This window comes from Paecilomyces variotii (assembly GCF_004022145.1).
Source record: "Paecilomyces variotii strain CBS 101075 chromosome Unknown C8Q69scaffold_11, whole genome shotgun sequence".
NCBI lineage: Eukaryota > Fungi > Ascomycota > Eurotiomycetes > Eurotiales > Thermoascaceae > Paecilomyces > Paecilomyces variotii.
Genome location: NW_021167150.1, coordinates 282,253 through 794,475, shown reverse-complemented (window position 1 = coordinate 794,475; position 512,223 = coordinate 282,253). Strand labels below are relative to the sequence as shown.

At 47.3% G+C, this 512,223-nt stretch overlaps 165 protein-coding genes and 4 non-coding genes across 169 annotated transcripts in view; 84 read left to right on the top strand and 85 right to left on the bottom strand.

The window, feature by feature from the left end:
• The window catches only part of C8Q69DRAFT_477334 (hypothetical protein), a 4,034-nt gene extending 2,756 nt beyond the window's left edge, over positions 1 to 1,278 (top strand). The window contains exons 2-3 of the mRNA XM_028631312.1: positions 49 to 550; positions 604 to 1,278. Coding sequence (XP_028482697.1) covers positions 49 to 550; positions 604 to 1,088 — 987 coding nt within the window. The 3' untranslated portion in view covers positions 1,089 to 1,278. The remainder of the gene's footprint in view (positions 1 to 48; positions 551 to 603) is intronic.
• Positions 1,279 to 8,095: 6,817 nt separating this feature from the next.
• On the bottom strand, positions 8,096 to 9,536 carry C8Q69DRAFT_477319 (hypothetical protein). Its single transcript, XM_028631311.1, has 3 exons — positions 9,099 to 9,536; positions 8,916 to 9,030; positions 8,096 to 8,823 (listed from the first exon to the last, which is right to left on the bottom strand). Exons 1-3 carry the CDS (start codon positions 9,317 to 9,319, stop codon positions 8,494 to 8,496), a joined length of 666 nt encoding a protein of 221 aa, XP_028482696.1. The 5' UTR covers positions 9,320 to 9,536; the 3' UTR covers positions 8,096 to 8,493.
• Positions 9,537 to 11,129: 1,593 nt separating this feature from the next.
• C8Q69DRAFT_447175 (putative GTP-binding protein EsdC) lies at positions 11,130 to 11,979 on the bottom strand (the record flags this gene model as incomplete). Its single annotated transcript, XM_028629188.1, has 2 exons — positions 11,130 to 11,720; positions 11,788 to 11,979. 2 exons carry the CDS (start codon positions 11,977 to 11,979, stop codon positions 11,130 to 11,132), a joined length of 783 nt encoding a protein of 260 aa, XP_028482695.1.
• Positions 11,980 to 14,686: 2,707 nt separating this feature from the next.
• C8Q69DRAFT_477310 (cytochrome P450 monooxygenase) lies at positions 14,687 to 16,499 on the top strand. The gene is made up of 3 exons (XM_028631310.1): positions 14,687 to 14,906; positions 14,993 to 15,436; positions 15,499 to 16,499. Exons 1-3 carry the CDS (start codon positions 14,722 to 14,724, stop codon positions 16,415 to 16,417), a joined length of 1,548 nt encoding a protein of 515 aa, XP_028482694.1. The 5' UTR covers positions 14,687 to 14,721; the 3' UTR covers positions 16,418 to 16,499.
• Positions 16,500 to 17,252: 753 nt separating this feature from the next.
• Positions 17,253 to 21,125, bottom strand: C8Q69DRAFT_447172 (hypothetical protein; the record flags this gene model as incomplete). The annotated part of the gene is made up of 2 exons (XM_028629187.1): positions 17,253 to 17,415; positions 17,518 to 21,125. The coding sequence occupies 2 exons, from the start codon at positions 21,123 to 21,125 to the stop codon at positions 17,253 to 17,255; spliced, it is 3,771 nt and encodes a 1,256-aa protein (XP_028482693.1).
• A 364-nt stretch (positions 21,126 to 21,489) lies between these two features.
• C8Q69DRAFT_477306 (DUF1716 domain protein) lies at positions 21,490 to 24,093 on the bottom strand. Its single transcript, XM_028631309.1, has 10 exons — positions 23,896 to 24,093; positions 23,771 to 23,825; positions 23,445 to 23,689; positions 23,259 to 23,365; positions 22,965 to 23,199; positions 22,821 to 22,914; positions 22,255 to 22,769; positions 21,921 to 22,205; positions 21,754 to 21,871; positions 21,490 to 21,694 (listed from the first exon to the last, which is right to left on the bottom strand). The coding sequence occupies exons 1-10, from the start codon at positions 23,920 to 23,922 to the stop codon at positions 21,597 to 21,599; spliced, it is 1,779 nt and encodes a 592-aa protein (XP_028482692.1). The 5' UTR covers positions 23,923 to 24,093; the 3' UTR covers positions 21,490 to 21,596.
• Positions 24,094 to 24,585: 492 nt separating this feature from the next.
• C8Q69DRAFT_477304 (kinase-like domain-containing protein) lies at positions 24,586 to 25,538 on the top strand. The gene is made up of 2 exons (XM_028631308.1): positions 24,586 to 24,726; positions 24,776 to 25,538. The coding sequence occupies exons 1-2, from the start codon at positions 24,714 to 24,716 to the stop codon at positions 25,504 to 25,506; spliced, it is 744 nt and encodes a 247-aa protein (XP_028482691.1). The 5' UTR covers positions 24,586 to 24,713; the 3' UTR covers positions 25,507 to 25,538.
• Positions 25,539 to 25,583: 45 nt separating this feature from the next.
• On the bottom strand, positions 25,584 to 26,403 carry C8Q69DRAFT_80024 (hypothetical protein). The gene has a single exon (XM_028634049.1). The coding sequence runs from the start codon at positions 26,096 to 26,098 to the stop codon at positions 25,661 to 25,663; it is 438 nt and encodes a 145-aa protein (XP_028482690.1). The 5' UTR covers positions 26,099 to 26,403; the 3' UTR covers positions 25,584 to 25,660.
• Positions 26,404 to 27,024: 621 nt separating this feature from the next.
• Positions 27,025 to 27,298, top strand: C8Q69DRAFT_509621 (putative TOM core complex subunit Tom6; the record flags this gene model as incomplete). The annotated part of the gene is made up of 2 exons (XM_028633112.1): positions 27,025 to 27,156; positions 27,245 to 27,298. 2 exons carry the CDS (start codon positions 27,025 to 27,027, stop codon positions 27,296 to 27,298), a joined length of 186 nt encoding a protein of 61 aa, XP_028482689.1.
• Positions 27,299 to 27,899: 601 nt separating this feature from the next.
• C8Q69DRAFT_80021 (hypothetical protein) lies at positions 27,900 to 30,839 on the bottom strand. The gene is made up of 5 exons (XM_028634048.1): positions 30,564 to 30,839; positions 30,193 to 30,498; positions 29,706 to 30,132; positions 29,484 to 29,651; positions 27,900 to 29,429 (listed from the first exon to the last, which is right to left on the bottom strand). Exons 1-5 carry the CDS (start codon positions 30,690 to 30,692, stop codon positions 28,033 to 28,035), a joined length of 2,427 nt encoding a protein of 808 aa, XP_028482688.1. The 5' UTR covers positions 30,693 to 30,839; the 3' UTR covers positions 27,900 to 28,032.
• A 2,136-nt stretch (positions 30,840 to 32,975) lies between these two features.
• On the bottom strand, positions 32,976 to 36,516 carry C8Q69DRAFT_79990 (putative mitochondrial exoribonuclease Cyt-4). Its single transcript, XM_028634047.1, has 3 exons — positions 36,273 to 36,516; positions 35,877 to 36,214; positions 32,976 to 35,824 (listed from the first exon to the last, which is right to left on the bottom strand). The coding sequence occupies exons 1-3, from the start codon at positions 36,429 to 36,431 to the stop codon at positions 33,214 to 33,216; spliced, it is 3,108 nt and encodes a 1,035-aa protein (XP_028482687.1). The 5' UTR covers positions 36,432 to 36,516; the 3' UTR covers positions 32,976 to 33,213.
• Positions 36,517 to 37,180: 664 nt separating this feature from the next.
• On the bottom strand, positions 37,181 to 39,041 carry C8Q69DRAFT_79921 (hypothetical protein). Its single transcript, XM_028634046.1, has one exon. The coding sequence runs from the start codon at positions 38,627 to 38,629 to the stop codon at positions 37,322 to 37,324; it is 1,308 nt and encodes a 435-aa protein (XP_028482686.1). The 5' UTR covers positions 38,630 to 39,041; the 3' UTR covers positions 37,181 to 37,321.
• Positions 39,042 to 40,282: 1,241 nt separating this feature from the next.
• C8Q69DRAFT_447165 (hypothetical protein) lies at positions 40,283 to 40,959 on the top strand (the record flags this gene model as incomplete). The annotated part of the gene is made up of 3 exons (XM_028629186.1): positions 40,283 to 40,438; positions 40,498 to 40,826; positions 40,881 to 40,959. 3 exons carry the CDS (start codon positions 40,283 to 40,285, stop codon positions 40,957 to 40,959), a joined length of 564 nt encoding a protein of 187 aa, XP_028482685.1.
• Positions 40,960 to 43,591: 2,632 nt separating this feature from the next.
• On the top strand, positions 43,592 to 45,616 carry C8Q69DRAFT_79867 (S-adenosyl-L-methionine-dependent methyltransferase). The gene is made up of 10 exons (XM_028634045.1): positions 43,592 to 43,938; positions 43,999 to 44,048; positions 44,119 to 44,186; positions 44,240 to 44,297; positions 44,360 to 44,464; positions 44,517 to 44,554; positions 44,617 to 44,797; positions 44,852 to 45,188; positions 45,255 to 45,337; positions 45,399 to 45,616. Exons 1-10 carry the CDS (start codon positions 43,882 to 43,884, stop codon positions 45,481 to 45,483), a joined length of 1,062 nt encoding a protein of 353 aa, XP_028482684.1. The 5' UTR covers positions 43,592 to 43,881; the 3' UTR covers positions 45,484 to 45,616.
• Positions 45,617 to 45,748: 132 nt separating this feature from the next.
• On the bottom strand, positions 45,749 to 46,733 carry C8Q69DRAFT_488191 (Ccc1 family; the record flags this gene model as incomplete). The annotated part of the gene is made up of 3 exons (XM_028632038.1): positions 45,749 to 45,987; positions 46,077 to 46,167; positions 46,299 to 46,733. The coding sequence occupies 3 exons, from the start codon at positions 46,731 to 46,733 to the stop codon at positions 45,749 to 45,751; spliced, it is 765 nt and encodes a 254-aa protein (XP_028482683.1).
• Positions 46,734 to 47,430: 697 nt separating this feature from the next.
• On the bottom strand, positions 47,431 to 49,514 carry C8Q69DRAFT_493212 (hypothetical protein; the record flags this gene model as incomplete). Its single annotated transcript, XM_028632183.1, has 5 exons — positions 48,998 to 49,514; positions 48,695 to 48,940; positions 48,361 to 48,633; positions 47,696 to 48,291; positions 47,431 to 47,454 (listed from the first exon to the last, which is right to left on the bottom strand). Exons 1-5 carry the CDS (start codon positions 49,026 to 49,028, stop codon positions 47,431 to 47,433), a joined length of 1,170 nt encoding a protein of 389 aa, XP_028482682.1. The 5' UTR covers positions 49,029 to 49,514.
• Positions 49,515 to 50,487: 973 nt separating this feature from the next.
• On the bottom strand, positions 50,488 to 50,802 carry C8Q69DRAFT_509613 (molybdopterin synthase small subunit CnxG; the record flags this gene model as incomplete). Its single annotated transcript, XM_028633110.1, has 1 exon — positions 50,488 to 50,802. One exon carries the CDS (start codon positions 50,800 to 50,802, stop codon positions 50,488 to 50,490), a length of 315 nt encoding a protein of 104 aa, XP_028482681.1.
• Positions 50,803 to 51,539: 737 nt separating this feature from the next.
• Positions 51,540 to 56,696, bottom strand: C8Q69DRAFT_447160 (Cys/Met metabolism PLP-dependent enzyme-domain-containing protein; the record flags this gene model as incomplete). Its single annotated transcript, XM_028629185.1, has 6 exons — positions 51,540 to 52,583; positions 52,634 to 52,809; positions 53,181 to 53,524; positions 53,574 to 53,625; positions 53,688 to 53,885; positions 53,939 to 56,696. The coding sequence occupies 6 exons, from the start codon at positions 56,694 to 56,696 to the stop codon at positions 51,540 to 51,542; spliced, it is 4,572 nt and encodes a 1,523-aa protein (XP_028482680.1).
• A 4,498-nt stretch (positions 56,697 to 61,194) lies between these two features.
• C8Q69DRAFT_500863 (kinase-like domain-containing protein) lies at positions 61,195 to 62,168 on the top strand (the record flags this gene model as incomplete). The annotated part of the gene is made up of 2 exons (XM_028632352.1): positions 61,195 to 61,590; positions 61,659 to 62,168. 2 exons carry the CDS (start codon positions 61,195 to 61,197, stop codon positions 62,166 to 62,168), a joined length of 906 nt encoding a protein of 301 aa, XP_028482679.1.
• A 1,852-nt stretch (positions 62,169 to 64,020) lies between these two features.
• C8Q69DRAFT_79516 (hypothetical protein) lies at positions 64,021 to 68,208 on the top strand. The gene is made up of 3 exons (XM_028634043.1): positions 64,021 to 65,082; positions 65,130 to 66,510; positions 66,575 to 68,208. Exons 1-3 carry the CDS (start codon positions 64,463 to 64,465, stop codon positions 68,108 to 68,110), a joined length of 3,537 nt encoding a protein of 1,178 aa, XP_028482678.1. The 5' UTR covers positions 64,021 to 64,462; the 3' UTR covers positions 68,111 to 68,208.
• Positions 68,209 to 69,889: 1,681 nt separating this feature from the next.
• Positions 69,890 to 72,023, top strand: C8Q69DRAFT_79531 (putative E3 ubiquitin-protein ligase PIB1). The gene is made up of 3 exons (XM_028634044.1): positions 69,890 to 70,984; positions 71,044 to 71,175; positions 71,230 to 72,023. The coding sequence occupies exons 1-3, from the start codon at positions 70,025 to 70,027 to the stop codon at positions 71,725 to 71,727; spliced, it is 1,590 nt and encodes a 529-aa protein (XP_028482677.1). The 5' UTR covers positions 69,890 to 70,024; the 3' UTR covers positions 71,728 to 72,023.
• Positions 72,024 to 73,015: 992 nt separating this feature from the next.
• On the top strand, positions 73,016 to 75,857 carry C8Q69DRAFT_406826 (putative C6 transcription factor; the record flags this gene model as incomplete). Its single annotated transcript, XM_028628135.1, has 4 exons — positions 73,016 to 74,412; positions 74,468 to 74,751; positions 74,800 to 75,350; positions 75,396 to 75,857. The coding sequence occupies 4 exons, from the start codon at positions 73,016 to 73,018 to the stop codon at positions 75,855 to 75,857; spliced, it is 2,694 nt and encodes an 897-aa protein (XP_028482676.1).
• Positions 75,858 to 76,883: 1,026 nt separating this feature from the next.
• On the bottom strand, positions 76,884 to 84,307 carry C8Q69DRAFT_406560 (glycogen synthase; the record flags this gene model as incomplete). Its single annotated transcript, XM_028628125.1, has 4 exons — positions 76,884 to 76,932; positions 77,033 to 83,650; positions 83,718 to 83,893; positions 83,945 to 84,307. 4 exons carry the CDS (start codon positions 84,305 to 84,307, stop codon positions 76,884 to 76,886), a joined length of 7,206 nt encoding a protein of 2,401 aa, XP_028482675.1.
• A 6,346-nt stretch (positions 84,308 to 90,653) lies between these two features.
• Positions 90,654 to 92,491, top strand: C8Q69DRAFT_79155 (transferase family-domain-containing protein). Its single transcript, XM_028634042.1, has one exon. The coding sequence runs from the start codon at positions 90,883 to 90,885 to the stop codon at positions 92,284 to 92,286; it is 1,404 nt and encodes a 467-aa protein (XP_028482674.1). The 5' UTR covers positions 90,654 to 90,882; the 3' UTR covers positions 92,287 to 92,491.
• Positions 92,492 to 94,487: 1,996 nt separating this feature from the next.
• C8Q69DRAFT_488182 (putative MFS transporter Fmp42) lies at positions 94,488 to 96,646 on the top strand (the record flags this gene model as incomplete). The annotated part of the gene is made up of 3 exons (XM_028632037.1): positions 94,488 to 94,893; positions 94,997 to 95,159; positions 95,209 to 96,646. 3 exons carry the CDS (start codon positions 94,488 to 94,490, stop codon positions 96,644 to 96,646), a joined length of 2,007 nt encoding a protein of 668 aa, XP_028482673.1.
• Positions 96,647 to 96,872: 226 nt separating this feature from the next.
• Positions 96,873 to 99,000, bottom strand: C8Q69DRAFT_78728 (thiamine pyrophosphate enzyme). The gene has a single exon (XM_028634041.1). It carries the CDS (start codon positions 98,822 to 98,824, stop codon positions 97,100 to 97,102), a length of 1,725 nt encoding a protein of 574 aa, XP_028482672.1. The 5' UTR covers positions 98,825 to 99,000; the 3' UTR covers positions 96,873 to 97,099.
• Positions 99,001 to 99,904: 904 nt separating this feature from the next.
• On the top strand, positions 99,905 to 100,981 carry C8Q69DRAFT_78713 (Alpha/beta hydrolase fold-1). Its single transcript, XM_028634040.1, has 2 exons — positions 99,905 to 100,570; positions 100,625 to 100,981. The coding sequence occupies exons 1-2, from the start codon at positions 100,160 to 100,162 to the stop codon at positions 100,967 to 100,969; spliced, it is 756 nt and encodes a 251-aa protein (XP_028482671.1). The 5' UTR covers positions 99,905 to 100,159; the 3' UTR covers positions 100,970 to 100,981.
• Positions 100,982 to 100,993: 12 nt separating this feature from the next.
• C8Q69DRAFT_509602 (hypothetical protein) lies at positions 100,994 to 101,758 on the bottom strand (the record flags this gene model as incomplete). Its single annotated transcript, XM_028633109.1, has 2 exons — positions 100,994 to 101,586; positions 101,653 to 101,758. 2 exons carry the CDS (start codon positions 101,756 to 101,758, stop codon positions 100,994 to 100,996), a joined length of 699 nt encoding a protein of 232 aa, XP_028482670.1.
• A 598-nt stretch (positions 101,759 to 102,356) lies between these two features.
• Positions 102,357 to 104,616, top strand: C8Q69DRAFT_509601 (hypothetical protein; the record flags this gene model as incomplete). Its single annotated transcript, XM_028633108.1, has 3 exons — positions 102,357 to 102,652; positions 102,758 to 104,325; positions 104,393 to 104,616. 3 exons carry the CDS (start codon positions 102,357 to 102,359, stop codon positions 104,614 to 104,616), a joined length of 2,088 nt encoding a protein of 695 aa, XP_028482669.1.
• Positions 104,617 to 106,994: 2,378 nt separating this feature from the next.
• C8Q69DRAFT_406692 (fungal-specific transcription factor) lies at positions 106,995 to 109,707 on the top strand (the record flags this gene model as incomplete). The annotated part of the gene is made up of 3 exons (XM_028628129.1): positions 106,995 to 107,300; positions 107,419 to 108,122; positions 108,228 to 109,707. The coding sequence occupies 3 exons, from the start codon at positions 106,995 to 106,997 to the stop codon at positions 109,705 to 109,707; spliced, it is 2,490 nt and encodes an 829-aa protein (XP_028482668.1).
• Positions 109,708 to 110,736: 1,029 nt separating this feature from the next.
• Positions 110,737 to 112,097, top strand: C8Q69DRAFT_477168 (SGNH hydrolase-type esterase domain-containing protein). The gene has a single exon (XM_028631307.1). It carries the CDS (start codon positions 110,954 to 110,956, stop codon positions 111,740 to 111,742), a length of 789 nt encoding a protein of 262 aa, XP_028482667.1. The 5' UTR covers positions 110,737 to 110,953; the 3' UTR covers positions 111,743 to 112,097.
• A 141-nt stretch (positions 112,098 to 112,238) lies between these two features.
• C8Q69DRAFT_78679 (putative PHD finger domain protein) lies at positions 112,239 to 113,905 on the top strand. The gene has a single exon (XM_028634039.1). It carries the CDS (start codon positions 112,410 to 112,412, stop codon positions 113,694 to 113,696), a length of 1,287 nt encoding a protein of 428 aa, XP_028482666.1. The 5' UTR covers positions 112,239 to 112,409; the 3' UTR covers positions 113,697 to 113,905.
• A 270-nt stretch (positions 113,906 to 114,175) lies between these two features.
• Positions 114,176 to 115,314, bottom strand: C8Q69DRAFT_406824 (putative DNA-directed RNA polymerase III subunit Rpc34; the record flags this gene model as incomplete). Its single annotated transcript, XM_028628134.1, has 2 exons — positions 114,176 to 114,968; positions 115,052 to 115,314. 2 exons carry the CDS (start codon positions 115,312 to 115,314, stop codon positions 114,176 to 114,178), a joined length of 1,056 nt encoding a protein of 351 aa, XP_028482665.1.
• Positions 115,315 to 115,654: 340 nt separating this feature from the next.
• Positions 115,655 to 118,004, top strand: C8Q69DRAFT_78615 (heat shock protein STI1). The gene is made up of 5 exons (XM_028634037.1): positions 115,655 to 115,863; positions 115,925 to 116,118; positions 116,172 to 116,889; positions 116,945 to 117,539; positions 117,601 to 118,004. Exons 1-5 carry the CDS (start codon positions 115,799 to 115,801, stop codon positions 117,751 to 117,753), a joined length of 1,725 nt encoding a protein of 574 aa, XP_028482664.1. The 5' UTR covers positions 115,655 to 115,798; the 3' UTR covers positions 117,754 to 118,004.
• Positions 118,005 to 118,049: 45 nt separating this feature from the next.
• Positions 118,050 to 119,441, top strand: C8Q69DRAFT_78633 (oxidoreductase). Its single transcript, XM_028634038.1, has 3 exons — positions 118,050 to 118,405; positions 118,555 to 119,001; positions 119,072 to 119,441. Exons 1-3 carry the CDS (start codon positions 118,345 to 118,347, stop codon positions 119,365 to 119,367), a joined length of 804 nt encoding a protein of 267 aa, XP_028482663.1. The 5' UTR covers positions 118,050 to 118,344; the 3' UTR covers positions 119,368 to 119,441.
• Positions 119,442 to 122,775: 3,334 nt separating this feature from the next.
• C8Q69DRAFT_78515 (hypothetical protein) lies at positions 122,776 to 123,489 on the top strand. The gene is made up of 2 exons (XM_028634036.1): positions 122,776 to 123,156; positions 123,205 to 123,489. The coding sequence occupies exons 1-2, from the start codon at positions 122,902 to 122,904 to the stop codon at positions 123,397 to 123,399; spliced, it is 450 nt and encodes a 149-aa protein (XP_028482662.1). The 5' UTR covers positions 122,776 to 122,901; the 3' UTR covers positions 123,400 to 123,489.
• Positions 123,490 to 124,915: 1,426 nt separating this feature from the next.
• On the bottom strand, positions 124,916 to 127,316 carry C8Q69DRAFT_509593 (putative glycosyl transferase; the record flags this gene model as incomplete). The annotated part of the gene is made up of 3 exons (XM_028633107.1): positions 124,916 to 126,169; positions 126,233 to 126,970; positions 127,041 to 127,316. 3 exons carry the CDS (start codon positions 127,314 to 127,316, stop codon positions 124,916 to 124,918), a joined length of 2,268 nt encoding a protein of 755 aa, XP_028482661.1.
• A 1,288-nt stretch (positions 127,317 to 128,604) lies between these two features.
• Positions 128,605 to 130,128, top strand: C8Q69DRAFT_78388 (concanavalin A-like lectin/glucanase domain-containing protein). The gene is made up of 4 exons (XM_028634035.1): positions 128,605 to 129,146; positions 129,224 to 129,279; positions 129,350 to 129,774; positions 129,836 to 130,128. Exons 1-4 carry the CDS (start codon positions 128,834 to 128,836, stop codon positions 130,086 to 130,088), a joined length of 1,047 nt encoding a protein of 348 aa, XP_028482660.1. The 5' UTR covers positions 128,605 to 128,833; the 3' UTR covers positions 130,089 to 130,128.
• A 1,467-nt stretch (positions 130,129 to 131,595) lies between these two features.
• C8Q69DRAFT_477134 (hypothetical protein) lies at positions 131,596 to 131,911 on the top strand. Its single transcript, XM_028631306.1, has one exon. It carries the CDS (start codon positions 131,605 to 131,607, stop codon positions 131,839 to 131,841), a length of 237 nt encoding a protein of 78 aa, XP_028482659.1. The 5' UTR covers positions 131,596 to 131,604; the 3' UTR covers positions 131,842 to 131,911.
• A 1,498-nt stretch (positions 131,912 to 133,409) lies between these two features.
• On the top strand, positions 133,410 to 139,132 carry C8Q69DRAFT_78350 (putative membrane bound C2 domain protein). Its single transcript, XM_028634034.1, has 6 exons — positions 133,410 to 134,034; positions 134,104 to 134,163; positions 134,218 to 134,473; positions 134,533 to 136,968; positions 137,022 to 137,162; positions 137,219 to 139,132. The coding sequence occupies exons 1-6, from the start codon at positions 133,825 to 133,827 to the stop codon at positions 138,796 to 138,798; spliced, it is 4,683 nt and encodes a 1,560-aa protein (XP_028482658.1). The 5' UTR covers positions 133,410 to 133,824; the 3' UTR covers positions 138,799 to 139,132.
• A 334-nt stretch (positions 139,133 to 139,466) lies between these two features.
• Positions 139,467 to 141,539, bottom strand: C8Q69DRAFT_447139 (hypothetical protein; the record flags this gene model as incomplete). The annotated part of the gene is made up of 3 exons (XM_028629184.1): positions 139,467 to 139,916; positions 139,972 to 140,399; positions 140,477 to 141,539. The coding sequence occupies 3 exons, from the start codon at positions 141,537 to 141,539 to the stop codon at positions 139,467 to 139,469; spliced, it is 1,941 nt and encodes a 646-aa protein (XP_028482657.1).
• A 4,300-nt stretch (positions 141,540 to 145,839) lies between these two features.
• Positions 145,840 to 148,160, top strand: C8Q69DRAFT_78153 (putative UTP-glucose-1-phosphate uridylyltransferase Ugp1). Its single transcript, XM_028634033.1, has 3 exons — positions 145,840 to 145,864; positions 146,094 to 146,278; positions 146,647 to 148,160. The coding sequence occupies exons 2-3, from the start codon at positions 146,171 to 146,173 to the stop codon at positions 148,108 to 148,110; spliced, it is 1,572 nt and encodes a 523-aa protein (XP_028482656.1). The 5' UTR covers positions 145,840 to 145,864; positions 146,094 to 146,170; the 3' UTR covers positions 148,111 to 148,160.
• Positions 148,161 to 148,769: 609 nt separating this feature from the next.
• C8Q69DRAFT_477096 (putative C6 transcription factor) lies at positions 148,770 to 151,986 on the top strand. The gene is made up of 6 exons (XM_028631305.1): positions 148,770 to 149,238; positions 149,326 to 149,931; positions 150,010 to 150,161; positions 150,229 to 150,408; positions 150,460 to 150,807; positions 150,885 to 151,986. Exons 1-6 carry the CDS (start codon positions 149,092 to 149,094, stop codon positions 151,567 to 151,569), a joined length of 2,118 nt encoding a protein of 705 aa, XP_028482655.1. The 5' UTR covers positions 148,770 to 149,091; the 3' UTR covers positions 151,570 to 151,986.
• Positions 151,862 to 152,187, top strand: C8Q69DRAFT_477089 (hypothetical protein). The gene has a single exon (XM_028631304.1). It carries the CDS (start codon positions 151,873 to 151,875, stop codon positions 152,077 to 152,079), a length of 207 nt encoding a protein of 68 aa, XP_028482654.1. The 5' UTR covers positions 151,862 to 151,872; the 3' UTR covers positions 152,080 to 152,187.
• Positions 152,188 to 152,248: 61 nt separating this feature from the next.
• On the bottom strand, positions 152,249 to 154,541 carry C8Q69DRAFT_78111 (major facilitator superfamily domain-containing protein). Its single transcript, XM_028634032.1, has one exon. It carries the CDS (start codon positions 154,211 to 154,213, stop codon positions 152,426 to 152,428), a length of 1,788 nt encoding a protein of 595 aa, XP_028482653.1. The 5' UTR covers positions 154,214 to 154,541; the 3' UTR covers positions 152,249 to 152,425.
• A 604-nt stretch (positions 154,542 to 155,145) lies between these two features.
• Positions 155,146 to 155,227, bottom strand: C8Q69DRAFT_t113. The gene has a single exon. It is a non-coding gene; the product is annotated as a tRNA-Ser (tRNA).
• A 617-nt stretch (positions 155,228 to 155,844) lies between these two features.
• On the top strand, positions 155,845 to 159,473 carry C8Q69DRAFT_77910 (putative nonribosomal peptide synthetase). The gene is made up of 4 exons (XM_028634030.1): positions 155,845 to 156,272; positions 156,335 to 156,596; positions 156,667 to 158,852; positions 158,919 to 159,473. The coding sequence occupies exons 1-4, from the start codon at positions 155,982 to 155,984 to the stop codon at positions 159,306 to 159,308; spliced, it is 3,129 nt and encodes a 1,042-aa protein (XP_028482652.1). The 5' UTR covers positions 155,845 to 155,981; the 3' UTR covers positions 159,309 to 159,473.
• On the top strand, positions 159,378 to 161,617 carry C8Q69DRAFT_78062 (MFS transporter). Its single transcript, XM_028634031.1, has 3 exons — positions 159,378 to 159,895; positions 159,951 to 160,330; positions 160,393 to 161,617. The coding sequence occupies exons 1-3, from the start codon at positions 159,638 to 159,640 to the stop codon at positions 161,471 to 161,473; spliced, it is 1,719 nt and encodes a 572-aa protein (XP_028482651.1). The 5' UTR covers positions 159,378 to 159,637; the 3' UTR covers positions 161,474 to 161,617.
• A 1,900-nt stretch (positions 161,618 to 163,517) lies between these two features.
• On the bottom strand, positions 163,518 to 165,298 carry C8Q69DRAFT_447131 (hypothetical protein; the record flags this gene model as incomplete). The annotated part of the gene is made up of 8 exons (XM_028629183.1): positions 163,518 to 163,540; positions 163,589 to 163,733; positions 164,094 to 164,202; positions 164,367 to 164,637; positions 164,685 to 164,792; positions 164,836 to 164,996; positions 165,051 to 165,123; positions 165,229 to 165,298. 8 exons carry the CDS (start codon positions 165,296 to 165,298, stop codon positions 163,518 to 163,520), a joined length of 960 nt encoding a protein of 319 aa, XP_028482650.1.
• Positions 165,299 to 167,152: 1,854 nt separating this feature from the next.
• On the bottom strand, positions 167,153 to 168,778 carry C8Q69DRAFT_447130 (hypothetical protein; the record flags this gene model as incomplete). The annotated part of the gene is made up of 4 exons (XM_028629182.1): positions 167,153 to 167,407; positions 168,066 to 168,382; positions 168,603 to 168,624; positions 168,734 to 168,778. 4 exons carry the CDS (start codon positions 168,776 to 168,778, stop codon positions 167,153 to 167,155), a joined length of 639 nt encoding a protein of 212 aa, XP_028482649.1.
• Positions 167,842 to 167,915, top strand: C8Q69DRAFT_t114. The gene has a single exon. It is a non-coding gene; the product is annotated as a tRNA-Val (tRNA).
• Positions 168,779 to 170,346: 1,568 nt separating the features above from the next.
• On the bottom strand, positions 170,347 to 172,138 carry C8Q69DRAFT_77896 (hypothetical protein). Its single transcript, XM_028634029.1, has one exon. It carries the CDS (start codon positions 171,857 to 171,859, stop codon positions 170,630 to 170,632), a length of 1,230 nt encoding a protein of 409 aa, XP_028482648.1. The 5' UTR covers positions 171,860 to 172,138; the 3' UTR covers positions 170,347 to 170,629.
• A 279-nt stretch (positions 172,139 to 172,417) lies between these two features.
• C8Q69DRAFT_509582 (hypothetical protein) lies at positions 172,418 to 174,114 on the bottom strand (the record flags this gene model as incomplete). The annotated part of the gene is made up of 2 exons (XM_028633106.1): positions 172,418 to 173,929; positions 174,004 to 174,114. 2 exons carry the CDS (start codon positions 174,112 to 174,114, stop codon positions 172,418 to 172,420), a joined length of 1,623 nt encoding a protein of 540 aa, XP_028482647.1.
• Positions 174,115 to 175,141: 1,027 nt separating this feature from the next.
• On the bottom strand, positions 175,142 to 176,884 carry C8Q69DRAFT_407009 (feruloyl esteras-like protein B precursor; the record flags this gene model as incomplete). Its single annotated transcript, XM_028628140.1, has 1 exon — positions 175,142 to 176,884. The coding sequence occupies one exon, from the start codon at positions 176,882 to 176,884 to the stop codon at positions 175,142 to 175,144; it is 1,743 nt and encodes a 580-aa protein (XP_028482646.1).
• Positions 176,885 to 179,525: 2,641 nt separating this feature from the next.
• On the top strand, positions 179,526 to 181,591 carry C8Q69DRAFT_77864 (hypothetical protein). Its single transcript, XM_028634027.1, has 4 exons — positions 179,526 to 179,685; positions 179,736 to 180,442; positions 180,490 to 180,870; positions 180,919 to 181,591. The coding sequence occupies exons 1-4, from the start codon at positions 179,601 to 179,603 to the stop codon at positions 181,537 to 181,539; spliced, it is 1,794 nt and encodes a 597-aa protein (XP_028482645.1). The 5' UTR covers positions 179,526 to 179,600; the 3' UTR covers positions 181,540 to 181,591.
• Positions 181,326 to 182,508, bottom strand: C8Q69DRAFT_77868 (hypothetical protein). Its single transcript, XM_028634028.1, has one exon. The coding sequence runs from the start codon at positions 182,175 to 182,177 to the stop codon at positions 181,644 to 181,646; it is 534 nt and encodes a 177-aa protein (XP_028482644.1). The 5' UTR covers positions 182,178 to 182,508; the 3' UTR covers positions 181,326 to 181,643.
• Positions 182,509 to 183,983: 1,475 nt separating this feature from the next.
• C8Q69DRAFT_477054 (chaperonin 10-like protein) lies at positions 183,984 to 185,638 on the bottom strand. The gene has a single exon (XM_028631303.1). The coding sequence runs from the start codon at positions 185,175 to 185,177 to the stop codon at positions 184,062 to 184,064; it is 1,116 nt and encodes a 371-aa protein (XP_028482643.1). The 5' UTR covers positions 185,178 to 185,638; the 3' UTR covers positions 183,984 to 184,061.
• C8Q69DRAFT_477053 (Afadin and alpha-actinin-binding-domain-containing protein) lies at positions 185,622 to 187,962 on the bottom strand. Its single transcript, XM_028631302.1, has 4 exons — positions 187,598 to 187,962; positions 187,464 to 187,544; positions 186,188 to 187,402; positions 185,622 to 186,129 (listed from the first exon to the last, which is right to left on the bottom strand). Exons 1-4 carry the CDS (start codon positions 187,775 to 187,777, stop codon positions 185,923 to 185,925), a joined length of 1,683 nt encoding a protein of 560 aa, XP_028482642.1. The 5' UTR covers positions 187,778 to 187,962; the 3' UTR covers positions 185,622 to 185,922.
• On the top strand, positions 187,866 to 190,366 carry C8Q69DRAFT_77823 (hypothetical protein). The gene is made up of 7 exons (XM_028634026.1): positions 187,866 to 188,062; positions 188,116 to 188,210; positions 188,267 to 188,401; positions 188,450 to 188,560; positions 188,622 to 188,746; positions 188,817 to 189,345; positions 189,404 to 190,366. Exons 1-7 carry the CDS (start codon positions 188,029 to 188,031, stop codon positions 190,109 to 190,111), a joined length of 1,737 nt encoding a protein of 578 aa, XP_028482641.1. The 5' UTR covers positions 187,866 to 188,028; the 3' UTR covers positions 190,112 to 190,366.
• A 108-nt stretch (positions 190,367 to 190,474) lies between these two features.
• On the bottom strand, positions 190,475 to 192,282 carry C8Q69DRAFT_447122 (hypothetical protein; the record flags this gene model as incomplete). The annotated part of the gene is made up of 5 exons (XM_028629181.1): positions 190,475 to 190,708; positions 190,825 to 191,127; positions 191,197 to 191,357; positions 191,417 to 191,730; positions 191,798 to 192,282. The coding sequence occupies 5 exons, from the start codon at positions 192,280 to 192,282 to the stop codon at positions 190,475 to 190,477; spliced, it is 1,497 nt and encodes a 498-aa protein (XP_028482640.1).
• Positions 192,283 to 193,973: 1,691 nt separating this feature from the next.
• Positions 193,974 to 196,299, bottom strand: C8Q69DRAFT_447121 (kinase-like domain-containing protein; the record flags this gene model as incomplete). The annotated part of the gene is made up of 5 exons (XM_028629180.1): positions 193,974 to 194,591; positions 194,643 to 194,755; positions 194,802 to 195,621; positions 195,924 to 195,949; positions 196,011 to 196,299. The coding sequence occupies 5 exons, from the start codon at positions 196,297 to 196,299 to the stop codon at positions 193,974 to 193,976; spliced, it is 1,866 nt and encodes a 621-aa protein (XP_028482639.1).
• Positions 196,300 to 198,729: 2,430 nt separating this feature from the next.
• On the bottom strand, positions 198,730 to 199,080 carry C8Q69DRAFT_509573 (putative cytochrome c oxidase assembly protein; the record flags this gene model as incomplete). The annotated part of the gene is made up of 2 exons (XM_028633105.1): positions 198,730 to 198,903; positions 198,985 to 199,080. The coding sequence occupies 2 exons, from the start codon at positions 199,078 to 199,080 to the stop codon at positions 198,730 to 198,732; spliced, it is 270 nt and encodes an 89-aa protein (XP_028482638.1).
• Positions 199,081 to 207,496: 8,416 nt separating this feature from the next.
• Positions 207,497 to 208,712, top strand: C8Q69DRAFT_477030 (vacuolar ATPase). The gene is made up of 6 exons (XM_028631301.1): positions 207,497 to 207,677; positions 207,735 to 207,773; positions 207,837 to 207,870; positions 207,931 to 207,939; positions 208,010 to 208,110; positions 208,210 to 208,712. Exons 1-6 carry the CDS (start codon positions 207,675 to 207,677, stop codon positions 208,381 to 208,383), a joined length of 360 nt encoding a protein of 119 aa, XP_028482637.1. The 5' UTR covers positions 207,497 to 207,674; the 3' UTR covers positions 208,384 to 208,712.
• C8Q69DRAFT_477020 (triacylglycerol lipase) lies at positions 208,704 to 210,525 on the top strand (the record flags this gene model as incomplete). The annotated part of the gene is made up of 9 exons (XM_028631300.1): positions 208,704 to 209,051; positions 209,129 to 209,369; positions 209,434 to 209,447; positions 209,558 to 209,644; positions 209,697 to 209,735; positions 209,789 to 209,918; positions 209,975 to 210,202; positions 210,281 to 210,315; positions 210,372 to 210,525. Coding segments are annotated over 9 exons (1,148 nt in total), but the record flags the coding sequence as incomplete, so codon positions are not given.
• Positions 210,526 to 211,146: 621 nt separating this feature from the next.
• C8Q69DRAFT_406533 (hypothetical protein) lies at positions 211,147 to 213,310 on the top strand (the record flags this gene model as incomplete). The annotated part of the gene is made up of 5 exons (XM_028628123.1): positions 211,147 to 211,359; positions 211,458 to 211,568; positions 211,641 to 211,853; positions 211,963 to 212,532; positions 212,612 to 213,310. The coding sequence occupies 5 exons, from the start codon at positions 211,147 to 211,149 to the stop codon at positions 213,308 to 213,310; spliced, it is 1,806 nt and encodes a 601-aa protein (XP_028482635.1).
• Positions 213,311 to 213,877: 567 nt separating this feature from the next.
• C8Q69DRAFT_477003 (hypothetical protein) lies at positions 213,878 to 218,454 on the top strand. The gene is made up of 3 exons (XM_028631299.1): positions 213,878 to 214,599; positions 214,680 to 216,941; positions 217,008 to 218,454. Exons 1-3 carry the CDS (start codon positions 214,223 to 214,225, stop codon positions 218,221 to 218,223), a joined length of 3,855 nt encoding a protein of 1,284 aa, XP_028482634.1. The 5' UTR covers positions 213,878 to 214,222; the 3' UTR covers positions 218,224 to 218,454.
• Positions 218,455 to 218,688: 234 nt separating this feature from the next.
• C8Q69DRAFT_530170 (hypothetical protein) lies at positions 218,689 to 219,589 on the bottom strand (the record flags this gene model as incomplete). Its single annotated transcript, XM_028633724.1, has 2 exons — positions 218,936 to 219,589; positions 218,689 to 218,846 (listed from the first exon to the last, which is right to left on the bottom strand). Exons 1-2 carry the CDS (start codon positions 219,279 to 219,281, stop codon positions 218,689 to 218,691), a joined length of 504 nt encoding a protein of 167 aa, XP_028482633.1. The 5' UTR covers positions 219,282 to 219,589.
• A 268-nt stretch (positions 219,590 to 219,857) lies between these two features.
• Positions 219,858 to 222,283, top strand: C8Q69DRAFT_476997 (Sodium/hydrogen exchanger family-domain-containing protein). The gene is made up of 4 exons (XM_028631298.1): positions 219,858 to 219,953; positions 220,019 to 220,497; positions 220,562 to 221,388; positions 221,458 to 222,283. The coding sequence occupies exons 2-4, from the start codon at positions 220,242 to 220,244 to the stop codon at positions 222,166 to 222,168; spliced, it is 1,794 nt and encodes a 597-aa protein (XP_028482632.1). The 5' UTR covers positions 219,858 to 219,953; positions 220,019 to 220,241; the 3' UTR covers positions 222,169 to 222,283.
• Positions 222,284 to 222,710: 427 nt separating this feature from the next.
• C8Q69DRAFT_509566 (putative AIF-like mitochondrial oxidoreductase) lies at positions 222,711 to 224,509 on the bottom strand (the record flags this gene model as incomplete). Its single annotated transcript, XM_028633103.1, has 3 exons — positions 222,711 to 223,962; positions 224,033 to 224,222; positions 224,287 to 224,509. The coding sequence occupies 3 exons, from the start codon at positions 224,507 to 224,509 to the stop codon at positions 222,711 to 222,713; spliced, it is 1,665 nt and encodes a 554-aa protein (XP_028482631.1).
• A 1,504-nt stretch (positions 224,510 to 226,013) lies between these two features.
• C8Q69DRAFT_406589 (hypothetical protein) lies at positions 226,014 to 228,844 on the bottom strand (the record flags this gene model as incomplete). The annotated part of the gene is made up of 2 exons (XM_028628126.1): positions 226,014 to 228,170; positions 228,659 to 228,844. 2 exons carry the CDS (start codon positions 228,842 to 228,844, stop codon positions 226,014 to 226,016), a joined length of 2,343 nt encoding a protein of 780 aa, XP_028482630.1.
• Positions 228,845 to 230,770: 1,926 nt separating this feature from the next.
• C8Q69DRAFT_77264 (phosphatase 2C-like domain-containing protein) lies at positions 230,771 to 232,782 on the bottom strand. Its single transcript, XM_028634022.1, has one exon. It carries the CDS (start codon positions 232,364 to 232,366, stop codon positions 230,885 to 230,887), a length of 1,482 nt encoding a protein of 493 aa, XP_028482629.1. The 5' UTR covers positions 232,367 to 232,782; the 3' UTR covers positions 230,771 to 230,884.
• A 1-nt stretch (position 232,783) lies between these two features.
• Positions 232,784 to 235,670, bottom strand: C8Q69DRAFT_77272 (putative Ran-binding protein). Its single transcript, XM_028634023.1, has 5 exons — positions 234,665 to 235,670; positions 234,240 to 234,597; positions 233,942 to 234,188; positions 233,392 to 233,892; positions 232,784 to 233,327 (listed from the first exon to the last, which is right to left on the bottom strand). The coding sequence occupies exons 1-5, from the start codon at positions 235,516 to 235,518 to the stop codon at positions 233,197 to 233,199; spliced, it is 2,091 nt and encodes a 696-aa protein (XP_028482628.1). The 5' UTR covers positions 235,519 to 235,670; the 3' UTR covers positions 232,784 to 233,196.
• A 1,516-nt stretch (positions 235,671 to 237,186) lies between these two features.
• Positions 237,187 to 238,271, bottom strand: C8Q69DRAFT_77260 (INO80 complex, subunit Ies4). Its single transcript, XM_028634021.1, has 2 exons — positions 237,749 to 238,271; positions 237,187 to 237,672 (listed from the first exon to the last, which is right to left on the bottom strand). Exons 1-2 carry the CDS (start codon positions 238,132 to 238,134, stop codon positions 237,291 to 237,293), a joined length of 768 nt encoding a protein of 255 aa, XP_028482627.1. The 5' UTR covers positions 238,135 to 238,271; the 3' UTR covers positions 237,187 to 237,290.
• A 1,836-nt stretch (positions 238,272 to 240,107) lies between these two features.
• Positions 240,108 to 241,338, bottom strand: C8Q69DRAFT_447109 (putative membrane associated DnaJ chaperone; the record flags this gene model as incomplete). The annotated part of the gene is made up of 3 exons (XM_028629179.1): positions 240,108 to 240,611; positions 240,675 to 241,211; positions 241,294 to 241,338. 3 exons carry the CDS (start codon positions 241,336 to 241,338, stop codon positions 240,108 to 240,110), a joined length of 1,086 nt encoding a protein of 361 aa, XP_028482626.1.
• C8Q69DRAFT_77256 (putative RNA polymerase I subunit Rpa43) lies at positions 241,268 to 243,295 on the top strand. Its single transcript, XM_028634020.1, has one exon. The coding sequence runs from the start codon at positions 241,634 to 241,636 to the stop codon at positions 242,849 to 242,851; it is 1,218 nt and encodes a 405-aa protein (XP_028482625.1). The 5' UTR covers positions 241,268 to 241,633; the 3' UTR covers positions 242,852 to 243,295.
• A 258-nt stretch (positions 243,296 to 243,553) lies between these two features.
• C8Q69DRAFT_509559 (putative methyltransferase-domain-containing protein) lies at positions 243,554 to 244,939 on the bottom strand (the record flags this gene model as incomplete). The annotated part of the gene is made up of 4 exons (XM_028633102.1): positions 243,554 to 243,687; positions 243,786 to 243,921; positions 243,989 to 244,513; positions 244,685 to 244,939. 4 exons carry the CDS (start codon positions 244,937 to 244,939, stop codon positions 243,554 to 243,556), a joined length of 1,050 nt encoding a protein of 349 aa, XP_028482624.1.
• Positions 244,940 to 245,274: 335 nt separating this feature from the next.
• On the top strand, positions 245,275 to 245,950 carry C8Q69DRAFT_488154 (40S ribosomal protein S24; the record flags this gene model as incomplete). The annotated part of the gene is made up of 3 exons (XM_028632036.1): positions 245,275 to 245,351; positions 245,519 to 245,766; positions 245,874 to 245,950. 3 exons carry the CDS (start codon positions 245,275 to 245,277, stop codon positions 245,948 to 245,950), a joined length of 402 nt encoding a protein of 133 aa, XP_028482623.1.
• Positions 245,951 to 246,823: 873 nt separating this feature from the next.
• C8Q69DRAFT_77033 (hypothetical protein) lies at positions 246,824 to 247,501 on the bottom strand. The gene has a single exon (XM_028634019.1). The coding sequence runs from the start codon at positions 247,437 to 247,439 to the stop codon at positions 247,026 to 247,028; it is 414 nt and encodes a 137-aa protein (XP_028482622.1). The 5' UTR covers positions 247,440 to 247,501; the 3' UTR covers positions 246,824 to 247,025.
• Positions 247,502 to 247,657: 156 nt separating this feature from the next.
• On the bottom strand, positions 247,658 to 249,291 carry C8Q69DRAFT_513997 (hypothetical protein; the record flags this gene model as incomplete). The annotated part of the gene is made up of 3 exons (XM_028633331.1): positions 247,658 to 248,860; positions 248,925 to 249,032; positions 249,088 to 249,291. 3 exons carry the CDS (start codon positions 249,289 to 249,291, stop codon positions 247,658 to 247,660), a joined length of 1,515 nt encoding a protein of 504 aa, XP_028482621.1.
• A 1,805-nt stretch (positions 249,292 to 251,096) lies between these two features.
• Positions 251,097 to 251,497, bottom strand: C8Q69DRAFT_76417 (hypothetical protein). The gene has a single exon (XM_028634014.1). The coding sequence runs from the start codon at positions 251,392 to 251,394 to the stop codon at positions 251,149 to 251,151; it is 246 nt and encodes an 81-aa protein (XP_028482620.1). The 5' UTR covers positions 251,395 to 251,497; the 3' UTR covers positions 251,097 to 251,148.
• Positions 251,498 to 251,741: 244 nt separating this feature from the next.
• On the top strand, positions 251,742 to 253,801 carry C8Q69DRAFT_476954 (cyclophilin-like domain-containing protein). Its single transcript, XM_028631297.1, has 4 exons — positions 251,742 to 252,152; positions 252,235 to 252,935; positions 252,990 to 253,186; positions 253,243 to 253,801. Exons 1-4 carry the CDS (start codon positions 252,073 to 252,075, stop codon positions 253,597 to 253,599), a joined length of 1,335 nt encoding a protein of 444 aa, XP_028482619.1. The 5' UTR covers positions 251,742 to 252,072; the 3' UTR covers positions 253,600 to 253,801.
• On the top strand, positions 253,802 to 256,342 carry C8Q69DRAFT_476952 (UDP-N-acetylglucosamine pyrophosphorylase). The gene is made up of 3 exons (XM_028631296.1): positions 253,802 to 254,982; positions 255,038 to 255,772; positions 255,830 to 256,342. Exons 1-3 carry the CDS (start codon positions 254,251 to 254,253, stop codon positions 255,905 to 255,907), a joined length of 1,545 nt encoding a protein of 514 aa, XP_028482618.1. The 5' UTR covers positions 253,802 to 254,250; the 3' UTR covers positions 255,908 to 256,342.
• Positions 256,343 to 258,927: 2,585 nt separating this feature from the next.
• C8Q69DRAFT_447101 (meiotic recombination protein DMC1) lies at positions 258,928 to 261,749 on the top strand (the record flags this gene model as incomplete). Its single annotated transcript, XM_028629178.1, has 8 exons — positions 258,928 to 258,966; positions 259,291 to 259,386; positions 259,445 to 259,548; positions 259,613 to 260,040; positions 260,163 to 260,333; positions 260,382 to 260,443; positions 260,714 to 261,646; positions 261,738 to 261,749. 8 exons carry the CDS (start codon positions 258,928 to 258,930, stop codon positions 261,747 to 261,749), a joined length of 1,845 nt encoding a protein of 614 aa, XP_028482617.1.
• A 754-nt stretch (positions 261,750 to 262,503) lies between these two features.
• Positions 262,504 to 264,086, top strand: C8Q69DRAFT_476912 (hypothetical protein). Its single transcript, XM_028631295.1, has 2 exons — positions 262,504 to 263,178; positions 263,263 to 264,086. The coding sequence occupies exons 1-2, from the start codon at positions 262,839 to 262,841 to the stop codon at positions 263,736 to 263,738; spliced, it is 816 nt and encodes a 271-aa protein (XP_028482616.1). The 5' UTR covers positions 262,504 to 262,838; the 3' UTR covers positions 263,739 to 264,086.
• A 137-nt stretch (positions 264,087 to 264,223) lies between these two features.
• C8Q69DRAFT_76444 (PLC-like phosphodiesterase) lies at positions 264,224 to 266,359 on the top strand. The gene is made up of 5 exons (XM_028634016.1): positions 264,224 to 264,996; positions 265,064 to 265,081; positions 265,144 to 265,215; positions 265,270 to 265,393; positions 265,450 to 266,359. The coding sequence occupies exons 1-5, from the start codon at positions 264,709 to 264,711 to the stop codon at positions 266,112 to 266,114; spliced, it is 1,167 nt and encodes a 388-aa protein (XP_028482615.1). The 5' UTR covers positions 264,224 to 264,708; the 3' UTR covers positions 266,115 to 266,359.
• A 784-nt stretch (positions 266,360 to 267,143) lies between these two features.
• C8Q69DRAFT_76406 (hypothetical protein) lies at positions 267,144 to 268,413 on the top strand. Its single transcript, XM_028634013.1, has one exon. It carries the CDS (start codon positions 267,491 to 267,493, stop codon positions 268,181 to 268,183), a length of 693 nt encoding a protein of 230 aa, XP_028482614.1. The 5' UTR covers positions 267,144 to 267,490; the 3' UTR covers positions 268,184 to 268,413.
• C8Q69DRAFT_76405 (kinase-like domain-containing protein) lies at positions 268,414 to 269,761 on the bottom strand. Its single transcript, XM_028634012.1, has 2 exons — positions 269,529 to 269,761; positions 268,414 to 269,477 (listed from the first exon to the last, which is right to left on the bottom strand). Exons 1-2 carry the CDS (start codon positions 269,676 to 269,678, stop codon positions 268,644 to 268,646), a joined length of 984 nt encoding a protein of 327 aa, XP_028482613.1. The 5' UTR covers positions 269,679 to 269,761; the 3' UTR covers positions 268,414 to 268,643.
• Positions 269,762 to 270,085: 324 nt separating this feature from the next.
• On the bottom strand, positions 270,086 to 271,598 carry C8Q69DRAFT_476904 (hypothetical protein). The gene has a single exon (XM_028631294.1). The coding sequence runs from the start codon at positions 271,162 to 271,164 to the stop codon at positions 270,355 to 270,357; it is 810 nt and encodes a 269-aa protein (XP_028482612.1). The 5' UTR covers positions 271,165 to 271,598; the 3' UTR covers positions 270,086 to 270,354.
• C8Q69DRAFT_476903 (putative AhpC/TSA family thioredoxin peroxidase) lies at positions 271,599 to 273,066 on the bottom strand. The gene is made up of 3 exons (XM_028631293.1): positions 272,795 to 273,066; positions 272,546 to 272,727; positions 271,599 to 272,484 (listed from the first exon to the last, which is right to left on the bottom strand). The coding sequence occupies exons 1-3, from the start codon at positions 273,051 to 273,053 to the stop codon at positions 272,047 to 272,049; spliced, it is 879 nt and encodes a 292-aa protein (XP_028482611.1). The 5' UTR covers positions 273,054 to 273,066; the 3' UTR covers positions 271,599 to 272,046.
• Positions 273,067 to 273,860: 794 nt separating this feature from the next.
• Positions 273,861 to 276,110, bottom strand: C8Q69DRAFT_509546 (hypothetical protein; the record flags this gene model as incomplete). The annotated part of the gene is made up of 1 exon (XM_028633101.1): positions 273,861 to 276,110. The coding sequence occupies one exon, from the start codon at positions 276,108 to 276,110 to the stop codon at positions 273,861 to 273,863; it is 2,250 nt and encodes a 749-aa protein (XP_028482610.1).
• Positions 276,111 to 277,149: 1,039 nt separating this feature from the next.
• On the bottom strand, positions 277,150 to 279,507 carry C8Q69DRAFT_76302 (general substrate transporter). The gene has a single exon (XM_028634011.1). It carries the CDS (start codon positions 279,255 to 279,257, stop codon positions 277,590 to 277,592), a length of 1,668 nt encoding a protein of 555 aa, XP_028482609.1. The 5' UTR covers positions 279,258 to 279,507; the 3' UTR covers positions 277,150 to 277,589.
• A 2,921-nt stretch (positions 279,508 to 282,428) lies between these two features.
• On the top strand, positions 282,429 to 284,428 carry C8Q69DRAFT_76294 (cytochrome P450). The gene is made up of 3 exons (XM_028634010.1): positions 282,429 to 283,022; positions 283,076 to 283,952; positions 284,009 to 284,428. The coding sequence occupies exons 1-3, from the start codon at positions 282,654 to 282,656 to the stop codon at positions 284,329 to 284,331; spliced, it is 1,569 nt and encodes a 522-aa protein (XP_028482608.1). The 5' UTR covers positions 282,429 to 282,653; the 3' UTR covers positions 284,332 to 284,428.
• Positions 284,429 to 285,318: 890 nt separating this feature from the next.
• Positions 285,319 to 286,596, bottom strand: C8Q69DRAFT_493169 (ribosomal L28e protein family-domain-containing protein). Its single transcript, XM_028632182.1, has 2 exons — positions 286,472 to 286,596; positions 285,319 to 286,406 (listed from the first exon to the last, which is right to left on the bottom strand). Exons 1-2 carry the CDS (start codon positions 286,531 to 286,533, stop codon positions 285,503 to 285,505), a joined length of 966 nt encoding a protein of 321 aa, XP_028482607.1. The 5' UTR covers positions 286,534 to 286,596; the 3' UTR covers positions 285,319 to 285,502.
• An 805-nt stretch (positions 286,597 to 287,401) lies between these two features.
• C8Q69DRAFT_513981 (hypothetical protein) lies at positions 287,402 to 288,589 on the top strand (the record flags this gene model as incomplete). Its single annotated transcript, XM_028633330.1, has 2 exons — positions 287,402 to 287,716; positions 287,826 to 288,589. 2 exons carry the CDS (start codon positions 287,402 to 287,404, stop codon positions 288,285 to 288,287), a joined length of 777 nt encoding a protein of 258 aa, XP_028482606.1. The 3' UTR covers positions 288,288 to 288,589.
• Positions 288,590 to 289,212: 623 nt separating this feature from the next.
• C8Q69DRAFT_407002 (transmembrane hyphal anastomosis protein Ham2/Far11) lies at positions 289,213 to 292,597 on the bottom strand (the record flags this gene model as incomplete). Its single annotated transcript, XM_028628139.1, has 5 exons — positions 289,213 to 290,047; positions 290,097 to 290,226; positions 290,275 to 290,432; positions 290,482 to 290,582; positions 290,633 to 292,597. 5 exons carry the CDS (start codon positions 292,595 to 292,597, stop codon positions 289,213 to 289,215), a joined length of 3,189 nt encoding a protein of 1,062 aa, XP_028482605.1.
• Positions 292,598 to 293,014: 417 nt separating this feature from the next.
• C8Q69DRAFT_476884 (PAP2 domain protein) lies at positions 293,015 to 294,368 on the bottom strand. The gene is made up of 3 exons (XM_028631292.1): positions 293,936 to 294,368; positions 293,679 to 293,868; positions 293,015 to 293,624 (listed from the first exon to the last, which is right to left on the bottom strand). The coding sequence occupies exons 1-3, from the start codon at positions 293,981 to 293,983 to the stop codon at positions 293,161 to 293,163; spliced, it is 702 nt and encodes a 233-aa protein (XP_028482604.1). The 5' UTR covers positions 293,984 to 294,368; the 3' UTR covers positions 293,015 to 293,160.
• Positions 294,369 to 295,106: 738 nt separating this feature from the next.
• Positions 295,107 to 297,023, top strand: C8Q69DRAFT_447086 (RING finger protein; the record flags this gene model as incomplete). The annotated part of the gene is made up of 1 exon (XM_028629177.1): positions 295,107 to 297,023. The coding sequence occupies one exon, from the start codon at positions 295,107 to 295,109 to the stop codon at positions 297,021 to 297,023; it is 1,917 nt and encodes a 638-aa protein (XP_028482603.1).
• A 285-nt stretch (positions 297,024 to 297,308) lies between these two features.
• Positions 297,309 to 300,507, bottom strand: C8Q69DRAFT_76225 (hypothetical protein). The gene is made up of 4 exons (XM_028634009.1): positions 300,350 to 300,507; positions 300,180 to 300,228; positions 299,295 to 300,112; positions 297,309 to 299,236 (listed from the first exon to the last, which is right to left on the bottom strand). The coding sequence occupies exons 1-4, from the start codon at positions 300,370 to 300,372 to the stop codon at positions 297,595 to 297,597; spliced, it is 2,532 nt and encodes an 843-aa protein (XP_028482602.1). The 5' UTR covers positions 300,373 to 300,507; the 3' UTR covers positions 297,309 to 297,594.
• A 645-nt stretch (positions 300,508 to 301,152) lies between these two features.
• On the top strand, positions 301,153 to 302,041 carry C8Q69DRAFT_509537 (kinase phosphorylation protein-domain-containing protein; the record flags this gene model as incomplete). Its single annotated transcript, XM_028633100.1, has 3 exons — positions 301,153 to 301,190; positions 301,254 to 301,795; positions 301,854 to 302,041. 3 exons carry the CDS (start codon positions 301,153 to 301,155, stop codon positions 302,039 to 302,041), a joined length of 768 nt encoding a protein of 255 aa, XP_028482601.1.
• Positions 302,042 to 302,090: 49 nt separating this feature from the next.
• On the bottom strand, positions 302,091 to 305,098 carry C8Q69DRAFT_76175 (mannosyl-oligosaccharide glucosidase). The gene is made up of 7 exons (XM_028634008.1): positions 304,706 to 305,098; positions 304,155 to 304,631; positions 303,947 to 304,104; positions 303,855 to 303,900; positions 303,423 to 303,801; positions 302,466 to 303,375; positions 302,091 to 302,411 (listed from the first exon to the last, which is right to left on the bottom strand). The coding sequence occupies exons 1-7, from the start codon at positions 304,956 to 304,958 to the stop codon at positions 302,163 to 302,165; spliced, it is 2,472 nt and encodes an 823-aa protein (XP_028482600.1). The 5' UTR covers positions 304,959 to 305,098; the 3' UTR covers positions 302,091 to 302,162.
• A 158-nt stretch (positions 305,099 to 305,256) lies between these two features.
• On the bottom strand, positions 305,257 to 307,847 carry C8Q69DRAFT_406495 (FAD dependent oxidoreductase-domain-containing protein; the record flags this gene model as incomplete). The annotated part of the gene is made up of 3 exons (XM_028628119.1): positions 305,257 to 306,535; positions 307,056 to 307,464; positions 307,520 to 307,847. 3 exons carry the CDS (start codon positions 307,845 to 307,847, stop codon positions 305,257 to 305,259), a joined length of 2,016 nt encoding a protein of 671 aa, XP_028482599.1.
• Positions 307,848 to 310,853: 3,006 nt separating this feature from the next.
• Positions 310,854 to 312,193, top strand: C8Q69DRAFT_406515 (Elongator complex protein 5; the record flags this gene model as incomplete). Its single annotated transcript, XM_028628121.1, has 3 exons — positions 310,854 to 311,012; positions 311,254 to 311,410; positions 311,460 to 312,193. 3 exons carry the CDS (start codon positions 310,854 to 310,856, stop codon positions 312,191 to 312,193), a joined length of 1,050 nt encoding a protein of 349 aa, XP_028482598.1.
• A 100-nt stretch (positions 312,194 to 312,293) lies between these two features.
• Positions 312,294 to 313,455, bottom strand: C8Q69DRAFT_513969 (protein transport protein sec22; the record flags this gene model as incomplete). The annotated part of the gene is made up of 5 exons (XM_028633329.1): positions 312,294 to 312,618; positions 312,677 to 313,082; positions 313,144 to 313,253; positions 313,329 to 313,363; positions 313,422 to 313,455. 5 exons carry the CDS (start codon positions 313,453 to 313,455, stop codon positions 312,556 to 312,558), a joined length of 648 nt encoding a protein of 215 aa, XP_028482597.1. The 3' UTR covers positions 312,294 to 312,555.
• A 590-nt stretch (positions 313,456 to 314,045) lies between these two features.
• On the top strand, positions 314,046 to 315,187 carry C8Q69DRAFT_406620 (Asx homology domain-containing protein; the record flags this gene model as incomplete). Its single annotated transcript, XM_028628127.1, has 2 exons — positions 314,046 to 314,522; positions 314,576 to 315,187. Coding segments are annotated over 2 exons (1,089 nt in total), but the record flags the coding sequence as incomplete, so codon positions are not given.
• A 55-nt stretch (positions 315,188 to 315,242) lies between these two features.
• On the bottom strand, positions 315,243 to 317,036 carry C8Q69DRAFT_76061 (putative short-chain dehydrogenase). The gene is made up of 5 exons (XM_028634006.1): positions 316,573 to 317,036; positions 316,418 to 316,503; positions 316,198 to 316,362; positions 316,079 to 316,149; positions 315,243 to 316,022 (listed from the first exon to the last, which is right to left on the bottom strand). Exons 1-5 carry the CDS (start codon positions 316,851 to 316,853, stop codon positions 315,474 to 315,476), a joined length of 1,152 nt encoding a protein of 383 aa, XP_028482595.1. The 5' UTR covers positions 316,854 to 317,036; the 3' UTR covers positions 315,243 to 315,473.
• On the top strand, positions 316,998 to 319,213 carry C8Q69DRAFT_76073 (CLPTM1 domain protein). The gene is made up of 4 exons (XM_028634007.1): positions 316,998 to 317,182; positions 317,235 to 318,284; positions 318,343 to 318,828; positions 318,886 to 319,213. The coding sequence occupies exons 1-4, from the start codon at positions 317,141 to 317,143 to the stop codon at positions 319,201 to 319,203; spliced, it is 1,896 nt and encodes a 631-aa protein (XP_028482594.1). The 5' UTR covers positions 316,998 to 317,140; the 3' UTR covers positions 319,204 to 319,213.
• A 413-nt stretch (positions 319,214 to 319,626) lies between these two features.
• Positions 319,627 to 322,418, top strand: C8Q69DRAFT_476862 (Mis6 domain protein). Its single transcript, XM_028631291.1, has 4 exons — positions 319,627 to 319,879; positions 319,933 to 319,986; positions 320,045 to 321,072; positions 321,118 to 322,418. The coding sequence occupies exons 1-4, from the start codon at positions 319,858 to 319,860 to the stop codon at positions 322,213 to 322,215; spliced, it is 2,202 nt and encodes a 733-aa protein (XP_028482593.1). The 5' UTR covers positions 319,627 to 319,857; the 3' UTR covers positions 322,216 to 322,418.
• Positions 322,419 to 323,478, bottom strand: C8Q69DRAFT_493158 (DUF28 domain protein). Its single transcript, XM_028632181.1, has 2 exons — positions 323,223 to 323,478; positions 322,419 to 323,171 (listed from the first exon to the last, which is right to left on the bottom strand). The coding sequence occupies exons 1-2, from the start codon at positions 323,431 to 323,433 to the stop codon at positions 322,546 to 322,548; spliced, it is 837 nt and encodes a 278-aa protein (XP_028482592.1). The 5' UTR covers positions 323,434 to 323,478; the 3' UTR covers positions 322,419 to 322,545.
• Positions 323,479 to 323,597: 119 nt separating this feature from the next.
• On the top strand, positions 323,598 to 330,391 carry C8Q69DRAFT_76005 (HEAT repeat protein). Its single transcript, XM_028634005.1, has 6 exons — positions 323,598 to 326,132; positions 326,198 to 326,554; positions 326,607 to 327,884; positions 327,935 to 328,166; positions 328,220 to 328,518; positions 328,577 to 330,391. Exons 1-6 carry the CDS (start codon positions 323,679 to 323,681, stop codon positions 330,149 to 330,151), a joined length of 6,195 nt encoding a protein of 2,064 aa, XP_028482591.1. The 5' UTR covers positions 323,598 to 323,678; the 3' UTR covers positions 330,152 to 330,391.
• A 483-nt stretch (positions 330,392 to 330,874) lies between these two features.
• C8Q69DRAFT_406546 (hypothetical protein) lies at positions 330,875 to 332,245 on the bottom strand (the record flags this gene model as incomplete). The annotated part of the gene is made up of 2 exons (XM_028628124.1): positions 330,875 to 331,044; positions 331,105 to 332,245. 2 exons carry the CDS (start codon positions 332,243 to 332,245, stop codon positions 330,875 to 330,877), a joined length of 1,311 nt encoding a protein of 436 aa, XP_028482590.1.
• A 1,170-nt stretch (positions 332,246 to 333,415) lies between these two features.
• Positions 333,416 to 334,433, top strand: C8Q69DRAFT_75603 (hypothetical protein). The gene has a single exon (XM_028634003.1). It carries the CDS (start codon positions 333,825 to 333,827, stop codon positions 334,356 to 334,358), a length of 534 nt encoding a protein of 177 aa, XP_028482589.1. The 5' UTR covers positions 333,416 to 333,824; the 3' UTR covers positions 334,359 to 334,433.
• Positions 334,434 to 335,582: 1,149 nt separating this feature from the next.
• Positions 335,583 to 338,070, bottom strand: C8Q69DRAFT_406702 (hypothetical protein; the record flags this gene model as incomplete). Its single annotated transcript, XM_028628131.1, has 3 exons — positions 335,583 to 337,636; positions 337,689 to 337,858; positions 337,925 to 338,070. The coding sequence occupies 3 exons, from the start codon at positions 338,068 to 338,070 to the stop codon at positions 335,583 to 335,585; spliced, it is 2,370 nt and encodes a 789-aa protein (XP_028482588.1).
• A 447-nt stretch (positions 338,071 to 338,517) lies between these two features.
• Positions 338,518 to 339,890, top strand: C8Q69DRAFT_509522 (D123-domain-containing protein; the record flags this gene model as incomplete). Its single annotated transcript, XM_028633099.1, has 2 exons — positions 338,518 to 338,633; positions 338,690 to 339,890. The coding sequence occupies 2 exons, from the start codon at positions 338,518 to 338,520 to the stop codon at positions 339,888 to 339,890; spliced, it is 1,317 nt and encodes a 438-aa protein (XP_028482587.1).
• Positions 339,891 to 340,080: 190 nt separating this feature from the next.
• Positions 340,081 to 341,604, bottom strand: C8Q69DRAFT_75598 (ClpP/crotonase-like domain-containing protein). Its single transcript, XM_028634002.1, has 3 exons — positions 341,408 to 341,604; positions 340,977 to 341,186; positions 340,081 to 340,908 (listed from the first exon to the last, which is right to left on the bottom strand). The coding sequence occupies exons 2-3, from the start codon at positions 341,168 to 341,170 to the stop codon at positions 340,272 to 340,274; spliced, it is 831 nt and encodes a 276-aa protein (XP_028482586.1). The 5' UTR covers positions 341,171 to 341,186; positions 341,408 to 341,604; the 3' UTR covers positions 340,081 to 340,271.
• Positions 341,605 to 342,050: 446 nt separating this feature from the next.
• C8Q69DRAFT_509520 (mitochondrial cytochrome c oxidase assembly factor) lies at positions 342,051 to 342,439 on the top strand (the record flags this gene model as incomplete). Its single annotated transcript, XM_028633098.1, has 2 exons — positions 342,051 to 342,101; positions 342,191 to 342,439. The coding sequence occupies 2 exons, from the start codon at positions 342,051 to 342,053 to the stop codon at positions 342,437 to 342,439; spliced, it is 300 nt and encodes a 99-aa protein (XP_028482585.1).
• A 466-nt stretch (positions 342,440 to 342,905) lies between these two features.
• On the bottom strand, positions 342,906 to 343,795 carry C8Q69DRAFT_75669 (hypothetical protein). Its single transcript, XM_028634004.1, has 2 exons — positions 343,548 to 343,795; positions 342,906 to 343,402 (listed from the first exon to the last, which is right to left on the bottom strand). The coding sequence occupies exons 1-2, from the start codon at positions 343,663 to 343,665 to the stop codon at positions 343,155 to 343,157; spliced, it is 366 nt and encodes a 121-aa protein (XP_028482584.1). The 5' UTR covers positions 343,666 to 343,795; the 3' UTR covers positions 342,906 to 343,154.
• A 1,359-nt stretch (positions 343,796 to 345,154) lies between these two features.
• C8Q69DRAFT_476844 (Metallo-peptidase family M12-domain-containing protein) lies at positions 345,155 to 347,318 on the bottom strand. Its single transcript, XM_028631290.1, has 3 exons — positions 346,029 to 347,318; positions 345,239 to 345,969; positions 345,155 to 345,177 (listed from the first exon to the last, which is right to left on the bottom strand). The coding sequence occupies exons 1-2, from the start codon at positions 347,243 to 347,245 to the stop codon at positions 345,315 to 345,317; spliced, it is 1,872 nt and encodes a 623-aa protein (XP_028482583.1). The 5' UTR covers positions 347,246 to 347,318; the 3' UTR covers positions 345,155 to 345,177; positions 345,239 to 345,314.
• An 855-nt stretch (positions 347,319 to 348,173) lies between these two features.
• Positions 348,174 to 349,106, top strand: C8Q69DRAFT_476843 (hypothetical protein). Its single transcript, XM_028631289.1, has 2 exons — positions 348,174 to 348,942; positions 349,010 to 349,106. The coding sequence occupies exons 1-2, from the start codon at positions 348,336 to 348,338 to the stop codon at positions 349,063 to 349,065; spliced, it is 663 nt and encodes a 220-aa protein (XP_028482582.1). The 5' UTR covers positions 348,174 to 348,335; the 3' UTR covers positions 349,066 to 349,106.
• A 508-nt stretch (positions 349,107 to 349,614) lies between these two features.
• On the bottom strand, positions 349,615 to 350,794 carry C8Q69DRAFT_530125 (hypothetical protein). Its single transcript, XM_028633723.1, has 2 exons — positions 350,748 to 350,794; positions 349,615 to 350,643 (listed from the first exon to the last, which is right to left on the bottom strand). The coding sequence occupies exon 2, from the start codon at positions 350,607 to 350,609 to the stop codon at positions 349,770 to 349,772; it is 840 nt and encodes a 279-aa protein (XP_028482581.1). The 5' UTR covers positions 350,610 to 350,643; positions 350,748 to 350,794; the 3' UTR covers positions 349,615 to 349,769.
• Positions 350,795 to 351,801: 1,007 nt separating this feature from the next.
• Positions 351,802 to 353,081, top strand: C8Q69DRAFT_75583 (putative alpha/beta superfamily hydrolase). Its single transcript, XM_028634001.1, has one exon. It carries the CDS (start codon positions 351,918 to 351,920, stop codon positions 352,971 to 352,973), a length of 1,056 nt encoding a protein of 351 aa, XP_028482580.1. The 5' UTR covers positions 351,802 to 351,917; the 3' UTR covers positions 352,974 to 353,081.
• Positions 353,082 to 354,262: 1,181 nt separating this feature from the next.
• C8Q69DRAFT_509515 (putative adam) lies at positions 354,263 to 355,441 on the top strand (the record flags this gene model as incomplete). The annotated part of the gene is made up of 5 exons (XM_028633097.1): positions 354,263 to 354,353; positions 354,407 to 354,455; positions 354,518 to 354,583; positions 354,665 to 355,105; positions 355,165 to 355,441. 5 exons carry the CDS (start codon positions 354,263 to 354,265, stop codon positions 355,439 to 355,441), a joined length of 924 nt encoding a protein of 307 aa, XP_028482579.1.
• A 191-nt stretch (positions 355,442 to 355,632) lies between these two features.
• On the bottom strand, positions 355,633 to 356,926 carry C8Q69DRAFT_75545 (hypothetical protein). The gene is made up of 2 exons (XM_028634000.1): positions 356,596 to 356,926; positions 355,633 to 356,500 (listed from the first exon to the last, which is right to left on the bottom strand). The coding sequence occupies exons 1-2, from the start codon at positions 356,765 to 356,767 to the stop codon at positions 355,752 to 355,754; spliced, it is 921 nt and encodes a 306-aa protein (XP_028482578.1). The 5' UTR covers positions 356,768 to 356,926; the 3' UTR covers positions 355,633 to 355,751.
• Positions 356,927 to 357,625: 699 nt separating this feature from the next.
• C8Q69DRAFT_476828 (hypothetical protein) lies at positions 357,626 to 359,755 on the bottom strand. Its single transcript, XM_028631288.1, has one exon. The coding sequence runs from the start codon at positions 359,525 to 359,527 to the stop codon at positions 357,761 to 357,763; it is 1,767 nt and encodes a 588-aa protein (XP_028482577.1). The 5' UTR covers positions 359,528 to 359,755; the 3' UTR covers positions 357,626 to 357,760.
• A 716-nt stretch (positions 359,756 to 360,471) lies between these two features.
• Positions 360,472 to 361,676, top strand: C8Q69DRAFT_509513 (hypothetical protein; the record flags this gene model as incomplete). Its single annotated transcript, XM_028633096.1, has 3 exons — positions 360,472 to 360,493; positions 360,556 to 360,607; positions 360,743 to 361,676. 3 exons carry the CDS (start codon positions 360,472 to 360,474, stop codon positions 361,674 to 361,676), a joined length of 1,008 nt encoding a protein of 335 aa, XP_028482576.1.
• A 322-nt stretch (positions 361,677 to 361,998) lies between these two features.
• Positions 361,999 to 362,862, bottom strand: C8Q69DRAFT_436658 (Extradiol ring-cleavage dioxygenase, class III enzyme, subunit B; the record flags this gene model as incomplete). The annotated part of the gene is made up of 1 exon (XM_028628568.1): positions 361,999 to 362,862. The coding sequence occupies one exon, from the start codon at positions 362,860 to 362,862 to the stop codon at positions 361,999 to 362,001; it is 864 nt and encodes a 287-aa protein (XP_028482575.1).
• A 2,053-nt stretch (positions 362,863 to 364,915) lies between these two features.
• Positions 364,916 to 366,538, top strand: C8Q69DRAFT_530119 (fungal-specific transcription factor domain-containing protein; the record flags this gene model as incomplete). Its single annotated transcript, XM_028633722.1, has 5 exons — positions 364,916 to 365,527; positions 365,586 to 365,742; positions 365,815 to 365,931; positions 366,001 to 366,160; positions 366,221 to 366,538. The coding sequence occupies 5 exons, from the start codon at positions 364,919 to 364,921 to the stop codon at positions 366,498 to 366,500; spliced, it is 1,323 nt and encodes a 440-aa protein (XP_028482574.1). The 3' UTR covers positions 366,501 to 366,538.
• A 1,199-nt stretch (positions 366,539 to 367,737) lies between these two features.
• C8Q69DRAFT_476820 (FAD binding domain-containing protein) lies at positions 367,738 to 369,534 on the top strand. The gene is made up of 3 exons (XM_028631287.1): positions 367,738 to 367,808; positions 367,876 to 368,767; positions 368,818 to 369,534. The coding sequence occupies exons 1-3, from the start codon at positions 367,753 to 367,755 to the stop codon at positions 369,454 to 369,456; spliced, it is 1,587 nt and encodes a 528-aa protein (XP_028482573.1). The 5' UTR covers positions 367,738 to 367,752; the 3' UTR covers positions 369,457 to 369,534.
• Positions 369,535 to 370,296: 762 nt separating this feature from the next.
• On the top strand, positions 370,297 to 371,153 carry C8Q69DRAFT_530117 (dehydrogenase with different specificitie; the record flags this gene model as incomplete). The annotated part of the gene is made up of 1 exon (XM_028633721.1): positions 370,297 to 371,153. The coding sequence occupies exon 1, from the start codon at positions 370,349 to 370,351 to the stop codon at positions 371,150 to 371,152; it is 804 nt and encodes a 267-aa protein (XP_028482572.1). The 5' UTR covers positions 370,297 to 370,348.
• Positions 371,154 to 371,953: 800 nt separating this feature from the next.
• C8Q69DRAFT_436651 (Alpha/Beta hydrolase protein) lies at positions 371,954 to 374,498 on the top strand (the record flags this gene model as incomplete). The annotated part of the gene is made up of 3 exons (XM_028628567.1): positions 371,954 to 372,253; positions 372,322 to 373,033; positions 373,089 to 374,498. 3 exons carry the CDS (start codon positions 371,954 to 371,956, stop codon positions 374,228 to 374,230), a joined length of 2,154 nt encoding a protein of 717 aa, XP_028482571.1. The 3' UTR covers positions 374,231 to 374,498.
• Positions 374,499 to 374,694: 196 nt separating this feature from the next.
• Positions 374,695 to 376,447, bottom strand: C8Q69DRAFT_476816 (NmrA-like family protein). The gene is made up of 2 exons (XM_028631286.1): positions 375,654 to 376,447; positions 374,695 to 375,600 (listed from the first exon to the last, which is right to left on the bottom strand). Exons 1-2 carry the CDS (start codon positions 375,945 to 375,947, stop codon positions 374,995 to 374,997), a joined length of 900 nt encoding a protein of 299 aa, XP_028482570.1. The 5' UTR covers positions 375,948 to 376,447; the 3' UTR covers positions 374,695 to 374,994.
• Positions 376,448 to 377,999: 1,552 nt separating this feature from the next.
• Positions 378,000 to 378,862, top strand: C8Q69DRAFT_500769 (putative oxidoreductase; the record flags this gene model as incomplete). Its single annotated transcript, XM_028632351.1, has 2 exons — positions 378,000 to 378,362; positions 378,481 to 378,862. 2 exons carry the CDS (start codon positions 378,000 to 378,002, stop codon positions 378,853 to 378,855), a joined length of 738 nt encoding a protein of 245 aa, XP_028482569.1. The 3' UTR covers positions 378,856 to 378,862.
• Positions 378,863 to 379,311: 449 nt separating this feature from the next.
• C8Q69DRAFT_476811 (RF-1 domain-containing protein) lies at positions 379,312 to 380,664 on the top strand. Its single transcript, XM_028631285.1, has 2 exons — positions 379,312 to 379,904; positions 380,179 to 380,664. The coding sequence occupies exons 1-2, from the start codon at positions 379,722 to 379,724 to the stop codon at positions 380,497 to 380,499; spliced, it is 504 nt and encodes a 167-aa protein (XP_028482568.1). The 5' UTR covers positions 379,312 to 379,721; the 3' UTR covers positions 380,500 to 380,664.
• On the bottom strand, positions 380,665 to 384,332 carry C8Q69DRAFT_476810 (CAS/CSE protein). The gene is made up of 7 exons (XM_028631284.1): positions 384,064 to 384,332; positions 383,693 to 384,003; positions 383,469 to 383,639; positions 382,006 to 383,413; positions 381,652 to 381,955; positions 381,417 to 381,596; positions 380,665 to 381,358 (listed from the first exon to the last, which is right to left on the bottom strand). The coding sequence occupies exons 1-7, from the start codon at positions 384,131 to 384,133 to the stop codon at positions 380,911 to 380,913; spliced, it is 2,892 nt and encodes a 963-aa protein (XP_028482567.1). The 5' UTR covers positions 384,134 to 384,332; the 3' UTR covers positions 380,665 to 380,910.
• Positions 384,333 to 384,512: 180 nt separating this feature from the next.
• On the top strand, positions 384,513 to 390,124 carry C8Q69DRAFT_476807 (GTPase activating protein). The gene is made up of 2 exons (XM_028631283.1): positions 384,513 to 384,745; positions 384,903 to 390,124. Exon 2 carries the CDS (start codon positions 384,962 to 384,964, stop codon positions 389,657 to 389,659), a length of 4,698 nt encoding a protein of 1,565 aa, XP_028482566.1. The 5' UTR covers positions 384,513 to 384,745; positions 384,903 to 384,961; the 3' UTR covers positions 389,660 to 390,124.
• Positions 390,125 to 390,675: 551 nt separating this feature from the next.
• C8Q69DRAFT_75373 (glycosylphosphatidylinositol anchor synthesis protein) lies at positions 390,676 to 394,481 on the bottom strand. The gene is made up of 2 exons (XM_028633999.1): positions 394,008 to 394,481; positions 390,676 to 393,889 (listed from the first exon to the last, which is right to left on the bottom strand). Exons 1-2 carry the CDS (start codon positions 394,304 to 394,306, stop codon positions 390,901 to 390,903), a joined length of 3,288 nt encoding a protein of 1,095 aa, XP_028482565.1. The 5' UTR covers positions 394,307 to 394,481; the 3' UTR covers positions 390,676 to 390,900.
• Positions 394,482 to 395,634: 1,153 nt separating this feature from the next.
• C8Q69DRAFT_75354 (hypothetical protein) lies at positions 395,635 to 396,515 on the bottom strand. The gene is made up of 2 exons (XM_028633998.1): positions 396,459 to 396,515; positions 395,635 to 396,393 (listed from the first exon to the last, which is right to left on the bottom strand). Exon 2 carries the CDS (start codon positions 396,272 to 396,274, stop codon positions 395,735 to 395,737), a length of 540 nt encoding a protein of 179 aa, XP_028482564.1. The 5' UTR covers positions 396,275 to 396,393; positions 396,459 to 396,515; the 3' UTR covers positions 395,635 to 395,734.
• Positions 396,516 to 405,599: 9,084 nt separating this feature from the next.
• On the top strand, positions 405,600 to 408,896 carry C8Q69DRAFT_75275 (putative mRNA binding protein Pumilio 2). The gene is made up of 4 exons (XM_028633997.1): positions 405,600 to 405,762; positions 405,826 to 406,015; positions 406,070 to 408,271; positions 408,331 to 408,896. Exons 1-4 carry the CDS (start codon positions 405,721 to 405,723, stop codon positions 408,741 to 408,743), a joined length of 2,847 nt encoding a protein of 948 aa, XP_028482563.1. The 5' UTR covers positions 405,600 to 405,720; the 3' UTR covers positions 408,744 to 408,896.
• A 1,144-nt stretch (positions 408,897 to 410,040) lies between these two features.
• Positions 410,041 to 410,131, top strand: C8Q69DRAFT_t115. The gene has a single exon. It is a non-coding gene; the product is annotated as a tRNA-Tyr (tRNA).
• Positions 410,132 to 410,153: 22 nt separating this feature from the next.
• C8Q69DRAFT_476788 (pre-mRNA-splicing factor cwc21) lies at positions 410,154 to 411,514 on the top strand. Its single transcript, XM_028631282.1, has one exon. The coding sequence runs from the start codon at positions 410,635 to 410,637 to the stop codon at positions 411,328 to 411,330; it is 696 nt and encodes a 231-aa protein (XP_028482562.1). The 5' UTR covers positions 410,154 to 410,634; the 3' UTR covers positions 411,331 to 411,514.
• A 1-nt stretch (position 411,515) lies between these two features.
• On the bottom strand, positions 411,516 to 415,364 carry C8Q69DRAFT_421849 (putative DEAH-box RNA helicase). Its single transcript, XM_028628397.1, has 2 exons — positions 415,087 to 415,364; positions 411,516 to 415,031 (listed from the first exon to the last, which is right to left on the bottom strand). Exons 1-2 carry the CDS (start codon positions 415,291 to 415,293, stop codon positions 411,624 to 411,626), a joined length of 3,615 nt encoding a protein of 1,204 aa, XP_028482561.1. The 5' UTR covers positions 415,294 to 415,364; the 3' UTR covers positions 411,516 to 411,623.
• A 56-nt stretch (positions 415,365 to 415,420) lies between these two features.
• Positions 415,421 to 416,189, top strand: C8Q69DRAFT_75215 (hypothetical protein). Its single transcript, XM_028633996.1, has 2 exons — positions 415,421 to 415,778; positions 415,831 to 416,189. Exons 1-2 carry the CDS (start codon positions 415,605 to 415,607, stop codon positions 416,125 to 416,127), a joined length of 471 nt encoding a protein of 156 aa, XP_028482560.1. The 5' UTR covers positions 415,421 to 415,604; the 3' UTR covers positions 416,128 to 416,189.
• Positions 416,190 to 416,830: 641 nt separating this feature from the next.
• On the bottom strand, positions 416,831 to 422,055 carry C8Q69DRAFT_476783 (targeting complex subunit). Its single transcript, XM_028631281.1, has 3 exons — positions 421,685 to 422,055; positions 420,599 to 421,605; positions 416,831 to 420,536 (listed from the first exon to the last, which is right to left on the bottom strand). Exons 1-3 carry the CDS (start codon positions 421,848 to 421,850, stop codon positions 417,198 to 417,200), a joined length of 4,512 nt encoding a protein of 1,503 aa, XP_028482559.1. The 5' UTR covers positions 421,851 to 422,055; the 3' UTR covers positions 416,831 to 417,197.
• Positions 422,056 to 422,236: 181 nt separating this feature from the next.
• On the top strand, positions 422,237 to 428,199 carry C8Q69DRAFT_476779 (hypothetical protein). The gene is made up of 3 exons (XM_028631280.1): positions 422,237 to 422,654; positions 422,723 to 427,744; positions 427,799 to 428,199. The coding sequence occupies exons 1-3, from the start codon at positions 422,527 to 422,529 to the stop codon at positions 427,869 to 427,871; spliced, it is 5,223 nt and encodes a 1,740-aa protein (XP_028482558.1). The 5' UTR covers positions 422,237 to 422,526; the 3' UTR covers positions 427,872 to 428,199.
• Positions 428,200 to 428,604: 405 nt separating this feature from the next.
• Positions 428,605 to 431,587, top strand: C8Q69DRAFT_75186 (para aminobenzoic acid synthetase). The gene has a single exon (XM_028633994.1). It carries the CDS (start codon positions 428,699 to 428,701, stop codon positions 431,174 to 431,176), a length of 2,478 nt encoding a protein of 825 aa, XP_028482557.1. The 5' UTR covers positions 428,605 to 428,698; the 3' UTR covers positions 431,177 to 431,587.
• On the top strand, positions 431,588 to 436,055 carry C8Q69DRAFT_75187 (putative RNA-dependent RNA polymerase). The gene is made up of 5 exons (XM_028633995.1): positions 431,588 to 433,843; positions 433,905 to 434,905; positions 434,965 to 435,314; positions 435,378 to 435,532; positions 435,590 to 436,055. Exons 1-5 carry the CDS (start codon positions 431,998 to 432,000, stop codon positions 435,811 to 435,813), a joined length of 3,576 nt encoding a protein of 1,191 aa, XP_028482556.1. The 5' UTR covers positions 431,588 to 431,997; the 3' UTR covers positions 435,814 to 436,055.
• A 285-nt stretch (positions 436,056 to 436,340) lies between these two features.
• On the bottom strand, positions 436,341 to 437,378 carry C8Q69DRAFT_476776 (ankyrin repeat-containing domain protein). Its single transcript, XM_028631279.1, has 2 exons — positions 437,055 to 437,378; positions 436,341 to 436,997 (listed from the first exon to the last, which is right to left on the bottom strand). The coding sequence occupies exons 1-2, from the start codon at positions 437,261 to 437,263 to the stop codon at positions 436,442 to 436,444; spliced, it is 765 nt and encodes a 254-aa protein (XP_028482555.1). The 5' UTR covers positions 437,264 to 437,378; the 3' UTR covers positions 436,341 to 436,441.
• Positions 437,379 to 438,357: 979 nt separating this feature from the next.
• On the top strand, positions 438,358 to 439,477 carry C8Q69DRAFT_447040 (RNA polymerase II transcription mediator complex subunit Med6; the record flags this gene model as incomplete). Its single annotated transcript, XM_028629176.1, has 3 exons — positions 438,358 to 438,451; positions 438,524 to 438,885; positions 438,941 to 439,477. 3 exons carry the CDS (start codon positions 438,358 to 438,360, stop codon positions 439,475 to 439,477), a joined length of 993 nt encoding a protein of 330 aa, XP_028482554.1.
• Positions 439,478 to 440,294: 817 nt separating this feature from the next.
• C8Q69DRAFT_476771 (putative Rossmann fold nucleotide-binding protein) lies at positions 440,295 to 441,695 on the top strand. The gene is made up of 3 exons (XM_028631278.1): positions 440,295 to 440,460; positions 440,511 to 440,685; positions 440,788 to 441,695. The coding sequence occupies exons 2-3, from the start codon at positions 440,642 to 440,644 to the stop codon at positions 441,488 to 441,490; spliced, it is 747 nt and encodes a 248-aa protein (XP_028482553.1). The 5' UTR covers positions 440,295 to 440,460; positions 440,511 to 440,641; the 3' UTR covers positions 441,491 to 441,695.
• Positions 441,696 to 442,880, bottom strand: C8Q69DRAFT_476768 (putative proteasome component Pre5). The gene is made up of 3 exons (XM_028631277.1): positions 442,683 to 442,880; positions 442,506 to 442,617; positions 441,696 to 442,431 (listed from the first exon to the last, which is right to left on the bottom strand). The coding sequence occupies exons 1-3, from the start codon at positions 442,718 to 442,720 to the stop codon at positions 441,790 to 441,792; spliced, it is 792 nt and encodes a 263-aa protein (XP_028482552.1). The 5' UTR covers positions 442,721 to 442,880; the 3' UTR covers positions 441,696 to 441,789.
• Positions 442,881 to 442,997: 117 nt separating this feature from the next.
• On the top strand, positions 442,998 to 443,733 carry C8Q69DRAFT_500751 (vacuolar protein sorting 55 superfamily; the record flags this gene model as incomplete). Its single annotated transcript, XM_028632350.1, has 3 exons — positions 442,998 to 443,203; positions 443,263 to 443,476; positions 443,600 to 443,733. Exons 1-3 carry the CDS (start codon positions 443,165 to 443,167, stop codon positions 443,731 to 443,733), a joined length of 387 nt encoding a protein of 128 aa, XP_028482551.1. The 5' UTR covers positions 442,998 to 443,164.
• C8Q69DRAFT_75106 (hypothetical protein) lies at positions 443,372 to 444,550 on the top strand. Its single transcript, XM_028633993.1, has 3 exons — positions 443,372 to 443,476; positions 443,600 to 444,198; positions 444,279 to 444,550. The coding sequence occupies exons 2-3, from the start codon at positions 443,742 to 443,744 to the stop codon at positions 444,425 to 444,427; spliced, it is 606 nt and encodes a 201-aa protein (XP_028482550.1). The 5' UTR covers positions 443,372 to 443,476; positions 443,600 to 443,741; the 3' UTR covers positions 444,428 to 444,550.
• C8Q69DRAFT_75102 (mitochondrial protein Pet127-domain-containing protein) lies at positions 444,458 to 447,382 on the bottom strand. Its single transcript, XM_028633992.1, has 4 exons — positions 447,062 to 447,382; positions 446,484 to 446,964; positions 446,357 to 446,420; positions 444,458 to 446,300 (listed from the first exon to the last, which is right to left on the bottom strand). Exons 1-4 carry the CDS (start codon positions 447,269 to 447,271, stop codon positions 444,674 to 444,676), a joined length of 2,382 nt encoding a protein of 793 aa, XP_028482549.1. The 5' UTR covers positions 447,272 to 447,382; the 3' UTR covers positions 444,458 to 444,673.
• An 838-nt stretch (positions 447,383 to 448,220) lies between these two features.
• C8Q69DRAFT_75088 (putative bifunctional purine Ade1) lies at positions 448,221 to 451,111 on the top strand. The gene is made up of 3 exons (XM_028633991.1): positions 448,221 to 448,712; positions 448,776 to 449,303; positions 449,363 to 451,111. Exons 1-3 carry the CDS (start codon positions 448,433 to 448,435, stop codon positions 450,997 to 450,999), a joined length of 2,445 nt encoding a protein of 814 aa, XP_028482548.1. The 5' UTR covers positions 448,221 to 448,432; the 3' UTR covers positions 451,000 to 451,111.
• A 694-nt stretch (positions 451,112 to 451,805) lies between these two features.
• Positions 451,806 to 454,324, bottom strand: C8Q69DRAFT_476758 (Actin, gamma). The gene is made up of 6 exons (XM_028631276.1): positions 453,974 to 454,324; positions 453,828 to 453,858; positions 453,582 to 453,637; positions 453,430 to 453,460; positions 452,542 to 453,313; positions 451,806 to 452,469 (listed from the first exon to the last, which is right to left on the bottom strand). Exons 1-6 carry the CDS (start codon positions 453,978 to 453,980, stop codon positions 452,239 to 452,241), a joined length of 1,128 nt encoding a protein of 375 aa, XP_028482547.1. The 5' UTR covers positions 453,981 to 454,324; the 3' UTR covers positions 451,806 to 452,238.
• Positions 454,325 to 456,579: 2,255 nt separating this feature from the next.
• On the top strand, positions 456,580 to 457,329 carry C8Q69DRAFT_447033 (armadillo/beta-catenin-like repeat-containing protein; the record flags this gene model as incomplete). Its single annotated transcript, XM_028629175.1, has 2 exons — positions 456,580 to 456,981; positions 457,078 to 457,329. 2 exons carry the CDS (start codon positions 456,580 to 456,582, stop codon positions 457,327 to 457,329), a joined length of 654 nt encoding a protein of 217 aa, XP_028482546.1.
• Positions 457,330 to 457,978: 649 nt separating this feature from the next.
• Positions 457,979 to 459,197, bottom strand: C8Q69DRAFT_406740 (putative calcium binding protein Caleosin; the record flags this gene model as incomplete). The annotated part of the gene is made up of 5 exons (XM_028628132.1): positions 457,979 to 458,086; positions 458,179 to 458,271; positions 458,402 to 458,563; positions 458,676 to 458,900; positions 458,988 to 459,197. 5 exons carry the CDS (start codon positions 459,195 to 459,197, stop codon positions 457,979 to 457,981), a joined length of 798 nt encoding a protein of 265 aa, XP_028482545.1.
• Positions 459,198 to 480,927: 21,730 nt separating this feature from the next.
• Positions 480,928 to 483,224, bottom strand: C8Q69DRAFT_513904 (putative transporter; the record flags this gene model as incomplete). Its single annotated transcript, XM_028633328.1, has 9 exons — positions 480,928 to 481,305; positions 481,403 to 481,563; positions 481,650 to 482,153; positions 482,248 to 482,319; positions 482,385 to 482,408; positions 482,476 to 482,650; positions 482,721 to 482,772; positions 482,844 to 482,920; positions 482,988 to 483,224. 9 exons carry the CDS (start codon positions 483,222 to 483,224, stop codon positions 480,928 to 480,930), a joined length of 1,680 nt encoding a protein of 559 aa, XP_028482544.1.
• A 242-nt stretch (positions 483,225 to 483,466) lies between these two features.
• On the bottom strand, positions 483,467 to 485,293 carry C8Q69DRAFT_74864 (hypothetical protein). Its single transcript, XM_028633990.1, has 4 exons — positions 484,790 to 485,293; positions 484,492 to 484,731; positions 484,159 to 484,442; positions 483,467 to 484,103 (listed from the first exon to the last, which is right to left on the bottom strand). The coding sequence occupies exons 1-4, from the start codon at positions 485,140 to 485,142 to the stop codon at positions 483,550 to 483,552; spliced, it is 1,431 nt and encodes a 476-aa protein (XP_028482543.1). The 5' UTR covers positions 485,143 to 485,293; the 3' UTR covers positions 483,467 to 483,549.
• An 829-nt stretch (positions 485,294 to 486,122) lies between these two features.
• Positions 486,123 to 487,260, bottom strand: C8Q69DRAFT_74828 (putative membrane protein). The gene is made up of 4 exons (XM_028633989.1): positions 486,959 to 487,260; positions 486,634 to 486,894; positions 486,456 to 486,553; positions 486,123 to 486,390 (listed from the first exon to the last, which is right to left on the bottom strand). Exons 1-4 carry the CDS (start codon positions 487,055 to 487,057, stop codon positions 486,327 to 486,329), a joined length of 522 nt encoding a protein of 173 aa, XP_028482542.1. The 5' UTR covers positions 487,058 to 487,260; the 3' UTR covers positions 486,123 to 486,326.
• A 50-nt stretch (positions 487,261 to 487,310) lies between these two features.
• C8Q69DRAFT_476732 (hypothetical protein) lies at positions 487,311 to 488,254 on the top strand. Its single transcript, XM_028631275.1, has one exon. The coding sequence runs from the start codon at positions 487,464 to 487,466 to the stop codon at positions 487,764 to 487,766; it is 303 nt and encodes a 100-aa protein (XP_028482541.1). The 5' UTR covers positions 487,311 to 487,463; the 3' UTR covers positions 487,767 to 488,254.
• C8Q69DRAFT_t116 lies at positions 488,045 to 488,129 on the top strand. Its single transcript has one exon. It is a non-coding gene; the product is annotated as a tRNA-Arg (tRNA).
• A 196-nt stretch (positions 488,255 to 488,450) lies between the features above and the next one.
• On the bottom strand, positions 488,451 to 490,406 carry C8Q69DRAFT_74727 (hypothetical protein). Its single transcript, XM_028633988.1, has 3 exons — positions 490,400 to 490,406; positions 489,987 to 490,328; positions 488,451 to 489,927 (listed from the first exon to the last, which is right to left on the bottom strand). The coding sequence occupies exons 2-3, from the start codon at positions 490,036 to 490,038 to the stop codon at positions 488,537 to 488,539; spliced, it is 1,443 nt and encodes a 480-aa protein (XP_028482540.1). The 5' UTR covers positions 490,039 to 490,328; positions 490,400 to 490,406; the 3' UTR covers positions 488,451 to 488,536.
• On the bottom strand, positions 490,260 to 492,006 carry C8Q69DRAFT_74542 (Alpha/Beta hydrolase protein). Its single transcript, XM_028633987.1, has 5 exons — positions 491,734 to 492,006; positions 491,299 to 491,670; positions 490,762 to 491,240; positions 490,400 to 490,704; positions 490,260 to 490,328 (listed from the first exon to the last, which is right to left on the bottom strand). Exons 1-4 carry the CDS (start codon positions 491,828 to 491,830, stop codon positions 490,552 to 490,554), a joined length of 1,101 nt encoding a protein of 366 aa, XP_028482539.1. The 5' UTR covers positions 491,831 to 492,006; the 3' UTR covers positions 490,260 to 490,328; positions 490,400 to 490,551.
• Positions 492,007 to 492,494: 488 nt separating this feature from the next.
• Positions 492,495 to 494,957, top strand: C8Q69DRAFT_74462 (15-O-acetyltransferase Tri3-domain-containing protein). The gene is made up of 6 exons (XM_028633982.1): positions 492,495 to 492,692; positions 492,780 to 493,623; positions 493,686 to 494,173; positions 494,257 to 494,284; positions 494,346 to 494,470; positions 494,528 to 494,957. The coding sequence occupies exons 2-6, from the start codon at positions 492,868 to 492,870 to the stop codon at positions 494,658 to 494,660; spliced, it is 1,530 nt and encodes a 509-aa protein (XP_028482538.1). The 5' UTR covers positions 492,495 to 492,692; positions 492,780 to 492,867; the 3' UTR covers positions 494,661 to 494,957.
• A 1,141-nt stretch (positions 494,958 to 496,098) lies between these two features.
• On the bottom strand, positions 496,099 to 500,702 carry C8Q69DRAFT_74464 (hypothetical protein). The gene has a single exon (XM_028633983.1). The coding sequence runs from the start codon at positions 500,207 to 500,209 to the stop codon at positions 496,235 to 496,237; it is 3,975 nt and encodes a 1,324-aa protein (XP_028482537.1). The 5' UTR covers positions 500,210 to 500,702; the 3' UTR covers positions 496,099 to 496,234.
• A 1,879-nt stretch (positions 500,703 to 502,581) lies between these two features.
• Positions 502,582 to 503,726, bottom strand: C8Q69DRAFT_74500 (hypothetical protein). Its single transcript, XM_028633986.1, has 2 exons — positions 503,479 to 503,726; positions 502,582 to 503,288 (listed from the first exon to the last, which is right to left on the bottom strand). The coding sequence occupies exons 1-2, from the start codon at positions 503,569 to 503,571 to the stop codon at positions 502,908 to 502,910; spliced, it is 474 nt and encodes a 157-aa protein (XP_028482536.1). The 5' UTR covers positions 503,572 to 503,726; the 3' UTR covers positions 502,582 to 502,907.
• On the top strand, positions 503,701 to 504,981 carry C8Q69DRAFT_74467 (imidazoleglycerol-phosphate dehydratase). Its single transcript, XM_028633984.1, has 2 exons — positions 503,701 to 504,458; positions 504,536 to 504,981. The coding sequence occupies exons 1-2, from the start codon at positions 504,140 to 504,142 to the stop codon at positions 504,949 to 504,951; spliced, it is 735 nt and encodes a 244-aa protein (XP_028482535.1). The 5' UTR covers positions 503,701 to 504,139; the 3' UTR covers positions 504,952 to 504,981.
• A 601-nt stretch (positions 504,982 to 505,582) lies between these two features.
• Positions 505,583 to 506,337, bottom strand: C8Q69DRAFT_509475 (hypothetical protein; the record flags this gene model as incomplete). The annotated part of the gene is made up of 2 exons (XM_028633095.1): positions 505,583 to 505,896; positions 505,995 to 506,337. The coding sequence occupies 2 exons, from the start codon at positions 506,335 to 506,337 to the stop codon at positions 505,583 to 505,585; spliced, it is 657 nt and encodes a 218-aa protein (XP_028482534.1).
• Positions 506,338 to 508,069: 1,732 nt separating this feature from the next.
• On the bottom strand, positions 508,070 to 509,859 carry C8Q69DRAFT_74494 (nucleotide-diphospho-sugar transferase). The gene is made up of 4 exons (XM_028633985.1): positions 509,213 to 509,859; positions 508,985 to 509,140; positions 508,561 to 508,920; positions 508,070 to 508,499 (listed from the first exon to the last, which is right to left on the bottom strand). Exons 1-4 carry the CDS (start codon positions 509,489 to 509,491, stop codon positions 508,233 to 508,235), a joined length of 1,062 nt encoding a protein of 353 aa, XP_028482533.1. The 5' UTR covers positions 509,492 to 509,859; the 3' UTR covers positions 508,070 to 508,232.
• Between the last annotated feature and the right edge of the window lie 2,364 nt (positions 509,860 to 512,223).

The window sequence follows — 512,223 nt, the reverse complement described above, 5'->3', positions numbered from 1 at the left end:
GGTTCTTTTTTTTTTTTTTTTTCGACTTCGGTGCTAACGATATTACAGAGATACGGAGACCGTGTCGCCTCCGAATCCGAAGAATACGGCCTAGCACTTGTCTGCTACGCTCGTGCTCATTCCTCTCGTAAAGTCAAATCCGTCCTTGACCTTTTGACATCATATTCCCTCGTGCAGTCCCGTGCCTACCCGGCCGCAGCAGATTTGGACGAGCAGTTGAGATCTCTGATCAGTGAGCCCAAGACCTGTTTGTCAGCTATTGCAGCTGTCGACAATGAAGCCGCCCGCATCCTGCAGTTCTACTTCAGTGGTTACGCCACATTACGTCGGTTCTACGATATCCGTGATGAAGAGATTGACCTGAAAGAGGGCGAGAAGCCTAAGCACAAGCCGCTGGCAAGGAAACGAGCTGCAGCGGATGCTTTGGTTGCAGTCATCCGCAGTGCAGCCGACAGTATCTACGGCGGACTGTATGATCCGGACCGAGATTCAGCCGTGCAAGTGGACGGCCTGCTCGCGCTGCTAGGAGAGGCATTGATTTTTGTGGACCGTAAGTATATCCAGATCGGGTCAGTAGGGAAAACAAATGCTAACATGATATAGAACCAACCGCCCTTCTTACACTTTCTCAGCAATCCACCATTCTCTCTGCCGTCGAAGATCTTGAAACCGTCACTCCGCGGGTCTACGCCCAGTGTGAAGAATGCTTCCGCTCGACCCTCGTGCACTATCACTCCTACGAACGGTCCTCTACATCAGGAAGTGACTCCTCTGCCTCCTTCGTCCTGCCACCCTCCCCACGAACACTGTTCAAGAAATCCGTCTCCAACGCGACAGCCTCGAGCGGGTTCTCCCTCATCGGCAACGAAATGCTTGGATCTCACTCCCGCTCGCGCTCCGGCTCCGGCTCCGGCTCCGGCATTCTCGTCCCTCGACCAGGCCAGAAATCCGAGACCGTCCAGAGAGGATGGGACTGGCGCGCCGGATTACCCGAAGATGCAAAGGGCTCTGATATTCTCCGTATTCTCCGTCTTGGCTTAGCCCGCGGTTTGAGTTTCGGCGCGTTGGGATCGGTCGTCTCATCATGACTTACTTGTATGATCATTGAGCATTGTTCAAGCTGTGATATCTGCAATGTTTTATGTGTGCCTCTCATATGATCGTGTTCTTTTTTTTTATATTTTATTTCTGCACTGTAACTGGACTAGTCTGGAGCGATCTGATATCACATTACATTGCAAGAGAAAAGAGAGGGAGAAGAGAAGAGAAGAGAAGAGAAGAGAAGAGAAGAGAAGAGAAGACAAAACTTAACCGGTGTCATGGAGTGAAAACTACTATAAGCATCATGGTATCTGGGGACAAGTTGCATTCGCATTCAATGAATTTCACCATAAGGATAATATAATTCATCAACCTTCATGAAAATATTTCTCCATCGTTGCACAGAATTCATTAAGCATCTTCCATAACCAGAAGACAATGTGGTAACTACACCGAGTGATAATTCTCGTCAACTATAACTTGTCAGCTTTAGAACTGGGGACGAAATCTATATGAATTGACATCAGCGCATACCTAAACTTACCCAGAACACACCACTTACAATTTTATTTCAGGCCAAGTTTCCGCTAACGAATAAGGAGGCCAAAGGTTTTCTTGTGTTTTCTTGTGTTTTTGGCTCATGTACGATGTTGCAGTTCTGATTTTGAGGCTCGTTCAATTACATAATAATATAGATAGCGGGGAAGGTATGACTGAGGCTGAATCGATGATAAAGCATCAGCATCAGCACGAGCACCAACACTGATAGCATCTCATCGCTTTGTCTCATGATGCGACACCGATGTCTTCAAAAGTATGGGTATGATTATGGGCGTGAAAGTGGGACTAAAGGTTTATAGAAGATGAATCATTGCAGTTGATCGTACGGTTCATGTCATGCCTGAGTATGAGTCTGACATATAAGCAATTGATCGGAGAGGATCGAGGCTTGGAGGTTTACAGGCCTAGTTATTTGATGGATGAAAATAGGACAACAGACAGGGATGTATATAATGTTATCAATCTGGTCGAAAGGCCCTTGTTTGAGACCCGCTATCGAGGCAGTATCAGGATGGCAGGGTGTAGTAAGCAACAGTAGGAGAGCGTGTCAGTCTGCCCGTTGCGCTGGGTCTGGAATCGGTCTGCTTGCTGATTGATAGTCTGTGAAACGTGAAGCAGCGAGCCTTACGATGCCTGTCTGCCTAAGGGGACCCTGATCGCAGCAGTAAGTGAAGAGGCTCAGCTGCCAACGGACAAGATGACTGATAGCATCATGTGTCCGACTTCATAAAGATGGGGTGAGTCGTGTCTAGGTCATTAATAAAGCTCGTGGGGAGAATACTACCGGGATGACTGCAGATATTCCACATATATCTTAGAATATGTTTGGGCAGTCTACAGGATAGCCCGATGAGAAGAGTCATGATTTCTGATTATTGGATCTGGCCTGCCTAGACGCTTCCAGAATCCATAACCACATGGAGACAGCTATTTCCTGAGTCATATGGACACGAGGACCATGTAAGGGATCAGCGCAGGGAATATCAAGCTTGTTTCTGGGAGGCAACGTTGATCCCTGGAAAATAACCAGGGTGTTGCTGATTGATATGATGCGAGCAAAGAGGCAATTGTAGCAGATCAATATCTGCGGAACAGATCGTCACGTGCATTGTGTGGGTGCTTCAGCTGTTTTAGAAAGTGTCTGATTTGTTGACTAAATGTTTGAACGGAGATGACCGGATAGGAGGTTCTGGAAATATATCAGTACAGTACTATTGGCGACTAACTGTGTACCATAGTAATTAGGTAGGTACTTACTCGCCATGTGGACAGTGGGATATGTATACTGGGTCTATGATCAGCTAGTATCCACATACTGCAGTAGTAAATTTCATGTAATTCATAGAAACAAATAAATAAAACAGAGGTCTTTTGCATTCGAGACGTGACATGCTAATCTCATGACCGTCATCAGTAGTTGCCTGGTTGTTTTCTGCAGGGAGGTTTCCGTCATCAGAGCCAATAACTACAACTGAGCAAGCAGTCAGAATAATAATGAGGATTACGTCTGCGATGTACATACATACATAGACACGATAGTCATCAAAGAGCGGTCCGCGACAAGTCACGAGAGCCTCAGGCCGCCGGCTCGTGGACGGTTCACCGCCACACTCATGGCTTGGATGGTGATTGGTGGAAAAGGCGGCAGAATGAGCCGCACAGGGGTGTGGCTAGGGGACACTAAGCTGTTTCCAGTAAAGTGCGGCTTGTCCGTAGGGCTGAGCAGGCAGCCCATGCGATTTTCTCGCGGATTTTTTCTGCTCTCACCGACGGAATTCTCCCCTGCTGGCTATTCTTGTCCTAGTTGCCATAGATATGGCTAGCTCCTTACCTACTACATAGTTAGTCGATCAATCGATTCTGTCCGGCTCCATCCACTAACTCATCGTGAGTTAGTTAGTTATTGGTGAGGCTGGTGCTGAAGATTCCTCGCACTTTGACCCATGGGTCCTTTGACACCCCGTCTTCTGTGGCTGGTGGCTCCTCTGATCCCAAATGACTCAAGCCTCTTCTTACTTGCAGTAGTGACGGGCCTCACTTTCTTTGATCAGACACTTACGATTTACAGTGTACTAGTCCAAAGCACAGCTGTCAGTGGCGAAAATCAGTATGCGAGGAAGGAGATGGAAATTCTCGACAGACGAGTCTTCTTCCGGGTTATCCGTGGGGGCATCTAGGTACCTACCAGGAGAATGATGGGCAACATTCAGCTTCCGTGTTGAATTGTTGCCGTGTACTATGTACTAGCTAAGTGCCTTGCCCGATATTTGCCCCCGCAAGAACTGTTCTGACAATGTACCATGGTTCCGATCATGTCGAGCAGAACCATGCCATGCGGCTCTCCAGACCCAAAAAGGGGAAATGCATATGGAGCATATTCGCACTGCTAGTATCGAATTGATTGCTCAATGCTAATACTTCCATGCTTCGATTTACTCTAGAGTAAACTTACTATACACTCGCCCAAATCACCGATGACGACCATTCTTCACTAACTCTAGCCGGTCTCCACGCGGCCCCACTGATCAGGTCTGGGACGAACAGAAGGCAGCTGAAATGTGCAGAATAATAATAATGAGTGCCCGAGGCAGAAAAGTGGCCTTCGCATCACGTTTTGACGTGTAATAATAATAGCAGCACCATCTTGAGACTTGGGGTCATGGCAGAAACAACTTCTTGGAGAAGATTGCCGTAGCCCTGTGCACAGACATCCCAGAAATGGAATGTACCCTGGAGTCTGAGAGGACAGATCGACCGCCGGCAACTATTTTCGGCTGCGGCCGATCAATCAACACGCCTCGTCGCCCTCGACTGCTCAGGCATCGAGATCTCGCTCATCTGGAACTGACTATTGTTGCCGATAGCCACGAAGTTGAACACAGGATGACGCTCTGAGCAAACCAATCTAGTGAGATTGCATCATTGCTTGTCTATACTAGTAAGCTAGGACTCTTAGATGTTCGGGGAAAGCGATCCCGGACGAAATCCTGACCCTGCTGCGCCTCACCCGGTCCACCGTGGCTCAGGCTCATGGCCGAAGTCGATCAGCGATGCCGTCGACGCCGATGCTTCACAGTGAGATCCTGAGTGAGACAAGTTATAGAGACCTGGATCGGATAGACAAGTTACGACCGGGGTCCCTGAGCAGGCCTAGCACATGATCGGGGTTTTTGCTTTTGTTTTTTTTTTTTTGTTTGGCCTCAAAGAGACGCCTGTTCCAGGTTCCGAAACAAAGTACCGTAGATGTCTCTAAGTTCTAACGGTCTTGCGCTTAGGGTCCAGTGGGCAGCGGTATACTGTCCACCCTGGTCTCCATCGGGATGCGTCAAGCTGAACCGCTGCACGCTATCGCTGGTGCGCGCGCGACTAATGTAGGCACGTCAAGCGCTTGTCTCTACTTTAGAAGTTTGAAGCCCGAGGGACAAGAGACATTGGTCAGATCCCGGAAAACCGGAGTCTGCATTGAGTCCGTCTGTTGCAGGAAACAATGACTTCTCGAAATTAGGGGAGCGAAAACACACCCACTACCAGATGGACTTGAATGTTGAAGCGACTCACGAGGCCCCATCCTCTGTACTACGAATTCAGCAGATGGATCACTCTTCAAAGCTTCGAGGCTGACAGTCAATGATGCGCAAGCGATCGGACCCAACTATGCATCGCACAAGACCGACAAGATGATTTCTCCCCTGACGTGGGGCCCGACCTAGTGGATAAGGCAACGCTGTCGATCTCGCATCGAGCTGAGTGCGAACCCTACGCCAAGTCCGGTTGGACTGTGGCTGCTCTAGCAGCCGATTCCCGCGCCTGTCCAGCTGCTGGCCGTCGTCAAAGTGCCCGTCATGGTGGATAAAATTCCGCACAGGCTGTCACTTGAGCTGCTAGGGCAAGCAGTCATCAGGTGGGCAGCCTGGCAGGAATTCCAGTGATCTCGCACGGTTGATTGGTGATAGTCTTTCGGTCTTGTCCGCGGAAGCCCCGTCTCTGGCGGTGCAGGCGGAGACTCTATTATGAGTCTATATTCGCACTCGGGCCCTGTTTTGGCATTGCGGTTAACTGATTCGGTACCGTGGTGATCTATCTCGCGGGAACCATACTGCTGGTCTTTCTGGAGACAGACAGACAGACTACTATGCTGGATCCAGTGGACGCCTTGCAGAACTGTCCGCCGTACCTGTCTGGGTCCATGGCGCGCCCGGGTGCAGGGTCATCACCGGCCACTTTGTGGCTGGCTTTTCTAAAACTAAACTTCTCTACTTCCATCCCATCTGCCTACTCTCTCTTGGATATAAATCGTCTGGCCTGGCCACCAGAGATGCTGTCAACAAGTTTGCTACAGTGCGCCATTCGTTGAAGCAGTTGTGTATTTGATTTATTGATCCTTTGCTATACCCTGTTGTGCCTCTGTCAAGCCTGCCTCTTTGGTCAAACAGTCAGGTTGCCGTATCCTGATTGCTGGAATCGTCCTTTTTCTTTTGGAGATTGATCTCTATATACCCCTTCACAGCGGCGACGCTTTCCAACTTCCGTTTGACATCCATTGCGCCTTGCTGTTTAAGTCGCCCTCAATCTCATTGCGAGCAGTCATTCCTTGACTATAAATCACGAAAGAACAACCATATCCAAGAAAGCAGATCACTCTTTTTCAAGATGTGCTACCAAGTTGTTGAACGCTATTCCGTATGCCGATGCCTCTACTACAAGCACGCAGTTGATCCATGCGAAGCATTCGGCCAACGTGGCCATACAGTGCAGGAGAAGACTGTCTTGGTGGGATATGCGTGTCCGACTCACTCTACCGGACGAGGTGGTCCAAATGGACCCCCAGGCACGAGCTACAAATGAATAATGATGTCTGAACGAGAAGGGACAACTTGGATAGGGGTTAAAGCCAACGGCACCCTTGTACGATGTCAGCTATGGATTTCAGGGAACGAGGCCTTTTGAGGGTGGAGGAGAGTCAAGAGAGCATAGGAGGGAGAGCTTGGTTCGTTTGCTCAGAAGCTGTCGGTGTGCTGGGCATGCCTCCATAGCGGAACGAGTGGACCTTCCGGTCTTTCCCCGTGTTAACCTTGGCTCTCTGTCTACCATAAACCACGGAAATGCAGGCCCATTTCCCCAAAAAAACCAAACCAAAACAAAACAAAGCAAAAAAAAAACGATAATCTCATCTATCAGTCGTTACTGGAGTTTTCGGGACCGGTTCCTGCGGCGATACGGCACGAGCCATCTTTTCTTATGTCCCTTCGATTTGAAATCTGCAGTGTTTCTTTTGACGTCCGGGATTGTCGACATAGGCTGCTGGTAATGGGACACGTTTCCTCTGTTTGCTGGATAGACCTGCATCATACTGCTCCCGAAGAGTGCAGCTGGCTATCGAGATGTGAGGAGTACTGCTGTGGATCAGTTTGTGCGACATAATCTATCGACCAACCGTCTCCAACTTTCTCTGCTCTACTGGCTGGCCATTACGACGATTGTGGGTTATTCGATGCGACTGCGGCCAATTCTCGACAACTTACGTGAACAAACCGTTTCCTTTCTTCACTACTCGACAAAACATGATTGATGGAATAAGAGAGACGGTGCGATTTGTGATGTGGATCATTGGAAAAGTAACAGCAAGTCTGTTTGAAGACACGATCATCCTAACGTGATGAGATGCAATTGGCGTTAATATCTTGATTTGCATTGCACTCCTGCATCCTTGGGGTTTCTAGCTCGGATATCGCTTAGACGGTCCTTTAGCATTGCGTTGGGAGTACTCTTCTCTTAATGGGCTCATTTCTTCTTCTTTTTTTTCTTTTTGCATCATACTCATTTCAACTCAGTCGTTCTTTGTTTTTGTAATTTTGGCATAGACCAAGGTCGAACCTACCCATGGAAGGAAGGCTGGTGACTTCCTGAACAGAAAAATAGCAACTGTTTACAGCATATCTCATTCATTCCTACTATGTATTATTTCAAATCTATCCCATCTTTGTCTAGCATGTTTCACTTCCATAGCGAGTATGAATATTTAGTTCTATTTTCTTCCTTATTCTCCATGGCAGTCGTCCCTGCGGCTTTAAACACAATGGAGGTAAAGGAGGTAAATTGTTATCAAGATCGAGACCTCGGGTCTCAGGCAACAAGGCTATCTTCTTATAGGATTGACCAACCAACCACTTTCTTCCCCCTACATATATAACTCCTCATTACTGGATGAAATATTGCCGTGCAATATCCAACTTCCAATAAAAGAACTGGATTGCCCGTTCTCCATTAACCTGCAGGATATAAATATCTATAGAGTAAGACTATTTAACTATTCAATCGATTAACTTTAGACATGTGATGAAGAGATAGGGTTATTAGTTCTTTAGTTATTTCTTTATGCCCTAGAACATGGGGCAAATGGTATAGATTGAACCTTAGTTAATGAACTAATTGTTTGCCTAACTTTAGATGTAGAGGGGGGTTAGATTCTAATTATACGATGAGTCTAGATGCTAGAAGTCTCCCCCCCCATCGTATAGAATATACTAGCTGTGCATTGTACATATATACATGTATATATGATATCTTGTCATATTTCCATTACATCATTAAACTACGAGATACAATGATCGTCCCGTAGCATTTTTCGAACTCGCAGCAAGAGCTTCAAGTGCTCAAATAATTATGCCGCCTGTCCGGTTATTTCTAAGAGAGCTCCTGGTCCACATAATCGAAAAACGCCAGACATACATGTGAAACAGTAAGAGAAACAGACATCAAGGTGAAAAAAAAAAGAATAGAAAAGAAAACACGACTTAGCGCAAGACAAATTTAACACGCACCTTCTGTCAAGTAATGAGAATCCTGTCCTGTCAAGGCGGTGTCCTGCCAAGGCGGAGGAATTTGAAGAAATCACGTCAGAAAATGCGCCGCGTCCAGGTCATTGACAAAGGCAAAGTTGGGATCGAGATAAGTCATCGAAGCGGTAGAAGATACCCTGTGGCCAGGCTCAGTACCGATTGTACTCGCTTCGAGTCCCAGACCGAGATCGTTCACAGGTCCATGTGATCCGTCATTTACCTGACTGAAGCTTGGAAATGGATTGCCAATGTAACCGATCGGCTGCGCCAATGGCTGCTGGGGTGCATCGTCTATCACGTATGAAGACAGTGGATCGCAGGTCGATGCACCCACGTCGGGCGGAACAGTGGGTGGATTCAAAACCATCTTATCGGGAGAAAACTAAGTGCAGCGGTCCGCAAAATTATTAGATTCTGACAGACCCAGGTAGGAAGTACATTGGGAGGTGGTGGATGCACCGAGGGATTTCGCACCTTTTCAAGAACCGTCTGCGCTGCCAGCCGACTCAAAGGATCGGTACTGGCGAGACTGATGTGCGATAAGACGGCCTCATACTCGGCCTCTTTTCTCGAGAGCAGCTCGAATCGTCTGCGTGAATAATGAGCGATCTTGCCTCCCTTTTGACACGGAGGAATTGCTAGTAATACTATACATACCTGTTGCGCTCTTCGCGTTTTCCACCCGTGTAGACACACTGAACATGCGAGTCCTTGCATTGACCACAGGCTGGCCAGCCTTCGTCGCATTTCGCCTTTCGCGCACGACAGGACTGGCACGCGCGAGAAGCGCGCCGCCGCTGGGGCGGTGTATGGTCACTGAGAGACTCAGATCGAGTGTGCAACCGCGGGATAGGTATCTTTGACCGAGAATATGCCATGGTTGAAAATCGGCGCTGGCAACGTGGATTTGAAATTTGGGAAGAATGAGATGTAGAGAAGAAGGACAGAATGTTAGAGAGAGACGATGTATCCTCTTCTTTTCTACAACGGGTGACATCACTCTCATCATGTGATCGTTTAGTGAACGATCGCTACCAGGTTTGATAACTGAACGCATTCTAGCGTGGTTCCCCCTGGTAGTTATGGATTAATTATTATTATTATACAGCGGGGTTGAAATACCTCATGTTAATCAAGGGGGCTAGCTTCTACTAAGCAGTGTTCAGTAGCTCACCCTGAAACGCACATCTCATAGGCGCGATAATCCTACCAGTGGTAGATAGTAAACCTTAGAAACCGCGTTTACTGGTATGAGAGAGAGGACATAGGATCTACCGGTTTTGGCAATTGGTTGATATTAAATTACGTACCCCGCAAGGTGATGGTAAGTAGTAGTAGTAGTAGTTACCTAGTTAGTACTGTAGTGTGTTCCGCATTCGTTAGCATAAGCGATAGGCAAATGACTTGGAAGATCTCGTAACTCGCTACGCCACTCGTTCAAAAGGGCGAATCCCTGATTCGATCTCCCCGGAACCGTCCCATAAATTTCAGGTTTTGTTGGGATAAGCTAGATTAGTTCCGGGAATGGAGATTGGCTACTACGATTATCGAACGGTTATTCAGATTTTTGCTCTGAAATCAAGCACATACATATGTATGTACATCCACGCACTAGAGAGTTATAGCTGGCAATTAGAGAATCCAATGACGATAATGAAGAATGGTTAAAGTGGGACAGAGTGTAGATAGATAGGTACGCTTGAGGTAACTCTGCAGGAGGATTCAATGCCTGTCGATATGAGATATGCCAAGGAAAATACGGAGTGTGGCATTAGATGATGGCTTTCTGCCACTCGACCAAAAAGGAGAACTCCTAGTTGGCGAGACTCTACCTGGACCTCTAACATTAGACTACCAATCACCCTCTCGAGAACTCAGGGCGAGACAGGTTCAAGTTACTTGTCCAGTTCCATAGATTGGCATCTGTATACCAGAAGACATATAAGGATAGACATTGATTCAGCATAGACGTTTGTCATTTAGAGGGTGTTATTAGGTACTTTTGAAGGTCTTGATTCATCTTGAATTCGATTATCTAGGCACTATCTATTGATTTAACTTGGCTGCCTACCTAGACAACATCACTAGACCACGATTGTCGTATGCTATCGTCCACTTGTCATAAAATCTGACAGTTCCTGTCTTGTGAATTGAATGCCACTGTCTGGCGGCACGCAGAAGATAGACAGCAAGTAAGACGACGATACACGACCTTGTCATTCTTTCCCACCTGGACGTATCCTCAAATGTATCCATATTGAGGAGATACGTAGCGGGTATTCATGTGTTGGCCTTGTCAAGCGACTCGGCGTTCTTCCCGTGCTTTTTTTAATCAAGGGATAAGCATGATATGAAGATGAGAAGCAACGCGTAACGAAGACCAGCTTTGCCACGGGCCGTGTGCTTTCCGTCATCGCCATCATCATCCCATGTAGGGAAGAAGACGTTCCACCGAGATATTGGCCGTGCTGGTTTTTCTTTTTCTTGATATTTTTGTTCTTGGAAGAAAAAAAGAATAAATTAATGCACATGCGAACGACGTGTGCGCGCGGGTCGACTTCTCGAAGTGAATGGCTCTGATGTGATGCCGTAACTCGAGAACTGTTCGAGAAGTGTAGGTTTTCAACGATCTCTCTCATATTGAAAAGGTCGGACATTCCATCAAGATCGATGGTCCCTTTGCTTGGCTTATCTCCGGACGACGATGCCCTGTCGACGAGCAGCGCTCTTTGCGACTCTATAGTCGTGATCGGACTCCGCGTCGGACGAACAGTCTGATCCCTCAGATGACTCGGTGAAGTATCCGCATCGGCTACCGCCACAGTCTAACTTGACACGGTCTCCCTTGCGGGTAATACCGTATCTCTCGCAACGGCAGATGGGCGTGGGCGGGTCACTCATAGAAGACAGCGAAGAGGGGGACGAGCTATCTGATCGAGAGGAGAGCGACGAGCCGACGGAACTAGGCGGGCTGTTCGAGTAGTACCCGTCCGAGAGGCGGGATGATGCGAGTTGGTCCGCGAGTTCTTCGACGATGAAGTCATCTTCGCGGATTTGGCGCGACTCGTAGGGTTTCGAGGGTCTTGGGTGTTGGATCTTGGATGGCGATAGAGCGCGGCCTTTAGGAATATCGGTCGATTGGCGTCGGGAGTGGTGGCTGGAAGACGTGGGACTACGCGGGTCAGGCACGTCCAAGACGTTGAGCTTTCGTCCGGTGGTTTTCTCAACGGTGTATTCTTGCGCGGGGTCGTGGGAAACGTGGTAGCCGTCCATGATATACTTTATGATTTAGTTAATCCTGGGGATTGGAAGTGAAATAACTGACGAGGGAGATGGGTAGACTTACGTAGTACCAATACCGCCCACCCAGCTTGAGCATCGATGTCTGAAAGCGGAACTTGCCTGTCCATGATCCCGACTTCGAAGTATCCTTGGAAAGAGGGAGTTGGCGAGAATACTTATCCCATGATCCGACGAGGTGGACCGTCTTGACGTTGGCAGAGGTCCGAAGAGAGAAGTTGAGCTGCACAGTCGCCATTATGGATGCAGTAACGAATTGTATAAAAAAGGTGAAATAGAAATAAATATTAGATTATGATTCCCGTAGAAGGAGGGCCGTAAGGTCGTTAAACAATGGACGAAAGACGATAAAATTAAAGAGATATATGTTGTCGACGATTCGGTGTCGGAGACAGAGCTTCCTCAGCGGAAACCAGGAGGTTTGCGAAAGATGTATCTAGCGATGGGTCTTCACGAGATGCAAGCCAGCGTGTTGGCTTGACTGGCTAACAGAGTCGAAGATATGGTCGAGAGATTTGGTAGATACCGTCTGCGATTGAGATCGAGCCACAATGGCAACCGGACGGGTTCGAGAGAAGATGAAATTGACAAGAGACTACCGGAGACTCTCGAAATGATTAACTTCGACGAGAAGTAAAAGAAGACCGAATGACTAGGTAGATCGCGACAAGACACGAATTTGAAGTGACAACTTTTTTGGCGTGGATCCTTCGTCCAACACTGCAGTCGAGAAACAGTATTAACCCTCCACACGAAAATCAACCTGACCGAAACTTCAGGCCCGAGCAAGGCAGAGCTGTAAAAAACAACAAGATGGACGTCGAACCAGCGACGTTGTAATTAAAGCAGTTTGTTGGTTTTTGGTTTGTATAGTTCGAAAGTCAAGGAGACAACCCGATTAATACCGGCCACAGATAGACAAGAGCACTGCTCGTTTGTCTATTACTTTTGTTTGTTGGATTGGCGGTGGACGTATGTATGTATGTATGTGGTTCAGAAAGATGCAACAAAGCAAAGCAATTGAACAATTAGATTATAGAGATCAGAACCACGAACAGACAAACAAAAACGGTTGCAACCAGTGCTAACCGGGGGACTTCCGAACTATGGGCAGCTCTGGAAAAGGCAAAAGCTTGCTGGAGAAGAAAAGGAAGAAAAAGAGACTTGGAGCTGGGGCGATCAAGCAGATTATATGGACGACGAGATGCTGCTATCCGGTGGTTCACATTCATCCCGGCGATCAGCCATCATCAATCCATCCATCGGCCATCTTCTGCAGGCGATTGTGATGGTCGTCCACCACTGCCAATGACGGGATCAGCTCAAAGAGGGGGAAACAAGCCAAGCATCTAGAATACCGACCCTATTGGTGACTGCGCTGCAGAGGGCGTCGACTGACGATTTTGTGATCGTCCCAAAATAGAGTCTCCGTCGGCTTCTCGTCCACTATTTTTGGTGTTCGTCGCGATCACATCGCATCGGGGCTTTCGTGCGCCAACCAGAGTACGATATTTAGCGCCCGGCACCCCTCCAGGCATAGAACGCCCATCCAGTCACCTTTCGCAATCGACCAGCAGCCAGGATGGCACACACGAGAAGCACAAGACTAGATGGACATCCTGGGAGACCAAGGGAGCTAAGGCCCTAGGCCTGTTATCATCCTGTCCACTCTCAGCCATGCGATCATGTTGGTTTCCGCTATACGGACCGCAACCTTGAGTTATGGAGTTCATATGGACGCATGCATACGGTTTGTTAATAACTATCCTCGACAACTGTCATATATCTAGCCAGATTCTGGAATAGCGGTTCCACTGCAGCTGAGGGGAACACAATGTTCTCGGGAAGATGCATACCGCTAAAGATGCTAGCACTGAATGATGTATAGTACATCTGCATCATCTATACAACTCCAATCTCCTACTCTCGACGTGCTAAGGATATCCTTTAATGATGGTCAGAAAATGCCCACTATGATTAGCAATAACGGACCAAGATGGACTGCATCTTTGGAGTCTGCATTGATACAGATGTATGTATCTGGATACATCATCTTAAGTTTATGTAGTATAACCTTCCTACAGACACTCTGTCAGGTTATTTCACGAGCAATCGGTGATCATGTCCCAGGATCACCTCTTCTAATTACGAATTCCGCATGGAGACGTCCGGGTTTGACCTAGAAACTTGCATGATGGCTCCCACCTTGCCTGAACACATACTACTCCAACAGGCATCCCTATGGGACCAAGGCGGGCTCCAGAGTTGGCATTGGCTTTTCCGAGTTCCTCGTGAGCATTACCCCTCTCTCTGTCAAAGGTCAGCGGGACAGATCGGAGACTTGTCGAGAATATGTTGCTAAGGAAAGCGTTCATTGGATTGATGATGCGTGCGACGTGCGAGTAGACGAACTCGGAAAGATTCAAGCATCTGTAAGACGGAGCTACTCAGTCAGTCGCCTACAGCTAGACGCCCAGGATTTGTTAGATAGTGCAAGGTCACTTGTACCATTTGCCAGGGTCCCTAATAGTTAACATTACCTTCGCTTTATGATGAACCCCGACAATATCTTGGCCGAAACAGATGGCCAGCAGACTAGACACTCCCTATTAAGTCTATTATGTAAGGGACAATCTTACTGTTCAAGCTGATTGTATATTTATACTTGACAGTATCCATGGATCTGGTCAAACTCATGCCTACATCTCCCGTGTGGGTTTGGTATTGCTAAGTGTCTCCGCGCCGGCGCCATTTGAGAGTATCGCGGGAAGTTAAAAATGTAGCAGTTTGCAATTATTCAGTGACAGATCATACTCCTTTTAGTTAACTAGTTAACTAGTTCAGTTTAATCTTCGAACATGTAAGCGAATTCCAGAAACGGCTAGTACATAACATTTGAATTTGGACAAATAAACCGCATTTTATTGGCACCTGTTTTCGTTCATTGACAGAAGAGACCCCTGGTAGACCAAACCAAACCATGTCAGGAACTATATCTGTAGGAGTCATCCTATTAATTATTCTACTAGGGAGTGCATTGTATCTCTACCAGAAATACGACACGCCAGATCCTCTTGAGCCTCCTCTTATTCATAGCAAAGTCCCCGTGATTGGCCATGTTGTCGCGTTCATACATTATGGAATCGAATATTTTTCGATGCAGAGGTACTTATTTGCTCTATATTACAGCACATTGAATGTCGTTCATACACATACTTATCTTTCATACGAATACTAACCAATGACACCAGTTCAAAATGCTCTTTGCCAATCTTCACGTTAAAAATGCTCAATAACAAAGTTAGCGTGATCACATCCCCCGACTTGGTATCTGCCGTCAAGCGCAATCACCGAACGTTATCTTTCGATCCAATTTTCACCAGTGCTGCAGAGCGCCTTGCGGGAGTTCAAGGCTCCGCTCTTGAACTTCTGCGGGAGACAGCGTCTGGCGGCAAAGGACTCGGGAATGAGGTTGTTCAGGCGATGCATCCCTCTCTTCTGGGTGATGGATTAGACCATATGAATCGACGGATGATCGACGTTCTTAATGGAAGCATTGATGAGCTCGCATTATATCCGAATCGTCGGATCGATCTGGTTGAATGGTGTCGTAATGCTATGACTATTGCCAGTACGGATGCTGTCTATGGTCCACTGAATCCGTACAAATCACGTACTATTCAGGATGCATTTTGGTACTTCTCACAGTCACTCACTATCATATATAGGTCGCCAGCTTACTTGATGAGTATTATAGGGACGTTGAATCCAACCTTAGCTTATTAATGATAAATATAGCTGGTTGGATCACTGCACGGAAGGCCCGGAAAGGGAGAGAGTTGCTCGTTAAATCCTTCATTCGGTACTATCAAGAACACGGACATGACGATGCTTCTCCACTAGCATATGCCCGATTCAAGACACAACATGACCGTGGAGCGACTTTGGAAAATATTGCTCGGCTCGAGTCCGTAATGGGGCTCGGGATACTCTCAAACACAGTCCCGACTGGATTTTGGACAATCTTTGATATCTATTCTCGTCCAGCACTGCTGGAGGCTATCAGAGACGAGATTCGTCAGGGAGCCCTCTCGGTTGATTCTACTGGACAACACGTACTAGACCTAGCCGATATTCGGAATAACTGCCCTCTACTACTTTCATCCTTCCAGGAGACCCTTCGACTCAGGTCCAATTCCGGACAAGTCCGCGTAGTATATGAAGATACAACTCTGGACGATCGCTTGTTACTGAAAAAGGGTTCAATCATTGCGGTCCCAGCCGCGACAATCAACCGGAACAAACCAGCATGGGGCTCTAACGTCGAGGAATTCGATCCCTGGAGATTTACGAAACTGGGCGAGTCGGCGGATAAGAGACAGAAAGCATCTGCGTTCCTTTCATTTGGAATATCTCCCAGTATTTGCCCGGGTCGGCACTTCGCCACGGGAGAAATCTTGGCTCTAGTAGCAATGCTTATCTTGCGGTTTGATATCAGCCCCGTGACAGGTCCATGGAAGGAACCGAAGACGAATACGAAAGCAGTGGCGGCATCGTTGAGTCCCCCGGTTGAATCTGTGGATGTGACTTTTTCAGAAAGAGAAGAATTCAAAGGACAGAAATGGATATTTAGAGTGACGCCTGGAAAAGGACGGTTTGGGTTGATAATCGGTTAAATGCATGATAGACCGTATATATTGATAGCAGATGTTTAATTATATACGTCACGATAGACTCGGATATATCATATCCATAACACTAAATCCCATCCAATGCTTCTTCAAACATCGTTACATGAACTCTCGCAGCACATCAATTCCTCTTCCCACCCCTCCGTTCCGGTACTCCAACTTTAACCACGTCCCTCCAACGTTGTTGTAGGTGCCATATGCCCCAATTCCCTTTCACTGTTGAGTATCTATAAAGATAAAAATTAAAATCAGAAATAAAAGATTTTATAGAGATGAACCTATTTCTCCAGAAAGCTAGTTTATAATGAATTTAGCGGTCTAGCTGAAGGAACCAGGAGAGCTTGCAGTCTGATCTATGCGGAATGCTAATTGTCAGATCGAGATGGCTTTATTTAATTTATTTTGCAACATATGTAAAATACAGGTTTTGAGGGCTAAAGACACGGTTACTACCCTCCACGCCTATCAAGCAAGAGAACGAGCAATCGTCCAAATCCAATTTCAACAGCCGACGAAATATCTACGGCTGTCCCACTCTATTCCCGCATCCCGTAGAGAACAAAAATAGGAAAAGCTGATAACAAATTCGCTGTGCGCCAGATGATGCCAAGGTGCCATTCTCGGAAAGACATCGCGGAAAGACCAGAGAAGGGAATACGAGTAATATATGATTTTTGAGTCCTGGGTGAAGCCTGTGAAGAATTATGAATAATTACAACGCAGTATCCACCAAGACCCCCAGCTACCTGCCAGTAGGTAGCGAACAGATGATGGGAGACCGACGGGCTAGTCGATGATCTGAGACTGATAATCAATCTGATCATCGCACAGATACTCCAGAGCGGTTGGTAAACATGCGTGCCGCGATGTTCATGGAGGCCAGCTCCTGGAAGAGCAACTTGGCGGCATACGGGATGTGTACTTGCGAGATCCGGTGCTTGTTATTGCACAGTCGGCACTCAAACAAGCCCTTCTTGAGTTTCCTGCAGGGAACCGGGAGTTAGTAAAATGAGGCACGAAGAAAGAAACAAAACCGTAGAAACTGCAGCAATAGGGACTACGGGACAAGGAACCAGAATACTTACGCAATGGGAGTCATCAGGCCGCAGTCGTCGCAGATGTGGACACGGAAAGGATCCGACACATCGAACAAACGCTCCTTCAGGAAAGCACTGGCACCGTGAGCAATCATACAATCGCGTTCCATTTCTCCGAAACGGAGACCACCATCACGTGCACGACCTTCTACCGGCTGCCGGGTCAGGATCTGAGTTGGTCCACGAGCACGAGCATGGATCTTGTCATCCACCATGTGTCGTAGACGTTGGTAGTATGTTGGTCCCAGGAAGACCTGTGCCACCAGTTTCCGTCCAGTATGGCCATTGTACATGACTTCAAATCCACGCGAATGGTAGCCATGTTCACGCAGCAGGCGAGACACGGAATCGACAGTGACATCCGTGAACGGCGTGGCATCACCTTCGAATCCACGCAGCGATGACACCTTGCTCAGTTGACATTCGATCAAGTGTGCAATAGTCATACGCGATGGAATAGCGTGAGGGTTGATGATCAAATCAGGAACGACACCCTCCCGCGTAAATGGCATATCTTCCTGGCGGTATGTAATACCAATAGTACCCTTCTGTCCGTGACGGGAAGCGAACTTGTCACCAATCTGGGGGATCTTGGTGGTCCTCATCCGCACCTTGACGAATTTCAAGTCATCGTTGCTCGTGGATACCAAAACCTGGTCGACAATACCGCTTTCGGTACTTCGCAGCGGTGTCGAGACATCCAGCTTGGTGTGCGCCTTCGTTCTCTGACCGAGTTCCTCTGCTTCCGGGGCAAGAGGGGCCGTCTTACCGATGATGATATCTTCACCGGACACACGGACACCAGGAGCAATGATACCGTCCTCGTCGATCTTGTCGTACGTACCCTTCCGCATACCGATGGTGTCGGAGCGCATAGGCTTCTCAAAACGCTCGACCACTGTCAGCCCCACCATCTTCTCGGAGTCCGTGTAAGTACGATAGAACAGACTGCGGAACAGTCCACGGTCAATACTGCTCTGGTTCATAATGACGGAATCTTCCTGGTTATATCCAGAGTAGCAAGCAATGGCGACAATGGCGTTTTGCCCGGCTGGAAGTTCTCGGAACTTGAGGAACTCCATGGACCGTGTAGTGGCCAGCGGCTTCTGTGGATAATAAAGGATGTTGGCCATCGTCTCCATTCGCTGGTCAAAGTTCGTCAAGAATACACCCATAGCTTGTTTACCCATTGCAGACTGGTAGGTGTTACGAGGAGACTGGTTGTGGTCCGGGAAAGGGATAATACTGGCGCAAATACCGAGGATCATACTGGGGTGGATCTCACAGTGTGTCCAGGTGTGCGCTTTCTGACTGAGGACGGACCGGACGCGCTTGTTGGGATCGTTGCCCTCATCTTCAGGGAGAGCATATCCGGCCTGAAGCTGCTTAGAGATCTCTAGATCTTCAGGCGTCATAACGATCATGATGGTCTCTTCTTCCTCTGCATCGACGTACTCCACAACTCCAGACCTAACCAGTCCATCCCATCCGAAGTACCGTTCTCTGCGCTCCTCCGGTGAAAGGTCTGGCGGAAGCTCTTTGTCCTGCTCAAGTTTACGGATGTGTTCTTTGTTGAGGACCAGAGAACCGCAGTTCTCGCTCTTCGGGTCATTATCGATGACGAAGAGCGGTCGGCATACACGACCAGCATCGGTAAAGATCTTGAATTCTCGGTCACGGATATCGCGAACCAAGCTGACTTCGTGGGAGATCATGTTACGGCGACGCAGAGACATGACGGTGTTGACGAGATGGGTTGGATCACGGTGGATACCAACCCACACTCCGTTGACAAACACCTTTGTCGCGTTGGGCGTCACCTGCGGCTCGAACTCTTCCAGAACCTCCATGTTTCGCTGAATCATGAAATCAATGATGGGCTCGCTAGGCGTTCCGACAGTGATGTAACACATAAGCGCCAGGTTCTTGACAAGACCACAAGCTTGACCTTCAGGAGTCTCAGCCGGACACACCAATCCCCAGTGGGTGTTGTGAAGCTGTCGAGGCTTGGCGATCTTTCCATCACGACCAATTGGCGTATTGGTGCGGCGAAGATGGGAAAGCGTAGACGCATAGGTGTAACGACTCAACACTTGAGAAACACCGGCCTTAGAGCTGGCAGCCTTCTTCTGCTCTCCCCAGTTACCTGTGGCCAAAGCATACTTCAGACCTCCAGTCAAGGTGCTTGCCTTAACACCAATATTGAGATAGATTTCACGGTTGGTCTCAACGCAGCGCTGAACATATCGCTGAAGGTCACGAGTAACTCTGGTGAAGAGGGTTCGGAAAAGCGTAGCGAGCAGAGGACCAGCAAGGTCCAGACGCTTCTTTCCAAAGTGATCACGATCATCAACATCGCGACGGCCGAGAGCACATTGAAGCAGTCGATGAACGATGTAGCCCAGGAAGAAGGCCTTTCGAGTCTCACTTCCCTCGCTCTGGGAGATATGTGGAAGGAATTCCTTCTGCATGATCTCTCTTGCGTATCTCACACGTCTCTCATGGTTCATACTGGTCTGCGAAGATCCTCTCTTACTGATGAAATCCAGGGCAACTTCGCGGTCCTGGATGACGAAACCTTCCTCAATACACGGTTTCAACATCTCCAGCATCGGGGTATCATTACGGTCGTAGCAAATGTGGTTGAGAATATCTTCGTCAGACACGACACCGAGCGCACGGAATACGACAACGATCGGAATATCGGTCTTGATGTAGGGAAGAGTCGATCGGATGGTCGGACCAAATCCTCCTTTCGCACTGTCTCCCTTGGAAAAGAGCTTAAGCGACAGTTGCGACAGGATACGCGAACCTTTCTCGACAGCACTTCGGATCTCGGCGACATATGGCGTCGGACTCGGAGGTGCCTTCTTGAACACCTGAACGATGTTTCCGGCACTGCGTTCCTGGGCGATAAGGACCTTCTCGCTTCCGTTGATGATGAAGTAACCGCCAGAGTCGTATGGGCACTCGTTCCAGTTGTAGAGGGACTGCTCACTGAGATCCTTCAAGATACAGTATTTTGACTTGAGCATAATCGGCATCTTTCCGATGAAGACAGTCTCCTCCTTTGCCTGATCTTCCGGCAGTTCCTTCTGTTCCCAGTGCAAGTATGTGCCTCGAGCTTTCCGCTCCTCCTCCGTCGCCAGCCCATCCTCATCATCGCGGTCCGCCACAAGCCGCTCGCGACCCTCCATGATCCGCTTCGTGATACCCAGATACAGGGGACTCGCGTACGTAAGATTTCGTAGACGAGCTTCCTGTGGCAACATGATTGTCGTCGCGCCATCACCTTCAGTCATTGCCGGTCTCGCCAGCATGACCGTTCCAAACTTCAGCTCATACCGGCGTAGCACGACGGGGTCAACTTCGTCTTCATTTGGCGGAAGGGTCTGGTCGAGTGTCACTTGTCCCTGCTCCTCGACCAACTCCTGCATAGTCGAGGAGATGAACTCATCGAACGAGTCCAGCTGCTGCGACACCAGACCCTTGGACTCGAAGAAGGACGAAATCACCGTCCAGCAGTCCTCCGACGTAATCCCCTCGTCGACATCATCATAGTACTCATCTTCATAGGTATCGTCGTATTCCGCCATCTTGGGCAACTGGACCGAGACGGTGTCGAAGAAGCCCTGGTGAGCGCAAAAGGGCGCGTCGCGCTCAAGCGAAAAGGTCGGCTGCCAGCTGGGCTCCCCAGTGCTGGTAAGGGCGCGGTCTCACTAGGAAGGCGTCACAGCGATCACTTTGAAGACACAAGTGCTGTGATACAGGAATCCTGATGATGAATAGATGGCACGGCGACAATCCCAAGCCAGCCGTGATGAGTGAAGGAGAGCAAGCCTGGACGCTTTGTTCGCCGTTGCTCTGGCTGGATCTTGAGCAGAGCCGCCACTAGCGCCGAGTCCCCGGTTAGCGCCGAGTTTTGCGCTAACTGTTATGGGACTGTCACGTGATTGAATACAACACTCTAATTCACCATATTATTCCAGGCAATATAAAGGCTTTATCAATGATTATGAAATCATTATTATTGCACTAGTATATATTACATGGGAACGAGGTGGCCATCACTTCCCGCTAGGCTGCGTGAACTGCAGTAGAGTTTCCAGCATCCCTTTCAAATCCCGTTCACCAGCATCTTCCTCACCAAGACCCTCAATTTGCTCTGTTATATTTGTCAGCACGATGGATTCGAAGAATAAGGGCCAATATGGTTGCGCTCACCTTCGAGAGTGCCCCGGACAAGCGATAGATCCTCGTCACGGTCCGCAAGGAGCGCCTCGATTTTCTTCTTCGCGCCATCATCCTCGGCAACTAGCCAAGCCAGAATAACGTCGATCATCTACGAAAATATTAGCATTGCACAGCACGTACGCAGAGATTTTTCATACCTGTAGTGAGAAAAGACCCGCATCGAGTCGACGAGATAGCCATTCGGCAGCCATGGCTTCCTGATCTTCCTTACTTAGCGACTTCCGCTCTTTTTCGATGACCTCCTCGACCGGTCTTATCCTCGACGCGTAGTCGCGTCGAAGTTTGACTAGTTTCTCAATCTTCTCGTAGTCTTTCTCCATAAACTTCGCCAGTGTTCGGATCCGCGCAGCGGAACCACCAGGTAGAAGGCGCAGCATGGAGTTGAAGATCCCGAGCAGATGTTCAATGGTCTGATGCTCTTGCTACACAGAGTCAGATTCCTACTAATTCAGCGCAAGGCGAGGGACTCACCTTTTTCATGAACGTGCCAAACACCGTCTTCAGACCAGCTGCCTCCACCAGCCGTTCGCAAGCAGGTGCACCTCCCTGCGGCGCAAGAGCATGATCCAAGACTCGCAAGGCTCGTTGCTTGCTGAATTTCCCCTCTCGGAGCATGATAAGCGCCAGTTCAATTCCTTCACCCTCAAGGAATTTTTCTTTCCCAGCGTCTTCATCCACTAGACAGACCAAGCAGTCGAACAGATTTTCCACGTATTCCTCCTCATCGGAATCTTTCTCAGGGTCCCGTTTCCGGTAAGGGCTGAGAAGTTGAAGTAGGGCATCGACACCATCTAGACCGATGAACTTTTCTCGGTTCTTGGCAGAAGATTGTAACAGGATGGCCAAAATCTCAGCGGCGTACTGCTTATTTTGACTGACGGGGCTCTCCTTTCTCTGTATCCGTGATAGTAGCCACTTGAAGACATCATGACCTTCCCCAATCTTCTCTGCGATGGATGTCTGCGAAGCTAGGTTCTCGAGGACGCCTATCCCACCGTTAGAAATATGACACGCCAGTGGACAGATTAGTTACTTACTCAAGATATAGTAAACTCCTGCTCTGTCAGTTTCATTCTCTTCGTCCAATCGAGAGAGGTTCGACGTCATCAGATCAATAACATCGGCATCCAGCTAAAAGACGTAAGCCCAGTGCTAGGAGACTGCAGGAAATTAACACCAACCAGCGCATTGACAAGACTGTCCCATTGTTCCTGCTTCGCTTCAACGTCTTCGTCCGTCAGTTCGCTGATAATCTGAATAGCATCGATTGCTATGTCAGTGTTATCGTGGGTCAAGAGGGAGACAAGTGAGGCCGCGGATCCCAATTTCGCGAATTCGTCGTACAACTCCGGATGTTCAGAGAGGATAGACAATGATTTGATATCGGAATCCAAATCAGCCTCAGATGCCATAAACCTAGGCCCTCATCAGTATTGCTTGAACAGTCCTGATCTCAATGTTTATACTAGACGTACTTTTGCGGATCATTCTCGTATTTTGCTCGCAGCTCCGCATTCTTCGATATCCGCTTCTCGAAATTCAGTGCGAGGCGACGCACCCAGGCGCTATCGATCTTTTCAGGCTGTACATCATAACCGCGACGAGTCAGCCAAGGACCATAATGATGACCCACGAAGTAGTAATGCCCTGATACTACATACCGCAACTGGCCCCTCCTCATCCACCTGATCAATATACTCCATTGCCTTCGCCGTCTCGCGCGCCATACCACCACCGAAGAAACGGCCTTCCTCGTCATCTGGTACATCTTCTTCGAAATCTGGAGGGAGCTCTGGGCCCGCGATACCGTCGTCCTCTTCTGCACCTTCGTCCTCGACCATAGGCGCTTTACCCTTGTTTTTCACATCTCCATTGGCACCTAGCTTAGCTGCCTTATATAGTTCATCTTCTGCACGTTAGTATACATTGGACGCTGTGAGAGTCGTGAATGTTGATAGAAGATCGCTCGCGCAGGTGAAGGACGTACTTGGATCCTGATTCGGTTCGAATTTGCGCTTATTGCCTCCTGTAATTACAGGGTTCTGTATATCAATGAGTACCCACATCGCATGCTCACAGGAAACAAACACCCAATGGCCCTATTCAACGTACCTTGAAAAGCTCGTCGATACTCGCCATTACTGCGGAGCGCGTAGCGCGCGGGGACCGAAAGGTTTGAGCTGCACAAAACACGCGAGCCTGATCGACGAATCTCTCCCACGTTCTGGAATAGAGAAAATGTCCAAGGTCGTCTTGAGAAGAACTATAACCCGACAGTTGCTTGCAATATGCGCACCGTCATTGAAGCTATGCGTCCTGAGAGCCTTCGGAACGCCGCCGCGGACATGGTCGAATGTCATTGTGCTTAGTCATCAGTCGGCCTGCAGCGTAAGTTGACTACCCACCAGAGTATCTACATATCAAGTTTAGCTGTCAATCTTATAGAATAGGTATCAGTAAATTGAATTATAATGAAATCATAACGGCAGATATACAATCCCCCATGATCTTTCTCTCTCTTGTAACTATAACTAGCTGTAATCGTCTGTCTGTAATCCATGAATACGATGCTAAAAGAGCACAGACAGAGCAGGATAAGATAGTTAATTTATGATCTTAGATAAACAGTCAACTAAGAGTATAACTAATGGTTTAGCTCTCTGTCTTTTGACTAACATCTCAGAAAAAGACATCTTGTTAGCGATGTAGCGCCCATTTGTGAGGGCGTTAACTGCACACTAGGGAACTTGACTTCCAGAAGTCCCTAAGTAGTTATTGGGTTTCAACGGTTAGCGCCCAAGACTTCCGTACTTACATGAGTAACCGTCACTGATAAATGACCGCCCCCTTCGCAGCAATGATCGTTAGCCCTCAGTCTCAGCTTACCCATTCAGGACTATAAATGTACGGCTTGTAAGCCACAATACAACATGACGGTGAACGGTATAGAACCTACTTGCCTCTTTGAACATAAGATACTAAAATGTGGTAGAGGAAGGAGAGATCATTCATGAGCTGTACGCTCGCAAGGTTGTGCGAGTTAGCGAGGACCGTGTCGTCAAGTCTGGGCCACTCTTTGCACATGAAGCAGACAATCTCAAGTTTGTCGCTGCCAATACGAACATACCGGTGCCGAAAGTACACGATGTCCAGTGGGAAGATGGAAAAGTGAAGGCAATCACCATGGACTATATGCCAGGCAAAAGACTCGATCAAGCTTGGGATGGCATGAATTCCGACCAAAAGCTCTCTGTCGCCCAAGAGCTCCGTGATTATGTCTCACAAATTCGAGCCTTCAAGGGCGACTACATTGGAGGAGCCAATCATGGGAAAGCCATCATCGGTAACAGGGCCTTTGTCGATGGTGGTCCTTTTGAGTCCGAAAAGCTCTTCAACGACTTCATTCTGGCAGATGTCATCCCACAGATACCACAACTCTTAAAAGATTATGCGAAGGATGCCGTCAAAGATGGCCACAACATCGTCTTTACCCATGGGGACCTGGCTCCTAGGAATATCCTGGTCGATGATGAAGGGCATGTAACTGCTATCCTGGACTGGGAACTTGGTGGTTGGTATCCAGAGCATTGGGAATACATCAAAGGCCATGCTCATTTGCGTCCAATGCGAGACTGGCCCGATTATCTAGCTCTAATACTCCCGCCTAAATACAAGACAGAATACATAGGCATGTCCTTCTTGGCTCGCATCTCTAGGTCGTGATGAAGAGTTTGCTACCATTCCTAGATGTCCTAAACATTCATCTGTGCCTTTATGTAATCTTTGTATTTATCCTTTATACACTGATGTGCCCGCGAGGCTAGACCATACTATATCGTTAAAAGATAGACATACTAACAACATTACCCACAGTCCCTTAAAATGCTGGCCTATTCTCCTCGTCCTCCGCTTCGAAACACGCCGTGACCATTTCATCAATTCCCCTCTCACGTTCAGCCTCCGTAAGATAACCATACGTCATCAGGCGAGAAAGAGCATCCGCAACCCAGTTTTGACAGTTCCAAGGCATATCTTCAGGTTTATTTTTGACAGGCGTCATCAAAATAATCAATTTGATCAAGGCTGGACCGATCGCTTCCGGAATATCTGCCACGGGAGTCGATTTCACGTAAAGAGGGCTGGTTGATGGGTCATAGTTTTCCCTCTCCTGGAAATTGAACATCCCATGGGTACCGACCACATGCATGACAGATTGAGTTGCATCGGGGAAAATTAAATGGAGAGCTGTGTGGCGGTATTCCATGTAATCAAGGGGGTCTCCTTTCTCGACAGTGATAAATATCTTGGTTGACATGTTTTGAGAATGTGTCTCCTGGAACAAATAATGCCTGTCTGGTAGATTTGAGGGCCGCCTGGGTCCTTACTGGTCTCGATAGATATATAGACCTCTCTCGTTGGCGATTATAATTCTGAATTGACTATCAGCGGCTCGGTTTGCTTTTTCCCTTCCGTTGATAAGAACTAAGAGTATCGCACCTTCTGGGCAGCTAGGTACTTAGCTTGTGGTTACACGGAGCAGGGTTTTACTGATGCATCTGCGCTAAATTGCAAACATCCGATCAAATGGGTATCGTGGACGGTATTAAGCACTAGTAGAGAGATATCGGACATCCGTTGATGCCAGATGGACTTTCACTCGGCTGCGCAATATAAATATTTATTTCGCATTGACTGGACTTGTGCCCTCGTAGCTCTCTGTTCGCGTGCCAACTGATAATGAGCCAGTGCAGGAACGAACAAGCCATGTATTATCTAGCCGAAATTCGAAAGTTAAATAGAACTCAGAGAACTCTTGCAAGGTAGTTACAAGTCTCTCGAGGTATGATGATAAAGCTGATAGCGCTCTGGCGGAATGATTGCCGAGGTACTTGAGTACACTAAGGTGTCTCGCACTAAGTTCTTCAATGCATAGCCTACGAATCCCAGTGCGCGATGAGGAAGGATTGAATAGATTGTTAGTAGAGTCAAATCAAGCGAGAAATATCAGTAGAAAACCTCCTATTTGCATTTATCCAAGTTTATCGGCCCAAGAGATTGAAGTGATGAAGATACGGTCACCCAGAGAACCCACAAGCGCAAGAGGTGATGACGCCAAGCTCAGACCAACCCTTTCCCCGAGCCGCTGAAAGATTTCTCGACGGCAGCTCGACTCATCTCAACAACGAACAACAGCTTCATCAACATTTAATTCGAGAAGTTGAATAATCCTATCCATTCACAATGGCCCCCAAGCAGCGCGTTGTCGTCCATGCCTCTTCTTCCCGTCAGCAGCGCGGCTTCCTCAGCTCCGCCTGGAACGAGATCACTTCGCCCGACAACACGACTGTCGTGAGAAGCGTGTTGGTCTTTGGTGTAAGTTCTGCATACTCATCTCTCCTTTGAGATAAATCATGCGTGGAACTGTCGATGTGAATATGCTGGTGCTAATATGAGTTTCCAGGCCGCCGTTGCTTTCCTCCACAGCAGCCTGAGCGAGTTCCTCCTCCCTCCGTAAGTCGCCGCGCCAGAACGTTCCTCCTTTCTTTAGACAGTGACTATTAGCTGCTTTTTACTAGTGGCTACTAGACCACTCTTAGTTTTTAAATCCGAGGGGCACTAGCTGACTTCTCCAAAGTCTCTAAATCAGTTATCTCCACGACAGGCAGAACGCACTGCTGCCCAACACCGTCAATACAAGTGGCAGCTAGCTTCTACAAGCGAAACAGTGCCGTTTTCGATTTTATGAGTGTTAATGCTTCATCCGAGCGAGGTTTTGGCGGATAGGACATCTGTACGATATTGTGAAAGAGATAGTGGGGAGTGTAGAAACCAACTGGTCTCTGCAATGAACAAGATGACTCAGTATAAATCGAGTATATCGCACTGGATATGGAGCCTTATTACCGTTCGTGCGAGTTCCTGTGCTCTGATAACATCTGGGTGCATCTCGAAGGATTTTGGAACCGCTCGGCGTCTTGGGTGAAATGTCTTTTGATGACTCTTGATATGTTCTAATCAATGTATAGAAATTAAAATTTATAGGTCGCTATCTCCACAATACATGATGATATATAATTCCAATGACTCCAAGGACTTCCAAGGTATATGAATCCCTGAGCGGTTGCCTCCTAACACGGCAGACCCAAAAAGACACCATAAGAAAACAATGTACGGTATACATTCGTCCTGTTTGCCAAACATATATAGAGAAAGGGTCTTCCATGCCCATATAATACATATCGTCGATATTCATGAAATACTCACGTACGCATAGTAAGATGACATATCTGTGCCCATGCCTGGATATGCGAGATCCCAGTCGGTGTATCCCTGATGGTATACGCTAGGCGAAGCATAGAAGTGATGCTGCTGCTCCTGCACCGGGGCCGAGGAGACAAACAATTGCTGGTTGAGTAGCTGCGTCGGAAACGGAGGGCACGTTAGGTGTGCTTGCATTGGGGCTGCATGTGTTGCAGTCCATCTGTCTTCTGGACCCCAATAAGTTGGTGTCTCTGGTGTTAATGCGCAGTCGGGAGAGTTCGTGCTGCTTGCATTTTCGGAATTGAGGTCGGGGCTATGCGCTACAGGCGTGCTATTGCCAGGCGAGCTGTGTTCACTTGGCGCAGGGGAATTGAACATTCTTGCATGTTCCATTGCACCGATGTGACTGGTATGCTCTGGCTGTCTTTTTTGATAGACAGGCTCCTCTGTGTTTGACTGGATCGAGGCCTCTGACCAGGCAAAAGGAGCATATGCATTGCCAACCATACCTCTGATTTCCGGATCCTCGACAAGTAGCATGCCATGTGAGCCCATAAGTCTCTGGTCCAGAATGGGTTGCTTATGGGTTACTAGCAATTCTCTCAGACGCAAAGTTGCCAACTTCGCTGGCCGGGAGACTCCAGTTTCATGCAATTCGTGAAAGATGCTGTATGTCGACGCAACTGCCTTGTGGTCTCCGGAGCCAGCATGACATCCGTGCTCGAGCACGTTAAAGCCAAGTAGCATTGCAGCGTTGAAGGCATGTTGACAGATCGGCCAATGCGCAAGCTTGTCAGGCAGGTACTTGTGCAAGTAGAAGAAAGCTTGTAGTACCTCATGGCAACTGGACACCACAGTGGCATATCCTGGCTCAGGCCGGTATACATCTGTCTTCTTCTGTTTCTTCTCCACCGTGCCAATCTGCCTTTGACGGTTTAGAAGGATCAGATAATTGTGCGTATTGCTGTGAAACATGGCGGCATGGAAGTTCAGTGGCCACTCCGGGACATTATCACACCCTTCCTTCAGCCACGACGAGTTGAAGCGAACCAACGATGGAAGGGTGTCAAGAAGCTGAAGTAGCCTGTCACTAAATGCGTCTATCCTTCCATTTGTCAAGTTGTCGCACGATAGGATTTGTCGGCTGAGGACGGTATATTGATTGATGTATGTTTCCAGACGCCCGGCCTTCTGGCTGTCCGCCAGCTCAGAGAATGTCAAATGAGAAGCAGGCAAACAGTCACCAGTTCCAGACACACCCAGAGGACGTCCAAGCGTACTGGAATAGTATTGGTCCACGAAGAGCATTAACCACCATGTGTTCCGGCGAAGGTTACACTCTCCCTCGTCTGCGCACGAATCCAGATATTGTGGATCCTGATGCACTACATTGCAAAGTTAGGCCATTTTCCGAATGGAAACGTGTGGAAAATACATACGACCCATTCCCTGTGCAACGCGTATTGTCTGCCCATACAGAGTATATGCATCTAAGAACTTTCCGCCATTGACAAGGTATGCCCCAATAAGCAAGAGAGTGTGGACAGCAAGCAGTGTCGGACGGTTCATGAAACTGCTTAATCGCAACGCATGCATTGAGGCCGCAACTAGTTCTGATCAGCAAAGCAAAACGTCCGAGGCTTATATCGGAGTGGACATACCATAAATATTTGCTTGTACGAGTTCTTTCTCAGTCTCTTCCACGGCTGATTGCGGCATATTCTTTCGGAACGCTTTGAACTGTAAAGCATGAGCCATAGCAGCCAGGATGAGAGCTAACATTTGGGGGTTTCTCTCAGCGCAGACATGCAAATTCTCCAAGAAGGCATTAATCTCCGGTGTGGCCAGCTTATTGGGGAGGTACTGGAAGCATCGTGCCTGGCTGTCGAATATCGTTAAGAGTTCGAGGATCTGTTCTCGAGAGGGGAGTATTTGAAGCAAAGGCTTTGTGCCTGAAGACGGTTCCCAGAGGCAGGGAAACGGGTCTGCCGGTGCGTCTTGGTAGGAAAGGATGTTCACATTTTTCAGGCGTGGGTGAGCCAACGACGTTGGCCTACAGTCGCTGGGTTGGTTCTGAAGACTGTGCAGCTGCGGACAAATCAGTGTCAGTTCGACAGAAGGTGTTTCTAAACCGTAAATTCAGCTTACCTTTTCTCCTATTTCAGACCCTGAAGGGCTCCCGTAGACCAGGGTATGAGACGGCTCTTCAGCCTTCAGTTGGCGCCAGATAGAGGCATGGAGCCTCTTGACGTTTTTGGCACTTTCAATCAGCTGAAGGTGCGTGTCTCGAGGCGACTTCTTTTCCAACAGCTCTCTCAACTCGGCATTTTCCTTTCTCAGGAGTCTGAGTTGTCGAGCCTGATCAATCGCTCTGTTGTTTGCATCTACGGGGAAGCAGCAATCTGTGGGCTTTCCCCGAGAACAACAAGCAGAACAAGGCTTTATCCTGTCACACTGAGCACACGGAAGATATAATTAGCTATAGATATTTCCGGGGAAAACAGATATGTGAGTATTACTTTGATCTTCCGGAAGCGACATTGGTTGCAACTGGTCCTCGGACGCATGGTCCTCTTGACTTGTATACCGCATTTGGGCGGCATACTACTGTCGAGGTATAGACCATCTTGCAACGTGACGTCCATCATCTAGATGGAGATGTTTGTGAATGGAGTCTCAGGCTTATGGGGAAGCGAGAAACGTATTCACTAGGGGTGGAGAATGTGAGACTTGCTGTATGTGAGTCAGCCTTACAACAGGATGGAGATGGAGGATACAGTGGGAATATATGACAGACATAAATGCTGGGTAAGTTATGCTTCTATCAATATACTACTCTCAGCTATGACAATTTCTCTATATCAAACCCCTCCTAAGCCCTTTTCAGCGTCACTAGTACAGATCGACTATTCCAGATGGATCCACGCTTCTCCTGATCTAATTACGGAGCAGCTCGACTACAACCAAATCCGTTAACATTTGGCGAAATGCCTGATCAGATCGTGGGACTAAGAACCTGAGATCTCCCCCACAATGTGATAGCATAGGTCCCTGAAAGTCTCGACCGAACCCGGGAGACGATCCCCGTCTCCCCAGCCCAAAAGACAGGTATTTGTAACGTTCCTCTCCGGCCGAACGGGTCCCTGTCTGCAGCTAAGCTATTGACAGCGTATCTGAAGTTTGGACGGGGCCACCCGTTTGCGTGGTCCTGGAAAAAGCAATCAATCCCAAGCCGGTCGTGGCGACTTGGACGGCATACCTATACCGAACAAGACCACCAATTAGCATCAGCTCTAGGATCTATACGATTTACATGACAGCTGACGAAACGTTGCCCAGTTTCAGTCCACTGCATAACGCACCCGTGAGATTTCGACTGTGAAGAGTACACGAACCCAGATCCCCAACAACAATTGTTCTCCTGAAGATCTGAAATAGTCCTCGAAGTCTAAAACCGCCTTGCCACCCGGCTGGATTATACACGAGATAGATTGTCTGCAGTTTGCATGCTTTCACTAGCTTTCATATCGTGCATTGAGATCGGGACTTTTTACAGTCCGTGGTTGCAGTAGTTCAACCGCGGAAGACGGATGAATTCCCGGTTGGGTGGCCACGCGACGAGGTTACTCGTATCTAGTTTAATTGACAGCCTTCCCCTAGGACTTACTGCCGATCAAAAAGCACTTTGAGGCTGTCAGGGTCGGCCCTTCCGTGTGGGCGGTGGCTGAAGATCCCATCCTGTCAAGGACGGCGGGCTTGTCTGAGCGTCAGCCTCGGAGCCTCCAAGACTCTAGTGTCGGGGCGGAGATATCAAGATCTCGGTGACGCTGGCCCTGACTGGTGGCGGATGTCGCGGGAGAGCTGAATATGTCAGGAATGCCGATTTTAGTGTCTGTGCTTGAACGGGGACATACTCACAGACAGCAACTAGTATATTTCTATTGCCGAGGTACATATGTCGGGACCGGGACGGAGAGACAGGCAAAGAAAGAAGTTCTTCGTACTGAAAGACGGAGTTCTCGAAGAATTAATTAGTTAATAGCCTTGTTGGAAAAATAAGGTGTACTATACTGTGCGGTGTTTATAGTCGTAAATCAATAATACCAGAGCGTACTTAGATAGTTACTGAGGTCACGAATCGCCCAGTATGGTAACTAGGGCAGAAATTCGATTGAAGAGGGTACCTAATTATGCACAAAAATTATACGTTCCGGAATCACCTATTATTATTCCACGATCACCGAGATCACCTACCAAGGAGTCTAAAACCTACAAGTTACCAAGTTCACAGGAAGCTCGCGAAAGTGGAGAGTTTCTCGCTTGTCCTCCTGATCCCAAGATACGGTACGCTTGTGGCTTGACAGTAACCTAATAAACCCATGGGGGTTGCGACCCCGAGGGGACTCATCCTGTCATTGTCGATGCCGTGCTCCTGGAACGTAGTAGTCTAAGGGGCTCGTAGAATTAATAATGCTTTCCTAGTGTAACTTGACTACGGATAAGAAATCCGAGGCTGTCTCACGGTAGAGAGGGCTTGATTAGATCTATCATACATAGTAAGGTCGCTTGTGCTAGTCTTGCATATCTAACTATACACCGGACGAATATACAAGGCGCACACCGTCTCGTGGCAGTACGCACAGATCCCTTCGCGGAAGCCGGCTTCGTCAGCCCCAAGGTCGCTCCTAGTTAGCGCAGGTACCAGTAATAATAATTGTCATGGCTGACCTGCAGATGACATCCAAGTTCCCAGAGAGTCGGGTCATCAAATAATAGTAGGAAACGCGATTGCCGCATCCCTGGGGGCGCCAATGGCGGTCTCAGGTCGCGAAAATGTGTTTCAGCTGGAGACTTTCTGCGACTATCGTACCATCGTGACGGGTGTGCAACGCCGTGTAGTGTCCTGATTCGTGGATATTCAGAAAAAAAGAAAAAAGAATCTTCGTGGAGCAGGAACGTATGGGGAATTTTGGAAACCGGAGGATATTCCACATATCCACGTCTATCGACATGAACATGATCGGGAACGCGTGATCGCCACCTGAAGCTGCATGAGCACCTGTGGGAAAAGGAAAGAGGAAAACGTCGCTGAGGTCCCCCAGAAGTATTATCGTCAGGATGTCAAGGTCTAGCCGAGATAGCCCGGGCGTTTATAGCTTGTCGGTCCACTTAGGCCCATTCTCCCACCCTCTCATAGTGTTTAACAAGTCTAACAGCTTCCAGGAGAACCATGGTACGCGACATGTCAACAGACACTATTTTAGCCTCCACCATGCTCATTATGTCGACATCTGTCATAGAAGGTGGCAGTACAATTTGACATCTGACCCCAAACGGTAAAAGCAAACCGGCATACCCCTCGCCCACCGCGGATCCCGCCAGCGCAGTATTGCTGTAAGAGTTGTGCAGCAGACAAGTATGGGTCTCTGGTAATGCACATTCGTTGAAATAGAATGCGCGGAAGAGGAACAGACAGGCCCAAAACTGGTCAGATGACATGGCACACTGCTTCAGTCTGATACGCTGCCAACTGGCACGCTCGATATATCTGTCAACTTCCAACTTCTGGAAGGGCACGACAGATGCGTTTTCTCTGGCATCGAGCAGTGTGCCGTGGGCACTCTCATACCGCAACGCTGCCTCGATCTGATAGTGTGCTAACAGATCGACATAACGTCTGAGGGGACTGGTCGTCTTGACGTAAGCATCTAGGCCGAGGGGGACATGGGGTATCACACTGGAGGACGAGATTCCCTTGGGTGCTGCGAGATCCAACCAGTTGGTCCCACCGTATTCAGAAATATTCTCTCTGGTTAGTTTAGCATATTCAGGGTGATACCATGTCCCGTCAAAGACAGCAGGGATGTTGCGGTCGGCCAACCAGCGCCCCCCAATCCAGCAAGCTAGATTCATGATTGTAGATATCAAGTTTCTTTTGGTGAGATCTGCCACCTCGTAGGGGTCGAAATTTCGATATTGCAGCTGGATCACAGGGTCACCCAAGAAATGTCTCCCTTCCTCTACATTCAACTTATGAGAGGGCATCGATCTATTTCCAAGGAAAACAGAGACCGGCGTTTCAACCGGAGCTGGCCAGTCAATAGCACCCCTTTTCTGTCGCTGCTCTCTGAATGCGAGCATCAGCTGCCTCAATGTGTGGAATGTGGTCTTGTCCTCCTCAGACATTATTCGTTTCAATCCTTGTCGGGAACGCTTCGGAAATTCTCCTCCGACGGTGAAGGTCTCCCAGGAACTCTGAATGTCATCATTGAAGAGCTGCCGGAGATCAGCATGGGTTATGTTGATAACGTTCCTAATATATCCATTTGTGACGTTTGTATCCAGGATCTCTCCCTTAGTATTCATCTTTGCGCTGAATGTCAGAGTCGGACGACCAGAGGCTAAGCTGAAATAACCTTGAGTGACCGATTTTGGGAGCATCGGATATGTACGTTCAGGGACGTACAACGTTTGATAGCGGGAGGAAGCATATTTCGTGATGATATGGTCAGGGGGAATAAAAGCTGACGGATTCGCCACATGCACACGGATCCAGAAAGTATCGTCTGATCCAGGGATACGTTCTAGAGAGACACCATCGTCAATTTCCTCGGCATCGGCATCATCGACACAATAAACAGGAAGGTCGCCGAAGTCAGTCCTCAGGTCTTGCATAGCATCCCTAAGGCCATTTGCCTTGATTTCTTCACAGGCCTGCTTGACATTGTCCACTAGCTTGTCTGAGCGGCGCGACAGTCCGTGGCCCGGCAAAGACAAAGATTGGTCCAGAACATGTAGGTTCTCCCACGGAGAAAATACTCCGAGTTCCTGAAGAAAAAGTGGCATGGATGCTGCACTTAGTCCCAGCGTGCTGTACATTCCTGTAGCTCGCATTATGTATGAACCCGCAGATCTAATGATCCCAGAAGTCATCCGTCGGGGTGGTATAGAGTAGAGTTGGAGATACTCAATAATGATGCGGTCTGATTCGCTGAAGCTCTCGGTCGAAATTTCCCGATAGATCATACCGTTGTCAGTCTCATCCGGGGAATATCGCTGCGCTGTTGGGCCAACGCTGGACATCGTAGTAGGCGACCTAATCTTTCGACTAAGCCGAATCAGACGCTGAGCCTTTTGCAAGAACTTGTGTAAAGGATGATCTTTGATGTTTCCGGATTCTTTTTGCTTAGCAATTCCCAATTGATGCTCTTGATGTTCTCTAACCCACTGGCCAACAGTTTCGATGTTCTTGGCCATTCTTTTGGGTCGAACCAAATAATAGTCACTGAATGGAGAGCTTCTGTCATAATCGATGATAAAAGGATGCTGCTTGATCGCCTTATGTACGGCAAACATAGTGGCCTCATTGACAGCTGTTTCATCGATCCCAAGAGCTTTGGCTGCTAGTTCCCGAAGGGTAAACTCAAGAGGTTCATCGTCATCAGCCATATAATCATGAATATTGTCCAATCGATGCGAGTTGTCCCGGTAGATAGCGCGGACATCTTCGTCGAAATCCGCCAACAGTTTCACAAGAGGCGCTCCAACTGGTCTGGGCACACCACCTTCTATTGTCGACTGCATCTCCGAGCTCAATGTTGCCAGGGTGTCGGGGAAGTATGGGAGCAAGGGAGAAACTAATTCGCGTGGAGCGAATCCCTTTATCACGTAGTCCAGATCTTTTGCGAATGCCACTCTCCATTTGCCTCTTGCAGTGTAAAACTGCTGTTGCTTCTGGATAGAACGAACGTATATTGCGGTAAGTATGCTTCCAGATGGCCTATAGTATGGTCAGACAGCCGACTACCAGGACACGAGATCTGGCGACTTACGCAGATAACCCCACGAGATCACCGGGCTCGAGATGTACCTGCATGTCTCCGCCTTCTTCAGAATCTCTCGAGTACTCAGAAGTAGCCTCGTCCGTAATTGAGAGCATATCGCTGTCATTATCGTGGGCCTCTCGACTATCACTCAGCATATTGCCGACCCACGGCATGGGGCGGCCCGAGAGGTTTGGCTCGCGAACAGGATCAAGTGAGATCGGCTGTTTCTCTCTCCATTTTCGTAGGTATTCACGAATATTTCCTTTCTCTTCGAATTCGGTCTTCAAGAGGATCTCATCTACAGACAGCTGAGAGACGGGCGAGTCCTCGTGTACTGCAGCAGTCTGAAAGGGAAACGTTAGCCGTGCTCCATACGATGGCGCAAATCCATTAGTATTTTACCTTCTTCGCGGTATGAAATGAACGTCTAAGGCCGCCCGCAGCTGATAAGAAACGTCCATTTTGGCGAAACGCTGTTTGTGAGCTCAAAGAAAGAGTGGCAAGAGATGCCGTAGAGCGTTTCTGCTTCAGCGCGCAGCGCGCACAGATGTAGCGCTGCATCCCTGGAGCTGCCCAAAGCCTAAGCCTCCAGTATCCTCTCAGAAATGGAGACGTAAAAACCAAGCAAGGAGTCTCTCCTGCTTGTTGTGGCGGAAGATTTGCGATTGATGGTTGCTGCAACCTCGGAGAATTCTATTATTCTGCCGAAGAATCCACGTTCACCGCCTAGGCGGTCAACGATCAATCAATGTTAGAGATACAGGCAGACCAACTAGGTACTTAGGAGTTCTCCTTTTTGATCGACTGGCAGAAAGCCACCTCAATCAGAAAAGTTTTACTGAATCCGCCTTCAGCAAGCTTTTCAAAGTGAACACATCTTCTGCGATCCTGCTAACGGATGCATCTGCAAAACGCTTGAATTCGGATACATTGAAGACATGTCTCCTTCTGGAACGTCTTAGGGGATCGTTATATTTTGGTCACGAATCAGTGTAACGATGATTACTTCATGAGGAGAAAACCTGACAGACATCCATCGCGCAGATATTACTCATATAGCCCGAGAGTCTGCTAGAGCCTTGTGCTGTCTGAGATCGCAGATGATAAGCTAGAGCATCGAAGGATCCGATAACTATACCTGGCGAGCAAACTTTATGGAATCAAGAAAAACTATCGAGTTCCAAGAAAGCTCTAGATGGATTTCATGACCATGCAGATGGAACAAACATATTCGTCTATGATCACTATTGGGGGCGTGGCGATGACGGTTGCTTGGTTATCCGTTCTACTAACTCTAGTCATAGCGAATATAATACCAGGTTCTGGTCCATTATAAATTATGAGGGTTATGGTATCGAGGAGAGGTAGAAATAAACGACAGAGAGTGCTATAGTACAACACCACTCCGTTATTTTGGAGAGCCAATTCCATGTCAAGGACTGTTTAGTAACTCAACCCTTGATCGGTCTGACTAGGGCGAGAAACAATTTATACGCCCATAATTTAATGCCAGCAGCATGAAGCATGGATATACTCCAATGAGACCTGTTGATCGCCTTTGAAGAGCGTGGAATGCTCATCTCATCGTACGCCTTCAATGCCGGACCAAGGTCCAGTGACAAGCTCGATGATGTCGGTACAGACTTGGATAGTTGTAACGCAAGTTCCCAGGCGTCCGTCAGTGCCATATTGGCACCATTTCCGGCAAATGGGCTCATGGCATGATTGCTGTCCCCGATAAAGACGATTTTCGAGTTGGCCTCGTGCCGGAAGGGCTGCTTGTCCATTGCATTGTAGACTGCCAAAGTAGCTGGATCGGTAGCCTTGATGAGTGTCTCTGTTGGCTCTTTGAAGGGTTTAGCCCTGTCAAGAGCCTCACGGAGGAGGTTCTCGGCCTGGTCCTCGCTGAGAGGAGCAGACAACCTCTCTCGCGGCTGGTCGGATCTGTAACTCAGGCTCCAAAGTGCGCTGCGTGTATCTACTGGAGACACAAAAAGACCGACCGGCCCGGCTCCCAGAACGCCCCCCCAGTTCTTGTCCATAGGTTTCGGGACCTCTCCTTCTGTAAAACGAGAGACACCGGCAAGACAAACAATCCCTCTGAAGGTCAGGGTATCCTCCGGGCGTAGCTGAGCGCGGACCTTACTCCCGGCACCATCTGCCACAATAAGGATGTCGCACTCATCTTCACGATCTGAGGAGGCCTCCGCGTTATTATTTCTCACAGTCACCTTCACTTTGGAAGGCATAGGTTCAGCTTTTGTGCATTTGGTTTCCCATTGGATAGACCCATTAGGCAACAGAGTTTCAAGAGCGTCGATCATGACCTGCCGTAGAGCATCTCTTCGGATGCGCATAGACGTTGCCGGCAACTCTTTGTCACTGGGAGGACCCGAAATACTGAGCAGAGGCTTCCAGTCGAGGTCCCAGAGGGTAAATGCGCCTTTGGGTTCGCTTCCTGATCTTCCTGTGATGCTAACCAGCAACATCTGCTCCAAAAGACCCATCTTGTGTAGGGTCTGGATTCCAGAACCCACATCATCGCCACGGATAGAGATCGAGTAGCCTTCTCGCCCGGGGCGGATTTCGCGACAATCTCGTTCATAAACTGTGATGGCAGGGAACTCATCAATGTATTCTTCAGGCCATTGTTTTCGCAAGGCCAAAGGAAAAGCCAAACCAGCAATGCCGCATCCGACAACGATTATCTTTCTGCCCGCAACTAGCGGTTTTTGGGGAGATGGCTCTGGATTCGACATAATGTTTGGGGTGTTTCCGCTCAAGACCTGTGTCTTTGCTGCCTATGATGGTGGCTGTGGGTAGGAGACAAGCTTTATTAGAGAACAAGCTTTCGTCAAGAAGATTCCATGATACTAGACGAGTAAAGACACTAACCGAATTCTACTTTTGTTTCTCCGTAGGGATGATGCCTCTTAAAAAATACGAGCATCTTGACTTGAGTTTGTTCGGTGTTTCGGCTGTTGAGATGCCCGCTAGATCTCCTAAGTACAATAAGTATGCCTATCGGGAATAGCGTCATTGTTCCCGAAAAGGGCTCTGGAATTAATTGGCAAATGCCCTCGGAACTGCGTTATGTATGAAAGACCGACAAGAAAGATCCGTGATACAATTCCGTGGAGCTGCATCGTTTATTATCCTGGGACAAGAGTCAATGAAGTAGTATCGTGATGACCACCGAGTAGATATAGCTTACCAGAGGATGGTTAATACCATAGCACCTCCTAAGTTTCTCGATATGATCCGTGATCTTTCCATAGTTCCATTTCACCGCTGGCGACCTCCTAGACACCATATTGCCCGTATAAAAATACCAAACGTACACAAAGACCTCATCCTATTCTGCCACAAACCAAGCGCAGGAGAGCAAAGTGTTAACCTCTGCATTCGGGACCTCAGTAACGGTCATAGCGAACAGAGCTACCTATCATCGATCATTTATTTCCGGATCATAATATCCATTGGCGTTGTTCCGGCTAGCCTGTTTGCTTCAACATGTAAGTACCTCCAAGAGACGGTATGCAGTGCGGTACCTGAATCTAGCATCAAAGTAATCATTGGCTGAACAACTCCTTTTAGAGAGTCTCCAAGACAGGCGCTGTGATCTACGCAGTACGGCGCCTGCTCATACCGTCGTTTGCCAGAGTAATCCAAGCCCAGAGGACCGAGGCTCGTGTCCGACTTGATGAGCTGGAAGCTGGCCGAAACCGGGGAATATGAAACGGGATATCTACCAATACCTGGCGTTGTAGAGCTCATAGCTCGTCAGGACAGACGTATCAGCCATCTTCATGCATCTTGATCGGTTGGTCAAGAAGATCTGGGGAGAATCTAGCGTCGAAGCGCCGTGGTGGGGAAATTGGGCGGTTCTTATTTTTGGAGCTCTGGCAATGTTGCTCTCCCGCTGGTGTTTGGTGCTTCCCGCGCTGTGACTGGGGGAGTCCCGGCGCAAAGTAGAGTTAACGCCAAAGAGCTCTACAAGCTCACAGCTTCAGGTCAGTTTGCGGATGCAGATGTCGATGCTGAGTCTAGGCCCAGGAAAGGGTCTAGAATCATAGCTTTTATTTTTGGATTCATCTCTACAATGGGCGGTCTTGTATATTTAAAGAACCTGTCCTGGTCGGCTGCTTTGTCTCCAAGCAATCATTACTCATATCAACCAGATCTCGATCGCGATATTTTCTTTTATTGTCTGTTTGTTTGTTATCGTTTGAGTAGCTGAAAGACACTCATTTATTATTTGCTCTTCTGGCAAGACGTTCCTTTTATACTTGACCGCACAGCCAATTGTCAGCTACATTCTACAATCTCTATCCACGGCAGACACTTACATCTCTCTGAAGAGTCCATCTTTCTTGAGATTTCTTCTTTCTTTTCCATACAGAAATATAAAAATGAATCACGGTGCTGTTGGCTTGAGTTACCTTTATGCGCGGGCTTTCCAGGGGATGAGCCTGATCGCCATCATTGGAATGACTGCCAACTTCGTTGCGGAAATGGTCAATAGCCATGTGAAGCCCCCAAATGTTCTGATTGGGACTCTTAGCGTGGTGAGTAATGAATCTAATCTATAGATATCGAGAGTTAGACTTAACAATGCTACAACTAGACCTGCATTGCAGTCCTGTACTGCTTCTTGACGGTTATCCTCTTCATGGACAAAATACTCCCATTTCTCATCTTCGCAGGAGTAGACTTGCTCGTCCTCATCGCAGTGATAGTCGTCGCCGTCACTGTGGGAAAGCCGTTGTCATACCTTGATTGCAAGGTTATCGGCAAACTGACCGGTTCCAACTCGTCCGCCTATGCTTTTACCACGACGTTGGGCAGCCTGCTAGACAAGGAGGGAGGCACCGTGAAGTACACGGACTGGATTGGTGCCTCCAAGTCGATCTGCCTTGAGATGAAGAGTATCTGGGGACTCAGCATTGCTCTTTGGTATGACGGACAATCCCGGTGTTGCGGCGATGAAATAAACTGACAAGCCAATAGCATCCTCTTTGCTTACACCGTTATCTGCAGTATTATCATGTGGCGCCAGAACAAGGCCCCTGCAGAAGAGAAGCCTTAGATGCCAGCTTCTTCCGCTGACTATTTGTCGGGTTGTTAATGCCCCCGTAAGTCGGATGGCCCGGAAAGCCAAGGGCGTATGATCCCTGGACCTGTTGTGTTGTTACTTCAAACTAGGAGGGATTAGGAGGGATTAATGCGGCATCAGATTGGTTTTGAAACGATTTCGTCGAATCTTCCATGATAATACGATTTTCCTTGTTTCAGTTTGCTGTCACCGTGATTTATGGGTCGGGAGTTAGAATGGCGCTGCGGTCCTGTCTTTTAGTATTCGTCTGTTATCAGACCCGTGGAGACCAAACTAGAAAGTTCTCCTTTTTGGACGAGCGGTCTAGTAAGTTATGATATTTGTCGATTAATGAAGAAATAACTGCCTTTCTTGTCAACACTAGAACATGATCCTGAAAAGACACAAGGGTCCTTGATATATCATACTACTTACCTTTGCTGGTATAGTTAATAGTAGCCCTCCTCTTCATAACTGGATGGAGGACTATTTGAGTTAGTCACAGGATGCTTTAACTAACCTGCTAGCACAAGGTTATCCCGCATCACGCAGGGACTGAATGCTGGCCTGTTATTGAATGCAAAGCAGAGTCTTGGTCCCGGGTCCGGTCCCAAGACATCGGTCTCCGGAAGCCCGGGGGATTCTCCCCATAAACTAGTGATGCACCCTGTTAAAACAACCTTTGCTATTTAATATTCTATCTAACCATAAAGGCCCTGGATCCCGAGGATGTATCGTTGTTCTCGGCACTAACCGATAGCCCGGTCCGTAACTTGGACGTGCCGCCTGTGAAGGATACCCGTTTTGGTTAATAGTGCGCGCAACTCCCTTCCAGATCTGTCTGGGAGTCAATGTGTTCCTTTTCAAAACAGGACATCGCATCTTAAGGAGTCAAATATGGCAGTTAAACGAGTCAGTTAGAGGTGATAATCCGCATCGCTCGACGTCAGGGTGTGGAAATACACTTCCGGCAGCGCTGATCCTTGGGGATTCACTCTTGTGGCCTGCGAGTTTGACACCGTGCGTTTCCTCCGCACCAGATGATGCTTTAGATATCTCTGCAAAGCCACTATGCGCAGTATGGTTGGGCGTCCTATGGGACCCAGCAGACTGCTATCTCAAGTCTACACCTATTATTCCTTACGGACGATATCTTCATCCCCGTTCTCCACCCCATGTTCAGGGACTCATCCAGAAACGAGGGACGGAGAGATGCCTCAGTTTGGAATCGTCGACCGAGAACTTTGAATAGTCTTGCGGCTTGTCCTATATCTGGTTATCACTCCTGTCTATTGTGGTCGGCTGCAGTGGTTCCGGGGACCTGGATACTGTTAATGGCCGCTGCTATAGACACCTCGCTTCTGATGAAATTCGCCGCGACTGCTCCACGCGGTTTACCAACATGCAGGCAATAACTATGGCGCATGAAACCGTCGGCTCACTAACTAATAATACCCGTGAAGCAATTCGGCGATAAACCTCCGTCTTGGTTCCAGAGCTCCGTCCATATCCATACTACCATCGCAGGAAGAGCTTTCAGACAATTATTGCCTGAACAGTTGTTACTTTTTTTACAGGACTCTTGTTAACTATGGATGTGAACAAGAAAGGGCGCACGGATGCGCCATAGCGACCTTGAATAACTACCACCAATGTCTTAGGAGTTAGGACTCTGCCTCGGCTATATTTCCGAATCGAAGTTCGCATTACTGTCTCTCTCCGCCCCCTAGTTCAAACTATATTGGCTAGAGCAGATTGTCCAGAAGAGTAACGAGGATTCGCAATGATCAGCTCTCGGTTGACCAGCCCTCGTGAGCGAGGAAACAAGGTGACATGCTTCACGTGCCATACTATCGCCTCTAGTTCTGCGGGCAAGAGTGACATCTAACAGTCATGCAGCCATATCAGCAGTTGCGACTTGAAGAGAATTTACTCCGTACGGGGTATGTCAAACAAAACTGCACCCAAGTGTTTGGTTTCCACTTAAACCCAGATTGTGCGACCCTGAAACAATACCTGTGGAAGGTTGGTATGCGTCAGCATGGAGACCAGAGATTCTGGAAGGTCTCAGTCCCGAGTTAAATTTCCTAACGTCCGCCATGACAAGGGGCTGGAGAAATCTGAAACAGGTAGCCGGCAACTGTCATGTTGCGATCCACTGTCAAAGCTTCCTATGATCTCCGCCTCTCTGGAATGCGAATACCAGGATAGGCAAAGGGAGACCGGGCATCACTCCACCATCGCCCAGGGAAACGCACCCGAGAAAGCTGCTGGCACGGACCGAAAGCCACCCGCAGTCTACCATGCTCTATCCGGTGCATAACGGTCGCGCTACATTCATATGTATAGCTTCTGACCAAACAATGTCATGACACGACCTCGGGGAGCTCCAGATGGCGCTGGTAGATCGCATCTTCTCCATTGCTCCAAGGGTGCTCTAGAATCCTTGGTGCATTTCTCTTGGATTCAACGGCTGGATCGACTGATCGACAATTCCCTGCACGCGGAGCTCCTACTCCGAAGCGTGGAGGTCAGAAGTTTATTATCGTAGCTGTTTGTGGGTCTATTAATCAGCCATACGGCGTACTGGGAGATCAAAATGCAGGGTATATATGCTTACAGCCACCCTAAGCCTACCGGGATGAGTTCCTCAGCTTGATCCGGTATATTCCCCTGCCGTAGTCTGCTTGTCATATGGTTAGGCAGCTTCTTCGGTCGTTTCCACTGGTACACAACAGGCAGCACGCGATAACTATCAGTTACTTTTCCATATCAGGTTGCGCTCCGGTATAAGCAAACACTAGACCGTTGCCGAAAGAGATCCACCTTCATCAATCATTTTGAGCCTATTTCAACTTGAACGAAAGCGAAGCTCTGTGACAGTCATCTATTGACGCCCGCTTATGGGTGCGATGTATGTTCCAGAGAAAAGCAGGAGACCAATTACGAACTACAGCGCACCTTGCAGAGTTTGTAATAACGTCAGATGATTTATTCTTGATCTGGGCATACATAAGACTGACTGACTCCCAGGATGAAATGACAACACATGATTTCGAGCAGCGATTGGACAGCGATGCGTCGTGAGTGATGTTTTGATAGCGTTCGCATATTGGTGACATTTCTTTCGGATTCTGATATTCCCTTATACAGCACTAGGACGCTTGCTTCTTCTCCTCAATCATACCGCTATGAGAATGGCAGGCGGTATCATGCTTATCGTATGTTCTTCTTTCATTAACTGCAATGTGGATTCGAGCTGACAGGCCATTAGGAGACGGATCGTACTGGGGTCCGAATGACGAAAAAGATGTATACCACCAAACGGTAACGTATGCAATCCCTGAGGCAAGAACAAATGGTGGAAATCCGAGCCTATACTGATATTTCCCAGACACCATTTGTTCTATCGTACATTAGATGATAGGATGTTGTTGGCACCTGTTACAGATCCTCGGAATGTACTTGATATAGGTACTGGTGTCGGATTATGGGCAGTGTAAGTATGCCAATCTCACATATCACCCGGGAAGATACTAACTCTTGACCAGAAACTTCGCTGATGCACACCCAGAAGCCAGGGTGACAGGTAGGGTGTTTGGAAATATTCTTCCTCAGGTTGCACAGTTCGCTGACACACGATCCCCACAGGTACGGACCTCTCGCCTCTCTGGGAGAACCCTGTGCAACCCAACCTCCGATTCCAAGTCGACGACTGCTGCTCAGAGTGGACATATCTCGAAGAGCTCCGAGAAAGATTCGACGTCATACATATGCGATGTCTCTACGGTAGCGTAGCTGATTGGAATCAACTCTACCGAAGATGCTTCGAGTAAGTCATACCAGCATCTTACCAGCGACTTCTCACGAACTAATATTGTGGAAGACACCTCATTCCAGGCGGATACATAGAGCAAGCCGAAATGTCCATCATCCCACATAGCTGCAATGGCCCTCTTCCACACGCGTCTATATTTCGGCAATGGGAGTGTTTCTGGAGAAAGTGCGGCGTTTTGACAGGGAAGTCATGGTTGATAAGTGAGACGATGAAAGAGTCGATAGAGGAGGCTGGGTTCGTCGACGTCTGCGAGAGACGATTCAAGTGGCCAATTGGCATGTGGAGTTCGGATCCGAAGCTACAAGAAATTGGTCGCTGGTATCGGGAATTCTGGGAGAGCGGGATGGAAGGCTGGGTAATGGCTCTCGGCACGAGGTGTCTTGGGGTGAGTCTTCTGCGATCTATGAAAACAAGAAGGATTCTGTAACCTTTTGATTGCTGACCTGATCAGTGGACTGCGAGTCAAGCTCGCGCTTTTGTGGAAGAGACCAGGAAAGCACTATCCGATGAAACGAACCGGGTATATTTTGAACTGTAAGTGAATGTCCTGTATATCAATTCCTCTAGAACGCCTCTGATTCTTGATCGCCAATAGGGTTGTCGTGTACGGACGAAGGCCTGACCACTTCCGGCCTCACACCTCGTGTTACGAGCATAGACGGACTCAATCGCAGCCATGAATTCCATCATTTTGTTTATTATTTCAGCAAATGCATACTGCAAGGTTACCTTATTCGAAACCAGTTATTACCTCAGGACACGAGGCGGGATGGATGGTGTTTGCTTACAGATCGTTTGCATTTAAGAACTGGGTTAGACGCGTTTTCTTCCTTTCTTTCTTTCTTTCTCGATCATACAACACGCTAGGATCATAGCATGTAGTTGCTCATATAGTAGCAAATGTACCAGAATTACAGTAACACCCACTAATGTCCCTCCCCTCCCCTACCGCAAATTACTATGATCAATCCCATAAACGATCCCATAACTCGTCCCCGCTGCCAACGCACCCACCAAAAGCGTCTGCACCGCACCGTAAAACCCAGAGCGTTTCGTCTGGACGGTTACGTAGTTCTTGACGAAGCCGAAAACGAGGAGTATCACAAATGTGATTCCGATGGAGGCAAAAAGAGCGTCGACGACGTGGTGCATAGCGAAATAGGGGATCATGGGGAGAAGGCCTCCTGGAGTTTTCGTTAGGGGTTAGCAACCGTTGCCAAATATATAGGTAGTCGTCGGTAATGAGGGATAGCCATGTGCATAATGAACATACCAATAAAGTATGAAAGGCCCATTGTCGCAGCAGATATCCATGCGCGGGAAACATTGGGTTTTTCGAGTTTGAGTTCGAAATCCATCATGAACTTGACAAGAAAGATTCGATTAGCTTCATCAACAACATGGATAGAAAACAATATATATATATATATAAACATATATCCATAATTCCCCAACAGGAAACAGAAATAGTCCGCGAAAATATTATACTACTCACCTGCAACCACGCCTCCTCATCCTGAACCAAATAATCCACCACCCCCTGACACGCATCTCTCGTAACCCCATACTTTGCAAAAATATCATATATCTCCTCCTTCTCATCCTCCGGCTTAACACGCACTTCTTCTTCCTCTCGCTTGAATTCAGCCAGATACCGATCCCGATCCGTCACCGCAGCCAAGTAAGCCCCCAATCCCATGGAGATGGAACCGCTAAAAAGCTCAGCGAGACCGCCCACGATAACGAGTTTCGAGGACCCAAGACTTGATAACCCGGCTGTTAATGCGAAGGGGACAGTTAAGCCATCGGCAAAGCCGATGATTATGTCGCGGACGACATCTCCTGCGTTAGAGTGTGTTTCTGTCGCGCTGTGATAGAGTCGAGGGGGCTGGGAGGCGGTTTCGAGGGTGTTTTCTGTGTATACTGCCATGTTATGTTTCTGGCAGCTGGATAAGAAGGAATCTGGATCCTCTTTGCAGTACTCGATAGTGATAATATATTTTGATGTTCCTGCCATTCAACCAAATCCTCGTCCTTCCGGACGGAACAGCACACCCATAGTGACCATCCCCATTATATACACTTTCCCATTCACTATCCTTTCTGTACGATTTGTAAATTCTCTATAGAAACAATGAAGTATCTTCGCAGTGCGTCTTTACAGGAGACCAATCAGGAGAAAGCAATTTCAAAGCAATCAGGGCACGTAGCTGGTGCGGTTGACTGCTGGGTAGCCAATGATAGATGGGCGATTACCCAACATTCACCCCTTGTCCTGTTCGAGGCTGGGCTGTATACGCCACTTGGGACAAAGGGAAGGTCCTAATGGGTATAGGGGATGCAATTGTGGAGATTCGTGGGGTTATGGGGACGTTGTAGTGCAGATTTTGATTGATGTCGTGGGACGGAGAGGTTCTGGATATTATGCTCCTGAGGCTTACGGTGTTACTTACTTGGTTTCCCCAGAAATTGGTGCTGCTGACACTGCTCGATATTGGATATTAGAGAAACAAAGAAAGCGAAACTGTGCTTTTATTGTGACAAAGTACCGGATTTAGCCGCATGTATCTTTGTAAGGCTACAGGGATAGGATTGGGACGAGGGTTTCCTTTCAGTCATGAAAGGATTTATGCGGCCATTTGGTTGTATTTCTAAGTAAAAGAATGTTCAATCTATGTAACGCGACCAATGTAATATGCAAAAAGACAAAATTCAAGAACCAGATCCCTTAACCCCAAGCACAAGTACCACTCACCACAAGTGCCCATTCGGGTCAGTGGCCACGCGGGAAATGGAAGAATAGGAATTGTCAGGATTTTTAAACCTCGTCTCTGTCTCCTGCTGATGAAGCTCGAGTTCCTCTGTGAATCTCAGCCTGGTCTGTCTCTTGACGACTGCTGCCTTCCAGAGAAGAGCAGCAATTGTCAGAATACCGAGAACAGCCACGATGATGGAATAAGCCACGACCGTCTTCGTCAGGGCAGAGGACCAAGATAGTCCTATTCCGCCGTTCACTATCGCAAGTAGGATGACGGCTCGGCCGAAGTATCGATGTCCCACGCCGTAGTATGTAGAGCGCTGGAAAAGCTTGTAGAGACGATGGTGCCAGAAGCCTATGAACCACTGCACGAGCACGGAGACGAGAATGATGATTCCTATGATCTGATGTGCCGAATTGAATGATTCTGACTTCGTGTACATTGTGCTTAGGTAGAAGCCGAATAGTATGCCCACGATGGCTAGGATGGAGGCCAACGTCTGGTTGACCCAGTGCCAGCGGACGCTGGAAGGGAAGATCCGTAGGAAGATGACGCCGAGGGGCATGAAAACAACGAACGCGACGCAGGCAGCCAGACCGTGGATGATGGCCGGCCAGTTACTGTCGTGGGAAATGTGGCCGTCTTGTTGGGAGCCGGTTGCAGTCGTCAGGGACGATGGTATTCCACCTGTGCCGCCGGTAGCCTGCTTCATGTTCATGGAGAACCGCCCTGGTTGGAAGAACGTGTTAGTATAAAAGTATAAGAATTTCGCCATACTGGAATCTCTGCGACACTTACCATATTCAGAGTGCCGCTGGATGCTAGCTGATTTGGAATCGCTCTTGAGTAGGATGCTGTCTGCAGCCTTTGGGCCCAAAGCAAAGATCCAAGGCTGCGAGGTAGACTGCAAGTCCAGAGAGCCAGTCTTCCAGTGTGAACAGTTTGTGCAGCGAGCATTCACCGTCATTGTATTGTCCGCAATTCCGCTTCCTGGCAAGATGACCACATCGAGGGAGGAAGAGAAAACCGGTTCCTGCTCACCGGAGCAGAGACGAGGGCTAACAGTGACATCTAAAAGGGGTCAGCAGTCATGATAGATGAAAGTACCCAGCTCAGTACAATTTCTACATACTATCACCGTGTTCATTCGAGTAGAGAATGATCATCAACGAATCCTTCATCTGATTGCCGGTCCCCACGGCAATCCAAGAGTACTCTGTTGGGCCCGAAAGATGAAAATAGACATCCTCCGAGTTCTCAGGGATGTTAACAGCAAACGTGTAGTTGCTTGATGGTCCCTGTAACGGCAGGATGAAAACGCTGCCTGGCGTAGATTGCGTCTGTCCGACAACAGGGGCCACAAGATAGGACAGGAAGCCTGTTCAATCAGACAGTCAGAGGCATTTTCAGAAATCAGCTGTAGGTCAATACCTACCCAGTAAAGTAAACAACGTTAATGACACCATTTTGAATCAACGAAAAGACAATATCCTCCTCTGAAGGAAAGAAGATGGAATGCTAGACAGGACCGCATCCATTTTGACCACCTCCCGACTCCTTTTCCACGAGACATGTGGCTGCCTGCTGTACTCGTCATTTACCACGGCTGAGATACTGCTTTGACCCCAAGCTATTCAGTGAACTCGGAGACATCCATACATGCTGACAATCACACGTCCTACCATTGGCCACGTAGAGTCTTCCTGTGGAAGCTCGCCGATGGACGTGTCCGCTATTGGATCCTTGCACCCAGCCTGATCGACGAGTATGTCGCTGGAACGCCGTCATTGGCTGCGAGAAGTATAGTTCCGCGGAGCGTTGGAGCTTAGGGGCAACAACAACAATGGAGAAACGTGTGCCATATGGTACGGTAGTAGGTACGAATCTAGAAATTCTCCAGTCTATTGGTAGCTGATGGCGATGCTATTCTGGGATCGTTCGGACGATTGACATGCTCAAGTGGGTCGGGAAAAGCTTGACTGTGATTCCTATGTTTAGTTAGATCCGTGAAACTCTAAGCATTATTTGCTATTCAGATACATTTCCCGCGACAGGGAGATCATCGGGCCAAATTATGGTGAAACTGCATAGATGTACTGTAGTCGATTGGGCGTAATGAAGTATGTACTGTATGTATGTATGTGAAGACATGCCTTTTATGAAATAGTAAACTGCTTTTTAAAATATCCCATGGGTTCGTCCTTCTTCTCCTTCTTCTCCTTTTCCTTTTCTTCTTCTTCTTCTTCTTCTTTTCTAGAAAGCATCAGATCCTAAACCCCCGATACTTAACGGAAAAATAAGCAAATACCAAACATCCCAAATTCAGATACCAACATTCTGAAACAACAACATGCCGACAAATTGCAACCAGAAGACAACACGCATACCAAATAAACCCTGAAACAGAACTTCCCCTAGAAAGTGACTAATGACTAAATCTGACACGTATGCCCTCCGGTTCGAGCTTCTGTGCAATGATCCCGATATAGACATATAAACTAACTAGTTAGAGTGGTATCTTCCCTTGGTCGGTTTCGCAGACTTAATTACGTTAAACAATTGCGTTTTCTATTCAGAGGGACTATATTTAGCTCTGTTCTTATAAGTGAATATGATATAATGTTGTCATATTTCAAACACCATGCTCAAGTTTAGATATTCGAGAGAGGCTGAACCTCAAAATCACTTGCTTGTTATTAAGTACATAAACCAGACTCAAAAAAAAAAAAAAAAAGTCAAAGATAGGAAATATCCTTCAATCCATCCCCCAACTACCCGTCTACGCAAAGTACACCACGCCTGCTTAAACAGCACATAGCATAGCATGCGAAGAGCGCTGATAGATCAGATACCTACTTAACCACCCTTTCTCCGCGATCGTAACCAGTCCCATCAACATTCTTCCCATGGCGAAAAGCGAAAAGACTACCCCGAACTAACAGGCGGAATAATCCCAACCTCATCCCCCGGATTTATCATCGTCGCATCACCATCATCATCATCATCATCCTCATTAACATCCACATACTCCATCCCCAAACTAACCCCACAACTAACAAGCACCTTCTCCTTGATACCGGGATATCGCTGTTCGAGAACGCCAAAGAGCTTTGAGAGAGGTAATGGTGCAGGGAGCGATTCTGTTTGTTTCCGCGTGTAGCTGGCTGCGGTGGCGAAGTAGTGGATTTGGAATGTTCCGGTGGGTTGTGGAGGTGTGGATGTTTCCGATTTGGATGGCATTTTTTCGGGTGGTGTAAGATGTATGTATGTAGATGAATGAATGAAGAGGGGACTCGAGTCGATTCGATTTGTTTCGATTCGAGTTAATTGTGGTTTGTTGTTGATTTCGGAGAGATCAATCAATTAGATAGGTAGGTAGGTAGGTAATAATATGCATGCGATGGTTCGTCAGGTCGTTGAGATAACAGAGATAAGTAAGTCAAGCCGTGCGTAACATCACACTAGGTAGGTAGGTAGGTACTTCTGTCCGCGGGGATCTTCCTGCGTATATCCCCCTAGAGCAGTATTCAGCAATTACCTAAACTGTATCCCTGAACTGCATATCGATTCCCAGAGTATCGATGATCGATGATTGTGATTGAAAATCGGATGAAAACCGGCAGAATCGAATCTCCCCCCCAAAGTTTGGCGGGGTTACTTAGTGCGGGGTATTTATCTAGGTAGGTTAGGTACTTGGTGGAAAGTTACTTCCCGAATACTGCAATAGCAAGGAGTATACTAGTGTTTCGAAATTCGGATAGTAATATTATGATTAGACAGAATTAGATTTCTCTAGGGCGATGATTGGAAGGATGATTGAAAGTGTGACGATCATGACGGAATGGTGCATGCGGGGTTTTAATACTACTGCTGCTGCTACTACCTAGTTAGACAAGGGTTGGGTCGAGATGGTAATATCTCAGCAATGTATTGAATCTATTGTATCTAATCTATACTTATGATCGAGGGCCATTTATTTACGCTTCTTCCCCCAGCACAGCCCGGAACGCCGCAACCAAATCGTTCTTCAGATCCTCCCAGTTCTCCAGACCGACGCTGATCCGCAGCAGTCTGCGATCGATCTTGGCGTCCGTCATGGTCCGCCATTCAATAAGCGACTCGACGCCGCCCAGGCTGGTCGCGTGGTGGAAGAAAGAAAGCTTGGTCGGGACCTTCCGAGCATATTCCTCTTTCTTGAGAATGATAGAGAACACCGGACCGTACCCGTTCGGCATCTGCTTGCGAAGCCAGGACATGTCCTCTTTCTGAAGACTGGCATGGTACACCTTGTGCAGAGTGGCCTTCGCAACGGCCTCGTCACTGCCTGCCTGGGGATCCGACGTCTGCATAGCATTGTCCAGCCAGGCGACCAGTCGCTCCGCATTCTGGCTCTGACGCTGCACTCGGACTTCAAGAGTACGCAAGCTGCGCACCCCGAGCCAGCTTTCCATGTTTCCCATGACACTCCCCAGGTACAAGCGATCACCAAGCAGTTTATCATACCACGCCTTCTTTTGCGTGACCAGCACACCGCAGAGTACATCGCTGTGACCGCCAAAATATTTCGAGCCAGAGTGCATGACAAGGTCTGCGCCCCACAGGAACGGATCCTGCAGGCCAGGCGGAGCAAAAGTGCTATCCACGATCAGGAACGCTCCGCGAGAGTGCGCCTTCTTAGCATACTCCTCGATGTTCGAGGCTACACCGTGGGGATTGATTGGGGTCTCCAGGAGGACAACATCGCCAGCTTCCAGCTGCTCAGCCGGACAGTCAATGTCGAGCTGCTGCAGCCCTGTCAACCGCGACATCAAACCAATCACACCAAAACACCCATGGTAGTTCTCTCCGATTGAGATATGGCGAGGATTGAAGAGGACCAGAGCGGCATGCAACGCGGACAGACCCGAAGAATACGTCAGAGCGTGACCATTGGTGAGAGCAGAGAGGATCGTTTCGAACCGGGTTCCGTTCGGGGAGGTGAAGCGGGAGTAGATATGAGTCTTAGGGTCAGTGTGGTGTTCCTGGTCTGGTGAGCATTTTGAAAGCAAGACCAAAGGCCTCCAGAGCATACGGTAGCATCTGCCCACGGGACAAGATCCGCAGGGTTGTCAGAATATCTGTACGTCGTAGACAGGTGTAGCGGAGGGGCGACATCGGTGACATTGTTCAGAACATCGTCGGCATGCAGTGCCAAGGTAGCAGGGCGGGCTTTCTCAGGGTTCGCCATTCTTACTTGGTTACAAACTTCTTCGTTACAGGTTCAATTGCCCGAATACAATAGACTCAAAAAGGTGATCCTCGTTGAGAAGTGAAGGTACGGAGTAACTTAGTTAATCGGAGGGGGATTTGTCACAGGCGGGGTCGAGATAGCGCAATGTATGGGGAAGTCACGTGAAAGAATCCGCGAAAGGCAGAACATTGTTTAGGGGTATCATTATGGTACACATAAGAGGCATGGTATTCAAAGATCAGCATTGCAAGGGGTTGTCGTCCGCTTATCGACGGAGAGACTTCATTCGGGACGGCTCTTTCATCGTAGCAGGGATCACGGACCGGAAGTTGGTACGCTCTATAGGATGATTAGCCAGACCCATGTACAGATCCGGGTGAAATCTTACCTGACTCAGTGTCAAAAGCGATATCGATGTCGTCGTGCTCGCTGGGATACTCTGGCATATCCAGGCAGACGTACGGTGCCGACTCGTCGCCGGTCCTTGGCAGGGCAAACTTGGCGTCCACGATCCGAATGCCAAACTTCCCAGTCCGACCAAAGCTCTCCAAGGTGTCTGTGCTCTTCAGGACAAAGTTCATGCTTTTTCCATGACTGAAGTCGGCGAAGAAAGCCAGTAGCTGGATCGTACGATCCTGCTGAATCACCTGGATTCGAGCCATGTTCGCCTCCCATTTTTTGTAGATGGGAACCACCATCCTACGTCGCGAGATCGCGAATGTAGAGGCCATCCTACAGACATTAGCTGCGCGCTCATAATATTGACACTTCACAAACATACCCATCATAAAGTACCTTGAAGCCCGTCAAGGCCGCCTGGAAAGTATGCAGATCTAGTAGCACAATCAGCGTCTGTCCAAGGTTTTCGGGGGAGGGGGTATCCCTCAAGACTCACCCTGCAACGAAGCAAACTCGTATTTGCGGACCAGAGGTGTAGACTTCATGAGCTGGAGCAGTTTTGTTACAGTCTCTGGATAGTCCTTTGCGACCAAATTCTCCGCAACAGAAATGGTCATATCTTCCTGAGGAGGCCGGTACACATTCAAGACCGTCTTCTTGCCCACATCCAGTCCGATCTTCAACTCGCCAGGGCCTAAACAGAGTCAGCAACGTTCCAAGCTAGCTCAGGTCAAACCACCATCATACCTATATTGACGCGGTCCGTGACAGAACCCCACTCCGTGCTCACAAAGGTTCTCAGATGTTCCGACAAGATGGTCGGTCCATATCCATGCTCGACAAATCCGGGTTCCTGGTCGATAACGGAGGCCGCACCAGCCGGGAACTGGAGATGTGTGATTGCCGGCTGGCCCGAGAACACGTCGGCCGGCTGCTCGATGGCGAAAGAGCGTATCGGAATGTCAGAGATCTTGAACTCCTTGTCACTGGGGACCATACCCAGGAGAAGCGAATGCAGAGTTGTACGCTCCGCAACTTCATGGAATGTCATCAGCATCGAACGAGTTCTTCCGTCTTCCGTGACATTAAGCAGAAAGGCCGGAGATCCGTCTTCGCCGCGAAGATAGCCATACACAATGGGGGCGCCCTCTCCCAGCGCATGCTGCACGTTACTGAGCGTCTTGACTTTCGGGCTGGTCACGACAGAAAGGCGAAAACCGCGATGAGCTTCTCTCTTCCCGGTGCCAGTGGTGAGTGTGACAAACTTCTCGAACAAGCGGATGCGGCATCGTTGGATGGGCTCCGCAGGAAACGCCTTTGGTGTGCCCGGGTCCATGTACTGGAACACTTTCAGGGTGTTTTCGAACAGGACTCGCTCTCCCGGCTCTGGTTGCAAGCTCTCCTCGATCCGGCGGGTGTATTTTACGATGTTCCAGATAATCTTGAAATCGCTTTCGTCAAAGACGACGTCCAGCCGGAAGCCACGAGGAAGACGGACCTCGATAGAAAATGACTTGACCTGCCATTGCACATCGTCCCAAGTTGGGCCCTTCTTCCTATCTGACTGGATGACAATGTTGACCAGGTCATTTTGGCTGGAAATGGCCGCGAGAACGTACCAATCTCCGCGGTCGCGGATGATCGATAACACGCATGGGATGGCATACTGATCGGAATCATCGTCACCCGAGCTCACGTACGCACTGACGAACATGCTGCCGTAGGTGAAAAAGCGGGGAGTGTCACTCAAAGGCATCATTTCGGCCGTATTCGCCTTGGCAGCTCGGTCAACTACCATAGATTTCGTGGCCCCGGAAAGGATTGTCACTACATCAGGCGTGAACTGAGGATATTTGATCCACACCGATGTGTCCAGGCGCTGGTCGAGTACATCCTGTTCGGGTGCGGCCGCAATGATATTGTTTCGCTTCATCGACATCGTAAGCGCGCGGAGATGGCTCATCATCCCCTGGTGAAGTCCCAGCGTATCCGCCAAATACTGATCGCCAGTGCTGCTTGCGATAGCGAGAAGAGCATCCACGCCACCCTGGCCGTATCGAGCGATTTCTGCGAGCTGAGGGACAATCTCCTGGTTGATCCACAAAGACTTTGCAAGGTCAACGACCGCCTGCCGGGCAGCCTCCGCGAGATTGTGTTTCCGCGAACGCACAGCTGCCTCCAGGCGCGATCGTCCGCGCAGGAACCACCAGACCGCGGTTCTGATCCATTCTGCAAGCGGAGTTTCCAGCACAGGCTTGGAGTTAGCCGCAGCCAGTCGAAACAGAGGGTAGGATCGTTCCGCATAGGCCGCAAACTCCGCAAACGCACTGTCTCCGACTGCACTGGCGGCTGATCGCAAGGTCATCTTGGGTCCCGGGCTGGGCGCCTTGCCTCGACTGTCACGGCTCGTCGGCCGCGATCCATAATCTGAAGAATGGTCTCCGCCTCGAAGAACGGACCGGGGTGGCGGCGAAAGCACCTGGACCGGTGCAGCTGTTGGGAGGACGGACGGCAGAGTTGGTTCGGGCGTGTCAGATGGCCGCTCGTGAACTGCTGGAACTGGAGAAGCTCGTAGAGACACATTCAATGAGACGTCATCCGTGTCAGCGCTCAAGGACGTAAGCTGGGAATTGATAGACGGTCGTAGAGGCAGATTTTCCTGCTGTGCTCGAATGTCGTTCTCTGCATTATCCGGGGACATGGGTTCCTCCCGACGATGCTGAAGCGCGCGACCTTCCTCTGCACGCATCTTCGCCTGCACCCGTCTTGCGAAGGAGTTGGGGTCTGGAGAATTTCGTAGCGATAGCCGGGCGTCTCGATGGCCCGAACTCAAAGCCATCAAGAAGTCCGCATCCTGCGTATTCAGCAATAGAGGGTTCCGGGGAGCGCCCCGGGGCGAATCGTCCTCTGGTGTCGGAGGCTCATTGCTGATGGTGATCCCATCTGGTCTTCTTCCTGGCATTGAGGTGTCTAGGTGCAGTTCGGGGGCTCTCGACTGACCAGGGTAGGGCGCGTAACCCTGCTGCGAACCCGCCTGGACTGAGCTCTGGCTCCTCGACCGGTGGTGAGACCGATAGATTTCCACCGTGGGAACCTCGCACTCGTCACCGCCTTCACCAATGACATCGGGAGCATGGCGACTGAAGGAGACCTTCAATCCTCGCCTGTGTGGTTTCTTGGGGGCAGACCTGAACGTGCTCGCCGGCGGGACGAGATCGTGCGCGGACGGTGGGGAGGAGTGCGGAGAGGCACTGGGGGTCTCGTGCGACGCAGGCCATCGTTGCGACACGGAGACATCTATGCGAGGCGCTGGGGGGACAGCTCTCGGGGGGAGCTGGGTCTGATGGTTGTGGCGTGCGGTATTCAAGAAGTCCTCGACCTGTTGGTCCGTTGATTTGTGACCGTTCTTATCTTTCGAAAAGAGCTTGCCTTTCCAGTTGTGTCTGTGCTTCACCGGCTTTGGTTGTTCAGCGGCCACAAAGGCAAAGGGGTCCTCTCCAGCCATGTCGACTGTATCCGTCACCGTCACCGTTAACCGTCACCGTCAACGTCAACGTCAACCTTAACCCAACGCGAACTACCTGTTGGTGATGGCAGCACAGGCGATGATCATCGCAGAGTCGGTCAATGCGGAGGAATTGGGGGATGAGGGAGTTGGGCGGTTCATATGCTGGCCCTCTGATTCCCTTGTCGCGCGACTGGGGGATCGACAGGGGGTATTGATCGGTCCCCTTTGATAAGGACTCGTCAGTGGGGTTCGAGTAAAGACTGCCAGCCACCAGGGCGGACGGAGTCCTTCAACGATGTTGTAGCAGAAACAGAAGAAGCAGTAGTAAAAGAAGCAGCAGCAGCAGAAGTAGGATAAGCAGATCGTCAACCGGTGACGGGATGCAGAGGATAATATAAACGAGCGAGAAAGAAAGGCCGACGGAGAGAGGGGTGTCAGAGCTTCAGGGCATTCGTTGTCTGGTGGAGTACCTGGGACCCAAGATCTACCCCGACCCAATTAAAGCGTCATTCCTCGCTCCCAGCTTCGCACGACTGAAGGGGGACGAAAGAAAGGGCGCGAGGGATCAGAGGGACACAACAAAGAGAGGTGTCAGCGATGGCGGACGGTGGCGAGTCGGCAGGGAGGAATAAGTTCTATGTGCTCGCCATGTTTCCTTCGATGTGCTTGCGTTCTTGCTTCTGTTGTTACTGTGTCCAGTATTATTATTATTCTTCTTCTTCTTCTCCAGTAGGGACGTCTAACTAACTAACTACTCTGTAATACAGAAGGACCGCATATCGTTATCACGTGCTCCACCCGAGACGACGGAGCAGTTGCAGCCATCGACGCTGGTGTTTCTAACGGCGAGCTACAGGTGTTTGTATGGTCCTTATATATAATAATACAACAATCAATAAAATAATAATATAACACACACAACCAATATCCTCTAGAATACTACCATACTCTGTACATCCACTACAGCATCCATCATCCCGGTCTCACCGTCTTCTTCCCCGTACAACCATTAACCAGTTACTCAGGGCCAACCGGGGACTTCTTCTTGGCTGTCGGCTGCTGGTGAAACCACGCTAAGCCCGCCCTGGCCAGCGCGTCGTCTCCTCCTCGGCTGCTGATTGGCGGACAGTCCCCAACTCCCAGGCACGCATTATTCACAGTTCACACATTGCTCGGGCTCTCTGCGGGCCTTCAGCCAGTGTGCATCAACCTCGCTGGGATTTCGCTTCAATGAGGAATTACAGTACAATAATCAATACTCTCTTCTGATCATTTCTATTGACCTTCAGGCTGTTGTCTTTGAGTTTCTGTCGTTCTTAACTTCCTCTCTTTTTTCTTTCTTTTTCTTTTTCTTTTTTTTTTTTTTCCTGGAAATCCTCATAAATAGAATCCACGGGCGCAACCACTCGGCAGGTACGTCATCGCCCCGCGATGATCCAGGGGACAAATCGACCATCGCGGAAGAGATGGGCTTGGTTTCACGCCTGGTCCCAGCACCTCATTCTCCGGGTCTCACGCTCATTTTATTCCCTCGATCTTATTATTAATAAACTACTGTACCCTTTGTGTCCCTAAAATCGTCTGATCTAATAATTAACTGGACAATTAAATACAGAGTACTCCGTATGGTAGTCGTCATGGTAGAACAGCATCGCATCGACTCCAGTCAAAGTCAACTCACAGTGTGTACATATTATTCCTAACGATCCAGCACGGCAAGCAGATCCCCACGGGCGTTGCAGATCGATGGATCCCGCTCCCGTCCGAGCTCAGACAGACTCAACGCTTGCCGTCATCCTGAATGTGATTCATCATGTCCATCAACCAGTGAATAATAATAATTCTTCCTGTCCACGAGATAGTTAGATAGAGTTATGATGCTGATGTGTAGCAGACTTACTACTTGCGATCTCGACGAGAAAGCTATCCAAATAAACTCACAGATAAGCAGCGGGCTAGAATGCCATCGAACGTGCTCTAACTGGACATAATACTCCGTATCCCTGATATCTCTGGCTGCTCGCATACTACTTATATGTAGAATCATGCTGTGCCATCGGTATTGCGTTGAAACCAGGCCAGCCATCCGACGTCGCTAATTATCTGCGGATGAATCTCACTATTCGACTGGCTCTTCTTTTTTCTACGTATGTTTCTTCAATCGAATTCCGTATGCTACAATAGCGGGATACCAGACACGGTCGTTGAACTTTAATCACGTCGACAACGAGAAACATAACATTATAACCGTCGTCAGCAGTTCCTCCTTTTTTCTTGGACTTTTCACTAGATCACTGACAGCGGAACCCTACCATAGCCAGGAAGAGTAATACTGTCAGTGAGGGATAAAAACACCGCGGCACGTGCCCAGGGAGCATTCCACTGTACTTAGCGGAGACGATTCTTTCCCCGGAGCCCTCTCTTCTCTACCTACTTAAACAGAGACCATCCAACCGAGTGCACACAGGGAACCCTCGCAAGAACTACCCAATTCACGTTCACTAAAGAAGGGATGGACGTATGCAACATCCTATCATCTGAATCATTATCCCTAGTAACTAAGTTGGTTATCTGATTTTGCTGGATCACCTCTTCAACGCTCCTCACTGCTTCGGTCTCCACCAGTCATCTCCAGCTCACATTTTTCGGCTTCGAAAGCCACAACCGTACTCTACTCTACATAACTCGGCGTTCAACAATAGAATTGCAACCGATCGGAAGTCCCGGGACGATCCCAGAACCCGTTACGCCTCAAAGCTTAGCTTGGTCGTCTATGGTGAGAGTCTCCAGTGGGAAATCATATACGGTCATTGCGCTGTCTTGAGGACCTAGTTGTTGCATTCCCAGGGGTATACCGTCGAAGCTACGTTATTGACTTTGATTTCGAACGGGATTGACTCTCTGGTGGAATCGCGCCGCTTTTTGTTCCTAAAAACGTGCACACTCGTCTCTGTGGAAGAGAAAAGGTATTTGTATGCTTATGCTTCTCGATCTAACTGTCACGGGGGAACTGGCAGCGATACTCGAATATCAATCGTTGACTATCCCATGTGGACGTGTTCGAGAAATATACGCAGAAGCAACGCACTTTTGAATTCGCTGGATATTTGCGTGTCGACTGTCGGATAGAGATCCTGAGGTTCTAAAAGTCGAAAAATGCGCATCGCATCTGAAGAGAATATTTCCGGTTTCTACACTTATCCCAGATTTGCAGCATACAAATGAGGGCTGACACGGAACATAGAGTGGTGGTAGGTCACTGGAATACCCCTTCCGTTCTGTCAATGGACTGTCCGACTTGGTTTTCAAGGTGATTGATCGCTTTGGAAATACACACTTCATTGGATCTAAGGTGAGGCTCGTCATACATGTCCACGCAACGAGATGACCTACTTTGCCTTTGACAGGGGACTGCAGGCTTCTTTTGCAATATACTCTATAACTGGAGTTGAACCATGTCACATTCATCGAGTGCATCAATGGAAGAGAGAAGAGACAGGCGTCTATGTTCAGATCCTTTGATATTGTGAAAGCATGATCCGTGAGAGTAGCAAAGACATTCTCGCCTCTCAAGATCTCCGATTCTCTTCAGTTCACAGGAGATCCCTCTGATAACCATACACGGAAACTCAGTCATAAGATCAGCAGCGTCATTCGAAGCAGAGTATACCCACTGATATATTGGCAGATGGCAATCCTTCTTGTGGCACTTCCGCGAATTCTTCCCGATGCGATTAACCTGTAGTACATTACGGGTGATTTCTCTATCGCTGAGGTCTTCCATGACTGTTTTCAAGTCAGTCTTCGTATTTATATGAATGTGTTAGTGATGATAGTCGGGGTCAAATAGGAAATCCAGCTCCAACAGCGTTTAGTAGATTAGAAACACCGTCGCTGAAGCTTTTCTGAGATGTATTTCTTGACTCTGGTTCCTTTAGACAGTTGATCTAATTGTATTTCCAGAACGGCAGTTCTAAGGATAGTAGGAGAACCGCTCTGTACCCTTCCTCTAGTCATATCAAATAACTCCATCATGCTTATCATCCGCCAGACTTACAACATCATCACCCAAGCGAATATCATGTTTCGTGTTTGGAACACTGCCGCCAATGCTGACCAGAAGACGATCCTTGACTGACGGAGAACTTCTCCCCATATAACTGGTGAGAATTGCCGTGGTACTTTTGCTTGGTTACCCTGTAGGCAGGCAATAACGACGTTGTGTCCGCCAAGTTCATCAACAACGTAGAAGTCGGTGTCATTTTTCTTGATGGGCAAAGGTCTATGCTCGCATGTAACGAACCCAAGAAGCAGATAGTAATATCCAAAGCGGAACATATGCAGACATATCAACACGTGATATTCGCAAGGAATTGACGACCTAGGTAGGTAATTGGAAGGGCGTCAAAGGAAGTGTCCTAGCTATCGCTTCGCTAGCACTCAACATAAGGAGAAGCGACCCTCCAATGTTTAATAGTACTTTGCCTCTCCCACCATGACGAACCCATATGAAGCAGACCCAGAAAAAATCCCTCCAACCGACTTATACGCGGATGTACCCCTTTATGGTCGATACTACCCGAAACCTGACGACTTCCGCGTTGATTTCCAGCATGTCAACTCCCAGACTACAGACTCCCTGAGATACTGGACCTTTGTTATTCAACTCTGTACTGAACAGATCCGAATCTACCCTTCTGATGAAGGAGGCCGCGATGTTTTTGCTCTTGGTAGCGTGATCGTCAAGTCCAGCCATCTCCACGCGCACGACGGTCCTCAATATACAGAGATTGACTTCTCATACGCCGATGCCAATGAGATTCAAGCAATTGCTCTGGCAAAGACCGTTCTGAAGGATATCAAAGTTCCAGAGATCTATTTTGCCGGCAAGGTACTTACTTCCTTCCTCTTGCCAACTAAGTTACTCGTTTGTCGACTCAATAACTCATGTCCGCTTAGATCAATGGTCGCCAAGTGCTCGTCCAAGAAAGGCTTCCAGGTGTTGCACTCTGTGTTGCATGGCCTTATCTCTCAAAAGAGTCGAAAAACTCCTACAAAGAACAAGCCAGGAAAATACTCCGTCAACTTCACACTATCAAACCCACAGAGACACTTCAACTTCAATCTCGCTCTCACGTGGTCCCAGACCCAAACATACTTACCAACGGTCGAATCAATCAATTAGAAATGGAGATCCTTTTCTCAGCCACCAATCATAATAATCCAGATATGAGCTTCATGCATAACGATTTGACTCTATCTAACTGTATCGTTAACAATGGTTCAATCGTGGGGCTTATTGATTGGGAAATGGCTGGGTTTCTCGGCTGGAAGACCGCTGGAGAAGTCCATCGTCGGATTAGAACGCCACAATTGGAGCATTTCGTGAATGCTAATTTGAGTAAGGAAATGCTGGAGGATATAATGTTTTGGAATGATCTATATGATGAGGATGCGCCGGACAATTAGGCTAGACATCCAAAGTGGTCGTTTTCGGCGTCGATTTCACGGGGCCTCGGATATTCTAGTTACATATGTAAGTAACTATTCGAGCATGTTAATTCTCTTGCTAAATAAGTAGAGTTATCTACGCCGTTTGCGCTCTTCACAGAACTAGTTCTCTATGTCTCTATATACTGTTCAGTAGTATATATATGCCCCCGTGGTGCGACGTTACATTATATTACTTACTGATATGAGACGAATATTGCTATAAACTTTAACTTAGGACTATTTATTATTATTGGATAAATATATACAGTAGTTAGATCTTATCGCTTACTACGCCGTATTACCTCTTAGCTCAGCTCAGCTTACCTTCTCTTAACTAACTGGTTAGTTAATACCGTTATTGATTTATAAGGCGTCCCTCGTTTTCTGAGGAACTTTTCTCATTTTTATTAGTAGTGCCCTCGTACTTTTTTTTTTTTTTTTTTTCTTAAGTGTGCGGTTCAATAGTGAAACATGACGTATCACGGAGATACCCGAGGAAATTTTATCTTGGTTGTTGATTTTTATCTTTATCTATATTGGGACTAAGAAGTACGGGGGGGAAAGGTTAGGTTATGCTGAACCATGGATCGAGGCCATAGTGATCGTCCAGGGGGGGTTGTCGTGGTTACTGCATTAGATAAAATATTCAAGTTTTCTAATCTGGGAAAATAGTTATACTATAATGATAGTTAGGAGCGCAAATATTCTAATATTAGCCAAGATGAGAATTATTAATGATAGCCGTTAAGGGGTAATTAACTGCTTGTAGAGTATTTTGAGCTTTCCCACTAAGTATTGCTCCCCTAATCAGCAAAGCCCGTGATATATTTTTATCATCTAGACTATCTAAGCTAACTATTCACGGGGCTGTGTGGCTTATACTAAAAGGCTGTGGTTTAGGACGCTAAGACCAGCCCGAATCCTTTACTGGTTAGGCCGCCTGTCAGCAGACACCAGTTGGATGAAGCTGAGACAGATAAACAAATCCGGAGTAGTTATTATTATTGAGTATATTTCGGAAACCTGGTCGATACTTACCACGCAGAATACGATAAGAGCACGTACAAGGCTGTCCTCTACGGAGTATCCCCGAAGAGACATTCATGCGAGATCCCGTGTCGTGTGGAATGGATTCTTGCAAGACTCGTCGTCCAGCCACGAATCAACCGGAGCATCGCGACTTTCCTGACACGAGTGAGACACCAGGAGAGATTAGACAAATGACAAGCACGTTTCCACCAGTCAGGCGGGGGATGGGGAGCAGAGTGTCGGTCGGTCTGCTTCTGTCATTGCTAGACCGGTGTAGTCCACCGTAGTGCCTGGAAGCCTCCTGTGGAGCAGGAATGTAAGGAGTCGCTTTGTGTTGTGTCCAAATTTGGAAGTCCATACTCTAGATGGTGTTGTAGATGCCGTTTAGAGGCTTCGGTTCGGGCAGAGTTGGCCTAGTTGGGACAGTCAATACTTTTTTTCTTTTCTTTTTTAGCACGAGAACTAACTACTCCGTACGTAGCCCACAATGGCACAAGTAGTTAGCAACTTGGTGATAATCTCTGTGTTGTCGGATCCGCTTTCGATAACTAACTCCCTTATTATTGTCTCGTCATAGGCCGTGGGGTCGAACGGCTTCGAAACTCGAGGATTAGGAGGGGAGCGTTGTGTTTTAGGAGTGAGGACTGTCGATCAATCAATCAAGCAGGGACGGGCGTTCAGGATCCCCTCGTTAAACCATTTGAGGCCGAAGCGAAGAAATCCAAGTGGGCTTTGGGGGTTTCCAAGATTAGAGTCTCGTGCGGTTGGCCCACCGCCCGGCCCGATACGCTGAAAGCTGAGGCTTAGACGCGCATTCCGCCTTTTTCACCGTCGGGGGTTTTCTCTTTAGACAACGTCACCTCCATCAGAGCTCACATCTCTGTTCTGCTCGTTTGCTCTTGATCGCCATCTTCAGAATCTAACTCTCTGCCGCCAGCGACGGACGGTGATGTTTGGTGGCCTGTGACGGACGGAGCTGGGCCAATTGGGGCCAAACAATGCGGAGGTGATCAGCCATTTGTTACGTCCGATACCCAAAGCCTTACGAAGGAAAATCCCATCGCCAACGGCTACGCTTTATTCCCTTGCTCCCGAGAGTGCCTTAAGTCGAGTTGGAGGGTTATAAGGACTGGCAGGAAGGGCAAAACAACAGAGATAGGAACATACGGAAAGCTCTGCACATCGTGGAGCAAAGGAGCTGGAGGGGCTGACTGCCCCAGGAGGTCGTCCCTGTCGCAGTGATGCTCAACATGGATGTGGGACATGATGTGAAATGGGAGGATACTTCACGCTGGGGGCAGTTGTGGTCCATCTCTCAGCCGCAAGAAGTTCCATATCGACGGAGCAGCATAACCGCAGAATGCTCTCGGTTCCACCCCGACGATAATGCTTTTCCGCGACGGCGAACGGCACGTTACCACAGTGGTTCATTAGGAATTATTCTACTTCTGTTTCTCATATCACTGGTCTCTCCAGTTGCGGGTGCCTTCGTGAACTTCGAGAACTGTCTCGAGAAGGTTATTATCGATTCTAATCCTCTCCAACTTCAGTTCGTTCCGCTGAACGCCAGTGTTGTATACGACCCCAGCGATACTTTACATACTCTTAATGTTACGGTCTACGGCAACGTGTCTGGTCTTGCAACTGACGAGGCATATCCTGCCCCCGATGATCCGCAGTGGTCGAATCCCAACGACACGCTGGGCAAGATCATTGATCTGAGCAAGTCCAATAACAAATACACAACACTGTTCACGAAACTCAATGTCCTGAGCTTCACCCCGTATGATAATGCGTCACGGTTCTGTACTTCTGTCACCCAGGGGCAGTGCCCCTTGGGACCGGTCTTTTATGCCAATGCGTATGTAGCGTCTATTCCCGATGATTTCCGCCGCTGACGATCAACAGGAGCGATTTATCCGAGTTGCGAGCCTTCTCCATTCAGCATGATATGCTGACGTCGTATCGCTTCGCGACCATAGTCCCGACACTGCGGGTGAGATCTGGAGACGCTTCCAACGCCGACCTTGCATGCATATCCATGAATATCACCCCGGACATTGGCGCGACTCTGGGTGATACTTTCAGATACGTCCCTCTCATAATCTTGGTGGCCGTCGGCATTGCCACAGTAGTGGCAGCAATGTACAGCCCGTGGGGTTCGACGGACCCGTTTCGGTGGACAACCAATTATGGACGCGATCAAGATCTCCTGCGTCTAGTTACGCCTGGGTTTGCGGACTGTCTGCAATATATCCAATTTGTCGTCTTAACTGGAGGGTTAAACCTCGACTATCCGGGTTTCTACCAGCCTGTGGTCAGCCGAGCAAGCTGGTCTACCCTGATGTTTAACCAGAGTTTTGTTAGTCATAACGAAATCAACCCAGTCCAGGATGGCGTCTATACCGTCAACGCGACTTATGGTATGGCACGGCTGGGCCAGCACGTTGGCATGGCTGAGGCGGACGACATTTGGCCAGGGATGGCCATCTACCTTCTGCTCATTCTGGGAGGAGTCACCGCTCTAATCCAGGTTGCCTTTGCCTTACGCTGGCTCCACCGTCAGATTGCAAACGTACCCGAGGAAGATCTTCGTGCAAAAAATATGCCTTTCACCGTGGGTAATGTCATTCGGGTTATGTTCAATTACCTACTGCTTCCACTGGTATCCCTGTCAATGTTCCAGTTGGTCGTTGCAAACCACTCGCCTGTTGTTGCGGTCACCTTGGCAGTCATTTTTATCGTGGTGTTGGTCGGGTTTGCCGTGTGGCTGATACGGTTGATCGTCAGCACTCGACCCAGGTCTTATCTTTTCGACGATCTTTCGACTGTGCTCCTCTATGGCCCGTTATACAACACCTTTTCCGATGATGCGGCGCCGTTTGCATTGATCCCCGTATTCCTTACTTTCCTGCGGGGAGTTGCAATCGGTGCATTGCAACCTTCGGGTATAGCGCAGCTTGTGCTTCTAGCAATCTGCGAAGTCATTTTTGTCCTGACCCTCGTTGCATTCCGCCCATTCCCTTATGCGACTTCCATGAATCTCTACCACACCTGTTTCTCTGCCATCCGGTTTGTCGTCCTCCTGCTTAGCGTCACGTTTGTTCCTTCGCTGGGCGTCACGGAGGGTTCTCGAGGCTGGATCGGATACATTATCTTGTTTATCCACGCTGCTGTGCTCGTCTTTGGGTTCTTTCTCAACGCGTTGCAGACCCTGGTTGAGGTCGCGGTGCGTCTGGCTGGCGCTGGCGGTTACGAAGGCGTTGCAACCAGAGGTGGTCTCACTAAGGTTTGTTGATCCCCTTATGGTCACCATATGCATGATATGCCTAAGCTAATGCTTTGTCCTCTAGGTCTTCGGTATGCGTCAATTGTCCCGTCGCTCACCGCGCGCCGTCACTCGTCAAAGCATGAACTCCGAAGCTGCCATACTGGGTGGCGTGGATGATAGAAGATCTGCTCAATTCGACGGGTCGCGAACGCGGAGCTTTTCAGGGAGTTCCGCTTTACTCCTCAACCGCGGAGACTTGGACCTGGGCAGCATACAGGGCCGCGGCCATAGCCGAGCCAACAGTAGTGGACCTTATACCCCAACGAGTCTCGGAGGCAGTGGGATTATCAACGGAGCCGGTTATCAGGCCATGGGCAATACGTCGCCCAAAGTTGGTCCGATCATCGGGATGGAGATACATGACCCGTACTACCGTCCACCGCGGCCACGACGCAAGACTCTGGAGGGTGGTCAATCACAACGATCTGACGAGCCTGGCCAGAAACAGTCGAGCAACAGCGACGCAGAAGATGAGATACTGGATGGCCCATCTGGAGCCACTCCGGCCGCTGCCTACCTGGGCGCTTCGAGGGACGACCCAGATTTTGACGACGGTCGGCCAGTCAGGAAGGATTATGCAGTCCGTGAAGTTGATTTCTATTACCGTGTCCGGGGACCCGCGCTGTCTCACACAGGCACTCGTAAACTGAAAACGGGCCCTGCTGATCCCACGGGTCCTGTGTCGTCGGCAACTGGTTGGTTCCGCAGTATCTTCGGAGGGAAGACCAAGGAGAAAAACAAAGGCTTCGAGGTCGTACGGAGTGCGCGTGCTCCGCCCCCTGGGCTTTTCCCGCCGCCTGAAGGCGAAGAATTCCATGAGCCTTACCGGGATGATCCTGGAGCCCGCGATTCCGACGACCGGAGAGCTGGCGGGTTATCGCGTACACATTCGCGACAGCTATCCGAAACCGATACATCCTACCGTGACTCGGATGGCGACGACAACACTCGGCCCAGTGCGCTGCAGCCCCCGAGCTTGCCCCGGATTGATTCTGGTGGTGAGGTAGAACTTCCGGATCGCACAGGATCTCAACGGGAGCCACAGGCGCGCTCTGATGATCCCGACCAGCCTCCCGTGCCGAGGAAGAGCTCCAAGCGACTATCATACATCAAGACGGAGTTCGAGGACTCTGCGAGGACATCAGAGCTGTTGTCACCGGCTGGAGAAGAAGATGCGACTCCACGGCCATACGACCCGCCTGGATCTCGATCGACCCCTGTGCAGTCTCCAGATTCGCAAACTGGCCGGTTACCCTTCAGCACGCGAGAGCCCAGCAACGGGGATCGAACCGCTTCTATGTCGTCAACTGTCGCGTCGACAGCGTCCAGCGCTCCCAATACCGTTCTGGACGAGCACGGTCAGCCTCGACACGCTTCCGTGCTTGGGAACTTCGCCTCGGACACTCGGCACGATCGACCTTCGAGTATGGGTCATGTTGCTCAATATCGGACCCGCGATCACATCCACGAAGCCAGCCCTGAGGAGACTTCGTTCCGGGGCAGCGCGGCGGAGCTCGTACGGTCGACGTCTCAACAGTCTGTGGAGGACGATGACTGATGTCCTCCATTCTTCAGGACCAGGCTTGGGCAAGAAGCGATTTCTTTTTCGAATACGGGATATTTTCAGGTATTTTGCTTTATTCTTCCGCCTTGTCGCATAAAGTCTGCATGCGCGCCGTCTCTGGCCGCACATCTATGCCGTTTTACGAATTTCCTTTTCCTGAAAACAAAAGCCTTTTGTTTTGTTTGGCGTCTACCGTCTGTACATGTTGTCGGTATTTTGTGACTGGGGATTCGTGGTAACAAGTGAGCGCTTCATGAAGGTTTTCTTTTCTTGATTCCGTTGCATCTTTGACGAATCTCCTTTTCTATTTTTATTTACGCCTTTTTTTAATGTTTTGATCTGGCCTGCACATGGCATGCCGGCGGGGGAAAGTATTTTTGTTTATCTTTCTTTTGAGCCTGGGGCGCTTGACCTGCAATACGTGTGTGATCTGAGCTTCGATTCGTGTATGAATAGATAGGGAAGTTGGGCTGTGATCGAGCCGGAAGATCAGTTAGGATGCGCATGCATATCGACTATACAGAGCGTTGCGATAATAATGCGTGAATCGGCAATTTGCGTTTTTGATCATGAATATACTCTATTTTATTAATACTAGCTTAACTCCATACCTGAGCCTGTGACCATAGCAGCCGACCCCGGTGGTTTTTATTGTATGGCACTGCTGACGAAGTCATCGCCCATAGTTAATTCCTCGATGTCAGTAGAAGCTCATTACTGACATAGTTCGATATATGTTGGTTCAGCTGCCTTCCCACGGGTATCAGTATAGCTTGAGCTGGTTATGGAGTCTTCGTAGCTGTGGCGAGTGGTCTCGTGAGAAAGATCGACGGTCGGTGACTCTGTCAGGCATTCTCGTTGGATTTGATCTGTTATTTTAGATCGGGATTTCAAATCAGATTTTTCTCATTTAGTAAATATTTTCTGCACGATTCTACCAGGGTGGCAAGGAGAATGAGAATTGGGTGCGAAGCTATTAGTTTATCTGGTTGCTGATTAGGATTGGGTCTTCCCGCTGGACTGTTCGTTCCCCGCCGGCGAATAATTCAAGACATTATTGATAACAATTGCTCTCTCTCTCTCTCCCCTTCTGACTAACTTCGGGGAGAGGAAGAACGTCACTACGAAATTTCCTTTTGGTTTCTTTCTTGTTATATTTCTTTTTTTCTTTTCATCTGAAGGGGGAACCGCATCGACGAGGGGGAACTCGAAGGTGGAGATTGACGACGTCGTTCTCTCGTGCTTCGTTTCAGCTTCCGCTGCTTCGATTGAAAGTCAAGTCAAGCACAGGCCCTGTCGACGTGTACGAACTACGAAAACTAACCGACTTAACCTCCTAACTACTGACTACGGAGTAATTATAGCTTACTCTGCTTTGGCCCTGGCGGAGGACTTGTTCTTCGTCTGAAACCCGTCTCTCTCCGTGGCTCGTTCCATCGATCATTGCTCCGATCGTCGCAGATAAGGGATCGACCCTCACGCCATCTTTCGATCTGGGATTTGTTGCACGTTGGTTTTGGTTTCTTCCTCTCGAGAACAGGAGGAGGCGAACTGTGAGAGAGAGAGAGAGACACTTTTACTCGTCTGACCTGTTCTGAGGAATCATCGAAAAAAGAGAAACATCGTCGGACGCTCATTCCGGTCCTTTTCCCATCGGATCTCTCTCTCACGATAGACCCCGTTTAGTTATTAGCTATCGTCTGTGCCGCATCAACCCTGGCATCCTTGCGCAGTGCTGTCCATGACGGCCCGTCGTCAAAGCGGCGGAGACTGGTCTCTTCTTCCTCTTCTTCTTCTGTGAGATCAACGCAGTTGTCGTCCTCGTTGTCGTCCTCATCCTCATCCTCAACCCGCACCCGCCCGCCGCTCTCCTCGTCCGCGACGGCCCCTCCCTCCCTACGAAGGTTCATGTCGTCCCAGTCGAGCTCCTTTTCCGATGCGTTCTCCGCGTCTGTGAATTCTTTGCCTTCCGGTCCTGCTGGTTCGGGGTCCGGTTCGAGTCGGATACCGGGAAATGGTGGTGGAATGGGCTCTATACGGTCCTCGCATGGCGAGAACGACGAGCAGTACAGGAGACAGCTGGATCGGAGACGGGCAACCTCGATAGCAATGGAGCGCAAGAGAAGGCTGACTGGCGGTCTGGATGATGCTTCCCGGAGACGCTCATTGACCGTCAGCGGCTCTGATCCTGGCTCCAGCAGTCGGGTCGATTTGCAACATCGACCTTTGCCCCCACCGCCGCCTCAGACGGGCGAGGAGGATGCTGCGCCAGGCTCGTCCCGCGCTACGGCTATTGATATCTTGTCGTCTCCAGATGCCTCGTCTCGACAGACGAACGGAGCGTGGCCGCGGACTAGGCGGGAGAATGACTATATGGACTACATTCTACCGCGGTGGCAGCCGGATGATGAAGTGGACAATTGCCCCATCTGCGGGACGCATTTCAGCTTCTGGTATAGAAAACATCACTGCCGCAAGTGCGGACGGGTCGTCTGTGCGGCATGCTCCCCGCATCGGATTACGATCCCTCGTCAGTTTATTGTGCGGCCGCCAGATCCTAATAGACGACCGGCGTCGATGTTCATTCCTCCCAGTGCGGCTTTTTCGCAGGTGGCGGATTTGACCGGTGACGGTGCTCAGCAATCAACGCCGTCCGGGGAGGATCAACTGGCGTTTAATCCTGCCCTGGGTGGTGGCGACGAAGTTCGTCTCTGCAATCCATGTGTTCCTGACCCGAACCCTGATCCCCCGCCAGGATATGGTGCTGTTCGATCGGGGTCAACAGCGAGTCAGCCATTGCATAGACCCCATCATTCCATGTCCGCTGCCGCAGATCGGGATGCACGAAGGCGTAGATATGGCATGTTGGTATGTTTATTATCATGCGCCTAGAACTTTTGGTATAATGATTGCTAACTAGTTGATAGTCTCAGTCTGAAGAGTCTGGCACGTCTGGCCTGGCGTCATACGGGGGTCTGGGCTATCGTGCTTCGTCCTATTCTGATAACCACGATTCTTCACCACCGGCCTACGCTTCTCCCCGTACTTTCACGGGACAGGTAAGTACTCGGCGATGGTCTTGCCGTGGAGCAAAAAAATTAATTAGTCAATAGGCATCCCAATTCCTGGGATCATTTGGTTCACGACCATCGCCCATGCACCATCGGGACTCGTCCCGGGATGACATTGCCAGTTCGTCTTCGACGGGTCTGCGCCCTAGACAGTCCTCTCGCCCGCATCGCCCTCGCGTTGACGAGCGCGATATCTGTCCTATCTGCAACCACATTCTCCCTCCACGGGGCCCGGATGCCAGCGAGGAAGCCCGGGAGGCTCATATCCGCGCATGCATCGAGGGCCATGGGCGCTCATCACCACATAGTGGCAGTCCGTCGTCGCAGCCGCCACACCCGATGCGAATGCTCGCGTTCACCGCCACGGAGAAAGACTGTGTCGGCCATGATGGTATGCCGCAGGAATGCACCATCTGCATGGAGGAGTACGAGGTCGGGCAGCAACTGGCGCGTCTGGAGTGCCTATGCAAATTCCATAAGAGCTGCATTGTCGAGTGGTTTGGACGGAAGAAAGAGTGTCCTGTCCACAAAGCTGGCTGAGCGGATCCCCAGTGGAAGCGGCTCTTGATTTTATTGTTATCCCGATATCCTAGTAGATATGTCTCATGCGTTCCTTTTGGGAGTCGTTCTGGTTATAGGAGGTTACTTCACCGCGGCACATGCCCCCGACAGTTTGGTTGTTCCTTGTTACTGCCCCTCGCGCATCCACTGGCGTTTGTATCCTTTTCTTGCTTCAGCCACGAACCCTGTCTCTAGCGTTATCGTCAAGTCGGTCGTTTTGGTTATTTTCACCGTGTTACTATCCCTGGAAGGAATGATTGGGTATTGTTAGCTAGGAGTTGGATCTGTGTACGATGGCTGGCTGGGTCGTTATCGACAATATGATCCCATATTGTTTATTTGGTGTATTTGTGACTGTAGCATAAATAATACAGCGGATGTAATCGGTCGAATAAGTGTTCCCCGCACCATCGAAACAACGAGGGGAAACACTCGTAAATGCGCTGGGAATCCGCAACAAGTCCCATTAGTGAGGAATATAAAACCAATTAATAAGTTCTTTATCGCAAAGATTCACCTGCTCTGGCGTGAGGAGAATGTGGACAGAAAGAAGGCAAGCAAATGAATCATTCAGTACAGCCGAGCAACCGGCCGTAAACGGAGGAAGCTAAGTTGAACCACTTCAACTTCTTTTTCCTCCCAGCGAGTTCGTTCATTCTCTCTTCCACTCCTTCTCGGCCAGCATCGATCTTCTGCATCGGTTCGCTTCAGCTCACCAACCCGTGCAGAGGGGGGCTTTGACCTCACTGAGATGATCTTCTCTGACGCTTCTTGTTTTTGCTGTTCTGATAATAGATCATAATCATAATAAACAGATCTGATCATCGGGGCCACGGCGCCCGATTCACCGTGTCGCCGACCACAGCGGGACTCGCGAGAAGCGAGAAGCTCGAGCTCCACGGCCGATAAGTAGATATACTTTTAGAGTGCAAAATAAAGTGAGTTGTTTGATGGAATCGCATTGCTGTTTGCTGGGATGGAGTTATCCCCGGATTTCCCGGTGTATGCGCGAACCGTTTCGCCTGCTCCCCTGGAGATGGCCGTCCTCCAGGGATGGGAGCGAATGAACACAGTAATCTTACTCGAAAGTGAATGAATTCATACTCGATTGGAAAAGCTGACGTGCGCGCGAGCGCTTTGTTTCCCAGGCCCCCATCCACGCCCGCGCTTACCTTTCCCCGTGGGACCACCACGGAGAATATCACCGGTGGCTGCGATATCCCTGGTTCCTGTGTTTTGTTTGTAGTCTATCGGTATCGCGGAGACCATGGAGATCGATCCTCGTCTGCGATCTCCCGGCGACAATACTACTGGCGGTGTAACCGGTTCGCCAGCCCTACACCACCACGCATACGAGCCGACGCCGCAGTCTGCGCATTCGACTACGGGTGGATATCCGGAGGTGCCCTCGCATGTCTCACCCAGTGATCAATTCCATTCGCCTACGCCGTCCTCCAGCGGTCATGGTTACTACGGTGCTGTCCCTCATGCGTCGCACTCCTACTATCCCAGCGAACCGGCCGCTATTGCAGGCGCGCCGTCTCATGAACAACACCACATCGATCCTGATGACCCTCTGGGGGATCTGAAGCGCCCGCGCGCGTGCGAGGCTTGTCGACAGCTCAAGGTCCGCTGCGAACCGGATGATAACCACCCGACTGGGGCATGTCGGCGGTGTGCAAAGGCTGGCAGGACGTGTGTGGTGACGGCACCTACGCGCAAGCGCCAGAAGAAGACGGACAGTCGCGTCGCGGAGCTGGAGAAGAAGATTGATGCCCTCACTGCCAGTCTGCAGGCGACGCGCGGTCAGAATCCCGTGGCGGAGGTAGGGACACCCCGACTATATACTGAGGAGCCGACCCCGCGACGATGGCTGGGAGGAGGACCGCCTCCACGGCAGGGCGTTGACCGTCGAGCGTCGAGAGATACTTCCGTCATGGGTTCTCCAGCACATCTGGCGGGTAATAAGCGACAGCATAGTGGTGAATTCAAGGGTGCTGGCTACGGCGGCTTTCTCGCACCGCAGAATCCGCGTTCTCGCAGCCCGCAACCGGAGCAACAGGCGCGCGACGTTGGGGACTTATCTGGGGTGTGGAGCAGCATCTTCGTACCGAAGCCAGATGCCGGACATGAGTTTGCGGACGTCATTGACAAAGGCCTTGTGGATGTTGAGATAGCGAACAAGGCGTTCAATCGGTATGCGGCGGATATGGCACCTGTACTGCCCTTTGTCGTTTTCCCACCTGGCACGAAGATGGGTGACATTCGAAGGACGAAGCCGATCCTCTTTCTCGCTATCCTTTCCGTTTCGATTAGTCCCTTCCAGCCTGCGATCCACTTGCAACTGACCAACGCTGTCTATCGCGTCATTGCAGAGCGGGTCCTCGTCAAGGGCGAAAAGACTCTCGAGCTTGTGCAGGCGCTCCTCGTGGCTTGTCTCTGGTATCCTCCGCCAGACCATTTCGAGGAGCTCAAGTTCTACCAGTTGATCCATATGGCAGCCATCCTGGGTATGGATATTGGTATGAACCGGCGGACAAGGACAAAGCACAAACCGCCGTTTGGGGTGTGGCGGGAGATCCTTGGGAAGAAAGCTAGCTCGTTGGACCCAGATGCTCCCGAGACGAGGAGAGCGTGGGCAGGATGCTATTTTATGGCTTTACTGTATGTTGTTGGCTTTGTTTGTCGTTGTTTATGAAACGTGAGCTGACGAATCCAGATCAACGTTTGCTCTGCGCCGTGCGCTACTAGTGCGGTGGTCTCCTTATATGGACGAATGTCTCGATATCTTTCAGAATTCCCCGGATGCGCTACCGTCTGACAGGTCTTTGACGCACTGGCTGAAGCTGGCCCGTATTGGCGAGGAAGTCAGTTTTCAGTTCTCCATGGACGATCCTGTTACGAGTCTGTCGTTGCATGATCCCAAGGTCCAGTATGCCCTGAAGGGTTTCGAAAAGCAGATGGATCAGTGGCGCCGAGAAATCCCTTCAGAATTCTATTCCCGTATGCAGCATCCCTTCCTGAGACGGGGCAATTACTAATGAACCATAGCTACCATGAGGCATTTCGAGCAGATCCTCAACGTCTACATGCACGAAATCGCAATGCATGTGGATCATAACATCGACGACTTCAGACCACCCTTTGTCTCGTCAGCGCGAGAGGGCGCGCTGACCGAGCATACTACCCCTGCCCATGTGGACGCTCTCACCTCGTGTCTGACATCGATCCATGAGTCCCTTGATATCATGTGCTCGTTGGATCAGAAGACGATCCTGGCTCTGCCGACCATATTCTTTGCGCGGACGTCCTACGTGGCGGTCGCGCTGATCAAGCTCTTTTCGGCTACCTCTGCACAGGACAGCCGACTAGGACAGGTCTTTGACCCTGCCGATTTGAAGGTGGAATACTATCTCGATAAGGTTACTCAACACTTCAAAGTGGCCGGAAATAATGATGGCGGACGGACGGTAGCAAAGTTTGCCGTGGTCTTGAGTATGTTGAAAAACTGGTTCTTGAAGCGAAAGGACCATGACTCGTCCAGGGAGGGCAGCAGCCAGCAAAGGTCCTCTGAGAAGGGAGATCATGATAAAGTATGTTGTGTTTTCTTTTATGTCTGCTTTTTGTCCAGCTGCTGATATGGATAGCAACAGCCGGGTACCACGCCTCTTCATCTCCTCAGCGAAGTGGCCATGGATGCGAATAACCGACCGGGATCGAGCCAGATGCAGTCCCAGGAACAGTCGCAGTACCCGCCTCCGCCTCAAATCAACGGGCCTGGAGTTACTGTAGGTTCGGCTCTAGCCCAAGATCAGGGACACGGTGTGAACACCATGCAAGATACATGGTCCCAATATCCTCCGCCGCCCAGCATCTCGGCCACTTCGACCTCTCATCAACTCTATTCCCAACAGCCCACGGCCTTCCAACCGCCTCCAGGTCAGGAATACCCGATGGTGACGGCAATGGATCAACCTGTTTACGCTGGCTTCGTCCCTGAACTGGGCATGCAGGTTGGATTCGACGCAGACAATCTCTTCGGTCTGGGCAGTATCCTGGAGGACGGCTTCTTTGATTTTGCCGTGGATACGAATCCGAATTCATTCTGACGACCTTGGTAATTCAACTCTGTTGGATCAATTGCGAAGTCAGGATTCTAAAATTTTTTAGATACATACGCATGATAATTCTCCTCACCCTCACCCCTCTCTACATGTACATGTACATATACATTTTTCCATTATTGAATGGCGCAGGATACATCCGGGCGTTTTGGGACTTGTCATTTGGCATGTAGCATGGTTTGTTTAGTTGTTATGTGATAGGATACTGGAGATTAGAGGAACGGAATGGAAAAAGCAATGTGTAGATGAATAAATATCCTGGTGTATTAGAATATCTAGGAGAGAATTAGAAATAACAAACATATACTGTGGCAACTCGGTGGACAATTTATTGACAGATTTCACTTAGGGCTATTCGTTTATATAAGCCTTGTAACTAACTATTCATATCCATCCCAATCAATAGCTAGGATTGATTCACCGTCAAATCTAGAACGAGTTATATACCAATGGTTATATACAACAACAGCAACAACAACAGCAAACAAAACGCAAGCAACCAAGCAACCAAGCAAGGACGCAACAATAATATAAACATATGCGAATCCTGCATATCCAAAACCAAAAAAAAAAAAACCACTATAAAGAAGAAAAGTATATATAATAATATATACTCCCTCTTTCCGTAACTTCCTTCCCTTCCGAGTTATAACTATATATACCCAAGAGTTAACACGAGAGCATAAAACAGATTTCCACCCAGATATATAATAAATGACGAGATCAGATCAGATCGATCGATCGATTGAGTGAGTGAGTGAGTGAGTAAGAGGTTATAAGCGCCAGAAAAGCAAGAGATCAAGTTTCGAAATCATGGGTCATGCCATGCATAGGTAATCATTGATTGGGTCGTGGGTATAAGTAAATGCATGGCGTTGTTTGTTGTCTTTTTGGCGTATCGTATAATTTCTGATAAAAGACAGACAATATGATAGATAGATGGATGGGATGGGATGTTCGTTCATGAGTTGAGATGTGTCTTGTCTTGTCTTTTGTCTTGTCTGGTTTGGTTTAGGGTTTATTCAGCTGTTCCCGACGGTAGAAGAGGAGGAAGCCGAAGCTGGATTTATGTTAGTTATCGTATACGGGTATATGTATATAGAGATGGATAAATGGATAAGTAAGGGAGCGGGGACAGGGGGGTATATCATATATCTTACCTCGCCAAAAGCTGAAAGAAAAGAGCGATCCAGAACCAAGCATTCCCAACCGCAGTCGGTGACGTGCCCACATTCGGAGAGATATCTCCTGGCCCAATTTTATTCGGTGCGAACCCACGCGCGCAGATCGTAGCGATCGACCCCAACGCCTGCGCGGCTAATAGGACGAAACAAACATGTACTCTCGTCAGGGTCTGCAGAAGAATCATGCCCAGACCGACCTGTTGGATCTCGTCGAGGACGCCCAACCACAGCCAGAGACAGCGCGAGACAAGAGAGCCGGATATAAGACTTCCTGCCCAGGGGAGGTAGTAGCCTATATTGGACGTTCCCCACCATGTTTGAGCCCAGCGTGGTGCGCCGATACTGAGACCGAAAACGGGCAGGATCCAGCTGTGTTCCTTGGATAGGTAGCGGAAGATGAAGAGGATGATGACCCAGAGGACGATGAAGAAGAAGACGACCAGGATGGCGACCTCCCATGCATTGGCGTGTTGGGAGGACCAGAGGAAGGACCAGTTACGACCGAATTCAGCGGCGAGGAACCAGTTCTGGATGATGACCATGAAGAAGAACCAGAGGACGATGCGCCGACGGAAGAGAGAGGTGTAGAAGAAGAGGATCCGGCCGGGCGATTGACGGTAGTATTTGGGCAGGCCCAGTGCGAGGAGGATGCCGATGAGGAAGCATAATCCGGCAATGGGCATCGTCACGGCCGTTAGGATCCATGATCTCAGAGCCGCGCTGGAGACGCCTCCGATTTCCGCGGCTGTGACCTTGGAACTCCAGTACCAGAGCACGACCGTGTAGATCTGCTGGATACCCTGGATGAGACTTGCGCGGAACATCCAGTCTTTCACGGGGACGGCGCCCTGGTCACCGAAGTTGAGGGCGAAGAATAACGACCCGGAAGAAGACGCTGCGGAGTAGACGCCAGCTGCGACGTTCTGAGCCCATCCTCTTCCGAGGCTGGAGAGACCGAATGGAGAGACGCCAATGATGACGAAGGCAAATCCGTATATGAACCACGGGAGCGTGAGGACGATCACTGATGGGAAGCGGTAGAACATGAACCACCAGATGATCGAGGTAACGCAGTAGATCGCCGCGATGATGTACAGCTTCGTTGCCGTCTCACCTACCTGGCCGACAAGCAGGGTGATTTGGGCCGAGTTGGTCGCGATGATCTGTCCCAGACCGAGGAATAGAGCGTAGATAGGCCAGTTTCCGATCCGGCGTCGCATGAATCTTTGAATCACCATCGGCCGCTTGTATCCCAGACGAGAGAGCCATTGATCCATTTCATCCGCTTCCTCGTGCGACTCTGAACTTCCGGTGGTGTGCGAGACGCGGTTGTATTGCGTATCCTCGACAAAGCTGTCCGCAGTGATATCGGACACTGGATGGTTCTTGGATTGCTTCTTGAGCTGGGCGTCAGTGTACATGTTGAAGAACTTGCGCTCGCTCTTCATCAGATATGTCTCGATACAGCAGTCAGTCGTGGAGTTTTTCTTGTTCAGATTGCTGAGCATCTCCTCGAAGCGTCGTGTGAAGTGGCCCATGCTGTCCGTGAAGGTTGGGTCGACCTTTTGCAGCTCGAAGACGGGCTGCTTGTGATCGGCGACGACCGAGGGCAAGGACAGCACGGAGACATTGCGAGACTGAGACAGGGGAGTGTTGTCACCGGAGAAAGCATGGTATTGGTATGGTAGTTCGGAAGGTGTTCTGGGAGCCGGAGACGAAGACCGCGAGATATAGTACGGAGAGCCGGGCACAGTGAAGTAAGACGCCCGGGGACCAGCTAGCGACAACGAGTTGGTGCTGTTATTCCAGCGAGGTGTGCCGATATCCTGAGAGCCAAGAGTGTGGTTGATAGCGTCCATGGCCTCTTCGGGAGAGATATAGTTCACTCGCGGAGTAGCAGTGCCGTCATCGTCAGCATCGGTGGTTTCATCGTCGTCATAGATCTGGCTCTCGCGTGGTGGTTTCTTGCTCAGACGCTTTCTGCCCTGGCCAGGTCCAGCTCGTCGACCGAGCGAGAGTTTGCGTCCCAGACCGTTCTTCTTGCCTTCTCCTCCAGCCGCCTGGATCTCTTCAAGTCTCTCCTGGGCATGCTGGATCATTTCCCCTGGCGGCGTCTCCAGACTCTCCGTCATCGACTGAGTTGATCGAGGAAGTTCTGGCGCGGATGAACGCGTGCTCTGCGTCTCCCAGTAGCTCTGAGACTCTGGCATCGGGCCCGCCACTGTGCTCTTGTTCTTCGCGTGGTGGATCTGGATCGCAGTGCGTTGGAGCGTTTCAAGTTTCTGGATCCATTCAAGCACAGGAAAACGCTGCTTGGCGGACTTTGCACGCATCGACTCCCGAGTTTCCTGTGACGAGTCCAAAGCCGATTTGATAGCAGTTCTCAGCTGGTGCAGGAGATGACGGGTTGCGTCAGATTCAACCGTGTACCACCAGCCGGGCATCTGCCCGAGACCTCCAATGCGAGAACCAATTCCCAGAGCACCCTTACGGCCGAACTCGACGGCAATCAGACCGAAGGGCTCGTCTCTAGACGGGATCAGGGCGAAGTCGGCACCGGAAAACACGTATGGGGGAAGAACAGTGAACTCGGGCTTTGAGAACACTCGACCGGGATACATTGCCATGATGCGCTCGAGCTTGATAGCAGCGAGCTTACCGTACAGATCGATGATGGGACCAACACAGATCAGCTGCACCTGAGGCCTGGAGGCTAGAACAGCAGGTATAACGTCTGCAATCAAATCTACACCCTTCTGCTTCGACCATCGTCCGACGAACACCAATAGGTCCGCGTTGCGGTCTTGGTTCAGACCAGCCCATTTCTGTGCCTGCAGCTTGTCGTTGATGCGCTCTTCGTAGGGTTGGATAGGAGCCTCAGCGTCAGGGTCCGCCTCCAGGGCGCCAGTGTCAGAAGGATCGGGGTTTGGAAGACTGCCGATTTTTTCGAGACTCCAGAAAATCGGATACCGAGCCCATGAGCGCTTTCCGTACTTCTTGGACACACCCACTGCACCGAAGCCGCGCTGGTGGAAGCGGAGATAGCTAGCACCGGCGTGGAGCAGGTTGAACACGTTTCCGAATTGAGCGTATTTGGATGCAGTTTCGATAGGTAGGTTGAAGACCGCGCATACTTCCTTCTTCTCTTGAGGGTTCCTCAGTGGCCACAGACCCTGGAACTCGGCGTTGTGCAAGGATAGACAGACGGGAATAGTACGCGTCGGCAGCAGGTAAAGTGGCGCCAGACATCCGTGGAAATCATTGATGTGGTAGAGGTCGATTGAAGGGAAACGTTTGATTGTCTCTGCGATACACTGGTTCCACGCTGAATAGTAGATTGCGCTGTCGAGATCATCCATGCGAGGAGGGTAGGGCTCTGCCTTGGTCTGCTGGCGGAAAACAGGAGCGTCGAGTAAGACGTAGGTGATGTTGCCGACGACATGATACTGAACGTTGACCAAGTAGGCTTTGTCTAGGATAGTGACCACAAATGGCTCAGTTGGAGAGTCCCGAGGATAGTCAATGTCGCCGACACACGGAACCACCCAGATGAGGTTTTGGTGGCCCAGATTCTGGGACATGAGCTGTGCCATAACACCTAGACCACCGATCTTGACCTTGACTTTCCAATCTTCAATGTTGTATTCCATCGTGGCAATCAACACCGTACGCCGACGCTCAGGGGCCGCCGCGATAGCAATTTCCGTTGGCGGCAGAGCTTTCTCAGACAATGCACCGTCCATGGAATCATCTCTGCCGAGCTTTCCTCGAACTTTGCGCCAAAACAAGAGAGGCAGCTTGTCTTCTGCAGCCACGTTGCCATCCCGGTTGAGTTTAACGCGGTAGAAAGTCCGAATGAAGATAAACACTCCGGCAAGACCCATGAGAACCGGGATGACCCAGAGGAGAACGTATAGCACGAGTTGGGCCCATCCAGACCCGACTGGAATCAGCTCATATCTCAAGTTGCTGTCGTCAAGCGAGATGGTCCAGCCGAGATGCGGGAATGGAGGCAACTGGGTCATGTTGATCACGTTGGACGATAGATAGGACGGGGGGAGCCTCTGCACGACCGACGAGTTATCGACATCCCCATATACTGCTGTCTGATCGGGCGTGCCATCCTTATCAGATCCCCAGACACTGATTTGTCCCACAGCCGGCCACTCATAGACGAAATCAAACTTCCAGCGACGCTCCTCGGTGTCGAATCTCATCTTGTTAGGCAGTCCTGCATCGTAGCCGAATTGGTTGTACGGACCGTTCCAGAACATATTCGGGAATCGTCGTGGCACGCCGTCCTTCCAGCCATAATCACCTTCCTGGACATAATCACTGCTGCCGGTGAGTTTCGAGAAGTACTGCACGCGGATGTGAGTTCCCTCCCACTTCTGAGCTTTTGTACCGGTGAAAGGTGTGATCTCGACGGTCGTGTTGCCACCCTTATATGCCTGCCAGTCGGACCAGGTCAGACCGAAATTAGTGGAGTATCGGAACTGATCAGCTCCAGCGGCAGCATGCTCGATATAGAAACTGCCATCGTCGGATTTGTGTACAAGACTGGTGGAGTAATTGGCAAACGGAGACAGCAGGGGATTATTCTGACTTCCGACACGGAACAAGAACCGATCAACAGCATTCGTGTGGACGCCGGACGTCGTCGAGACGTTCTTGACCGTCAGCTGGTGGATTCCGTGATGGACATTGTTCAGCTTGGCGGACCATGTCCAGACGGTGGGTATCTCTCCAACGTAATTGTTACTGGTCGTCCTCGGAGTGACTTTGGTGCAGTTGACGCTTGACGTATCAAGAGAGGCTGTGATACCCTTTTCTGTCGTGGAGTTGAGAGAGATTGCGTTGGTGATACCGTCACAGTCCATCTCAAGTGAATATCCAAGCTGGATGTCGATAGTCTCACCATTATCTGTCGAAGATAGCAATCGGGCATCGTGACCGGGCAGAAACTCGGTGACAGTAGGACCGGGATCAACGAAGTTTTCGGCTTCGACGTAGGCGCGGTATTCCCATGGCAGCAATTTCATGCTAGAAATGCATCCGTAGTCATTGGTGTTGTTCTGGCTGGGACCAGCACCCACAGTGATCTCGTCGTAAGGGTAGAACACACTCTTGAGCTTCGTCCCTGACTTGAACGGTGCCAACAGCGCGGTATCCGTCTTGTCGCAGTCGCCGCCATAGGTAACTGTTTTGTTGTCGTTATGGTAGACAAGCCAAAAGGTGCTGTTGCTATCGCCGGTAGCCTGCTTCTGGACTCCTGGGAAGTAGGTTCGCAATACCGACCACAGACCGGTCACTGTGGGAGTTCCCGATGAACCTGGCAGATAAACGTTCTTTGTAAGCTGGGATATCGTCTCCAAATACAAACCGTCATTGGCCACCGGATACTGCTCCCGAATCTCGAACATGCGCTTCATGATATTGCGCAGCGGGTGAGCCGGGTTCCGCTGGTCGTACGTGACCGTGATGTCGTTGCAACCGTTCAGTCCCTTGTCATTAGGGAAATCGTAGAATTTCGTCGTGTTCAGACTGAAGCAGCCATGCGTCCACCAGGCGGTTTGATATGTCAGGGGCTGCCGGCCGAACAGATAATTCGTGGCAGTGGCATCGAAGACGTACATCGCCTGTTCTTCACCCCACAAGATAAGTGGGATTCCAGGGAGCTCCAACGTGACGATGAAAAGACCAAGGAGATACTTCTCTGTGCCATTCTTGATTGCCGGCCAGCGGAAGTTATCCTGATTGGAGACACCGTACATATGTCTCGGGTCCAGCTCGCCTGTGAAAGCATTCAGGAAGTCATTTGTCACAAGCATCCCGTTCCAAGCTTCGATGAAGTCCGTGGGCAAGTCAAAACCGGCGACCAGGTTACCGTCCATTCCTAGGAAACGGGTCATCGAACGATAGATCGTATAGTGGAAGGCGGCGGCATCTAACGCCTGGTGCCCGTCTTCTCTGAGGAAGTACGAGTCTGAATCATTGGTGATCTTGACACCAGCGCCAGCGGAGGCAGGAAGCTGATTTGGCTGACGGCCGCGACCGAGATACAGACTACCAAAGGTATTTCCAGAGGTGATTTCTCCAGGGAGGAAGAAGTTGTCCTTGCCGTATTTCTTTGCACATTCACGGTAGACAGCAGTCATATCACCCAGGGGCTCGAGGGTTGCTTGTACGGCCTTGTCAAAACGAAACCCATCGACATCCAGACTAGCAATCTGAATGCAGGAATGTTTCGTGATGATATCGCGAACAGGCTTGTGCCACTCCCGCAGACGATCCTGCACCGAAGCGAACTTGGTAAGTTGACGCTGCCAGTCAGGAAAGTTGCCGAAAGCCTCCAGTTCTCCGTACTGATCGAAGTCACTATTATAGCAGCCCTTCAGGTCCTGGACACCGCCGGTAGTCAACGGGTAGCCGTCCTCGTTCCAAAACTTGGGGTAGTTGCACGTTTCATTGTACTCGTTTGAGAACTTGAAGTCGACATACTGTCTGTCCGTGATCCATTCGACTTCGTATTCGTTTGCTTTGAAATCGGCTGAGTCGTTGAGATGGCCTTTGAAACCGATGAGGTTGCTCAGTCTGCCGGAAGTCCATGGCGTTAGCTTATAATATAACCCGATTTGATTCTGGGGATATGTATACATACGTTGCCAGCGTGTTATCCACGATAACATACATATCCCGTTTGTGGATCTCATCAATAGTCCGTCTCCAATCCGCAAGGGTACCGTGATGCATGTCCAGCAGAGTGGTATCAACCGGGGAGTAACCATCATAGGCCCAGGGCAGGTTCATCAAGTACGTTCCAGCGAAGTAGATGGCCTAGCTTGATCAGCAACAGAAACAATGAGATAATACGAAACGAAAACACACCTTGAAGCCCATTCCCTGGATATAATCCAACGTATCAATCAGACCGACCAGATCGCCTCCATGGCGCATCTGATTCGAGTCCAGCACATGCTCGAAGGAGGTACCGTTAATGTCATCATTCGTCGGATCACCGTTGGCTATGCGGTCCAAGAAGATCGTATATATTGGGAAGCGCCAGTTATCGGGCGATGGATGATAATCGTGATCCGGCCATTCACCCCAGTAATCAATCGGCCCCGTAGCGGTTTTATTTTCGTTCAAATTATAGTCAACGAGCGACTCGGTATAGGGCCAACATAGCGCCGTCACACTCAGCAACGAAAGTATCACGAGCACTGAGTGCTGCATCTTTGCGAAGAACATCCCGGGCAGTGACCTGCTACCGACTACTGCAGTGCGACTCAAGCTGATGAGAATCGCGAGCGGAATGAATCCTACATGCCCTAACCTTGGGGATAACGAGCGAAGAAACGAAAGAACGAGTGACCCAGTCCACTCGAGGCGAAACTGTAGAAAGAAGCTTTTCGCCTTTTTTTTTGGTTACCAGAAAAAAAAGGAAGAAGAAAAGAAAAAAACGAACAACCAGAAACATCAACTATCAGGCAGCGAATGCCGGGAGAGAAATAGAACTGACTACCTCCTCAGGCCCCCTCCCCTCTCTGCTACGACCCTCCTACTGTATTCAACCAAACAGAAGAGTCGACATGGAAACATCCACGTAGTTCTTTGCCTCTACTGTACTTTACTCTAGACCTTTTTACCCGCAGTGGGGTGGCGGTGTCTCTCACCTTGCATCTCGATTCGTCCTCCAGGATGCCGAGATCTTTGGATAGGTATTGTAAAAAAGCTCGGATTAACAGTCCGTACCGGATGCATTCGCGCCCCAGCGTCCTTGTCCGTGCTCGATCGGCCCACGGGGGTATCCCGACGTGCCGTTTGACAGTCGAACATGTCCAAATCAGCAGTTCGCTGCTTGTCGGTAGCTATATTAAGCAGCACGCATGGCAGGGCGCCGTGGTGGGGTGGTGTCGCACTACTCGATGTATATCGTGAAGGGCTCGGACAGCTCACTAGTCTTTCCTTACATCCTTAGCCTTATCTAGAGTGTTCCTTGGCCTCACAGATCCAAAACACGTCGGTGGGTCTGGCCAGCCACTTCAGAAGAGGCTGAGAGCACAATGGGCATCGGTGTTCATCGGTGCACATCAGCTGCGAGGATTTGCGAAGCTACTTTATCCCGGTGGGACTTGATATATCCCTTTGGATCGGCCAATATAAGTACAAAACCCTTACGACCTGTCCTGTCGTTTGAGTTTATGGTACACTGGATAACGGTGAAAAAGAAGAAGAAATTTTATTCCTCTCCTCTCTTCATCCCCGGTTGTCTTCGCATGAGTTCTTCCGGGAACCCAAAAAGTGGCGCCGTGGACGTGGATCCTCCAGTTGTGATATATATAACTGGTTCCCGCTGGTGGCGGTGACTAACGCCCTAACCTATAATATGAGATCATTTACGGACTCGCACCGAGAAAAAGTATTCAATTACGGAGTAGTTCTGGTGAGTTTTTTTTTTTCGGATCAGGACAGGCCCCGAGTCACATCTCACTATCACATAAGCGAGACGCCCTCTCTGTTGACCGCCGCCCTACTTGACGATACCATACTATACTATACTATGCTATATCACGGCCAACTTGACACTAACTGTGCTGCTAGAAAGCGGGTTGCAGCTTCAGGGTTCTCTAAGTGCTGATAACCACTCGAACTAGAGTACATCGGCCCTCGAAAGCTCATGATGCGACTTTATCGCGGACCAACGGCAACCAACCATCACGACCACGCAACGAGGGCGTAACATCCCAGAGAAGCGAGATAAGGCATACGACTGCGACTAGGGAGGGGAGTGCGTATGCCCGACTTGTCTGCCTGCGTATCCGACTTCCCCAACAGTATACTCTACGATCTTGCCGAGCACCATCTACGGTTTTTAGTAATTATCCATTACTTATTACATCGGACAGTAAGAAAAAAAAAAGCCCAAATCCATGGCTCCTCAGCGGGTTCAACGTGCCGCCGTACCGGACACGGTGGGGTTTGACTGCTGAGGTCCAGAAGCATTGCATTATTATTATTTAGTATTGTCTTGGAATTCTAGAGCTCAAAAACTTCGTCCAGCCTGCGGGTCGGCCCCGGTTTGCCGGCCTTGAAGCAGCCGCCAGTTCCCGACGGAATCCTTACGCTGTTAGGCAATTGCATACCCTCGTCAATGATCCTATGGTACAACCAACGATGTCTGCCATAATCGCGAACGAACAGGGATGACAACCAGAGCAGAGTAGTGGGTGGTCTCGTGCACAGATTTGCAAGGAAAGGCAAGATAATTAAGTGGAGGGTGGGATTTTTGATTTTTTTTTTCCTTGCCTTCGAGAGAGGCCTAGCCTTCGTATGTCGATGGGGTTTGCGCGGCCAGCGCCTCTCAATACGAGTAACACGACACTTAAGCAGGAGCCGAGGAAATGAACACTAGTTCTGAGTTCTCAGCGACATTATTATTATTATTAGTTAGTTCTCTCAACAGCAGTTCATATTAATAATTAGTAAGCGCACAGAGCAACACTTGGTTGAATCCTCTGCTATGCGTCCGTTGTATACGCAGTTCTCGCCTAATCATCTATATTCTCGCAAGAACACCGCAAAAAGAAAGGATTCAACTTTCCAATAACAATGAAACACACATCATTCCACCGCGTGTCACTTCCCCGGCTGTCCGAATAAGCTTAAATCATTGGAATGCTCGTGGTTTTCGACTGGCATTCTTCGAGTTTCTTCCACTCCTCGTGGTGAGAGGAGATTTCCGGCCCCGCCGCCACCAAGATCCCTTACATACAGCAACAGAGACAGGTTTCGCCTTATTTCGACCTCCTTGTTCCCTGTAGTGGAGAGATGAGATGATCGTATCTGATTATCTTGCGCGAGGGTCTGTTGCATGAACCTGCAGATCGTAGAGCTGAAAGGGGGCCTGGACAGGGATGCTCGACATGACATGCACATATAACCAACCCCGTCTCATTAGAAAATGTCCGAAGATTTGAAGACGCGGGGTCCAAAATCCCTTTATGGGCGATCACGATCTCCTGAGATGAACATTTATTTTGATCTACGGCCCCTGGGTTTCGTGATGTTCTCCTACAACGATACGATCAACATGCTCTGCCGTCCCGCGAATCCCTTGCTGCAATATTTACGTTTAGGATATCATCGCAATCAAAAGTGCCATGATGCCTGTATCAATTGTGTATTGTCGCCTTGAGGCCTACTTTGTCATATAATGGCTGAGGTAAGGCTTCTAGTAGTCCACGTGAACAGACGGAGTCTTCAGTCCCATGGTCTTACTTTTTTCTGAACTACGATTGATCCATATACAAAGCGCCACGCAAGATGTCTCGAAGTATGACAGCAGTGAAGACCACCTAACCAATACCCCGTGCCGTAGTCAGCAACGTGCGCCATGTCAGCATTGGATCCATATCGATCTGCTCTCACTGGCCACCCGACTCTGAGGAGATATGGCACTAGGCGAATAATAATTGAGGACTCAAGACAAATATCCAGCCTAATGGAGCTTCATTGGGAGGTCCAGTGCTGTCTATATTACTAGGGATTTTCCACCGTGGCAAGACGCGGGGCATGTTTTCCAAAATTCCCTTCCCTAGACCTGCTCTCAAGTGCCTGTCATAGTGGAGGCTTCTCTCGTTCTCTATATTATTGAGGTTATCCTTGTGCTATATCGGTCGAAGACTGTTATTGCGACATCAAAAAGCACCACTACCGCTGGGCCCTAAAGCGAAGCGGATTCAAGAAGACCGCCCAGAGCTGGAGGAGAGTTATGGACGATGTTGTGCAAAAGCCCTACTCCTATGTGAAGCAGAAAATGAAACTCAGAATCTACAAGCCTTCATTTATCTCTGAACTGTTTCAGAAAGGAGAGTCGCACCCCGAAATAGATTTCGTGGCCGATACGCTGCATATATGATATTCTCACGGAGAGTCGTGTTGAAGGTCTAGAGTTCGGTTATGCAAACTGTCACATTAGACCTCTCTCATCAATCGCATGCTTCTTCCTCGCCATGGCGTTATTTCCTGAAGTCGACGAAAGACCCAAGATGAGATTAATCGGGTGATCGACTCTGCTAGACTTCCAGGTCAGACGACCAGCCCAGTCTTCCTTACATTGGCGCCATCTGAAACAAGTCCTGCGCTGGCATTCAGTGGCATCTATAAGACTGGCTCACATGACCACTGAAGATGATATCGTCGAAGGATATCACATCCCGAAGGGTGCATATTTATTCCTAGCATGTGGTAAGTTAGAGGAAGACCCTCTGTCTAGGGCCATAAACGTGCGATAAATTCGATTCACGATCGTCTCGATCTAACTATCATTTAGGGGCTTTTTCCACGAGCCAGAGACATACCTGATTTTATGACTCTCAAACCAGAGCGTTTCCTCAGAGTAACGGCCATATCACCAAACCGGATCTCTATACAATGGTCTTCGGGTTCGGTGTCGTATCTGTCCTGGACGATACCACGCAGACTCGGCCGTTTACCTTACCATGACGAAGTCACTCGCTGTATTCCAGTAGGGAAAGCTCGTGGAGAATGGAAAGGAGGTCGACCCGGTCGTTGAGTCAGAACGGCGTGATCGGTCATCATGGCCCCTGAGCCTGGATGTTAGAAGTGTACGTACTTCCCGCAACGATCCCTGTACCACGAGTCCAGGACAGTACCCTACTGTTCTATCTTTGGAAAGCGGCAACTCGACACGAAGCAGACGCATTTCGATGATCCTGACCTATTAGCGCTGGGAACAATGTCTTATTCTGATTTTGTCCCGTGTACCTGAAACATCTTAAAGTCGATTGGGTCCCTGATTCCAGCTATCGCAAGCCCGTCCCGTCCATCAAGAACGAAATGTTGTATCTCGCCGAAGACAAGAACAGTGTCGCTCAGTGCAAGCGCCTGGGCGGAGTTGTGTAGGCCACTACTGTAATCCGGCTTGTAGGCGGATCGGCCCGTGTATCTACGCCTGTAGTGTTGATCGATCGGTAGCTTTTAGCGCTGAAATGGAGCTGGTCTTTTTATATCGGTATCACTGTAGATCAACCGCACTGACTCTGTGATCGTCCCTGAACGCTATCTCATGAAGACGCCGATCATGAAAATCACTGCGCAAGGTCATAATCTCACAGTCGCTGACTGGCTTACTCGTACGTTGGGGTCCGAAACTTGATAGCGCCAATTGTTAACTGGCATCCAGGACCGAACATCTTTTTTTTTTTTGGTACTGGTTGGCTAGGAGCAACCAGCGAAGCTAAGGCCTCTTTATTGCAAGCGCGCTAAAGAACATAACCCAATTGGAAGGCTTCAGAAAGATAGAATGATACGCTGATTAAAGTGAATCTAAGTAGGTTGACCGAACATCCAAAGTATCCTCAATCCTGCTCACAGGATAGACGATCGGTATGTCGTGGGAGCATAAAGGGTCACCGAAATGGGATTAGATCTAGCCCACCAAAAGTGTTAACTATTCACTGCCAAAGAAGCTCCCCGGGAAGGACATTGCAAATACGACATCAGAAAGTTAGTTGCTCAATCTTAGAGTTTATAAATAGTCGCGAATGCATCTAAGTACTGTGAGTGTGAGTTTCAATGTCCCAAACTGGCGGTATTATACATACATGATCCAAGAATTCCAGAAAAAGCCCATTCATGTACATACATACAAGCATCCCTGGTTGTTTTAGCTCCATTATTACTTAGTTAGCGCCGCATAATCCGCTCATCTGGCCGAATTACAGAGCCACCATGACATGCAGGACTACGATCTGACTCTGTCGGAGTAATCATTGCGCCAGCCTCTTCACTTTGAACACCGTCTTGGAACCTCAAAGCAATAGTATAGATGCACCTTCACTTTATACTTAGTGCATGAAGTGAATATTACATATCCACCGCACTTAGAAACCTAGTTTCTTGTTCCCTTTGGGTAGTTCTTCTACAAGATGTTCTGTAGTATGCTACTCTTCGATCTGAAAAGTCCTACGCAAGGACTGAGATGGAATATGGCGGTAGTTTGGATGTTTTTGTCCCCCTGTTGCACGCAAAATTCCTTCTGCTCAAACATAAAATTCCCCCAAAACATTGTCAGACTATCAATATAGTCAGGGGTCTTTGCACTGGAGTTCCTCTAATGGTACTGCAATTAAGTATAATAGTTGCTACATAATCTGAGCGCGGGCACCAATCACAATGTTACGGACTTTCGATGGTTGCTAAATGCCGATTTTCGACTTACTTAAATGATGCAAGATCTAACCAGCAATGACAATTTATCCATGGCCTTCTTTTGCCCCGCTGTATTCAACACAGACAGTAAGAAAAGGGACAGGGGGGGATAGTATTTACCCTGAAATTGCAATCTTCATGGTGAGCCAGAGGATTATCTCGATATATTAAAAATCGTATTCATTCCAAATGGTCATGCGCTTTTCTTTTTTCACTTGACAGGGTGCCAAGATGTACATACGAACTTTTGCATACGCTAAATGCCCTGAAGAGTTATTAATGCTTATGAAAATGCACTAAGGCTATGCTTGGTTTCTGTTCTGGGACTCTTAGATACGGCGTAGTAAACTAATGATTGAATGAATGACACTCACAGGCCATCGGGTTGAAACCCCACCTACTCTAATCCTTTCGCACAGGCCGTGTAAACGAAAGGACCGTGTCGAGCGGGGATGATGGATCGGCGAAATTACTTGGAGGATGATAATAAATAGAGGATGTCTAGTCAGTTATTTCCCTGCGGTTTGAGTAACTATTCTTTCTGTTGATTTTTGCTACTCTAAAACGGCCCCCAATTGCACTTTATAATAATGGGTTCTGTGCAATATCCCTGTGATGTTCCAACTCTCACGCACCTGGAGCGTATCGGGCCAAAGGGCTACCTTCGCTACATCTTCCTCTTCCAGCTTCCAGAGGGCTATGATATGGACGAAGTTGCTAGGGTTCTAAAGACAGGATACAGTGCCGCCAAGAACCAGATTTCAGTACTGGCATGTGAGGCCGTGCCAGATGCTGGCTCGAAACAGGCAGGGGTACTGAAGCTGCAGAGACTGAATGATGGAGATATCGAAGACATTGTTGTCAAGGACTTACGAGCGCAGGGCGTCTTCCCACTGACTTATGCGGGGCTCAAATCGAAAAACTTCCCACTTTCGGCATTCGACGCAGAGATTCTGTGTCGCCGGTCTGTCTGGGCATTACCTGGAGAGAAATTGCCTATCTCCCTGGTGCAGGCCAACTTTATTGACGGCGGCCTGATCCTGACATGGTGCATCTTCCATATGGTTGGCGATGGCACGGCCTTCTACACCTGGGCCAAAGTATGGGCGGAAGAGTGCCGTCGTGCCCAGGGCCTGGAAATTGCTGAGCCCATTCAGCTTCCTGGGGCTATCTTCAGCGACAGAGAACGCGTCATGAAGCCATCGGGTCGTAACCAGGGATTGCTGAAAGATCACCCCGAGTACACACTCTCATCTGCTACGCCTGGCGTGGCGCTACGCAAGATGCTGTCTTCAGATCATCGTGGACAGGTCTTCTACTTTTCCCCAGAGTCTTTGGCCTCGCTAAAGGCTGAGGCATCGCCAGAAAATGCAAAGCAACACTCTGACCAGCAATGGATCTCGACTAATGATGCTCTCTCGGCTCTTCTCTGGCGCACAGTCATGGCTGTACAGTGGCCGCTTGACTCGTTGGAGGGTAATCCGATATCTGTCTTCAATATCGCTATTGATGGTCGCGAGCGGATCGATCCTCCTATTCACCAGAGCACCCTAGGCTGCTTTCTCGAATATGTCGCTGTCAAAGCTCCTATCCGGGAAATACTCAGCTCCGCCAACCTTGCCGACCTGGCAATTCTGATCCGCAAGGCGATCCAGCGTGCCGATAACCAATTCACCGATGACGTGATAACTCTTATTGAGAAACTCGAAGATGTGAACCAACTCTTTCCGACAGCGTTTCTGGACGTCCCGGGATCTCATTGTGTGCAGACATCATGGGTGAAATTCGACCTATATTCTCTAGATTGGGGTTCGCTGCTGGGTGGCAGAATTGATTCTGTACGGGCCCCCCATGTGGGCGTTATCAACGGCTTGCAGGTTGTACTTCCGGTTTTGCCAGATGGTGGAATAGAAGTCATAGTAGGCGTTGAGGCAAGCTGCTTAGACAGGTTGCTGCATGAGCCGCTGTGGACAAAGTTCGCAAAGGCTAGGTAACCTGCAATCAATGGACATATTCTGTGATTAGCATAGTAAGACTTCCTTCAACAAAACTTGAGCCCGTAGCAAACGCGGAGGGAGGAGGATGCACCGGATAGTAGAGTATATCTCCCAAGCCATCGCCTTATATATTTTCTCTGTTGTCTGAAGGAAAGACAAAATTAGTTCTCTTTAGGAAAACTCGGTTTTAACTGTGACTATATTTCCTTAACAGAAGCGACAACTTCGCAAATAGCATCGATGGCTGCTTCAGCAATGGTAATTCGATCCCCGAGGTTTGGGTTGTATGATGCAACTGTCATTGCTACTGGTGAGGCCTTCTCCAAAACCAATCCCATACAGCGAGAGATATCGTCTGAACTCAATCTTCCAGGTGTTGCATACTCGTTTGCTTTCCCTGGCGTCGTATCAAGACAATCGATGTCGAGGTGAATTGCGGCAGATCGAAGACATGCTCTTTGCAGCTCTTGATCCAGCTCATTTACAAAGTCAACCGGAATATCCTTGTACTGCTCTGGCAGGACAATTCTCTAGTCGGGAGCGTTGAGTATCAGAAAGAACCCTCACATACCGCAGTAGACAACACGCCCTAGGGTAATGGGTATAAATCCAAGAATGGTCTCAAGAAATGTCTTCTAACCTTTTCCAACAAGCATAGACACTCCCATCCAACCTAGGTAGCCGCTGACCGTTTCGTCAGACGTGTCCAAATCAGCGTGAGCGCCAAACCAGACAAACCCAAGTCCAGGCTCCTGCAGGCCCCCGGTGATTAAAGAGACCGGCGTGGAAAGCTGCGATAATCAACCTGACTGAGGTATTTCCCGTTCGGGCATTGTTTGCAGACATAACGCCTATCTGCTCACTGATGATGGACCGGATGCTCATCCATGGATACACCAAATCCCCAGTCTAAACTCGGAGGAATAGAACACTTAGTTCGACAGTTCGCAGGAGATGGATGAACCGCCATGCTCATCTGTTGACCTTTTCTTTCAGTCTGAATAATGACACTTAGTCAGACATATTGTTAACTACCTAGGTAGTTAGTTAAGAAAAGCAAGCTGACTTAGTCGGCTGGGTCTGCCTTGTCCATTGGTAGGTAATCTCTCTGCCGAAAATCGAGGCACAATCAATGAGCCGGTCGGGTTCCATACAGGCCGATTCGGACCGGTGCAAGCATCGCTCTGGAATTGAATATTAGGTTAGGATGGTTCTGATTAGCTTCCTCGATCCCAGCAATGGCCGTCAAGCCCTGGGTGAAAGGCCTATCTAGTGACATTAAGTACGTGGATCCCTTTCCGGTGTATATTTTCTGTTGGCGCTAGGCCACTCGACCAAATAGGAGAATCCTCTAGTTTGGTCTGCCTGGATATGACATGTTCATCCCGCTAGCAGACTCTATATGAGATCTGTTGTTCTCGATCTCAGTCGCACGTCCACTTTTTAAGCCAACGAAGATCCGTTGTATGGCAAAGCTCACCCATGGCACCGTGCGAGAGGCTATCATATCCGGCACGGATAGTGCCCGAGCGTCTGCGGAGAAGGCCGAATGCGATGCTGTCATTGGTTTTAGTGAGAGGTTTGCGACCGGACTGTGAAGACTGATGATGCAGCAGAGATCTGGCTTTCTGGCAAGTTTTGAAGACGACAAAGTTCGATATCAGAATTGAGCACTGGCAAAAAAGTTGGAAGAAGGTCGCTTTCTGCAAGATTGGCTGGCGGTGGCGACAGTCTTGGCCCGGAGGTCGCCGGTCACGGGGTCAACAGCTTGCTGCGAAATTGTCCTGCAGGTTCTTTATTATCCCAATCCTGTCTCTGCTCTCTTTCTCTCGTGCGATACCCAGTGTATATAAAACGGAAGATCCTGTCGAGAACGTCAGATAACCGTTCCAGGCTGTATCTCTTGCATGTCAATCGGACTGTTAGTGTTGCTGTTGCCTAGTTACGTTTACTGCTGCGAAGAGCTTGGCTTTCGCCGGTTCTTTTGATCTGGATTCAGTTTGCTTGGCCTGATAATTCTCTGGTTTATTTCCTTTCCTAGACAGCACTGTCTCGAAGACTATCTTGGCATTGCAACTACGAGCTTAACTTCCGAGATAAGAGCTTATCTCGGAAGAGTGGAACTTGGTCACATCGACAGCTTAGCCTGGCTTTCCTTCCCCCAATTTCTCTTTTCTGTAGAGAACACACGTTGAAGCATGTCTCTCCATCGTGTCTCCTATCTGGAGTCATGGCAGCATAGTCCGCCAGCTTTCCTCCGCCGCAGAGGTTCCAATGCAAGCTCACATGATGAAGAGAATGATACCCAATACCTGCCAGAATCGACGGCTTCATCATTTCCCTCCTCAATCGGTCAATACTCTATCAGAAACAGATTGAATTTCAATCCTTATTCTGGGCCATCATGGGCTGAAAGCACGCATGGAGACGCGGATGACGAGAGGGAATCTCTCATCGGGAATGAGGCAGCAGAGACCAGAGACAGTCCAGATGTTTCAAGGGAGACTGGGATTTCAGAGCATGATGAACCTCCACGGGATGCTGCGCAGTGGGATATCCTGGACACCACGGGTGCTTTTGAGGTGCACAAGGGGAAGAGAATCGGTAGGCGCTCCCCTCCTGCACGCGCTAGTATCGTGTTAGCCATGTTCCTCACTGCATATTCACACTCAATTGTTATGCAGTATACTAACAGCATGTGATTCAGCCCAAGTTCTTGTCGCTGTCATATATTGTCTACTCGCGGCTGGTATCGTGTTTGGATTCGCTGCCATAAAGCCGGTACTGATTCGAGAGGGGGTCTATCGCGATTACTGTACGAAGGAAGAGTTGCAAAGAGGAGACCTGGTTTGTTACGGCCAGGAAATTCGGTCAGTTGGTCCAAGTCCTCCTAGCATACATCTTGCTAACCGAAGTCAGATTGAATCTAATGTTTACTGTAGCCGCCGTCGCCACCAATGTCTGTGCTCTTCCCGTCGGGACAATTCTCGATGTGTATGGCCCACGAGTCAGCGGCATAATTGGGAGCATATGTCTAGCTTTGGGTGCTTCCCTCTTTGCGTTCTCTCAGGATCTACCATTCGATGGATATATGCCCGGATACCTATTCCTGGCCTTGGGTGGACCATTTGTCTTTATTTCGTCGTTCCATCTCTCCAATACGTTTCCGACCCGCTCTGGCTTAATCTTGTCAATGCTCACTGGTGCTTTCGATGCCTCAAGCGCTCTCTTTCTGATCTTCCGTATCTTGAATGAAACAACAGCCGGAAGCTTCTCTGTCAAAACATTTTTCACATTGTATCTCGTCGTGCCCCTCTTCATTCTGGCTGCGGAGATATTCTTAATGCCATCAACTTCTTACAAGACCGCTGGGGAGCTTGTCCAGCAGGCTCAAGGGGAAATTGCGGCCGAGGTTAACGACAGATTGGATGAGAGTGTCGATCAGTCCGAGCGCGAAAGACAGAGGAACGAGCGCAGAATCCGTCGTGAAAGCGTTGTGAGTTCGATTAGGGATCTTCTGGACGATGGAACTGGTGACCGCAAGATATCCGATCTGAATTTCGACCCTTCTGATCCCGAGTTTTCCAGTCGGCAGCAGGAATTTGTCAAGAAACAGTCTCCGCTGCCAGCCGAGAACACTCACTCCGTTGGTGGCGTCTGGGGTGCTATGCATGGCGCTTCCGCACTAGAGCAGATCAAGTCGCCGTGGTTCATTCTCATCACCCTTTTCACCGTCATTCAAATGTTACGGATCAACTATTTTGTTGCTACGGTTCGCCAGCAGTACACATATCTTCTTGGCTCTCCTAGCCAAGCAGACCAGTTGAACCGGATCTTTGACCTACTCCTCCCATTGGGCGGTCTATTGTCTGTTCCTTTCATTGGCACTATACTTGACACGGCGACTACCCCAGTCGTACTTCTGGTTCTTGTGGCCGTTGCAACCTTAATTGGCATATTAGGCTGCATCCCGGGTAGTCCAGCGGCAGGCTATGCTAACATCGCGCTCTTCGTCCTTTATCGACCATTCTATTACACTGCTGTCTCTGACTACTCAGCGAAGGTGTTCGGCTTTCAGACCTTTGGCAAAGTGTACGGTCTGGTTATATGTCTTGCTGGTATCTGTAACTTCGCCCAGGCCGGCCTGGATGCTCTTACGTTCAAAGCATTCCATCGAAACCCGATACCAATCAACGCTATGCTTACTTTGGTGGCATTTCTTGTAGGGACAGTTCTGGTGAGCTTCGTCTGGTGGAAGGCCAGAATAATGGCGGCGTCTGGGGTATATAGTGATGTGGCAGCGGTGCAAGGGACGCGAGATGACACTCCAGGGGAACGGCAACCGCTTCTTAGCTGAAATAATGTTGCTATACGCACTTCTTCGCCCGCAGGGACCTCATTATATGTATCTGATTTGTTCATGGGCACTGGATCAATCATGTTGTATCTATCCTGATACTCTCTTGGAGCACTGGGATAGGTGTTGGCCTGAATCGCTTATATAACGCTTTTATGACATATCCCCCGTTACAGCTTGTATATAGCTTTTGCTTTTTTATGATACCTCTGATCGCGGTCGCTCACTTTTGACTTTCTGTCTAGGCTTCTGCATTAATAATAATACTTCTGATTGACACCTGCTTTGATTTCCGTTTCTCTCTGGTTAACCACGCCTATCCTAAAGCGATAGTCCATGGCTATTGTAGCTCGGGCCCATTCTATGGATTTTATGTCAACATCTGCACTTCCCGCCCTTTCTCATACCGTCGGCACAACTTACACTCAGCAGTAACCTCCTCCAGACCTCGTTCTATACGTTACGCTTGCCCGTCTTCTGGTTTTCTAAAAGGTATGACAATGGCCCTGCGGGAGCATCCTCACGATCCAGAAGCAACTCAATGAACCTCAACCCTTTTCCACTGCTAACCGTCTCATTGGTAAGGACTTTCTCCAACTCTTGCCAAGTACTCGCTGAGGCTATGAACGTATCTTCATGAGCACCGAAAAAGCCAGGGGCCTGTAGGTATCTCCACCGCGCAATATCATTGTACCTTTGATTCCGACCATGAATACATCGTTCAATAGTATATCCATCATTGTTGATCAGGAATATCACAACATTCAGCTGATGTCGGATAATAGTCCCAAGTTCTTGAGCGGTCATTTGGAAACTTCCATCGCCAATGAGCAGAATAGTTCGCGCATCTTGAATGCCGTTATAATTGGAAGATGTCACTAATTCCTCTTGTGCTAGCGCGGCTCCCTGCGCTGCGGGAAGCATATAGCCAATTGATAGCCACGTAACTGGCGTAAAGAGCCGTGTGTGCTTAGGCAAGCTCATCTGCCGTACACCATAGCCTGGCGTTCCTGTTTCGCCTAGAACAATATCACCGGGGCGAAGAAAGCTCGCGAGAAGTTTCCACAGTCGATCTTGAGTGATTCTTTCGCCTCCAGTGACATCCAAGAATGATAGCGCTTGGTCACGGGGCAAATTAGGATAAGGGTCATAACGGTGGATCTTTGAGATATCGATGCTCTCGATGAGGAGGGATGAAATGTGTTTTGCTGGAACGTCTCGAACGACATCGCTGCCAAAGGTGACTTCCGTGTCGGTGAAGAAGATCGTTCTGTCAACATTGGGGATGTTGGAGTAAGAAAAGGTGTTGGTAGAACTGAAATGAGGACCAAAGCATAGCGCTAGGTCGGCCTTATCGATAAATGTTCGAACAGCGGCATCATCGAAACTTCCCCGGTATATTCCATGAAAATTAGGCACTGTTTCGTCCAGCAGGCCCTTTCCAAAGCACGTACTCCAGGTTGGCCAATTGGTCGCATGTATGAGCTTCTGTATCTCGTCGAGAATATCCAATGCTCTACTCTCGCCGTCAACGAGAACAATCGGTTGCTTTGCCGAATACATGCGTCCCAGTATTCGATCCAGCACAGCATTGTGAGACTGTAAGGGGATGGTCGCAGCTATGTTGATGGCAGTACTGAGCCTGTCGTCAGGCACGCGTTGGTCCACTAGATCAACGGGCACTTCAATGTATACAGGTCGACTGTGGATGATACATTGTCTCAAAACATCATCGATCTGTTCTGGAATCATCCGGGGATCCCTCAGACTAGCCTGAGCCACTGTCAAGTGGGCGTGGATCTGCGCAAAACGTCTGTACTCCCCGTCATTGAAGGTATGATGGATCAATTTTCGAGCATCCTGCAACTCTCTAGCCGGCGTGCCGACAATGTGCACAACAGGAGCTCGCTCAGTATATGCCCCCGCAATCGCATTTGCCGCAGAAAGTTCTCCAACGCCAAACGTCGTAACGAGTGCCCCGATGCCCTTGATTCTGGCATATCCGTCCGTGGCGTAGGCGGCGTTCAGCTCATTCGCATTACCCACCCATCGTAAACCAGCAGGTTCGACATAGTCCAGCAATGTAAGGTTATAGTCCCCTGGAACGCCATGGACTGAACCGACTCCCATCTGTCGCAGACGGTGGAAGAGGTATCCGGCGACTTCTATGAAAGGCATCGTTATAACACATTCAGAAAATGAAACAGTCACGACATGCAGTTTAGGTCTGGTTTTGGTGATCTCTACCAGCTCGTAAGATAGTCATAATATATCGAGGAAAGCGTCTTATAGCTATCGTGATATGTTCTAGGAAGGAGGTTCGTTGTCCTTAGATAGCCGAATATAAGCGATGCGTTACCCCTCACATTTAGAACGACCGCCTCCTCTCTTTACTCCGATGAACACTCCCGTTTAGTTCGACCAGCTTTAATCGCATGACTTGGAAAAACAGTGATGCCGAACCGTCAAAAAAAAAGGTTCGTGATTATCCTATATTTAGATACTTAATCAGTGCCTCTCTGATTCCCACCGAGCCCCATTCTATTCCTTCTGAGAGCCCACAATGCGGTATTCGCAAGCTTTATATAGGTAATATATGTGAGGGACAAGTAGATACTCTTCTTAGGCTCTTAGACATCTGACTCCTGTTCACCACGACTATCTACCAAGTAGATTACAGGAAGCGGGCCAGTACTTTTGCAATGTCCATATGCAGCAGCATAGGTTTGATCGGATCCTCATCAGCATTCAGCAACGTGCTAATGTTCCCGAATAGATGATAGAACATCAGCTTAAACGGCGTAAAGTTCTCGGTATAGGTCTCCTTGTATATTGGCTCATAGTTGAGTACCTCGTGTGGTGGAGCCTTGATATCGTCCGGTAGTTGAAAGCGACAACAAAAATAGTATATAGTGTACACTCGCCAACGCAGACAGGTTCCAATAGGTATGGCGGACTCCACGAGGATACAACAGATAAAGGTGTAGACGGAAACTGAGCAGTAGGAGGGGCAGCGAGGCTGTAAATTCAGAATATAAAAAGATATTCTGGGAATGAAGTGAATTTCAGAGGCCTGACGTGCAATTTCTGAAGCTTAGTACTGCTTCTCCTCCAACCTTCGACGCTATTACCCCGCTCATGCAGGTAAAGTAACGTACTTCTTCCTACTGCAGCTGCAAGTAAGAATTGCCCATTCTAGGGAGATTTACGAAAAGGGTTAAGTTTCTGACAGGGGATCTCCCTCCTTTGCGGACTTTCTGACGGCTCTAAAGAGAAATCCTCAGGGAATAAGGTGTGTTACACAGAACTTCTTACTAATCTTTGTGTGACTTTAACTACTTTCTGATCGTTAATGGTGTTGTTCATTCGGGATGACTGGAAGTTATAAGTTTCAATTCCTCCCGCAAAAGATCCCATACTTGCCCTCCGTGAAAGACCAGACGAGATAAATGATCTCAATTCCAGGTACAAGTGCAAACAACTGCTTGCAATATCAACCACGACCTATTCAAAATGGCTCCCACTAAGCCCTCCATTGTGATCGTTCCTGGATCTTTCTCCCCCGCCTTTCTTTATGAGCCTTTAGCCGAGAATCTGCGCAAGTTCGGTTACGAGACCATTATTGGCGAACTGCCGTCTGTCATATGCAAGCCGCCGCAACCTGGAGCCACTATGGAAGAGGATGCGGCTGCCTTCCATCAGATCATCGAGAGGCTGTGCGATCAAGACAAAAGTGTCGTTATCCTCACCCATTCATACGGCGGCATGGTTGGGAACGAAAGCGCAAAGGGTCTCTCAAAGACAGATCGTGAGACCCAAGGCAGAAAGGGCGGAGTTGTTAAGCTTGTGTACTTGACATCAATCGTCACTGAAGTAGGAAAGGCGAGTCCTTCAGGGATGGTGCCTGATTTTATGACCCCCAAGGTGCGTCGCTTCTTTCTCTCGTTGACAATCAATACAAATAATGTGTTGGAACAGGGCGACTACTTGTTCTTGGATCCTGTCCCTGCGGCAAAAGTTGTCCTCTCTGATCTTCCTCCCGAGGAAGCAGTCCAGGTCACCGAAATGATGCCGCATCATTCAGCAGTTAGCTTTTCTGGACCGTTGACCTATGCGGCGTACAAGTTCATTCCGGTGGTATATATCGTGTGTGAGAAAGACAAAACTCTTCCCCCAGAGTACCAGAGAGGATGCATCGAGTTGTTGGAGAAAGAATCCGGTAAACCGGTGCCGACGATCTTCCTGGATTCAGGCCACTGTCCCAATGCCAGTATGCCTGAGGAACTGGCCAAAGCAGTTGAAAAGGCTATTGTCGGACTCTAAAGCCTTGCAAATCGAGAATCAGGCTTAATAGAACAAATAGCCCCATTTTTCTTGGAAGTTCTTTCCAATTTTCCATGCCGTAGGATCCCAGGGTGCACCACCTGGTTTTATCTCAAAACTATCCATACAGAATAGATCGCGGAGAAAGTCGTCTTCCTGAATGAGGCCTAGTAGCATAATGGTGTTGTCGCGCATACGTGGGAAAGGGAACCTATCAATCCACAGAGGATGTATTGTCGTCAGTTGTAATGACGTCGGTTGTAACGGTTCAGGGATATGGCTTCCCGCAGAGGACGATCGTGCTGGTACGCTCGTCGAGCAAGAAAGTCCCATCATAGCGCCATTCTCCCACAGTGCGGCATAAACCGTGATGGGGACTTGATTGCATACTCTTCTGGAGGGATCAGACGTTGGGATCAAGACCTGACAAAAGCTAGGCGAGCGTGGCACTTCCAGTAAGTCCTGATCCTGCAGTGACCCACCAGTGACAGCGGGACTCGGACGGTATATCTCTATCGATAAAGATCTGTGTTCCGTGTCATTTATGCTATCTTTCGATGACGATGATGACTGCCTTGTAGAGCCATCTCTCTTCTTAGACTCCGCCAGTCGCCGTCCTGAGCCTGACATTAGCTATCTCGCTCACAGCACGAGGAAATAGAAAGAGCGACAATGTTACTGACTCCGAGCTCGCTGGGCTAGCCGATCTTGCACCCGCTTTCGAAGACGAGGGTCTTGTATGCGATACCAGTTATCGTCACCGACATCGTCGGCGTCAGGTCTCACCATATCCACTGTTCAAAAATAATGTGGATAACTACAAACTCACAGAATGTTTTGGTTCGCACACTCCAAACACTTGTGGATAGCACAATGAAAGGTTGTGGTTGCCGGTCCTCTCAAAGGTTGGGAACTCCTTTTGTGGGCAGCTTACAAATCCTAGGGACGTAGTTAACTAATTGGTAACTATATAGACATTCCACTCATATTAGCACATGCCGATTAAGTATACTCGAGATCTCTTATCTAAACTAAGGACATCAAAGCATTCCTGCAAGAACTGCAGTTATAAGATGGTCTCATTCGCGAGACGGGGTTTGGGTATACAGACATACCGAGCACAATCTATTGTTATCTTGTCTAATCTCTTATTTCAAGTGATCTTTAAGTACCTCCTATACTATAGCTCTTGTGTGCCTATACCTTTGTTGAAGGATTATCCCGAGTTGCTGATTGGTGCGATTGGCTGACGCGTCAACTAGTCGCACCAAGGAAACAAGGCAAGGAGAGAATTCTGCTTGACCCAAAGATAATCGAATAATAGCAGCTATCGACATGTTTATTATATTAGATGCAAAAATGCGGTGATAGCAGACGACCACTCACGATGGGTGCCTTGATGCCTATGCGGGCTATGTTGCTCTCCTTGATCGTAGCCGTGGCAAGCCAGCAGGTCGTGTTTCAGGATATCAAAACCCAGCATAACTACGACAAGCAAATCGAGAATGATAAAGGATCATTAAAATTTAACTTCACTTCTTCAGCACCACATATCTTCTCCTCTCTTCACGGTCTCCTGCAGGAGTGGCCGAATACATTCAAGATCCCGGCCTATACCAGTCTGTATCATGGCAGAAGAGACTCGAACACTCCTCCCAGTCCGGAGTGGTTTGGCTTTGATGTGTAAGTTGACTGAATGTGCATGTGTCCTTGTATACGGATCATTTGTGAATTAACCATTATTTTGGATAAGCTGAAGGAACATCTACTGATTTATTTTATTTCTAGCGAGATGTCCTATGGAATTATGGGATCAGACCGCAATTCACATTTGCTGACCTACCAGACAACTCGGCCCGTAGGATGCCTTTACTTCGATGGTGAATCTGCCACCTTGATGGGAACCGGTCGGATGGACTCCTTGGATCTCTTTATCTATGGTAATCTGACAGGCCCTCCAAATAAGGGTCGTTGGAGAGGGCTTTTCGATGAGTATTCCCGTGCCACGAGCATCTGCAACTGGGTGCAAGATCGTGGACTTGGAGGTCTCGGGTGGGGAGTGGAAGGCATTGTCCGGATGAACGCCGGCTTTGAACTGATATGGTGCAATTTCATCAGTCCATCAATCCGTTTGATGAGCAAGCTGAATGTTACTGCACCACTTCTTTCGGACGGTTCGGGTCAGTTAGCATATGGATTCGGTTCGTCGAGAGATATCGAGGATAGGAATATTGATAAGGTTGAAACTCAACCATCAAATTCGTACTACCCGCTACCGACCCAGACTCATAACCCCGATCATTCCACGGATCCTCCTGATCCACCGAGGCCACCAAACTGGCGTCGAGAAAATCAGGAACCGTTCCTGGAAAGCCAGACCTGGGGCTGGTTCGAGAGTGCTACCTGGCACTATGGCTCGTCAGCCATGGGACCAGGCAGGGGAGAAACTCGAGTGAAACTGATGACCTGCGGCTTTTTGAGTTTCTATTCATCGCAGTTTGCAGAACAGCAGATTGCTCGATTTTCCTCAGAAAGAAAGAAGTTAAATCTCACGGAAGACGGCTATTGGCTTGGTCCTGGAAATAATGGGACTCGAGAACGTGCCTTGAGGGAGCTAATGATCAGACGACGGAGCCATCTTCTTCATAACATCACCCAGAGCGACGCGTTGATTATGAACTATGCAGCGGGAAAGGCATTGCGAAATCTGGGATATGACGACCGCCACGGTCTTGATCGCAAGGTCACATCGGACTGCTCTGGGACGGACTGGTCCACCGTTGCAGAAGAAATTGTTCAGAGATATAACACAAGACTCCGTCAATTAAAGTCGATACTTGACGGCGGAGTTCAAATGAATATCAGCAACCAGACTGCTTTACAAGAATGGATGATGATGCTCAGACATAACACGCATACTCTGCTAGTCCCGTATTTCGAATACCCCACTGACCCTCGACGCGTTGATGATGATACCTGGTCAACTATATCATCTCTGGCTAAAGAAACACACTCACGATGTCAATTCCATTATACCCGCCTCCTAGCACCTGATCAAATGGCATACCTCAATCCAGAAGAATCGCTACTGAAATCAGCCGTGGAAGACACCTTAGACAACATCTGCCGAACCATTATCGATGTTGGATTCGGCACTGAGCGAGAATGGTTCCGTCATTTTGATTCTGCGAGGAGAATCATAGAACCAGAAGAAAGCGGAAATCCGACCTTCGCCAGTCATTCATTGAGAAAGAACATTCTCAAATGGAAAGAAAATGTCGAAGAGCTCATGGCATGGCTCGGGTGGGCAGATCAATGGACAGGCTGCGAGAATAAATGTCACTGGGATGAGACATGTGAGTAGTCATTGGTCCTGCAGTTCGCTTTCCATGTTATGTTTGTGTTGACCCATAGATGCTATAGGTTTCATCCCGATGTGGCCCTTCATGTGGCTCCAAACTAGAACGTCGGATTCTCATGATTCTAGGAACGAAGGGCCTCCCCACTATAACCATCCTCGCTACGGTCGACCAGGAAATGGCTACGATAGAAGACCTGGTCCTCCTGGGGGTCGTCCTCCCCCTTTTTTTCAGGACGATAGCCAGCTGTGGGAGCCCAGATGCGTCAAAGCAGGGTATATGCTGTGAGTTGGTGTAATGGGTCTGTCAGAACTAACGGAGGGTGTTTGGATTTCACGTGTACTTCCTATTTCCGGGACAGATATAAGTTAATCCACCTCCAATAACTGGTACTTTCCACCCTCTCCCGTAGTTTCCTTTGTAATTCTCCAGAGCTCTTTCTACGGCGTCCATGTGTGAGATTGCTCAAGGTACGAGCCATAGGCTAAAGACACTCTAAACATTTTCTCTATAGGAATTTTACGCGAAGGAACTATATCCCCAGGTGATTTCAGAACCGTTAGCTTTCACTGAATCCTTCAACGAGATAGAAATCCCAGTTAATGGCCCCTTGAGTTCACCTCCGATTCTACCCATCCCTCAGTCTCTGGAAGCGACACCTTGAGACCAGGAGGGTCTCTTGAAGAGCATCAATAATAACACAGTGTGACAGTACAGGCCAAGGCCGTCTTATGAGTGAGCCTGTTCCTGCGGGGATAAGAAGCCGCCGATAAGCGCTCCGACACACGGACCATACTTATCTATCAGCTATCCCAGCGAGAACAATCCCCTCGTTATAATCCGTGGCATTTTCAATAAACCGCATATCAAGAAGAGGCAACGAAAGAGAATGGATTTCGCATCCAGATACCGCATTTGTGTTTCTTGCGGTGTCCAGAAGAGCAAAGAGCGCATGTTCCAATGATGTCATCACGTTCCTGGCCCGCGAACGTCGTCTCGCCTAAAGACAGGCTCTATGGTAATAATGAGCATCCAAATAATCCCAACAAAGCAGAATCCACCGAAGAGTACGTGTCCGCTTTCAGGCTGTAGGGCTGCGCTTACGTCAAAAGGCTGCAGTAGGAACCGAAATATGGTCCTTTTCCTAGCCGAGTGTGACGAAAATGGAGGGAGTATCTCTACATCAGGCCTAAGCCATGCCCACCAGGAATTATCTAATCTGTGATGGACAGATGTCAAGGCTGCGAGGTCTGAATCATGTATAGAAGGCCGTTTACTTTGACGAAGAGATCGTGCGCGCTGATGCAAACTTCGAGATTGCTGAACCTTCACAATCTGTGTAATGCAGCTGGTGCCGATACCCTGGGTAAGATGCAGATCCCAGATACCAGCGCACTGAGCTATGACAATACCATTAAGGGAAAAGCTCTGCAGGTCGAACTCACCTGTTCCCAGGTACTCTCTGTACTGTGGGTCTATATTCATGTCATTGTCTATCGTCATCCATCACAGGCTGATATTACCATATATTCGGACTCGCTAGACCTGCCCCTGGTCGAACCATCCTACGGTTCCTATCAAGTATCATCACATCTGGGAGTGGCGAATGCTGTCGGGTCGTCCCCGAGTATTTTGACTATTATCAAACTTTATTAATGAGGGGTAGTTAGGTAGTTACGGTATAACGGTGTGTCATCATATTGTTCTCTTATGGAAGTCATAATAGTACGTGGATCTCCCTCCCGCACTGGCGAAATCGTCGATAATAATTGGGAAGCTTAACTACAGATATAATAAAAAGCAATGAGTATAGTTAATGAGCTTCATCACGTAGGTGACGTTACGATGCTCCCTGCCACTGCACAAACGTTTTCATGCATTTTATGCCAGGTTTTGATGATAAGCGGCTGAGGCCATGAAGAAGAATTCAGGACGCGATCAAATCCCACAACCGTTAGGAGTAACACAATAAGGCAAAATGCTGCTCGGGAAATTATACATATTGTATCTTTTTCTCGTAGGCATAGTCTTAATGTCGCGACAAGGGCTCCGGATTTGCATCCTCTTCTCGAGCGTATTTGCTATCTGACTTCGCATCTGCTAAAGCAGCTCTACTTATATCCTAGGTACCAGGAGTCTGAAATGAAGGTTGGCACTCTTAGGGGAGAACTCGTCTTTCTAGGCGAGAAGCACAGCGCCAATGGGAATCTCTGTAACTGTGCCTCGGATGATGATCATTTCCCGCTCTGTCGTGGGAGTAGATTATTCGCGCGGATGGCCTGTATATAATATCCGGCCCTCAGAATGTTCGTGCTGCGGGGTGTCATGACATCAATCTACCCTCTTCGAGTGATGGCTTTTGTGGAGAAGCCGCTTCTTTTCGCATTATTGATATGCATTTTGGCTATTGATGGGCCCGGACAATAATGGGCGAACGGCCGGCCCTGATAAATAACTGCCAGACGTGTGAAGGCCGAACTGATGCGAGATGTCCCCGAACATGTATTCAGACGACCCTCTTCTCCTTCGAAAGGCCACCTTTCTTTCCATAACCGAGTCAGCGTCCTTCCCATATGGCGCAGAGTCGAGGGTCGAGCAATGACCCGGTACATCCCCCGTCCAGTAGTCATTCCTTGACATCTGCATTCTCTCCGCCGGAAAACAGGATGGGTGTAAAGGTCGCAATACCGCGCATATCGACTTCTGGACCCGCGATGCAACGCCGCCGTCGAGCGCCTCGAGCCTGTGAGCAATGCAGGCAGCGAAAGATCAAATGCACTGCGGAAACCCCATCCTGCAGGCAGTGTCTGGATCTGAATCTCCACTGTGCGTATTCAGAAGGGAAAAGGGTGCGGGAGCAGAGACAACTCGAGTCACTTACTCGCAAGGTCGAACAATATGAGAGATTCATGCGCGAAATATCAGAGGAGGTAGACGATCATGTCGCAAGGCGGATACGAAGAGTCTTGAAGGTAGGAATCTGAATTAAGCCCTTCTGACCTTCTCTTTTTTTCTTTTTTCTTCTTTTTTCCCTTTCTTTCTGACAGGCCTGGGGAGAAAAAGTCTTCAGAAGTACTTAGTTCACCAAAGGGAGGGGAGGAGAGCGACCCGGAGGATTCGGACACCTCATCTTCCTCTCTCGGTTCCCTCAACGCGGTTGATATCGTGGAAGAGGATCTGAACCGAAGCGCAAATACAAGAGCTACGGGGTTTATGGGCAAGAACTCTGAGGTCACATGGATGAAGAGACTTGAAGCAGAAGCTGATAAGCATGACAACGACCCAGCGACGGGGGCACAAGGTCACGATCTCCCCAAGGATCAGAATCGGCATATTCACCAGGAACTGCCAACTAGTGACGAAAGGTATTCGATCACCAATATGAACTATCATCTGGATGATCTCGCTATCGCGAGTAATGAGGACGTGGACCCATACGCTCTGCCGCCGAAAAAAGCGGCCGACAAGCTGTTCTATACGTATCTCGAATACGTATATCCTTCATTTCCAATGATTCGAAAGAGGACATTCATTTGTCAATATCAACACTTCTTCAAACATCCCGAGTCGAAGCCTGGGGCCAAATGGCTAGCCATCTTGAACATGATATTCGCCATTGGTTTCAGGTATTTCGAGCTGTCAGAGGGAACGCTGGGGGGAGATACAGTGTATCTACAAAGAGCCAGGAAGTTGGCTCTGAGTGATAATGTGCTCTTCACTCATGCTGATCTGCAAATGGTTCAGGTTGAGGCATTGACTGCTCTTTATCTGTTGGCGTCTGGTCAAGTCAACAGGTGAGTTGGAACACTCTCTTATCTGTTGCAGATCGCTTCTGTTGAAAAGTTTTCTTTTTGACACTCACCTAGCTCGGTCGTGCGGATCTACTAACACCTCGCCAGAGCCTGGAATATAGCCGGTCTGGCGATCCGTTCTGCTATAGCGCTCGGGATAAACCTTCGAAACGTCGATGGAAAAACCACAGACGAGTCCAAACAGGCTCGTTCGTGTTTATGGTGGTCTCTGTATTGCCTCGAACACCTTCTTGCTGTCAGTACAGGGCGAGTGTCCTGTATTAGCGACAGTGCCACCTCCACAGACCCTCCTCTCCCATTCGAGGAGAACTCCGATCAACAGCCAGACGCGCGTGGAATCTATAAAAAACTTTCCTATCGTGAATGCCATCCTAAAGGCACGCTCTTCGAGGATCGCGTCGAGGCTGCAAGCACTGCAGACTATCTGAATACCTTAATCCCCAACCCATCCTTATACTTCTTCGTCCTAGTTGACTTAACGTTGGTGTCACATGCGGTGCTCAACACAGTCTATACCGTCAACGCAGTAAGAGATGGGTGGTCCCAAACAGTTTCGCGGATAAGCAGGTTCTCCTCGAAATTGGAGGTTTGGCTTTCCAAGGTACCAGACGTCTATAAGTTCCCTTTAGAAGGGCAGGACCAACAATTTGAAAAGGAGGACTGGACAAAAGAACGCTTCAGCCTTGCTATCAACTACTACAGCGCTAAAATAACCCTAACTCGGCCATGTCTTACGCATCCAGAGTCGAGGGAACCGTCTCCTTCATCCGACCGCAAGAACCAGCACACGAAGCTGGGCAATGACATGGCGCAGGTTTGTCTCGATTCGGCTTTGTCACTTATTCGCCTCTTGCCAGAAGAGCCTGACGTCGCTTGGCTCTTCCGGCTGTCTCCATGGTGGTGTATTCTACATAATATCATGCAGGCAACCGTCATTATCCTCATCCATCTATCTGTCGACAATATGGACGACGCACCACTGCTCTCGACAGTCTTAGCAGCCGCCAAGAAGGCGCACCGCTGGCTCGTCCACATGGCCAATCGAAGTTTATCATACCAACGTGCCTTCGCCCTTTGCGACGGGTTCATTCGACGAATAGCTCCCAAAAGAGGGTTCGACATAAGCGATCTATCCTCGCCTGCGTCAGTGGAACAACCAGAGCCATCGGCCAAGAGACACAGATCTCGCAAGCAGCCTTCTCCCTCTCAACGTCTGAATCGACCGCAAAGCGACATTGCCATCCCTGCAGAAGATATCTTTCGTCCCGAATGGGTTGACCTTCCTCCTTCTCAGCAGTCACCATTCCACGCAAACCGTGTCCCACTAGTCGGTTTCCTGTCGTCTGACCTGGACATGCCGCAATGGTCATTTCCCATACCGGAACAAGCTTCTGTATCAACATCGGCAACAGCGCGGGGAAACGAAGCACTTATGGACATCGACTCTGTCAGTCCCGACTGGTTCTCGTACGGTCTTCCTCAGGATGCCACTCTTTTATCATCGCTTGTCGCCCCGGAGCCAGAAGAGTTTGAGCCGCCAGAATCTCTTGGGAAGAAACGTGCATGATTGATTGATTGATCGATTCATGTATGAATACAGTGCTGCTACGTATCACGATGATTTATGAGTTACAGCAGGCGGGTTCGTGTTTGGATCAGCTCGCTCAACTTTTCTCTCCCCCGTTGTATTTTATTCCATTTGGTACATAGAGGCTATCTGAGACGGCAATGTAGATATCAATTCTCTACTAAGTAGTGAAGTTGAAGGATAATTTCTTAGCTAATAATCAAAGGTCCTATTTCAGTTTCCTCTCTTGCTGCATAGGCTCATAAGCACGAGCCCAAGTTCAGGAGGATCGGGTAAGCATTCTATTCCATTTCCATCTCTTTTTCCGTCTGGAACTGGGATCTTGCCCTGGCATGGTTCAAACAGACAAGATCCAATCAGCATGCGATCTCAGGTCTATCTTATCTGTCCGAATGATCAGCTTTTCCACCGCGAATTCAGTGTAGTTAGACGAAGACTATTCGGGAAAATGGTGCAGCAGGAATCTCAAATTTCATTGTGGCTCGTTTTCTACTCGTCCTATTTGCAATCCGGGTAGGACTCTACCATAGCTACTTAGAGGCCGGTACAGTACTGCCAGTTGAGCTCAGGGTAATAATTCATCCAAAGGATGTGATCGTCGCCATATCTCCCTCCACGTGCTCGCGTTCACCGAGATTTGGACAAAAGGACCGATCGCTCGCGTCCACGAAACAAGCCCCGCGCTCACCGTAAAACTGCCTGTTGATCGACGTAGTTTATTTTCTCTGTCGATCTTCGGAGAGCTCGGCGATGATTTACTCCCATTTTACTGCACCGATGGACTGCGTCAAGGCGCTAGAGAGCGGAGGTGGTCAATAGTTCAATCGTTGTCCTCGAATCGCGTTCCATCCCTTGATTGAAAGTGTCACAGTACGCGCCAGAGGCTAGCACAGGGCGCGAAAGACCGCGGTCCTGGAATGAATACTTACGTGAGAAAAAGTACCATGTGGCATGCGTGTACGCCCTTTCCAAGCAAGGAAGGCTAATGAGCAGTCTGGAGGGGTCCAGGAGATGGCGATCTCTTTGTTTAAGTTGACATCGGTCCCTGACATCTGTCCGGACCTTCCTCTACTTCTGTCCTCCTTGTCCCGTCGCAAGTATGTCTTGGCTGATAATGTATAATACATTTGTTTTATTAAGCTGCTTGACAGTGTTTTGCGGTGAGTGCCCACCTAGTGCTGCATGAGTACAGTACATTCATTCATTCCTTGACACGCAACCAGACATGGTCGCTGACAGTATGCCAGAGTCCGCTCCCTCAATTCGAAACGTGAGAAGGATCGGCTCACGGACCTCTTCAGCCTGTGAAGCTGTCGATGTTTCAAATCCTATCTCTGCGGTACTTTCCAATCTCACGGTGACCATTGGCGGCGGCACGCCCCTCCGGATCCTACCGTTAGGTGATTCTATTACATTCGGTTACAGGAGCAGCGATGGAAACGGATACCGCTGGAGACTTGAACAGGATCTGTCCCGAGGAAACAGGGTCAATATGATCGGAAGCGTATCCTCGGGGACGATGTGCGATAATCAGAATGAGGGACACAACGGTGCCGTTATCAGCGAGATCGCCACATACGCGAACTATTCATTACCCATGCGTCCAAATGTCGTTCTTGTCCATGCTGGGACAAACGATATGAACCAGCCAGACGATCCGGATAGCGCCCCTGCGCGTCTCGGAAGCCTGATCGATCAAATCGTCGCTGCTTGCCCTGATGCCGCTGTTCTAGTAGCTAAGATCATCCCCGCAGCTAACCCGACTACTATGGCTCGGATCAATACCTACAATAAGGCGGTCCCAGGCGTCGTGGCGAAGCGTGCCAGGGCGGGCAAAACGGTCATGGTTGTCGATTTCAGTCACGCGCTGACAACGAAGGAACTTGTGGACGGTCTCCATCCGACAGACGAGGGATACCGGAAGATGGGTAATGTTTGGTACAGGGGCATACAGAAGGCTGGCCTAAAGGGCTGGATCAAGCCGCCTGTGGAAGGGACAAAGTCTCCCAACTAGGACGAACTAGCTCTTCGGATTTTCGATTGTCTGTGGCCATGGCACGTGAAGCTCTACGAGTCGCAATCGCCAGGAGCGAAAAGAGAGATATATGCACCGTCAAGGGAAGGGCCGGTTCTTCCATATCGACCTGCTTTTTTATGAGCTACGATGCTTATCACGAGTTGTTCATTTGCTTCTATGGGATATGAGAAATGTGTATATCATGTCCTGTATAGTGTGGGGGACGATACCTTAATAATGCCACAAAATAATATTGTATAGTCCATTCAGCGCATACCTGCATCTATTTCAAAGTTACTCTCAATCTTCCCTCTACTTGTCCATAAAAGCATCGTTGATAGGAATTAATGGGAATGTAACACAGCCACATGTTACATGCGCCACAATGTGGCTTGATGGATCAGCCCTACTGAATGGTCCGTGCGCATACAGTATCACGTGATGGTTAAACGCCTCTCCAGAAAGTCATTCAATTCATTTCCATCTCCGCGATTCATCCATCAATTTCCCCGCCCTCCGCCATCGAACCATCTTCGCCACTTGCTGTCCAAAGGGTGGGAATAACACACTACATATTACATCGGCCCTTTAGTGGGTTCACCTTGATATTGTCGCGTCACAGTCCAAAATCAAAGCGCCATTGAGACTTACAACTCGCTCCGTCATGGCTCACGGTGCAGAGGATTGCGCCACGGTACTGGAACAGTTCGTTCACGATGTTGCGAACTTACCGGCCGAAATAACACATTTGATGGAAGAGATACAGGCCAAGGACAAGATCATCCAAGAATGTCGTTCAACCATCAACTCGCGCGATAGCAGCTTGCAGAAATTCATCAAACTCAACGGGAGTCATGCGCCAAACCCCAAAGAAGAACAGTATAGCAAGACGATATTGCAGAACTTTGATAGGACTCAGCAGTTACAAGATGAGAAGATCCAACTCAGCGAGAAAGCATGTGTCCTGCTGGACCGCCAGATTAAGAAGCTGGATATCAAGATCCGTGATTTACAGAATGAAGGCGTCTTGTCAAATGATCCTCCTATTCCTTCTTTATTTCGAAATAAGGACCAGTATCGCGAGTTGCCGAAAATATTCTTTCCAGACCCTACTCCCTCTGAATCAACCTCATACGCCTCTCCACTCAACCCAACATCGGGAAACGCGAATACCTCAGTAAGCGCGGTTCAGAGACCAAATCCCATCAGTCGTACCGCTAGTGCAACTGCCCTAGCCGTACAGGCCGGTGGGCGAAGTTCTGCTCCTGCCACTCCCGCCGCTACTGCGGTGCATCTTCAGCAACAACGACAGCGGGAGTCTTCTGCTGGTGCCGTGGATAATAAGCGTCGACGCTTAAACGCCTCATTGGGCACTCTCCCGGCGGCATCATCGAACCTCAGACAATCCTCATTAGGGCCAGGAACACCCAAGGCCGGGACTCCTGGGTCGACTCGCGCAGGTAGTGCAGGACCGCGGGCGGGTGGTGTGACCAAGAAAGCCATAACGAAGAAAGTCGCTCCTCACCAGCAGATCAAGAAGATAAAAGCCACATCCAGTCTAAACGGAAAGCATATCAAACGTTCATCCAGCGTCAGTGGTCGCATAAAGCTTCCATCCGGTGCTCTCAAAAAGTCGCCCTCAGGCGGAGACGAGGAGGACGAAGACTCTATTCTCTCGAGCGCCGATGGCTCTGACTCTGAAGCCGGTAGCGTTTCCCGTGTGCGCATAGCTGCAGGCTCTGATGAGGAGATGGAGGACGAAGAAGAGGACGAGGGTGCCGAAGATTCAAAGGTCTACTGTACCTGCCGCAGCGTCAGTCACGGAGACATGGTTGCCTGTGACAATGATAATTGTCCTTACGAATGGTTCCATTGGAAGTGCGTGGGATTGACGCGCGAACCGTTGGGGACGTGGTATTGCGATGAGTGTCGGAAGACTTTAGGGAAATAAATCCAGCCTCTTCGCATTCTTCGATTCCAGAGCTAGGTGTTTGGGTGCATGTTTTGTGTATGATATATACCCCTTTTCTTTTCTTTTATTTACTCTTCTTTATTTTAGTCTCATGAGACTTAAATAGACTACAGAGATGAACCTGTGCCACTACTCAATGACAAATTAAGGATCCATTGAGATCCATGGGATTTGTCTCGTCCTCTCTAGACATAACTAATGAACACGCGCCTCATATCAGTATTCGTACATGATATGTCCGCTCAGAATATTCAAAACAAGAAGACAAAAAAAAGGTGCCAGACCACAATCCCGTCCGTTCTATGTGATCGACCAGTAACTTTTTTTAAAAATGTAGGTCACGGTAGCCCACAGAGCCGAAAAGAGTCCTTTTAGAACGCCAGCGCTATGCAAAAAAAAATCAAACCACACGTGGATGAACGAAGAGACCTCCGAGAGAAGATAAACAGGGATGTGGATTAGAACCCGAAGGCTTTTTCCAGCCATGGATCGAAGTACTCGCAGGTTTCAGGACTGACTGCGCCGCCGGGGATGCAGAGCTTGAATACCGGACATTGTCCGCATGGCGATTCCGTCATGCCATTCTTGCCTAGTTGGCCCTCCTTCTCGGCCGTCTCAGCTGCAGCGCCGCTCTTGATGGCATTCGGTTTCCGAACGGCTTTATAGACCTGGTCGTTGTTCATCGCGATGAGCTTGTTGTCGTAGCAGAGCATCTGAAGTAACTGCGAGATGCTTTCTTCGCCCATCATCACGGGGGTGACGCCGGTCTTGTTCACTTCGGCGGTGATCTGGGTGACGGTCGGGTATCCCTGGTACCCGGCCGGGTAGGGCAAGTATTCCTTCTCCGTAGGCTCTTTCTTGGTGATGGCTTCGCCCGTGCTTGTCTTTTGTCTCTTGTTGCGCTGTTCGGAGGGAACTTCGTACCAGCTTCTGCGGCTTATATAGAGCTCGACGAAACCGGCCAGGGCATTGATGAAATTCGCATCCAGTACTCCATCCGTGAACCATGCTCCTCCTGTGACATCCTCGCTGGGCGTAAGACCCGCTAGCATGTACATCTTGCGGTTGGGGAATTTGACATTGCGAACGGCTTTGATGTAGTTCTTGTTCTCGAGGGACTTGAGGCACTTGTCCAGGATCATCTTGTGCAGATTCGTACGGTTTCCAATAGCACGGACCCAGATGCCTGTTCGGCCAGTGGAATGGATGACATTGTAGACCAGGGACTCATCGGGACTCAGGTTCTGGAGTCTATGTGATAGACGGGTCAGCATTCAAATCTTTTATCTTTATTATTTTTTTAGAGGGTCTTGAAAACAACACGAGATACTTACTTCTCAGCATCTTCCTGCGAGATCACCTTCCATGCCAGACGATCATCCTTTCCATGCAACAGACGGAACAGTTTCTGGTCAACCAGAGATTGAGTGCACTGGAGCAGCAGAGCCAAGTCATTATTCGGTATGATCCCCAAGCCGATCAGGTCCTGCTGGTAGAAGAGATGGTCCGGCGAGAAGTTATTACGGCACTCCTCATATAGTTTCGACGCCAGCGCGGTGACGTTGGAGCCACCGCGCGAAGAGCCCGCGGAGGCCATTTTGGGAGGGGATTGCGATTAGAGTCAAGGACTGTTGGATGAGAAGGCGAGATCACCGTGTAACTCTGAATGTAATCATGTTCGAGTAGCTGGCTATGTGGACCAGAAGTGATTATTATTAGCGAGCCATCGATAGGGCTATGCTGACAGCTGAAAGAAAGTGTTGCGGCTGGAAATTTGACCGTTAACAATGGCGGCGGAGATGTTTTTTTTCGATCGTCACAATCACCGAGGCGGGGAGTGGCGCGCTGAAAACGGTTTAGCGTGGGAAGCCCTGTGTGGTGCCTGAGGTGTTTGGTATTTCTGCCTGGTTGCTGCCTGGTTTCTGCCTGATGTCTTCCCCCACCTCGAAATTTCCAGAAGCTCCGCGGTCAACAGCTCATAACGGCGTGAGCTCTTCTTCGTCCGCCGTCACGACTACCAGCTGCTGTCGACGATCAGAACACTTGGATAGTTATCGCGATAATACCTACGAGCTCTTCAGATGGCGGACGCATTGAAAGCAGAGGGCAACAAGGCCTTCTCCGCGAAGGACTACGCAACAGCTGTGTACGTATGCCCCGCTTATGCGGCTTCTGGCTCGCAGGAACAACAAACTAATGAGGTGCAGTGAGAAATTCACCCAAGCAATTGAGATCGAGCCCCAAAACCATATTTTGTACTCCAACCGATCTGCTGTTTACGCCGCTCAGTCAGAGTACCAAAAAGCTTTGGAAGATGCCAACAAGGCGACCGAGATCAAGGCGGACTGGTCGAAGGGTTGGGTCAGAAAGGGTGCTGCTTACCGTGGCTTAGGAGATCTATGTATGTCCTACACTTTGTCAAGTTGGATGACACAGATCACTGACTGCTTCTAGTGGGTGCGCACGATGCATATGAAGAGGCTTTGAAGCTCGAGCCCGGCAACGACCAGGCTAAGAACGGCCTGGCTGCCGTGCAGAGGGCTATTGAGGCGGAGGCTCGCGCGGACGGTGTTGAGGGCGACCCATTGGGTGGACTGGGCGGCATGTTCAACGATCCTCAGATGATTCAGAAGCTGGCCAGCAACCCGAAGACGTCTGCTCTGTTAGCGGACCGCGACTTCATGCAGAAGCTGCAGCGCCTCAAGGACAACCCCAACGCGATCGGAGAAGAGATGCGTGACCCCCGTTTCCTGCAGGTCATGAGTGTGCTGCTGGGAATTGACATGCAATTCGGGGCTCCTCCCGAGGCTGGAGCCAAGGACGAGGATGTGCCGATGGCGGATGCCCAGCCCAAGCCCGCGGAGACCAAGAAGGAGCCTGAGCCCGAGCCCGAGCCTGAACCAGAGGATGAGGAGACGATTGCAAAGAAGAAGGCGCAGGAGGCTGGTGATGCGGAGAAGAAGGTCGGTAATGACTTCTACAAGAAGAAGCAGTTCGACGAGGCTATCGAGCACTACACGAAAGCATGGGAACTGAACAAGGATATCACCTACCTCAACAACATCGGAGCCGCCAAGTTCGAGAAAGGAGACTACAAGGGTGCTATCGAGACGTGCCAGCAAGCCATTGACGAGGGCCGCGAGTTGAGAGCCGACTTCAAGATGATCGCCAAGTAAGTATTGGATCCTTAGCGTACGGGGCAGGGACGGGATTGACATTGCTGGCAGGGCCTTTGCAAGAATCGGTAGCGCGCACGAGAAGCTGGGCGACCTCCCTCAGGCTATCGAGTACTACAACAAGTCACTCACCGAGCACCGCACACCTGATGTCCTTACGAAGCTCCGCAATGCCGAGAAGGCCAAGGTCAAGGCCGAGCGTGATGCATACATTGACCCGGCCAAGGCTGAGGAGGCCCGCGAACTGGGCCAGAAGAAGTTCCAGGAAGCTGACTGGCCTGGTGCAGTTGATGCCTTCACAGAAATGACAAAGCGCGCTCCTGACGACCCCCGTGGTTTCTCCAACCGTGCTGCTGCTCTTATCAAGCTCATGGCTTTCCCTCAGGCTGTGCAGGACTGTGATGATGCCCTCAAGCGTGATCCCAAGTTCATCCGCGCCTATATCCGCAAGGCCCAAGCTCTGCAGGCCATGAAGGAGTACAATAGGGCCTTGGACGTCCTCGAGGAGGCCCGGGAGCACGACACGGAAGGAAAGCACACCCGCGAGATTGAACAACAGCAGCAGAAGGCCTTGGAGGCGCAGTACAGTGCACGCGCTGGTGAGACGGAGCAGGAGACTGCCGAGCGTATCCAGAGAGATCCTGAGGTAAGTCAATTCTGGCATGTTCGTCTACCGTATGAAGAACAAGAGCTAACTCATTCTCTAGATCATGTCCATCCTGCAGGATCCTGTCATGCAGAGCATTCTCCAGCAGGCCAAGAGCGACCCGATGGCTCTGCAGGAGCACATGAAGAACGCCCAGGTCCGGATGAAGATCCAGAAACTGATGGCTGCCGGTGTCATTCGCCTGGGTCGGTAAATCTGAAGTCTCCTTTTCAAGCCGTACGTTTTCTAAAAATGACGCGATGGCGCGAGATGGGGTTGGCATGGATACGATTGATGATCTCGATATTTTCCTTAATCAATTTCCAAAAACGTGACCAGAGGCCCTACGTATTTGGCATCAGTCTGTTTCATTATTTATATGTATTGTATAATGCAATACCTTTACGGCATGTACCTCAATGGTCAATGAAGCATATGCATTGTTCTGTTCCAGTTCTTATTTATCCCACCGTACCATAAATACAGCGAGTTGGAGTATTATGTCCTTATACAGCCAACCCACAATCAAGCTCTAGACTTGACGACTCTTCAGCCACTTTTGGAACTATATGGATTAATTGACAGATACTCTAGACTACAACCAAAACAAAGTCTGCTGTTTCAAGACCTCATAGGATGGCCATTGAGTTAGATACTTATTCACCACCTAATCAAAAGTGGGATAAGCGATCCCCGCTCTTCCCCGCGTAAGACATAGGCCGAGATAGGATCCTGGAGCTGACCATTCTGAACTCCAATACGACAGCGAGTTGATATATGCTTATCCAAGCGTGCATCTATTCCAATGGCTGCTTCTGAAACGCTATTTCCTGGTGTAGCTGTGGTGACGGGTGCTGCTGGGACAGGTACGTGCTAACTATGACGTTTCTTGGCCTTGTCCATGGCATAGCTTGGGCAATATTTCTCTGAATATATGTATTCTCACGTTAATTATCAATATAAGACAATGGAAGTAAAAGAAAAAGATATGCGCACTTACTAACCCTTGCAACAGGTATCGGCGCAGCCACTGCGCGCGCCTTCGCAGCCGCAGGATGTACTCGGCTCGCAATCACAGACATAAACGCTTCACTTCTCGACGAAACCCGCACCTCAATTCTCTCTTCCTATCCAGATACTACAGTCCTTGCTATCCCCGGCGACATCGCCGCTGACACCTTTGCCGAAGACTTCATCGCGCAAGTAGTAGCGCATTTCGGAAGGGTCGATTATGCCGTCAATTGCGCAGGAGTACTGGGCAAGCCTCTAGTATCTGGAGAAATGGACATTGCAGAATTCGACCGAGTCAATGCGGTTAACTATCGAGGATGTTGGCTGTCGTCGAGGGCGGAGTTGAAGGCCATGGTAGGACAAGACCCCGTTAAGGACGGAATACGGAAGCAGCGAGGAGCGATTGTCAATATTGCTAGTCAGTTGGGGATAGTAGGGAGACCGAATGCTCGTATGTCCAGTACAATAATATCCCTCCATGTCCTTGACTTGTTTATTCATTCTATACTAATTCATAACAGCCGCATACTGCGCCTCCAAAGCTGCTGTGATCGCACTTACGCGTTCCGACGCAATCGACTATTCAAAACACAATATCCGAGTCAATTGTATCTGTCCCGGTGTGATCGACACACCTATGACGACTTCAGATGAAAAGACGAAAGAGATGTTACAGCCAGCTGTGGCTATTGCGCCAATGGGACGTATGGGTACCCCGGAGGAAGTTGCGGATTGTGCACTGTTTTTGGTCTCGGAGAAAGCGTCGTTCGTGCAGGGGCATGCAATGGTTGTGGATGGTGGTTATGTGATTAATTAGATAGGCGGTTTGGACTTGGGTACGATACAGACTATTCAGATACTGTTGGTGGAGGACAATATTAAGTACAGAGTTACTGTTGCAGCTTCGTGCGTACATTCGTAGGGAAGACAATTTGAATACATCATCATGCCCTAGTAGGAATTATCTATTTACGCTTTATTCTTAACAGGGCCTTTAAACCATTTCCCTTTCTCTCCGGTCTACTTAATTGACAAGCAGTATTCCGAAGAGTACGAGCTGAAGAGCATGATTGTGCTATTCAAGTCAATGGTGGGTTCGACTCTATAGTTCAGCTCTGGGGGGCTCCAGATCAGTTCTATCATTGGCAATTGGCTGAAGATGATATGCTTTCTCTGGAGATCCATCATTCATTTTACAATGGAATTGAGTCACATTAACTTATGTCACGACTACCTTCCCAGCTCATGCAGGCTAATCACCTATGCCATTCCTTCACTAGACCTTGATGATAGATCAATTGCAGGAAAACATGCATCGAAGAAGGGAATCTCCGAATGAAACCTTCCGCCGAGAGACTGAGTCGAGTAATTCACAAGAGGACCTACTCCAGATTCCCATGGAATATGTCTTGGGGCAAGTGAAAGTAGTCGAATATATCCTCTTCACAGAATTAACTAGGTACTTGATTCACAAGTCTTTATCTTCTGAGACGCTCTACAATTAGGATGTCTTTATCGGGTTTCTCCTACAGTTACGCTAAGGTTGACTTCGCCTGAGTGTATAAATGGCCATCGTTACCTGGATAGCTGCTGGAGAAGTCAAGGATCAGCGACAGTTTCTGCAGCGCCTCTCTTCTATTAAATAAGCATTGTGGATTCCCGTACTATATTTTGTCGAATCATAAAGGGCACGGTATGATTCAACCTCCTAGCTAGTAGCTAGGTTGCTTGCTTAGCTCTAGATATAGGTGAGAGGTTGATCCCATATTTATTTCCTCTAGCATATACAGAGTTTAGATGAGAAGGATTCGGTATGTGCATATCAAAGAACCTACAGCAAGCGGATGATATGATCAATCACCTGCACATGTCTTTGTAATGCCGACACTTTTCTTTCTATTCGGAGACCCTTCGGCAGTGAGCCTGTGCTAGGGACCATCCAAGTGTCTTATTCATCCACATCAAAATTCAAGATGGAAACATCGATGGAAAATATCCTTCCCAGAGTTCCAGCCCGCATCCAGGTGTCCCTAAAAGAGTGGCTTCTTGTTTTCGAAGATCCTCACACTCTTCAATATCAGTCCGCATGCGGGAGAACCCACCGACTGGCATCTGAAGCCGCATGAGCGAAGATACATACATTCCTGATTATCTAAGTGAGACCCCATCCTCCATGTATCCACGGATCCGCATCCGCTCCTTTGCTAAATGTTCTCAGGATCAATATTACGAGACTATGGCCTTTATATGGTTGGATCACTGCAGAATGAGGCCCCTTGTTCGAACGCAGCTTGATGCGATTTTCATGACCACTCTTGCGGCCAAGAAGAAGCACGAATTGGGCCAGCCTTCGAGAGCATCTATGGAAAGTGTCTCAACCTAGAAAGTCTCTCCATTTGCAATTCGAGACCACTCTGAAAATGCCATCGTTATACACGGGATAAAATTGGATACATGTATCAATCGCCTTCGACAGGAGGGCCAAATCACAAGAGGGCAGTGGTCAATCCTGTATATGTCTTATCTCACTCGAACAGATGGCAAACTCCTGCAGCCAAAGCGCACTTACCAATGGTTGGCGCTCTTTGGATATCCATATTTCTCGCCTTCTCAGTATCGTCCTCATGCAGGCTTATTGCTGCCGTGCTGGTGAGATTGTACTGTCATAGGGCTATAAAGCAAGAGAATCCCTATATAGAATCATATCGAGATTGTTGTGAAGGACAGGCCAACACTCGACAATGCCATAATGCGGGTCTTCTTATATAAAGGAGGAAGGACCGTCCATGAAGCTCAAGGCCACATCGGAAACCAGACTGTGTAAGTGGATGATAAATAGCTTTTGAGTGTCGACTTCTAACTTGTGATAGTTTTGGTGTCCGGAGTTCGAGCGACTTTTCTACTTCGCAGATACCATCTGCGGCTCTGTGGTTACCAAGCCCAGTCGCGCTGACTGGAGCCTGATCATGGACTAGTATCGTAACCCGAATGACCGAGATCTCCGCATGCTGCTTTTCACAGCGAATGCTGCCATGAATGCTGCCATCTGAAGCCTCCGATGGATATGGCCAACAGTACCAAGATCAGCGGCTGTTTATAGTCGACCCTATGAAGTTGATACGCTCTTCGGCAAGCCGCATGTACCTCCTTCGGAGATCCCAATACCTAAGTACGCCGCTCATCACCCTGAACAAGGTTCTACATCAGGCCCGTTTGTGAGCCCAAGCTTTTGAGTGCGGGATCTGCAGAACGAGCAATAAATACGTGCTCAAGACCTCCGAAGACTTGAAGATAATGACAAAGCCAACTTTTTAAATGACTTGATCACGCCTACCCCGTCTCCTAAAATACCAAACCGGTTGCAGTCCCGGCATCCTCTGTTGCAATCAATTACCGGACTGCCCTGCCAGGACTGTGTTATCCGAAACGCCGGGGACAAGAAACAATGTGTTTATTGTCGATGGAGCCCGTGGGACAAATGCAAGTCTTGCCACAGGGTCAATCGTGAGCGTCGTTCGGTACTTGAGCCTTCTAGACTGGTTTGGCAGACTGATATTTGACTATCAGCTTTGGCATTATCGTTGAGCGCTAGCAAAACTATATAATACTAATATAGGGTTGTGATATCCTAGGCACCAATTTTCCACTGACCAGAAAATCGTTCAGACCACCCAAAAGCGTCCCATTATGTGCCACCGAGATGAATACTCATTCCCATCTTTTTCATGAGCTCGTGTTGCAATAGAAAAAGAGCTAATCGAGTGGTTCCCTCTCAAGTGTAACGCTTATACCGACATGGGCTCATAAACTGCAGGCGACATTATTCCTCAGCGCAGAGGACCCCAATGCAGCTGCTCACTTTATCAATAAGCTTCTTAACAAAATCTACGAAGGCACGTACTGGGGTCAGCACGACTTGAAACAAAGTATAAGCCTTTATTTAACTTAAGTTAGAATTTAGACTAATGCTTTCTAGCTGAACGAGCCGTCTAATGTTCTGCGTGATGCAGACATGCCCCCCAGAGGTCCATAATATCCGCCTCTGAAGTCCTCCGTCCTTATGCCATCAACACAACACAACAACACATTTGAAAACATTCAAGATGGGCTACAAGTGGGCGGAAATCACTTTAGAGGCAACCGATTCTGCAATCAGGACAACATCGCCGGCAGGCTTTGTTATCTGCTCTGGAAGGTCAGGCGGCGGCCGCCATAAAAAATGCGACAGATGTGAACGGGGAGAAGATAGAACATCCTCGCCCCGAGGTAATCTATTCTAACTTAAATTAGATTTGTCCTAACATGTCTTTAGGCTTACGTCTGGGCGGTGGATCTATACGACGAGGATGCAATGGATAACGATTTGCTCTCTGCACTCCGTGCTAACCGAGTCGATTCGTTTAAGGCCAATACTAGGGGGCGCACGATGGCAATCCTGATTAGATGGTGGAGCAACGAGCTTTCTGAACAGGAAAGACAGCGCTACTCGAAGCCCATTGCAGGGGTAATTATTGGGGCATTATTCCTCATCAATATCTTGGTGAGGGGGGATTTCTTTAGTCAGGCCGGCACCAATGCGAAGGACCAAGATCTTATCCGCGATAAGGTATGTCTACCACTAATCTAACTTAAATTAGATTTTGACCAGGTATAGGAAGAGTGGAATAATTGTTTAAGAGCTCTCCGCGAAGCAGCGGACATCATTTCTAAGTGGGACTGGGAAACAAAGGTCGACGATATCAATGAGTTTTTTGGGCAGTATTTATACCTTCAGCTTAGATGCGCAGATCCGGCGCGATCTGGAGCAGTGGCAGGCAACGCACACAGAAAATCCAGGCTTATCGACTAAGCTGCCAGGCGAGAAAGAGCCCAACAGTGCAGAAAAGCAAAAAAAAAAAAAAAACAATACAAAAACCTGCAAGAATTGCAGAAGACGACCTTATAGTTGCCTAGGAAGAAACGCAAGATCTCCGCTGAATTCGCGAGAGGTAGGGCTCGGATTGGTAAGGGAGTTTGACTTAAGTTAGAATTAATGGCTGACTTCAAGTTGCGCAGAGCTAGGGCCGGACACTAATAGTGCGAGTGAAAGAGATGTTACTCCATTAGAGCCAGGAGAGGAAAAGGGTAAGCAGAGTTCTCCTATGTCGATTATTCGTCAAATGGATAATAGTTGACAAATGGATTGGTGATTAAGATTCAGTTTCTCTATTTTTTTTTTTTTTTTTTTTTTTTTTTTTTCAGAATGGAATAAGCAGTTACACCCTTCAGTTATTATTCAGTATCAGCCATTATGTTATACCGCAGACCTCTGAGAGCTTCTCCTCTAGCTCTACCTTGAGCTCCGAGCCTAACCGTTGCGATCCCTCTTCTCGATATCTTTATGCTCAAAGAGACTCTACGCTGAGTCTCTCGACCCTATCCCACAACAAATTACTTATCCTATAATACTACGGGGGAAAAAAAGCAAATCGTTATAGAATGCAATGGTATCTTTCAGAGGTTATTCAGTCTGAGACACAATTAACTAACTAACTAGTTAGATTAGATTAGATTAGAGGTAATATTATCCATCTTAGACATCTATCTATCTACTGGGGATGGAGTCGAACACTGCAAAAACACACGAGAATAGAACATATTTAATACTTAACTAGTAAGGCGTCCACGAGTTTCAGAAAGAGGGATAAAGAGCCGTTCCGATAACTACCGTTTTAGTTGGTTTTTAATATACTTAAAGCAAGAAGACGTAGTAGTTTTAGACTGAGGATATTAGAATTGGAAGTTAGCCCAAAGACCAAGCCTATCTTCTACTGTAGATCTAGCTCTAGCTCCAGCTTCAGCACTGGAGGCTATCCTTCTATTGCTCGGTATCCTCGCACGACTAATACCAAAATCATACTCGTCGCTCGTAGAACGCCATCAAAAAAAGAGAGAGAGAGAGAAAAACCATCGAATAGCACCTTGATGTGGCTGCGCGTGTCAGCTTCGCCGCTGTATAATGGGCCTTGTTTCCGGAAAGAGATCGAGAAACAATCTAGCAGGGACGATTGCACATGTTGATTGATTCACACAATTAATCTTGCTTGTGGGTCTACGGAAGGCCTCGCTATGAGATACTAGATAATCACTGAAAGCTCAAACATGCAGCAAGATATATTCGTCATGTCATTAAATCTAGCATACCAATATTCTACAAGAATGTGGCTGTGAGCCAGGATGCAATGTCCCATTACCTGACGCCTGGAGCGAAGAACCCAAGTTGATCAACGTTGAATCATCATGACAAGTACTGCCAGTAACATGGCAGTTAGATATACAATGTATATATGCATCGTGGAAAGAGCTGAGCGCAGTCGTTGGCTCAACTACAACCAGAAGGACCAAACGAAGACCACGACTGTGAAAGCGGTAGCCACAGTGTACTCCAGCTCGAACCAGGCAGACTGTGCTCCAAATGCGATCTTCTTGCTCCGCTCCGTTGGATGGGCGACTCCAGTCTTGGGATCTCGCTTCAACAGCGCCTCTCGGTCAGGCATCGAAGGAGGATCAATGGCATAAGCGATCGGCGTCCAGAGGGACGTGCAGAGGAACAGGAAGGTCAGGGGAGGCCAGAAGGCATGAACGAGCAAGCAGATGAGGGTATTCTTGACTCCAGACGTTTCGTAGAAGCAGCGATACGAGACGAGCACGGCTCCAACCAAGGTGGCATACACGAAGATCAAGTGGAAACCAGCCATGTAGTTGAAAAGGATAGTGAACAGCCGACGGAACAAATTCTTGCGGCGCTGAGGGTCACGCTCCTCGAGAGCGGAGCTCAGAGAGCCAGTGGGCTTGAAGGCCTGGGTCTGGCCTCCTAGCCACGTTGGCAGCAGGAACGAGCGGACAATGCACAGCGCGATATACGGTGCCATCCAGAGCTGGTATCGAGAACCTCTCTGGCCGGTGTGGTAGCCAGCGGGAATGAAGAGGACGAATTCACAAATTCGGTTCATGATGGTCGTGGCAAAGCACGCCCGAATGAGCCACCGCAGCTGTTCCATGTTTGAAAAGGCCACGAGAGGCTTGCCCCACAAAAGGATAATGGGGATAGCGAACAGAGAAGCAGTGAGCAGGATAGTGTACCAACTGAGAGTAGCATAGAGGAATCCGGAGAAGCGCTGGGCGACAGTCATCTTCTTCACCTTGTCACCATACAGACAGAAGTTCAGCTTGATGGCGGTTTCAATGGTTCCAATGGCCCATCGGGTACGTTGCTTCAGATGCGAGCCAAAGTCTTCGGGCACCGTACCGAACTGGAGGGGCTCGTGCACATAGGCGGTCTTCCAGCCCTTACCAAGCATCTGGGTCGACGTCGCGACATCTTCGGCCAAGGAACCCAGAGGGAAGTTGCCAATATCATCAAGAGCCTCGCGACGAACAACGTAACCGGATCCCGTACACCAAGCGACATTAAGAGCGTCCTTGATGGGCTCAATGACATGGACGAAGAAGTCCAAGCTCTGCGCCAAGGGATCGGAGGGAGGCGTGTTGTAGAACAGCTGTGGGGGACATGCAAGGGCCATCTTATCGTCGATAAGCAGATGGGGCAGGACGGCGCGTAACCAATCTGGCTCAGGAATCTGCAGATCACCGGTCAATTAGGAAAAGACTTGGATTGGAACGAACCGAAATGGGGAATTTACCATGTCAGCATCGAGGGCAGCCATGAACTGGCCTGGTCCTCCAGGCAGCAGATAGGTCTGCTCGAGACCATAGTTGAGGTTTCCAGCCTTGAAGTGGTGCGGCACTCCGGGAATCTTCTGACGGGCCCTGTAGTAGAGATTGGGATAGGTCGTGGTGGTCAGATGGTGGACGGACGCTTTCAGAGTCTCCGATCCACCGTCGTCCAGCACGATGACCCGGAAACGGTCGCGCGGATAGTCGACATCGCACGCGCCACAGATGGTGTCGAGAACGACGTCGTCATCTTCACCAGCACAGGTGATGAACACATCCACGGTCGGGACGTCGTTTCCGGTCAGTCTCAGCTTCGGCCTCTGTCGCTTCTTCATCGCCCACATGGTCCAAGCGTTGTGCATCAGGGACGGAATGGCCGTCGCGACTTCGATGGCGATGAAGACCCACGCTGCCGCAAAGGTGTTGCGCTGAGCCCGCTGAGCGAAGACGACACAGGCAATACGAAGACCCAGGTACAACAGGTACAGGGCCGTGTTAGCAAAGATCAGGAAGGGAACGATGCGGAAGATGAATCGCTTCCATCCTCTCCAGATTTCCTTGTCGTCTCGATCGGCAATGCGAGCGATCGAGCCCGGCTCGACCCATTCCTTCGCGTAAACGGGAGACGGCGGCTTGCTCACCAGATTGGTCAAAGTGGCCTGGCTGTGGTAGCTGAAATCACTGGACCGATTCTGATGAAATGGCTGCATCGACACCTCTTGTTAGCTCCGCTGTACCTTTTTCTGCCTGTCATGCAGATCCACGAGAACATACCACCAAGGATGGCGTAGTTGGACGGGAATAGTCACCAGAGGCAACTGATTCCTCGCCATAGCCCCGATTCACCGTCAGTCCATTATGCCCTGAGACTCCAGATGGATATGAGCGATATGACGGGAGAGACTCTTCCGAGAACCCAGCCGGTCCCCTGATCAACGGTCTCGCCGTCACGGGCGTGATGGGTTCTTGTGTATAGCGACTATGGTCCCTTGGGCTGTGGAGGACATTGAGATCGACCATCTCACCTCCATCTTCGTAGTGGTCATTCATCGTCGTGGGATGGTAGGTCATCCTCCTCGGGTGACTGGGAAATAAAGACGATAGACGACGACAACAACAGAAAAACGAGTGATCGTGTGAGTGGTGGAATTAGTTATATCGATGATAATAATAATAGGTCTTTACAACGCAGTGAACATGACGGGACGACGGCGTAACGACTAAACGAGTGTAGTGTCGGAGACCGAATGCTGGCAACAACACAACAACGGCGGCAGCAGCAGACGATCACAGACGCGCGGATGTCCAGATTTCCCAGGAAACAGACTTGAGGAGGTTTGGAGGAGTAACTACGGAGTATCTACGGAGAGAGTTCTTTGGGGGCTATATTAAGAGAACGGTGACCGGGCGACGGGGGGATCGATCACCGCAGACTCTGATGGATCCATCCATCTAGGGCTTATGCCAGTCGGACGAACCGGAGACGATCGTCGAGGGGATCGCTGTGGCTCATCTGACACTTTGCCCCAATTGCGGAGCCAGAATCGTCAAGAACCAGATTGCTGTTGTTCTTACATCTTCGGTCCTCGGTTGGCTTCCGCTCTCAGCCGTAGTTAAGAGAAATTATGTGTACCATATTCTGATGCAGAAAGGCCGGTTCCTGGTCAGCCTACGTCGTAATGACCCCCATTCACGGCATGCCATATCCAGGCACAGGCACAGGCACGGCCGGCTTCGTTTTCATCTTTTTTTTGCCCTTCTTCTTTTTGGTTCTATCGCTCCCGTCTCGTGGTCGTTTGTGTGCCTCTAGCGGGGGTCTGGTTTTCCGGGGGAATCGCATCATAGCGTTGTTTAACTAGTTATGCTTGGTCCTCCAGGCATTCGAAGCCATCACATCGTCTGGCGCAACTGTTTCTTGTCACCCGTCTGTGCGTCGCCTAGTGCTGTTTCGCCCCAGGCACCTCCCGCGGGAACTGGAAATTATTATATTGTGCAGCAGCGAGTGGAAGAGATCGAGGGGATGGGCTGGCGGGCTAACCATGGTCAAGTGGACCAAGCTTTGGATGTATCTATCGTCGTCCAGTTGTTGCCGCTCGATACAATTCACCACATTTGCAAGGGCTCTGACCTGGCACTATGCCGTGTTTGATCGTCGTGGTTGGCCATGCAGGAACGTCACTGTGGAGAGGGAGAGAGAAAAAGCCCGTTTGCAGTGCTATAATTATATGGACATCCATTTGCGGTTGAAGTTGGTCAAGTTAGTTAGCCTAGGAAGTCGAATGACAGTAACTAGTAATAGTAGTTAGTAGATGGCCTTACTTATCACGGGACCCAATAGGGCAGAGTCTTCCTTCTGTCGATGCAGCAACCGCTGATCCCCGATGACCCTTCACATCCATCTCTGCCTCTCAGTCATTAATTAATTCAGTAAATATCGGCCAGTCCCCCCCCCCATATCAACACACTCGCTATTTTGGGGGCGAGAGCGCATATCCAGACCTTCTTTTTTTCGTCCTTCGTTGCCGTCTTTTCTTCTTCTTTTTTTTTTGCCTTGCCCTGCTTTCACCATGGCCGCAGCCTTCCGATGGCTGGTCAACGCGGGCCTGCTGGCCATCCCCATTGGAACTTCAATTGGAGTTCTTGTCGGTCTCGATGCGCATCGCGCTGCGACGGGACAACCGCCGTTGTTTGGTTACGATCCAGGTAATGCTGGTATCCCCGGTATTGGTGCTGGTGGTGGCAGCAGTGGTGGCAGCGATAGCACCGGCGGCGGCGGTGGTGGATTTACTGGCGTCCCCAGTAACAACGGCGTCACCACGACTACATACTGCCAGAAGTCCTACGGTATCGAACCGCCGTCGAAAGGAGAGGAATTCATACGTAAGTGACCTCGATGCGATGCCGGTCGTCGTGATGAAGGTGTACGGTTGTGCGGATATTGACCCTGTTGCCCGCAGTGAACCCAAACCAGTGGGGTGTGACCGCTGGAGAGACAGGAGCACTGTGTATGAACGTAAGTAGATCAAGTCGAGCAGACCCGGACCGTATGGCAGAAGCATAGGTGCTGACAGCTACGATCGCAGGTTACTACGTTCAACAACGAGACCTATCCCACCAAGTACACCGCGCCCGAATTTTCCGTCACCTGGCAGTATCCCGTCGGCCCCGAGACGCAGCCTGTGCATGCGTTCCCCAACGCAGAGATTGGAGGCAAGACGCTGCCGGTCCTGATGAGTGATGTCCAGCACCTCATGCTCGACCTGGAGTGGACGTACGGGGTGGGCGATAGTGCCGCCGCGACCACCGATATCGCACAGCTCACCGATCAATCCGTCAACACCAACGTCGCCATAGATATGTTCTTCGATAGCGATAAAGCCATTTCAGGTAACAGTACCGAGGCCAAATGCGAAGTCATGATCTGGTTCGCGACGGTCGGTGATGCGGCGCAACCCATCGGCCTCAATAAGGGTATTGTTTCCTCGAAGACCTTGAACGGCACCGTATTGTACGTCACATCCCCATCGGAATATCCTCCTGGCCAAGTTTTACTGACACTATAATTCCAGCAATCTCTACGTCGGAGAGAACGGTCAGAAACAGAACGTGCTCACCTGGGCCACTCAAACCACCACCGAGTCGTTCCACGGCGATATCCTGCCTCTCCTGACGGACCTGATATCGGCCAATAAGGCGAATTACCCGACTACGCAGGACTACCTGGGCCATCTGAGTTTAGGATCTGAGGCATTCTCCTCTAGCTCCAATGTCACATTCCACGTGCCCACCTTCGCCATCCAGGTCGAGACCACGAGCTCATAAAGAAGTCGATGATGTTTTATTTCTGTGGCATGACGCATATGAGGAGTCCGGTTCGTTTGTTTCTTGTTTTCTATATTTTTTTATTTTGTATCTTCGAACAGACGCGAAATGCGTCTAATGTATATACTTCTCTCTGGCGCGGGACTGGGATACACACGGGTTATATGAGAAGTACCACAAACCGCAACGTCGTAAGTCATTGGTTGGCTGCTTGGAATGAAAATAAAATTGGCCTTCATTTCGCAAATCATAATCCATGTCTAGAAGAATCTTAGATGTGATAACTACATTATGTTTAGACAGCTCTCGGCAGGTTATCCGACCAGCGACCACATCCGAATTAAGCAAACAATCAAGATATAATAATCAATATGGAATTCAGGACACGCAAGCGAAAAAAAAAAAAAAAAAAAAAAAAAAAAAAAAAAAAAAAAACAGAAATTATCAGGACATATATCCGCTAAAGATAGGTATTTCTGGGCATTGTTTGCTTATCTTGTCCTGGATTACCATGCTGCATCTAGGCGGCGACCAAGCGTTTTGTGTCAAGATCCACTACCTAGCTAGGGGAGGAACATAGATCCAGGACACATAGTGAATTGAATCCAAGTGGGCAGAGAGAATACTTTACTTGATGAGAAATATCAATGATAGCGCACTGACTGATAAGTGCACTTTAAGTATAGACTAGGCCATCTTAATCTTGTTAACTCAACGCTTTCGATATTATTGATCTCTACCATCCGCTTTCTCTGTTGATGAATAAATGCATCGTCTGCCAATTACCCATTAGTTTAGTTTATATACTGGTTGCACCGCGTGTAGCTTACTGGTGGATATCTGCCATTCAGATCGCCTCATCCTGTCGCATATGGCTACCTACACTTCACTTGACCTACCGAGCATTATGCGAGTTATATATCTAGACTGGAAGGCGTGTACGAGTAGACTATGATCATCGTGCTATCTATTGAGTTAAGTTGAGTTGAGTCTATATTCGGCCATGAGTACCGAGTCGGGTAGAGCTTGACATGGTCTTTATTATTATTATTCTCTACCACTAAGTTACACGCCATGTACAGAAGAAGCACAGCCATTATCGAGACAATCTCAATACATGGCTAGATCTCAGATAATGCCGATCCGATTGCTAATAATAATGTCGGGCACAGCTGCAAGTAATAATAATAATTTACTCCTGATATTACTAGCACAGTCCCCATGCATTTATCCTTGTCGGTCAGTGTAATTTAAGTAAGTACTGTATATGTATAACTTGCCCTATTAAGTAGGCAGGCTATGATATTAGATGCATATGCAGTAGTGTATATGTAATTTACTCTGCAGCATTGAAGCGAATTATAGAAAGAAAGACCGGGGGAGGGAAACTTGTGCCGATCTTTCTGGCTACATATACGAATGGGTGAAAACTATAATCTACAGTGTACTGCAAGATGCGATGATGCGATGATGCTAGTGGGGAACGACGATCTTTTTTTTCGATATTGCCTTGTCAATGAATGTCATGATCGTCGTCGAATCTCCCGCGCGGGTGATTTTCTTTTTTCTCTTTTCTTTTTCTTCCCGATTGGGATTTGGGGTTTTGATTGTGTTTGATTGTGGGTTTGAGTGTTGTAGACTTTATTTATTTAGGTGGAGCGTAGATGCAGACTTTCTTTTTATCTTTTTATCTTTTTTTTTTATCTTTTTTTTTCTGTTCTTTTCCAAGGAAGTGGGAATAATGGATTACTGAAGTATATTGAGCCGTGCCACGAGTTTTTTTCAAACTTTTCAAATACCTTCTCTGGATAATAGTAAAAGTCTTTCTGACTTCGCCAAGCTTAATATTAAATATCTCGCGGCTGGAAAAAGGCTTACGTAGAGACGGCGGCATACATACTGTAGTTAGTGGGATCTTCGTATCTTGCGCTTCCATGTTCCGTGTTTTCTCGGCGGGCCCTTGCAACTTCAGCCATCTTCTTTCTTTCTTTCTTTTCTGACCCTGCTCGACTTGAGTTAGTCTGCTGGACTAGACTACTGCGTCTACTACTCAGTCTACTCTAGGCACAGCGTCCATACACAGCGCGTCCAGGCTGAGAAGGTTGGGGACGGTGGAGACGAGATGGCGCAAACTTCTTTCAGCCGCGGGTTGTGCCCATTGGGGATTTCCCCCTCATGGTCGGATAGGAGAGATGTGATGTGATATGATATGATATGAGAGGAGAGCAGTTCACCAGCCACCCGGCTGAGTTGTTCTGGCTTGATTGTCTTTCTCAATTGAGGCTAGATAGAGAGCTGGCGGATATTATTATTGTTACCCGCTCATCTGGACTCTGGAGCAATCAATAATAATGATAATTAACTAATAATGGACTTGGATTGAATTTCATCTGGCCAGAGTCACTATCTACTGCTGGTCATCAATTGGCCCTGGCAGAGGATCTCTTACTTCTCCCCTCAACTCAGCCACAGGATCTCGATAGCGCTGCCATCCATGGCATGACGCTCCCCCCAGAGGATATTATTATTATTTTAAATTTACAGTATCTATCTGGACTTGCTCCCATCAGCCACCAGACCTCCCCAATAATAATGTCTCCTTCTTGCACCATATTCTAACCCTCGCCATCGTTATTTTCCATAACCATAATCCCAACGAAGCTCGTTTTCTTTGGTTCCAGCCTTCCCCTGCTCCTTTTTTTCCCCTCCATCTTCAGCCCGAGACAGGAGAAAAAAAGAGCACGCGATCGGGCCGTCCGCCGGCCCACCGAGGAACCTGCTCGTTCGTCCACGCTGTCGGATTGTGGCAGCGTGGCTGAAAATCGATAGATCTCGCGCCGTCGTCCACTAGGTCCGATTCTTGGAGGCGCGATCGACCGTGGGCCTCACGTCCCCCCGCGCCCATTCGCCATCGCGAGCATCGTGATTCGCAGTCGGGCTTCTTTTTCTTCGTTCGTAGAGAACGGACCAGCGTAGTCGGACGCTATCTACTAGCCTGGCGAGTCAATCCCTAGTTATACGTCACTGATCCCCTGTAGCGAATAAATCTTGCGACACCGAGGAGGAGGAGGAGGAGGAGCAGTGGCAGTGGCAGCAGCACAAAAAGGCCCAGTTCCAGCCCGCACGAGGGGGCGTATAAACGACATTTGATAAATGATAAAATAAAACAAGAACTCTTTCCCCCTCAGTCCCTCACCAGCCACGAGGATTGATTCTTCTCCCGTTGAGTTGAGCGGAATCGCCCTGGTGGGACTTCACGATCACAATCATCATACTAATTAATCCACCCGGTAGCAACTTCGGCAGCTCCCAGTTGGCCGAACCAGATCACCTCGCAGTTTGGGTCGTCTGGAGTCGATGAACCCTCCCTTTTCTGTGTTTCTCTCCAGAACGACGCGAAGTTTACCAGAAGGGAACCCCATTCTCGCCGTCTTCTACATTCCCTTGCGACTACTCGGCGCCGGACGCGTCAGTGGCTCCTTGGGCCTGCATTGTTGCGGCTGCCGAGCCCCATTGGCAAGGCGGAAACACCGAAGCTATCCAGCTCGGACTATTATTACTATTCACCACCTGGACTGTGAACTAGACTAGCTATCGTCCTCGCTGTCCTCCTTTTTCTGTTCCGATTTTCTCCCCTTCTACTTCTTGACATTGATCCAAGTACGCTGAGGTGCCCCGGGTCACGATCGCCGGGAGAGCTCCTCGTCCATTCATTCACGGCTGACGAACCTCCACCATGGCTGATCCCATCGAATCCGCCAAGAGCGAACTGAGACAGCAGGGCGCGGTTGAGACCGCCGAACGAGCCGCTCAGGATCCCCAATCCAACGTGCGACCGGAAAATGTCGAGAACGTCCTGATAGAGGAGAGCAGGAAAGCTGGTGCGCCAGCTTTCCAGTTCGATCCAGATGCACCCCCAGAGGAGAAGGCCGCGCTGGCCAAATCGGTAAGCTGGCAAGACCGGGAATTGCAAATATCCAGCAAGCAAAACAATTCACTGACATGCGTCCCGTAGCGTCTCCCTCCAGGATTTAGGGATCGGAAACCCAAAGGCATTGCTGTAGCCACAGATATCGTGAGTGTCAATGGCCCTCTGCGCGCAAGAGCCCCCCGCTGACGGATCACAAAGGATGATGGCACACCCGACAAGTACGATCTACCACCGCCCAGCAAAGGCGCTGAGATGGCCGTCACGCCTACGACGCCAGCCAACGGAGAGGCGAAAGGTGCTCCCGCAGAGATGACAGATGACTTGCGATACGCGCGCGACCGTACCGGCTGGGCTCCCCGCTTCGAGATCCAGAAGCCCGAGGGCGAAGAGGAGGCCACGTTACTTGACCACCAGGACTTCCTGGAAAGTAAACTGGACGATAAGTTCTTTGGAGGTAGGAGGCGCCCGTTGCCATTGGTTTGGATCAATGATGCTGACGCTGGGTTATCACAGACTGGTACCATAATGCTGCGGTGATCGTCTTTGCCTGTCTGATGTCCTGGGTGGTCGCTGTCCTCGGTGGAGGACTGGCCTGGGTTTTTATCGTCATGGCTGCATGTAGTACTTACTACCGCACATCCATTCGCCGCGTCCGCCGTAACTTCCGCGACGATGTCTACCGTGAGATGGCCAAGCAGCGTCTGGAGACCGACACTGAAAGCTTGGAGTGGATCAACAGTTTCCTGGTTAAGTTCTGGCCCATCTACGCCCCGGTTCTCTGCGACACCATCATCAACTCGGTCGACCAGGTGCTCAGTACCGCTACTCCTGCATTTCTCGACAGTCTCCGCTTGAAGACCTTTATCCTGGGCACGAAGCCCCCGCGTCTCGAGCACGTCAAGACGTACCCCAAGACCGAGGTCGACACCGTGATCATGGATTGGAAGTTCAGCTTCACGCCCAACGATGTTATGGACCTGACGGCGCGCCAGATCAAGGACAAGGTCAACCCCAAGGTCGTTCTGGAGGTCAGAGTCGGAAAGGGTGTTGTCAGCAAAGGTCTCGACGTTATCGTGGAGGACTTCGCCTTCTCCGGTTTGATGAGAGTCAAGGTCAAGCTGCAGATCCCCTTCCCGCACATTGAGCGAGTGGATGTTTGCTTCTTGGAGCGCCCGGACATCGACTACGTTTGCAAACCTCTCGGTGGTGACACCCTCGGATTCGACATCAACTTCATCCCCGGTCTCGAGTCCTTCATTAAGGAGCAGATCCACGGTAACCTCGCCCCGATGATGTACGCTCCCAATGTCTTCCCGGTCGAAATCGCGAAGATGTTGGCTGGTAACCCGGTCGACCAGGCCATTGGTGTCGTTGCAGTTACCCTCCATGGAGCCCGTAATCTAAAGAACACTGATAACTTTGCGGGTACTCCTGATCCGTATGCGGTCGTCTCGATCAATAATCGCACTCCGCTCGGACGCACCAAGACGGTTCAGGGCAATGCTAACCCGAAGTGGAACGAGACAATCTACGTTATCGTCACTTCTCTCACGGATGCCCTCACGATTCAGGTCTACGATTTCAACGAGTTCCGAAAGGACAAGGAACTCGGAGTGGCAAACTTCGCTCTCGACCAACTGGAGGAGGTACCGGAGCATGAGAATGTCACCCTAGAAGTCATGGCCAGTGGCCGTTCGCGAGGTGCCGTTATGGCTGATGTCCGTTTCTTCCCTGTCCTGGAAGGAAGAACAAACGACGCCGGTCAACTCGAGCCGCCGCCAGAGCTCAACAGCGGTATCGCACGATTCACGATCGAGCAGGCCAAGGACCTGGATGGCTCCAAGAGTATGGTCGGCGCTCTGAACCCATACGCTGTCCTCTTGCTCAACGGAAAGGAGATCCATATCACCAACAAGCTGAAGCGCACCAACAACCCGATCTTCCAGAACGCGTCCAAGGAATTCCTCGTCACTGATCGCAAGTCCGCGCGACTGGGTCTCGTCATCAAGGACGACCGAGGCATTGTGACTGACCCGATCATTGGTCGCTACCAGATCAAGTTCAATGATATGATGAAGCTGATGGCGAAGGGCCACGAATGGTTCCATCTTTCAGGCGCCAAGACCGGTCGCGCCAAGATGAAGCTTGAGTGGAAGCCTGTCGCGCTCAGAGGCATTGCTGGCGGTGCTGGTTACATGGACCCTATCGGTGTTATGCGGCTGCATCTGCAGAGCGCCAATGACCTCCGGAACCTGGAGACTATGGGCAAATCCGACCCTTACGTGCGTGTCTTGGTCAACGGCTTGGAGAAGGGCCGTACTGTCACTTTCAAGAACAATCTCAACCCTGACTGGGATGAGGTTGTTTACGTGCCTATCCACAACAACCGTGAAAAGATTACCCTGGAGGTCATGGATGAGGAGACTCTTGGCAAGGATCGCTCACTTGGTTTGGTGGACCTGTCCGCGGGAGACTACGTCCGCCAAGACGAGACTGGAGAGTATGAAATCGACGATGAGAAGCAGCTCATCAAGAGCGGACTCACTCTAGGCCGCAGTGGCATCAAGGGTTACCTCAACTACACGGTTGCATTCTACCCGGCCCTCCATGTTGTTGACCCGGCAGAAGAAGCCGAGAATGAAGAAGAGGGAGCGGAAGAGCCCAATGGCTCTAGCACTGACGGAGAGTCTAAGCGCACCAAGAGCCTTCACTCGAAGAACCCCAGTGAAGTCTCGAGGCCCAAGAGCGCTGTCTCTACGGAGGCACCCAAACTCAATGGTGACAGTCAGGCAGCCCTCGAGCCAAAGAGTCCTGCAATCCTTGAGCCAAAGAGCCCCGGCCTGGAGCCCCCGAGTCCCAGAACAGATGCAGATTCCGATACTGCGTCGATTCTGTCGACCAAGTCAGTACCAAAGGTCTACCTTTCTGCGCAGGATCTGCCTCAGTACCGTATGTTATATCCCGCGCAATACACGTTGATTCGTAGAGCTAACAAGCAGCAGAGTCCGGTTTCCTGGTGTTCAAGATTATCCATGGCGAGCTTTCGCATTCCAATGTGCAGCTCGAAGTCCTTATGGACGACCATCTATTCGCTGATTATACATCCGCTAAGGTTCATTCGAAATCTGTCAACTTCGAAGACTGTGAGTTTACACTGCTACCGATCTTTTCATAGTGGTCGCTGCTAACTATCCTGAAGTCGGCGACGCATTTGTGCGTGAACTCGACGCTTCCAAGATTACTCTTCGCCTTGTAGAGAAGACCGACAAGGAGGGCGATGATAATCACACTATTGCCAAATTGACAGGAGAGACGTTGCCTACGTTGCAGCGCTGCTTGTATACCCCCACGGAGCTTACCCTCCGGTCTGACGAGGGTGCTGTCAGCAAGGTTACCGTCAGCCTCCGTTACATCCCCGTCAAGATGGATCTCGATCCTCGCGAGAGTATCAACAACTCTGGAACGCTCCGCGTGGACGTGCTCGACGCCGCCGATCTGCCATCTGCGGACCGCAACGGCTACAGTGATCCTTACTGCAAATTCAAGCTGGCGGGTAAGGAGGTCTACAAGACCAAGGTGATGAAGAAGACTCTTCATCCGGCCTGGAACGAGTTCTTCGAGACCCCCATTAAGTCTCGCATTGGCGCAGATCTCCGCTGTGATGTCTACGACTGGGACTTTGGTGAGAAGGCCGACTATCTGGGTGGTACTGGTGTCGACCTTGAACAGCTGGAGCCATTCAAGAACCAGGAGGTTTCCCTGCCTTTGGATGGGAAGTCTGGTGCCATTCGCCTGAGAATGCTGTTCAGGCCATCCTACGTGACCCGTTCGCGCATGGGAAGCTCCACGTTCTCTGGAACGTTCGCCACTCCAGGCAAGATTGTCGGTGCACCCGTTAAGGGCGTCACTGCTGTCGGAGGTGGTGTCATTAAGGGCGCCTCTTTCCTCAAGCGCGGAGTGATGGGCATCGGAGGTCGCAAGAAGGAGGCCGCCGAACAGGTCGATGAAGATGATTCCAAGTCGATCCGCACAACTAACGGAGTGGAACCGCCTAGTCCGCCGTCTCAGCCCAATACATCACAAGTTGACGGTGCTGCTGCTGCTGCTGCCACCGCCGCCGCCGCTGCTGGCGCTGCTGGCGCAGCTGGTGTTGGTGCCACTGGTGCCACTCTGGTAGAATCCACGTCCAGTTCGACTCAGCGACAGCACAGCCGGACTCGTAGTATCGCATCTCAGTTCGGCGACCGACTTGGTGTCGGCGGCAAGGGTGACGCCGGTACAGCTACGTTCACTATTGTCTCAGCCAATGGCTATCCTGCCAACACCAACGTCCGTGTGCACGTTAAGGCGCTTGGAGCCAAGGGCGCCAAGGAGGTGCACAAGACGAAAGCTATCAAAGCCAACAGTGCTGGTGAGGTCCAGTTCGACGCGAGCAAGGAGACTTTCAGCGTCTCCAACACTTCGGCTGAAGCTCAGTATCAGCTTCACGTGGTCGACCATGTGACGTTTGGTTCGAGCCCAGTCCTGGGCGAGGCGTTGTTCTTCGTTGACGACCAGGGCTCCGTCGCTGGCAAGGAGAAGTCCATCAGGGTCGGTGATGGCAACATCGTCGTCAAGAGTAGTTTCACTCCCTCTGAAAGCGGAGGTAGACCCGGGACGTCATACTCCAACCACGGCGATGCCACTTCTGACGCCCCTGACAGTCCCGACTCCAAGAGAGCTGGACGCCGGAGCTTCCTTGGCAAGAAGAGCGTCAGCTCCGTTTACGGAGGCCAATAAATCTTGGTCGCCTGCAAAAAGCGACGCGATTATTCTGAATGAGTGCTAATGACTTTTGAGGTTACTATCTATATACAGTTAGTTGTCCGTGGTTCCTGCGTTTGGACAGTTTGTTCTGTTCGCTACCAGCAAAGAGCGGGATGGTTTTAAAAAAAAAGCTTGATTTTGAAGCGATAGAAAGGTGATAAAAAAAGTGGGATCGAATTGGATCCCACGATACATACAGTGTATCTGCGCCTATGACTCCCCTTTTGATCAAGCGCTAGTTAGTTTTGTGTTGTTATGTCTGTTGGCTGGCCGGGAGGTCCTATGATATCCTTTAGACGCTTTTTCCTATTTTTCCTTGTTTCTTCTAATGGAATCATCCCGTCCTGCATTGAGGTTCGGCCTTTTGTCATCATTTTCTAGCAAAGCGTATAGCATAGCGTAATTACAATCAATTCATGATGAACATCATTAGCATTTAGAGTAAAGTAATCATAGACTAGCATAAAACCCGTATTTCTCGAAGACCTATCTAGGCCTTCTGCATACAAGATAAATAGCACACTGTTAGTTAATTAGTGGCTCTAGTCGTAGACACATTACTAGTCAAATGAAATGAGTAACTAACTAGCGAACCTAGCAAACAACCCAAAGTAAAACTCTAGACCGAAAACCACGAACTCTCATTGAAACCAATCGCCGTAGGCATCCCCGAAGATCCTCACTTTAGTAGCTCCTGTCATCTTCTTGATATCATTGAAGAGGTCAACGATATGGGTGAAATAAGAAATGGACCGAAGCATGTTCCCACCAAAAACCATGCCGACAACACCTCCGTGGTTGTTAAAGATCAGTGCCCCAGAGTCACCCTCCTGGGAGAACCAGTCTCCGTGGCGTCCACACACCGAGTGTTCAAGTGTGGTATGCGTTTCCCACTTGCCGTTCACAAATGTCCTTGCGATAACGGCGGAATGGAGGCCATTGTATTCGCCGACTGAATATCCAGTCGTGCGGCCAGCTTTGAAGAGGGGCGCGCCATGAGGGATAGACTCTCCCCAAGAAGAGGACAGAATCAGGCTCGAAGCCCCGGGGTCCATCGGGAGGTTGATGACAGGTGTACCATAAGCCAGTACCTTTTTTTATTTGCCTCGTTAGTACTGGCAGCTAACATGGGATTATGTTACTCACTTCGTTGGCGGTGAAAGCTCGCTGCGGTCTCACTTGAATGAGAGCCCAGTCGAGACATGTCGTTAGAGAAGAATGCTTGATGGTGGTCACTGGCTCGTGTCTGTATCCAGAAGCACTGAAGATATAACCGAGTTTATGCTCATTTTGACTCATGAACTGCTGAATGCGTTGGATCCGTTTCTCATATTCTTCTTTGCGGCGTACGGATACTTCGTATTTTCTCATGTCGGGAGGGATGACGAAGTTGTTCGCATCCAAGTCATTCTTAATCCTGCGATATGTGGCGTCATTCAGTATTTCCGTCACCGAATTTCTCTGATTCTCCAAATCTCTGGTGATATCTTTTTCTGTGGGCTGGTCCACATGGAGTAATCTTCGGGCATTGTTGTCTGCCGCACGTATGCCGTTTATATACCAGTTCTTCAGCTCTAAGAAAGTGTGTGAGTAACAATTCCTGACTGCGTTTCGTTTCTGAAGGAAGTAGATAGATAGATGGATTACTCACGAGCTTGATCAGCAGTTGGGACAGAATTGAGTCCCGGGTCGACACAGTGGAAGCATGTCAGGCCAAACTTTTCCCATTGGTTTGTACGGGGATTTTCGATTTCAATCCAACCGGCGAATGTCCCCGCAGCCTTATTATTATTATTATTATTAGATCCATGGACTCCAAGGCTTACTCCTGCTTGTGCGCCAGTCTTATAGAGGTCCAAGGGATGAGCCACCTGTTTCACTACCGCGCCTGGCCCTATGCTTACACCCACGCTCCAAAGGCCCAGACTGTTAAGAAGATGTACAATGCTTTCACGCAGTACTTTCCAGTTTCTCTGGGCCCTCCTTTCCACGGACAAGATGACTGTCGGTGGGTTATCATCCCGGCGTTCTTCGTAGCCCATTCGGAAGCAGTCGATGGCATTGACGTCTGTAGTAATATCCATTGCCAGGATACGATCGAGAACGTGAGGCCACATGCGATAAATAGCATCTGTATGTTTGGTGGGAAAATAAAAAGGAGGTTGGAAGGCACGCCTACTGGCTATTTCGACGGAATACTGATATAAGCCCTCTCTCACCAAAAGCCTTCGAATCGACCGACACGCATCAATCCACCTGTTACCGAATGGACGATTCTCCGTCAAGACAACCACCGTCGGGGTGGGGCTCATCTCAGGGTCTATCGTGGATATGCGACCACAGAAGTCTAGGAGTTGAGGTTGGATATCGTAAGATCGGAGGATCTCAGAAATCACTCGGACAAGATGAAGACCACGACTGTCCATCGGGGATGAAAAGGGTGATGATCTGTGTAGCTCAATACTTCGCACAGGGACATGGCAGAGATAAGGACCTCCAGCCCGGAAGTCCTCATCGACGAGCCCATCAGGAAGCTCAGCGCTGTCGTCCGCGTCGTTACTGGAGTCGCGGTTCTTTCGACGCCTCCCGTCTCGCAGCGGGGATATTGATGAGGTATCAGATTCAGACGAAGGCGGAGATACCGAAGGGCTGGCGTATGCCAGTAGGACTTCTGAGCCCCTGTTGCGACGGGTGGAAGTTGCTGTGGTGGCCATGTTGAATGTTAGAGGTGCAGGTAGAGTCTCGCCAACTAACTAAGGAGTTCTCATTTTTGGTCGAGTGGCAGAAAGCCGATATTGAACAAGATACTGGAATGTAGACGAGACCTTTTTCAGAAGAGGATGTGGGGGGTCGAGATGATGGATGGATGAGTAAGAAAGAATGAAGAAGGAAAGCATTCTGAGCTCCTATAAGTAGTACTGTAGGCCGTCAGGCAGCACTGTCATTGCTACTTTCCAGTTTGGTCATTCACTCCTTGGATATGGAAACTGCCGCCTACTATGGCGTACTAGACCTTTTTTGGATGAAGTTGGAGGTTGTTCCCGTCCAGTTTGATTAATATTCACTGCTTGCATAGAGTAACTATAGTAGTGATCGTAGGTATACTCTAGGGAAACTCCCGTCCACTATCATTGTACTAAGCCTTTTTCGGATGAAGTTTGCAGGTAATTGCTTACTTTCTAGTTTGGTTATACACACATAGATTAGTTAATATACAGATTACCATAGTATGGATACGCAGGCTGCGAGCTGCAAACCTGCTGAGTTCCGCTGCTGTGTCACCTATACAAACCGGATAGCAGCTTCAACGGGATGCCACCTGCATCGACCTGCATGGGATCAATAAAGACGGGAGAAGAACCACGGATCAGTTTAATTAGATGTTCAGCTCAGCTCAGAATAGCCGAGGCATTTGGATAGAGTCGTTGAGCATAAATAGCTGATAGATTTCGGTGTCAATTAGTTTTCCAAGCAATCCAGAGATTATTCCCTTTTCATATGCTTTCTCAGAATCTTTGCTTCCGTGATCCTAGATCTTTACACAATATATTGAGCACAAAGTAAATGCCAACTGATCTGTCAATTATCTATTTGCGACAGGTTCTTTAAATCCTAAATTATAAGATAGAACCCATTAGATTTCTAGAATCTAGAATCTAGATTCTTTGTGTACTAAAGATGAATATAGAATTAAATTCCCCCGCTAGACTTAGAAGCAAGCAAGCAAGTAATTTGTCGGCGTACAAAGCAAACGCCAGGTGATCTGTCAATCATCTATTTGTGGCAGATTCTTTAAATCCTGATTATGCTGGATTACTACTAGATTACTAAGATCTAGATTCTTTGTATGCTAGAGATAAATATGGGATTAAATCCCCCCTAGACCTAGAGTCAAGCAAGCAATTCAAATCCTGCTTCCGTGCTGTTTAGGATTCGACATAATTCAAGTTGTTCGGGTTAGATCTTGCTTCCGTGCTAAAGGATAGAATTCGACAAAGGGGCTGGTATATATAGTATATATTTCTATATCCATCTGTCTTATTGCTACTAAACGTATAAGATAGATACCGTTATCTCAAGCTCGTCTCGAACTCCAGTCAGGTTCCATAATTCACTAGTGTGATATATCGGCGAGTCGCAATCTAGTATTCTTCAGTACATATTACTTGCGGATTTAATTTGATTGATTCGCGTATGCGCCAGAAGATTGGTAGGTTACTACTGGAAAGATAGTATTGTCTCTACCTAACTCTGGATTAATATCGAAAGATATCGAAAGGCCAGTTCGTTTCTCGAGTCTATCTAGCATCACTTTGGCGCTGAGACAATGGATTGTTCTGGAGTTTCGTATGGGTCATATCATAACTCGCGTGACTGGACTGTGAACCGGCCAAGACATTCTACTTAGCCTATCTAACCCCATGTTTTACTTGGATGCTGTTGGAGACTCGGAGTAGTTACATACTCTATTCTCTGTACCATAGAGTACCAGTACTCCAGTAGGTAGCCAACTAGTCTGTATTAAACCAGGTTATTATTAGTAACCTCTGCCGCTTTTCTGGAATCTGAAACCTCATTCCTTGCCCGGCGGAATTATTAATCCCGAAGCCCACAAAGATCCATCTCGACTCCCTGCGACGGACGCCAAGTCTCCTGGAAGCTTCCAGCCAAGAAGAAAGAGGGTATCTATCCGGGCCGCTTTCGAACCTGTTCCCTAGGGCATTTTGCCGGGTTGGAATCCCGCAACTTGGACTGAAAGGAGATTAGCAGGACTTGCTAGTATGGACTATGGATAGTAATTTGGTGGGGGGTGTAACATGGCGGGCGCTGCAGGTGATAGCTAATAATAATACTGTAATAATATCAGCACGGAGGCCACTTATCTTAATTATTATTGTGGGACGAGACTGCCACGAGGAGATGAGGTCTGAGTGGAAATGGCAAAGTAGTTCAACGCTAGAGCATAGATAGTATAGGTGCAACATCGAGAAAGGCTCGGAGGACTGCTGGTTCGTGCTGCATCTTGGGAGTTGGTTTCACGGTTCTGGGATCTGAGACTCGAAAAGCTTCCTTTGCTCAAGGTGTCCATGAGCCCCCACCGCTTTCCGTATCCGGCATAACTCTGGACGTTTCACAGCTCAGCTCAGAACATGATGATAATAATAATACCATACTCTATCAACTGCGACGCAATGATAATACCAGCTTATGCTATCCGGAGTCCCATGTGGGAGCAGATCAGATAGATCTGCGGACCCGGATCTGCACATCTCTTTCCGTTTCCATATGCGGTTGGAGATCGAAAAACTCTTCATTATTCCGTATCGGATAAAAAGTCGAAGCTTGAGCCTTGACGCCTCCCCGGTACTGAACCGCTAATTCTGTATGGCCTGAGTCCTGATTGCTTGGAGACTATGCTGAGATAGATTGCACTTCTCGCTTCTACACTCCTGAACGTCTTCCAGACCGAAGTTGAGTCGCCCCTCAGCCCCTGAACTTTGCTCAAGCAAGGCCCCCGCTTGAGACATTGATACGAGCAAGCAGAAAGCCGTTGTTAGGCATGATCAATAGCGTCACGGAAGATGACAGCCACTGCAGCTACGTGGATGCGGCTGCTCAGCGCCACAACTAACGGCTATAATCATGGTGTTCCATCGTGACAGTCGCAGTAAGGCTGAATCTCAGAACCAGCAACGAGCGGCAAGCAGAGAGAAGAAAATTTCGAACTTGGTTCCCGTATTTCTACAGGTGGAAACGGGGCCCTTTTGGCTCAGGAGCAGGAACTACATCTCCCCCACCGATCGTCCTGAGAGAGAGGTATATACTTAGAACTCGTCAGCGTGCGTGTGCCAAGCGATCCGTCCATGGCACCCGGCATCGCCCGTCCAAGGAAGCTTAGAGGAAGTAAGGAACTGGCCAGAGCGCCGACATCATGGGCTTGACACTGGGCCCCACGAGGCGTCAAAGAGGGGAAATGGAAAGGTGAAGGTGTGCGGGCGCCAGCTGTCACGCAGAAAAGGTATCTATTATTGTTATTATTATCGCTTATTGCGGTGCAGCGTCGCAGTCCGTTCCTGAGACTGCAGTTCGACTAGGTCATCTCCGGGAATCAGAATATCAGATTGCTGAGCTGTCGACCACAGCACCAATGAGCGCAGAGACGAATCAGGACAACGGCATGGACGAACGTGGGTCGACGGCCTGCTCGAGGGTTCTTCGAACAGCATCGCCGGTCCGAGGTGGGGGAGAGGAATCTCGGGGAGCTTCCACTGGGGCTCTCTGGGAGCATGGAAAAAGGGGTCTTGTGGCTGGCGCAGATCCATAGTCTCACGGGATCGCTCCTCTCTCCGTGGTAGGATAGGTAGGATGGTTAATAATAGGATGTTTGGTGATGGTGATACTAGTTGGAAAGGCTTCAGTATGTGATTGAAACACTTCCTGGATAGTCTAGGGTTCTCTTCAGGAAAAAGGGGTCATCTTCTCGTCGCTCAGATTCGGGAACGCTAGAGCATTCGGGAGTTCCCATGATCCAGGCCATTGAGCTTCTAGTCAGTGCTGGTGGACGACAGAATGGGCCATGAGGGCGCAGGAAGAGGCCCGACAGGATCCCGCAGTGCGATCAACCCCCCATCACGACAGATAGTGGACATCGCAATATGAGATGGACGAGAACTAATCGATGGTTAAAGAAGAAAAATGGCACGGTAATTAATTAAATGGAGCAGACTCCAGAGACCAAAACAATAATAATAATAATAATTAACGTTGCTTCGCCAACTTCGGCTGACGACAACCTAAGTAAGGGCGGCAGCGACTCGACTCGACTTTGCCCGCTGTTTCGGAGCGCACGTTCACGCCAGTCTCCACGACGCTGCGGCTCACCGTCTCCTTTCGCAACATCGCTCAACTGAACTACGGTAGTTAGTTATTAGTTTAACTACTCTGCTTCTCTACTCTAACTCTTCTTCATTCTGTTCTGTGTCTCTCCATCCTTTGCTTCTGCTTCCCACCTCCATCTCACTCGCTGTATCTGTTGCTGGTAAGTTCTGTTCTTCCGTGCCCATGACGGCACGCTGTCGCCATCTTCCCCCTCTGGCCCGGAGGAAGATCGACAATTCCCAGCGTGGCCACCTTGCGAGCCCCTCATTCACAATGCGGTCATACCCAAGACTATATCTCCTTCCCCTTTAGCCTCTCCTCCCTCTTCTTCACTTTCTCTTATCCATCCATCATCGTCTGTCAGCCAGAAAACTGACCTGTCCGCGCAGCTGTCAACAGATAGATATCTTTCTCCACTACTGTTCCACCGGTCTCGACACTTTCCCAGAAGGACACACCTTTGACAATGGCGGCGAAGGCGATTCCTTCTCACCTCAGAGCCCAGGCGGCAGATGCTCCTTCTGGGGAGAACGCTTTCGAGCGTAAGCACCACGGCAAGACCCAGTCGCATATGGTAAGTGACTGCGCATCCTGATATCGGAGGACTCGGGGGGGAGAGAACACAATCAGTGTTGGGGGGTGGAAAGTGCAGTGCAGCGACATGACAACGAACGCGCCGGTTCGTGGTTGCCAGCCAGGATATGCCTGATCATGGTTATTCTGTTGTGACAACAACGCATTCGAGCATCCGTATTTCTACTATCCACCACGCATAGTACAGTGTCTGTCGTTGACTGCATAATTCACAACCCAACCAATTGTTATCTTTGAAGGATATATCTTGTTTCTTCATTTTAGACTACACGTTCTTTAGCCACCAAATTCACCATGCATGCTACCGTCGGAGATAAGTTACTGACTGGGCACTCCAATTCGCAACAGGCCTTCGAGAATGCCTCCACCAGCGTGGCGGCCTCTCAGATGCGCAACGCGCTGAACGCCCTCGCCGAGACGGTCCCCGACCCCCAGGAGAAGAAGCGATTTGAGGCTGAGATGGACAACTTCTTCGCCCTCTACCGCCGTTTCCTCAACGACAAGGCCAAGGGCAACGTCGTCAACTGGGACCGCATTGCTCCCCCTCAGCCCAACCAGGTCGTTGACTACAACGAGCTGGGCAACAGCGCCTCCGTTGAGTTCCTGAACAAGCTGGCTGTCATCAAGCTCAACGGTGGTCTGGGTACCTCCATGGGCTGCGTTGGCCCCAAGTCCGTCATTGAGGTCCGTGAGGGCATGTCCTTCCTGGATCTGTCTGTCCGCCAGATCGAGCATCTCAACCGCACCTACAACGTCAACGTTCCTTTCGTTCTCATGAACTCCTTCAACACCGACCAGGACACCCAGTCCATCATCAAGAAGTACGAGGGCCACAACGTCGACATCATCACCTTCAACCAGTCTCGCTACCCCCGTGTCCTGAAGGACTCCCTCCTGCCCGCCCCCAAGAGCTTCAACTCCCCTCTCCAGGACTGGTACCCTCCCGGCCACGGTGACGTTTTCGAGTCGTTGTACAACTCCGGAACTCTCGACAAGCTGCTCGAGCGCGGTGTCGAGATTATCTTCCTGTCCAACGCTGACAACCTGGGTGCTGTTGTCGATCTCCGCATTCTGCAGCACATGGTTGACTCCAAGTCTGACTACATCATGGAGCTGACTGACAAGACCAAGGCTGATGTCAAGGGTGGTACCATCATCGACTACGACGGCAAGGTCCGCCTCCTCGAGATTGCGCAGGTGCCCAAGGAGCACGTCAACGAGTTCAAGTCCATCAAGAAATTCAAGTACTTCAACACCAACAACATCTGGCTCAACCTCCGTGCCATCAAGCGCGTCGTTGAGGAAAACGAGCTGGAGATGGAGATCATCGCCAACGAGAAGTCGATCCCTGCTGACAAGAAGGGCGAGGCCGACATCTCGATCTACCAGCTGGAGACCGCCGTCGGTGCGGCCATCCGTCACTTCAAGAACGCCCACGGTGTCAACGTGCCCCGTCGTCGCTTCTTGCCCGTCAAGACCTGCTCTGACCTGCTGCTGGTCAAGTCCGACCTCTACCGTCTCGAGCACGGCCAGCTGGTCATGGACCCCAACCGTTTCGGCGGTGTGCCCGTCATCAAGCTGGGTTCCGACTTCAAGAAGGTCTCTGACTTCCAGAAGCGCATCCCCAGCATTCCCCGCATTGTGGAGCTGGATCACCTCACCATCACCGGTGCCGTCAACCTGGGCCGCAACGTGACGCTAAAGGGAACCGTCATCATCGTGGCCACAGAAGGCAGCACGATCGATATCCCTCCGGGTTCCGTCCTGGAGAACTGCGTCGTGCAGGGCAGCTTGAGAATCCTCGAGCACTAAACGTCCGGCCGGTTATATTTACCTGACGGCCCTGCAGCTGTTCGTCTTTAGAGCTATCTAATCGTCCCCTTTTTTTCGATTTCCCTGTTGAGCCCCATTCTATAGATTATTCAGTGTGGAGCGGTCGGGAACAGACTGCCTACGGATTTGCCAGGGGGGCCGTGATTGTTCTAGGATCGGATCGCGTCGTGTGTCTTGAAGAAGGATCCCAGGGACGTGTCCGCGGGGAAGGATTTGCAGGTGTCCGTTGCAAAACTGTTCGGGGTCATAATAATTAAAGCGCTTTTTTTCATTTTTTAATGCTTCGAGCCGGTTATGGTCCGTTTGGTTTCCGGACTGGAGGACATATAACATTATCATCACTTAACACACGCACACACCCCCCACTGCAGAGCGCATTGATTAATAAGACTATTTATCTGTGAACTAACATAACTAACTTACTGTATATGTACTACTAGTAGGATAAAGGATCCGTCGACAGTGATTCGTAGGGTAGAACGAGAGCCACATAAAATCCACTGGTATGAAGCGAGAGTCCACGTTGTTAGGCGATGAGCTCACAATTGGACCGGAGACGCTATTCCGCAGATGCATCAGGTGCCCGCGGAAGGGAAGACGATCCGGGGAAGAAGAGAAGCTGAGATTTAGACTCCTCTCATGTTATATTAATACTTAAACATGGACTCTTTTCCGTGGATAGAGACTCGTTGACTTGATCCAGATACCTACCAGACACCCATTATTTCCTCTCATTATTGTCTGTCTGTAGACTGCTTTCTTTGCTGGCCAGATCAACCTGTTTGTGGGCGATGGACGTTACGTCATTCCAGGGGCGCTGGCAGGATTTTGGCTACAGTCATTACTGGCGATGCTGAACCTCAGTGGGCAGCCTGTAACCTTTGTGACTAAAGGAGGAAAAAAAAGACGCCAGAGACTAGCATCAGGTAACTCCATCGTCTGTTGTCGAGATCGGGGGAGATGACCGATCCTTCGCAATATCGTCCCATTGCACCGGGCCCGACGCCAGACGGCAGTCCGCCAGGAGACTCGCGCGGAATATCGCCCGCCCCGTGGAAGAAGAGAGTCTCAACCGCCTGTTTGGCATGCAAGAGATCGAAGCGCAAGGTGAGGATCTTCATCCAGCGTTGAATGGCTATCGCAGAGTATATGGTGGAGTGGGCTGACTAGAAGGCTTTCTGGTCTATTGTATAGTGCTCCGGGGTCCCTCCATGCGATAACTGTCGAGCGTTAAATCGAGAATGCATCTTTGACGAGTCACTCGACCAGCGCCGTCGGGTAGCCGTGAAGCGTACGGCGGAGGAGTTGAACTATCATCGGGATATGCTGAACGATCTGTTCAAGGTCATCCGCTCTGCGAATCACTCGTCCGCACAGCAACTGTTGGACATTATCCGCAACGATGCTACCCCAGAGGAAATCCGCATCTATATCGATGAGACACTGGCAAAGCTGCAAGGCGGCGAGAATGATACGGCGACGAAAGACACGACAAACAAACTGAAGGATATCCGGCGCATGGTCAACCTGCAGGGTCCCAGTCCGTCGTTTAGAAGAAAGGTGATGGATGTTCACTTTCTGTGTGACACACCTCCGATGCGGGTGCCTGCGAAGCCCTGGACAACCGTCACGGATGACGATGAGATCGTGTCGCACTTGGTGTCGTTGTACTTTACGTGGGATTATCCCTTCTACGCCTTCCTCGACAGTGAAGTGTTTGTAAAGCACATGGCGATTGGGGATATCCATTCAGAGTTCTGTACACCGTTTTTGGTGAATGCACTTTTAGCGAACGCTTGCGTATGTTTCTTTCTTTCTTTCTTTTTTTTTTTTAAATCAGTCGTTGGATGTGGTCAAGGCTGACATTGATATGGATAGCATTATTCGGAATTTTCTGAAGCATATGCAGTTCCTGGCGACGTCATGACTAAGGGTGCCGATTATCTCCGCGAAGCAGAACGACTCTACGAAGAGCAGAAGGACAAGGCCACGTTGGCGACACTTCAAGGGACGCTGCTTCTGTATTCGAAGTGAGTTCGACGGACGTTGTTTCGATGCTACCCAAAATACAAGTTACCGCTGCTGATGAGAATATAGATATTCCCTGTTCGGCGACGATGATCTGGGTTACCTCATGCTCAACCGGGCCGTTAGTATTGCGAAGGATCTAGGCTACATTAGTGACACAGACGATGGTACTGTTTCGCTGGAAGGCCGCTCACAGGACTATATCAATTCGACGGTACGGACAGTCTGGGGCTTATACCAAATCGATACGTGAGTCCTCGGAATATTCTTTTGTAGTCCACCTTGCTGACTCCTACGCAGGGTATCTCACATAGGATTCCTACGGCCGAACCGGATCAGCCATGTGCGTCTGGAACGGCCACGGCGGCTAACTCAGTCGGAAGACAACGCTGTCTGGATACCATATCCGACCCACAGGAGTACTCGTGGAGCATACTACAACCTGTATTTTGACGAAGCTTGTAGTCTCAGCCAGATCGCACAGGACTTGTCTCGCAGCTTGTTCTCGGACACAGAAAATCCGGCACCAGTTCCTGGTCGACAAGAGATTGCAAATCGTCTGTACGAGCGGCTGACGAAGTGGAAGAGCGAATTACCAGACGTTTTCAATCCGGAAAAGAACCCTGCGCCGCATATGCTACTTCTCAAGTACGTCCTCTTATCGCCTTCACTGTTGTTTTAAACCCGTTTTGGTTTCCCATAACTGACGTGTCTCAACTGGGTAGTGCTCGCTACTATACGACTCTGATCAATTTGTTCATGTGTCTCGATAGCCGGGAGTGTTCCGCCAAATGTTCGACAGGCTCGTCGCCCCCTACACCTCCCGGGAGCCCCGAGGGCAGGCCCGAAGAGATCAAATTGCACTGTGCCCGAGAGATCGCGTCCCTGATGCGTATTCACAGAAGAGAGTTTAGCATGTCCCGTTCCCACGCCTTTGCCCTCTATGCCATTAATATGGCGCTTTATGTTTTGCTGGATCAGCCAGCCGGCAAATTCGATATTCTAGATCAAGACTTTCTGTCCCTGGCTTCAGCTTTCAACATTATTGCATCTCGTTCGATTCTGGGTCGGAACATGTTCCACATTTTCAGACAATCCGTCCGGAGCAAGGAACAAGGTGCGAAAGCTAGATCCTCCGATGCTGTCCCGGAGGAACTGAAACAGCTGTTCTCCGAAAACCTGGACAGTGACAAATGGGACGACTATGCCAGTGGGCTTGAAAAGTTGAACGAGGACTCCCGATACCCTAGTATCGGGGCTGACCACGGTGAGGTTGATCCGCGAAAACTACAGCATTACGAAGGCTTTGGTCTCTGCGATATGCTGGAGCGATACGAGAGTCTCAGCCTAGGCAGGGATGACACGCGCAACGCGAAGAGCAGGGGAGTTTCCGGAGTTGATGGCCTGTAATTGATAATTTCCATCAAGTGTATCCACCAGTTGCTCGAACGATCGGTGATAGCCAGCATGAGCGGGTCACGACGGCTACCCATCGGGTCTCTCACCAGGCTGATTACCATGCTCAATACTCAGGACGACACATGTGCCGTTTCGGCCATACTGATGGAGTTACCAGGCGAGATTGATACGATAACAGCACTGGAATCGAGGAACGAACACGGATTATTGCGGACCGCTCTTTCATACCCCTCGATACTTACTTACAACTCCCTCCCCCCAACCACAAACCAAAAGCGGGCTACTCAAGATTCTATGTACTTGAATTTTGCCAGATATCAGATATCCACTTCCAAGATAAATAACAGCCAACGAGTACAACATGCAGTATATGTATTCATTTATATATATATATATATATATATATATCTGCAGGAAATTTTGTACAGTACGGTACAGTACAACAGTATCTTCAGTACTTTATGTTTCTTTCTTTCTTTCTTTCTTTCCTTTCGATGTTAGTGTGGATGGATTTAGGCAACGATAGCAACGATACTCATACACGTCGATAGTGATGGAATAACGAATAACATTAAAAATATGTTCTCAATTTGTATAAAATGTGTAGAGTCAGTATGAGATTACTGTCTGTATTTTCTTATTTGTGTACCGCGACAAATCTCTATATAATGTAATGTAATGTATTTCTCTATCTAATCTAATTCTGAATAATATATACAGAAGCGGTAGAATCTGCATGTGTATATGTTGACCACAGCGATGCTGTTGCTGGATGCGAAATCGAATGATGAACTTCGGAATAGATAAGACTCTTTTCGCTTGCACGGGATCAACAGATATGATAAATTCAACGTGTGCCATGCTCTTCATGATCCCTCCCAGCCTCAGGCTGACTCTGCTTCGTAGATAAAACCGGATTCTTCAACGCCAACGCAAACCCTATCATCGGGACACAAATCACGAACCCCGTCGCGCAAAGCAATCTCTCTACCTGACCGTAACTATTTATGACTGCTTCGCGAATCTCCGTTCCGACAGGATACCTTGGCATGATATCAAAGGGGGAGTGATAAATCTGCTCTGCAAGTGTGGGATCCGGTTGAAAGGCGAGGTTTGATTTGAGAAGAGGTAAGAGATTCTCAGACCAGATTACACCCGATACGCAAGTTCCTAGTGCGCTGCCGATGTTGAAGGAGGCGAGGTACACGCCCGTGAGAGCGGAGACGTGTTCGTGTTTCGTGGCTGCTTGGACGGACGCTTGGGTTTGGTATGTGCAGAAGCCGGCGGCGATTCCGAGGAGGATTTGAGAGGCGAGCATGCCGATTCGGGCGTGGAGGGTGGTTCCGCTGGGGAAGTTGGTTAGGAGGGCGAAGGAGATCATGAAGAGGAAGGTGCCGAAGACGATGGAGTATTTCAATCTGCGTATTTTGTAGATGATGAGGCCGACGATTACGCCGGTAATGACGCCGAAGAAGGTGAAGAAGGCGGTGATTTGGGTCGCGAGCGTGATGGAGAAGTCGAAGGCGATGATGAGCACGGTGTAGAGATAGTTTCCTTGGACGGCCCAGGCGAAGTTCAGGAGACATCGCACCGCAAGACCGGCTCCGACTCCGCTGTCTGTGAGGAGGTATCGTGGGATGAAAGGCTGGCGGGCTCCTCGGATTTCCCAGTATATGAAGGCTGGGATACAGAGACAGCCTAGGACTAAGGGGGCGATGATGTCTGCGCTGCGCCATTTGGAGACTTGTCCCTCGGCTATGGTAAGGGGGGTGAGGATGAGAGTGAGGATTAAGACCATGAGACTGACGCCGATGATGTCCAGCTGTTGGCCTATTTCGACAGTTTTGTCACGGAGACGAATGAGGAGATATGGACTGTGGTTGCGATTGGTCTCGCGAGATCCGCGAAGAGGAGCAGCTCGATATAGGGCGATGAGCAGAGGAGCGGCAGCGGCGGCGTAGATGAATGCCCACATTCGAATGCCCCAACGCCAGTCTGTGATTCTCAGCACGGCTGAGGCGAGGGCACCGCTGATCCAGGCATTGAGCAAGAATGGAATTGCAGGGATGTAGCTGAAAAAGACCCGGGAGCGCATGGAAGTGATATCGGCGATGATAACCTCGACGAGAAACACGACGCAGGTGTAGCCGATCTGGTAGAGGACTGCTCCGATGATGAAGACCTCTATTGACGAAGCTGTGCTCTCAACGACGGTTCCGATAATGTAAAAGCCCACGGAGACGGAGATGAGTTCGAAACGACCAAATGCATCGGCTATCTTGGATGCGGCGGGATGCACGGCAGCGGCGATGACGCTGCGGAGGACATTGATCGTGGATAAGAGCGTATGAACGCCGAGACTGGAGGCCGCGTAGGATTGATATGTCGATCTGACGAGGCTATCCAACCCAAAGGCCCAGCCGATGATGAGGATGCCTATCAAAATGGAGGTTCGGTCTCTGTTCGATAGGCGAGTTGAGGGTTCAGCGGTGGCATCGGGGGAGGTCGAGTTATTATTATCATCTGCGAGATTTCCGGTGTCATTGGCATTGCCCAGCAGGGGTGCGGTCTCTGTAGCAGTCTTGGATGCGCCATGTTCCGTATCTTGTGCTATTGTGTTATCTATGACCTCCATTGCTGGGGTTCAGGTCTATCGCAAGGTGGCAATGCTTGACTGTAGGTTTTGAGAAGATTGATCGGACAAATAATAAACAAAACAACAAGAGATTGAGGGGAGGACGACATGAAATCAAACCTGAGGGATTGAGCTGAGAAGTCACTGTTTCATATATTACACTGAAGTTGTCCACGTGTGACAGCGGGGTAACTCTTAGCGGTTTTGCGCGTGACTTGTCGAACACTAGACCTTGCGAGGCAACTGTTATTGTTCTTCATTGTTGTTTGCTTTTTCCTCTGACCGTATTGTTATTCTCGCCAGGGATTCGTTCATATCGAGAATGTCATCAACGTAGTTCCTTATTTCCTGGAATCCCAGAGACAACGCATGATGGGAAGCGGCTTCGAGTAACTAAGTTACATAGCAGATGGGATATTTCGTTCTTCAACGCATCTCTCTCCTTTGCCAGGTCTTAGATGGTTGGATCTCACCGTCTGGTTATCTCGCGATAATGATATTGATGCCATAACACCGATACCGGCAGATGCTGTCCCAGCCCCGCCATTCCTTTAGCTCCCGCTCGGGAAAGATTGATAAGATATGATGCGAGAGATAACTATCCCGTATAACCGATTTGGGCGGAAGTTAGTCCTCGTAGAGGGAGAAGCATCCCTCTATGAAGGGACTTTAATTGTTTCACTGAGCAGACTACAATACATGAAGCTCTTGCCTTGAGCTCTACTTTTGCGTGATTTTCGCTTCCAGGTTGGCGTTAAGATTTTTGCAGGCGTGACGGATCTGCACACTGAGACAACTGCAGTGGATGGAATAATTAATACACTAGGTACATACTTAAGCCACGCCATGTATCGCTAAGAAATTAGCGGTAATTATTTGGGTTTGACTTGGCTGATTGCAATAAAAAAATCCGAAAAAGAAAAAAAGAAATTCGACAGCAGTCGGATTTGAACCGACGCCTCCGAAGAGAACAGATTTCTAATCTGTCGCCTTAGACCACTCGGCCATACTGTCTAATTGTTGAGATTATTTCTCGTTTTGTGCTTCATAAGGCGATAACAAGCTTTCGATCATAATTATCGGATTCCCCGGGTGTACTAACCTACTTGCCTACCACAGACAACCAGAACCACCACACCTTAAACAAAACACTAGGATACACCACAAGGATGGACAAGCAGCATGGTGCGAATCAATCACTTGCAGGGTCTTCTGTGGAGGCGAAGGGCCCTTCGCGCCGGCAGTAGCGGCAACCAGCGACCTGGTGAACACCGAGGCAAAGCGTCTTTCTTGCGATGCGAAGTGGATCGCTGGATATATGCCGAATGCCCTCAACCCTGTTTATTCTCGACTATGGGCACCATTTTTATTGGTTGTGCTCCCCCCTTGGTGCCTCCGATGGTTGGCAACAGGAGAATAAGGCCCATGCAAGGAGCGCAGATCATGGACGTGCGACATAATGCTGAGTCTTTATTCCGCCGATTCTCTTCATAAATAAGTTGCTTCGACATCATTCCAACTATCCGTTTCATAAATCAGTTCCGTGCATCGATACTCTACATATCTGGAGGAGAATCTACCCCCCCGTGATGCGGGGGATAATTGCAGATCGACTCCAGCTCTCTGTTCATAAAAAGTATAAAACCCTGGTGTTTGGCTTCAAGATATGGACAAAATTGATCTCGCAACGGTCACAATATTCGAGGGCCTCCTCTAGTCGACTGTGCTTGTCCGAGTCTCTTATTTTGTTGTCAGCCCCTTGTTCCAGATGACGCGCCAAACTCAGAAACCTGGCAGAAGGCTGCTGGCCACTGCTATCGATGACGCTGCTCAACGAGAGCCCGACAGGAAGGTATTCGTGATCCCTAAGGGGACTCAGGTCTCCGACGGGTTTCGCGATTTCACCATGGGGGAACTGGCTCAAGCGATCAATTACACCTCTTGGTGGATCGAGAAGAACATCGGCCGCAGTTCCCATTTTGAGACACTGGCTTATATAGCGGCCAATGATATTCGATATCTCATCTTTCTCGTTGCTTGCAACAAGACAGGCTACAAGGCATGTGTCCAGAATAGTGAAGAGAAGAGGACCCGGATGTTAACTCTTATACATATATACAGCCTTTTCTTCCTTCGACGAGGAACTCGGACGAGGCGTTTCGTCACCTCTTCAAAGCTACAGGCTGTTCCAAGTTGGTTTACGGAGCAGAACGACAGCAGAAAATGCTGGATCTCAAGAACGCCATTCCAGGCCTTCAAGCGCTAGAAGTTCCCTCCCTTCAAGAGATGCTTGCCGGCAATGCAACAGTCTATCCTTTCAGAAAGACATACGAAGAGGCGGAAAATGAGGTCTGTTATATTATTCACAGTTCTGGAACAACAGGTTGGTCTCTCAGCACTTATGGGCTTCATAGATAGCACCATGAGAAAGCGTCTAATAACGCAATTGACAGGAATGCCGAAGCCGGTACCCCTAACTCACGGGTTTGTGGCCGCCTATGACAGACAATCTACACTCCCCCTTCCACCGAATCGGAAGGGCTCAGTATGGTTCCATCTCACTTCCAATGATCTTGTCTTATCACCCAGTCCTTTCTTCCATCTTATGGGACTGGTGACGTTTATGAGTGCGATATTTCATGACCGTCGGTTTGCTTATGCACCTGATAAGCCCATATCCACTGGCCTTATCCTAGATACCATCGAGGCTACACACTCCGCAGCGGCTCTCCTCCCGCCGTCTCTATTGGAAGAAGCAAGCCATGATCCTCACGCACTTCGGATCTTATCCCAGCTGAAAGAAATCTATTTCGGCGGAGCTCCTCTAGCCCCAGAAGCCGGAGACAAGATATCAAAAATCACCAACCTTCGCACCGCCCTCGGTACCAGTGAGATCGGTCTTATATCGAACATAGTTCCGCTCCATAGAGAGGATTGGGGGTACTTTGAATGGAACCCATCTTACGGTGTCGAAATGGAACCCGTTGGTGACGGTGAAAATCTATATGAACTGGTCATTCCACGAAAGGAGAACTACGAGTACCAAGGTATCTTTTATACTTTTCCCGACATACAGCGGTATCATACGAAGGACTTGTTTGTTCCGCATCCGACAAGACCGAATTTATGGAAGTTCCACGGACGTCTGGACGATGTGATTGTTCTTAGCAATGGCGAAAAGTTCAATCCTGTGGAAATGGAGAAGATCATTGAAGGACATCCTCTGGTGTTGCGGGCTTTGGTTGTTGGTACAAAAAGGTTTCATTCGGCTCTTCTAATAGAGCCGAACTGGAACTTGTGGGCTGGCGATGAGTCGAATCCAAACGACGTTGCTGATCTGATCAATCAAATATGGCCAACAGTCGAAGAGGCGAACCACGTCGGTCCTGCTCATGCGAGAATTCAACAAACCTATATCGGAATCGCCTCCAAGGATAAACCGTTCAAGACAACGCCGAAGGGAACAACGCAGCGGCGATTGGTCAACAATGACTACGAACCAGAGATCAACACGATATATGAGAGAACTGGGAACGAGGATCACGGCGGGCTCCCCGATGCTCTGGACGAGGCCGGAATAAGGGAGTACATCAGAGGGCTGGTTTCAAAGACATTGGAAAAACCAGTCTCAGATGAGGAGGACTTCTATAGCGCAGGCCTTGACTCTCTGCAGACGATCCAGATAGCTCGAATTATCCGAGCGGCACTGCAGTTCCGTTTTCCGGAGAAGCAGTATGGGTTTATTACCCCCCAGAAAGTCTACACGAATCCCACGGTGGAACAGCTCTCTCGGCTTGTACACAGCGCTGTGAACGATAAAGCCGACGATGCGCATGACGAGACCGTCAGATCAGAGAAAATCAGCACTCTAGTGAAGAAGTACACCGCAGATCTTCCAAAACAGACACTGGATGTTACTTCTATTTCTGGTAAACACTCCGTTATTTTAACAGGATCGACGGGATCTCTTGGCAGTTATCTCCTTCACTCGCTCGTCAACGATAGCAGCGTTGTCAAAGTCTACTGTCTAAACAGATCGGATGCGAAATCTCGACAGGAGCAAAGTTTTCGCGACAAGGGTCTCAAGCTTGACCTTTCGAAAATAGAGTTCCTGACGGTATCCTTGGGCGAAGAGAGCTTTGGCCTAGAAAACGGAAAATATGAAGAGATGCTGGGATCCGTCGACACAATAATCCACAACGCGTGGATGGTGAATTTCAACCACTCTGTAGATTCGTTCGAGAATACTCACATTCGAGGCGTATATCACTTGATAGGGTTTTGCTTGAAGAGCAAACACCATGCCCACATTCATTTTATTTCTTCTGTGGGGACAATTGGCAATTGGCAGCCTCGTCATGGGCCAACAGTTCCAGAAGAACCCATAGAAGACAGCACGGTTGTTCTTCCACAGGGCTATGGTGAGTCCAAGCATGTTGGCGAACGCATCTGCTACGAGGCTTCTTCTCGCGCTGGGGTTCCAACCACCATCCATCGCGTGGGACAAATTGCAGGACCAACTTCTAAAGACGGTCAATGGAACCGTCAAGAATGGCTGCCTACGTTGATCGCTACGTCGAAAACTCTTGGGAAACTCCCTCGCAATCTGGGTAATATGCCCATTGACTGGATCCCAGTGGTGAGTCAACAACAATCGGCCCGTCGACTTTGAACTACTGTACTAATGTTACCGAATCGTGATCAGGATACACTCGCCCAGATCACTCTGGAGCTAGTGGCAACGCGCCGCAACACGCAGGCAGACCACCGTTGCGCAGTATTCCACCTCGTTAATCCTTCCGCTGCAAGCTGGACCTCTCTTATCGCCCCGGTCCAAAAACACTACGCAGTGGAAGCCGTTGACCCTTCTGAATGGATAAATGACCTCGAAAAGATTGAGCATCCTTCAGACGACGACGTCGCCAGATTACCGGCCCTTAAGCTGCTGGATTTCTACCGCAGTTTGTTCCACAACCAGGCCATGTCAGCCCCGATGGACGTCAGGAAGACTATCGAAGCTAGTGCCACGATGAAATCGTTGGGACCTATTGGGCCTCAGCTGATGGATAACTGGTTGAAGCAGTGGGCGTTTTGAAATAAGTCGGCGCCAGGGTGCAGCACACACAGGGAACCTAAATCAGCCCTAGGACTATACAGTACGCTGCTGGAACGACTAAAGACATGGTTCTAGAGGGCATACAGCGTTCTAGAGCAATCGTGGCTTTTTCCATCCGGGTTTTGGTCCGAATTTTTGTCCGGATTTTCAGCCGAGCGGTCGATCTGCGGCACGTGACAGGCCCAGGCAACAGTTGGGGATATTTTAACTATTCGACTATTTAACCAGTTGGATGTCGTCGGAAGATTATTAATTCTCTGATTATCTGGTCCCCCGCGTTTCCCGGATACCTGGACGACAATATTGGGATGGTTGCGGAGAACGGTTCCACAGAGAGATCCTCTGTGGATATCAAGACGGGGCCGCTCGAGACAACACAGTCAACACCGTCAATACAGTCAGCACACTCAGGTCAGGATGTCTCTACAGATGCTGGTGATGCCGGCGCAGCAGCGGAGAAGAACAACGATGGTGATGCGCTGGAGAAAGAGGAGGAATATCCCTCGAGTTGGCGATTGGCGCTGATAACGATTGCGCTGTGCTTGTCGGTGTTTTGTATGGCTTTGGTAAGTCTGTCGATGAACTGTCGTGCGACAGACGACGGGATATTGACGAAGACAGGATAATACAATCATCGCGACTGCCATCCCCCGAATCACTGATCAGTTCCACGCATTGGACGACGTCGGTTGGTATGGAGCCGCCTATTTGCTCACCACCTGCTCCGTCCAGCTTATCTTTGGTAAACTGTACACCTTCTACTCGATTAAGTGGACCTTTCTCGTCGCGCTGTTCATTTTCGAGCTGGGATCTTTCGTCTGCGGTATTACACCAACCTCACTCGGCCTGATTCTTGGCCGTGCGGTGGCCGGTCTGGGCGCTGCGGGTATATTCTCCGGCGCAATGTTGATCATCAGTCGGACAGTGCCTCTGCGCCAGCGTCCGACATACATGGGTCTGATCGGTGGTATGTACGGCATTGCGTCAGTGGCAGGACCTCTGTAAGTCGCTTCACCATAGCTCCCAGGTCTCCCCAATGGCAACCACTAATAAGACTATATAGCATGGGCGGTGCTTTCACGGACAGAGTCACCTGGCGTTGGTGTTTCTATATCAACCTGCCCTTCGGTGCCGTCACCGCGATTTTTATTATCTTCTTTTTCCAGACTCCCGGCAAGAAGGTCAAGAGCAACCTGACTCTCATAGAGCAACTGCGTCAGCTGGATTTCGAAGGCACCGCGCTCTTCATCCCTGGCGTCGTGTGCCTGCTGCTGGCGCTGCAGTGGGGAGGCACAACATACCCGTGGCATAATGGGCGGATCATTGCGCTATTCGTGCTTTTCGGTGTCCTCATCGCCGGCTTCGTGGGCGTGCAGATCTGGAAGCAGGAGAGGGCGACAGTGCCACCCCGCGTATTCATGAATCGCAATGTGTGGGCGTGCTCCCTTTTCGCGGCATCGCTAGGCGCCGCCTTCTTTGTGATGGTCTACTATCTCCCTATCTGGTTTCAAGCGATCAAAGCTGCATCCGCTGTCAAATCCGGTATCATGAATCTGCCGACGATTCTCACACTGGTGATCATGTCGATGATCGCCGGAGGTCTTGTTACATATGTTGGCTATTACACGCCATTTATGCTGCTCTCCTCAGTGCTGATGGCCGTTGGCGCAGCCATGCTGTCGACATTCGACGTGACCACTCCGCATGAGAAGTGGATCGGATATCAGATCATCTTCGGTGCCGGCGTCGGTTTTGGCATGCAACAGAGTATGGTAGCCGTGCAGGCTGCCCTGGATGCGAAGGATGTCCCCGTCGGCACGGCCATCATCATGTTCTCCCAGACATTCGGCGGTGCCCTCTTTATCTCCGTGGCACAGAGCGTGTTCGAGAACCAGCTTGTGTCGAAGGTCACCGCGGCTCATATCGACGGCTTGAACCCGGCTATCGTCGTCAGTACCGGCGCTACACAGATCCAATCTCTCATCCCGAAGCAATTTCTCCCAGCTGTGCTTGCCGCCTACAATGCTGCCGTCACTCACACCTTCTACGTTTCAGTCGCCATGGCGTGCATCTCGCTCGTCGGTGCTTCCGCCGTCCAGTGGATTTCTGTCAAGGGCAAGAAAATCGAGATGGCCGCCGCGTAGTGGCCTGTTTATGATATTTCTTTTTTTTTTTTTTTTTCTTTTTGTCCTCTACTCTATACATACTGACAGATTCCCCAAAAGCTATTTCGTCATAGTAGCATTATTCTTCCTAGATAAATAATATAATTCATAATAGATCTCGTCTCGCAGCCTTCAACACTCTATAAATAGTCAATCAAATATTAACTAGTTGTTAACTAGTAGAACCTGGTGCACCTGGGTATTATCTATCCACTGCAGCGGAGAAAAGCCACCCATCATAACGCCCATAAAAAAGACCTAGCTTACTCAACTTCTGAGCTCTCCCCCGAAGTCTCTTCCTCCCACCAAGAGTCGACAGACCGTATGTTGCTGATAGAACGCAATCTCGAATACCCCCAGGTTCCTGGTACCCGGTTTGTCTGACCTCTTGACGGACTGAAGATACTCTCCCGAATTCTGCAAAGGCATCGAGCCAGTCGCTGGCTTGCTTGTGGTCTCTTTCTAACTTCAGCACAAACAACTTGAAATGTTCACATATCTCCTTGTCACGACAGCATTCTAAACTAGTTAGAAATTAGTTCCAAAAGCAGTTACTTAAATAAGAAGATATACTTTTATTTGCCATTTTGGACAACAAACCACTCTCAACAACAACAACAACAACCATGGGTATATCCAGTGATAATGGTATAATATGCGCATTTGGCTCCTTGCGTGACGACGTGTATTGGCCAAGAAACAGGTCCCGATTAAGTAGCGTCAGCTCTCTGTATTGCCCCATGTGCCAGACGAGGCGGTCATCCGATAGTCTGTACACAGGTCTCTTTTATATAGACATCATCCAGATATCGTATTGCCTCTGTAAACACGAATTGAGGTGTAAGGTATGTGCCGGGGGGGATAGTGTCTGCCTCCCGAAAAGGGTATTCGTGACGATAAGCATCGGTGAACAAGATATCTTTCCAATGTGGTGGCCAACAGCACCGCCGAGTAGCTCATTGTCTGAAAGCCAGTGAATCCTATTATTATCTTTAGGTTGGGCCGGTGGATAAGTAGATTGTTATTGGGCTCCTAATGTCTCTATCAGCTGAGTGAGCGAGACAAGAGAAGCACCAAAAATTCCAAAGACATAATACCATAGACAAGGGATGAACTTTTTAGTATCCCCGAATTTTAGGTCTGTCTGCTTTGCTAGTAGCTGGGGCCCAGGAGCGGTGCGTCGCATTATATTATGCGGGTCTAGGACCGAGTCTGAAGAAGTCTGTACTATTAACCCTGCTCAGATCGTGTCGGGCCTTCATTGGGGAGATTGGTGGAGATAGATATGTTTATAACTAAACTCTGTTGTTATTAGCAGAGGATCAAGTCAGGGATAAAGGAAGGGAGTGTGACTCTGGGTTCCAGCATCGCTCGAGCCGCTGCAAGGTCTGAATTTCGCAATTCATTGTCTTCACTGCCTTCAGAGCATCGATAGCTCCGCGAAGGTACTGCACGAACTCGAGCAGGTCGAAGGCCGCACAGAGGAAAGGTATGTTTTCTGTGATGTACGGCACATTCTTCAACTCAACCCATCTGTCCATTGGCACGGTTTCAGCTTCTCTGATGGACAATGCCACTCGGGCATTTCCCAGAACTGATATCACGTCCTTGAGCTCTGCCGTACGCAGTGCAAGAATCCTTTTCATCCACGCATCTGTCCGCAACGGAGCTTGCGACCGCGCCACGCACTTCAGAGAGAAGCCATTTACCGGACGTGGCCGTTTTCGAAATCCTTCCTATCTTTCCCCTGAAAAGACCGAGTGAGCGCCAGCACTGTTCGCCATCCGTGTTTGGCCTCTCCGTGGATTTGAACAGTGTGGTTGAGGTCTGGTTTGGGATGGATCTATGATTGCCTGAAATCGCTAAATTAGTCTCTTGCTATATATTCGAACTGAAATTAGACCTTACCATCATGGGACTTGATGGTTTCTGTTCCTGGAGATATTTTTCTAATCCCTATGCATCGTTGGAGAGGGCTATAAAAAAAGACTATTGACACCTCTGAATAGAAGGTGTTTAATAACTAATCCAGGAAACGTCCACATACTGGCCAGTCAGTAGTCTTCGACAACACGGGAACTTGTCTAAACTCACAGGTGAGGGTATGGCTCTGCGCGATACCGTAGAGCTCCTCGTGGTATCGCAGCAGCATCAGCGAGCATATCTCTCTCATTAAGAGAGACCACAGAGGGATGTCCAAGCACCCAAATTGCGGGAGGGTATATACCACATCCAGTTTCTATAGATGTAAAGCGCACGCAAGCGTCATACCATGGCCCCTCTCTTATGATCGGTAATACCTTTTCCTCATCACTTTTGAAGACGAAGTTATTAGCAAGGAACTCGCGGAACCTGTTATGTGTGCGGACATGGGCCGTTCACGTGGTGGTAAACTGCACCCATGTATTAAAAAGGGTGCGGTTTTGGATTGTCGGCCACCACTTTTCATCGTTTTTCAAGTTTATCCCGACCTTGGTACGGATAAAGTTGATAAAAACCACCGACACTCTAATACTGGGATTGTGCCCTCTCCCGACCCAGTTGAGCCCACGCCGCTCTGCCGTCGGGAGAGCATCCGTCCCTAAGAAATGCTTCTTACCAGGCTCTCTCCAACTCTTGCGGGAAAGTAATAGTCTGTTTGCGAAACCAGATACAGAAAGAAGACCACGGCTTCTCTGGTGCTGATTCGAACTGGCATCCTCCGGGAACTGACATTATGTTGAATAGATGGTGATAAACAGAAAGTATAATTCCCTTGCCTCATAATGAAGGCCGTCTTGGATATAAGTCATCTCTGTTCGGTATACAATCCTCGGTTCTTAGTTTCTTTTGTTTTCTTCTCTCATTCAAGTGTCTAGTGAGACAGTCTCACCAAATGAAATGAAACTCGTGGTATTCGTTTCGGTTGATTCGGGCAGCATAAAAAGCCAGAGGGCGAGAACGCCTTCGGAATTGTGTACCGGGCCACAACCAAACGCGCCGCAGCCGGGAGAGCGGCATGGGGAGCTTATGATACTCGTTAGTAACCAAAAAGTCTTTGGAAAAGGGGCGGACTTGCATTGTAACAGTCATGACGACCGCGCGAGCAACGCTCGCACTTGCGGCGGCGTGCGCCGCGCGCGGGGCGCTCACCATGGGCATATCTAGCCCGGTTCATTGCATCTGCTCAGCAGAAAGAGCATACACTCACGAACCGAGACTTCTGGCGTAGATGCAGATAGATCGGAGGACAAGGGGCCCTTGATCACGTCTGAATAGAACAATTTGGATTTACCTCCAACTGCTGCCTGTTTGGGTCCTGAAGTAGAATCGTAAGTAGATATAATCCTTTGAGGTTATACTCCACTCTGGAGGGTACAGCTGCCATTTCCCCTTGTAATGATTTTGTGAGAATGCTCCTCTTCTTTTCTCCAACTGAAATAAAGAAAGCGAGAAAAACCGCTCTCGTCCTGTCAAGCATAGCGGCTGTACGTGTTCACAGAGGCTGCTAGTGACACTGAGGCTGGATGAGAAATCAGCACGATATACACAGAAATGACAGACCACACCGACTTACAACATATCATAATAACCAGTTTCTGCATTTTCCATCTTAGTCGATGTGTAGATAACCGATGACTCATCTGGGTCTATAGGAGCAGTATCGTTACTATCGGTTAGATCGATAAGTGCTGAAGCGCCCGGATGTGACTGCGTATCGTCTGATGGCTAGATAACCTGTTTATCCTCCATACCAGCGTTATCTTTATCTTGGTACGCGTTCGGCGTGGTATCGATATCTGAGGCATTTCCGGCCTCCGGCATGCTGAACTGTCGCCAATGCTGGTCTTCTCATCTTGAGTGATGATGATGAGAATATAATTCCAGTGTATAAGGACTCGTCTCCTAGACTGCCCGCCCTCCCACTGCCAGTACAAAGAGGTGAGGATATTGAGGGGGATCGCGGAACACTCCGGTGTTACACCCATCCAAGAAGATACCGTAGAGTATAAGTCTACAGGCAATGAGGATTTGTTTTCCTGAAGAGCAAAACTCATCGTAGATGGCAAAGCGTGATTCGTTGTCAGATGGATGCCCCATTGGGCGTCATTGCGACGTTCCAGCTAGGAAACGCTTTGCGGAGATGCTCTAGAATCATGCCCTGGCTCTCGTAGGTATCGGCGTAAACCACGAATTTTGTCTCCCGTGTCTCGTCACACAGGAGCCTCAGAACTTTAACAACATCTTCATTCCTTGTGGCGGTAGGCGAGGGTTTGAAGAGTTGACGTTGATTGAAGTCCCTCCCGCGATCGACCTCCTCAGTCGAAATATCGTAGGGAACGTTCTGTTCGTCCATGAAACGAAGGACGATGGTGGCAAGTCTTCACAAGGAAAGACCAGACACATGAGATAAGGACCTTGTTTTCTTTCTCCAAATCTCTCTCTGATAGATCATCTGATGTTCTTGAATCTATCGATGCTCTTTGAACCCTACCCAATGGCAGTCTGGTTGTTTGCCTCCGTCATCAGCACGCCGTGTTCTGGATCGGCAACTGCTCAATTTTGACTGTAATCCCATAGATTGAGTGGCTAACGTCACCTGGGCCTCAAAATCGATAGCCGGTGCTTCGTGTTCAGCGGAAATAGGCATTTTGGTTAGTAAGAGCCGGTTGGTCTTATCGTACCAGTACTACTAGGTTCTCCGCCCACGTCCCAATATCCAGGATTTTCTTGTCAATCACAGTAGGGTTCCCCAACTCGGCCAGGTTCCAAGTTGTTGATGGTGCCCCAGTGAGTATGATAGAACTGCAGCCGTCCAGGGACATGGGGAATCATCCGCATGAGATTTTATCTCCGCATAGCCATAAGCAAGAGCTGGTTACCAACCGGTTGTGAACCAGTGAAGTTTGACTGGATGGTTGTATGGAAAGTGAGGATATCTCCAGACTGATTCTTTTCCTCGGTTGCTAGCTTGAACAACTTAGCAGAAGGTATACCGTCTTTGCTGCTGGAGATAAGATCGGGGGCAATAAGTCGGGTGATTGACTGGCACAAGAAAGATTCTGAGACAACGGATCCTATATTAGCACAAAAATCTATTCCTTCGGTAGTGGGACTGAAAATACCCCGTGCACTTGCAGGAGCCTTACTTCTGGCCTTCTTGGTGACTCGTGTTGTATATGATGATGCTGACTGTGTAGCATCAGCAGCTCTCTTCAGTCTGCTTGACTGGCGGTGTTGAGGTGAGTCGAACCCATGTTCCACGCACCTTCAATGGCAGCACTTGCAGGGCGATGATCCTGCACGAGCCATGCAGCTATTTGCGACGCCTCCTGGAACTGCACTGATGGTAAGGCTTCATTTCTTTTATTGGCTTTACACTCCATACGTGCGTTCATCCTCTCTGATTCCCCCTAAGTCGATAGGCCACCCTCCGGAAGCGCTATATAGTTAACCTGGCCAAATGTTGTTTTCATCTGGAGCCTTGTAGGAACCCAGCTGGAGTATACTCCTGGGAATTTGAGACAGATTGCCTGCAAAAAGTCCACGAGCAACTCGCCTGCTCTGAGCGCTTCGACCGCGGCTTGTACGGACTAAATGGCACCGTAGGTGTATTCGCTGACAAGAAGGGATCCACGGGTTTAAGTATGCTATGACCGGCACTAATTAACAAACTGATCACCGGCATCGGCCTTGCAATTGGTTGCTAAGGGGTCGTTTGCAATGCAATTGTGCACCCCGGGGTTCGTTGGACCCTTCTTTCTCAAACATTGCGAGGATGCGGTGCTTGGTCTCAAATCGGCCTACACCCTCCTTCGCAAACGCGTCGATCAGGGAGGTGGCATGCGCAGGATCGAGAGCACGGTTGGATTCGATCCCAGTGCCCCAATGGGGGTTCAGAATAGCGACATCTCCATGGTTCCACGTCATTGACTGCAGGAGTATCAGTAACCACCAATCTTAATATTTTAAGGAAAAGAATCATCTCCTTTGCGGAAGGAAAAAAAAAAATAGTCCGAATTGGGGAAGACGTACGTGGTTCTATAAATCATTCGGATCTGCCGTGAACAGGCCGCCGGTAGCATACCGCTGACTCGAAGAAATATATATATTCCCATCATTGATGAGCTCGTCGTTTGACCTCAAGTTCCAGAATCCTAGGACATTCTCCGGCAAAAAAAGAGTAGAATCAAAATTACCCACAAGGAAGATTTGGCGAGCCGAGAAAAAGTCACACCGCAACGGTACCAGAGGATATCTTGAAACTCACACATCAGTATACACATCGCAGCGCAAATTCAAGAGTACAGCAACTCACAACGAGATCTCCCTCATATATGAAATTAGTCATGAGAAAATTCAATCATGGCCGGATAGTCTAGTTGGTTATGACGTATCGTTAACACCGATAAGGTCCTGGGATCGAGCCCCAGTCTGGTCAGATTAAGAAACATACCTCTCATTGGGGATATTTTTTTTGTCTTCCTTTTTGCCATCACGTTATTGCAACCCGTGCCCATAATCCGTGAAGTTTCGACATATTTTTGATGAAAAAAAGATGAAAGTAGCGGAATAACGCTTTCTCACTTACGGAGCGGCACGAATGGGTGCACCTCTGGGCGCTATCAAAAGCGCAGTCTGCCAGCTCGGGGTGGTACTCCACATTGTGGAGGCACCGCAAACATGGCAGAGCGCCGACAGGCCCAGAGGGCAGAGCCATGTCCTTATCCTCAGCGGGTAGCAGAGGCGCAGGGCGTGCGAGCCGTATGTCTTCTTCTTCTTCGTCCTCAAAAGGACCAAAAATGTCGTCATCGCTGTCTGTAAAGACAGCAAAAGGGGGTTCGGCGACGGGGCCGGGGCCGGGGCAGGACCGGACGCAGAGGGGCTCGAAGGCAAAATGCCAGTCATCTATAAGTATCGAAGCATTAAACACGCTCTCTAAAGAAATTCTCAAGCAGGGCGTAATGAAGGACCTGGTAAGAGAGAGATATATATATAGAGAAAGGACATGTTCCCGGCCTCATGTTTACAACAGCAGCAGCCTTGCTGCTAGCAGAGCCGGACTTGGAGTACGACTAATACCATATCAGTATTCCCGTCCACCTCTATTCAGACTGCTCTCACTTACAAAGGAGTATGTGTCTCGCGCACTTTTGTATATAAGAACATCAGCCAGCCCACAGGCAGCTAGTCTCAGTGCACCAACTCATCGAAAGTTTGGGGATATATATCCCTCGGAATTCTCGGCAAGATATATACCGTGGAGAATAGAATGACAACCAGGCCTTTTCGCAACCCCCACATGGCGACAGAGCTCTCGGCAGCCGACAGACCGTAAGTGGTACTTTAAACCTCCGGAATCTTCTGACCGGATTGTTTTGTATGAAGACCGTGAATAGTTGTCCATCCAGGTGTCCATTGTTCGCCTTTCTGGCGAATGCAATCCGCAAGGAACGGCGGATGCGAGGTCTTGAAACCTCGGAGGGTAATTCTTGGCTCCCCTTCGTGAACCCGGAGTCCTCAGACGCGTGGTTGATTCAAGAAGTTGTGTATGGCGTGAGGCGAATCGGGTAAGTCATAGTGCATATCGGGCCGGTGGATAGCGAAGAACTGGCAGATGACGATCGTTCACTCGATGCATCGTGAATAACGATGGAGTTCTTGATGGCACTTCCCGGTGGACTGCGATTTCATTATCTGAATGGAAAACGTGATCAGTCAAGGAAGAGATAAGACAAGTTAGGATGGACTTACGAAGCGAACAACGAGATGGTTCACCTCCCCAGACACAATTCGCGCAAGAACCGTTAAAGAAACCAGAAAGGACAACTCACCCCTCGATGGTGAGGACCAATTCGCCAGGGACATGCAGAGCGCCTGATGTTATGATGGGTCGCGGTGGGGAGGTCGGCATAGGATTGATGGTGATAAGTGCATTCTCCAGTACATTCAGTAGCGAGAACGACCTCAGGCTCAATTCCGGATCCCCTAACAAGAGACTATCATCATCACTCATAAAGTGACCAGGCATCAAGGAAAGAACATGATTATATAAAAAAAGAACACGACCCGAGACGATATATCTACCAACGAGGCCGGCCGACTAGCTGGTAGACAGAGCCAGAGTATATATAGTTAAGAGTTGAAAAAAAAAAGCCGAAATCCTTTCCTACTGCGGTCATAACTAATTCCAGAAAAGATGAAGACAACGAGCAAATGGGAGACATGCCAGAGGGTTATATATCAAGGCGAAGAATGTCGATGGAATCCTCAGCAGTATAATATCTCGCATGCAAGAATTTCCATGATCTAGACCAAAATCGGAGTAAAGATGCGCGTGAAGGCCCATGGGGCAGGAACAGGGCATGAAAAAACAGACACACGCCTCTCGGTCTGATCATTTCCGGTATCTCAAGAAGTAATATAATATAGCCTCTAAAGAAAGAAATTGCTTCTGTTGTCGATTTCGCTTTTTGATATATGCTGGCACTAGCAATACACAGCGAGATGATATATAGGAAAGAAACAGGTCAATATACGATGTAGAAAGGAAATGATAAGAAAGTTGGAAAGAGAGAGAGACCACCATTCTCCGAAGATGGGCGCTTATGTACTGTACCTTTCCGTCCCGGTGCGGGGTCTTGCATTCCCTTGATCTCCATTTCCAATTCCCTTCCTTGAGAGCAGGCTGTTCCTCTTTGTTTCATTGAGAGATGTGAATGTCAGAAAGCGGAGAAGGGAAGGGATATTGGATACGACGTGTGCATTCCCTGTGCTCGGCATTATCAGCGGAGATTTGCCTACGGCTGTTTGCATTTCGGAGTGGATGAATGTTGCCATTGAACGAGGACCGGTGAGAAGGGGTGACTGGAATGAAAGGGTCGAATGGTTCTATTGAGTCATGGGATTTAGGTCCGAGAAGAAAAAACTACAGAAGATCTGGTCATGCTGTTATCTTCGAATTTATTGGCCAGGCCCATTTTCCCATCTTTGGGATTTCACTATTAGTACACGGTATCTAGAATAGAATTCTGGTGCAAGGCCCTTTTACCATGCGCATAATGTCAACTGAATCCAGCACGCCCGAGATACCGACCCTCCCAGTGAAGAATATTTCTGATTAACCAGTAGTCGTGAAGAACATAAATGTGCTCTTTAGTCGCTCTTGCGCGGCCGTCCGCGACCCCTCGGGGTGCCGTTGGCCGTAGCCTCCTTTGTTTCAGCAGTCTCTGCTTTCTTGGGGCGGCCAGGACCCTTGGACACGCTCTTTGTGTTTGCGTTGGTCTTTTCAACAGATGCAGCTGCAGAAGCGGCATCCGACTTGCGTGGGCGTCCGCGACTGCGAGGGGTTCCGTTTGCTGTAGCACTTGTGGCCTTTGATGGCGTGGTGGTCTTTTTTGTGACGCCACCTTCAGACTTGCGTGGGCGTCCACGACCTCTGGGTGTACCGTCCGGGTTCAAGCTGACGGGCTTCGGTGGCTTGCGCTCACTCTCAGGCTTGCGAGGCCGTCCGCGTCCTCGTCCAGGAGTAGAGGTTGGCTTCTTGGCAGACGCTGATCCTGATGTAGTGCCTGCAGGACGTCCACGGCCACGAGGTGTATCAGTCTCAGAGACCTTCGTCCGCTTAGTTTCTTGCGCACTGTCAGCCTCCTCGGGGGCTTTCGACGGCCGCCCGCGCTTTCTCTTCTCGCCGGTGCTGGTCTCATCTTTTGCGCTCTCCGTTGAGGACGACTTGGTCTGTTTCTTCGCTGAGCTGGGCGCGACAGGCGTGGCGCGCTGCGATCGCCTGCTTGGTGTTGCTGTCGCGTCCATTGCAGACTTCTCCGTTGTCGGTGGTGGTGTGGTCGGTGGAGTTTTTTCGCGTGTTGATTCTGCGTGTGAATTGTCCTCGACTTTCTCGTTGCCCTTCACTTCCTGAGCTGTAGAATCGCCTTGTTTACCGTCCGCGCTTGTGGCCAGATCTTCACCGGACAGTCCCTCGAGGCCTTCTTCTCCCGTCACTGCGGCCGCGCTCTCGTCGCGCGCAGCCTGGTCTTCCTGAGGTTGGGCGTATTCCGATGCAGAGAACAGAAAATGGTTTGTCGTCGCGTGCACGTCAAACAGCATCTGGTGCGATGGGTCTCCAGTAATGGGGACGCCGGTCGTCAAGTCGGTCTCGGTCTCGTCCAGCGCGATCGCGCTGGACGCGTTCCGCGCGTTGTCGTCGCCGCTAGCTCCGATCTGCTCTGCGGTGGGCTGCTCGACGGCGGGGGCAACAGCAGCAGCGAAAGCGTTGGATGCGCGACTGAACATGTTGTCAACCTGAGGTGGGATGGAGGAGCAGGACGAGCTCTTTGCAGAATTCTTGAGATGGTTGGATGGTTGATGGTCTCGTTCGCGTTCCATAGCAACGGAGCTACGGCGATCCGTATCGACCGCTTTCCACCTTCGGCCTAACCTAATCAAGATCTTTTCTTTTCTTTCCAATGTGACATGCGAAGACCAGTAGATATAGACATGGTAGAGAGTGTCAATGGCTTGATAGGAACTAGTTACCAGCTAAGAAGTCAGACCGCCAACAGGTCGACAGGGCAAAGCATGAGGAATCATGATCACTGAATGGCATTGATTTCATTACACTAGATTCTTCAAACTCCTGATGCAGCCTGTACCATGCATTATCCCAAAGTAACTACTAAATAGAAATAGCAAAAGCTCTCGTATCCAAATATGAGAGAGGATTGAAAGTAATAAATGTCAGCATATGTCATCTCAGAAACCAGGTCCTGTTTGATCACCCCTGTTTCTTTTCAATCAATCGTGTCATGTCATAAACTGTCGTTATTTCGTTCAAAGCCGATTAGATGCCGTGGCAGAATCATTAACCTCACAAGGCTAGATGCAGGTCTAGAAACAAGCGGAGAAAACAGGGGGAGCGGAGGAGAAGAAGAAGACATCTCGTTCTCAGTCGTAAGGGTCGTATACAGGTCTTCGGATGGTTGTTGCAACCGGTTCGTATTCTTCCGCTACACTTACTGGGATAAACCGTTTTTCGGGTATATTGCGAGATGAACCTGCCCATTTCCGGGAAGATGAGCCATTTTTGCTGTATGATTTGGTGCGTTCGTTGCCGCTACTGCTACTACTCCGATCTTTCGAGCTGCTACCGCTGTAGCTTCCCCTTCGTTTCTCCTCTGCGGGAGAGGGCTCAACGGGGTAGCGCGGAGTGTAGTAATCGCTCATATCAACATATCGCGGCATTGGACGAGGACGCCCAGGGGGCTCAATGGTGGTGATGCGGTAGCCATTCCTCGGTTCTTCGAAGACGTATTTGCGAAACTTGGGCTCAGGAGCTTTGGTCGCTCGCGGGAGTACCTGTCCGTCACTGTGCGATTTTACCCCGTGTCGCGGCGGTTTGTAGACATCGGGTTCTTTCTGCGGATTAGGATAATACGTAAAGCGATCCTTGGCACGGCCAGAGTAATGTGGGGATGGATCTCGCCGGTGCTTATCTGGAACAGCAGCATCGTGAGAGCGAGACCGCGTATGTGAGGAGCGCGGCGGAGAGAGATCATGTCGCCGACCATATCGACGGTCATCCGCGGAGCCGCGCCGGGCCTCCATGATGGAGTCTTCAGATGATGCCTCGGAGGCGGATGATTCTGACTGTAGCCTCGAACCGTACGGACGACCGGGCACGGCTGCCTGCTCCTTCGCTTTCGCCAGCATCGAGCGCGCAACGCGTGGGGGCGGTGTTGGAAGCCGAAGAGGTGGTCCTCTGGTATTTGATTTCCCTACTATCGGGCTATCTATCTCTGAATCGAACAGGGTACTCCCGGGGCTGAGAGTCTCTTCACTTCTCCGTCTCGGGATAGGTGTATGACCGGACGAGTTTCCGTAGGACTCCGTCTTGGATCGTCCACGGCAAGGAGGAAATCGACCATGGCTATAGGAGAAGTAGTCCTCTTCAGCAGCCTTTGCATCTTTGCAGCTGGGATAGAAATTGCGCGCTGAGGCTTCCGGTGAAGGCTGACGTGATGACTTGCTCTTCTGGTAATCGTCCTCTAGTCGTCTGCCGACCGACTCGTGCCATGCGACCATATCAGGGTCTGGATGGGCAGGAAAGGCTTCCCGGGGTATCATTTTGGGGAAGAACCCCCCGTTGGGGTGCGGAATATCCCATTGCATCACCGCATTCTGTAGATAACGAGAGTGCTCGTCAGGGCTCAGCAGGATCTGAATGGTCTGCCATCGCACGAAGCCATGGGGCAATAGAGCGGGGATAGATGGCGCCTCGAAGGGATTTCGAGTTGGACGGAGGGAATGAAAACAGCCTAAGGACTGATAGATGAATGATAATGCCGGGCCACTGGTTTCGAGGAAGAGCATATCCCAGTTACCTCCCACTTCCCGATAGAAAGCAGCCAGTTTCTCTGGTGTCAGATCCTGGTTCCCAGACGACGGTTCGAGAGAGGGCTATACACGAAATCGTTAACTTGTTGCCCACCTCACCAGATCTATGTACTGTGGCAGAAAGCGCCAATGCTTACCATGATCTGTGCAATTCCTAGACATAGTTGCTCAAGCAGAGGCGCAGGGCTCTTATCCGGATTGATGAGGTCGCCCCAGTAGTTGGCACCCAGGTTGTGCGCAGACTCCATTGCTGCGCTGGATGCCCTTGGGGCTTCCTTTGATCGTTGATTATCTCTGTATTGTTGTATCTGGTGATCAGAACCTAGCTATCAGGTAGGTCAATAAGTGACAGCAGCAAGCGGAGGAAGCTCTGGGAGCAATTGAACCATGGTGACAGCGTCTCCCAGACAGACTCCACGCAACCAGGAACGCACGGCACGTAGATAAATCCCCGATCTGAGGCTTTGTCGATGCCAACTTGACCTGCGCTGGTCAAGTTTCGCTGGGCCAACGAGCGGCGGAGAACACGTGTTGGGCCGCTCTGGCGGGGTTTTGGCTGCCTGGTCAAGCAAGCAAGTACTGGCCATGTATCACTCCAACTCAGCCATCCCATTCATCGCATCTCCAGTCCAACAAGGCTGGCGGGTATCATCGTCCACCGCAGCTTGTCCTCTTGCCTATGCCTGTCGAGAGCAGTCAGTCATGCGTGCAGGCCCATAATGGGGCTTGTGAGATACACCTGATCGCCTTTATCTGATTCTACGGAGGACTTGCGCTGGCATCTGCCAATGATCATCGCCAGTCTAATTCACCATCAAGCCCCCATGGAGATCTTCTCGGAGATCCATTCGAAGCTAAGACATCGGCGTTTATGTGTGTAACGGCCTGTGACTGGAGCAGAGTTGTCGCCAATCATGTCCGTCTTTATATTGGGGTTTTCTTTGCGCTTTGGTGTTCCACGGAATGTTGTAGCTGTCCGTCTACAGGTTCCTACATATAAAGATGACGCGCTATGAATGCACGCCTGGGGATTCCCCTGACAGCACGGTCATGCTATTATCTCAAAAGGAATACGCTTATATATATACAAATAGTGACAGTGGTTCAAGAAAAAAGGTCCTGCATGACATACATCACCACGCAAGATCGAACGAAGCAAATGTGCCCGAAGGAATCGATTTCCTCATTCTATCCCACCTTCTACTGTTCGACTGATGAATCCCCTCAACAGAGATCCACATTGATCGATGAATACTACCTCGATTCTCTTTGGTCTTAGTAAACAGGCAGTTTGAACGCATCAAGGTCGTAAATCCACGAATCAATCGAGGCCTGGTCGTATTGACATTCCATCTTCGTTCCATTTTCGCTCCAATATGGCCTCAGAGGCCAAGCACAGATCGGCTGGCTTTCACCAACGTGCTCGCCTTGAAGGATAGTTCCATTAAGAGTCTCCGGCGCGATGTCCTTCTCAACCCAATCAATGAGAGTCTGCAGCGTTGTCTGCGGCCAGGGTCCATTCGGTTGCAGAGAGTTGGTTGCGCAGTGTTCAGCTCCCGGGACAAGGAAGAGACGATACCAGTCTGCGAGCGCAATGCTGCTGTCGTTGAAAGACAGCTTCGGGTACATGACGCTGCGGACGGACTCGTGGTATCGGATCGACGAGGCCGGTGGAATACTGCTATCGGATTCACCATGCAGATGCAGGACCTTGCCACCCGCTTCCTGGAAAGCAGTCAGATCTGGCCAGGTCGTCTGCAGCGTATCCTCGTATCTCTGCCAGCTTTCGTAGATCCACTCTTTGAGGGTATCATACGTGACTCCGTCAAGGTTCGCCAGCGTCGAGGCGTTCACCAGTTCCAGATAACGCGTCACAAACCCTGCACCAAAGCTGTTCACATACAGCTCCCAGGAACCAGTAGTGGAGTTGTACTGCGTTAGAGCATCGGAGAAGGAAGCAGCAGGCTGGTAAGAGAAATATACTTGACGACCCTTGCTGTCGCGCAGACCCTTAATGATCTCTCTAGCAACATTCACGCCCTCAGCAGTCACCGTGCCATTCTGCGCTGGCGTGGCAGGGGTCGGGAAAGGAGTAGAAGAAGCTGCGGATGCGGGACAATGATAGGGCTTGCCGACAAGGGAGGTGATGTTGAAATGTAGCTTGCACAGATCAGAGCGAGCCACAACGCCATCAGTCTTTCCATCCAACGGGTCGCAAGCAGCAATTGTCTCGTTCACGATCTTCTTAAGCTCGCACTGAGGTGGGTAGTAACCAAGAGTCTGCGTCACCACGTTAGAGTAAAGATGCTGGATTTGCTGGAAAGCGTAGCGGAAAGCGGGCGCGCCGGTAACGGCACCATCCCATTCATCGGCGAAGCGTTGAACTTGACTCCATCCTTCTCGACCACCCTCAGAGCATCCCTGGTAGTACGAGTATAGCTTGTCGTTCTCGGTCATGTTGAAGAATTGCTTTGTGAACTGCTTCCCCAACACGCTCAGCTCGTGGATTGCTTCATATCCAAACATGAACAGCGATTCCCAATTCGCAGTACCATTCGCAAGTAGCCAGACTGTATCGAATTGAGTATCGAAGCTCCCGAAACCACCGTCCGTGGCGCCCGCCACAGCGCCATATATGATCCCTCCAGGAAGTGAACTGTTGCCCGAGTTGATGGCATATCCTCCACCTCCCGTGGAGAGGTACCGATTCTGGAACTTGTTTGGTGCTGGTAGCCAATATCTCACAAGAACTCGATCGTTTCGTGCGGTGTGCGAGTAGGCGAAGGTGATATCGCAATAGTCGAACACCGAATCCGGATACCAAACATCATCGCTCACTGAGGCGTTCTTGACGGGTGCAACGACGACAGAAGATGGGTCGATGGTGACGCCCTGATAGAAGCCATCCGCGGGCAACGCCTCTTGAGCATACGAGGTCGTGCAGACTTCATCGAGGGTCGCAGCATGAGCAATGCCCGCTGATACCGCAGCAGCAGCAATCCAGGATGCTGGCCGCATCTTGAGATATTTCAAACGAATGTGGGTGTGGTGGTGAGGATAGAGAGCGAACTGCTTCAACGGGGGGTGGGGACGCCATCTCTATATAAGCCCACACCGTACAGTCGGTTTTCAGAAGAATTGCCAGCTATAACTACCCCTGCTTAGTCTTTCTCATAGAGTAAGGTCTGTGGTCTGCACGTATCCAGGATCTAATTAATACCCGCGGTCATGTTAGTAGTGAGCAGGTAGTTACATGGCCGCGAAAGTGGCGCATGGCCTCATTCAGGAACAGACCCGGCACGATCCGGCTAAAATCTGCACTTTTGGGATCGAGACTAATAGACAAATAAAGCGACAGGTCTGTCGGGCATTGAGCCGAAGAGCGAAGACAACTGGGATAAATTATTATAGGACAACGTCTTATGAGTGGGGAGACCGAGGTTCTACTGGAAAGATCGACATGTGGAGATATAGAAAGCTCTGTGATTGATTGAGTTAGTTATCTAGTTATAAAACGGAATAGAAGACAAGGTACAGGAGTTTGTCTAGCCCGAGATGGCTAATTTAACAAGGGAGAACTATCACCTGTTCCTGAGTTGAGATTCTGAGCAGTGTCAAAAGAATAATAGGGGCTTGACTAAGGGCAGTCGTAAACAGTTTCCAGATCTGTCCCGCTGGCTCAAGTGTCGATCTACTCCGTTAAGGTTCGCATAGAACTGCATCACCTAGCAGACAGGTCTGATAGAGAATGGTATTGAAACAAACCGATTCAATCGAAATCAGCAATGGTAAGAGATCGCAAAGAAAAAGGAGTACTGTAACTACTACTAACTTAACTTACTGCAGTAAACAACATCTGTGGGGACAAATAACATGTCCCATGTCCCCACGACTCCCCACTCATCCCACACTACGGAGTACATTTCGTAGTTTAAACGTCCACTCCACGAACTCTACTCTTCTCTTTTTATTGAAAAAGAGAGCTCCAACAGATGCAATTTTTCTTCAAAATGCCGAATTTCGTAAAAGATCTTCGTTAAATATCACGCTAGTACCTCATTCGAATTCCTCCCACGAGATCATTAATAGAGGGATATTCTAATGGACCATAATCTATCTAGGTATTTAGCATTGCGACAGTAGCATCTCGGAGCAATACATATACATATATTGATCCTTGCTATGGCTTAAAACCACCGGTTTATGACTTACGGTGCCGAACATTTCGAACCTTGTTTCGTGGAAGTCTCTCTGTCGGCGTACAAAGCAAACGCCAGGTGATCTGCAATCATCTGTTACACAACGTTCCCGTATGGAATTGGATCGAACCTACTGGATCCTGTATGCTAGAGATAAATAAGGGGTCAAATCCCCCCTAGATCTAGAGTCAAGCAAGCAATTCAAATCCTGCTTCCGTGCTGTTTAGGATTCGACACTCTCTCCACAATCTCGTCCATCTTTCCAAGCCATTCATTCACGTCCCACTTCGAAGATGAAAGCCTTCCATTCAAGCCCTGTACCTATGTACTAGATCTTGGTTCCGAGATAGTAGCCAAATACAAATGCACTAGCCAGATCTCGTGGATCTATAAGCACTACGCGGTGCTTTTTTCAGTCAATTAGTCTCTGATTCATCTGGAAAATAAATGAAGGCACACACATAGACAAGTCTCATAACGTTGATACTTCTCTGGCATAGTCCTACTGAAATCACTTCAAAGCCCGCCTGGGTGTATGTTCGTCACGAACAACGCATTCTGTTCGTGCTGCTCTTCGATCATTTCGATGATGCGAGCCTGTGCAAACTTGCTCGCATATATCGAGGAGATGAAGATTGCAGAGTTAAAAGGACAATTAGTTTATTTCACAGATTAATTGTAGCAGAGTAAGAGGTTTTTAGCGGAAAGGCGGTGTTCTGGCAGTTAGATAAGACTGGTTGTATTGTATGTACTTGTAATTTCTAAGTTTACTACGAATTTTGCCCGGCCATACGTTTTATCCAATACTAGATATATTGTTAATTCGACTCTCTCACTCCTATAAGCCTATCAAGGGTCTTGACGACAAAATTAATTCACCGGCACATTGATTGCACGCAACATTATCCCCTTTACTGCGGATGTCACCTGCCTCGCTCTGCGCTACGTAAATATCGCACGGTCAGTTTATCTGCCTAATCATTGCATTTGCCATTGTGCCCTGGTAACTCTGTTCCTACCGATTGTCATGCTCTCGGTCAGGTCGTAGGAGTGACCTGAAACAAGCATGTAGGAGAATGTATCGACTGCCAATGGATTCCTCAGCTTTCTGGACGGATATTCGGTATTCCAAGGACCGGTTGCGGGCATCATAATTGTAGACTACTTCTTCATCCGACAAGGCCATCTGCATCTCGGCAATATGTTCAACCAGTCACCATTGGGACGATACTTTTGCTCCTTGTGTTAGAGATTCTCCAGGGACGGTTACGATGCCCCTTGAACTTTTTATAGACCTCGTGACTCGTTTCTCAGCTGTTGTATGGATGGCCGGGTCGTCGGGTTATAAATTACCAATAGTAGTAATTTTCAATGAAACAACTGGTAAGTATTGGTAATTTGTAACCCGACGACCGGGCCATCCAACCACTCCCGCTGCAGCTGCCGATCATAAAAGTGCAGACAACCCTTATTTCATCACAGCTTTCGTTCCGGCGCGTGGCCTTGTACCGACATCCACAGGAAATCTGTCCGCAATGATATGTTCAGAGAAGGTTCACGTTGGTCGGTCGTCATGCCTGCTGTGTAGACAAGTTTCGAGTGCCGGATCATATATCCTTGGTGGGTTCTCCCTGCTCATAGCTCATGCCAGGCTAATATACGATTCACAGACTTAAGGAACAACCTGCTCACAGTCCCTGAGTGCAAAAGTCCGTGCGCAGGCTGCTCTTATTCACCCTACCCGCGGATCTGGTTCCATGCAACCTGCTACGACGTCCTGCTGGATAGCTTCGAGCCTTCTGAGAAGCCTACTTCGGATGAGTTGGAAAGGTTTGCAAACGCAACCAGTCCATTCTATAAACCTCAGCGTGAAGAATCCAAAGAAAGCCTCACAGCATTAGAAGGGCTGTTTAGTAAATACGCAAGAGGCATTATCCAAGAAAGTTTTAGTCAAGATTTGCTTAAGAAATTACCAGTGGAAGTGCAAATCATCATTTCCGAGTTCATTGGTCCATGCTGGTACTTAACCGTGCTTGGAGAGACCAATCGACTGATCCGCCTCTTGCGAACCTCTTCTGAATCCCAGTGTACGCAACTGAGCTTGACACGGGAAATCTGGATGTCTCGAATACGCTACCGGGGTATTTCTTACCTAGCAAGACTTAGCAACAAGCCGCTCGGGTCAAATGGGGTGTCCGGTCAGTATTGCATAAAACCGACTAGTAATATCAAACGGATTGTTATGGCAGTCGATTGCATTGGCTTGCGCGGGATACAATTCATGGACCATGATTCGGTTCCCTCGCCAGACGGATCCCCGTGGTACGAGATTCTCGAAGCTGGACGCTCCTGTCTGGAGGCTAATGTGGAATTCAACGTATGGCTTCCTTGGGTTAGCAGCTATTCGGTGACTAACATGGCTAGGGTCTCTTCGTGAGAGGCGTGCGACTCGTTTCTGACGATTCGTCTCCTATATTCAGAATCTGGAGTTCCCCTTCGCCACCTAAATTTCATCCGTGGAATTTCTTTCACGTCCGAGATAATCTGCGGTTAACCTATGTGAAATTCAGTGCTCTAGTTCAAGGCCTTCTCGTATGTTGTGCCGATGGCAAAACTGTGGGAATCCACGGTTTTTCGGGTACGTCGAAAGCCTTCAGGGATTTCGTCGATCTGATGCATCAACGCACAAGTAAGAGCCATAGACAATGGATCTACTTCCCGTTCAATGAAAATGAATACATCAGAGCAGCTTGGGTCCGGAAGTTCAAATTTATCAGTGGACTGGCTTCCAATCCTATCCTACTTGTAGGTCCATGATTCCTTTTTCTTTTCTTGCCATGACTCACCAATAAGCTCCAAACCTCCACAGGAAGGACCGTTACATTCGGACCGCAATATCCAGGACAAATCGCCGACCAATACGAGTATCATCCATTGGTGACCAATGGCGACAGTGCTATTTCCGGAATTTTCCATGATGGGCTGGATCCAACCTCTACATCCATCTCAGCGCTCGGGGTTACCTGCAGTGGCCAAGACTGTGCCGAGGCAGGACCGATGCCTACGGGTGCTCATTTCGAACCTCCACCAGTCCCTTCCGGTCGAGGCTCAAGAAGCAGTGCCTGGTACATGACGAAGGCCTCACTGAGCAACCTTGTCAAGGTAAAAGTCTGTAGAGACAAAACCAAACCGCACAATCCATGCCTGGGTATGTTGTTATTCTATGGCGACCGACATATTGAATCCATTGGGCAGATCTGCTGGCAGCATGGTCTGACTGAAGAGATCTTAAAACCGATGTACGTCGAGATTGGCTACATTGATGAACGAGGCTACATTAGAAACATTCGGAGTGGCTTGGATGACCCTGAGCTCGTCCTCCAGACTGGCGAATGGCAGAGGCTGCCTAATCATGGCACCATTGTCTGGTGGTTTGGCCGGTTTGGAGATAGAATCATCACATATGATGACTAGGATATATACAGCGCATGAGAAATACAAAAGGCAGACGTTCATTCTTAGGTTCACTAGAACGAGATATTCAAGGCGGGAAGCAATGCCGCTGCACTTCCATTGCCCTACATAGATGGTGGGACACTTTTCATCGTTCTAACAGCCTGTGTGATTAGCCGAGCCTCTGGGCTGTGTACCTCAATGTACTCGCTACGCTCAGCTAATTGGCCTGAGCCGAATAGCGGCATCAGGTAATCATCACTCGGTCCACAGCTCCATGCTCTACCTCTCGTGCCAAATGAGGTGAACGCATACACAAAATTTAACTCGGAATGTTCTCCAAGGTATCTCATACAAGCATCAAATGCTTGATGTTCGGCCTCTTCGACATCTTGAGGTCCTGCATCCAACGCTTTTGCTTCATGGAACGCAAGAACAGCCAGCTTATAATCTGAACCCAGATATTCGATGGTAATATCTACTCGTCGACGGCCACTTCCCTCTGGAGGAGTCTCCTGAGAAACGACCCAGTCTTTCTCCGAAAAGAAGTGTTTGTTCCATAAATGAGTCCAGAGTGTGGCAGAGGCCCATTCATCTGAGGGTTGCTCCTGGGCTCTCGTCCAAAGCGCCATAAGGACGTCGTCAATAATGAGGGACATTTTCTTGTAATGGTTAGTTGCAGCATATATATTTGCTTAATCTTCCCTTACCAGTCAGATTTCCATTCGCTCAGTTGAAAGTGGAAAAGTTCTCCTCTGATACTTGGAAATAGCAGTATGTGGGAGATGGCCAAAGAGAATGGAAGTTTGATCGTATTATTTAACACTCTGTCATAGTTTGTAACTTTGTGAGCGTCAAAAGGAAGAAAGGGCTGATCTCTGATATTTCGTGAGTATTAAGAATTTGGATTCCCATGAGACCGTAGCGGCCCTTTATAGCCTAATGAGAAACAGGGTATCTGGCGATTTATCTGCGCATATACAACTAGTATGGAATCCAGCGTTGCAGGGTCCAATCAATCCAGCCACAGTGCAACGGCTGCTTTTAAGCACATGCAAGGGTATATTATGGGCGGCAATGAAGAGTCCAGGTATCCATGTCACTAAATACGGCATCTAGTCAGAATAGCAAGCGTAAAAGTGTTCTATAGTTTCTGTAGCCGCCATAATTGCACAGAGTTAAATTTCTAATTAGAGTAAATAGTAACTTTTCCTATCAAGTGGCACATGTATATAGTAACTAATAATTAGGATCTATTTTGTATGAGCGTTATCCAACTGGTTAGATTGCTTAGATGACAAATATCAATGCCATTAATTATATTATCGCTAAAACTGCGTGAAATATGAGCACCCATGCACAGCCTGTTATTATTTATAGCGCTATCACGGTGCTTCCGCGAAATAGCTTTCTTATCATTTACCAATGAAATTCTAAAACTGAGACCTTGTAATATCAGGCATAATAGCCAAAATAGCGTCAGTGCCTAAGCGCTCAGCACGTAGCAAGCTCTCCAATAATATCCTTGCTCTAGATACCTGAGTCCTGGAGTAACAGCCCCCAACCCCCACCTATCTTATAAAACATGACCATCGTAGTATTGTGGAGTCCCATAGCGTTATCTGACGGCATGTACTGTGCTCCCAGGATCTCACTTAGCATAGTTTGCTGCCTCACATTAATAAGGTAAGTATAGCCTTGTTAACAATATCGATCAATTGCAACCGCTTAATATGTGTAACTAAACCCTGCATATCCTAACTTTCGGTGGATTCAGCTGCACATTTTACCCTTCCCAACGCTTTTTACCTCGTGAACATTTTTATCCACTGTAGCATCCACGGCCTAATAACAGCTACAGTAACCCAGCTTGCCTGTTTGGACAAGGATGGAGCGTATTACAAGTATGATGAACAACTGGTAACCACATTGCCTAAGAGCTCTGTAAACTTTGCTCATCGTCGTAGTAGAACAATCTAAAGGCACCCTTAGACCAAGGTTGGATAGCCATGTACGATGCTAATCGTGTAATGGTATTCAATTCCGAAGGGCGACACTTGAAAGATATCATTTTTTACTACCAAGAATCCAACCTGTCCAACCTGGGGTGGAAAGTATTATGATATTCTTTTCGTTGCGAGTGGGAAGGATCGACGGCCGAGTGCCAGTACGGATGATGAGAGGGGCATATGTTCAAATTTAAGCCTACAGATGCGCGCGGACAGCCAAAGTACGAGTTTGCAGGGTAGATTTGCCCAAAATGCGACGCGAGATTAAGCTGCAGTGAGCCATCTCCTACATAGAGCCTATAATAGGCAATATATTTTATTGAGAGATACTGAGGCAAGAAAGTGCTCTATGGACAATGTGCTATGTACCAGGTTGTGTGAGCAATGATGGCATATCTTCCAGCTGTATGAGTTCATTCCTCATCCAGCTCTATGAGAATGGGAAAATTGGAATGTGGCCTCTTGATATACTGATATTCGCACGCTAAGATATGAAGCGGTATGTCCGAAGTATTGTTATTCACAATGCTATAATTACAACCTCGCCTTCTCACCATCTGCCTCATTAGTAAGAACATATCTATACCTCGCCTTCCCCTCATGCATATCCACTAACGCCTCATTGACCTCTTTCATCGGTCTCGTTTGAACCCACGGCAAAACTTTCTTCTCAGCTGCCAATTCAAGCATCCGCCTAATCTCTTCCGGAGACCCAATATTAGATCCTGTGAGCTTGACACCTTTCATAATCAAACTCCCCGCCCTGATAGGTGGTAAGGGATCCTCCGGTGCACCAAGCTGGACGAATGATCCATTTAATTTGAGCAAACGGAGGTACTGGGACAGTGGCATTTTCGGTGAGGAGACCGTGCAGAGAATGATATCGAGTGTGCTAGAGTTTTTCTTCGCCCAATTCTTATCTTCGTCTGTAGCGATGAATGCATCTGCTCCAAGGCCCTTGATTGCATCGTCGCGCTTGCTGGATGTCCGAGAGACAGCCACCACGCGATCACAATTCAGCGCTTTCGCGAATTGGATACCTAAATGCCCTAACCCGCCGATTCCGATGATACCAACTGATTTCCCCGGGCCGACGCCGCACTGAACTAAGGGCGAGAAGACAGTAATTCCCGCGCAAAGCAATGGCGCAGCTTCTGCAGATGGCAATGCGTCGGGAATTTTGAATACAAAATGCGCTGGTCCACGCCAATACGTCGCGTATCCGCCGTAGGATTTGCTTCCATCAGCGTACCGCGAGGCATATGTTCCCGTAATACGAGGACAGTAGTTCTCCCTTTTGGTCGAGCAGGCCTCACAATCGGGCTTGAGGCATGACATGCTCTGCGGACCAACGCCAACGCGGTCACCAACTTTGATGGCTCTTGAAGCGGGAGAAGAAGCCAGCGTTGCCACTCCAGAACCGACTCGTGTGGCTATCCCGATAATCTCATGGCCGACGACACATGGATAATCTGTTGGACCCCAGCCTGAGCGGAGGGTATGGATGTCTGAGCCGCAGACCCCACAGTGCGTGATTTTGATCTCGATGTCAATGTTTGTGAAGGGTTTGGGTTTAAATGTGGTGAAGGTGAGAGGACCGGTTGCGGAGTGAGCAACCCAGCCGTGGAAATTGGTAGCTTGAGCAGACATGGTCACTTCTTCAGATCAATGAGGTCGACAGTTAGTCTGCAAGAAGAATTCCAAAGTGACTCCGAGAGGAACAGCTGTTTGGTCCTTCTTTTTCCGCCTTGGAGAGTTGATTTCTCGAGGTTTCGCAAACACACCATACACGGATAATTATGTATTAGTCCGGAGGCCTTCCTTTGTATATAGACACAGGGGTATAGCAAGTGACGCTGGCCAAAAATCGACTTCCGAGGCCGACTCTATTGAGCGCGGACTAAAAGTAGCAACTCTATCAGGATTCCGGAAGTTCCTAGGGCTCAGGTGGTATCCAGTAAGAGTCAAGATACTTGTATATGTAATGCTGGCACTCAATGATTCCGGCCTTGGTTGAATACCTTCTTGACGAGGTGAGCCTGTCGTCTAATATGGAACACAGGACTCCGCGCTAGTCATGTTAAAGGGAGAATTGCCGAGGTTGCGCTACGAACGTGGAGTTGACAGGTAGCATCACCATCAACACTGAGCAAATCATGAGAAGAGCATGCCAACATATTTACTCTCGCGATCCCGGTGATTGGATTGGTCAGTTCAACTACTAGTTGATGGTACAGACTTCCACGTCTTCGAAGTCTAACTAAATGCTGTATCTGGCCTATGCAAAACGACGACGCGAACTTTTCGAATACACATAGTCATACATTCACGCTGGATTGCTCGCTCACAAGGATGGGTATCAAGCAAATTCAGAGACCAAATCCCGCTAAATCGGTTATAAGGAAGGCACTCCCATCAGCTCGTCAAGCTCGTCGCTCGTCAGCGTACTTCTCCGCCGTTCGCGTCGTCGCTTGCTCGAGTCCTTCAACGCACGACTTCTCTTGCGGCTCTCTTCTTGTTTTCTGGCCTCGAGTGCCTCGTGAGCCTCAGCTTCCACAGCGGCAAGTTTCTCTGACACGCTCATATGGCGAGGATTTGTTCCCTGTGTATATCACTGTCAGACTCACATACACCGATATGTCTTTGATTTGGTTACTTACGTGTCGCGATTTCGGTTCTACCCGTCTTCGGGTTGGTCTCTGAGTGACACTTCCAGATTTATGTGCTTTCACTGGTATAGTTTCATCTTCTTCCTTTCCCTGATCCTGCGATGACTCGATGAGATCTGCGTGAAAAGAGACCTTGCGTGGAGACTTGGAGCTGATATTTCTGTTCCGCTCACCCAGAGCCCGGCTAGGCTGTAGGCTCGGTTTTCTCACGGGTAAAGCACTATCATTGGTAGAAGGGGTATCATCTCTCGATATCGATTCAGGCACTGCTTCTTCTTCGTCTTTTTCTTCTTCCCCTTCGCTTTCTTGTTCTTCCTCATATATAGGGGGCGTCGAATTTGTCTGGAGTCCTTCGTTCACTGAACGCTTGACTGAATTCATATCAGATCCTATTCCCAGTTCGATTTTCAACTCAGCAGCCTGAAAGGAATCTCCTCCGTCAGACAGCCGTTTATGCCAGCCATCCATCATCCTCACTGCCTGCTTCCATTTGATCTCCATTCTTTCCCAGTCTTCCCGCAGGCGCTGAATCTCCTCGTCGCGTATCTCGACCTCCTCAAGAGGCACGAATGAAGGATTGGTCAGCAGGTTCCGGAGATGGTCGAGAACGACTTCCATCTCTGAGGATAATTCTTCGTAGGATGTTGGAAGCGCGGTAACAGGACCAGTGTTAGCACTGTGAGAAGTCATGATCGAAACCTCAGGCGCATCGCCATTTCCTTCCTCAACGCCAGAGAGTCCCTGCAGTTCCTTCAATGTACGTATCGTGTTCCTGGAGAGTGAAATCAGGGTATCGTTCTCGTCACTCAAATTCTGGCAAAGCTCCGTTAAGAATTCTGTCGTCTCTTGTTTCAGGCTATATCCTGGGTTGTTGACGCTGTCATCACTTGATACCGTCTTTGATCTCAAGCTCCTGTCAGATGCTGGATTTATGTTGATAGTCGTAACTCCTAAGCCTTCCCGCTTCCCTCGTTGCCTGTCAGTCAAATGCGACTTCAACCTCTGCAATTCAATATCCCTCTTGCGGACGTCATTCGCACACTGTGCCCGTATCTGTTGAATCGTGGTCTTCATGCGCTGTACATTTTCCTTCAGGCCTCGAATAGTCGACTCGGCGCTGCGCATGTTTGTTTTGAACGTTCGCTCCTGGCCCTCCGCCAGAGCTAGGGATCGTTTCAGGTCAGAGTTCTTCGTCTTGAGCTTCTCCTATATCATGCAAAAGCCTATGGTAAGTGAGGAGCCCTCGCAGTTGAGGATGTCAACATACAATCTCGACGGTCTGTTGCGACTCGTTGGCTCGCAACATTCGAATAGTGGTGGCCAGGTTCTCTCTGTGCTCTGCTTCTCTCTGTGGATCTGGCGTCAATTGATGCTCGTATGTTTTCATCGAGTTACACGCACATCTCTCCTCACCACGAGGTCGTTGACAAGATTGATGATCCTAGCCATCGTGCCATCCGTTCCACCAGGTCCCTCCTCAGGGCGCGCGAAATCGATTGGTTTCCCATTTTTCAGGAGACCCCTTGCGAGAAGGAGGTTATTAATATAAGTCGACGCGGCCTCGAGACTTTGGGGCTCCATTGTTGTGGTAAGTATGTATCCTCTCTGTCCGCGAGAGAGTTGGTTGTCGCAGCCCAGCTTGATCCCGGTCGGTCGGCTTCACTCACCAAAAGAGGAAGAAAGTAAACACCCGTTGGCTGTGGGGAGCCGAAGACGCCAAGTGCGCATTCTAGTTGCTGGGCACGTGCCGTTCGCGTCGCCCGACGTGTTACGGGAGCTTTCGCAGGTCGTGTAACAATTAACTATCGCCAAACTAGAGGGGGCGCTAGATAATGCCTGTGGTCAAGGCCACAATAATGCCCACATGTACGTCCCTCACAGATCAAAAGATATAATCATGCCTAACTTTTCTCTTGCAGCGTTAGCACGGGGTGACCCAGCTGGCTTCCACCAGTATGGCCAGAAACTTTACCAGCATGGTGACCATGTAAAAGCCATCGAGGTGTTCAGTCAGGTAATATTCGAGAGCTTCACAACACAACGTGTATTTTATAGTCTGATTTCATACAGGCTCTGAGGATGAAGCTTCCAGATGCCGTTGGGATTCTTGATAACAGAGCAGCAACCTACTGTAAACTGGGAAATTTTGATCTCGCTCTACGAGACGCCAAGCAGATGATTAAGACAGATAGATCCGATGAACGGGTTAGTACTTACTCTGAGATTCACACATCCAGTGCTAACAATATCCAGGGATACTTGCGTGCCGGCAAAATACTGATCTTGAATCAGAAACCCGATAGGGCACTGGAGATGTACGCTTATGGATTGAGAACATTAGTCTCGGATCATCCCCGTCGTCACGTTAGTACACTGTCCACATCTTCTTAACCTATTTTTAGACGACCCCCTAACTTCAAGACAGCTCCTACAGCAACTCCATGACAAGCTGGGAGGGAAGATGGCCTCGCAGTTTCGAGATCCTTTTGACCATCTGCCACTGGAATTGGCGGTCATGGTATTGAAGCAGTTTGATTTCCGACAAATTGTGTACGTTGGATCTCACAAGAACGCAAAAAGACAAACAACATTTGTTCACCCATATTGACGGAGCTTCCAGGGCAATCTTGCGCGTTTCGAAGAAATGGGAACGGTTTCTTTCCTCATTACAAGAGTTATGGATGTGTATAGACCTGTCCCGTGCGCGGAAAAAAGTGACCAGCAATGCAGTCCGGTCTTACATGCGTCGATCAAGGGGAATGCTCACTCACGTTGTCCTGGATAACATCTCTCTTCCCTCTGTGGAAAAGACACTGGAGTTCGTGAGTCGGTGTCCTCGTCTGGAATACCTCGAAGCTCGTGTCGCGTACCGCGGGGACAAGTTCTATGCTTTGTTCAAGGAATGCAAGAACTTAAAAACCCTTATCATGTCGGATGAGATCAACATCGATCACAAACGCGTCGGGATGTTTCTGTCCAGTCTGCCTCTCCTGGAGAGGATCGAATGCCATGCGAACAATGCGTCTCCATTTTCCGAGGTCTCATGGCCAGAAAAGTTGCCGAATTTACGAGCCATAGCTCTGGGCGCCAATAGCGTGAAGCGCGTCTTCGAATATCTCCAAGCCCTTCATTTACCTGGCATCGAAGATGTATGTTGCAACCTACCTCCCCTTCTCATACAAAGCAAAAACTGACCTATAGATCCAGGGCACAATCGCAGACTCAATCCCCAATCTCGAAGAGCTCCGTGTGCGTTGGAACCCACGCATCGTCCGAAGCCCTTATCTGTTCGACTTCAATCATCAGGGATTTCCTCGTCTTCGAAAACTAGACCTCAGCGGAGTCGATCTACCCCCATTCTCAGATCTACCCTCGAGTCTAGAAGACCTACGCCTTCACGCCTGCCGTCCCATCGGTCACCTCCCCTTCGCGGAAGTCACCCAAGAACAAGTACCGAACCTAAAAACCCTCATCCTGACAGACAACAACTGGGTAACACCCGCAACGATCGGCATACTCGTCAAACCGACCCTGCGCATCCTCCACGTCGACAGATGCCAGCGTCTAACCGGAAATACAGACGAGCTTATCGCAGCCTGTTGCCAATCCCTCGAGTTGGAAGAACTGAATGTCTCCCATCTATGCAACATGGACGATAAGGCCGTGGCAAAACTCGTTTATAACCTGAAAGAAGTCAAAAGCCTACATCTTTCATACACCCCCATCAGCGGACTTACACTTAAAGTTCTATCCGATGCACGAGTAGAGCAAGCAAAAGCAGAAGCAGGAGGGGCGGTGATCACATCTGAGAACAAACTGGTTAAGATCCAGCATCTGTACATCAGAGGCTGCGACGGCGTGGCTTCGGATGCAATTGCATATGCACGGGCGCGGGGGATCGAGATATTTACCTAACTTAATCTTTTTCTTCCCTTTCAACTATTCCCAGCCTTCGCGCTAGATGGCATTTACGATGTTACGAATCATTTTCCTCCTTGTATTTTCCTAGTTCCAGACATGGCTATGAGAGATAGGGTTGCATATTCAGCGTTTTGCATAATAGCGTGACTTCTATTCTGTTCGATTCGAAGGTCTGACGAAATGGATATTGTGCGAGCTATGTCTGATCGTGGAATTTACAGCGGCTTGAATTTGAGTAACCAATCCTGTAATTTATAGGAAACGCTTGACTTTCCATTCTCGCAAATATAAATAGAATGAGACCTATCCATGAACACACTCTACGAAGACGCTCCCAGTCAATGTAGTGTGCGGTATTTACACGCCTCTTTCCTGACACCATTTCTCGACCTCTTTGGCCAACTTCTCCCTTTGGTCGCGAACACGCTCCATCATGGACTCAACCTGCTTGTGGTACTGGTATGGAGCCTCCTGATGGCCGTTCTGGGATTTCCTGTGCTCAGTCACGGGCGTGACAACCCCTGGGGCAAGGTAAGTTTCGTAGATGGAAATCATGAAGTCCATCACCGCAGAGAGTTGGTTGGGGAGCCACTTCCGTTTTAATTTGAGTTAGTGAATGCGTATACCCAGGGCAAGGATTTCGATTCATTAACATATATCTGGGGAGGGCAGACAAAGGCTAAGACTGGTTGGAATGAAGAACATACCGTAACGATCGGGCTGCCTCCTGTGGCAGTTGGGTGGGGAGTCCTCCTGATGATATACTCCCTCGCGAACAACCAATGTCTCCAGCGGAAGCTGCGCACGTGGTCAAGCGCCTTGAGGAACAAGACTACTGTTTCCTTGTCTTGCATAGCGAAGTCGCGAACAGAGAGTTCCTCGGCCTTTTCACAGACATGTTTCAGGAATTTACGGTGCGGCAGAGGTCGGTAGTCGCGGAATTCGTGCAGGATCTTGGTTAGCGGTGTAGAGGGCATGGGGATCTGGAGGAGGTGGTCGAGGAGGGGGATCTGGTTGTAGGTTAGTCGGTGTTGAAAGAGAGAAAAAAAAAGAATTGAGTGGAACGTAGGTGCTCTTACCATGCTGTCATTTGCTCCACTCTCACCACGGTAGAACTGGGGTCTGTTATCATCGCATCCTTCATAGATAACACCATTGGGAAACATGGATTGCGACGTGATGCCGAAGATGAAGACTCGGAAGGATAGATAGTCAGCGGGCTTGGACTTGGCCCACATTTCTTGATAAAGGTTCATGTTAGTAGGCACCATGGCAAGAATAAGTTGATCATCATCTCACCTTCCATACACTCTTCAATCTTCTCCATAGCTTGGAGTATCTCGCGAAATCCATCATTGACCTCGGACCTACGGCCACCCTGCTCGATAGTATCAAGGACCCTGACAGCACCACTGATCAAGGATGACGACTCTTTAACCATGTCCACATGGGTCAAGATGAAGCCTGCTTCAGAACTCTTGGGGTCTAGTCCACGCTCAAATGCGCGGATGAGACGCAAGTTGTCGTACTTGAGTCCCTCTGCTGGGTTGTCCAAGGTGTAATTGAACAAAGAATATGCAGCAGCATAGGACATGAAGGGTGGGAGATCAAGCCTATAGAGATACGTTAGTTATGCTTGAAGGAAGGACAACTTGCTATAGGTAATATACGACGACGTACAGTTTCGCGCAACGCCACATTGGTCCAGCAATAGCCCTGGGCAAGACGTCCCTACCCAATCCATACCCATCGTCAGGGTTCTTGGTCCATCTCTCCCAGCATGGCTCAAGTATATATGCTGAAGCAAGGAAGGAATAGTCCCTGAAAATAGCAGTGATAGTGTAGAGGTCAGGAGATCCATCAGGGGCGATGAGCTTATCAACCTCTCCAGTCAGGTCGGGAAGTTCCTTCACAGCATCACCCAGATCGTATGTCGCCAGAAGACCAGGGGCACCGTCAGCCTTGACAACGGGCATACGATCAAGAAGAGACACAAGTGGCTTAAAGACCTCAGGAAGAGTTGTAGGTGCTATCTTGTAAGGCAGGAAGCCAGTGGATGTCGTGATAGTAAAGGGGTCAAGGGAGGATGGCAAGGTGGAAGGGTCATGCTTGATATGAGGGAAGGTCTTCAAGGTAGAAGACTTGGGTAGCTGTGGGACAGTCATGTTGTAAAGGTCTATATATATCCTTGCAAGAGTCTATGGGAGGCGACGTTGATGTTTGGTAGGGGTATAGTACGATAGACGAAAAGGGAAAGCGTCAGTCTAGGTCAAGGGACCGGAAAAAGTATGGGTAAAAAGGAGTAAAGAAGTTGCGTGGAACTCTCTATGAACATATGAGATTAGAAAAGGACGCAGGAGCAAGCGATTCCGACCGGGAATTTGAGCAAGCTTATATATTCAAAGAGGCCGGTATCAATTCCGGCCTCAGAGACGCCATTACCCAAACGATCATGGTATCATGTGGATCCGTCATCCAAGTCAGAAGTACTGTCGTATCTGTCTTTTACTTATAGTATTGGTCTTTATACGACATATTACTCCCTTATATCGACTTCCAATAGATAATTTGGAGCAGAACAGTAACTGCAGTATCGAGGAGTGAAGCCATATAGATCGAGGACGGAGCTGGTTTGAAGATGCAAGCTAAACCCAATACGGCTTGGTCCCGATCTGATCTGAATAGCTTATCTTCGCAGTTCAACATCAATTTGGTGGGCTAAAAAGGAATGTAATACTTCCTGGGAGCTTTTTTAAGATCGCCATATGTATTCTAGATGGTAGTTCTTTCAAACTATGGTGGAAGAGGAGCTGTTTACCGTAAGTTGGTACTTCGAATATCTCGCGATCTATAAACGCAGCAGGCATGATTGGCCGACAAGACGAGCGTTTACTCCACCAGCCATGAAATTACCTTCGTTAGTTATCGGAGGCCGGAATTTGGCCGGCCTCCGACGATATCCGCGGTTTGTCGGCTCGTCCGCCGAGCATCATACGAACTACCTACTAGTTCCAGGTTCACCGTCTTTTCGATTCAATAAAAGAAGGAACTAGAAGTAGTCGCATATACTATCGGATGTCGATGTAAGTTAGTTCCAACTTCCTGGACTCTTGTACATTGACAACGTAGTTGGATATAAGTGGAGTGATACTATCGCGAGGACTACAATAATATAAGATAGTAATTTATTCCGTTATTAATTAAAGAAGCATTAATTTAGAGAATCTTCGTAAGTTCGAAATGCATAATTCTCCTTGGCTAAGGCAACAGAAGGCTTGATTAGGATAGATTGATGGCGGAGAGGTACCGTTTTAGGAACAGTTTTAACAGTTTCTTCAACTTGCTGAACCCTCGAACAGAGGGCATGGTTTTCGCTTTCACTGGATCTTATGGAGACACTGGATCATGGAACTGAACCACAGAGAATAGCTTTCCAATAGAAGGTTACTGTAATAGCTGCCTCTCAGGAAAGAAGGGTAATATATTCAGAAGGGAGCATGAAGTAATATCAGTCAACGGCCCTTCTAGATAGGCTGCTCGCTCGGTATCTCACTACCTAATATATGAGATTTGACGAAGAGGACCTCTGGCGATTATCAGAACCACCTGTGACTAATAAAGGACTAGCAAGCCTTGCCAAATGGCAAGTTGCTTTCTTATGGCTCAAAGCCGATTTGACACATGAATACTCCTCATGATTGCATTGTTGAGGGAATCTTCAGTGTATTGTTCATAGTTGTGTGTGCCCTTCGTTACTCCTATGAGCAATATTGTGTCTGCTTGGCGTTGCTATAACCGATACTGCACTTAGGGATCCATGACAAGTAATACGACATCTTGCCGTTCCAGCCGACCGTTAGCACCTTTTCCGTTTTCCCGAGTTTTTGTTACGCAGGTCTTCAAGTAGTTTGAAGCCTTCCTCCGCTGTCAGTCTTGCACTTGGTTCTAACTGAAGCATTCTGCCAGCGCATATCGCCGTAGGCGAGTCTGAACCTTCAAGATGTTTTTGGCACTCAGATAGATCATCGGACGACATGATTCTCCGTCCGTATGTTCTGCGCAGCGTCAATTCGAGCCCAACTAACCCACAACTCCAGTAATCCACAGAACGATCGTGTGTCCTCTTCTCGACTTGCTCGGGCGCAAGGTAGGGAATAGTTCCTGGAAAATCATACAGTATAACTGGCTTGTCCGAAGCGCACCCGAAATCAGTCAGCATAGCTGCAGGTGGATCGTAACTCTTCACCAAGATATTGTCTGGTTTTATGTCGCGATGGCAGATACCATTTTCATGAAGGAAGGCGACTGCATCTAACAGCTGGGCAAAGAATATTGCACGGCCGTCTGTATTTACGTTAGATTCATAAAGGGAACGAAATGTGGCATTGAGAAGAGGTGAGATGATGAGATATTCGTCTGTGACATCGTAAGGAGTTGGCTGCCATTTTTCGTCTAGATTGCTTCGGATTCTTTCCTGGAGAGAAATGAGTATAGCTCGCTTAGTCGAAGAACCGAACTGCCTTACAACTTCGACCCTGGATGGGCCTCCTTTGATATGGTGGATTTCGAGCGCGGTTGCAATCCGTTCCTGCTCAGGCCCATTAGAGTGAAGACCACAGTTGGCTTTTAGAGGGGGCGCTGACATGTACGAGGCCAGAAATGCGCCTGGTCATTGCGATCTCACAATTCACATGTCTTGCATTTCGCCTGGATTTCAAAATACGTTTCGCTGCTCCTACTTGTCCGCTTCGAGCGTTCACGACTGTATACACCACTCCATAACTCCCCCTTGATATTGGCCGTGAGAAAATCCAGTCCTGGAATCGGGAGTCGTTCTCACTTGGCGTGGGAAGAACAAAAGGATTCTCATCACGATGGAACTGACGAAAGAACTGAGTCAGTTCCACTTGGAACTGTTCTTCCTCTTCGGCATTCCGCAGCTCATACCTAAGAGTGAAAACACATCCACCGATCATGATGGCATTTTGGTGGGGTATGAGTCGTTGGTCATGTCTGAACACGTCGCCATTCAACATGACTCTCTTGCCCTTCTTGTTGGAAGCAATGAGGAAGAACCCTCCAGCACCCTTGACCCAGTTGAAGCGAGCATGGATGCCAGCAACAGCATCCTCTTCCTCGATATTGGCATCATCTTCCACGTGCAGAAGTAGGTCCACTCCCCGGTTCTCGAGCGACGTGCGACCTCGGCCTATTCGCCATCCGATATGTGCGAATTGCGGCAGGTTGCTGAGAGAAAACTCGAAAGCGTTAACCCATTTGCCGTCGCGCTGTACTTCCTTGATGAACTGCTGATGATAGACGCTGCCGAGACGCACTGTCGCATCGACCGCCAATCGAGCTTGTCCATTGTCCGGTATCAGTATCGCAAAGCGGCCAAGGTCATTGATAGAGGCTTCTGCCGGGCTGTTTGGCTCCGTCGTTGCACCTCGTATAGTTGGAGAAGCAGGTGGGGACGACAACACCTGAGTTGTTGACATCTTCCCCTAAAGCCCGATCGTCTTCGATTACGGAAAATCATCATAGCGGGTTACTTATCTCCTTATAACGAATATTCAGATACGCTTCCTCAGTAAAGCCAATCAGAACCGATGACTGAAAGATTTCTGAAACCTCATCTGACTGCTGAAGGATGCGCATCAGCAATGCTCTGACGAATCGCCAATCTCGTTCAGTGTAAGGCTGTGTTGTCCATGTGCTTAAGTATGGCTTGGCACTAGGTAAGCAACGCGGACGCTACTGTAGATGCTAGCCTTCCATTCCCCCTTCACAGACTCCTAACACGTACATTTGCGACCTCATATCCTGCGTTATCTGGTCAGCTCTCAACAGTACCCAAATCTAAGGGTCGTGGGTATAGCTATGTGCAAAATACCATGAATGATCACGATATCTTCGAAGCAGCCTTCCGAAGGAACAGCAGCAAAAGAAAGAGCCAACTCCTGCCTTACTTCGTCGCTCATCGTGATTTCCAGCCCGAATATAGGGAGCCCTCCTCTTCTCCCGAGCAGCCAGAGCCATTTCATATCACCGTATCCAACAAGAGGCAGCGAACAAGATCTTCCCCGAACATTGGGAGAAAGGTCAGCCGTGGTGCGAGACGAAGACATGGGAATTCGGGCCTGGCCACATCCAAAGGTAGTAGTAGTAGTATAGTTCTCCATGTAATCCAGCTCATCTGTGACATAGATTTCAGAAAACAAGAATCTCTTCCCGTCGATGCATCCCGGAGCAATCGAGAAAAATCGACTACACCCCCTTCCGCGCGTTTTAAAACGGGCGATGACTCGATCTATAAAAGAGGGAACTATACTCTGCGATACACCATCGCACGCAGAAGGATAAGCAAAGGAGAGTCGGTGTACTCTAGTAGGACACCGGGACTAGCAGCAGGACGGACGAAGCGGTGATGTACACTCGTGGAGTCCCGAATTCATCTCTCCTAGCTTTCTCTGTCTACGGCCTGAGATATCACTGAAGATTCTTGCTTTGCGTCTTGCTTTGCGAGATGAAGTGACCAACACTGGGGACCTCTTCTTGGAGGCGATTTGGCTACGAGAAATTGCCGATATCCCGATCACGGTCGATATCCCTTCACCCGATGATGTGGCCAGTCGGTCAAGTGGGCTTCATATGGATCCAGGCATGAGGCATCCTAGCCGCACTTGGTGGCGTAATAGAGCCGGAAGTGCTCTATTCTAGCAGCCTTACAGATGATCAGCAACGTTCGAAGGCGGTGCTTGCCTCTGTGCCGGATAGCATTTACATCTACGGTGGTTCAAAAGCCTTGAAGGGACGATTGTACCTGAAGGATCGGAGGTATACGCTCTCAGACAGCTGAGGCCCTACGCAGAAGGGCAATTCTTGCTGCTCAGGAACATGTTCGAGTCCAGTTGGGTAGGAGAACCCTCACCCAAGCGCTTCCATGAAGAAGCGCGGATTTATCAATCTAGTCGATGGCTCCTGACCATTTGTCTCCTAACTGACCAGATTATAAATGGTCTTCCCTACTCGCTAAGAGGTCTAACCACGGATCTTCTGCTTCGCTATGATTAACTGATCATATATAATCCCCGACTTTGACTCTTCCTTGGCTATATGTCAGTTGAGCATTCTGTGTCTGGTTTGCTATCAGTGTATACGCTGTCCATCGTATCAAGGCAATCACGACGTGAGGCTTTTCAGCGCATTAGCCTCCGCCCCCTTGTTGGATGGTAGAGTGGGATATCTGATAGTCAAGAACCGCGAATCTGAGCCGGTAGCTCGTCCCACTACAGCCTGGGCAAGGCAAGTCGGGCTGGGTTGCAGTTGCTAATTATAGAAAGCCACAAGGAAAAGGATATACCAGCACATATTGATGCTCCTGTTGATACAACTATTTGAGAAACATGATCCGCCATTGTCAGTAATCTGGATTTAATTTACTTTCCTGCTTCTTGCTCTAGTCAAGCTCTCTACACTTGACTTTGGATTTGATAAGATCAGAGAGCATCTTGGAGAATCAGATGTCTTTGTTAATCGCGTAAACCCGTGAGATTTCTGCAAGCTAAACATCAATTTTCTGACTGGCTATTATCCTTTTGTTACTGCGTAACACTAAAAGACGCGCCTGGTGCCGTATTCTAGAGGTGCTTGGATGTCACTTATCTAATTCCCTGCCACCTGGGTTAGTGTTCGTAGATTATCAAGTCTCTACATATTATACAACCTGTTTAAGCAGCGACGCTGCCCAAGCAATACAACACCAGTAGATGAAAAATCTTTATACAGGGCACGAGTAAGGCTGGTATTCAATTAGTTGTTTATATATTGTTATAGGTAGTAAGCATAGTTATCCTGTAGAGCGTGCTCAGTGATGACAAAACTGCCCAGCTTAGCTGTACAAACTAACCACCACCATACAATAGATTCATTTAAAAAAGGAAAATACTGAACAAAGAGCAAAAAAGCTCACACCCTGTAGAGGAAGGATGCTACGAAAACCCCGCCCAAGCTCTACTCTGTAGGCGGTCAGGATTTTACTATATATCCTGGAGGGAGACCTCGCTTTTTTTGGCGAGGCCCATCCAGCTCCAGGATTCGAACCCAGAGGCCTCAGAACAGCCAAGTTGTACTAACCGACTGAGCTAAGTGCCCTGGGTTCGTTGCTGGGTGATAATGTTAGGGAATTATATGGGAGAACTCCGGTCAAGGGGCAGGCGGTGAGCAGCAGGCAGTTCCTTCCATCAGTTACTCCGACGGATATTGATATGGAATTGGCGCTAGACATGCGCCATTTGACATATCAGGGATATTTTCAAGTTGAGACCCATGGTGTGATTGAGCTTGGTCATTGCAGAGAGAAGACTCCATTCGTTCGTTATATTGTACATGTGGGTATATCTCGAATATAAGATATTCGGGTACTTCGGGTGCCCGTGCAATTTGAGGCATATATCCTGTCACTGACGAGTCAGCAGCCTTCATTAAGATATTAGTTGAACCGTTTTACCCTTTTCAATTTGAAACCTCACGGACATTATGCCAGCTTTAAGATCCTAACCATATTGTTTGGTACCGACCTAAGGGCCAGGACTTTGCACGGCTACCCCTGGTCACGTTCTCTGGCCTATGTTCTTTCCTCCTTCTGAGCTATCATTGACACTATCAGATACCGTCTGAATCTTTCGGTACTCCTCTTCTAGTCTTCTCTGCATCTCAAATTCGGCCTGCCGTTCTTGTTTTATGCGCTGCCGCTCGACGTCTCGTTCCACACCAGCATGCATTGCCTACGGGATATAAAAGTCAGCACAATATGTATAGAATAGATTACTATAAGTAAGGGCTAAAGAGTTGGCGTCATCACTTACTGCTCTGTCGGCTTCCTGGGACCAGTGGACAAAGTAGACTATGCCCGCGGTTGCAGCCGTTGTGAGCGCCAAGGTCACTTTCGAAGCTCGCGACATCTCTGATATTAGCAATTGGCTCCTCCGATGATGACCAGAGCTCTCGTAAGACTGCAATACGAGAAATACAGCGAATTTCTGGTTTTTATAATCGGAGCGGACATTTCAGACCCCGGCCACGGCTTATCTCAGCAAGCTCAGACCCTCGCCAAAGAATTAGTGCTTCAACTATACTATTTAGAAACTAGTACAAACTAGCTTAAAAATTTAAGCTAATAATATTAGGGCAGCTATACTAAACCTAATATAATAATAATAAAAATTTTTTTAATAAGGGTTTAAGAATAAATAGTTATAGTTTATTAGTAAATAATATTAATTTAATTATTTTTTTAAGGCTTTATTTAACTTTAATAATAAATAACTCTACTAACTTTAAATTAAATTAGTTAGAGTTAAATATTATAGATTTAGTTATTATTTCTATTTTAATTTATATATATTTTAATATATTAAGATATTTTATTAATATATAATTATAATATTAAAGTTGCTATATTTAATTTTACTAAGCAGTATATTTAAATCTTAATATTATTTTATAGCCTTAATATTACTTAAATATAATATTTTATCTTATATTTAATCTTTTATAAACTCTTAGACTAATTAATAAAAATATATTTAAATATTAATAAACTCTTAAGCTATAGAGTAAAAATAATAAGATTAAAGGATTTAAATAAATAAAGTTAATAATATAGACTTTATAAGAATATTATACCTTATAATATATTAGCAGGGGATACTATCTCTTTAATATTAGCTAAGATATTAAAAATAAAGCTAAAAGACTTATTATTAATAATTAATATATTTATTAATAAAGAGAGTATTTCTTATTAATATTATATAATTAAAGCTTATTTAAAGTATATATTTTAAGTAATAAATCTAGGATCTAAATATTCCCTATATTTAGAGTAGATTTAATATCTTTAATAAATAATATATAGCTATAATAATATTCTTCTTATTATATAAATAGGATTTAAGAAAAGTCTTATCTTTTATTTATTTTTAATTATAATAAAAAGGATAATTCTTTAAATAATATCTTTAAATAAGCTTATTAAAGAGTAAATATAAGATATTAAAAAGCTTTAAAAAATAAAGCTATATATTATTAATAATAAGACTAAATAATAATAATATAATCTTATTTAAGATATCTAAGCTAGTATATATATATATACTTTTAAGCCTTAAATAGGCTATATTAAAGCTTTTTCTAGATATATTATTAAGGCTAAAGATATAAGCTAAGATTAGTCTTATAATAATTAATAAATACTATTTAATTATATAATAAGAAATATTCTAGCTTAAATTTATTATATTAGGTAAATTATAGTTAATCTTAAAATAAGATATTATTTAGTTTAATTATTTTATAATATTTATTAAAAATAATAAGAAAGAAATTATTTAAAGAGCTGGCTTTAAAGCTATTAGAGATTAATCCTATTAAATTAAAATTATTTAGATCTCTATTAACTAAATAGATATATTTATCTATATCTTATTTATTCTATATAGGAAGTTATCTTCTTTTAAAATATTATATTTCCTTTTAAATACTGCTATTAAAAATAATAAAGTAATACTTAAATATATACTAAAAATAATTATTTTTATAGATAATATTTAGAAGATTAAGATAGTAGTAAAATATCTTTATTAAATGCTTTTAATAAAGTCTATATTATTATTATTAAATTATTAGTATTCTAGAATAAAAGATAGCTCTTATTTAGTTAATATAATAATCTAAACCTTTATATTATATATTTTATTATATAACTAGGGGATCCGCTTTAATAAATTTAAATCTATTTTATTTAAAATATATATTATAATAATAATAATTACTCTTAAGATAAGAATTAATATATCTAATATTAAGTATATTATTAACTAGAAGTTCTTAATTAGTTTAAATATCTATAATATCTAATAATAGATAGAATATAATAGCTATAAAAAGGGTTAAATAAATAAAGGCTATATTATACTTCTATATTAGGCCTTTAACTTAAAGAGTATTAATAGACTTATAAAATAAGCATTAGCTTTTATAGTTACTTAAAGCTTAAAGCTATAATCTTAAAATAGTTAATTATTTAAGTTAATTATATTAGGGAATATTAGTAAGATTAAAAGTATCTTATTATTAGTCTCTATATAAAGCTAAGAATCTATATCTTAAAAGAGATATTAGAATTAAAAAGAAATAAAATATTAATTTAAACTCTCTATTTATTAGAAGTAAATTATTAATAAGCCTTATTATTAAAAAGTATTTTTATCTTATTTAAATAAGAATAGAATATTACTATATATTAAAATATCTTTTTTATTAGTATAAGATTGTTATAATAAATATAATCTATTTTAAATCTTAACCTCTACTATATCTCTATTAAAGAAGAAATTTATAAAAAAATTATATAATAGGAGTTATATTAATATTACTCTAGAATTACTTAATTAATAAGCTATTTTATAAGTAGAGTTAATATATCTATATTAAAATTAATATTTCCCTATAATATCTACTATATTTATAAGCTAAGATTATTAATAATAAATTTCTGCTTTATATAGCTTAAAGAAAATAACTTTTAATATAAAGTTTAATAAGCTAATTATATAAGCTCTATTAGTTTAAAAATAGCAGTATAAAGAATTATATAATAATAATTTAATCTAATAATTATAGTATATAGCTTAAGAAGTTGCTAATTTATATATAATTAAGAGATTAGCTTAGAGTTTAGACTAAAGCTAGTAATAAGAGAATACTTATTAGTTAGATATCTCCTTTAATATAAAAAAAGAATATGCTAAGTTTATTTAATAAAAGGATAATTCTCTTATTATATAGTTAATAAGATAAATTATAATTAAAAAATTATAAATAAAGTATTTAATCTCTTATTTATTAGTTTAAATACTAATAATATTATTATAGGAGACTTTTTTAAAGCTCTATAGACTAAATAGCTTAGATAATTTATTAAATAGATTAAATAAAAAGGTAATAAATATATTAGTTAAGCTATTATTTTCTCTAAGAATATCTTTTTAAAAAAAATAGATTACTTAAATATTAAAAATATTAATTAAGCAATAATCTTTATAAGAGTAAAATTTTAATAAAAGGCTTATATAGATGCCTATAATAAAAAATAAAAAGATTAAAACTTTAATAATAATTAAGAAAGAGAATTTTTTTATATTAAAAAAGTAATATTAAAGATATTAAGATAGAAGTCTTATATAGATATATCTAAATTTTCTTAGCTCCTAAATTATCTTATAGACTTCTAAATTATCTTAATAATTTTTAAATAGTTCTAGATAATTTTAAGAAGTATTAAGTTCTTTTTAGCTAATAATAATATATATTTATATAATATAATATAATAGATTTATTAGATATTAGCTTTATTTAAGTAGAAATAAATATACTTATAAATTTTTAACTCTTTCTTTTTTTTTTAAAATAATAAATATTAAGATAGCCTATTCTCTTATAATCTAGATATTTAGCTATCTTATTATAATATTTTTTAATAAAATAGAAATATTTATTATTATTATAATAATTTTAAGAGAAATTCTTTAATTTAAAGTAGAGCCTCGCCCTTCTCTATATAATATACTAGCTCTAAGTATTATTAAATAAGATTAATATATCTAATCTCTAGCCTTTCCCTATTATTTTATTTTTATTAATTAGTAAAAATAATAGTAGATTAGCAAAATTAAATTAAAATAACTAAATATATAATTTAGCTCTTCTTTATCTTTAAGTCTATTACTATCTATACCCTTCTTATTATTGTTAAAGAGTCTGCTATAAGTTTTTAATCTATTTTTTATAGCTAAAATAGATTATAATAATAATAATAATAATAATAATTTTATTAGGCCTATTTTAAGTAAAGATTTAGAAATATTTTTATAAGTAATAGTATTATTAAAAGAGAATAGATATTAATATTATTATAATAGAACTTTATCTTTAATATCTATAACTCTTATTATTATAAATCTGCCTTTAATAAATATTATTATACTTACTCTTAGTTTTATATAAGAATAATATAATTAGTCTTAAATAGCTAATTAGCTATATTTATTTTAAATATAGACCTTTAAAGGCAAAATAATAGAGATATATATCTCTATAACTATTAAAAAATAATAGTCCTTTAAATAAAAGGACTAGAAATATCTTAATCTTAATAAATAATATAATATTAGCTATATTAGCTATATTATAAAGATTAAATTAAGTAAATAACTCTTTAAGACAAATAAATATATAGCTTATTAGTTTTATAATAAGGAATATTAGGTCTATTTTATAAAGAATACTTAATAGATATATAAATTAAGAGATATTTATATTTATTATTACTTAGCTGCTTATATTAAAGGCTATAACTTAAATAAATAATATAAATAGGCTCTCTTGCTACTGCTATTCTCTCCTTAATATTTATTACTAAAAAGGGGTTCTTTTTTTTAAAATTAATAGCAGTGCTATTATAGTTTAATAAATACTAATATTTAATTTATATTAAGTAAGCTTTATCTTCTAATTGCTTTATTTTATAAGTAAACTTTAATTAAATCTTTAATAATTAATAGGCTATATAGCTAAATATTTTAAGGTATCTTAAAAGGGCTTAATTATAAGTATTAATTAAAGATATAATAATCTTTATATTAATTACTTTATTTTATAGGTAAGCTTTAATTAAGTCTTTAATAATTAGTAGGCTATATAGCTAAATATTTTAAGGTATCTTAAAAAGGCCTAATTATAAATATTAGCTAATATACTATATTTATTAGGTTAAGTTAATATTAATAAATAAGAGAGGGGAAAATACTAAAATTAGATTCTATATCTTTATATAATAATATTTAGGCAATATATTTTAGAGCTAATTTAAAGTATAGCTAAATAAAGATATAATTAGTCTATTAAAATAGCTAATATAGATCTTTATATATTATACCTTATTTTATTTTACTAGGGATAATAGAGCTTCTTAGCTAATTAATATATATTAAATCTTTTACTATTAATTTAGGAGTTTAAGAGAGTAAAGAATTATATAATCTATATATTAACCCTCTTAATATTAGCTTAGAAGTTTAAGGTAATTAAATATTATATATTTTATTATATACTTATTCTTTTATTAGCCTAAATCTTATAGGGAGTTAGTAAGTCCTATAAAAAGTTAACAGATTATTAAATAGGTTATATATTTATCTAATATTAAATATTTAAGGTAATATTATTAATAAAAATCCTATTATAGCATTTATTAATAATAATAGTATATTTACTAATATTATGCTTAATATTATTATTGTTAATAGACTATATACTAGCAATTATCTCTATATAATAGATATAGCTATTATTAGACTAATTAACCTTTTTAATAAGTTATTTTATTCTAATCTATAAGATATTCTCTAAGTTAAATAGAGCTAAAGAATTAAAGAGATATTTAAAGTCTCTTAGTATAATAAGATTATTAATTAATAAATTTTAAGCTAATAAAAATATCTTATCTAATATAGAAGCTATAATATATAAATTAAGTATATATTAATTAAATATAGACTTAATCCTTTTTTATAAACTCTATATCTAAGTATTTATTAAATAAACCTAGTTAAAGCTAATATTTATATTATGTATAGAATTTTAATAGGCTTTTATTTTAATTTTATAGTTTATATTTAGATGCTTAAGGCTAAGATTAATTACTTTAAAATAAGTAAGCTTACCTTGCTAATTAATAAGACCTAATATTAGAATAGTATATTATAGCTCTAGATTATTAACTAAAGATAGATATTATTAGTAATATAGTATTTTATTACTATAGTTATATTAAGATATGCTAAAAAAATAAATAATTAATAGATTAACTAAGTAATAAAGAAGCCTAATATTACTATATTTAATAGCATATTAAATAATAAGAAATAACTTAATTTCTTATAATAGCCGATATATAAAATAAAATCTAATATCTTAGATAAGTTCTTTTATATAGGGATTAATCTCTTTCTAGATATTTAGTATAAATACTATAAATTAAATATTCTTAATAAGCTATAAGTAATCTATAGCTGCTAAAATATTAATAACTTAATTATATTCTTATTATTTTTTAAGAGAGTTATTAATAATAGTTATAAGATATCTTTTATACTTTATTAAATAATAAAATAAAGCTAAGACTTAGATTATAAAACTCTATAAAATAATTGGCTTTAATTAATAATATTTAGGGTTCTTTAGATTTATTTAATTATATCCCTATATAGATATATTAGATTTAATATAATAATATGCTTCTTAACTAAATATTATAGGTATAAAATATATCTATATTATTATATTTAATAGGTTTAATTAAATATAAAATTATATAAGAACTCTAAGAAGCTATTACCTTTAATTATAAGGCAATTTAATATATAATTACTTAGTTTATATAGTTTAAATATACTCTACTATAAGCTAATTGCTATAGATAAATTAAAGGCATATATTAAAATTATTAGGCTTTCCTAATTCTTAAGAAATATAGAGATATAATTATTAAAAAAAGATATTATTATAAATATTATAAGTCTTAATAATAATCTTTTTATCTTTAAAGATTATTTTAAATTATTAAAATTATATTTAATTTAGAGTAAGATAATCTAATTCTAATATAATAGGTATTATTAACTTAATTAATCTAAATATTCTTTTAATAAAAGATAAATATATCTTTATAATTATATTTAATATAAGAAAGCTAGATATTTACTTTTTAATACTATTATTATTACTATATATTATTAAAGACTTAATAATATTATAAAAATTAAAAAAAATAGTTAGATTATATATATTTTATAATAGGCCTATTACTAAGATATTAGAATATAATATAATTATTACTATAATTACTGCATATATTATAGCTTTATACTTAAAGATTTTATTATATATTATTTCTTTAAAATTTATATTATTATAGATTATAATAGCTTATAGATTCTTTTCTATAATTAATAAGTATAACTATAATTAAGATTAATCTTTTAATTATTTAGGAGTTTAAAGGTTATTTAAGAAGTATATAAAAGTTAAAACTACTTATATAAAATATTAGAATAGAAATTAAACTATCTATTTATAGTCTGCTATTTATTTTATTAAATAATTCCTTTATATATAATTATAATATAGCCTAAGACCTAATAAAGTTTTTATAACTTAATATTTTACTTTTAAGCCTATTAAATAAGTATTAAATATTAAAGATAAATAGTTTAACTATTTTATATATTAAGAATAATAGATTATATTAATAATAATAAATAGGCGCTATTAAAAACTTTTTTTATTATATTAATTAATATAACTTAATTAATAAGTGTAGTAATTTCTTAATAAATTATAGAGAAACTTATATAATCTTAAAATAATATTTTAAATAATATTAAAAATAATTTTAAAATTAATATCCTTTATTAAAATAATATAATTAAACTTCTTAAAATAAGATTATTTAATAAGCTTATTAAGCTTTATCTTAGCTATAGAAGCTAAATTATATTAATTATTAATCTTTAATATCTTATTTAATATCTCTTTTTAAAAAGTTTATTTTATTTTATAAGTATAATAGCAATAATACTAAATCTCTAAAAAATATATAATCTAAATATATATAAACTATTAAAAGCTCTAATAATAATTATATAAATAATTAATAAATATCTATAGTTTCTGCTAAGTCTAATATAAAGGATACTTATTTAAGCCCTCTAGATTATAAATATTAATATTATTATTCTTTATCCTAGTATAAGCCCTTTTATATTTATTCTTATTAATTTTAAGATTATTTAATAATATAATCTCTGCGGGAGGTAAGAATAAATAATTTAAGGATATATTAGATAATAGCAATTCTAGATATTATTTTTAAAATATTTTTATATAAGATTAGGGCTCTATATTAAATATTAGAGATAAAGAAGATTAAAATAAATTAATTAAGCCTATTTTTAACTTAAATAGATATAATTTAAGATATAAAATATAATATTAAAAATTAATACTTAATTTTATATAAGATTATTTAAGTATCTCTTATAAATTATAATTAATTATTTTTAGACCTTTTATAAGATTTTTTATTATATAGCTTACTATTAGTCTAAAAATTAGTGAGGGTTTTTTTATATTATATTATTGGCCCAGGTCTTTAGTATATGCACTAATATAGGCTATTACAGCAAAAAGCCCACCCGTAGGGGGGGCATCTCGCTAGAGGGTCTGAGCTTGCTGAGATAAGCCACGGCGATTGCGAGGTATTCAAATAGCGGTGAGGAGCGGCAGAATCGAGGCCCGCATGGGCGTGGCCTCGATCGGCCCCGGAGTGTCTGAGCTGCGGTCACTACACAGCTCCACGATCTCCAGCACCTCCACCTGATATAACCCTCTTGACGTCGGTCTCACTGATATTTATAGAGATCGATTCGCCAAGATGGTATGTTTCCGGTGGCTTGATCACAGTGCACAGAGAAATTACTAACCTTCCTTGCAGTCTGCCCAGAACTCCGCAGGTATCCAGACGTTGCTGGACGTGAGTGGCCCTCGACCTACTCAGGAAATACAATGAAACTGTTTCACTAATGGGTTATTCCAGGCGGAACGAGAAGCCCAGAAGATTGTGCAGAAAGGTGAGTTACCAGGTTACCCCTTGTCTATTTAGCGCAACGTATACTGACGAGGATGTTTAGCCAGAGAATGTACAGACTTCTACCCCTCTTTCCACCTATCGAGCATTCGCGAGGCATATTCTAACTACTCGTCACCCAGACCGCACTACGAGAGTAAAGGACGCAAAGACAGAGGCACAGAAGGAGATTGAGGACTACAGAAAGCAAAAGGAGGAAGAGTTCAAGAAGTTCGAGGCAGAGGTGAGCTGGCTGTTCATGTCTAGAGTTTCCAACTACCAGGGCGGCCTGGCAGTTTACTGGTATTCAGGGTGGACTAACGATATATCTTTCCCGAAATAGCACTCGAGCGGAAACAAGAAGGCCGAGGAAGAGGCTAATAAGGAAGCTGAGGCGAAGCTTGAGGAAATCAAGAAGCTGGGAGCGGAGAAGGGCGACAAGGTTGTCGAAGATCTGCTCCACGCTGTGGTGAACGTCCAGACCGAAGTTCCTGAGAAGATCGCCAGCAAGGCATAGATCCGGCGAGATGAGCGCTCGTTATTGCTTGTGGGATACTTTGAGAATATCCCGTCCCACTTTGTTGTTACTTGTTTTGAGGGAGGTCGCATCATGTTCCTCTCTATTAGCATCCCTGTCTGAAATGTAAATGCAATATCGTCTTCTTGATTCCATTGATGGGCCCTGTAAGCAAGAGCAGCTGGTAGGCCAGGACTGTTGGTGCAATTTCGCATATCTAGTAGTTATTTAAATATGTACCAATTGTTCTACGAATCTAAGCCGAAGACCTGGAATGCGCCGATATCGAATGCGGTTGTCGGTAGTATCTACTCTAGTACCTATGCAGGGGGTATCTTCACATGGCTGCGGCGCGGAACCCGTTGCGTCATTGGGCGTTTCGCGGCACTTAAAGAGTCGCAGATTCCCAACCATGGTAACGCGGATCTCCAGACAAAAGATGAAATACGCTACAATCCGTCCGAACGCTGTCAAGTCATTAACTGGAATCTGCCACTCCTCCCACCGACTGTATCCATCATGTCGCGGCAACGCTTGTCGTTACTTCGGATACTCCCAGCGCGGAAGCGCGCCGCAAAAGGACGAGACAGCACCGAAGTCCGATCCGCGTCTTGAAGATTTTGGAAAATTGATAAAGGATGAATATGCAGTTCTTAGGGAACAATATGGTGCGTGGATTGGCTATTCCCTAATGGATTGTCTTGTTCGAAAACGTTCTAATGATCCGTTTTTTTACTTATCGCAGCGACTCCGAAGTATCCAATTGTCCTTGCGCATGGCTTGTTAGGCTTCGATGAGCTCCGTCTAGCAGGGCCGCTTCTTCCGGCAATTCAATACTGGCGTGGTATCAAGGATGCATTGTCGATGAAAGGGGTGGAAGTTATTACTGCTAAGGTTCCTCCGTCCGGATCGATTGAACAGCGTGCGGAAGAGCTCGCTAGGGATATTGCTGCGGGCGCGAGGGGGAAGCATGTTAATATAATTGCGTTGGTTTTCCCATTTCTCAGGGATCGGTTGTTGGATAACATGCTAATTATGGACGGTGTAAAGTCATAGCATGGTAGGCTTTCTGGGTTCCCGATTTAGACTACAGGAATGGCTTACCAGCTTTCTAGGGGTGAGGACTCTGGACAACGGTGTCGCAAGTCGCGAAGCTAATCGTTTTGAAAAAGAGGACTTGACTCTCGTTACATGCTTAGCAGGTTGAGGCCGTCTGAGTTCAAAGTGAAGTCGCTGACGACCATTGCAACCCCGCATAGAGGTCAGCCGGTCCACGCATGATGGAATATGAAAACGGAAACTGATAGATATAGGTTCGTCTATTGCGGACTATATATTCGAGCGGATTGGTGGTTTGTGGTCCGTATGGTCAAATTGACGAAACCAAGCTCATCCTTTTTTTCAGACGATCGTCTACCCCAGATTTATTACGCCTTTAACCGGATGAGGATTGATACTGGGGCTTTCGACCAGCTTACACGGAAGTATATGGAAGGGACGTTCAATCCCAACACGCCTGATGTAGAGGACGTTCGGTTAGTGTTCAGTTATGGAGTTGGTTGGGATGAACGTTGCTGCTAACATGTTGAAGCTACTACTCGTACGGAGCGATGATTAACCCCGGATTTTGGACAGTCTTCCGCCAGTCGCATCGGATTCTTGAGCAGTTGGAAGGACCGAATGATGGTTTGGTCAGCATCGCCAGCAGCAGATGGGGCAGCTACAAGGGCACTCTGGTTGGCGTGAGCCACCTGGACCTCATAAACTGGAGTAACAGACTCAAGTGGCTGGTCAGTGAGCTTGTCGGGAGGAAAAGGCAGTCAGTAACCCCCCCTGAAGCTATCCATTAAGGGTGAAAGGTCGTTATTGTTGCCACTGACTAACATGGTTCTCGCAGTTTCAATGCCATTGCATTTTATCTTGATATTGCAGGTAAGCAGTGACGTATTGCGCTCTCCGTGTAAGCTTGCTGACTAGTATCTCTGTAGATATGCTTGCAAAAGAAGGTCTATAGTCAGTCAATCTTCGAAGCACCGTTGCATCTCGGCCGTACCGGATCTCAACGGCTTAGAATCTCGTGGCATCCATAGACATATACCCCAATAGCTCTATCTGAATAAATATCATATAATAAAACTTGATTTGCTGTATAATGCTTTGAGAATTCTTATAGGCCCCAGTCACCAGCGTGCGGAGACGCGTGAATGAGGCTGTGCCGGATCTGATGCAGCTCATTCTGTGGCTTAGCTATCCGAAAACCCGTATACGGCAATTCGCGCTGTCACGGACAGCGCAGAGGATGGAGAGAATAATAATAGTGCACAGCACGATAACGAGAAGAGAATAATGCTCATCCCGGAGCACCCGGACTGGTATAAAGTTTCAGTCTAGCCGCGGAGTGTTCATCGATCGTTTTCAGCCCCACGGAGCGCTTTTCGCAAAAATATTCTTAGGCCCCGTTGGGCGCTCTAAGTAGAAGATCGGAGAAAACGTCATCTTCCCTTTCTCTCGTGTATACCCGCAGTTCTTCCTATCAACAGCCTTTCTTTCCCCAGACACCAACAGAGAAACCACTAGTTGGATGTTCCCTCTTGAGTGCATAGAAACTCGTCTATAATCCCCAGCTTCCGAAGTATCTCCAGTGATATCATTGGCGCTGTCTTCCCCGCACTCGGTAATACTCAGTCCAGGCTGCCCGCCTCCAGCGTTCGCCGATCACTGGGTTGATCCAGTACCTAAATCCACTGGGGGTGCGCAGACACCATGACGGCGAGGATCCATCTGGACCGGCCTCACGCATATTTCACGAATCTGGACATCATCACCGGGAAGGTCATTGTGCAGCTTGTGACGGATACATCGATCAGTGCTATCCAGGTGAAGTTGGAAGGTGAAAGTCGGACGCGGCTGGCGGGCCCGCGGTATCAGGGCGATGTTAGACCGGACAAGAAGAAGACGGAACTAGAGGTTCATAAGGTAAGTCAGGTCACGTCCACGTGTTGTATATTGACTGCAGAGCACAATTGCGCATCGATCATTTCGAATCGACCGGAGTGGGCTGATTGGGTCTGCAGCTGCTTTACAAAGTTTCCACGGTTTTCCCCAGTCCGGAGGTCTATCAGCATGGCTCCAGTGCAGTTTATACCCTTCCTGCTGGAGTGCATGAGTACCCATTCAAATTTAAGGTGAATACATGCAGGCATTGAGGCTATATATATACGTCTTCAGTACAAAGCTGGGTGCTGACTGCTCTCTAGTTCCCGTTCAATAATTCATGCAGCACCCATAACAGCATGTTGACGAATCTCAACATGACTGGACTGAGACTCGAAGTGGCACGGGATACTGATCGCCATGTTAAGAAGACGTTGCCTCCATCATTGAGGGGGTTTCCTGGAGAAGCGGAGATTAAGTACTATGTTAAAGCGACTATTGTCCGGCCGCAGTTCTACAAGGAGAATATCCGATCGGTATGTTCTCGGATGTCCCCAACGTTAACGAGAATGAATATTCTGAAATGAGCCAGGACTGCATGATTTCACGGTCAGCTGTGGTATAGCTACTGACATGCTCGTTTAGATATCCGAATTCAACTTCCTCCCTATCGAACCCCCGAAAATGGGGGATCCGAAAGAAGAGACATACGCGCGGCGACAACATCAGTTTACAAGGCCTGGAGCCCCATCACAAAAGAGAGGTCTCTTTCAGAAAATATCCGGTACAACGGGCCTCTCCTCCGCAGACGGCCCTCGTTTCTCCGTCGATGCGAGACTGCCAAACCCTCCGATTCTAACAATCAACGAACCAATCCCTCTCCGCGTTCTGGTAACGAAAATCTCAGATACACTGGAGACTATATACCTGCAGATGATTCAGATTGAGTTGATAGCATATACACATATCCGTGCACATGATCTGGCAAGGAAAGAAAGTGGCAGCTGGGTTCTAGTGAGCCACAGTAATATGAACCAGCCTTTAATCAGAGGCGAAGACGCTCCTGGCCAAGAATTTAAGATCGATCCCGCAATCTGGTCTCGGATACCTCTTCCAAGTTCTGTCGCTCCATCTTTTGAAACATGCAATATCTGGAGAACTTATGAGCTGGAAGTACGCGTTGGCTTGAGCCACGGAATCAAAGGAGCACCCAAGGTACGCTGGCCCTACTGCCTCTTCTTTGCAGGATCACAGACGTCTCTTTATCCTTAGGAAATTCTGCTAACAGTAGCAGTTGACTATGGCGGTACTACCGCTGAGAATTCCAGTCAAGGTATACTCGGGAGTTGCTCCGCCACAGGCTCTGTTGGACGCAATGGCTGGCAGGAATGGCAAAGCCGCCGAGTCAGCAGGAACACCCACAAGCCCAAGTCAACGTCCTCCGATGCCCCCAAGGCCATCCGCTCCCCCAGTACCAGCCTATCCGGAAGATGGCTACGCAGACGCTCCTCCAAGCTATGAAGATGCTATTGCCGAAGATCTCGGCCCAGTAGACGGTCCACGACGTGACTATAACCCCCCAGATGGCATTTCCGGGAGACGGACAGTGTCAGAAACAGGTGTTGGATCTCCGGACGAGAAGGGTAGGGAGAGACTGTTCCCCGACAGTGTTGGCACGATACATTCCAATGCCTCTGTCGAATCGTTTGATATGCTTCCTTCAACGCCTACTGATTCGCACTCCAGCCCTGAGAACGTGAGTCCGGCCTTGTCACCGGTTGATGTGCGCCCCTATTCCGCTGAACAGCGGCACGACGAACCTCTACCAGAGTATCAGCCAATGCCAACGCAGCTAAGTCCTCTCTCAGCGACCGATAATGCTGCTCAGCGGAGGCCGTCAAACACGAATTTACGCATGAATTTGGGTGTGCCCCATCGAAAACCCGTTCCAGGCCATTCAAACGGCAAGCAGCCTCCGACTCCAGGAGCATAATAATAATCATGAGAACTTTGATGTGTCCCTGAGCAGGAACACACTATCGACGACCCGTTAATTTTCTTCTTCTTCTTCTTCTTCTTCTTCTTCTTCTTCTTCTTCTTCTTCTTTTTTTTCTACTCCCTGAGCAAAGTTGCATGATCTGGCGTTGGGTCACTGGTCATGGCTTTCAAGATCCTAGTTGTATCATTCATATATCCTTTGGAATTTCCCCCTCGGTGTTACATGTGGAGAAAAGGCCGGTTTTCTCCAGGAATCGGTGTCTAGAGATCCGTTATTATTCCCCTCTTGACTCCTTGCGATCGCTTTGGATTAAGTCGGCGTGGCGAAGGGAGATGAGTAATATGTAGATAGGGACGAGTATGAAATAATTGCTATTGATGTCAAGAGCTGTGCAAGCACACCGAACTATCATCATCTAGTGCATGATAATAACATAGTTAGGTAACTATGAGGCAGTATTACTGATAGTAGTTTATAGGCTGCTACTTAAACCGAAAGCGCGCCGGACCACGTGGAATCACCGCTCCGCTTGGCATCATCATTTCATTCCGCAAAAACCTCCGCTGCTCGAAACTAACTGGCGCGATAATATTCGACGCAATACTTTTCCTCTTCGCGGGAAGTTTTTATTACGAGAAACTCCTGACTTTTATTGTCGCCTGACTTGTTTTCAAGCCAACTACGCGCAACGGGTTCCTTTCCGCGCCCCTTTGAACTTTTCCTTCCATTCGCATTAGTTACGCTCCCGCGCGCTTTCAAGCTCTGCGCTGGCCCCGCGAGCGCTCCATTCTTCTTTCATTGCGCCTAAGTACTGAAAATCAGCGAAGCATCTCGATGGCCTTTCGTCAATGAATCCCATCGCATAACCAAGCACGCATCCACCCGCAACAAACGGGAACCAACAACATGCGTCTCCATCTCATCATCCAACGACACGGGCTCCCCGTCACGCGAATCCTATGGACGACTTCTCCTCCATCAACTCAGGCGGTACCAGCGCCTAGATCCGCATCGTCTGCATCCGCTCTTACATCGACGCGAACACCGAACGCGACGTACGGAAATGATGACTACACCATCGCGCAGTTGCTCGAGGATGTGAACGAGGTGATCCCACTCGAGACGAAGGGCGGAAGCATTACTGGCGCGAGAGGCGATTATAATGGCGAAGAGAACGAAATCGGACAGTGGGGTCTAGAGGATTATGTGGTTGAAGTGAATGGGTTCGAGTGTCTGCATTTCATGGAAGTGGAGGGTTTGTTGAGGGATGGGGACGAGGTTGTGTTAGTCACGACTCCTCGATTTGATTTAAGTTTTGTTACGTGTGTAGAGGTAACGTTGGCTAATTACTTTGTTCGTGCAGTATTCGAGCTCTACAACTCTCCGATATGAGAGCGAGGCGCATATCAGGCCGACTTCAGATCTCGATGGATGGAAGACACTTGATTGATGGAGTCCCGTTTGGGCGACCGTATCTGAAGAGATCGTTCTCTGCAAGACCTACGGTTAATATCCCGCCTCGGAAGCGTCGACGCATCTCGTTTTCCGGATGGAGTGCCGGTGACGATCTTGAGGAAGATGTGCGGTGGGATTTGCCACGGAATTTACACACCGGGAAAGAGATGTCTCTCTTCGACATCCAGGATGATGTCGCGTCAGATCAAGGCACTGTCATCCGGCACCCACCTGATGAGCTCGCCGGAGCGCAGGATTCTGACAGCGATGCGGATACTTCCGAAATTGATGAAGGGGACCTGGCAGAGGAGCTTAATGCGTTGAAAGAAGACCTACGGCCAGATGAAACCCCTGAAGTGGAAACGACGGAAGCTATACGTACCAGAAGATCATCCCGTCGAGTGTCGCAGTTAGGTGTAAGCTCTGAACAAACAGAACCGAGTGGGACGACCCCGACTGGAAGTCCTGCTGTCCGCAAGTCCTCCATAGTCACTGACCGTCGTCCTGAGAGTGTGACGGAATCCCCCAAGAGGACGAAGAATGTCAGATTCCAGAAGGAGAGTAAGGAAGTTTCCAGCTCTTCGGAATCAGAGGCTTCTGGAATAGATAGAAAGGTGGGCACAGCAGCAAGCGATTCCAGTTCTATCACGTCTTCCGATGAGGAATCAAGCTCCGAGTCAGATATATCCACTTCTGAGTCAGATGATTCGACATCCGAGTCTGACGAAGAATCGACTTCTGAATCGGAATCAGAAGAATCCACATCGGAGTCGGAGTCTGAGTCGGAGGATGAGGCTGTCAAGAAGCCCAAAGTTAATCCTCCGGGGAAGGGTTCTGTACTGACGAAGAAGACAAACCGTCGCAATAAAATGCGAAGGAAGCTAGTGAAACTAAAGGAGCTCGGCCTTCTACCTCCAGATGCGGACTTTACTGCACTGAGAGCGTTCGAGGAAGCGAATGGGCGCAGTCTCCCTCTTACAGAGGTTACGGGCGCGACCGAGCCAAGACCGCAGTCCAAAGAACAGCTCGAGTTCGAAGCCAAGCGGCAGAAGCTGCTTCGAGACCTACAGACTGGCGGGGTGGATATTGACGGGTGGTCAGAGAAAGAGAATGTGCCGCCAGCTCACTATACAGATCGAGAGGTCCCAGAACAGACAGCCAAAAAGGATGAGCCTGCTCCGGAGACTCCTCAGGAGAAGCCTGACGAGACGGCTAATGAGCCATTGAAGAAACGGTCATTAGACGTGGCCAGCTCCAAGCGGCTGCTGTTTGGGTCGCTTGGACTGAGGACGCCGAAATCCAAGGAAGAGGCGGATGCCATGCGCGCAAAGCTGACTGCCAAAGCTAAAACGTTCATCTCACATAAGGAAGACGCGGACAAGGAGGATCAGGAAGCAGCAAGCGATGCGGAAGAGAACTGGCAAGAGAAGTTGGTTATCAAAGCGACGGAGTGTGTCTTTGATGATATTGAGCTTTCGGCGCCTCCCTTCCCATTCGAACAGCGCTGGGACGAAGAGGCCCATGAGATTATCGCGGAACGCAAGGGATGGGGTAGGAGAAAGGGTCGACGGAAGAGACAGAAGATTGCTCAGGCGCAGGAGCAGGAGCAGGAGCAAGAACAGGAACAGGAATATAGTAACGGCTACTGGGATGGCGAGAACGGCGATGTCTCTCTCAACTACGACGATGAATCCTACCTTCAAGGAGAGGAAACCAATCATACCGGTGAGGACCATGCAATGACAGATGCCAACGGGACGACAGAGGAACCATGCGACCTCCCTACTGTTCCAGCGGACGTGGGTACTCTACCAGACCTGGTTGAAGGACAGGTGCAGAATGGTGCCATCATCGCGTTTAAACAACTAGATATGTCCAAGGCGACGAACTGGCAACCTAAGATATCAGAGTACCGCGTGGCACGGGTGGACAGCGTCCTGGAGGACAAAACAATCAAGGTCCAGCTAGCTAAACGGGACCGGGAGCAGCGAACTGACGGGGAGGAGGACGAGGAAGGCCGTCGTGAATACAGCGGGTTTGAGATGCCGGGGTTTGACGAGGAGACGGAAGAGGATGATGGCTTTCGGGAACTGTCATTCGCGGAACTCATCGAGCCCAAGCTGCTACAAGCCGCGCCGGCAGGCGAAGGCGATGCGCAGGGAGTCAGCGTGTCAGTACATTAATTTCCTTAGTATCCGAGTCCATTATGTTCCGTGCTCGAGCTTACTCGACCAAGTATCGGTAGAGAGTCCGCAGTCCTGGATGACAATAAAGCCGTATCCAACGAAAGCCAGAACACATCAGCTGAACCAGGCGTGGTTACCGTCTCCTCCCAGACCCGTAACGAGATTTCCATGCTGATCAACGACGCTGGGTTCCGGTCGAAGATTGATTCTGATCTCGTTGCGTCAGATGATAGTTTTGACTTCTTGCGGCCTTTCTCTGATTTCGATGACAGCTCCCAACAAGAGCAGAACGAGAAGCAGGATGATAACCAAGATGACCACGCCTCCTCGAGCTCATCCGTCAAGTCTCCCACTTTTACAGGCTTCCCTTCGAGTCCTCCTGATATTGAAGCTGGCAAAAAACGAGCAGGATCCCAACGATCTACCCCATCCCCTTCTGCCCGGCAGCATTCAGATCGAAATCCCGAACCGTCCGGAGGCGCGTCTTCACAGGCCAACTCTGCCAGTGAAAGGCCACAGTCGACGCCTCAGGAAAAGTCAACCGCAGACCATCCCCAACTGCCGACCCAGGCTGAGAATTCTTCTCATCCAACGGACGACGATTACAAAGTGCCAGTGTCCTATCAAGCTCAGGCCCTTTCGGACGACCCATCATCGATGCCATTCAGTTCGCAGGTCGAAAGCCAAGTAACCTCCAGAGGAAGCTCGATGGTGCCTAATCCATTCTACGAAGTCGATCGCGCTCACGAAGAACGTCTAGCCGCACAACAAGAAGACTCTTCTATCCCCAGGATAGCAGCAGAAGAGCCAAACGAGACACAACAGACCGACTGGGCCGAGTTCGATCTCCCTCCAATCGACATGCTCATCTCCTCAACCGCACCAGCTCGCACTACAGCGAGGACTCGCTCTCCATCAACCCGACCAGCAGAACGACAGGCGATTTCCTCTCCTCAACGTGCTCCTTCTCCCAGACCTGGCGCAGAATCAGAACCGACGAACGAGAACCGCAACATAGCTCCCTTCCGCGCCTCCGAAATCGTAGATCTGACGCAAACAAGCCCCGCAGCCTCAGACGATGAAGGCAGCGACCAAGACTTTGCACGATCTCAAGGCCTTCCTCGTGGTCCGGGCTGGGTTCAGAAAAACGTGCCACCTACACGAAGAAAGACTCGATCGTCAACAGACGAAGCGGCACTATTAGATGGGAGCAGCATCAGTCCACAGCGGGGTCCTGCTCGACGACGAGGACGGAGAGGTCGATGAAGGGGATGATTGTAAATGATACGATGAAGTGAAGTGTGTGAGATAATTTTGATTTTTGAGATACCTTTGTAGTTAGCTTTGCTTTTTGCTTGGTGTGAGAAAGGAATGGCTACTGTATTGTTTACTTTGGAGTGTGCTATATAGTGTCCTACCCTCGAATTTAGTACATCGTGCATGTAAGGATAGTATTACCAGAAAAGACAGACGTCTGAAATACTTGGATAGCGTCAAAAAAGCTAATAGCCAGTTCATTGTTGTTATTGATATTATTATTATTATTTGTGGACGCAAGCAAGCAATCAGTTCCCTCAGCTAGACAATTTGATACCATGTGCGCCTCGGATTAAGGTTGGACAGTCTCTGATCTTTCTCGTCAATATCGACCCTCTCCACTTCCGCGACCTCATAATCTAGACAACCCCAGAATGCCCTATACGCTTGTGTGATTTTTGAATAAGGATTCGCCTAGTATCTTTCGGGGTAGTCCGACTCCGCAAGTGTATCAATAAAGTGACGCCAAAGTTCATCAAACCTCGGAGAAGTTTTCATGAACGGGGAACTGAGAATCGACGCATGTTTGTTGAGGGTACGAATTGTTGGTTCGTATTCTATATACGCATTAGCTTTGCAATCTTATGAGGGTCAGATACGCACCAATAGTTAGTACTTGCTTAGGAAAAAAATCCGTATAACTCCCTGTAGCGTTTCATACCAATATGTCTATAGTAGGGAAGTTCTGCGTCCCTCTTGCAGTCACGTTCAACGGTTTGTTCCGTTTTGCGAATCCAAGGGTTGTCTGACCAGTGTAACGCGTTCAGCCGTTTCTCCTGGTCCATTTGGTTTTTCTTGTACACGTCGAAGAATAGATTGCGTAACTCTCCAACGCCACCTGTTATATCTTCGATGCGCTGTATCGCTTCTCGGTGTCCTGCTATCGCTTCTCGATGCTCCGCATGAACTTCATCGTGGTCTAGTCTCAACTTCTTCAACTCCTCGTCAAGACGCTCTATCTTTTTGATAAGCTCCACTCTCTCCTGGCGTGTGTCGGCAAACCGCATGGCGTGATAATTTCTGACAAAAAGGCTTCCCTCGTATGTACATTATCAATGTACAAGGGATTATCGTCAATAGAGGTTTATAAGGCTGCCTTTGTTCTAGTGATCATACCAGCGTCATTGACGGGCTCAATAAATGATGCAACCATGGCATCGACTAACTCATCGGACTGACTAGTGATCGGGTCTGGAACTTCTGGTGTAGGTAATTTGACCACGTTCATTCGTTTAAGGAAAGTTGATTTGCTTCCCTTAGCAGAGAGACCCAGCCCTCTGCGTTCTTGTCGTCCATCGTGAATCTTATCCATTAGAGAAGAACCCTCCTATGCACAGTGTGATATACAGAAATCGAATTTTCTCCCTTCTCACTAAGTGATATATAACTCAAAAGTGGCAGCCTGAGGAAGGCTCGATCACCGTGATTCGAAATTCAGTGAAGGCAGGTGCAAGGAAGCTGAACTAGATTACCACCAGTGTGTCGTCTAAAGTAGGTATAATGCTCGCGACTAGGATCTAGCGAGCACCTACATAAGATGACAGAGATGGAATCATTGTGCAAATGTTGGAATGGGGATGAATGTTAGATGGGGATGAAGGGTAAAGGGGGGTTGAAAGTGAAAGGTGGAATGGGATGTTATTATTCACCTAGAAGTTATTATACATATGATTTTAGCGGTAAGGAATGGCAATATGATACCTCGACTAATTAGGTAGGTAGTATAGTTCTCACGCGGCCATAGACTTGGATATCCTAATGGTTATCCTAACAAAGCTTCCTCAATCAAGACCTGCGTCAGAACTTGTCCGCCCTCAGATTCTGCCACTTCCGCCGGGCGCAGCCACTTCCTCAATTACATCCGTGTTTGCCTCTTCTTTATCTTCTCCTCAAACCTAAGGTACTTCTCTAAGAATAGCATTTTATTCAAGCCTGTGACTGTTGCCTGGTTATCTTTCAAGCAAGTAATGGCCGGGGATGGCTCAGATGCAGCATTTGCTTATCATGAACCGCCAATAACAACCATACTCACCCAGACTGGATTTCTCCTGGTTTTGAATCTTGTCAATGTCTGCCTTGACAAAATTCTATATTGTGGGCTCATCGGCCAGCTCTTCATTGGTATCCTTTGGGGCACACCTGGAGCAAAATGGCTAGATCAAGAGACAGAAACTGTTATCCAGCAGCTGGGCTATCTTGGACTGATTATGCTGGTATATGAAGGTAAGTACTGTACTTATGTATGTACATACCTGTACGAGTTGAACAATTGCTTATCCTCGACCAGGCGGTCTATCAACATCGATCAAATCCGTGAGAGCAAACCTAATAGTTTCTCTCTGCGTTGCGATCACTGGCATTGGCACGCCGATGGGCTTGTCCTTTATTCTAAGAGAGTTAGTCGGAGCAACCTCATTACAAGCATTTGCTGCAGGTGCATCTCTAAGCGCAACAAGCCTTGGAACTACCTTTACAATCCTATCAACGACAAATCTGATCTCTACGCGCCTGGGTACCGTTACGACCAGTGCTGCCATGCTAGATGATGTCGTTGGTCTCGTTATGGTACAAATCATTTCAAATCTAGGCGGGAATGCTTCATCCTTCGATGCTCTGACGGTCATTCGGCCCGTCTTCGTCTCGATTGGTTTTGCACTGGGTCTTTTCCTTCTGTGTGCATTCTTCATCGGGCCGATTTCCAAGAGAGTTCTCTCAGCCAAGCTCAAAGTCCCTAATTTCATAGGAAGCGTGCAGTTTGCGTTTTTATACCAGACACTCTTTCTAATAGGACTTGTTGCCGGTGCCACTTATGCAGGCACGTCGAGTCTTTTTGCAGCTTACCTTGCAGGAGTCATTGTTACGTGGTTTGATGGCATGGTCATAGAGTCGAAGATGCCTTCTGGCATTGTCCCTTCGAACACACCTTCAACAGACCCTCCTTCTTCAAACAACAGAGCCCAAGACAACGACACCCCTGGTCTCAGTGTACTATCCCACACCTCGAATGCATCTTCTACAAGTAATATACAACATGGCGAAACACCAACAGGTGAAAAGGTCTATGAGAAATATTACAAACAGCCAGTTAATCGAATTCTCACACCACTGTTCTTCGTGAGTATCCCCCTCTGACCTCCCTGCTTATAATAAAATAAGTACAGTATTAACAAGAAGAATACATAGGCATCGATTGGATTCGCAATTCCCATCACTGAAATGTTCAAAGGAAGTATAATTTGGCGTGGTATCATCTACGCTCTTCTAATGATATTTGGAAAATTAATCACTGGCATTTGGCTCGTTCGTTTCTCACTGCGTCGGCCCCTGTTGAGCTTCGCATATAAATTGAAAAGACCATTTTCTCGCATCCATCTCTTCTGCACGTCCGACAAACTGCAAGAAGAGAAGAAGAAGAAGAAGCAACAGACCCCAACCGAAACACCCATCACTCAACCCTCAGAAGAACGCACAGGTAACCAAGCAAACACAAAGATCAACAATCGCAAATCTCAGAATCCTTCCTCTCAACCCAACTCTCAACCAGAATCTCACACACAAACAACCCCCAACCAAAGCTCCACAACAACAACAACAACAATTATTCCATTCCCCCCAAAACCAAAATCATTATACCCACCATCAATCCTCGGTCTCGCAATGGTCGCAAGAGGAGAAGTCGGATATCTCATCGCTTCTCTCGCTCAAAGCCAAGGCTTATTTGTAACTGGGTCTTCGGGTGAAATATCTGATATATATTTGGTTATTATTTGGGCGATATCTATCTGTACCCTTATTGGGCCGATTTGTGTTGGTACCCTCGTCAAGCGGGTGAGGAAATTACAGGAGATGCGGGGGAGTTCTGGGTTAGATCCGTTGGGGGTATGGGGGGTTTGAATACTTTATCCTTCTATGCTGGCTGCACATTGGATATGTGTGTATATATCTCTTGTTTTTCTTATTAGATACATGTGATCTTAGCGGTGAGGAATAGTATTATTGTATCTCGGTAGCATGTGGTTTGGTTGGTACCTAGTATAAGTATGGTTCTTGCGACGGCTGGATATCCTATCTTATAGTGAGTAATGTTAGGATGTTCGCCGGCAGATCGCTAAGGACCAGTAAGTATTAGGGGGTTGAATTTTTGATTAATCTGACAGAATGTTAGTATTTATAGGAAATACTCTGAGAGATTTTCTTTTCCTTCAAGCTTCAATCTTTGAATCATTGAAAATTCCAGCCTAGATAGGCAGATAGATTAATCGATTCTAGGATACTATACTAGCCTAGACGTCTGTCTCAGTTCTGCACTAATTTGTATCCATTCATATTCATTGTCATTCATTATTACCTATCTGTATACATAACATATCGAACTCATTCCCTGACCAGATTATCAGAAATACTAGAAATCACTCCCTATCTCAGAATCGATCCAGTTACATCTTCACACTACTCGGCAAATCCAACGTCAACGGATCGACACCAGCCTCAATCTGCTTCTTGGTCGGCATGTTCTCTCTACGCATCAACTCCGCGCACTTGGTCATGATCGGATCCATCATCATGCTCGCTACCGCAACCACCGTGTCGCCTTGACAGTAGTAAGCGACGAATTTGGCGTTTTCGGGCTCACCTTTCAGGACGAGTGAGTCGAAGCCGCCCTGGGTGTTGCCGCAATAGCGGAGCTGTTGGCCCAATGCAGACCAGAAGATGGGGATGAAGGCCTTGGGTCTAGGGGGTGTTTTGCCGGCGAGTTGGTGCGCGATGGTTGTGGCGGCGCTGCGGCCGGAGTTTTGGGCGACATTCCAGTGTTCGATGCGGATGGGGTAGCCAGAGGATGGAGCTCCAGGGCCGTGGTATGGATAGGTGGCTATGTCGCCGATGGCGAAGGTGTCGGGCACGCCTTGTACGGCGAAGGTCTCGTCTACGCGGAGAGAGCCGTCTTTCTCGAGATTGATGGCCGGGTTGTTCTGGAGGAAGTCGGTGGCAGGACGGACGCCAACGCCCTGGATGACCAGGTCAGCGTGGAGGACGGTGCCGTCTTTGAGGTGAACGGCACCAACGTTGGTTGGGTTTGCGGGTGAAGGAGTGGCTCGCTCGACGCTGGCGTTCATGTGGAATTTGACGCCGGATTTCTCGAGCAGTTTCTGGAAGATCTGGCCGACTTCTGCTCCCATAATGCGTTCCATGGGGGCCTTTTCCATGCCGACGATGGTGACTTCGTTCTCTTTCGCGAGGGCATTGCCGACTTCCATACCAATGAAGGAGGAGCCAATGATGACAATCTTCTTGTTCTTCTGGCCAACAGCCTCGAGGATGTTCTGGACATCAGACACGAAGCGAAGCAGGAAGATGTTACCCAGTTCCTTGAATCCGGGCAGAGGAAGGCTGCGAGGCGTGCCTCCCGACGCGAGAAGAAGCTTACTGTAAGAGACCGACTTACCAGACGTGGTTGAGACGGTCTTCTTGTCGAAGTCGACACCGGTAGCTTCGTCGAAGACGAAATTGACCGAGGCAGAATCGTACCATTCCTTCGGACGCCATTCGAGCTTCTTCGAGTCCGGGATGAGCGCCTTGGACAGCTTGGTACGGTCGATAGGATAGTTGGGTTCCTTGGTAATGACGGTGATGGGGCCCTTGAAGTCGACTTCTCGCAGGGCCTGAATGGCTCCTAGAGTTCCGCTCCCACTGTTTAAGCCATTAGTATCCAGCCATCACATTACATCAGTCAGGCTGACTATATGATACTATAACTTACCCTCCTATGATAACAACCCTCTTATCGCCCACAGCCTGACACTTGAGAACAGGATCTCTCTGACCGAACTTAATCGACGTCTCATCACCCTTGATATACACGGCTCCATCCTTTTCGTAGACATCGAACTTGGCCAGCGCATTCGGAGCCGGTGCGTCTTCAACATCACCCGAGCCGATACTGAAGCAAGCTACGCAACCATCAGTCTGTCACGTCCACCTCTTAAGAATCTGGTCTTGACGACCAAAACTCACCTCCATGCCACGGACACGTCAACCTTCCATCCGGCGTAAGGACACCATTCTTCAGCGGCGCGCCATAGTGAGTACACTTCGGCGAGAGAGCATGAGCCACTCCATCAACCTTCACGACAAGGATCTTGCCTCCTTCCACCCCCTCGACTTCAGACTCGACCTTCTCAAAGTCCTTGACATCCGACAGGGACTTGATGTCCTTCAGTTTGAATTCCTTCGCCATGTTTGTTGGAGTAGACGAGAAGGTACGCCGGGCGTGGGTAGTAAATGTCCAGTTCTTCGATGAGGATGATAATAGCGGACTAGTATCAAGAAACGCGGCAGTGGCACCACTGGGGATTGGCGATCTAGGATAAGGAGAAGAAGACGGCCGGAACGTAGTCAAGCGAGGAGCAGTGACGAAGCTTCTCTTCTGCGGGGTAAGAGAAGTACCTGGGTGGACGCAGCAAGCACAGGAGCAGACGATATTATTCCGACAACCACAGCGACAGCGGAAATGAGCCGTGTAGTTACGAGCAGAAGTCAATGAAGAGAATCCAGTTGAAGACAGATGGGAGCAGCACGCAGAAGAAGACGGGCTCAATCGAGAGGCTAGACCCAGCGACGAGCGGGGGAGAGACCGGGGCATATAGCTAGATGACCACTTCAAGTGTTCAGAGAAGTTATGACGCAGCCACTCGACTTTTTCTTTTGGAGAACAGCGAAGAATTAACTACGCCCAAGCGAGGGATATAACCAGGTCCAATGGAACAGACACGTTGTGATTGACGATTAGGATAGGATGGGATGGGATGGGATGGGACAATACAGAACAGTACAAAGGAATCCAATTCAACCTCACGCAGAGAACATGGACGGGGAAGAAACTGATTCTAATAGCTGTCTAAGATTCCTGAATTACGATACCATTCCTGCTTTTCCGATGTCTCATATTACCTGTTTATACGCGATGATTAATGTTATCTTCTGTTCGCATTATTATTCTCTCTTCTCGGTGACGTCGCAGTGATAGAGCAACTGGCTCCATCTTGGCCAATCAGAGAGCTGCGATTGCTAAACCCCTCAGCCCCAGCCCTAACTTGCCTGTTTGGGACATGATGTCATCGTTGGATAAAGTCTAGGGTATACTCTTATGTAGTTACCAAGGACCTCGTTAAGGATTGTTTACCACGACAGAGTCAATACTCAATCGAGCTACCCAATGTTCTCGTGTTGATTATAATTATAAGCTAGTTAATCCACCATAGCCACTCCATCTGTGATGGGACATCGCATCGCAATGATGCCGAAAATAGAGAATGAAAAACCAGAGTAATTGGTAAGGAAATGAACAAGTGACTGGACATCGCTGAGACAGCGACCATATAGTGTATGAATGAAGGCCACGAAGCTCAACCCAACGCCGCTGGTTCGAGTCAATGGGTCGATAGTATCAACTAGACGTGCGAACACACACAAACTCCAGAAGCAAGAAAACTCCTTCCCAATGCTATGGGCAATATATACCGTAATATCACATCAGGTCCGCGGATTCACATGACAGGTTAATTGGAAGTTACAACGAATGGTATCAAGTGGTGATATGATCAAGTGCAAATGCGAAGACATAGAAATAACCGCGCTGGCAATGCGTAATTTCTTCAGTGACCGTGAGAAAAGGAGATCTGTTGTAAGTTTATATGATAGAATGAAATGAAAAGAAAAGAAAAGGAAAATAAGAAATCTCATCACTCCTGCAGACTCTCCCGAAGCAACTGCTCATCCAACCCCCTCGCATGCACCTGACTGGGCGTTCGCACCGGCGGTCTCAGTCCCGGGATAGGTCCCTTCTGGTTCACACCCGGGGGTCGAATCGCCGGTCCAAACTCCAGCGGGGGTTTGACAGCAGGGGCAGGATTAGGCTCGGTCGTGGCAGACACTTCCGACGTTGCGGACGAGGTCGATGCCCCGGAGGTCATGGTGCCTTTGTTGCGCAGGTCGCCCGTCGACTTGACCGGTGCGATGCCCCAGCGTCCCATAACCCAGCTGCCCACCCGACGGCGGAAGTTGGTCTTAGGACGCGTTGATGGGGTATCGCCATCGCTGCTCTCCTGGGAGACAAACGACGGGGCCGGCCGTGTCGCTGGTCGTGGATGACTCTGGGCTACGGACGTCAGGAGCGAGTGCGGCGACATGGCCGAGGCGCTGCGGACGGGCACCCTGTCTGCAGTAATGTTGGCAGTGGAGATGATTGGGGGTGTTGAGGTGAGCGTACTGGGTGAGACGATACGTCTGGGTGTCCGAGCAGCAAAGTAGGTCGAGTGCAACCCCTTCAGCTGTGAAGGACGATCCCTCAACGTATGGATATCCATTCCAGACACCGATAACAGGCTGTCGTTCGAGAGAGACCGATGCATGACGTTGAATGGGACCGACGAGGAGAAGCTATCCTGAGCACAATGGTGTCCGTACCCACGCTGTCTATCCGGCGTAGGCATGTTGTCCGCGTTGGACGACTCTTCAGTTTCTTCAGGAATAGGAGGCTGCATGGCGATGCTCTCTCCCCCAGACATATCATCTAGAGTGCCATCCAGCTCCGCCAGTTCGTCCTCGAGCGACAGCTCGCCGCCAGAGTGCCCTGGCACCGAATGGAAGGAAGCGTCTGACATGCGTTTTCCCCGCCGTGCTGCCATAATCGGGGACGAGTACGGATTGCTCTCCGGACTCGTCGGCAGCGACGCTTCTACACCACCATATTCCATCCGATCGAAGATGGATGATGTGCGGTAGCCCGAGCCTGGGGAACTGGCGATAGACGAGGTGGCAGCCGTCACCGGCGACTGCACCGACCAGCGGTGCGCCGCGTTCGGCGGGACGGTTACTGATGTCTGGGATAGAATAGTCGAGGTGGACGACGACGACTGATGGCGATGCGCAGGCCGTCGCGGTCCTGAAACTGGCTGCGGCGCGGTAGGATTTGGCAGCATAGGACGCTTCTTCTTGAGGCGCCGCGACAGACCCTTCTCCTTCTTTGGATTGGTAGGCGTGGCCGGCGCGTGATAGTGATGATGGACATGGTACTCCTGGGACAAAGGGCGCGCAGACCGCGTTTCCAATTCTTCGCTCAGGGAGATGCGCTTCAACTTGTTGTCGTTGCTCGGGTCCTGGTCCGTCGCGGCGGCCAGGGGCTGATGGAGCATCATCTGTTCGCGCAGGTGTTGTACTTCCTCGTTTGAATTCTGGAGCATTTCGCGCAGCTCGACAATTCCAATCTGTAGATTGGCATTGTCCTGCAGGATATCGCGCACGAATTTCGAAACCACTGTGGGCGCATTTTGAGGGCGACCCAGGCCGGACGCGGCAGCAGCACCCTTGAGGCGGCCGGCGGCGCCGTCCAGCTCGCGCTCGACAGCCCTCCGCCGTTCCATGCGCTCCATGAGTTCGATGTGCTTCTCGCGTTCTTCACGGGCCTCCTTCTCGATGCGGTCGACTTGGTCGTGCAGGTCTCGCAGCGTGCACTCGGCCTTCTTCCAGCGTTGAACCGCGCAGCGCTCGTCCTCCTGGACGTGGGACAGTTGATCCTGGAGCAGAGTCTGCTCCGACTCCATCGCGCTTAGCTGTGCCTCGAGCTCCTCCGCACGCGCAGCCTGGGCTGTCATCCGTCTGAGCTCGGACTGGGTAGTCTCGAGCGTCGCGGTCAAGGACTTGATGGTGGTATCGGACTCGGCGACTTGCTTGTTGAGGCCCTCGAGTTGCTCCAACAGACCGCGGTTCTCCTCGATGATCCGGTTGTTCTCCGCCTGCATCTCCTTCTTCTCGCGCTCGAGCTGCTCTACACTGGACAGAAGACGGTTGCGGTCCTCCTCGGACTCGGCCATGTAGGTCTCATGGCGGTGGAGCAGGGCCTGCAGGGCAAAGGTTAGCGACGACATGATCTTGAAGCCGCGCAGGACGAGGAAGAGAGCGAGTTGGCGCTCTCTTCTCTTCTTTGCGTCAGAAATGGAGAAGAATTGGCCACAGACTCGCGTGCAGTGCGATAGGATAGGAGACCATTCCTGAGGGGCAGAGCCCACAGAAGGAAACCAGGTCATGATCGTAATAAGGTGGGATTCCAAAAGAAGAAACAAGGGCGCGAAGCGTGTCTGGCAGCTGTACAATGACCGTCCGGCGGCATGTACAGGTAACACAACACGGCTCAGACTCAGGAATGAGAGGGAAAACAAGACAGATATAGAAAAGCAATGGAACGACCAGACACACCATCCTATGAGAGGGAAACGGCAGTCCAATTATGCTTGGAAGACACGAGAACAAAAAAAAGCCTTCTAAGGCAAGGAGAGGGGCAAACGATAAAAAGGGCTTTAATCATCATTGTACAGTCATGTCAACGTACCTGACCCAAGACGGCCGCGGTAGCCACGTCCCTTTCCAGCCCTTCGAGGGCGGCCGAGTTATGCAGCAGGTATGCACAATCGCTGCGTCCACAGCAGCAGCGCAGCGGAGACGATGCCTCATCGTGAGCCTGAACAGGCTTGTCTGGTATGTTGGCGGCATGTGAGGCGGGAGGATCGCAATCCATGGCTGGCTGGCGACAGGACAAGCCAAAGTCAAGTTAATTACTGAAGCTGCTGCGTTGGGCACCTCTTCGTGCCGGCAGCTCCGCGGCGGAGCTCTCAACGGGGCCTGGAAGCGTCGACCATGGAAAACGATCGGGATGTTTCAAGAGGAGTGTTTCAAAACAAGAAAAGTCGATGGTGATGCTGATGTGTTCGATGCCGTATGGAAGATGAGTTGTTCGGCCAGAGAGACGTGCCGTCATCCAAGCAACGTCCATGATTTGGAGCTAAAGAGAGAAGAGAAGAAGAGCGATCGCAGGTGGGGTTTGGGTTAGTTAGTTAGTTCGATGGTATCTGACATACCAGGTATGTATTGCCTGGTATTCATCTGTCCGGCTGATCAAACAATGGCAGAGAATCGCTTCTGGGCAGATTTCACCGCCTGTGGATGTGATCCTCCTACTGGCCCAACCACGCGTCACATCTGTATGATCGCCGTAAGATACCGTTCTCTCTGACAGCTCCCATACTTCTTCGATCCATGCGGTGGACACAATTCTCTCTTCCTAGTACCTATCCAGTATCTACAGCTCATAACTAGTCTCAAATCATCTCTAGTTGAATCCTTTTCCCATCCACTCACAACCAAAATGGATCCCTAGTCCCAAAATGCGGAGAATCGGAAACCCTGAAGTTGAACGCATGGTCCGTCCCATTCCTATCCGCCTTACCTATCATCTCCATTCATCCATCCTTCCCTAACCACTAGGAAGTTTAACTTATCTCTTTTGCTTTTTATTCGAATATCCCTTTGCCAACTCATCCTCGCCTCAGGTTACTATACTCCCTCAGGTACAGTACGGAGTACAACGCAGTCAGGTACCTAAGTTAGAGGGCTCTAGAGAGCAATGACTCAACGCTTCTTTATCCAATCAGCTTGACGCACTCTCAGGGCGTGCAAGATCCGATCGGATCGCCTTGGTCGCGTGAGGTTTGAGAGATTTTAATTATAATTAATCGATGGCTGGGGGAGAGGGGAAATGGAGACCAAAAAAAGAAAATGAAACGAAACGCATGCACGTGTGTGTATGTGCGTATGCGTATGCATGCGTGCGCCCCGTTGGTGGTTTTATAATTATCGCAGGTTCGAGAGAACTGTTTCGAAGATAGGTCTTTGGAAGTTCCGCAGGTCGGATATTTTGCGTGTGAGATTAGTTAGTTATTAATATTAATTATCTCTCTAAGTACTGGTTAATTGCAAAGTTGTAGTATAACTAGTTTTACTGCAATTTGAAGTGGAAATACATATTAGAGATCTATACTACGATAATAGTATCGCGTAACACAACTTGTTTCTCCGGTTATAACATATATATATATATATTTCATATGTACGATCAGACCAATTCCAATCCCTAAAGTACCGTACAATGTACAAGAATTAACACAGTAGGTACACAAGAAGAAACCCAACCGCAAAACCCACCTTTTCCAAGTACCTATTCGCCTCATCAACTAACCGTACCGGTACGTATGCATCTACCACCTGCATACAGCCTCGGCTCACAACCAAGTACCTAACCAACCAACCAACCAACCAAACGCAAAGCCTAGGGCTAAAAGTAAAAGACTCACATGCTCTCAAACATCTCTACTTAGTTAAAAGTCCTGCTCTATGAAGTAATCACTACAATAATAGATCCCAACAGATCGCATGACGAACATGAAAAAGGAGAAAAAAGAACAAAAAAACCACACCGATAGATATCCGGACCTTGCCGCCCTACACCGCAAGTTTGTACTTTCTAATTTTGAAGTCGGATGACTTAATGTCATGTCTTGTATTATATTATAGCATATAAGAGTAATGATTTTCTGGTATTTCTACTTTCGTATTCGAATCGACGGTGGCTCTGGTTATGGAATGAGGAATTAGGAAGTGATTTATAGTTAACTGCGCATTTCTCTTGTAGTTAGAAATCGGGATTATCAACAATGAAAAATCAATAAACTCCACTGCGCATCCTCTAATTCTTACACTTTCTATCTATCTATCTATCTATTTATCCTCTTTTCAAATTTCGAGTATTAAAAAACACCACCTGCACAGTTATATCATCGCGTAAATACCGAGAATGCGGAGCACTATAAGCCAACCGACCAGCTATCAACTCATGACAATTTCCACCCAGGGAATTGCGCACAAGATGCACAGCAGCATTATCATCTTGAATTGTCTTTCTCGCGTCCACGAATACCTCATTCAGTCGACCAAAGTCACCAATAATCGGTTCGTGCGCTGGTTCTGGTTGGTTATGCTTCTTCTCCTGTTCTTCCGCTGCTGCTTGTTGCGTATCCAGCCAATCCCCTATTAGATGAACAGCCTGATGGTTAGACATCATATCCCACATACCATCTGTGGCCATGATCAAGAACGAAGCTCTGCTAGGATCGATCTTCAGAGTCGTCACAACAGGCTCAGCAGTGAGATATGGCGGTGTTCGAACATCATACTTTGGCGTCAGCGGTGCTGGACCATAAAAATTCCGTTTCATTTCCTCCTGTATTTCCAAGGGCCATTTCCAGCGACTATCGCCAAAGGCTCGCGAGACCATTAGACCCAGCACTCGTCCGTCTTTGACAATGTCTTCTTCACCGGGATGTTCCCTGTAGAGCCTAGCGATCTCTTCTTCATTACGACCAGTCTGATCTATCGATAAAGGCATTACTTCCCATGTTCCATCTGGTCTCTGTTGGCCTAGAACGGCTCTTGAATCGCCAGTACATGCTACATGCAATGTACTCGTGATAGGATCGTATAGCGATAGCAAAGCGCACGACCCGGAAAAAGCAGGTAGCAACTTGTCCACTTTCTCATATAATGGTTCATTGCTCTTCGCCGCATCTAGCGCCGTGTTGAAAATGGTCTCGTCGAGATCTAGGAATCCTTGGGAAATAGCACGCTGGACGGTCTCCTCGGGACCTAGATTCTGAAGAGGACTTGACTCGACGTGCTCCAGACTGCGTCGCACAAAAGGCAGCAGCTTCTCTTGCAGTACGTCTGCCGTTTGTCGACCTGCGTGTCCATCGAGAACCGCCCAGGCCATCCATTGATTGCCATCATTGCATGGAGAGGGAAAGCTACCGTGGATGAACACGTCCTCGCAGGGACTGTTGGAAGGGACTTGAGCGCCATCGTAGCGGTCAACGCCGGGGATATTTCGAACCAGATACGAGTATGCTTCTCGTGATATTATATTCGTGACTTGTTCTTTTTTGGAAAGATCAAGATCAGCGCTAGATTGCTTGGATAGTGGTCTTTTTTCAAGATTCGGGACATCATCATGAGCTGAAGAAGTAATCAGCCACCATAGGCCTGACGAGCTAGCTATTCCGGTAGCTGCTATATATTTTATCGAGTTCTTTGAGGATGAACTTCTTGTTGTTGAGTAGGACTTGTTTGTTGCCCGTGCGCGTAAGATTGACATGGACTTCCTGGGCAGCAGGCGGCCCGGACGCGTCCGAGGTATCCCCAACAGCAACATTGTATGTATGTACCTGAGGGGTATCTGTATATCTGGATACCTACCAGAGAAAAGGTCCGCTTGAGTCTCGTCTTCCCGCAGAATATCACAGGGAGAAGAGGTGCGTGCGACTTAAACCAGGGGGTTGCAAAGGGTGCGTGTCCACGTGAGCAAACTATCAATATGGTTAACTGTCCAGTCAGGTCAGAAGCTAACTTCAGATAAGCCTACGCAGAGAGAAATGCGGAAAAAGGGATCTAAGTCATGCAACTTTTCCTCATTCATCTGCTTAATGAATTACACAATCGAGACTCTTCTGCTGTCAATTGTTCTCGAGTCGAGGATAATCCGGACACGATCTCGTCTAGCCTTCTGCTAATACAGCTAACTACCTATGTAACCCCATCCACGAACTAGTATCGCGATCCAATTGTTCAGTAGCAAAGATATTACTTCACGCCATGCATCTTATTCATTCTCATTCTCATCTCATCCTCACTAAGGAAGATCAGACCTATGCTACTCTACAGATACAATAGAGAGCTAACTCATGGATAGGCTATGGGTGGCTATGGGTAGATTGGATGCAAGACGAAACACCGAACCAGACTAGACCAGACCAGACCATACCAGACAAAACCGGAGAAGAGCTCACAGTGAAGAGAAAAGAAAAACCTAATTATGAATGCCGCTCAAGCAGAAAGAAGGAAAAGAAAATCCCATGCACATGATCTGGGCTCCTGGACGGACATCATCGTCGGGTACATGCGCCGGTATATGTGACCAAGAGAAGAAAGTGAAATGAAGTAAAAGAAAATGATCTGTTTCCCATATCCCGTACCGACCTCGCCTCACTGCAAGAAATCATCCCGTACATTGATAAACGCCCCAGCGCCGCCTTCTTCACTGATTTCGTTGACGAGCACTTCCGTCTGCTGGTATAGCCGCTCCAGCGCGGCCGATGACGATTTGCCCAGCGACACTGTTGTCTCGTCAGTAATCCAGTGTGACCCGAGCTGAATGACAAGACGTAAAAAAAAACTTACCAAGAATTGCCGAATTCAACTCCTCCGCCACGGCCACCCGGCCCGCCGGATCGAGATAGTGACCGTGCACTGACGACTTCGGATCTGAGTATGCGACCAGCGAGAAGATGTCGTCCAGCAATTTACTGTCGCCGCCTCGCTCTTCCGTCGGGTAGTCCATCCGCAGCTGCTGTCCGTACTGCACCGCTTCCGTCAGCAGCTCCTGGAACTTGGCCGTCGAGTCTGACTCCTCCGTGTCCATTCCATCAGTGTCATCCACTGCCTGGTCATCGACATCCATGTATTGATCAAAGACACTCTCCTCGGCCGCGCCGTTGGCCGATCGTGACCGTTTCGAGTGTGAGACGGATAGCTCGTTGCATCGTCGCATCATCTCGATGAACTTCCGACATCGGAGTTTGAACAGGATATGAGGGTTGTCCTGCAAGACATTGGCATAGTACGCGTTTGTATGCTTCAAAGCCTTGTCGATATCACCATCCAAGATGGCCGCCCGGATTTCTAAAGAGTCAGCATGGAACCTAAAATAAAAGAAAGCGACAGAACCTACTCTGCCGATTAGCCGCATCCAAGTCTTCCTCCGGAGCATACTGCTTCAGCGGCTCTGTTCGTCCGTTCTGCAGTGCTTGTGACTCTTGTCTAACCTCCTCGGCGAAAGCCCGCGCCGTCTCGACATAGCCATCATGAGCCAGAAACTGCGCCAGCAGCTCCTGGAGTAGGGAGTTTTCGTCCAACGGAGGCTGGAGACCCGCCGCACTGGTTGCGTTGATCTCCGCTTGGATCGCCAGCTTCTCTTTCTAAGAACGAGTCAGTAGATCGTAGACATATGCCAGAGAACCTCAACATACCTTAACCATGCCATCAATATCAAACATGAACGGACGCTGTCCGAAGTTGACGCTGATATGCACGTTCGGCTGCTTCTTCATCCCAACTGAAGGGTATAGCTTTACGTTTCGCAACTCCCGGAAAGCATTGCCTAGAAAAACGCCATTTTTGGTAAAGAAGGCGCATCCTGTCGAAAAATTCACACCGCAGCCGATTATATCGTTGACTGTAAATGTCGGTCCGTAGGGTCGACCCTGGCCTTGGCTCTCGCCGAAGAATGACTTGCCATCGTCTCCATGATAGGCCCACGACTCCAGCTCCCATCCCGGCAGTCTCTCGACGGAGGCCTTTGAGCTTGAGAACCCGATTCCAATCATCCTGTATCCCAGTCAGCCAAAGTCTGTCCCGGTAGTACACATTACCCGCAAACAAAATCTCAACCTACCCTTCCTTCGACTTGGATAATATAGTGATTTCAAAATAGTATATCCCGCACTGCGGGGGCATAGGGTAGTCCGCCCGCACCGCGGCGGCCTCATGGTCGTGCTTGTTTGGGGGTCCCATGTACCGGACCTCGAGGCCGTCGTTCAACAGCTCGAGACCAGCGTACTTGTCCGATTCACTCCATCGGGACGGTAGCGGCATCACATTGTCTACCTCGTGTGACGGCTCTTTCTCGATAATATCATACGTCATTCCGCGGTGGGAGGGTGCGATACGGTGTAGATTCACATGGCTGGAGGAGGCGGAGAGCGGCGGATTCGAGACGGACTCTCGTTGAGCGGCGAGCTTTGAGCGATGGGCAGCTTCGAGACGCGCGATATAGCGGGAATTCCGGAGGTAAGAGGGGACGAAGAAGTCGTCGTCGATGGACGCTCCGCTGTAGAAGCTCTCGTATCCGGGATGCTGGGCGAACTGCCTGGAGTAGGCGGGCAGCGAGCCACCGGCCCTCCTCCAGGGAGTGCTGCTCCCTCCGCCGTTATTCATCTGCATGTCTGCATCCAAGCCGGAGGCGTGCCGGGCAAGGCGGCTGGCGGTGTTGCTGGAGCTGATGGTGCCGTCGGGATGGTAGTATTGCGGGGGGTAGGAGGAGAAGCTGGCCGGGGTGGAGCTGGCGACGATGCCGTTGCTGGCCAGGTGCGAGAAGGGACTATGACTGTGATTCTGTGGCGAGGCGGCGATACCAGACACGACGGAGGCGTAGGAGGAACGGCGTGGCATCGATGAAATGCTTGGGCCGGAATATGAGGTTGTTGGAGGAGCTCCACCGGACCCTGGGGGCAAAGGAGCATTGGTCATGCTGTCGTCGTCCGTGATAGGAACAAGTAAACCACCGACGGCCCCGGAGGAGCATATGAAACTGCCCTTCTACCCAGTGGCAGAGCTGAGATCAAATTGGCCTGCAGCAGACAGGTGGTTTTTTTTTCGTTTTCTTGTCGAATCCCCTCGTGGTCCGCTCTATTCTTCCTCGTTCCGTAAACGGAGGCGAGTCGAGGCCGGGAGCAGAAAAAGCAACCCCAGAAGAGAGAGGAAGCAGACAAGCTAGTATTGTACTTAGCTACTCTGGGCCACCTCAGTAGAAGACAAGACAGTAGATGCCAGCATGATGGATGCCACTGAAATCAGAAGTAAAGAAAGAAAGAAGAAGAAGAAGAAGAAGAAGAAGAAGAAGACGATGATGAAGATGGCGATGAAACGAACATCCCAGTCCTGGTCGTACGTTCTTCTACTTGAGGGGGTCGGAAGACGGAAGAAAGACGAGACGAGAACACGACCAGGGCCTCTTGCTTTGCAACGCGGGGAAGGGGATGCTGGAGGAAACCGTTGCAGTTAAATCCTCTGCATCTGTCTGTCTGTCTGTCTGTCAGCCTGTCTAACTAACTAACTCTACTCGACTCTATGCGGGTTCATCCCCAGATTCCGGATCTTAACACTTGGTTCGCATTCCTCAGGAGTTCTGTCTGGATAACTATTGCATCATCGTCCAACATCCATTCCAGCCCATCTCTCAATCTCAACAATCTATGGTACTCTAATTACTTACGGCAGAAGGCTGCCTATTTTAGACATCTCGCATCCTTAGTCTCTTAATAAAAAGGTATCCCCAAGAGAATAAGTAACCCCCGCATGAACACAAGCAGGTGATATACGATAGTCTTCTTCTTCTTCTCGGGGCACACGAGATCATAACCGACATGTGGCGTCTGTTCGTGAAGACCAGTCGGGTTTGCCCGAGCCAGGAGCTTCTTACATACCCCGCAGTGAGCATCAGCATCCTGGGGTTTGACAGCAGCAGTGAGAGCAGGATCCGAGTTGGTGCCAATGTTGGATTGCTCTTCCTCTTGTCATTGGGATCAGGTCGACCCTCTCCTGTAGGACAGATGCATGGGATAGATATCTCTGCCAAATAAATTACATCCTGGGATCATGTCTCACAGAGTAACTGATTCCTGGTCTGCTGGAGGAAACAAAGAGCCATCAGCAGGGAATCTCAGCTGATGGTAAAGAGCCGAGGGCACGTGAGGTAACGGCCAATGACCATGATCGAGTATATGGCTGGCTAGACGGCAGAAGTAAGCACAGAATCGAATCAAACTATTGCTTCCATAGCATGCATGCAGGTCAAGTAGAAGTACTGGAGTGTACAATGTCAGGAAATGACCAGTAATCGCTCATATTTTCAGAGAGATGGGAGGATACGTCGGAAGAGGTCGTCGACATTATCCATCCGTGACTGGCGTAGAAATCTATTATTACAAAAAAAGCATATCACAGCCATGCAGATCAGCCAGAAAAAAAGTGAACAGACCCAAGGCTTGCGCATCCAGAGACAGTCCGGTTCGGCTCCATCATCCATATTGTAGCACACGCGCTCCCATTGCACGTAAACCCTCACTCCCGCTTTTTAGCCCTCGAACCCTCGAATAACACAAAGTTGAACCGACAGCAACATGAACCCCCCGCCCAGATACATACGCCATATTCCGTAGCAAAAGGAAGAAAATGAAAAACAACCATGACATCAAAGTACTGTACAAGAAGAGGAATCCGTTTGTGTATCAATTCCCGCCTTAAGCGGTCATGGAGATGGTAGGAGTCGGAGATTGGGCCATGCTGCTCATCGGGTTGGGCGTCAGGTTGTCGTCCCCGGAGTTGCTCTTCTCGCTAGGAATGGCACTGTTGTTGGCCTTGCTGTCGCTGTCGCCAGTCTCTGCGACGCCGTCCTGAGATTCTCCGTTCTCCACCTTCGGTTTCGGGGTCCGCCAAGTAGGGACCTGCCAGACAATGCCCGTGAAGCTCTTGAGCTGGAAGGGCTTACGTTCCCACTTGCGACAGGCAGCTCCGCTGCGATCGAGAGCGCGCAGACCTGCATTGATGGCACCCTGGTTGGCCTTAGGCCCGAGCTTGTGCGCAGAGGGAGCGAGCCTGGTGTGGTCGATAGTACCGTCCTCCCTGTTGTATCAGTTAGCAATTCGTCCCCCCCAAATTTTTTTTTTTTTTTTTTTTTAGAAATTGCAGAGGCACATACAGTCTAGGCTTCTTCTTGGGACCTGGCTTTCCCCGTGGCTTGGGCAGCACCTCGCCGACCTGGTGCAGTCCTCTCTTGCTGCCCGGTTTTGGACCCGGGACGCCCTTGCGGCGTGACGCCTCGTTCATTGTGGCCGGCGTGGTTGAGCCCACGTCAGATGCATTGTCGGCGGAGGAGGCTGGAAGTGCAGGGTCTGCAGTGGATACGGGCGACGACGCATTACTCTCCTTGACCCCGTTGTTCTCCTTGTCATCGAAGGAGCCCGGGAACCGACCCAAGAGACCGGAGGACAGCTTGAGGATGACGGTCTTGTTGTTGGGCTTTTCCGACCGGCTGATCCGGCCGTTGGTCGAGGTAGGGGACGAAGTAGTCGTAGATGCCGGCATGTTCACTCGTGTTGTCCTGCAAAGAGTCGAACGATCCTGTCGGATGCCTGGTTCCCCGGTGGTGAGGCCAGAGGGAGAAGTGTTCTGTGAAGTGGAAGTGTTGTTGAAGGTGGAAGTGACGGGGGTTGGGTTTGGTGGTGTGTCAACGACCGGTCAGGCTGGTGGTAGGCAATCGGCCGGGTGAGGAATGAGCGGTGCGGCGAGTCCGGTCAGAGCGAGGCAAAAGTCTGGCGGACGGCGATGTTGGATGGTGAGGGTGGTGACATAGTCTGTTGATGTGGGAAGGTCAGGAGGGATGGAGGAGGAGAAGGAGGAAGAAGAGGAAGCGCCGGGAGGAAGAGGGAGGGAGTAGAAAGGGATGGGGATGGAGAGAGAGCCAGGCGAGGGCTCGGCGAGGCGCGTCTGCTGGTTTCATTGTGCTAGACGAGAAACCAGAGTCTGCGGTCGGTCAGGGAGGCCGATGGAGAGATGATGAGGTGAGTTTGGTATGTATCGTATCCCGTTCGTGTCGGTACCGCCAGTCTGTATTTTACCACCGCGTCTGCGTGGCCGACATATACTTCCGGCCCTTCCATACCGTACCATACCGTTTCGTCACATACAGGAACACAACCTGCGCATCTTCTCTTCTCTTTCTCAGCTGAAATAATATTAGTTAGTATTAACTACTATTCTTCTATCCAGGAACCAGCAGCCTCAGATTGATTTCTATCTAGCTGGCCAGTTATTCTCTTGACCTCTGCTCTATTGACTATACCATATACCATTCCTATCAGCTGGCCCACTCCCTGTCAGTCGCATTATTGCAATTCACGGAATGACTGAATTAATTACTCCCCTATCCAGAAACCAAAGCCCATCCATCCTTCTCCTTCCTATGGATCGCCGTCCCGCCGGGGCACTAGCAGTTACTTCACTCACCACAGACCAACAAGCTAATACCCGGGTCGAGTTTTAGACTTTTCGACGACTGAATTGCTTCCACTAGATACCTTCCGTCGTGCGGGAATTTCTTACGAATGCCACAAGGGGGGGCGATCGATTAAATATTATTTCCCCCGTTTTGAGATTTGGTTTCCTCTTTCGTCATTTTGCTGCGAATGAAAAGATGCATTCATAAGTACCATACATATACCATAACTATTACTCTAGACTTGGACTTGTTATAATATATTATATAAATGTATACGTGTAACTAACTATACGTATATGCGAAACAACAACAAGTACTTCTACTTCGACTATCGTCATTCACACTCTACTATACTCACGCGTGATTGATTAATTAAATAAATCCCGCCAAGAGACTCCCAACCAGACATCGCAGCGCATCCATCCGTTTTCCTTTCTTTGAAAAAAAGACCTACCGAGATCCGTCCGAATCGCCGCAGGTTGGCACAAAAGAAAAAAAAAAAAAAAAAAAAAGAGGGCAACACGGAAAAGGCCACTTTGGAAGGCTCTCGACCCGTCCAACCCCCTCCCCCGGTTGACTGGGATCCGATTGCGCATCATAATTATTATCAATCATCATCCGAACGCCGCCTCTGGGAGTGTAAAAAGTGGACAACTAACTAAGCCAAGCCCTCTATGACGCCAGGTACTTCTTCTACTTGACGACGCTGGGAACTGTAAACCTGTCTGTAGACCATGATAAGGGACAGTACGGGGGGTAGCACTGTGTTTAATCTGCGCTTTTAGATAAGAGTAGTCGGTTCAATTTGGTACAGCAGTTTTTAATAGCCCTGGATACATATATAATGACTCCGATCAGGATCGAGATACTCGCTAGGCAATCGAGTGAGCATACCCCATGCCACAGGTTATATATACTTGAGAGATGATGTCCCGGTCTAGTTATGATGCACGCTGATGTATACATATTGACTTGTGCCAAAAAGGAAGATGTGTCGCACTCATATCCAGATGTCGCTTCTATGCAAAATACAGAGAGCATTTAAAATAAAACAATGCCTCTACTCGTCCCTGTGGGCTTCCCGTTTCCTCTTTTCGATCACTTGCTGGACGGCCTCCTTGACCTCCGGACTCTGTCTCACTGCACCCAGTACTAAACCCTCTTTCATCCCCCGTCGCAGCGTCGCCACGCTCTCTTTGTCGCCCCGGTAAGGCGCGAACCCAAGTTGTAGCAGCCTTGTGGCCTCCGCATCCGTGACGCGCGAGAGCTGCTGCAGCTGACCTAATTGCTGCACAGTCCGCGGCTTCAGTCCAGCCGAAGCGGGTGACGCCTTCGGTTCCGGTGGGCTGATCTGTGAGATGAAGATGTGCAGCGTGACCGAGGCACGACGGGCAAGCGTGAGGATTTGGAAAGGCAGAAGATAGAAACCTGGCTGGTCGACAGAAATGCCCAGCAGTGATCGAAGACCCGGGGGCAGAAAAGAGGCCGGCATGAGGATGGCCGACGGATGCGTTACCAACGCGATCTCAAGCGTCACCAGGAGCGCAAACGAGTAAAAGCGCCACTATAATCCAATCGTGTTAGCAGGCGAGCAGCTTTAAGCAACGACCAAGAGAATAACACTCACGTAACGACCCCAGGAAGACCACCACGCCACGCTCATAAAAACAAGCATCGCAGCTCCGACCACGTACTGTGGCAGCAATCCGTAGAGCGCCGCAAAGGCATACTCTTGTATAGTTTTGCGTTCTTTCCCTTGAACTATCTCAGGACCAAACCGGTCATAGGCGAATCGCCGCACAGGGTCAACCAGTGTGTCTTGTGCTAGCTTCAGATATACAAAGAAGGCTTCCGAACCCGCGGCCGACATCCCATCAGCATGTTGCAGCTTGTCAGGATGATGCTGCGCTGCGAGTCGACGGAATCGGGACTTTATGGTCCTCTCATCCGCCAGCGGCGAGACTCCAAGGACACGATAAAAGTCCCCTGCCTGGCGGACCTGGAAGAAGGTTTCGTACAATGTGTACAGGAGATAGCTGGTCACTACTAGGATGAATATGCGCCGGCGGTGCCGTTCGTAGCGGGGTGACGGCGGTTGGGGCCGAGGTTCACCAGCGCGGATGGTGAGGCCATAGTAGACGCTTTGCAGGAACGAAGTGGCATACTATCCAAGTAATCAATGAGCACTCATCATCCCGAAGCATACTGTAGACACGGCATACAGATTAGATACCGGGGCTACTCACGTTTGGCAGGACGGCCCAGCCAGCGAACGACAAAAGTGACGACATCACGTCAGCTCAGGTAAAATCACACCCCTCCCATGGGTATTATAAAACCCAAACACTGCGTCGTGATCCTATTCCGGAGTTTGCTTATGCTACGTCGCGACTATCAATGAACTTAGCAGAGCGAATCTAAGCGCTTTGGGGGATCATCTGGGTTGTCCACCCGCCTCACCGCCTTCCTGTTCTGCTTTCTCCTCCACACCGAAGAAAAAAAGTTCGCGGACGCTGAACTTGATCGCCGGCTTCGATTCTCCCAGTCTCCCAGGCCTACTCGTCGGAGTCCCCAATTGCGCCCACCATGTCGGCCGACGCCATGGATATTGATTCGGATCATGCGCCTACTTCGGTGGAGCGCGAACGGAAGCGCAAGCACAAGAACAAGGATCATGCGTCGCCCGCAAAGAAGCGGAAGCACCGTGATGCCGATGCGGCAGACTTGATTTCCGCAGAGACGTCGTCAAAGAAGGAGAAAAAGTCCAAGGACAAGAAGAAGGAAAAGTCTTCAGAAGCACAGGAACCTTCAGACTCGCCTTTCAACCTCGTCACCTCGACCCTCTACCTGCCTTTGTCACCGATTTCGATATCCCCCACACATGCACTGGCCTCTCTGCTGGCAGAGCATCTTTCTCCGCTTCTCCTAACATACTATCCTCCTCTCAAGGGTATTATTCTGGCATACTCGAATGCCTCGATATCTAGCAAACCTCCAACTTCAAACCCAGCGAAGGACAGCGATAACCCGCAGCCCTTGACCCTAGCCACCACCGCCAACGAATACGGAGTGCTCTACGTCTACCTGACGGCAACCTTCCTGGTTTTCAGACCTCAGCGCGGTCAGGTTCTGGAGGGATGGGTCAACGTTCAGTCCGAAGGCTTCCTGGGAGCCGTTGTCTACAATCTCTTCTCTGTGGGCATTGAGCGGAGACGTCTGCCAGCGGACTGGAAGTGGATCCCACCAGGTGAAGAAGATGACAGCACAGATGCTAAAAAATCGGCTGCTACTTCTGCCGAAAATTCTGGAGATGAAGAAGATTCGTTTGACCCGGAAAAAGAACACTTTACCCCGGTTAGACTTCCTTTGGGCGTCGAGACTCAGGATAAGGGACAGGATATGGACACGGAGGATTCGACAGCAACTGGATACTTCCAGTCTGCCTCAGGGCACCGTGTCCGTGGTACCATCCGCTTCCGCGTGCGAGACATTGATGTCATCCCCAGCGCTGATCGCGAGCGCGGGTTTATCAGCATCGAGGGCACTATGCTCTCACCTGAAGAGGAAGAGAAGTTGGCCGCAGATGAACGGAGAGGCATCACTTCTTATCGCAGAGGTGACTCGTTGACCATGTCAGGCGGCGTTGCCCGCGCCCCCTCCTCGGCACCTTCAGAGCAGAATGGCCCTGCTCCTCAAGAGACACAGGCGGACGCGCAGCCTCCCACAACAAAGACCAAGAAGGAGAAGAAAGAAAAGGACAAGGACAAGTCGTCCAAGTCAAAGTCCAAAAAGAAAGAGAAATGATTCGACGTTGTCACCTGTCCTTCGTTTTCTAGCATTGTGAATTGTATAACTGCACCGTGGCGTTCCAGGGAAGAGCGAAAAAAGCATCAGGCTCCCTTATTCGATTGCACATATTGTTCAATGCATTTGGATTTACAATCCCCTTCATAGAAATTGGCTTCTTTCTAGCTGTACCGGTTGATTGGTCTCTTGTCTGATCATGTTGATAAGATTAATACAAGTGGGACGGACTGTTACGATGAGAGGTGCTCGGACACTGTAGCGACATTGAAGTCACTAGGCAATCATAAGCAATGTGCTGCGATGGCTGTACCAATCGGATCCCGACACCGACGATATCTTGACCAGGACCACACGAGCCCAGGGTTTATCCGTTTCAGTCTAATACTGTTCTGTGAGGATAGCAATTCAAGAGCGTATTCATGGTTGGCCGGTTGGATATAAGATACCACACGTGGCAATATAGTCCGCAAGCGTGCAGAACTCAAGACTTCTGGTTGAAGCCTCGTCTTCCATTATCCATGCCGCAGCTAGACCAGGAAAGTAAATAGAACCATAGATCATCTGCATCGGTAAGCTGAGACACCAGACGGTATCGACGGGAGTCGGCGGCGCCCTAAATTGGGTCAAGATGAGGTGATACAGACATGGCACACCTGCAGACTAGGTTGAAAACAACGAAACCCCCTGTAATCGCAGTGATCACCGATCCGTCTCGGACGGAGGTGTGATCCTGTAAATCTCGATAGGGATGGACGTTGAATGGAAGAACCCCGTCTGAGCCTCCGCGGGAGGTGACTCAAAGGGAACTTTGTTGATTTGGAAGCTATTTGTTTCTGCAGCAGAAAGTCCGGGGTTAGCAAGTCGTACAATTTGCGTGGTATTTGTCAGAAGATATCGACTACAACCCCATAAAGGCAAGGAGGGAACCTACCACAGGCGTTGAGGAACGCCTTGAAGGTGTCTTGGTTGCGGAGAGTAGCAGAGATAAGGAACTCTTTTAGTTGGTAGTTTTCGAACATGTCACGTAGTGTGGACACTAGAAGAGGGACGAGGTCGACATCGTAAATCTGCAGCAGTCGACAAATCATGTCCAAGTTAGTGATAAATACACGGAATGAGTATAGACTCGCGTACCAAGTCAGCTCCTAACGCAATATCAAAACGCCACGGTTCATCTGGCTCCTGGCTCTTGGATGGTTCTTCCAGGTTGCTGCCCCATTCCCAGATCGCAGGCCAAATCCGGGCTCCTCCAAGCTCATTACGGCTCACACAATCCTGGATGTTAGTGATCAAAGCTGGTTCTCGATCAGTAACTAGAACGCTCTCTACGTTCAGATACTTCGCACAATACAACGACAAGAATCCGGTACCGGCGCCCAGCTCGATGACTCTCTTTCCGCGCACAAGAGATTCGCCCTCTGAAGTAGATAAAAATGTCCCTAGATGCAGAGCGGCTTCCCACGTGCGGAACCCTGTGGTACCAGCTGATAAGATGAGACCTCTAGATTCCGAAGTGACAACAGAGCGACTCTCCTCGTTCACTTGAGACTTGGGTGCTATATATTTGACATACGACAATTGTTGAGCCTGGTCAAGTGGGGACTGCTTTGGCTGTGCAATAAGTTCGCCCCAGCAGTTCATGAGATCCTCTATGATCTCCTAGAAAGAATAAGAAAGATAATGTTAGAAAGAATGGATATAACAGAAATCGACCGCATATGGGAGGAAGAGAAGATGTGCGCGTGTAGAGTAAGAAGCGACATAGAGAGACGTCAAAGGCTCCAAGTATGATTGGCTAAAACAGAACAGGCACGGGGAGGGGCATCATACATCCTCCTCCGGGTTCGATATCGATTCTTCAATTCGTGATATGATCATTTTCAAGACCCTTGTTCGATAACTGACCGGGGGTAATGGCCACACCGTGGTCTCGTTAAACATCTGCTCATAGATGGCCGTCTGTGCTGCCGGACGGACTATGGCTTCGGCGGAGGGAACACAGAGGTCGCGTGGCTCGACCATCTGGAAGTACTGCGCAACCAATTTTGCGATGCATGCCTCATCATCAATATCATCCACAGCCATCTTGGTCGACAACCGCAGGATTATTGTCTCTGGAACGCAGTAAAAGAAGCCAAGCGAGAACAACGACGCGATGTTCGTCTCTTCCTCGTTCATCCCGAAAGGGCCGTGGTGGGAGTATGCCCGATCGGGCTTAGCGTGGGCCAGGCCCTAGCCGAGCCCACACCTGACTTGCCCGCACACCATCCAGCCCGAAATTGAAAATACGTTTGAATCTTTAGACGGCATCGACAGCGACATCAATTTCGCCAACCCATCGTCCCACGAGTATCTGCCCCTGTCGACGCAGATTCTCACAGCAGCCGGTGGTTCGTTTCCGTCAATAACTCACCGCAATCATGGCCGACGCCCCCGTTACCCTGCGGACGCGCAAGTTCATCCGCAACCCTCTGCTCGGCAGAAAGCAGATGGTCGTGTAAGCATCCCCCATCATGAAACCAAGATGAACATCACCAGCGCGCCGGTTGGAAAGGGAGGAATGCGCAGCAAAGAAAGAGGAGGATCAAGGGGATATGCGTGGCCTGGATCGGGGACTATTTTTTCAGACTGCAATATCTAACATGATGATTTTTCTTCGTGTAGGGATGTCCTCCACCCCAACCGCCCCAACGTCTCCAAGGATGAGCTCCGTGACAAGCTGGCCGACCTCTACAAGGCCAACAAGGACCAGGTCTCCGTCTTCGGTTTCCGTACGCAATACGGTGGTGGCAAGAGCACTGGTTTCGCTCTGGTCTACGACTCCCACGAGGCCCTGAAGAAGTTCGAGCCTCACTACCGTCTGGTCCGCATTGGTGCCGCTGCCAAGATCGAGAAGGCCAGCCGACAGCAGCGTATGTTTTACTCCTCGCGCCCACGCCAGCTTTTTCATCCCTATGCTGGATGGGACGTGTCGAATGTGAAAAGAGACGAAGCTAACCTAATCTCTTCCTTCATACAGGCAAGCAGAGAAAGAACCGCTCCAAGAAGTTCCGCGGAACTGCCAAGACCAAGGGTCCCAAGAAGAGCAAGGACTAAACGACTGCAGGCTGACGGACGGAGATGGGATTGGAGTCAGAGGCGGCCGGGGGCCGATGATGCTGGATCTGATAATAGCGGTAGTACCGGTGGCGCAAAATGTTATTGGTGGCATACCCTTTATCATGACCATGACGATGACGGAGAGGAAGAGCGGAACGTCGAAAATCGGAAGCTCTGGATGATATTTCTTAACCAAATTTCTTGTTTCTTACCAGCATCAGCATCATCCAAAACCACCAGTCACCGGAATCATCATCATCCTTCCAGCATCGGTTATCAGCGATGTACTCTTACTTCTATGGATACAAAAAAGCAAATACCGCGGCATGTTTTGCTGGAAACATATATATGTCCCCAACGCGCTCTGGGAGCTGTACTGCAGCTAGTATATGACAGGGGCATTTCCTTATTCTGCCTCCACCAGCTTCCCTGCAAGCCCAGCCCACATATTTGTCCACCACTGCATATGCCGTTAAGTATGTTTGTAGACACGGCATTCCCGATTACCCAAGAAGTCCATCCAGCACCGTAGTCTTATAGCCCAGCGTCCCCCTGTTCTAGATGATATCACATCACGCAAATCACCCATGTACTACTCGAGCACAATTTCTCTGTCCCCTTACAAAGCGCACACAGGGAACATTGTTCACCATCCCCTGCCAAAAATAGAAATAACTAACCTGCTGCATATGCTAGTAACGGTCCAAGCGCTCTACACATAGGTACAACACACAATTCATTGAATTCAAACCTTACTTGAACACAACTGCAAAGTCAGTCTTGATCCATAGACAGGTACTAAAGTTCAGTAACTCTATCTATCTAAATTATCATTCCTATATCTAAGCTAAACTAAGGTAAGCTACCTACTGGGAAGGTTCGCTGTACTGTACATCAAGAAACAAGAAAAGAAAAAAGAAAAAAAGGAGTACTAGACTACTGTAGATATTCCGAAAAAAATAAATATCGGAGCCAAGGAAATGCGAACGAAAGAAAGAAAGAGCAAAGAAAACATTATTTCCGACCATAAGACTCTAAGAACAGATAAGTTATACTTGATAATATCCCGCCCTCAGGTAGCAGAGAAGAGAAATGCATAGAGATGAGATGGGATGAAAAGCCCAATCCCAATCCCAAACCTGGCAGACTGGATGGATCGTGGATGGATCCTGTGCAACCCGAAAAGAAAAAAATCAGACAAAAAGGGGAAAAATATTATCCAAGAATGGATATCAAGGATCTTGTGAAGAAAATGGCAGGGACAAAAAACAAGGAAGAAGGAGGAGGAAATATGAGAATTATGATTAATGCAGTTTGGAAAAAAGCAAGCGTGTTTCACCCAGGTGAAATTTCGACTGACAAAATCAAGTATCCGTTCATAGATAATATATCCTGCGAAAGAACCGAAAAGACCGATAAACGATCTCGAATCCACTTCAATTATCGCGATGAGGCATTCCTCTAGTCCAGATGATGTAGTGCGCATCACCAGGTCGCGAACTTTGAAGGGTTAAAGGATGATGAAAACTCGCGGCATATCAACGGCGAGGATCATACTTCCTGAGCATCCATTCCTGCTCGTGGATTTCAGAGGTTTGTATGTAAGGGCTCGGTAGCACCGTAGATCGAGGCGGATCAGACTGCAGAGTAACTGAATAGGCATGAGCCATATTGAACAGCCGATGCTCTCCTGTTATCGACAATCTAGCAACCGGTGGTATTACTGACTGAAGGTATGGATGTCTTGTGGATATCTGAGGGGGCGCGGAAGTCCAATGCAGTCTCAGAATGAACCAAACCATAGGGCAAAAGACTGGGATTGTCAGGCCGCCTAACACGAGTATATTGCAGTCCATTCACCAAGGTAGCTGAAGAAGGGGATGCTTCCATTCGAGAGCGACGTCCAGAGTTCTCATTGGTGCTGTAGCCATACATCTGTGGGCTACAGCTCTCGACAGAAAGCAGAGAATCATCATCTCTGGACAGACTTCTGGTAAGCTCGGTATCTGCATGTGTGCGATAGTCATCGGCGGTGTTTGCTCTATCCTCACTGAACGTATCGGACGCGACTGGAGGTGGAGGAACGCTGCTCCCCATCGTCATGTACTTGAAAATCACGTCATGAGCAGTTGAAGCTGCCTTCATGTGGTCCATAGGGTTCACGATACCAGTGACACTCGAGATAGTCCGTGTCGAAGCCTGGCTTCTCGGTGACGCCTCGTTCTGAGATAGCCACCGGTTCCTAGACTTTCCATTTATCTCTGATGGGAAGTGTGATGACGATGACGGAGGTATTTCCGATGATGAAGCAGTCGCCATAGAATTGGTCGACAGCTGACTTCTGCTAGTAGGATCGGGCAAGGTTCGATCGTATCCTTGACCACTGGACAAAGATTCAAGTGCAGGAAAGAGAGGAGGAATATCAGCAGATAGCGAAGCATGGGAAGGCTCAGGGTATGAATATTCTGTCTGCGCTAGCGGACTCAAGAGATCGTGATCTGGATAGAGTGTTCCGACCTGAGCTCTCGTGAAAGTTGGACTAGAATAGCTCAATCGAGTGATATCCGGGTACTCGCAGTATCTTTGCATTGCACTCGAGTTGGAATGCGGCAGCAGATACGCGGGCGATTGCATCGATTGTGCGGCCATGGAGTCACTTTCATAGTCTCCCCGGACACTGCCGGCAAAGCTGTTCCTCGTGGATGAACGACGCTCGGCGTGCGTCCCTAGTCCATAGTTTGGTTGACGCAGAGATGAACTTGTTGCTTGGAGCGTCGATAATGTAGCACCTTTGGAAGCTGGCTGCTGACTATTACCGTAAGTCGAGCCCAGGAGGGAAGGTGTACTCGATGCCGAATATAGCCAGCTAGGATAACTTGATCTAGGCTGAAGTTCGGATGAATTGACCTAAGTTATAACAGAGGGGCCTGGTCAATACAATCCAGACAACTAGATCGTGGTATTCACTCACCCTGAGAAATTGACAGTCTGGAGTACCCGAATTTTTGCAGTTCGAGCACCCTTGACCATCGCCTGGATCACCACTGCACTTGATTTTCCGTCTACGGCACCGTTTACACTGGAAACATTAGTATGTGTACAATATTCTGGGTGATATAGTGGCAGACACATACTGCAACTTGAATCCTTCTGCGCTGTGGACCAGTGCGCTTCTTGTTTTCTCCGTCACTAGGAGCTGGACTGTTCCCAGCTTTCTTTCGACTGAAAGGTTCTTTGGCACCTTTGCGCCTGAATTGAGGACCTAGAAATGGCGTATTCCTCTTTGATCGGCGATTCAAATCAGGCTCATCTTGACGTGTATCAGAACGGTTTGCCATCATTCCCGTTCATCCAGCATTCAGATAAGAGATAAAAGCCACAGGTTAGGATGTGCCCACACAATGGGCAGTGAGAAGTCAAGAGCCTGGGCAATAAGATCTTCTTGTGACCATATGTAAGGTGATTGTCATGCACAGGACTTATTTAACCTCGAGATACGAATATCATGCGATTGGAAAAGAGTAAGCTAGCATAGTCAAGCTGTCTGACAGGCATCAAAGTACAGTAACAAGCATTATGTAGAGTATTTCCAGGATGCCTCCCATTTAAGTCATATATGGCGACTAAGCGGGCTGATTGTCTTATTATTTTGCTCCAAGAACATCTTCTCTTCCAGGGCGTCAATAATCAGATCAATCATAACCAGTTTCTAATATGCAGGACCAGCATTCTCTCGCTAATTCATTTGCTCCACTGATCGTTCTGGGCTAGTTTGGCACCTAAATTCTTTGTTGTACACAGGGGTCATGCAACGAGCCGCCCCATCAGGTTGAGAAGAACAGTGAGAAAGCATAGAATACGGTGTCGATGGACAACAAGGGGAATTCGTAAGAAGCCTTGGATTGGATCTCCTGTTCCACAGAGTAACGTCACACGTATAAACCATTCAGGATCCCTGGTGTCGATCACAGAAAGAGGTTAGTTCTTGAGAAGGAAGACAAGCTGCTGGGATAGAAAGAGGCAAACGATAGAAGATAAATCTGGGCTTCTGGATCATTAATAGGATCTAAAGCATTCCCTCGTGTCGGTCCAGACACTGGTAAAGCCACCGTAGAGGAATCATGGACCTCAAGCCTAGAGAACCTGGGTAGCTTCCGCAGAGCAAGCATCCGCTACGCGTTTGCAATTGTTGAAATAGACGAACCTGTCAGTTAGGTTGTTGAGGAAAGTCATGTTGAACAACCGTCGCCAAGTCCGGTGTTTGCTTCCAGGGTTGACCTCCTCGATAAGCTGATTGGCCTCTATTTCTGCAAATTGAAATCAGAGCAAACTTCCTGGGAGCCCATCAAGTTCGACTACCATCTCGCCTCCCTGTATTGTCTAGGCACATCCATGGTAGTCCGGAGCCTTAAGAATTTATTTTTAAATGTGTGGCAACCAGGCACTGTCCGGACCAGCGTGGCCTAGGACTGCTCGCAAACGAAATGATCTCGAAAGGTCTGCGGTAGTCTCGTCGATTCTGAGATCCCTGTCTCAGTAGGCAAAGCTGCCTAGTCCAGAATTCGCCTCGTATTCCAGAACCTCGTTTGGAACAGTCTCGTTGTAGAATATCCCAGATGCTGAAATGGACTCCCTGCGCTGCTGGACGGCAGCCGGAGGCTAAGAAGCCGTGGTAGCGAAGACAAGCAGCAGCTTGGTTGTTCGACATAAGAATTATACCTGTCTCATAACACGTCTTTATAGGAGTGGAATGCCCACGAATGCACTATGAGCCTCAGGGGTTCGAACGAGGATCCAGATTCCAGAAGGATAGGTGCACTTGAGCAGGATACGGCACCGCTATCGACATGACGGAATATTGTTACCACATGAGGCACTGCTCTTGCTGCATTCGTAACCCCCACAGGATGTATGCGGCAAGTCCGATATCTGGTCATAGTAGAATTGGGGTTGCACCAAGAATTCTTCGGAGTGCAATGCGAGCCTAGAGACCGACTAACTAATACGTGTAGCTCTTGCAAAACATCATCATGCTGCAACAGTGACTCCCCAATGTGGATCGTACATGGAAACAGCCAGACTGTTGAATAATGTTCTGCTGTAACTCCCCAACTGCTGTTTAGATATCCGTGGAGTGGTGAAAAAATAACGTGCTCGAGTTATTGCCGGTGGCTACCAGTTCAGTTCAGGATTACTCAAAAGACCAATATCTTCTCACAGATTCTCTTTGTGCGAAAGTTGGAGTTTCGCACCTGCGTTTTGAAGCATTTCCTAGCCTTCCCGTCCTGGAATACATCAATAGTTGCCAGTGTGATCGGTACTATTCTCACCTTTAAAGAGTCGCGGGGAGTGCACTCACGATGATAGAGGAGAAGAATAATCCCGAAGACAAGTCTCGAGCTGACCACTGGAAATAGTACAAACAATGAGGCCCTCCACATTTGGCCTGTGTCTAATCATGGCGTGTGTCTTGCGTATGCTTGATGATCCTCAATAAGCATATCTGTGACCGAAACCGGTGGGTCTGTGCAAAGACATACCATAGTTATCTAAGGCAACTAATCGGGAGCATAAGCCGGACATTGCAATCTTGACGAGTGCCTGAAACCAGGTGGTACTAAGGTTGTACTGGTCTATATGTCGTAAACTAGGAGTAGTACTCCTCATGGTCACTCTTGTCGTGCCTTGCTTTGGCGGGAGGCACGTGATGAGGCCCTCTGCGGTCATATCTCAAAGCCATGATCTGGAGGAATAGAAGCTGCTCTAATATGATTATTTCGATGCGTCTGGGATCTTTTCTGATACCAAATAGCGTGGAGCTTTTTGAGCTAGTAGTCTGATGCCTATTCGGGCAGCTGGTGTCTCGCCGCCCTGCACTCCACTTTTCTGCCGCGGAGAAACATCGCAGAACTTCCTGTCGCATGTCCTTGCTCTGTGTCGCAACAGCTTTGGACTGTCGAGTCTACTTTTGATTTCCGTGAGGGCTCTACAAAAACAGTTTGTCGGACTATAGAATCCTTCAGTATACCCTTTTTTCCAAAAACAATCCAATCTACGTGCCTTTCGACTAGAGTTGTCCATTTCGTCATCAGCGCGACGCGCTCAGATCGTGCACCATCATGAGTGTGCTCCTCGAGACATCGCTTGGCGACATTGTGATAGACCTCCTAGTTGATGCTTCCCCGAAAGCATGTGAGAAGTAAGTCCCCTCTCTCTGTCGGCCCTTTGATATGGTGAGTGGCTGAACGTGAAACTAAGATTTATATGTGGCTACGGTTTAGCTTCCTGAAGCTCTGCAAAGTGAAATACTATAATTTCTCGCCGGTACATAGTGTCCAAAAGAATTTTACCTTCCAAACAGGTGATCCGATCGGTCCTGGTTCCCCAGAGAGCGATGGCGGATCGTCGATATGGGGTCTATTGGAAGGCCCTTCGAAGAAAACGTTCTCCGTGCCTCTGCCGCCGAAATTGAAGCATACTGAAAGGGGTACGGTGAGCATGGCAACCGTTCCGTCTCCTACAGATCCCGATGAGCGTCTCGCAGCGAGCCAGTTCATCGTTACGCTCGGTGATAATCTCGATTACCTGGATGGGAAAGCCGTGATCTTTGGGAAGGTCGTTGAAGGATTTGACGTCCTTGAGAAAATCAATGAAGCCTTTATCGACGATAATGGACGACCTCTTAAAGACATCCGTATTCGCCATACGGTGATTCTGGATGACCCTTACGATGACCCCCCAGGCCTGGTCGAACCGCCTGAGAGCCCACCGCCTTCCAAGGCGCAGTTGGCGACCGTCAGGATCGCTGACGACGAAGAACTGGACGAAAATATGGACGAGGAATCAATGGAGAAACTCCGTAGGGAACGTGAAGCTAGGGCTCAGGCCTTGACACTGGAAATGGTTGGAGATCTCCCATTTGCCGAAGTAAAGCCGCCTGAAAACGTGTTGTTTGTATGCAAGCTTAACCCCGTGACCCAAGGTACGTAACCCAAATATCTCGCAGATTGTGGTGTGGAGCTGACAAAAGGTTCAGACGAAGATCTCCATCTCATTTTCAGCCGGTTCGGGCCAATTTTGTCGTGTGAGGTTATACGGGATAAGCGAACGGGTGACAGCTTGCAATATGCCTTTATCGAGTTTGAAAACCAGAAGGACTGCGAACAAGCCTATTTCAAAATGCAAGGGGTGCTGATTGATGATCACCGTATCCACGTGGATTTCTCTCAGAGTGTACGTTGCCCTCCAGCAACAGCTGTGGTGTATCATCCTAACTAACTTTCGCGCAGGTTTCGAAACTATCCGAAAGCTGGCGCAATGCCACCAATTCAAAACGCGCAGGCCAGAGAGGAGGCTTCGGCGGTATATCGGGCTTGGAGAAGAAACGCCAGTATAGGGTTTCCGATGAGCATCGCCGTAAAGACGACTATGGCATGGTTTTCGACAGGGAGGAGATGCGGCGCAGACCTGACGAGCGTGAGTCGTATAAGCCCCCTCGACGCGACAGATCTCGCAGCCGGAGTCCCAGGAGGAGAGAAGGCTATAATGATAGACCTCGTGAACGACGGCATGACGATTATCGCCGCAACGAGCGTAGCAATCGCGACTCGAGGGATGACCGATACTACGACCGGCGACGGCGATGAGATACTATGTTTGTTTTGTATTATACCTGCTGTTCCTGAGTTCACATCTATATTATCCTTTGAATGCATTTGGCGGCAGGCGTCGTCGGTATGGGAGGTTTATTTCGAATATTTCGCGCCAGCTCTTGGTGAGAGAGGCTATTCCCAGCAGTCTTCTAGAATCCGTTAAAAAGAACTATAATCCATATAACTACTTGCTAGTCTCTACGTTACAACTTAGTAGCATCATGGTCAACAAATGGTTTGCTTTAGGCGTGGCATGCGCACCCGGCTCTGCGGCGATGACGGATATCCGCGCTTCTGCCGGCCTGGTTGCTGGGCCAGCGTGGCGCGATAATAATATTAATAGCTTGTCGGATCCAGCTAAAAATTGCTTTATACCAACGCGATGTGTCCTAACCCGTTGACTAGTCGGCGGGCAAGTAAACTTAGCACGTAGCCAAATTCCGAAAACGTCGTCTAAGCCCCACGAGCAGCCAGCGGCCAGGCGGTGTGCGGAGCAAGTGAGACATTCAAAGACACCCCTCCAAGTCCTCAGCTCCACCCCGCTACTGGACAAATTGCGGGAGTCCGCGCCACTGCGACCAGCTCTTATACAATAGCTTTGTTTCCCTGTCTAGTTTCTTTTTCTCCTTATCCAAAGGGCAAACAATGGCAGCCGCAGTGAAAGACACAGTTTCCGGTATCCTGGACAAGTTCCATGGCAAGGCAGAGGATGCTCCCCGCGAGCCCTCTCCCCAGGAGTTTAACGAGCTCAAGGAGAGGTTCGAGAAAGCTGGCCAGGGCCAGGTCTTCGCGTTTCTCGAAGAACTGAAGCCTGCTGAGAAGACGCAGCTTTTCCACCAGCTCTCTAACTTCGATCCCAACCGCATCAATGAACTCGCGGACAAGGCCTTGAACCCGCCGAAGGCTTCCGCTGAGGAGAAGCAGACCAGCCTGGAACCGTTACCGGAGACGGCGACAGCCTCGATAATTGACTCGAACCCCGAGGAGTTGGAAAAATACTATAAGGAAGGATTGAAGCTTGTGGCAGAGAACAAGGTGGCAGTTGTCCTCATGGCTGGTGGACAGGGCACCCGGCTGGGAAGCTCCGCTCCCAAGGGTTGCTTCGATATTGGTCTTCCTAGCCATAAGTCCTTGTTCCAGATCCAAGCTGAGCGTATCGCCAAGGTGCAGCTTCTGGCCCAGAAGGCGTATGGCAAGGAGAAAGCGGTGATCCCGTGGTATGTCATGACCAGTGGGCCGACCCGCAAGCCGACAGAGGAATTCTTCGAGCAGCACAAGTACTTTGGCTTGGAAAAGAGCAACGTTGTTATCTTCGAGCAGGGTGTTCTGCCGTGTATCTCGAATGATGGCAAGATCCTCATGGAGAGCAAGGCCAAGGTCAGTTAAGACGGGGACTACTAAAAACCACCGACTCCATGCTAATTTAGCCTAGGTTGCTGTCGCCCCTGATGGAAACGGTGGTATCTACCAAGCACTTCTGACTTCCGGTGTCCGCAAGGATATGAGGGACCGTGGAATTCAGCACATTCATGCCTACTGTGTTGACAACTGCTTGGTCAAGGTTGCTGACCCTGTCTTCATTGGTTTTGCTGCCTCAAAGGACGTCGATATCGCTACCAAGGTCGTGAGAAAGCGCAGTGCTTCTGAGTCGGTTGGCCTTATCCTCCTCAAAAACGGAAAGCCAGATGTCGTGGAATACTCTGAGATCGACAAGGAGACCGCGGAAGCCAAGGACCCCAAGCAGCCTGATGTCCTCAAGTTCCGCGCTGCCAACATTGTCAACCACTACTATTCTTTCCGTTTCTTCGAGTCTATCGAGACATGGTCGCACAAGTTGCCACACCACGTTGCTCGCAAGAAGATCCCTCACATCAACACCGAAACCGGCGAGTCTGTGAAGCCTGAGAAGCCCAACGGCGTCAAGTTGGAGCAGTTCGTCTTCGACGTTTTCCCCATGACTCCTTTGGACAAGTTCGCTTGCATTGAAGTTAAGCGCGAGGACGAATTCTCGCCTTTGAAGAACGCCAGGGGCACCGGGGAGGACGACCCAGACACGAGCAAGAGAGATATTATGCAGCAGGGTCAGCGCTGGATTGAAAATGCTGGTTGTGTCGTTGTTTCGGAGGGCGAGGCGACTGGCGTTGAGGTGTCTCCGTTGATCAGCTACGTAAGTCCATATTTGTTCTGCTACCTCCTGACTGCTATCTAACTGACAAACCTCTAGGCTGGCGAGGGACTGGAATTCCTCAAGGGACGACAGATTAAAGCTCCCGCAGTGATTGAAAAGGAGACTGACGCGTAGATCATATTTTCTCGCAAGTTGTGCCCAGCATGATGTTGCAAGCGAAGGTCTTGCTATGCATTAAATATACACGGGTGGGGAGTTTTAAGTACTATATGTCGATCGATACACCTTTATTAATATATCAAGTAAAAAAAACAAAGAAAAACAAAGAAAAAGGATATGTACCTCGAGTATATCAGTAATCTTTCATGAACGCCTGTATCTTATTCTATTCTAATCTGACATCGGCAACAATGCCCATCTCGACTGTCATTCCTCGAGTATGTACATAGTAGTAGAGTCCGACAGGAACGTGCAGATACAGCTGGGCCGTGCGTGCGCTGCCAATATTAATCTGGGGGATGTGGGCCTTACGCAATGCGGAAAAGCGCGGGAGCTAAAGATTTTCAATTTTGTTCCGAAGACCTCACAATTCTTCTCTTTCTCCTCTTGCGCTGGCATCGACTACTTATTTCTGTATCATTTTGAGGATTACGGGAAGGATTCTACCTGCGGTCCGGTGGGCTTGGAGAGCTGTGAGGGTTAAGTACGGTGTGCTGCGTTGTGAGTACCTTCTTGTTCGCAGAGCCAGCCCACACTTTAGGTACTGGGCTGTTGCGATCTGCTGTTTCCCCTCCTCCAAGGTTCTCAAGCTGACGGGCAAATAGAGTTATCGACAAGGAGCCCCGAAGTCACTAGGTGTTGTCCGGAATTGTGAGTGGTCTTTTATTTCGTTCTGGCAAAAATAAGGCTTAGGACCTTGGGGGGTTATGCGTTTCGTTTCGTTTCGTGCGCCTGCTGTCATGATTGTGTGGGGGTTTCGTCCTTTTTTTCGTCCGATCTCCCCTCGCTCGGCCTGTTCCGCGGCAAGCAACGGCAACGCCAATCCCAACTATATTCTGGTTTCCGCTCGTTCAGCACGGAATGCTGTCGCTTTCACAGCCTGGTCTAGTTTGAACAGATTAAATTGCCTGCGATGATGTTCCCGGGTGGATGGATTGATAATGTTAGTAATGGGTGGACGTTCATGGGGACTGACTATGGTGATGGTAGTCAATCGACAAGATGTTGCTGTCACGTCGTGCCTGCTACAAGTGTGGTAACATTGGCCACTATGCTGGTCAGTAGAACAATGGACTATTAATTTCCGTGGGGAATGGAGAGATATCTGACTTCATTCTAGAGGTCTGCTCATCCTCTGAGCGTCTCTGCTACAACTGTTGGTGGATCCCCGTCATCCACGCATTCCTTGCGATCTCACGCTAACTTTCTGCAGGCAAGCAACCCGGTACGCTTGGTTACGCATGTACCCCTGATATAGCACGAGTTCGTCTAACGAGCGGATAGGACATGAGTCCAACGGTTGCCCCCGTCCTCGTACCACCGAGAGTAAGAACCCTACCTGATGATAGGCGGGACGACAGAATTCTAACCCCGGATCAGCGAAGCAATGCTATCATTGCCAGGGTCTAGGCCACGTTCAGGCCGATTGCCCTACCCTGCGCCTTAACGGTGGCGCAGCCAGTGGCCGTTGCTACAACTGCAACCAGCCTGGTCACCTTGCTGTATGTTGGCGCCTCGATTCTTCCTTCGAATAACTGCTGATATCTCTGGAGCGCAACTGCACTACCCCTGCTGTCCAGGGTGCCGGTCGTGGAGTTGCTCCTCCTCGTGGAGGCTTCAACGGCGGCTACCGTGGTGGATATGGCGGCTACCCCAGAGCTGCTACTTGCTACAAGTGCGGTGGTCCCAACCACTTCGCGCGCGATTGCCAGGCTCAGGCCATGAAGTGCTATGCCTGCGGCAAGCTTGTGAGTGTTTCTGCTTCCTATAGACCGCCAGCTTTTGCTCATACTTCATGCAGGGACACATCTCCCGTGACTGCACGGCTCCCAACGGTGGCCCATTGAGCTCTGCCGGCAAGGTCTGCTACAAGTGCTCCCAGGCTGGCCACATCTCTCGGGAGTGCCCTACCAACGAGGCCAACGCCCAGCCAGCTGCTGAACCCGCTGCTGCCCCGGCCACGACCGCTACTCCTGTCACCGCTACTGCTACCGTCGTTGAGACTACTGCTGAGGTCCCGGCTGTTGCTCCCCCGGTGGCTGCTCCTACTACCGCGGTTGCTTAAATGGGCCTATGATTAGTCTATACTTCTCCGCCAGGACGTTTTATTACCATTCTTCCTTTTGTATTAGGTTTGCGACACGGTCGATCTTTAACCTTCCACCTTTATAGGCTTTTTTTCCCTTTGCATATATCATGCCCCTGTTTCAGGTTCTCGGCACCGACATTTGTTATGTATACGACGACAAAAAGTTTTCACGAAGTCCCAGGATCTCCTACGACTTGGATTCCCTGCATGGCTCAAGCCTCATGATTGGCGTCTAGTGTTCTCTCATGGGTATCTCCAGACTCGAGATGATAAAAAAGCGTTACCGGAAAAAGGAGGAGACGAGGCGAGAAAGTGAGGGTTAATCGGGGCGGAGGAAAGATGGCGAAGGACCGAACGATGGTGTTCTCGTGTGGTCTTGGCTTCAAGCTGTATGGATTGATTGTCGGTGTTGAATATCAGAAAAGAAAAATCTATCGTGAGGCACCTGGCGCGGTGGCAACCTCTCATTTCAACAGTCTTCTCATCTCGCTCACATCATATCTGGGATATTAAAAAAATATACTCGAGACTTATTACGCGTATTTGTGGCCTTTCCTATCATCTCCCGTATACGACTCGATGCTGCTCACCAGAAGTCTTGGCGAAGGTGGGTAGAAGACAAGACATCGATTATCTTTCCATATAATAAGCCTTTATCAGATTGTCACATTCCCAGTGAGCTGCAGGCCGCCCATGATCTGGGCAGACTCGGAGCCATTGCGGAATTTCCTCTTGTGGAAAGCCATCTAACCCCGTGACACTCCTTGGTACCGTTTCCCTAATCCCACCCTGCCCTTCATCGTATTCTTCTCCAGGCATTATTGATCTGGATTAAGTTAATCACATCCATCACTTATCTTCCTATCTAGTATACGAACGTATCAAGATGCCTGCCTCAAACGCAAGCGGCGAGTTTGATGACGATGTAGGAGAATCTGTCCACTGCCCGATCCTCTGAGAGAGGGCCTGTCAAATACAAGCCTCTAACATGATGCATTCCTGTCATCAGGGCTTTATCGTTGACATCGACAGTATCCAAGCACATGGTGCGCTTTTCCTAGGAGCCTTCCCTGTTTGCTCTACTCTCTTTGCTGTTAAGTTACATCCGCTGATGAAACTGGACAGGGATTGGAGTGGCGGACATCACGAAGCTGAAAGCCAATGGGTTCTATACTGTTGCTGTATTTGATTCCTCTAACAAAATTTTTTATCCACAGGATATGCTAATGGAAGTCCTGTTGTGGTCTAGTCTGTTCATGGAGCCACACGCAAGACGCTCTTGAAGATTAAGGGATTCAGTGAAGTCAAGGTTGAGAAAATCAAGGAAGCTATCCAGAAGTGTTTGGTATGAGCATCTCTATGATTTCACTTGGTAGTCTGCTTTTCTACTCATACTTATCCAGCCTTCTGCGTCTGGGTTCATTACGGCTATGGAACTGGGTCACCAGAGGAAGAGAGTTGTCCGGATCTCCACGGGCAGCAAGCAGTTTGATGCTATCCTTGGAGGGTGGGTGAAGCTGCTCATCCTGAGTTTTAAATTATCTGACATTGTCTTTCTTTTGTTTGAACAGTGGATTCCAAAGCATGAGTATCAGTGAGGTCTATGGCGAGTTTCGCTGTGGTAAAACTCAGCTATCTCACACCATGTCTGTTATGGCTCAGCTTCCCAAGGAAATGGGTGGTGCGGAAGGGAAGGTCGCATATATCGACACCGAAGGAACGTTCAGACCCGAGCGTATTGCCCAGATAGCTGAACGTTTCGGAATGGACCCTGATCTCGCTCAAGAGAATATTGCCTATGCCAGAGCACTCAATAGCGAGCATCAGCTCGAATTGCTCAATACTCTGTCCAAGGAATTTGCAGCTGGTGACTATAGACTGCTGATAATTGACAGCATTATGAATTGCTTTCGCGTTGACTACTGCGGCCGTGGAGAGCTTGCGGACCGCCAGCAGAAGCTCAATCAGTTCCTGATGAAGCTTGCGCACATGGCAGAAGGTATTCTTATTCCCCCACAAGGGATGACGGTTGTTTGCTGACAGACACTGGTAGAATTCAATGTTTGCGTGCTGATGGTAAGACCCTCTTTATCGGTCTGTCTATGTGACCACTTCTCATAGATCATCAGACGAATCAAGTCCAGAGTGACCCTGGCGCTAGCGCTCTCTTTGCTGGTGCAGACGGCCGGAAGCCTGTTGGTGGACATATTCTCGCTCATGCTTCCACTACTCGAGTCTTGCTACGCAAAGGTCGAGGAGATGAACGCGTCGCTAAAATTCAGGATTCTCCTGGTGAGCTTATTGTTTTGATAGATCGGGTCGCAAGCTAATGTCCAGCAGATTGCCCCGAGCGTGAAGCGACTTATGTGATCACGAACGGCGGCATCAATGACCCGGACAAGGTGTAGAGTATGGTATGAAGTTTCTTCATATATGATCTATTTGAGCAGGAGACACTTGCATTTATTATTGTTCAGAGGAAATGTTGTACGAATATTGCTTGTCGATCGAGTGGATGCTAGTGCTAGTATACCTACTTAAACGGCAGGATTAGCCTGCCGCTCAGCCTATGAAAGCTCGCGTAAAATTTCCGCCCGAACTTGCTAACCATCGAGCTCCGAAATAATTATTCTTCCCCGCGCAACAACTTTTGCGACTGTATCACTGAGCAGTCGCTGCCATCAAGCAAGATGAAGAAAGAAACTCTAGAAGTGGCAGGGTATACCGCCCTACCTATCCAGCTGCCAGCGGTATCATCATTTCCCCAATCCGCGACGCATTACATCTACATCCGTCCTCACGAGCCTCGAATTCCCGATCCCGATTCGCCTCGTTCTCTCTTCCTGGTCAATGTACCCATAGATACGACAGAAACTCACTTGAAGCATCTTTTCGGCGCTCAGCTCTCTGCCGGACGAGTCGAGAGAGTCGAGTTTGAAGATGTCCCGACAAAGAAGAAAAGCGTCGGAGCCTTCGCCCAAGACAGTCTCGCTAAGAAAAGTAAAAAGCGGAAGCGCGTCACTGCAGACGATCTCGAAAGCCAGCTTGAGGATATCTGGGTCCCGTCTACATGGGACAGGAAATTGCACAAGAGTGGTGCGCACGCGATTGTCGTCTTCGTCGACAAGCCCAGCGCGGAAGCGAGTCTGAAAGCCGCTCGAAAGGCATCCAAGAACCGGACCAAGATCGTCTGGGGTGATGGGATCGAAGGCCGCGTGCCACCGCTTGGACTCCAGAGATACACCACCCACGAGCGGCTCAGGTACCCTGCGCGCGCGGACCTTCTCCGCGCCATCAGCGACTACATGACGGCGTTCACGCAGGTTGAGGAAATGCGCGCTCGCGAAGCGGCCCGCAAGGCACAGGAGCCGGATGAGGATGGATTCATCACCGTTACAAGCGGACCGAAGCAGAATAGTCTGGCGCGCGAGGCGGAGGAGAAGGAGTTGATTGAGAAACAGAAGCAGAAGGAGAGTGGTTTGGGAGACTTCTATAGATTCCAGACGCGCGAGAAGAGAAAGGAGAGACAGAATGAGTTGTTGAGGAAGTTCGACGAGGATAAGAGGAAGATCCAGGAGATGAAGAAGCAGCGAGGAAAGCTTAGGGTAAGTGACATTCCTGCTCTTCTATTATATCTCTGAAGCTTTTTTCTTTTTTTTTTCCCTTGCCGTGAACGCGATACTGACTTGTCTATAGCCGGAATCATAGGTTCTCTCAGATAATCATGGAAAGTTGCATAGAATACTACCCGGTTAGCGAGGCGTTGCTGGAGTCAGGCTTTACTGGTATGACGGATCTCAAAAGAAAAAGGATATTCTGCTCGCGATAGATGCAGACTCTGCATTTCTGTAAGTGCATCTCTGCAAATACCAACCCTCTGATCAACATGGACCCTTTATTTCTCTGATGAGTCCGCTGGGGCCAGAGCAGCATAAATCGGGATCTCCCGCGTTTGTGCCATGCCTTCAAACACCAGCTTTTTATAAATCTTCTCACCACTCTGAAACTGGGTTTTCATTTCTTTCGCTTCGTGGGTCTGCTTAGTTGGGCATTGCTGATTTGCTTGATTTGATCGTGATATAGGGGCGTTTTGAGCTGGAAAAGTGATTGTATATAAGGATGCTGTATAAAACTGCAGATGCCGTAGGGGTCCAAGTGTGTCTGGATTTCTCTTCCCCCTTTTGCCTTGATGTCTGAGAAGTTTTTTGACTTATCGGTCTATTGTGCATTATCATATTGAAGCGAGGTCGGAAAAGTAAAGCAGTCCTAGAACGCTGTCTCCATTTGAGTGTTTGGCATGGATTGCATTGTCTCTTACAATTTCGTGCAATATCGAACTTCTCCCCCGGGCTTATCCATCTCAGAGTATATATACATGTAAAGCCTAGATTGAAATATCTCATCTCATGCTCAGCTGCTGAATCCCTTTACGGAAAGTCTACGCGACAATTTCCGGGTCTTGGCATTCGTATGACATCTTAAGAGGTCTACCACTCAGACTAACTTACCGTTGGCTCTACGCGCAACCCGAGTAAAGGAAACAACCAAAATATAAACTTAACCGCCTTGGAATATATGTGGATATTTTCTTTTTTTTGGATATCCAGCAGGTTACTTGCTCGAGACTCCAAGTGCCAGGTACGCGGACAGGAGGATAATAATGACTGGATCATGCGCAACTCATTCAATCTAACGAGTGACTCGAAACCCAACGGACCATTTCTTGGAATATAACATATCTTAATTTCTATTTAATATTTGTTTGATATTTGTTTGAGCATCATTACCTAGCCGCAAATGGCTCTCTCACCAGACGGCACTGGAGGACCTCCCGGAGGCTTCATTCATCCAAGCCTCCCATCACCAGCTCCTTCGTCTTTCTCCACATCTACTGCAACACCATCAAGTCTACCACGGCAACGAGCTCATCCGCTAAAAGCTGGCTCTATCAAAGAAACGGCTCTGATCAATCATATCGACAAAAGTATCCTGACGGTGAATCGGCGGCATGCGAAGAAATTCAGCAGCGCTATTGGCGAGCAGGATATCCCCGAGGCGGAGAGAGGTTATGAGAGCTTCAAGGAGGTCGTGAAAGACCTCGAGGCTATAATTGATATTGTTTGGGTTAGCGGGACGCGTATGTTTCCCTCCCTCTTCCCTGTCTCGTTATTTGGGTCTAGATATATGAAGGAGCTTATGGCTAACTGTTTTTTCTTTTCAGCTTCTCTTCAAATACCATATTTGATATCTCTGGCTGGTCTCGTCAATAGCTATCTGCCAGAATATCCATTTTCTCCACGGTCTACATTTCGTCTGATCAAGAAATTAGATGCGATTTTCGCATCCCTCTTAACGGGAGAAGATGCGGATACAGGTGCTCCGATTTCAGGCTTTGAGAACCGACGCAATGTAGTATCCATGACTGAGAAAGTCAGGATTAAAAGTCTTGCTGAAGCGTGTCGTATTGCAGTTGTTGAAGCTAGAGATCGTGAAGATAGCCGGGTCACGGAAGAGGAGGAAGCAGACGGAATGGATGTGGATGGGACAGGGGATGAGAACGAGAACGAGGATGAGGATGTGTATGGTACTGACGATTATGTGGACGCTCCTGACCGATGGGAAATGGAGGGGGCTCGAGTGTATGAGAGGACTATACAGCTGCTGGGAGACGAGCTGGGGAAGCAAGGAGGTCTGTAGTGGATGTTTCTTTTTGGATATGATATACCTATTGGATCTTGACGAAGGGGACGATCGTCTGTTACCATCTGGCTTGGTGCTCATTTATGGTTTGCCGGCATATGCCATGGATCATGGGATGTCTGGGTTCTGCAACTAGTCTATCCTGGTACGCATGGTGAAGTGTCAAAGCAACCTTGAATATATGTAAGGGGCTAGAGTACGAGCTGCGTAACGGCACATACTGGTCATCCAGTTAAGTATGACTCCTTGAGTAAGCGCACTACTTGTCGCGTTATGGTCTAACAGAGTGGTTAGTATATTGTAGACATGTGGTACGTACAGCCTACAAAATGAACAAAAACAGCATCTATCTTTTTTTTTCTTATGATAGAAAAAAATATAACGATCTTCATACGGCACATACTTAGACGCGCCTCAGCATCTCCATAAGAAGGTTGCCACATGGGGTGCTGATATCAACTTGCGCGCAGATCAGCCAAGAGCGGAACGGCTGGTGATAGAGATGATAACCTTCCGTTCTCGGAGATAACCCCTCCATCAGCCAAGCGTCGAGGGTTCTCCAGACTCCATGAAATACGAGGCTGCTATTCGTATAGACGTCACCTTTGGCGCTCGAGGTTCGAAAGCCGGTGCCAAATGCGCTGTCGATCTTCAGCCCTAGTGAGCCTCCGGCGGGGACCGACCCAAACAAAGAACAACGGATGGGTTCAAGTCATGGCTATCATCGATGGGAGGTGCAGATAACGGCCGTTACCAAGACGTAATTCGTCCTTGATAACGATCTTCGTGTCCCACTGCGGGCGTCGCGATGACTGTCTACTTGGCGTGGGTTACGTCTCTGGGGAGTCCGTAAGGGATGATAAAAGCAGCTGTCTAGCATTCTTGATATCAGGAGCATCTTCTTTCTTCCTTCTCTCAAGTTAGCTACGCTTGCGCACACTTGACTGGTACACAGGACGGGCCTAGGATGGCCTGGGAATTGTTTGCTGTCAAAGGTGGTCAGAGTCTGTCGCAAAACTTCGCCCAATATCTACCCTCATCACTCGAGTATCTGCTTGAACCCCAGGGTCTGTCAGCTTCTCTGCCTACTCTGGTAAAATCTACCGTCAAGTCATCGTTGCTTCTTCTGGGCGCTGCTGTCTCGTTTGTCGGTATCGGCTCGATTCCGCAAGATTGGGGACACCATGATCAAGGCTTCTTGGAGATCCAAGCCCATCGGGGCGGTACTGGGATGAGGACCGAGAATTGCCTCTGGGTAGAACCAACCGCTCCTGAGGATGATGAAATGCGCATCTGAAGATCTCTGCTAATGCCATGTCTAGGCATTTGCATATGCGATGGTTGGTTTTGTGGCCCAGTACTCGCCAGGAACCCCTAAAAGGTAATTGACAATGACCGGCAGGAAGTTGGAATCGACGTTCTGGAAATGGATGTTGTTTTCACCAAAGACGGTATTCCAGTCGTCTGGCACGATGTGAGCTCGTGTCCGCAGCAGCTTTTTCGGAGGAAGATGCTAAAATGCTTATAGCATGAAATCACAGCTGAGAAATGCCGTGGTGACCATGTCGGCGCTTTCGTTGCGAATCTGACTCTTGAGGAGATCAAATCGATGAGCTGTGATTTACAGCTTAGTGAACATCCGCAGGCTCAAGGTACACTGTGAAATCCACTGTCTTCCATATGGCTTGTGACTTACGAAGAGACCAAGTCTACGAGGATACCCGCATTCCAACTCTTGAAGAGGTCCTGGATCTTATTGAGTGCTATGAGAACAAGAACGTCGCCATCAATATCGAGACGAAGCTGGATCCACTAAAGCCAAACGAGACGTTTCCTGTGGAGAAATACGTGGATGATATCGTGCCCTTGCTGGAGAGACGTGGTTTTGCTTCCCGCACTACGCTGCAGTCGTTCGACTGGCGGACTCTGATAGGGATCAAGCAGAAGTTTCCCCACATGGTGATAGTGGCACTTGTGGAGCCAGAGGGTATCATACCTGTTGATGGTGGTTATCCATGGCTTGGGGGTATCGACCTTGCCGACTTTCAGGGAGATTGGATTGCAGCAGCTGCGTCCATCGGAGCAGAGATTGTGGGACCAGCCCATGGAGATCCCTGGACTGCGAGCGTCAATACACCCGGCTATGTTCCCTGGATAAACAAAGAAGTAGTCAAGCGTGCTCATGAACTCAACATGAGGATCTTCCCTTGGACCGTCGACGACGAAGCTACGGTTGAAAAGATGCTCGAGCATGGAGTGGATGGTATTATCACGAACTATCCAGAACGAGTCATGTCCATAAGCAGGCAGAAGAAGCCCAATTTTCGCGCCTCGAATCTCGCCCACCGGCCACACTGTCTGGTTAACGCCTAGTGGATGGGAATGTGGTTCAACATCACAGGACAAAGAGGTTGTATGCTGAGACTTTAATAATCTTATTTCCAGATACCCTTTATTTGTTATTAGTGCTAAGTTCTATCCTATTTGCGTTTTAATCTTGACCTGCTTTTCTTCTCTGGGTGGTTATGTTATTTCTTGTTTTAATTTCCAGAAGCATCTAATATAGTTTATCTTTACGGTTGCAGAGGACGTTCCATGGTCTCGTAATATCTCTCACTATTTGGAGCATATATACTTCTTGCAACTACATCTCTAGTATTTCCTTATTATCGTGATCCGCAACCTTCTATAAAAGGCCTGTTCGATACATAATACTTACATTCAAGTCATTTATCGTGACTCCACTAGGCTACACCAGGGAGAACTCGTCGCTGAGACAGCGAGTTAAGGAGCATGAGGAGACCCACCATACGAGATTGAAATTCCAGATGCAATTGCTAGGAGCTTGAGGTAGAGGGATACTCTAGATATCTAAGAGGGGCAAGGGGGTTAGATGATCGCGTACGAGGACGGGAAGAAATACTATAAAATCATAATAATATTTGGCAGCCAAATTAGTTTTATCGCCAAGACCTAAGTAGGTACAGTACTTATAGTAAGATGTAGCTCCCCATTTATTACATTAACTACCTACTTATCTCAAGTATTATATGAAGGCGCTAAGTACCTATTGTATGTAAAGCTCATATAATTAGGTGCGTGCAAGTATAGTGTAAGGAGAAAAGGCAGAATTCTTAATCTGTTCCTAAGAAAATAATGCTGTAGTAACTACTTTTAACCGTTAATATTAGTTGACTCCTTTAACCGCTTGTCTAATCTGTTGGTTTATGGTTAACTAGGTACTTAGGGTTCGTACAAAAAGTACAGACTCCACTGATAACTGCTAAGATTACTCGGCCCGGGTAAGTATGTGCCATCTGATTATCTGATATCTGTGGTGCATAGGGGTCAGCGAGTGGGGTGACTTCTAACTTCTAAGATACTACCTGAGATGTTATTAGGGTCCACGCGACATTTCGCGGAATTATGTGGTGTTGACACCTATACTTACTTATAGAAGCCCGTAAACGGAGAATAAACAAGCCCGCGATTCGTTCAATTCCAATACAATCGACGGAGTAAGTAACTACAACTCTGTTATATACCTGGTAGGTACGAGATCTTCAGCAGATTCTTTGTTCGTTCACCCCATTGACACACAATAAAGTCAATTGATTCACTGCAAGCCAGCCTCTGACTGCTGGGCGACAAACTGATATTGATTAATAGTGGAATTGTACTTTCCACCAGGTAACTTCAAGTCTCGTTCTACTCTACTCTACCACCACTACACCAACCATACAACCACCATGGCTGCCTTATCAGCATCAGACGCCACTCCCCAGAGACCTCGCGTCCTCCTTCTCTCTATCGATTCCCAACCCTGGTTTGACGAGATGTACTCTTATCTCGTTGACAAACTATTCCAACACGCCACAATCCAGCGCGCCTCCAACTCCGACGCTGCAGTCCGCTACCTCAGCGCCAACCACCCACACGCGATCCTCGCAACCGACCCTGGTCTCACAGATCCCTCCAACTCGCGCGCCCTCGACAGCGTTCTAACCTACGTGCGCTCCGGCGGCGTCCTAATCTTCTGCTGTCTCTTCTCCAGCTTCATTAACGCACCAACCTTCAACCGCTTCATGCGGACGAAACTCAACTTCCCCTGGGCATTCGGCGACTATCACCGCACAACCGTATATCTAAACCAGCGTGCGGTCCTTTCATCCGCAACAAATCGCTATCTGGCCAAAGAGAGACTTCCGCAGTCCTACTCGCAAAAGGCGGTGCATCTAAAAAATGTCGATAATGCAGTGGCGCTGTATCTCCCCGGGAGGGACTCAGTAGTCGAGTCGCATGTCTTCCTTCCGGAGCCGGTTAATAGGGAGCAGACGCCGGTGGCGTTTCAGAATTTGGGACAAGGGTGTGTTGGGTATATAGGAGATGTGAATGGGGAGGAAGGGTCGGATCAGGTTATTTTGGCGATGTGTGGGGTTTAGAGAGGGCGTGTCTCTTCTATGGTATTGATGAAGTTTTGTGGCGATGAACTGATATTGATATCTAGGATGGAGAGAGGGTCATGGCCGATCTGCTAATTCAAACTATGCACGTGCGGGGATTGACTGGATGTTTATCGAATTCTACATTTTAATGATATCATATCAGATAGACACTCTTCGTAAGGTAATAGCAGCTCTTCTGAACAATTTCGTTTCTAATGCCCAAGACAATCTGTGGTGGCTCACACAGCATGTTTTGTTGCTCGAGGGATGATTCACGCACCCTGGAAGCCTAGATGATGACTCGACCGAAGAAAGCAAGAAAGCCTTCTGGTTTCGCCTGCATGCCACGAGCCTCGTAGTTGGTATTTCGAGGAATCCCAAGCTTTCTGAGCGTATCTTTTTTAGTCTATTTAATCCTATGTCTAGCTACGCGTCAACCTGTCAGTTGGTGGAGCTTTCAAACTGGCCCTCCTAAAGTCATTTCACCCAATAAAATATGCGCTTCCTTGTTTAAAGCATCCATGCTAACATATTCACCATTCCAGCATTTCTGAACTAGATCTCGGCAGAAGAGATCGCCCATAGAAGGATTTTCTTGCGGTTTCTCTGTGTCAAAGAAGTAGTATTTGTGAACGCGCCACTGTGCGATTGAGCAAATAACCCAGCCGAGATGAAGTATCTCAATCTTTGCCGTTAGATCATTTTCGGATATTGTATTCACGTCAGCAGTTAAAGGCAATAGAATAGATTGACCAAAATCCGCAAGCTTGAGCTGTCCTTCAGCTACTAAGAAGTTGCGGAGTGCAATCTCATCCACAAAGACCTTGCGCGAGTGGACGTAAGATAAAGTATCGGTAAGAGTCAATATCCACGTGGCTTTGAAAGATTCGGTTGGTTCTGGATTATTCTCGATGTAGGATCCCAGATTGCCCTGGTTTGCAAAGGCTAGCTCGATTCCATGCTCAGAGACCCCTAGACAAGATATGATCCCTCTGTGGCTTCCTAAGCGCTCATAGACACAGATCTCGTGTCTTATAGTCTCCCGGTTCATTTCGTTAATATATTCCGTGTCGCCACGATCAGGCTCGGAGAGATGTTCAAGGGAGTAGACTCTAGCCACTTTTACAACACGATCTTTATCGATCTGATGGATTCTACCGGTCATGCCTATGCCAATAACTGGAAGATTTGCATAGGGGTTGTCGCAATATTGCGGTCCTTGACTTTCGGTACATTCCCTTGGAGAAGATTGGTCGTATTGTTGTTCAGTCGAGACGATTGGCGTATCACCCTAAAAATACTTAGTAACGAATCAGAAGCGCTTATGATTTTGGTATAATACTTCACCAATCTGTCCTGTTTCTTCGTCTTCTAATTGTCTTTCTGTACTGCTTGGGAAAAAGACATCGCAAAGCAGCTGGAAGGGATGGAGAAAAAGTGGGCGCGTGATGAATGATATCATCCGGAAACACAAGTGAACGAATGAGAACATATCAAAAAGAATTTGATACGAAATTGATGGCGTTTAGGTTGTGTTGCTGGTCTAACTAAAAGCAAATGGCCAGACCGTTGATGGCGACCCTTGATTTGAGTATTGGACCACTGCCTGGATGGCGGAAGGATAACAGGGGCGATTAAGTACTTGGCGGACTCAGCGAGTCAGCCCCGCGGCAAGATCCAAAGTAGATCTTGGAGCTGATGCTGAAGATGCTTGATTGAGGTCTCTCGTAGATGGTGGAAGTCAGTTTCGTCATGATATAGAGTAAGGAGTCTCTACTATCACTCGTCTACTTTCCTCAGTATTGCTAGAGAATCCTGATCTGCTGACTTCTCGATGTAGAGACTAATTTCGGACGATGTGGATTGGCTCTACTACGATCGCTACTTATTGATAGTATAGTCACAGAAATGAGGCTCTCAAGATTGTCCTAATCATTATTAATGCGTATGTACAGTGCAGGTCTATACTTGACGACTGATTGAAATGGATGCAACAGATAATACCAAACGCCTTGCGAGATGTAGTGCTTAGGCCAATGCTCTTATACAACAACAGACTGGGGAATCACTAATGCAACCGGATCACAAATGCAATATGCCAGAGCCATCTACCAGCGATCCTCGAGCAGTGAATCCATGAAGAGAGACAGGGACCGCCTTGGAATCCTTTATCGCGGACCACGCAGTTTGGGTCCTGAAGGTAGGCCGACTGGTCTGCGCGATCCTGCTCCACTTCCGGCGCTTCCACCAGCGTATGGATTGGATCCGTAACCGCTATCAGATGCTGCAGAGTCTGTAGACCCCCATCGACTGGAGCCCATCGGAGCGCTTCCAGGAGACTGAGCTGGCGGTGGACTCGGTGAGCTTCCTCCAAAAGATCCTTGTAGCCGTGCGCGTAGTCTGTCCGAGGCAGAGCTTCCTCCCGAGCCAGCACGGTCGAGTCCAAGACGGCCTTGTGGTGCAGACTGTGTGCTTTGGTATGAAGCCCCGCGTTGACTTGGGAGGGGTCGGGCCCCCATCGGTGGTGGAGGAGTTGCTGTTGATGGTCGCGATCCAGGACTCGGGGATGTAGAGAGCGAGTGTGTTCCAGCGGGAGCCTGTGAACGTCCACGACGAAGACTTAACGTCTGCTGTTGTGGTGGTGGTTGCGATGCCGTCGAGTCTCCCCACAGGTCACTCAAGCCCGCTCCTCGTCCTTGTGCCTGTCCGTAACCGCCTTGTTGTAGAGCTGCCTGTGTCGCGACCATCCGAGGTTGAGGGGCAGCTGGAGCCTTGGGATCTGGTGGCAACCATCCGGGGAATGGACGTCCTTTCTCAATGTAATATGCGCGCAGGACATTCGAGATGTGGGAGCAGTCTTCATTCTCGGTGTCGTCGACCTCGTCGCCGGAGCTGATGGCGCGACGGAGAGAGTTGAAACGAGTGCCGAGGTTCGAGATGGCGCTCGACGATGTTAAAGACGCAAAGTAGGAAGTCATGGTATCGTGTCGGGCCTTGCACCGCTTGCAATCTCAACAAGTTTGGGGTTTGTCGTGACGGTGAGGTTCCCAAGGGGGGAGACGATAAGGGAGCGCGGGGTGATCGAGAATGCGCCGGTATTGTGAGAACTGGCTCTGTCAAGAAGATTGGTGAGAGCAGCTGGAAGAACCAGCTGCTCAATTAATGTTGTATTGGGTTCTTCTTTCTGAAACTGAAGGGGCAGGAGTCGCGTTGCAGCAGAGAAGTCGGGGATCGTCGCCCAGGGAAATCGTTGGATGATCCACCGCCACCGTCTAAGTAAAGAAAGGCTTGGTCGGGATGCAGCTGATCGCTATCGGCCACAGCCACATACGACATGGCAATGCCAGACACTTACCTTTTTAACCTTCTGATTTGGGGGAAATTGACTAGCAGTGTCTATTTAAAGCTCGTCCAACAATATCAGATGATTCCTTTGAGCCTTCAACGATCAGCCGACAAGGGGACTTAGAAAGGACCTTGGCCGACCTGTAGCACTTATCTAAAGAGCCCTGGTCTGTTCAACTGGATTATGAGCAAGACAGTTCCTTCAGTTCACTTTGAAGTGGCTTAGTCTAAGTTTCTCGAGTGGTCATCTTGCAGATCGGAAATGCTGCAGTGCTCGTTCGTCCGGTACTTAACTGTGGATACCGCGATACTAATTTGCTGTTTATAGCACCAACAAGCTCTAATTTAAACACAGATTCGGGTTATCTCGACGGTCATGAAGAATGTAATCCAGGGCCAGGGAACTTGTATACGCGAAGAACCAGTGTCGACGCCTATCATGAACCACAGAGGGCAGTTGTATTCCATTACTGTTATGATCTATCATACAATCATACTATACAGGCAGACGCCGTTTAGAACTTGGTGTAGCGCAGGTAGGGCTTCACCTCCCGCACCTCACCGAACTTCTTCTTCGCGTCCTCCGTGGAGACTGATGGCGGGACGATGACATCCTCACCGACGTTCCAGTCAATCGGAGTAGCAATGCCCTTCTTGTCAGCGGCCTGGAGGGCATCGATCACTCTCAGCACCTCTGTAGAGTTGCGGCCAGTCGAGGCCGGATACAGCATCATCAGACGGATCTTCTTGGCCGGGTCGATGATGAAGACGGAACGGATAGTGAAGGGAATGCCCTTCTCGGCGATGTTGTCAAGGTCGCGCTGGTCGACCATGTCATACAGGAAGGCGACTTTGCGGTCAGCATCGGCGATGATGGGGAACTCGACGTTGGTGTTGGCAACCTCGTTGATGTCCTTGACCCAATCGCCGTGGGAGCTGAGGTCGTTGGCACTCTATGATGGAGGAGTTAGTGGTGATAGACAGTTAACCCGGACCATCCGGGTACAAACTCACCAGTCCGATCATCTTGACACCTCTCTTGTCGAACTCAGGCTTGAGTCTGGAGAATGCGCCCAGCTCCGTCGTGCATACCGGGGTGAAATCGGCCGGGTGGGAGAAGAGGATGGCCCAGTCGTTGCCGATAAACTCGTGGAAGTCGATCTCTCCATGGGTAGTCAGGGCCTTGAAGTTGGGAGCTGCATCGCAAACGTTAGCAACGAGAGGGATTCTCGGCTAGAATCAAAATGAGAGATTGAAGCATACCAGTAGATCCAAGGCGCAGACGAGGCTGCTCTGGGATACCAGTCGCCAGGAACCGGCGAGTGATGGGCTGGGCAAGAGGCCGCTGAGTGCGGGGAAGCGTGGATGCGAACGATCCTGTAGCTACAGGAGTAGCTCGGGGCAGGGCTCGCAGAGCACGAAGGCCGGCACGGGGAAGGATCGCTGCCATCTCGAATGGTTGTATGATAGTCTGCAATCTCAATTGATTGAGTTGAAAGAGGTTCGACGTTGATATTTCCATCGGTCCGTTTCTCAGTACCTAAATTGCGTAATTGCCCCGACCAGTGGGGCTTTACCATTTCGGATCTAGTAAACTAGAGCACCAATCTATATATTTATTATTTTTAGAATAACAATATATCGTAGAAAATATCCCAACCTAAATGGCGCAGTCTTGTCGTGAACCTCTCTCTAGCTGGTACTGCTAAGTTGCTTGCTGGACTCTAGGATATTAGGACGTGCTAATCTATGGAATAATTAGCTATTCTTGTTCTTATTATTAGATAAAATATATTATTATCATGTAAAATATAACCCTAAAAAGCAATTTGAGCAAATGATAAAAGCATTCGCTAGTCATCTAGTCATCCAAATCATCCCGAATGAAGTCCATGATCGTGGCCAGAAGCATAAGGATTTCATCTATCGATCTAGTACGGATGTTTCTCCGATCCTAGAACACCATTTTGTATGAGGTACCAATTCCTACATACGATACGGTCTTTACTCATGATAATGAGGGAAAGCGATATCCTCCGCCGGTTCTGGTCACAAGGGTCGTTCAAGGTGTCCTCGTTTCGGCGGCGGGGGCAGCCACTGTGGCATCTCTTCTGCTTTCTCTGAGGTTGGTAAGCCTCCCTAAGCTTGCAGTCTCCCTCGAAGACGCCGAACAATCTCTTGATCGGTAGCAGATGCACATCCAGATGGCTGGATTCGTGCTTCCCGCCAACGCCGCTGTCACCCTCCCCTGGAGCCTGAAGGACAGACGGAAACTTTGACTTACCTCAATCCCCAGGAGCAAATCCACCCACTCTTGCCAAGAATCAGGTTAAGGCCGTGGCGCAGACGCATTGGAGTTGCGTGCAATGCATGCCGAAACGCTTTCCACAATGGATTCTAGCTCTCTCGCAAATTCGTCTGCTCCTCGATCTCCCGATTTGCCCTGCTTCCTCTTCCGACTCTGCCCGTTCGGGCTTGTCAGGCCCAGAGGCTGACGGCAGCAGATTTTTGCCCTCTCAAAATCCACTATCATTGGACTTCCGTCGTAGAGGATGTTGCGTGCTTCAGCGTCGTTATGGAGAACTCGCAGACGGTGTAACTCGTTGTAGCCTGTTGTAATTCCAGGGATAACAGGTGCCTTGACGTCGCCAACGCACCACGGCAAAGGCCTCCCAGCCCAGCTCAGTAATAGGAAGTGCTCGAACACACCACCATCAAAATAGTATGGTAGCACCAGATCTATCATACCGAGGCAGACAGGAACATACTTTCCCTGGATAATCCGGAGTTGATCATACACTTTCTCCTCATGTCGCAAGCGGGCAACGTGGTCCGTCTCCACGCCCTTGGCGACGAGGGTATATCCGAAAGCGGACAGTCTCACTTTGAAGAGTGATCCGACCGACCCTGACAAAGAGAGCGGCATAGAATCCGCATCGTGGCCGCGGTCTACGGCTAGCTGCTCGCGAAGAAGGTGCAGGAACTTCGTTCGGCCAATGTGCCTTGGCCCGTGACTATGAATATTTGGGCAGTTCTTGTCCATCGGACCACCGTGTGCCAACCCTAGGAGGCATTGATGACTGCAGTACGGCCTATCCTGTATTCTTCCCTGCGTGCTCTCGCCCTGCCGCCCCCTTCTATCACCTCGCCCTCGTCTCCCGCCCGAAGTTGTTGACGCGCTTGCCTTCTTGCCGGAACGACTCAATCGACACGGGGTCGGTGAAGGGGGTCCAGTCACTTCGTCGTCGTCGTCGTCGTCGTCACCACTATCGCCTCGGCGAATGGGTTGGGCATCAGATGTCGTGCAACGCGAGCGGGTTTGAATTGGTGACCGTTTGAAGCCCTTCCAGCGCTGAGGTTTATAAGGAGAAGCGCGAGGTTCCTTGCCTTTACGTACTGTTTCGGGAATCTTGCTCAGCACATCATCGTACTCCACAACCCAGGTATCAAGCCCATCGGCGGCGTCGTGCCATGATAATGGTGGCGGTGCCGCACGGAGTGCCTGAAGGATGAAAGCAAAGACCTGTGCGACGGCCGTGCGATGAAGTCTGTTCTCGTCGTCGTCGAGAACGTCCAGATTAGGCACGCAAACGTGGTAGTAAACGGTGGCAGGATCGTCAGGGATGTAGAGAAAGATGAAGACTTGCCCTGTGCAGATATATCCGTACTGGATGCCTTTGCCGATCATGTAGGAGAAGAGCTGGGTGACTACGGCGGTGGCGAGCGCCCTGGACGCAAACTGAAAGCCCTCACCGTCCCTATTGATCACGTCTCGTTCCGGATGGATCTCGGAGGCCAGGCCAGTAACAACCTCGTCCTGGCTCAGCTTGTGTGGCGCTTTGTACTCAATAGCCATCGTTGGAACGCTTGCGCCATCTGACATCCTATATATGTAGAATTGATCTGCGCGATTGCCCTTGCCCTTCGTCTTACGAGGTGCCCTGCGTGCAGGTGTTGTCGGGGCGGGCGGTGCGCCCCCGAGATCGTTGTCGGTGAGGGACATGTGTCCTAAGGACTCCGAGATGTTCTCGCTTTGGCCGAGATTTGTGTGGCTCTCGAACGTCACGGTCCCGCGCAGGTCGAGGCTGTTTCGTAGGAGCGGGTTTTCGTATACCGCATCAACCAACTTCTGTACTGCATTTTCAACGGTGTCGCGCTCGAAGTGTCGGAGCCCATGCTCGCTGCTGATGGGCCCAATCAAGGACTGCACATAGTCTAGTTGATGTTGGGAAGGAAATTGGTGTTGGTCGATGAATGAGGGTTCCGACAGCTTGTCCCAGATTTCTTCCTGCCTTGTCGGGAATTCATCCCAAGGTATGAGTCGTCGTGGGTAAACTCGACCAGTCGGACTAGTTGTGTCGCCTTGTGTAGTCAGAGAACGAGCAGTGACGACCTTGATGGCAAGACTGAGTGCGTGACAGGCCTCGAGGTACGCCTTGAGGGTTTGTGGCCGCGATGCTTTCGCGACTTCTTCGGCTTCTTCACGGCGATGTTGTTCATCCAAAGCCCGGCCCTCGGCTTCTTCGCGTCGGCGCTGCTCTTCTAGAAGCAACCTTTCTAATATCGCAATTCGATCCATCAGGATTGCGGCGGATGGTGAGGAATTGCAAAAGCATGCTGCACTCAGCCCATAAGAGGGAAGTGGTGAAATCTTTCATGAGCGGACTATTCAAAGGATAGGTATGTTGTTTAAATATTTTCAAGCGCGGGTGAAGGTACGAGCGCAACAAGTGCGGGTGAGCCCCTTAGTCACAGATAAGACGACTCGATACCTGTTAACTATCGGCTGCCTAGAGATTGTTACTGTGCGACCAAGTTAGCAGCGGAGCGCGTGATAGAGAGCAGCGCCGATTCATAATTATTGCGCGAAGGGCGGTTCAACGCAGAGCCTTGCATGACCAGGATTGTTCATGGTATGGTGGGTTGGTGGCGACGGCAGGCGATAGACACTCGGTCTGTTTTAGGTTGGTTGCGAGAGAGCCACTAGATAGAGTATTTGGATTCAGATTCCACGTAGATCCCGAAAGCATCCTTTCGATCTAGCGTCTCGTAGTCGTAGTCGTTGGCCCTTCTGTCTTTTCAATTTTGAGGAGTGACATGTGCTGTGGAGGTCCCCGCGAGACAATCCAGTCTCTGGAGAGGATTGTGAAGAAGTGGTGAGCTGCGTTTGATCTCACAGAGCATCATCTGTCGGTTCAGGTCCTTCTATACTCGAGCGGACCCCGGATACCATGAGATTGCCGTACTCCGGGAGTGTCTTCAGGACCACCTCCTGCAGCCCTGAACACCGCCTGACTCTGGCCACAGCTCTCCCACCATGATCGCTGCTCGAATCCTCACCAGCAGTCACCGTCTTTCTATAACGATCTTTTCAAACCTCAACCATCGTCCTGGTAAGTTGCTAGCTGGACTCTGTATCTAGGTAGAGGCAGTTGACCTTCATATTTACCTCTTAATGAGACAATGAATCCAGATCCAGAGAGGATCTCGCGGATTCTATCATGTCAGGGACCTGATACGAACGGGGGGTGCGCCGATACAAGAAGTCACAAGATCTATACGACTGACACTATACCTAATTAAGATATTAACTGTTAGAAGGAGACATATCTACTATAGCAAACAAATTCATCAATATCATTTAACAATTAGTTCTATTTCGAAATTCTGTGTATACATAGCCTAAACGCTTGAACATCGAGAATAGTAGAATAGCCTCACTGATTTCGGGAAAGAAAACAAACGCACCGGACATCCCCAAGCGCAAGAAGCATTTCTACAATTGGAGAGCGCAGAGTACGTCATATATTTGCTTGATATGCTGAGGCCCTCCTGGGTCGTGGTAGCGCTGATGAGCTTCTCTAGTTTTGTGATGACTCATAACAATTCCGATTCATGATTTACATTCCTTCGTAATTATCTAACACATCGATAAATATTGAGCTGTTTCAATATCTCATGATAACCGTGAGTATTGCCCATGGCCAGGACATGTTTGGGGTTGAGAGGAGCTAGAACAATTCACCAAACATGAGAACGTAAAATGTTTCGTATCTGCTTAGGAAGGCAAGAAGACTCTCTTCCAGCGAAATGCCGCAAGGTCTCTCATCACCTCCACAGTCCCTTTGATGTTCTGCTTCACAATCACAGATGTAGGCTTCGAGAAGAGTTCGTCGATCTCCTCAAGGGTCTTGTTCTTGGTTTCTGGCATGAAGAGGATCTGATAGAACCAGGCAAGCACAGCAATACCTCCGTAAAAGCCAAGCGTGAGACCAATCCGCGTCATCGAGTTCATCATGGCCGTGAAGTTATATGTCACGATGAACGAACAGAGAAACAAGTTGGCATCGCAAGTGGTCATGCCATAACTGCGTAGATATGTTGGAAATACCTCTGCCGGAATGACCCATGTGAGACATGCGTAGCAGCCAAAGAAGCCCATGTACAGGATCAGTCCAGTTAAGTAAATGCCTTCAGCTGCCGCAGGGTGTGTTTCGATGGGAATCTGGTAGCCAACGCCGACAAGGACCAGACCAATGAAGAACCCTGGAAGCATAAGGTTGGCCCAGTAGCGTCTTCCGAATCTCGGACTGTCCATAAATAGGACAGCCGGGATAGTTCCCAATAGTAGGGCCCCTCCACCAACTAGAGACATGAAGACGGAGTCTTTGTCACTGAATCCGATCTTCGACATCAGAACACTCATATAATACATAACTGCATTTATGCCCGTGAGTTGGCCGATTGAGGTCATCAGATTCGCATAAATAATAGCTCTTCGTGCGCGAGGTTCAGTAAAGAAGTCCATCCAGGCATATCTGTTCTTGGTCACGTGTTGTTGGTTCTCAGAGCCGACAGCCTGGATCATGCCGAGAAATTCCTCTTTGGATTCGAGGGTAGAGAAGCCTCGAATGCGTTTCCAGACACCATAGGCTTCGACTGTCTTTCCCTTGTGCATCAGATATCGGGGGCTTTCAGGGAGGAAGATCATGCCGACGAAGAGTATGGTTGAGAACACTAGAGAGGATCCGAGGATATATCGCCAATTGCCCTCCACGTTGACAAATATGGCTGCGACCACATAGCCGAATACTTCTCCCAGAGCAATGTTCATCTGGTAGAGAGATACCAAGCCTCCGCGCTTTTTGCTGTCCACACATTCTGCGACGTAGACAGGCACAGTGCCCCCTTCAAGGCCAACGCCGGTACCTAGAATGAAGCGGCCAGCAAATATCATGCCAAAGTCGATAGCGCCAGCCTCTAATGCTGCACCAATTGTGTAGAGGATGACGGAGACGATAATGGCCATTCGACGACCGAGATACTCATTCGCAGGCGACAGAATCAATGCGCCCAAAACTGCACCAAGCGGCATGCCAGAATTGACCAAACTGGCTCTCGAGTCCGAGAGATGCAAATCTTTCGGCAAATATAGGTTGGCACCACTGATGAGCGACTGATCGAGACCCGAGAGTAGACCTCCCATGGATGCGAAAAACACCAGCATCCAAGAGAAGAATCTCGGCGAGAAGTCAAACTGCAACCTGGATCGCCTGTGGCCCTGCAACTGTTGCTCCAGTTGCGCGAGTTCAGCGTCCATGGCCGCCTCATTGACAGCTGCTTCATCCTTCAAGGGAAGGTCATGGATATCGTCCAGCTCCATGGCGTTTCCTTTGCTCTCCATGTGGGCTTCGAGGCTGTTTGGGTTGGGGGCGGGATCTGCCATGCTGAGCACAAGTGACAGCGCAAACAATAGATCCAGCCAATGGTGATCTATGATCCTGCCTGGAAGGCAATTGTAAAGTCAGGTTATTTATTGGGGTCCAGTCGAACTGGGAGAAATGAATTGAACAAGAATCAGGTGCCGCGGACTTCCAGAGCGCCGGACAGAGGGAGGGGTCACATAATATAGCAATGTGCCTCTGAAGAGGGCGATCAGAAAAAGACGCTCGATCGTGCCGCGGGGTCTGAGGATCACCTGGTCGGGGAAGTGTAAACGACCAGTGATAATGTCGGCACTAGAATGCAAGTGGAACTGAGCAATGCGGGATGCAGCTAACACGATCTCTGTCTGTAGATAATACCAGTGACGCCTTTAGGCTGATGGGCATCAGACTATGTACTAGTCCGCCAAGGGGCCGGGGATAGGCATCGCGTGTGTAATGAAAAGGGTCCATCCAGCCACATGTGGTAACACCGCCGGCTCGAAGCCTGTATTGGAAGATTTAGCAGTATTCACGGATTTTGATTTCCGTTAGCTGATGTGAAAGAGAACCGTGCAGATCAATCTTGGCGGCATCCAAGAAAGCTTCAATCGAAGCCATCGCACATAGACTTCTGGAATCTTCCCGGCTTGCCGTAGACTCTAGAGTAGGTAATGTACAGTACATTCCTCATAACAATCCGTCAAAACAAGCCCATCAACCATAATAATGGGGGAGAAGATGACTGTCATAACTCATGGTGTTCGTGACGGAAGTTGACCGAATTGAGCGAGCGTGCAACCCCAGGTCCTCCACAGAAATGCCGGGCCTCCACAAGATTTTTTGCTTCCCCGTGGAGACTCCAGTCGAGCCAAAATGCCCGGCGTCAAAGCTCGACCAACGGCGGATCCCTTCTCGGGACGCTCCACCAGTTACGAATCCGAGCTCGATGGCCGGTAGTAACAGTTTCTCCTGTGTTGGCCTAACGTCCCGTGCCATAGCGCTCTTGTAAAGGGTTCTTGTGCCGAATTGTCTCCGTTATCCTTGTTTCTCCAGACCTTCGACCGGTCCGTGCTGGAAGATGGGGGAATGCTGCCCCTCAGCAGAAGCATCTTGCGGAACCGCGAGACGGACCGTGCTTGGTCCTTCAGAGAACAAAGTATCCGGCCCAACTTGTGCGTATTGTGAAGTAAACCATCGGGATCTTCTAGATCGGCCAGGCCAGTCTTCCGATCCCGGGAGTTGGAGAAATGGCAGCCACGGGACCTCCCGAGACTCTTTCGGTGTCTGGCTTGACAGGAGCTGTTCAACATACGTGAAACGGGATGCTGATAAAATAATAGAAATAACCGGTTCATCATACGGAGTACTGTTCACTGTTGGTCCGTCCTTTTCCCTTGGTGATCGCCATGGAGCATCGTCGGAGAAATCCTGGTGAAAATGGCCGGTGTTGTCTGCTCCGTAGATGATGATGGTCCACCGGCAGATCTTCGGCGAAATTCTCGCGCCACTTTTTCTTGTATAGACTAGACTTTACCTTGCGAAATGCGCAGTAGAGAAGGTCTCATAAGGAGTTCACTAGGTAAAATAATATCAGCACCGATTGACTTACTTGATGTGACTATCACAAGTACCCTGATGGTATATGTCAAAATGAACGGTTCTCCTTTTTGGTCGACTGGCAAAAGCCATCAGTATCCTTGGCCATATTGGTGACAAGGCGAGCCCCGTCCGTACCCGAAGTGTACAGAAGAATTCTTTATCCGCATCTCAATATTGACCACTGGCCTCGAGAAGGCTGACTTGTTGTCGCACTCTCGAATATGGACGGTACTAGGTGACGGATTTCTCTACTGGGATGAACAGACAGACCAGACAACGTTCCTCCTTGTACGCTTCCAGCTATACGCCTCGTTCATCCCAGGTGACAATGATTGGATCTATATTCCATGATGGGGCTGTACGGCGATGGTCAGCGATCTGGAATGGCAATGGCTGGATCGGCTCACCGTCTGGTTCGTGGGGCCGTATCCCCATTGTCTGAAGGGCATTATTCATTATCGGCCATATTGAAGTTATAACTGAACTTGTCGGGCCCACGAAGTGCGGCTACCAGCCGCCGGGGATTATTCACCTGTAAGATTCTTAGACGAACGATATGCAACTGGTGCTCTTCAAGGGCCTTCTTAACACCGTTGGAAGGACGTCCCTCAAGGATGCTTTGATCTAGGTTATATTTCTCGCAACGCAGACATGGTTTATCACCACTGCATTTAATCCTGCGTTTGCGACATGGGTTACTGGATATGTCCTTAAGCAGGCAGCTCCCGGTATTTAAGGATAGCCTTACTATGCAATATAGTACAATTCACTCTCTTCCCCTATTATTTCTTCTCTCCTTGAAAAACTGGTTTACGATTGATCCTCTGAATGCATCTTTCTAGACATCATTGTGCCCTATTTCTGTGGGGAAGCAACTGGCCATAAAGACAGATGAATCCAAATCTCTAATAAATTTTCGATATAGTATCCCTGTCAATGAATGGAGCGATTACTGTGTCTTTCATATTTATCTTTTCTTCAAACATCGAAGTGCGGAATCGAGGAAAGAAAGCGCCCCGGGATGCTGGGGAACTCCGCGCGGAAATTCGCCGCACTTCCGCCCCCGCGCGGAACCCCGCCCTGCCGTTTTCGGCTAGCCTAAACTGGTAAATACCATCTATTTAGGTATCGACTTTGATCACAGAGCTTGCCTAGGAATTAAGTGACCAGTGGTAGCTATAATAATTCGAAGTCTTGATGGAATAGTACTGAACGTAAGGCTGATGCGATTTTTGACAAGCCTGCCTGAGAGCATTCTCAGTTGAGGCATGTCAGGAGAAACTCGATATCATCAGTGAGAAACATCTATGCGCAGAAGAAACGCTATAAGTGAAAGCACACACATTCATACAGGATGCAGTATGTTTCCTAATAAATCTGAGTTATCGTTTGATTTGTCGCGCGGCCATGAGATCTAAGATTGTTATCCTAACTTGACATTCTACAATGCTGATAGGCGTTACTTCCATCTGCAAAGCGTACTCAGTTACGCTCCTACAGCAATGCACCAAAAAAAAGTTTGTAACCACAGGATAGAATAGCCCGACAGGACTTCCCCATATTCTTTGCCTTGGCCGGTCACATCCCCGGATCATCCCCACGAAGTGCGGAATTCAGCGTGCCGCGCTCGGTCTTACCCCATATCCAACACACTTATATCACCCCAGTTATAAAAGGCTTCTTGTGGAGAGAATGTGCGGTTGAAGTCTGAGTAATCTGGGGATGCTGTCAAGAGCCTGAGATTTCTCCCTTTCCTCGTTCTCGTTCCGATCGTTCATGCAGCATCTCTACCTAGTTTATCCACGATACTAATAAAGATGGCGATCGTGAACCTTTTCCTCGTCGTGAAAGACACTTTACTCGATAATGCTATCCAATACAGTCTAATCGGACTCTTATGGGTTCCTCTCCTCTATGTGATCGCAAATGAGGTCGTTCGCAGCAAAGCCCGCCTTCCTAATCTGAATGGCCCCAAAGGACTGCCCCTTATTGGCAATCTGCATCAGATCCGGACAAATGCCGCTGAGCAGTACCGTAGGTGGGCGAAGAAATATGGCGGGGTGTATCAGATTCAGCTAGGAAATATTCCCATTGTCGTTGTTAATACGGCAGAGGCAGCCAGAGTCATTTTCGGTCAAAACGCGCAGGCTCTGAGTTCGAGGCCGGAATTCTATACTTTCCACAAGGTACGGAATCCGCACATGCAGAATCACATGAGCGCTTGAACTGATAAAAATAGGTTGTGTCAAACACTTCTGGAACGACTATTGGCACGTCTCCCTACAGTGAATCTCTCAAGAGGCGGAGAAAAGGCGCTGCTTCTGCTCTGAACAGACCAGCAGTGCAGACCTATGTCCCTCACCTCGACATTGAGACCAAGACCTTTTGCGAGGAACTACTTGACTATGGAAAGGCAGGTGAAGTCCCTATCGACCCCATGCCGATGATTCAGCGCCTTTCTCTCAGTCTTGCGCTTACCCTGAACTGGGGCATTCGGATGGACTCTCAAAAGAATGATCTTTTCCACGAAATCACGCATGTCGAGGAACACATTAGTCGCTTCCGCAGCACAACGGGGAACCTTCAGGATTACGTGCCACTTCTTCGTCTGAACCCGTTCAATTTCGGATCTGCTAAAGCACGAGAGATGCGCAATCGTCGAGATGTATATCTGAAAGACCTTAACGACGGACTCGACGAGCGCATCGCCAACGGAACACACAAGCCCTGCATCCAAGCGAACGTCATCCTAGACAAAGAAGCTAAGCTCAACAAGGAGGAACTCATCTCGATAAGTCTTACTATGTTATCTGGAGGACTGGATACTCTCACGACTTTGATGGCCTGGAGTATTGCAATGCTGGCGCAGCGCCCGGATATCCAAGATAGGGCCTTGAAGGCGATCAAGGAGCACTACGGCAATGATGCTCCTCTTTGTGATCCCCTGGATGATCAGAAATGCGAATACATCGTCGCACTTGCTCGCGAGTGTCTCCGATACTATACTGTTCTTCGTCTTGCTCTTCCTCGCGCCTCTGTCAAAGACATCGTCTACAATGGCGTCCGCATTCCAAAGGGCACGGTCGTTTTCCTCAATGCCTGGGCATGCAATATGGGTACGTAACTATGCTTCTCAGCCAGAAATCCCCTCACAACGCTGACATGTACGCAGATGATGAAGTGTGGGAAGACCCCGACGAGTTTCGACCAGAGCGTTGGCTCCAGCACCCCGACGCACCCATGTTCACGTACGGACTGGGCTACCGGATGTGTGCTGGCTCCCTCCTCGCCAACCGAGAACTTTACCTTATTTTCATGCGTCTGCTCAACTCTTTCAAGATTGACAAGTTTGACGATGTTGACTACAACCCAGTCACTGGAATGGATGACCCAACGGCGCTGGTAGCCATGCCGAAAAGATATCGGGCTCGATTTATCCCACGTAACAAGGAGGCTTTACAGAAGTCGCTGAAGGACTTTGTTGCTGTTGAATGAATGGATATATGATGAAATTATGTATATGTGAATGTGGCATGTTAGGGATATATAGTATTCTGTCAAAAATAAACACTATGAGACACGAGCGATGTAGAAAAGGATGTCAATTCTGCTATCTACAAGAAATAGTAACAAGGATTAGGCGTAACGTTACAAGCTCCGCAATCGACTATTTCTCGAGTGGGCGATTTGCGAGTTACGACTCTGTCAACAATAGAGATATACTTCACAACTGCGGCGATTCTTGCAACCCAACCCTCGAATACAGCTTTCATCAGCAAAGTCTACTGTGCGAACAAATACTATCGGCTCTCACGTCTCACATAACCGGGAAACAGGATGTCTTTCCACTCAGCGATTAATCAGTCGAGCAATATAGTTTGTTTCCTTCTTACAACCTCTCCCCTGTCAAGGGGTTATCTAATTCCAATGCCCCAGCTCTCAGTACTTAATGAGATACCCTTCCTAACCCTAATTATTTAAATAAAAAGATGCAAACTCGGTTAATATATTATTCGAAGAAATACCTATCCAGCCACAGAAGATTCTTATAATCACACAGTCAACAGAAGTGTCAAGGTGAGAAAATAGCATCTCACTCTGGGGGATGGAGGAGAACGAGTACATGGGAGCTTACCTCTCTCGTCTCTGACTGCGATAGATGGACTTTGTGGTTAATTGACTTGCGAAGGTTGGTCTTTTAAGAGGGGAGGGGATAATTAACCGCCAAGTATCGATGAATGCGCTGTCTCTGTATACATAGTGTAGTACCGGAAGTGTGGAACCGGTACTGAGTGGGCGAAGTTAGAAAGAACCAAGCGGTAGTTATTCGATTGGACGATTCCAAACTTGAACGTACCATTCTAGTTAAATGTGGTGCACATCGAAGCGAGTTGGCTCCGCGCGGTTTAGATGGAAAAGGTGATGAAGCTTGCATCTGCAAGTCTATGTCTATAGGGATCTCTAAAATTATACAAGGGATATCACATTTTAAACCCCATTTGTAGGTATACGGACTTTTGAAACAGATCTATTTGAATCACTATCAAGTCGGCAATGACTGGGTATGGGACTGCCCGATCCTGACTCAATTAAGCTCTCGCGAAAACCGATATCCACAAAACGCCATGCAAGTACTTTTTCGAGGCTGTCACAGAAAATGAAAATATTATGCGAGAACACTGTCTCTTGCGGGACCCTCCGTCTCGTACTCGATCTCGATCCGGGCACCCTTCTTTCTTGGCTTGGGCGGAGGAGCAGCACGCTTCCGCTTGGAGCCAGGGGCAGGTTTCCGAGCCTCGCTGCCCTCGCTGTCGTCGTCACTGCCCTCATCGCTCTCATCACTCTCCTCCTCATCATAGTCGTCGCTGGAATCCGCAGAGTCTCCGCCAATCCAGTCTTCAATATCCTCGAGGTCCTCCTCATCCTCGTCGAGGTCACTGACATACTCCACCTCTCCAACGCCCTCCTCTTCCTCGTCATACTCCTCACCCTCATCAAGATCTTCATCTCTCTCGCCCTCACCCTCACGTTCGAGGCCACGGAGAACCTTTTTCCAGATGTTCTCTTCGACGTTCAGTGGACGATCGCCGTACGCGCCGCTTCTCAGACGCTCAATCAGCTCGCGCTCGATGGCACGCTCGACCTTAGCAGCTGCTTCGGCCTTTCGCTCTCTCGTGTCTTCCCTCCTCCGAATCTTAGGGGCAAGTTTCGGCACGATTCTCTCTCCAAGACGCTCTTCCTCCTTCGCGAGCTTCTTCATGCGGATGGAAACCTGCGTCAGTCGGGTAAGACGCTGCTTGCACTTGTGGATCAGGAACTTCGGCCAGTAGATCAGTCGCTCATCAAGCTGTTCCAGGGCCTTGGCGTAGTTGGAAGATAGTCGTATGCGCTCCCACCACTTGCTGGGCATGTGTGCTCGTTCGATTGTCTTCATGTAAAGATACATTGCGCCGGTTTCAGGATCAGACCGGACGGTCGCATAGCGGGAATTTGCCAGCGGGCAAGACTGGCGATTACAGAGACCAGTAACATTATGCTCATTGCGGCAAAAGTTTTGTCCTTTCGTGGTCCTGTGCGGCAGATTCCATGTTAGCATCGACAAAGAAATTTGCAGGAAAAAAGTTCTAAGACCTACTTTAGCTTGAAAGAACAAAACTGCTGGTTGATGACCTGCCAGACAATCTCATCGGAGGACATCTTGCATCAATGAGACCCGTAACAGGGTCTGGAGATCTGATGGGCGTAGATGGATGGGTTGTGCCACAAGTCGAGATGCCCATTCGGTGTTGCAGAAAAAAAGTTGCTGCGGGAACACCATCACGTGACCCTTATCGATAGCCCCATCTTATCGCTCATCTAATCAGCTTTCAGGAAACATAATCTAGAGTGCAGCATTTTGGTCCTTGTTGTAGTACATTAATTGGCGAGATTTTGTTTTTGCACAAATAAATAGGGTGGATTAATTCAATAGTGCAGTGAAAATCCGCACTCTAATCACTGTTACTGTCCTAAATACAGCTCACAGTTTCCATGATGAAGCCCTATAAAGGCTTTCTGCATTGTATACAAATCTTTCAAGCTTTTCTAGGTAACAATTCTATTCAACTCTGTTGCTATAATTATCTTTCCCGCGACAATTTGCTTTATAGATGCTTTATGATGTCTTCTTTATCACGAATCTGTTTATACACTTTTCAAAGAGCTTCGTTATACGATTTCATTGGAAATCTCCCGTCCAAAAAGGCAGTATATTGTTTCCTTTATCTTCTTTATTCAATACCCTCATAGCTGGGGCGTATTTTCTTCACGTCTTCAGTATTGCCATATCCTCTGTATTTTTAATGGGATATAAATAAATCAACTGATCCAGTATGGAGTTCTCTTCCCTCATCATCATCGCTCTCATTGCAAATAGTACCTATTTCACTACAAGACAAGTCACTACTACATTATTGCCCTATTTTACTATATATCAGTTGCAGATTTACCTACTTCCACTTCTCAGATCCAATATACACCTCAGAACAAGCAGAAAACAATAGCCCCTAAACAAGACCCATATAAAATGTCGTCGCACCGCAGCCAGCCTTCCGGGTTCCCATGCCGCCGATGCCGTCTACTATTCCCATCGGCAGATGCCATCAACCGCCACTTCCACGAATCAATCGACCACAATATATGCCATCTCTGCACGCAGATTAGGAAGGATTTTGAAACTTTTAACCAGCTCCAGGATCATCTCGAAAACGACCATTTATACTGCGAAGTCTGCAACTGGTTCGCGCCATCTAAGACCGGTCTTATACAGCATAATATTTCCAGACACTATATGTGTAGTATATGCAATCGGTACTTTGTTAATATCCACGAATTGAACGGGGTGAGTTATTCAATTCATTCTTGCTCCTATTCATTAGAATAGAGTGTAGTCATTGCTCTACATGCATAAGTTGGTCAAGCTAACTACTTACCAATTCTCTCTCCACCAGCATGCCATTTCCACACACCGTCCACGCAGTGCACTCTGCATCCTATGCGGCCGCGATTTCCCAACCCTCTCCTCTACATTCAGCCACATCGAATCCGGCAAATGCACTGAGGGCGTAACTCGCGAAGACGTCCGGACACTAACGGTGGAGTTCCTAAATTCCAACCGAATCGCCTTCAACAATCCATTCGACTGTCGCGTCTGCCATCGTCCTTTTAACCGCATGTGCGATCTCCTGCAACATGCCGAAACGAGAGCTTGTGCTGAAGGATACTGGGCAGACGCACCGTCGAATACGGGTCTTGGAGCGTTGGTCGAGCATGTTAGGCATAATTTGAGAAATGCTGTAAATGCGCGTCGGCAGAATCAGCGCCTGACTATGCAGAATCCAGCAGCGCCAGCGACGCAGCAGTCTCCTGGTGGATCTGGTAGTCCGGGTGGACAGTTGGGACGTCCTCAGTGATGTGGGCGATGGACTATTTCTCTTTTCCTTGCTACTATACTTCGCTGCTACTGTCGTTGTTTCCATTGGATGATTTTGCAATGATTTCTTATTTCCTGGCTTCTAGAACAGAACGTTACGATCACGGCTGGAGAGGCCGGATTAATTGCGCGCAGAGTGTGGCGGCAGCAAAGACTTCTATAATGCCCGACACGCTCAATTACGAGAATCTAGGTATTGCACTCATCATTGCCCCCATACATTCTCGGGTCGCGTCTTTCACAGAGATAGGTTCCAGCATTTCATCAACGCATTTTTGTCAGTCTTGGTGCATATAGATCTGTTTGTTGGTCGTGATACTTATTGCATTATACGGAGTATATTGGATTGATACATTGAAACTTGGATTGCATACTACTCTTCATTTCTGCACTTGTGGTTAGTTAGATACTCAAAATTTATTAGCAGTCGTAAGTATCCGCGATACTCCTGAAGTAAATGCTACCAGCAAAGTGAAAGTAAAAGCATACTGAGCTCAAGTTTTCCACGACCTTGGGGCCAAGATGCCCTGGTAATGGCATCCCGATATCGTTCCATTCCAGATTTACTTCGGGACTAACTAGCGTACAGACGAACTCTTAGGTCAGGTCTATAGGGACAGAAACACGAAATGTAACAATTAGACCACTGTACTAGTCTCAAATCTGATCACGTCCAGTAGCGTTCCAAAAATAACTCTATAATTCGGTTGGAATAGGCATCCCATGCCAGAGGAAGACCGCTTGTCTCAATAGTTCTTCATCATAATACATTTCACGATCAAAGATTCAGACCAGCTCACACTTCCACGTAGGCTCGAATGAAGAATCGCTGTACATGCGGTAGGTATTATGGTGAAAATTCGAAAATTATACGAACGCCGCGATGGGCATTCACAGCCGAGGCCTTACCAGCTTTCCATTTGTAACGGAACTCCATCCCATTCTGTCCCGTTGATCCCAGGACCAGGCATGCTTCCTTCATCTGTCATACTGTTGAGCATCTCGTCTCCCATAAGGCCCCATCCCATTGCTTCCAGCTCGCGGACGAAGAAGTCTCTTTCCTCATCCATAATAGATGCGCCCTCATCGCCACCCATAACATCCTTATATCGTCGCAGATGCCACCAATGCGTAAGACCACGCAAGGCTTGTTCGAGGGGTAGCGCATCCTCGACCTCTGCATCAATATCAGAGCCTGCCAGCCAGTCATCTCGTAGATCCGGGCGACAGTAGAGATAAATGGCAGTGATGACGCGCATATTGCTCTGGCGCCATTTCCTGCCACAGTATGGGACCTGTGACTTGAAAAGCTTGAGGGTATAAAGGCGAAGATGGGGGTCTGGGATCTTTAGCCCTTTGCGGAGAATCGTGCTGGATTTGTACTGGACAAGTAGTAGGCACCTGTGCGCCTTATCTCTCGTGATCTTTTGCATGATATGTAGATAGTTTATGGAAGAAAAGAAGTTACGGAACGAGTATGTCGTGATGGGCTCCTTCGGAAGGGGTGCCGTCGGATAGCCGAGTTCGTCAACTTCGGGTCGCGTAGGACCCTCTGGAACCTCAGAAAACTTCTCCGGAGATGGGCCACGCACGGAAGAGCTGCCTTGGAAGCTCTGTAAGACAGGTTGGCGGCGAATAGGAGGAGGCACGGCTTCATCTTCACTGTGAGAAGACTCAGCATCCGAAGACGGCGGATGCTCCGGTGGCTGATCCGAGTGGACATGGCAGAAGTGGAAGAAGCTATTGGCGATTAGTATATTAGACGGAGTATCCCATAATGCATACGTACCTCAGGTCTTCTCGGTCGTTTGGCTGCGCAACAGCCTGGTCCACATCCTGATGAGCAAACATCTTCAGTATGAGAGGTAGATAGTTTGAATCGAGCAGTAACTGCGTCATGTACTCGAATTTCAGAATGTCTATAACAAGTCAGAGTCATGGAAGTAATAACACTTGTTACGACTTACGAGATCTTTTGAACCACTTCAGCATCAACAAAAGAGATCCAGAGACACCCTTTCCAGTGATCTCACGTAGTCTAATGTTGTCGAGTTCTTCGATTGCAGCGTCAGAGTCAAGCTCTGACGATAGACCATTCTGTCCGGACGGGAACCTGTAGCCATTGCTTGCCATATTAGCACGTGACCGATCACAGATAGGGTAGGAGAACATACGCGTTCTGGCCATTGGCTTGGTTCACCATGGCACTGACATTCGTCAAAATGACCTTTAAGAAAACTATGACAACAGACTGCAAGTGGGGCATGGCTTGCTTCTAAAGGCATGTCAGCGTTGTTGAGATTTAATGACCTGGGAATGACTAACGTAGAACGTTTCGACAGCGTCAAGCCGCCTCTGCACGTCCTCATCATCCGTTTCTCTCACGTATTGCTGAACAGGTGAAGTAGCCTTCTCTTTTTTCTCCTGGGGGTCCAGCGAGAATTCATCCGGTTCGTCTTCTAACTGAGGATCAGGCAATCCGGCAGAATCGTCTGCGTTCCAACCACGATCGTATGTCATGAAACGCTCTCGCTCTTCCCAAAGCTGTTTCATTGCTCTCGTCATTTTCACGTGACTGGAGAAGAGCTTTCCAGCTTCAATGATTGAGGCGGGCACATCGCTCCCTTCCCATCTTTTACCCACCAATTGATCCTGCAAATCACTTGTGCCTTTTCCACCAATATTGTTACTAGTGTCATCCAGAGGAGGATACATGAATGGAAAATTCTGGTTCGTTTGGTAGTTCTGCTTCTTCGCCCCCTTTCCTCCCGGGCCAGCAGGAGAAGGTGGAGGGGATGGGGCGGGCGTAGCGATATGAACAGATTGGTGCAGGATGGATCCGTTTCCACCTGCGGTCGATGGACCGACACCGGAAAAGAGACTGCTAGAGGAGCCTATCCTGCTTGGATGTTGTGGTAACGGTGGCAGAATAGAATTGTTGTCCAACTCAAAGGGGATGACAGGAGGTGGCGGGTTATAGGCCGGATACTTAGAAGTAATCTCCTGACGGAAGGAGTGATAGTCGAGAGGAGAAGCGGTAAGAAAAGGCAAATGTGACCCATCATTCGCTGCGTCCAGCGGTGGTTCTAGGACTTCTTTCGCTCTCTCCAAGCTCTGGCTGCCGCCAAAGAGAAGTAGTAAGGACTTCCAGAACAGAAGAATTGTCCTTGTAAGAGGGATACTCATTGAATCATCCCATCGTAACCGGGAAATAATCTCAACCAGAAAAACCAGGAGATTTGGTGTCAAGTCTGCGATGGCTTTTCGTAGGGTTGTCTGCTGTGGATTGGAAATTTCTAGCCGGCGACCTACCTCAACGACAAGATAAAGCGCCGTGAGGACTAGGTTGCTCTCACGTTCCTGAGCAGCAAAGTACGCTGATGTGCTGTTCTCATTGTCCACATCATTGACATCAACACCAAGAGTGGAGGTCTTATCCTTGTCAAAGACCTTTCTCATGTACTCATATAGAGCAGGTATACCATTGCATTCTTCAACGAGCAGAACGTTTTCTTCGACCCATTTGATTTGCATTGACTTCGTTCTCGGTGTTTCAGCAGCTTCATGGGGAGTAGGCTCCTCAGGATAATCATCTGCGACTCTTCCGGCCGTGAGTCCCCATACCCCTAGCATGGCGTAGCAGACGGCCTCCAGAGATTCAATGCGGGCAAATAGATCAGAATTGTGAAAGCCATCGAGCATCTGCTTTATGAAAGATTTGCGAAGATCGCGACTGGCAGATAACCAGGAGATTTCCCCTGGCGATGAACAGTTGCGTGCACAAAAAGACTTCCAGTTATACTCGAAAGACACTTTTGTTCCCAGGAGCATGATTCGGTCGGGCTCACTATATTGAAACCACTCGTCCAGTTCATCTGGGAACGGCTGAGAGTCCGCATATTTGAAAGCATATGCGGGCTGTTCAATCTTCGGCAGCTCCTGCACAATACGCCTCAACTGGCCCAGACTCAGAGAGTCTGTACGTTCCTCCCTGCTTTGCTGGACGGGTGCCGGTGGTGGTGGCTGCAGCGGAGGTGGAGGAGCCGCGGAATCACGACGCAACTCAGGGCGCGAGGCTGGTGCCGTTTGGACATTCCCAGGTGAAGACCCGCTCTCTGTTTGGTCCTTGAGTACTTGGGAAGCTTCTTCTTTGAGACCTTCAGCCACCTCGGCCATTAGTTGGTCGTCAGAGACCGGGGATATGTCGGTCCCCGTCTGGTCAACCTCATCGGCTTTGACAAAGTGATGTCCGGAGACATCCTCATCTCCAGGCACGGATGAAGTATCCATCTTAAACTTATGGGCAGACCTCCGTTTCTGGAGGTAGTGGGAAACAATATCAGATGTGTCTCGTGAATAACATCAAGGGTATCTCAGCCCAACTGCAAAATCATGAAAATTGACATATTTCGAAATGAAACGGACATACGGTATTCATCATTCATTTCATAGTGGAGAAGCCATGTCACTGGCGGTCTGGATGTATGTTGTTGGGGAGCGTTTGTGATATCACGGCATTCCGGAGAAGTTGATTCTCCGTTCCCCCAGATCACATGATCGAGTTTCTAGAATATCTGCAACCCAATCAGGAAAGAAGGGCTTAGGGTCAGGGCGAGAGTCTAGATCTCCAACTAGAAGACAGAAATACAGAGCCACGCCGGTACGCAGTACACGAAGATGCAAGGTCACTAGCTGTATGGTAAAGCTGTAAAATATAGAGTAGAATCAATGGCATACTACATCCGGAGGTCAAAGCAGAAGGTATATTATTAACTTTAATATTTTGACTACGGCCAACAAGAGATGTTCCCAATCCACCTGAGAAGGGCTGTGCCTCACTATAACATTGCAAACTATTCGGTCTTACGCGACGAATCACTATTATCTCGTCGCTTCAGCTTCCGTTTCGCTTCCCATTGTCGCCAGCCGACCTCAATAAGGTCTTCACTCACCACCAGATCGCGAAGGCGTAGAAGTCCAGCCAGCTCTGTGTCAAGTGCCCAATCGACCCATCCTGCGTGTCGCAAATATGCTGTGAAACAGTACCAAAAGATGGCATAGACGACACCTGCAGCGCATCCCGCCAAGACCTGCTTAGGGGTGTGGTAGTTGAGGTATATCCGACTCACAGAGACGCTAGTCGCACCGATACATGCGAGTACGGAGATGATCAGTCGTTCTGTGTAACTGCGCGAAGCGGAGGTGCTCGACGGGGTCGGGAGGTGTCTGAAGAGGAGGAAAAGGATGAGAGAGACCGCGAAGTAGCTGACAAACTGTGAATGGGATGAGGGCATGCCATATCCCTTGCCGTACATCTCTGTTGTCGTCTGCGTGTTAGCTACGAGATCCCGCAGACATGGGTGTCACATACGCTTCGGGCGCTCCTCCTTGATCAGCCTCTTGAGGACAAAGTTCAATGCCTCGCAGCCCATCTGCCCCGCGAACATGAGAATCACCTCCACCTCCCTCGATGCCCAGATAAGAGTGACGTAGGCGACACATAAAGCCTGCGGAACTAAGGCGAGCCAGGCCGAAACGAAGGAAACGGGGTCATCAGGGTTCTATTAGCGCTGGATCAGCAATGAACACGTCGAACGCGGCTCTCCCCAGAGCGACAAGATAACTCACATAATGTACATGAGTCAGGGATAACGAGGCCAACCGCGGTCCCTCCATTGTGAGGACTCCAAGATAGACAGGTCTAAAGCATACAAATCATAAAAGAAGGGCAAGGAAACAATAATGGCTTTCGACCGGAGTAGTTGTTGGATGCGCGGACGCGTCGAGGAGACAGGGCGATCAAGAACGGTCAAATAACATCCTGCACCACAGATCACAGCCAGTGCAGATGGATGAAGATCACCAGCACTATATATCGGTACCGTGATGCGAAAGGAATGGTATGAACAATTTGCTGCGCAACCCCAGATAGATAGTTGAAGCTGGAAAGCTGGTTCGAGTCCGTGCAGAGACCGCTGCTTTTACACCCGAGGATTCTCCGCAAAAGCAGCCGGCAGGCGAAAGGAGGGGGAGGGGAAGACGGAAGAGGCGAAATGGAATCCAGTCAGGCACAGTTTGATGCCCGTTAATTCATTATTCTCACAGCTCTTCATCCTCATGTCGTTTCTCTCTTTCTAATGTTCTTTAGCCGTCTCTCCTCCGTTTTCATCTTCAATCTGACGGAGTCATCCGCAGCAGCAGGCAGCACGACCATCAAATCATGACGCACTATCTCTACGCTTCAATCCCCAGTTGCCAGTTACAATTTTCTACAGATCCATCTTATCCAGTGGCTACTGGACGATAACAGCGTGACAGGAACCACGTTCTCTGCTCTCACAGGCCCTTTGTCGACGCGGTCTCTTTACCTCCATGATCGCTGTGGCCACCAGCTGCTCGCAACACCGATAGGCATCCCGCAATCCTCTCCGCCGCCACTCTACCGCATATCGGCTCCGATTCAATTGGTCGCGCCAGCTATTCTCTACCAGGTATAATACGCCGATATAGGCCGAAAAGTTCCCTACGGTTTTGTTTTTTCACCAACGACACTCTTCTCTTCTACATCTTATCGATTCGAGACAGTCGCTGCAGACGCCGTCGGGGGATGGAACAATAATATGGTTGCATTGGAGTGCTAGGAACCAGCCCGGCCTACGAGAACAAAGAGCTAGGTTATACCGGATCATCGCCACCGCTCTCTACTCTCAAAAAAACTAGGGACATATAGCTATCTTCAACGCCGACGATTCATCGTGAGAGATCGGGGAGAATCTCGTGCGCACTGATGGCGGAGACCATGTCCTTCCCAGAAGATGACCGGATAGTCGAACTCTCCTCCATCGAAGCTATCTACCCGGAGATCAGTATCGATCCTTCTACTCCGCTGAAAGCATCCCTTGCCTTGCCCGTGACACCTGCCTCGCCATTGCGGGTTCGATTTCAGCAAGTGTCCGATGGCGGGCCTGCAGCTCCAATCCTGACGCCACCCAAGTCCCTTGAAGCCAGTGACGCGGACCTTGACACTCGCATCAAGGATGTAATCGACCTTTCCGGCGATAATATAGCTGACGTGCACTATCTATCTCACCTACCGCCGGTAACCTTGGAGGTTGAGCTTCCAGAAGGCTATCCTTCCGAAAATCCTCCTATATTCAACCTCTTCACCAATCCTCCATGGCTATCTTCGTCGCATATAAGCAAACTGATCGATGATGGACGCAAGCTGTGGGAAGAAGGTGGCAGGGATCTGGTTGTCTATACATACATCGATCATCTTCAGCAGTTGGCGGAGAACGTCTTTGACATTGCTGAGATTTCTGGGAGTGAAGTGCGGCTTCCCCGCAGCCTGAAAGTTGCGCTTCTGGATTACGATATGAAGGCGAAAAGGGAAAAGTTTGAGCAGGAGACATTCGAATGTGGTGTGTGCCTTGAACCCAAGAAGGGAACTGTTTGCTATCGGTTATTACAATGTTCGCATGTCTTCTGCGTTCCTTGTCTCCAAGACTTCTATAATACCTGTATAACGGAAGGAGATGTCGAGAGTGTCCGTTGTCCTGCACCTGACTGCGGCAAGGGACCCGGGCCTCGTGAGGAGGAACCGACAGATTCGTCTCGGACGAAGCGCAAGAAGCAGAATCGCACACTGAGTCCTAGCGAACTCCTTCAGATTCCGCTAGAGCAGGAGACAGTCCAGAGATACGTCTTTCTGAAGCGCAAGAAGAAGCTCGAGGCCGACAAGACCACTGTCTACTGTCCACGTCAATGGTGCCAGGGTGCTGCTCGATCGAAACGACATCCGAAACCATCAGACCCCATATCGGACGACTTCGGTAGCTCGGATGAGGAAGAGGATGTTGCAGTGGCTTTTGACCCTCTGGGAGACGAATCTCAGCTGCCGCCTATGGCCGACCGGGTAGCTATCTGCGAGGACTGCAACTATGCATTCTGTAGTGTCTGCAAGAAAGGCTGGCACGGAGAGCTTGTGCGCTGCTTCCCGCGAAGAGATGCAGAACTTTCTGCAGAGGAGAAAGCCACCGAGGAGTATCTCAAGTTGTACACTTCACCATGCCCGACTTGCAACGCCCCTTGTCAGAAGCTGATGGGCTGCAACCACATGAAATGCTTCAAGTGCGACACTCACTTCTGCTACCTTTGCTCGGCCTGGCTTGCAGAAGACAATCCTTATCGCCACTTCAACGACTTGGAGAGTAAGTGCTTTAATCGTCTTTGGGACTTGGAAGGCGGCGATGGTATCGACCCCGAAGGAGCAGAAGCTCTCCACCAAATACCGGACGAGCTGCTTGAATTCGACGACCAGAGCGACACTAGCGATGATAATCCCGCGTGGGAGTTTGATGGCGAGAGCGACGATGAAGCTATCAATCGTCAAATGCGGCCACCTCCACCGGCTCCCGCACCACCTCGTGTCATTCCACCCGTCGACCCTGCCCACCGTGCTCGTAACGCGAATGGCCTAGACGCTGCTGGTCGTGCTGCCGCTGCAGAGCGGCAGGCACAAGCACGAGCAATGGCTCAAGTTCGAAATCGTCCTGCTGCTCGACAAGCTGCACCTCGACCGCCGCAGAGAGCCGCGCAAAATGGCCGAGTCCAGGACCAGCAGGCCGGAAGGCCGGCTCTCCAACGATTCCTGGATCTGGTCCGAAATGACCAGGAAGACGAGTGGGATAGCGATGAGTTAGATGAGGACTTCTGAGCCTGTCTTCTCCTTCAGATTATATTTTGGGACGATTGGACGAGGAATAACTGTTTTTGCATCATTCTCTTTCATTTGCATTTTCTTTCTACACGGACTCGATTACGCATGGCCTGGTGGTCTCACATTAGCGAGCGTATATGCATTTTGTCTTTTTTACTACCTCTCCTTTTTTTTTTTTCTTTCCAGCCGATTAGTGATACCATACCATAGACTTCCTTTCTCATTCATTCACCATTTATTCCCACCTATTCGAAATGACTCGGTTTGTATTACCTCTTGAAGATAGCTGTCGTCTCCATTATCCTTGTATTTTGCTATGCCATGTTACTCTGTAGCACTTGGACAATACATACATCTTCCGTACGAGACAGCTCCAATCCTTGAAACTCCTGTTGCAGGTTACTAGGCCTTTAATTACTCTTCCCGCGAGGGAATAGTCGGAAATGAAACGAAAGCTTCCCTATGCAGGACATAGATGGATCTGGCATCTGCGAAATTTCAATGCTGTGTCGAAAAGAAACATATTAACGATACAGGGGATATGAATGTCGAGTGTTCCTAATTTAATTTAAAGATAGAGAAAATCATCCCTATCACCATCATAATCAGAGCCAACCACTGCCTCTGACCATTCATACCAGAATTCGTAACTCATGACTGTGTTATCGGCGTAGGTCAGCAGCAAGCGGTAACGACGAGAAGGGTTCCAGCCCCGCCATTTCTCGTCGGGTTGATAGATTCGAGATGCCATTGCGTGACATTCGGGGAGAGTAAGTGGCTTAGGGCCGCTATGTTCTGATGTTTGAGTGGCATTTTTGTCGTCAGAGCTGATACTTGATGGATGGATGTTCTTTTTGGAATTGGTGCTTGCTGTGTCATGAACGCCATCATCAGGCCCTGATTCTGCATTTGAACTGTCTCCTTCCTGAGAATCAGTAAATCTGTAGTGGAAAGTGATGTCGTCTTCGTTGACCACTCGTCGAGGGATGTAGGCTACATCAGGCGGTAGTTCGAATCCCTGAACAGGACCAACTGCCATCCCAAGGAGTGGAATGAGGGGACGCTCCCCGTATTTCTCCTGGCTCTCTAGTGGTACAATCCAATTGATCTTGAATGCAAGGCCCTTGTTTTGTGCTTCAGTAAGAGCGATGATTGCTGCGCGGCCCTTTTGCGTAGCGGCAACGACGATACCGTGCTCGGGGACGTACTTGACCATGTTGAAACGGTCACAGGCACGGATTGTGAGGATAGGATGCGTGAAAGGTTGCCAGAGTGGATTTCCGCAGACCACCGTAGGAGATAGTGAATATGGACTAGGGAAGAGGCGAATGTCTGTTTGTGAGAAGTGAAGGATAGGGAAATCGGAACAGGCTGGAGTGGGCGGTTCTGGCAGATGATCCAGATCATTAAGCCCCGACAAGACAGCATTCGGATTATGGTCAACATTTGAGCCGTCGTCGCTGTCATCTTCATCGCTTTCAATGTAATCCATGTGGTCTTGGGCGAAATAGAAGCTCTCGTCATCGGAGTAAGACTCTATGGGACCAGACTCTATACCAGATAGCTCGTCGAAGGCTTCTTCTAACGCGTTTTGGAGGGCTTCAGCAGCGGCCATCGAGCCTTGGGCGAGAGTGCGCATCGTCGCACCACGCACCGGTCCAGTTGTTTCCAGTGACGGGTCTCCGGAGTCGCCATTAGAATTTGCAGCACTTTGAGTTGTATGGGATTCGTCCACATGCATGCTGCGTTCACTTATACTCCCGACTTGAGCATCCACTGTTCGTAGACTCCCTTCAGGTCGGTCTAGGCCAGCCAGGAAAGCATGTTCGCGCCCAGAACCATCTGGGGCGTCAGCATATTTGTCTGCATCATGATCGCCATCATCAGAATCCGACATAGAGTCGGAATATGTGTCACTATCATCTCCGGACTCTCTATCTGATGACGAGCTCTTCTCTTTACTGATGCAGCAATCGGTGTCGAAAATGTCAGGCAAGGTCAATTCTTCTGTAGCATCCCCTTTAACGGCTGGTGGGAAGTAACTGTAAAGATGGGAAGCATCCGGGACTCGCCTACTCAGGCTGGTCAGGTCAAGAACAGTTTTCCCGTTCTTCATTCTCTGCGTCGGACAGCCACCACATGCCTCGACATATGACCTACATGGTCGGAACGTACGCGGATCGAGGGCGAGAACGCTCCAACCACGTTCACTACCAATGTAAGCACGCAGATAAGAAATCAAAATCAAAGGGGAAAGTGCGCACTCACTCATTACGCAGGGTGTGCGGAAATGGCTCTGCAGTTATATCGCTCAAATGCACTGCCTGGAATGGACTTTGCAGTTCCCATACTTTCCACAGAAGCAGTTTGTTGTCAATATCAGTGCTGACCATCCAACATCCATTCGGATCGAGATCGCAGTTCAGAAACGAGACGCATGGTATATTGGTAAAATGACCTGAATACGTAAGCCGGACATTACGCGAGCGGTAACGATCTGGCATGAGACGGCGGAACTGAACAAATTCATCCTGTGTCTGGACATCAAGCCAGTTTTGCTCGTAATTATTGAACCCGTCCGCAAAATTCAGATTCTCGTCGGTGTCTTCATCAGCTTCTTTGGTCGGATCAACTAGCGCGAATGCGAATACCGTAATGAGACCGGTGTTCGCTGAAACCGCAATCATACGGGCATACTTGTGGATTGCAAGTCCCCAAGCACTGGCGTAGACATTCTCAGTGAAAAAAGGTTCGATATTGGATCCATCGATGGGCCTTTGTGGGCCATCCTGGGAGGCCTGTTCAATTGCAGAGAAGACTGCTTCCACATGATAGCCAGAAACGTTCCCGGAGTCTGTCACGAGGATGAGGACTTCATCCCGACCCAGGTCATCGACCATGATATTGTTGATAGCATGGGGAAAATCGGGGTTAATGAATCCTTCAGCATCTGGGTCCTTCATCACAGGAGTAATGATCATGGACGGTTTGGCACCTAGAGTCTGCCAGGGACCAGCGGGTTCCCATACATAAATCTGGTGGCTGTACGCAACAAAGAGTAAATTGTGACGTTGAGAAAGCGCAGTCTTCGGTTTACCATCAGTCAATAAGCCTGGATCGTTCACGATGGAACAAGCGGTATGATATACTTACCAGGTTGCTTCTCCAGGCTGCAGAACGGGGAGGATATACATTCTCCCTCCTAACATGTCGAGGTCAGTATAACCAGGAAACAGACATCGCAGATTTCAACATACTCAGCAAACTAGAAACGTAGCATTAGAACGAATTGCATAATTTATCCTTTGGGGTGGAACACTTACTCTCTCACGACCACTCTCAACATTAAGCGGTTTTAAACGCAAATCATCTCGCATGCCGCACTTGCGCGTGAGGAGTTCTTGTTCAGGTTCCATTCCTGAAGCGACCCCAGTGGGCGCCATATGTAGTTCGTAGATCGCCTGGAGTTGTCTCAGGTCAAGCCGGTTTACTGGGAATATAGGGTCTGTCATAGTGTTTGAGGCAAAGGCAGGTGTGAAGAGTGAGTGGGACGAGAGGTGAATATTATCATTTCAGAATGGACAAATAGAACTCGGTACGTTGCACGATGGAGTGGTCACACATAGAGTTGGCAGACCATCAACCCCATCATCCCCGTAGACATATGGAAAGACCAATCAGCATATAATTGGATCTGGGGGCATATGCGCGTTAAAACTACATGTCAGTTAGTTGGTTCTCCCTCGAGGTGATGATACAATCGAACTTGAATATACAACAGGAAGATGATGATATGTCGGAAGCGGCGTGCGCACGTGCCACTTGTAACGGCCTCCGTCATGTATTACAGTACAGATAGAACAGAACAGCTCGAATTCCATAGCTGACTTGAAAGGGCTCTCAAGACAGTAAATCAAATTCCACTCGATATATGATGAAAGATTTATCAATAAATGTAGAAATTGAAGGCACCATGGCGAACTGCGAGTTCTTCATTGAGAGCTCTCGAATATATATACAATGCGTAATTACCTTACACCTAATTACCGCATCATTCCTTCAACCCCAGAGTTCCACTCCCCACCGACATCATCAAACCTACAAGCAAGCGACAACCACAACAACTATGGATTTAGTCGCTGGTGTTCGCAAGGAAGGCAGTCGGTAAGTCGCCTTTTCGCAATGATGCACTTCATTGTCCTTGCCATTCATTAACATTTTCTCCAGCGGGGGCCGCGATTCCTTCAAATGGTCTGATGTCCAACAATCGCAGCATCGCGAGAACTATCTCGGCCACTCGCTCATGGCTCCTGTGGGCCGGTGGCAGAATGGTCGTGATCTACAATGGTACGCGAAGGCTGAGGATAAAGATGCCGAGAAAGCAAGAACCGAACGCGAGGAAGAGCTTCGGCGCGTCAAGGAGGCTGAGGAAGAGGCAATGGCCCGCGCGCTCGGTCTTCCTGTTCCGCCAAGGAGCACGAACGCAAATTTGACACCTCTGGGTAGTAAGGATGTACAGAGGGCAATTCAAGAAACAACAGGTGGTGACGCAGAAGACGGAGGGAAGGGGATCGGCTTTGGATCCTACGGGGGTAGAGCGTCCGGTGCGCGTCTTGGACCGGAAGCTGACAAGTTAGAGGGCGTTGGACTTGATGAGCGTCCTAGTCGAAGAGACAGGCGCGATCGCAGCCGCAGTCCTGAGAGGCGGCGCGACAGAAGTCGTGACCGAAACCGAGAGAGGGAACGAAGACATCACAGACATCATCATCGTGATGATCGTGAATACCATCGTCATGAACGACGACACAGGTTGAGATCTCCATCCAGAGATCGAGACTATCGTCGGAAGTCAGAATCCCGTGAACGGAGCAAAGAAGGAAGACGTGCTGATGCTTATGACAAGTATCGCCGGTCAGGGAGGGATCACTCCCCAGATAATCGTGGATCTCATAGACGGAGTGGCAGAGATCGAAGTCACAGCCGTCGACATTGATACTACCCTTCCGTATGGTTAATGTTCCATATGCTGCGTTCCGCATAGCGATGGTGTTTACGGTGTTTATGGTCCTGTTTATAACATAGATTGGCTGGTAATATCTATTGTTTTCCTACACCTCGATGATTATATGGTACACTTTACAGTTCGTCATGCGCGGTTCCGGTGCTCGCGGATAAATCAGGCATAACCATCATCTTAACCACCAAACTCGTCCAGCCGGTGAAATGCTGGGTTCGCTGGCCGGCTCCTGTCTCGGGATTGTACTGCTCCCAGGCAAATCCCGTCTCCTTCCATTCCCTATAGACGTTCTCGACCAGGTTCTTCCGAAGGTCGGAATAAATATGTCTGGCCTGTGCCTGATGCGGCCCAGGGACGGTAGCAACGTCCTGTAACAATACAAGTTAGCTAGAATATGCCAGAAGGTTAGGAACAGTGCTTACATAGAGACTCTTCAACGCCATGTAGTTCATATTGATCCACACAGGACTCCTCCAATAGTTCTCTTCGGTGCCATAAAACTTATCCTTCTTGCTCAAGCTTCGAATACCGTAGTCGCTCCAGAGCTCGCGCGGGTCACTGATCAGATCCAGGATCGGCTTCAGTCGAGGACTGTCGGGACCGATCATTCCGGTAAGGAATGGGGAAATAGAGATGTATCCCTTGTGGCATACATGGACACTTTCCTCATAGTCATCGATGGTAGCATCACAGTATGTTTGCGCCTCTTCGTCCCAATGCAGATCATCAATATTTCGCGTGATAGCTGTCTCATACTCCTGGAATTCCTCCGCATCTTCTGTTTCACCAATTGCTTCTGCGATACGACGGATGGACCGAGACATCATGCCCATCCAGCTTATCAAGTCCGCGTGCAGCTCGCCGGGGTGTGGTGGCTGAGGTCTAGGATAGTCGTCAAGGCCTGAAGTTAGAATATGCTGCGGAGTACGTCCACGCCAACGGTACCCTTCTTTCATCGAGTACGCCTGGCGGTCGTATGATTTGATGTCTCCCCATTGAGTTTTTCTGAACCAGAAATAATGCCTCTTGAGCAACGGGTAGATAGAACGGAGGTAACTATCCGCCAGCTCGGGATGTTCCAAATGAGCTGAACGGAGACTATCGGCCAAATCATCACGGTCAAGCTCACCACGCGGGGTAGACTCATTGGACTTCAATTTATCGACGAAAGTTTCCAGGATGAGGAACAAAGTTGGCGGGTTGGCATAGTGAGGATACTGGACTTGGAATTCTGGAGGCACTTTACTACGAGCCTCCAAGCCCAGGATTTGCTCGCGAGCGATCCATCCGTCTTCGTCCATCTGATTAAACCAGCTTCTAACGATTTCAAGCCTGTCGGAAGTTAGCAATTAGTATCTAATTGAGAGAGGGAAACATACGCAAGATCCGTATCCCAGTCAATCACCGGTAAGAGATGGAAACCTTCATCCCAGAGGAATCCACGAGGGAAAAACGGCCGAGAAGGTACGCATGTGAAAAGCTCCCTTGGCTCTTCGTCTATAAGCTGCGCGCGTGCCCTTGCTTCAGCTGCTTCTTCCCAAAATCCTTCATTTTCTTCATCGTACTCGGGTGCAGCAGAGCGATCGACGAGGCCACCACCATAGAAGTAGCCAATACCTCCAACCAAATTCGACAACATGGATTTGGAGAACTCAGTGTACTCTGGTGAGTCAAAGGGAGCTTTAGGAGAAAATATCTTGTCAAATCTGTCAGAGAACGAAAGTGATGTGCTGTCGATTGCCTTCGTAAGAGTTTCAGCTTGATACGAGTATTAGCCAATGGTTTCACTATCTCAACGGAATGGTCCTTACATGTCACTGGCTCAGGGGCAGAGCCTGAAGAGAAAAGAATATCGAACTAACTTTGTCAGTGAAGGAATACAACAGGGACTATACCGGCCTACCTCAAAGGCTCCCTGGAACACTTTCTGCACCAGATGAATATTGCCTTCCTTCGGCGCATTGGCTATGGTGAAGACCTGAGGAGGCGGCGGGGGGTTGTCTGTGCCATAGGTCTTGAAGTATGCGTCGACTTCAGTCTTCATATGGGTAAAGAGAATTACTGTATAGCTGTCAGCAACTATAATGTTGCATACTTAGGCTCGAGCATACTCTTAGTCTGCCAAAGGAACTCTTGAGGCATGAACAGACTTGCAACCATCGTTCGGTCGAGAGGCTTCTGTTCATAGCTTGGGTGGCTATGGTAAGGATGCTCATTGCTGTCCGGTCCAGCCGTTATATCAATTGTGAAGTCTCCCAAATCCGGAGTCATCCCATTTATTTTGACGTCGCCTTCGAAGCCAAGAGGGTCAGGCTCGTTGGCAACCTCTAAGGAGCCTAGACCCTCCAAACCAGTGTAGAATACCATCGTTGTGAGCTGCGCATCAGGGGCGTCCTCTCGCGGCACTCCCTTGACTCGAGCTGCCCAACTGCCTCCGTGTGTCCCACCGGGGACTTTGATAAAATCGATTGTTATGTCTATAGTATTCCCCGCATCATGTATCGTCTGTCTGCCACCTTTCCGGATATCGTATTCGTCCCATCCATAACCTGCCATCCCTGAATGTTGCTCACATGTATGCCTAAAGTCTTAAAGAGATGTTAGTCTTTTATGATGTGGAAATTTGGTACGTTGTCATCAGCAATCCTGCATAAACACTTACTGTCCTGCGCGGTCGCGTAATTGTCAACCTTTGCCCACATCAACCCAGACACGAGGCTCTTGGGAATCCGGGGATGGACCCCGAAGTACAGATTCGACTTGTATGGACCCCATAGCAAGGACTGGTTGTTGGCTTTCGAAACCTCATTAATCAATACGGAAGCATCGCCTGTTGCTAGCACTTCACTTGCGCTGAGCCCAAGGACGTATATGCATAACCGTGAAATCAATGACAGACAAGAAGAAAGATGCATCTTCAAAAGAGAAGCATCAATCGACAGAGAAGCTAACAGAGCCTCTCTTTTATATGAGCATATGTTGTTGCTGATGTGGAAGCTAGCTTGAAGCTCTCGATAATAATACCCGCTGCGGACAACCTGTTGCTTCTCCGATCAAATTACGTGGCCCGAGCGTTGTCCCGGCATGTCAACACGCCCCTACGGAAGCTATTCATCCTATCTATATAGTTAGACTCTTACCATCTAGCTGCAATATAAATTGGTTTGAGGATCGATTCTATATACTATTACCATTAACCCTAATGCTCTCCATTTACAGGTAGTTCTGGGGGTCTAACGATGCGATCTTAGCGCTCTTCGCCTTGCCATCGAACACAAACTCGCTCATGAGCTTTCCAGTAGCCGGGGCGTTCTGGATGCCCCAGCATGTGTGGCCGGCTGCAATATATAGTCCTTTAATGCCAGTGTGTCCGATCAATGGTCCTCCTCCCATTGCATCTACGTTCGGCAGGTAACACGCTTGACACACGGAGACCTCACCCCCTCTGAGCTCATCAGAAATGCTCCCCACCGAATCAATGATATCCTGGCATCGTGAATTGTCCACCTGCACATCTGCGGTCGTCTTTGGGAGCGGTACAATTCGGTCTCCTTCACCGCAAGCGTAAACAGTACCATCAGGACGAGCATAGATCTCAGGTGTGACCACATTGGCTCGCTTCTTAGACCCGTCGAATCCAGCAGGCAGCGAGATGTTGGTGAATAGCGTATACGCAGAAACAGGTCTCGTAGGGCGGATAACAACGCTATGGGCGCGTACTGCTGAGATAGGTGCTGGCGGAAAGACACCTCGAGTCCACGGGCCAGCGGCTATAAGCACATCTGTTGCAGGAATTGTGCGAGACTCTCCGCTGTCTTTCTCTGTGTAGGTAACTGACTTCACACCATCCACGGTGCGATCGATGTTGGTTACAGAACCCAATACGACTTTGGCTCCTTTTTCCTCAGCAAGTTTCGCCATCGAGGTGGTGAAGAGATATGGATGAACCTGAGCCGTCTCCCCAGGCCCGCTCATGCTTTCATAACCCCTTACAAGATCGGGGACGAGCCAGTCCAAGTCACTAGGGACGCCAGCAGCTCTCAATTGTCCTTTCGCGGTTTCTTGACGTTTTTGTAGAGACACGGAACTCCCTCCCACTTTGGCTCCTGCCATGTCCTTGGACTTATCGCTTAGGGGACGTCCGTTGGCGACCACTTGACCACAGTGGACTTCTCTGTAACCCCATCTCGCCTTGCCTCCATGTTCTTCAGCCAGTTGGGCATGCAGTTTGTAGCTCAGTGGCACGATGTTGCTTGGATACGCCCATAGTGCCAAGAGGCCGCCGGCCTTTCCAGAGGCTCCCCCTGCGATCTCCGTAGCTTCTAAGATTGTAATTTTGTGGCGCGCAGGGTCATATGAGGGATGTCTCGTCAGGAAGTAGGCAGAACAGCATCCAATAATCCCGCCTCCTGGAGAATATCTGTCAGTATTATCTACTCCGTTGCACGCGTTGACAGAGGGACGCGGGGTGCCAGTGCAGATGCGGGGGCCACTTACCAACGATGACAATTTCTCGTTCTCGGTCTGCGCTAGCCATCTTGCAGCGAGATGTGAAGCGCCAAATGTGGGATCTTATTGCAGCCAGAATGTTGAGAACCTGCAGCGAAAGGCAAATGTTGGAGTGCAGAAAGCTGTGATCTAAATGTTCGTAAGAGCGTACGCATACGTCAGCGAACCTATGTGGCGAACCCATAGAAACGAGCAAGCTACCCTTGGAGGTAGAAACACTACAAAGTCATGGCTCCACGACAAATTTCCAATACAATATCCGATTCTTCAATAGTAGACTATCTTCTCATTCGAAAGCTATACATGTGCAGATACAAAGTTAAAGTGTATAATGCGCTCCAAAGAATAAATAAATACTCTCAGCGACAAACCTGAACTCCGATGATGCGCCAAGGCGATGACGCTTGATAAAGCGCTGCTTCGCAGATAGAAAGAAATAGATCAAATAGCCTTGTGTAATGCAAGCACGCAAGATCCTTCCAGGAGTGAGAGCTCATCTCGACGGACTGAGAGGTCTGTTGAAACCGCCGGTTCGGTTCATGTATTGTCGGTATTCTGTCTTCTTCTCTTTGCGCACACCATAAACGTCGTTTCCCGGGACTTTCGTGTTTTGCGTGCTTCGGAACCTGGTGAAACCCATAGTCTTACGCATAAGCGCTTCGAGATCGTCTGGGTCCTCGCTGTCCAGCACGTCGATATCCATCTCATCATCTCCATCGGTTACCCGCGAAGGCCTTTTTGGCTCAGATACACCATTAGTATGCCGTGCATCCTCTCGTAATTTGCCGTCTCTACGATCGTCCCTTCGATCCATGCGAGGACCCCGTGGAGGTGTCCTAGAACGAGCCTTCGCGCCATTGCGCCCAGGCGATCGAGACCGATCATAATTTCTATCTGGTTTTGACGGATACCCTTTGAAACAGTTAGCTCAGTCCCAAGATCATTCATAGTTGCGGGATAGGCGTACCTCTTCGACCATGGTATTTGTCCCTACTCGTGCTTCTTTCCCTGTCCCTTGCACCTCGTCCGTCTCTGTCCCTTCTGCCATTTCTGTCTCGGTGATAAGCCTCCCTTGACCTGCTCCTTTCACGTCTTCTTTCAACTCTTTCTCTCGAACGAGAGCGATAGCGGCGATTCTCTCGCGTACCGTTCCGCTCCTCCCTGCTTGCTGGCTCCCGCCGTGAGGATCGATCGTAATCCGTATCTGGTTCTGAATACCGCGCTTGCTTGTCATTCATATCCCACATGGCAGAGCTGTCTGTACGGCGAGCCCGTTTCGTTGGAGGTTCTGTCATTTTCCCCGGTTGAGGTGGAGTTGACGCGCCGGCCAACGCGCGCGGTAGTGCCTCAGGAACTGGCTCAGGGAGACGTGATGCGTAGCAGAGCGAAAATGTATTTTCAGAGGGGAGCAAATTGGGAGTGCCTATCTAACCTTCTTGTAGGTTGTGCTCCGAGCGTGGTCGCAAATCCAGTTGAAATGCCGCTTAGCTTGTAGCTGCAAGAACGGACTCGTTCCTAAGTTTGTTACGGTCGCCCAGTTCTGCCGAAGGTGCCACATCGCAAATAACGGTTACCGCCCAACTAGACGCAGGAACTACAACTACTACACTCTGCTTGGGTAGAGTCGCAAGCTCTCTTCTCGATAAAGCGAAAGGTTAGGAAATAGGCAGATGTATTGCGCCTTACGACTCTAAATTCGTCTACTCCGATACAGGTCTTAAAGATGCCTCCACTTGGTGACTCCGCACTGACAAATATATATATTCAGAAATTCGCAAATTATGCATTCACCGTGCATCAGCGGAGGAAGTTAGTATTAGCATCCATTATGCTTCGTACACGATGGTGTAGTGGAATCAAATATCATTTTTATGCAGCTGATGGAATCCTGCAACGTTCCCAGTTCGCAGGGTGGGAGTACTCGAGCGGCCACTCGACGAATGTGAAGAGTGTATATACCGTCATGACAAGGGAATCCTCACTAGCGATTCTTTGCAACGATGTCGAGTATATAAGACAGCCCAATGACACTTTTCACGACAACGAGCCGATGATTCTGTGCGTTGTAGTGATGAAGAGGTGCAGACTAGTTACAGTCAACCTTACCTAGCCGTATACTCGTCATAGCGACAAGAACAACGTCTCTATATTGCTGAATGTCCCCTGAATCATTGCACAGACTAACATTAATCTACGCTTGACTCAGGTGCTAGCGAAAGGAATGCAGATTCAAGATGTCTCTGTGCCACCGTATCGCCGTAAGACCCTATCAGATTAACGAAGCCTGGATCGCGTCCTTCAATTCAATATGAAGATGTTATCGTGTAATAGCTCATATTGACATGCTTGATATTTTGTATCGCGTCTGTGGAACATTGATTCGTAGAAAAAGGCACAAGGCGACTGCATATCCTGTTTATGCCACCTGGATAGTTGGAGATGCGGCGTCCTTTCTCTTAGCACTTGTCCAACTATTTCCCCTTTCATATATGTAGCTTATATCCCGTGGCAGTTATATCAGCTTAGAGCGAACGGAGGCTTCAGTTTACTTTTACTTCGTCGTAAAGAAGGGACTGTCCTAATGAAACGACTTGTGCGTATACAAAGATCTAGTCGAACATGAAAATATCCAGCAGGGGATGACGGGCTAGCCAAGTCAATAGACTCATGGGGGTGACAGGTCATCGATACGGACTCTTGGCTGTTAAGGACTAACTGCCTCATGGATAATATAAGCCACTGATGGTTAATAAAAGCTGCAAAATTGACACTTGAAGAACGGGTTAGAGATGGTTTGTTCAATGTGATTTGTTGTATTATGCATGTTCCGAAAGGGAAAAAAAAAGGCATCACTTTTGGAGAATGCTGTGCAATTATACAATGAAGAGACACCTACACGCGTGAAAGCAGAGTTCAGAAGTCAATTTTGAGGACGTCGACGAAGCCTGTGCGACCTATGCTGCGCGTAGGTATTTCACAGACGTGCAGACATAAAGATATCCATGATCTTGAGATGTATTATAATGGTCAGATAGTGGCTCACATATTGAGCCAATAGTCAATAACTGGAAGGGGGTAATATTTGTCCTTAGAGGGGGATGGAGAAGCAAATTATGGATATTATGCCCAAGTAACAGATTACTCGATGTTAATGGGATACATGCCAGGGTAAACAGCTTCACGGGATGTCCTGATCGGGCTGTTTGCGACGGGGTTTCCAGATTAGGCAGTTCGCGACAGGCGCTCTGGCGCGGGGCGAAGGTGTGACCGTCCAAATGCAGTTTGCAAGACTGGTTTAAAGGTCCAAAATTCTGTGAGAACGTGGAGAACAGCTCTAGAACCCCAATGACTGGATCAACCCATGGAGTCGGATCCTGATCGAGACCCAAATGTGGGGTAAGATCTGGCAGACTGGTCTAGACTCGATGACCCTCTCAGTCGGGTCCTTTCTTATTGGCCGTGAAATTGTGAATGAGAGTCTCTCATTGGCTCAAATTTGTTAATTACAAAATCGATTTAAAGGTCCTGAGAGTTGTAGGTTTTTCGTATGACAGATTTTAGGCACTTTGAGTAGCTCGGAGCTGGAAAAAGTTGCATATAATGAATAAGGTAGTTCTTGCGCACATCCTGATCACATAAAATCTAGGTTTTAAGGGGTTTATGTGGGTGTATCATGCATGGTGGCCTATTGCTATCTTCAGCTCAGCCTGGACAGCGGAAGAAGCTGTAAAGTTCGTGTATAGCGCGCTAATCGCAATTCAGAAAAGTTCTGCCTAGTTCTGCCTGGTACCAGGGGCCTTATCACCTGACCGCAGGAGTCAGGACCAAGCCTGCTTTCTAAAAACGTGCACCTTACGACTACCTAGGTAATTGATCTCCATTGACTTCCGAGACTGGCTCCAGCCTCCTAGAGTTCTCCTCGGCTCAAATTTGTATGGCACAAAAGTAGGAGCCAGCTTAGCCCTAAGCCCTACTCAGCACATCATCTTAACACAAAGCTACCGCAATGCCTTTACTGCTCTCACAACTTCGTGATCCGCTTCCTATCACAAAGTTCTCAGCGTCTAGGAGCATTTGGCAAGTGCTATCCAACATCCCCAACAGGCTCAACTACTCGATATGCCAAGATCCACTACAGTACTTTCTCTCGAACGGCCCGTCCCGCTGAGCCTCAACTTTAATTACGATAAGAGTAAAGATCATCAACAGCTTCGGAAATCTTTGCACCTAATCCTCAAGACCCCTCATTGAGCCGCAACGCCCCGCAGTCGACGCAGCAGCAGCGATCTCATACCAGCAAGATGGCCCCGACGAATTTGTCGCATCGACGAACTCATAATCTCCTTCTGATCTCGAAGCTTCTCAGCCTGCGAGATACAGTGTCGCCGTTGACGCTTTTGCTGGACTCATTGGAACAACCGGCAAGGCCTCTGATTCAGGAATATATACGGAGAGCGAAGGTCAGATATAAATGAGATCCTGCCAATTATTTGACTTTTCGAAAAAATGCCTTGTTATTGCCATGAGCCAGTGGAAAACCTGTTCGCCCCTTCATTGTCTTGAATTTCCGCCAATACGACTCTAGCCCATGGCCCTACACCACTCTTCTTATTTTCCACTTGCACTCGATCAAACGAACGACTTTGATGTTATGTGCTTAAATCGCTTGCTGTATCAAAAGACTAACTCACTGTCCCACAGCTATCCAAGGTACACGTCACTCTGGTAGCTTTCGAGACCCTGCAACGGCCGGAAGGCGTCGATGCATTCATATCTTGTCGACGGAAGAGAGCAGCAGATATCGCAAAAGAAGTTGTTAACGCATATCCCACTCCAGCACCTGGAACTACACCGCGCCGTATGTAAGGTCGAGCTCTTTTACCTCTCAAGTTGCTGACCATCCACAGGCAGGCTTATCCTAATCGACTCTATCCACCCGCTTCTCAGTGCGCGTGGCAATGAACATCCCGTGCATTTGCCCAGCTATTTGGGTTCCTTTGTCGCGCCCACAACTCCCACAGCAAACCCGGTCCACGCATCGCTCGTTGTGACTTACCATCAGGACATTCCCTTGCCGCCAAACCCGCAGCCATATTCCCCTTCTGCACTTTCGTTATTAACGTACCTCGCAACGAGTATTATTACACTCCATTCGCTCTCGCATATCCTAGCACAAAAGGCTGCCCGTGATCGCAGCCTTGCCGCACCGGTATTCGGGCTGGAAGAGGAACAGGATGGTGTGATCCTTGGTCGGCTGGACCACGTGAAGGGAGTGGACAAGAGCGCGGAGGGCGTTGTGCTGGAAATGGAACACAGGCGAAAGAGTGGTCGAGGCGTCGTGGAGTGGTATGTTCTACCACCTGCGTCGCAATACCATCCTCAGCAGGCGAAAGAAATTGTCACGTTATTAGACGATCATCCGTTGTACCGGCGGCCGGAGGAACTGGAGGAGAATGCGGCAGAAGAGGAACCAGGCTCGACGTTCGAGTTGCGTCTTACGGAAAGGCAGCGGCGGGAAAGAGAAGGAGTGGTGCTGCCATATTTCGACGCACAACACGGCGATGGTCCCGGAGAAGGGGGACGGATTCTCTACGACATGGGCGAAGAAGATGATTTCGATGAAGAGGAGGATGAAATTTGACCGCAGCTAAGAGCCCTGGGATACTTGCTGCGGTTTCTGATTCTTTGGTCTCGATATGGTGCTAGCTCTGCATGTGCAAGCTGGCCAGAGGATCGCTTCTGGCAGTATATTTAAGCCTAATAATACGTTTGGTATTGTGGGCGTCTGCAGAGGAGCTGCTGGGCACGAAAAGGTACTGCACATGTCGACTCTTCTGATCGCATGAAGCCGAGAAATTGGATATTCGAGTCCTGTCCAATCCTTATGGGAGGAAAGTGGAATCCACAACGCGTCCTGCATCGGACTGCGTCTCAACAATTTCGAAACAAAATATCGTTATCCATACAGAGAAGAAAACGACTATTAACCTCCACTGCCCGCAGCTAGAAGAAACGCCACCAAATGAGTATAAGCATGAGGAAACCGAATCCTGCGAATGGCCCGTACTGAAGAGCAGTTAGTTCCATGGACCCTCTATTTCACACCAGGGTACGGGGCACTTGCCTGCTTGATCAACAACTCCCAATTTATGCGCACAGCCGCCTTTCGGTACTTCTTGCTATCTTCCCGCAAGCGCCCAGACATTTCTCCCATACGTTCGAGGCTATCGCCACGGTATAAGAGGTCCTCGATGTTCTTTGTCATGACTTTTGTCACATCGCGCAGTTCGTCATTCAGCCTGTCAAGGTTTGAGGCGGCACGGCTGTCTTGGTATGTCTTTTTGGTGCGCTGAATGAAGGTATCAAACTCGACAAACGCGTAGGGTCGCAGATTAGGGGAGTGGTACTGAGCAGGGGAGTAGGTGGTTGTGAATTCAGTTGCAAGGTCGGCCAGATAAGTGAAGGCGAGTTTACGAGGGTATGATCGGTCGCATATACACAGGAAACAAATGTCGTCTTTGATTAGGTAGCTGCAGATGATCAGTTGGGGCCCGGAATCGATTGGTTAAAACACGACAGGGCAGAGCTCACTGTAAACTGTATACACCTGATTCAATGCTGGCTTCTGGAGCGGAGTTGCGACTCATGCGACGGAAGATCATCTTCGCCTGCGATTTGACCTCTGAGAGTTCTGCCTCTGCCTGGAAAGTGTTAACAAAGAATATCCCATCCTAGTCTTAGCGCGGCTCGAGGCAGTGAATGAAGGTAGACCGTACCTGTTCGTCGTCGACAGACGCTGCCAGCATGAGACCTTTGATCAACCCCAACGTCAGCAACACTCCGGTTCCTATCTCGACAAGCTTCCTTACCATCTAGTCTCGCGATCTGCGTGGATCTGACCATCTTGAAAGCCTTTCGAGGGTGTCGTTTCGTGTCTTCTACCGCCTTTCACTCCTGCCTCGAGAGTCTCCACGAATTGCGCCGTCAGAACGTGGTATTATTCTGGCGTCCCTGTCGGGCTAGGTCGAGCCCGCCTCTGTTACTGCCCGTCAAAACAGGCCAGACCGCGGCTGGAACGATGCCGCCTAAACGTAAGGCGGTCCACGATGGCAGTACTGCCACTACCGCCAGTGCTCCTCGACGTCTACTCAGGTATGCATTGAATACCCCAGGAATCTCTCTCCTGGCATCTCTAATTTCTTGATTATATTATACGGGGTGCTGAAGATGTCCCAGGCCTCGGCGCGCTGCTACTACTCCTGTAGCAGAGCCCAGTAATGTTGCCAAACCGGCCAAAACAATGCCTCAAAATGAAGAATCGCCGAACAAAAGACCTAAGCGCAACCCAAAGAGAGGGGCAAAGAAGGATCCCTGGGATGAAGAGAGCCTCTTGACAAGCTCAGAGTCTCCTCTTGTCCATATTGATCTCGTTGTAAGCAGATATGGGCTTCTTGTATGCTGTACATATGCAGCATCTAACTCTCATGCTTTAGAAAGTGCTCGCCCACCCGGATGCATGGAATTGCCTCGACGAGGACGAGAAGAAAGAAATCCTATCTCTGCTTCCTGATAATGTACACCCGAACCCTGAGCCTGATCCTGAAGACCCGAATGCGAAGATACCCCCGATACCGCAGGAATTCCTGCGATATTCGAATACATGGCGCGAAGGAGTACGCCAATTCCAGGTAGATCTAGAAGCCGGCCGTTACGACCCTGAATGGCTGCGCCAAGCGGCAAATGCGATGGAAGAAAGAGCCAAGGGAGAGTTCGACAATTTCAAGGAACAGGAATTCGAGGAATTTTGGGGCCAGAAACAGAAGCTCGATTATCGTGCGCTGGCGGGAGAGAGCTCTAGCGTAAAGCTCGATAGTCTGATCGCGCATGGTATCATCCAGACGGGGGATGTATGGAAATTCACCCGCGTATTCGGGAAAACGGAGAAGATAATGGTCGAGAAGGAAGCTAAGGTGAGACCAATTTATTGAAGGAGTGGTCAAAAATTCTAAGTTTTCTTTTCTAGGTCGTGGATATCGTCGGTTCAACTCTGACATTCGCCATTCCACCCGGACAGAGAGTTTTCTTAACTGCTACTGAAGCTTCTAATACAGATGAAGAGGAAGATGGCCCCAAAAGTGAACTTGAACCGCTTTCAGAAACCAAGACCGACCCCGACTCAAACGTGGAAAATGTGTCAAAGTCGGGGTTAACTTCTACTTCAGAAACCCCTGTGCTAGAAAAACCAAAAGTCTCTGTCGAAATCGTCGTCCCTGCAACCGAACAGACGGTTGCTACTACGTCCCCGCCGCCTGCAGATGCTGCTGATGATAACGTTCTCGCGCCTCCCGATCGAGCTCCCGAGTATGATTCAACCGCGCCAGCAGCACTTGGATCCAACGGCCAAACTTCTGTTATTCCCATAGTCCCAGCATCTGAGCCGGAACCGATTAAGGATATCATTTTTCCAAATGTTGCTGGACCTCAGGCTTTGGCCAGCAAGATCCTGGAGATTGATGGCCGTATCAAGAATCCGCCTAACGGCAATGCATGGAAGCAATTTCGCTGTTATAGGAACAACCAAGACATGGGCAGTCTCTGGGAAGTGAGACAGACTTGGTATTTGAAGACACACTAGGCTTTTCATTCTTTGAGTTGCTGTCATCTCTGTCATACTTTGAATAGAGGTCTCTCCTTGGGTTTATCCTCATCATATGAGCGGCTTACTGTGAACTTGATGTGACTAATACATCGCATGCACTCTTTACTTGCTGGTAAAAATGGTCAATCATGCATGTACTACTACAAATTAATGCAGTATCAGTTCCTTATTCCAAGATTTGACCTTATGGCTTATCACAGGGCAAATAGTATTAAAAATGACCTTCCCCAAGCCGTAGGCGAAGATTCTTTCACTTAGTATGTCATATATGTACTCTTCCTACACTATCTTCCTTGAACGAGCTAGCAGAGTCGTCATCGACTGCAATATCTGCAGCGCAGCTGGCTTGAATGAAATCTTCTAACTCCTCACTAACCGTCTTGAGCTTCTCCTTAACGCTTGCGACGCCCTCCTGGCCAATGATGTGTCGCGAGGGCGGATTCTCATGACCCGCGATCGCAGTGATGGCGTGAACCGTCTCTGCCGTAAGAATGTCCAGATGACTTGGAGTAAGCGGAGGGTACATTGAAACAACGTGAGGCGCTGAGAGGGGACCGGTCCCTCGTGCGGTATCTACGTTAGACCCGGACGAGCCTTCAACACCCGCAGCCGATTCGCCATTTTCGTTTGAGAGGCGAGTCAGAATGCCGTTAAGGATGCCTCGAAATAGTGGTGCGTGGTTCTGCGCAGGGGCGTAGGCAGGTACGATGGGAGGAACGCTCGTCACCAAGTTAGAGAGAATGCCGATTTCGATGCTGGCTTGGAGTATGCTCAGTTTGATATTGAAAGGGGCAATCTCGTAGGCGATACTCTGTGCCGTATTGTTAGTATACATTCAATGGCAAAAGAAGTGGACGTTGCGCATACGTCGCAGAATCCCTCAAGTGCCCACCCTGAGGCACAATAAACACCGAGTCCTGGGGTTCCTATGTGCCCGGCTGTCAAGCGTCAGTATAATCGTTGCAAACCCGATTGGTCATACGCACTAATGCCCGAAAGTACTATTATATGACCTGCCCTCTGTTTCCGTAATTGCGGCAGTGCTGCCTTCATGAAATTCACAGGACCGAAATAATTGGTTTCGAACTGGTCTCGCACAAGGTTCAATGTCCGTTGGGATGCCGCAAGCTCTTCCACAGTTCCAACGACAGCTGATAAGAGACGTCAGAAGATTATTCTAAGACTTGGGAATCTTCGACGGCTGACCTTGACTCGTGCAGCAGACCAGTATATCAACCTTCCCGAATCTGCTGACAGTTTCTGCGATTACCGCCTGACACTCGCCCATCATCCTGTATCAATGGCGTAAGCGAGCTGCACAATATGTTTCAATTAACGAGGCCTTGGAACCGAGTTCCCACCTAAGATCTAGTTCAATTCCTTTTAGACGCTGTCGCCATCCTTCATGGTCATGCGTCTCCACCTCTTCCAGAAAAGCCTTGAACTGTTCCCGACGGATCTCATCACGTTCGCTTTGTTGCGGTACCAGCCCTGCAACAACATAATCTCCGTGCGCGAGAACCTGGCGCGCGAGGGAGATGCCAATGGGCGAATCTCCGGAAGAAATGACCCAAACCCGCGGCTCTGGATGGGAGGGGAACTGGGAGCGAGGAGAAGTCGGAGAGGGCGGGTTGTCAGTCATTGGTAGAGTAGCGTCAGGGGAGTGCCTAGCACACCCATCGCGGATCTATCGTCGTCTCTGTGAGGAGCAAGCTGTCTCCGCGCAGGCAGCACGGCTGGTGGAGTTCGCGATAGATAGAAACCGTGGGGTTGCAAGACCGCGGGCGAGACCTTCGGGGCGCCCGCGCTAAGGCGGCAAGCCTGGCCGACGACCGCCGTGAGACGCGTAGTGTCATTATTTCTCGTCGTGCTGGCACTTCGCATTTCCTCTATGCTCCATGCTTAACGGTTCGCGTGGACAAGTACAAAATGCCTGAGCAGAGGCAACGCAGAGATGAGCCGGAGCAGAACGTGAGTGATCCATGATTTTTGCGTGGATAGAGTACTGATGTTGCCATTGCAGTCCGGCTTGAAAGCCGCCATCCAGGGTCTCGGTATTTTCTTCTTAATGCAGTTTATTGTCGGCCAGTTCTTTGGAAAACAGCAAGGCGGCTCGTCCCAGAACGCAGTTGTGCCTGCGTTTTCTGATCGAGCCGATAGAAGCGAGATATCGAGCTACAGCTTCATTCCTGATAATGTTGCTCCGGTATGGCCAACGAACAGCTCCCTGGACATGAGTATCTATGTCTCGCCCTCGACCGTACTGCCAACTTTCAATGCCATTCCACGAGATGCACTGGTCCTTGAGGAAAAGAACTTCACGATGGGTAACTACAGTGATACTCGAGAAATCGATACTACCATTAAGGTTCCCAAAGAGGCCCAGCAGAACGGGACTCTTTGGGCTCACTTCTACGTTGGTATTTCCGGTAGTCAGCTTGATCCCTTGGCAAAGGACTATTCTCCGGAAAAGGCTTACCATTTCCTTCGTCCTCTCAACCAATATCTTCCTAAGAGGAAAACCAAGAAGCTCAAGAATCTTCTTACTGATGAGGACGATGCGGAAGAACCGGAGGACGATACCCCTGCCATCCAGATCGTTTCTTACTACCACCCGAACTTCACTGTCTCTGTTGTCCCTGATACTGGCGTTCAGAAGTTTCGAATGATGGCTCCCGCAATTCGGCAGCATCTGGAACTCGAGAGTACTGGTGCTAGAGACATTACTGGACAGAACGGATGGTATTACCCCGTTATTTTCCTCAACAAGTTCTGGCAGCTTAGAAGCCATATGACCGAGCTGAACTCCACCGTCGACACTGTCCCGTTGCGTATTACCCTGAACAATCTGCAGAACTGGAAGTTTAGCCTTATGGCTAGTATCGACGAGGGCATGAAGCAGAACGCGCGACAAGCTGCAACTGGAGGGCCTATGCCCGCTGGAGGTGATGGAAGCGAATTCGAAGTTGCCAAGGAGATCCTTTTGGACACTAGCGTCTGGTTGTTGGCCACGACTGGTGTTGTCAGTATCCTACACATGATCTTTGAGACACTCGCCTTCAAGAACGATATTGTGAGTTCTCGCTCCATCATATCTTCTCACCTGAGGTTCTATGCTGACCATATCATAGTCGCACTGGCGCAAGAAGAAAGACGTTGTCGGCACCTCAGTTCGCACTATTCTTGCCAACGTCTTCATGCAGACTGTTATCTTCTTGTACCTTGTTGACAACAGCGAGGGAACTTCTTGGATGATTCTCGCCAGTCAAGGGTTTGGTATTGTTCTGGAAGCCTGGAAGATCACGAAGACGGTCGACGTACGCGTCAGACCTCCTCAGCCTGGCTCCACGTTCTCCTTTCTTCCATACGTTATTGTGTTTGAGGACAAACACAAGCTCACCGAGACCGAGCAGAAAACCAAGGAATATGATGAGATTGCGTTCAAGTGGCTCTATATCATTGCTGTTCCCCTTCTGGGAGCGTACGCGATCTACAGCCTCCTGTACAAGACGCACAAGTCGTGGTACTCTTACATAATCGAGACCCTTGTCGGAAGCGTCTACGCCTATGGTTTCCTGATGATGGTGCCTAGTCTCTACATCAACTATCGTCTCAAGGTTTGTTCTCAAGGATTTCCATACTAACTACCTTCTTCGCTAACCGGATGTTATTAGTCTGTTGCCCACATGCCTGGCAAAGCCCTGACATACAAGTTCTTGAACACTTTCATCGATGATCTCTTCGCTTTCACCGTCAAAATGCCGTGGCTCCACAGGCTGGCGACGGTCAGAGACGATATTATTTTCTTCATCTGGCTTTACCAAAGCTGGAAGTACAAGGTCGACTACACGCGTGTTAATGAATTCGGCCAGGGAGGCGAAAGTGACGAGGAGGAAGAGAAAGAAGCACCTGCGACTGAAGCTGAGAAGAAGACGGCGAAGGTGGCTTCCGGGAAAGAGGCCCCTAGCTCTTCTGCGCGCAGGAGAAAGTGAAAATGACGCTCTTTTCGGCTCAGGCGATAGTCGTCAGGTCTTTCGCTCCGTCTAAACCGTGGTAATTTGATTGCCTCGTTTATTTTTATCCTCCTATTCACTCGACGATGTATTGAGAATGATATGATACTCTTCATAGACGATATGTTCGAGCTTTACGCTTTGCAACGAGTGTAATAGATCCAGTCGGTTTTCCAAAAGAACTGCATAGATAATGGAGATTTACCTTCTTTCTTCTTTTTTTAAGTAATGAAATATCAATACTGTAAAGTAGAGAAGATCCTTCTAGCTTTAGTCTTATTAATGTTCTTGAACGTCTTTTGCCATTCTCGCGGAAAGTCAAGAAAGCCGGTCTCTGATTGGCCCGCGGTGATCGTTGCCAAACATTACCGCGACGCGCCTCTCGGTCTATGCCAACGGGAAGTGCAATAGATGATTACATGTAGACGTGTACGCCTCTATCAAGACTCGGCATAAAAGATCATCATCGACAGAGGCATCTGTTTATGCTAGACCGTCGCAGCACGGAGTCGAGGTCCAACAACAGTTGTCTGGAGTGGACCCTACAAGTTCAAGGACTTCATGCGGTCGAGCTTCTCCGTGTACTTAATCCATCAAAGCGACACAGGCAGAAGAGTGCACTCCATGTAAATCATGTCGTCTGATCCAGCTCCAGGTTAGTTGTTTCTAAAAATGTAATATTGGTTTGTCATGCTAATCTCTCAGTAGAAAGCCGGGACCGGTCAAAAAGTCTCCGAGATGCCATCGAGCACTTGGAATCAGGTATTTGGAAGATGTCAATCCTTTCTCCAGTAATTGGTTATCTAACATAACGCCTTAGTCGCTTATCTGCCTCCGAAGCAAAGACATACAAGTGTCTCAGAGCTAGCCAAGACAATTGCTTCGGACGCGTATGAGAGCGGGATCCCGTTGGATAGCCTTGACCGTCTCATTGACGTTATCACAAAGCCCAATCATTTAGACCAAGGGACTACTACTACTCTCCTGAAGAACCTGTACCCTGTGGACAAGGTACCGTCCGATGTTATCACAAGAATTGTGGGCTGCCTCGGACCAAGCAAGGGGAAGCCCTCTCCAGCTACACAAGCTTTGCTCCTGAGATGGCTGATCCTTATCTACGATGTTGTCGAAGAACCGCTTCATTTGTCCAGGCTGTATGCTGTACTTTTCAACCATCTGGATATGATCAGTCTGAGGCGGCCACTCTGTCAGCTGCTGTCCATGATAACAAGAAGAAAGCATGTCAAGCCATTCCGGATACAAATGCTTATGGAATTACTAAGAAATGTCGGAGATGATGAAAGGGAACTAATGGGTCTACTGAGAATCTTCAAGAACTACTATCCGGATATTATCGTTGGAGACGTCGGAGGGTCAAGGAGAACAACGTTCTTTTTCAAGCACCCGGATCCTGAATTTACCGCCCATCTTAAAGTTATCCAGGAAGCACATCTAGAGAGGCTGAGGATGTCTGGGTCGTCGACGTTCCAGATTGTTCGTCGAGGAGGTGTGAAAAGAAGCAAGGTCGAAGCTGTTATCCCGGATGTTCAGACGACACGAGTGCAGAGAAACCATACGTCTTTGGAAGAGTTACGCAGTGTGAACGACTTTATAGAGAGGCTCGATAAGATTGAACTACCTAACCAAATAGTTTCTTCTCTGGCAGATCCTCTAGCGCAAAAGTATCTCCTTCTCACCAAATCGGAAGATGCGAGTCGTCGATTGGAGGATTGGCTGGAAAGTTTCTTGAATGATGAACTCGAGAAAATTCTCCATGGCGACGAGGCAGATCCTGAAGCACTGAACTATGTGCTGGGCGCGACTGTGGGATATGTCCGAACGACAAAGGTAAGGCTCTGATTTCGTTGTGAGAGCCTGGCTAACAGGAAGCAGACTATTCCATCCGCAATCCGTTCCTTCATCAGAAAATACATCGACTTATGGAATGGAACGGATAACCGAACTGAAATCCTGAGAATTCTCGAATATTTAGATATCGCCCATTTTGAGAAACTGCAAGAAGACATCCTTCGTCCTCTTGAGGATGCGGTGCTAGATTATACCGTCTCCTCGAAAGTCACTATCCTTAATTTCTATTCTTCGCTCATTCGTCAATGGGGTTCATCTCTCAGAACGCAGAAGTCTGTCTCAAACCGACCAGAGACGTCTCCTTTGACAGGGCTGATAACGCACACGGAGTTGCTGGCATTGTCCATCCTAGAACATCCATCTGGGTTCGAGAAGGATGCCAGCAGGCCGAAATCAGCAACCTTAGCCGTCGTCGACTTCTATAATACTCTGGCAAAGGTCTTCTCTCACGCCCCTCTAAACGGCAATATTCGCCTCACGATTCCTCTTCCGCCGACCGTCTACAGTCTCACCTTTACGCCCACAATTACGCACATTTCCCTCTTAAGCTCCGCCCTAGCGGACTACAAGGCTGCGTTTGAAGCCTCGCTAAGTTCACAGGAGCTCCAGTCCCAAGTACCCTCGGGAGTACTATATCCGCCAGAAGAGCTAGGCAGGTTTAATGGCTACATTATGGATATCTGTAATCTGATATGGAGAAACCGAGGCCTTAACACAGAAGACCCAAATGCTCTCGGTTGCTTGATCCACCCTGCCACAGTAAAGGCCTTGACAGAGTATGTTCATGACTTGAATGAGGCAGGACGCACCAGAGCACGTGAGGACGCCTTTCACTATACCACCCCTGCGATGTTTTCTCTGAGTCATCACATTGCCTTGTGCCTTATGTCCGCTATCTGTTTTGCGGAGCTTGAAGAGGAAAAGGAGGTGGCAGAGGACCAGCCCAGGTTGGAAAAACCGGTCACCCAGAAAGCTTTGACAGCACTGGAGAAGAATGGAGGAGTAAAGATCACATGGCAAGAATATCGGATTCAGATGTTGGACTGGTTGGATGGGGTTGGGAGCGAAGGAATCGCAAAGTTAATGAGACGCACTATGAAAGCCTTGAGAAACGAGGGATGATAGCCGATGTGTATGGTTTTGCGCTTATGACTTTCATCCATACAACTCTTGCAGGCGAATCACAGCTACTGGATAACGCGAGAGGCGTTAGAGTGCGGAATATTAGCATACCAGAGATTATTCTTTCAGAAAGCTGCTCCTTGCAGTCAAAATTCACGAGAAAGGCGCAGGTTGGCTAATTCTGTTCTCTATTCGTATATCATACATTTCTTATAATACAAGTCACTGTACATTCAAACCAAGCTTGCAAAGTGTCACGCGTCCTTTGCGATCTTTCCGCTGCTCATATCGGAGTATCTGTAACGAGTCGTCCGGGGGTGCTGGTTTGAACTAGAATTTCTGAGCCGTATTCAGGTATATTCCGTGGATGCTCGGTTCTTCGCGTATGTCTCCCAGCAGGTCCTCGAGTTGTTGGACATCCTTCTCATTCTCTACCTTGACCAGAGTGTCTTTGTTCGGGTCCCAAATAATTTCTAGTTTCTCAATCTTGAGGTCTGTTGCTTTCGTAAATGTTTCTCCCACGTTCTTCGTCTCTGTGGGCTCAGTGAACATCACCAGACGTCCCTCATCGTCGGTCTCGATATCGGTAGCTCCCGCCTCGATAGCCTGGTCTAGGTAGTCGTCGGGATTCAAACCGTCTTTGTGTTCGAAGAGTATTCTTCCCTTTTTCTCAAAAAGAAATGTCGTCGGAGTCACTGTTCCTCCGGCATCTTTGATGATGAAGCGCACGTCCTGCAGCACGCGCGCTTTCTGATCCGTCAGACATTCTATAACCGCTGCGACTGCCCCGGGGAGCATCGCTTCGATTGTAACCGGTTCAAGAGCCTCTCCTGATACGCTTATTCCCTGCCCACGCGCTATGGAAGCTTCAATTGACGCTTTAGGAAGGCCGGCTCGTTTTGCATTTGTGATTGCGAGATTCAAGCGGGGATTGAACTTGGGATCAGGACCCCACACTGTAAATCGTGCTTAGCCTGGGTTATATCTGGCGAAATTCAGAGACTCACTTTGTGACGCATTGATTATCTCCTTGGAGATGATCGCGCGCTCTTTGCTTTTTGCTTTGTCATTCTTCGCCTTATCATGTTTGATCGTAGACCATCGCGAATGGCCGGAGAAGAGAGGCGTGGATGTGCTGAACGCACGACAGGAGTCGCAGACCCATTGTCTCCCTGTCTGGGGCCGCATAAATAACCTCAGCCCAAGCTTGCTCGCCATCTCCGCTATTGACCGTCTTGACTCTTTACATACTCCCGGCCAGAGATTATTCCCGCGGAGTTCGACGCGGAGCTTCATAGTTGACGTATCGGGCCGAGTATTATCCGCCCCCGGACGGAGATGAGGACACAACTGCGCAACTACATGAAACAACAAAGTCGATACAGCCATTTTACCACAAACGAAACGATACTTAGTCGAAAAGGCGTTTTCCCGGTAGCGCCTGTTTTCGATACTTTGAATCAATGTCGACCTCCGGCGCCGCTACGACAACGTCGTCCGGGGGCTCAGACAGTGCCGTACCCCACGCCGAACTCGACGTCCCTAAGCTGCACGCGCTCCCTTCAGAACAGCAGGATCTATACCTTCTCACCTTTACATCGGATCTAGTGCAGCATGTCTCCGGACTCGAAAAGACACAATTATGCTCAGAGCAACAATCCTTGAAGAAGGAATTATTTAAGATCCTCAGACTCTCATCCCCGACGCTAACTCGAGCTCTCCGCAACAACATAGGACGATGCTTCAACGTGATACTTGCAAGGGGAGATCGTGGTATACTATACGACAGTATAAGTGAGCTACTTGGGATCGTCAATGCTGGAAAAAGCGAAGCGGAATTGAAAACAAAGTTCGCCGCCGCACATTGTCTGGGAGAAGTGTTCGCTGCCGCTGGAGAAAGCGCAATTGGTCAATCGAGCCTCGTGGCTTCTAGCCTGCTTAAGCTGCTGAAGTCTTCGAGCAATCATACTGGCCTCCGTGGTTCTATATTCACTGTTTTGCGAAAAGTCATTGTTGGTATCGGTATTGCGATTGACGAACAGACGGCGCGAGATATCTGGAAGCAGGCACGGAACGCTGCATCTGGCGACAAGGCAACGTTGGTTCAGGTGAACGCGTGCCGATGTCTGGAACAACTCGTCAAGAACACACCTTACTTTGACAATGCAAATGATTTTGATAATCTCAAATCAGTCGTTTGGAAAGCTATCGACAGTCCCGTTGCTCCGGTCCGGCACGCAGCTGCTGCTTGTTTAGCGAGAGCATTGGTCAAGGCGCACGCTCCTGAAGTACGAATCGAGCCTGTTCCTAAGATCAAGAAGCCAAAAAGACAGTCCAAGAAGCCGGCGCCGCGTTCTGGTGACGAAGAAGAGGAGACTCCAGTACCCGAGTCTCCTGTCACCAAAAAAACAGAGCCTCGGCTGTCTTTCACCCTACCCGATTTGCTCAAGCAGCTTTCTACCCAGTACTTGAAGAGCTCGACTGGAAACTATGCGAGGGCTGGAATCGCAGTTTGCTATAAACATGTGGTGCGCAACCTCGGTGACAATGTTGTGGAGGAAAGATATGGCCAAATCGCAACTCATCTCATATTCGATTTGTTGAACCATCCTACAGTGACCTACAATCGTTTTCGCCTGTTGATGACAAGGAAGTTCATAAAAAGTATCCTGGAAGATACAGTGGGCCATGAGTCTCTTCGGGAGAATAGCCAGCTGAACGCTGCCAAGTGGCTGGTTAACGAGGTCCTGAAGGATTACCCTCAGGTTATCCCCCAACGTCGGGAACCGAGCAAGTATGCTCTGACTAGTGCCTTGAGTGCGCTGACGTCTCTGATCACTGGTTTGGGACCAGCTATTACGCCTTTTGCAGAGACCTGTCGGGAAGCCCTGTTGCAAGTCCTACCTCATCCGAGTTATACCGTGCAGATCCATGCTGCACAGTGCTTGCGCAGCTTTGTGCTTGCTTGTCCTCATCAACTTCTCCCTTGTGTCACAATCTGTCTAAATAGTCTTAACAGAGAGATCGGGCAGCTGTCGACGCCAAGGCAGTCGGCTCGTCGCTGCGTCGGCTTTGCAAATGGACTCTCGGCAATGCTAAGCACATCCCGTCTGCAGCCGCTCTATGGTTCGGTTGACGTCTTCTCCCGCGTCCTGTCGCAGGCGACTGAACTACTAAAGATCAGTAGCAGTTCGGAGCTACGTGTTGCAAGCACTCAGATCCAAGTGGCATGGATCTTGATCGGAGGTTTAATGCCTCTGGGTCCCAGTTTTGTCAAGATCCATCTGTCCCAGTTAATGTTGCTGTGGAAGAACGCACTTCCTAAACCCATTGGGAAGGAAAATACGTCTCAACGGGGTACCCTCGAAATGAGCTTTCTAGCACATGTGAGAGAGTGTGCTCTAGGTTCTCTCCTAGTGTTCCTAGAATATAATAGCAAGTTGGTCACTGTGGATGGGTCTAAGCGCATCGCATCAATGCTCCAAAACACAATCACATTCCTTGAAGGTCTCCCGCGCCCCAAGGCCATGGATGATATCTCTCAGCGGCTATTTCCATCTTTGCAACTGCACGACTTTGCTACAATGATGCGTCGTCGCGTTTTGCAGTGTTTCTCGAAGTTAGTCACCCTGAACCATCCGGGCCACACGGACGTTATTTCGCAATCAGGACTATTGGGACTTGCGATCTCGTCCTTTGCAGAGCCTGACATCACCCATGCAAAACCGGTCGAGAGTTCCATTGCAAGTTCACCTGCTCATTTTGACAACTTGTGGGATCTCTGCGATAATTTCGGATTTGGTGTGACTGGTCTCGCTCGTTCATACGTAACTGAGACGTTATCTGGAAAACGGCAGAAGGACACTGTACCGGCGCGGTCTGCGGTTGAATCAGCAGATCAAGCCATCGATGATGTGGTGAGTTTTATCTTTCTTTTCAATTCTGACTGTGGGCCTGGAGTTATGATACTGATCGAGTCCAGTTGACATTCCCAATCTGCCAAGCGAGCGAACATGATTCCGTGCTTTTGTACTGCGCACAAGATGGGAATGCTTCCAGTGCTGATCCAGCCGCAACGGAAGTCGTGAATGCTGCCGTGAATTTGTTTGCTCTCGCTCTGCCTCTACAGTCGCCTAAGGTTCAAGAAAGTAGCGTAGAACAAATTGCCACGCTCCTTTCCTCTCCACATCTTCAAAGGAACCCTGGTCGAAAAGCCGCCATTACTGTCAATGTTGGAGTAGCGCTACTTCATGCTCTGAAGGTCGCAATTCGAGAGTCGGATGGCCCAGGTGGCGAGCTCAATGCAGCATCTGAGAAAATATTCCAGGAACTGTTGCAGGTCGGTATTTACCTTCTCTCATCCTGTATACGCATTGGCTCATGATCAGCAGAAATTCTTGGTCGATCCCGATCCTATAGTTCGCACTATTGGTTTTGAAGGGATTGGTCGACTCTGTAATAGTTCCGGCAACACTTTGACCAGCGCTCAAATCAATTGGCTCATAGATACGATTGTGGAAAATCGAGATCCTAACACACGTGCAGGCTGTGCTGTGGCTCTGGGCTCTATCCATTCGCAGGTTGGCGGCATGGCAGCCGGATTTCATCTCAAGACAATCATTGGGGTCCTAATGTCTTTATGCAATGATCCTCACCCACTCGTGCACTTCTGGTCATTAGACGGCCTTGAAAGGGTCGTTGACTCCGCCGGTTTGACCTTTTCAGCCTATGTATCGGGGACCCTCGGAATGCTGGCTCAACTCTATATCGCTGATACACATAACGAGGAGGCGGCGTCGCTGGCGACATCCAACATTGAAATGGTCTTCCCTACGCCTGTAGGCGTCAGTCGATGTGTAGACTCACTCATCAACGTTCTCGGCCCTGATTTGCAAGAGATCTCGAAAACCCGCAATCTCATCTTCACCCTGGTTAGGCAGTTCCAGCTAGAGGAGAATCCAGCTCTTGTCACACAAAGTTCCAAGTGCCTGGACCATCTTTCCCTCTATGCTCCTGCCTACGTTGACTTCGCAGGTTACGTCAAACGACTTCAGCGTGAGCTTTCATCGCGGAGCCCACTTATGCGAGACGCAGCCATTCGAGGACTCAACAATCTTATGAAGCGTGATGCCGAGTCTGTAATTCGGACTGCTAGTGACAGCTTTGAAGATGAGCTGTGGCTGGCGTTCGACGATACCCCTGAAAACGAATCCATTCGGAGCATGATCCGCAACTGGCTGCAACAAACTGCACTCACTGATACGGAGCTGTGGGTTCACCGGTGTCAAAGCGTCTTGACCAAAACACGGCTCAAGGTCGAGGATATACCGCAGACAGCTATTCCTAAAAGTGCCGCACCGGACTTGCCGGACGATGAAGTTGCAGGCTTTGCAGCTGCAGCTGCAGGTGACGGGCAGGCAGACTCTGCTGCCGAAACGACCGTCGGTCAAGAATTGCTCAAGTGGCAGACACGTTACTTCGCTATGAAGTGTCTTAAGGAGCTCCTCGAAATGGTTAATGACGAACTCCTGCCAGATCAAACCATCCCTGCAGAATTGGCTTTGCAGCGGAAAGTGGGAGAAGTCGTCAGAATGGCTTTCTCGGCCTCCACCGCTAATGTCGTTGAATTGCGTGTCATTGGTCTTCAAATTATTGATAGGGTCTTGAAGGTATGTCTTTCCTCCTTTGGTATGAGAGATAAAACTGACGCGCCCGGAAGATGTTTGGTAAAACTCCAGATCCAGACTTCAGTGAGGCCTCGCTTCTTGAGCAGTACCAAGCGCAGATCGGTTCAGCCCTCACTCCAGCGTTTGCGGCAGATTCGTCGCCAGAGCTAGCTTCGGAGGCTATCAATGTCTGTGCTACATTCGTGGCCACAGGGATTGTTACAAATGTCGATAGGATGGGCAGAATCTTCAGGCCTCTTGTTGTTGGTTTGGAGAACTTTGCGAGTATGCTTTGTCCCTTATTAAAGTACATCGAAAACACCTCTGACTTTTCGCAGAAAACCCCAAAACAACGGAGATTGGGGATCTCAAAGGCCTCAATTCCAACGCTCGAGTCATGGTCAAGCTGGCTCTATTTTCTGCCTGGGCACGATTGCAGATGGCTAGTAATGAGCAGCAATATCTGACGGCGGTAGTCCAACCTTATCTAGCTTTACTTACGCCGCTGTGGTTATCTTCCCTGAAGGAATTTGCGCGGTTACGCTTTGAGCCCGATATTTCCGGTAGTCTGGGAACAAGTCTTTCCGGCGACCTGGATGAGGTTTACGCAGCATTGAACAGAGAGACATTGTTGAAGGTATGCACACCCTTACATACACCTGCTTTATCGGACATAAGCTCACGGTATTCCGTAGTTTTATCAAGATTCCTGGTTGAACCTCGTGGACGCCATCGCCAGTCTCGTAGAGAAGGACAGCGAGTTCGTCTTTGACGCTCTGGACGGGAAGTTCGAACAGCCTGATCCTGAGAAGCCCGATCAGGATGAAGATACTCTCGTCAACGGGAAAGCCGATAAGGGACATGATATCAACTATCGTGACGAGCCGGTTGCGTTCTTCTTCGTGCTTTTCGGACTTGCGTTCGAGGCTCTCGTTGACCAGTCACTATTGACATCTCAGCGATTAGAAATCCTCCAGGCTCTGAAGAGGATACTGCGGCCTGTCGTCTCTGGAAATGCTGTGTACCAGGATGCTGTTTTCTTCGAAACTATGGACACTCTAGACCGTCTGGTTCTGACAGAAGGCATCAACATCCAAACAGTTATTGTCGAAATAGCCAGGAACCTAGCATTGGACCACCTCGTTGCGAAAGATGGTCAAGACCGTAGCGAAAATCTCTCGGACGACATCGAGCAGTTGTTCGAGCTGACACGGACCATCATTTTGGTTATTGCTGGCCTGCTGCCAAATCTGGGCGAGAGCACGCCTCATGCACGGTTCAAGGTCACATCCGATGATGCCTTAGTTCTTGTCCGTCTAGCACTTACTTCCCTGGTCGACGTGGCCGCCATATTCCCGTCGATAATTCGCCACGATCTCAACGCATGCATCTTACACATCTTCAGTACCATCTTAGCTACAGGGTTATGCCAGGCTGAGGTTGTCCCTCAGGCGCTACCTATCTTCAGACGGTTCATCCAAGGCATAACCCAGCCTAAGCAGGGTGGCTCATTCTCTCCGGAGACCCTCCAAGCACTCTCGCTCCAGATACGTGGATGCCTTACCCGTTTCCTCACGACGCTCACTATCGCACAACGGCGCGAGTCTGACACTTCCCTGCCCTGCGCTAAGAACACGCTGTTAGCCATCACCATACTGCTCACAACAAGCAGTCACGCCATCCCACCCCAGGATCCTCTCATTGTACGCACCCTCAAGGAGCTCGTTGACTGTCTCCAAGATGTTGGCCTTGCGACCGTTGTGGCTGGGTGTCTCCGGTCCATCCTGCTCTCCCCGGGTCCAAAATCTCCGACAGATGAAGTCATGATCCGCTATCTCTTTCCACGGCTCATTGCTTTCGTCGTCGGAACACCGATAAATGAGGGAGACGTTGCAAATGACCCGGAAAATTGCCGCCCTGCAATCGCACATGCTCTGGTTTCGTACACTGCCAGTGCAGCTGTTCCGCGTGATGGGCTACCCAATGCTGTTGCTCTCATTGTATCAACCCTCCTCGTCCGTGCCAAACGCGAAGGACCAGGCGTCTACCAAGAAACAGCAGCCCGACTCCTTGAGCTGGCCAAGGTCGACCAAATGACCTTCAGAGCTCTTGTAGCGAGCATGAGTCCCGATCAGAGGGGACTTACCGAGGAGATTCTTCGAAGCACAAGCGTCGGAGCTACACAAGGCCAAGTGCCCAATGGAGCGGCTGTGTCAGAAGCTGAGGAGAAAAAGAGCGCTCCCAGTATCGCCCTACGGATGGATTTCTAGTCCTACGCTACTTACTTTCTCCAGGGGACATTTTAATAACGATGATCCTCCGGACCTTCTTCGAATTTTCTTATTATTATTATTCTTTTTTTTTTCTTCCTCAAGATATACTCTGTCGCGATGTATGGTATTGTGAAACGGTCTTATATAACTAGCATGTGGGCTCACAACGGGCTGGGCCTGATGAGGGAAAGAACATGACTGAACCAAGAAAGACAGATTTTACATGTCAAGATAATTTATTTAGATGAATGTATTTAATAATATTCGAACTATGTCTCTCCAGCTAATTAGTCAGACATTCCCATCTGGGCTTCACATCGATGGATAGATACATCGTCTTAAATCACAAGGCCGCATTATCTATCACAGAAAGCGTCGACCGGGCAGATGTAAAGGAGAGATAAATCAAAAGATAATAACTTTTTACACGTGATGTGCCATCTCTATTGATGATGTGGTGAACTATGTTAATAACAGTAATATAGAAAAGAATAACTCGGGGGTATCGGAAAATGACCCATATACAGTAGCGCGTGCATGTTTCAGGTGCGCTCTAGACGTACAGTGACATGACAAAAGAAAAAACCGCTGTGCGTGATACAGAGAATGGTGATCTGTTGGGGGCTCTAATGGAAGGGATGGATGAATGATGCCATGTACAGTATGGCGATCTAATTAACGTAAGGAATGGTCGAGGGTCGTTGCAGTTGTTGTAGGCCCTTATCCTAGGATTTCGGGAGCGACTTGTTCCGCGATTGATGCTTCCGTTTGCACACCAGTGTCCTTGACTTCGGTCTCGGCGGCTTCTTTCGCAGCTGCTTCTTTGGCCTTCTTGGACTCTTTCTGGCTAGTCTTATAGGAATAGTATCGGAGGAAGAGGATGATCATAACTAAATAGGATGTCAGACTCCGTGTAAGAATGATTGGGGGTGGAGGGGAAGGCTACTTACTAGCACTTGTGGCGATTGCCATCGCTGCTCTTCTGGTAAGAATCCATCTTAACCCTTCAGCCTCACTTTTTCCGTCGCTATTCAGCGATACAGTGATCTTGTAGTTCAGCTCTTGAATTGCGGTGTCCAGACTCCGCTGGAGTTCCCTTGTCGTCATCTTGTGGTCGTTGAACATGCCCTTCAGGTCATCTTTGAGACCCGTCAGTTCCTGGTTCAGGCGTTGTGATAGGATGTCCACTTCATGTTGTAGCTGAGTCCTGGAAGTGCGTTGGCGCTGGATCTCTGCATTTCTGGAGGCCTGGAGAGACTGCTGAAGCTCCGAGCAGGCAGCTTTGAACAGATATGACTCATTCTCAACGTCCGACTTGGAGGTCAGGCTTTCCCGGGCCAATTCAAGGTTGTCTTGCAGAATACCACGGATCGCCTTCATCATCGTAACTGACTGCTCATCTGTGAAGCCACTCTTTGCCAGATCCCGCACCAAGCTATATGTGTCGAAATGATGGACGTATGGGGGTGGTGTCAGATGCGGCGGCTTCTGGCCATTGGCGGCGGAGACTCCAGATGGAGTTAAATAAGAGGAAGGCGAAGGCATCTGCAAGACGTCTTGTAGAGGGTTGTCGTCAGAAGAGGCAGGTTGCGTCTGGCGCGCCTCATCCTTGCGCTGTCGTAGAGAAGGATCACTGTTCTCGACATCATCTACGTCTTCATCCGGGTTGGCATTCTCCTGAGGTGGGAGTTCGGCTGAAAGATTGGTCGAGCTTGCATCAACTGCCGGGTTCTTCTCTTGACCGGATTGTCCTTTCTCAGTTGTCTTGTTAGAATCTTGCGCTTGCGCTCGTTCCGGTTGAGCATCACTCCGCTGGTCCTGCGAGCTGTCCCTTTGGGACGAGGCCTCGCGCGAAGACTGGTCCCCAGATTTGGCCTTTGGCCGCTCTGGAGGAGGCAGTTTAGCTTCCACAGCTGGACCGTAGCGGCGGTGGTATGAGGTCTCTTGCTCGCATCGCTGGCTCGTATGGAAATCTGCGCGCGGAAAGCGACTGCGGGAACGAGGACGGAGAGAGCGGTACGTTGCTGGCTCGCACGACCGTAGGGATCGGACGATGTTTGGATATAGGAAGGGAAGCCTTGGTGCCGTCATGACGAGAAACTATCTGGTGAGAGAGATAAAGAGAGAGAAAGCATTGGGAGATGGAGGATGCAAGATGGGAGTTGCAATCGGCCGCCCGTGACTTGTCCGCGGCGAAGCGTTCCTGGTCCGGGCGTGACGTTGTGTCGATCCCCCGCGGGTCCGGGCAAGAGTGGCCGACAGACGCCATCTATGCTCTTTGGATGATATCTCTATCTCTTTGCTTCTTCCTTCACTCGTTGGTAGTTACAACGCTGCTACAGAGGTTGATTCCCTAGTAGTGAGTTAATGCTGCACCTGCTTTCGTCCCCTTCACTGCTTGTATACCACAGTTCTTGGTAGAAGCGGGACTGAAACCCCACGAACAACCCTCCCATCTCCTACTTTCTCTCTTGCTTCCTCTCTTGCTTCCTCTCTCGTCTCCCTTGGTTCCTCGTCTTGTTTTATTTCAGTCTATCTCTTGGTCCATCTTGAGCTTTCAGTTTCATCTTGAACTTCGTGTTGGACTTCTTTTCGAACTCCCTCGCTCACATCATCTCTATCATTTTTGCATCTCACTTTCAGCTTTTCTGTTAACCAACCGGCAATAATAATGGCAGCAGAGTCCCAGGATGTCTGCAGTGATACCCTGAGTACTATCAGCTCAAACAATCCGGTTATAGTCGAGCAAGAGTGCCTATTCAAGCTTGACAATTACGCACCGCAAGACTCAAACGATGATACGATAACAGTATGATTACGAGCGTTTCTTGATAACTTACTGGAGGATGGGTTAGTGCATATAATGGACGACATCAAATCACGTGAGAACGATAGTGATCTGCAATAACTTGCGAGTTTATCTACGGGCGAACCGGTTCGTTGCGAAAAAGGATGCGACACAGGGCGAAGAATTCAATCGAGTGGTCTCAGCGTGGGCTCAATTGGGCCGAGAAAGAGGACAAGGCAAGTATAAAAGCGTGAAAGAATTTATCAAATTCATCCGAACCAAAGTGGTGATCAACCTGAAGAATAATGATAAGTGGTGGCCTGTTATACAGAACCGGACACTCTTTAACGCTTAGGTGGCTTTTAACAGTACGCCGTGGGGTAATGTTAAGTTCACCATTAATAACGCATATGCCGCCAGCAGCTGTCGCTTAGACTTTGTGAGTTTCTATTTCTCTCATAAGGGAATTTTGAGCCTCGTCCATACTGACGCACTCAATTCTTCTTTTCCCAGATCAATGAATTTAACTTGTGGTTCAACGGAGTCTTCGGCGAACAGAAGTCTCTTCCCACGCCGGAGGATGTTAAGGAGATTATTAAGTTTCCTATACCTCGCCTGAAGAGTGACCTTACCAAACTGTTTTACCCAGATCTAGAGGACTATAATTGCGTGCCGGAGTTAAAATGGCCATACCGCTACGGCGTCACGGCAAAAGACTTCATCTACAACGAGGAAAGCGAAGAGCTCGAAGTACACTGGCCTCGGTTGAAAAAGCCGGTACTGCTAGAACAGTCTATTGAGATATGGTACCGCAGACCGAATTTCCTGGCAAGGTTTAGTAATGACCAATATAAGTAATGCTTTAAGCGGCTCACAGGAGCGATGGCGAAGGAACTATTCCCAGACTTTGGTCTATTCGCTAACATGTGCCGTAGGCATGGGCCCATCGTGAAAAACTTGCTGATTCACGTTCTTTTCTGGTTTAATACAGAGTTCAAAATGCCCAAAACCCACAACAATGAATTGCAGAGTTCTCTCTCTGACGGAGTACTATTCCCAATGCTGACGCGTCCACGGACACCCGAGACTATTACTCCATCCTCGCGCCCTGGACTTGAGGACTCGATTGAGGAGATCGCTTCGCAGCTAATACAGCCTTATACTCGCAACGAGCAGGAGTGGCTAAGAAAGGCATGCCTATCGAGAGATAATTATAGCCGCGTGCTCACCAAGTTGCCTGACGAGAATTCCCAGTTAGAGATTGCAGGTGAGATCGTAACATCTACCGAATGCGCGCATATTATCCTCTTTTCAATGGGGACTTGGCGTTCTGACTCAGAATATTATTTAAAATCCCAAATTTGGGTGACGTTGGACAGATACTTCCCGTCGTTGCATAGGTTTGGATCTACCTAACACTTTATTAATGATCCGCGGAATGCCATGACCATGGACAAATCGTTGCATACCCTTTTTAGCAAGTTTGCAATTGCTTTCGAAGCTACCGATCAAACTCATGAATACAAGATTAAGAACTATAAACCCAACCATAAAGACACTTGGATCCTAAAAGAAAGGGATAACAAGGTAAAATTTGTTAATCACGATAGTCGATACGAACTTCCGGATCCGATCCTTCTCGAGACTCATGCAATTATCGCAAGAATCCTTCATGCCACCGGCAAAGTCGAACAAGTTGACAGACTCCAAGAAAGACAGTATTGGTGTCCTCGCCGCAGATGGAAGTACAGACATCGCAGCACTCCTATCCGTGACATCTCTCAGTCCTATCTTCTCGTTCCATAAACACGACCCCTCGTACCCGACAGTGAGCAAGCATAGAGGGAAAGGTGGGCGGTTGACAGTGGGAGACATTCATCAATGGATACAGAAAAAGAGAACCCTCGTGAATAGCCGACCACTCGATCGACTCCGCCGGTCTTGCGGGAGGATCTGACGTTATGAAGTCCCCGACCTAGCTTCTGTCTGGGCGCATCCTACGCCCGGCCATGCTGACACAGAGGCATTCGATTCTTGGAAACTGGCAAATACCTTGTAGGGCTCGGTATTTGATAAGAGCCCAAGTGGACAGGCTGCTAAACGTCGGAAAACCCGGAATACGAACAAGCAAAGACCTCCTGCCGACGGACATAAAGAGAGCAAGAGATTTTTTGAAAAGGACGATGGAAGAGGCAGGGGCGAAAGAGGAAAAAGGCATCGAAGGGCTAGAAGAGTCAGTATGTCTTCGGATACCCGCCAGAGCATGTGAAGCTCTGTGATGCGTGGGTGTATGTCATTGTTAAGACAGTTCCAATATCCAAACGAGCATTACGTTGGTCCTACGATCTCTTTATCTGATTGCAACGAGTCCAATTCGAGAATCAATACCATGTGTGTACTTTGCGATCAGATAACTAATAGATAGTTTAGATATGATAGCGTACGAAGGAGTTGTTCACTGAGTATGACGTAGACAGTTCAGCGGGTATATTTTGGTTGTTTATCGCATTGATGAATAAGAATTCTTGCGATTTAATAAACTAGGGACAAAACTCTCTTTCAGAAAAATGTCATGATATCATATTAAAAATTCTATATACAGTATAAACTCTTCTCTCCATGTGGAATCCTTGAGCCAACCTATGAAGTAGCCAGCAATCCGAAAAGCAACTCAGTGCGCTTCCAGTATTCCTGAGCAGCTTTCGTTAGACCCTTGGAGAATTCTTTCTTCGGGTCTACGTCGGCTTGGATCTTCTCTGCGACTGCAGACAATTCATCCTTGTATCCTTCTGAGACTTCCTTGATCGCGAGGACTTTCTGCAGGTATATAGAGTCGAATATGAGTTGGATCTTCCAGTCGCGAAGTAGCTGAGGAGATGGTGATGGATCATTTGACTCGGAGGATTTAGAGCTCTGTTCCTTGGTTTCCGAGTCTTCGGAATTCGAGTTATCTGAGGGAGGACTCGAAGTTGGTGCGCTTTCATTCGTGGCACTTAGAGACTTGTACGTAGATTGAAGTGACTCTGCTGTATGCTTGACGAGTGTCGTTTTCAACACTGCTACAGAAGAAGGGTTCCATAGATCGGGACCGTAGTGATCCATGGCAGCATTGAGTCGTCGGAGGTATTTGAAAATCGCCGGGGTAGGCTGTACTGGTAATTCGGGTTCTCCTTTCCAGAGCGTACGGCCAGGAACCTTTTGGCCTGGTCCACTTAGCTGCGGCTTGATAGTCAATGGATTGACTTGCGAAGCAACTGCAGTAGCAAGAGTCTCCTGCAGTCCTGGCACGATTTCTTGCGCGAAAATGAAATTGTCATCGAGATAATCGTCAGGTGCATCTCGTCGGATATCTCTAATGAGTCGGAGCATGAATGCAGCCTTTTCACTTTGGCTCGAGGCCCCGAAGCTTCTGGCAATATCGCGGAAGGAAGATTGCAGGTCGACGAAGGCTTGTGAAACGGCAGAATTCTGCTCTTCCCGTAGAACGGCAGGATCATCCTCATTGAGAAGGGCTGCCGGGTCGACCGCCGTGTCCTCGTCTTCTGCCTCGTCAAAGGTGTCCTCCCACCGCGTTCGCTTTAGCTCCTCTACCAAGTTTCTGGTAGTCTCCACTGAGCTCCTCCAAGCATGGTAGCTCTCCTCAATGCTAGAGATATCAGAGTCGCGGCCTAGCAGGACATCCATAACCGCCTGTTTGAAAGTTGAAGCACCTCCTGAGTAGTCGAGCGAGGTCAAAGCAGGATCCCAAAGTGACTGGGCAGGGTCATGATTTTTATTATCCCAATCCGTAACCAGTGACGAGGCTTTCTTTCCAATGGAGTCCAGGTTCCTTGCTTGTGCGCGTATAATCGCCGTTAACTGGCCATTGAACAGATTGCGAAGACCCTCCAAGATGCTAAAAGACGAATGCGTGGGTGTCGAGCTCCTAGCAGAGAGCCATATATCGAACGCTTGCTTGCGGAGTAAGATCACTTCGGCGAAATTGTGGAAATCCTTCAAGCACTTCTGTGTGCCTTTCATGAAGCTTTCAAATGCTTCTTTCGACCACTGTTTGATCGATTTCTCTGCGTCAGACTTCTGAAAGTCGGTGAGTTTGATCCATGGTGTAAAGTTCTTGACGTCGCTGGCCACCCAACGCTCGAATATTTCAAGGTCCAGATCGTCCAGCTTCCTGACATCAGGATCAGTCAAAATTGGCCGGGCCTTGAGCCTTCCCAGAGAATCAGAGAGTCGACGCGAAAACAGCGTCTTGGTGATTTGGAGAGTCCGAATATACTGCCTTAGAGCCTTGAGGATGTTTGCGCCTGAAGGATCGCAGAGGTCCAATTGCGCGGCAATGGCGTTCAGACGAACACGATGGAAATGACGAATTGCATCTTCGGAAGACGAGCTAGTTGCCAGGCAGAACGCTGCCAGTGTCTCGATAATATCATCAGCTGTAGATTTCACAGAGGTAAGACGACGATCGATGCGCTTCACAATCGTCCTTCTCAGGGAGATCAATTGGTTCCGCAGTGTCTCCAGAAACGGTGGCTTTGTTTTGTTTTGCGACAGAGTTATGTCAAGCGATCTGGCGATGACGATTATCTTGACAACGAGTAGAGGAGCGGCACTTTTTCTGAGTAGTCTCGAGATTGCAGAGATGCAACGGTGCTGTAAGGCCATCTGGGCTGCGAAAGCTCGACTCTCTACGTCTGATCCCAGTCAGTGATGCAATCCACTATCATGCCAATACCATCACCATACCGATCCCTGATGCATCCCGCTTAACCTGAGTGAGATGCGCAGCTTTCTTCTCCATCAATCGGGGGTTACATCTCCGCCCAATGTCCGTCAAATGCGAGTCGACCTGCTCGATCTCTCCGCTCATCTCGACAATCGTCTCAGCTGTTCCAAGGAGGTCGCGATATCTCATACTAGTAACAGCAGTGACTTTTTTAGTACAGGAGCACGCCAACGTTTTCCAGACAACGTTTACTTACCCGACCAGTGCACGCAGCTTTTCTTTGTTGCTGGCAATATCCCGTCGCAGCTCCTGCTCGACGCGCCGCACGGTGGGCACAGGATACTGGAACGCCTCCTGCCATGACTTCAGGCTCTGCGGATCTGGAGTCTCTGCAGCAGCCATCTTGAAGAAGACAAGCGCACACAATTAAGAGCACTGCAGGTATACGGCGTAAGAGGGCGATCTCCGCGACAAGCAACGTGGTCGGGACAAGCTCGAGGCCAGGCACCGCGTGGTGCACGGACCAAATCTGGCTTTCTAGTTCCGACAGGGCAAAGTTGCAAAGCTAATTGTTTATTAGTTATACATCCAGTTAACTAGTTAGAAACGATCGGGGTGCGTCATATCGTTCCTTAGTTTAGAGACTGAGCTAAGAGTTGGCTAGAGAGTTCTTTAGCTGTTTGTTCGCCGCTATCAGAAAAAGTTGCCCCGCTTAAAAAGTTCCCGGTTCAACGCCGCACTCAACTTGGGAACTGAGAAAGAGCACCACATACTAATTCTTTTTTCTTTTCTATCATTTCTAATCCTTTCTGGCTGTCAGATTGAACCAGTTCAGATAGGAAGTTAGTAATGCCGCTGATGGAGTCAGAAGCCGCTGGGTCTGCAGGCGAACTGCAGACTCTCCCGTTTCCTCCAGTTACTCATTCCCACATCCTCCATTGCTCATATCATTTCTGGCACCCACTGTAGGAGCAATCCAGTTACTCTCCCTTGGATACTATCATATTAACATATGGTACAGATACCGAACAATAACCCCAAAGGCCCGTTTAATCCCTCTCACCGATCCTTTCCTCTCATACCTCCGTCAGGACGGTATTGTCCTCCCACCAGAGGATAACGCACGATCCGGCCTCGCAGACGACGACAGCGGGATATACTCTTTCTCCGAAGCATCCGAAGATGAAGATGATGAAGAGGATGATCCATCTACCGAGTGGAGAGAAATCCATTCGCAGATCAGAGCCACGATCGCCGAGCTCGGCGGCAAAGTGACTCCCAAACTGAACTGGAGCGCCCCGAAAGACGCAACCTGGATCACAGCTACAAATGATCTCCAATGCCAATCCGCCAACGATATATATCTTCTGCTCAAGAGCAGCGACTTCGTCACTCATGACCTGGAACACGCTTTCGATGACTGCGTCCCAGACGTCGAAGCCACAACACCCGACCCTCCACAGGTTCCCTACCACCTCATCCTCCGCAAATACGTCAACTTCAACCCGTCCCTGGAATTCCGCTGCTTCGTGCGTAATCGAACGCTACTATGCATTTGTCAACGAGACCTCAACCATTTCGACTTCCTCTTCCCGCTCCGCGACACCCTGCGGTCGAGAATCCAGACCTTCTTCGATGAGAAACTAAAGAACACATTTCCCGATCCGAACTTCGTCTTCGACGTATACATTCCCCCGCCTCATGAGCGGGCGTGGCTCATTGATGTGAATCCCTGGGCAATCAGGACGGATCCGTTATTATTCAGCTGGATGGAGATCCTACACATGAAGGATCCGATAGGAATCAAAGAAGACGAGCACGAAGAGCAGGAAGAAGAAGGTCTAGAAGAGGGCGTTGTGAGATTATCCATACGTCCATCCCAGACGACCGTAGCTGCATTCGCACCGGAACCACGACCCAAGACCGAAGAACAGGACTCCAAAGAGCCAGAGCAGCCTCCATCACCTGATCCTGCTCATTCCGTCCATGATCATGAGGATTCGCCGCTGTTCCCGGAATTCCGGCTCGTTCAGCGCGATGATCCAGAGGCGTATGCGTTCTCAACACCTCAGTTTTCGGCGCATAAGCTACCGCGGGAAGTGGTGGATGCGTCCAGAGCGGGACCAGGGGGTATGAAGGAGTTTATGGGCCAGTGGCAGGATATTCTGGCTAAGAGAATGCAAGAAGATCAAGAAGTAGGGAGTGATGCGGATGATGATTGATGTCTACATCATTGAAGGCGGACACTTAAGTTATTCGCATGTGCACATGTTTTTGTATGGTAATGAATTATGGACCAGTGGTGAATGTTTTCAAAGGGAAATTTCGGTGTTTCAAAAGATGGGCGAATGAGATATGATGCACGCTTTTCTTTTTTCTTTTTTGTATTCTATGTCCTCATTAAGGGCCTATGCTTCAGAAATCATATTGGATGTATTGGTCAGAAGCTACGCCAGCCGTCTGGCGATGCCGCTATGTTAGTCCCGACGACGTCCGTCTCCATGTACCTTGGTAGGACATAAACAATCAATCGAGAAACCCCTGCTAGACGCAGCAACATATGTACTGTACAACCCGACTGATCTGACAGATCAAGTCCTACATCATAGCTTATGTCTCTTCTGTCCACTCGCAATCTTCTTGAATTCCTCCTGCGGAATACCCTGGAGGAACCTCTCCATACCCATAAAGGCCTCGAGACCATTTTGACGATCTAGAATCTCCCTCTCAGGCCGACGGATCAATTCCTTGATCTTCAGTAGACTGGTCTGGCTCAGATGCGCACCCAGTCGCTCCTCGACTTCCTCCAAAACGAGCTTCAGGAATCCGTCGGAGTCGTCCTTCTTCCCGGACTGAGGGGTGAGAACCTTGTTCACGAAGCCAGTTGCGACGAGCTCGTCGCAAGTAATGCGCTTGCTCATGATCAAGGCCTCATTGGCCTTTGAGATACCGAGCCGCTCGACAAACGCACGAGAAGCACCACCCTCAGCGACCAGGCCGAGGGACGAGAATGGCGTGAGTAGGAAGGCATGCGGAGCAGCATAGATGAAGTCTCCAAAGGCAGTCAGAGCAGCAGAGAGTCCAACAGCGGGACCGTTGAGTGCCACTACGAGGATCTTCGGGTGCGTATAGAAAGTACGCGTGAGGTCGATATTGTTCACGACGAAGCCGCGAAGAACGTCCCGACGATCAGTAGAGCTGAGGGTAGCTCCAGGACGGCTGGCATTCACATCTGCTCCACTATGAGATTAAAAAGTTAAGCTTTTTGTTTTTATATTCATTACATGATGTGCAAAAAGAAAACTCACGCTGAGAAGAATCGTCCTGTTCCAGTCAAGACGGTGATGAAGATATCATCTCTTGCAGCGACTTCGCGCATGCGTTCTCCCAGGAGAGAGTACTGGTCTTGAGTAAGGGCATTAAGCTTCGACGCATTGTTCAGTGTGATTATGGCAATGCGGTCCTGGTATTTGACAGTGACAACTTCTTCGTTGGAAGCCATGTTGTAGCGTTATGAGCTGGAAGCTCGACGGTAGTTCCAGCGATGAAGAAATCAGAGAGAGTCAAGTTCACAAATAAAAGCACACCTCAGTACTGTAGAAGAAGGCAGCTTATCAACAGATAAATGCGTTGCAGTAGTGAAGACCGACGCTTGGACTAAGGTTACAAGCGATACTCACCAAAGCCGAGGGATCTACTCCAGAACGAGCAACGAATAGTCAAGTAGCGAACAGCCTACCTAGATCACAGATCACTAGACTCCCGGAAGATGCCAGCTCCCCCAATGATCAAACTCAGGATGATAAATCTCTCGGATAAACCCAACTAAATTGAGCAAGCTGCTGCAATACGGAGCAGGGCACAAAGCTCCTCAATCTCATCTCCATCTCCTAATAATGAAATCGGACCTCGGCAGCTTCGATACGCGCGGTCAGATGACCCCAACCCTGACAGGTCATGTGATCTTCGAGTCTTGCCGCGCGTTTGTTCTGTTTGCCAATCAGCTCGCGGATTATTCGGCGTTTGGAAGAACTGGCGGCGGCGATCCAGAACGGAGGTGGTCTGAGAAGTAGTAGTGATCCCTTTTGCGATACTCGGATGCGTGATTGATATCGCGGTGGACTCACGCTTCAGTTATTTGATATATACATTATCTCATAGATTCGACATTCATTCCAGACCTGCGTGGAACGGCTCCTAGTTATCTACCGCAACTACGATTATCCAAAAAGAAGAGAGAGAAAAAAGGGAAATCCCCGGATCGATTTAACGGCCTCTTCAGCTTCTCTTCCGCAAAGTCTCCGGATCTCCCTATTGATTTGATCTATACTTGAGACGCAAATATAATCAACGGATCTAGCACTCTTCGAGAGATAGCAACCATGTCCGCCATCCTCCGCAGGCTGCAAGGCGGCAACCTTGAAGTCTTCAAGGTATATATCAAACCAACCCAAACCCCCATATCCGTCCATTTATCTATCTCCCCATCGATTTTCTAACCAAACTGATTATTATGATTTAGTTCGGAATGTACATCCTCTTCCCCATCGGCTGGATGTACTACTTCGGAACGAATCTCGAAGAACGCTTCTCCGTGCCCGGCTTCTGGCCCAGCGCCGAACAATCGCACAAGATTCCCACCGACAAAGAAGAGATTGATCGCGAGCTGGCGCGTATGCGGCTCGTGGACAGTGTGAAGCGCGAGAGACGGCAGCGGGAGAGGGAGGCTGCAGAGGCGCTGGCACAGGCGCAGGCGGAGAGTCGGGAGTGAAGAGAAATCCCCAGCGTTTGAAAGGGATTCGCTTCGAGGATGTGGGTTGTATCATATATGGAAACTTGTCGGGATTTAGAAATGAGACAGGAAGAGGAACGATATGATTTTATGATGGCAGGATGAAAAGAAGACATGGATGAGAGGGGGAAGTTCTGCCAGTTCATCCGTTCCGTGAAAGGGTGGATGTCAACATGTACCATCACTGCTCTGGGCATTACAGGAGTTATTCTTTATTTGGGACTTATATGTACATCTCTCTTAATTGAGACAATTCTCCTTTCCTCGTGGTATCATCGCGGGTTGCATCTGCATTTACACATGTCGAAGTCTGAACATTGGACAGAATCATCAAGAGTTAGTTACCTCGATGGGATCAGGTAAGATATTCAATAAGCTTTTAAAAAAAAATTACGCTCAGTGCGCTGCGGTGGTATCAATGCAATAACAATAAGGCAAAAGGGAATATCCATCATGCGCCCGCTCCCATGCAATCAACACAAGTTGCTCCCAAGACGTGGTGAAGGAAAGAATCGGTCTAGCTGAAACACACAACGCCCCCAAGCGCCCTCGCTCATCTGAACAGAACTGAAAGTGGTATCTCGACCGCATACGGCGATGGGATCCGCGACTATAATCAAGCTCCCTCAGGAGCTCCCGTGCCGGAAAAGCATAACGAGCATAGAGCGCTCAATCGCCGTGTGTAGCCATTCCATCACAGATCCGCGACTCTTACAGTCGCCGCCGCTGCTGCCGCCGCGCCTTGGGCCGTTTCGTAGATAACCTCTAGAGTTTTGGTGGTGTTGTCGCGTAGCAGAGCAGATGGCGACAGGAGGTAGTCGCTAATTGGGCGATCGCCAGCCCAGTAGTAGTAGATGTGGCCGCAAATGCTCTTGACGTGGTCGGGCAGGTAGACATAAGCAGCGGTGGACAGGAGAGTAACGAGGCTCAAAAGTAGCGAGTCTGTGAATTGAGACAACGTTAGCATCAAGGCTCTCTCTCTCTCTCTCTCTCTCTCTGCCTGCATTCTGCGACCGCCGGCAATCGCGAAAAGATTCCCTCCTATTCGCCAGCGGCATTGACAAGTAGCAGGGCACGTGCGACATACTGAAGATGAATTTCTCCGTAGGAGTAAGCATATATATCGCGAAGGTGACCTCGTACTGGTATATCTTCAGTCGAACCCAGCGGACCAGAGAGCTGATCATCCAGAAAATAAGTTCCATGGTTAATAGCGACAGGTGTTCGTAGCCTGAATGGCGAGTTGCGAGTTGGCGAGGGTGTAGACTTGTAGGATCGTGAATGCTGCTGCCTGCCGATCTCTCCCTGTTTTTGCCCTTTCTTTTTTTTTTTTTTTTTTTTTTTCTGTTGAGGGAAAAAGAAAGAAATAATAGGATAAAGGAAGAGGCAACGGAAAAGAGAGTTTCGTAGCCCAGTTGCTGATAGCGCTGAAACGTGACTAGCTCGTCAGAGATGAAAGCTCTCCTTTATGGAAAAGGAGGTGGAGTGAAGGCGCAATGTTGATCTGTGATCGCCTGGTCACTGCATCCCGCGTGGATGTTAGAGTAAGCGTGTATGGTAGTAGTTAGATGCCGCTGGGGATATTCTTAGGACGAGAGGGGAAAAGCCGAGGGCCCGGGTCTATTTTAATCGCAGGGTCAAAAGAACCTTTTCAATCTCCACGAGGCCAACGATTCTGAGCGATCTGGATGCTGGATTCCAGTGGCGGTCGACAACAAAGGTGAAAGGAGAGCAGCAAACAAGCGGTCTAGTCTATGCCAACTAATTAACTGTATCACCAAGTCGACTCGACGACTCCTTTCCTTCCTATGGTAGAGGCCAGGCTGGAGACATGGAAGCCTCGACCACGTTGACGGGCCCCAACGATCTTCCATGGCTCACATTCAACGGGCCCATGAGGAACGCTAGAGTAGCGCTCTGATTATTTACTGTATGGTGACTTACTTCAAGTTGCAAGAGCCCAGAGCTAATTCTTATTATTATTATCCATTGACAGGCTGGAACATAAAACCATCGCCATCCCTCTTTCTCCCCATCTCTCTCACCCGCATGTCTGGCTGTCCCTTGTTTCACCGTGAGATCGACTCGTGGGTGGTTCCAATCCCGAAAGGCCTGCAGAGACGACACGAGTACAGGACAAGATCGACTGCGCCTCCCCCGACACTTCTATCCGGTCCAATAACAAAACATCTTCAGGTGGTGCACTGTTCGCGGGCGAGAGATGGCGTACCTGTCCCGCTCCACCACATCTCCACGGATTCCGTGTCTCGAGCTTTCTGATTATCTATTGACTGTGCAGTCTGTGGAGAAAGCTGTTCAGGTCGATGATAATAATAATAGATAATACAGTAATGATGTTAGACACCCCCTTCGAAGCTCGGTGGCTCCTGCTGGGCGCCGTGTTCACTAGTGTCATGTGATCTGGGCGACCCTATATAGGGCTCACTAAATAGTTCAATCAAGCAACATTCTCACCGTTCAAGGTTTCCAAGATTCCTTCAAATACTAACTACAAGTTGAACTAATTGTAGACTTACAAGGTTAGGGTAGTGGTAGAGCGCAATAATACTTAACTTAACGTCTTATGCTTGATGGCCAGGCGGGGCACTTCGTCATTAAACATTCCATTGAGGAATAATACAAGACGTTCATTCCTTGGAAATAATTAAATGTCGCCCTTTTATACCACTACATAGTAGTATTCACTCGATATATCGGTAAGTAGTATTACTTCTCTATCCTCTTTATCCATTTCAATATTCTTAATGTAACATACAGCATTTACCTTTCTTGGCGACCGATTCTAGAGAACACAGTGTATGTACATACATGTACGGAGATACAATTTCAGTCATTAATTTGACACCTGAGTCGCTGGCCTGGCAGCTTGCGGAGAAACTGTTGCCACTACCGGCCTCATATCTTGAGCCAAAACCAAAGGCATGATTTTCTGCCGCGCTTTGCGTTTGAGTTGTCTTTGGCGGCAACTGATGATAGCACAAGCAAGTATCAGAAGGAGCAGGCCACCGCCGATCCCAGCGGCAAGCCCGATGACCAGGGACAGGTGGTCATCAACCCATGGCACACTGCTATCGCCGCCGTCATTTGTACCCGATGAATCAGTCCCGCAGCTGTTCGTATATCCACATGTCCTTCCATTGCAGCAATTGCCATAAGCATCTTGACAGGAGTCATCCCCTCCGCAGTCGCAGTCTTCGCCAGGCTCTACTATCCCATTCCCACATTGGCTTCTTGTAGACGTCGTGTTGTTACCACCCTCTCTTAGACAGCTGGTTCTGATGTAATTATTGCCCATCATGTAACAGACATTCCCGATAGTGCACGGAGAGAACTGTGATAGCCGCCGACTTGAAACCGGATTCATCAAATATCTCCCACCTGCATCACATGTGGAGGTGGAAAGCGGGCAACATTGTCCTTCACTATACCTGGCGCATGTACTTGACTCACAATCATGAATAGCTCCAAAGATATGGCCAGATTCGTGCCTATACAACGGGCCTTAGTACTCAATTCTAGAATATCTGTCAAGGACGGGACCACCTACGCAAAAACTTGCCATTCTGTGCTAGTTCTAACCACGACACTAGCCCCTGTTTCTGATTGCGAGTTCCATCTTGAGGAATGAGGGCTACAAAGCTGACCAACCCATGCCACACCTACCTCACCTCCTGTTGGGCAGCTTGTCATCAGAGTCCAATATGCAAGATCATCATTGATCGATCCCCTCCACGATGAAAATAGGTTGAGTCGTTGTTGGAGATCACTTGCGGCACATGGCAAATTCCAAGGGGCATTATCCGGTGCTGTGCGCGGACATTCTGGATCGCTGATTGTGATATTCTGGATTTGGAGAGATATATTGAAGCTTCGCTCAAAGATTTCTGATGCAGAATTGACCACGTTGACAATGTTTTGATGAGCGGCGTCGGCTGATATGAATGATGCAGTGTATGTGCAGTCTGTGACAATACCAATTAAAGCCGTGCGATGCGATGTCGGACATCCTGCTGTACCGCCTATATGGTCCCTGAAATCATTGTACTGGGGACTACCCCACTGACGTGTAAAAAGAGAATCGTTTAACTCGCTGGTCTCGGTGTCCGCATAGGTGCTTGCTGGTGAAGTATTCACCCGACAGATACTTTCGTCCTGGGATCGTTTTGTTTCGGTATTATCTCCATCGGTTATCCTATAAGCAATGATATAATCGTCTTGTCGTGGACCGCGATGTCGTAATCGTAATCCCGGCCTGTCCAGGCCTCTTGTGAACTGAGAATAGGTGGAAGCAAGTTGAACATGGTATTGTTCATGATAGACTGTGAAAGTTCCTTCGAACAGTGGTTTTGCTCCATGTCTTATCATGTATATCCGTGCCCAACCAACGTTCAGCTTGCCTTCCTTGGCCTCGACAAAAACGATCCCCTTGAAAACTTTATGCGCGGACCTCTCAATTGGACCTCCGTGTACCGACCGCCCATCCTTGTCAAGATGTCGAATGTAAGCATCTGGTGCTATTATATCAAGACTCGGTTGTAACTTAAGCGTTATCGTCTGATAAGATGGCGCAAGTCTGAAGGTGATATTGAAGTCCGAGTATGCATCGACCCTATAAGATGTAGGTTCGATAATGACATCTTGTAGAGCTAAAAGGTGATTGTTGGTGTCTTCATATTCTGATTGAGTAATATCAAAAGGCCGAGCATACTCCGGAAAAAGAAGAGTAGCACCGATAACGACAACCAAGAAGCGAAGTATTTCCATGCTTGTAAATATCTAGGCCGTAGTGATGATCATTGTTTCAAACTGTTGGGGGACATCTGTTCTTATATTGAAGCTGGATACGCTATATACTTCATTCTTAAAAAATATACGACTCCGGGACTCTATTCGACTTTGATCCGGTGAGTTCTTGGTTATTGCACAGCCACGACTGACAACGTATAGTTGTTATACAACTTATGTGAGTACCAATGTTTATACGTTGTGCCAAGCATGGTGTATTCGTGAGTAGAGACTAACGTTCTTCAACTCATTCAATGATCTATTGCCATAGCCACAATGGCTCCAGTTGATGTGGCATGTATTCGAAATCAGGAGATACTGTTCTAGAAGCTTGGTGCTTACTTGGCATTCTAACGGACGGAGATAAGTAACGGAATCCGAAAGAGATGCTTTCAGGCGAAGAAAATCGGACTTACCAACATACCATAGCTCTAGTCAACTAGAAAACCTAAGAGCATTATGTTTCTAGAGACGATAGCCGATAAGACCATATAGGCACTTAGAAAGCGATTCACTTCTGGGAAAGCAATAGCCAAAAACAGCACGCTACATTCTCTTATTCAACGTTACCTCGTCATTATGGAATTATGCACGGATAATACCTTTTATCTTATATGTGTATCCCTAGTTCTGCGGCAAAGTCTCAATCTTGGCTTCAAATTTTCGTCTGTCCCGTTACGGTGGTAGCTGTGACACTACCACTGAAATGGGCCATTTGCGTACCAAACTTTGCAGGGGCACTGCAGAAACTTCGTAGAATAACTCCAATACTAGCTGACGTCCACTTTGTGGCAGTGCCGCTGCAAGTTGCTTACAGATAACTTTCGCTTGACATGCGGCACTGAGTCTCCACAGGAACCGCTGCTGAAAATGACCGAGTTTTATGGTCTTTGTAAGACCCTCATCATGAAAATCAATAGTCTAGTCACTTACAGTAACGATTTTTGGGCTGACTTCTGAGCATAAATGTTATCCTACGTCTGCACGTCTGTTCTTTCAATCAAAAGTTATTACAGGGTCTTTTGATAACCTACTCATCATCTCTTCGACACGGGAAAACAGAACTATTATGTTACTATCATCTTTGATTTTTGTGAACATTTCGATTTCGCTATTAGCAGCGGCAGCTGCTATCGACCCTGATGCTCGCCAAAATTATTATCTAGAAGACAAATCTAGAAGTAATGATGATGACCAATTTTGTACACCTCAAGGACATCCATATCGAAATTACCTCGTCATATGCGAACAGGACCAAAGCGTACTGTCAGATGTTGATTGGGTGTCACTCATTTATGATACCCCGTTTGGTGATGATGTAGCCGACATCTTGGACTTATCATATGCGAGAGAGAAGGACATATCCAGCGAAAGCCTTCGTGAATTACGCTCTCGCCGCCTGAATATGGAGCCCATACTTGACGAAATAAAAGACCTCATATGTCCGAACATCGCATGGCACCTGGAGGATCTTTCCAATGTTAATGATGGATGCCAAAATTCTTTTCATACTCCTTTAGTGAGGATATACGCATTATTTTTCGTGTCCTTACTGTGCGCATACCTCTTTCTGGGATCTCTAGCAGCAACAGAGAAAGATGCTATCGCCCAAAGCCAGAAAGAAAGAATACTGGAAAGCCAAGCAAAGGTTGAGAGGGTGATATTTGCATGTGAACCTGATATTGACATCGGCAGCAATTTTGACGATAGTGACTATCCGATGGGATGAGATCAATTACCTACCTACTGCATTCTCGACAATAAAACGAGATCTGTTAATGTATTATAATCTCGATTAGTTCATTTGGTTCTTATTTCCTCTCCGTTTTCGTTTTTCGATGTATGTGTGCTTAAATGATAGTATCCTTTCCCTACTTCGTCTCAGTCACCTTGCCAAGCTAACTTCTTACGCAGTAAAACTAGCGAGACAGTTCAAGCCTGGGGATTGAGTGCTCTGTTGATGTCATTATGCTGAAATAGTTACGGGAGATTCACTTTCATCGATATTGCAGGGCCACAGTAAGAAGTTCTGGAGCATCAACCTATGAAACAATGTCATAATTTTCAGCTATCGTTATACTGCTCATTGCAACATGTGTTCCATACATCTCACTCGAATTAAGGTCCATATTTCGGGTTGAGTAGACAGAAGAACCCCATACCTCCTATTGGCCGATAAATAAAGTTGGGCTTGCCAAGAATATAAGCAACTTGCATTAGTGGCTTTCGAATCAACGCTTTCCTTAACGTGTGTAAGTATAAGGACGACGTGGACCTTGCTATGGATTGTTTTACTTATTTTACTTATTGGAGTAAGCATTTTACACAGCGCTACTTACACCTTATTAGGCCTTTTATGTACCCTATTAGGATCTTTATTGTGGAGAGCTGCATATATGGGGTTTAAGTGCAAGCTGATGAGATTGTCAAGGTGAAGGTATTGATTCTCCCGAAAAGCAGACACATAATACACACCGTCCTATCTCCAACATGAACGCCTCTTTTAAAAGATTCCCGGAAACATTAACCAAGGAACCCTGGCCTTGTACTCTTCCCACTGTTCAGAATATTTCCCCCCCATATACTTATCCATTCCCCGGATCGAATTGCTCAAGAAATCCCGCAACAAGAATGCCATGAGAATCACGCACGGTGCCCATCCACCTGCAGCAAGCATGTATCCTCCGCGCCAAATTGTATACGCTCCATAGTTGATATGTCTCGCCAGTCGCCACAGTCCCCCAGTAAAGATCTTTCCTTTGTTTTTAGGATCTTTCTTGAACCATTTCCGCTGCACTTCGGCCACGGTTTCGACCAGGAGTCCCGCAGAGAACATCAACGTTCCGACCACAACGTTCAAAGGCAAGGAGAGGCCATTGGTGTAGGGAATACTGATCTGAGGTTCTGAAAGAGCAGCAGAGGTTTTGGAAGAAAGCAGAAGGAAAGTAGCTGTCGTATCGAATGCGAGGTTGAAGGCTGAGATGAACGTTGCGAATGATGGCGGGAAATACTCTTGATTGAGCCCAAGAATCCAGTAGATATGCTTCGCCACTGCGGCTGCTGACATGCCAAGGAGGATACAACGGGGTTTAGATAGAGCAGAGGATGAGCCAGCTAGGACAGAACTGGTGGTTGTGACACCTATGCGGGTTAGGATGTTGTCACCTGCACCCCGGAACAGGAGATTGTATTGGATGAAGGGATCTAGAACCCGGAGGCCGATCCAAGTTGCTGTCCCTGCGGTGCTGAATGTGTAGTTACCGCGTTGGATCTTGTCCACTGGTTCTCCATCGTTGCCCACATTCGCGGCGGCAGAAGACTTGGAAGGGGAAGGGTTTGCCATAGTCTGTGATATAAATGGTAGGACCAGATTCTTCCTATGATGCGGAGCTCAGTCAGTCGCTTGATTCAGGAAGACCAGGTTGATAAAACACGGATACTCGGAATTCGACTGGAAGGACTGATTAAGTTGAGTACCTACCTTCGGCCGTGAAATATTTCCGGCGTAGCAGAGATGTCGTTGGAACGGGAGACAGGATTGTAGTTATGGCAGACGAATTACTTATTGATTCATGGTACAGTCAAGTAGTTATATACAAATTGTTCATCATCTGTTTCCGAATACGGAAAGTCTTTCGGCCGTTCTCCTTTCCAAAGGGAAGTCTTAGTATGTTGATCCTATTCGAGCTTGATTAATACAATACATTCATGTCTCTCTTTCGTTCCAAGGACACAAATCGAATAGTTCTTCTGCGAGGAAAGGGTTTCGCCAGCGTTATTTTTGAGAATCGTTGCATCTATCGGAGTGCATGAGTCTGGGTTCCCAGAGATTAAAAAGGCATCTATATCGCTCCTGACAAGTGTCATGGATCGATTAGTCAAGTCAATGTATTAAAGGTCCGTTCGAGGAATCATCAAGTTGCCCACGTTGATTGACTACGTGGGTGCGTTCACGGTGCTGCTTGACAGGTAACGATAAGTCTCGTACTTAATCCCCAGTTCCCCAGTTCATCATGTCGATCGATCAGCACCTCAGCCACCCTGCCAAGGCCAGAGAATAAGCAACTTGCATAAGCGCCGGAGTTTATAACCTTGTGCTATCTGTCTGGGTTTCTGGTATGAAAGCTTTCACTGTATAAAAAGTGGGATTCACGAAGGTCGTACCGAACATCAGCAACCTGCATTTAGGGCCCACTGGCACTTTGTATCCAAGGTTAGTAAGGGCTTTTTCCTATAAGCAATTACTTGTGCCTAGGTCGCTTTGCCGCTGATATCATCGGCCAGTTAAGGAAGCTTAAGCCATCTACCATTGAGGTCTTTGCTTTTCCATCCATAAGACTCTTCTCCACTGCTAATAGAAACATGTAATCAGGTCCTACCAACTCACCACGAATTACGAACCATGTATCTTGGCATAATGGCGACTTCACGCCGAAAGCATTGGCAATACGCGGCCTCAATCCGTCTTTGGAAAGACAATCTCTAATCTCCGGTGTCGGTGACGGAGGCTATGGCAGTGCAAGGTCATTATCTTGTCTATCGAAGAACTATAAAAGCAGCAATATGAGAACTGCAAACAGGTATCCTTCCGTTACCAGACTCTCTGTCATTTTTCTATCATCAGACTTGACCAATACTCGAGAATAGCATCATGAAACTGGTAGGAACCAGCAATGCCGCTCTCGCCATGATAGCAATCATCAGTGCGATGTCAGCGGCAGCACAGAACATGTCGTACGGAGCCAACAACTTCTACCGCAGCAACAACGTGACGCTCCAGCCGATTACCTTCCAGAATCAATACCAGATGACTATCGCGGGCAACCTCTTTACCCTCAAGGATCTTAATGTCAGTGCCAAATTGCCTGCTATTGTCGTCAGCCACCCTATGGGCGCCGTGAAGGAGCAAAGTGCAAATCTTTATGCTACGAAATTAGCCGAGCAGGGCTTCGTCACAGTCTCGCTCGATCTTAGCTTCTGGGGAGGCAGCGAGGGTGAACCACGCAACGCAGTGCTGCCAGATCTTTACGCAGAGGCGTTCAGCGCAGCAGTCGATTATCTCGGGATGCAGGACTTCGTGGATCGTGAGCGTATTGGTGCCCTGGGCATCTGTGCCAGCGGTGGCTTCGTGATCAGTGCGGCGAAGATTGACCCGCGCATGAAGGCTATCGCGACAGCAAGCATGTACAATATGGGCGCTGTCAATCGCAACGGGCTGCGGAGGTCTCAAAGTGTCGAGCAGCGCAAGGAGGCCATTGCTGCCGCGGCGCAGCAACGCTGGACGGAATTGGAAGGCGGCGAGGTTCAGTATACCAGCGGCACTCCCAGTCATATCACGCCCGAATCACCTCCTGTTGCGCGAGAGTTTTATGACTTTTATCGTACATCTCGTGGCGAGTTCACACCTGCTGGTTCGTCACCGAACCTTACGACGCACCCAACGCTCTCCAGTAACGTGAAATTCATGAACTTCTATCCGTTCGAAGATATAGAGACGATTTCGCCGCGTCCACTTCTGTTCATCTCGGGCGACCAGGCTCACTCGCGCGAGTTCAGCGAAGCAGCTTACGCGCGTGCTGCTGAACCGAAGGAGCTGTTATGGGTTCCAGGAGCTGGCCATGTCGATCTGTATGATCGTGTGGACCTCATCCCATTCGGCAGACTCACCCAGTTCTTTCGGACAAACCTCAGGCGAAATGAAAATTGAAGAATGTTAGTCTAGTTCAAAGGATTTAGCTGTGAAAACGACGAACGAGATTTATATTTAGTTCATAACTGATATATAAGCGATCAATGTAACTATAGTGTCCCTAGCTATCAACTTTACAATGGTTATATAAATTGCTGACGCAAAGTTAACTTGAATCGGTTTCCTGATCTAGTATTATTTACGTCTCCGGATTAGGAATTGATCTAGCTAGTTACGTCTTCTTTTCCTTATAACATGATAGACACTACCATCACTCTTATCTGGATCAAACAGCCTAGCAATTCAACGCTTCCTATAGTTATGCAACTTCTGTGACAACATGATCCTAAGAGATCCGATTCCAACTGAATCTCACTGCTCACTGCTCAAACCATGATATCTCGGACACGTAAGACTCCGGAGAGCATTCCCAGTGGATGTAAATTGAAGCGCCTCCATGTACGTTTTCAGGTCCACAGACAGGTCTGTGCTGTTTCTAGCAACGCGTAGATTCACAAGATATCTAGTCTCATACTCGCGAATCAGTGCCAAAGAACGCCTTTTTTGCCTCTTCGTAGTCGATATCATGTTCTCTCATCAAAACTGCTATGGCATTAGGGATATTTCGCGGCCATATTTAGTGGCCTCTCTATACTCCTTTTCTCACGAAAATAAGTTGTCCTGCAAGAAAAATGCAGCATATCCGGATAATAATCACCCAGAGTCTGAAACGCTTCGTCTCCTGAGTTCCGGAACAATTGTAACGAGATCTTTGCACTTGTAGCCCCTCTGAGCGGGGAGCAAATCGAGCATCTTCCACCAATTTCAACTAGTTTCTAGGGAGTAGACCCGCCACCTCTAGTCTATGGAGCAATGGAGCACCCTGACTGCTGGCGGCTTCCCAATTAACCGTAAGGCTGGTTTCTTGCTACTCATAACGCTCACCGTTGGACCCGCTGCCACCGTGGAAGCTTGCCTGATCACTAGCGAGCAGGTCTATGGTATATCCTATCCTAAGTCACGTAACTACTAGCTGCCAGGGCGCCAAGAGGAGGACCCAAGGGGGTAATCTAACATCAGTCAGCTTAGTGGCTGGTTCTGGAATAAGCAAGCTGCATTAGCGCGAGTAAAACATGTGAAATCGAGTTCTATCTGCAATCACCATGAAAAAGGCAAATAATGACGAGCTACACAGTCCCTCCAACCTCGGTATTAAAGACCTTACGATTTCTCATAGTGCCATGCTTGCTACCTTCTTCAACTTATCATATTTTGATCGATTTCAGATTTTCTCTTTCTGACCTAAAATGGCTGGCTATGAACACTCTGGTCCAGTGGACTGTGATGTGCCCTTTGATACCGCAAATCTCAAGGGCAAAACTGCGATCATAACTGGAGGTAGATTCAACGCAGTCGATAAATGCAAGAACCTTCTAATATTTGATGAACAGGCGCAAATGGTTTAGGCGAAGCTTATGTTCGCGCTCTTGTTGCTGCGGGGTACTACATCCACGGTACCAACTTGGCCGTAACGGATCACAACTTACTAACATCACCATCAGAGCGAACGTCTGTGTTGGGGACTGCAACGTTGAAAAGGGAAAACGATTAGAAGCTGAGCTTTCAAAGTATACCATGGCCTTTTTCGGATTAGATTGCATAATGTGTGTGTGTTTTAAGAAGATGCTGACAATTGTGTCCGGTTCAAGCATCAAGTTTGTCCAATGTGATACAACGAAGTGGGACGATCAGGTCCAGCTGTTTCGTGAAGCCAAGTCCTTCTCGCCAACAGGAGATATTTCCTACGTCGTTGCCAACGCGGGTATTTCACGGCCAGATGAGGTGTTCCAACCCTCTGGCAATAAGCTGGAACCGGAAAAGCCCGATTTATCTACAATCGATGTCAACCTTGTTGGATCCTTGTACACTGTGAAACTGGCACTGCATTACTTCGTCAGCCAGAATGGACAACAGCCGTCTAAGAGCCAGAAGGACACATGTTTGATTTTGATCGGTTCCGGAGCAGCCTTCGTTGACGTTCCCCGAACTCCTCAGTATTGTGCGACAAAATGGGCTATGCGAGGAATCATGCACTCCCTGAGAAGGACCGCTTTTTATTACGGAAGTCGGGTGAATATCATTTCTCCATGGTATGCGATATTCTGATTTGTGGCAATGGTAATACGAGCCAAATAACTGACTGAGATAGGTATGTCAAAACCAACATTCTTCCGGAAGAGATATTTGCACGTGTGGCGAGGAGTGGTGTGGAATTTGCCGACCCAGCAGATGCTGCACAGTGCCTTCTACGAATCTTAAGTGATTCTAGTGTAAACGGACATTCTTTCTTTGTATCAGCAAAGAAGTGGGTCCCACGGGGTTTCATAGACCTTGATCTTGAAGATTATCCGGGGAATATACTACTGCAGGAAATTCAGGACGACCAAATGAAACCTGCTCCGGTTGGAATGGGACTCTTCGTGTAGGGTGATGGCCTGTGTGGGATCTATAACACATGCAACTTTGCCTATGGAACTTGTTTAGAATGCTAGAATGCATGAAGATATATGAGAACAGATCTTTAGATGGCTGGCATGAATTTAATAGACAAATAGAGTCACAGTAACCATGATGGAGATTCTGGTCAATTTTGTGAAGTAAAAAAAGGGCCCACAAAGTTCTCCTTAACAGAGGTAATCCTAACTCCCCATGAGCAGATCTGAGCACTGAAACGCGGAAATATGTAAACCGGCTAGATCTGGATTGCAGTTTTTATTTTATCTTTCTGTTACTGTTCTAAGAAGTCTGGGTCTTTCCATCCTGTGTTGTGATTTTTCCCAGCATGAGAATCTGGCTCCAACTTAGTGGCTTCTCCCCCCTTCGCACACGCCAGCGATTGGTGTATATTAAGAGATCTGGACATCCCTTGAGAATCCAACCCCATTTTCGAGCGAATGCTTCGGTGACTTCCCAATTAGATGGATCCCAAGGCGGACCCCAGACTAAGAGAGTCGCTTCTGTATTGCGGGTATCCCAGAAAGCCATCAAATCATGACACAACTCATCGTCGTCAAAGTAACTTGTCCTCGAGATCAGATTATCTCTCATTTGGGGAAACGGAAATGTATCAAGCCAAGGATGGTGTGGTGTTGCTCGTTGGAGCGCCGTTGGGCGCAGACTCGGTGGGATCGACTCCTCAGAAAAGCCGCAGGATGCTTGATTGAAAATGGATACGATTTCGTCTGCACAAAGCCATTCCTTTGTCATGCCCATTGTCAAAATATTATCATGGATGGCACGTTGGACGTTGAGTTTGCAGAGAGAAATGAGATGACTTAGATCTGGCGATGCATTGAGATAGCTTTGGATGGCAAGAGCCTCAAACCGATGCATACGTTCCTGTAAATCTGAGGGGCAGTGAATCTGAGGGTCTTTGGTTATTCTCCCACACGTTAGAGTATCGTCGTGTTTATATTTTCTCCTATTGTTCCTGCGCTCTCGTTTCCCATCGATTGCTTTGTTTGTGGTGTCTTGTCGCCTCAAACCTATATTATGATGTAATGTTAGCCATGGAGAAAACTTGGCTAAGTATGAGACTGTAGATTGAGTAAGCATAGGGAATATTTAATGAAGATCTCACGATATGCTCTCTGATTCAACAGATTCTGCAGTTTTCTTCTTTTGGCACGATTTGTCACACCAGTCCAATCCTCAGATGACGCGCGAATGCCGGATTGTTGTGGCATTAGCGCCAATTCGATTTCGGCAGTGTTCGATGGTGATGCTACCGAAGGTGTTCTCTCATCAGCCATTGTCACTCGCACTTCAGCTCCGAATACGCAGCTCTCTACAATAATAGAGATTCCACTGGGTGCATTAAAGGACCGAATAGTGTGAGTGGCGGGATGCAAGATGCTGACACAAGAACTTCGTCGTCCCTATATACACATTTTAAGGCGAGTGTTAATTTGGTGGGTCGATGTTAAAAAAGCCACTAATGCAAATTGCTTACATTCTTGGCAAGCTTAATACAATTTATCTGCCAATAGATAGGAGGCATGTAGTAGTGATTCTGCCCACCCCGCTCTAAATATAGGCCTTGATTCTAGATCGGTGACTCCATGAGACAAATGTATGGTATGGTATGTAAGCTACAACGGCCAATAAAAACTAGCTGGGCATTATGATATCACTTCTCTATAATTTGGTGTTCCAGAACTTCTTTGGCCCTGGAATAGTAATGAACGCGATTTTCTTCATCTGTTTGAGCACAATGACATGAACAGAGTCATCGGAACCATCCAGCGTCAGGTTCTCGCCCGGGTGGCAGGCGACTTCTGAACCACCAACCTAGCTGGGGCTGTTCTACCAGGTTAGCTAGATTTGCTAGATCTGCTATAAGGGATTAAAGATTATAGGAGGATCTGTTAGAGATATTCCTCTCAGTCTACATAGAGTTACCTGTTTCTAGCTTGCTTAGTTATGAACGCTCAACGTTTGTCTTACGGAAAATGTCACTAGCGCCGTAAGATGTCCTAGTATTATTTATAATAAATAGCTAGTTAATATAATTAAAATCAAGGTTATGTAACAAGGTAAAGTAAGCTTATAAGGCTTGGTGCTTTTTAACTCTGTGTGAGGTAAAAATCATATAACGGACGAGGTGGTATCCTGGGTATGACAAAGCACGATGATATTCAGGGCTCTCCACGGATGAGATACGCAAAGACGTCAATTTAACCTACAACGGCAGACATCAAGTAGAGATCTGGTCTTGGATGATATGTACAGTAAACTATTTCTAATCATATCAAAAGCTCCTCCCAAATGAAAGATGCAAAAAGAGGATCCCAATCTGCGAGACTGACATCACCCTCCGGAATGCTGAGATCTCCCTGCTCGTCTACGTTCCAGCAATTTGCTGTCCAGGCCTTGGATCGCAATGCCTCCAGTCGCGTCCAGTCTGGATGAGAATCATTCGAGAAAGTGGAGAAGCACGTCTCTACTAAATTGCGGAGGGTGTCTGATTCCAGGGACCCAGGATGCTGGATCAGATCTTGAAGAATGATGGCGCAAGGATGAATCACGTCGAAATGGTCGAGCACCCATCTGTATGGAGATAGTGTGGGGTCATTAACTCCTGTCAAGAACCCTCCGATGTAATCCTGGCAGGCATTAAGGGCCTTTATCCTGGAGCTCTGTGGCCATTGCGGCGTTCGTAGATACGGTTGGTGGAGAATGAAGAGCATCTTGCAGCAACTCATTCTCCGGCTCATGGCGACAAATCTTTCCAAAGTCGTCATTTGTGGGTGTTTCGAGTCGGAGACTTCTTCAGTCGATATCCTTTCGGACTCCTCATCTAATCGCTGTATATCAGTGAAGGTTGGCTGACGCACGCCGTAAATATCATGAAAAGCCCTGGAGATCAATAGTCCCGATCGGATTATAGTCTTCAGTAGTTTGCGTTCCAGTTTGCCCTCGCAATCGATCATTCGGACATCTGTAGACGTTGGATGTATTAACAGTGGGAGACCATGAGCCACCGCATAGGTTGTATCTAACACACGAATTGACCACCAGAGGATGCGGCTAAGATCCGCCTCATGTGCAGACAACTGAAACAACATAGGCTCCCGGTGCAGGCCGAGAGACTGAGCAGCTCGCACGAGGACACAAACAGGGCCTGGGTCAGGATGTGAGGCTCCTTCTGTCATACTAGGCGCCGCAAGGAGAAATGCTGCTCTGATAGTATTCAGGTTAGGCCGACTGGGATAGCCAGAGTCAAATAGAAGTTGACTTGCCACGTTCCTCCATGATGATGACGGGATGGAACTCAGTGATGACCCTACATCTTTGGAGGCAGATGCAGAACATGATGCTGTATAGCAAAGAGCAGATATTATAGCTGTTGCCCCAGGGGTAGAACGTTTATGACGGCGTAGGTCCTGCAGACTAGTCATGACTTCTGCGATCTCGACGAGAGGAAACCAGAAATGGCAGTATTGAGAGTACCACGAGATGAGTCGATCAACCTCATTCGATTGGATAAAACGATCGATACCCCCAGTTGAGAGCCCCAGAGATGGGTTATTGAAACCCAGAAGACCTTGACTGGAGAGGGCAAAGGGATCATCCAGCGGCATCGAGACGTCCGATTCTTCCACAGATGCCACCCACGAAGAGCTGGAATAATACCGGAGTCGAAGTCCATTGTTAGCTTTGAGATGACCGTGTTGGTTGAGTCGAATCGTCTGTCCTTCTTCTCGTTCGCCATCTGATTGTTGTATGTGGTCATGGAAAGGCTTCGTACCCGAAGGCTGACCTTCAGGTAGCCCGACTTGTCGTGCCTTCGTGGCAGCTTTGGGTCGATAGACGCAGGGTCGGCTATTGACCTTACACCTTTCGCAATGTGGTTTTGATTGGTCACACCTTATCTTTCTTAACCTACATTGTTCGCAGGCTTGCACTTCGCGATTCCTCGCCAGCCTTGGGCGATCCAAATGAAGACGGAGAAAGCGCGGTGCATCTGAGGGAGGATGTTCGTCATGTCTAGCACCCCTGTAAGAAGCCATGGTAAACGCAGCAGAGTCGTGAAGCCGTCGACTGCCGTGGGCCAGAGCATCCTCTTCTTACATGCATAAGTAGTAACTGTATCGCAACTTCCATGTCCAACACGGATTTGCATTACAAACCCATCCTCAATGGCGATGCTCAGTTACTAAGAGGCAAAATCTGGCCACGAAAAGAGCATCTGGCCGACCGTGAGATTACCAAGTGACAAATAAACATTCGAGGATTCGATTTCGAGAACTCGATCTCGAATGACTATGTAATCTCATTTGAAGCCTCAGGCAGAAAAGGATTACTCATTCCTCGAAATTATCTGGATTCGACTAACCCGTTCTAGGAAGTGACGCGGCCGAGAGTCTTTCCTAGTTTGGAACGAGTAAATACTTATGAGCAATTACAACTAACTATAACCAGAGACAAATGCTGTCGTGGTCAGAACGGAGTGATTCGCTTCTGTTCATCCAAGGATCGAATCATCACTACAATAGGGTTATCATGGTGGAAGGGTACCGTTTGAGATATGGATATGCACTGTGCTGCACATCTTTGCATGGTTCATCGCGCTCTTCGCATAGAGCCTTTCCATTCGAACCTCTTTACTATATACATACTCTCTATTGGCCTCGTAACTACCATACAGAAAGGGCCTATATTCCAAGGATCGGGAAGATTCCGTCGTGGCAACGTCTAATACTCACGAGCAGAAGACATGACAGGCTAAGTACATACCTACTTAGGTATGCCGACAGCTAAGATAGCCTAAGTGTGTGACCGAGCCGAACCGAAACACCCCTAAAGAAATGTACCAAAAATTACTACAAAGCATGCATCGTTAAGCTATAAGAGGCTCTGGAGGATGGCACTTGATCACCGCGGTGGGAAGAATCATACTTAGACATTTTCACAGTGCGCGTTTCAGGGTGTACAGGCTGAGTTGAAACACAAAATGACCAAGGTTTTTCTAACAGGTATGTTTCTACCGATCGATAACTTAGACGACCACCCACTGAGAATAGCACTATTGCTATAGGTGCGAGTGGCTTCATTGGAGCCCACATTCTCAATGATCTCTTGAACCATGGGTATGGATCCCGATCACTCTAGAACTTCTGCAGCTCTATATTTTTCTCTTTTGGCTTCCTTTCTATTATCTTCTCTCTCTGTATCTCTCTCTCTGTGTATCGCTCCCTCTCTATGTGTGTGGGCTAACTATCAAGACACACGGTTGTTTTCGCCGTTCGGTCTACCAGTAGAGGCCAACAGATCCTTGATCGCCACGACCGCGATGCCGCAAACAAGAGGGTGTCATTTGTTGTCATCGACGATTTCGTCAAACAAGGTGCCTTCGATCACGCTTTTCAGGCGAATGCGCCATTTGATGCTGTCATCCACACTGCCAGTCCTTACTTCTATAACCCCTATGACCCTGAGAATGAAATACTTCAGCCGGCCATCCAAGGAACTATCGGAATCCTTCGTTCCGTGACTGAATATGCCCCCTCGGTGAAACGATTCATCATCACGTCCTCGTTTGCAGCAATGATCAACTTCGATAGTCATCCAGCCACATACTCGGAGAGCATTTGGAATCCAATGACATATCAGGATGCATTGCGTCCGTCCGTCACCTATCCAGCGAGCAAGAAGCTTGCTGAGAAGGCAGCATGGGATTTTATGGAGAAGGAGAAGCCCCATTTCTCCCTGACAACTTTCTGTCCTCCACTCGTCTTTGGTCCTGTTATACACCACGTGGAATCGCTGCGCGACATCAATACGTCGAACACTAGGATACGGGATATCATCCAAGGAGAATACAAGGATGCAATTCCACCGACTAATCTTTACTTATGGGTTGATGTTCGTGACTTAGCACGTGCTCACATTCGGGCACTTACGGCAACGGGTACTGAGAATGAGAGGTTCTTCGTCACTGCAGGACATTATGATAACAAGCAGATTGTCGACATTATCCGGGAAGAATATCCTCATCTTTCTGTGGTCCTTCCTCCTAGAAATCTTCCCGGAGATTTACCGAAGGATATCTATCAGTACGACAATTCGAAATCGGTAAATGTCTTGGGCTTGAGATATCGCACTTTGCGGGAGTCTATCAAGGACACTGTGGCATCGTTGTTGAAGATCAGGGAATAGAACAGTGTTGGATCTAAGAATTTAATAGATCCTAATGTATGTTCTCCGCCCTTAGTTTCATCAGTACTTCAAAGAATTTATGCTTGTGGTGTAATAGTACCCCAGAACAGAAGGATCTCGAAACAGTGTATATCAGTGCTCTTACTAAGTATAGGGGACAAATGAGATAGATAAACAACACCGCGTGTTCGTCTTGCTCACTCTACCTTTTTCGGTCTTTAGAGAGCAGAAGATGCAGCTACATGACATATCATCTTAACTGGATAAATAGTTCATTTTGAGATCTTAGGAACCACAAGAATTAAAATGCATCGCAGCAGCTCTAACTCCAGACATAGAAAGCAGTTGGTTCTCCAGCGAGCTCCCATACATTCATTCTCTTCCCCGTATCATGTCCGCCGCTCCCAGCAACGACCATAAATGGCATGAGATGTTCTGAACTTCCAGGAGCATGTGCAATGAAGCTACCCGGAGCTTCCCTCCACATGGACAGTTTCTCCCGTCTCCGATGCGGGTCCGAACAAGACGCTGTAAGCCGAAGAAACTCTGCAAATTGTTCGTTTTCAGCAGACACCTTCGGATTGCGATCATCGCTGAGGTAGACCTTTATTGCTTCCTCAAAGTTGTGCGCGGTGGCACCGCTTCCCAAGATCACATAACCCTCATCCCTAAAACTTTCGACTGCTTGTCCAAGGAGGATATTTGCATTGGTTGACTGATGCTCATTATCTCGTTTGAGCACTGACATCTGTACGATCGGTATATCTCCGCTGGGTCTCAAAATAGACATTGGGACAAAGACACCATGATCCCATCCCCGACTGTTATCAATGACCGGCTCGAACCCAACACCACGAAGTTGTTCTGAGATTCTCGTAGCAAGGGCGGAGTCACCCCGACCATTATATCGGATCGTGTAGGCTTCCTTCGGAATAAAGGATTTGACCTCCTCCATATCTGCATAGTCATAGAAAAGGCGCGCATCATCGCAACCAGAAACGTGAGGCTGGTATGTCTCCCAATGGGCTGTGAATAGTATGATGCCTTTGGCATTTTCGAGGAGATGTGCAAGCCCCTGCATAATCTTCCTCCATGGCTCATGGTCTTCATTCAGGAGAGGAAACGGACCGGCGCCATGTGAAATGAATATTGCAGGGGCTCTGCTTACTTTCTCGAGAGATGGCATCTTCAGTTGTTAAACTGTTTGGTGCTAATTTTGTCGGAATAGCATTTTGGGACTGGAGTCAAAAGTCTCTTATGAGTAGATTCTTATATAGCCGTAATGTGATAGGATTCCCCACTTATGAAAGTACATTGTGTGAAGTTATAAGGCATATTAATACATGCAAAGCTTAGATGTTTTGTGGATCTCAGTATAGTTCAGTATAATGCGCATTAGCACCGGCCGAAAAACTTTCTGGATTTGGTAATTCCTTATCCCCTTCAGCAAACTATTCGGGAAAATCTCGCTACATTTTAGTTCGAACCTATGATAGTGCATCTTGAAGGAAGTCAGCCAAAAAGACTATACACAGTGTAGCGGTTATCACAGGCTGGCACCCCTTATAATGTTCAACTAGAACCCCTAGAGCTGCTTCTTACAATTTCCTATCCACGGTGAGCTCCCTCGATGACGCTGTTCGCAGCTTATTATTATAATAATGCATTGGCATGACTTCTGCGTAGTGGGCACTAATGAAAGCGACGTGCTAATCTTCGCATAATTGGTCTTGCGCATTTGTTAACATTCCGCACCGGCCGAAAAACATCCCATTTTAGGTATAAGCGGAGTAGAAGCGGAACAGTTTCGGATAGATGTTTTTAGACAGCTCACGAGTACATAGGTCAATAATTACAACCACGACAATATTTTAACACGGATTTTGTATTTAATAAAATGTTCTCGAATAAATTCTGATTACTTATTTGAATATTGTTTGTCCTATAGTTCCTGAGGTAATAGAAGCATAGGAGTTTGGGATATGAGTTCCACACCGTAGCAAGATACTAATACCTCTCATATGAGGAGGCAAGGAACTACGACGCACCTCACTATCTTTGTATTCGAAGTCCTAGTCATGCATTATGAGATTTACAAACAAACAAACAAACAGGACTGTACGATATACTGTACTATGCGTCCGGCTTTCATATCAGAAATGGCGTGCTCTCCTTTTTTATCTCGCTAGCTGCTAGAGGCAAGTTGATGATATATCGAGCTTTGCTATGAAAGAAATGCCCCATTTTCTTTGAGATACAAGTGTTTCGCAAACAATGAGGTTTGTCTCTTACATACCGCACTTAGAGCTCAGGATACCGCAATACCTGTTGATTCGCTGTCTCGATTACCAAACTCTGGACCCGAAAATGCGGGGGCTTTAGAATCTGTCAGAGCCTAGCACGGAGTGTCTGAGACTACGTGCTCAGGCTAAGTATCCTGGTGACTTGGCTCTGTTCTTCACTGTTCAAACCTCGTCGTGTTAATCGTTGTTGCAAATCTAGTTATACGAATAGACCTGTCCATGGAACGCACCAACCTCTCCAACGGTCCTGCAGAAGACCAATTCTTCGATCTTCCTGAATTCGATATCGACAGCTTTACTGAAAACAATGAAGACCTCGGAAATGATGCCGTTTTCATATCTGCCTTAGCTTCTCTGCAGCCAGTTACGGGAATCAATGATGCCTGCATCACAACGATAGACAACTCTGCTACTGCTCCCGAACCCCAAGCAAGCAATGCAGACCAGCAGACTCAAATGCCTGAATCTCCATCCCCAGTTGTGAAGTCTAGTAGGGAAACAAAAAGGAAACGGTCTTCGATCGCGTGTAGAGCTTGTCACGACAAACGTGTCCGCTGTGATGCTGCCAGCCGTGGTTTGCCCTGTTCTAATTGCCGAGTGCGCTCAGCAGAATGCTCCTTTATTGACTCTAAGAGATACAGGTCCGTTTATGAATCTTACGTATGGTTTCGCCTTTTTAGACTGATCGCTAATTTTCCTGTGTTTGTTAGAGGTCGACATGGTCGTTTTGAAATATCGAAGAGAAACGGTACTCGAAGGACGCCTTCACAGCAGCACGTCGGGACACCATCACAACAAGTCACTAATGACAGTACGACGCCTCCTTACGAACCATTCGCTCGACCTCATATTGAAACCGTATCGAGAGGAGAAATTCGCTCAGGGAGTAACCCAAACGGAAGTGGCCGCTGCTCAAATAGCATGGCAGATTGTGGACAAATGGTACATATAGGAGAGTCTTCACTCTTTTTTTGGCTGCTTAGCGACCGACTGGATTCTAAGCAAGTACATCGAACAATCGAACTTGGGCTCAACGATATGGGTTATGTGACTTCTGAGATCACCGGCGACGACAAACGTCTAATTGAGTCTCAAAGGCTGGAGAAGTGCTTGCTTGACTCGTTCTGTCAGAACTTTCTTCCTCTTTATCCTATCTTGAATAAGGACAAGTTCATAAACAGATGGATCTCCGGTAAAGTTTCTCCATTGCTTAAACAAACCATATTTTTTATTGGGGCTCTCCATGCGCCAATATCGATCATTACAAACGCAGGGTTCTCTTCCCGACAGGATGCCACGGAGTATTTTTACCATAAGGCTAGGCACCTATATGATAATGATGTCGAATTGGACAGGGTCACGATTGTTCAATCCACATTTATGCTACAATTTCGGTTCGGACCTACTCCCAGTCACAGAGACTGTTTCTGGTGGGCGAGCATGGCTATCAGTGTGGCACAAACAATTGGAATGCATCGAAGCACGAGAAATACGACGATCTCCGCAGAAGATAGACGGCTATGGAAGAAGATCTGGTGGCTCCTTTTCGTAAACTATCCCCCAGTATCATTTATTTCTGACTACGTCTAGTGACTAACCTTTGTAGATTCGTGATCGTCAGCTCGCCCTCGGAATCGGAAAACCCCTAATGATCGACCTACGGGATTGCGACGTGGAGGAACTTACCAGGGACGATTTTATCGATGGCGAGTCTTCGTATACAGCATATTTTACGATTTCTATGTTGAGATTAGCTAAGATCGGTACAGCGCAATTTCATACCTCGGGCGTCTTGTCCAGTTCACATTGACTGGGGTAGCTAACAAACTTCACAGTGACTGATGTAGTCCGCTACAAATATTCACCAGTACCTTTGTCTAAGCGGCCACAGGAAGATGTGGAAGCTCAGATGCATTTGGAACTGCAAAATTGGCAAGCAGGGCTCGAGCCCTGTATGCAGTACAACAGAGATTTGAATCGGAATCGATTTAGTCTATTATTGTCTTTGACACATCACCAAGTCCTGCTACTTTTGCACCGACCAAGTCTCAATGATGCGAAGCATTCTGTCGACGAACGTGATTTTTCTACTCATTTGGCCTTTTATGCTGCGATTCAGATTTGCGATCTGGCCACCGACATATCGAACTTCTTCGAAGCCAACGAGTTTCCTATTTACGCGTGAGTCTGTCTTCCAATCTATGAAAGAAAAAAAAGGTGTTCTGACCTTTCCCTGTCAAGGGAGATGATTATCTTATCCGCTATGGTGTTTCATTCCGTTGAAACGCAATCAACATACGAAGAAGACCTGATCCACAGAAGGAAGCAAGCGTCTATTTCGTGCCTATTGGAATTGGATCGGATATTCTGTGCTATTCCCAGATACAAGCAATTCTTTGGGGATAAAATCGGCATATGGGAGAGACTGAACACTAAGGGTAAAGAAAATACTACGACTCGTGGCCTGGTTGGGCATAGTGAGTCTTCGGAGAAAGAAACTGGGCTTAACGGTCTGGTGTGACTAGATGAACTAATTCCTGAACAATATTTTGACATAACCACATCCTAGCATTAACTACTTTAGTACCTAGTAGAACTGCTTAGGAATGAAGGAATTGACGATAATGTCACAATTCTCTGTATTTGCTTTGCTGCACCGGACGGTCTAAGAGTGCAGTGAGAGTAGGTAGGAATTCGTTCCGATATGGATTTTCACGGTGGGCTTTGAAGCTCTATTTCTCCTGCAGTCAGAAAACTAGTGCACTGCTTCTATTTCCAGAATTGAAAGCAAATAATAACGGAATAAAAGCACATAGGATTCAACATACATTCTCCGAGTCGAACTTCTCAAAAATTGAAAAGGCTCGTTGATCTGCAGTGTCTTGCACGGGTAGCCATGCAACAGTTCCTTCATCTCGTCTGTAAACCTGGGCCGCTTCAAGAAGTGTTTTATGCACTTTTTCCACCATTTCTGGTGAATCTTTTGTATATAGATGAACAATGATAATCACGGACATTATTCAATGGTTGACGGAAGAAATAATGTAGAGAAGACAGCTATATGTCAAAGCTTGCGCATAAAAAAAAAACCAACGACACTGATTTTAGTGAGGCGCATGATATCTGATATTTAAAGTGAGTGCAAATATCTCTTCTTGACACATTGATCCATTTTTGTCGACCCTGAAAGATTCCTTGCAATGTGGACCGACCGGCAGAAGCAATACTTAGCCTGTGGGTAAGCAAACCTCGGGAGTACAATGCCTCTACCGTTAGAACAGCGGCTACGGCGCCGTAGCCGGGCAACTATCCGGACAGTTATTACGAATTAGACCTTTGTGTACATTTTTCAGGTGCGTTACAGACAATAGGTGGTCTTCGCCTAAACAATATGCCTGCAAAACTTCGGCTCATATCGCTTTTCGGTGGGCTGACTGAAGATTGAGTGGTTTCTCAGACTTGACTTCAGAGAAATAAAAGGGCACTATTAGAGCAAGGACTACGATTCAAGATCTTAAGAACTCAACTCTCTCGTGTTACCTTATTTTCTCTCTACTTTCCTCACATAGCAGAGTTGAGGCTTTCTTTTCTCGTCCTGGTCCTAGTCCCACAAAGCCAGTATCCGAGCCATGGCGCAAATTAGTACCACGACGAAGGGCTTGGAGGAGGTGGATGACAGAATAGACGCCTCAAAGCCAGCAGCTACAGATTTGATTCTGGATGGTTTTGATGCTTCCTCTATTCCATTTGAGAAGGAAGAATGGCCAGTCATAATGATGGGATCCAGCTTGGTTGGCATGATCATGGGCTTACTTCTGGGTCACTGGGGGTTTGTATTCTCAATATATCTGTATACATCATTGACATGAGAATTAACCTACGTTGTTTCCGCATAGGGTTAAAAGTACTTCCTTCGACCGCCATGCCACGATCCTGTCCCACCCACGTGCGACGGGTCTGAATTTCCGGACTTCAGAAATCCTTCGACAGATAAATTTGGAGAAGGTCTGTCAGGCAGAAAGCGTCCGTGAATTCGATATCGATTCCGGACTACTCGTTGTTGAAAAGCTCATCGGCGGTAAGGTAATCCAACAAGTCCAAGAACATGATCCTAAAAGAGATGCGGAGGTGACTCCGTCCAATTGGCTTTGGATGAATCAGGCCATGTTGGAACCTATCTTGCTGGAGTACGCACCCAGGTTTGGATACACCCCGCAGTACGAAACGAAAATAGTCCATTATGAAGAGAAAACAGATGGTGTCATTGTTGTCGTTCAAGAGCTCCGTACGCAGAAATACAAGAAATACAAGACACAATATCTTGTTGCTTGTGATGGCAATCGGAGCTCTACTCGCAGAAAAGAGGGTATTGAATTGAGCGGACATGGGATTCTCAGCAGCAGTCTCAATATCAGATTCAAAGCTGATATTAAACGACTCTTGGGATCACGCAGCCGACATGGAGTCATGTACATCACAACACCTCACATTACCGGTGCGTTCCGCCAGGAAAACCGTGGCGAAGGAGGACTCCTATGGATAAACAGTATCGATGGGAAAACAGAGTTTCCTCCCGGCTCCGTGACAGAGGAGGATGCCAAGCGCTATGTCAACGAGTGCGGTGGTTTTAGGGAGGGAGATATGGAGCTGTTGTCCTTTGCTCACTGGACACTGGCATCATACATAGCAGAAAGGTTTACGTCTAAAGGAGGTCGAGTTCTTCTTGCAGGAGATGCTGTTCATATAATGCCGCCGACAGGTGCACTCGGGGGAAATACCGGGATAAATGTAAGTGTTGCCCTGGTGGTCTCAAGGAATGCTCCTCCTGACGCTCACAGGATGCGCACAATCTTGCTTGGAAGTTGGCATATGTTATAACCGGGAGAGCGTCACCTTCGTTGTTGCGCAGTTATGAGGCGGAGCGAAAGCCCGTAGACGCTTTCGTTGTTGACCAAGCCACCCGTCGCTTCCGGAATCGGATCATGAACACGATACCTCGAGTACCAGAAGAACCATATTACACCGTCGAGTTTGGATGCCGCTATAATGCTGGAGCCATCATACCGGCAGAGTGCGATACATTTGACAAGGATTACGAAGATCCACATACACCTAGTGGCTCTGCAGGTTCTAGGTTTCCTCACATCCCCCTCGAGTGTCAAGGTGGGACACACATCTCGAGTCTCGACTTGATCAAGCAGAACTTTGTTCTCGTGGCTGCTGAAACTGCCTCTCCATGGCTCCTCGCTGCCAAGAATCTCAGTTTCCAGATTGACAGTTATGCTTTACACGAAACATCTCAGCCGTATCGTGACTATAGCGGAATGTTGAGAAACAAGGGTAGATTAGGTACGGGTATGGCGTTGCTCATTAGGCCTGATGGTTTCATTGCGTGGAAGGCCGAAGATACATCTTCTGGCCATAAAGAATTGCTGCGGAAAGCAATGGGGCGACTGCTGGGAAAAAGCATTCAGTGAATGTTATTTTTTTTTTTTTTTTTTGATCTGGCAAGTTGTTGGCATCTACCTGTTGTATCCTAAGGATCTTAAGCTTCAGTATATGCATTGATTACTGAGCATATGCTGAATGTTTTATTTGATATGGTAGTTCTTGGTTTCAATGAAAATAAGACCTATATCGCACAGAAGAAGTAGTTACAGCCTTCCTGAAAACCAAAAGAACGGACTATATCAAATGTATGAAATACCGAAGTCGCAGGCTAATCTTGAAATAAACCTTAAGAATCTTATAGTCTCATGGCAATAGCAAAGCATCTATTTGTAGCTCCCCCTTTTTTTCTTTTTTTCTTCTTTTCTTTTTTCTTTGCCGTCCATAAGTTTACAACCTTCAGTGTTGACTCGAATTCAAATTGTCCGATTGATTTCTTGAGCAGCCCTCTAAGTCGGCATATCTGACTTGAAGAGCGGGTTGTGCCTTCCTAACTTCATATGCACAAGCTATAGTTAGGGAGACTATTTTCGTTGAAAGGTGGATCAGAGACTATTACAAATATGAAGCTAACGCCGGAAGCATTATTTCAGGCTCCGGAGACCAACCGTTCTTTGCGTTACTATGGATAGCTCTTCGGCTATGGTTGATATAGGCAACGGTTATTCTCTACTTCCCAGTGCAATAATATCAAGGCATGACTGCCCAGCACGAAAGAGACGGTTAATAATGCGGCCCTTAGCCTTATAATATAGGCTACATGGTGTTTACTAATTATTAATACACATCCCACTAAGAATTGAAGTGACAACATAGCAGTTATGATATATCTGGCAGCTTGGCTGAACTAGAAACAGAAGTCAAGGTGACAAAAGAAAAAGCGAAAAGAATTGATACGGTGACTGGAACTATTCTGTTAAAATGAGTGAGATAAGGTTCAAATCTATCAACAAACTCGATGGCTCGTTTGTTCTCATCTTCGGGGGAACTAAGGGCATTGGACTCTCCGTTGCGGCGGCAGCCCTGGAACACGGAGCGTCCGTTTTTGTGACGAGTTCCCAGGAAGAAAACGTCCAGCGTGCGATAACTGAGCTGAAAACTACATATCATAGTAGTGAGTTCCATCATCGCATCTCTGGAGCCCCCTGCGATCTCGGCTCTTCCGACCAGCTGGAAGACAACCTGCGGAAACTGTTTGAACTGGCCTCGAGTGGATTACCAAATGAAAAGCGGCTTATCGACCATATTATCTTCACGGCTGGTGATACTCTCAAGGTTGTCCCTCTCAATGATTCGACACCTGCGTCGATTCTCAAGTCCGGTACTGTTCGCTTCCTTGCGCCATTGATTATAGGGAAGCTCGCTGCGAAATATATGCGTATTTCGAATCGATCCTCAATTACTCTTACTAGTGGATCCATGACTCGGCGACCTGAGGCAGACTGGACAGTCCTCGCAGCCTTCGCTTCCGGAACCGAGGGTATGCGATTTGGGCTATCTAAGGACTTGGCACCTATCCGAGTAAATGTTGTCGCGCCTGGTGTTGTGCAGACACCATTGCTGGCCAGGCTCCCTGAACAAGCGAAAGAAAACTGGAGGAAGACACTGCTGACAGGAGAATTGGGTTGGCCAGAGGATGTAGCAGAGGCCTACATCTATTCCATGAAGGATCGTTCTGCCACAGGAGCTCTGGTTGACAGCAGTGATGGAAGAATCTTCAACTAGGCAATCTAAAAGATGGCAGACACCTTACATGGACAATTGAATGTACATACGTTTCGTGCAAGCTCACTGAAGATTGGAATTGGAATTTCTTTACAAATCGTTCGAGTGCAATTCGATAAGAAAAACAAACCGTTTATTTCTGTATACGAACTACAACAGTCAATCCTCGGTAACATAGTTTATTGTAACGTTTGACTTGTGTCGCTCTAGACATAACAATAGTTGGAATAAGAATGTAGCAGGGATACCTCTTGAGACCTCCAGATAGCGGACTTGGTCTCCAACTAACTCGAAAATAAAAAAGACTATTCCTGTACATCTTGGTCAGCATAGGGAGATTATTACTGACAGCTAATACAGTATAGGGCGTTGCTGGTGGCTTACGAACTCAAGATAAATTGTACACATCTTCTACACGATTTCACCCAACTGAGAGAAGCGGCCAGAAAACCCAGCCCAAGAACCTGATCATGCTACTTCGTAAACGTGCGTAGGCGGTCAACGTCAGAGCAATCGGCTGAGTTTGCTCTGGTTATCAGCATAATGTTTCCGATCGGCAATGGTGTGCAAAAGGCTGTGTGAGTTGCCGAACATAGCCTAAGTGAAATGTCTCTACTTAGAGGTAGGTCAGAATCGTTGTATGCTATCTATCAAATTCGCAATTAAGAGCTGAGCAGACAATCTGTTAGTAGATAAACGCTCCTCCGACAATAACTAGGTACTCTCTCGGAAATCTGATTTTGCTATATCTCTTGTCTCTCTGTCAAACTCTGTGTTCTTCAGCAACTTATCTGTTTGAAAATGGCTTCATTCTCAACAGGTGTTTTTACCGATACAGTTGGGCTGTCATATAAATGTGGCGATCTATCCGGAACCACTTCTAGCCCGAACGGTCAATTTCAATACTATGATGGGGATGACATCTCCTTCTCTATCGGGTCCCTTCAGTTAGGTGTAGCTAAAGGACGGCAGAGACTGAGTGTCCTCGACTTGGTCGACAATCCTTCACTTAGCAATCCAAAACTTCTCAACAGGGCCGCCTTACTGTTCAGCCTTACTCCGTCGTTGGGTTTTGAGAAAGCCATACAAATAAATGATGACGTGAGTTACACACAATTACCAATTTATATCATCTCCGTCTTGATGCTTAATGATAGAATCTCCGGCAGATTCAACACACTGTCTCGAACTACGCTCATGAGATTAATCTCGATGCCGAAGACACAAGAGACGTGTACCAGGTCCTCCAGAAAATTGGTGCCGAAATTGGAATACCGGTCAAAAGCATACCACATGTTCGGAACCATCTTCGACGAGCTATCGCAGGATTCCGGGTCTTTCGTGACATCCAAATTCCTGTGAGAGATGGAAACTATGTCCTTGGAGATATATATTTGCCTCCGGAGGGAAGACTTCCAGCTTTGGTCAGTTCAACAGTCTACGGCAAACGAGTAGTGTATTCCGGGCCAAGACGCGATGATTACGACGAAGTAGCGGCTTTCGAAAAGGCAGAAGATGACTGGCATTCAACTTCTGCCGACACGCCCCTGCATATTCCGAACACAGGCCCTTGGTTTGGAACATGGACTAAACAGAGAGTTTATGAGACAATAGGGACGTTCAATACATTCTACTGGGTTCCACGAGGATATGCCATGGTTAAGATCGATCCTCGGGGGGTTTCACAAACACCAGGGACACGAGGTGTTCTCGTATCACCCCAAGAGTCGAGTGACATTAGTGATGTCGTAGAATGGGTTGCAAGACAACCATGGTGCACTGGAAATGTCGGCTTGGCCGGAAACTCGTACGGGGCCAATTGCCAATGGCCTTCTGCGGTGCGAAAACCGAAAGGACTCAGAGCTATTATTCCTTATGCAAGTGAGTTGACTCCCTCTTTTCCTTGTGTATGAAAATACTCACGTCGAGCTTGCAGCGGATGTTGACTTGTACCGGGATCTTGGATATGTCGGGGGTATCTCCGCGTGGAACTATCTCCGCCCCTGGAGTGATGGAATCAACGCCGCATCGCCCCGGTGGCCAGCAGCCGAGGATCTAGTGACTACCTTTGCCGGTCACCCTTTTTATGATGATTATTGGGAGAGATTGCAATGCGAGATTGAGGATATTGATATCCCGGTATTTATGGCAGCTGCTCAAATGCTCATCTTCCATCATCGAGGTCCTTACGAAGCATGGCGACGGGTTTCTTCCACAAACAAACATCTACAGATTGTTGATTCCAATTATTTCAGCTGGCCAAATGAGGTTGCGGCTCATAAGTTGCTGCGCTTCACTGAACGTTATCTGAAAGGACTAGACAACTATGACTTGGAGAAGGTCGGGATCCAAATGAGGATCGGCGACGGGAAATGGTATTGGCGAACTGAAGATGACTGGGAAATCCCCGGAACGAAATATATCGACTGGCATCTTTACCCTGATGGCAGTCTGAGGCCCGAAACACCGGTTGGGGCACCTGTTAAGGCACTTTCATATATGGCAGACATTGAACCTAAATCCGCAAAGGCAGGAGTGAGCTTCCTCTCCAAACCATTTGGAAAAGACATAGAATTGATTGGCCATTTTACCGCAACACTCAATATTTCATCGACATCACATGATGCCGATGTTGTTGTTTCACTGTGGGCGATAGATGAAAATGACCAGGTGGTGAAGTTTTGCACTGGGCCGAATCTTGAACCGCTCGCTTCTGGTCTCCTAAGGGCCAGTCATCGAGCGACAGATCCAGAGAAAAGCTTGCCTTGGAGACCTTGGCACACTCATTTGGAAAAGGATTATGCACCTCTACAACGGGAAGAGGTCTGTGAGGTGAATGTCGAAATTTGCCCAGTTGCAGCTCGAATCCGATCTGGTTGGCGGCTGAGAGTCGACATCCTTCCTTCGGAAGCCCAACCGGACATTCCATCTTACAGGCCACCCCCTCTGAGATCGTGGGCGAAAGAGTACCATGTCAATGCTATCAATACGCTGCACGTCGGAGGTGGCTATTCGAATTTTGTCCGGGTTCCTGTGGTTCCCTTGAAGGAAATCGGACCTCTAAACGAGGTTCCGTAAGTCACGGTTGAGGCAGGTTACTACGTAAGTGGAGAGAGGATTTCATGCGTTATAAATGAGCTTTTCTTACAGCCTTTCAATGAGTACGTGGGCCCTGTTTAACATTTCGATTCGATCCTAGCTAGCTGTTGTTAGATGTTCCGCATTTGATCGTAATTGGATTCTGACGGTATCGAATGATAAAAGATGTATATGTACTCAGGGTTAGAACTTATCGGCCGAGAAAAGCTGTATCAGTTGTTCTACCAACGATTAGTTCTTGCTTAAGAGGCACTTTTCTCTATTTACTATCAGATAATAAATACATGACCTTTCCTTAAAGACGTAGTTGTAGAAGAGCTACCTTTCTTAATATTTTCGGCTTGATAGTCCTAAAGAGGCTTTCTGACAAATATGCAAATTCACCAGTGGAGTACCTATTAGTAAATTTACTATTACTAGGTAGTGTCTTATTTTTAAAGTAGCTTGCATACTGGTAACTTTATTCTATGCGTATTACTATAGGCGGTAGACCAGTGAGCAGCCAGATATTTTAAGGCCGTATATTCTTAACTTCCAGAAGTCGAGTCTGACATAATAACAAGAGTAAATCATTCTTTGTCAGATTGATCAGTACTTTCCAGGAATATAATCTCAAGTTTTTGACTTCATGTCCTAGTTCATTGCAGTTCGAACTGTACGTATTTGAATATGACCGTGTTCTGAAGTCTTTTTACGGAATGAGAAACTCGGTAAACCGGCTCGTGACCACCTCGCTTTATTGCTTACACGTCCGGGTTCTGGCGAAAGAACTCATATAGGCTCGTCTGTCTGACGTTCGGAAATCGGGAAACATCCTTTGGTTCGTAATCCCAAGAGCGAGACGGGATGTGGTACTGGTAGCAATACCAGAGATACTTGGGCCAGTCCTTCTTCTCGTACATAGCTCTCCCTTGATCCAGCTTAGCCTTTGCATCATCCAATGTTCCCAAACAATTAAGCTTGGCTGTGATCCGGCCTTCCCTCGCCGCATTATATTCCTTGACAATGTCCTCTGGCGAAGCCTCAAAGCTCTGGACAAAGATATAGCCTCCGCTCGACGCGTCCGGAGCAGTGATAGCCTCGAGAACGTAATTGGCGATGTCATTCGTCGTTGTATACCGAGTGGGTTGCGTAGAAGGTCCATGAAAATTGAATGTTTTTGTTTTCGAGTCCCAATCGGCTGGGCTCTTCCTGAAATAGTACTCGGCAATCGCGCCAGTGAACATGTAAATTGGCTTTATGGTGGAGCTGATCTCGACGTGGTGAGCGAAAGCCCTGATGTCATCATAAATCTCATGTGTGCCGGGGGAACGTCTCCAGTCATAGTTCCAGGAGCTGGCATGGAACACCTAGAAGAGATCAGCAATTTGCAGCAGCAGATAGTGTCATCGATAAAGCGTACCTTGACTCCTGCGCGTTCCGCTGCCCTAAGGAGCAACATTTGTGATTCCATAAAGAGCTCCGGAAGGCCGGCAAAGGCACAGATTATCGCATCAATGCCATCCACTGCCCGATCCATTGCAGCAACATCATGATTGTTGGAAAGAGTCTCAAAACTTTCAAGCTGGTTGGAAATATCGTCAGGGAGTCTGTTGGCATTACGAGCCAGACCTCGGACTTTGTGACCACGTGCAAAGGCAGCCCTGGCACACGGAATGCCAACAAAGCCAGTGATTCCAGCAATTAGGATAAGCATCGTGGGTAATATGAATGATAGACGGAGTATATTTTCCCTACAAAACACTCATAATATGTCAGATATAGGCCGACTGTTGTAAACTTCGGCTTCTTTGTCGCATCAGTGCGCATGAGCAGCCGAGAAGGTTGGGGGAATTGGTGGAGGACTAACGTTGGTCTCTGCGAGCATCTATATTGTGATTCTTTTTGTGTCGCGAGAATCGTCCTTCGTTGGGCAAATGCGTGTTGCACGGGAAATACCATACAATTTGTACCTACTGTGGCGCCCAGGTCCGATCATTGACGGCAAACCGCCTGGTAAGTACTATACTTACATGCTATCCGCTCATGATGACAGAAAACGGACTTTGTAGGCCGACTTTAGGTCCGTAGCCGGATAATTCGAATCTGACGGGCTGAGCCTAAAACCGACGCCGACAATTTTCCTTGTCTAGAAGTTCTTACGGCCGTCAGAAAGAAAAAAAATCGGCTTTTCAAGTTTACCATGTCCGATCAGCATACTCCGTACTGTCTGAAAGAATAGACCTCTGAAGGTATACCTCTACGAGTCATACTACTACCATAGGTCGTATTATTAATATTAGATCAACAGTAGTGATCTTTTGAGTTATCTGGAGAGCCACGGAGTTCAAATACGACTTCTGCCAGGTACCTAGACCAAACTGCATTAATAAGTCTCAAGTCACTCATTTCGGCTCCTCAATGCGGAAGAAATATTATTCCAGTTACACCCGATTAGTCTAACAGTAAAAATATTAGCCCTTGGCTATTATGCATTATGCTTAGGCGCAAATTGATATAGCACTTCAGCAAGCGGTTGCCGCCAGCCTATAAAAGAGACTGAAAGAATCTACGTGAAACAAGATAATGCTAAGTTAAATTATAAGTATTTAGAATGTGATGCCATAAACTAAACGAGCATTTATAAAGGGACTAGGAAACGATGACTATTAGTTATGTCGTACTTAAGGGAACAAGGTTTCACGTATTGGAGGTTGGATGGCTCGAGTGTAACGAAGCATTCGTAGTCCGTGGCGGCAATATGAGCCTGAAAAGCACAGAGAATCAACTATTCATCAATAAGCGGCGTGAGCTACCCGTATACTGCATCTTAATCAAGTGCGACGCAAAAGCTACACAGTCAATAATGTGCACAGCATTGAAGTTGGCCAATCACGTTAACTAATAAGAAAAACACAAGACAAAAATAAGCTATTAGTATATTTACTTTCAAGGCTTGGCCCTGTTGCCTTAACCACCAATAGGCAATTATTTTTCCTAAACTGTGAAAAAAATAACCGCAGTTAAATTCTCAGAATATAATAACATGTAGGGTTGCACGTCTCAAAGTCATATACTAGAGGCAACTTAATAGCCAGAAACCAGACATACAGGCACATTATAATAACTTTATATCTAAATCTATAGGGTTAAGAAGCATATTGGGACTAGAGACACATTAATTTAGTTCATTAATGCGAGATTGTGATCCCAATTATTTTCCGAGACCGATCGGATCCGTCGAGTTCAGTGGGGTGGTTAGTACAGAGCTACGATATCTGCTTCGTAGTTTAACTTGCAGCTGTAACGCAGAAGACGTCTATTAACTAAATTATATCTACATGCAAACAATCATCAATGCATTAGTTAGCAGTAGTGGTGGTAACTTACCGGAGAAATAATTGGCTACTTTCCTAAATAGGAATATCTTTCGGCCGCAAGCGTTCCTCGGTGGAACTATATCTCGGAGAACTATTATTATAGAGCGTAGATTGAGCTTCTAGAAATCATTAGATTGAGGCATAATGCTCCTAGTTTTTGTGGACTAGTAGTATCGGAGACTTACCTTACCATTCATCCTATGCCTAGATCTAATGCGGTCTAGATATCATTGAATAGTTATCACAGTGGGGGACTTATGACAAATGGATTTCTTAATGATACAGATCGCATCGAACAGAGCCTCAGAAGAGAGATATATAAAGGGTCTGCACGGTCACCTCCTGAGGCGCGGAATAAATGGTATAGAAACGCATTATCGTTCGATACCATGAGTTTGGATGGCCTTGTGGTTCTCATAACCGGTGCTTCTAGAGGTATCGGCAGAGCTATAGCTCTGAAAGCAGCTGCAGATGGTGCCAAAGTCATTGTCAATTATTTGTCAGACGTCGAAGCGGCGGATTCGGTAGTCTCACAAATTGGAGCTGATCGGGCAGTGGCCGTCCAAGCCGATATTTCCAAGATCCAAGAAGTCGAGTATCTGGTTCATTCTGCAGTGTCTCGGTTCGGAAAGATTGATGTGCTCGTTCCAAATGCAGTGTACATGCCTGCGGGTGACATTGAGGCTCTTACTGAAGACCAATTTGATCGAACCTTTGGAGTCAATGTTAAAGGGCCCTGCTTTCTTGTGCAGGTATGTTCTGCTTGAATAAGTATCTGATGGCACATACAGAGCTTGCTATCGACCCTTCCAATTACTGCCCAATATAAGCATATTGATGGAAATGATACTGACTGACATGCCTTTCTAGAAAGCCATTCCACATATGCCGCCAGGAAGCACGATCATTTTTATTTCATCCGATCTGACCGATTTCAATACCCTACCGCCGCACTACCTACTTTATATTTCTACAAAGGCCACCTTGAACCAGATGGTGCGAGTTTTGGCACAAAACCTCGCACAGAAGAACATCCGGGTCAATGCAATCTCGCCAGGAGCTACAGAAACCGAGCAATTTTTGATCTACAATAGCAACGATGTCGTTCGCTCGCTAGCGGACCTTAGCCCGTTTAAAAGACTCGGAAAGCCAGATGAAATCGCCACAGCAGTTAGTCTATTGTGGCGCAAGGAAAGTGAATGGATTACAGGGCAGGTAGTGAGGGTAAATGGCGGTGCGACCTGAACGTGTGGGTTACTTTCTCTCTCCAACAATGAGTATCCAATGAGTACTCTTTTGTTACTATTATTAGAAATTTCTTTGCTATAGAGAAATAGAGTACATCAAGGTCTTAGTTACAATATTTACAGATCGGCTAATTAAGGAATTGGGGATCTAAATGCCGACATATTTCTTAAATCTTCAAAGTAAAGAGGCTGCACTTAGGTATAGTTGCGACCACAGATTTATTTATGCCAGATACCCGCGTCAAAGAATCATAAACACAACCCATAGTGTCTGTGGCACCGTTAATGCGTCTTTCATGCGCGTATAATCAGAAGAGCACAAGACTCTACTCCGTATTTACTCTGCTTCAGTTAAGTTAATGGCTATGGCAGCAGCGACAGCCACGTAGATCATATACTGGAATCGTCGCCTCGACGACTTCAAGTCAATCCGAGCAGTTGCTGCCCTTGACATGTCCTTATAACACTTTACTTGTCCCATGTAAGAAAGTACACTGCACAGCAGACAGCTTCGTCGAGAATGCTGCCATAAAGCCGTCCATCTAATCTCGCTGGTCGGACAACGTCAACGCCAAGACTTTCTGCAACACCCAAGCTTCTGTTGGAAATTCACAATATTGTACTGTACTGTACTTAGCGCAGCACATCATTCTCACCACGTTATGCACAACTTCTCGATCATGACTCCATTCTCATAGAACTTCAAACTCTTCACCATCCCGTACATAAATGTAGAATCTCGCTTGGCTTCCTGCGCGATCAACCAATTGTCCAGGAGAAAAAGTTCGGTGGAAAAGGGAAAGCCCTGACCTTTCCATAGGTACATCCTCTCACCCCAGGAACAACGAGCGGAGTTCTCCGGACATGCTTTCCACCATTCGATCTAGCCCTATGAAAAGGGCAATCAATACCTGCATCCGGTCCATCAGGCCGTTTTCATGCACGACACAGCTGCTGGGGAAGCCAATGCCGCCCAGACCTAAACTCGACGATGCTGATATCACGGGGACATATCTGAAGGGGACAGGGCCGGGTGGGCAGAAAATAGTATGTATGGAAAAAGATTTCTCCCCTTTTTGCTTTTGTACTTGGATTTAAAATTTCTATTTAATAATCCTTTCCATTTGGTGAATCTGGACTGGATTGGACACGATATGATTTACATGTCGCGTTATCCTTTCTGAAGTTGTTGTCATTTCCAGCCGTATTTTTTGATACACATGGACATCCAAATATTTATATTAGCCCCTGTTGTTGATGGCCATTTTCATTCTTTTTGTTTTCTTCATTTCTTTCCTTCTATACTAACGACCACGGACAGAACAAAACCAACTCGGCCGTCCAACTAATCCACAAACCCACCGGGATCGTGGTAAAGTCCCAAGCGACGCGCTCGCGTTCTCAGAACCAGAAGATCGCACGCCAGATCCTCGCTGAGAAAGTGGAGCAATTGGAAAAGGGGGAGCAGAGTCGCGCCGCCATCAAGGCCGAGCGCGAGCGGAAGAAGAAGGCGAGTAAGATGAAGAAGAGTCGGAGGAAGTATCGCACGTTGGAGGAAGAGAAGAAAAGGGAAGATAGTGAGGAAGGAGAGGGTGTGAATGAAGAGAAAGAGGGCGCTGGGGGACACGACGGAAGACTGTGAAGCGTTTCGTGAACTTTGCAGTGGAGTTTGGGAGTGTTCATGTATAAGAGACAGATGGACTGGTTCATTTTTTGAGTATATCAGGATTTACGGGTTTGCGATTTAACATCATGCATGGGACCTTTACAGTTTTCTACGGTGTAATATCATCAGCAGACAGCGAGAAATAACTTTTTGTCTTATTTTCGAATGCTCTCGGGACGATAGAACTTTGAGTGATGCCTAGTTTGGTCATTAAAGCATGTAAGTCCAGCCTCGCTCGATGCTTTTCCTCGGCGTGCTTGACATCGCAAAGAGGAGAAATCATCCGCCGCCCTCAAAATTCCACACAATACCGTATTCTCATAGCCCGTAAAAATGTAGACTGACAGTTTCAGATGGTCAACAAGGACCTACTCCTGCCAGGGAAGCTCATGCAGTCATGTAACTGAGAAGGACGGTCTTTGCCTGAGCGTTCAGTCGCTCCTCCACGAAGCCGGCAATGCGTCCGCCATGCTTCTGGTCCGCTTCCTTCAAATATTTGCCCACCCACGCCTTGAGATCCGCTCCGGTCTCAGGCCACGGGTCTCTCACCGGCGGTCGCACAGTGTTCAGCTGCGTGAATCCAACACCAAAGGCCATGTCATCCACGTCATTCTCCGCGATCATATCATCCTTGCTTATGGGAAGAGGGGGGAGTTCCAGGAGCTTGAGAAGTGCCTCGCAGGTGAAGCCCCATCCCTTCTTGTACCGATTTGCGAACGCTTCCGAGTTCGCCAACGTCTTCGTAAGCGACAGCACGGCCGTCTTCCGGTCTAGCGGGCGAGCAAGCTTCTGCGTCTCAGGAAGGATGACGTTCAAATAGATGGGCGTGAAAAGCCTGACAATGGTTAGTATAATGCTGAACAGATACATATAAAATTACGAGACACCCGTACTCAGCCTGCACTTTGTCGGTGACCTGGATGAAAAAGTCTGCGCTGTAGCCTTTGTCATCATGAGCAGAGATGAAATGGTAGAAACGGACGAATCGAATAGAGAGGTTCTCCGTTTTTGAGTTTTGCAGTCGTGTCAAAATGATCTGCATAATTGAGATGAAATATGGTTCTAGAGTGGTCCTGTCGATTTATTAGTATCCAATATTGAAAGAACATTATCTGCAGCAGCACTTACGGAGGGAAGGAAGCAACAACGGTCTCTAGTAGGTCAAATCCATAGCTTTCATTGGCCTTGGTAGAGATGAGCTTCTGGAAAATTCCGAGAACAGGCTCGATCTGGTTGTTTTGGATGATAAACTGGCTACCGCGAGGAATGATAGCAGACAGTAAGCGAACAAGAGCGGGGACATTTCCCTTTGACTCCCACATCACGGGCATGAGGATTGGAGCAATTAGATTCTGGTAATAGTCCGGAAGAGTTGCGGAACGGTTCGCTTCCAGCAGGGCAGCGAAAAGCTGGAAGACATAGGGCATAAATTCTGTGGACAGAGTAAGCACTTATACAAGAACAGTAGATCTTTAATCATACCTTGCACATCATTGGAAAGCACAGCCACGAATGGAGTATAAAGGGCCTGCTCCAGCTTGTCCGGGTTCGCGGGGGCAGCGAATCTGATAAAAGCGCCCAGTGCCTCGAAGTGATAGTAGTAAAACCTTGGGTTACTGGGATTGGCGCTGATGATCTGGGTGATGTTGATCAGATGCTGCAGGACAGTATCAGTGAGCGGGATGACGCCATCTCTGATCACAATCAGAACCCGCATGATGCATTTCATCAAAAACTCGTTTTCCTGCACCTTTTGAGGGGCCTGGTCTTTCTGGATCAGCTGGAATATGTGCTCAAGGAGATCCTTCGCCAACGGTGTGATAGAGCTCGGTGCGATTATCGGCTGCCCCTGAGCATCCGAGAGATATAGCGCTCTCTCAACTGCGATAGCGGCGTAAGTATAAACGACGTAGTTGGAAGAAGCAAGATGCTTGACCAACAAGGGCAACACCTCCTGCCACTGCTCCTTGGTAATGATACTTCTGAAGGAATACAGATACTTGATCGCATCCACCTTGAGGATAGGGTGGGCTCCGGTGTCTGCAACCAGGTCCGCCGCAAGGTGGTTCTGGAAGTAATCGGTAATGCTGACCAGGCGGTTGGTGATAGTAACTCCATGACTGGCCGTTGCAACTCCCTTGGCAGCAATGGCCGAATACAGGTAGGTAGATGTATCCTTTGACTTCCAGTTCGATGCAGGGTTCTTTGCATAGTCTGCGAGGTAGTGTTCTGTGTATTTGAGCACGACCTTGGTGACAGCCTCCTCGAACTTCTCAGCCAGCGTCCTAAGGAAATCGGTAGCGGCACGCCGTCTTGTTTCGCTGTCAGATCCCTCAAGATCTCTGCGGATGAATTCAATAGGCTCATCTTCGAACAATTCCTCGTCTGATTCTCTGAGGCTCACGTTAGGCAGGATGACCTTCTCGATAACTTGGCCAAGGGTCGCTTCATCCTGGAAGGCGGCCGCGTGTTCGGGCATCTTAGCAGTCGAGGTAAGGAACTGGAGAGCCTTGCTAACAAGGATGTCATATTTCGTCTCCTGTCCAATTGTGGTCAAGAGGTTCCAGGAGCTTCCTACAAACTGCTGGACGTGAGGACCGAACACGTCCAGGTATTTCTGCACATAGAGTGTAAGCGCCTCGAAGATACCAGCCTTGACGTATTCCAAAAGCCCAGAGTCCGCCTCATCGTCGGTGTGCAGCAAGGCATTGTCGTATGTGAGGTACTTTAGCAGAAGCGACGCGATCGCGGACAGGTGATCTTCAAACATCGGAGGCAAATCATGGCTGGATAGATCGTACAGCAGTTTGATCATCAGGTTAAGTTGGGTGAACCCCTGCGTAAGGTTTTCTTTGTTCGACTTGTTTTGCTCAATGTAGCCGTCCAGACCCTATGTCACAAGTCAATAAAATACCCCAGGCAAACGCCAACAAGCGCGGACTGACCTCAAAGAGCGCAAGATACGGGTTTCCAAATCTTTGCAAAACATGGTTGATCTCTGTGTACAGCTCATCTGACCGGAACAGAGGCCTCCATCTCTTGAAGATCGAGTGTGCAACTTGTAGAACGCCGTTGTTCACGGCAGGGTTGGTAGGATCGAGCCGAGAGACGAGATCCTGAGGACCAATTAGCAAAAGTTTCAGGAAATTTTGACTTCGGATTTCCGTACGTCAACCAGCGTGTCCCAGCGTTCCCAGAAATCACTGTCAGCAATCACGCTGACTGCTTCTCCCAGTTGAGTCTGGATTCCTGGTGGAACCGAGATCATCAGAGCAATCAGCTCCCGCTTAATGGTGGCCACCTCATCGAGCTGGAGCTTGTAGTTCCCATCTTCATCCGTCCAGTTCCTCTTGATAAAGTTCTTGAAGCACAGTGCGGCTGCAAGACGGGTGTTGTAAGGATAGGTGGCAGAGGCTGTGATTTGCAAAAGCGACAACGAGAAGCCTGGCTTCTTCTCCTCTTGACGAAGAGCAATCTCGGCTACAAGAGCAATTAGATGACCAATCAAACTCAAAGTGTAACTTTCCATGTCTTGCTTACCTTGCTTGTTCTGTCTGGGGTCTAAACTCGCCTCAAGAATCTGAGCGACAGCTCCCAGACCGTCAGCCATTTTGGGCGGAGGACGGAGTGGCTGACAGTCAACAAACAGGAGATAAGCACACTATTCAAGGAAGCTGGATGGTACTGCAGCTGAGAAACCTTTCTATCCTGTCCGCTCTGTGTCGAGCGCTGCTCCGTGTCTGCGTTGATGTCCTTGCCTTTTGGAATCCAGGCGAGAAGGTCGTAAATTTAGCTTGATTCCCTGTCAGGCAGTTTGTTTGGCGGGTCGGCGTTGCGATTTCTAGGCGGTGAGCCCATGGCGGGGTGATTCTGCCCATCACGTGATGGCATATCGGAGAAACGTGGTCCCGCCAGCCGATGCCGTTTTGGGCCGATCGTCTGGCCGTCAAGGTTCCCCGGATAGCGATAGATGGACCGTCAATAACTCTCTCTTTTGTTACGCGAGACTGACTCATCGCGTGCTGCCCGCCTATCCAGCTGTTGCATTTCATCCTCTCTCTGTTTCTGCGTTCTCTCCTGCCGCAGATTCCTGGAAGCAGACGTCAATACTTGGTCTGTGCTCTGCCGCACCTCATCCACCCCGTACAGTCAAGTACTCTACAGTTCCACATTACGCATACTCGCGGCAAACCGTTTCTATGCGGCTCTACGGTGCATGATTGTGAGCCATTCTCCGTCTTCTGTTTTCGTTACTATATAGTGGTCCAACCTGTCCGACCGTTCTGTACGGCTGTATTGGTGTCTCTGTCGGGGAAAACGACAGCTTCCTTCTTTAGATCGAGAAGAGTGATTGACCGCTAGCTCTGGGCACTCCACAGAAACAGTAAATCCTCTACGGATTCTCCATTCCCTCTATTCTCTTCGTCCAACGGGGCGCATGTCTTCTGACAATGAACGCCCAGCTCCTCAGCATAAATCATCTACCTCGAGTTTCGCCGACGTCTTCAAGACACTAGCTACAGGCCGTCAAAAATCGCTCTCGCCCGTATCACAGCAGCCCGACGGAAGTGAACTTCAACCACATGGGATCGATAGTCGACGAGGTAGCCGAGTCACATTCGGGTTTGAGTCAATGCATCGTGGTAGCATCATCTCCAATAACTCGGACCCTCCGAGTGCTCCCGACTTCGAGGTCTCACTGAGAAATCTGGAGCAGAGGCAGAATCCCACACTAGCTATTGATGAAGCTGAAAATGTTGCTCGCTCGCTGCAATGGTTCACTCCCGAACAGTCAATTGCTTTGTGGGAGGCCGCCTCGTATCTCATCCATAATGACGTCTCACCGGAGGCTAGAAAGAGTGGTTCAAGATTGTTGGAAGCAGTTGCAAATCGCCTTGATCTATCACCAGCCGGTAGACAGGCTCTTTTCGAATCTATCGCGCGGGAATCGGCTCCCGATGTCATTCCTGCTCGTATAAATGCTTTGACAGCGTTATCTGATCATGGAAGGAAACTTGATTTCGCTACTTGCTCCGTATTACCGGTCGTGTCATCCTGCATTGTTCCGCTGTACGATCATGTCGCGTCAGCTCGGGCGAAGGCCAGAAAAGGCAAGACTCCACGTTCTAACGGACTCGAACAAGATGAGGCACATTTCGGTGACCTGCTTCATTTCGTCGTCGATTTAATCACGTTACAACGCAGTCCTCCGACCCCAGAAGAAATAGAGGAGCTACTTGGAGCAGTTCTACTCGTCTGCAGGAGAACCAGTGTGGCCGCAGACATCAAGAACTCCCTTGCTATATTTGACGCCGTCATCCTCTATTCTGGGGTACCTGATGGAAGCTTCGTCCGATTGCTCGAGGTCCTCTGCAGTATCCATGCTTCCGTGAAGTCTTTATCTGGGCCGACATCGAGAGCTGTACGAAATCTTGCGAAATCACCGCGACAGAATGACATGGTCCAGACCCTGTATTCCTTTCTGAAGGAGGCCATGAGTAACCAAAGCCGGAATCTCAATGTTATCCGAGGAACAATATATGTCTTTACCGATCTGATCCGCGCTTACGGTCAGGAAGGGATGCCACAAATATCATTTCCTGAGCTGGTAAACTCCCTGCAGGTTGCCGTCCAGAGAGATGAAGGCCGTGTTGACGCGGACACCCTCGAACTCTGCTTGAGTATGCTGGAAGGCGAATTCATCCATGTTTCTTTGCAAGTGGAGAGTTGGTCTGACTTTATCGATCTCATCATCACATGCTCCCGCAGAATTATCGATAAGCCGGCTGAGACTTCTGAGATAGAGTCTCCCGATCGTCATATATCACCATCAAGAACTAGCACGCCAGATGACGTACGCTCTAATATCCTAGCCAATGTCGCGAGAATAACGGCCGCGTTGGGAGGTATGTGGGAGACTTTGAGCAGACAACAAAAGTTGGATACCGGACGCCTGTTCGAAGAACTTCATCAGCATCTCGAACAGCCGCAAGCTAATCTTCTCCTGGATCTTATGAAGACGGAACGACTCTGTTTTCCTGAGAATCCGGACTGGCTGTCCCATGCAAAGAACCTGATACAAGGGTTCATTCTACCTCGCGATAAGGCGCCTGACGTCCGTCTCAACTCTCTTGATATATTGAAAGCCGCCTTTTTGAACCAAGATGGATTTAACCTTTTCAAATCTGAGGGTCTACTTGAAACTCTACTGCAGGACTTCTCCGGCGAGGACGACCTGCAATATCTAGACTCTCTGGTTTCATTTCTCGTGGACCTTTCGGCTTTGAGTGATAGTGATACCTTCCAGCTCCTCGTGGATACTCTCAGCTCTCCTATGAGCAAAGATCCAAAGAGAGAGAGCATATCTGCGCCCGTTCCACTAGAGCCTGGTTCTCGTCGTTCGTCCGCGGTTAACTTGGAGCCGTCTATGTCGAATGCGTGCACGGTTGGACTCGTTCGCATTTTCCTGCGAAATTTGCATAAGTCGTCCTCCAGGACGTCTATCTTGTTCGAAGCTCTTCTGGAAGTTGCCAGATCACCTGGAAGGCCGACGGACTCCCGATTAACAGCATTGAAGCTGCTATTCAGACTCCGCTGTGACTCCTCAGGATCTGTTATTGTTATCTCGCCCTCCGAAAATGATTTCCTCGTTGCAGTCCTTTGTCGAACTGTCGATGTCGGATCGAAGGCTCAAAGCATACTCGATGACAGTTCAAGCGAGCGCAGTTCAAGGACTGAGGAGGCACTTGGCCATGCAGCGAGGGTCTCGATGAAGGAACAATCCACGTCGGTTCTATCCAAATCGTCCAAGTTCCGTACTTTGAGGTGGACACCTCCCGCTTGGACCTATGCAGGACCGAAAGGCCTTCCAGAGGAGCCTCCAACTTCTGCCAGCCCTTACGCCTATGCCTTTCTAGCTCCCGACGATTCCACTATGTCGGAGGCGGAAGTTGAGCAAAAGACAGTTCTGAAAGTGAATATGTGGCTGGAGACCATTATTGCACTCTTGCAACGTGAAGCGGACTGGGACGTATATAGCTACATCCTTGCTCACCTCGGACAACAATTAAGCAATAAAGATTTCTTCAGCAATGCCACGCCTCAGATAAAGTTGCTGCGCAGCGTGCTCTGCGATCACATCAAAAATGAGTCCTTCCACGAGCCGCCGAGCTGGACAGGAGTCAAAAAGGCCGATGTTGCCGTGTGCATTTTCGATTCCTTGTCCATACTAATCAGCTATCATGAACATTTTGCCAAGAGTGAGGAAGACGACCTCGTTCGGGCATTCATGATGGGCATTATTGGCTCATGGGATGGAACGTCTCGCGGATGTATTCATGCCCTATCAGTGTGTTGTCATGAAATTCCTCTCTCTGTGACCAAGTCGCTGCATGCTATCCTTGACAAAATGTCAAAAGTAATCACGATGTCTAATATCGCGGTCCACATTCTGGAATTCTTGGCGCTGCTTGCAAGGTTGCCCGACGTGTATGTCAACCTTCGAGAGGAGGAGATTCGCACAGTCTTCGGTATCTGTGTTCGCTTCTTGCAGACATCTAGAGAGCAGCGATATAAAGCATCCGAGTCGCCAACCTCACGGAATAATTCGATTTCGGGTCGACTCAGCGGTGGCTTGCGGGAGCTGGCCTCGGCGCAGTCGGAGACTACCGATGTACCACGGCAGGACGATGTCTCGCAATATGTCTACACGCTGACCTATCACGTTATGATCTTCTGGTTTTTATCTCTCAAGCTTCAGGACCGCTCAAAGCACGCTAATTGGATCACCAGTCGACTCATCTTCATGGATGAAACGGGCAAAGAAGTTGTCGAGGAGCAAAGCCAGGTGTTTATCGACTTAATGCAGCGAGTAACATATTCCGACCTAGGAGATACTGTTCCATTCGAAACGTTCCCGCCGTCTCCAACAGATGGCCCCGTAACGAAGAAATCGTGGATTGTGGGGATGAGCATTGTCACCATTGAAACGGCAGGAGTGTCCGGTCTGACGCAAATCACCAAGCGGCAAGCTTCAGGGACAACTTATGCAGTCTATCAGCAGCGAACTGCACCAGTGCTTCCACACCAGGTCCCTTCAACATCCGATTCTCACTTAACCGATCCATCAACGCGAACAGCCATTTTGCCGAATCATGTTATGCTACAGATGACGACAACCGCTTTCCCGATGCCGAGAGTCATGCAACCAATTCCACTTCCAGATGATGATATGACACGTCGAGCGATAAATTCTTTTGACCGCAATGATATTGTCGATGGTCACAAGATTGGTGTGGTCTACATTGACAAGAATCAAACGACTGAAGCTGAGATTCTTGCAAACTCTAGCGGTAGTCCCGATTATGAGCACTTCCTATCAGGCCTGGGTACAAAAGTACAGCTGAGGGGTGCCCAGTTCAACCTTCAGGGTCTTCATCCTGACATTGATGGAGAATATACATATGCATGGCGCGACCGCGTCACAGAGATCGTCTACCACGTTGCGACCATGATGCCAACTGATCTCGAAGCTGATCCCGCCTGCGTGAACAAAAAGCGACACATCGGAAACGATTTCGTCAACATCATCTTCAATCGATCAAACTTGCCCTTCGACTTTGAAACTATACCATCGCAGTTCAACTTCGTCAATATCGTCATCAGCCCCGTTTCCCGTATTGCGGACCATGATGCAATTCATGAGACGCCGGACTTTGACAAATATTTTTATCTTGTGAGAGTGATGTGTAAGCCTGGTTTCCCAGAATTGACGCCTGCTGCAATTCCCAAAGTCATTTCGGGGAAGAACCTCGCTGCGTTTGTCCGAATCCTCGCACTCAATGCCTCGGTCTTCTCGCTTGTCTGGAATCGAGAAGGCGGTGAACATGTATCCTCGTGGAAGAATCGACTGCGTGAAATCAAGAGACTTCGCGAACGTATCTCTGCTCAACTATTGCAAAATGCAGATAATACTGAAGGGCCCTATCCTGGGCATCGCCGCAACACAAAGCCGAATCTGTTCTCTGACGAGGTTCAGGACCGACCTATTGTGCAAACAGATGCTGCTACCGATTGGAACATCGCGGCGGAAAACAACACCTTTCAAAACTTGGACTTCTCTCGTTGGAGTCGTTGAAACGACCCGCGGGATCATCTGGTCTCATGACCCAACTCGTCTCTCTGATTCTCCTTGGGCAGGTCAATCGACCAGCTATCTACTGACGATCGTTATGATTTTGACGTTACTGTACCAACTTGATGGACTTGTCGGCGATAGCTATGTAATATGTGCCAATACCCCCCAAAAGTTATGTGATTTATTGTGAGGTTTCTCTACTTTTATACGAAAGAAAAAAATGCAATCTGTATTTCCTCTTCGTCTCTTTCCATAATCTATCGGTGATGGGATCCAAAAAGTGTATACCAAACAGAGTTTCCAAGCAATCTCTGTCAAGAATCAGTCTTAAACTTCTAGTTACTATCTAGTCCTCGGAATGGCGTTGGGATCGACGACTTTTTCTTCCCCCCTCCTTACAGTGTACTTACTCTCCCATATCTATATAATCACAAAAAAATCTAACCACGAGAAGAAAAGGCCAGAGCAAATAATGTTGTTCAATTGGTACTGCATTTTGATTTAAGTAGGATTTCTATAGATTTAGACACTCTCGATGGTTCGAAGAGAAGGAAATCAAGAATACATTGTGCATATCACGTCCTGTAAGTACCGTGTATCATCAGGTCTACTCGAGCTGGCCTTTGTCCATTGGACTATCAGATCTTATTATTTACACTAGTCCATAGGCCAGTTAGTAGCAAAGCATGCTTTTATGTCTTTAGGTCTCGGGTCTTGGTCTTCATCCTTTTTATTTTATTTTTTCTATTTATTTTCTGCACAAAGTGCAAAATGAATGAAAACGGTAACTAGTTAAGATCGGATATATTATCATATAGCGCACGAGCGACAAAGGTAGGTAGGATGAGAGCTAATAAGCATACATGTGAGAATTAATGAGGGCATCTTTTTGAAATTCCCGCTTTTCAAATAGCATGGAAATTCGACCCCTTTTTTTTTCTCTCTCAGATTTTGGGATTCCGGGTTTGGAAGTCCCAGGGTATATATAAATATAGTAGAAGTACACTCTATGCTCAAGTCAAAGACTTGACTTTTAGAACATGGTTTAGCGTGCCAGAATCCGGTTGTTTTCCTCGTTGGAGGAAAGAGTCGACCAGCATATGCTGATATACTCTAGAGCTGGACGCGAACATTAGAGATATGGGCTGTCTCCATAGGCAGTTGACGTGCGCGCAGTGCACTCTGTTTATCTGCACAGAGGGACGTCTTTTCTCTTGCGTAAGGTCGATCTCTCTCCGTCATCACCATCCGAAGATCTCTCCGACGCTCACGGTATTCCAGCGGAGTCCACCCACGGCAATAAGCATGACAATAACGTCCACAACAAGCAACACAGCACCGCCCATCATAAATCGCGGGCTGAAGATGCGGTATAGCATGAGATGGCGACGAAGATGTCCAGCCCAGATCGTCGTAGCAAGGTTGATGGTAGCGTAGTAAAGAATGTGGGTGGATGCGGCCTGGACTACGTCTGAAAGAAGGCTGATCGCAGGGCTGGGGGCTCCAACAGGTGAGTCAGCTTTGCCAGCAGTCTGCGCAGGTATCCGCCCACGAGTATCGACGGCGCGTTTCCATAGCACGACTAGTGGAACAGCCACAGCGGCAAGGATCTGCGCGCCAAAGGTGTTAAGGACGACAAGGAGGGGGGACCAAGGATATTTGATCGTCGAGAGAGGAATAAATGCACTCTCCCACTGGATGCTGCTGAGGGTTGCTTGGTGGCCGGTCTTAAAGTAGTGGAAAGAACCCAGAAGACCCAAGACAACTGGACCTATGGCTGAGTTGCCGATGGAGAGAGCATTCGTATCCAGAATCTCGAGAAGAGAGAGAATCTGCCAGAGCTGCAAGCCAATGGCACCCTGGCCCATAGGCTTCTGCATGAGAATGATAGCCAAACAGAAGTTGATGACGAGAAGGAAGAAACGAGAGCCATGGACGTTCGCAAAGCCAAGGATGGTAACTGTCGTCTTGGTTCCGCTTTCTGGCGCACCCTGCGAGACGCTGATGCTCACACACGGCTTGGAATAAATAAATGTGGTTGTTCCGGCACCAAAAGCGACAGCAAGGACGATCTGTGCAAGGAGAACACGAACAGATTTCAGTGTTTCCTTGCTGATCGACATCCACTCACCATCATCCGCAGCATCGAGCGTCCAGAAGATAGCAGCAATAAACAGCCCGACACGGAAAGCGATTCCGATCCAGAGCGTTGCTGATCCCTGGTATGATTTTGAGCCTGTATAGAAAGAACGAACGACAGCAGGCAAGAAGAGCGAAAGCAGGAAGGGAATGACGAGTTGCCATGGAGCCGAGGTTGAGGACGTGGCGGAAGCATAGTATGTAGAGCGGCAGAAAGGCATTTGCTCCTCACGGCAGAGACGAGAGAAGGACGCCAGGCGGCCTAAGATAATAAAGAGAATAGAATGATAAACTCCAAGGACCCGATCCGAAGTTGACTTCTGACGCATCGAAGAGACACCTGCGAGGACACCAAAGGTGGTGAGGAAAAACAGCATGATCTCATCTTCCCAGATGGTGTACGAGTTCGAGGCATAGCCAATCGATTGAGAGACAGTGAAAAATACGGCAAGCCAGCCCCATAGGGAGTTTGGAAGGGGGGATGTGAGGGTCCCAGGGAACGAAAGAGTTGTCGAAAGTCCACCAAGGATACTTCCAGTCGCCGCAGCAAGCGCCGTCTGCTCCAGAATGGGTGTTTCCACCAGTCCAACTAGGCCCGACAGTAGACCAGCAGCAGCACCCACGCCCAAACCAGCGCTAACACGGACCAGCAAAGGGAATGTAAGCTCTGTCCGGTCTGCCCTGAGCCCGCGTGCATAGAAGATGACCACAACAATTCCTGCGAAAAGAACTGCAATGCCTTCAGCCATACTCGTGACATCGAATCTGGCCCATAGACCACGGCATATATTGAGGGTGTCCCGCTGGTATTCTCTGTAGGCTTCGTAGACTTCCCGAAGCGCAGCAGTGCTGGGCCTGCTAGACTTGGACAACCTCTGCCACTCGTTCTCCGCGTGAGTCCAGAGAGCAAGTGGTCCGGAAGTTTGGCTGTCATCAACACCTCGCGCGATCGCATATTCATGCTGATACCTCTTGATCTGGGCGGATGTCAGGCGGTTAACGGTCGCGAGGTTCTTGAAATCAGAGCCTCCTTTGCCCGCAAATGCCTCCTCGATCGGTGAACCAAGATTGTTGAACGGAATCGGCATACCCAGAAGCAGAGACAAAGTCGGGACGATATCGATCTGTGGGATAGGACGCTCCTTTGCATTCTTCGGTGGCAGCACATAATCAGGGCTCGTGCGGCCAAATATCCCCTTCTTCGAATACATCCACAAGGCAGCCTCGACCTCGTCGTCAGACTCACCGCCATGGTCGCCTTTAGCGTCCATGCCATGGTCACCCATTACGATGAGCAAGGTACTGTCATCGATCTGCTTGATCAGGTCACGGATTACCTGGTCCATCTGGCGTAGTTTGGCGGCCATTGCAGGATGATCCGGTCCATAGCGGTGTCCGGCATGATCGACTCCTAGATAGTGACCAAATATCACGTCCCACTTGGTCGTGTTATCCGGGTGCAACAGAGGGAACAAGTGTGTATTGACTCCATTGTCGACGGTGTGGAGATCCCAAACATTAAAAGAATCGAATGGATGGGTCAGATTCGGATTGAAGTATTGGGGAAACAAAGCATGCCAGGTGTCATCACCAAGGTGGACCAGGCTCTTTCCGGCAGCGTGTAGCTGCGCGACGAGATTGTCTTCGTCAATGGCAGTTCCCGCAAAATTCGAACCAGCATCGATGAAAGTTGGCAAGGTCCCCGTGGTCAATCCTTTCAGCCGCTGCAGCGTCGTTGTTGGAGGGTCAGCGATGAATGGAAGAAGGAAGGCATTATCCGGAGATGCAATCGCAGTCTCGTATAGAACCGGGATATTATTGTGGAAGATATGCGGCTGTTCGCTCTCCGCGGCTGGGCGAAAAGGAACGGTAAAGTCGTAGCGCAGAGCATCAATAATGATAAAGATCGCCTTGTCAAAAGTTTTTGGGTGCCAGCATCCGTCACTAGGCGAACCAGTCCTTGACAATGTAGACCTTTGCAATACTGTATCGTCGAAAGGAAGCACATCACACTGTGATTTACTTTCCAGAACCAGCCGGGTCAACAGGAAACCCCTTGTAAAGAAATAAATACCAACGACATGCAAGAAACTGTTTGTACCAGGGAAGCGTCAGCACATCACATACTTCGCCTTGAAAAAAATGATCCAGGAGCGATTCGTCCCGCAGTTCAAATGAACAAGCAATCACTTCGACGACAGCAACTCACAGTATCCACCCCAAAACCCCAATCACGCCCACATGCTTCGTCTTAAAGTCCGCCTCCTGCTCCTTCATCCGCTGCTCCTCTCTCGCCTTCGCCGTCCTTGCAAGTTCCTCCGTTGCCCTTGCACTCTTCCCCAGTGAGGATGGGCTCCCCGACCGCGACTGAGGGTTTGACCCTTGTGATCTCAGATGCTCGATGGAGGGAGTCCGTAGACCTCTCGGGGAGGGTGTGAGAGTGCGCTGAGGGCCGGCGGCGCCATTGACATGACTGTCCCCCGCCCCGGCAGTTTTCGCAGACAGCATCTCTGAGGGGCGTAGCAGTCGAAGCGATCACTTATTTTTAAATAAGGGACGGAAGGTACAGAAGTACGCTTCCTGGGGCACCCTTCCAGGAGAGGGGCGTGGGAGCGGGAATATTGATATTCGTGGGGATTTCGAGGAAGAGTGGAGAAAAGGGAGAGTAGTACGGATCTGGCGGATTCAATTGGTGGACATTGGTAAAAAGGAGATCGAGAAGAAGCTATCCAACGTATTGTAAGTGTGTTCTTCCAATGCGAACTGCCGTGGTAATCCGTTCTATCCGGACGAGTGTTCAAAATGCGAGAGTGCGGGTGGATTTGGACCAGACAAGCATGGCTAGAGCACTGGGGCCATTATCCACTTGAGAACTTGATAGAAAAACACACGAAAACAAAGGAAAAAGAGAATACAAGTAGTGAGAGTTTCAAGATGGAAGAGAATCCAAGGAGAGGAGAGTGATCACAGAGCGTCCATGTCCAAATTTGTTTCTTCCTGACGTTGCGGAACGGACGGAGTGGGAGCGCCGGAGAAGGTCAGGAGAGCCCGCGTCCGATTGATTGGCCCGCGCGTGGTTGGAGGTCGGCAGGCCGATCGCCTGGTCTACTTCTGCTTTAAGCTCCGTCGAGGAATTGATACTACTAACTATTTAATTCAATAATAATAATAATAATAATAATAATACTAATAATCAATATTCATCGAGGAGATCAATTGCTGCTCAGCAGCTGTGCGCTCATTTATTGATTTTTAGGACGGCTACGCGATGCAGATCCAATGGCAGATGCACATGCATTTCGGGCACTCAAGGAGGGTTATTATCCAGAAACACTATTCACAGCTACTAGAACCGAGCAGCCCAGGACGAACCGCGAGAATTGAAGGGCAGCAGAAAAAGAATCGAGAAGAAAAATGGACAGTTGCGCGCAACATCATTTCCAGCCCTAGTAACGTGGCAGGGTTCGAAGGGAAAACGGGTGGTGATGTGGCCAAGCACAAGAAATGGACGCCAAACAAGGTTTCCAAATAATAAAAAAAAGCAAGCAGCTCTCTCCTATACACAAGCCGGCTCCGGTACACCCCGTAGCCAGATCGGATCGCATCCGCGAACGTGGCCGGAAAGATCCAAAATTGGTTTTGTAGCAAACGATCCAGGCGCACAGAAGTCGCAGATTAAAGGCACAACAAACGGCGGTCGGGGGCGTCGATAGCAGCACGGGCTATGAGTCTGCATATGTGCAAGTTGCAATATCCAAAAGAGTCGTTCGAGATATAAGAACGGTAATAGAAATTAGGTCTTCGCCCGAGTATTCGTCATTTTAGAAGGTCGTCGATGGTGGTATTCTATCGAGGACGGAGGAAATCGAATTGGAAAAGAGGAATGCAAAACGAAAACGATCCATCTGATTGGGGTAACCACACGGATTGATTTCTCTAGGACCATCTCTTCGCATCTTGCTTCTCCTTCAGCCCGCCCATGCGTTCCAGATCCAGGGACTGGAAACGCTCAGCGTCATTGGACTGATAAGGCGGGAGGTCTTCATGGCAGGGTTCCAAGCCCACGCCGCCGGTCTCGCTGATTCGAACGACGACTACCCGTCCGGACTTGCGCTTTCCGGCCTCATCCTCCTCTTCGGGGAACGTGATGCGGATCTCAGGCACGGGGCTGCTGGGAGGGCTGGAGGAGTTCTCTATAAGATTGCGCTTCTCGTCGTAGACGAAGACCGACTCCGTCTTGCCATTGGACGTAATGGTGTAACGGGGGTTGGACTTGCACTGTCCGTTGTGGATGGGGAGCTCTGATCGGGAGCGGTTCTGGCGCTTGCGACGGAGGACTAAGAGGGCCCCCACGAGCGAGAGTCCGAACAGTATCAAGACCAGCAGAGAGATCAACAGGTTGACCATAGTCGGGGTGAGTCCCTCCTCGTTGTTGTTACCGTCATCGCGGGTAACCAGAGTCCGGAGAGCGTCCATCACTTTCACAGGATGATCGGTAATAGCTCAAGGATTTATCAATCGCGACGCGGGGATGCTGTTGTCGTGCGGAATGTTGCCGGAAATAGACGTTTATCAATGGCTGTATGTCGGCAGAACTGGCACAACAACCATCAACCACCACGGTCGCAGAATGAGACGCAATCGCAATTCCACCGCTTACTCACAGCAAAGACTCGACAGATCCCACGGGGACTGGAAAGAATGGATCCTGTTCGGGATAGGGAGGGTATATTGGTCGGTTCAACGTGATTGTTTTTGCCTAGGTCGGCACGGTCGTAGCAAGACTGCTAGAAAGGAAAGAATGGACAGCACAGTGTACAGCTGAAAGAATGAAGCTGACACCTGCTATGGGAGTCGAAAGAGTGGAAAGGGAAAGAAGGAGGACGGTATACCCTATGCAGAGGGATAGTATGGAGGTGGTGAAGAAGGATAAAGGAGGAAGACGCAAGGCCGTCTAGACAAGGAATGGGGGGCCTCGCGGGAGAGCGCAAGGGCCCGTTCAACGCTGGCCAGGCTGCACGACGCCAGCACAACAAGCTCGCCCACGTCGTTTGTGTCTAACTCGTTCGTCCGTAGTCTATCTTCTACTTTCTGCCCTGTTTGACACGCTTGTTGACTTGAACCGCTTGGCGGGCGCCATCTGCAATTTCCCACCTCCTGCATCCACCTATAACGATGTTTCTGTACCTGAATTGGCGCCTCCACTGCACGCGCCGTCTCTCGCGCCGTCAACTCAATCCCACTCCTTATTCGCTGCATGGCGCAGGCTATCGATTTTCCATATTTGGATACACACCAAATAATGCTTCTGGCTCCGGATCACAACCAAGTCGAGCTTAAAAGACTTCAATCAGGATTCTGTTCTGGACCGTTCACAGGTGGCACCGTCAACACGAAGACTCGAGGTACTTCAGACCGCCTCACATCAGAGATACGATATCCAAACTAAACAGGAGAAGCAGCCATGGTGGTTTTGGAACTCTCTCCAGTCTGGATATCTAACCGATGTCTACTTACCCCTGGCTAAAACGGCTCGCATGGTCTGACAGTGTTCGGATCTCCACTACAGCTACGGCAATGCACATTGCACACACTACCCCGTACATAACGCACGCGAGCCACTCGGTCAAGGGACAAACTCTTATTTGATTATTATTTATTCTCCGGCCTTGCAGGTGTATTTCCGTCAAATGGCTTCCTGTATAGTATGCTCCCTCCCTTGTTGACCTATATTCGTTCGGATCCATGGGATGCGGAGGATCAAATCACATTTACTTCCCTGCAGGATTTTCTTCTCCCACTTCCAAGATCCCTAGTGGGACTCCCACGCTATCCGGCGTCCACTGGGCCAAGGCAGGCAGATGGCGTCGACCTATCAGACCGGACGGACAAGTCTGCATAAATAATGCCATGTGGTATAGTGGTCCAGATTCCAGAGCTACGTCCGTCTTCATAAATGATTCCCTCGAAGAATAGCTTAATATATCATAATTAAGAGAATCAGAAGAGGGATTCTGTTTCAGAAACACCCCTCTGCCGATCTTCTCGTGACATTCCCAGGCGATGAAAAATGGAACTCAAGAAAAGCCGAGCCTACTCCTGTCAATGTTTCAATGCCCTCCTTAACTCGACGTTTCACTGTTTCTCTCATTCTTGGATCTGCCCACTTCAGTTCAACCAGAAGACGATGATCGTAACGGTCAGCCAGGATTTTCTGGGTTGCTGCTATGTAGTATGTACGTACTACCTTGCTGCAGCGGCGAAGCACTGTTGGTTATTATGAGCATAGAACACCGATCCAGTTTAGCAGGTCATCATTCCGTCTAGAGCTTCATTTTTTTGCAGTAGGATTGGAACCCCAGCCTAGAGTAGATCAAGGATATCTAGACGAGCTGCCAATTCATATCCTCATTCTGTTTTCGGCAATGCTTTTTGTTCATTTTGCACCAGTGCACCACTCGCATAAAAAACTACCTACAGTAGGCTGTTGAGAGATATCAATCTGCGCGACTTTCTTCAGCTACCACGACAGCAAAAGTCACTCTTCTTCTCTGCATGCGCCTCGTCCAGGAACCCGTTAATCATCTGACCAGAGACGTATGAAGTTGCGACGGCATTGACCCGGATACCTTAGGGAGCATTTCCATGGCCAAAATGGTGGGTTGAGTATCTGCCGCAGACTAAGGACTGGGGATTGGGCAAGAATGACTTAGCAGAAGTCTGTAAAATCTTCTTGACTGCGTGTTTGCCGCAATGTAGTTTCCCACACCGGCGAAAGCGCCTTCGGATGCTAGCGATGTGAGAATCACAACTGAGCCTCTACTACATGAGCGGTCGACCATCCGAGGCTCTTGCTCCAGCATTACTCTCGAAACAGCTCGCATAATCAGGAAGCTGCCAATACTGTGGACCTCATCCATCTACCGGTATTCGTCCAGGCTCATGGAGCTGATGGGAGTATATCTTGGGACACCCGTATTCTTACCGCCAACAGTCACTGTGACGAGATAATTGGAGCAAAGAACTTACACCGGCGGCGTTATTCACGCATATATCAATATAGGTATATTGGTACTTCACGTCACGGATTGTATTCTCGACTTCAACTTCCTTTCAGACATTGATCTGCATCGCAGTAGCTCATATACCAGACAGTCGGGCAGCACGGCTGGAGGTAATCGGCTCTGCTGTCTACTGGGATTTTAGAAGTTCAGTAGATTTCCATAATTATTCTCAATAATCTGGAGAGAAGATAATGAACAAATACCCCTTCTCCGACTTAATGGACCGTGTTTCATTCCCGACTTGCGATAAGCATAGGCGCCATTCTCCCAGCTTTTCTGTATGTTCGTATCCGTCAAATCCCCTCGACTATGAAGCCTTCATCAATGTATTCATGCACAAATTCTGAGTCATGGCTTTGGTGTTCGGCTGCCACCATCATGGCAGCATTTTGTATTGCGTCTGGAATTCGAATTGTCCCATACTGTAAAGGCAGTGATCATAGAATGGTGTAATGGATGGATCTGTCAAATGAAATTTTGTGGATGAGAATGAAACTGTATGTGGAAGACAAGAAGGCTACGTTCTGCCGACAGTATCTGCTCCTGTAGATTTTCTGCTTTGTCTAAGTAGCTAGTATGAATGTCAAACTGCAAAGCGCCAGCCTAGTGTAGATCCGTCTACTGTTTTTACGTTATGAAGCATACGCGGGGCAAGGCAAAGCTGCAATTAGGCTACTTCCGACTCTGTGTCAGAATGAGCCTTATGCAGTTATATCTGAAATAGAATCAATCTACCTTCTACTAATTCGAGAAAACTCGACGTGTGCTGAATATGGCCCATGCGATACCCTAGGCAGGCGGGAGTCCACAGATTAGAAGCGGCATCAGGACAGCTCACTTTTATTGAATCAGAGATAGAAAGCGCTGTATTGTTTTCAAATCTATGAGATGGAGGAAGAATTCTACTTGCTAAGTTCGGGACATATTGGGGAGCTTATATCCATTTGTCGGTATACCAGCATCAAGATATCGTCACCGGGTTCTAACAATAGACCAGAGATTCCAAAACGCGTCTTTCTCACGTTCTAGATACTATATATACCCTGCACCTTCCAGCTTACCTTCGAAACACGTTACCGTGTCTGCTCAGGGTTTCAAGATCACATGTCTACCCCTGTTACTTGTAAGCACCAACAGTCATATCGAGACAGGTCTCTCTTTTTTGTTAGAGCCATATACCATCTCACACACTTATTTCTCAGATTCTTCTATGTGGGTAAACCTTGTGATGTGATAATGCTCATTCGTGGATCATCCTCACAGCCTCGGATTGGATTTTCTATACAAGTAGGACGTGAGGCATATTCTTGGACGTCCCGTCCACAATTACGCACCTACCAAAATCAGTACAATCTGCTTATGCCAGGCTTCATAGTGAAATTTGTCTGAAATGACAGTGGCGAGGAATCGATATCCGAATGAGTCTGTCCAAAGTCATAGTTCTCCTAATTAACATATATAACCCTAGACCAAAGGTTACACGGCACAATCTCAATTTCCCACATAATATCCTACCGGTATCAAAAGTATCATAGAAAAACAGTAGCTGATTCAACATGTATGTCCCTGTATCACACGCCCTCCATAGGTAACCGAAAACACAAATACCAAGGAGGGTAAGTATGTACTGTACAGGTCGTCGATAAATCGCTATTCTTCCTTCCGTGAAAGAGCCTCTACTAAATGGTGTATAAACACACTTTCTAGTAGAAGCTGTGTTGAAGAAGGTTTGTTACTTTGTTTTTTTGTTTTTTTTTTTTTTTTTTTTTTTAAATACGTTCCAGGCTGCATTGGGTCTTTGTTGTGGTATTTTTATGTCTCGCGGGATGGCGGTCGGAGCAAATAGAATATTGCCATAATATGTGGAATAAACCATACGGGAGTATGTATACTGCGAGTGTTTACGATTAGAAGGGCCCATACGCTCACTATGAGCTGGGGAAAGGTTCTCTCGTTTCCTCTTCTGGAATAAGCCTCTTCGGGGCCTTCCTCGTTCGCCCTTTGACATAGCATGTACGGCGAGGAGAAATGGAACAGCCTATTTTGTATCAGCACATCTAGTCTCTTTCCCTGATATGGAAAGCATCCCCTTCTCCTGGAGAATTTACAGCGATCAAAGTGTGTGCAAAAGCATTGCGAGATTGAAGAGATGAAGTCAGACAAAACCCGGTGGACGATCTGTGCGGCTGATGTAAGCTTCTATGCTTTTCTACTCTACGTAAGTGATCATCAATCAACCCCGCTCTGTTAGATAATATTGGAGTTGTAATTAAAGCGTAAGGTACTCATAGAGTACGTTATATTGTGCGTATCTTATGCTATGGCTGTATCATTGATAACGTCTAGAATCTGCCAGTTGTGTCGATGATAAAGTTTTGATCCTGCTGGATGCTGTGTTTTTCTGAGCCGGGGAACAGAAGAGGGGTAATTATTCTATCTAGACTTTTTTGTGTCTTGAGCTCTTTTTGCCGTCATTTAATTTTGTATTGTGCGGTCGAGAATGTCTATGTCATGAATGTTTATAGTGGTTTAAGTTGAGAGTCTACAGTGTTTACTTCATGTCAATACCCAGTCCGGACAGAAGTATATATAGATATATATGTATGTATAACCCAATGTCTATACTATTACTGAACCATGTATATTCTAATCCAAACGTATAACTACATCGAATATTCTTTTTGATTTGAAAATTGTTATGCAACACGCTAATAGTTTATAAGAGAATACACTACGATGCACTACGTAAAAGACACATTAGATGCAAATACAAATGACTGCACCTTCATATTCTCATGCTTACCTACCGACTATACCCCTCTCGTGACTCTCAGCCACAAGGGGACTGGGTCCGCAGTTCCATGGGTGTCCGACACCCCCCCCCCCCCCCCCCCCCCGACAGGCACGAGGGGTTGAAGCCGCTTCGGACCGTTAAGAGTCGTCATCATGCTGCGAGGTCCAGATTGGGATGTTGGTTGCTCGTGCGAGAGTATGCGATCGCATACTCTGTCAATTCAATATAGCCAGGGGAAGTCAATGACACAGTATAATGTGATCACTGGTTGTAATCATCTCTTTGAACTTCCGGCAGGGATATCATTTCTCTAGTCTAGAGCTGTTTTCTATGGTAGTTTAGCCGAGTAGTTATTATGGTACTAGTGATATGCACGTTCCTCTAGTTCTGCTCCACGGTAGTCTGTTCCGTGCCCCTTTAAGCATTCAGATATACACTAGACTAATACGTCTATGGATTTGTGATAGAGCTCGAGGTAAATAATCCATCGGTAGATGCGCTCTTAGTCGTGATGTACACTTATGGTAGATCTCTCCCATGGGTCGCGAGAGCAGCATCTAGACTGCTCATCGTTCCATGCCTTCCGGCCAGCTACGAGCGAGGCTTTTTGACCTAGATTCATCTCGATGAGAGGACGAACATTCCAATGAAGCTTCACCGCTTCTACAAGCACTGCCAAGACATACTTCCAGCGGGATAGGCGCAAACGCCAAGGAGAATGGGCGCGATAATAATAATAATAATGTCTTCTATGTAGGATTACCAAGGGGCAGACGCTTTTCAGAGTTTCGCCTCCTTGGCTCCATCGTGAATCTTGAAGTAGTGTTGCTGGTATGGGGCGAACAAATAGTCCCCACCCAATGGGGTTGCGCTAGTTGAAGTGGCTCCATCAAGAGGATGCAAGGCGGCAACTCTGTAACTTCGATAAACTGAAAAGAATCTGGGGAATATTTCCGGAAATCCAGTATCTTTTTTCTTCGTGATCCTCGAATATTATTGAATTGTTCCTAGCGTTCAAGAAGGAGTACTACTTTCTTTTTCCCATAGTTTCCAAACCAGGCGATGAATGTTAGCGCGAGCGGCGGTCAATGCGAGCCCAATTCAGCTCGCGATATCCACTGGTTCTGCCGGAGATCGCTGAGAGAAATAAAATATCATATGCGCAGGAGGGAGACGCCAGACGTGTTATTCGAATACATGGGTGCGCAAAAGACTAAATATAGAGCGGTCATGTTGTACACTCGATGTACTTACTGTACCTTCTCAAGACAAGAAGAGCACAGCTTGGATATCAATCGGAACCGTGATGTGCAGGACCAAGCGAACCTGGGGAGATCTGGCAGCCGTCAGACTCGAGATCGACGCCTGGGTTCGGCCGCTAAGTCGAAATCCTACTAGTCCTGTGGATTTATCGATACACAGAAAGCTTTTAAGACGGGAGGCGGCCCGTGGAGCCATTCTGACAAACGTCGTGACATCCCTACATACCATGGACGGTCGATGTGTTTTTTCCCTGTCTGAGAGAAAGCTGCAGCGTCACAGCAGTAAGTTTATCCTTCAAGCTCTTCCTCGAGAATGTGAAATACCTGGGACAAGCTAGGGTGAGAAGCGTTTCTTGGGGAGGGAAACCCCCCAATCCTTCGGAGAGCCGCGGATCGTGTGGCCAGGAATTAACGAACTCCTCCTGTCGGCCAACATAAGGTTACCCACAATTGTCAGCAGCCATCAGGTCCAAGGATTGAACTATTGACAGACACGCCGACGAAGGGAACTGTGGGACTCGTCGCTCTCTCCTCCGGGCAAGGAATCGTGTCGGGTACACAAGGGAACTGCCTATTACAGTACAACCACTAGATAGCCGTAGGCGCGCCGAAGAAGATGGTCAGACATGAAACTTGGTTCTATCTGATCTGTGCATGGACAAGGTTGCAGAACAAGTGCTGCTAAGCGGGGCTGTCAATCTGAGAGGTAGGAAATGGATCGTGCTTGTCGTCGGAGATTTGCCATGATTAGAAACCTTTATTAGCGTTTCTCTTAGTCTTATCGGGCTCTTATGGCTTAGTTAAAAGGTGAGCCATCAGGTCCAGTATGTAATACAGTACGTCAGACCATTATTATTATTGATTATTGCAACATCAGCAGCATCTCAAATAGCTAGGCTGTCCTCTGGCCTGGCACCTGCAACACTGGGAAACACCGTACGCAGTCGCAAATGTACTGTAGCAATGACACGCGCCATGGTCACGATCGGTCATACCACAGAGCTGTTCGAGCGGGGGCCAGGAAGTCATGTCCGAGCTGAACACAAGCAATAATGCTGCGCATGGATCCAGGGCTTGGCAGCAATCTGGGAACAGCGTGGTAAGCTAGCTAACTTAAGGAAGATCGAGAATCGGGATCGACCAGGTGTCGCATGGGGTACGCAACAATGGGATCACGGCATCTGGCCAGAAGACGGAGGCCTTTGACGGGCCTTCAAGCCTCTAGAAGAGCTGCATGACAGCATCTGATACGGCTGTCATGGCGCAATGGACGACGGGGAACAGCGTCGTTTCGGGAAGTGTATCTATGTACAGTAGGAGGAATTCGTGTCTGTGGCCGAGTCAAGGGAAAGTCAAGTCAAGTCAAGTCAAATCAAATCAAATCAAATCAAGTGAAGCGCATCCACGGTGCCACGGTCGCCATGCTGAGGCTTGTGCAGTGAACTCCTCCCTGGCTGGACGACGAGCTGTAGACAAAGAGAGAGCGCCCAATGGAGCTACTAGACAAGCGCCGGGGAAGATCCCCAAGTTTAGATCCTCTAGGCATGTTGGATGGCGCAGCGCGGCGTCAGATCAGATTCAATACCAGACCAGACCGTATCAGCAGCATACAGTTTGCGTTTGATCAAAAGGTACCCGGATCACCACGCAAAAGCTATGCAGGGTCGAGGTACCCGTGGATCGTCTGCCAACAGCGGGCGCCAACCGCCCGTCACAGCAGTTACAGACAAGACGAGAACACGCAGCCTCTCGCCTTATCATCAATTCCGCCCGCCATCAACCGTGACCTTTTCTTTTCTTCCTTTCCCTTTCTCATTCCCCATTCTCCCTTCCCTTCTCCTTCCTGTATTTCCTCCTTCGTATCACCCGTTCTTTATCTCCCTTCTATTGCTTCCCTTTTTTCCCATCCCTGGAGGACAAGGTTCGCGAGACAAAGGTTCCTCGTTCCCAGAAGCGGCAGCTCTTCCCCAGACTCGCTGCTTCGTTCTGTGTGACCGTTGCAGGAGTTTGATACCATCGATCCTTTGTGTCTCTTCGACATTCCCATTCCAGTCCAATCCGGTCGACTAATCACATCGGTTCTTCTGTCTGCGCGACGGACAGCATTCTTCTCACGCAGGCCGCAATCCATCCACCCCTTGCCTCCGCGAATCAACCAAGCTCACCAGCGCCCACCGCTCTCTCCACAACCCATATGAGGACGATCTGCGGGAATCGGGATTCCTGGGGCATGCACGGAGCGTAAAGAACCTCTGTGGTATATGCAGGCTTTCTGTTCGACGGCTGCCTGCTGATTTTTTGCACGGGCAAACGAAGGGGACTGCCCGATTTTCTGCTTGTTACCTTGCATCCAAGCTTCGACACCGCCCGAGACCCCCCCGAGAACCGTTGCCTCTCTTCAGCATTTCTCGCCCTCACCTGCCCTTCCCTCCCTTCTTCCGACAACCCCCGCTGCCCTTCGCGTCCTGTATAATTGTACATGTCCTGGCCTGGTCACTAGACCGAAGGGAGCCCTTCTCTTGACTTCATTCCCCTCCCTTGGTGAGTCTTCCTTGCCTGGTTCCAGGTACCGGTGATCCTCCATTGCTGAGAGCTGCTGGGCTGACTGCTGCGCCAACAGTCATATATTTCACACCTCTCGCACGCATCCAACTGCCTGGTGCTCGTGCGATTACCCATCGATCTACGGTTAACCCCACGACCTGTCATTTAATATATCTGACGTAGCCTCGACGGCACTTGCAAATACCCTCGCAACACGTTCGAGTACATATTTAATCGCATCTTCTCATCCACGCTGTGATGGCGTCCGCCATGGCAGCAAACGCGGCAGCTGTGCATAATGTAGGCCATTCTTCCCTTGGCCCACTCTGGTTGATGGTGCAGGTGACTGATGGTGCTGTCCAGGTTCGATCAGATCGGGCCTCGAATATGGGGACCTCAGGCATGAGCGGCGACCGTTCTCGGGCGTCACATAATCATGGCATGGCCAAGGGCTTTGGCTCTGGAAAGAGCAGATGGAATAACAATATCTGGGGTAACACTAACCTCGGAACTGGTTTCACGGATGGTCCCGCGGACACTGGATTGATCAGAGGTACGGAATTCTGCTTGCTACATGTAGCCTATCATCAAACTGACCCCGGTTTAGACCAAACGCAGATGAACGGAGCGGAGCATGCTTTTGAAGGCAAATCCGGGTCAGGTTCCCTGCTGTCCACTTCTGAATCTGAGGGTTGGACCGGCCGGCCAAACTTGCCATGGAGCACTGTAAGCTCAGCATCTTCATTGTCGATGACACAGAGCAAGAGCATTGCCACGTCTCCCGTACAAGCGCGCGCCCACGACCGAAGTGCTCCTGTTATTTCTGAGGCGGATACGACGTCCTATTTCTCGCTTCCCAGACCTTCAGCCATCGGGCAAGGATCCACAACCGCCAGGGAAAAGACCTACCTGAACCAGCCATCTGAGGGATTAACCCCGTCTGGCGGCGATTCCATTTCGTTTGGGAACTTTGGCGGCTTTAGGAACGAGGAGTCCAACCGCCGTCAAATCAGTTCGTCGTTCAGTGGTAACACAGTAGGACCGACTTTCCAGGGCAGAGGGAGTCTGTCTGGAGAGGTTGAGGTCTCACGAGCAGAGGACATCAGCTCGATCAACCTGGCATTCCCTCAGACTGTTACTGAGTCGATGAATCAGACCGGCCGCACTGCGGTTGCTGGTCCGTACAATCATCTGTCCCATGGATCTCTGTCTCTTGCATCCCAGAGGCCTGGCCACTCTGCCCATCCATCATTTCACTCCGACAGCCAGGGCTTCCAGAACCGATATGGAAACAGTCAAATGGACATCAGCGCCGGACTGGACAAGCTGCAGCTGAATGATAACAATGTTTCCTCCCAGCAAAGCGCGCAGAGACCAGGTTACGTCTCTCATGCCTCGTACGATGGATCTTTCAACAGATTCAAGTACCAGTTGGCTGCTGACGAAGGCAACTACCAGCCAGTGAGTGGTTACACCCCTGACGGCTCTGATTTACATGCTGGATATCACCCGGCTGCTTCTCGATTGGCGGATCGCAGCTCGGGTTCTCCCGTCGACTACGGTCGCATCAATAGCCCTTTCTACCAAGCTAGCGGGACTCCTGCACCTACGACGCAATATCGCACGCCTTCCGGAGGTATTCGACTTGCTAACCCCGCCCCGGATGGGCAGACTGCGCTGCTGGATCGGAAGATTCGTGCAATGCAACAGGAACAGGAGTACTCTCAGCACGCGGCCAACTTACTCCAGCCTCGTCTTCAGTTTCCTCCTGCTTACGACTTTGCCGCATATCAGGCGGCCAGGCTCAACCCCCTTGCGGCCTTCTATCCTATGGCCCCCTACGCTGGTTTTGGTGCCGCCGGTGTTCTTCCCCGCGCTCCGCATCGTGACCACGACCCGACGCAGGTGGTTCGGAGTCCATTGCTAGAGGAGTTCAGGACGAACAACAAGGGTAACAAGCGATACGAATTGAAGGATATATACAACCACATTGTCGAATTCAGTGGAGACCAGCATGGCTCTCGTTTCATTCAGCAGAAGTTAGAAACTGCCAACAGTGACGAGAAAGAACAGGTTTTCCGTGAGATCCAGCCGAACTCGCTGCAGCTGATGACAGATGTTTTCGGAAATTATGTCGTGCAGAAGCTCTTTGAGCACGGCAACCAGTCCCAGAAGAAGATTCTTGCGAACCAGATGAAGGGACATATTCTGGCTCTGTCGACACAGATGTATGGATGTCGAGTCGTACAGAAAGCGCTGGAACATATCTTGACGGATCAGCAAGCATCCATGGTCAAGGAGCTCGAGAACCACGTCCTGAAGTGCGTTCGAGACCAGAATGGGAACCATGTCATTCAGAAAGCCATTGAAAGGGTTCCGTCGCAGCATGTCCAGTTCATTATCAACGCCTTTAAGGGACAGGTCAACCGGCTTGCCGCGCATCCCTATGGCTGCCGCGTCATTCAAAGAATGCTCGAGCATTGCGAAGAGCCTGATCGCCAGTCCATTCTTGCTGAACTTCACGCTTGCACAGCAAGCCTCATTCCGGATCAGTTTGGAAACTATGTCATCCAGCATGTCATCGAAAATGGCGAGGAGAAGGACCGATCGAGGATCATCTCCATCGTCCTTTCCCAGCTGCTAGTGTTTTCCAAGCATAAGTTTGCTAGCAACGTCGTCGAAAAGAGCATCGAGTTCGGTGAGGAAAGCCAGAGACGCGAGATAATTCGCCTCCTCACCTCGCCCAACGAACGAGGCGAGAGCCCGCTCTTGGGCTTGATGCGTGATCAATATGGAAACTACGTCATCCGTAAGTCTTTGTTCACATTGTCCGTCTATTACTTTTACTAACATCGAATACAGAGAAAGTTCTTGGGCAGCTGAAGGGTGATGAGCGCGAAGGCCTTGTCGAGCAGATCAGACCACAGCTTAGCCAGCTGAAGAAATTCAGCTATGGTAAGCAGATAGTGGCAATCGAGAAGCTCATATTTGACCCCAGCACTGGTACGGGCTCTTCTGTCAATGCAGCTTCGTCTACCACGCCTCCTGCATCACACAAGTCTTCTCCTCAGCCTTCTCGCAGGTCGCTCACTGACATTGAAGCGTGCCGTCCTATTGTTGGTGCTGCTCCCCCCACTCCGCCACCCACCGATACTGCAAGCACAACTGATGGGGGCGTTGAAACTTGCAAATGCATGGCAACCAGGTCTGTGACGTCTGTCTCTGAGACAGACACTGTTGCAGCTGGCGATGTTTCGACCACCTCTGGCTCCAGGGCCTAGATTATCTGGGGCCTTTTTCATGAACCTCAACTTCGCTTAACTACCTTGTGTTGAATATTTCACTTTTTCTTTTATTCATCAAGGCGTATACATACAGGACCTTCGGAGGATATATGGATTAACCTTGTTCAAATTACCTGTGTGATTCTTTCGCCGGTATCTAAACAAAATGAAGGCGCAAAACAAAGATAAGAAGAGGGATAATATGTGTTCATCAAACCTCGGCTTTGCTCATATCCCCAGTTTCTACAAATTTGGGCTGATGTTCCGTGTCATTTGTCTCCAAAGACTGATGAAATGAAGATATGCATCGATATTCGTTAATAATTATTGTTTTCGGGGCCAGTCGGCGTGGGTTTGGCGTCGAATATGGGGTCTATCGCGGTGTCATGCATATTTCTATTGAATGTTACTTACATATGGAATTTCCCCTTCTTTTTTATATGGTTTACCTCGAGTTGCTTTTCTTGCACCCTGGGTTCCTATTCCATGTGTAGTTAATCCAAAATCAAGTATTGTTTATTCGGAAGTGATGTTTGTCCATTCCTTAATGCTATATCGAGACGAATTGGTAGTCTACTGTATCCAGTAAGGCTTAACCGATTTCATAAAGAGTATCTGTGTGCCATCTCTCGACTTAGGCCTCGATCGCGAAGCTATTGTTGGGCTGCGGCATGCCCTTTTTATGGTCGTCTTCTGAGAACTTGATGTGGCGGGATGAAATAGAATTATTTCGAAAGGTCTAAGGCATCTCCGTTCCTTTTACAAAATATGTAGGCTTGTCTGTCCTGACACTAGTTCTCTAGCTGAGATACACTTATGCCTGACCTCGAAGCCTTAGCAGTTTGTATGGATCGCGCGAAAAGCGATCTTCCCAAAGCGCGTCTTTGTTAGTTGATAACTTGATCCAGGCCCTTCCACGCGTGTATTTGGCGCTTCAGTTAATACTGTCACTGAATCGCCTTCGAATTTCCAGTCTCCAATAACATACACGGAGAAGAAGTCAGTAGGGCTGATCGGATCTTGGTATGAATATATTTGTCGTGTTAGCCACCAGAAAATATCCTGGAATGCTGCGACAGCAAACTTATCAAACAACGCTTTCTGTTTTAAGCTTCATTTACACTCAAAAATATCTTTAATAGCAGTATGTCAACATATTAGAAGGGGAATTCGATACCTTAAGCAAGAGTTCGATATTTCTGTCTTTCTATGTAACAACGCTTGGGGCAATGATTAATTGTACGTATAGTCTGCAATGTATATCAGGATAGGCTTTAATAGGACGTCTCACAAACCCCCGATGGTCTAGTTGGATATGGCGTTCGGCTGTAATAGGATTTTCCATTGTTACCGAAAGGTCGCCGGCTCGATTCCGGCTCGGGGGAGAGACGATTCTTTTTTTTCTTTCTTTTTTTTCTTTTCCTTCTCCCATTGTTCCCCTATCATCGTATCGGAGGGTCCGAAATCGAGAACCTCATTGCTCGAAACAGAATCCATTTTTAACGCACGATTGTAGGATCCTAAGCTCTACTCATTCGCGATTCGGCCATAACTCCCCTAATGGAGTAGAAGAGACCGGTGAGGTAAGGTCACATGACTGATAAGATCGTGCCTCCGAAGAGCTACGCTTCAACGCGCTTTAACACTGCTACAAGAAACAAGCTTCCTTACAATCTTTTGACTGGGGCGCAAAAAGGTTCCTCGAGGGTTTAACTTCCATATCATTGTGGAAACAATCGCGGCCTTCGATATCCTGCCGTGAGCGTCGAATGGTCCTCCGAGTCATCCATATCATGAGCGCGGAGTGAAAGACATTACATCGACTGCATTTATTCGACTAGCCACCCTTCGCCATCCTCTTAAAAAAGAAAAAAACAACCACCTCACCATGTCATCTAACGTTGGTCTATCCACGCCTCGTGGAAGTGGAACGTCAGGATACGTCCAACGCAACTCGGCCTTCCTCAAGCCCCGCGATTCCGGCTACGGCGCGCCCTATCCTCCCGTATCTGGATCAAACGGACCATCATTCAAGCAACGGAAACCAGACCAGCAGATCCTCGATCATGATCGAAAACGCGCGATCGAAGTGAAAGTCCTTGAGGAGCGAGAACGGCTAGAGGAGGAGAACGAGCGCATTGAAGAGGAACTGAAGAAGAGTAAAGGGAAGAAGAAATCCGATGATGACGATGATGATGGGGATGAGAAGAAGAAGAAGAAGGTTCTTTCAGAGGAAGAAATCGATGAGCGATGCGAAGAGCTCAGACAGCGATTACTGCGGGAATTGGAAGAGGGAGGATCTGCTGATCGTGCCGATGATCTTCGATCGAGAAGACGTCCGGGACGTGATGGGCCGCCTCGAGAGAGGAAGCAGTTCAAATCCTATCAGGTGCATGAGCAGGCGGAGGCGAAGATTCAGGAGAGTGAGCGGTTGCGGAGGGCGTTGGGGATTCGGGATGATTGGGAGAGTGCAGAGACCGATGGAAGACGGTATGCGGAGAAGGAGAGCCAGAGACAGAAAGACCTTTGGCCCGTGAGGCCGAGAGATCGTGAGAGAGCCGCTTCACAGGGATTTAGGGAGTGATTGTCTGACTAGTTGATACTGAACATCCGTCATTCATGGTTTTGTTTCTGGCGTTTGTTGGGAGGGTCTCCTCATGTTGAAATTAAAGTGCAGTGTCCCAAATTTCCGCTAGGGGGATATAGTTTTTTTCTATGGGAAAAAGGAAATACTACTTGATGATCATATTTGTAAAAAAAAGAGTTATTCAATGCGAGTATGTGGAAAGCTTTTACCAATTCATGATATATACATATACCCATAGACGCCGCCATTGCAATGGCCCTTTTATGGTAACTCCAAAAAAGATACTTTTTTTACTGGAGGAATTTCTCAATGACCCAACCTTCTTTCAAGTCCTTTTTCTGCACCACTTTCTTTGCGGGCAAGGGCCAACCTGTAGTTCCGGCCTCTCCAACAAGCGATGGAACGACCCAGCATTCCCGTCGCTCCGGAACGCCTCCAAGAGACTCTATCTTCCCGATCGGCTTTCCGTATTCGACTAGCGGCGTGCCGTGGGCGAGAGCGGAGAGTTGGAGTCCGCTGGGTGCTGCAAGAGGGAACATTCTGATCTTCGGTGTTTGATCCGAGACCAGGGACGCGCTGGATTGCTGCAAATGAGAATAGACGATATACTGGGGCATCTCCTTTGGAGTGAGTTGGGACAGCAGCGATGAAGGATGGACATAGACAGCCTTCTCGCTGAGTTCCTTCGCTTTTCCTTCTCTTGAACGGAAGAGCGTGATATAGGGAACATCGATTGCTCTCTTAGGCGTGCGTGATATCTCAGGAGGTACAGGAGCCAGGTCTGCACGGATGGCGACTTGGTCAATGAAACCTGCTGTTACAATCTGCTTCAGTGCTTTCACTTGCTTAGAGGTGGGCTCAGGAAGACGAGTCTCATAAGCACCGATCAGACCGGGGTTGTTGGCACGGACAATATCTGTCAGCTGCTGGCGGAGTTGAGAAATCTCCTTCAGGGCCTTGGCCCGGAGGAACATCTGCTCACAAAAAGTCTCCGCATCCGAAGCATAGGCATAAGCACAGACAGCCGACATATACTTTAGAGCATCAGAAGTATCATCGTGTTTGCTGAAGAGACGATGAGCGCGATTGTAGTCCTTCCGGCGCTTCTCTCGAGCTGTATCCTCCAAGCGTTCAGCGTTCGTATAGACCTCTTTCTCATCACGATTTGAGGAGCTCAGGTCTAGCTGACTCTCTGGGATAAAGATATCCCCTACAGCCAGCGCAGAAACAAGGGCAATAACGTAAGGCATACACCCATGTTGGTGACCGATTTGCAGCATCTTTCCGAACCTAGGAGACAAAGGATAGACTGACAAGCGGTGACCAATCTCCGTTACCTGGCCACCTGGAGAGAGGGCCCCCAGGTTTTTCAATAATTTCTCTGCCTTAGCAAGACCTTGGCGGCTGGGAGGTGTCGGGAACGGGAAATTGATCACGTTGTGCAGACCCATGCTCTTCATCTGCAGGACGACTCCCTCAATGGGAGTCCGCAGGATCTCGGGATCGGTATATTCCGCAAATTCGCCCTCATATATAGCGGACGAGTACAGGCGGTAGCAGTGACCCGGCCCCGTTCGTCCAGCACGTCCAGCTCTTTGGTTTGCGCTTGCCTTGCTGATCCAGCCGATTTGGTAACTTTGAACACCAGTCGCCAAATCGTATTGCTTCTCTTTGGACCGTCCACAATCGAATACGTATTTGATCCCTGGTATAGTCAAACTTGTCTCTGCCACATTCGTCGCTAAGACAATAAGTCGGGAGCCTTCTGGGGGTGGTTCGAATATCCTCAGCTGCTCCTTCGTAGGAAGCTGAGAATATAGAGGTAGGACATGGACTCGGGTGGAGGAGTCCATGCTCTCTTCTTCTAGGTCAAAGCCTTCGTCATCCTCACTGTCATCGTCGAGTCCTCTGATGTCCATGTCACTGTCGTCATCAGCTACATCCCCAGGGGCTGACACCTCCGGACCGCCTAGCTCCAGATCTTCAGCTTCCAATGGGGCATCTTTAGCTGCCATCTGGACTTTTCCTTGTGTCGACTCCCCTCTTTGTGTTGGTTTGAAAGTTTGTTTTAGTCGCTTGGCAAGCTGTTTTATCTCGTTCTGGCCAGTTAGGAAGACCAGCATACCTCCAGGAGGTAGCTTTCTATGGCCGCGAGAGACCTTGCGGAATGCCTCCTCAACATAATCCCGGTGAGTCCGTCGCGCAAAATGAACAGTAACTGGATACTGGCGACCTTCTGCCTGTACCAATGGTGGAGGACCATGTTTGAAAAGGCTTGGATTTTGCGTGAAATCCGATATTCGCAGAGTAGCAGACATGATCACAAGCTTCAGCGGCTTGATTGAAGGATCTTCTTTGCCCATATCTTTTCGCAGATCAACTATGCGGCTCACCATACCAATGAGAATATCGGTATTGACACTTCTCTCGTGAGCCTCATCGATAATTATAACAGAATACTTGGTCAGGGCAAAGTCCTGAGCGATTTCTCGAAGAAGAATACCGTCGGTCATGAACTTGATGGCTGTCTTGTTCGAGACAGTGCTGTCGAAGCGGATTTGATACGAGACCTTGTCAGAATATTGTCCCAGTTCATCACCTACTCGCTTCGCCATACTGACAGCAGCCACTCGTCGAGGCTGCGTCACAGCGATCATTCCGGGATTAGGGCTGTCGGGATGTCCATACCCAGCTTCGAACAGAAACTGCGGTAGCTGTGTTGTTTTTCCACTTCCAGTGGCTCCCCAAATGACAACGGAGGGATTATTATGGATCGCTTCCATAATTTTCTGTTCCTCGCCGACGACGGGTAATCCAAGTCGTGAGTTCTGTATTTCCTCAGACCTGTCGACCTGGACACTGAAGGCCTTTCGGTACGGGTCTCCTTTTGTTGGTAGTAGTTCCTGCGGCAAAGGCTCGTCCTCCTCAACAGTATTTCTCGGTACTTTATTCGCAGGGACCGCGAGTTCTGCAGAAGTGATATGTGTGAAAACTGGACCTTCCGTAGGCTTGAAGCCGACAACCTCATTGATCTGCTGTACGGCCCAAGCCTTGAATGCGGATTTCCGAGGCTGCTCAGGTTCTTCAGTCTCAGATCCTGTCTCATTTTCTTCTTCTTCATCCTCATCCTCATCTTCAGAATTCGTGTCTTGGCTCGACGAACCGGATTCATCGTTTCCATCCTCGTCACTTTCCGAATGGCCCGACGATTCGCTCCTAACCTCATCATCTTTTCCGTCTTCCTCGTCCTCAGAGCCATCCTCATCAGAACCAAACCCTTCCCATGGTATTTCTTCGACAGGAACTGGCTTCAACTTGGGTGCTCTCTTCCGCTTCTTTAAGATTGGGAATCCGTTCGGTCCAACTTCGAGAGGTCTCTTCAGGCCACTTCCAACGGCCGGAGTTGGAGCTGATGGCCCCTTCTTCTCTGCCTCCACACCCCGGCCGGAACCAGTACCACTCTTTAGCTTCTGATCGGACTCGTCACTTTCGTCACCGGAGAGATCAATATCTTCGACTGTCTTTCCAGCATCACTGACCGGCCCAGGCTGAGATACTGGAGGTTCAGAGTCCTCCCTCTTGCGCTTCGCTGAAGTTGGATTGATATTCTTAGAACTTTGGAAGACAGAGGTATCGACTTTCGTCTGCGCGAGTTTCTTCAGAAGCTCGAGGTTTTCTTCCTTTTTCAGCTTGTTCTCCTGTAGGTTGGATTAGTATTATCCCAACACGAGAAAAATTTGATAATTTCCGTACAATATATTTATCGAGACGCTTCTGTTTCTTCGCAGAGATTTTCGGTTGCGACGCGCGCAACTCCTCTCTCAGCTTTCGCCTTCTTTCTTCCTTCTCCGCCTTAGAAGTGGGCAACAGCTCCACGACATTCGTGTCTTGTTGTTGAGCGCCAGCATTCTCCTGTTGTCTGTGCTTATTCTTGCGCTGTCGAGGCTTGGGCTTCGCCATGATGTCCGATGGCAAGCTTCGACAGGAGAAGTCGACACAAAGGAACCTTGCCTGCGGTGCAGCTTTTTCTTCCTCGTCGAGATTTCCGAAAAAAGTTGGGCGGAATTAGAGCGGCGGAGATATTCTGCCGCTAAGGCGGTGTGTACAGACCTTCACCGCCTTCGCTCTCCGCAATCATTGTGGACTGCGCGATGTCGAGTTTATCTACACTTAATAGCTCTCTCAATGCTTCTTGCACTCCAAGACTGTTTCTAAGAATATACGGATAGGAAATCTACATTTATCTCTAGAACAAGACAACCTAGTTCAAGATGGCCGATCCTCTTGACCTCAGTAATCTCCACGAGGTCATCAATGCTCCCTTCCCCGCAACTACCAAGCAAACTGCCGGAGTGATCAACGGGGTCAAGACAGACGTTATGTCGATTGGCTTTGCGGACAAGATCCTTGTCACCGTTTCGCAGAAAGGAAAACTGGCTCACTGGGTACGAGCTCTAGCGTTGATTCATACCTGTCATACGCTAATCTCTTTGTCAGCTCCATGTACCACTTGAAAATCTGAACCCTGGAACTGACGGTTTGCACACGATTTCCGATGGAGATGATGATAGTCTCCTACCAATGACTAATCTGACAACGACATCAATCCTTGGTGGTCATGCTGCAGGGCATGACATCGTAGGCCAACTCTATGCGCGCCAGATCGCGAGTGCTATCGTCATGAAAAACCCCAATGAGAAGAGACTTCTCGTTGTTGGTCTCGGATTAGACTCAGCTGAACCGGACCGTGATGTTTTCTTCGCCATTGTTGATCTTGTTCTTGAGTGCATCTGATGCGAAGGAGATTATCTCGGCGAGTTTCGATCTGATGCCCCCTCAAGGTTATTTCTTGATGGCTCAGGTACTTCGACGGGGCTTTCATACCCGTCTGGATTGCCATAGATCGAAACAGAATCCTCAAATTGAGACCCCTCCGCTGCTGATAGTGGAAGTTCGCGACGCCATTAGGGTCTGATTGCCAACTACGCAGATTTGGAATTTGCTGGCCTGGACCTCGACTATTATGTCTGCAGAGGCAACCACTAGGGTCAGAATGGAACTTATCCAAATGTTCTCACAACAAATGGCACAGCTGTCCACAACAGGGCGAAGAGGATTATGCAGGCAGAAGGAATGGAAGACAAGCTGTACGCTTGTCGTCTCGTGCGATCTCGGGAGAAGGCGTGATTCGTCGTCGCACATATGACTCTTGACAGCTCCGTGTAGCTGATCGAGGACAATCGAGTGCTACCCTGCTTACGCCGGAAAACACAATAATCATGGAAGAGCATGGGTCGCTTCTCTCTGTGTCTGGTATCGACATGTATGGGACTTTAGTCGGCCATGACAGCGCAGCTTCTCATGCTGATACAGGATTTACCATCTTTTCACCTTTACCACATCAGGCTATTTACGACACCTCATGTGGTTAAGAGATTCTCACAATAAATGGACAGTAGATGATACTACTCAACAAATATATTATCATACACAGAGAAGACCCAAAAATAACCTTGTCTCAACGGAAACGACATAACAATCCACCCCAACTAACAAGGTAGACTTAACTATGCATTACATGAACCACCATAATTCCGTAGATAGCCCCCAGCTGGGGACTCGAGAACCGCAATGTTGAAAGCCTATGCACTTTCTCTATGTACAATTCGTAAGCCGTACTCGTTCGTGTCTCCGCGTTCGCGCAGGGAGAAAAAAAGGATAATAAAATGCGGGATACGCGTCATTGAAAATATTGCAATCATGATGTTCTTTGGAACTTTCAATTGGAGAAGAGAGATATGGCTCCCGCTCCGGATTCGTCGTGGGATAGCAAGCGGAAAGAAGTTGAGAAGAGGGCTGTGGTTTTAGTCATGGGCAGATAATACACATGTCTCTCTGGCATGCCATATGCGTCTGGTTTTGGTTACCCCTACGCCGAAGGTGTCTTCGATGATATCTTCTCGTTCAGAGAAGGTTGCACGCCTCGTTTGTCCATCTTGATCGCTCTTCGCTGAGCGAGGCAGAGGTTTCAGAACCCTAACTTCCTCAACACTGGCTCCGAATTCATACTCTCCTCTAGTAAGGATGGTTACGCTCAATGTCGCCTCTGCTGTTTCCCCGCCTTTCACTATCGGCAATACGCGCTGCAGCATTCCGGTCCAAGCCATGCGCCGGGAAAGGTCGAGGGCGACTGCATTCGGCTGGTTCCGAAGACCAGGCTGTAATCGAAGTAGAGGGTGGATAGGTCTTGAAGAACGGTTGTGGACCTTCACAGAAAGCGTGAGGAAGTCGTCCGTCCTGACAGCGTATTTCGCATGTCCGACCCGAGTGATAGCGTTCGTTTGGCCGCCCTGTTCACCGTCGCCACTGCCGACGTTCATAGGATTCAAGGAGAATGAAATATCAACATCCTCCATTCGCATCGCATCCACCATTCGTGGGCTGAGACGAATATTGCGGAATTCTATCTCACCCTGTCTTCCACTGTTTTCTTCTCTCCACAACCCAAAGATGCGCTTGAGAAGGTCTTCCCTGTACCAGAACGCCTCTCTGGAAGCGGCTTCAGCCTCAAAAGATAGTTTATTAGCGCTGACCACAAATTGTCTCTTTAAGCCTGTATCGAGAACAGGAATCGAAGCATGAGGATCGTCCAAAAAGATGCGCGGAATAACAAGAACGAAACGCGATGTCTGGCCAGGTTGGAGATTTCCAGTGACAACAGCTTGATCAATATTGCTGTCCGTCGGTACTCGGTCAGGTTCTTCACTGGAATAGAGTGATACAGATATTGGCTCTGGCCACGCGTTGCGAAGGTCCAGCAGAAGAAGACAATGCTCAGAAGCTTTCTCGGACAACCCAAGTCGAGAGAAAAGCGATGGGAACTGTTCGTCACTCTTCTTCGAAGTGCTCACCAAGGGTCCATTCGCCGTCCCGGAAGGATCGCCATCGGTATCATACTTATGGTCACCAATGTTGGACCATGCTAGATCACCACTCAACGGAAGTATATCGCAACGAGCTACCTCTATGCTGGCGTTAACAGTGATCGTAATCGGCAGCAGCATTTGCCTGGTATAGAAGACTTCTGGTAAATCCGACGAAGAAGTGCCAACATGGCAATAGTCGATTTGCACAATAGCGTCTTGTAAGCCTGGCTTTCCAAAAACTTCAACCGTGAAAGTAGCACTCTGGCCCGGTGGAATAGATAAATCGCTAGCATCGGCATTTTTCCGGCGCCACCGTAACGGGTGCTTGGTCAGTAATTGGAGCTCTAGCTCATATATCTCGGCAGGGAGAAGATCTCTATTGCTCAGAGCAGATTGGAGTTGCCTGGTAGTAGAATCTTGGAAGGTGAACAGGACAAAATCAGCAGGGCAAGAGGAGGTGTTCTGGAGTGTGACTTCGAAAGATCTTGTCTCGCCCTCCAGAACCATGATTGCTGACTGCGATAGCGACACTGATTGTACAAGGACGGTAGGCTGCTTCTTTATGACAGTGATCGGACACGACGATGTCTCAGGGCCCTTCTTCGAAAGTAACTTTCCTCCTATTGAAGTCGTGGAGCTCCAGGAAAAGGGGCGTTCACAAACCGGCTTTTTTGCGGAGAGCCCTGTCCGTTTGAACTTCGTCTCCGGTTCAGGTTTCCACAGTTTAGAGAAGATAGGGAACTTTCGCTGCCTGCAATGCTGAACCTTCACAATGCAGCCAGTGACGTTCAGTGTACCTTCATCATGTGCAACACCTGAAAGAATAACCTCCTGAATCGAGAGTGGAGGTAGCCAGATTCCTTGCGCGACGGCGTCCAGTGGTACGCCTTCACCGTCAAGTCTCAGACTTTCGATCTCTACATCGAATTCATACGGATTTTGAAGAGTGACTTTGAAGGAGGCTGGTTCCCCGGCAATAAGCAGCGGCTCTGACGCCTTGCTGCTTGGCTTTGAAAAAGGGCTGTACAGGAACGGGTCCTTTTTGGACCTATCGCTGCTAGCTGTTGCTGCATTCCAGTCCTTTTTCGTTCGGCGGATAGGCCTTTTGAAGTGAGGTAACTCCAGCAGTTCAACTCCACGGATCAAAAAGTCATCCCAGTATTCGGCTTCCAGATTTGGCGCCCCGAGTTTACGAGCAGCCCCCACCGTTCGTTTAATATTGTTGAGGAGGCGAATCTGTTCTTCAGGGGACAGTGACGGCGTAAGACGATCGTATTCGGGGAGCATCAAATCACCTCTGATAGTCTGCAGAAGTTCCACGGTGAACCGAAGGACTCCCTCGAAATCAGGAAGCGCCTCACAAAAGTTGATCGATGCTTTGAGAACATCAATCTTCAAGTCCAGGTCTCCATACCCATTCAAAGCCACGTGGCGGAACGACCGTTCGACAATCGCAGCCACTGAATCATATTCCGTATTGCCCTCGAGGTTCGACATCGCCGACAAACGTCGGTGCCGCTCAAACTCATGGGACGCCGATGGTTGCACGCCATATGTCTCTCCAATCGAGGCAAGCAGAGTACGCACGGTAGACTCCATATTTCCTGGACCCATATCGAGCGCATTTATGTCGAATGCCGCATCGCTTAGAGATGAGAGACCTGCTGCTGGATGAATACCTATTTCCGCAGCGCCAATTTTTCTAGCCTGAACTAGGCTTGGTACCATGACGGATAGGAGTTCTCTCAAGATAAAAGCTTTCTTCCTCGGTAGATCGAGTGTGCCGAGAACCGATGCTATACCGACTAGGATGGGCACCGAGTCTGTCGCTGGGAGCTCAGAGCCAGGAGAAAGAGGCAGAGCACGAAGCAAAAAGTTGGATATATCAGTTTTGCGCAATAATGTCGCGCCAACGGGGCGTTCTGGATTATGCACAGGCACCAATGGCTCGTTCATAACGACATGTTGCAGGGCATTGTCATCCAGCGTCCCATCTCGTATTCTCACTGCCGTCTGTAGTCTCGCCAGACGTATGACAGTCTCTGAATATACGAGCTGGGGCAGAGGTTCGTCAGTTATGTTGGCAGCGCGATTATACAGGTTCAGGATGTTATTTGACAGATCAGGTAGCAAATTAGCTAGATTCTGTAGAGAGACGATACGGTTTCCAGGGCCAGCCTGTCCCAGAGTAGATGTGTCGATACCCGGGGCAGATGCCGTATAGTATGATGCCTTAGAACTCGATTTATCCGCAACGGGATAGCAAATGGGGGGTATCTGTCAGGTGTCAGCAATGAAGGTCCTATATACAGAGTCGAATAGCCAGGGAAATGCCATACTTGAAAATCCATCCCGGCCCAGCCAAACATCAATAAACAAAGAAGGATAGACTCAAGTGCTTTTCCGTGCCAAACATAATCACTGCTAGCTCTTGCCATAGATGCAGCCTCAACTAATTCTTTCAGAGCGTCTGGCCACCGACCAGCCTGGAGAAACAGGGTACCGACTACTACCCCGAACCGTCCTTTAATGCGATTTTTGGTCCGGTCTGTTGCACTTAACCCCTGCACTGACATCCGGTCACGGCTGTGCTCTTTGGAAGAAGATGCTGAACTAGGCTTCCCCAGAGAACTGGCACGGTTAGCCAACTGTATGGACCGAGTGATTTCATCGAACGTGGTGGGAGAATCATGATCTGCGGAGGCTGGTGAACTGCGTCCAGACGCTGGATGGCCATCGGGGGCACCGTTTGGTGTGGACGGTAGCTGTGCAGGCATAGTCACTCGATGTAAGAGTTTGTCTACTGGTCGCGGACGAAGCTCTGGATTCCGCCGAGGCCCCCAGGAAGATGCCCGCGGGGATTCAATTGAGGGTATACTCTGCATTATCTTTGCGAACTCATCAAGCTCGCCCAAAAGAAGTGAGGTAATGTCGCACAATACGGTCTTTATAGTTGTCGCCTTCGAGGCTTCCGGCCGGGGAACCCATGTGACCTCTTCAGGACCACTAACAAGCTTATCCAGACCATGATAATCAAACACAAGTAACTGGTGGACCTGCGCTCTTGGATTATGTTCCTTGACCAGTTTCAACTCCTCCAATAGACCCTCGAGTCCGTGAGGGGTTGGCGGTTTGAGCGTACCGGATTCTTGTGACGGTATTACCGGGGCGCCATTCGAGATCTCTGACGGCCCAGGGAGCTCAGTGCCATCCGCAATTCCTATTACAACCAAAGGTTCCCTGAATACTTCGAACGGGAATAGCTCTAGATGAGAAGTCGGCGGAACCGAAATAGAAAGGTCGTATATTATCATTCCAGTGGGGAATGCTAGGGGAGAAAACATGTCTGCCGTAAACCAGAATAAGCCTCATAGATCCTCAAAAAATCCCCCGTAATATCATCCTGCCGTAAGTTGGACACGTACTTCTGTTGGGCCGCGAGTCCGGGCTGATGTCCCCGAGTCGAACGACATTCTCAGCCTGTAGCCTTGCGGCAAAGCTCAGGAAACGCGAGCGTTTGATCTTGCCGACAGGAAGAAGAAGCGCTCGCAGACGCGCAGGGGCGATAGGGGAGAGAGGGTCGAGTCCCATGGTGGCATCTGGCCGCTGAGCGGAGGCAGTCCGTGATTGCGCCCAAGACCGCGTCCAGGAAGATTGGAGGGGCTCTAGAAATCATACATAAGGGAAAGGAACATTGCGCAAGCCTCCATTCAAGAGCAGACAGAGGAGCAAAGGGCTCATGAACGGATAGCAGCTCGATGACACCCGGGACGACAGCAAGACAAGAACATATATGTATCCCCACGAGTATATCGGACTAACTATTCGGGTGGACCAAACTGCCCCTGTCACGCTGCGCGGATGGTCGCTATAGGCTGCCGGAAAGGCGGTGAAGGGCTGTTGACACCTCAGGCGGTAATCCGGTGATAAGGCGATAAGTTCGGTTTCTCCGCAGTCTCCGTGTCTCAGTGGCGAGGCTGCGAGGGAGCTTCGTGTATTATTTACATTTCTTTCCTGTTGTCTGTCTATTTCTCCGCTCACGTCTTTCGTTGCGGTGCTTGTTTGGCGACTCTCTTTACGCTTGAAATTTAGGACATCCCCGTCCTCTTAATTCGGTCTTTCTTACGTCTCTGAAACAGGTGTCCCGCACTGCGCCTTTGTTGACTGCGGCTGGACTCTGTCATCAAGGCTCTACAGGGTTGAGCAACACGCCACTCTAATACATGGGATCTATTTCGTCGCTCGTGATATACGCCTACGCCTAGAGATGGCGGCGGCTATTGATTTTAATGCGCTGAAGGCGCGGACCATGGTGTCCAGCAATGATGAGGAGGCGGTCACTGTAGACACGCGCGGTCTGATATCCAAAGTCCTCTCACGGTATTCAGGAAAATGGTAAGTTAAATCTACTGCTTGTATATGCATATTTTCAGGACGATTCTCTAATCGTATACAACCTTTAGGACGGTTCTTCGAGAGATGATCCAAAACGCTGCTGATGCGTCCGCCACTCGGGTGACCATCAAGTTTGAGACATTGCCGTCAACTACAGTACCTCTGCCCAATCCAGCTGATCCGAGTACCTTGTTAAAACATACTATATCGCATCATACTTTGAAGCGCCTCTTGATCTCGAACAATGGTGCGCCGTTCAGTGAGAAGGACTGGGCTAGGTTGAAGAGAATTGCGGATGGCAACCCTGATGAGACCAAAATCGGTGCTTTTGGTGTAGGGTTCTACAGTGTGTTTGATGACTGTGAAGAGCCATTTGTGTCCTCCGGAGGACAAGCTATGGCATTTTACTGGAAAGGGAACGCTCTTTTCACACGCAGACTGCAGGTTGGAGAGGCGGAGGCAAACCCGGATACAACTTTCGTGCTTGACTACCGCAACGACTCTTCTCCGGTGCCTTCGCTGATGCAACTAGCTCAGTTCCTTGCTACCAGTCTTACTTTCGTTGGTCTGGAAAGCATAGATCTTTGGCTCGATGATTGGAACGTTTTAAAGCTTACCAAGAAGACTGCACCCAGTGTGAATGTCGTCCTTCCTCGGGATATTGAAACGAAAACAGCGGAAGGCCTTATGAAGGTGACAAGTGTCTCACGCGAAGTTGCTCAGATCGATGCGAATTGGATGCGGGCTGTCGAGTGGAAACAACAATCGGCCGTCGCAGCGCGCCTTGAAGGCAGCATTAGGGATACGACAGGCTCGCTTCGTACTTTCTTTTCCAGGTTCACCAGCTCTTCACAAAATACACCAGACAAAGCCCCCAACGCAGAGAAAACTGAGCCTGTGACAGACACTGATGATCTGACAAAGATCTCCACAGCGTCTGTGTTTTTGCACATCAACACTGCATCTGTACAAGCATCTGTCAGTCAGTCTCTTAGTAATGAGCTCGAGAGAGCGACACGGAAACCGCCACCCAAAAAGACGAGTCTGGCTATTTTGACACCTTCATATGATGCGAATATAGCTACAGTGACAAAGTCAGAGATTCTATCTTCAGTTCTGCCTTCGAAATCGGGCAGGATTTTCATTGGATTTCCTACTCATCAGACGACCGGCTTGAATGCTCATATATCAGCGCCATCAGTCATTCCCACAGTGGAGCGAGAGAGCATTGATCTGAACACTCGATACATAAGCAAATGGAACCACGAGATGCTAAGGGCGGCCGGTATTGTCTGTCGTATTGCGTGGTCTGCTGAGATGGCATCTCTAAAATCTAGAATTATGCCGACCGGCGGCAGTTCAAAGGTGCGGAAGGAGGATATCGCCGGTGTTCTTCCTGAAGCCATACATACTACCAATCAATTTGCGTTCCGGGAGTCGACGCCGTCCTCTCTACTCGGTCAGATTATAGAGGATGCATTCTGGATGTGCAACAAGAATGCTTACATCGAGGTCCTCTCTAGCCGCGGGGTCCTCCCGACCCACCAGGTTCGCATAGCACCTAAGGAACTGACCTTTATGGATTCAATACCTGTTCTTCCAGAAGAACTCGTCCTAGGCGCTGCAGAATTCGTCAGGAAATTAACAGACTTCGGTCTGGTAACAGACGTGACAGTATCTGACATTAAGCGTGAGCTTGAGGCGAGTGCGTTAACTTCGAAACAGCTCAGCGAGTTCCTTGCATGGATTAGTCGGAAAGCAGCATCAGGGGATCTTGATCAGGCAACAGTTAAGGCTCTTCTACGTGTAGCGGTTGCGAATGACGAAAGTTCCGCCGGTGTTCCCAGTGGTGTACTGGTCCTGGCGGAAATCGATAGCTACCTTAACCCCCAACGGATACCTGCAGATCTCCCATTACCTGCTTCAGTGATGCCTTTCAAGTATACGAAAGCCTTGGGGAAACGGGAGCTGGATGCCCTGGGGTGGTTAGAGCTGCAGACAGTGCCCTGGATCCGGTGGTTAATTGAGAATGCTGGAGATCGCAGCGTTCTCAAGCTCGAACAGGATATGACTCGGACTCCGTCGTTCTCTGCACAGGTTTTGCCGGTCTTGTCCAAGCAATGGGACGGCCTTTCTCAGTCCTCGAAGCAGACCATAGTGGGCTTGTTGCAACCCCAGACTATTGTTCCTACCAAGGTGGGAATGAGGCGCCCTCCGGAGGCATATTTCACTTCAGTGCGGCTGTTCGACGATCTACCTACAGTCCACGGTCTAAATAGTGTTAAAGAAAAGTTCTTGGCGGCTCTCGGTGTCCGTAAGACAGTGGAACTCGGCGTCATTTTTGAACGACTTCTGAACGACTCCGACACAGCGGGTGAAGATGATGCCTCGAAGAAGAAATGGAGCCATGTTGATCTGATCAAATATCTTGCTTCTGTCAGGGAAGATATCCCGAGTGCCGATATCCAAAAACTTAAAAACACCAAAATTTGTACGGCTGAATCTGTGGGCCAGTCTGCCCAAAACAAGCGTGTGCGCTATCAAGTATCTGAGCTCTACGAACCCAAGGACTCCCTCCGCAATCTTGGGCTTCCACTACTGGAGTGGCCCGGAAAATATCAATCTGGAAGCGTCGAGGGTAGGTTTCTCAACATGCTGGGGCTAAAGGCCTATCCATCCGCAGTTGAGATCATCCAGTTGATGGTTGACGCTGCAGTGGAAGGTAATATGGCACTTCACAGCAAGGCATTGTCTTATTTCATCTGCGAGCATCACTTGAACGGATATGCTGCTTTTGACTGCACTAAGGTGATCGCCCATTTCCTGCCTGTGGAAGGATCAGAGCGTATGGTTGCACCTAGAGATTGCTTTACAAGTGATGGCGCAGCTCTCTTTGGCTTTAGCATCCTCCGAAGAGGTCTCCATCCGCACGCTTCAAAGCTTGGCGTTAAGCAGCATCCCTCGATCGGTGAATGCCTGGACATTCTTATCAAGAAGCCTCCTACCACAAAGAGAGACGCCAGATCGATCTTCAGTTACATGGCCGGTAGGGTAGGAGAAATTAGTCGAGCAGATGCTGATCGCGTTGGTTCAGCACCCATTATTCCCGTGTCGAATGATGAGGTGTCTGAAAAAATACCTCGTGTTCGACACGTTGCCCCCAAACTTTGCTACCTAGGGGACAGTGAAGACTACGGTGACATATTTGACTTTGTTGACTTTGGCCAAGAAGCCAACGTTTTTTTGATGGCAGTAGGCTCAAAGCCGGAACCAACCAAAGTGGAAATTGCTCGTATCTTGGTAAAGGAACCAGCAAGGATCTCATCGAAATTTCAGAGCCCTGACAAGTATCTCAAACTTCTCAGGAGTCTGGCTGAGCATGTGTCTGTTCTGAAGAAAGACAGAGAACTTTACAGTGAAATGAAGAAGGCCCCTTTCGTCCTAGCCAGCAGAGAGTTGCCATCGAAAGCTTCACGCCCGGAAAAGAAGGATGATGTGAAGAGGCATACTGAATCGGACGAAGAAGATATTTACGCGGAGGAAGAACAGAGCATAAAAGAGTGGCAACTGACAATGGCAAAAGATGCTGTTGTTGTGGATGATTATCAAAGTTACAGTCTGTTCAAGGAACATGTGCTTGCTGCTCCTCAGGAGGAAGTGCTTGAGAACTTCTATATCTCGTTGGGCGCTCCTCCTTTGAGTAGCATTGTCGAAGAACAGGCACATTGGGGCAGTGTTTCTTCGGACCAAAGGCCGGCCGTGAAGTTACAGAAGCTGATCCTTGAGCGTTCGAGACTGTTCCTCCACGACCAATCTCCGGATTCCATAAAGCATGACACAAGGTGGCTTGAAAAACACCTTAGCGTCCAAGTTGTCCACTCTATATCTCTCCGAAGGTCACTTCGAGGGCGGCGAGCATCGCATACTCAGAAGCGGAGCGCTATTATTACGCAACAGGCGAGAGATTATATCCTATGGATCTGTCCAGGGAAATACGATCTCTACCAAATAAGCCAGGCCCTTGTCCACCTGATGCTAGCCCGACCAAAGCTGCACTCGACTCTTACGTTAGAGATGCTCCTAAAGACCGATTTGTTAGAGCTCAGAGCTCGAGGGTATAATGTCGAACGTATTCTGAAACAAAAGGCGCAAGAGGCAAGGCTGGCAGAGGATAGACGCCACAAGCAACTTGAAGAGGAACGCAAGCAGCTGCAAGAAAGGGAATCTGAATGGAGAAGAGCCCAAGAGCAGCAGGCAGAGGAGATGAAGAACCACGAGGCGATGCCAGGACTATTCCCAGATTCTCCGCAAAACTCGAAAACGACACATGGAGGTCAGGATGAACAGCTTGATGATTCCCGTGACTACCGCCCCCGGGGTCTGTTCTCAAACCTGACCAGACGCCTTGGTCTCGATGACGGTAGCCGGACTAGCAAAGGAATTCAATCCTTCCTTCAGGGACAGTCATCTAGTGATACTCCGGATGGGAGAAGCAAAGACACTCCGCCGCCTCCCTATACTGCCGAAGATCCTCAAAAGCCAAAGCCACAAGAACCCAAGGCTGTCACGTCTCCGCATATGTTGCAATCAAACCTCCTTTCTGCCATTCAATCTTGTCGTCCCAACGGAGCATCCAGTGTGTACAGTCGGCCAGAAATGAACCAAGTCACAGAAAGCAAGTCCTACTGTGACGAGAGACCGAGCCACGATTTAGAGTTTGCCGCAACGCTCCCATCCAGTATCAACTTCCTTATGGCGAAGTCAGCCGGTGATAGAAGCGCATTTCTTGCCGAAAACAGTTTTGGGATCAACACCTTTGCCTCAATATTGGCAGACTGTGCTGGAGTCTTTTCGCTCCGCCTCGACAGTATCAGTATTTTCTATGATCCAGGCGGAAAGACAATTGCTTTCAACCGTGGAGGTAGTCTTTTCTGTAACTACCACTATTTCAAGCAGCTACACCAGACACAAGTGCTTCAAAATCTAGGGAGCAGCCGAGCGGAAGCTTTAGTTTATTGGTGGGTGGTTCTGTGCCACGAACTGGCACATAATCTGGTCGCAGATCACAGTTCTGACCACAGCTATTACACGTGAGTTCACTTCTCTAATTAATTATATTTGTCGCGATACTAACTGGATACCAGGGAGAGCTTTGTGGCTCAATATTTTGCGAAGGTTGTGGCTAAACTCTCCGCAAGCCCATCCGTATCCGCATGAGATTTGCATTTAACACCATTCTATATTGCGCTTTTTCAACATACCCTTTTTTCTACGATATCGATTATGTGTATGCTAGTGTACATATACCCGGTGTATCAATGTCGACCTTTTGATGCGTTGCATGTGGGTTTAGATTGGTTATTCAGATGGTGATGGGCAGCTAGACTAATATAGACAACTTCCGCTTGCTGATTGTGGGATGATGCTAGCAGTACAATTTGCCTGGAGTGATTAGTATCTGATGGCTTTTGCTAGTCGACCAAAAAGGAGAGCTCCTAACTAGTTTGTCGTAGCTGGATCTCTAACAATATTATCTCTTATATCTCTTAAGACTATTATTGTACCACAGTGCCGGAAGATCAACCGAACTGTCCGGCCACGGTTTAGCGCGCGATGCTCCCCCAACTTTTCGGTTTCCCGTCGCTTTCCAGTCGCTCGGAAAGTTTATCTATGCTTTTTTTTTTCGATGCGGCACGCCACATTTTCCCTTTGCTCGTCGATCTTTTTCTCACCACAACTATTATTTCTCCAGAGTCACAAGTCTTGTTCATCGTGACCCGTCTGATTCCAAAACATGCAGCTGTCTCCTATGTTATTAACATTCTGAGAGGTTGGACATCATTCGTCAGCCACTAATATCTGGAAAGCGGCGGATCGCCACTCTGCGTCAGACTACAACTTTAAAAAAGATAGTCATCGCAACGGCCTCCCAGATAAGTTTCAGATATGGCAGTGTTTTCGATTTTCTCTGAGATTTAATTATTATCTACTTCCATTTTATTTTGTTTACTTTGTCACGCATATATACCCATCACCCTGCGACCATGCCCTCTGCGGTGCTGGGAAAGCCTCGCTCCTGTCAGCAGGATGTGCATACATCGCACTCTCACAAGATCCTGTACATTGATGCTTATGATTCTTTCTCCTATAATGTTGTTGCCATGCTGGAAGAGGCCCTGGAGGTCCGAGTTACGGTGATGACGATTGATTCCGAATGGCCGAATGGGGACATGAACGGATTTCTCCAACAATTTGACGCAGTTGTTCTGGGGCCGGGCCCCGGAAATCCTGCTACTCCTGGTGATGTCGGTATCATGAAAGACCTATGGACTGTCATCGAAGACAACCTGGTACCCGTTCTAGGCATCTGTCTTGGGTTTCAGAGCTTATGCTTTCACCATGGGATTCCTATTGAGCAACTTCCATATCCGCTTCATGGTCAGGTTCGTTATATCACGCCAGTTGACGACGACGTGTTCCGTGGAGTCCCGGATTTCGAAGTGACTCTTTACCATTCGCTGTACGCAGTTACGGATGGCAGCAGAGGCAAGCTGGACCAGAACGAGAGAAACGGAAGTAGTAATCGGAAGCTCCCAAGCCCCGATGATCTTTCGTTTCTTGCTTGGCTTTCCCTTGAGGAGCCGTCTTCTACCAGTTCGATGCAGGTTGCGATGGCTGTACGTCACAGAGAGAAACCTTTCTGGGGCTTCCAGTTCCACCCAGAGTCGTGTAAGTCAGACAGAGATGTCTGCACAAGATTATTGAAAAATTGGTGGAACGCATCCCTTCAGTTCAATAAAAGAACTCGAAGGGTGATATCTCCTGAACCTATAAAACAGGCTGTGAAATCTAACGGCTTGCTTTATTCTCCTCCTGATGTCGTGTCCTACATGCTGCAATGGAGCGCATCCACATCGGAATCTTCTGTCAGTCGTTCCGAATCGCTCGGAAAGCTTACGCCAGAGACGATATGTGAAGCTCTCAACGAGCCAGGGTCGCCAACGGTCTTATTCCAGTCGGATGGAAGATACAGCATTATCTCGGTGCCAAGTCCCGGATCTTGGAGGTTGGAGTTTTACGTGTCTACGAAGAGACTGATCCTGCAAAAGTTACAATCTGGATGTGACGCTAAATCCGTCAACTCGATTGGTCACGGGCAGAAACATAACACGACTGCCGTTCAGACATCCCTTGGAGTCTCCGAATTCTGGGACATGCTGAGATACTTGATGAAGGTTAAAAGCGTCAGCGCTGGGTGTGATGAGATCCCTTTCTGGGGCGGTTTCCTGGGCTACTTTTCTTATGAAATGGGAATTGCTGGCCTTGCTCATTCAGAATCTCAGTCCCATGAGCAGCCTCCGGACGGGCAGTCCTTTGTTGATAATCTTCCGGATGTGGGTCTACTTTGGGTCGAGAGAAGTGTGGTCGTGGACAACGAAACCGGAAGAACATACGTACAATCAACGGTACAAGATGACGAGGACTGGGTTATCTCGACACTACACAAGCTTGAGCAGCTCTCCAACTCTCCGCAGCTTGACAACTCTCAGGAAGTAGACGAACTACTCAATCCCGTGTTCGAAAATGCAGAGATTATCCTGCCGAACGAGGAGAATTACAAGGCACAGGTTAAAGCTTGCCAAGCTCAGCTTGAAGCAGGGGAGTCGTATGAACTCTGTCTAACGTGCGAGACACCCATTATTCTGGAGGGAAACAAAGATGAAAAAGATCGCAACTTGCGTCCGTGGTTGCTTTATCGAAAGCTTCGAAAGTACAATCCTGCGGCATTCAGTGCTTACGCGAGACTTGGGGATGTTAAGATTGCGAGCAGCAGTCCCGAGTGTTTCCTTAACTGGGATAGGAAATCCATGCTCGAGATGAAGCCGATGAAAGGAACAGTCAAGAAGGCGCCTGGTATCGACCTAGAGAAGGCCAAAGAAATTCTTGGCTCGACAAAGGAGATGGCAGAGAATCTGATGATTGCGGATCTTATCCGTCATGACCTGTACGGTATCTGTGGTTCTTCGAGAGTCTATGTGGAAAAGCTGCTCGAGGTTGAAGACCACGGGCGAGTTTTTCAGATGATCACACATGTGAAAGGCCACATTGACTATCAGAATCCAGGACACGGGGTCAGGTCCATTTCCCAACTGCAGGGACACAATTCGAATATGTCTATGCACGGAATCACTGCCCTGCAGCGTTGTCTACCTCCGGGGTCAATGACTGGGGCACCTAAAGAGCGTTCCTGCATGCATCTTGGTTCCATTGAGAGACGCAATCGTGGGATATATTCAGGAGTCATGGGATATCTCGACCTAGGAGGTGGAGGTAGCTTTTCTGTTGTTATTCGGACAGCTTTCAGCTACTCCCAAGACACGGATGATAAGCAAATATGGCGTGTCGGTGCCGGGGGAGCAGTCACCACTTTAAGTACAGCAGAAGGTGAATGGGATGAGATGATAACGAAATTGAGGACGGTATTGAACATCTTCACACCTTCCAACCAGGTGCGCAAGTAGCAATTTCTGGACTTGCATGTCATTGTTATGTTTTGATGGTCGTTCGTGGAGTTTCATGAGGGGCAGGTTTTTCAACACACGCACTACTTACTGGATGATGGCCCGTGTCGTCCATCTTGAGGACCGGTGTATGACGAGGCTGGATATCGCATGGGAAAGTTATTCAACATTAGCGTTGGTGTTTTGGCGCGTTAAAGAGACATTGTCTTATTACAAAATCAGAGAGAGAAACCTGTAAATAGTCTATCTGTTCATCTAGGACTCGATATAAGGTTCAAAATTTAGCAGCCACGATTTGCAAGTCAGGAGGGATATGGCTCATCGTTGCAAGGACGCTGCATCTTTTTGAAAGGATCCCTACTGTATCTGTCACGGGCACAGCGTTCTTTGTTTAGCCTCATGCTAACCCATCGGGTCATGCATCTGCCGCATAGCTACAGCACTGGCAAACAGATGTCTCTAGCAACCGGGAGGAATCGGTTATCTGGGGGAGTTAACACTTACTGACTCCACCTTGTCAGTAAAGTCCGCTCTGCTGCCTTTTGTTTAGTATGGTAATCCCGACTCCTTCTGGTGGGCTCGACTGAGCTACCGGCTTCTCCCTCTCCAGTTATCTCTCACTCACAGCAGCTCTCACTTACCCATCACCAGGAGTTCTATCATCTATCAATCCATCAATCCAGGCACACATATCTTTTTCATTACTCTGGACAAGAGCCGCGGATATTCGACAGCTTCTGATCCTAGTCACGTTCCCCCAATAGTCTTCGAGTAGTTGGGGACACCAAGTCACCTTGGTGTGCTACCATCACACGTTCACAATGGAGATATTTGTCCATCATCTACCGGACCAGTTGCACGCGAAGCATATCGAAAATGAGTTCAGGCCACTTCTTCGTCAATTTGGAATCCATACATTCGCATGTCGTACACATTCGCGCAGAGGACATGCGACCCTCACCGTCCCTGACGCAGAGAAAGCCCAGGCATTTCTAAACATGTATCCCAGTGGGCCGATGGGAAAAAAGAGGCCTCAAAACCAGACTTTGAAGATCATGAATCGGATAATTTACGTTCAGAAAAGCAAGTTCCCAGTCGATGAATTTCTTGTCGCCGCTCTTCAGGAAGAAGAGCGTAACAGGCGAAACCTTGCGATTCAGAGGACATCGACATCAGAAAACCGTGTTGCTCCCAAGAAGAAACGTTCGTTTTTCATCATTTCAATATCGTGCGGTGTCTTCGATTATGCTGGAGACACTCCCGTGTTTGTGGAACACTTCAATTTGCAGCAACATGGAAGCATCACGTTCGGAAAGCATGCACTGAGGGCAACAGTCAAATGTCCCCCTCATACAAACTTGAAAGGTAACTTCGAGGTAGAGTTTGATTATTCGACTTTTGCAATGCCGATTTATCTAGGTGGGAGTATGAGCCCCTCGATGACTTTCTCATGCAAAGGTGCTCCTCGTCTCTATAACAAGCCACCAGACGATCTTTCCCAAGTTTTCAGCTTGATGGGACTATCAAATGCGCCGGGAAACAGAGAGTCACAGAGGAGAAGGATCAGCCAACTTGGAGACGGGCATAATATCATTGTGTCCACGTGTTTCACGTATCGCTTCTTCCTGAGAGATGCAAGCGACCTGCAGCAGGTCAGAAACCTTTCACAAGAGAGACATATCCCCAGAATGGACCGATGGCATGATGTGAAGGTTTTCCCAGATATGTCATACTCTGAACAACTTGGGAGATTCCTGATTGTGCTAAGCACAGAGGCATTTCCCTTCCAGATAAAGTATCAACTCCAGATGCTGGTCTGGAACGGTGTTCTACCGATAAAAAGCGTCCTTCGGCTGTTTCCATTTGTGACCAACCTTTTGTCAAGGGCTGGTGTGGGAATGGCAGCTAAGGTGCTGCAAGAACTTCCCAACAATCTAGAGTATCCTGGACCCGAAGTTGAGAGCTCTGAGTTTTGTATTCAGAGGTTGATTGAGATTCTGACCGAGATCGAATCTGGGAGTTACGTTCAGTCAGGAAAGCCTGGACGTACTAACGACAACCAAATTTTCATCCACAGAGTCAGTGTAACGCCAACGGGGATCTTTTTGTATGGACCCTACGGCGAGACAAAGAACCGTGTGTTGAGAAAATATTCGACATTTAGTGATTACTTCTTGCGGGTTGAGTTTATGGACGAATCTGGAGACCCAATACGGTTTGACCCAAAATCTAATCTAGACGAGATATATGATGGTCGCTTTAAGAGTATCATGAAAAGTGGTATCAGCGTTGCTGGAAGATTATTCGAATTCCTAGGATTCTCTCACTCTTCTCTTCGAGCGCAGTCCTGCTGGTTCGTGGCTGAGTTCATCTGGGAGAACGGAGAGCGCCTGAACTCGCGTTCTATCATTCCAAAACTCGGCGAATTTGGACACATATATTCCCCTGCTAAATATGCCGCACGGATAGGCCAGACCTTCTCAGACACGTTGACCTCAATTCCCGTCAAGAAAGACTCAGTTCGACAGATTCCGGACGTAGAAAGAAATGGGAGAGTGTTCAGCGATGGATGTGGCACGCTATCGAAAGGGATCTTGTGGAAGATTCGCAGAGAGTACGCGCTTCGTGCCCGAGTTAAGCCTACTGTTTTCCAGGTCAGATTGTCTGGTAAGGAGCTCCACACTTGCAAACACTATGCAACTACCCTTGCTAAGATATATATTCATAGGTGCAAAGGGCATGCTATCACTAGATACGTCTATACCAGGCGATGAAGTGAGACTTCGGAAGTCCATGATCAAATTCGACGCTGTGAACGACTGGAATATCGAGATCTGTGGAGCTGGTATAAATGCTCTTCCTTTTTACCTCAACGCGCAGATAATAAAACTGCTAGAAGATCTGGGTGTGACACTGGACTCGTTCCTACAGTTGCAGAAGGAAGAGATTGCAAGATTGAGGTCAACCACACAGTCTGCGGAGCAAGCTGCAAGGTTTATAGAAAGTTCTCACATATCTAAGTCTACCCGTTTGCCCTGGCTTATTCGGATCCTTCAGAACCTTGACCTTGATCATATGAATGATGACTTTCTGCGAAGAGCAGTCGAGTTTGCAGTCATCATCAAACTTCGAGACCTAAAATACCGCGCCAGAATTCCAGTTGTCAAAGGAGTGACGCTTTACGGAATCATGGATGAGACTGGTTACTTGAATGAGGGAGAGATCTTCTGTCCGGTTTTGAACGAAAGATCCCACCGCGAAATCCTTGTTCGCGATAACGTGGTGATAACTCGGTCTCCAGCACTGCATCCAGGAGACATCCAGCTCGTTAATGCAGTAGATGTGCCAAAAGACTCCATACTTCGTCAGCTGCATAACTGCGTCGTCTTCAGTCAGAAGGGGCAAAGGGATCTGGCGAGCAAGTTGAGCGGTGGGGATCTAGACGGTGATCTCTTCAATATCATTTACGATGACCGACTACTACCAAAGAGGATCGTAGAACCTGCGGACTACGCTCGCAGTAAAGAAAACGTTCTCGACCGCCCAGTGTCTAATGAAGATGTTGTAGACTTCTTTATAGACTTTATGAAACAGGATCAACTGGGTCGGATAGCAACAGTTCATCAGATCCTTGCTGATCAAAAGGAAATGGGCACATTCGATCCAGTCTGCATTCTTCTAGCTCAACTGCACTCCACTGCCGTTGACTTTTCGAAAACGGGGAAACCGGTATGTTGAAACCAAGGTCCATATGATGATAACATTTCGCTAACGTTAGAAACTTTCAGGTTGATGTGCGTCTCATACCGAGATCCCCCCGGTCTCGGCCCGACTTCATGGCTCCAAGTCCACGCATCCGAGTTGAAGATAGTTTTTCGATCCTCGAAGACAAAGAGCAGTATATGGTGGATTCCGACGACGAAGAGGAACAATCGGGAATCCGCTACTATAAGAGCCAGCGGGCGCTGGGCCACCTGTATCGAGCTGTAGATGAAAGAGCATTTTTGGAGGAGTTACAGTCATCTTCCAAAGATAAAAGATCGAACCTCTTGGATGAGCTGTGGGACTACGTTAAGAATGAGACAGCGGGATTCATATGGGATCACTACGTCGTCGAGGGACAGACCATCAAGGAGGTGTATGGCTTCTAACATCCGATCAATCTCAACACCATGATACCTGCTAATTGTGATGTCTTTAGGTATGAGGATAATCTGCGTGACCTGATGCACCAATTCTCTGCCACACCGTGGAAATCGTCCTTGACAGAGCTCGAGGTGTTCATCGGGACTATCATGGGAGAAAGCCACCGTTTGACCAAGCGCCAGAAGGAGATCTCTAAGAGCATGCGAGAGGGTAAGTACAAATTCTCATAAATAAACTAAGACTACTGCTAAAAAGAATCCGCACCAGAATATGATGACCTGGTCGAATTCACCGTCTCCGCGATCCTTGACCGAGGCTCTGATCATAGGGAACCCTTAGAACGTTCAGTAGCCTGCTTTTGGGTCGCTGTACAGAGCCATAACGAACCGTCCCATCGAGACCTCAAACTTCACAGCTTTGCTTGGATCGCTGCGGTTGCATGTTTGCAGGAGATTCAGAACCTGCATAGTGCGACTATTACCCTTTTCTAGTTGCACCTTTGTCGAACCACGATGGTATTTATCTTTATTTTCTTAACTGATATCCGTTGAGGTAACGAATTCTTATGAAAGAGACCGATCTTCGAGAGACTGTGCTGTGCTTTTTCTGTGTGAGCTGACCTCTGAAAGGGCTTATTTCTTACTATGTGTGTTAGATGGATCTCGGCTCATTATCTCATAAAATGTATTACACTACTTAGCTATTCTACCCTAATGCTACAAATCTGCTGATAGTGTTCTGTACCACGTAAATCAACCACTTATTTGAAGCCAAAGACTATTTTGGGGGACACGTTCAGACTATCGAGTGGAAAACTTCTCCAGACCGGAAAGGGACGATGATTAACGTAGCCTTTATGCTTTTCAATTGAATCACTTATTGTACGTCTATAGCCAGAACTTCCTTAACTAGTGGCTAAGTATTAAGGCTCCCCAAAGGTTCTTTCTGATGTGTAAGTCTGACACAGTGTTAAAGACCCACGCCTTTTATTGCAATTATCTGGAATAATACATCTTGAGTTGATACTAATACAAAGATACAATTTATGCGGCTATCCCTGAACTGTGCAGCCATAATTTTCGTAAGTCTTCAAAGATGCTTCCTCAAAGATGCTCCGAATCAAACAGCTATGCCAACGTTACTATGCCCTGTTGCCTCTTGCTTTGATACAGGGGCTTTTATTAGATCCTGCAAAAACTGTGCCACTAAATCGTTTCCCTTGTAAATAGCAAGACTTAGCGCAGTTCGTCCGTAAGGGTCTCGTATGAGAGGGTTTCCTCCTTTCTCCACCAGAAATTTCACACAATCCAATGACCCCGTGAGTGCAGCATAGTGAAGTGGGGTACCTAAACCTGCTCTGAAATTCATTGCAAAGTCTTGGGGACAATCTTCGTCCAGCAATTTATTGACTTTCATAGCGCCTACCTCTGGACTTTTATCATATACGAATTTCAAGACTTCCAAATTGTCCGAGCATTCGCGCATTGCAGCATAGTGGAGCAATTGGCCTCGATCAATAGAACCGCCATATCTGAAAAGCAATTCAATGATACCAAATGGTGCTTCGACAATAGCATATGACAACGGCGTACAATCGCGCATCTGACATCTTTTATTTGGGTCGGCTCCATGATCCAAGAACCATGTTAGAAGCGTCATATCATGAAATGTGTACCTAGGTAGTTTACGTTAGTTTTCCAGAAACAGTGCAAGAAACACGGAAGGCAATTACACAAGAGCAGATGGTATAAGTTTATCGACATCAGTGTTGATATCCCAGCCACGATCCAGAAATAATTTGAGGACATCATAAAGTTCCATCTGCGTCGCAAGAACAAAGTGTTCAATGATCATTGGCGCTCCTTGTTCCAATAACAGGATGACTTCATCGGTTTTGCCATTACTGATGGCAATGCGAAGTTCTTTAGTAAGGTTTCTCATATTTATTGCGAATCTGAAAGATATTGAGGGACTCTTGAGACATATTTGCACCAAGAATCAAGTCGCAGAAGTCCGGAAAGCTTCCCCCTTAACATCGTAGATCAGCTGACACATGTGTGTGGGGCATGCAACTTATTGCTAACATCGATGCTATAATTATAGGGAAAGTTCTCATTTCTTGGTACACATGAAGATACTTGTAACTAACGATCGAGTCTCACGGGTCATAGATTCTCTATTGAATACCCGCACATACTCTTCGCTTCTTCTGGGATCCTAAAAGACTAGAGAGCTCTAGCACGTGTTTCGCCTAGGACTTCATAGAACAGACTCAGTGGAGTAGTCGGTTATGACAAGAGGTTGGCGATTATGTTTGTGTTAAACATCGCATGAGGGAAGTCTATGCCGACCAACTTGACCCTGACCGCTGAATTGGCTGATAGCCCGGATGGAAATATTTACCTTTCAATTCTGGACCGACTACATACGTGTCTAGGGCAGAATTTCTCTCTTATCGAAGCCGGTTATGGGATCACTCGTCTACTGCAGAAGTATGATGACACAGACAGCATCCCATTGCGACGCCCGGTGTTACTGACGCTCCTCACCATTGCTTTTTCCACCTCCATGGGGCAGAATAATTAAACTTTAGATATGAATGCTCCGAGGAAATGCGTCTTTAGGAGAGCTTTGTAGTCCTCAGGGATGTAGTTAGATACCTACCTAGGGTACCTTCTAACGAGCTGGAGGCCCCTCCGCAGTCTTCTTAATCAAGCGTCTTAGTGATACTGAGATGTAGTTTATAGGTAACTCTATATTCGGTATATTTCGTTCTATTGACCACATAAAAGTTAAATTAGTGAGCTCATAGAGTCTTCAGTCTTATCAATGATCACATAGATAATCTTGGATGCAAACAGACCAAACATTGTCTGTTCCGCGGAATTGAATACAACCAAGACACGATACGAAAGCGCACTCCAGGTCCGTCTTCTCCACAGAATTGCATTTATCTCCGGCTTGATCTGCGCAGCTTTCGTTTCTTCTTGGAGAGTTAAATTCACACCTGAAGTTCCAAGCGGGCAATCAAAGACATGGCGGAATCGCAAGATGCGGCGCTCGAGGAGATCCTCTGGCGGTCTCCCCCACACGTGCAGATGATGGGAGGCTACCTGCATTCGAACAATAGTGAGTTTCTTAAGCACCCATGAAGGTCATTCATTTTATGATATAAGGTCCCTGCTAATCTACCATATACAGTCCTATTCTACTTCGCGGAATCTCCATTCTTCGACTCGACTTCGAACAATGCCTCCCTAGCCATCCAGGCCAGTTACAATGAGACTTTCCGGCATTTCGTCGAGACACGAGAAGCCTTCGAGGGGCGGTTGAAGACAATGCAGGGGCTGGAGTTCATCGTATCGTATGATCCGCTACAAGCAGCTGCGCAGACGGACGGTACCTTTGCGCATGAACCGTCCAATATCTGGGTAATCAGGAAACAGAACCGGCGGAAGCGGCCAGGCATGGACGATGAGGTCAGAGTGCTCTCGACGTATTTCATAGTCGGTGACACTATTTACATGGCACCTTCGGTAGCAAGTGTGGTGGGGAATCGACTGGTATGCCTAGAGCATCGTTTCTATACACAAGTGCAGAGCTAATTTAATTTTGCAGCTATCGGCGGTGACGTCGCTGACAAAGTTATTGAATACCGCTTCTCCACTCCCGATCTTCTCTGCCTCGTACGGACACACCTATATGCCTCCCCTCCCGAAATCTACAGATGCTGCGCAGCCGCAGCAGAGCAAGGAGAATACCCCTATGCCAGATGCAAACGCTCAGAGCAAGGCATCCTTGGCAGGACCGGCCATGAGCGGCACCACATGGGAGGATACGCGTAACCTCATGGAATCATTTTCTTTGCTTTCAAAATATGGTGATGAATACATGGATGAGAATCCCCTCGCTGGTGAGCCTGGGAACTTCATCTTGACGAGATCAAGCGATACGACAGCTGCTCGACAGCAGAACAAACCAGCTACTCCTGTTCCGGGGGCCATTGGGAGAGTAGGGACACCAAGTTTCGGCAAGGCTGATGCGGGTAAAGGCCCAAAGGCTGCAGAGAAAGAGAAAGAAAAGACGCCTAGCACGCCCGATGGAGACAATAAGTTGAAAAGGAAGAAGAGTAGAGTTGGGACTGTTGCCCCATGATGATACCCTCTGTGAATTGGCAATCTTTTTGTGTATTTTAACTTTGCATACATGCGGTGTTGTTATGGAGGGAAAAGGTCCAGGAGCTCAGGCGTTTATAGATTGGTTCTTTCGGCATTTATTATTAGCGTTCCACAAGATGAAAATGCATGGTCCTAAACAACAGGTGCATTTCTGTATTCTCAAGGCTGGATACAAACTTGACATTATGGACTTCAATGTATAAAGACTTTTTAGCGTCCAGAATTCAATTATGGTCAACCCAACCCGCTCCATCTTCTAGCTTTAAGAAAAGCGAGTAACTACCTGATAGACACTTCAATATGGCTGTTCGCCCCTGTGTCTGATGATTAGAGAAAATTGCATTGTTGTTACATTGCTATATCGGTTGGAGACAACCAAAACACTTCGAGGTGCAAAATCAAGAATAAGACTAGAGTGAAGTTAGCAACAGCAAACACCATAATCAGCTTCCTTTTCATAGAGATCTCTAATTGGCCGGGGAGGATAATCATTATGGCATAACCTACCATATTTTCTACTGAAGATTCTTGACGTAATAAACTCGCCGTTCCTTACATACCATACTGTACATGGCGGCGAGATGCCCCGCGGTACACATAACATGGATATTTTCAAGCAGAGTAAACTGAAGTGGATATATTACTGCTCTATGGATAAATATAGATGTACTGTAGAAAACTACAAGTAATCTCATGAAAGCTATTTCAAACAACAGCAATTGTAGTCCAGATACAATCAGATTGTTCCGTATATAACCGCTGAGGGGCTGACATTCTAGAACCCCACCAAGCTTGCCCCCTCGTCGACGGTGAGTTATCTAGAACATCCCAATGAAATAGATTCTAGACAAAGAAATTATTTCTCGAAAACTTGGCAGTTGATAGATTAGATTTCAATCCTCATATAATACCTTGGAGGTGGCGATAGTTCCTGTTCTTCTTGGGTGAGCGAAAAGTGGAGTACGAAACCTACCGGTATAACGTAGTTAGACCTGTCTCATTTTAAACAGGACGTTAACTACTACTTGCTTGCTTGCACTCCGTGCTTGGAATCCTGTTCCGTTTCTTTTGCATCTACTAAGTCATATATAACATTATATCTCAAGTCTCAAGACGAGACTATTCCCCGGTTCGAGGAATCATGACGACTCCTCAGCAGACAAAACCCGCCGTGGTTTGCGTATTGTACGTGTGAACGATCTGGGTCTTCTTTACTTCCCTTTCCTCTACATATTCTACTTTGATAGCGTAGTGTAGTGAACTGACTTCTTCTTCTTTTCCTGCTAGTTGCGGCGCCATCTCAGGCAACAATCCAGTTCATCTCGAGAGTGCGCGCGCCCTCGCGCGCACCTTTCACGAGAACAACGTACAACTAGTCTATGGCGGTGGCACGGCCGGTATTATGGGCGAGCTTGCTCGTACTCTTGTCTCATTATCAGGCCCGCGTGCGGTTCACGGCGTGATCCCTCGCGCTCTCGTGTCAGTTGAAGAAGGATACAAGGAGAGCAATGCGACCTCGACAGCAGGGGCTACTGAAATCGCCCAACAGCGGTCTGGCGGAAAGGCGCCAGAGCGAATCCTTCCGTCATCAGGCAAGGACGCCATGGTTGAGGAGACACCTTATGGGATCACGACGATCGTCGAGGACATGCATACACGCAAGAGGTTGATGGCGACGAAAGTGCTAGAGGGAGGACCTGGGTCTGGGTTCGTCGCTCTGGCAGGTGGTTTCGGTACGATGGAGGAGGTCATGGAGATGACGACGTGGAATCAACTCGGCATTCACCGCGTGGGTATCGTGCTGTTGAATGTGGGGGGTTATTGGGATGGTGTGTTGGCTTGGGTGCGGAACGCAGTTAAGGAAGGGTTCGTGAGCGAGGCAAATTCAAACATCTTGGTCGAAGCGAAGGATGTCAATCAGGTCTTGGAGGCGTTGAGGAATTATAAAGTGAGCGAAGGGCGACTGCAGTTGAAATGGGGACAAGAGTAAACTGTGGAGTTGGGGAATGACGTGCTCAGGTTCGAGATAACCCATTCAACCTCAAAGGGCCGTGATCTAGATGCGTGGATCCGGGGAACTTCAATATAGATTGAGAAGTCCCGGCTCACTGTACATAATCTACAGATTTACGCTATATATGATAAGAAGATAGATCCCGCTACGAATCGATGAACTGCTAAATGATGAGACGAGCACAAGCATTATCCGTTCCATATTCCCGTTGATAATAGAGCCTGGAGTCAAGACCAAGGAATTTTGATATCTATAACATGTCAAACGTTGCTGCATTATGAATCCACTTCCATCGTCTCTTCCGTCGCACCCTCCGCGCCCGTTCCTGCGCCTTCCAACGCCTGCAACAACGGCGCGATATCTTGGCCATCGTAGAGCTTAAAGGCTTCGAGCTTGGCTTTAGCACCCTCTGGTGCTTTGCCCACCACACCCACACTTGTGTTGTCCAGCGTCAGCTCCTTGTCCTGGGACAAGGTCTCTTTGAGAGCCCTGAGGCCATGGTTGATGAGCTCCTCCCGTCCGCAGTCCGCAAACTCATCCAGATGTCTCTCCAGGTACGTCCGGGCCATCTGTGAACGGGCACCAATTGCGCATGCAACCATCTCGTGCGTCATGCCCGAGGGCTGGAACTCGAACAGGTGCGGGCCAGAGTCGTCGACACCCGCCACGAGCAGCCCGACACCGTAGGGTCGCTTGCCGTAGTGCTGGGTGTTAGTCTGAGCGCGATCGCCGATTTGCGAAACGATACGTTCGACGGGAATGGCGCGGCCGTAAGTCATCTTTGATCCCAGGGACTGCTGCTTCATAAAGTTGGAAAGCACACGGGCATCGGATGCCAGACCAGCGATGGCGATGCCCATGTGAGAGTCGATGGCGATGATCTTCTTCTGGTACGAGGAGAGCTCTTCGGCATTTCGCTAATCAGAGAGTATTGTCTGTCAGAACCATATCTACATCCCTAGCAACGGGGATCGGGGCTTCTATTGCGGACCTTCAAGCCGACCAAAACAGCATGCGTCTTGCTAGCGATTCCGACGACGACGGAACCTTGCTTGACAGCCTCTTGTGCATATTCCACCTGGAATATCCGACCCTGCGGTGAACTGTTTCCAGTGCTTATTAGCTATCTAGAAGCTATATCGATCTTGGCATGGAGCTAGATACTGACAAGGTGACCGAATCATTGTCGTAGTTGTTTCTGAACATGGCTGCAGCCGGGAGGACGGAGAAGGAGAAAGAAGGGCGTTTCTAACGGGAGTATGGGCGGCAATAAAATATCGAGCCTGAACAGTGAAGAGAGAGGGCGAGGCGCAAGAGAGGTCGTGGGAGGGGATCTGGAGGTCTGGCGGAGATGGAGCTGGACAGGCAGTCAGCGACGACGACGCGAGAGCTCCAGCCCCGTTTGGGCCAAGCATCGCAGCCTGAGGCCGTCCACGTCTGCGACTCCAACGTCACCTCCGTATCCAGCACCTTCACGCTATTCAGTACGGACAAGACCATTCCAATCTGCTTCATGCGCCAGCGCTGATGTCTCCGGGTCCTATACTTGACTCCGACCTGTTCCTCATCTAGCACCTCAACTCGATTCTCCCAATCTACCTCAACCCATCCTCTCTCCCGCAAACCGCCGGCTTGCCCGTCTCCGCAACCATGGCGGCAGGCCTCAAGACTATCATCGCGCTCTCATTCGTACGACTCCCAGGTATAGACCGTTCGTCTCGAAACTATGTACTGACATCTCTGCGCAGGTCCTCGCCATTGGCTTCCTCCTAGTCATCCTCTCCTCTGCACTATGGCACAACTTCCTACCGCTTATCGTCGTCGCAACCTACGTTGTCGCGCCGCTGCCTAACTGGATCTGCGCTCGATGCGCCAACCCAGATGACTTTATGGAAAGTGCCGGCAATGCTGTAATTGACTTTGGACGCTTCCTCACGGGTTTCCTCGTGTTGATGGGCATTGGTACGTGCATTTGTTTACCCTTCTCATCTCAAAGATGATACAGAAGCTTGAGGAAGACTCTGTTACCACGCTCCCCTTAGATATATCCAGACCCAAACATGTATAAACTAACAATTACTCCAGCTCTCCCAGCAGTCCTCGCCCACAGCGGCGCCATCGAGATCCCTGCTATGGTCATGTCCATCCTCGGCGGTCTCCTCATCTACGGCACGATCATCAGCTTCTCCATGTTCTTCAAGGAACAGGAGGAGTTCTGACTAGAAGAATGAAAATCAACCACAAATACGAGTCCTATATTTGTTTTTTGACGGTGGAAATGGAAATGAATCGGGAAACGGAAACGCAATTCATGCTCGAAAGCAACGGTTTCGCGTCTCATGATAGCCTAGCTAGGCCGCAATTGGTGCCCGTGGACGAAAGAAAGATATCCCTTTGCTTTGCTATGCTCTGCTCTGCTCTAACTTTTTTGTCTCTATTATGTTATCCATGTCATGTTAACCAGAAATATCCGATGCTCGCTGGATCCGAAGTTCGAGAAATGGGCCTTCAAAGGGCCCGTCCCTGTTTCCATTACGTTATATACTCTCCGTTTGTTGCGCCTGCGGGTTGGATACCACCTTTTTGCGCCGTCCTATTTGAGGTTTTATCTTTCGCTGTGAGGGAAAGCCGCGTCGTATGGAATGATTTCCGTAATGGTCTTCGCTTTGGTACATGTACGAAGGGTATGTATGTTCTTTTTTTCCCGGGAACTGTTAAATGGCGCTAGGGGTTTCGAATTTCCGCAAGGATTAATTCATTTAAGGTACAAAAATACTTGTGAGAAAACAGGATAAGATGAGTCCCCCACTTAATATAGGACAAGTGGACAAACATGCCATTATCAATGTTCCAGGAGAAGAAAGACTAGAGTACTTATACAGGCCCACTTTTCAAATTCGTACAGATCCGTAGAACTCCCCAAGATTTGATTCAAACAGAGAAGAAACACCTTTATCCTCAAAAGTGGTATCTGGTACGAAATGCCCCAGTCTACCAATGAACCCTAAATTTAGGAAAAAGATAAGCAGCCAGACCACTTTTTTTCAGACGTCAGGATATCAGAGTAGCGTGGTACTAATGGAATCATAACGGATATACATGATGATATACAAAGATCGATTAGGGTTCTTGGAACTTCTCGCACGTCGCATTTGGTGTCTATGAGCTTCGTTGAAGAGGATCCGTCAGGACGACGATGCCTTTTTCTTTGTCGATCTTGTCCTGCTCTGCACGCCATTCTCTGCCCTCCTTGCTGATCTCACGCAGTCTGCGGATGTAGACATTCGCAGCCAGGTCGGTCTCATCTTCGCCGCGGCCAGAGAGTGCCTTCCGGCGGCGCTTCTGGAGTGCATCATACAACGCATGCGTCTGGTTGGGCTTCATCTCAGAGAGCTCGTACTCAATGGTCCACTTGTCATTCGCAGTGAAATTCAACGGGCGCGCAACAGGTCTGCCGTTGACGAAATTGCGGACCGTAAGTGTCATCGCCAGCAGATCGCGGGGTTCCTGCTCTGGCTCCTTTTTAATGCCATGCATGCTGTCGAACTCCTCAGCAGGGTTCTGCTGTGCGCTTTGGGAAACGGTGGTTGTATCCTTCGCAGCAGGCTGAGTGTTAGATTCTGAAACGGAGGACTCGGGTCTGTGAGGCTCATTGGTCTCGTTGGCCTTCTTTTCCGGCCCAAGGTTCAAGACCCGTCGTTGATACTCGTCGATAGCATCCTTATTCCGGGTCTGGATCGCATGTATTTCCTCGTCCGTCACAGGTTCCGCAAATACGTACATGTAAGGAATCTGCGTGTCACGAGTCTCGAAATGGAACCGCAGCGACTGCTTGGGGAATTTGGCGGTCGCCTTGTCGAGAATCGTATTCCAAAGGGAAAGACTCAGGCGAAACTCAGTGTCCCCCAGTGCGGTGTCTGTCTGCCCATGCAGAGCCAAGTCCATTTCTGGCAAGCTCACGTATTGGAACCCGAAGATGCGTTCGATGTTGTGGAACGCGACAAAGATACCATCCATGCGACCGATACGCACCTGCAATGAGTATTTGAGGAAAGCAGCGCGGATCATGTCATAGTATTCGCGCTCATAAGACTCGTAGGTCCCGTATCGATGCTTGATCTGGTAACCCAAGCCATGCTCGAAGTTCTTAGCATCCATGCGGATAGACACGACTGCTCGGGTCTTCAAATCAAACATGCCAGTGCCCGGGAGTCGTGGATCGTAGGCATCAAGCTGAGACCGCATGATGAAGTCTCCCAGCGTAGAATAGTGGTAGGCTTCTGGTATGGCCTGTTCCTCCTCTGCAGAGATCTTATTTTTGCTTGACCTGCGGTAACGCTCAAACTCCTCTTTAGGTAATGTGAGCAGCTTTTCCATTGACTTGCCGAGATTCATGAGAATATTAGCGCTATCAAACTCTTTGTCCGCATCGATCGCATAGACACCATCCTGATAGCGGAGGAACATAGCTGCAGGGGCCCTCAGCAGCCGTGTGAAACTGCGTATCTTGTCAGGAAAGAGTTGAGACATCGTTGATATGTTGACAGCCCGCCAATTGGACAGGAGATAGTGGAAGTGCGCAAGGACCGAGGTCATGCTCGAAGAGGAGCCAACGTATTTTTTGCCTTGCTGCGCGGCTACGTTCCGCAGCGTCTCATCCTTGGAAGACGTGATATACTCCTTCAGTGCGTCGAAGTCGAATTCCGTAACAGGCATGATTTCTCCCAGATAAGGATCGAAATTATAAACTCGAGAACGTGGGTCACGGAGATGGTAAACACCGGGACTAGATATCGATCAATTAGTACAGTGACAGGTAGTATAAGAGGCCGAGTAACTTACTTGAACAAGACTCTCTCGAGGCCAAAGGAGAGATTCGGTACCTGCCCGGTCTCGACATCCAATGCTAGAGACCGCTTTTGTCAGCATTTCCAGCGAAGGGTAGTATACCGGCGGCCAGGATACTCACGAGTAAGTGTCAAATTCCCAGCTTCCAGTGTGCCAGTCTGCTTAGCTGAAACGAAGCCTTTTAAGTGAGCGACCGGATCCTCCTGGACAGCACCCGCGGCCTTTGCGGCTGCCTTCTTCGTGTTGAGAGCATTCACAGTATCTGCTAGCTTGTCTAACGATTTTCTTAGAGCATTTTTGCTCGGTACTTTAGTCTTGCGTATCTTAAGTGGCTTTGCTTTCGGTGTCGCCTCTTCCGTCTGTGACTCGCTCTCCACCGCTGATTCAGCCTTTTTCGACTTTTTAGCAGCCTGCTTCAATTTTCTCCGCTTCGCTTTGCTGATGCCAGCATTTGCAGCTTCAGCTGGCGGAGGTGCTTGTGTCTCAGGTGGCTGATCATTCTGGACGTGCTCCGGGCTGGAGACTTGTACACCAGGATTGTGGACGATTTCCTTCGGTAGTCCAAGTGGTCTATTCGTCACTGGCGGCCGGGGGTGCTTCACCTATGAGCAGGCAATATTCTCAGTTAAACGTCCTTACAGGCGCATGGGGGAAGAGGTACGCAATGGGACAGTCACGCCCATAAAGGAGGCCACATACCGGTTTCTTTCCTGGAAGACGGATTGAGGAATCCGTAGGCTGCGGTGGAGCTCCCAATTCATCATCGCCGTGATCAGGACCTGACGAGTATGTCCTGTAGAACGGCGACGTCCGGATGGAGTTCTCGACGATTGACCTCCGGGCTAGACAGGCGAAACATACTTGATCGCGGAACGGGTCTGAGACCGACCGCAGAGAGGCCCGAAACATCCAGGCAGATGAGTCCACGTACAGCAGAAGGGACGAGCAACACAAGCAACGAGGAATTGAAGGGAACGTTGCAGGTGAAGGGTTGCCACAAAGCTCTTTCTGCCGGCCTCGCCAGCTTCTTGGACTTTTTTGATGCGCGCGGCTTCGGCTTTCTGGCTTCGCCCTACGCGCCTTCACCGCCTTCCTAAGTCGCCATAGAGTAAGAGAATTCTTATTTTTACTACTTTTTACTACTACTTGCTACTTGTTCCTGAGCACGGTCAACATATCAGTGATCATTTTGGTGTTCAATTGTTGCTAGTAAACAGAAAATAATATACTACGTTTGAAAATTTAATATCCAGCATTGGACATGAGCCACTATATGGCATCCTGTTTAATGTGCACGAAGAGTAAATTAACTACAGGCTGTCAGAGGAAGCATAGACTCCAAAGACACGACCTCCTGTGTATCCTCTTGCTCTCCTCTAATCCAGAGAACATACACTTATCTAACCTTCTCACGAACCAGACGAGTCCCAGTAGCATTGCCCGTGTTCGAATCGAGCCCATATCATTATTATCGACGCTGAATGGTTTGTCCTTTAGAGTTCTTGTGGGGTCGGAGAAAGCGCACTCCGATGACGGTCCCCGAGAAAAAAAGTTCCAGATGCGGCTTTTCAAAGACGCTCTGCTTCTCAACTGTCAGTGTCTGTCACAGCGATCCGTTCTTGATTTCGAGTAAGGTGAGTGTGGATGTCTTATTTTTGACTTGGTTTTCACGATGCTCTCCCTGTGTTGCAGTTCTGGCGTTCTGCGACCAGTTCTGGTTTCAATAACCCCGCAGAATCGCTTGCCCCTCCATGAATGACTCGATATCAGTCTGTCGGTCCTGTCCAATCCAACAATTGGAGGAGCTTTGATCTGAGGATCAGCCTTTGGTTTCAAGGATTACTGTTATACGTGATTCTCCAAGAATAATGGCAAAATCTAGTCCAGATCTCTCTGATCGCTCAATTTTGGACGATGCAATGGACTTGTTCCGTTCGGTCCATGTTGAGGATTTTGGCAGACACGACCCCCCACCATCACACTCTCAATTCGATTGCTAGCATTATATTATATCTACCGTGATTCAACTGCTAACAGATTCAGATCTGAATCAGGAACTCCGCATTGAAGATGCTCCAGGAACGGTTGCGCGTGCTCGTCGTCGGCAACGGCGGTCGCGAACATGCCTTCGCATGGAAGCTGAGCCAGTCTCCCCTGGTCGACGCCGTCTATGTCGCTCCAGGAAACGGTGGTACTGGTCTAGGAACATCGTCGAAAATCATCAACGCCAACGTCAAAGTCGATGACTACCCCGGCCTGGTCGCTCTGGCACAGAAACACAATGTCAACCTGGTCGTTCCCGGCCCCGAGGCTCCCCTTGTGGATGGTATTCAAGGCTACTTCCAGGCGGGTATGTAGATACAATTTATTTCCCGGATGCTGTTTTGCTGGACATGTTGCTGATTGTGCACAGTCGGTATCCGATGCTTCGGTCCATCCAAGGCCGCCGCTCGTATGGAGGGCTCCAAGGCCTTCTCCAAGGACTTCATGAAGCGCCACCACATCCCAACCGCAGAATATGAGAACTTCACCGACTATGAAGCCGCCCGCAAGTACCTCGACTCTGTTTCACACCAGGTTGTTATCAAGGCCAGTGGTCTGGCAGCCGGCAAGGGTGTCATCATTCCCACGACTAAGGAGGAGGCCCACCAGGCTCTGCGCGACATCATGCTGGACCACCAATTCGGTGAAGCTGGGGATGAAGTTGTCATCGAGGAGTACCTCGACGGTGACGAACTTAGTATTTTGACCTTCAGTGACGGTTACACGATCAAGTCCCTGCCCCCGGCGCAGGACCACAAGCGTATCTTTGACGGCGATCAGGGCCCCAACACAGGAGGAATGGGCTGCTATGCTCCTACATTGATTGCTTCAAAGGCAGTTCTGGAGGAAATTGACCGGACTATCGTCAAGCCTACCATTGATGGAATGAGACGAGAAGGTGAGAAATAAATCCTCTTGTTCTGTTTTTCTTTTTCCCTGTGAGTCTAACTAGAACAGGATATCCTCTCGTCGGTATCCTCTTCACCGGTCTCATGATGACGAAGAATGGACCTAAGGTTCTCGAATACAACGTCCGCGGTGGTGACCCTGAGACTCAGACTCTTCTGCCTCTACTCAGCGAGGATACCGACCTCGCTGAGATCATGGTTGCTTGTACGGAACACTGGCTGGATGGTGTCGCCATTAAAGTCGAGCCCAAGTTTGCTACGACTGTCATCGCTGTCGCAGAAGGATATCCTGGCTCGTACGCCAAGGGACGCCCCATTACTCTGGATCCTACCCCAGAGGACACTATGATCTTCCACGCAGGTACGACGTTGGTTGGCAACGAGCTGCAGAGCTCCGGTGGACGTGTCATCGCCGCTACCTCTACTGCTGAGACCTTGGAGGAGGCCGTTCGCAAGAGTTACGTCGGTATCTCCACGATCCACTTCCAGGGCATGCATTACCGCAAGGACATTGCCCACCGTGCCTTCAGAGATTCTCAGAAACAGAAGACCGAGGAGGGCCTCACATACGCCTCCGCAGGTGTCTCTATCGACGCTGGTAACGAGCTGGTGAACCGCATCAAGACCTCCGTGGCCCGCACTCGTCGTCCCGGTTCCGACGCAGTGATCGGTGGTTTTGGAGGTACCTTCTCTCTTGCTGCTGCGAACCCAGCCTATCACCCACACTCCCCGACCATAATTGGAGCTATTGATGGAGTGGGCACGAAGCTTAAGATCGCGCACGTCATGGGTATCCACAACACTGTCGGTATCGACCTTGTTGCCATGAACGTCAACGATCTTGTCGTCCAGGGTGCGGAGCCTCTTTTCTTCTTGGACTGCTACTCCTGCGGTCACCTCGACGTCGAGACGGCTTCTGCCTTCGTCGCCGGTGTTGCGGAGGGATGTGTGCAGGCTGGCTGTGCCCTCGTCGGTGGTGAGACGGCCGAGATGCCAGGTCTCTTCGTCGAGGATACGTACGATGCCGTTGGTGCTGCTGTCGGCGCCATCAACACCACTGGCGACAATGCCAGACCTATCCTGCCGGATACTTCTTCCATGAAGCCCGGAGACGTTCTCCTCGCTCTGGGTTCCTCTGGAATCCATTCCAACGGCTACTCCCTTGTCCGCAAGATTGTGGAACGCTCCGGTCTCAGCTACCACGACCCTGCTCCCTTCACGATGCCTTCATCCTCCTCTCCTCTCTCTGTTGGAGCTGCCCTCCTCACCCCAACCCGCATCTACGTTAAGCCCCTGCTGAAGGCCCTCTCTACCCCATCCTCCCACACCTCCACATCCCCTTCCGCCATCAAGGGTCTCGCCCACATCACCGGTGGTGGTCTCGTCGAGAACGTCCCCCGCATGCTGCCTGCCACCTTGACGGCTCACATCAACGTCACCTCGTGGCAGCTGCCATCCGTCTTCCAATGGCTCAAGAAGACCGGCAATGTCTCGTCGGCCGAGATGGCCCGTGCCTTCAACTGCGGTGTCGGCATGGTGATCGTCGTCGAGAAGGGCTGCGAGGACGCCGTCCGCTCCGTTCTCGAGCAGGAAGGCGAAACCGTCTACCAAGTCGGAGAACTCCGCGTCAAGAACGCCGGCGAGGAGAGCTGCGTCCTTACCGGTCTGGAGAGCTGGGACGCGTGATTTCGATCCCCTCCCCTTTCCTCGATAAAAAAAACGAGAATGATTCCCTTTTTTTTCCATTTTTTCATGTTATCACCCTTATTTTCCGTTCCGTCACATCACGTTACGTTACGCTATACTTTCCTAGCTACCTATCTACCCCTTTTTTTTGGTTGACTACCCACTATCCTCTAGATGTCATTTATTTACGAGGGATAAAAAAAGTTCCAAAATCAGAGATCAAATGCGAAGGAAATCAAAGGAGACGATGACGCACAAGACTTGCAAGATGTTACGCCCGTTCGGATATACATACATACAAATCAGTAGAAATGTCCCTAAACTAGAAATGAGTTCAGTTCAATGGTTAATTAAGAGATACATGCATGCTTCTAAGGTACCCAACGGAGTAGATATTACCATTTACACGGGAAAAACTACGTCATAGCTATTACTCAGGTACCTACCTAACATAAGGTAGGTAGAAACTTAGTAGAAACTTAGTAGATAGAGTATAGCCGGCACGTGCAGAGTGCATATATAGGTAGCTAGCTACGAGCTCCTGCGAACAGACTAGTCCTTCCGAAAAGGCGCTACGAGATACTATTACCTACACAGAGCAGAAGCGTGGTCAACTTTTGATAATTCGACTAATATTCAGGATACTCGGGTTTGTCTGCTGCTGCTTGTTTGCGAAAAGAAAAGGGCGAGTATAAGATGTATGTGAGAAAAAAGGGGCGCATGGTGGCAGGGTGTGATAGAAAGAAGTGGGGAAATATAGGATCCTAAGTAGTCAACGGGAGTCGCACTTGACAGTTTTTTTGTCCTTTTTTTTTCGGGAACTCAGATTCCGTGGATAGGAAGAAAAAGAAGTATCGGGTAAGGTAAAAGGGGCCAAGTACGAGTATTGAAAGTAATATCAAGAGCCTTCAATCGTATCTTCAACTTTTCCTCTCCAACACCTTGGACTTTCCTACGCTGAATCGATCAACCGTCAAAGGAGTTCCTCCGGCAGAGTTAAGACCCTTCCAAATAGCCCGTCTCTGTTCCACAATTTTGTCCCTATGCAGGATATCGCCTTGACATTGCGATTCAGAGAAGGTCTATCATCAGCCGCCACCGCCATCGCCCTGCGTTTTGGTACAACCTGGAAAGGTACGAAGGAACGAAAGAAACCATTATCCGCTGTAGTTGCTGGAAGAAAAAAAGGTCAGATACAGCTCATGACAGGTCCTGTCGAGTCTCTGGGTTGGTCATACCTTAGAAGCACTTGCGGTGGACAATGGAAGGACCGCTCTCGTCGTACTCCTGCTTGGAGATCCACATCTGCTGGAAGGTGGACAGGGAGGCCAGAATGGAACCACCGATCCAGACGGAGTACTTGCGCTCAGGGGGAGCAATGATCTTGACCTTCATGGAGGAAGGAGCAAGAGCGGTGATCTCCTTCTGCATACGGTCGGAGATACCGGGGTACATGGTAGTACCACCAGACTATAGCATACGTCAGCGATTCGTTCTAGAGACCTATCGTTCAAGTCACTCCAGAATGGATAAAAAACATACCATGACGATGTTACCGTAGAGATCCTTTCGGACGTCGACATCACACTTCATGATGGAGTTGAAAGTGGTGACGTGGATACCGCCGCTCTCCAGACCCAGGACGCTAGGCTGGAACAGAGCCTCAGGAGCACGGAAACGCTCGTTACCGATGGTGATGACCTGACCGTCAGGAAGCTCGTAGGACTTCTCCAGGGAGGAGCTCTGGGAAGCGGTCTGGATCTCCTGCTCGAAGTCGAGGGCGACGTAGCACAGCTTCTCCTTAATGTCACGGACAATTTCACGCTCAGCGGTGGTGGAGAAGGTGTAGCCACGCTCGGCCAAGATCTTCATGAGGTAGTCGGTCAAGTCACGACCAGCCATGTCCACACGGGAGATGGCGTGAGGGAGGGCGAAACCCTCGTAGATGGGGACGACGTGAGTGACACCGTCACCGGAGTCCAGCACGATACCAGTGGTACGACCGGAGGCGTACAGGGACAGAACGGCCTGGATGGAGACGTAGAAGGCGGGGGCGTTGAAGGTCTCGAAGACGATCTGGGTCATCTTCTCACGGTTGGACTTGGGGTTGATGGGGGCCTCAGTCAACAGAACGGGGTGCTCCTCAGGAGCGACACGCAGCTCGTTGTAGAAGGTGTGGTGCCAGATCTTCTCCATGTCGTCCCAGTTGGTGACGACACCGTGCTCGATGGGGTATCTCAGAGTCAGGATACCACGCTTCGACTGTGCCTCATCACCAACATAGGAGTCCTTCTGACCCATACCAATCATGATACTACGCAGCTGTTAGTCCACATGTGGGATTGTCCAGCATCCAGACCCCGGGGCGAGCCTAGGCCCGGACCTGGGACCGGAGGGTTCAAAGATTGGGGGGAGAGAGGGGATATTTACCCATGATGACGGGGACGACCGACAATGGACGCTATCAAGCTGTCAGTTTGACATGCACGAGGTTAAACATGAGGGGGTCCGGAGGCATATGCAAGGGCATAGACGCCATCTCGAACCCCCTTGGGGAGCTTCTGCGGGGTTTAATGACTTACGGAAGACGGCTCGGGGGGCATCGTCACCGGCGAAACCGGCCTTGCACATACCCGAACTACAGGCCATGTATCAGTAACATTATTCCTCCCAGGTAGAAAGATACTGCATGATATCGTCTCGTTTACGCCAGGAAATGGGGGGGAGAGGCAACGAGGGATTATCGCCGCGAAACCGGTAGGTACGGTGGGTGACGACCAGTGTGGGAAAAAGACGTCGAGCGATCATGCAGCGTGCGAAAAACGTACCCATTGTCGATGACGAGGGCAGCGACTTCCTCTGTATTGAGGGAGATTTGGTTAGCAATCGAGATATCGAGGTTGGTGGAGGTTGAAAATCGGGTGCGCTGGCGGGTGAAGCAGCTGAGGTGTCATAAACGGGGGGGGAAGCTTACCTTCCATGGTGGCTGAAATAGAGATTAAGAGGTTGACGAAAAGAAAATCAAATACGAAGAAATCTAAAAAGGTCGTGCAGCGAACACGACTGGGGAGGAGAGAGCAGGCAAGATGAGGATGTAGACGGGAGGAGAGGGATGGTGCGGGATGGATGAGATAGGAGGACGGGGTTGTTGATGTTGGCGATGGGAGAAGGGAAGGGGAGTTGGATGAGTTTAGTGTAGTGGGCTGGGAAGGGGGTCAGTCGGCCTGTTGGTTGAGCGAGTGTGCCGCCGGTCTTCGAAGGCGCACCGCACCAGTCGCAGCGGGCGGGAATCCGGCTGTCTCTGCTTTTTTCCCTCTGGTCGCCTGTTTGGTATATATTATAATTATTATTATTCTGATTGTTATTATTTAATCAATCACCAACACCAGGCAGCACCATTATACGCATTCCTCCCCCATCTTCTTCGTCTTCCTCCCTTTGCTCTTGGCTCTGTTTCCCGGCTCATACCGTGCGATGGCAAAACCACTTGCGCACACCTCGTGGGTCTGCCCGTGCCAGTTCCAGACGCCAACGCCCAGCAGTTCCGCCGGTTCACAGCAGCCCGTGCCAGCGACCCAGCGTGTGAGAATAATGACTTCTAATTCTGGAGGATGCCGGGGATGATCGACTCCGTAGTAGGAGTCACTACTGGCGTTCTAGAGGTGCTCTAGTACAATACTCAAAACGAGGGTCCGCAGAGCCTCACCGCGCTGCCAAACCCATGTTTCCCGAGATTAGGTTACGCTGGCCGAAGTTCTTCTTCTTTTGCTTCCAGGAACTGACTAATAATAGTCACTAACGACATAGTTACTCTCATTACTCCGTATTGCTTCGCGAAGATATCATATCATCATCCGACGTTGCGTTGCGTTGTTCTTGGCATGGGGGGAATAATAATGTATCTGCCTTCGCGCCTCTGCTTCTTCCCCAAACCAAACCAAACCATGGCTGGGCAACACAGGGCACCGGCTGCGCCTTCTAACGCGCGTTCCTCCTGGCCACCGGAATTCCAGCTGCCTGTATCCTATCTGGATGGCAATCTGAAGCGTGGTTGGGGGTCGCCTGGCACTGCGCGGTGAAGAATCCGCCCCTTTACCGCCTTTTTGCCAATCCCATCACCGTATTTTGTTGCTTAGCGAAAAGTCGCTGATGCTGAGCGAAACTCCCTGGCGCGGGGTCTAGTGGTCATGTGACCCTCCTGGGGCATTCCTTCGTTTCTTCCATCGAGACAGAGTCCTGGACAGCATCGATCTGGATCCATCAGCGGCATTCTTCCCAGCGTAGTAGTATTTCCTCCATAGAGAGAGTATACTGGCTAATCGCTAATTAATCATATGATGCTGGTGCACGTGCTTATTCGCAAGGAGTTCCTCATTCCCTATTCCATGTTTATCATGATACCTCAGTAAGGGGAATCATTGGTGATTGCAGACTAAACCTATATCACTAGGGGACGTGATGCATAGAGACTCCGTACCTGGAGTTCTCCCGTGGACATTATTGAACAGTTAGAGACTTCCACCGCACTATCTTCAAAGTGTCTACATATAGAGTATTCTAAGCGCCCAGATGCCCAGATGGTAGGTAGCAAACTAGCTCAGCGCGGCTATTAGTAAGGAACTACGATGCTTCCAGATTCCTTCCCCTTCCTGACTAGCTGGCTGGAGATCACATCTAAGATTCTACACTACAAGAAGCAGGGTCTTCGCAGAAGCGGGCGAGACTGATCTAAAGTAGGTCGTCATGCATCGGTCGATTGATGATAGTTACAGATTCGACCGTTATCTCATCTACCAAATGGATTTCTCTTGGCTGGCACCGCGCCACTAAGTAGTCAGTTACTCGAGTACTTACTCTATCAGTTCACAAATGTCCAGACTTGATTGGATCATTCACCATCCTGCTGGAGCGGGGAATCAACTCTCGTGACTTGCATATTTCACCTTCTATGGTATGGTATACGATTCTTCGAGCCATCCTGCATATGATATGGGCTTAGCTTCCCCGTGAGAACCGCTTCGAGAGCGCACGCAGAGTGTTCATTCCTGTTCAGCGGCGCGGGGTTCCTGATGGCGGGGCACATCGGGCACGTAGTAAGAAGGTGGGATGCGCGGATGCAACCTCTCTTTTTCCCCTTCGACCCCTCGAAAATTCAGTCTAGACGAGTCTCGTAACACCAAAACAAATAACCGCACTTCATGCGAGACTTGCTTTCCATTACTCCATACCATACAGTCAAACTGTATGTAGATTCCCGCACACGGAGAGAGCGGAGAGCTGGCTTGGCGGTGGAAGACAGTGGAAGGAAGAAGCGTCCGCGCGAACCTACTAGTTAATTAATTAATACGCACTTCCGTCTCCAGATACGTCAGTCAACTACCATTATTACCTACTGTAAGAAAAACGGCCTTTTTTTTCTTTCCTAGATTATAGTTTGAGACACCGAAATAGTCAGATTCAAGTTCGATTCTTTTCATCCTATACTCTTTGAAACGAACACATTATTACATACATCCATCGTCAACGTCGCGATAGAAAACCAGAGATCGCAAAAAAAGAAAACCCACCACCACCACCACAATGGACGCCAACATGAACAATCTCCTCAAATGGGGAATCGAAAACTCCTCCGGAACCACCACCAATGCCACAGACAACAATGCCTCGTCTGCTGGTGCTCCGGCGCGGGGTCTCAATCCGCAAGCCCTCGCCGCACTATTCGGCGGCCCCTCCGACGCTGACCTGATGAAAGAAGCCATGGCGGCGCTGCACTCGGACGAAGTCGATTTGGAAAACAAGCTCATCGCCTTTGACAACTTCGAACAGCTCATCGAGACGGTGGATAATGCGAATAACATGGAGAATCTGGGTCTGTGGACGCCGCTGCTGGAGTTGCTGAAGCATGAGGAGAAAGAGATGCGGAAGATGGCGGCGTGGTGTGTTGGAACGGCGGTGCAGAATAATGAAAAGGCGCAGGATAAGGTACGTAAATACATATATATTTTTTTTGAAAATTCCCTTTTCGTGTTGGATTGCATGAATTAGATTGCTAACTGACTTTTTTTCCCTCTAAAACAGCTCCTCGTCTTCAACGCCTTCCCCACTCTCGTGGACATGTCCACCACCGATCCAGACCAGGCAGTGCGCCGCAAGGCCGTCTATGCTCTATCTTCAGCAGTGCGCAACTACCAGCCTGGCATGGACGAGTTCGTCAAGCATCTCCCCGAAGGCCAAGGCTATCCTCGCGGGGAGAAGGTCGATGCTGGCGATATGGATACCATTGATGGGATCATGAACAAGCTGAGGGCGCACCAGGTGGATTCTGCATAAATTATCTCTTTTTTCTCACAGGGCAGAGGTTGAACGCGCATAAGCCCTCTCTCTCTCTCTTCCCCTCTCTCTGTTGGCGCTGCTTTATCAGAACCACGGTTGATACGGCGGCACATTTGGTGCGCTCTTGCGAAATAACAGCTCCGGAAAGCTGTATCACTGAAACTCGAATTCAGAGAGTCGGGTCTTTAATGACGTCGCGCCGCATTTCTGAGATATCAGATCAGCTCGCGGACGTTCGAAGCATTGCTGTTCTGCGAAGTTAGCTTGACGCAGTCGGCAACAAAAATCACTGTCATGGGTCTCCGATGCCATGAATCGAGCCCAACAATTATGCCGCGCCGGGTTATCATGGCTTTCGAACGGACATCTGACTATGCAAGCGATAGTTACTATCATCAGGCCAACTCTCCAGGCTAGTGGACACTCGTCCGGGAACGAAATAACGAATACTGAGACACTATCTGCTGGATCTGTTAGGCATATTCCTATAAAAATAATTTATAGGATCGGAGAAAAGAAGGATCATGACTATCATGCATGCATGTCTATGAGCTCATGTCTATAAGCTAAATAATACTTCCAGCTCAAACTGCCATATGCCTCCCTATTCATTAATGTTGAAGAGATAGAACAGAACGTAATCAACTTAAGCCACCTTCGTCGCGCCAAAGAGCCCATCCCCTCCAAGACCGAAACCTTGGTTCCATCCGGCCTTTGTTTTGCGAGCGTCCCTAATGCGCCAGAAGATAGAGCCCTAGAAGCAGCAGTCAAAAAAGTTAGAAGGACCCTTTTACCTGTCTGGATAAGAGAAATTAGAATATTACGACCGGGCGAGAGAGAACTTACATCGTAGACTCCTCTCAAATCTTCCTTGAAAATCTTCCCATCACGCTGGACAAGAAGCCAAGTGGTTCCGAATTCGAAGAATGCTGCTCCCCACTGGTATCATGGAGATAGTCAGTTTTAAATTCCATATACCATAATGATAACGAACAAAAGAAAAACAAGGATATATATCTTGAGAAACAAGAAAGAAATAAAGAAAGGAGATATGTATAATCCAACTCACCCCAAATGGATCAGCCGCACATCGATGACCAGCCATCATCGAAAACGTCTCTTTCAAACTAAGAGCACCATCTCGATCCATATCGTATTTGGAAAAAATATTCTCAAATGATTGTGGTGTGAATCGTCCTTCCATGTCATAGGTACCGCTATCGGAGCCGTGCTGGGGGATATTAGCTTCTTATCTACCGGGTGTATGGATTTCGCTTTCGTTCGTTCATATGCCCCAATTCGAGGGGAAATCGTTCTTTTTTTGTTTTGTTTTCGAGACTCACCTTTGCCTTATGCACACTATCAACATAGACTCTAAACCACGGATCCGGAAGCCACGAATGAGCCAGACGAGTCGGATACGAGAAGTTCAAATTAATGACTAGAACCGCAAGGAGCGAGAAGAAGATATTGAATCCCAATTCGCGGAATCCGACGTATGTGTCCCATGGATAGATCTGACCGTCATTATCACGATCCCAGAAGAGAATATGTTGTTGCATGACGGACTGGGTTTGGGGGATATACATGGTTAGCATCATTCTATTTTCCATTGCGATATATTTCGCTATGGGCTGCAATTGAGCGAAACTCACATAATCCTTAAACTTTCCGACGTATTCTTTCTTTCCTTCTGGCTCGTCGGTCGACACGGCCCTGTTCGCCCGTGCTACGCCTGGCTTCTCGATATCACGATCGATCGCGGTAGCCGGACGCCGTTGTTGGGTCACGGTGGCCTGCTTGACGGCGATATCGAAGTCGAGCCCGACATCATTAAGCTGTCCGGCTAATGTAGTTTTACCCATGGTTTGGAACTTCAATGTTTGTTTGTCCTGGCGATCCGTGTGGCTTTGAGGTCGAAGTTCTTTTTGTATAATGAAGGCTATGAATGGAACAGCAACAGCAACAGCTTAGCCCTAACGAATTGAACACGACCAAGATTGACAAGTACAGTAAGTAACAAGTCAAATTTGATTCCTCTCGCTCTTTATTTATAAGAAAATAAATTCCTCGGAAGCCCATCCGCGGTTTTCCCAATATGTCAGGAGGAGAAATCGCCCAATTCTCGTTGGTTGCTGCGGGATGTCGGACTTCTCATGATGTCATTGCGACGCTGACCTTGTTTGTCCATATTGAATCTTAGCCAACAAGAACAACAAGAACAACACTCAGATACCGATCGATTAACTGTAAAGAGCTGGGGTGAGAAAGCTCTTTATCGGAGGTGACTAGTCAGACTAGTTAAACAGAATATAAGATAAGAGATAGAGATATAGGCAAGTAGCTGTCTATATATAATAAAATTAAAAGTTAAATTTAGTAGTAATTAAAATAAATTACTAATCTATCTAACTTTTATTTCTTTAAAGGTTATTTATTTATCTATCTATTCTATTAGGTTATTTAGATAATTTAGTCTTAATAGCTCTATTTATAACTAGCTAATCTAACTATTATATATAAATCTAATTATCTTATTATCTTTTATTATCTATTCTAAGTTATTTATTCTAGGTCTTAGCAGATCTAGATTAAGTATTATAACTCTAATTTATAATAATATCTCCCTCTATTAAAAAGCTTATCCTAAGCTATATAAAGTTTATTATATAGGTCTAAATATTTAGGTATAGCTATAATAATAGTAATAAATTGCTATTAAGGCATACTTATTATATAAATTTATTTAATATTAGCTTTATTTTAATATTTTTATCTAAAAGATTAGGAGTATTTCTATTTTTTATTAACTAATTCCTATTTTTCTATCTATATATTAAGCTATCCTTTTCTTATTTCTGCAGCTTATTTAGTACTGCTTTTAATAATTTAAATATAGAAATAGCTAATAGTTATATAGATATATTAAAAATAAGATTTTTAAGTTATTTTTTTTATAAATCCTATATATATACTTAATATAAATTATAACCCTTTAAATTTATATAATAGTGCTAATTAATATAATAATACCTCTTAAGCGCTTTAAGTATATTTTATTTATTTTAAGCTCTCTTAATAAGGCCTCTATAGCTAGCCTTAAGCTATTATAATTACTAACTAAAGATTATTTATTTAGTTACTAGCTTAATATAAATAATAAATAGCTTAATAAGTTATCTCCCTCTTCTATATCTTTAACTACTAATATAATATTAAAACTAATAACTCTTTTTTTATAAATTATTTTATTTATTACTATTAATAATAGTAATAGAGTATCTCTACTAAAATTATCTATAAAGGACCTCTTAATAAAGAAGTATCTCTTACCTAAAATATATAGGGATTAGTTTATATTTAATAATATAATTCTTCTTATATATAAAAAGATATAGGCTAGTTTATTATATTCTCTTTAAAGGTTAAAATATAATTATAATAATATTATTCTTATTATACCTATAGCAAAGAAAATTCCTGCTTAATTAATTAAAAAATTATAAAAAAAATTAAAAATAAAAAAGGTTCCTAATATAGAGACTTAGAGAATTTAAGATATTATTATAATTCTTATTCCTAGAATTAAGGTTATTATTAAAATACTTCCTCCTTAAATTAATTTAATTTTTACTAAAATAATAATATTAACTATTATTACTAATATTAATATAATAATAAATTATTCTATTATCTTTAAGGCAGACTTTATTATAGATTCTTTTAGCCTAGAGAGTTTAATTAAAGATTTTTCTCCTATCTTATAAGAGATATATCTTTATTATTTAAAAGCTTTAATATAAAATCTAAAATAATAATATATCTATTCTTATATTAATATAAAGTATTTCTATTATAAGAGCCTTTATAAGCTATAAATTTTTATACTGCTAGTATATAAGGCTAAATTAATTTATATTTAAAGTCTTAGCTAAAAGGCTTATCTCTTAAATAATTTAGAGTCTTTTAATAAGGCTATAAATATATATATTTTTTTTATAGAAGTATATATATAAAAATCTATATTTAAGACTATTAAATACTAGCTTAATACTACTATTATTTTACTAACTTTATTATATTTTAAATTAGAGTTATTATATCTTTTTTAAGAGTTATATTAAATAATCTATTTATTAAATTATAATATCTTATATATAGTAAATATATTTATCTAATTATAAAAACTGCCTCTATTCTTTAATAAGGAGAAGGAAGATATTATTAAGGGATTTTATAATAATAAAATAGCTAAATAAAATAATTTTATAAGCTTATATTTAGATTATTAGCTAAGGCTAGCCTAATTAAATTAAATTATTCTTATTAAGATTTCTTTTTTTTATATTTTTTTTAAAACTCTTAAACCCTATAAAAAAATTAAAGAAAAAGTAATATATATATAGTAATATATTTAATAATAGTTAAAAAACCTAATAAAAGAAAAAGTATTATTACCTATTTATTTTATTTTACTTTCTAATTTTTAGCTTTCCTTTATATTACCTTTATTTAGGCAGCTTATCTATATTAAGAGCCTTATTAAGATTCTTATTATAATACTCCTCTAAAGCTTTAATTATATATATAAGATTTTTTAATATCTGCTATAAGTTTTTATATAAAAGATATTTTTTTTATTTTATTAAAAATTATTTCTTTTTATAAAAAGTTTATTTATTAAAAATTTCTTTTATTTTTTATTTCTATTCTTTATTAATAAGAACTAAATTTAGCTATTTAAGTTTTATCTCTTTTTATTAATTATAAAGTTTTAATAGAGATATATAAAATATTAGATATATTCTACTTAAGCTTTTTAGTAGTTATAATTAATATACTTACTTTTTAATTATCTCTATTACTTTATAAGGTCTAGAAAATTAATAGTCTAACTTTTTATTTAATTAATTAGTTTATAGATTCTTTATTAATAAAAAAATTTAATCCCTTATTTTATATAATTTAAATATATATTTCTTATTATAATACTTCGCTTATACCTTAATAATATATTATAAGTATTTTTCTAACTTTACCTTAATATTTAATAATTCTTTAAGTTATTCCTTAATAGCGGGAATATTTAACCTTATTCTTATATTATATTTATCCTAGCTATTAGAATTAAAGCTATAAAAGGCCTTAAATAGTAAGTATTTAATTATTACAAACTAGAGCTATAATACTTAATCTAGACCTACTAAGACCTAGAATAAATAATCTAAGATAAATAATAAAAGATAATAAGATAACTAGATTTATATATAATAGTTAGATTAGCTAGTTATAAATAGAGCTATTAAAACTAAATTATTTAGATAATCTAATAGAATAGATAAATAAATAAATAACCTCTAAAAAAATAGAAGTTAGATAAATTAATAATTTATTCTAATTATTACTAAACTTAACTCTTAACTCTATTATATATAAATAGCTATTTGCCTATATTTCTATCTCTTATCTTATATTCTATTTAACTAGTCTAACTAGTTATCTTTAATAAAAAGCTTCCTTACCCTAGCTCTTTATAGTTTAAATTGCTTAATTAATAGTATATTAAGAAGAGAAGAGATATTAGGAAATAGTATTAGAGATTAGTATAAAGAATCTAAATATAGCTTAGAGCCTAGCGCTTAACTTAAATTAGCAAATATTATTAATCTTAAGCAATTAAGATTAGTAAGTAATATTAGTCTTAATTAGCCTAAACTAATAATTATTATAGACTTAAAAAATCTAATAAATTTAAGAAGTATTATAGACTTTAAGATTTAATAAGAATTAAATACTATTAATACTAAACCTATTATCTTATTAAATTCTTAGCATTAAGTTAATAGTATAGTAATAAGAGCTCTATAAGATATAACTTAGAGATTATTAGAAAAGATAAGTATAGCTATAGTTATAGAACTAATAAAATAAATAAATATAGCTCTTAAATCTAAGTTTATTATTAAACTGCCTAAACCTTATTAATATTAAGTTAAAGATTTAAATATTTATTATTATTAGTACTGCTATATAGATTAATATTTTACCTATAATATATTAATATTTTAAACTGAAGCTAGTAAGATAAACTATACTATTATATTGCTTTTAAATAATTATAGAATAGCTTAAAGTTATAAACTTCTTACTTTAATTATAACTTTATAGTAGAGATTTTAATAATAGCTATTAAATTATCTTAAGAATCTATAATATTAACCCTAAATAGCTATTATATAATTCTAGGGGCTAAAATAATAGCTAAGATAAATTACTTAGGAATTTTATAATAAATTTAAGCTTTATAAAGCTAAATTAGCCCTAGAGAATAATATCTAAAGCTAAACTTTCTTCTTTATACTATAAGAAGATATATAGAATTAGTTATTTAAGTACATATATATTCTAACTAATTTAAACTAATTAGCTTTTAAGGCTATAATTATTAAATAAAGTCTTAAAAACTCTATTAAATCTTAATTAAAAGACTTTAAGAAGAAGGAATAATCTTAACCTTATATAAGGGAAAAAGACTAATTTTACCTATATATACAGGATAAATAAAAGGATAAATTATTTTAATTAATCTCTATAAAGACTTATTTAGAATATAAAATAAGGAGGTTTAAATTTTTAGAGAAATAAGAATAGTTAATAAAAGAAGGGCAATATTTTAATTATAAGAAAAATAAATATATTAATAAATAATATTTTAATAAGATAGGGAAGAACTCTAAACCCCCTAAAGATAAAGGTATTAGGCTAAATATACTTTAGTGCCTTAAAGGCGTAGAGCTAGAGTTTATAACTTTAGTAAGTATATTAATTAAGGATTATATTATAAAAATAAATATACTTCTTAATTCTTAAGTATATACTAACTTTATTAACTATAACTTTTTATTATATTATAGATATAAGGGGTTTTTATAAAAGCTAGTAGGTTATACCTTATAGATAGGAGATTAAATAATACTAATTTATAGCTATTTCCCTATTATTATTAAGATAAAAGACTTAGAGAAGAAAATAGAATATTATAAGATTAACTTCTAGATTATTTCTATATAGGAACTTAATATAATTAGGAAGAATTAAAATATAATCTTAAGATTATTATAGTTATATTATAATAATCTTATTATAGATTAGAGATATTTAACTTAGAGATATTAATAGAAGGCTTTATCTTAGGTTAAGATTTAAACCCTATAAATATTTATAGAGATAGTATAGAATTAACTAATCTATTATATATAAGGGAAATATATTAAAATAGATATAAAAGAAATTTAACTTCCTTTATATTATATATAATTTTAAAATATCTTTTTAAAAAAGAGAGCTAAAATATTACTCTTATTAGAAAATATTAAGACCTATATAATTAATTTAATTAATAATAAGTTACTGCTATAAGGGCCTCTATACTTATATTCTGCTAGAGAACTAAATGTATTATAAAAATATTTAAAAGATATATAATAATAAGGTTAAATCTAGGCTTTAACTAGCTTAGCTAAATTACTAATTATTTTTATCCCTAAGAAAGATAATAAATTATGCTTATATATTAATTATTAAGGACTAAATGCCTAAATAATTAAGAATTACTATTTATTACTATAGATAGATAAGATACTAGATTAATTAATAAATACAAGAATTTTTTTAAAACTTAATCTCTAAGAAGCCTATTATAAAATCTATATATAAAGGGGAGATAAATAAAAGATAATATTTAGAATTAAATATAGCTATTTTAAATATCTTATTATACTATTTAGATTATATAATACTTTAGCTATATTTTAAGCCTATATTAATATAGTGCTAAGGGGCCTATTAAATATCTGCTATATTATATATTTAAATAATATCTTAATTTTCTTAATAGATAAGAAAGAATATAAATAGTATATCTCTAAAATGCTAAAAAGATTTTATAAATATAATTTATATATAAAGCTAAGTAAATATAAATTTTATAAAGAGAAAGTTTTTTTTTAAATTTATTATAGGATATAATAGGATTAAGATAAATTTCTCTAAAATTAAAATAATTTATAATTAGCCTATATTAAAGACCTTTTATAATATTTAGATTTTTTTAAGATTTATAAGTTTTTTTAAGAGATTTATTTATAATTATTTCTTTATTATAACACTATTAATAGACTTATTTAAAAATAATAAAAATAATAAAAAGATAGGCCTATTAGAATAAATACTTAAAGTATAAAAAATATTTAAAGATTTAAAAACTATATTTATTAAACTGCTAGTATTATAGTATTATAATCTAGAAAAGCTAATTATAATAGCTATAAATATCTTAGGATTTACTTTAGCTACTATTTTATTATAGCTTATAAGTAAGGTAATAAAGTAATAATACCTAGTTGCATACTTCTTAAAGAAATTTATTAAAATTAAATATTAATATAAAATATATAACTAAGAATTATTAGCAATAATTAAAGCTTTTAAATATTAAAGATACTATTTAAATAGCAGTAAATACCCTATTTAGGTATAAACTAATTATATAAACTTATGCTATTTTTTTATAATAAAGACTTTAAATAATAAATAGATAAAATAGGCAAAGTTATTAATAGATTATAACTTTTATATTAAATATAAGCTGGGTTATTTAAATATAGTTAATATATTATCTTAGAGATTAAATTATAAACTCTTAAAAGAGAAATAGAAAATTAGATTATTATTTACCCTATAAAAAAAACTAAAATTATATATTTTAAATAAAGAAGATAGTATAAATAGTTATAAATACTTACTGCTAAAACTATTAGTATTAAAGATTATTAATAGGGAAATAATCTAAGATTCTCTAAAGCTTAATCTTTTAAAATTATTTAGACAGCTTTAGTAGAGAGATATCTTTATATTAAAAAAGATTAGTAATTAGGAGATTAATTACTCTAGAAGCTTTAAATAAATTATAAATAATAAAGATTTGCTATAGAGATAGGATTAAATTTATATCTTAAATAAATATTTATTAAAATAAGAATTATTATAAATTTATTATAATAATCTATATACTAATTATTAAAGAATTAGAACTATAAAAAAATTACTTAAATAAAAGTTCTATTAGCCGGGTATATAGAATAATATATAAGAATATATAAAGACTTATAATATCTATAAAAGGAATAAAGTTCTTAGATATAAGCTATATAAATAGTTAAGCTTATTATTTATAGTAAAAAGACCCTAGTAGAATATATTAATAAATTTTATTATTAGCCTGCTATTATTAATTTAATAGGGAGTTAAATATAATATAATTCTAGTAGTTATAGACTAATACTTTAAGATAGCTCTATATATCTTAACCTAAGAAATAATTATAGTAAAAGACCTAGCTAACCTAATAATAGAAAGGATATATTACTATTTTAATCCCCTAAAATTAATTATTTCTAATTAAAGATTAGTGTTTACTAGTAAATATTAGACTAAGCTTTATTAGTATATATAAATTACCTGATTAATAAGCACTGCTTTTTATTTATAGATAGATAGACAAATAAAGTATTAGAATTAAACCTTAGAGTATTACTTAAGAGTATATATAAATTATTATTAAGATAATTAGGCATTATTATTAAGTGCAGCAAAGTATACTTATAATAATATAAAATATTTTACTATTAAATACTTACTATTTAAAGCCCTTTATAGCTTTAATCCTAATAGTTAAGATAAATATAATATAAGAATAAGGTCGAATATTTCTACTATTAAAGAATAACTTAAAAAATTATTAAATATTAGGGTAAAGTTAGAGAAATATTTATAATATACTATTAAGATATAAGTAAAGTACTATAATAAGAAACATATACTTAAATTATATAAAATAGGGGATTAAGTTCTTCTATTAATAAAGAATTTATAAACTAATTAATTAAATAAAAAGTTAAATTATTAATTTTCTAGACCCTATAAAATAATAAAGATAATTAGAAAATAAGTATATTAATTATAACTACTAAAGAGCTTAAATAAAATATATCTAATATTCTATATATCTCTATTAAAACTGTTACAGATATAGCTCTGCTATAGCTGCGGCTATAGCAGTATTAAACCGCCTATTAAACCGCCTTAGCAGCACTTAATAAGCAGTATCCCTCTAGTAGAGTAATTAACTTTCTTATTTTCTATATTTTTATAGCTTTACCTAGTTATAAATAATAGTATATCTTAATTAATTAGAGTATCTCTACTATCTCTATCTTAAGCTTTAGGACCTTAGGATTATTAGACTTTAGTTAATTAATCCTATTATCTTATAGAAGAATCTGCTGTATATTAATAAAGATAATATTAGTATTCTTATAATATTATATGCCTATATCTTCTAATAATCTAAACTCTCCCTCCTAATACTTACTTATAATCCCTTTTTAAATTATATTAATTGTTTTTTAGCTTATAGCTTTCTAGGTAAGCTAGTTAAATTATAGAAATTAACTCCCCTAAATTATCTTATTCTTAATTAATTTTATTATTTTATTTTATTTAATACTAAAAGGAAGTTTAATATTAGCTTATCTTATAGTTAACTTAGTTATATTTAGGGATAATATTACTTTATAGATAGGAAATTTTTTATTTCCTGCAGACTAGGTAATTAACTAAAATATTTTAAATTAAGCTATAAATAGCTTTTACAGGGCAATAAAAGTATTAATTAATAACTTTACCTTTTTATCCTAGTAGTAAGAGTAAAGAGTATTATTAAAAGAGGAAATAATATAAGAACTAACTAATCTATTAGGCTACAGCTATTTTAAAATATTATTATTATATATAATATAAATAAGAGCCTTCTCTAACCCTTAAAGAAATACTCTAGTATTCTTAGATTAAGAATATTATATACTTAAATATTTTACAGATATCTCTAATATCTCCTTAAACTTTTTATAAATATAGTTTAATAAGCTATTATATTTAGGAACTAATTTCTATTCTTTAATCTTTAATATAAAATAACTACTGCTTAGCACAGGAGCTAAATAAGATAAAGATAATACTATAGTTAACTAATAATAGGACAGAGAAATAAACAATATAGAAGGTAAAAGACCTATATATAATACTATACTATTATTAGTTAAAGGTAAAGATATAAGTAATAATATTAAGGTAAGGCTATTAATAAAAATTAATTCTAATTTAATAAGTATTAATACTTTATTTATATAGATAATAAAAATAATAGCTATATTAAATAAAATAATAACTAAGACTATAACTAAGCTAGTAAAATAAAATTAAGATATTTTATATAAACTTAGTAAATAATAGAATAATATATAATCTAATAGAAACTACTTTACTTTAAGCAATAATTATAATTATAATTAAGATACTGCTAGTAATATTATAATAATACTATTATTATACCTAAATAGCTTAGCCTTTTAAAAGTAAGAAAAACTTAGGTTTTTTTAACTAGATTTAAAGGACTATAAATATATAAGAATAAGGCTGATAATAATTATTAATAGCTAAATATTTTATAAAGATATTTATTTATTTACTAAATATATTTAGGACCTTATCTTAATTAAGAGTAATAAGTTAGTTTAGCTATAGCTCTATATATCCTTTAAGAGATAAATATTATAATAGTATATAATAAAGCTTTTTAAATTTAAATAAGATAGTTTATAAATATATCTTATTAAGGAAGCTTAAATTCTACTATTATTAAAGCAATTTAAAGTTAATATAAGTATTATAATATATAAATTAAAAAAAATATTATACTCTATAGCTAATATATAAAATAGAATTATATTATAAAATTTTATATAAATAATTATCTAGCTGCATAAGATAATAAGACCTAATATAATTTATATACAGCTTTATTTAGTATAGATAAAGTTTTCCCTATATATATAGAAAGACCTTATCTATTCTAATAAGAATATATTATTAGTATAGTTTATAAAATCGGTAAATAAAGCCTATATAATATAATAGGACTAGGCTAATTTAAAGAATAATTAGTAGTTAGAATAATATAATTAATATAGCAATTATAAATACAGCAATTAAGGCTATATATAGATATTATTATACTAAGCATATCGCTATAATAATCTAGAATAATTTAATCTAGGGCTATAGCTATAGCAATAATCCTTAAACATAAGGCCTATAGCTAATATTCCTTAAGATTAGATAAGATAATTTATTAATAGAGGAAGTAAAGAAGGTAGATTCTTTATATCTTTTAGATTATTATTTATATAAAACTATAACTAGCTAAATTAAAATATTACTACTTAATAAATATTCTTATAAAACTATAATAGGGCTTAATAATTATTTATACTAAATTAAGACTAATTAAATTAAGGTAATACTATTCCCTAATAAGTATATAATATATATATTAATAATAAGTTAGAAGTAAGAGATCTGCTATTTATATTATAATATTTAATAGATATTAATAGTAATTAAACTAGTTCTTTTATAGATAGGTTTTACTAAGACATATATTATATAAAATACAAAGACACTAGATTTAATAATAAGCTAGATAAGGGTATTAAATACATAAAGGATATAATAGACTATATAGGAGATAATAGCTATAATTAATTTATATACTATATTTAGCTAAAAGCCCTTGCTTAAGAATATTACATATACTTATATAAGTTTAAATTAAATAATAAACTATATTAATATTTTTAGAGCATATAATTTAAGTATAATAAAGAGATAGTAATACTACAGATATTTATAATAACTAGAAATAAAATACCTTAAATAATATACTTTATAGCCCCAACGCAGCTATAAATAGGCACTAGATACTCCTTTAAAGGATAATATTATACTAAAGCTTTAGCATATATAGTAAACTCTTAAAAATATACTACTATCTATTTAAATAATAATTACTCTATAATAATTATTAATAAATAGTTCTTATAATAATAAGCCCTATACCTACTAATATAGGATATATTAGAAATTATAGTTAGGGGTATTAGTAGTATAGCTATATTATTTATCTAGTTTATCTAACTTTTAATTAACCTGCCTGCTATCTTTAATAGCTAAGAGATTAAGGCTAGACTAAAAATAAAAGTATATTTAGTTAATAGGCTAAGAGTAAATATCTTTATAAGCAATAATATTCTCATACTATATAAATTTATACTTAATTTAAGTATTAGTATAATAATTATTAATATCTATTAAAGAGTAATAATACTAATAAAAATTATAATAAAGCTAGGGTATTATATGCCCTAATTTATCTATTTAGCTTAAAGGGTAATAATACTATTAAAATCTAGTATATAGCTGCTAGTTAAAGTAAAAGGCAATTTAGTTAATAATAGAGACTATCTCTTTAACCTATACTATAATTATATTACACTATTTACTTATATAGTTAATATAAAAATAATATTTATTTAAGCATTTAACTTCTTAAAGCAGTTATAGGTAATCCTATAAAAAATATAATTAAATATACTTAATAAATTAAATAGAATAAATACTCTTATAATTAACCCTATAATAATACTCTTAATAAAGGCTCTATAAAAAGAATATAACAGACTGACCCTAGAAATAGTATATAAGCTAAGCCTAGAGTAAATTATAGCAAAAGGTATTACTATTTATAGAGATAAGAATATTACTAATTAGCTATAATACATTATTAAATTATATAATATATAGGATAACTATAGCTTTACTAATATACTAAAAAATTAATAGATATAAATATTATTAAAGAAAGATTAAAAAGCCCAGCTCTTATATTAATCTAAGGTTTACCTATTAAGACTAATAGACTAAAAGATTATAGATAATATATTTAATAAACTTTATAACTTAGGTTATATAGAATAGGCTAATAGCTATATACCTACTAAATACCTAGTCTTTATTATCTAAAAAATAATAAAAAAGGATAGCTAATAAATATAAAAAGGATATATTATAGTAGATATTTGCATACTAAACTAAGAGATAAAATCTAATATTTATCCTATTTTATTATAGGATAAAATCTTAGTAATAATAGTAAGAAAGCTATTTATCTCTATTTATAATATAATCTCCTTTTTTTATTAATAGAGAGTATTCCTACCCTATTAATTATAACTAATAGTAATTAGCTATTAAGGCTAAGAGGTTTTTAATATAGCTATAATAGGATTTTATAATATATCTGCCTATATCTAATAAATTATAGATTACTACTTGCGGAAATTCTAGGAGTTTATTTATATCTATATAGATAATCTAGTTATAGCATTAAAGATATTAAATAATTATAAATAATATCTATATATATTATTCTCTATAATATAGAAGCTTAATATTACCCTAAATCTTAAAAAGTCCTTTATTAGGTTTCCCTTAATAATGCTATTAAATTATTAGATTAATGCCTTTAATATAGCTAATCTAAAGGAAAAAATAAAGGCTATAATAAACTTATCTTTCCTTGCTATTTTAAAGAATTTTAAATATTTCCTTACCCTTACAGGATAATTCTACTAATATATCTTAAGGTATATAATTATTATAGGTCCTTTATAAGACCATAAGATATTATTACTATACTCTAATCTTATTAAGAGTAAACTATACTAAAAGTTTATAACTAATACTTAAATAGACCTTTTAATTAAATAAGAGCTATAATTATTCTAAAAAATTAAATAATATTTCTAGGACTTATTCTTTTTAGCCTATTTTTTACTAAATAAACTATTCTATATTAATCTCAATATAATAGGCGGCTCCGGGGTAAATATATTAAAATATAGTCTTAGTATAATAATATACTACTTATATAATAAGATATTAGTAGATAAATATTATCTCTTAATAGCTAGCCTATTAGCTAAGGCAATATTAAATAGGTTAAAAATATAGCTAATTCTATTCTTATTAAAATAGCTAAACTTTGCAGAAATAAAATATTAGCTAATAGAACTAAAGGTTATATATTTAATATAGATACTTAGGAAGATATACTACCTTATTAAAATATTAAAGTTAACTATTATAATATTTATAGATTATAGTATTATTCTAGTAATAGCTAAGTAGATTATATTAAAATCTAGTTTAATAAAGTAGACTAACTTATACTTAGTCCTTATAATATAATATATTTAATAATTTAATTTAAACCTTATCTATAAGCCTAGTAAAATTAATATAGTGCTAGATATATTATTATATTTACTATTAGCTATAGTAGAGCTATATACCCCCTTATTAGAAGATATTAGAGATATAGATATCTTTATTACTAATATTAATAATAAGATAAATATTTATTATATCTCCCTAGTTAAGATAAGCCCCAGGTTTAAGGAGAAATTAGTAAAGGGCTATTAAATAAACTCTAAATAAAGTTAAATATTAGATAATCTATAGAATAAGTTAAAGGCAATATTACTATATAAGATAGAAGATAGTCTTTTATACTTAATTGATAAGTATAATAGATATTAATATCTATATATTCTATAATTAATAGTCTTAAAGATACTATAGCTTATCTATAATTAAATTAATTATCCTAGAATTAATAGGATACTAAATAGACTAAATAGTTTAGCTATTTATAAGATATTTAAGCTAGTATAAGAATATATTACCTACTGCCCTAAATATATAGTAAATTAAATATAGTAATATTAGCCCTTTAAGTCTATATAGCCTATTATAATGCTACTAATCTTATTTAATATACTAACTATTAATTTTATTATAGGCCTGCCTAAGATAAGAGATAGCCTTAATTAAGCTATATTAATAATATATAAGTTTACTAAAAGAATAATATTTATTTTAAAAAAAGCTACTTAGACTATAGCTAATTAAGCAGTAGCTCTGCTAAATTATCTATATATTAAGAACTAGGATTTATTATAGAAAATTATCTCTAATAAAAACCTTAAATTTCTATCTAACTTATAGAAGAAACTTTTTAAATACCTAGATATTTAGCTATTATTTTTAATAGCGTTTTACCCGTAAATAAATAAGTAATTAAAGTATATAAACTAATAAGCAGAAATAGCTTTTAGGTATTTTCTTAGTATATTAAATACTTTAATAGATTAGCCCTTAGCGCTATTATAGCTTTAAGAGGCCTTTAATAATAATAAAAGCATATCTATAAGGCATATACTATATTAGCTAGTATATAGTATTAAATTACCTATATTTACAGATCTTATATATAATATAAAACTAGAATAAAACTTTATATATAAAATTAATATAAGAGAAGCTATAAAGATAATAGCTATATTAGCTAAGTAATATTATAATTAGTAATATCTCTATATTACCTTTATACCCAGTAATTAGGTCTATTTATATCTTTATAAAGGCTACTTAATACTAGTAATAGAGGTATTAAGAAGAAAGCTTTTATAACAATATATTAGACCTTTTAAAATAATTTAATATATAGGAAAACTAGTATATAAGCTAGAGCTATTATTATACTAAAGAATATATAATATATTTTTAGTAGTATACTTAAAGCCGGCCTTATTAGGGGATAACCCTTTTAATAGATAGCTATAACTACTACTAGCACTATATATAGAAAAAGATAATACTAAGACCTATAAAATTAAGAAGCTTATAGATAAGTATATCTACTAATATTACTAATATATTATTATAGAATACTTAGTCTAATAAAAGGGCTAAAGGCTAGAATATAATATATAATATAATATTAATAATCTTAGAGACGCGCTAAAGCTAATAAAAAAATATAAGAATAAAGTTACTAGTAGTTCTATATATTTACTATTAAAAGAGAGATTATTAGCTTACTTAATTAGTACTAATAATACTTTACCTATTTTATTCTTATATTATACCTATAGCTAATTTTAATAAAATATTAGCTTAATCTCCCTTATTTAGTATAAACTACTATTTATCCTATATTATTATTAAATATTAATATATTAATAAGTATCTTTATACTTAATAATAAGGACGGAGGCTATATTATAATTATATAACTAAATATATAGCTAGTAAAATAACCTGCCCTATAAAAGAGACTAAGACTTTACTATAATATTTAAATAGGAGAAATATTATAAGATTATAAGGCTAGATAGAAAGAGTAGTTCCTAGACTTAATAAAATACTTAATATTAATATGCTTAATATACGCTATAATAGTAATACTAATATAATTAAATAATATTCTATAATTCTATTAGCGGATTAAAGCATATTATTAATATATCTTTAAGGAAAAATATTACTATATTATAATAGTAGGAGAACTTAATATTAGTAAAAATCTTATAAATAAAAATTTAAATCTAAGCCCTAGCAATAGCCCTAATATATACTTAGCCTAACTAATAATCTACTATAGGCTATAGCCCCTAACTATTAATCTAATATTAAAAGATAATACTAATAACTTAATATTAGAAGATAATATTAATAATACTATAAATAATATAAGCCCTAATAAAAAAGAAGAATAGATAGAGAAATAATATATATAGAAATATCTAGATAATAAATAAGAGTAGCCTAATATAAATAGTAAAAAACAGTTTAAGAACCTATAACCTTAGAAGTAAAGTAACCTAGCTATTATAAGAATAATATAAGATTACTAAGGCAATATAATCTATATAAATAGATATTAGGCATTTTTATAATTAGAGTTATGCTTTATCTTTATAACTATTATACTTATTTAAGAATTAAGCCCTAAGCGCCTAATTCTTTTAGACTTAAAGAATCTGCTTATAGCTATAATAAAAGTCTTAATAGATATAATAAAAAAAAGATTCTTAAAGAATAAATAATAGCTTTGCTAGAAAGGGCTATTAATCTTATTATATATAATAATTCTACTAGGCTTATTATAATAATAAAAAAACTAACCTTATTATTTAATAGATAAGAATTATTAATTAGTAAAATATAATAATATTATTTTCTTCCCTTAATACTATATATATAATAGCCTTATTAACCTTATTAAATAGCTTTACTAAGGCTTCCTTAAAGGCTACTAGGCCTAGCTTAATATCTACTAATATAAATATTACTAATAAAAATAATAATAAAGAGAATAAAAATAGCTAGTTTTTCAGTAAAATAAATTTATAATTAGTACTATATAGCCTATTAGGATTATAAAAAATAATATTAAAGAGCTTTTAAGCGCTAAGGAAGTCTTCCTAGATAAAGAATAAAATAGCTATAGCTAATAAATTATATCTAATTATATTATAGCGCAGATACTATTTCTTTTATTTAAGGGGGGGGGCATTTTATTATAGATATAGCTCTGCTATAGCTGCGGCTATAGTAGTATTAGACTACTTATTAAACTACCTTAGCAGCACTTAGTAAGCAGTATCCCTCTAGTAAAGCAATTAACCTTCTTACCTCCTATATTTCTATAGCTTCGCCTAGTTATAAAAACCCTATAATTAATAAAAAGAGATAGAATTTAAATAGTTAAATTTAATTTTTATTAATAGAGAATAAGAATAAAAGATAAAAAAAATTCTTAATAAATAAACTTTTTATAAGAAAAAATAGTTCCTAATAAAATAAAAAAAATATTCTTTATATAAAAACTTATAATAGATATTAGAAGATTTTATATATATAATTAAAGCTCTAGAAAAATATTATAATAAAAACTTTAATAAGGCTTTTAATATAAATAAGCTGCTTAAATAAAAATAAGATAAAAAAGAGTTAAAAATTAGAAAATAAAGTAAAATAAATAGATAATAATACTTTTTCTCCTATTAGGTTTTTTAACTATTATTAAATATATTACTATATATATTACTCTTTTTCTAATTTTTTTATAAGATTTAAGAGTTTTAAAAAAGATATAGAAAAAAAGAATCTTAATAAAAATAATTTAATTTAATTAGGCTAGCCCTAGCTAATAATTTAAATATAAGCCTATAAAATTATTCTATTTAGCTATTTTATTACTATAAAACCCCTTAATAATATCTTCTTTCTTCTTATTAAAGAATAGAGGCAGTCTTTATAATTAGATAAATATATTTATTATATATAAAATATTATAGTTTAATAAATAGATTATTTAATATAACTCTTAAAAGAGATATAATAACTTTAATTTAAAATATAATAAGATTAATAAGATAATAGTAGTATTAAGCTAGTATTTAATAGTCTTAAATATAGATTTTTGTATATATATCTTTATAAAAAATATATATATATTTATAGCTTTATTAAAAGACTTTAAATTACTTAAAAAATAAGCCTTTTAGCTAAGACTTTAAATATAAATTAATTTAGCTTTATATATTAGCAATATAAGAATATATAGCTTATAAAGGCTCTTATAATAAAGATACTTTATATTAATATAAGAATAGATATATTATTACTTTAAATCTTATATTAAGGCCTTTAAATAGTAAAGATATATCTTCTATAAAATAAGAGAAAAGTCTTTAATTAAATTCTTTAGGCTAAAAAGATTTATAATAGGGTCTGCCTTAAAAGTAATAAAATAATCTATTATTATATTAATATTAATAATAATAATTAATATTATTATTTTAATAAGAGCTAAATTAATTTAAAAAGGAAGTATTTTAATAATAGCTTTAACTTTAAGAATAAAAGTTATAATAATATTTTAAGTTCCCTAAGTCTTTATACTAAAAACCTCCTTTATTTTTAATCTCCTTTATAATTTTTTAGCTAGCTAAGTAAAAGTTTTCTTTATTATAAGTATAGTAAGAGTAATATTATTATAATTATATTTTAATCTTTAAAAAGAATATAATAAATTAATTTATACCTCCTTATATATAGGAGGAATTATATTACTAAATATAAACTAATCTCTATATATTTTAAGTAGGAGATACTCTTTTATTAAAGAGTTCTCTATAAATAATTTTAATAAAGATATTTTATTATTACTATTAATAGCAATAAATAGAATAATTTATAAAGAAAAAGTTATTAATTCTAATATTATATTAGTAATTAGAGATATAAGAGAGAAAGATAGTTTATTAAGCTATTTATTATCTATATTAAGCTAATAATTAAATAAATAATCTTTAATTAGCAGTTATAATAGCTTAAGGCTAGCTATAAAGGCCTTATTAAGAGAGCCTAGAATAAATAAAATATACTTAAAATATTTAGGAAATATTATTATATTAATTAATATTATTATATAAACTTAAAGAGTTATAATTTATATTAAATATATATATAGGACCTATAAAGAAAATAACTTAAAAATCTTATTTTTAATATGCCTATATAATTATTAGCTATTTCTATATTTAAACTATTAAAAATAGCATTAAATAAACTACAGAAATAAGAAAAAGATAACTTAATATATAGGTAGAAGAATAAGAGTTAGTTAATAAAAAATAGAAATACTCTTAATCTCTTAAATAAAAATATTAAAATAAAACTAATATTAAATAAATTTATATAATAAGTATATTTTAATAATAACTTATTATTATTATTATAGCTATACCTAAATATTTAGACTTATATAATAAACTTTATATAGCTTAAGATAAGCCTTTTAATAAAAGGAGATATTATTATAAATTAAGGCTATAATATTTAATCTAGACTTACTAAGACCTAAGATAGATAATCTAGAATAGATAATAAAGAATAATAAGATAATTAGATCTATATATAATAATTAAATTAGCTAGTTATAAATAGAGTTATTAAGACTAGATTATTTAAATAATCTAGTAAAATAAATAAATAAATAAATAACCCCTAAAGAAATAGAAGTTAAATAGATTAGCAATTTATTCTAATTATTATTAAATCTAACCCTTAACTCTATTATATATAAACAGCTACTTGCCTGTATTTTTACTTCTTATCTTATATTCTGTTTAATTAGTCTAACTAATTACCTCTAATAAAGAGCTTCCTTACCCTAGCTCTTTATACTAATAATAAAATACTTTATATTATTATAGGTATACTCTGCTATACTTAATAATAATGCCTAATTATCTTAATAATAATTTATATATATTCTAAGGTAATATTCTAAGGTCTAATTTTAGCGCTCTATTTACTTATTTATTTATAGATAAAAAGCAGTATTTATTAATTAGGTAATTTATATATATTAATAAAGCTTAGTCTAGTATTTATTAATAAATATTAATCTTTAATTAGAAATAATTAATTTTAAAAGATTAAATTAATAATATACTCTTTTTATTATTAGGTTAGCCAGGTCTTTTATTATAATTATTTCTTAAGTTAAAATATATAAAGCTATCTTAGAGTATTAGTCTATAATTACTAAGATTATATTATATTTAACTTCTTATTAAGTTAATAATAATAGGCTAATAATAAAGTTTATTAATATATTCTATTAGGGTCTTTCTATTATAGGTAATAAGCTTACCTGCTTATATAGCTTATATCTAAGAATTCTATTCCTTTTATAAATATTATAAGTCTTTATATATTCTTATATATTATTTTATATACTTAACTAATAAAACTTTTATTTAAGTAATTCTTTTATAGTTTTAATTTTTTAATAGCTAATATATAGATTATTATAATAAATTTATAGTAATTTTTATTTTAATAAATATTTATTTAAGATATAAATCTAATCTTATCTTTATAATAGACTCTTATTATTTATAATCTATTTAAAGCTTTTAGCTTACTTAGTTTTTAAATTATTAATCTTCTTTAATATAAAGGTATCTTTTTATTAAAGCTGCTTAAGTAACTCTAGAAGATTAGGCTTTAAAAAATCTTAGATTATCTCCTTATTAGTAACTTTTAATATTAATAATCTTAGCAGTAAATATTTATAATTATTTATATTATTTTTTTTATTTAAAATATATAGTTTTAGTTTTTTTATAGAGTAGATAGTAGTTTAATCTCTTATTTTTTTTTAAAAATTTATAGTCTAATCTCTAAGATAGTATATTAATTATATTTAAATAACCTAGCTTATATTTAATATAAAAGTTATAGCCTGCTAATAACTTTACCTATCTTACCTATTTATTATTTAAAGTCTTTATTATAAAAAAATAGCGTAAGTTTATATAGTTAATCTATATTTAAGTAAGATATTTATTATTATCTAAATAGTATCTTTAATATTTAAAAGCTTTAATTATTGCTAATAATTCCTAATTATATATTTTATATTAATATTTAATTTTAGTAAATTTCTTTAAGAAATATATAACTAGATATTATTATTCTATTACCTTACTTATAAGCTATAGTAAAATAATAGCTAAAATAAATCCTAAGGTATCTATAGCTATTATAATTAGCTTCTCTAGATTATAATATTATAATACTAGTAGTTTAATAAATATAGTTTTTAAATCTTTAAATATTTTTTATATTTTAGATATTTATTTTAATAGGCTTATTTTTTTATTATTTTTACTGCCCTTAAATAAGTCTATTAATAATATTATAATAGAGAAGTAATTATAAATAAATCTTTTAAAAAAACTTATAAATCTTAAAAAAATCTAAATATTATAAAAGATCTTTAATATAGGCTAATTACAAATTATTTTAATCTTAGAGAGATTTATTTTAATCCTATTATATCTTATAATAAATCTAAGAAAAAAAACTTCCTCTTTATAAAATTTATATTTACTTAGCTTTATATATAAATTATACTTATAGAGTCTTTTTAGCACTTTAGAGATATACTATTTATATCCTTTCTTATCTATTAAGAAGATTAGAATGTTATCTAGGTATATAATGCAGCAGATATCTAATAGGCCCCTTAGCGCTGTATTAATATAGGCTTAAAACATAGCCGGAGCATTGCATAGTCTAAACGGCATAACAAGATATTCAAAATGAACATGTAAAAAGGCTGAGATAAACCTCCCTTAATTGGAGAGATATAATGGTCGAATGCTACTATTCGATGGAGACCCCATGTTACCTTAGGTACTTAGGGGATTCTTCTAACTTATGGTACTGTATGTTGTTAACACAATGTGGATGCGGATGTTATCTCCACCGGGGAAGAGACATCCGGGCGTCCTATCGTCATCGATGTGATCATTTGTAGTATTTTCGATCCTCGTATAGTTTCACAAGTGTGTTTTGTTGGGGGAATTCTGTATGTTGTATCTATCCTGTTTTGGATCGTAATGCAGGCTGTTGTAGAGTAACTCCTTCAAACATGTGAAATATCGTCCAAGGTTAAAGTAATTAAACATCGTGTATGTTCGGAATCTATGGTACAATAGCTTTTGAGTTTTCGATGTCTCTCACTCTTATGGTATGCTTTCACGCTCTATTTCAATGCTTCTATTGTATTCTCATATGTAGTCTAGTATTCTGTGGTATGGTACGTTATTAAGAATTAAACAATGAACTCTCAAGTTGCTTCTTAAACAGAGCTCCATATACCTAGTTAGTCAAAAACGGACCGCCGCGGACGTTGTTAATAGAACCATCTCATGCTTCACCTGGCACCACTGCTTTCTTCTTCCTAATATCCTTCCATCCCAGACCCCATCCAAAGCAGAAAAACCCAACAGCAAGTCCCGCAGCCAGATAGAAGACATGGTCGACACTTTTGCTGTATGCCAACAACACTCCCTGTAGATCCTTCGGCGAGACCACGTCCCTGATGGCCGCCGCTCCGGCAGATATCACCGTTTCGGCATTGACAGACGGAGAATATCGAGGGATTTCAGTCTTCAGACTGTTGTTGAAGATCGTGTCTGCGATTGTAACGATAATAGCACCTCCGAGCGTCTGGCAGAACATGAGCACGGACATGGCGACGGAGATCTGTGCCATTGGGAGAATATTTTGGATTGCCACGATGCTCTGTAGTGAGGAGAAAGTTAGGAAGTTGTACTTGACGCAGTCACGATACATAGAGAGAGAGAGAGAGAGAGAGAGTAAGAGAATAGGTTGGACTCACCATCTGAAATCCACAACCACGACCGACTCCGAGAATTATCTGATATCCGATCCACTTCCCTGTGGAAGTTCCTGGTGAGAATGTAGAAATCAACCCATTTCCAACTGCTGTTACGGCTCCACTGAAGAGAGCGAACGGGAGGTAGTATCCTAATTTCGAAACTTGCATACAGTCAGCAACTTGACTATGACCATCCTCTAACATATACTGTCTGTGTGGATAGTCGCATACTCAGTCAAACTCTTACCTAAAGCACCCGATATAACAGCAAGCATCAACTGACTCAAGATGCTTGGTAGAAGATATACTCCACTCAACGTCGGAGTCACCCCCTTGACGGCTTGGAAGTAGATAGGAAGATAGTACGAAGTACACATCACAGTGCCCATGAGGAAGAATCCAAATATGCAGCTGCACCACACAACCCTTTGTCGGGCAATCGAGAACGGGATCATAGCGTTGTCTCCTTTCCGGTATTCCCACAAGAGGAACACGATGCAGGTACCTCCAGCGCCACAGAAGAGTCCAATTATAGTAGCGCTATTCCAAGCGTATCGGTTCCCTCCGTACTGGAGCGCGAGCAGGAGTTGGATAGCGGCTGGTGCAAAGAGTGTGAATCCGAAAATATCGAATCTCTCGATGATAGTCCGGAATACCGAACCACTCTCGGACTTGGTGGAATTATTGGGAATACGGATCAATGCGAGCAGGATTGCGACTAATCCACCTATGGGTAAGTTGATATAGAAGCCTAGGAGCATAGGGTGTAAGTTATCGAACGAACTCGATGATATGAACAAAACAGCTGCCATGTCTGTACATAAGCAGAAAGAGGGACCACTCACACCAACGCCACGTTGTATACTCTGTAAAAGCCCCTCCAACAAGCGGTGCGATAATAAGACCAAATTGTCCAACTGAAATACATGGTCAGTCATCATTGATGGAGATCCGCAAACATCTGAGCAAGATTTCTACTTACCACCCATCATCATCCCCAACAAAGCTTTCAATATAAATTGTTAGTGGGTCCTCCTACTGGGTAAGTTTCAATTGTTGCCGGTCATACACACCTGGTCGTTTCTGCATTGGCACAGCTGCAGCCATTATAGTCAAAGCTCCGTTCTGAAGACCTGAAGAGCCCATACCGGCCACGGCCCGTCCGACAATGAGCATCTTTGATGAAGTTGCAACGCCGCATATCAAAGAGCCAAGCTCGAAGATCCCGAAGAATACAAGAAAAGTCCACTAGGCACAAGATGTCAGGCCATCATTGTCTAAGAATTACAACATCGGGTTTCAAAAGGAATATACATACCTTTGATTTGAAATAGGTGTAGAACTTCCCCGTCAATGGTTGCAGAGAAGCACTGATCACGACATATCAGTATATTCCAATTACACTTTTTTTCTTTTCTCTCATGATCAGGAAGCATCATACCTCGCAAGTTGATACGCACTCCCATACCAACCCACATCTTGAAGGGACTTGAAGTCGCTAGTGATACGGGGAGTCGCCTATATTATTGCAATCCTCAGTCAGCAAATCATGCGCACCCTTCCATCCGAATATTCATAAATTTACCGTCGAAACAATAGACATATCCATCATCATAAGAAATATAACCAGCGTCAGGGAGCCCAGAAGGATAAAGAGCTGGAGACCAGTGATGCCTTCTGGTTCTTTGCTTCTCGCGTCGTTTTCGAGTGTATCGGCGCTGTCATCTTCGCCGTGCGCTTGGTTCGTTTGCTTTTCGAGGAATTGTTGTCCCTTTTCATGTGCTGCGTCCCCAGCTGGGGGAGTTGTTGTGTATTCTCCCATTTCCGAGGAGCTTGTTGTGCTTGTCGACTGCGTGCGGACTGGCAAGAAAAGACTTGGGATTCGAATATTCACGTATGAACTAAGGCTTCTCACGATTATTTCTCCTGATTCTTATATTTCCCATAAGAGATGTTTCGATATATAGCCTGATCGGCCGGGTTTCGTGGGGCATTTAAATCCGAAATCCGAAACGGCGATCTCTGTAATTTATTCTCTCCTAATGCCTATTTTATCTTTATTAAATTCGCAGTTTTGATCATTTAATATTCATGAAGATGATACTTTTAACCTCTTCTCTAGTTATACAGTCTAATTCGTTAATAGCCTAGCACATAAAGATATCATTCAGCCACGCATCATCAGGCCATTCCAGCGGGAAAGCACTCAATATATCCTCCGGGTCCTGTCTGTTTAGGCTCGCGTCAGATTCACCCGAGACAGTAGACAAGTTTTCCGCCCATTTCTGTCGCAGGGAGCGCATCAGTGCGGCTCCCTTAATGAACGTTCGGTCTTCTTGCTCGGGACCGGCCACAAACTCCACTACATGCCCCATAATCTGAACCACTCGGTCTATTATAAGTAACACATCCGCCGTGTTTCGAACCATGGCCTTATCCCAGGCGGGATCCTCGAGAGTAGATAGTTTGTAAAGTGCTATTAAGCAGTGTCCGAATTGGGAGAAAGTCGAGAATGGCATTCCGAAGAATTCAGCCGGTGGGATGTTGCAGAATATGTCCGTATACGCCTTTGCTGAGCTCAGGCATGAATAGAGACTTTCGAGCCTCTGGAAGTTGGTGGTACTTGACATAATAGGTGCTCTCGTCAGAGAGATTTCTTGGATGGTGAGTTCCGTGTAATGTTGCTGCAGGAGAACTACTTCTATTCATACTTGTCAGTGGCTTATGCAGCGAATGTCTCGCCAACTCCCACTCACCGTTGTGCTGCAATTCAGGCGGTGCCTTTTGCACGGCTTCCATCACCTGGGATTGAAGCGCCTGGAGGTAAAAAGCGGGAGGGGGCTCATGAGAATTCGTGTTTTCAGCTGCTCCATACTGCCAGGGTCCCTGCGCCACTTTCTCTGAGATCAACTGCAGTCGGACCTGCTGTACCAAGACAATATCTGTGGGGCATTCCTGCTTTTCAGCTAGGATGCGGAGGCTCTCGTCCATATGAGATGTCCAGCGCAACGCATCTATTTTCTGAAGGTAGGAGGCGACGCTGAGAAAGTTAGTATGCAGTCTCACTACCGCGGAAGAGGCAAAGATACTTCGAAGTAAGAAGGAAACAGCCAAGCACTGCTCTCCGCTCCTCCATGGTCCGGGCGGAGGATGGTGTTGCCTTTGGGAATAGATGAGGAGTAGGATTGCAGCCATGAAAGGCATGTGACTCCTTTGGCGGGTGTCTATTGAGGCCCAAGCCATATATGACCGTCACGGCGAGCTGAGTATATACGTGCATATATGGTTTTGTTTGCATCTCGTTATGTATCATTCGCTGGCAACGGCCCCTAATGAGACGGTCAATGCTGCTTCTAAAAAGGAGTCCCCGTTGAACATGCGACGTACCAGGCACAATATGTGAGCGCAGCTAGGAGCAAATCGATAGATCTTTCGAGTTCTAGCGTTATCTTTTGTGCTAAAATATTCCTTATTCTGGTGTCCAGGTCTAATTGCCGCGAGGACGACCTGGTCATTATACTCATGATGCACAGCCAGAAGTAGGGTCTGTGATGACGAAGTTGTTGAGAGGTCGTCGACGGCGAGATCCAGACAAAAGGGAAATGTTTCAGGAATTTTGTACGAAATCTCTCAAGATTGTCCTCATCTTCTTCCAAGGAAGGCCCGAGTTCGCATGATGCTGCCGCAGAGGGTGACTGACTGCTAGTTCGCTCCGAACCAACTGCCGCTGACATAGGCATTGTCCGATCTGAGAGGCTATCGCACAAAACGCCATCAGCAGATCTAACAGTCTGGCTCCCGGAAGGAAGTGAGCTCTGTGTCTGAACATTATCGCCGGTTGTGGAATCCCGTTGAGCTGTAGTATTGGCGATCGCAGAAAGAGGAACAGACTGCGCTGTGGATTTTAACAATGACACAAGGTCATCAAGCTTCTCTTCAAGCTGAGCAGTCCTACTCAGCTTCCTTTTCTTAGAACCGCGCTTCCGTACTGTCTCCGACGGTTAACAATCTTTATTCAAACGATGGCATCTGGCCCTCTATATTAGCGCATGATGTACATGCCATAATGAATTGATTCATAGAGGAAGTTCTCAATAACAAAGTCCAACCTTTCACATTTACCATCAAGGCTAAGGAGTATGCATTTACACTTGGCACGAGCGCAGTTCACACAGGCATGGCCATATGGTGCAGGAATGGGAGAAGGCGGCGGTGCGTTCTGATCCATAGTTCACTTCCCTTTTTGGACAAGGTGAATCAAGATGGCGAACTGGTCATTCGATTGGCAGATATAAATGTGGGCGTGTTTGGAAAGAGTATGATGAGTATGATAGTATCCAAGTCTCGGTTACTTAAATAGGCTTAGTCTTGGTCGTGCACTAAAATGGGACGGTCGGTTGACCTACGTACACACCCCGAATTCCGTCTCCCAGGCGTCCTCCATAATCATATTAAGGAGACAGCATTAACCTGTTGTAGCTTTTGGGCCCCAATACTAATGATATCTTGTCACTAGTAGATCATTCAATTCACGGAATAATCAGATGTTTCTCTATTGTTATCAACTCCATCTTACAACCCTTGAGAAACTGTACGCTTGTGTCGATTCTTCACTATGGCTGCTCGCAATCCACCGATGGACACATTGCGCTCCTTGTCTGGGGAAATATGAATGCACGATCGTAGATTATCATTGGCGACTAGCAGTCCAATTTGCTGATCTACTTGAGCTGAATTTACACCCAGCAGACTTAGTGGTACAGGCGATGAGGTACACCCATCTCTGAACATAGTCGAAGGAGAAAGTCCAAGAAAGCAATGAGAAACCATAAACGTAAACGGAACATAGCTACGACAGGGATTAAACAGCGCTGCTTCATCAGATAGTTACTGGCCTGTGCTGACCAATTCATCGTGCCCGCGTTCACAGGGCAAGGTTGTAGGTGTAGTCATCCTCCATGTTCTGGGAGACCCATAGCACGACCGAGCTGTGCGAACAGTTAGCGATTGTCCAGGTTACAATCGAGCGTAGAGAAACCGATTGAGCGCGTACCTTAACATAACGAGGCTGTTTGCGATCACGTTGGCAATTCCGAAGTACAAGGTCTGGAGCGGATAGTCTTTGATGAGGTACTTGAGAACCATAACCGTCTGAGAGTATATATATTAGCATACAACGTAAATCGCCTATTACCGTCGCCAAACACAGGGCGCAGAGAGCATGTACTCACTATACTGCCCGCCAGTCCTCCCGCAAGCAGAGCAAATCCCAGGAACAGCACGAAGCGGGCCTTCCACGCCACGCCGCTGCCACTATAGCTGAAGCTATCGGCGTTCAGTCTGGACTTTTCAATCGAGTTGATGACCAGCATTCCCAGCGCGGAACAAATGCCCGGAATCCAGTCGACAAACTTCACATGCACCTTGGAGCCGTTGCGCGAGCTGTGAGAGAATGCGGCGGCATCGACCAGGAAGAAGAACCCAATGGAGAACTGTTTGTTTGATACATCGTCAGCATCATGCGGGATAGCTGTCAGACTTGAAAGGGAAGCTTGCCAGTGCGCCGGATGTGTAGACACCAGCAGTGCGGACGCTGGAGTTATTGAGCCATTCCGGTTTCGAGAACCGGAAGAGGCGGCTGTTGGAGACGTCCATGTTGCAGAGACCTGCTCTGATGTGGTTTGTATGCGAATTTTCGGTTTTCCGGTCTTGTAAGACTCAACTGTCGCGGGCGCTTGTCTGGGCGCGAAGCTAGAGTATTGCGATGGCTTGGAGCTGGTGATGTCGTCGGTCGGAGATGATACGGGAGGCGTCTGCGACGCCGGCGCAAGTATGGGGAGCAGCACGTGCCTTGGTCTGCCATCGGCATTTACATGCAACTAGTATATTCACTTCACCATTGCTGAATACAGGAGTCTTAGGTTGATGGTAGAAGAGCTGTTTGCTCTGTGGTCATTTCCCATGGGTTCGAGTGAACCCGTTATTATGATTCGTGAACGACCCTCTTTGATCTATTGTCTATGAGGCGACTTAGAGATCTATTCATCTAAGAGATTCTAAGATGCGCTCAGCGCAGATTCTAATTCCTTTGGTATTCTTTTTTTCTCCGTTTTTTTGTCTGTCTCCAACTTTCCACTTCATAAGCAAGATGCATTCACTCTCTGTTCAGGCGTACCTTACTACTGTGTCTTCGAAACCTGCAATGCTGACAACATGTCTTGCATACTTCATTGTCGCCCCCAGGAAAGCTCTCCATGAATGCTTGCAACCTTCGAAGTTCAAGTATGCCGGTCAACTGTCTGTGATCGTGGCAGGGTATCATTTCCCTGAATGCACTCTCTGCAGATCGTCCCTTCGCCGTTGACATGCGCCGGTGAACCGAAATATATAAAGACATAATCAGCCAACAAATAGTTTCGAAATGAAGGGAACTATGAAATAGATATCGACCCTCGGCCACGAGTGTGGATCTCAGGAGCAAGAAGACATATAAAATATGACGCCTTCTCGAATGGCCATTATGTTCACAGTACGAGTTACAAGCTGGAGATTCAAAAGCCTCAACTGTATAGCCTACGGCGATAGATACCGTTACATTAGGCTTTGAAGAATCAGAGCTGAGATCGCCCTTCCATAGAAGCAGCTTCCGTGGCGCAATGGTAGCGCGTAGGACTTCTATTAATGAGGTTCCATCCTAAGGTTGCGGGTTCGAGCCCCGCCGGAAGTGGCATTCTTTTTGCGTTTTTATTTTTTGCCCTCGGGGGAAGAAGCATTGGACGAATAAAAGAAGATCGTCTGATTTTACATTTTTTTTTTTTTTTTTTTTTGGTTCCCTATTCCTAAGTTGTTTTTGCTCAGACGCTCCACATGGACCGACCGCCCCAATTGAAATAACCATGCGTGCAGTTGTCCAGAAACTGATATTACAGATCTCGCAAATGACTTCGATGCTATATAGTTAATGCCCAAGAACTCGGCCATGCCAGTGAATCCCACCGTACAAAATGCAAACCAAATGATATAAAACCACCAAATGCCCAGCGCCACATATGCAAAGTAGTTTTAGCCTCCATATCATAACGTCGTGTAGAAACTCTCTGCTGATGCTCCCATGCCCATGCAACGCCAATCAAGCTAGGCGTCCTCACAGAAAAGCCGTAAAAGACCGTCAATAGTATTTGTTGCTTTTTCCTTCTCCAAGATAGGCGGCAACGTTCCAGATTCTACAGTTGTAGGATCTCCTTCCCTGAGGTAACGTCTCAGAGCAAAGGTCGCAGCCTTGTAGGTGGCATGATACATGGATCTGAATTCGTCCTCATCGGAGCCACCAGCGGAATTCGTCGATGGGCCATTCTCGGGAGCAGGAGTACGCGTGTCGCGCTCTTCTGCATTGAATGAATCTAGATCGGCCTGCGTCGCTGCATGGTTCTTGTTTGTCGACGATCGCGAGTTGCTCCGATGGTAACCATAGAGACGCATACAAGTGAGTATCGTCCTAGTCATGAGGGTTTTATTCTCAGAGATAATTGTAGCGACATCCTTCGGTCCTGATAGGGGATCACTGTTGCTTTGAGAAGATGGTACTTCTGACTTTTCGATTCGCAGACTGGAGGAGTCGTGGAAGGGATTAGGAGTATTTGCTCGGCTGATGGTATTCCTGCCGTGGCTCTTAGCCGTGCTAGGTCTCTGGCTCTCCAGACGATTATCAGCAGGTCTGGAGGCACGGAGGCTGCCGCCTAACGAAAGAGACCGTGCTCGCTGCGAAGATATTCTCTCCAGCGCGTAGTTTCCAATCTCATCTGGTTCCTTCTTGATCTTGATAGGATTCAATGGAGGGATGGACTGAGAATTGGCGTGCGCCATCAACTGCGAGACAGCCTCTCCTCCTTTCTGCCGGACTCTCTTATGGTGCTGCGCAGCGACTTCAAATAGTGTGGCCACCCGTTTGCGCTTGGGACTCGGGGACCGTAGATCCGGGATGAACTCTGCAAAATGCCCATTGCTGCCTAGAGACCTGTTTTCAGGACTCGACGGTGGAGAAGGTAAAGCTTGAGCTTTGCTAATAAGACTGCCTGATAGCGGAGAGGCATATACCCTGAGCTCTCTCTTCACCAGACCACTACCATCCTCTTCTTCTTGCACATCGGGCGACGACGAGACTGGAGGAGTCGGCGGACGTCCAAGCGGAGCCCTGTTCGAAAGGATCCCATAAACCAGAATGTCAGAGATGGGATGTCCGACAGTGGTTCCTCGTCTGCTGCTCTGCACTTGGAGTAGGATACCAATAGGGCATTGTATCGATTGTCCCTTCTCAATGGCATCTTCCTCGAGCCAAATATTACTCAGGAGTTTGCTCTTCAACCACTGCGAACTATCAACATTCGTCGCGTGCAATTCAAGGCTCGGTCCCGCTCGCGCGTACAGGGGTATCAAGGCTGGATTGACAAGAGAGCGGACCGAAAGTTTTGCATCTTTAGGTATAATATCATAATAAGTGTCTGATATGGAACTGAGCAGCCGTATGCCTGTGAGTGCCTTACAGTCAGCAGGGAACAAATGACTGTCCGAAGGGCTGTAAACTCGCCTTTCAACGAAGATTCAGCATTGCATGCAATGTCTCCCGACCACACCTCCATTTTTCAGTAAACGGTCATTCCCAGTCTCACATATTAGTACACCGGTGTTTGTGGCGTAGAATTTACGTAGACTCGTTTGCAAAGACTTCTGTCTGAATCACTGACCTTGAATGATGATGCGCGTGTTCCTAGAACGCGTGATCACGTGATGGAGATACACCCCGCGACAATATTATTGTATGGAGTAGTGGGCCAATCATGTATCTCGAATCTTAAATCGGATTCCCATTGTAAGTGTTAATGTGTCGAAGTGATTCGAGTACTGATGCCCATTTTACTATGTGTCCTATCTGAGTTGGGGCATATATGTCAACGTTGTCTTGAGCCAGCGAACGTTCCTTAGTTACACGGATATACATACATAAAGTGAAACCCGATCATTGATCTCTTCGGCACGATATCTTAAGACTCATATTTTCGATCGTCTAGATTTCTAGATATATAGCCGGGACTAGTGACTCGAGTAGTCGACGCTATCATATACAGTCATATCGCCGACAAGTCTTCATGACTTCATGACTTTCCATCGCGCAAATGCTCTTCCATCCAGTCAGAAAAGATCTTTCCGGAAAGAGGTTCCATATTGAGATGTAGTAAGTCATTAATGAGCACCTGTTCGTGACACTCCCCAGGCAATTCATACACCGTTGTTCGCGGATGGGCAGCCTAGTATATATAAGCATTGAATCCGAGAGAGACCTGGGAGAAATGCTGCAATCTCACCTTCAGTATGCTAGAGAACTCAGCCACGTCGTCGTGCATTACCTCGTCTCCTCCATATAGTATAAGTATATCACCGACCTTGAGATCGCTCCACCACTGTCTTGGTGCAGACAAAGGAGTGTTCCAAGGGTCAACTTTTGCACCACTCAAAACGTTTTGCCCCCAGTAGGCGAGCGCAGAAGGACAAATAATATCCTTGTCCTTGTTGGTTTCCATGGACCGAGCGGAAACATCGAAAGTGACCCATGGAGAGGTCAGTATTGCTTGATATAGCTGGCCAGGAATCTCGAGAGAAGGTGCTAAAGGACTAGGATGGCTAATGTGTAGCAGGAGACCCAGCATCAAGTGACAACCGGCTGAGTTTCCGACGAGGCTTATATTTGAAGGCATTTTATTTGCTTCATTAATGAGGTAATTAAGCATACTAACTGCCTGTCGCAGTTGTCGAGGATAGTGGTTCTTTGTTTCAGAGGCCAGATCTAGAGAGTATCCTGTTAACTCAAAGCAGATGAATTCCTTAGTTGGAGTTTAGCATACCATACGATAGGACCAAGATAGAGACATCGCGGTAACGAGACACATTGTCGTAGAGAAATGATATATGTTGACTTAGCGCTGGAGCGGCATAGCCGCCTCCATGAAAGTAGGCTATCACTCTTGGAGCGTCAGGGGATCCGATCCAGTGGACCTTTGTTCCATCGGGAAGTTGGACGTCCTTTTGGGAAAGACCACGCTTCCTGGAAAATCTCCTACAGGTAGATTCGGTGGATGGAAGGGCATTTTGCTTCTCGACTGCGGAAAGCGCTGTTTGAAACACTCGCATTCCCTCGTATCTAACGTATCTGGAGCATGTTTGGCCCTTGGGGAGCCGAAAAGGTGCCGCAATTGATCTCAAGATAATTATACACACTATGTACGCTTTGCGTGAGAAAGACAGCCCCTTCTAAATCCCAGAGAGAGGATGGTACGTACATGATCTCGCTACTTTCCCGATTAGATGCAGCCATTGGCAGAGGGTGAGTGAGGGAGGCGACCCATCTTTCTCCTGTTGTGAAACGCCCGTAGACATGGATGGCGACGATAAGTGCCTAACACTCAATAAGGAAGTCTCCAATTTCGCGCTCTGACTTGCACGGTTCCTCAGGATGTTTTATCTTACTTGCTCAAGAGATCAAATGGTCCAAGGCGTGCAGGCGGTGTGCACGGTTAACCAGATCGGGAAGCGTTCGAGGCTGCTATCTACGAAAAGAGCAGCTTCACTGAAGTTTTCGAACTTCAATAGTATCAAATCTCGTATTCGGGAATTCTCTACTCCGTATGGTGCCAACCCTTCATGCATGAGATAAAACTAGCCTCTGTGCCTATGATCTTCAGACCAATTCCTCTGCATCAGTGGCCAGAAAATGCCGGAGTGCTGCGGCACGAACACTTGCGTGGATCATCGCCCTGGAGTATTATCCCCTTCGAGACAAAGATTGCCGAGCCCCAGTAAACAAGAAAACAGGATAATATCCAAGCAGATGCCCAAACATGGCAGTGTATACACACCCTGGCCTCAACGTGCGAGTTCGGATTCCGATCCCTGGAGCCCGCGGAGGCCGGGGTTGCCAGTAAGTATCCACTGATTCCACTCTTGTATCACTTATCGATCGAGTTAGTATTCAGTATTCCAGAACAATGCCGCGTAGACTATACTCTAGGCCTGCCGTTCTTTCTCCACAACTTTCCTCTCGACCGGCGTTGTGTCATGGATCTGTTGCAGGTAATCTCGGCCCCTGGCCCTCAGCAGAGCAACACAAACCGCCACATGGCGCGCATAGTAGCTGCGCGCCAGAAAGAAATGAGCATTGTCTCGTTAGTACGATCTGTACCAAGGTTCGTGCGATCCAAACGTAATTAGGGAAAGCCAAAGATTCTTGAAGTTGCATTGCGTGAGTGAATTGACCCATCCAGAGGACCCCGGGTGCGCCCCCAAGTTGAACCTCAGCTCGATCACTTACAACTCTTCCGGTAGACAGGCATATAAATCAGAGACATTCCCTGCTCGACTTCCTCTCCATTCAGTTGTTCATCTCAGACATCCCAGAAAGAACAAAACTACTCGAAATGGGTTCACACATGCTTGAACTACCTCCTCTGGTGCCAGAGCAGCTGGCATGGCATGCATCAGAAACAGATCCCACCATCTGGCAACGTCAGGCCATTGGAGCAGAGTGCGTCGTTGGAATGGAAATACCCAACAAGATGGGAGCGAATGACCTTTACCTTCTGTCTCGATTTCAACTACACCACCCCGAGGTGACGCTCAAGTCGTTGAAGGAGAAGCTGCAGGCCTCCTTGCTCAGACTTCGTTTCGAGCATCCCGAAATTGCAGCTACAGTGACCTGGAAAGATGGAAATACCTGGATCCAGTATCGATCTCCCAAAGATGCAGCAGATGCGCAGAAGTGGGCTGAGCAACGTATCCGTGTGGAAGCTAGCAGCCGTACTGCGCTCGACATTAGAACGGCTCTGGAGGAACAACGGGAGGTTGGAAGTGGACCAGCAGAAGCAGTTACAATCTATGCGGCAGCTCCTGTCGCTGATGAAACCACGAGTCTGGGAGATACGGCCATCGAGTTGGTTCTTTACGCCAACCACGTGTTTCTCGATGGCATCAGCGTCCGAGTTCTCCTGGGTGATATCTTCCGTACTCTAGCATCCGAGCTCTCGACTACGGAGCCAGGTAAACTCCCATGGGGAGAAGAGAGGAACAATTTGGACGCCCCTCTTCTTTCCCTGCTGGATCCCAGTCAGGAGATCGCAGGCCCTAAATTCGAGGCTACCCGCATGGGGCTTATGGGAAATATCCCCCGTATGAGCGTAAGTTCTACTGCCATGAAGGAACGAGTGAACAGTAACTAACGCAACCATACCTATTCTAGGGATCCTGGGGTCTGAAAACACGGTCTGAAAATGTCGGACTGCCCCGATCTATATTCCACGCATTCACAGTCGAAGAGAGCGCGAAACTGCTCCGTGCTGTCAAAGAGCGTCTCGGGCCTAAATACACAGTTACCCATCTCGGCCACGCTGCCGTGTTTCTTGCTCTATTGAAGACCAATCCACCCCCGGCTGATGCCCCTGAGACATTCTGTGCAACGGCTATGCCCGTGAACAGCCGCCGTTTCCTGCGGGAGGACTATGCCAAAGCCACAAAGACATACTATCCCGTATGCCAGTCCTCAGCATTGCTACTATTCGAGGACATCCAGTCCTATGCACCTCGTGACTGCGACAAGGAACAGCTGCGGGAGAAAATCAGCCGTGCCGCGAAACATACCAAGGAGAGCTATGATTTCTGGATGAACCAGCCGTCTTTGCTTCCTGCCTCAATATCGTTCATGTCTCTCATCTCCACGGCTCTGGCTAAGTAAGTCTCTCGAACCATCCTCTATCTGGACAGGATTCAGTGACCATTATCAACAAGCTGACCTCGATATTCTCTCTCTCCAGTAACCAACAAGTTCCCGCATCAACTCCCGTAAGTACCACATCCTCCATCAGAGCCTATAAAACACCAAATCCCAAACTAACGAAACCAGATGTTCACCAGCGACGGTATCAACGAACGCTTCATCCCCCGCGAAGTTCCAAACCCAATTACTCAAGAGAAAGCAATCACCGTGCAGAATGTCCGATTCTTGCTTAATCAATACATGCCATTCATGTATGTCTTTCCCCCAACCACAAAAAGTCACCAGCCCCTAACAAGGGAAATATCCAGGTCCCTCCGTCTCGACAGTTTTCGCGACCGGTGCGAAGTCTCCCTCAGCTATAATGAGACTACATATAGCAACGAAGATGCGGGGTCATTCCTCTCAGAAACGGTAAACCTGATGCTGGCGTTTGCGGAGTAAAAAAGAAGAGAATAAAAGGAAAAAAAAAAAAAAAAGAAAATTCGGAAAGATACCCACTTAATTAGCTACTTGTTCGCATTTGTGGCTCTTATGCATACGGACTTTTCTTCGGAAATGGAATGGTCAAATCTGAGTTTTTCCTGTGTGTATTCAATTTCTGAAAATTGCAATGGTAGGGTTATATCGAATGCCATGGACATGTGATCATGATCAAGATACCCGGTCCTTATCCGTGAGAAATAAAATCAAGTATCCATGGTAGGTAAATGATGGCATCTATAAAGCTCTATCTGGCAGACTACGCAGGAATAACGACTTTATCCTAGTTAAGCTTGCTCTCGATGAGGGAAGGAAACCCCGGAATGAACGTAATAGATTATACGTGCCTTGTCTTATATACAACACGCCTGACCGGATAATATATGCCGTAGCATCGGAACAGTCGCTCTCCGGAAGGAGATACACGCACTTGAAGCTATTTACACTTGTACCCGGTTTGCGCAAACAAAAGTGACTATGTACATGGTACGCAAACGAGATATGCACGCCATCCCTTTTTTTTCCTGTTGATTCTCCACGAATTAGGTCTTCTGGATTAAGGAGAATATGTGTAGCCTGTGCTCCAGGGTGAGGAGTGGCGTAGAAGGAGAGAACAAAAATTTGCAGGAAATAACCTCCCGTCAAAAAAAGGTCTATTAGTTATGCTGTTTCGTTTAGATAAGCCTCCGCCCCTGATGCAGATGATGTTGATGCCAGGCAGATGCAGTGTGCATCCATTCCCCGGGAATTTTGCTGTGGACGCGTTCCAGGATTGAGAAGAAACAAATGAGCAAAGAGATGCGGAGTCGCCGGACATATGCAAGATGTAAACGAGACAGAAGCAGTGAAGTCGGGTATTACTCGAAACCCATTGTGGATATCCCCGCTCGAAGCCGTAATTAGCCGCCCTTGGACAGATAGAAAACCCACGTGCGCCGAAAGAGAAACATAAACTCCGATGACTGTGTGGGAAGGAGTCCCGCTATTAGAAAAAGAAAATGAAACGCCGTCAGGGGCGACTCAAGGAAAAAAGTAGGACTCTTGAGACGGTCAAGCCATCGTGACAAGGAGGACAATCGCTGTTCTCCAGAAACACAAAGAGACAAGAAATATGTATACGGTAGGCCATACACAAGAAAACAAAGCGAATGGGCACCGAGACTGAATGGTGAGTCTCTGATGAGAACCGAATGATAGAAGAAAACGTAGGTCGGCGGCTGGCAGACTCCAAAAGGAGATTGCTGTAAGAGTCTTGTAATCATAACGTGCCACTCATCAGCACGGTCAGGACGCCGGCAATCCTGAAGCTTCGATATGATCAACAATCCGTCTAGCGGATTCCTAATACGCGCCTCCTCCTGATCCTTATCCAAAGAGACAATGCTCTCATTTCCTGGTCGTTAATTCATTGTCATATCATGACTCGATTGCTTGTTCAAGGACCTAACCGGTACACGGTACCGAACGCTTAACACTCCTGCATAGCCGGCTTTCATGCCGTAAAGTCCCGGGCTCTATAGATGCGGCTGCGAGGATCAGAAGCCGTCCAACTTTGGCAGCGACCAGTCAAGCTGCGGCGGTTGGTCGCCAGTGATGTAGACATGACCCCCTTGGCCGTCCTTGACCCTCTCCAGCTTCCTGCTGTCTGGTTTCATGCCACGTCCACTGAGGAAGCCCCTCAGTGATGAAGTAGCTAGTCCGTAGTTACTTCGGCTACTGACCCCCACCCCAGTGTTGGTGGACACGGTGCTGGAGCTGCGCGTACTGCGGATGCTACTCGACACGCTTGCAGAGGGTGCAATGGCGGGAAGAGGAAGTGCCAGTCGAGGAGATCCGAACGAAGAAGGCGCATAATCTTTCGAAGGCGTTATGGGAGAGGGGGGAGACGTGCTTGATGTTGCTGACAGGGGACGGCGATGGTTGGATTTCTGTCCTGCCTCAGCTGAGAAGACGTTGGATTTGAACTCTGGAATGGTTGATAATGGCGATGTTTGAATACTGTCTGAGCTTTCGGTATCCTTGTCTTCCAGGTCTACTGTCTCCACTTTGAGCGTCGGTTGCGCCGCAGGCTGAGAGTTTTGCGCAAGCTCAGTTGCGGACACGGTCAGCTCCAACTTCATCTGCTGCAGCATTGTCCCCAGGCTCGCTGCTGTGGTAGGGCGAACATCACTAGCCGCATCGTCGGTATCTGGAGTATCCAAGCCATTGGCAAGATTATAGTTCCGGAATAAATACCGACGTAAACGTTCGACTTCTGCATCCCACTTCTGGTTAAGGGAGTCCAGCACGGCTTGAACGTCGTGGCCGATCATATGATGAGAGGTGCTAGCGTGTGACGAGGATGATGACGGGGGCTGTGAAACAAAGGGTTCATGGTGCTTCTGCTTGGATAGCTTGTTGACCCCAGACGCGTGATGGCCGACACTCATGGCAGCATGCAGAGAACGCCGGAGCGAGCTGTTTGTTAAGGAATGTGTGCGACTAGAGTCGCGATTGACGCTCTCAATCTCCCGGCGGACCCTCTCAAGCGATAAGGTCCTGTCTCGGTCCATGGTTGGGATATTCAGCAGAGTCTTGTTGCGCGCTAAGCCATTGACAAGTACGGTGAATGACTGTAGATGGATGTCGTTATTTTCGCAGTAGATTTCGCGGAGTGAGGTGTTCTCTTCCAAGACAGATGCCAAGGTGTTTGCGCCCTGTAGACCGAGTTTCTGGTGTTCCACTCGCAGCACCTTCAGAGACTTGTTCTTCTTCAGACCCGTCAATGCGAGGTTGAGGCCGATACCAAACCTAGCTACATCTAGATGCGCATATTCTCCGCTGATATCGAGTTCCTCCAATGTCTGATTGTCCTCGAACATCAGCTGCAGAGCCTTGCAAGTCTCGGGACCGGCATCATAAGGCAAGGATGCCTTGGAAATATCCAAATATTTGAGACTGGTGTTCTTCCTCAAGGCCTCCACCAGCTCTGCGAAATGCTCTTCCTTTTTGAAGTCGATCATCCTCATCGAGAGGTGGGTGGGTGTCTGATTCCTGGCTATCGTGTTGAAGAGGAACGAGCACCCGCTGTCGATCCTGTTCTCATTGACGTGTAAATGTAGGTTGCGTGGTTTTCCACCCGGATTTGACATTGACTGCAGGAAAACTGCGACGTCCGTCGCCGTTAGGCCACATTGATCAAGCCGAAGCTCCCGCAGATGTCGAGATTGATCGCTTGCTAAGTAGGCGGCAATGGAATCGACGGTCTGTTCGTTAACCGCTGTCTGGCTCAGAGAGAGCTCTTCAAGCCTCCAGTTCAGCAAGGTTTCCGGGGCAATCAGCGGTTCTGGTCCAGAAGTTCTGGATATGCGAGACAGATCGATTTTCCGGATATGAGCGAAATAGCCAATCTGTGGCTGAAAGAGCTCCGGGCTCAGGCGACCCTGTACGCCGGCGATGCTGATAGCTTCCAGCGTTTGTTCCTGCGCGGTGATGGTCGAGAGGACGAGGTCGAGATCGTGAACTGACAGCCCACAGTTGCTAACCTCCAGAGCCCGGAAGTGACTCGCTTTCTCGGATGCAGCATCCACCAGATAATCGAGATCCGAGTCGCCGAGTTTGATGCCATTCAGTACGACCCAGTCGACGTTGGTCAGCTGGCGTCTGCAGATGGGAAAGATCGCCTCCGGGATGCCGCAGCCGGTATCGCGGACTCCGGGGTCCAGCGCGGACGGTCGACTTAGGCAGTACGAAAAGTCCAGCCGTCTTAGAAACTTGCTCTTCAGTGCCAAGGCACGAATCTCCTGCGACAGCAGCGACAAGCCTTCCTGTCCTGGGATCTTGATGAGCGTTCCGGCTCGCGTCAGCTGCGCATCTCTGTCGAACCCATAGATGTCGCGCACTTTTTGCAGCACGTCAAGCTTGATCTCGCTGAACGATATCGACCGGAAGGACTCGTTGTATCGCAGGGCTCGCATCACCGCTAGGAGCTCCAAGGCGGAGTAGTTGGGGTTTCTCGCAGAAGCCGGGGGTAGCAGTCGAAAACACGGGGCATCCTCACAGTCGTGATCGACCGTGTATCGGATGTTGGATGTATCAATATCATAACTGGCGGAATATGCAATCAATGTTCGATCAAAACAACCGTAATCTTCGTTGACCTCCACTGGCGTGAAAGCATCAATGTTGTCCAGCTCGCGCGGAACCAGGAAATCGAATGGCTGTCTCAGCCACAGCGGACGTAGGAACTCGGCGATCTGCCGTATCCATAGAGCAATGTCACCCAAGTGCACAGAGGCCAGGAACAGTGTGTTTGAGCTTCGAAGCGGGACACGGAAAGATAAAGAGAAGCTGTCGTCTCCGCCTTGCATCGAGAGTCCAGCCAAAGTCATCAGTCCAAACGAGGTTCCCAGCTCCATATCATTCAGCGACACAATAGAGGCACGGCTGGTGATCTTTTGCAGTGGGATCAGGTGGATCTTGTGCATCCCGATTGCTACATAGCACATCGTAGAGGACAACTTGGAGAGGTCGTCGGATGATGCCCTCCCGACCGACTTGCTCGATGACCGCTGTATCGCGCGGAACATATGAAACTGCTCCGGATCGTAGTCCCGCTCCTGCTGCAGCATCCGCACGACATACTCGACTGATCTTTTGTCAAAAGGAAACGGATCAACCGATCGGGCGGTTTCCGCGGCGGACCGGACGCCCATCAGCCACAGGTTGAGCTCTTCGGGGTCTGCCATTTGCATCTGCATGATTGCCGGTTTATGGGTTCGCTCATCGATATAGGCGACTTCCGCGGTGAAGACTGACGGTCGACTGTCATCCAAGCGATAGACTGCTACGATGGTGTTCAGGGAAACGCTCGCGGCGGAATCGATCTGGGACATCTGCACCTCCTGCAGGGAATGGATCGAGGCGACCGACTGGCGATTGACGGCGGTGGGGCGACTATGGGACGACGGAATCGATGGGAACATCTCGGCCGCCTTATTTTGGTTCTTGAGTCGTACCAAATGCGTATCCGTCAGGACCAGATATTGGTTCTTCTTCCTCCACATGCCCCCCGTCGTCTGGACCTCTCCGTGATGCAGCACCATGGTCCCCAGGGTCCTCCTTGACGAGTCGTCATTGTCTTCGGATGACGGCTTGGAGCGTCCGAGCACTGATTTGTCGTCATCTTCCTGTGAGTGAAGGGAGCGCAACGAGCCGAAGACGGATGCGCGCTTGTTCCTCTGTAAGGATTTCCGCCGCAGCTTCAAGGCCTCCGGGGCCGTGATGGGAATGGAAGTCGCACTGGCGACGCCCTCTGAGTCGGCGGTATCCGGGCGCCGACATGCCAGCGGACTGGGTGCTCTGACGGGGCTCGGGTTGCGGCTGAAAAAGCTGGAATTGCGGCGTTTCTTCTGCAGCATCGACAGACCATCGGACGACGACCGATCGTGGGAGTTGACGGTGTTCGATAACGAAGAACTGAGCACACTGAAACTCTTTCTCCGTTCCTTCTTGTTGTACCCCTCCGCCATGACGAAACTGGCCCACGATGTCCGGGGCGAACAGCTGGTGAACGAGTGGAGGAGACAAAGGACGGAGACTGAGGGGAAACGATGATCGTGAACGACCTGGATGTCGTCTTCCTGGACGGGGGTTATCTCAGCACCATTTCGTGGACCGACGACAGACAGCAGCTCAATTGGATGAGCAGACAGACGGTTTCATGCACCGGGGAGAGGGGGGGTATGGGGCAAGGCTCGAGATAAGAACCGTGGGAGGATGAGAGGACGAGAAGGCAGGTGGACACGATAGTGTTAGGCATAGCACATACAGTTCTGTTATGGCGCCATGAGAAGCAGCCGGAGCAGCAGCAGCAGCAGTAGTAGTCGCAGCAGCAGCGAGCTGGACCCAATGGACGAGATTCCTGTCTCGTCTTGTTCTTGGTGGGTGTGGCTTGGTTTACAATGTCCCTGTCCAGCTGGGTCCTTATCTGCAGACGATGTGCGGCCTAGTTGATGGTGGTTTGACGCAACACGCAGTAGACGTAGATAGCACGAGAAGAAAACCACCCGCGGGGAGATATATTGCGAGCAATGGACAGGACAAATAAAAAGAGTTAACAAAAACGAAAGCGGACTGACTGGGTCTGAGAAAAAGGAGCGAGACAGAAGAGCCAGCCGAGTTTCCTTCTTCCGGATTACTTCAAAAGTTCAGGAACTTCCAGGAACCCCAGGAACCCCAGGACGGACAAGGTTATAGTAGTAGTAGCAGTACTCCAGTTCAGAATTTCTCTTTTTTTTTTTGGCTTCGTCCAGGGGAACAACCGTGGTTGGATCGCGGCTCAGAAAGAAGAACGGGAGGAAGTTTGGTTGAAGGCACAGCCCGGCCGTGTGGGGGATGATGTCAGTGATGGAGGACGCAAACGGGGAGTTTCCAGGCCTGAGCTTCGATCCAGCAAGGCTACGGACAGGAAGGGAAGAGAAGAGAATGGAGAATAATTATGGTAGATAATAATGAATGAATGAATGTGAGCAGCGGAGAAACGAGAGAAGTGGAAAAAAGGCCGAATGCAGTGCGTTCCCGTCCTTGTGCTGTTCGCTTTGGGGATGGATGGAAGCCGGAAGAGAATTGACTTCTCTTCTGTCTGCTTCTCTCTGCACTTACACTAACTAAGAATAATCAATTATTATTATTGCGCTTCACGGTTTCGCGTCCAGGCCGTGCGCCAACAATTGGTGTCTAGCTGTTGCTGGAATTACCATAATTATCCTCTATCGATAACTAACTAGCTATCGCTTCTCGCCCTCCACAGGCCCCAGGCCCAGGGGCCCTTTACGTTGGTCTGTATCTCCTGGACTTGCATCATGGAGTCAACAAATAGACTAATGCGCCATCTGGAGGTAGGGCTGCACTTCTTTACGCCTCCTGATTTGATGTGCATTATTATTGATCGACAGAAGAAGAATACCATAATTCAGTGTGCGTTTCCGGCTGTCGTCACCCACAGAGCTGACAACTTTCTCCCCAACCAGACTCGGGGATCGCACAGCCTTCTGGGCAAATAAATAATTGTGAACTAGCACTACGCTGCCTCTAGTATTATCAGCTAAACTGGTGGAACCCGATCGGACCGGATTCGTTCGTCCAGCTTCCAGGATTGGCAGCTATCGTCGATTACAGCAACAGGGTAATCAGAGCCGATGCAGTCTGGATTCAGAGTGCCATCCTCTTGATGCGGGAGCCAGTGAGCCTTTTCCTTCTCTTGTTTCGGTATCATTCTGATCTGATCTGATCTGAATTGGATTCTGTTTCTTTTTTCTTCTACATGTATCCCCTTACCAGCCCACGAGCCGGTCGCAAATAGCTCCTGTGGCTAAACTGCGGCACGGGTCATGGACCGTGGATGCCGGCTCTCCGGTTGATCCTCCGAATCACTAGAGCGTCGACCAAAAGGACGCCAACTCGCCTGGACGATCTTGAGACCCGGAGCTGCCTTGATAGTCTGGCCTTGCCATCGTATGATTCCAGACTGGTTGCAACTAGCTCAATGGCATGATCCTGCTGCTTACAGTACAGCATTATTGAACATTCATCAGCCGCCAGCCGCTGCTGACGCCTCTGTGAGGTTCTTCCACGACGTTGAATGGCCTTTTGAGCAGTGGCTAAACTTGGCCCAAGTATCGAGATTTGTGTCAAGCCACTTGGACTCTTTTTGATCTCGCTAAGGCCGCTCCCGTCGCTGGTGAAAGGAGTCTTGAAGCAGCTCCACTGGCTAAATTACCCACATGTCTTGCCCTGAAACCAACAGTGCTCGTTTCTTCATGCCTTCTAGAATCTGGCCGACAAGCTTCTCGTCGCGTTTTGTGGAGAGCCGCCCCCGATGGAGTCGAAGATGACGGCTGCCGCGCTCTGTCGTCGAACTCTCGATCAATCCAAGATTCCAATTATAGATGCAAGGCAGATGCGAGGTAATCGACGAGAAAGTCCACTTCACGGTCCTTGGGACGGATGATCTTCTGCACTTTGGTCTGTCAGGACCCAGACGGCAGTCACTGCTGCTCACCAGGGACTACCCAGCTCGAGTTCAATCTGGGGAGTGCCATGAAGACATGCTTCTGATTTCTGGAGTTCCTACAAGAAAAGACGTACAAGTACATACAAACAAACAGCATGTTCACTCATTATCCAAGGATCCGCTCGATTGCTCCCCAGCTCTTGAGTATGTCTGCATCAACCTCTACTCGTTTGCGCGCGCTGCGCCTCTGCCCGTTCTGCTCTTTTGATTTTCCTCATCACCTCCAAGTACTCCGACACTCTCTTCTCAGCCCAGATGCATCCTCCCAGGGTCATCACGGCAATCTGTAGGAATACCTTGAACTGGGGCGTCAGTCCACGGTACACCTGGGACGTCGGGGACAGCCATTCCGAGAAACCCTCCAGGGGTCTGTAGAAGAGTCTTGATTTGAGAAATGATGAGGAGAAGGGGGATGTCGGTCTGGGGCCGGGCTGAGGGCCCTTGGAATGCGGAGTAGGAGGAGGAGTTGGTCCGGCGAAGTTGAAGGGATGCGGAAGGGAGAGGATCATGTGCGCGATGATAGAGAGGGACCCGAACTAGACAGAACGAATATTGTCAGCGACAGGACCATCATGAGACTGCCAGAGAGAAGTCCATTGATGGCTCAACCAGCCTCGTGGATAACTACCCGGAGGCTTATTCCGGCGTTAACCGCAACAATGGATAAACGGCACCAGAGACAAATACGGTATACAATCAGCATGCGGAGCAACGGATAGAGCATACACGCAGAGCACCTGTCGCGAATCCTGTCACAGCTTGTGTCGTCACCTCTTCTGGCGGTTCAATGTCCGCGCGCTGGTTCGAGGGAGGTGGCATAGTTGGAGTGACGTCTAGTATTTGTGCTGTCCCTGATCCAACTTCCGCAATTGAACAATAAGGCGTCAATCGGTAGATCGGAATCTCAATTTCAGGTTGAGCTTTCTATCTCCGAGGGATATCTCCAATCAATGCTGCGAGGAAAGTTGGCACCGCATGCGACCACCAGCTCCGGGTGATCGTCTGCCTAGCGGATCCGGTGAATGCAGGCGAAAGGATGACAGAACGGCGATGATCACGATGAACATTCGATAAGACAGGCGAGCAAGGAAAATGGTATTATCGCTATCTCGATGGATGGAAGACTGTCGTCAAGTTTCCCTCGTCCGGATCAACCGCAAACTCCGTCCGTCGTAGCGGCAGAAACGGATTACCAGCGGTATGATTGGTCCAGTTGCCACGCCGCCTTCTCCCCGCGATTTTTGATCGGATTCGACTCCAACCGCTATCGCGACAAGATCCATTGACAGGCTGAGAAGCTCTCCTGTGCGATTTTCTGTCCAAATCGTGACGCGACAGCCTGTCAGACGGAGCAAGAAAACAAAAAAAGGAAAGATACTCAGACACCATGGCGCAGCCCCGCCGCACCGTCTCCATCTCCCGCTGGACCAACGAGACCAAGATCCAGGTCTCGCTCTCTCTCGATGGAGGTGTTCTTCTGCCCTACGAGGAGACGTCCCATTTCCCAGCTCCATCTGATCCTGAAGAAGCCGCGGCTGCAAAGCGCGGAATTGTCCCGCCTAAAGATGCCGGCCATGCTACGCAGTTCACTTCCAGCCAGCAGATCACGGTCAGCACGGGCATTGGCTTCCTAGACCACATGCTGCATGCGCTGGCCAAACATTCGGGATGGAGTTTGGCCATCCGGGCCAAGGGTGATCTGTACAGTATGTTCTTTCTCTCGAGGTCATCCAGCGTTGCGAAATAGTATGGCAGGTAACTAACTTATTTCCTCGTTGCAAAGTTGATGACCACCACACCACCGAAGACACCTTCCTCGCTCTTGGTACCGCTTTCACCAAGGCTCTTGGTGCGCGTACTTCCCTTGCTCGTTTCGGCCGCGGTGATGCTCCCCTGGACGAGGCCCTCTCGTGGGCCGTCATCGACCTGTCGAATCGACCCTACGCCGTGATCAACCTGGGCTTCCGCCGCGAGAAGATTGGCGCTCTGAGCACGGAGATGATCACGCACGGTCTCGAGAGCTTTGCTCAGGCAGCCGGTGTTACTCTTCACGTGGGCTGCTTGTACGGAGAGAATGACCACCACCGGGCTGAGAGCGCCTTCAAGGCGCTGGCGGTTGCTATCAGGACCGCATGTACCCGGAGAGCCGCTGGAGAAGTCGGTGCGGGCGACGTGGTGAGCACGAAGGGAGTATTGTGAGCTGGTTAATTTAGTCAGAACGATTACGCGATTTCCGATTTATGCTCAGTTCGTCATGCTTATATATATAGAAAATTCCCAGCAATTTGGTTTTCACCGAGGTCGTCGACCAGAAAAGAAGCAGAGGTTTCATTACAGTTCCAATGTCTGCGACATCTATTTACCAGGTCCACGTATTGTATGTACATACATAACAGCAAAATATAGACTACCCAGCAAGTACTGCGTACTGTCTTTCTTTTGTCATGCTTGACTAGAAATAAATCCATCACTCTTGATATCACTACGTCGACGGTATTCTGAAAGATAAAACTGAGCAGCGTCAATCTCAACTTAGAATAGAACTCTATTCATCGAATTTCTCAAGTTTCCCTAATATGTACAATTGAAGATTTCATATCCACACCATGTCCCTTCCCTTCCTATCCACTCACTCAAACAACCCATCAAATGCAAACAAGCAAGCAAGCCAAATGCAACATCCCCAGGTCCAGCCCATGGGAAGAAGAGAAAAAACAATATGAATTTGTTCCCGTTTTCATTCACGAATCGACCCCACGATCATCCATCCACATATCCCATCCCTTCAAAGGAAAGACAAAAGCAAGGACAGACAGACAGTGAGACTCAATCACAAACTAACACCCAAAGCCTCCACAGCCCTCTGCCAATACGCCTTCCTATCATCCGTGACAGTAGTGCCCACACACTGCGAGATATACGCCTCCCAACCACTCTCGGAACCAGTCTGGAGCTGTTTGCGCACGGAATCCTCACACTGCGTCGTGAGGAACCAGGCGCCGGAGCCGAAGTCGTAGTCTTCATTAGCGAGGAGCAGGTCGAGGAGTCCGGCTGGGTTGTTGGTCACGGAGGAAAGTTTGGTTTTGAGATCTGGGAGTGATGAGGCGTATTTGCTGTTGTAGGTGGGGGATTGCATGTTGCGGGCTGTTTATTATATTATTGTTAGTCATTTTGGTTTGGATATATATATATATATATATGAAATGGGAAAGTAAACAGTAAAAAAAAAGTGGTATACTCACTCCCCTGCCCCGCCACCCCCGGGAAATGATTCTTATTATACTTAAAATCATCACTTTCAAACGCCATCAGACTGATCACCGCCGCTTGTTCCGCCGCCGACGTCACCTTGTATGTCTTGAACGAGTTGGCGATATGTGTCGCTGCCTGCGCGGCCGTAGCGCACTCCCCTGCCGCGGGGGCGTTATCGCATGATGCGGATTTCGGGGCGATAGCTTCGATTTGGGAGGTGGTTATGGCGCTGGTGGAGCGTTCGATTAGAGCTGCTGCTGCAGGAATGGGGATGGGGTTGGCGGAGGTGAGGAGGAATGTGAGCGATAGGATGGTGAGGGTGGTTGAGCGCATGGTTGGTGGTATGTATTGAGAAGTACTTTGGTTTTGCGTTGAGGGTTGAAGAAGAAGATGCTGAAGATGAAGATGACGATGTCCTTTTTCTTTCCTCGTTTCTTTGTTATATTCCAAACAAAGAGAGAATAACACGCTGGTGATATCTAATCGAACCGCGTGGGTACTGTATATCCAGAATCTGTCTCTATGTATGGCACAGCCAAGCAACGAGTGTAATATGATTCAACACCGATGAAACTTCAAAAGGAGCTTAAAACTCTCAGCTACCTCGAGAGCCAAGAAGGAAAAAAAGAAAAAGAACGACTTTAAATCCCCTAAAGATATCCCCAGAAACAATGACGCAGTTGGACGAGGAATGACTCCCAGAGGCGCAGGGAATGGACCGGACCACCTTTTAAACTACATAAACTGACTGACTGACCTGAATTCTTCACGGGCTCCATCCGACCAAGACACGATACTAGTCACATATGACGGTTCACCCCGCCGGATCAAACTATGCTATGTAGTCTAGGTGGTGGTTTGTTGGTCTTGCATTGATTCACATGTAAGTATCAAGGGGGTGGTGGGTGGGAATATCCAATATGAATGAATGAATGAATGAATGAATGGATAAATGGTTGTGAAATGCAGTACTTTAACTTATCTAGTTAGCATATAGCATCCTATCGTATCGTATCCTATCAGTGATTCTGCATAGTAGCGGTAAAGCTAGATAATAATGGAGAGTTCCTACTCTCTTCGAAGGAGGCGAGTCCTGCATATGGCATACACCAAACCTCTAGCAGAGTGAAAAGACAAATCCAATCAGTATCCTGCCCTGTCTACCCCTCAAAACCAAACCTATCCGTTATGTTTTAGACCATCTTTCACGCAAGGCACAGTCACATCGTCATTGGTCTATCGTTTCTCGCAGTCTGAAACGTCCGTCTGAAACATCTGAAGGATTTGCCATCCCCCCCTCCCGGGCCAGTAGGAGAGATCGTCACTGCGTTTCTTGTCAGTAAGTTACTACTAGCATTAACTAACTATCTTCTGAGCTTGTTTGACCTCGGATGCAAGCTGAAATGTTCGGACAAACTAGTCTACTGCAGGGGGTTATTGGTCTACCCCGTATTGTATCCAGAGTTGTTTCTCAGGAACGGAGAGCGGATCGAACCTAAACAATGAGTTTGGACTTTTCGCTGTTCGTTTTCTTTTCGGGTCTAGGGCTTATTAGTTAGTTAGGTAGGTACTTGCTTCTCGACAAGTAGACATGTGGCACTTTCTGGAGAGATTTCGATCTGCAATTTTGATGATTACTTTTTTGACAAAATGCGGCAAGGGAATAAAAAAAAACCTTGCTATAGCATAATTCAAGAGAATCCTGTTCTCCTCACGTCTTTTACTGTATTGCTTCAGATGTAATGAAATCCACTTATTTATTTGTTGCCCGCTAGGGCTAGGCAGCTTGTTATCGGCCTTGATGAGCGAAGGTAAGTCTATAGCTGTTTTAAAAAGAAATAACCAGCAAACCACACACAAGAATCGAAAAAAGTATCTGTCACAAAATATAGAAAAGACCATCAAGACAAGAAGCCTGATATGCTGCGGGTGCGCTGCCCTGCGGATCACCTCGCATGCAAACTAAAAACGTAGTTAAGAGGGGTCATGTCACCAAAACAGTATACACAAACAGTCCCGCTTCCTTGAGCGCATCGGAAGAGATAAGAAGACGTCCTCCCGGAATCTCAACAGGAACCTCAAACAACACGCAGCGCCAAACACATCCAATAGTTACCGACGTAGATGATAAATCACACTTGATCCGCTCGATGACTGAATATCAAGGCAATCGCCGTTCCCAAGAGACGCAAAACATGATGTAAAACAAAAACTCAGAGCGCGCGCGCTTAATCGCGTCTGCTGTAAAGTTCGTACGTGGTTTCGATGACGCCGCACTCCTCATCCTTGTTGGCGCTGACTCGGCGCAGGAAGTTGGGCATGCGCAGCGGAGACTTGGACCGCGAGACCGTGGCGGCGCCTGGGATCTTGCGGTAGCGGTAACGGTACTGGGCACCGAGCAGCAGCAGACGGCCATATGCCCACCAGACGGCGAAGCCGACAACACCAGCGAGGACGAATCCGAGGACGGTCAGGAGCATCCAGTGTCCACCCATCTGGAAAAAGCGTTAGTAAGTCCGTACAAGGCAATTCATTCGAAGAGAACCGCAAACTCACCCAGAAGATCAATCTCGCGTCCTTTCCGTGCCAGCTGTTACCCTTGTGGTGGGTGAAGAAGCTCCAGGAGTGACGGTTGTACTCGTCCTGCATCAGGATACGGACCCGACCCGACTCGCTGGGCTTGTCGCCCATGTACTGCTTCCAGATGACCGACAGGAACAACGGACCAGTCGAGTACATGACGGTGATGTACGGAAGCAGCCAGCTCCGGTCGTAGGCCTGCAGGGTCTCAATCACGCGCAGGAAGAAAGGGTGCTGAGGAACGGAACCCATAGCGTCGTTCGAGATACCTGTAGGAGCGGTGCGACGAACCCAGGCCGGGTAGGCCAGGAGGGGATCCAGACGGCGGTTGCAGCCCTAAGTATAATCTGTTAGATTCTCTTGCGCGCGCCTTCGCGTATGATCATGTCCAAATACTCACATCATCCAGATCGATGTAGGTTCCACCATAGTGCGCCAGAACGAAATATCTGATCGAGTCTGCGCGCTGAATGGGGTACTCGTAGCCATCGAAGGTGTCCAAGAACCAGGGATACTCAGCAGCGATGAAATCGCGAGCCTTTTCGTTCGTCCAAAGCTATAGGGCATTTGTTAGCATGTGTCTTCCCACAAGCATTGCGTCCGTCACATCATCTGCAGAGCCACGTACAATGTATTCATAGTCAGGATGCAGGTCAATGCAGCTCTGCTGCGCTTCCTGCCAATGCAATGGAATGCTCTCGTTCTTGTATGTCTGATGAATGATCTTGGGGATGATCTGGGGCCGGGTCTCGATCAGACTCGAGTTGGGCGACGGGATATCCGAACGGTGAATGGCATCTGCGGCCGCATCCTCCACCAACAAGCTCAAGAGCGTGAAGACGCTCCGGACTAGGAACGTGATGATCAGGACGTTGACCAAGATGAAGATGACAACACCGCGCCGCATTGTGATCGATGGTATCCACACAACGTGGTTCTTTTGTTCTATGTGAAATTGTTGAAGAGTATTAAACGGGATAGAAAGCACGAGTCTATGGTCGTAAAATGGTCGTCGCAAGGTTCGTTTGGTGATTGAAGGAGAGAGGTCTCAACTGGTCCTTTTTTCCAGGGCACAGGAGTTGACGATGCTGGAGCCCTACTGCGGGCTGCAACAAGCTGCTATCGACGGAGGCCCAGGGGCATGTGATGGCCAGAGGGAAAGGACAGTAGCTGAATTGAGAAAGACTGAATTCCACAGACAGGGTATGAGGAAGACAGTCACCAGGGTACGTGACCTGGGGTAAGATAGAGATAAGGGTTTCTGAAAAAGGAGTGAGGAGGGACCCGTTGTAGGTAGTTTTATTCAAAGAAGAAACCCGGAGGCGAAGCTCCACGCCAGCCAGAACTGAGGATGGGGCAGTGAGAGAGAGAGAGAGAGAGAGAGAGAGAGAGAGAGAGTTTACTCTAGATAGGACCAGGAATTAAGGAATGACCAGGACGAATGAAAAACGAGCACGAAAGGAGAGACTGGCGATGGCAGCATTGACAGCGCGAGATGGGCGTTCAGGAGAATGATCCGTGTCGACGGACCCATGGATTTGGAAGGGGAAGTTATCGCAGGCTTGGATGAGCGTGTTTTAGCCGTCTAGCTTAGTGTAGTTTAGGGGGAGGTTGGAAGACAAGAAGAAGGCTGTGCTCCTGAACTAAACGCTGACCAGTATAGCGTGCCTGGAGGGTCTCTCAACGCGCCGTGTAAGGGGGTTTCTGGGGGAGCTTGCTGGTCGGGGAAGCGCAATTAGTGCTGCTCCAGGGCAACCAAAGTCGCAGCGAAATGGACGCCATCGTGGCGGCCTAGCGGCGATGGTTGGCCGTTGGTTGTTCTTCTGGAGTAGAATATTCGTGTCGTTGTCAAGCCTCGCGGTGGCCATTCCTGAGGATTGAGCCCGTGGGTCGCGGGGCAAAGAAGGAATGGTATACGCGATACGAGGCCATCATGCATCATGGTCTGCCGGCCTGACCATGGAAGGGATTGCGCAGCCCGTAGATCGAAAGCGGCGCAGTTGTGAGATTTATCGCAAGTACGTACAGTAATAATAATAATGATAATAATAGTTCATTATTATTATGGCAGTGTGATAATTCCATTCTATACCTTAGCTAAGTATTATTCTTTTTATTCTGGCTCGACTACCTTAGGTATGTACTGTACCTCTCTTCAGACTCCCGAGAATCGCCTAGCAGGAATTGCGATAGCCCCAAGTACCGGTACTTCCCCAACGCCCAGCAGAGAGCGGCACGGCAAGTACCTGTACACCTCCGTATTCGTATCCCTGCCGCTCCCAAACTGTTTCGGTCTCAGCGTCAACGTCCAACCTCGGCCGATCTCTCACCAAGCAATAAACAGTTTAACACGGTGTCTTAGCAACCTAGTCTACTGGCCTTTTTTTTTTCCTTCTCTTTTTTTTCTTTTTCCCTTCGTTCCCTGATCGACCACCCACTCCCTGTTCAACATCTCTGCCTCCTGCATGACCCATCCCAGCGTGCGGAACAAGAGCACAGCAGTGGCAGGGAGTTCTGGCGCAACACCACGCCATACGTGTTCTTATTTTACGCTTCCTGCGCCTTTTCCCACTCGCCATCTACCTATTTTCCGTCTGGTGATTGGTCTTGCACCGGCGCCGGCCGCCACGAGTGCGCAAGAGAACAGTAGTTAGATCAAGACGCTAGAACAGGGTTGGTGCATTGAGCCGCCGATGTCTGATCTTCCGTGTTCGTTTCGACCACTGTATGATTCTCAAAAGCCGTCGAACCCACGGATCGTTGGACTTGTCTGCCACCAGTGGCAATAGTGGTGTAGCCCCAAATAGCTAAATAATAATTATTTTCAACCTGGGGCATCTTGGCTTGTCCATGGACCGGTTGATCGCGCCCCCACGGAGCCAAGAAAGGTTCACGCCAGGCACAAAAAGACCGGCGGCTGGTTCAAGTGGCGGGTCAAGTCCAATTAGCGGCGCTCGATGACAGCCTGAACGCGTGGACGACCACGCACGATGTCTGCTCGATAGTCTAGATACTGTCTGAAACAGACAGGATAGAATATACGTCGGGGATGCTTTTTCTTCTTCTTCCAGATATGAGATACAGCAGGCCAGGTGAGGAAGGTGGCCTAACTATACCTAGGTACTATCTCTAATAATGCACCTAACCACACGGCCTCATGATTTGTTCGGACCAACCCCGGAAGTCGTTGCACGCACGTTCTCTGCTTCTTGGCAGCAATGTATTGAACAAGTCTTTGTTTCTATGCAGTCTAAAGCAGCAGTGTGAAAGAAAGAAAAGTCTTATCTGGAGTCTCGTGTGACTGCGGTCAAACCCCGTGGCCATTATTTGGTAGAGCCTATCTAGAGGATGCAACTTCCAGCAACAGACAGTGCCTAAGTCAATGTGAGAATCGCGGTGGCTTGCCTCGAGGACTTGTCGTCGACCAATCGAGATTCGCACATCCTCTAGATCGAGTCCATTTCTCTCTCCATGCGACAAGTCCCTCATGAGGTGATTGTGCTCGCAGGAAACAAAAAAAAACTATGAAATTGCGATGCTAACCGAGGCAGACTCGTCAAAAGCCGCACCAAACAACCAAAATTGAACTCCATCGTAATAATAATAATAATTACTACTTCTGTTCCAGCCCTGCGTGGA

What these genes read in the sequence shown, in the direction of transcription:
- C8Q69DRAFT_477319 (XM_028631311.1), bottom strand. Translation starts at nt 9,319, where the DNA reads ATGGCATATTCTCGGTCAAAGATACCTATCCCGCGGTTGCACACTCGA. An exon ending in AAACGCGAAGAGCGCAACAG is followed by an intron (nt 9,031 to 9,098) that starts GTATGTATAGTA and finishes TTATTCACGCAG; the next exon opens with ACGATTCGAGCTGCTCTCGA. An exon ending in CGCAGACGGTTCTTGAAAAG is followed by an intron (nt 8,824 to 8,915) that starts GTGCGAAATCCC and finishes CGCTGCACTTAG; the next exon opens with TTTTCTCCCGATAAGATGGT.
- C8Q69DRAFT_477310 (XM_028631310.1), top strand. Translation starts at nt 14,722, where the DNA reads ATGTCAGGAACTATATCTGTAGGAGTCATCCTATTAATTATTCTACTA. An exon ending in GAATATTTTTCGATGCAGAG is followed by an intron (nt 14,907 to 14,992) that starts GTACTTATTTGC and finishes CAATGACACCAG; the next exon opens with TTCAAAATGCTCTTTGCCAA. An exon ending in ACTATTCAGGATGCATTTTG is followed by an intron (nt 15,437 to 15,498) that starts GTACTTCTCACA and finishes TGAGTATTATAG; the next exon opens with GGACGTTGAATCCAACCTTA.
- C8Q69DRAFT_477306 (XM_028631309.1), bottom strand. Translation starts at nt 23,922, where the DNA reads ATGGCGAGTATCGACGAGCTTTTCAAG. An exon ending in AGGAGTTTACTATATCTTGA is followed by an intron (nt 22,770 to 22,820) that starts GTAAGTAACTAA and finishes ACGGTGGGATAG; the next exon opens with GCGTCCTCGAGAACCTAGCT. An exon ending in TGTCCGGGGCACTCTCGAAG is followed by an intron (nt 21,695 to 21,753) that starts GTGAGCGCAACC and finishes CAAATATAACAG; the next exon opens with AGCAAATTGAGGGTCTTGGT.
- C8Q69DRAFT_80024 (XM_028634049.1), bottom strand. Translation starts at nt 26,098, where the DNA reads ATGTCAACCAAGATATTTATCACTGTCGAGAAAGGAGACCCCCTTGAT.
- C8Q69DRAFT_80021 (XM_028634048.1), bottom strand. Translation starts at nt 30,692, where the DNA reads ATGATGGACGTCACGTTGCAAGATGGTCTATACCTCGACAGTAGTATG. An exon ending in GGTCTGAAATAGGAGAAAAG is followed by an intron (nt 30,133 to 30,192) that starts GTAAGCTGAATT and finishes ATTTGTCCGCAG; the next exon opens with CTGCACAGTCTTCAGAACCA. An exon ending in CGTTGCACAGGGAATGGGTC is followed by an intron (nt 29,430 to 29,483) that starts GTATGTATTTTC and finishes TTTGCAATGTAG; the next exon opens with TGCATCAGGATCCACAATAT.
- C8Q69DRAFT_79990 (XM_028634047.1), bottom strand. Translation starts at nt 36,431, where the DNA reads ATGCAGCGCTACATCTGTGCGCGCTGCGCGCTGAAGCAGAAACGCTCT. An exon ending in CATTTCATACCGCGAAGAAG is followed by an intron (nt 36,215 to 36,272) that starts GTAAAATACTAA and finishes TTTCCCTTTCAG; the next exon opens with ACTGCTGCAGTACACGAGGA. An exon ending in GATCTCGTGGGGTTATCTGC is followed by an intron (nt 35,825 to 35,876) that starts GTAAGTCGCCAG and finishes ACCATACTATAG; the next exon opens with GCCATCTGGAAGCATACTTA.
- C8Q69DRAFT_79921 (XM_028634046.1), bottom strand. Translation starts at nt 38,629, where the DNA reads ATGTCGAATCCAGAGCCATCTCCCCAAAAACCGCTAGTTGCGGGCAGA.
- C8Q69DRAFT_79867 (XM_028634045.1), top strand. Translation starts at nt 43,882, where the DNA reads ATGTTCCAGAGAAAAGCAGGAGACCAATTACGAACTACAGCGCACCTT. An exon ending in CGATTGGACAGCGATGCGTC is followed by an intron (nt 44,049 to 44,118) that starts GTGAGTGATGTT and finishes TCCCTTATACAG; the next exon opens with CACTAGGACGCTTGCTTCTT. An exon ending in CTCTACCGAAGATGCTTCGA is followed by an intron (nt 44,798 to 44,851) that starts GTAAGTCATACC and finishes ATATTGTGGAAG; the next exon opens with ACACCTCATTCCAGGCGGAT.
- C8Q69DRAFT_79516 (XM_028634043.1), top strand. Translation starts at nt 64,463, where the DNA reads ATGCTCAACATGGATGTGGGACATGATGTGAAATGGGAGGATACTTCA. An exon ending in CCGGTCTTTTATGCCAATGC is followed by an intron (nt 65,083 to 65,129) that starts GTATGTAGCGTC and finishes GACGATCAACAG; the next exon opens with GAGCGATTTATCCGAGTTGC. An exon ending in CCAGAGGTGGTCTCACTAAG is followed by an intron (nt 66,511 to 66,574) that starts GTTTGTTGATCC and finishes TTTGTCCTCTAG; the next exon opens with GTCTTCGGTATGCGTCAATT.
- C8Q69DRAFT_79531 (XM_028634044.1), top strand. Translation starts at nt 70,025, where the DNA reads ATGTCGTCCCAGTCGAGCTCCTTTTCCGATGCGTTCTCCGCGTCTGTG. An exon ending in GGCGTAGATATGGCATGTTG is followed by an intron (nt 70,985 to 71,043) that starts GTATGTTTATTA and finishes ACTAGTTGATAG; the next exon opens with TCTCAGTCTGAAGAGTCTGG. An exon ending in CCCGTACTTTCACGGGACAG is followed by an intron (nt 71,176 to 71,229) that starts GTAAGTACTCGG and finishes ATTAGTCAATAG; the next exon opens with GCATCCCAATTCCTGGGATC.
- C8Q69DRAFT_79155 (XM_028634042.1), top strand. Translation starts at nt 90,883, where the DNA reads ATGGGTTCTGTGCAATATCCCTGTGATGTTCCAACTCTCACGCACCTG.
- C8Q69DRAFT_78728 (XM_028634041.1), bottom strand. Translation starts at nt 98,824, where the DNA reads ATGCCTTTCATAGAAGTCGCCGGATACCTCTTCCACCGTCTGCGACAG.
- C8Q69DRAFT_78713 (XM_028634040.1), top strand. Translation starts at nt 100,160, where the DNA reads ATGGCTCCCACTAAGCCCTCCATTGTGATCGTTCCTGGATCTTTCTCC. An exon ending in CTGATTTTATGACCCCCAAG is followed by an intron (nt 100,571 to 100,624) that starts GTGCGTCGCTTC and finishes GTGTTGGAACAG; the next exon opens with GGCGACTACTTGTTCTTGGA.
- C8Q69DRAFT_477168 (XM_028631307.1), top strand. Translation starts at nt 110,954, where the DNA reads ATGGTCGCTGACAGTATGCCAGAGTCCGCTCCCTCAATTCGAAACGTG.
- C8Q69DRAFT_78679 (XM_028634039.1), top strand. Translation starts at nt 112,410, where the DNA reads ATGGCTCACGGTGCAGAGGATTGCGCCACGGTACTGGAACAGTTCGTT.
- C8Q69DRAFT_78615 (XM_028634037.1), top strand. Translation starts at nt 115,799, where the DNA reads ATGGCGGACGCATTGAAAGCAGAGGGCAACAAGGCCTTCTCCGCGAAG. An exon ending in CCGTGGCTTAGGAGATCTAT is followed by an intron (nt 116,119 to 116,171) that starts GTATGTCCTACA and finishes GACTGCTTCTAG; the next exon opens with TGGGTGCGCACGATGCATAT. An exon ending in GTATCCAGAGAGATCCTGAG is followed by an intron (nt 117,540 to 117,600) that starts GTAAGTCAATTC and finishes CTCATTCTCTAG; the next exon opens with ATCATGTCCATCCTGCAGGA.
- C8Q69DRAFT_78633 (XM_028634038.1), top strand. Translation starts at nt 118,345, where the DNA reads ATGGCTGCTTCTGAAACGCTATTTCCTGGTGTAGCTGTGGTGACGGGT. An exon ending in GACGGGTGCTGCTGGGACAG is followed by an intron (nt 118,406 to 118,554) that starts GTACGTGCTAAC and finishes CCCTTGCAACAG; the next exon opens with GTATCGGCGCAGCCACTGCG. An exon ending in AGTAGGGAGACCGAATGCTC is followed by an intron (nt 119,002 to 119,071) that starts GTATGTCCAGTA and finishes AATTCATAACAG; the next exon opens with CCGCATACTGCGCCTCCAAA.
- C8Q69DRAFT_78515 (XM_028634036.1), top strand. Translation starts at nt 122,902, where the DNA reads ATGGATAACGATTTGCTCTCTGCACTCCGTGCTAACCGAGTCGATTCG. An exon ending in AAGATCTTATCCGCGATAAG is followed by an intron (nt 123,157 to 123,204) that starts GTATGTCTACCA and finishes GACCAGGTATAG; the next exon opens with GAAGAGTGGAATAATTGTTT.
- C8Q69DRAFT_78388 (XM_028634035.1), top strand. Translation starts at nt 128,834, where the DNA reads ATGGCCGCAGCCTTCCGATGGCTGGTCAACGCGGGCCTGCTGGCCATC. An exon ending in CAGGAGCACTGTGTATGAAC is followed by an intron (nt 129,280 to 129,349) that starts GTAAGTAGATCA and finishes CTACGATCGCAG; the next exon opens with GTTACTACGTTCAACAACGA. An exon ending in ACCTTGAACGGCACCGTATT is followed by an intron (nt 129,775 to 129,835) that starts GTACGTCACATC and finishes CTATAATTCCAG; the next exon opens with CAATCTCTACGTCGGAGAGA.
- C8Q69DRAFT_477134 (XM_028631306.1), top strand. Translation starts at nt 131,605, where the DNA reads ATGAATGTCATGATCGTCGTCGAATCTCCCGCGCGGGTGATTTTCTTT.
- C8Q69DRAFT_78350 (XM_028634034.1), top strand. Translation starts at nt 133,825, where the DNA reads ATGGCTGATCCCATCGAATCCGCCAAGAGCGAACTGAGACAGCAGGGC. An exon ending in GCAGGATCTGCCTCAGTACC is followed by an intron (nt 136,969 to 137,021) that starts GTATGTTATATC and finishes AACAAGCAGCAG; the next exon opens with AGTCCGGTTTCCTGGTGTTC. An exon ending in ATCTGTCAACTTCGAAGACT is followed by an intron (nt 137,163 to 137,218) that starts GTGAGTTTACAC and finishes ACTATCCTGAAG; the next exon opens with TCGGCGACGCATTTGTGCGT.
- C8Q69DRAFT_78153 (XM_028634033.1), top strand. Translation starts at nt 146,171, where the DNA reads ATGGCGGCGAAGGCGATTCCTTCTCACCTCAGAGCCCAGGCGGCAGAT. An exon ending in GCAAGACCCAGTCGCATATG is followed by an intron (nt 146,279 to 146,646) that starts GTAAGTGACTGC and finishes AATTCGCAACAG; the next exon opens with GCCTTCGAGAATGCCTCCAC.
- C8Q69DRAFT_477096 (XM_028631305.1), top strand. Translation starts at nt 149,092, where the DNA reads ATGACCGATCCTTCGCAATATCGTCCCATTGCACCGGGCCCGACGCCA. An exon ending in GGCTTATACCAAATCGATAC is followed by an intron (nt 150,409 to 150,459) that starts GTGAGTCCTCGG and finishes ACTCCTACGCAG; the next exon opens with GGTATCTCACATAGGATTCC. An exon ending in CCGCATATGCTACTTCTCAA is followed by an intron (nt 150,808 to 150,884) that starts GTACGTCCTCTT and finishes TCAACTGGGTAG; the next exon opens with TGCTCGCTACTATACGACTC.
- C8Q69DRAFT_477089 (XM_028631304.1), top strand. Translation starts at nt 151,873, where the DNA reads ATGTACTTGAATTTTGCCAGATATCAGATATCCACTTCCAAGATAAAT.
- C8Q69DRAFT_78111 (XM_028634032.1), bottom strand. Translation starts at nt 154,213, where the DNA reads ATGGAGGTCATAGATAACACAATAGCACAAGATACGGAACATGGCGCA.
- C8Q69DRAFT_77910 (XM_028634030.1), top strand. Translation starts at nt 155,982, where the DNA reads ATGACGCGCCAAACTCAGAAACCTGGCAGAAGGCTGCTGGCCACTGCT. An exon ending in GCAACAAGACAGGCTACAAG is followed by an intron (nt 156,273 to 156,334) that starts GCATGTGTCCAG and finishes ACATATATACAG; the next exon opens with CCTTTTCTTCCTTCGACGAG. An exon ending in CCATTGACTGGATCCCAGTG is followed by an intron (nt 158,853 to 158,918) that starts GTGAGTCAACAA and finishes AATCGTGATCAG; the next exon opens with GATACACTCGCCCAGATCAC.
- C8Q69DRAFT_78062 (XM_028634031.1), top strand. Translation starts at nt 159,638, where the DNA reads ATGGTTGCGGAGAACGGTTCCACAGAGAGATCCTCTGTGGATATCAAG. An exon ending in CGGTGTTTTGTATGGCTTTG is followed by an intron (nt 159,896 to 159,950) that starts GTAAGTCTGTCG and finishes TGACGAAGACAG; the next exon opens with GATAATACAATCATCGCGAC. An exon ending in GCGTCAGTGGCAGGACCTCT is followed by an intron (nt 160,331 to 160,392) that starts GTAAGTCGCTTC and finishes AAGACTATATAG; the next exon opens with CATGGGCGGTGCTTTCACGG.
- C8Q69DRAFT_77896 (XM_028634029.1), bottom strand. Translation starts at nt 171,859, where the DNA reads ATGGAACGCGAACGAGACCATCAACCATCCAACCATCTCAAGAATTCT.
- C8Q69DRAFT_77864 (XM_028634027.1), top strand. Translation starts at nt 179,601, where the DNA reads ATGATATGTTCAGAGAAGGTTCACGTTGGTCGGTCGTCATGCCTGCTG. An exon ending in TGCCGGATCATATATCCTTG is followed by an intron (nt 179,686 to 179,735) that starts GTGGGTTCTCCC and finishes TACGATTCACAG; the next exon opens with ACTTAAGGAACAACCTGCTC. An exon ending in CTTCCAATCCTATCCTACTT is followed by an intron (nt 180,871 to 180,918) that starts GTAGGTCCATGA and finishes CTCACCAATAAG; the next exon opens with CTCCAAACCTCCACAGGAAG.
- C8Q69DRAFT_77868 (XM_028634028.1), bottom strand. Translation starts at nt 182,177, where the DNA reads ATGTCCCTCATTATTGACGACGTCCTTATGGCGCTTTGGACGAGAGCC.
- C8Q69DRAFT_477054 (XM_028631303.1), bottom strand. Translation starts at nt 185,177, where the DNA reads ATGTCTGCTCAAGCTACCAATTTCCACGGCTGGGTTGCTCACTCCGCA.
- C8Q69DRAFT_477053 (XM_028631302.1), bottom strand. Translation starts at nt 187,777, where the DNA reads ATGGAGCCCCAAAGTCTCGAGGCCGCGTCGACTTATATTAATAACCTC. An exon ending in CGCAACAGACCGTCGAGATT is followed by an intron (nt 187,403 to 187,463) that starts GTATGTTGACAT and finishes TGCATGATATAG; the next exon opens with GAGAAGCTCAAGACGAAGAA. An exon ending in TAGAACCGAAATCGCGACAC is followed by an intron (nt 186,130 to 186,187) that starts GTAAGTAACCAA and finishes TGATATACACAG; the next exon opens with GGAACAAATCCTCGCCATAT.
- C8Q69DRAFT_77823 (XM_028634026.1), top strand. Translation starts at nt 188,029, where the DNA reads ATGCCTGTGGTCAAGGCCACAATAATGCCCACAT. An exon ending in GGCCACAATAATGCCCACAT is followed by an intron (nt 188,063 to 188,115) that starts GTACGTCCCTCA and finishes TTTCTCTTGCAG; the next exon opens with CGTTAGCACGGGGTGACCCA. An exon ending in CAGATAGATCCGATGAACGG is followed by an intron (nt 188,402 to 188,449) that starts GTTAGTACTTAC and finishes AACAATATCCAG; the next exon opens with GGATACTTGCGTGCCGGCAA.
- C8Q69DRAFT_477030 (XM_028631301.1), top strand. An exon ending in GTATCCAGACGTTGCTGGAC is followed by an intron (nt 207,774 to 207,836) that starts GTGAGTGGCCCT and finishes GGGTTATTCCAG; the next exon opens with GCGGAACGAGAAGCCCAGAA. An exon ending in TCAAGAAGTTCGAGGCAGAG is followed by an intron (nt 208,111 to 208,209) that starts GTGAGCTGGCTG and finishes TTCCCGAAATAG; the next exon opens with CACTCGAGCGGAAACAAGAA.
- C8Q69DRAFT_477003 (XM_028631299.1), top strand. Translation starts at nt 214,223, where the DNA reads ATGCGTCTCCATCTCATCATCCAACGACACGGGCTCCCCGTCACGCGA. An exon ending in AGGGATGGGGACGAGGTTGT is followed by an intron (nt 214,600 to 214,679) that starts GTTAGTCACGAC and finishes TTGTTCGTGCAG; the next exon opens with TATTCGAGCTCTACAACTCT. An exon ending in GATGCGCAGGGAGTCAGCGT is followed by an intron (nt 216,942 to 217,007) that starts GTCAGTACATTA and finishes TACTCGACCAAG; the next exon opens with TATCGGTAGAGAGTCCGCAG.
- C8Q69DRAFT_476997 (XM_028631298.1), top strand. Translation starts at nt 220,242, where the DNA reads ATGGCCGGGGATGGCTCAGATGCAGCATTTGCTTATCATGAACCGCCA. An exon ending in GATTATGCTGGTATATGAAG is followed by an intron (nt 220,498 to 220,561) that starts GTAAGTACTGTA and finishes ATCCTCGACCAG; the next exon opens with GCGGTCTATCAACATCGATC. An exon ending in TTCTCACACCACTGTTCTTC is followed by an intron (nt 221,389 to 221,457) that starts GTGAGTATCCCC and finishes AAGAATACATAG; the next exon opens with GCATCGATTGGATTCGCAAT.
- C8Q69DRAFT_77264 (XM_028634022.1), bottom strand. Translation starts at nt 232,366, where the DNA reads ATGTTGCTGTTGGGGATACCTCGGACGCGTCCGGGCCGCCTGCTGCCC.
- C8Q69DRAFT_77272 (XM_028634023.1), bottom strand. Translation starts at nt 235,518, where the DNA reads ATGACCAATGCTCCTTTGCCCCCAGGGTCCGGTGGAGCTCCTCCAACA. An exon ending in TTATCCAAGTCGAAGGAAGG is followed by an intron (nt 234,598 to 234,664) that starts GTAGGTTGAGAT and finishes ACTGGGATACAG; the next exon opens with GATGATTGGAATCGGGTTCT. An exon ending in GGATGCGGCTAATCGGCAGA is followed by an intron (nt 233,893 to 233,941) that starts GTAGGTTCTGTC and finishes CTGACTCTTTAG; the next exon opens with AAATCCGGGCGGCCATCTTG.
- C8Q69DRAFT_77260 (XM_028634021.1), bottom strand. Translation starts at nt 238,134, where the DNA reads ATGCCGGCATCTACGACTACTTCGTCCCCTACCTCGACCAACGGCCGG. An exon ending in CCCAAGAAGAAGCCTAGACT is followed by an intron (nt 237,673 to 237,748) that starts GTATGTGCCTCT and finishes CTGATACAACAG; the next exon opens with GGAGGACGGTACTATCGACC.
- C8Q69DRAFT_77256 (XM_028634020.1), top strand. Translation starts at nt 241,634, where the DNA reads ATGTCGGCCGACGCCATGGATATTGATTCGGATCATGCGCCTACTTCG.
- C8Q69DRAFT_77033 (XM_028634019.1), bottom strand. Translation starts at nt 247,439, where the DNA reads ATGCGCACTACATCATCTGGACTAGAGGAATGCCTCATCGCGATAATT.
- C8Q69DRAFT_76417 (XM_028634014.1), bottom strand. Translation starts at nt 251,394, where the DNA reads ATGTGGAGGGCCTCATTGTTTGTACTATTTCCAGTGGTCAGCTCGAGA.
- C8Q69DRAFT_476954 (XM_028631297.1), top strand. Translation starts at nt 252,073, where the DNA reads ATGAGTGTGCTCCTCGAGACATCGCTTGGCGACATTGTGATAGACCTC. An exon ending in TCCCCGAAAGCATGTGAGAA is followed by an intron (nt 252,153 to 252,234) that starts GTAAGTCCCCTC and finishes GCTACGGTTTAG; the next exon opens with CTTCCTGAAGCTCTGCAAAG. An exon ending in GCTTAACCCCGTGACCCAAG is followed by an intron (nt 252,936 to 252,989) that starts GTACGTAACCCA and finishes CAAAAGGTTCAG; the next exon opens with ACGAAGATCTCCATCTCATT.
- C8Q69DRAFT_476952 (XM_028631296.1), top strand. Translation starts at nt 254,251, where the DNA reads ATGGCAGCCGCAGTGAAAGACACAGTTTCCGGTATCCTGGACAAGTTC. An exon ending in TCATGGAGAGCAAGGCCAAG is followed by an intron (nt 254,983 to 255,037) that starts GTCAGTTAAGAC and finishes AATTTAGCCTAG; the next exon opens with GTTGCTGTCGCCCCTGATGG. An exon ending in TGTCTCCGTTGATCAGCTAC is followed by an intron (nt 255,773 to 255,829) that starts GTAAGTCCATAT and finishes ACAAACCTCTAG; the next exon opens with GCTGGCGAGGGACTGGAATT.
- C8Q69DRAFT_476912 (XM_028631295.1), top strand. Translation starts at nt 262,839, where the DNA reads ATGGCTCTCTCACCAGACGGCACTGGAGGACCTCCCGGAGGCTTCATT. An exon ending in TGTTTGGGTTAGCGGGACGC is followed by an intron (nt 263,179 to 263,262) that starts GTATGTTTCCCT and finishes TTTTCTTTTCAG; the next exon opens with CTTCTCTTCAAATACCATAT.
- C8Q69DRAFT_76444 (XM_028634016.1), top strand. Translation starts at nt 264,709, where the DNA reads ATGGCCTGGGAATTGTTTGCTGTCAAAGGTGGTCAGAGTCTGTCGCAA. An exon ending in TTCCAGTCGTCTGGCACGAT is followed by an intron (nt 265,216 to 265,269) that starts GTGAGCTCGTGT and finishes AAATGCTTATAG; the next exon opens with CATGAAATCACAGCTGAGAA. An exon ending in TGAACATCCGCAGGCTCAAG is followed by an intron (nt 265,394 to 265,449) that starts GTACACTGTGAA and finishes GAAGAGACCAAG; the next exon opens with TCTACGAGGATACCCGCATT.
- C8Q69DRAFT_76406 (XM_028634013.1), top strand. Translation starts at nt 267,491, where the DNA reads ATGGCTGCCTTATCAGCATCAGACGCCACTCCCCAGAGACCTCGCGTC.
- C8Q69DRAFT_76405 (XM_028634012.1), bottom strand. Translation starts at nt 269,678, where the DNA reads ATGTTCTCATTCGTTCACTTGTGTTTCCGGATGATATCATTCATCACG. An exon ending in AAACAGGACAGATTGGTGAA is followed by an intron (nt 269,478 to 269,528) that starts GTATTATACCAA and finishes AAGTATTTTTAG; the next exon opens with GGTGATACGCCAATCGTCTC.
- C8Q69DRAFT_476904 (XM_028631294.1), bottom strand. Translation starts at nt 271,164, where the DNA reads ATGACTTCCTACTTTGCGTCTTTAACATCGTCGAGCGCCATCTCGAAC.
- C8Q69DRAFT_476903 (XM_028631293.1), bottom strand. Translation starts at nt 273,053, where the DNA reads ATGGAAATATCAACGTCGAACCTCTTTCAACTCAATCAATTGAGATTG. An exon ending in TCTGCGCCTTGGATCTACTG is followed by an intron (nt 272,728 to 272,794) that starts GTATGCTTCAAT and finishes TTTGCGATGCAG; the next exon opens with CTCCCAACTTCAAGGCCCTG. An exon ending in GTGTCAAGATGATCGGACTG is followed by an intron (nt 272,485 to 272,545) that starts GTGAGTTTGTAC and finishes CCTCCATCATAG; the next exon opens with AGTGCCAACGACCTCAGCTC.
- C8Q69DRAFT_76302 (XM_028634011.1), bottom strand. Translation starts at nt 279,257, where the DNA reads ATGGCAGATCCCGCCCCCAACCCAAACAGCCTCGAAGCCCACATGGAG.
- C8Q69DRAFT_76294 (XM_028634010.1), top strand. Translation starts at nt 282,654, where the DNA reads ATGGCGATCGTGAACCTTTTCCTCGTCGTGAAAGACACTTTACTCGAT. An exon ending in AATTCTATACTTTCCACAAG is followed by an intron (nt 283,023 to 283,075) that starts GTACGGAATCCG and finishes TGATAAAAATAG; the next exon opens with GTTGTGTCAAACACTTCTGG. An exon ending in TGCCTGGGCATGCAATATGG is followed by an intron (nt 283,953 to 284,008) that starts GTACGTAACTAT and finishes ACATGTACGCAG; the next exon opens with ATGATGAAGTGTGGGAAGAC.
- C8Q69DRAFT_493169 (XM_028632182.1), bottom strand. Translation starts at nt 286,533, where the DNA reads ATGTCCTCCGATGAGATTGTCTGGCAGGTCATCAACCAGCAGTTTTGT. An exon ending in TTTTGTTCTTTCAAGCTAAA is followed by an intron (nt 286,407 to 286,471) that starts GTAGGTCTTAGA and finishes TCTGCCGCACAG; the next exon opens with GACCACGAAAGGACAAAACT.
- C8Q69DRAFT_476884 (XM_028631292.1), bottom strand. Translation starts at nt 293,983, where the DNA reads ATGGAGGGACCGCGGTTGGCCTCGTTATCCCTGACTCATGTACATTAT. An exon ending in CCCTGACTCATGTACATTAT is followed by an intron (nt 293,869 to 293,935) that starts GTGAGTTATCTT and finishes CAGCGCTAATAG; the next exon opens with AACCCTGATGACCCCGTTTC. An exon ending in CAAGGAGGAGCGCCCGAAGC is followed by an intron (nt 293,625 to 293,678) that starts GTATGTGACACC and finishes AGACGACAACAG; the next exon opens with AGATGTACGGCAAGGGATAT.
- C8Q69DRAFT_76225 (XM_028634009.1), bottom strand. Translation starts at nt 300,372, where the DNA reads ATGTTGAGAGTGGTCGTGAGAGA. An exon ending in CAGCCTGGAGAAGCAACCTG is followed by an intron (nt 300,113 to 300,179) that starts GTAAGTATATCA and finishes GGTAAACCGAAG; the next exon opens with ACTGCGCTTTCTCAACGTCA. An exon ending in CCGCACACCCTGCGTAATGA is followed by an intron (nt 299,237 to 299,294) that starts GTGAGTGCGCAC and finishes TTACATTGGTAG; the next exon opens with TGAACGTGGTTGGAGCGTTC.
- C8Q69DRAFT_76175 (XM_028634008.1), bottom strand. Translation starts at nt 304,958, where the DNA reads ATGCATCTTTCTTCTTGTCTGTCATTGATTTCACGGTTATGCATATAC. An exon ending in GTTCCTTTGGCAGACTAAGA is followed by an intron (nt 304,105 to 304,154) that starts GTATGCTCGAGC and finishes ACAGCTATACAG; the next exon opens with TAATTCTCTTTACCCATATG. An exon ending in GACTGGGATACGGATCTTGC is followed by an intron (nt 303,376 to 303,422) that starts GTATGTTTCCCT and finishes AACTTCCGACAG; the next exon opens with GCTTGAAATCGTTAGAAGCT.
- C8Q69DRAFT_76061 (XM_028634006.1), bottom strand. Translation starts at nt 316,853, where the DNA reads ATGACTGACAACCCGCCCTCTCCGACTTCTCCTCGCTCCCAGTTCCCC. An exon ending in GGAATTGAACTAGATCTTAG is followed by an intron (nt 316,504 to 316,572) that starts GTGGGAACTCGG and finishes CCATTGATACAG; the next exon opens with GATGATGGGCGAGTGTCAGG. An exon ending in GGTCTGCTGCACGAGTCAAG is followed by an intron (nt 316,363 to 316,417) that starts GTCAGCCGTCGA and finishes GTCTCTTATCAG; the next exon opens with CTGTCGTTGGAACTGTGGAA.
- C8Q69DRAFT_76073 (XM_028634007.1), top strand. Translation starts at nt 317,141, where the DNA reads ATGCCTGAGCAGAGGCAACGCAGAGATGAGCCGGAGCAGAAC. An exon ending in GAGATGAGCCGGAGCAGAAC is followed by an intron (nt 317,183 to 317,234) that starts GTGAGTGATCCA and finishes TTGCCATTGCAG; the next exon opens with TCCGGCTTGAAAGCCGCCAT. An exon ending in TCGCCTTCAAGAACGATATT is followed by an intron (nt 318,285 to 318,342) that starts GTGAGTTCTCGC and finishes ACCATATCATAG; the next exon opens with TCGCACTGGCGCAAGAAGAA.
- C8Q69DRAFT_476862 (XM_028631291.1), top strand. Translation starts at nt 319,858, where the DNA reads ATGTCGTCTGATCCAGCTCCAG. An exon ending in CATCGAGCACTTGGAATCAG is followed by an intron (nt 319,987 to 320,044) that starts GTATTTGGAAGA and finishes ATAACGCCTTAG; the next exon opens with TCGCTTATCTGCCTCCGAAG. An exon ending in GATATGTCCGAACGACAAAG is followed by an intron (nt 321,073 to 321,117) that starts GTAAGGCTCTGA and finishes AACAGGAAGCAG; the next exon opens with ACTATTCCATCCGCAATCCG.
- C8Q69DRAFT_493158 (XM_028632181.1), bottom strand. Translation starts at nt 323,433, where the DNA reads ATGGCGAGCAAGCTTGGGCTGAGGTTATTTATGCGGCCCCAGACAGGG. An exon ending in GATAATCAATGCGTCACAAA is followed by an intron (nt 323,172 to 323,222) that starts GTGAGTCTCTGA and finishes CACGATTTACAG; the next exon opens with TGTGGGGTCCTGATCCCAAG.
- C8Q69DRAFT_76005 (XM_028634005.1), top strand. Translation starts at nt 323,679, where the DNA reads ATGTCGACCTCCGGCGCCGCTACGACAACGTCGTCCGGGGGCTCAGAC. An exon ending in ATCAAGCCATCGATGATGTG is followed by an intron (nt 326,133 to 326,197) that starts GTGAGTTTTATC and finishes GATCGAGTCCAG; the next exon opens with TTGACATTCCCAATCTGCCA. An exon ending in ACAGAGAGACATTGTTGAAG is followed by an intron (nt 328,519 to 328,576) that starts GTATGCACACCC and finishes GGTATTCCGTAG; the next exon opens with TTTTATCAAGATTCCTGGTT.
- C8Q69DRAFT_75603 (XM_028634003.1), top strand. Translation starts at nt 333,825, where the DNA reads ATGGCGAAGGAACTATTCCCAGACTTTGGTCTATTCGCTAACATGTGC.
- C8Q69DRAFT_75598 (XM_028634002.1), bottom strand. Translation starts at nt 341,170, where the DNA reads ATGGCTTCCAACGAAGAAGTTGTCACTGTCAAATACCAGGACCGCATT. An exon ending in ACAGGACGATTCTTCTCAGC is followed by an intron (nt 340,909 to 340,976) that starts GTGAGTTTTCTT and finishes TTAATCTCATAG; the next exon opens with TGGAGCAGATGTGAATGCCA.
- C8Q69DRAFT_75669 (XM_028634004.1), bottom strand. Translation starts at nt 343,665, where the DNA reads ATGGAACTTATTTTCTGGATGATCAGCTCTCTGGTCCGCTGGGTTCGA. An exon ending in TACGGAGAAATTCATCTTCA is followed by an intron (nt 343,403 to 343,547) that starts GTATGTCGCACG and finishes CTCAATTCACAG; the next exon opens with ACTCGCTACTTTTGAGCCTC.
- C8Q69DRAFT_476844 (XM_028631290.1), bottom strand. Translation starts at nt 347,245, where the DNA reads ATGGAAATACTTCGCTTCTTGGTTGTCGTTATCGGTGCTACTCTTCTT. An exon ending in ACAGAATGGCAAGTTTTTGC is followed by an intron (nt 345,970 to 346,028) that starts GTAGGTGGTCCC and finishes CCCGTTGTATAG; the next exon opens with GCACGAATCTGGCCATATCT.
- C8Q69DRAFT_476843 (XM_028631289.1), top strand. Translation starts at nt 348,336, where the DNA reads ATGTTACTATCATCTTTGATTTTTGTGAACATTTCGATTTCGCTATTA. An exon ending in GGTGATATTTGCATGTGAAC is followed by an intron (nt 348,943 to 349,009) that starts CTGATATTGACA and finishes TCAATTACCTAC; the next exon opens with CTACTGCATTCTCGACAATA.
- C8Q69DRAFT_530125 (XM_028633723.1), bottom strand. Translation starts at nt 350,609, where the DNA reads ATGGCAAACCCTTCCCCTTCCAAGTCTTCTGCCGCCGCGAATGTGGGC.
- C8Q69DRAFT_75583 (XM_028634001.1), top strand. Translation starts at nt 351,918, where the DNA reads ATGAAACTGGTAGGAACCAGCAATGCCGCTCTCGCCATGATAGCAATC.
- C8Q69DRAFT_75545 (XM_028634000.1), bottom strand. Translation starts at nt 356,767, where the DNA reads ATGGCTGATGAGAGAACACCTTCGGTAGCATCACCATCGAACACTGCC. An exon ending in GTTGAATCAGAGAGCATATC is followed by an intron (nt 356,501 to 356,595) that starts GTGAGATCTTCA and finishes ATCATAATATAG; the next exon opens with GTTTGAGGCGACAAGACACC.
- C8Q69DRAFT_476828 (XM_028631288.1), bottom strand. Translation starts at nt 359,527, where the DNA reads ATGGCTTCTTACAGGGGTGCTAGACATGACGAACATCCTCCCTCAGAT.
- C8Q69DRAFT_476820 (XM_028631287.1), top strand. Translation starts at nt 367,753, where the DNA reads ATGATGGGATCCAGCTTGGTTGGCATGATCATGGGCTTACTTCTGGGT. An exon ending in TTACTTCTGGGTCACTGGGG is followed by an intron (nt 367,809 to 367,875) that starts GTTTGTATTCTC and finishes GTTTCCGCATAG; the next exon opens with GGTTAAAAGTACTTCCTTCG. An exon ending in GGGGAAATACCGGGATAAAT is followed by an intron (nt 368,768 to 368,817) that starts GTAAGTGTTGCC and finishes TGACGCTCACAG; the next exon opens with GATGCGCACAATCTTGCTTG.
- C8Q69DRAFT_476816 (XM_028631286.1), bottom strand. Translation starts at nt 375,947, where the DNA reads ATGCTTATCCTAATTGCTGGAATCACTGGCTTTGTTGGCATTCCGTGT. An exon ending in CGGAACGCGCAGGAGTCAAG is followed by an intron (nt 375,601 to 375,653) that starts GTACGCTTTATC and finishes GATCTCTTCTAG; the next exon opens with GTGTTCCATGCCAGCTCCTG.
- C8Q69DRAFT_476811 (XM_028631285.1), top strand. Translation starts at nt 379,722, where the DNA reads ATGCTTTCCACCATTCGATCTAGCCCTATGAAAAGGGCAATCAATACC. An exon ending in GGCCGGGTGGGCAGAAAATA is followed by an intron (nt 379,905 to 380,178) that starts GTATGTATGGAA and finishes GACCACGGACAG; the next exon opens with AACAAAACCAACTCGGCCGT.
- C8Q69DRAFT_476810 (XM_028631284.1), bottom strand. Translation starts at nt 384,133, where the DNA reads ATGGCTGACGGTCTGGGAGCTGTCGCTCAGATTCTTGAGGCGAGTTTA. An exon ending in CGTATCTTGCGCTCTTTGAG is followed by an intron (nt 383,414 to 383,468) that starts GTCAGTCCGCGC and finishes CTTGTGACATAG; the next exon opens with GGTCTGGACGGCTACATTGA. An exon ending in GCTTTCCAATGATGTGCAAG is followed by an intron (nt 381,956 to 382,005) that starts GTATGATTAAAG and finishes CTCTGTCCACAG; the next exon opens with AATTTATGCCCTATGTCTTC.
- C8Q69DRAFT_476807 (XM_028631283.1), top strand. Translation starts at nt 384,962, where the DNA reads ATGTCTTCTGACAATGAACGCCCAGCTCCTCAGCATAAATCATCTACC.
- C8Q69DRAFT_75373 (XM_028633999.1), bottom strand. Translation starts at nt 394,306, where the DNA reads ATGCTGTCTGCGAAAACTGCCGGGGCGGGGGACAGTCATGTCAATGGC. An exon ending in GGGGTTTTGGGGTGGATACT is followed by an intron (nt 393,890 to 394,007) that starts GTGAGTTGCTGT and finishes TGGTACAAACAG; the next exon opens with TTTCTTGCATGTCGTTGGTA.
- C8Q69DRAFT_75354 (XM_028633998.1), bottom strand. Translation starts at nt 396,274, where the DNA reads ATGGACGCTCTCCGGACTCTGGTTACCCGCGATGACGGTAACAACAAC.
- C8Q69DRAFT_75275 (XM_028633997.1), top strand. Translation starts at nt 405,721, where the DNA reads ATGGCGTCCGCCATGGCAGCAAACGCGGCAGCTGTGCATAAT. An exon ending in ACGCGGCAGCTGTGCATAAT is followed by an intron (nt 405,763 to 405,825) that starts GTAGGCCATTCT and finishes GGTGCTGTCCAG; the next exon opens with GTTCGATCAGATCGGGCCTC. An exon ending in ATATGGAAACTACGTCATCC is followed by an intron (nt 408,272 to 408,330) that starts GTAAGTCTTTGT and finishes ATACAGAGAAAG; the next exon opens with TTCTTGGGCAGCTGAAGGGT.
- C8Q69DRAFT_476788 (XM_028631282.1), top strand. Translation starts at nt 410,635, where the DNA reads ATGTCATCTAACGTTGGTCTATCCACGCCTCGTGGAAGTGGAACGTCA.
- C8Q69DRAFT_421849 (XM_028628397.1), bottom strand. Translation starts at nt 415,293, where the DNA reads ATGGCGAAGCCCAAGCCTCGACAGCGCAAGAATAAGCACAGACAACAG. An exon ending in AGCGTCTCGATAAATATATT is followed by an intron (nt 415,032 to 415,086) that starts GTACGGAAATTA and finishes TCCAACCTACAG; the next exon opens with GAGAACAAGCTGAAAAAGGA.
- C8Q69DRAFT_75215 (XM_028633996.1), top strand. Translation starts at nt 415,605, where the DNA reads ATGGCCGATCCTCTTGACCTCAGTAATCTCCACGAGGTCATCAATGCT. An exon ending in AAGGAAAACTGGCTCACTGG is followed by an intron (nt 415,779 to 415,830) that starts GTACGAGCTCTA and finishes TCTCTTTGTCAG; the next exon opens with CTCCATGTACCACTTGAAAA.
- C8Q69DRAFT_476783 (XM_028631281.1), bottom strand. Translation starts at nt 421,850, where the DNA reads ATGGGACTCGACCCTCTCTCCCCTATCGCCCCTGCGCGTCTGCGAGCG. An exon ending in GGACTCGCGGCCCAACAGAA is followed by an intron (nt 421,606 to 421,684) that starts GTACGTGTCCAA and finishes GGTTTACGGCAG; the next exon opens with ACATGTTTTCTCCCCTAGCA. An exon ending in GGGCCGGGATGGATTTTCAA is followed by an intron (nt 420,537 to 420,598) that starts GTATGGCATTTC and finishes GACACCTGACAG; the next exon opens with ATACCCCCCATTTGCTATCC.
- C8Q69DRAFT_476779 (XM_028631280.1), top strand. Translation starts at nt 422,527, where the DNA reads ATGGCGGCGGCTATTGATTTTAATGCGCTGAAGGCGCGGACCATGGTG. An exon ending in TCACGGTATTCAGGAAAATG is followed by an intron (nt 422,655 to 422,722) that starts GTAAGTTAAATC and finishes TACAACCTTTAG; the next exon opens with GACGGTTCTTCGAGAGATGA. An exon ending in TCTGACCACAGCTATTACAC is followed by an intron (nt 427,745 to 427,798) that starts GTGAGTTCACTT and finishes ACTGGATACCAG; the next exon opens with GGAGAGCTTTGTGGCTCAAT.
- C8Q69DRAFT_75186 (XM_028633994.1), top strand. Translation starts at nt 428,699, where the DNA reads ATGCCCTCTGCGGTGCTGGGAAAGCCTCGCTCCTGTCAGCAGGATGTG.
- C8Q69DRAFT_75187 (XM_028633995.1), top strand. Translation starts at nt 431,998, where the DNA reads ATGGAGATATTTGTCCATCATCTACCGGACCAGTTGCACGCGAAGCAT. An exon ending in TTTCCAGGTCAGATTGTCTG is followed by an intron (nt 433,844 to 433,904) that starts GTAAGGAGCTCC and finishes ATATATTCATAG; the next exon opens with GTGCAAAGGGCATGCTATCA. An exon ending in GGACAGACCATCAAGGAGGT is followed by an intron (nt 435,315 to 435,377) that starts GTATGGCTTCTA and finishes TGATGTCTTTAG; the next exon opens with GTATGAGGATAATCTGCGTG.
- C8Q69DRAFT_476776 (XM_028631279.1), bottom strand. Translation starts at nt 437,263, where the DNA reads ATGAGAAACCTTACTAAAGAACTTCGCATTGCCATCAGTAATGGCAAA. An exon ending in CTTATACCATCTGCTCTTGT is followed by an intron (nt 436,998 to 437,054) that starts GTAATTGCCTTC and finishes TAAACTACCTAG; the next exon opens with GTACACATTTCATGATATGA.
- C8Q69DRAFT_476771 (XM_028631278.1), top strand. Translation starts at nt 440,642, where the DNA reads ATGACGACTCCTCAGCAGACAAAACCCGCCGTGGTTTGCGTATT. An exon ending in CCCGCCGTGGTTTGCGTATT is followed by an intron (nt 440,686 to 440,787) that starts GTACGTGTGAAC and finishes TTTTCCTGCTAG; the next exon opens with TTGCGGCGCCATCTCAGGCA.
- C8Q69DRAFT_476768 (XM_028631277.1), bottom strand. Translation starts at nt 442,720, where the DNA reads ATGTTCAGAAACAACTACGACAATGATTCGGTCACCTT. An exon ending in GACAATGATTCGGTCACCTT is followed by an intron (nt 442,618 to 442,682) that starts GTCAGTATCTAG and finishes CACTGGAAACAG; the next exon opens with TTCACCGCAGGGTCGGATAT. An exon ending in CTGTTTTGGTCGGCTTGAAG is followed by an intron (nt 442,432 to 442,505) that starts GTCCGCAATAGA and finishes CTCTCTGATTAG; the next exon opens with CGAAATGCCGAAGAGCTCTC.
- C8Q69DRAFT_75106 (XM_028633993.1), top strand. Translation starts at nt 443,742, where the DNA reads ATGAAAATCAACCACAAATACGAGTCCTATATTTGTTTTTTGACGGTG. An exon ending in CTTTGGTACATGTACGAAGG is followed by an intron (nt 444,199 to 444,278) that starts GTATGTATGTTC and finishes AATTCATTTAAG; the next exon opens with GTACAAAAATACTTGTGAGA.
- C8Q69DRAFT_75102 (XM_028633992.1), bottom strand. Translation starts at nt 447,271, where the DNA reads ATGTTTCGGGCCTCTCTGCGGTCGGTCTCAGACCCGTTCCGCGATCAA. An exon ending in GTCTTCCAGGAAAGAAACCG is followed by an intron (nt 446,965 to 447,061) that starts GTATGTGGCCTC and finishes GCCTGCTCATAG; the next exon opens with GTGAAGCACCCCCGGCCGCC. An exon ending in CTCGAGAGAGTCTTGTTCAA is followed by an intron (nt 446,301 to 446,356) that starts GTAAGTTACTCG and finishes ATCGATATCTAG; the next exon opens with TCCCGGTGTTTACCATCTCC.
- C8Q69DRAFT_75088 (XM_028633991.1), top strand. Translation starts at nt 448,433, where the DNA reads ATGCTCCAGGAACGGTTGCGCGTGCTCGTCGTCGGCAACGGCGGTCGC. An exon ending in TCAAGGCTACTTCCAGGCGG is followed by an intron (nt 448,713 to 448,775) that starts GTATGTAGATAC and finishes GATTGTGCACAG; the next exon opens with TCGGTATCCGATGCTTCGGT. An exon ending in TGATGGAATGAGACGAGAAG is followed by an intron (nt 449,304 to 449,362) that starts GTGAGAAATAAA and finishes TAACTAGAACAG; the next exon opens with GATATCCTCTCGTCGGTATC.
- C8Q69DRAFT_476758 (XM_028631276.1), bottom strand. An exon ending in TGCCCCCCGAGCCGTCTTCC is followed by an intron (nt 453,461 to 453,581) that starts GTAAGTCATTAA and finishes ACAGCTTGATAG; the next exon opens with CGTCCATTGTCGGTCGTCCC. An exon ending in GGTCGTCCCCGTCATCATGG is followed by an intron (nt 453,314 to 453,429) that starts GTAAATATCCCC and finishes ACAGCTGCGTAG; the next exon opens with TATCATGATTGGTATGGGTC.
- C8Q69DRAFT_74864 (XM_028633990.1), bottom strand. Translation starts at nt 485,142, where the DNA reads ATGCCTATGTCAGCGGCAGTTGGTTCGGAGCGAACTAGCAGTCAGTCA. An exon ending in TGTTTCCTTCTTACTTCGAA is followed by an intron (nt 484,443 to 484,491) that starts GTATCTTTGCCT and finishes TAACTTTCTCAG; the next exon opens with CGTCGCCTCCTACCTTCAGA. An exon ending in GCCTGAATTGCAGCACAACG is followed by an intron (nt 484,104 to 484,158) that starts GTGAGTGGGAGT and finishes AAGTATGAATAG; the next exon opens with AAGTAGTTCTCCTGCAGCAA.
- C8Q69DRAFT_74828 (XM_028633989.1), bottom strand. Translation starts at nt 487,057, where the DNA reads ATGGACGTCTCCAACAGCCGCCTCTTCCGGTTCTCGAAACCGGAATGG. An exon ending in TCTACACATCCGGCGCACTG is followed by an intron (nt 486,895 to 486,958) that starts GCAAGCTTCCCT and finishes TCAAACAAACAG; the next exon opens with TTCTCCATTGGGTTCTTCTT. An exon ending in AACAGCCTCGTTATGTTAAG is followed by an intron (nt 486,391 to 486,455) that starts GTACGCGCTCAA and finishes CTGTTCGCACAG; the next exon opens with CTCGGTCGTGCTATGGGTCT.
- C8Q69DRAFT_476732 (XM_028631275.1), top strand. Translation starts at nt 487,464, where the DNA reads ATGCGCTCAGCGCAGATTCTAATTCCTTTGGTATTCTTTTTTTCTCCG.
- C8Q69DRAFT_74727 (XM_028633988.1), bottom strand. Translation starts at nt 490,038, where the DNA reads ATGGAGGTGTGGTCGGGAGACATTGCATGCAATGCTGAATCTTCGTTG. An exon ending in TGCTGAATCTTCGTTGAAAG is followed by an intron (nt 489,928 to 489,986) that starts GCGAGTTTACAG and finishes AGGCACTCACAG; the next exon opens with GCATACGGCTGCTCAGTTCC.
- C8Q69DRAFT_74542 (XM_028633987.1), bottom strand. Translation starts at nt 491,830, where the DNA reads ATGTCTACGGGCGTTTCACAACAGGAGAAAGATGGGTCGCCTCCCTCA. An exon ending in CGGGAAAGTAGCGAGATCAT is followed by an intron (nt 491,671 to 491,733) that starts GTACGTACCATC and finishes AAGCGTACATAG; the next exon opens with TGTGTATAATTATCTTGAGA. An exon ending in TATCTTGGTCCTATCGTATG is followed by an intron (nt 491,241 to 491,298) that starts GTATGCTAAACT and finishes GATACTCTCTAG; the next exon opens with ATCTGGCCTCTGAAACAAAG.
- C8Q69DRAFT_74462 (XM_028633982.1), top strand. Translation starts at nt 492,868, where the DNA reads ATGGGTTCACACATGCTTGAACTACCTCCTCTGGTGCCAGAGCAGCTG. An exon ending in ATCTCCACGGCTCTGGCTAA is followed by an intron (nt 494,174 to 494,256) that starts GTAAGTCTCTCG and finishes CTCTCTCTCCAG; the next exon opens with TAACCAACAAGTTCCCGCAT. An exon ending in AAGTTCCCGCATCAACTCCC is followed by an intron (nt 494,285 to 494,345) that starts GTAAGTACCACA and finishes TAACGAAACCAG; the next exon opens with ATGTTCACCAGCGACGGTAT.
- C8Q69DRAFT_74464 (XM_028633983.1), bottom strand. Translation starts at nt 500,209, where the DNA reads ATGGCGGAGGGGTACAACAAGAAGGAACGGAGAAAGAGTTTCAGTGTG.
- C8Q69DRAFT_74500 (XM_028633986.1), bottom strand. Translation starts at nt 503,571, where the DNA reads ATGCCACCTCCCTCGAACCAGCGCGCGGACATTGAACCGCCAGAAGAG. An exon ending in TCGCGACAGGTGCTCTGCGT is followed by an intron (nt 503,289 to 503,478) that starts GTATGCTCTATC and finishes CGTTCTGTCTAG; the next exon opens with TTCGGGTCCCTCTCTATCAT.
- C8Q69DRAFT_74467 (XM_028633984.1), top strand. Translation starts at nt 504,140, where the DNA reads ATGGCGCAGCCCCGCCGCACCGTCTCCATCTCCCGCTGGACCAACGAG. An exon ending in GGCCAAGGGTGATCTGTACA is followed by an intron (nt 504,459 to 504,535) that starts GTATGTTCTTTC and finishes CTCGTTGCAAAG; the next exon opens with TTGATGACCACCACACCACC.
- C8Q69DRAFT_74494 (XM_028633985.1), bottom strand. Translation starts at nt 509,491, where the DNA reads ATGCGGCGCGGTGTTGTCATCTTCATCTTGGTCAACGTCCTGATCATC. An exon ending in CCTACATCGATCTGGATGAT is followed by an intron (nt 508,921 to 508,984) that starts GTGAGTATTTGG and finishes GATTATACTTAG; the next exon opens with GGCTGCAACCGCCGTCTGGA. An exon ending in ACGCGAGATTGATCTTCTGG is followed by an intron (nt 508,500 to 508,560) that starts GTGAGTTTGCGG and finishes CGCTTTTTCCAG; the next exon opens with ATGGGTGGACACTGGATGCT.